General features: G+C 37.2%; 2 protein-coding genes and 1 pseudogene across 4 annotated transcripts; 1 reads left to right on the plus strand and 2 right to left on the minus strand.

The window, feature by feature from the left end:
• The first annotated feature begins 1,480 nt into the window (after positions 1-1,480).
• Positions 1,481-66,647, plus strand: OPN5 (opsin 5). The gene is made up of 7 exons (XM_043962585.1): positions 1,481-1,610; positions 6,940-7,059; positions 18,125-18,295; positions 22,913-23,247; positions 32,939-33,180; positions 41,510-41,567; positions 64,457-66,647. Exons 1-7 carry the CDS (start codon positions 1,481-1,483, stop codon positions 64,466-64,468), a joined length of 1,068 nt encoding a protein of 355 aa, XP_043818520.1. The 3' UTR covers positions 64,469-66,647.
• A 94,115-nt stretch (positions 66,648-160,762) lies between these two features.
• Positions 160,763-465,961, minus strand: PTCHD4 (patched domain containing 4). 3 transcript variants are annotated; one of them, XM_044004580.1, is made up of 4 exons: positions 465,773-465,961; positions 464,739-465,324; positions 379,279-379,756; positions 160,763-162,776 (listed from the first exon to the last, which is right to left on the minus strand). In XM_044004580.1, the coding sequence occupies exons 1-4, from the start codon at positions 465,775-465,777 to the stop codon at positions 161,143-161,145; spliced, it is 2,703 nt and encodes a 900-aa protein (XP_043860515.1). In that variant the 5' UTR covers positions 465,778-465,961; the 3' UTR covers positions 160,763-161,142. The 3 variants fall into 3 exon arrangements, with proteins under 3 accessions (XP_043860515.1, XP_043860516.1, XP_043860514.1); XM_044004581.1 differs by lacking the exon at positions 465,773-465,961 and having other exon boundaries at positions 464,913-465,391; XM_044004579.1 differs by lacking the exon at positions 465,773-465,961 and having other exon boundaries at positions 464,739-465,391.
• Positions 324,882-325,409, minus strand: LOC122755759 (annotated as a pseudogene).
• Positions 465,962-576,716: the final 110,755 nt, after the last annotated feature.

The following is a 576,716-nucleotide window of genomic DNA, read 5'->3' on the forward strand; positions in this document are numbered from 1 at the left end:
TCACTTTGGTGACTAGGTGGAATATGAATTGGAGTGGAGACATGCTGTAGGCAAGTAGATTGTTCTCCCATTCCTTCTCACTCCCACTACTTTTTCTCCTCTTCTTTTCCTCTTTTTTTTTTTTTAAAGAGACAATCTTTATTCTTGAGTTACTTTTTTTTTTTTTGTGGGGCAATGGGGGTTAAGTGACTTGCCCAGGGTCACACAGCTAGTAAGTGTCAAGTGTCTGAGGTCGGATTTGAACTCAGGTATTCCTGAATCCAGGGCCGGTGCTTTATCCACTGCGCCACCTAGCCGCCCCCCTTTTCCTCTTTTTTTATACTCCCCCCCCCCCTTCTCAACCCTTAACTTAAAATAATTAGCCATTCAGTTAAAATGGTATGGTATAGCAGATAGCTTGTTGGAGCTGGAGACCTGGGTTCAAATTCTGTCTTAGACCCTTACTAGATATATGATACTGGACAAGTCTGTCTGTCTGTCTGTCTCTCTCAAACACACGCACACAACATTTCTTTCAAGCTCCCTTTCTTTCCCTCCTCTTTTAATCACTATCTTCATCTTCATCCCTATTCTACTCCTGCCCCCTTCCTAAGACTTGCTAACAAAAGGACAAAAGATTAGTTTAGATTTTACAGTCCCTTTCTTTTCCTGACTACCCTCTGGTGGAAAAGTTCTCTAAAGTGGGCAATCTGAGACAGGTTGTAAAAAGCTGGGGTCCTGGATAATTTGCAAACTGGAAAGCTGAGAAGATTGCATTTGGGTTGTGACAAAGAGCAGGTAATGTAACTGCCTCTTCCTCCTCCTCCTCCTCGTCCTTCTTCTCTTCTTCCATCTCCTTCTCCTCTTTGACTTAGTGCTTTCGTGACAATGGGCAAGCCATGTAACTGCTTTCTTCTTCTTCTTCTTCTTCTTCTTCTTCTTCTTCTTCTTCTTCTTCTTCTTCTTCTTCTTCTTCTTCTTCTTCTTCTTCTTCTTCTTCTTCTCCTCCTCCTCCTTCTCCTCCTCCCTCTTCTTCTCCTCCTCCTTCTTCTTTCTTTCTCTTCCTCTTCTATTCTCCCTTCTCCTCTTTACTGATCTGTAAAATGAGGTGTTTGGACTAGATTTCCCCAAGGGTTTCCTTCCATCCCTATAACTATAATGCCATCAAATATATCCTGATTCCTAGATCATCATTCTTTTTACTACATCATACCTCCTGTTTTTTATAGTTATCACTGTTGCTAAGTGGATTGGAATTATGAAACAGTCACTTACTAATATGATGGTTTATTTTTAAAAAGTTACCGGATTTCATTGCCCCCTGTGAGTTTCCCATTAGTCTCTTAAACAATGAAAATGTCCAGAACTTTTTTCTTTTGATGAATGTTTCCAAGTCCTTTGGAAACATTAGGTTATTTGGTATTTCCCCTTGGTTTATACTAATTTGCTGAGAACTGTCTCGATTTGCTTTTCAGATAGATATTGCTAGTACAAGAGAAGCATGGCATTAAACCACAGTGTCCCACCTCAAGATGACTACATTCCACATTATCTTCGGGATGGAGACCCTTTTGCATCCAAACTCTCCTGGGAAGCTGACTTAGTAGCGGGTTTCTACTTAACCATAATTGGTAAGCTTTCCTAATTCTTCTGTGAAAAGGACATAGAGAAGAACATAAGTAAACCATAAGAAGTCCCAGGGAACAAATCAAAAGACTCTTTACACAGATTCCATTATGATGTATTATTGGAAGTTTTTGGAAAAAAGTATATGTATGTGGTAAGTTAGAATGAGGAGAAGAGAAATAAAATGAGCATATCAGTCTAATGTGAGAGGAGAAGAATAGAGAGCCATTATGGTAATGGTAGAAAAGAGTCACAGGTTGCTATTGTTCAGATGTTTCATCTATACCACTTAGCTGCCCTATTATGGAATCAGAGGACCTGGGTTCAGATTCCAACTTTGCTTAATAAATGTTTGGGGATTGATTGAATGCTAACACTATCACTAATAGTAACACATTGATTTTGTATAGTATTGCTAACTTTATCCTAGCATTTTCACATGGTGGCAGAGAATCATAGGACATTAATGCTTAAAAGGGAACTTAGAGATCATTTGATCTAACTTCCTTATTTTATAGGGATAAAAATGTGAGAGGCCATCTAGGTGGTGCAGTAGATAGAGTGCTAGTCCTGGAGTCAGGAAGACTCCCCTTCCTAAGTTCAAATCTGGCCTCGGACACTTACTAGCTGTGTGCCCTGGGTAAGTCACTTAATCTTATTTGCCTCCCTCATCTGTCAAATGAGTTGGAGAAGGAAATGGCAAACCATTCCCGCATCTTTGTCAAAAAAATCTTGAATAGGGTCACAAAGAGTCAGACAAAATGGAACAACAACAAAAACAATGACAACAAAAACTGAGGGGAAGTACTTTGGTGAAGGTCACATAGTTAACTTGTAGTAGAGTGTCTATTACTTTTGCTTAGAATAATGATAGGTTTGCATTTTGAGTATGCACTAACTGATAGTTGAACCAGAAACACTGTTGGAAATGAGCAGAAGGCCCCTATAATTTAAAGCCTTGCTGAAAAGTGGACATCCAGCATCTAGATCACCTATAGTTGACTGTACAGATCTCTCAGAATTACTATCATTATTTGTAAGTTTAGGGAACAATGAAAGGGTAGGTAGTGCCTATTAAGTTTATCCTTCACTGAGCTTCTCAAAGGTGCCAAGAGGTATATTCAATTTTTGGGGGTAGGGGCAGACATGGCACTTGCCCAGGTCCTTGAATCAGTAAAAAGCATTACAAAAAGAGCTTTCAGGGTCTCTTAGGCCTCAACAATGAAGCAGAAAGTGGTTCTTGAATTTGAGTTTAAAAAATGCAACTCTTCCACCAAAGTGATTTTATAGACTTAATGATATAGATTTAGAAGCAACTTTAGAGTCAACAAGTCATTAGACATTAATTAGGCATTCATTATGTGCCATATACTATGCTAAGCACTGAGTACAAATACCAAAAAAAAAAAAAAAAGAAGAAGAAGAAGCAGCAAGAAAGATAACACCTGCCTTCAAGGAGCTTATATTCTAATAGGGGAAGACAATACAAAAAAGGAAACTGAAAATGGGCAGAATGGCCCTGGTAAAATTCCTTCCTGAAGGCCGGGTGAAGCTAGTCTGGAAAGTCAAGAGCTTATTATAAGATAAGCAAGGGAGGGAAAATAAGGCAAAGTCCATATTTTCTCTCTCTCTCAAATGACCACTAGTTTTATTAATGATGGAAATAATTGATTTTCAATTATCCACATTCATGAAAAGGAGCAGGGATGGTGATAAACAATTAGTCTATATCAATTTTTGAAAAGTCTCCTTTCTTTTCCCCCCTTAGTCAAAATACTTCCCTAGTCTCATTTTCCTGAGGCTAATATGAAAAATGATTTTGCATTCCTTTGCCTCACCCCAGCTGATATTTGTGTAGTTGCCCTAGATCAAGAGGGGAAGCTTGTCTGAAGTTTTAAATATTCTGCTGCTGGTTCCCCAAATCTCTAATATCAATACTCAGAAAACAGATAATTAATGATTTTTATACAAAGAAAATGGAATAGAATAATAATTCCTTAGTTGGGCATTATGATTCCAATTTCACAATCTCATGAGAAGCAAAAAGGGTAAGATGATCAGAGGTGTAGATCTGGAAGGGATATTAGAAGCTATCAAATCTAGTCCTCATTTTTCAGATAAGGAAACTGAAGCACTGTATGGTGATGTGATTTGTTCAGACTTACATGACAAGTAAGTATCTGAATTAGAATTTGAATCTACTGTCTCTTAACTTCAAGCCTGGTGACCTATGTATTGTACTGTACTGTTTCTCAAAACAGGCTTCTACAGGAAGTCTTTCCCAACCCCTCTTCATTCTAGTGCCTCTTTTTCTTATTTCCTATTTATCCTGTATGTAGCTTGTTTTTATGTATTTATTTGCATTAGATTGGGAGTTCCTTGACTTAAGGACTGTCCTTTGTTCCCTTTTGCATCCCCAGTACTTCGCACAGTGCCTGGCTTATATTGTAGACACTTAATAAGTGTTTAGGAGACAACTAAGTCATTCACTGGTTAGAGCATTGGACCTGGAATCAGGAAGATGAGTTCAAATCTGGCCTCAGACACTTACTAGCTGTGTGACTCTGAGCAAGTCACTTAATCTTTGTTTTCATTAATCCACTGGAAAAGGAAATGGCAAACCATTCCAGGATTTTTGTCAAGAAAGCCCTATGGACAGTATGATCCATAGGGTCATGAAGAGTCAGACATGACTGAATGACTGAAAAACAACCACAACAATAAATGTTTCTTGAGTGACTGAAAATATTGAATGTGTCAGAAGTAGGATTTGAAGTCATGCCTTCATACAAAGACCAGAACACTTCAGGAAGGGGAAAAAACCTTGGGTCTAGCACCATAGGCTACTTGGCCATCCTGATTCTAGGGGGAGTAGTAAAGGGTGGTGGAAATAGAACATTTAAGGGTTATAAATTATTTTCAGCTGAAGTCAGATTAGCTTGTTGCAGAACAAAAGAAATCATCCAGTTTGGAGCTATTGGCACAGACAAAAAATGATGCAGTCTGGACTAGGATGTTGGCCAAATGAGTACAGAGAGGAGGATGGGCATGAATGATGTGGGAATAGAATTGATAAGACTTGGCAACTGAAAAGAAAAGTTGAGAACTGGCTGGCATGGTGAGTTTTGCCTACCTGAAGATAAAAGGGCTTATTCCTTTTCTAATATAAAACTTACTTTTACTTTATTTTTGTTTTTATATCACCTTAATTTCCCAATATTCCTCCCTCACATCCCATCCAGAGAACCATCTCTCTTTTTTTTTTTTTTTTGGCAGGGCAATGGGAGTTAAGTGACTTGCCCAGGGTCACACAGCTAGTAAGTGTCAAGTGTCTGAGCTTGGATTTGAACTCAGATCCTCCTGAATCCAGGGCTGGTGCTTTAGCCAGAGAACCATCTCTTAAAATAAAAGATAAAAAGAGAAAGAGAAAAAAATTGGAGTGGAGCCAAGTTAACCAATATATCAGCCGAGTCCAGTCTTATAGGCAGCTTTCCATCCAAAAAGTTCCTCAGCTTTTCAAAGAAGGGAGTGAGATAGATACGCAGAACTTAGCTTAGTCATTATAGTTTCATGTCATGCATGCCCAGTTATTTTGGGTTGCTCTTTCTACTTACATTGCTGTGGTCATTTTGTACATTACTTTCCTAGTTCTGTTTATTTTACTTGGGATCAGTTTATATGTTTCCATGTTTCTTTGTATTCCTCATTTTCATTGTTTTTTTCACAGAAGTAATATTCCATTACATTCATTTGCCATGGTTTGTTAAGCTATTACCCACTTAAAGGGCATCTACTATGTTTCCAATTCTTTACTATTACTGAAAACATTTTTTGGGGGCATCTATAGGACCTTTTTGTCCTTGACCTCCTTGGAACATAGGAAAGAACTTTGTTTTCAACAGGTCTTTTTGCACCATGCTCCTAGGGCCTTGAGTATGTCCTTGGAGAAGGAAAAAAAGAAAATTGCATTTTGTTGATCATTAAAACAACAACAACAAACTGGCTTTAAAACTTTGTCTCTCACTTTTGGTTTTCTTTCTGGTTTTCTTTAATGAGGTCTGGCTTTCATTGGAGTTGGCTGACTTTAGGGTCTATAATCATCTCTGTTTTTCTCTTCTTCTAACCTAAGATAGTTGTTAGTTTTAATGAAACATCCAGGCAACATGGACTCCAGGGATTTGAAATTTTCTAACAGCACACTGAACTTCCTGGGAGTCTCACAATGATTGAAACTTGTTTTCCCCTTCACAATTTTTATCGTGGGGAAGATATGTTAAGACAAAATATGAAATTCTGTTTTTCCCATAACAAAATCAGCACATTTTCCCTTGGGACTAGATAGATCTTGGAGTCATCAGCATAGAGATTATAATTAAACCGAAGCTAAAGAGGTCCCGAGAGAGGATGTAGAGAGAGAGGAAGACCCAGGGCAGAGACTTGTGACACAACCACAGGAAGGGGACAGGATATAGATGATGATCTAGCAAAAGGCAACTGAAGAATGGTCAAAAAAATAATAGGAAAACCATGAAAAAGCCATATCATGAAAATCCAGAAAGGATAGTAAGTATACAGGAAGAGGGGCAGCTGGATGGTGCAGTGGATAGAGCACTGGCCCTGGAGTCAGGAGTACCTGAGTTCAAATCCGGCCTCAGACACTTAACACTTACTAGCTATGTGACCCTGGGCAAGTCACTTAACTCAATTGCCTCACTTAAAAAAAAAGAGTAAGTATACAGGAAGAAAGGGCACTCTGGAATATTAAATGATGAAGAGATGTCAAGACACATGGAGTGTGGGTAAAGGGCTTCAGATGTGACAATTAAACAATCACAGGTAACTTTGGAGAGGGCAGTTTCAGATGAGGGATGAGGTCAGAAGCCAGATTGCAAATAACTGAGAAATAAGTGAGAGCAAAGGAACAGTGGGTAGTTTTTATGGGGGTAGCTGCATCAGAATTCCATGGACACATGGCTGTAGATTCAAGCAAGACATCCTGAGGCAGAGAGGAAACCCCTACCATATGTTCAGACATGGAAGCTTAGCATTTCTTTTCCACTAACAAAGAAGTAAATAGAGTTCAGGGCCTTTCAGACTTCACTTGGTTATATAAGAAGGCTTGTATAGGCAGTGCCAACTAATTGTAAAATATTCTTAGGTGGATGTCAAAAGTTGAGTGCTCATTTATCTTATTTATAAGCAACAGCTGGAATGGAAATAAAGAATGTTTCCATGGCTTCGTTGGACTTTTCAGTGACTTGTCATTTTTTTTGTCTTGTCATCCATTCACTTGTCTTGATCATTCAATGCTTCGGCTTTGCATTTTTCCTCTAGGTGTGTTGTCTACCTTGGGAAATGGCTACGTGATTTATATGTCTTCAAAACGGAAGAAGAAGCTGAGACCTGCTGAAATAATGACAGTTAATTTAGCGGTCTGTGACCTGGGGATTTCAGGTAATACAACTATAATATAATTTCTTCTTTGTACTTTTAAACTTTTCCATTTCAAGTTGACCAACGAGCTTATTCCCTCACTTTAGTTCTCTACACAAAGAATTCCTCCCTTGAAGTTAATGACAACTCTGAGTTAGAAGAGATAGGAATGAAAAAAAAAAAAGAAAAGAAAAAAAGTGGGGCAGCTAGATGGTCCAGTGGATAAAGCACCGTCCCTGGATTCAGGAGGATGTGAGTTCAAATCCAGCCTCAGAGACTTAACAATTACTAGCTGTGTGACCCTAGGCAAGTCACTTAACCCCAATTGTCTCTCTCTCTCTCTCTCTCTCTCTCTCTCTCTCTCTCTCTCTCTCTCTCTCTCTCTCTCTCACACACACACACACACACACACACACACACACACACACACAGACACACACACACGACAGAAAAGAAAAGAAAAGAAGAGATAGGAATGTAGTCCTGGGCCTGTGGGGCTGTCTCTGGTGAGGTTTGGGGCCAGGAAAAAATGACACTGACACCTTTTCCCTTTGCCCCCCAAATAATTTTTTATTGGTTAAATTTGGAAACAAATTTAAAATGAACACCCAGGACATCCTTGAAGGAGAAAAGAAATCATGAACTGGCAGCATGAGAGATGTGTGAAACAGAGTGAAAACCATCTTTGTATTATTGATTTAAAGACTTTAGAGGGTATTTAATACAACCCCCCCCTCAATTTATAGTTGAGAGCACTGCAACCCTGGTAGGTTGTTAATAGTAAATAGATATTTATTAAGCATCTACTATATGCCAGGCACTGTGCTAATTGTTGGGGATACAAATATGAATAAAAAAGTTAGAGTTCCTACCCTTGAAGAGTTCATAATCTAATAGGGAGAGATAACACACAAAAGGCTACAAAGGAGTCAGGGGAAGGTACCCAACATGGGGGGAATGATAGAGGTCAGAGAAATCCCAGAATAATGTAACCAACTAAGAAAGGAGGAGATGTGGAAGCTGAACTTCATTTTCAAATAAAGGTTTTAGAATAAAGTGACTTGCCCAAGGTCACATAGGTCACACAATACGTAGGAGAATTGGAATTCGAACCCTAGTTCTGTGAATTCAAATTAATCACATTTTCTACTGCATTACTCAAAGAATAATGGCTTCAAATGTCAAATGCCATAAATTAAGCTCCTATATTGCATGTTCAACACTGTGCTAGGCATTGTGGGGAATATAAAAAAAGCATAAATGTTTACTTATTTACTCCTCCCACTGAACTTAGAACATTTACTGTCTCTACCATTCATTTAGCACTACTCACATGCCAACTAATGTCCTGTTTCCCCACCCCCCTCCAACCCCAATCCTACTCTAAGTAGAATGGCTGATTTTACAGATTCTAGGGATCCATGGTACTGGCCACTTTGGAAAGCATTCAGAATTGAGAGACCTAAACACAAATCCCAATTTGGGCTTAACCCTGAATGCTTTTGTTTGTTTTGTTTTTTAGTGAGGCAATTGGGGTTAAGTGACTTGCCCAGGGTCACACAACTAGTAAGTGTTAAGTGTCTGAGGCCGGATTTGAACTCAGGTCCTCCTGACTCTAGGACCAGTGCTCTATCCACTGTGCCACCTAGCTGCCCCCAACCCTGAATGCTTTTGAGCAGAGGAATGACTTGGTTGGATGTCCATTAGGCAGACTACTTTGGCTGCTGTGAGAAGGGTGGGTTGATGGGAGAGACTTCAAGAAAGGAGAAGCAGCTAGGTGGCACAGTGGATAAAGCACTGGCCCTGGATTCAGAAGGACCTGAGTACAAATTTGTCCTCAGACACTTGACATTTACTAGCGGTGTGACCCTGGGCAAGTCACTTAACCTTCATTGCCCTGCCAAAAAAAAAAGGAAAGGAGGGTGGTCAGATGGTTATTGGAATAACCCCTAGGCAAAGGGGTATGAAGCCTTGAGTAAGGTGAAACAATTGGAGAAGAAAGTGAGGATTTTAACCCAGGTGCTAAGATGATGACCCTTAACCTTTTATGGAGTCATCAATCTTTTCTCAGAATAAGGATTTAAATGAATAAAATTATCTATATAGGATGACAAAGGAAACCAAAGGTTACTAAAGATCTATTCTTTTCCCCATTTGAGTTCACTGACCACTCTGAGTTCTAGGTTATGATTCCATCTTTCCCCTGCAGTTGGTGAATATTATAGGGATTTGGGACAAATTACTTACTGATTTTGTCTGTGTATTATATATGTTTGCATTGTGAATATATGAATAATGTTTATTTATATGCACATACATGTGCATATTCATACATGTGAATATATGTATGTGTGTGTGTGTGTAATGTTTAGGAATTTGGGGTTCAGCATTACTTGTCAGAACTGCTTCCTTTCTTGTACTTGTTATATCTCTATGTACATATGTTTTGGATGAGAATTTTGTATCATTATAATAGTTCTGTGACCCCAAGTCACTTCTCTGGATCTCATTTTCTTCCTGTAGAAAATGAAAGAATTGGGTTTAATGATATCTAAGGGTCAGTACATTTAGTTCTGACATTTTCTGTGATTAGCATTCTGGACTTGGAGTTAAGAGTATTCGGGTTTATGGGGCACAGCTAGGTGGCACAGTGGATAAAGCAGTGGCCCTGGATTCAGGAGGACCTCAGTTCAAATCCGGCATCAGACACTTAACACTTAACACTAGCTGTATGATCCTGGGCAAGTCACTTAACCCTCATTACCCCTGCCCCCCCCCCCCCAAAAAAAAATTGGGGTTTGAATTCTGCTTCATACACTGGCCTGTGTGTCTCTGAGCAAGTCTCCTTACCATCAAGTCATTCCATTTACGGAAATTATGGTCATTTCTGCCTACTGTTTAAATAGGAGACATGAATACTCAACGTTGTTGGAAAAATTTTAATCACCGTTTCTCTACCTAAAGTCACCCTTTAAAGATGCTTTGTGCTATCAGCTTTTCTTCCTTCTAAATACGCTTTTCTGACTCCGCCAATCTCTTGAGAATAGGATAAAAAAAAAAGTCGCTAGTGGGTCTATTCATTGCTCAGCAGTAGATTAGTTGAACTCTTACTGAGAGTTTGGCTGCCCAGAATTCTTTGTGTAGGCCTCACTCAGTGGGTGGATTTAAATCACATTAGCCCTTCTGCGAATTACATAGACACAGGAGAAGAATGAAAAGCTGTATCTGTGGCGGTAAAAATATTCCTGGGCAGAGCGAAGAGTCATTCCATTGTAGGCTTGCTATCACTCACAATCACCACAAGGTGGCGGTATTGTAGCATGGATGGCCGCTTTCAATTTCAATCTTAAAAGGCAATGTGGTTTAGTAGAACATGTATTAGATTTGGAGTTAATGTATTTGGATTTAAATCCCACATTCACCACTTACTACATATGTGACCTTGACAAGCTATTTAATCTCTCTGGCCCTCAGTTTCCTCATGTGTAAAATGAGAGAGTTGGACTAAATAATCTCTGAGATCCTCTCTAGTTCTAGGTACATGATCCTATAATTCCCCTAAATGTTACTTAACACACTTAAAAACAAAACAAAACATCCTTACTATGTGCCAGGCAGGCACAGTGATAAGCCCTAAAGATACAAAGGAAGGCAAAATCCATCCCTGTTCTCTAGCAGCTCACAGTCTAATGGAGGTAGCTCTATACAAGATATATACAGATTAAATAGGAGGTAATCTAAGAGAAGGGAGGGAGGGGCTACAGAGAATAAGATTTGAAACTTTTTCTGGCACATTCAGTGTGGAGATTACAGTCCACTACCAAACCCCGTCTTATCAGCTATCCCTCACTAGTGAATAATGATGAGTTCATGGGAATTAGATGAGGCCTAACTGAAAAATGGTCCCCTAGTTGGATCTGATTCATTGAAAATGGCTTCACCTAGGAGAACTTGGTCTTGATTTGGACAAGCAGTATGCCTCATTAGCCTGGTAATGACTCACAAAAAAACCCTTTCCCTTCCCAGTGACAGAGTTCTCAGACTTGCTTAGCCCATTTTCAAGCCCAGCACCTCTCACATTTTTTCCTCAGCAAACCTTTATAAATTGACAGCTACACTTAGTCTTTTTCCTTAGTCCTCAACCTGTTAGACTGTCAGTCCCCAAGGGCATGTATCCCCATCACCAGGCATACTGCTATGCACCTGTGAAGAGATGTGAGAGACTCATCCCTTATTGATATCCTATGAGTTCCTTTGATGAAGTCTTACTTTGATGCCCTATCATGATGTGTAGGTGGTCCTGGGTTTTTAAGCTGTGCCAAGAGAGGGCAAGGCTTGGGAAAATGTGAGCAATCTGCTTCAATGATGGGCCTGGTAATGGATTAAATGCTTTTGATCCTCAGTTTGCTGACTTTATTCACCAGGTTGTTCTCAGGGTATTGAAATTTGTGTCTTATTCTCAAAGACTACTTGCTCATAATTAAAAAAAATTATCTGTCTGTCTGTCTGTCTATCTATCATCTATCTATTATACACACACACATATATTTACATATTTCTGGGCAGCAAGGTGGCACAATGGATAGAGTACTAGTCCTGGTGTCAGGAAGACTCATCTTCCTGAGTTTAAATCTGGTCTCAGAAGCTTACTAGCTGGATAAGTCCCTTAACCCTGTTTGCCTCAGTTTCCTCATATGTAAAATGAGCTGAGAAGGAAATGGCAAAGCACTCCAATATCTTTGCCAAGAAAACCCCAAATAGGGTCACAAAGAGTTAGAAATGACTGAAAAAGACTCAACAACAATAACAAATATTTCTGTCACCTTCTTTTCCAAACATATCCTTCTCCCTACTCAGGGATCCATCCCTTATAATGAAGAATTAAAAAGAAAGAGGAAAAATATCAGCTCAACAAAACTAACCAACACATCAGTATAGTCTGACAGCATATGCAATGTTCCATACCAATGGTCCTTAATGCCTGCAATGAAGGAAAGGAGATGAGTTTTATCATCTCTTCTCCAGGACCAAGTTTGGTCATTTTAATTACAGAGTATTCAGTTTTGTGTTTTTGTTCTTTCCATTTTCATTGCTGTAGTCACTGGCATGTTTTTTTCCTGGTTCTTCTCATTTCACTGTGCATCAGTTTGTGATGCAAGCCTTCCCAAGCACCTCAGAATTCATCAAATTAATCATTTTTATAGCACAGTAATATTACATTCCAGTACCGTAATTTGTTTAGTTATTCCTCAATTGGTGGGCATCTTCTTTGATTTAAAATCTTTTTTTTAACAGACACACAGAGTGCTGCTCCTATGAATGTTGTAGTATATATAGGACTTTACTATTTTTGACCTCTTGGTATATATGTATATGATTACATGTATATGTATGCATAAATACATATGTATAATACATATGTATACATATTTATATATTTATCTAGCAGTTGGGTCTCTGAGTCAAAGGAAATGGACCTCTTAGTCATTTTTTAGCATATATTCAAAATTATTTCCAGAATGATTGGACCAATTTTGCAATTCCTCTAACTATTGTAATTTTTTCCAATCTCTTGGTATGAGGTGAAATTTTAGGGATGTTGTTGTTTCTTCTTATTATTAGTGGTTTGGAACAATCTTTCATATATTCCTTAATAGTTTTTTAGCTCTTTTCTTGAGAATAGTTTGTTCATAAACTTTGTCTATTGGTCTTAAGTTCTTGTGTTCATTCCCTCTAGATTCTTATTGGCAATATATTGTACAAAGATTTTTTTCCTCATTCAACAACTTATCCTAGTTACATGGATTTTGATTGTATATTAGCTTTCAAATTTCATATAATGAAAGTTATCTTTTTAACATTTATTATCACTTCTAGCCCTTGGCTTTTTTTTTGGGGGGGCAGGGCAATGAAGGTTAAGTGACTTGCCCAGGGTCACACAGCTAGTAATTGTCAAATGTCTGAGGCCAGATTTGAACTCAGGTCCTCCTGAATCCAGGGCCAGTGCTTTATCCACTGTGCCACCTAGCTGTCCCCTCTAGCCCTTGTTTTTTAAGCACTTTCCCTCTAGCCATAGTTGAGAACAGCCCCTAATATAATCGTATTCTATTTTTTTTTTAGTGTGAGGTTTATTATTCAAGTTGCATACCCATTTTTAATTTGTAGTGAAATATGTTGAAAGATATTTGTCTAAACTTAATTTCTGCCCAATTCCTTTCCAGTTTCCCCTTCAGTTTTTTTTTTTTTGCATGTGTGAGGTAATTGGGGTTAAGTGACTTGCCCAGGGTCACACAGCTAGTAAGTGTCTAAGTGTCAAGTGTCTGAGGCTGGCTTTGAACTCAGGTCCTCGTGAATCTAGGGCTGGTGATTTATCCACTGTGCCACCTAGCTGCCCCTCCCCATCAGTTCTTGTCAAATAAAGTATTCTTTCCCAAATAATTTATATAGTTATATGCCTGAAAATTGAGTTATTCAGTGGTTACTGTGTTCTTCTATACCTTATCTGCTGTACTGGTCTACTCTGTTTCTACAACAGTACCAATTTTTAAAAAATGATTACTTTTATGATATAATTTAAGGTCTGAAAATGTTATTTTCCCTTTATTCCTGTGTCCCTCCCCTCCCAACCCCTGTATTTCCCCTTGAGATTGTAGGAATTTATTTTGATTTGGGGACCCTGACTTTGGGCTGAGATTAAAAAGCCTTAGGCCCTCAGGGTTTCGTTTTTTTTTTTGCATGTGAGGGGCTGGTGCCCCTCCCCCTCCACTTCAGCTGAGCCAAAAAAAGCCCCAGGAGCTTTTCAGGATGCCAGGTTAGATGGCTGGGGGAAAAAAAAAGCCCCAGCTCCCTACGCTCTGAGGGGAGCTGCCCCAGAGATCCCAGGCTTGTCCTGCCAGGGCCTAGCATAGCCTGTGTGGAGGTCCCAGGCACGCAGCAGGGGGCATGGCCCCTCGAGCCCCGCTGGGCACAGCCCTAGTGCAGCTGGTGGATTAACTTGGTGTGTGCCGGGGCCCACAGGTTTGAGGGGGGAGAAGGAATATATATATATACAGAGCTAGTGAGACAGTGAAGGGAGGACGCTGTAGCCCTAAGAGAACACAAGGAGGTTGGTGAAAGAGAAACACAGGGGTTCAGTACGGTATGGAGAGGGAAGTTAGACGGTCAGGAGGGTCAACAAAATAAAAGGGGCTTGGAGTTAGAAGAAAGGAGTGGAGCATTGAAAGCAGAGTTGGAGTGAAGGAGTGAAAGTTGGAGAAAACTGGTACCCTAAGGCAAGAGGTGGCAATGGCTCTTATTATATTAAAAGCAGACAGGTTGTATAATATTCATTTCTTAACCCTTATTGTTTACATTGATTTTTATAAATAAATTCTGCTTTGATTATTTAATTAAGAGGCTTCTTAATTGTTTGCTTATCAATTTGGGAGCAGTGTGGAGAAATTTTGTAAATGGCCCATATTGAATTAATAGCAGTCAGATAGGCAGACAGTCAAAAGTCCCCAGATTAGTCCTCCAGTGAGATTAGGCCCAGCTAGTAAATTAAAATATTTTCACATTGGAATGGTGACCGAGAAGGGACATATGGCCCAATTATAATTTTTCTAAACTTATAGTCATAATTTTTCATATAGTTAACAGTTATATAATTTTTCAGATTAGATTAGTTATAATTAATAATTTTTTTACAAGATTTTACATCTCTTGTTCTTTTGAATGAATTATAATTATTTTGTCTCAATCAATCCATTTACTGATACTTAAAGTGAATATAATCTTCATCAGTAAGGGACATCCACATGGTAAAACGACAAGTCTTTGATGTATTGGAGCATTTTATGAGTTCTAATAAGCCAGAGTTTGGGAGCATATTGAGAAGAATGTAGGCTAAGGAGCATGTCAGAGCAATGAGAGCATCCTTTCAGACTGCTTCCCCACCTTGTACAAGTCCAATTGCATTTTGGTCCAATGGGAAACTCATTTATTCATTCCTTTAACTCAACAAGCAATTCATCTGTCACTGCTTAATTCAATAGTTGTTTTGTTGCCTCTGTAAATTCAATTTAGCAAACATTTATTAAGTGTCTAATATGTACTACTAGACACTGGAAGAGCTAAATTTCCATTGTGTCCTCATGGAGATTAGCATTGGTGAACACTCCTTCCTGACCTCCTCCCCCATTGCCCTCACTTTCCTTACCACCACATCTTAGAATTCCTAGCTTGTTTTTTTTTTTTTTGAGTATGCATCCGAAGTTACCTGCACTTGTTTCCATCTTCTGTTTTGTTTGTTTGTGGGGCAATGAGGGTTAAGTGACTTGCCCAGGGTCACACAGCTAGTAAATGTCTGAAGCTGGATTTGAACTCAGGTCCTCCTGAATGCAGGGCCTGCACTTTATCCACTATGCCACCTAGCTGCCCCCTCCCTAGCTTTTTCAAAGCTCAGTTTATATGGGAGACCTTTCCTGATTCCAGCTGCTAGTGTCTTTCCCCTTAAAATTACCTGCTGTTTACTTCAAATTTATAAATTTTATATTTAGTTAATTGTGTACTTGTTGTTTTCCAATGGATATAAGCTCCTTGAAGGTAGGAACTATTTCACTTTTATTTTTGCATTTCCAGAGTCCGGCAAATAGCAGACATCTAATAAATGTTTATTGATTGATTGACAACACTTCTATTAGTTTGTTTGGCTAGAATGCAGTTCTAATGAAGCCATAGGCTGTACCCCTAACCTCCAGCCAGGCCTCCTGCAAATTTGTGCTTTTGAGCACAATAGGGAGCTAATGAGGAAAAGTTTAAATGAATTGGCAGGAATTTACATCCAAGACTAAAAACAAACAAACAAACAAACTTGTGAGTCTATTTTTACCCTATGGATAGTGAATCAGTAGCAGGGACCTTGGCACACAGAGAACAGCATAATCAGTCCAGGGAGGGAGCTATCAAGTAATAATTACTCTGTCATCTCTCCAAGCCTCAGTTTCTTCATCTGCAAAGATTTGGTAGTTTCCTAGTCTGAGTAATGGAACATTTCTGGTACAACAATAACTCACATGCATACAACCCTTTCTTGTACAACTAATCTTGTGAGGTGGGTAGCATACATATTATTATATCTATTTTACAAATGAGGACGCTGAAGTCCAGTGAAGATGGGTCCCTTGCCCAAGTCACACAACTAGTAAATAACAGACTAAGGATTTGAACCCAGGTGTCCTCCAAGTCACTAGGTTATTCCATCTGACTAATCAGCTAAAGCAGCTTCTTTAGACAGATTATATAAAATCGTGTTTTCCCCTTCCCCTCTCCATGTTCCCTTCAGGGAAGGAGTAGGCTGCTAAATTTAATACATTGATTGAACAGGAAAGCCTGGATGAATCTAAGCAGAAGGATGCTTTCCAGAGAGTCAGAGAAAAATGATGGAGCTCTGATAAATAAATAACCAGAGCCCCCAAGGTCCAGGGATGGATGCAAAGAGCTTGAGTCCAGCACTTACTGAAATTGCTTTCCTTTATTTCACAGAAACATGAACATGGCACAGTAAAATGTGTGGATGCCAGCTGGTAAGGCCAGGATTTAAACCTAGCCCCCAGTGATGCCTCCTCATCTTCCTGATTCCAGGCCCAGTGCTCTCTTCCCACTGTACCACCTGGTTGCTTCCATTTAGTCCAATACCCTGATTTTGCTGATTAGGAAACTTTCTTTTGCCTTTCTTTATATTCCCAATGCTTAGCACGGTTTCTGGAATGTAGTAGGTGCTTAATAAATGCCTATCTGCTGACTGATTGACTGAAGTTCTTAGAGGCTGATATTTCCAAGGCGTCACAGAAAGTAAACATCAGAGACATAATTTCAAACCATATCCTCTGAGCACAGAAGGGGTCATTAATCAACTGAGCCAGAATAGGTGGGTCAGGTTCTCTTGTGAAAAGTGGGTTTTGATAGGTCAGAGGATAGAGAGTGGTATGCAACCCACCAGGTATCTGTGGGGCACTGCTCATCTTAGTCTGCTAGGAGGAACCTTGTCTAGTCCAGTGGCACAATTTGGATCAAAATCATTGACTGTGGCTGGGATGATTCCAAGGAGAAGGCAAAGGTAGGACCAGGTATGCAGTAGTCCTGGAGATCACCAAATGCAACTTAATATTGTGCCTGCCTGTTGACCACCGCCCTTGCTCACTACAGAACAGGAGTACATTCTTAGGATTTTACACAGATAGTCTTTGGGCATGGAACATTTGAGGGGGAAGAGAAAGATTATAATCCTGAAGACAAATATTTTTCTTCAATAATTTGCCTGGATAGTGAGTGGTCCCCATTGGATTTTGGTTGGGTAAACCCCTTTCAACAACAACAAGATGTATTGTGAATTTGCAGGGTAATTTAGTATAACTCTTTAACATTCTGAAACTATTTTTGTTTAAAGTGTTATTAAAGAATTTTTAGTACAAATTCTTTGGACCACTGATGGCAACTGCTGGTCTAAGCCACCACTGCAGCTCCATAGCCTAGCTCTCTGGACTTTCATACAAGCATAATTTTGAATAACAGACAGAACTAAGGTGGCAGAGAAAGTCCTGTAACAGAAGCCAGGAGCCCTGGCTTAAATTGCTTCCTTTGCAAGATGGGGATGAGAATATCCTAATTGTCTGAAGGCAGGGGGCTGGAATAGCTTATCTTCTAACAATCCTTCTACTTCTAAGAACTAGAGGGCCAGAGACTGGGCCTGTGATTTCATGGGTTTAGGGAGCTTCTGATGAGTGAAGCTCCCTCTACCAATGAAGATTTGGGCACCTCTCCTCAAGAGATTTAGTGACTCTTTCAGGGTCACCTATCCAGTATATATCAGTGATGAGACTTGAATCTAGGTATTTATTATTTCAAGGATGGCTCTCTCACTGTGACAAAGTCACATGGGTAGTTAATAAGAGTCATATTCCAAAATCGGGTCCATAGCTCTGTCCATTTGGCCCTCAGCTAAACAATCTAACAAAGGGTGGTATGAGGTGGTGTCAAGGGAGGCACAGAATGATTGTTTTGATAGCATCGACATTTCCCATGGTGAACTGCGTTTTTTCTTTTCTAGTTGTAGGCAAGCCTTTCACCATCATTTCTTGCTTCTCTCATCGATGGGTGTTTGGCTGGGTTGGCTGCCGCTGGTATGGATGGGCTGGTTTTTTCTTTGGCTGTGGGAGCCTCATCACCATGACTGCTGTCAGCTTGGACAGATACTTGAAAATCTGCCACTTGTCTTACGGTAAGTTGGAAGGTTCCTGCAGAAGTGTCCTTCTCCTTTCTTGGTAGGCAGGGCTGGAGATTGGCTTGGGAAGACTGTGTCAAATCCATAGTTTTCAGAATAGTATCTATGTAATTCCAGCTAGACTCCCAATGGCACAAAATATCCTAGATTTTTTTTAACATTATCTCAAAATGCTTTCTGGTACTAGGCCACAAACCTGGAGAAAGTCCTGTAACATTTTTCCTTATATAGTTTGTACCTTAGCTTCTTTCTTATTCAAAGGGAAGAAATATAATTAACTGATTGAATTCCTGGGTAATCAATCCTCAGTCCATCTGCCTCAGATTAAAATGTAACTATAATTAAAGATAGCTTTGATTCACCCTTTAGGGTCAGGCCCACTCAGTTGTCGAGACAAAGGAGATTCCAAAATGGAAAACCTTGTCTAGGAAATACCTTGACTACAAATCTTTGATCACCTCTGTATGTCCAATCAGGGTCTGTGTAGAGTCATGGATTAAATTATTTTGGTTAAAGCATCCTCCCTCCCCCATCCTGAGTGTGGAAAGGGATCAGGGTTTTCAGCAGGAAAATATGGATAAAATTGCTAAAAGTTTTCAGGGATTGATAAATGTTTTTTCAAGTAGACCCTTCACTATGTTGAAAATATTTGTCTGGCTTTTCCTTTTTGGACACTGAGGACTTGTGGAATAAGAGGAACATCCTTTGGAGATTTAAGTTTAAACAATTAGGCTTAAGTTTAATTAACTCCATAGGCTGAAGTTTAGGCACTCATGGAATGCTCAGGGTAAGTACAATGTTTACAATGCTCTTTAGCAAGATCAGTCATCTTTGATTCACCTGTCGATTAATTTTTGCCTTTGACCATCAACTAAAGCTTTGAGACCTTAGATAAGGGAGAAAAATGGGTCAAGCTAGTTTTGTCTGTCTTAATACGATAGAATCTTACTTTCTAAAATTAATTTGTGAGGGGTGGAATTTGGACCTGTGATTTCATCACAGTATTTTTAATGAGCACTAGATTACTTGTTTGATCATTCCTATAACCCTAACACATCAAGCATTTTGGAGTTGTTAATAGATATAACATGAATCAAGATGTCAAATACAACCCAGTCGATATCCATTTACTGATCAGTGACTGGTGTTTTGGGTTATTTCATCTTGAATGAAGGAATACTGATTTCAAATTTTATAGCTGGGGTAAAAATTTGGGCAATTAATTGTCCTATGAATGTAAACAGGATCTTATTTGCTCCAGAAGAGAAGAAAGGCTTTTAAGCCTTTCTATTTAGGCTTTTCTATTTTAGACTCTTCTATTTCCCAGGAAAGGTATGACCAAACAAGTTCAGAGGGAATCTAAACATTAACTTCTCTCTTCTCTAACGATTCTGCTTTAGCCTGTGGCTTTGCCTCAGTCTAAGGGATGATGCTATCGATTCTCAGAAAACAGCTGGGAACAGGGGAAGGCATTGAGCAGAGGAATGGTAATGGACACTGGCTAGCTTTTCAGAGTCGTCTTTATAGCCTGGCTTCACTGTTTTGTTTGAAGTTGTTTGGACATCCCAGAACATCTGAAGCACTCATAGCATCACAGAATCATAGAATTGTAAGATTGGAAGGAATCATAGAAGCTAATTGATTCAACTGCCTATCCAAGACAGGAATCCTTTTTATAGAATCCCCGATCGCAGGACATCCAACGATCTTGTTTGAATGCCTCCCGTGATGGGAAACTTACTACCTCACGAGGCAGTCTGGTTCCATTGTTGTTAAACGGTAATTTCTATTGTTGAACCAAAATCTGCCTCCCTGTAACTTCCACCCATTGGTCCTAGTTCCCTCTGGAGCATCACAGAACAAATCTACTCCCTCCTGTATATGACAACTTTACACGATATCCAAATGTAAGTACAAAACCCCTCACAAAGTAACTTATATATGTTTTTTATTTAATTAACTGTTTTGGATGATCTGTGCCAATGCTCCCTTCCACTCGGGTGGATAATCGAGATTGGACTGCACAAGAGTTACTTACTTAGCCACATCATTGCCACCACTCTGTTCCTAGATTGGGAATTTTAAATCTTTTGATCCAACTCACAGTGTGATTCAGCTTGATAAACAAAGATTTTAACATGGCAACAATTGTATAAATGCAATATAGACTCTAGTCACTAGACAAGGTGCCAGAGTGGAGTTAAATGTGCAAGTTCTTTCCTATTCTTTCAGAATTCAAATCATTTCAACAAACACTCATCATGTGCTTTATGCAAGGCCCCCTGGTAGTTGCTGGGGTTACACAGAGAAATAAGACCTAGGCCCAGCATTAAAAGAGCTCACAGTCAATTACAGAACATATATCATAGACATTAACTATAAAGTAAATTAGACTTAAGGTACAAAAGAGAGGGCCTATATAGGGCTGTGAGAAATTTCAGGAGAGAGGTTACTTCCACCTGGGGTTAGGGGAGGAAAGAAGGATCAGGGGAAGCTTCGTTGAATAAGTGACATGTGAGGTGAGATTGTTGAAGAATCTCAGGATCTCAGATCTACAACAGGAAAGAAGCTTAGAGGCCATTGAGCTCAATCCTCTCATTTTATAGATGAGGAAACTGAGATACAGAAAAGTTGTATTTTGCCCAGGGTCACACCACTAGTAAGTGTCTGGGACTAGATTTGAACTCAGATCTTCCTGACTCCAAATCCAGTTCTCCCTCCATATGACACCTGGCTGCCAGGAAGAGATTTGTGGGATGTGGAAGGAGTCCATTCCTGGACAATTGCTGATTAGCGACCCATTGCTGATTAGGGCAGTTTGGCTGAATCTTAGAGTATATGAAGGAGAGCATGAAAGAAGACTGTAAGGGTAGGTTGTAGCCAGAAAATGAAAATGCTTGAATGCCAATGTATGGAGCTTAGCCCTCATTTGGAAAGGTTTCAGAGCAGGGAAGGGATGTCATCAGAGTCCTGTGTTTGGCAGTCTCGTGCCAGATAGAGTGGAGAGAGAGGAGAAAATGGTAGCAGGGATGATGGGATGCTTTTAGAGTAATCCAGGCAAGAAATAATGAAGACCTCAACTAGTTTTGGCTACGGAAATAGAGAAGTAGATTTAGAAAGTCAATTTATTTCATTAAAAAAACCCCAACAATATCAAGTGTCTACCCTGCAGAGCTCTCTGCTAGGCCCTAAGGGAGATATACAGTTTAGATGAAATGTGGCATGCAGCTTCCAGTCTAGAAATGTTATAGAAGTACAATGGCTAGATCAAACTAACTGATTGGATGTGAGGAGTGAGGGACAGGGAGGACCAAGAGGATTAAGACAAGCAGAACCTCTGAGTCTGAGGGTAAATATAGGAACCTTCTCGGAAATACATCATCATGTTTAGTTTCTGATACTTTAGATACAGACAGATGTTCTAAATATTCTACTTCCTTGGATCTACAACCAAAATTCTGTGTGTGTGTGTACGTGTGTGTGTGTTGCGTATGTGTGGGTGGGTTTCACTCTTTTCAGGTTAAAGGCATAGCTTAAGCCAAGCTGTATTCTGTGGTAGTGAAATTGAACTCCTAAAAATGTTCCCTGGTACATCACTATTACTCTTTCAGGATGGAAGGACTTATCCTTCTGGAGGATTCTATTTTGGTTAATGCAACCTAGCACTGGAGAATATAGGGATATTCTCAGAGAATTTTCTCTGCAGTGCTTTCTGAGCTTCCCTTTAAGATGCTCTGGCTTTCTGATGACTGCCAGGCAAGAGAGAGAGAGGGTTATTCTAATGTAAACAGGGTGGCTGAGCTGCCAGTTGACACAGAGAGACAATTGTTTTAGTTTTGTAGCATAGAGTAATGATCAACATCTCCTCCTGCACATACATACACATTTCCTGACAAGGACATTAAGAGGTCAGATGATATAAGAAGGTGCAAAAGCTTTTTGGAAGAAAGGTATGATTTATTCTTTTTTCCTCACCTGATATGAATTTGTCTTTGAGTGCATTTGGGTGCCTGGTGGAATAGGGATTTTGAGGTGTCCTACTAAGGTTCTCCAGCTCTAAAATAACTTAGATTTACAGGTTGTCAAGCTGGAAACTCGTTTTCATTTTTTAGATAAGGAGTTTGAGGCTTAGAGAGGCTACTTACTGGAGGTCAGTTAATACTTAATGTATCAGTGGCAGAGTGGGGGATTTGAACCCACATGTCTTGACTCCTAATCCAGTGTGCTTTTCATGGCACCATAGTAAACCTCCTGAGTACATGAAATTCCATTGTTAGGGAGTCATTCTTTTGGCATTTTGTCTCTAAGAGACCCTTATTAAACTACAATGTCTCTGGAGAAGGGAATGTATTGAGTCTCATCAGCCCATAATATCTTATTTTGTGTTAATGCTGTTGAATTTGTGTATAAGATTAATATCTAGGGGGAGCTAGCTGAGAGGGGCCCCTTGGCTAACCTGTGTTTGAGGGAGAGGGTTGGGAACTCTACAGAGAATAAGGTACCTCTCTGAAATCCTTTGTAGGGAGTCTCCCATGCTCTGGATATAGGTGGCTCCCTATACATAAAGCTGACTCTCAGGATTTGTAGGTAATGCATTTTTCCCCTCCTACCCAGGGACTTGGCTGAAGAGACACCATGCCTACATCTGCCTGGTAATCATCTGGGCCTATGCTACCTTCTGGGCAACCATGCCCTTGGCAGGTCTGGGGAACTATGCCCCTGAGCCCTTTGGAACATCCTGCACTCTCGACTGGTGGCTGGCTCAGTCCTCTGTGACCGGACAAACGTTCATCCTGAACATCCTCTTCTTCTGTCTCTTGCTCCCAACTGCCGTCATTGTCTTTTCCTATGTGAAGATCATTGCTAAGGTCAAGTCCTCCACGAAGGAAGTGGCCCATTTTGACAGCCGGATCCAGAGCAGTCACGTGCTGGAAATGAAACTGACCAAGGTACTGGGAGTGATATTTTGAAGGAAATACATCTTGTTGGCTCTAAAAACTTAGTTGGGACGTAAAAGGGAAAGGGGATCAGGAAAAGGAATGGGTAGAAAAGCAGAAGTAACTAATGGTGAATAGACTCTCTCCTCTGTCCTATGTTATTTTATCACTCTGGGTCTTTAATTTACTTTCTTATATTCACTTAATTTGGACACAGAATTATTTTGTTGAAAGGGAAGGGAATAAATATTTCTTTAGTGCTTACTTTGTATCAGGCATTGTACTAAACGCTTGAAAATTTTTAAAATTTTTAATTTGTGGAATAAACAAGCATTTCTATAACATAGTATAATAAAAAAGACAATTGCGCATGAAACTGCAAAGCTATTATGTATAACTTGCTATTCCTTTTAACTATATAATAAAGTTATCATGTAAATTTCTTTTCTTTTCTTCCTCCCCCACCCTAGAGATAGCTACCATTAGGCGTGAATATGTCTGTGTGTGTATATATGTAGATATAGATATAGATATAGATATAGATATAGATATAGATATAGATATAGCATATGTAGATAATCTTTCTATACATACTTCTATTTATCAGTTCTTTCTCTGGATGCAAAACTTTTTACAAATATTATCTCATTTTATCCTTATCCCTGCAAGAGAGTTATTATTATTATCCCATTTTGTAGTTGTAGAAACTAAAGCAAACAGAAGTTAATTGACATGTCCAGGGTCACACACTTAATATGTGTCTGAGACCATATTTCAACTCAGGTCTTCCTGACTCTAGGCCCAGTTCTCCATCCACCGTCCTACCAGGACTGAACCTTCAACAAAATCTAATTTAACACATTACACTGAACCATAGGTTTAGAGCTGGAAAGGGCCTCAGAGACCACCTAGTCCAACCCCTTCATTTTACATATGAGGAAACTGAGGCAAACAGGGCCAAATGATTTGTGCTGTTACATGGTGAAGAAGTGTCTGAGAGCAGATCAGAACTCAGGTCTTCCTGATTTCAGGCCTGGTACTCTATCCACTGCATCACCCAGCTCAACTTTAAGCCCTCCCTTAAAGAGAAACTCGTCTCCTAAAGAACCCAACATGGTTTTGGACAACTCTGAATGTTAGGTTCTATACTCAGCAAAATCTGCATGCTTGCAACCAGCGCCATATAACCCTTCTTCACCATGATAGTTTTTCTAGTACTTGATGACAGATTTCATCTCTTCCCTCTTAGTTCCCAACCTTGGTCTTTCCTTGTGGCTAAGTATTCCCTGTTCTTTTAACTAGTTGCTTCTTATTCTCAGATTATGGTTTATGAGGTTAGTTAATATAAAATGATGGAGCTACATTCAATGATCCCTAAGGTCTCTTCCAGCTCTACCAGCCTGTGGTCCTGTGATCTGGCAATTCTTCCAAAGATGACTATTTCCTTCTGGGCACCATATCTTTAATTCAAGTTGCTATCTCTAGATGTTTGGCTGTGTTGATTACTAGGAGACATTAGGAATAATAGTAATAATACTTGGCACTAAGATACCTCTTATACTTTGCAATGTATTTTAAATGACCTCATTCTGATCATCAGAACAACCCTGCTACGAATATTATCCCCATTTTACAGATGAAGAAGTTGAGGCTCAGAGAGATTAAGTGATTTCTAAAGAGTCATGCAGGGGGGCAGCTAGATGGCGCAAAGGGGCAGCTAGATGGCGCAGTGGTTAAAGCACTGGCCCTGGATTCAGGAGTACCTGAGTTCAAATCCGGCCTCAGACACTTGACACTTACTAGCTGTGTGACCCTGGGCAAGTCACTTAACCCCAATTGCCCCGCAAAAAAAAAAAAAAAAGAGTCATGCAGGGGCAGCTAGATGGCACAGTGGATAGAGCACCGGCCCTGGAGTCAGGAGTACCTGAATTCAAATCCGGCCTCAGACACTTAGCACTTACTAGCTGTGTGACCCTGGGCAAGTCACTTAACCCCCATTGCCTCACAAAAAAAAAAATGGACAAAGGACATGTTTAAACATATCAGCATCTTAATATACCTAATTGGAGGTAGTATTGTATTGTGGATAGAGAGCTGTCCTCAAAGTCAGGAAGTCCTGTCTCTGAAACATATTTGCTGTGTGACCCTGGGAAAGGCACTGAACCTCTCAGTATTCAAACCAATTCTCTAAAACTATATATTGTAGAGAAGGTACTAACATGTATTGTGAGAAGGAATTTCCTTACCTTGGCCTTCCCTACAACTAAATCCATTACCTCAGTGATTCAACTACAACTATTTCTTAGTCATTACTTAACTTCATTTATTTATTTATTTATTTATTTTTTTTTTTTTTTAGTGAGGCAATTGGGGTTAAGTGACTTGCCCAGGTTCACACAGCTAGTAAGTGTTAAGTGTCTGAGGCCGGATTTGAACTCAGGTCCTCCTGACTCCAGGGCCAGTGCTCTACCCACTGCACCACCTAGCTGCCCCTTAACTTCATTTTAACCTACTAGAACTAAGATGAAGAAAAAATTATACTAGATCTCTTTTCCTTAAAGCCAGAAGCCTTCAAATTATTAATTCCAAATTGAACTAAGTTCCTTCATATTGGGTCAGTTCACTTTGGTGTTTCCATGCTTTTTTGTCACTTGGCAGCATGCTTTGGCCCAGTTTGTTTTGATTCATGTGTCTGAAACATTTACTACAACCACCTCTAAGACTTTATCTGCACCTGCATCTTGCTAATCTTTTTTTACCAAGGGGAAACTCAGCCTCCAAACTGCATATAAAGTCCTCAGGTTGGCAGTTTAACCCCATTCATCTTTTCTGGATTACTCTTTCCTTCATGGTAAAGCAGAGAGAAAGAGAAATATAATGCCCCAAGAGGACTCTCTGAGGTACAGTAAACCTGCAGAGAAGCTCTTCCCAATAAGGAAAAAAAAATCCTGGCAACTTATGATTCTACCTCATTGATTCCAAATGATATTGCCTTTAGTGCTTCCAATTTCACACTGAAGTTTTCAGCTTCTTGCAGGTGTCTATTTGGACTTGTTTTTCTGACATTGATTTTTCCTCTTTATATTTTATATGTAATTTGACAAAGAATGATTTTTACACAGTTATTGCTGTGATTCTCCAAATTGATTTGGGCCTTTAATAGCTTTCAGAAAAGGGTTATTAAGGCACAAGGTTACATAGTGGCAAGTTTGGTCTGGTAATCCCAAGACCTGGGTTGGGGTCCTGGCTTATTAGCTGTGTGCCCTTTGATAAGTCATCCCATACCTCTAAGCTTCATTTTCCTTCTCTGTGAAAGGAAGGGGGTGGACTTCACTTGATGATCCCTGAGGTCCTTTGTGGCTACAAATCCTATATTCTTCTACCATTGTTTCCTTGATGGATCATTGTAATTAGGGCTGATGAAGGCAAAGTGAAAACCATCCAAACCAGCTTTTTTATGGTTGGTTACCTTAAACAACAGCCATTTTCTGGGCATCTGTCCAGGATAGTACAGCTAAACCTCATTAATTCAGATGCCACTAATTAGAAAGTTGAGATAATTTAGACAGGAACTAGGCTGAATTTGATCTTTGGACTATACATAGAAAAACAGGGTTTGCTAAACAAATTAATAGTATACACAAGATGGACTAGGAAAATGTTTAAAACTACTTAAGAAGACAAAAGATTTTGTAGCACTTTAAAGCTCTTTAAGGACAGGGGGCAGCTAGGTGGCACAGTGGATAAAACACCAGCCCTGGATTCAGGAGGACCTGAGTTCAAATTTGGCCTCAGACACTTGACACTTACTAGCTATGTGACCATGGGCAAGTCACTTAACCCTCATTGCCCCTCAAAAAAACACAACAAAACAAAAACAAAAAACAACAAAGATCTTTAAAGACTCCCCTTTATATATACAATACATTTCTATTTATATCTATGAAGAATTTCTTAAACTAATAAGATCAGTTATGATCAGTTATGACCAGTATGGGCATGTAGATCATGCAGTGGATAAAGAGCCAGACCTGGAGTCAGGAAGACCCATCTTCCTGGGTTCTGATGTAGCCTTAGATACTTACTAGTTATGTGACCCTGGGCAAGTCACTTAACCTTGTTTGCCTTAGTTCCCTGATCTGTAAAATGAGCTAGAGAACGAAATGGCAAACCACTCCAGTATTTTTGCCAAGAAAACCCCAAATGGAGAATACAGAGTTGAGCATGACTGAAACAACTGAACAACAGACCAATATGGGTATGTGTATTTGTGTGTGTATATGTACCTGTAATATACACACACATACATATATATATGCCCATATTAGTGTGTTTTAAATATATGTATATGTGGTAATTGTTATACATACTTAGTATACATACTTAGTATATACACTTATACACACACATACACACATACACACATATGCACATGCATACACACATACATATACACATACATACACACATTTAGTGCTTTCAGTCAATTTTTAGTTGTGTCTGACTTTTTCATGACCCCATTCGTGGTTTCTCACCAAAGATATTGGAGTGGTTTGCCATTTCCTTCTCTGGCTCATTTTACAAATGAGGAACTGAGGTAAATCAATTCATGAAGGCAGTCTCTCAAAGGCCTTTTAGGAGATATTTGTTTTACTTTGTTCTTGTTACTTTCAGAACTCAGAAATATTAACACTTGTTTTCCTACAATTCACATGGGCTTCCCCCATGTTAGCAGCTAGTTGGCTCAGGTGATAGAGCACCAGCTCTGGAGTTAGGAGTACCTGAGTTTGAATCTGACCCCATATACTGACTAGCTGTGTGACCCTGGGCAAGTCACTTAACTCCAATCACCTCCAAAAAAATAGAAATATATAGATACTCTGAATCATATACACAGATACCTTGAATCATCACCTCAGTCTTGGCAAGGTTCTTGGAGTCTCTCTAATCACATAATATATGAGGAAACAGGTATAGAGAGGGAATTAACTTAGGATCATTTGTGTAGGGATGGAAGGGACCTTAAAGGCCATTTTGTTCAATGTGATGATGAAGCTGAGGTCTGGGATCATAAATGACTTGCCTAAGATTACACAAATCAATAAACATTCATTAAGTACCTACTATGTACCCAGTACCATGCTAGACACTGGAGTCACAAGACCTAAGTGAAACAGATCTTGGCCTCGTGGGGTTTATGTTGTATATGAGGGACAACATTGGAAGCCAGGCTCTTTGGTGACCAAAACTGTGTTCTTGCCATAACATTGTAGCATCTATAGAGAACCATTTTCCTTACCCCAAACATCAAGGAATGCTGGATTTTGGGTACTTTGTGACCCTTTGCTTCTTGGATTCTGTCCAGCATAATCCTCTTTTGTTGTAAGAATGAAAATTCTGTTCCACATTAGACACTGCATTCATTACTTACAGAGGGTTTTATTTTGTTTTCTTTGTTTTGTTCCTCCCTTTTGTGATTCTTCAGGGTTTGAATATGCAACCATTCTTTCCCCTCTAATGAGTCCCTTCTCCCCCACTCCCCTTTCATTTGCATCAAATGCTATTTATAGCAGGTGATTGGAACAGAGCCTTATATGAATATGGCTACTTTGGGTTGGCTCTGTTAAAAATCACCTGGCATCATGTCTTGCTTTCCCCTTTACTATCCCCTATCACCTGGTCTCTTCTCCTCAGGGCCTGAGGGCCCTGGTTGGATTGCAACGGATGGCCAAGCCTTCCTGGCAAAATGGTGGGGAGTACTGTCCTAGATATTTAAAATCTAGTTCCTGTGCCTTAAGCCAGTTCCAGCCCAATGAGGGAATATTGTGCTCAATTCTTGACCTAAACTGAAAACCACAAATGCATGGAGAGGCCTGACCTGATTTGCATCCTTTCTTCAGCTATTCAGCTATAGTTTTTACTTGTTTTCAAAATTTAGGTGTAAAGGAAATTGCAACTAGCAATTGGCTTCAGGAGAGATTCTTTTTTAAAGCAAAATCTGAGTTCTCTACTTGGACCATTTCCAGGATGAACAAACACATGGGAAGATGGAATTGGAGTCAGAGGGCTGGGATTCAAATTTTCAATCTGCTGTTTACTCTCTGACATATTGTTGGACAAGTCACTTCCTCTCTCTTAGTCTCAGTTTCTTTATTTGTAAAAAGAAGGATTAGATTAGATGGTCACTTAGTTGTCTTTGAGTTCTAAATCTTTGATCCTTTGAACATGCCCAACACATTCTTGGTACCCAACTTGCATTACCTGGATGATACCATATCTAAAATGTATATCCTTAACATCATTCCTTTGGGTTAAGGCAATAATCCTTGAGTGAATATCTAAATACATTTCTTTTTATGTAATGTTTTTTCTTGACATTCGAGAATAGATGTCTCCTAAGATCCCTTTCAGTTCTAAATCTATGACCCTTTGTTTCAGTATCTCATGACTTATTTTTTCTTTTGAAAGAGTATGGAAAAGGAAGTCTAGGGCAATTAGTTACCTTTAACTGACATGCATTGTAGAAGTGACTTGCCCATGGTTACTTAACTAGTAAGTGTCAGAGCTGGGATTCAAACCCAGGCCTTTTCTGACCCTAAGTTCAACAGCACCTATCTGTCTGTCTGTCTGTCTCTCATCTCTCTCTGTATGTACAAACATATATTTATATGCATATGCATATATTCATATTTCTATATAACAATATATGCACACACAGACATGTATACATAGACAAAAATGTATTTTATGTATGCATATATTTACAAATACACATATGTATACATGTGTTTTATGTACATTTATTCAATACCTTTTAAGAACCATCCCTCCTTCCTATTAACTGTAATTAGGTTATAGTTTATCAAATGTACTTGATATTATTTGGCTTTCACTTAAGGGGAGATTTGTGGCAGAATTGCCTCATTTGTTCTATCTGGGATCTATAGTATATAGAATTCTTCAATGTGCCTTTTCTGAAGCAGGGAGGAGGGGAGTACAAATGTTTTAAGTACTTTCTGAATTCTGTTGCAAACTCCCACAAAAACAAAAAAAATACAGAAAATGTAGGAAATATTATTTGCTAAGTGTTAATTTATTTTCTGTCAATGACTTTGGCAAGAGTATATAAGTACATGGCATAGAAAATGGCTTTTGAGATATTGTGAAATCAGCATATGAGTCACCAAAGGAAAATGGATGAGAGTAATGTTAAGCCCCCAGACATCTGCTAAAGCAATGTTTATTTATATATTTATTATTTATTTGGGAATTTTGAAAAAAAAAGGCATTCACTGCAGAGCCTACAGGCAGCCATTCCATATGAAAACAAAAAAAAACATCACAGAGCAAACAGAGTAAAACTTCAACCCAACAGGTCCCTGGAGAAAGATGGCAAGCCAATCCCAGCAGTAAATTTGCATGTGATTATTAGGCTTGTTTTAATTCTTGGTAAAACACAGGTGCATATTGTAGACTTTGGAATGTGAGGCAGTAATGACTGGGCCTATGTGGCTCACTCTAAGACCTGTGCCATGTTCATTAAGCTCACTAGCCCTTAATTTAAAGGCAATTGGGAAAAGTAGAATTTACACTGGTTTTTAGAAGGCCTAAATCTGATTCTTGACTGTACTACCTCACTACTTGTGTGACCTTGGGCAAGGGACTTTGACATCCTCATCTTTGAAATAAAGTGCTTGGTGAGGCATCTAGCTGGCATAATGGGCAGAGTGCTAGGCTTGGAGTGAGGAAGACCTCAGCTTAAATTCTACTTCAGATACTTATGACTTGTATGAATCTATTTTCTTTTTCTTTTTTTTTTTTTTTTGCAGGCAATGGGGGTTAAGTGACTTGCCCAGGGTCACACAGCTAGTACATGTCAAGTATCTGAGGCCGGATTTGAACTCAGGTACTCCTGAATCCAGGGCCGGTGCTTTAACCACTGCGCCATCTAGCTGCCCCCGACTTGCACGAATCTGGACAAAGATCCAAACCTTTCTGGGCCCCATTTTTCTCATCTATAAAACCAAGGGGCTGGCCTCGAATGTCTCTTCCAGGTCCAATTCTATGATAGGGCAATATCATCAAAGAGCTGGACCGGATCTCAGAGGCCAAGTCGTCCCTCATTTTAGCTCTAAATCCTATGATCCAATAAACAATTAACATGAATCCCTGAAGAAGATTAACACTCAAATTTCAATGAGGGCAAAGTTTTCCCTGATGGCAAATCTGGGTCACTGAAAGTTTCATCAAGGTGAACAAATCCCCTAAGTAGGTTTTAAGTGGATGTGGGCTGAGTAATCAGGACAGACTCAGGCAGACGTGTGCTCTTTGGCATGGTTGCTTTTTCCTTTAACTGAGCACAGCTTAGTTTATTTTAGACCTGGGGTGCAATCTTATCCTTGGATGACTGTGAAATGGTTAGGGCAGAAACTTATGGCAACTAGGATGAAAATGATTTCATAATGTCTTGGCCAACATCTACCAAGTGGTAGCATGGAGGAAACATTGAATTCTCAAAGGCTGTGATAGTGGGAAGCAAGTTCTAATGTATTCCAGCAAACTAGAAAGGTATGGAGGTGGGAATAGGTGTCTTTCATCTGAGGAGTGGCTTAGCTCACTGTGGAGGGCTCTTTCATCATTTCCATTAACATGTAACCTCTTTGTGGGTAGGGCCTATGTGTTTGTCTTTCTTTGAATCCTTATTGCTTAGAAGAATGACTGGTACTTAGTAAGTATTTGATAAATTCTTGTTGACTGATTGATCTAGGTGTCAGGGCAATCAATATTCTACCTTCAAAAATTCTTTAAGATTATTTACAAGCTGTAGAAAGGTTCCATGCAATCTCGGCCCCCTAGCCTCAATGACATAATCATGGATCCTTAAAGAAATATGGCATTGGGGTCCAGGATAAAGATCACTGACTTAAGTCAGTGAATTTTGGTTTAAAGCCTGTTAGAGGGCAGCTAGATGGCACAATGGATAGAGCACTGTGGAGTGAGGAAAACTTGAGTTTGAATATGGCCTCAGACACTTACTAGCTGTGTGACTCTGGGTAAATTACTTATCTTGTTTGCCTCAGTTTCTTCTTCTGTAAAATGAGCTGGAGGAGATGGCAAAGCACTCCAGAATCTTTGCCAAGAAAAGTCCAAATGGGGTCATGAAGAGGTGGACATGACTGAAGCAACTGAACAACAACTGTCTTACATACCACTTGTATTAGAGACAAGTCACTTAACCTCCTTGTGTCTCAGTTTCCTCTTCTGTAAAATGAGGGTATTCGATTACATGCCCTTTGAAGTCCCTTCCAGTTATAAATGTATGACCTTATGATGTGGTCTGTAAACTGGGTTTTGCTATTTACTATATGTGCTACCTTGTCAAATTTTTTCATGCCTTCAGGTTTTAATTTCATCTACAGAATGAGATGGGTTGGAATTTATGGCCTAGGATATTCTTTGGAATTATACGTCTTTGCTGTTATGAAATATTAATGCCACTCTATGGGTACATGCAAAATAAAGCCTAGTTATATGGAGAGAGGAGAAGAAGATATGAGATGGACTCATTAGATTGTACATGGTCATTGTTTTTTGTTTGTTTCTTTTAATCATTTTATTGTTTTCCATATTTTGGGCCCCTGTTCTCCATGCAGTGTTGCACATCTGCTAATTGATTTTCTCATTTGTTATCTTTTCTCACCAGGTGGCAATGTTGATCTGTGCAGGGTTCCTCATTGCCTGGATCCCCTATGCCGTGGTGTCAGTGTGGTCAGCTTTTGGACAGCCTGATTCCATTCCAGTTCAGTTTTCGGTGGTGCCAACCTTGCTTGCAAAGTCAGCAGCTATGTACAACCCAATTATTTACCAGGTCATTGACTGCAAATTTGCCTGTTGCCAATCTGGTGGGCAGAAAGCAGCCAAGAAGGAATCTTTGAGGGATTACAGGTAACTTCTAAAAGGCGCTGACAAGGTTTACATTATATCTTCTTAAGTCAGAGATAAATTTTTGCCCAGAAACCAATAGATAGGATCAGGCTACTTTGGGCCGGTCTCATCTTTTGGTGAAGTGACATAGCCAAGCTGCAAGCTAAAAATGATGGTATCTTATATAGGTGTAGAATTCTGAACTTTGGACCAGAAGACCTGGCTTTAAATCCTGGCCCTGCCACTTAGAAGTGAATTGAGCTTGACTTTTCTTTCTGGGCCTTGGTTTCTTCTTCTGTAAAGGGAGGAAATATCTGACTGAGCTTCAAATGAGATGATGATAGCTCTTATTTTTATTTTTTTTTTTTTAGTGAGGCAATTGGGGTTAAGTGACTTGCCCAGGGTCACACAGCTAGTAAGTGTGTGTTAAGTGTCTGAGGCCGGATTTGAACTCAGGTACTCCTGACTCCAGGGCCGGTGCTCTATCCACTGCGCCACCTAGCTGCCCCCGATAGCTCTTATTTATATAGTACTTTAAGGCATTCACAGTGCCTTATGTCCATTATTTTATTTGAGGTGCATTATAATCTGTGAGGCAGATGTAATCATTACTCACTTTTTTCTTTGTGGGGCAATGAGGGTTAAGTGACTTGCCCAGGGTCACACAGCTAGTAACTGTCAAGTGTCTGAGGCTGGATTTGAACTCAGGTCCTTCTGAATCCAGGGCCTGTACTTTATCTGCTGTGCCACCTAGCTGCCCCATTACTCATTTTTAACAGATTGGTAAAATGAGGTTTCTAGAGGTTAAAAGTTTACCTAGTTATATCGCTAATAGGTGGCCGGGGCAGGATTTGAACCTAGATCTTTCAGCCTCTAAATCCAGAATTCTATCTGTTACACACTATTCTGCCACTAAGTAAGCCTTTGTTAAATGCCTATAACAGGCTAGGTAATGTCATCAGTGTTCTAACGTTTGCAAAATGTTTTACTGATGTAATTGTATTGTTTACTACTCACCAAATAGATTTAAAGAAAGCACATCTGGGCAATGTTTATATAAGGAGGTCCATTTGGTTTTTATTGGGGGGAGAGGAGTAACATTCAGTTTTTGATCCCATATCACCAGCGTCCACATAAATCTTTTTCGCTGGACTACTCACCTGTCTTTGTTGTTGTTGATATTCTATTGTTCAGTCATGTCCATTTCCACGGGACCCCATGGACTTTGTCCACGGGATTTTCTTGGCAAAGATACTGGAATAGTTTGCCCTTTCCTTCTCCAGTGTGTTCCTATTTTACATATGAGGAACTGGGCTTATAGGTGAGGTAAATAGGGCTTATTTATCAGGATGCCTAGAGATGGTCCTGGATGTTTTAAGGCAATTGGCTCTGTTCTATTTATGTCATTTGTCAAGGGGACTCACATCTCATCCCCTGGTGAGGTCTCAGAAGACCTTAGAATTGTTAGTCTATGGAGGGAGGGCAGGAGTGTTTGTATTGTAGGACCTTTCAGGGCTGGCCTTAGGCATAGAAGCAATAGGGGACTCCTCCTCTCTATTCTCCCAAACACTCTGCTCACTTGATGGCTCTCCAGATGGCTACTGCAAAAAACATCTTGGGCATGGCAACAGCTAGGTAGCACAGTGGGTAGAGCACAGGCCCTGGATTCAGGATGGACCTGAGTTCAAATCTGGCCTCAGACATTTGACACTTACTAGCTATGTGATCCTGGGCAAATCACTTAACCCTCATTGCCTTGCAAAAAAACCCACAAACAAACAAACAAACAAACAAAAAACTTTTTGGGCAGCTATGTGGAACAGTGAGTAAATAGAGAACTTGCCCTGAAGTTGGGAAGACCTGAGTTCAAATCTCACCTCAGGCACTTACTAGCTGTGTAACCCTAGGCAAATCACTTAACCTGAATTGCCTTAAAACATCCAGAGTCATCTCCAGGCATCCTGATATCTACCTTGCCACTGGACCCAAATGGATCTTGAGGAGAGAGTGAGGTTGGTGATCTTGCACAGCCCTTCCTCATTTAAAGAATCCAATTCACTGCAAGTCATGACATCACCGTGATGTCATGGTCCTCTTCTAGAATGAAGGACAAACAACAACAACAATAAAAGCTATCTTACATTGTCTTTTTATAAGTAGCACAGAATAATGGGAATGGTCAGAAGATCTAGATTTTAATTCCATTCTCTCTCTTACTAGCTGTAGAACCTTGGGCAAGTCACTTAACTTCTCTGAAACGTAGTTGTTTTCTCAGCTAGAAAGTGGGCATAATTATATATAATCCAGATTTTACTTACTATACATGTATTGTGTGTACTTAGATGGCCCCTCACTGTTCAAGAATCCTAGCCATAGACTTTTACGAATTCCCTACTGTATTCCTGATGGAGACAATTTTTTTTCCCTTTGTGGTAAGAATTCTGAATATGGAATCAGAGCACCTGGATTTGAATCCTGTCTCTGTCCCGTCCTATTGGTATGATCTTGACCAACTCATTTATCTGCTCTGGGACTCACTTTCCTCATCTGTAAAATGAGGAGATTGGATTATATATATATATAAAGTCTATTCTAGCTCTGAATCTATAATTCTATGATCTGCAAGCCCCCTACAGAACCCCCTCCATCAGATGATTAGCCTCTTACTTCACTGAGAAGATCAGTGTCTTCCTTTCCCCTCCTCTATTCTCTTCTGCATCGTCACTCACTCTGTGTTCCTTCCTGTTAGCAGTAGTATTTCTAAGCCTCACTAAGGCTAACTCTTCTGCCTATGAATGAATTAATCAATCAACTAAATGCCTATTGTGTGCCAGGCACTGGAGGTATTAAAAAATGGACCCTGGGGCAGCTAGATGGCACAGTAGATAGAGCACCAGCCCTGGAGTCAGGAGGACCTGAGTTCAGATCTGGCCTCAGACACTTAACACTAGCTGTGTGACCCTAGGCAAGTCACTTAACCCCAATTGCCTCACCAAAAAAAAAAAAAAATGGACCCTGACCTCAGGGAGCTTACTTTTACTGGGGAGATAACATATACTTATATAAATACGTGCTATGTACAAAATTAATAATAATAGCATTTATTTATCACTTTAAGGTTTTGAAAAGTGCTTTACTTATATTACTTACTAGAGCAACCTTATCTTTCCTATGAGGTGCTATTTATTATTATCCTTCTTCTTATTCCATATATTACATTCTATATGTTATATATCTGGGCATAAACTTTTTCCACTTGTGACCCCTTTTTGACCCAGAAATTTTTATGTGACCCTGGGTATACAGGTAGATAAAATATGTATCCAAATCAAACATTTATTGCCAAATTTTTCATGATCTTCATATTCAATTACATGACCCCATATGGGGTTTGACCCATAGTTTAAGACATTTATTATTATTATTATTATTATTATTATTATTACAGATGAGGAAACTGAAGCACAGAGATATTAAATGACAAATTAAGGGTCACATATCCAGTAAGTGTCTGAGACCTGAACTCAGGTCTTCCCAAGTAACTATCTGCTTTACCACCTAACTGTCAATTACATGGTTATTTGAGTGAAGGAAGCAGTATACCTCTATATTTCTCGGATTTTGTTTTCCTTGCCTCAGCAATTATTCTCTATCCATTTGGCACCTTCCCATTTATTTACAGACTCATTTTAGTGTCTACCATTTCTTTAAAAAGGTCTTAATGTTTCTTCCCTTTCTAGCTTCTGCTTTATTCCTCTATTTCCTTTCCCTGGTAAATTTCTTGCAACAACTGTCATTACTACCTCCCTCTATCACCTTAGCACACACTTTCTCTTGAATCTCTTTTAATCTGGTTTCTGCTGAAAGTCCTCTCTGAAAGGACATCAATGATCTCCTAATTGTTAAATCCAATAACTTTCTGCCTCTTCATCCTCTCTGACTTTCCTACTGCCTTTGACACTATTGATTCTGTAGCTTTTATTGAATACTCTTTCCTCAGTTATCTGTTGACACCACATTTGTCCTGGTTAACTTGAAGTGCTGGTCCTAGAGTCAAGAAGACCTGAGTTCAAATATGACATCAGACACTCACTAGCTGTGTGACCCTGGGCAGCTCTCTTAACATCTTTGTGCCTCAGTTTTCTCATCTGTAAAATGGGAATAGTCGGGGCAGCTAGGTGGTGTAGTGGATAAAGCACCGGCCCTGGATTCGGGAGTACCTGAGTTTAAATTTGGCCTCAGACACTTAACAGTTACTAGCTGTGTGACCCTGGGCAAGTCACTTAACCCTCATTGACCTAAAAAAAAAAATGGGAATAGTCCTCTCAGGATTGTTTTGAGGACCAAAATGCGAAAATATCACAAACCTTAAAGCACCATGAAAATGCTAGCTATTGTTATTATATTATCCTGTCTCCTTCTCTGACTCTTCCTCTTTTTCCTTGAAGTAGCTGTTCTCTATGGTTCTCTTTGAGGAACTTTTTACTTTATAGGGGTCATTGTGAGGCTCAGGTCAAAAAGAAACTGGAAAATGTTATACTAGAGAAGCAATAGTATTTTGTGAAAGTAGGGATGAGAGATAGCATGCCTTGGTGGGTGGAAAGCTGGCCTGGGAAATGGGTACAGGAAAACATGAGTTCAAGTCCTGGTGAATTGGGATATGTGACTGCCACACAGTGTCCCAGGCAATTCTTTTTTTTTTTTTTTTTTGTGGGGCAATGGGGGTTAAGTGACTTGCCCAGGGTCACACAGCTAGTAAGTGTCAAGTGTCTGAGGCCGGATTTGAACTCAGGTACTCCTGAATCCAGGGCTGGTGCTTTATCCACTGCACCACTTAGCCACCCCCCAGGCAATTCTTAAATTGCAGAATAGGGACAATCTGCCTTAGTGGTTGGAGCTTCTGCCCTGGGCCTTCCTGTGCTGATGGATTCCCAGGTCTTTTTTTTTTTTTCTTAAGTGCTATATAAAAGAAGACATTATTATTTTAAAGTTAAGTAAGGGCTTAATTAAAGGGAAATTTAAGTTGCTATCATTCATTTTCTCATTATATATAAAAGTAAGTTTTTAACAGAGCATGTACATATCTAATCAAAATGGCCCTTTTAACTGTTCTGCATAGCTGGTAACCTTTCTCTGTTCTTTTTTACTGGCTGGATCACATGGCTGGAGTATGCTTTCCTCAATTGCTATTGCCTTTGTTTCCAAATTATCTTGTATCCATTTTGTATGTGTGTGTATGTGTATGTGTATACACACATATATTAATGTTAGACTGTGTGCTTTTTTATGGTAGAGACTACTGTATTTTTGTCTTAATATTCCCAGGGCCTACCATAGTGCCTGACATACAGTAGGTGATTAATGAATGTTGGTTGCTCTATATATTGAGTAGGAAAGAAGGATCTTTTAGAAAGAGGGAGGTGCATGAACCAAAGCATGAAGAGTAATTTGATATGTTTTTTCTTTTTTGCCATAGTTTCTCATGTTTTTTTTAGCTTTATTTGATTAAAATTAAAAAGCATTTTGGTAAATACTTTGAACTCCAATAAAAATTTAACAAATAAAATGGGTGTCAACTGGACAGGGTAAAGTCCCTGTTTAATTTCATCTTTGTATCTGCTGCAGCACCGATTATGTAGTAGGTGCTCAGTAAATGTTGAATGTTGCTTCATGAATTGCGAGAATAACACTGCATTTATATAATTATACTAAACTTTTGAAATGAGATTCTCATGGGAGGGCAGGAAAAAGCTGGAATCACCAACTTCTATCCAGTTCTGGGAAAAGAAGAAATGATGCATCTGGCATTTGTATCACCATGTATCCATGACAAATGTGTATGTGCCTGGATTCAAAGTGGGACAGCTAGGTGACACAGTGTGCCAGGACTGAAGTCAGGAAGACAGTATCCTGAGTTCAAATGTAGCCTCAGATACTTACTAGTTGTATGACACAAGGCAAGTCACTTCACCCTGTTTGCCTCAGTTTCCTCATCTGTAAAATGAGCTAGAGAAGGAAATGGCAAAACACTTTAGGATCTTTGTCAAGAAAAGCCCAAATGGGGTCATGGAGAGTTGGGCCTGACTGACACAATTGAACAATGGCTGGATTCAAATGTTCATATTTTTGTCCAATGATGGAGGGAATATTTATTCCATAAATATTGGAGATGTAAAATGAAGGGTCAGGTAGCTAGGCAGCACAGGACATAGAGTGCTGGGCATAAAGCCAGGAAGACTCATCTTCTTAAATTCAAATCTGGTCGCAGATTCTTACTAATTGTGTCAATTAACCCTATTTGCCTCAGTTCCTTATCTGTAAAATGATCTGGAGAAGGAAATGGCAAAACTATTCCACTATCTTTGCTGAGAAAACCCTAGATGGGATCATGAAGAGTCAGATATGACTGAAAATTACTGAAATGGATTTATAGGTTCATATTTTTGGCCAATTGTGGAGAGAAAAAAATATTCCATAAGCATCAGAGATGTAAAATGAAGGGTCAGTACAGTTAGTAATTAAGCATTTATTAAATGTTTACTATACCAGGTAAACTGTTATATGTATGAAGAGAGAGAGAGAGAGAGAGAGAGAGAGAGAGAGAGAGAGAGAAAGAAAGAGAGAGAGAAAGGAAGGAGAAGAAGAAGAAGGAGAAGAAGGAGAAGGAGAAGGAGAAGAAGGAGAAGAAGAAGAAGGAGAAGAAGAAGGAGAAGGAGAAGAAGAAGGAGAAGGAGAAGAAGAAGGAGAAGGAGAAGAAGAAGGAGAAGGAGAAGAAGGAGGAGAAGGAGAAGAAGGAGAAGAAGGAGGAGAAGGAGAAGGAGAAGGAGAAGGAGAAGGAGAAGGAGAAGAAGAAGAAGAAGAAGAAGAAGAAGAAGAAGAAGAAGAAGAAGAAGAAGAAGAAGAAGAAGAAGGAAGAAAGAAGAACTTACATTCTAATGGGAATGACAATACATGGCCCTAGAGATGGAGGGTTGGGGCAGGAAATACCTTCTTTAGAAGGTAGGATTTGAGCTGAGTACTGATGGAATCCAGGGAAACTCAGAAGTGGATATGAGGAGGCAAGCATTCCAGGCCAAGAGGATAGCTAGTGGAAAGACTGAGAGATAGAAGATGGAGTGTTATATTTCAGAATAAAAAAAATGGGATGGTATAGCTAGGCTACAGAATGGGTAAGGAAGTAAAGGGTAAGAAGACTGGAAAGGTAGGAAGGCATTAGGAAGGGATACATATTTGAGGATATCGTGAAGGAAGAATAACAAGATCTGGATTGGTTCTGTAGACTAAGTGAGAAGGATGAGAATGACACAAGATCCTGAGTTGTGGAATCAAGAAGATCGCATCAACCTTGACAGTAATCGTAAAACTTAGAAAAGGGGAGGGTTTGGGGCAAAAGAATTCTGTTGTCGGACATGTTGAGTTTGAAATGCTCACAGGGCATCCAGTTCAAGATATCCAAAATGCAGTTGGTGATATAGGATTGTAATGTCGGATGGAGATTAGGGCTGGGCATAAAGTTATGGGGCTCATATACATAGAGATGATAATTGGACCATAGGAGCTGATTAAATCACTGAAGAAGATAATATAGAGATATAAAAGGACTCATGATTAGTGGTCATAAAATGGAGGAAGACTCAACAATGTAATGACTAGACTGATAGGAGAACCAGGAGAGAGCAGAATCATGAAAACCTAGGGAGGAAAGAGCATCCAGTAGGAGAATAGTGATCCCTTTTCAGCTAAAAGTAGAGGGAAATGATGCATAGGATCACATATTATAATATCAATACAATAACCATAGCTCTGGGGCATTTTGATAAATAGTTCTTAGCCTTTCTAAAGCAGAAGAGGATTATTGACTCAGTACATGCTGGTGAATAGGAAGTATCATTGTAATTTATTCCACATTTTAAGAACCCCTAGTATAGACTGGATGACCAATTGGCAGGTATATTGCACTAGAGATTTTTATTTACATAAGGGTTGGATTAAATGGCTTCTGAGTTCCCTTCTAATTCCAGAAATTCTGGGATATCCACACCAGAGCAGTAAAAAGTGCTTGTCTCTCATGAGGCTTGTTCAAAGACTTTCTTATATTTGTAGGCTTTATTATGGTAATTTTACTGGAATGAGAGCTCCTTGATCGCAGAGATTGATTTAGTTTTTGTCTTTAAATCTTCTGGATAGACAGTGTAGTGACTAGCACAGAGTAGGTTCTTAATAATGTTTGTTGATCAATTGTTTGATTTTCTTACTTCATGGCTATCTTTTTCCAAATGTTGTGAAAGAAAATTTCATGTTAATCAAACCTGTTTCATGAGATAGCATTTCATTTTTCTCCCCATCACAGGAGGCATACCGTGTCCACCATCAGGAAATCATCATCAGTGTCTGAAACCCATCAAGAGGTATGAAGATGGATATACATCCAGCATGCAAAAGTGCTCCTAAGGACGTTCATTTACTTCTTTGATTCATTATCACCAATATTTTCAGTTGTGAACATAATTTGTTTTTGCCTTTTAAGTATTTCTTTTAATTTAATCTCGTATTCTGCATAAAGTTTCTATAGGTTCAAACTTTCCACAAATCAGAGGGTGCTGGGATATTTCAGGGGAGGATGGAGACAAGAATCATGGGATTCTGTGTTGGGTTATATAATATTAGGTAAATCATTCCCTGTTGAGGTCTTTATTTTTATATTTCCTTTCCCTCAGCCTTTAAGATCAAAGGGTGGTAGGATTTAAAACTCAAAGGGACTTTAGAGGCTATCTATCTCTGTGGTCATTGCTGATAACTCAGCTTTTATAGGGAAAAAAATCCATGCCCCCCTGAACCTTCTTTAGTCAGCCTCAGAAGCTGAGAATGACATCTCTCTTACAACATGGAGGGACCTAGGCTTCCCAGCTCTTTCTTTTTTCATTTGCTAAACCCGGGTAGATATCAATGATCCCAGCTTTTTTTTTTCTCCCGACTCTCAGGAGAATCTCAATTAAAAAGCTTAGTTTAAACTGCATTGATTTTTAGAAAACATTAATTATGTAATTCTCTGCCACAAAGGATCTAGGCTAGACACATAATTTCAATTTTTGGTGTCTTATTTATTTATATCGTGGGAATGATTATGGGATGAAATACTTAGAGCAACACTCTGCATTTTCTAGACACTTTAAACATCCACTCAGCCAATACTTTACTCATGCCAGTGGGGAGGGCCATACTCCAGAGGCAACCATTCTCTAAAGTGTTCAGTCATTCTCAAGGGAAATTAGTTCTGTCTTAACTTTGCAATTGGGGACTTCACTTTCATCCCAGGATCTGATGACAAGGACAATTCTTGCTGAAGATAATTTCACACCAGTGAATTTTTCTCATCAAATTCTACTTAGTCATTGTGGGTATCATTGTCCTCCCTGTCTTTCTTTCTGCCCATCTGTCTCTCTGTCTCTGTCCTTTTCCCTTTCCTCTTCTTGTTTTCAAATGAAAACTACAGGTAATCAGAAGCTCTGTGTTAGGCTAGATGAACAAAGTAAACATGGAATTATCAGGATTGATTAGCCCTGTTGGCACTCCAGTTGTATTCCAATGGGATACATACTTGGTGAGATGGGAAATAGGGATTAAAAAGAAAAGTATGTATTGAAATAGGTAGGAAAAAAAGAAGAAAAAAGAAAATAATGATCTTTTTTAAGTGGAGAGAGTGGGAATAATAGGAAAAAAAGGAATAGAAAAAAACAGTTCAGGAAAGGATACATGGGGAGCGAAAAGATCAAGAGTGAGGAGATAGAGGTTTGAATCCTGACTGGTTACTCGTGCCTGGGCAAATCACTTTCCCCTCTGGGATTCATTTTCCTTCTTTGCAAAATGAAAGGTTTAGATTAGATGAGCCTCATGGGTCCCTTCCTGCTATGAATCCCAAGATCTCAGTGTAGATCTGGCTAAAAGGTAATAGTTTAGCACTGAAATTGTACAGAAGCTGGTGAAGTTGGAATATGTGGACCCTCACTTTTTTGTTGTTAAAATCAGACTTTTCAACTGGAATGTGGTACTTGGCAAAAATCTTAAAAGCACTTGTTTAAGTGCTTATTTACATTTGCTAGAGCTCTGAGGGAAGCTGCAACCTAACTTTTGCCTTCTATTTAACAATGCTATTCTTCCATTCAGTGGACTCACCTGGAAACATTTACCTGTAATCCCTGCTATTGGAAAGGCAAGGTTCGTGGATCACTTGAGTTTAGGAACTGTGAGATACAGTAGGGCTAAAGCCAATCAGGTGTCTTCATTAAGTCTAGTACCAAGATGGTGAGCCCCTATGGGGAGAGGAAAGCTACCAGGCTGCCTAAGTAGGGGTTAGCCAGCCCAGGTCATCAAAATAGAGAAGGTTAAATAGAGCAGATCAGTATTGGGATAGGGCCATGAGTCTGGGAAAAGGGAGAGCATTATTTTCTGATAAACAATATTGAAAGTGAAGAATTCTGTTGAATAAAATGAACGGTGGCACAGAGAGGAATATTCATTCTTGCTAAATGAGTCTTTTGCAGTGTTCTAATATGGTAAAATAGACAAGGTATCAGGATAGGTGGTTTAGGGATCACTGATCAGGGAAAGGCACAGGTGCCAGAGAAGTTCAGTGTGTGCCAGTTTCAAGGGATCCATGTGATTGTACCAACTGGGGCAGGTTGAAGAAAGAGATAGGAAAAATGGTCAGACAGCAAGTACAGGTGTCAGGATTCTGGTCCTTCCAAGAGAAAGCAAGAGAGCTAGTAGGGACAGCTAGCAGGGTATGCCTAGTCACTGATTTGACTAGATTGTAAGCTCCTTGAGGGAAGGGACCATATCTGATTTCATCTTAGTATCCTCAATGCGCCCAGCACATAGAAGATGTTTGTATGTGTTTGTAGAATAAAACAGAATTGAATTTATTCAGGTAGGGCCAGATGGGTAGATCATAAGACCAGAAGGACATCAAAGCCTGAAAGAACCAAAGGCAGAAGGGGGGGGTGTCAAGAACCAAATCAGGTAGTCAAGAGCCAGAGGTTCTGTAGGAGTTCAAAGAACAAAACAGCCACCTGGAAACAGGCCTGGAGCAAGGGCATGATCAGTTCATCACCTCAGCATCCAGGCTTCTAGTTGGTTCTTGTTTGGAGCCAATTCCAGGTTCTTTGGGCACTGCAGGTGGGAACAAGCAATTAGAAGCACTTGACTAAGGTTGAAAGTGTGTGGACAGATGACAAGCAGCAGTTATTGGCAGGTAAACCATGATATAAGGCTTGTAACAAAAATGTTTTTTCCTTTAAAAATACAAAAAAGGCAAGTGTGTATTATTATTATTAATAATAATAATAACAATAATTTGTTGAGGAAGGTACCAGCAGTTTTTAGACCCCTATTTCTGAAAGTCGGCAGCACAAGACTGAGCCAATCACACAAAACCTTTTGCTTTGATTCTAAGTCACCTTGAACTTCTTAGGCAACAGCTCCATGCTGAGACTTGCCATGCAGAAGTATTTGAATAAAAATTCTGAAAGTGAGAAATGCATTTGGCTGTGGGAGGTGTGTGAAGTATGACAAGAGAGAGGGGAGGGAGAGAGGGAAGAGATAGAGGGGAGAAAGAGGGCAGAGGGAGAGGGAGGGGAGAGAGCAGGGAGAGAGAGCCCGAGAAGGGAAAAAAAAAGAAAAAAGGAATAATTCCATATTCAGCAGTTTATGGTCTTCCTTTCCTTGAAGATCTTTTTGGTTGTATTTAACATGACCATTAATTAAAAGTTTATCATTCAACACTAATGATTTGTCAATGAAAACAGAAACTATTAACACAAAGCAGATTGCTTCTCCAAGGGCAGATCTGACTTGATATTGTCATCTTAGCTTTGTTCAGTTGGGTTCTTTGATTCTAAGTGATAGACGTTCAAGTAAAAATTTTATCACCTTACAGAATTTTATTTCCACTTTACTTGCTGTGACTAGGGTGAGTAAAAGGCCTGAATTAGTGGAGTTGGGTGGAAAACCTCTAAAGTTATGAATCTCAAATACATCTTAGATCTATTGTGTTTGGATCTATTACCTTTGAATGAGGGGGAGCCCATCCTTGAATGCAATGTTAGCTGTAGGAATGGGCAGCTAGGTGGCACAGTACATAGAGCACTGGCACTGAAGTTGGGAGGACCTGAGTTCAAACCTTACCTCAGATACTTACTAGCTGTATGGCCCTGGAGAAGTCACTTAACCCCAATTTCTTTAAAACATCCAGGGCCATCTCCAGTCGTCCTGATCTATCCCTCTCCCTCTCCCTCTCCCTCTCTCTCTCTCTATATATATATTGCTACTGGACCCAGATGGCTCTGGAGGAGAGGGAGGCTGGTGACCTTGCACAGCCCTGCTTCATTTAAATTCAATTCATCACAAGTCATGACATCACCCTGAGGTAATGGTCCTCCTATAGAATGAATAACAAATAATGACAACAGCTGTACCATCTTTTTACCCTGAGGATGTATTCCAAAGACAGATGGTATGGAATCACTCCCTCCTGCCCATGACTGAATGGATGTGGTACTTTGAGCATTAGACTTTGAGTCAGGAAGGAAGACCTAATTTCAAAAATTGCCTCAGGTGGGACAGCTAGGTGGCGCAGTGGATAGAGCACTGGCCCTGGATTCAGGAGGACCTGAGTTCAAATCCGACCTCAGACACTTGATACTTACTAGCTGTGTGACCCTGGGCAAGTCACTTAACCCTCATTGCCCCACAAAAAAAATGCCTCAGGCATTTAATAGTTGTGTTAACTAACTAACTGTTAACTAACTACTGTTCTGCCCATTTCCTCATGTGTAAAAATGAGAATAATAATAATAATACCTCCTTTCTATGGTTGTTGTGAGGATAAAATGAGATAATAATTATAAAATGTTTTGCAAAACTTAAAAGTACTACATAAATGTTGGATATTATTGGATATTATGGATATAAATTGGATATTGGATATTGGATATTGGATATAAATGTTGGATATTATTATACACCTTTACTTCCTTACCTGATCCTTATCTATGACTAGAAAATGGAGAACAAATTCTTAGTCACTCAGGGTCTTGGGTGGAAAATCCTTCCCCTCCTAGGTCAAGTCATGTTACATGAACTCAACTAGACTAAGATTTTTTTCCAGACCCTTAAATAGAATGAATGATGAAGGCACCTACTTTGCCAGCTGTCAGGGTTGATTCAATTTTGTCTTTGGAGAAGTGATGGCTCCCATAAGGCATTCAAATGCCTTCCTGTTTCACTTACCCAGATGCCATACTTTCAGACAGTGTTTCTCTTGACTGAATTCAACTCTTCAGATCTTTAGTTTTAGCCTGAGTATGATTATCTAATTTAGTTGGAGGCAGAGACTGCCCACAATTTGAGTGCAGACTGTTTGAAAGTATGAAAGGCATCTGATACTTGTTAAATGATAAACTAGGATATCATGTGGCCAGAACTGGGAACAGCTAGGTGGTGTAGAAGGAAGAGTGCTGGGCTAGACTAAGGAAGACATTACTTTATCCCTGCCTCAGATCCTTCCAAGTTATGTTATCCTGGGCTAGTCACTTAAGCAACCACAGTTTTCTTATCTGTAAAATGGGGAGAATCAAATAAAATAATTGATGGAAAACATTTAGCAAACCTTAAAACCTAAATAAATATTAATTATTACTGTTACTGAGGGATAGTTGGTTTGCTTTGAAGGATACTTTCAAACTCATTTAAGAGTAGAAGGTAGTGTGTCCAATAGGCAAAGAGATCTCTTTAGAGATCTGGTTGAGAATTATCCAGGTACAAACCTCTTAATGGTAATTTCAGAAGTTCTTATTCTATGAGGAAGTTTGGTTTGGTCAAAGCTTATTTTAGAATCTTATCCCAGGGCAGCTAGGTGGCGCAGTGGATAGAGCACTGGCCCTGGAGTCAGGAGGACCTGAGTTCAAATCTGACCTCAGACACTTAACACTTACTAGCTGTGTGACCCTGGGCAAGTCACTTAACCCCAATTGCCTCACTAAAAAAAAAAAAAAAAGAATCTTATCCCTAGGTTAGTCAAATACCAAAAAGAGCTTTTCTCTGTAGGAAAAGAAAATATAAAGTTAAAGAACCTGGGTTGGTTCAGATCCTATTTCTTATAACCTGTATGACCTTGGACAAGTCACTTAACTTCTTTTGGCCTTATTTTCCTCATCTATAAAATGATACGGTTGGACTAGATGGCTTCTGAGGTTCCTCTCAACTTTTTGTCTATGACCCTCAAATGACAAAATCAACAGACCAAAAAACATTTCCAAAGTGATACGGGTTTGTTTTGATAGGATATATCCAAATATTCTCCAATAATGGAACAGTCAACTTTGTGAAACTTTCAAGCAAGAGATATTTATTATGAAGAATAAAACAGGTATGAATTAAATTGTGATCTCACTGAAATTATTGAGGAAGATATGAGGCTCCCTCAAAAGAGCCACCCTGTCCAGCTCAATGAAGCAAATCTTGCTTTTTGACTTCATAGAGCCTCAAAAGGCAAGCAAGATTTTGTAGCATTTGCATCAAATGATCAAATGAGATAATATCTGCAAAGCTCTTAGCACAGTGCTTGGCACATAGCAGGTACTATGTAAATACTTATTACCTTCCTCTTGTTTTTCCTTTTTCCCATTAATAATAAAAATCAATTGCGATATTGAATTTTGTTAGATACCTATTATCATACAGTGACTAAATGGTTGAGAAAATCACAATTTACTACACAGAATCCCAGAGTCAGGAATCTCCCAGAACCTCAGAGGTCATTGAATCCAACTTCATGTTACCTGAAAAATGGAGCCCTTTGACATCATCCTTTTGTCAGGCAATCAATAAGCCTCTGTTTGAAAACCTCCAGGGATGAACAATTGTAGGAGGTTGTGTGGTGTAGTAGAGGGAATATAGGACTTAAAGAGAGAAGGCCTGTGTTCAAGACCCCCTATAGCATTTCCGGTATTGGGCAGTCACTTTACATCTTTGACCCTCAAGATTCTGATTGGTGAAATTGATTCAAGGAATGGTCTACTAGAAAGAGCTATAGCTCTTAGGAATTAGATGATTCATATTCTGTTTTTGGCTACTTGTGTGACTTGAGGCAAGGTATTCAACTCCCTGGACCTCAGTTTCCTCCTCTGTAAGATAAGGGGCTGCACTTAATGGCCTCTGGGGGTTCTTCTGGCTCTGGATCATTTTATGAAGGCAACTTACTGCCCAGGGCTATTTTAAAAAAGTTTATAAATATTGCAGCTTTGGAGAAATGTAGGCTGTCATTATCATTCCATTTCAAAGCAGCCTATTCCACTTTTAGAATGTTGTTCTTTATATCTAACTAAAATCTTCCTGCCTATAATTTTCTTTTAGTCCTGACCTCTGGGATCAAACTATTTTTACTCCTTCTTCCACATGACATTCCTTCAAATGTTGGTCTTTTTTTCTCAGATAAACATTTGCAACTTCTTTGGCCATTTCACTGTGACTTGGCACAAGTTCCTCCCATCACCATCTTGGTCATCTTCCAGCTGGACAAACTTCAATTTTTCAATGTACCTCTTTAAGATATGGTGCCAAGAAATAAGCACAATAATACATACATGTTTTGGTTAAAGAGCTGTCCAGGCCAGAATGCATGAGGATAATGTGGAACAGGTGTCATGAGGGTGGTAAATTTCTAGGGTCACATGGATGGCTACTATCGTGTTTATTGAATAAGTCTATTTCATCCAAAGAGTCATTAGGGAGCTCCATCAATCAGTAGGGTCATGGAGGCATATATAAAGTATGTGAAAAAATCTATACTATTCAATGATTCATGATTGGGTTATGTCTGCTTTAGGTGAAGGGTTTTCCGGTAGTTACTTTGGGTAGTCTAGAAAATGAGGCAGGCTAATTAGTTTCTTAGTGCCATCAGTTTATGAGTTTGGGGGACTAATTTAATTTAGTTTTAGTAAAATTATATTCTTCTACATTGTTAAAAATGGAAATCTTGCATTCAGAATAAGACATTCATAGACAATATCTAGGATCCCAGAAGAACTGCAATAAATGGGATGAAACCTGGACTTCTTTCATACTCAATTCCCAGTCAGGAAGTAGTATTTATCTTGGACAAGTTATTGAAATTGTTTGGGCCTTATCTTGTTCACCTGCAAAATGAGAGACATTGTTCTGGGTCATCTCCAGGGTCCTTTCCAGCTCTGACATTCAATGATTAGATGGTCTCTAAATCCAATAGAATTTGTTGAAAATTTATAAGCACCTACTGCATGCAAAAGCCAAAGCAACATGCTTTTAAAAGATACAGGGCCAAACGTGGAGACAGGAAAACCTGGGTTCAGGTTGTACCTATGTACTAATTGTGTGACCTTTGGCAAATGGCTTAACCTCTCAGTGCCCTGGTTTAATCCTAAAACTATAAGGGAAAGGTGAGTTGCTGACCTGTCCAAGTGAAAAGAACTTTGACACTAGGGTGTCCATGCCTCAATGAAATCACAAGTCTGGACAAAAAAGTGTAGAGCATTGAATTAGGGACTGGAGACCATTCTTTCAACTTTATTAGCGATAGCTTATATTTAAATGTCTCTTTATAGTTATAAAGTGCAGTTAAGGTACATATTAGAAAGATCCTTTCATTCTATTGTTCCCCCTTTCCTGAAGGCTATGGGCCATGGTAAAGATTCACAGCAATGGAAGAGGAGGTGAGGGTTGGGGTGAGGGGGGAATTTGAACCAAATAGCCAAATGAAACCTTACCTGTCCATTCATTTTAGGCAGGACCACCTCCAGGTGCTTCATTATTTAATTTATGCATTTAACATATGATTTTTTGTTCTAGAATTTTCTTTCTATCTTGGGGGTGCATCCATTTTGTCTGCCTCCAATTAAATCTCTTAGAGGACAGCACTTTAATTTACTTTGCATAATTTCTATCACTAGACTACGCATAAGTAATATTTTTTGGCTGCTACTTAACATGGGATGGTAGGATACATGTTAAGAACATCTCAATGTCATCCCAAGATAGGGAGCCTATCCACATTTGTTTCGCATAGGTGAATATTGACTTTGATAAGATCATGTTGTTAATTTCCCAATAGAGAAAGTGTGGAACAATAGAAAAAGGTTAGATCAAAAATCAGCCTTGGGTTCTGGTCATATTTCATTACATCTAGTCATTTGACAGCTATGTAACCTGGACCTAGTCCCCATGAATTTCTTAGCCTCAAATGCCTTATATGTAAAATGAGGAGGTTGGACTGGCTGGCCATGACAGCTCTTCCTAATTCCAGCATTTTAAAACTTAATGCCTCTCGCCTGTAAGAGACCAAGTAGAGCTGATAGGCAGCTTATTTAATAAATTTTCAAGTGAAAAAAGATCCAAATCAAATTAGAGAAAATGGATGCTATCACCCCAACATGGGCACTCCCATACCTGCCTCCTAGCTGTTTCAGAACTTGACAAACACTTAAGAGAAATGTTACTGCACATGTCATTTAGAGGCACTAGAGGATTAGTGCAAAAGGTCCTGGACTTCAGGTCAGGAGGTTTTCCTGACATTTCCAAACCAGAACCTTGTATACTGCTCTGTCTCTGGGAACCTGGGCTCTGAGCTTTCACCTTTTTTTTTTTTTTTTTTTGCTAGAACCAGACTCATGTCACTTCCAAAACATGCGTCATCTTCCCTCATATAATGAAGGCTCATAAGGGAATGGATGTTTGGATCTGTATTTGTATCTACAGTGCTTACTACCTTTCCCAGAACATAGAAAATACTTAATAAATGTTTTATCATTCATTTATTCATTCATTCCCGGTTCTGCTAATAAGTTAGCAAGCATTCGTTGATAAGAATTAGCTGTGTGACCTTACACAAAGTATTCTACTTCCCTGAACCTCAGTTCCCTCATCTGTAAAATGAAAGGTTTGGACTAATTGGACTTCTATGGTACCCTCCAGCTTTGAATCCTGGATGATTTCATCTTAGTTTTCTTTTGCAAGAAGAGGGGATTAGTTTAGATGAGTTTTTAAGTTCCTTCCAAGTCTCCAGTTCTAAAATTCTATAAATATCTATGGTTCTATGAAAATTAAGATAAGCCCTGGCAACTGTGAGTTTTACTATATTTCAATAAGTTCTTAAAAACATTTGGTGAATTGACTTGAATTAAATTCATGGTTTGATGGAAAGAGAACTGAATTTTTTGTAGGAAAGACCTGGAACCAAATTAAAGGTGAGTAGGTTGGGAGAACATGACATAACCTCAAAGTGAAATATAGTACTATTGATGGTAGATCAGGAATATGATAATTATTATTTTTTTTTTTAGTGAGGCAATTGGGGTTAAGTGACTTGCCCAGGGTCACCCAGCTAGTAAGTGTTAAGTGTCTGAGGCTGGATTTGAACTCAGGTACTCCTGACTCCAGGGCCAGTGTTTTATCCACTGTGCCACCTAGCTGCCCCTGATCAGGAATATAATTATATTAGGGCAACTAAGTGGTGCACTGAATAAAGAACTGAACTTGGCATCAGGAAGAACTGAATTCAAATTGTACTTCAGCCTCTCAATAGGTGGGCAAGCCACTTCTTTTTGTTTCAGTTTGTTCATCTGCAAAATAGGAAAACCAATAGCTCCTACCTCAAAAGATTTTTGTGAAGATCAAATGAGATCATATAAGCAAAATGCTTTGTCAACCTTAAAGTGCTATAGAAATGCTAGCTTCATTATTATTATTAGCCAGTGGAGAAGCAGATATTGTGGATGGGATTAATGCTTCTGTACCCAGAGAAGGTATTTTAAAATTTATAAAAAATTAAAAAGTTAATATTTTTATAGCACTTTAAGGTATAAAAACACTTTCTTTATTACAACATAGAAAGGTAGGCAGCATAAGAATTATAAACTCTGGGGGCAGCTAGGTGGCAAAGTGGATAAAGCACTGGCCCTGGATTTAGGAGGATCTGAGTTCAAATCCAGCCTCAGACACTTGACACTTACTAGCTGTGTGACCCTGGGCAAGTCACTTAGCCCTCATTGCCCTCCCCCATACAAAAAAAAGAACTATGAACTCCATTCTACAGATGCAGAAACTGAAGCTCATGGGCAAGTTGACTTGCCCATAGTCAATTAACAAATTGTTGGAGAAAGGTCCTGTACACCGATTCTTCTGACTTCAAGTCCAAATTAGTTTTTCTATTTCACTGAGCTGGCTGGTTAAGGAAGGGGCAGAAAATTAGGCTTTCTGGTAAGACAAATTCACATTTCTCTTTAAGTGTAAATCACATTGATCTCAACTCAGTAGAAATTGCCTGATTATTGGAAATGAAGTTTCTTTGTTCCCACTCTTTGAAACCCTCTGTCTCCAGGGAATTAATTCACTTAGAGGTTTTATAAGGCTAAGCAGGACATTGACTAGAGCAATTTGAATTAAGTATTCATTAACTGGAATCTTTGACTTACAAGGATTCTCTCTGCCCCCAACATCAAGTATTAGAGAGGAAGGACTCTTTAAGATTACCCAATCCAACCTCCTCATTTTACAGGCAAAGGAGCCAAGGTCCAGATAAAGAAGTGACTCAACTTAGGCAGTGGTCAAATTGAGACTAAAATCAAGATTTCCAGAATCCTTGGCTAGGTGGTCTTTCCAGCATACCACACTGCCTCCTGTGTTGTCTATCAGTGCTTACTTTTGCCCTGCAGGAGAAACAAAGGAGAAGTAACCTTAGGAACGTTTCAAAAGTTATTCTCAGGTGAAGAGTAAAGTCAATGAGACTGGCAGAATTGAGGAGTGAAACAGAATCTTCAGAGGATGGAAAAAACCCAAGTAGCCTGTAAATTTTGAATAGATTGTAAACACATAATAGATGAATGAGATAGGCTTGCCAAGAGGCTCTTAAAATGGTCCAGTTGGGAAATGACTAATGCATGAACGCAAATCTTAGAGGCAGGCAAAGTTAGAGATCTGCGAACTTTCTAAAGGTTAAATAAGTGATAACAGCATTTTATTAATGCGCCCGAAGTAAGTCTCAACTATTAAATACATGATATGAATGTATAAGTGCCTTTAATTGGACATGATTAAAAATAATGAGATATGTTTAAAATAACGACAGTGGAGAACAAAATAGCAGTTAGGAGGTATTGGTCTAGAAAGCCCAAAGTGATAGGTGCCTCGTGATTTCCTTTAATCAATAGAGAGAATACTTTTCATGTAACGAATTGGGCACTTGAGCATATGAAATGAGTTACAGACCAATAGGACTTCTAGTCTCTCTAGATTTCCTGGCATCTAGAAACTTTGGAACTCCCACAGGACAGTATCAGCCAAATAGAAGAATGTGTTGCAATCCTTCAAGTATGTACCATGGGATCATGACTGGTAATCAACTGAATGCTTGATTTCAATCTACTCTCTATTTTCAAAGGACCCTTGGACAAGATAACCTTCTTGTGCTTCAGTATTCTCATCTGTAAAATGAAGTGGTTGAACTAGATGGCTTCTGATGTCTCTTCTAGCCCTAGATTTACTATCCTATGGTCCTACCCACCTCTGGGTCATTCCACTGCTCATTAGCACTTCCAGAGGGGTTATAAGGGAAAGGAGATGAAAATCCAACTGTCAAATAGTATCCCATTAGTACCTTTATTAGAAAGGTGTAGTGCGAGAAGAGTTAGGAAGTCATAAAGTTTATTTAATTTGTGTCCATGTCATGTTCTAGCTTTCCTCTTTCCTCAGTCATCACAAATACTTGTCATTCTATGTCCTAGTTTCCTCATCTATTGATGAACTAGTTGAGAATAGACTATATTCTTTTTGTATACTGAGAACTTCATCCCTAGATCAGTGACATAAGCAGAGTCTAATTTTGTCCATAGAAAAAATTCACAAACTGAAAGACATAGGTGTGTGGGTATTGATGTATGTATGCCACTGGAGGGAGTATGTGGATTGATGAGATGAGAGATCCATTTAAGTATTGAAATAAGTATGTATAAATCTTAGTAGGTTTTTCATTATTCTCATTTCTGTGTCCCCCCCCCCCGCCCCCATGCCCAGGATTATATGTTCTATTAGAAAGAGCACTGGATTTTGAGTTCACAGTTATTGGTTCAGGATTTTTACATATAGTTATTTTTGCTGAGTCTAACATTGAGTAGTGACTCTAACTTACTAATGCTTTCTCATGGTGTAGGAAGGAAGCACAGTTCTAAGCCATGGAAAAATACAAAGTTTTACTATATATAATACACTCATCTATCTGGATCTATGTATCTGAATCTATTTATTTATATATCTACTTACCAACCCACCCTACTTATTTATCAATATATACACACATAAATGTATACACATACACACACACATATATATGAATAATACCAAGTATCCAATTATATATGTATGTATATATATGTATACACACATATATGTGTGTGTTTTTGTTTTTCAAAATCCTTTCACATCTGTTACCTGGAGAATAAATCACAGTATCACAGACTTAGATGAGACCTCAAATGTCATCTAGTCTATTCTACTCATTATACTAGATAAGGAAGTGAGGCCCCCAAGTTGAATGACTTGCTCAAGGTCTTAGAGGTAGTAAGTATTTGAGGCAGGATTTGACCCAGGACCTCTTTCCATTGTACTACACAATGTGGAACAATGGAAAGAATACTAAATTTAGAGTCAGAAGCCCTGAATTAAATTCTTGGCTCTGCCATTTGTGAACTGTTGTATCTCCCGGCAAGTCACTTCACTTCATTTACCTTTTCTGTAAAATAGAGATAACAGTGCTTAGACCACCTATCTCATAGCACTTGGTAAGAGAATATTTTCACATACTTTAAAGTATTGTAGAAATTTCAATTGTTAATTTCTGAAGAAAGGAGAGGGTTGGACTACATGATGTCTATGGTTTCATCTAGCTCTAAATTCTTCTGCTCCCATCTGCCTAGAAAGTATTATTGTGTCCTTTTGACAGTCAAAGAAACTGAGACCCAGAGAAATGAAATGACTTACCTGTGACCATAGAGCTAACTCTTGACGATGCCAGGATTCAAGTCCATGGTACATGTGGCTTAGGAGTTGACATTAGTGTTACACTCAAACACACCATGGTTTGTGACTTAGATTCCTTTAGACTCTTGCTGAGTCTAGGACAATATGAACATAGGAGGGAAGGAGAAAGAAAGTGGGGCAACAACTTTGGGATAGGCAGCCTAATAATATTTGTTGTTGTTTCATCCTTTCAGTTGTATCTAACTCTTTGTGACCCCATTTAAGGGTTTTCTTGGCAAAGATACTAGAGCAGTTTACCATATTCTCCAGTTCATTTTATATATGAAACAGAGGCAAACTTGACCAGGGTCACACAACTAGTAGGTGTCTGAGGATGGATTTGAACTCAAGAATAGTCTTCCTGACTCCAGGTCTGGTGCTCTGTCCACTTTGCCATCTAGCTATCTTTATCTTCAGACAAAAGACCAGAAGGAGGCTGAGTCATTTCTGGGACTGACATTTGAGTACTCTCAAATGTATCTGGGAAATACTGTAGAGAGGAAGAAAGAGGAAGTCAAGAGAAAAATGGAACTAACCTGATTGTCTCTCGATTATTCAGACCAAGGAATGCCACTGTCCTCTCAATTTCCCCACTCCTTCATTCCTTTAACTCTATGGTCTGGAAACCTTTAGATGAAACCCTGCACTCACTTTTGTCATCCTGGGACCAACCCAGCTCCTGGGGGAAAGAGGGAAATATTTGGAGCTGCCTGAATTAAAAGTCAGATTAGGCATCAGTGTAAGAGGTCTGAGGGCTGCCTGTCTGCATCATTCTGCTCAATGCCTTTTTTCTTCAAGGAACATTTGAGTTACAGAAAATTAGTTAAATCTAGGCAACACATGAAGTACACTTGCCTGAGTGTAAAGCTGTATTTTCACACCTATTAAGGAATCTTGTCACAGTAGCATACAATCATAAATTTAGATGTGAAAGGGAACATAAGCTTCACCTAGGCCAAGACCCTCATTTTACAGATGAGGAAACAGGCTTAGAGAAGGATCTTAGAAGAAATGACTTGCCCAAGCTTATATACAAATAAGTAGCACAAAGCCTTCGCTGATGAAGGCAAAAAATACTTAATGTAAAACTATGGCAAGCTTGGTTGTTCACACAGAGACAAAAAGAGGCAAATTCAGAGGTCTCAGGTTCACAAACACAGGACTTTTCCAAAACTAAGTGAAAACAGTGAAGGAACAAGGGGCCAACAAAGAAGTTGATTCCTGTGGATTTGCTGCTTTCAGTATGCCTTGAATAGTTCTCAGAGACAGCAGATTCACACCCAGTGATTGATTGATTCAACAAACACCTGTTAAGTGGCTATTATTTGCAATGCAGTAGTGAGTAGGGACTAGATTTGTGATTTCATTGGCTTAGGGAATACCTTAGCGAGGAAAATCCATCTTGCCAATGTAGGTCAGCAACTTCTCTGCAATTTATAGCCTTAGAGAAGTGTTTAGATCAAAGCTTCTTAAACTGTGGGTTGTGACCCCATATGGGGCTGAGTAATTGAATGTGGAGGACATGAAAAATTTGCCAACAGTAAAAAGATTATGTATACCTATTTATTTTACCTATATACCCAGGGATATGTAAAAATTTCTCTGGTGAAAGGGGTCATGAGTGAAAAATGTTTAAGAAGCCCTGGTTTAGATCACTGAGATATCAGGAGACTTGTCCAGAGTCACACAGCCACTATTTTTCATAGGTGGTGGGACATGAACCCAGGTCTTCCTGATTTTAAGGCCAGCTCATTATTTACTACGCTGTATTGCCTCTCATGGCCATTGGAAATACAAAGACAAAAGCAAAATGGTCTCTACCTTCAAAGAGCTTATAATATACTAGAGGTGGGGTTGGGAACTACTGTGCACAGACAACTAAATTTTTAAAAATTTATGCAATAGGGGACAGCTAGGTGGCAAAGTGGATAAAGCACTGGCACTGGATTCAGGAGGACCTGAGTTAAAATCTGACCTCAGACACTTGACACTTACTAGCTGTGTGACCTTGGGCAAGTCACTTATTCCTCATAGTCCCACCCCTAAAAATTGTGAGATAAATGTAGAATGCTATGAGTAAGGAGGGCTTAGTACAGAGAGATCTGGGAAGGCCTTATGTCAGAGATAGCAATTGAGCTGAGCCTTAAATAAAGCTAGGAGATGTCAGAATCAAGAAGGGAGGCAGAGAGAACATTTATCATGTGTATAAACATAGAATGTCATGAATAAAGAATAACAAGCAGGCCCAATAACCAAAATTCAAATGTTACTATTGCTTAAGATTTAGCATGGCCAACTAAAATACGAGTCACTTTTGTTGAATGTTTTTTCTAGCTAGATCTCCAGAATAAATGAGAAGTGAATATTTGGATGGGTGGTCTCCAACAACAAACAAAACCACTCCATTAAAATAGGTCAAGGAAAACACATTTAATAGCCTTCTTCCACATATGGTAATTAGAGGGGGTATTTCAATAGGTTGTAGTCAATGTCTGGGCTAACTAATAAGGACTTGAGTTAATATAAATTGTAGTTGACTAGGAAAATGTCATAGTGACAATTAGAATTTAAGAGATGAAGAGTGTGGTGCGTTGATATCATTATTTACTTTGCTTATTATTATATTAAAGTTAGGTTTATGTTTCAAGCCACATGATCCAGTGAGCAGGCCTCATCAAAATGGGAGATGTTATTATAATCTAGGAATAGTTGTAAAAGAACTGGTTTGGAATCCAGGGGCCTGAGTTCAAAGCCTGATTCTGCTATTTGCTCCCTATATCACATTGGACAAATCACCTTACTTCTGTAAAGGTCAAGTTTTCCTCTTTGCAAAGTGAAGAGGATTCATTAATTCTAAATCTCCAAGTCCCAGGAACAGAACCTTAAGCATAGTAGGTATTTAATATTTTATTTTATTTTATTTTTGGATGACATTGGACTAGAAGAGAAATGCAGCCAGCGTGAACCTGGAAATATTTGATTGGTCGATGAGATCCAAGGAGATGAGACACTGCTCTGTGGAGGAGAAGCCAAGAGCCTATCTAGGGAGGAGAATAAACAATACACAGATGAGTAGAGGGAGAGCCATTCAAAGAGCAATGAGCCTCAGGAAAAACCAAAGGGGAAATGGTGGGATGCACACTAAATACCAACTAAATATCAGAGTGCAGTGATGCTAAGATAAGAGAATCAAATAATTTTCAGCACTGCTACCTATGTGGGCGATTTCAATTTCTGAGGGAGAAATAGCACATACTGCTGTAGTGGAGGTGTCCAAAGGGGCAATTGCTCATCTTCTGGTTTTCTTATGCTATGATTGGTGTTAAATAATAACAACAGAAGCAGCAGCAGCAACAACAACAAAAAACCCACAAAAAACCCAACAACAAACAACAGCAATGTCCCTTCTAGGTTCCCAAGGAACTCTGCTTTACACAAAACTTCAAATCTACTAATTTTCTAAGCACTCTCATGGTAATAAGACTCATCTATGTTTCACTGCTGGAGACACTGTGATTCAGAGAAGTTTGGTGACCTGTCCATAGATATAAAGAAACCTAATGACAGCCAGAGTCCTGCTCCATTACTGGAGGGAGACAAGAAAGGTTATTGTTTAATTCATCACCAGTTTAAATGATGGGTTCTTCGAGTAGATATTGTTCCCACTTCTGTGACGTAGGGAGCATCTGTATAATGATGTGCTTAATAAATGTTTGTTGAATTGGATTGAGTTGAATTGAACCTGGAACATTGCTAATGGTCAACAAAACAATCTTGGTGAGGAAAAGGGAAATATAAGGATGTGATAAATTATATAGAACCCACAAGTGACTGAGGGGAAGCTTACAAAGAAATATTTGGAAATGGTGTCAGAAATTAGAATTGCCTCAGCAATAAATGCCTCAATTAGGAGAGATACACAATATATTTAAAACAATCCATTCAAAGATATACATTTTCTTTTGAGTGGGGACTTTTCTTTAACCTAAACAAATTTCAAGTCCTCCATAACTTCTTATTAGATATAATTCTTGTCTGTGTTTTCCCATTAATATTCCAAAGAAAATCTACCCAATGTTTTGGAGGTCTTCTTTCACTTTTTAATAACTTAAGGGTACCAAACACCATTTGGGTTTGCATGTCATTTATCTCTCATTTTCATGACATGACTTGTCTACCTCCCTTTATTGTCACATATGTCCTTGACAATATCTTCTGCTTTATTTTATATGCAAATTGTTATTGGTGCCATGTAATTACTAATATCTCCCATTGTGCATATTTTAAAAAAATCTTTGAGTAGTCTGTAACTTTAGTTTTTCTGAGATCATTGTATTCAATTATTTATAGCTATACAACATTCATGGGAGAATTCTTTTATCAAAGAGATGAATTTTTGTTGCAGAAAGTAGTTTGGGATCATTTGAAAGTCTGAGCCAAGTTCTTCAGTGTAATCCAATTTCCTCCTACTCCTTGATTCTATGTCCAGTTCCTTAATAATCTGTAAGCCTTGTGCAGGAGACACATAATATTAGAAGATATGTAGTCTGTGACATAGATATGTAGAAGATATGTAGTCTTAGACCTAGCTTCTCTGACTCTGAATTCAGAACTCGTTTTCTTTATATCATGCTGTGTACAGATGACTTATGAAAGCAACTCTTTATAACCAGCCACTTCCCCTCCCTTCAGATGATGTCAGTTTCATCTTTTTACTATGTTGTTTGGCACTTGCCACATTCTGACTCATTTCCTCAAGAAAGTATTCATAATGTCCAGAGAAGAGTACCTGGGATGGCGAGGGACTTTATGTTAATGCCATTTGAGATCAGCTGCAAGAACTGGGTATGTTTAGTTTGGGGATGAGAAGACATAGGTACCTAAAACGAATAGCTAGAACTTATGGAGCACTTTTCAGTCTGCAGAACACTTTACAAATATTATCTCATTTAATCCTCTCAATAGCCCTGAGGGACAGGTACTATCATTATCCTCATTTTTCAGATGAAGAAACTAAAGCAGATAGAGATTGAATGACATGTCCAAGGTCACACAACTAGGAAGTGTCTGAGACCAGATTTGAAGTAGGTCTTCCTCATTACAAATTCAGCATTCTATCCACTGTGCCATCTAGCTGCCTCTGGACATCATAGGTATCTTCCAGGTTGTGAAAAGCTGTCACATGGAAAATAAATTTGGCTTGTTCTATTTAATCTCACAGATAAAGCTTGATGAAAGGATACAAAAAATTCCTAACAATTACATTTCTCCAAGAACAGAATGGGTCTTCAACCACAGTCTGGATGATCATTTATCAAGTACCTTGTCAAAGGCCCTTTTTTTTCCCAACAAGTGTGGGCTGGACCAGGTGTCCACCGAGGTTCTTTAAAACTCTAGAGTTCCATGATTTTGTGATTCTGTGAAATTGATCAGCTTTCAGTCTCTCATATCTTGATTATGAACCATATTTTTTCCAACATAGTTTTTACCACTTTCGCCTGTGCCCACTTTCTCACTGAAGTTCCCAAATATGAAAATGCATATGGACTTAATTTAGGGAATCTCATTAAGTTCTTCACAAAATGTTTCCTCCTTTTAAAAATCCCCAGAATGGATATTGACCAGCTAAATTTATCTTCATATAGGTCTGTTTTCCTATTATCTACAAGGGAAGATGACCAACTCTCCCATGAAATAATGTTTCTTTTTAGAGACAGGTAATCTCTAAAGAATAGGAAAGAATGATCCACAGTTGGAAAACCTAAGAAGAGAGAGGAAATTCTAGATGGGAAAAATATCCTATTATTGTGGTTCAAGAGGTGATCCAAAGACAAGTTAGAAGGCACAGATAACAATGTTATTTCAAGTTGATGGTCCTGGCATATTCTATAGCTGTCCTTTAGGGCAGCTGCTGCACTTTTAGATAAAGTTATCTGGAATAAAACTTTACAGCTATAAGATATTATACAGAACATTTAATCCAACCCTTCGTTTTAAAGATGGAAAAAAAACCCCAGGCCCAAAGGAATGAAGTGCCTTTCCTGGGATCACATGAGTAGCAAACTCAGGACTAGAACAAAGCTCTCTCTGTTCTCACCTTAGTGGTCTTTTTACCACCCTACTTACCCATTTAGTTAATTTGCTAATTTTCATTTTTTAAGAGGCAGCACAGAGCAGTGCAGAGAGAACTGGCCTTGTCAAGAAGACTTGGGTTTTAACTATTGCCTTTGATTAATAGTTCTGTGAACATGGGCAAATCTTTTACCTTTTTAGTGGCCCAAGCAGCTTTCTAGGACTTTATGGTGCAAATGACATGTCAATCAACATCAGTGAAGGGAGTTTCTTAGTCCTAAAAGTTCCCTAAACTGGCTAGACTCCTCCCCACAAAAAAGCCCACACAGATGCACATACTAGAAAATGTTCAAATATGATGAAGTAAAAGAGCACTGTGGGGGCAGCGAGGTGGTGCAATGGATAAAGTACCGGCCGTGGATTCAGGAGGACCTAAGTTCAAAATTCAGTCTCAGACACTTGACACTTACTAGCTGTGTGACCCTGAGCAAGTCATTTAACCCTCATTGCCCTGGAAAAAAAAAAGAAAAAGAGCACTTCAAGTTCGTTTTGAAGAAATTATCATGACTGACAAGGTGACTATCTGAGAAAATGTACCTTAAGTTACAAACAACTTCCTAAATGAGAATGATCATAGACAGTCATTGACACATCCTAAAGAGACCTAAGATTTAGCACTATAGGTTCTAGAGTTTGAAGGGCCCTTGGAGTTCATTTAGTCCAAATCATCATTTCATAGGTGAGTATATGAAGGCTGACAGGTGAAATGATTTTTTTGGGGGGGAGGAGGAATCATTCAGGTTCTAAATAGCAGAACCAAGATTCAAAACTAGGCCTTCCGACTCCAAATAAATCCAGGGTTCTTCATGCTACTCTGATGTTGTTAAAAGAGGTCAAACTTCTCCATCCCTTAAGAAACCTTAGAGTGATAACAGTGGGATGGACTGTCACAACCAAGGACAACTGGAGCAATCTGCTTTGAGTCTGATGCTACCTGTTTATCCAAACAAAGGTCTCGGAACACTCAACCTTTCTGGTCCTGAGTTTCCTTATCTGTAAAAGGAATAGCTTGGACTGCATGAGCTCTAAGGGACCTTTTAGCTCTCAATCTGGGATCCTATTAAAAGGGTCAGAGGTCAGTGTAAAAAAGGGTTTGAGTGAAACAGAGATGGGAGGGTTTCCTTCTGGCCAAGAAGGCTCCCTAGTTCACAGGACAAAATTCCAAACTCTAAAGAACTTGTCATCCCCTTTCTCTCTCTCTCTCTCTCTCTCTCTCTCTCTCTCTCTCTCTCTCTCTCTCTCTCTTTTTTTTTTAGTGAGGCAACTGGGGTTAAGTGACTTGCCCAGGGTCACACAGCTAGTAAGTGTTAAGTGTCTGAGGCCGGATTTGAACTCAGGTACTCCTGACTCCAGGGCCGGTGCTCTATGCACTGCGCCACCTAGCTGCCCCAATCCCCTTTCTCTTTATTCCTTACTCTAAGCCACAGAGAATAAGTTTTTTATTATTATGATGGAGCCAGTGACTGTTATACATCTACAGGATAGGTGCTGGTGATGTCAAGAATCATTATAAAAAAATCTCCTACTTAATATCTTGGTGACTTTAGCCAAATCATTTCTCTTCTCCTCAGTTTTTTTTTTTTCTCTGTCAAAAGATGGAGTTGGACTAGCTGTTCTCAACATGGTCCTTTCCAGCTCCAAACCTGAATTGCATGAGCCTGCAATTTCTTTCTTTCTTTCTTTCTTTCTTTCTTTCTTTCTTTCTTTCTTTCTTTCTTTCTTTCTTTCTTTCTTTCTTTCTTTCTTTCTTTCTTTCTTTCTTTCTTTCTGTTTTGTTTTTGCAGGGCAATGAGGGTTAAGTGACTTGCTTAGGGTCACACAGCTACTTAAGTGTCAAGTGTCTGAGGCCGGATTTGAACTCAGGTCCTCCTGAATCCAAGGCCAGTGCTTTATCCACTGTGCCACCTAGCTGCCCGAGCCTGCAATTTCTTAATGAATAACTTAAGCATTATGTTGAATGTGATACTTTATGAATGTTTAGAGAAAGAAGGCTTTTGTTTCTCTTAGACCTCACTGGCACAGGCAGAGGTGTTAGAATCATGATGTCATACTAAACCCTGAATACTCATTCAGTTGCATATTGCTGCCATGCACATTTTATATTTCATGGGGGTAGTGACTAGAGGGGTCAGCACAAGTCAACAAGTATTTATTAAGCATCTATTACATGCCAGGTACTGTGCAAGACAGTCCCTGCTCTCAAGGAGCTTGTAGTCTAATGAAGGAGACAAGAAGCAAACAGTGATGTACTAGAAGTTATAGAAAGTAAAAAGTGGGTGTAATTGATTGAGGGAAGGCACATTCATTAAGGAAGAACTTTATATTTTGATGATATGAGACCCTGGGAGAATTACCCTCCTTTATTCCAATGACCTTCACTCCTTTTCTTTTGAAAAAATTTATGGAGGGGCAGCTAGGTGGCACAGTGGATAAAGCACCAGCCCTGGAGTCAGGAGGACTAGAGTTCAAATCCAGTCTCAGACATTTGACACTTACTAGCTGTGTAACTCGGGGCAAGTCACTTAACCCTAATTGCCTAAGTAAAATAAATGGATAAATAAATAAATTATGGAATAAAACAAGAATTTCTATAACATAGTACAATAAAAAGATGATTGTGCATGAAACTGCAAATCTACTATGCATGGCTTGCTATTCCTTTTAAATATATAACAAAATTATCAAGTACATTTATTTTTTTTCTTTCTCCCCCTGCCTTCCCTGCTACCATTAGAAACAAATAGCTGTGTGTGTGAGTGGGTATGTGTGTGTGTATGTGTATGTGTGTGCGGTCTCTCTGTCTTTCTCTGTGTCTCTGTCTCTCTTTTAATGCATTCAGATGGCTTAGTTGGCCAGCAAAAGGAGTGTGGGTTCTGGAGCATTAAGAGAGAAAAGACAGAGACAGAGACACACAGAGATGTACATGATTTTTCCTAGGCAGAGATAGACCAGGTCCCTTCAAGAGCGCATCTTCTTCTAGGCCAGATCTCCTCTCTCTGAAGTATTTTAATGTTTTGAATATTTGATACAACTCTGAAGAAATGAATTCCCTTCCTATCCACAGGTTCTTATGTAGCTACTCCGTTGTTGTGGAAGTGGAGGGCGCGGCCATTTTACTGGAGAGAGCATGGTGTAATGGAAGCCAGAATTCCAAGGTTTGAGGCCTAATTGCCACTGACTAGCTCTGTGACCTTGGTTAAAATACTTAACCTTTTAAACCCTCAGTTTCCTCATTTGTCAAATATGGGTCTTAATGCTTACCCTATCTACCTCACAGGGATGTTGTGAGGGTCAAATGAGGAAAACATATTTTAAGACACTGTAACTTCAAAGTGATTTATAAATATAAGCTATTATTGGTACACAGATGAAACAGACCCATGTTTGAACTCCACAATTCTTAAAAGAACATGAGATCAGGTAAAAGGGAGTAATTTTTATGCTTTTTAAAATGTATATTCTTAGTGTTTTATTTTCATTTTTTTGTTTTGTTTCTGTTGTTGAAATTAACTTCTCTAACAAGAGGTTGGTATTGAGCTTCTAGGTCATATCTTCTTCCGGGGGAATTGTCCTAGTTCTAAGTCCAACAGATTGAAACAAATAATTGTTGGATTGGGTTTGATTGTTGTATTCAAATGTCACACTTAGAACTTCCGAATTATTTCCTTAATTTCACATTTATCTTCATTGGAGGTAAAGAATGCTGGCTCCAGACCTGGGTTCAAATCCTGTCTCTGACACTAACTGTGGAAACTTTGGATAATTATTTAACTTCCCTAGGCTTCTGTTTCCTCTTCTGTAACCTGGGGCTGGGGGTCGAGGTTAGAAGATGGCTTCTGAGATCCGTTCCAACCCCAAGTCTATTGATGACCCTATGATATTATGTATTTGCCTGTAGAGTTATTTAGGATAAATTTCAAACTTGATACTCCATGAGAAATTGAATAGTCTCTCCAATAGGTTTTATAATAGTAGTTGTCATGTGTATGCACAAATAAATGTTGGGCTTCCACTGGCTCCTAGGTTGTAATAGCACCTATGTTGTATTGTGTCTAATAGTTGTAGGCAGCACCTAAATAGATGGGAAGTCGTTGATGATGTATGTTACACCCAGAATGCATTCTTACTATATCCATAAAACCTAACAGTTGGAAAGTAGGTGATGCCCACATAAAACCCTGATGGGTATGATCCTAGTGTTGGTGGTTGCAAGATAAATAGCAAGTAGAACAAATTAAAGTATTTGATGCCCAGATACTTTATACCTTGTCATCAAAACTTCTGTAATTAGATATTTTCAGTAGCTTCTATTCTCTTGTCTGCTCTGATATTTAGAAGTTCTGTGATTTCATCAATGTGGGCACTTCTGCTACTGATATAAACCTCAATCCTTCTTTGTGAGTTGTGTAGTTGAGAAATACATCACTTGGTGGCCAACCCTCCTGTGATGAGCCTCTCTGAACTTAGACTGGTCCTCAGATAACAGACGTGAAACCTATCATAATGCTTCTATAACAGAAGGCTTCACAGCTTGATAATACCTGTTGGTTCCTATGCCCCACTGGCATAGCCTCTGAGAACCCATGGTTCCTGCCATTCATACTATGATGAGGCATCAGGGGAGAACTTAGAGAGTTCCTGTATATGGAAAGTTCAAATGATTTCTTGGTGTGTAATTCCTACTTTTGAATGTCAAAATATTGCATGTTCTGTGTATTGTTTAGCTTATCTCTCTCCTAAAACTTCACGACTCAAACACTGGTGTCAACATGTAATATGTATGTCACTTCTTACATTATTTAGAACAGATGTTTTAAAGTGAATGAACAAATGAATGAATGAGTGAATTAATAAATAAGTTAAGGAAATGAACACAAGTTTGTCTTGACCTCAATCACCCAGGACACAGCAAAAAATATTTATGGTTCGTTCCTGTGTCATCTGAGCACTTTGATGTCTTCATAATGCTGGAAATATCCTGGGAAACCAACCATTCTTTCTGTGTGCAGATATTTAAAATGCTGTGTTATCTGATAACTGGGAATGCAGTCAACTTGTAGTATGCGATTATCAGTATCACCCACAAGAATGTATAGAAGATATTTTCAGCTTCTTGCTCATAATCTATTGCCAGTAGTATGGCAGCATGTAGGGGCATATTTGCTTACTGTGTTTAGGATTAAAAAAATGGATTAGTTCTTTTCTTCTTTGTCAGTTCCTTTCTACATATTGAAAACCTTTTCCTCTTTCCTGTATGAAGTCACAGCTGTGTTATCCAAGTGTTCTTTGGAATAAAGCAAATATATAGTATTGACACTGTGAGTTCTTTGGATTTTGTTCAGGCCTGCTTCTTTCAAACTCAAAGACCCAGGCATGTGGAGTGTTACAAATGGAAGAACAAGAGTAAGGCTTCCTCTTATTAATAAACCGGCGCAAATCAGGAATTTTCCCATTAGGATGATTTAGATGGAGGTCCTAGAATCAAAGGGTTTTGATGAAATGTTCAGTGTTTGGGTGTATTTTTAAGCATGTGGCAGCTCTGGGGGCTTGCCTAGCAACCTGGAATGTAGCTGTTATTTATATCATTTATTTTTAGTGGCAAAAGAGAAACAAACAGACATAAGTGGGACTAAGGGTAGGCTATGCAGGCAGTTGCCTAGGGCACAATGCATAGAAGTGTATAACAAGGGACACTTTACAAAATGCACAACAGACCCACATTTAAAAAAATCTTGCCTATGGTACACAAATGCCTCCTGTCAGGTGGGCAAACAGATAAGCCTAACCTGAGAACCTTTTCCAAAAGAAGCTGGACATAAAAAACCCAACTATGAACAATAATTCCTTGGTTTTGTATGTCTTGGTATTTTTTTTCTTAAGAGGTGACATAATTTGGGAATGAGAAGTTTCTGTTGATGACTTTGAATTTTTAGCTTAGGGTGGGCACATTTTTGCTATAACTACTGTGCCACAGAACAAACATCTGTCAGGGTACATATAAGTAAAGAGCAACTTGATGCATTTTCTTTAGGGAAAAATATGAAATGCTCCACTCATCTAGTTTTAAATTAGGAATAGGAAACATAAACAATTCAACAAATAAAACATAATTAAAAATATATTTCAAGTCTTTTATAGCTAGTTAAGGTAAAAATACAGAGAGAGAGAGAGAGAGAGAAAGATAGAGAGACACATACACAGACAGAGAGACAGAGACAGGAACAAAGAAAAAGGGAAATGAAAGTGGTGCGGGAATGGGGGATGAGGGAGTGGGGCAGGTAGCCAAGGATAGAGAGATTGAGACACAAAGACAAGAGAGATAGAGAGACACAGAAAAGGGGACAGAGAGATGGAGAGACACAGTGAGAGTAAGATAGATGGAAAGAAACACAAAAAGAAGAGTCAGAATGAGAGAAATAAATAGAGACTCTGTGTGTGTGTATGTGTGTGTGTGTGTGTGTGTGTGTGTGTGTGTGAGAGAGAGAGAGAGAGAGAGAGAGAGAGAGAGACAGAGAGAGAGAGACAGAGAGAGAGAGAGACAGAGACAGAGAGAGAGACAGAGACTGAGAGATACTGAAACAAGAGAGAGGGACACCGAGATAGGAGACAAAAACAGAGTGAGAGAAACAGATAGATGAAGAGAAATAGAAAGGGGTAGGGAAGATGGCAAGGGGGAGAGAGAGACACACACACAGAGACAGAGAGAGACAGAGAGACAGAGAAAGAGAGAGACACAAACACACACACACAGACACACCTCCTCCAATAGCATGGTTTTGTGTTTCTTCATGATTCTGGTTGTTCTTCTCTGGAATGTAGGAGAGCTTGTCAACAATCCTTTCTAAAGTTTGATGCCCATAACCAAGCATGAAGATCTAATTGTGGTTCAGCCAGGTGGAGTACAGTAATACTATTACGTCCTTTATTCTGGCTACTCTGCTTCTAAAATAAAGTACCAACTGGCAGCTAGGTGGTACAGTGGATAAAGCATCAGCCCTGGATTCAGGAGTACTTGAGTTCAAATTGGGCCTCAGACATTTGACACTAGCTGTGTGACCCTGAACAAATCACTTAACTCTCATTGCCTTGCACAAAAAAAAGTTTATTAAAAAATTAAATAAAGTATCAAGATTATACTACTTTTTTATTGGCTACCATACCACATTATTGATTCTTCTCAAGCCTGTGATTCACTAAAGCCCTAGTCCCCCACTTCTTTTCTAACCATCTTATACTTGTTCATTTTTTGAACCCAAACATAGAACTCCTAATTGGGTTTGATATAATCATTCTTGTCTGCTGAAATCTTTCTGGATTCTGATTCTGTCACCCAATGAATGTGTTAGCTATCCTCTCTAGCTTCTGTCATCCTTAAATCTGAGAAGTGTGACAGCTATGCCCTTATCCAAGTTATTGAGAAAAACATTGAATAGTACAGAATCAAGGACCAAACCCTATGACACTCCATTAGTTATCCCCACTCTGGTTTGAAATGAATGAGTTAATCAACATTCTCTTTGGGTCTCCTTGTTCTGAATCCATCTAATCATATTCTTAGATAACCTGTATATGTCTATTCATTTTGTTCACAAGCATATGTGAAGAGACTTTGCCAAACGCTTTCCTGAAATATAGGTATACTTTATACTTTATCTGTGATATTTAGTACTATTGGTGTTACCAAAGTATCATCTTTTTAAAATTAAATTTTATTTAATTTTCATGAAGATCCACTATCTTTCCTGCCCCTCCTCTCTACTCCCCTTTAAAAAGCAAGAAAAACAATGGTATAGTATCTTCTATGAAAAAGGAAATGAAGTCAGTCTGATATGATACGTTTTTGATGAGCCCCCATGCTGGAACACAGTGCTTTCCATTTCCAAGTGCTCACAAACTTCCTTTTCAACGTGGGATACTTATATGAACTTGAGAAAAATGAAGTAAGCAGAACTATGAAAACAATATGCACACTAATGCATTGTTGGTGGAGTTGTGAACTGATTCAACCATTCTCTAGGACAATTTGGAACTACTCCCAAATTGCTATAAAACCCAAAGGGTATGCCTACCCTTTTTTTTTTTTGCGGGGCAATGGGGGTTAAGTGACTTGCCCAGGGTCACACAGCTAGTAAGTGTCAAGTGTCTGAGGCCGGATTTGAACTCAGGTACTCCTGAATCCAGGGTCGATGCTTTATCCACTGCGCCACCTAGCCACCCCCTATGCCTACCCTTTTGATCCAGCAATACCACTACTGGGTCTTTATCCCAAAGACATCAAAAAGGGGGGAAAGCACCTATTTGTACACAAATATTTAGAACAGCTCTTTTTTGTGGTGTCTAGAAGCAGACATTGAGAGGATGCCTATCAACTGGGGAATGGCTGAACAAGCTGTGGTATATGATTGTGATGGAATATTATTGTGCTATAAGAAATGACAAGCAGAATGATTTCAGAAAAGCCAGGAAAGACCTGCATGAATTGATGCAAGGTGAATTGAACAGAACCAGGAGATTGTTGTACACAGTGACAGCAATATTATATAATAAACTGTGAATGATTTAGCTATTTTCAGCAATACAATGAAGCAAGACAATCCAAAGAAGTAATGATGATGCACGCTATCTACCTTCCGAGGAAGAACTGATACTATCTGTATACTGACTGAAACGTACTATTTTCACTTTCTTTCTTTCCTTCATTTAAAAAAAAATCAAGTTCTTATACAAAATGACTAATTTGGAAGTGTTTTACGTGATTGCACATGTATAAACTATATCAGATTGCTTACCATCTTAGAGAAGGGGGAGGAAAGAGCAGATAGGAGGAATGAATATGAACTCAAATCTTTAACAGATGTAAAAAAATATTTTAACATATAATTGGGGGAAATATATATTAAAATAAACAATATACACAATGAATAAAAAAATGTAAGTGGCACAAACAACAAAAACCCACCTGAATGCTATCTGTTATGATGATAAAGCTTATCCTTGAAGAAGGGATAAGAAAATGAACTTTCTCCCATTTAGTGGAGAGCTGGGAATTGAGGGGCATGGAGTAAATCACCGAGTTGCTGTGAGGATCAATCAAATGAGAAAACACATGGGGAAACTCATTTCAAAGATGTAAAGTGCTATATAATGTTAGCTATTATGATGTCACTCCCCTGCTCAAAAACATTTATTGGAAAGGTGATGCAGTGGATCCTGGATTCAGGAAGACCTAAGTTCCAATTCACCTGGAGACACTTACTAGCTGTGTCACCAAGACAAGTTACTTAACCTCTGTTTGCTTCAGTCTTCTTGATTATAAAATGGGGATAAATAAAAGCACGTATCTCAAAGGGTTGTTGTGAGGATCAAATGAGATAAAATTTGTAAAGTAGTTACCATGGTCTCTGGCACATAGGAGGTGGTGTATATGAATGCTTATTCTTCTCCCATTCCCCTTTTTCATTCAGTGGCTTTCCATTGTCTAGGAGATAAAATTTAGACTTGTTAGCCTGGCATTTATGGTCCTCTAGAATCTGGCTCCCAGGTCCCTCTGTTCCAACAACACTGAATTAACCACATGCAGTTATCTGAACTCCAACCCTTCATTTCTATTGATTTATTAAAAAGCCTTTAATGTACTCCCTTCTCACCTCTGCCCCTCAGTATTGTCTTCCTTCAAAGTTCAGGTGCCATCTCCATTGGTGGCAGCTAAGTGGCACAATGGAAAGAACAATGGCCCTGAAGTTGGGAGGACCTGAGTTCAAATCTCACCTCAGACACTTATTACCTGTGTCAACCTGGGCAAGTAACTTAACCCCACTTGCTTTAAAAAACAAACAAACAAACAAAAAACAACATCCTGGACCATCTCCATACGTCCATATATATATATATATATATATATGCCACTGAAACAGATGGCTTTGGAGGAGAGAATGAGGTTGGTGTCTTTGCACAGACCTCCCTCACTTATATCCAATTCAGTATAAGTCATGACATCATCATGATGTCATGCTCCTCTTTGAGAATGAAGGAGAAACAACAATATGCTAATTCCACTGTGAAGTTGTACCTTAATGAATGAATGAAAAAATATCTATTGAGCAGTTACTATATACAAGGCACTATTGTAAGCAGTATGGAGTGTGCCTGACCTCAAGGAACTTACATTCCAATGGGGGGGGCATAATACATATAATGGAGTAGTGGCCTGGGAAGAGTTCTGATCTGGGAAGTCAACAATGAGGATTGGATCCATAGAGTTGAAGATTGTCATACCCTTTCCAGTATTAATGGCAATATTGATTTTATTAAGGTGTCTAGAGAAAGAGGTGAAAAGCTGGGGAAAGGGAGAAATAGGTAATACATGAATGGTGGCAGAGAAGATGGGAAGATGGGAAGATGGTGGAGGTCAGCTCCTGAATGGGATATAAAGTATAGTCTGGTATAGGCCTAGTTAGATAGAGCCAGGGGTCAAATAAGTATGCAGTCACCCACCAACCAAGACAGGAGAGAAGTTCCAAATCTGAGCAGATTAATCCTCTCACAGAATGAAGTCATGATTTCTGGAGGCCCACTAGAGTGGACCTTGTCCACGTAGGGAGAAAAGGAACAGTGATAATAATAAAACAGATGACAAGATGACTGTGGTAGATAGCTACCCCCCCCCCCAATTTTCAGTACTTTCCATTTTTCTTGTATTATATTTAATTGTGTATATGTTGCATCACTGTCTCCATTAGAATATCAGTCATTTAAACAATACCATTTATTAAACATCTGTTATGCACCAGAAATGGTGCTAAGAAAGAGAAAAAAGACAGTCCCTAATTTCAGGGAATTCACAAGAGATAGCTTCATTTTTCTCTTTGTATGCCAAATATTTAGTGCAATGCTTTTTTTTTACAGTGTGGTTACTTAAATTGTTGAATTTAATTTTATAGTGTAGTGAGGAAAATACATAGGACATAGAAATGGAAGGCACCTTAGATATCATCTAGTACAACTTCCTTGTTTTACAGATGGAGAAACTGGGGCTTAGAGGGGTTGTCACTTGCTTAGTTGTTCAGTTAGTGTCAGAGGTGAGAATTGAACTCTATTTCTTTGGCTTCAAATCCAATGCCCTCTTGTTTAAACCATCATCCAAACTGTACCCATGGCAATTGGGCTATAAGCCACCAGAAATGATCTAGGAAAGGGATCCAAGAGACATTGAAGACATTTCTTGGAAGATATTGATTTATTGTGTTGCTAAAGCCAAAGGAATGCTACTAGGTGGTACAGTGGATAGAATACTAGGCTTGAAGTCAGGAAGGCATCATCCTGAGTTCAAATCTGGCCTCAGATACTGATTGTGTGACGCTGACAAGTCACTTAACCTTGTTTGCCTCAGTTTCCTCATCTGTAAAATGAGCTGGAAAAGGAAATGACAAACAATTCTAGTATCTTTGCCAAGAAAACCCCATGGAATGGGGCAGTTATGTGGCTCAGTGGATAGAGAACCAGGTCTGGAGTTAGGAAGATTCATCTTCCTTAGTTCAAATCCAGCCTCAGACACTTCTTAGCTGCATGACCCTGGGCAAGTTACTTAACTCTGCCTCAGTTTCCTCATCTATAATATGAGCTGGAGAAGGAAATGGCAAACCATTCCAGGATTCTTTCCCAAGAAAACTCCAAATGGGGTCAGACAGGACTGAACAACATCAAAGCCAAAGAATGTAAACAAGGGTTAGGCATCATGTGGACAGTTTTGTGAAAGTACAGACAATCCTGTGTTTGCATATTTGGTTGTTGCCGTTGTCAACTGGAAAGACTGGAGAATGTAAGAATTCTTATGGGACTGGAGAGGGGAAAATGCCCTGCTTTTTTAGCAAGTGAAGAGAATGGAGTCTGCAAATTATAGACCAATGAACTTGACCATATGTATTCATAAAATGAGGAGTTGGATTCATGGCCTCTAAAGTTCCTTCCCTCTCTAAATCTATGATTCTTGGATAAGATGTTATTTAATAGGAATTTAGAAATAAAACAAAACCAAAAAAAAAAGTCAGATCGCATACTCACTATCAGTTGAAAAGGTAATGTAATCTTATGCTGCACTGGGGACAGGTATTTTGTTATTCAATCGTTTCAGTTGTGTCTGTGCCTTCCTGACCCCATTTAGGGTTTTCTTGGCAAAGAAACTGGAGTGGTTTGCCATTTTCTTCTCCAGCTCATTTTAAAAATGAGGAATCTGAAACACACAGTGGGACTCGGGTCCCACAGCTAGTATGCCTGTAAGGCTGGATTTAAATTAAAGTCTTTCTGACTCCAGGCCCAGTGCCTTATGCACTGCACCACCTAGCTGTACAGGGAAAAGCATGGTGTCTGGGATTAGGAAAGTGATTATTCTTCTGTGTTCTACCCTGATCAGAACAAACCTAGAGTATTATGCTCAATTGTAGGCAATCAATAAACATTTATTAATCTACTACTATGTGCCAGGCGCAGTACTAGGTTCTAGGGATATAAAAGGAGGCAAAAGATAGTCCCTTTCCTCAAGGAGCTTACAGTCTAATGGGGCAGACAAACAATATAACAAAGCAAGTTATATACAGGATAAATAGGAAATAACAGAAAGAAAGCACTGGAATTAAGAGAGTTGAAGAAAGTTTCCATTAGAAAGTGGGATTTTAGTTGGACTATCCAGGGAAGTCAGTGGGTGGAGCTGAGGAGGAAAAGCTGTTTCAGGTTTGTGGGTCAACCAGTGAAAAATTCCAGAGCTGAAAGTTGGAGTGTCTTATTTGTAGAACAGCCAGAAGGCTAGTGTCATTGGACTGAAGAGTATATGGAAGGGAGTAAGGTGTAAGAAGACTAGAAACATAGAGTGGAGAAGGTTAGGAAAGGCTTTGAATGATAGAGCATTTTGTATTTAATCTTGGAGTCAATAGAGAGCCACAAGAGTCTATTGAGTAAGGGTTGATATGGTTAGACCTACATTTTAGGAAAATTACCTTAGTGGTTGAATGGAAAATGGATTGGAGTGGGGAGAGAGCTATGGTAGTCCAAGTGTGAGAGGATGAGAGCCTAAACTGGAGGGGTAGCAGTGTCAGAGGAGGGAATCAACATATATGAGACATGTTACAAGGGTAAGATCTGCAGGCCTTGACATCAGATTGGTTATGAGGGGTAGAAATAGTGAGGAGTACAGGATGATTTCTAGGCTCTGAGCCTGAAGAACTAGAAGAATGATACTATACTCTATAGTAATAGGGAGGGTAGAAGGGGGAAAGGAAAAGATAATGAGTTCTCTTTTAGGCATGTTTAGTTTAAGAGGTGTACTAGATATTCGGTTCTTGATATTTGAAAGGCAGTTGGAGATGTGAGATTGGAGGTCAGCTGAGAGTTTGGGGCAGGATAGGTGGATTTGAGACTCATCAGCATAAAGGTGGTAATTAAATCCATGGGAACTTATAAGATAGATCACCAAGTGAAGTAGTATAGAGGGAGAAGAGAAGCAAGCCCATAATAGAACACTGAAGGACATCTATGGTTAGAAGGTGTGATCTAGAAGAAGATTCAGCAAAAGAGAGGAACAGTTAGATAGGTGGGGGCAGAATCAAGAAAGAGTGATGTCCTGAATGCCTAGGGAGAAGAGAGAGTATCAAGGGAGAGGGAGGGAGAGAGAGAGAAAGAGAGAGAGAGAGAGAGAGAGACAGAGAGACAGAGAGAGACAGAGAGACAGAGACAGAGAGAGAGAGAGAGACAGAGAGACACACAGAGACACAGAGACAGAGAGAGACAGAGATACAGTGTGAAAGACTGTCGAAGATAGTAAGTATTGAGAAAGGCCATTGGATTGACAACTAAAGGGTTCATTAGCAACTTTGAAGAAAGCAGTTCCACTGGAATGATAAAATTGTAAGTCAGATTTTGAGGGGCACTATATTTAGCTGAAGATAACCAGGATGGTGAAGGACCTTAAGTTTATGCTATGTAAGATAACACCACCATCTACTAGGGATCTCCTTTCTCCTACAATATGATTAGATCAGTTTTCCCATGATAGTCAACATTACTCATACTGGCTTATCCAAGGGCCAGGTTCAAACTGTATATCCTTTGATGCATTTTTCTGCTAACCTCTGGCTATATTGGTATGTTTTCATAGATGCCTAACGTCATAAAAAGACTCCAGTGGATTTGGAGCTCTTCACATTTGGTGAAAGTCCCAAGGCCACACAAATCACCACACTCTGCCCTGCTAACTAGATGGTCTCCATATGGAGAAGAAGGGGGCTGAATCAACCCAAGTTAAGTTCTGAAGTATTGTTGTTGAATATCTTTTGTATGCTATAGCCAAGTAAGCCCCTTTTTAGTAGCTGTAGAATGAATTGCAAAGGTCTTATTTCATTCCAACACTAAATCTGAGCAAATAGGTTACCATCATAATTTAGGCCCTCCCCTAATGCCATGTGAGGATTGCCTGAAAGAAACAGGGGCATTTAGCTTGACAAAGAATAGCTCTCACCATATATTTGAAGGTCTATAATGTGAAAGATGGATTAGAATCATTATACTTGGCCTCAGAGGACAGAATTGGAAGCAATAGGTGGAAATTGCAAGAATGCAATTTAGGCTGAGGTAAGGAAAAACTTGCTTACTGGTAGAGCTAACCAAATCAAAATGGATTACTTTGGGAGGTAATCTTTGAGTCTTGAATTTTGGCCTGATACAAATAAAACTTCCTAACCAGTGGAACTGTTTCAAAGTGCAATGAGTCACTTTGGAAGTTAGCACTTTCTTCCCAACTGTACCTCTCTAAGCAGAGGTTGGACGACCACTTTTCAGTGATGAGTTGGTGATTCTGGTCAAGTATAAGCTGGACTAGGGAGCCTCAATAGTAAGGTCCTTTCTATCTGTGAGATTCATTGATTCTGTCAGCTCAGAAAACAATTAAATAGATTTAACTAGGGTTTGTATAAATTCATGAATGATAGATCTCTTTAAAATGTTCCTTGGTGGCATTGTCAAAGACAGAATAATGGTCTAGATGGATGGTTGCTTTGACCTGCTATTACATTTCTGTTCTTAAATTCTTATGGATCAATAAGTAGATGATGGCTGACACCTATTCATAGTCACTCTGCCATGGTCCAGTATAACTCACAATGTAGTGACCTTAGCATTGGATTTGAAATCAGAAGTTTTATGCATATTAGAAAAGAAGGTGAACTTGAAGATGGTTTCTACCTTTTAGTGCTGAGTAGATGGCATTTGAACATTGAGGGCATATTCTGTCCCTCTCCCTCTGTCCCTCAGCTGACTTAGGAAAACTATAGAGTCCTGAGATCAAGGAAAAGATGGCAGGATGGCTGGCATAGGGAGATGGCAGCAGTGAAGGGAGGCTAATACCTTATTTTCATTTTAAAAAAATCTTATTCTTCTCCCTGCTCTTTCTGATCCAATCATTCCAACCTACTTTCTTCTCTAGTATTTTGAACTGAATACTTGTCAGTCAATAAGCCTTTATTAGCCACCAACTATGCACCAGGTTTTGTGCTAAGTGTTGGAGATATAAAAAGAGGCAAAATCTGTCCTTGCTCTCAAGGATCTCTCAATCCAAGGGGGAGACAACAGACAAACAAACTACATACAGGATGAATAGGAAACCAACAGAGTGAGGACACTAGAATTAAGAGGGATTGGGATAGGTGAGATTTTAGTTAGGAATTGAAGGAAGCCAGGGAAATCAAGAGGCAGAGATAAGGAGGGAGAGAATTAAATGTATGAGGGACAACCAATGAAATAGCCTAGAGTTGAGATGGTTGGAGTGTCTTGCTTGAAGAATAGGAAAGAGGCCAGTGTTGCTGGATGGAAGGAAACCTGGATGGGTGTAAGGTGTAAGAAACCTAGAAAGTAGGGATAGGTTATGATCATCTCCAAAAGCCAAGCAGAGGGTTTTATATTTTATCCTGGAGGTGATAGGGAGCCATTGAGATTTATTGAGTGGGGTGGGGGATACAGCATGGTCAGATATGCACTTTAGGGAAATCACTTTGGCAGCTGAATGGGGGATGGATGGTCTGGAGTGGGAAGAGACTTATGGATAGCAGACCAACTATTAGGCTATTGTAATAGTCCAGGATGTGGTGATGAAGTCCTGTATCACAGTGGTGGTTATGTCAGAAAGGAGAAACGCATATATTCAAGAGATGTTACAAAGATGAAATCTACAGGCTTTGGCAATAGGTTGGTATGGAAAGTAAGAGAGAATGAGGAGTTAATGACCCCTAATTTAGGAGCCTTGGGAGACTGAGAAGATGATGATGCCCTTGACAGTAATAGGGAAGTGTGGAAGGGGAAGAGTTTTGGGGGAAATTTATGAATGCAGTTTTTAACATGTTGAGTTTAAGACTTATACAGAATATCCAACAGGCCACTGGAAATGAAAGACTGGAGGTCAGCAGAGAGGTTAAGGATAGATAAATAAATTTGAGAATCATCAGCTTAGATATGATAATTGAATCCATGGAGCTGATGAGATCACCAAGTAAAATGGTTTAGAAGGAGAATAGAAGGTGGCCCAGGAAAGAGCCCTCTGGGTCATTCAAATTTAGCAGCCATGAGAGTCCTGCAAAGGAGACTAAGAAGTGGTCAGGTAGGACCACCAGGAGAGAGTAGTGTCCCAAAAAAGAATAATAGAAAAGAAGAAAGTATCAAGGAGAAAAAAGTGATCAACAATGTCAAAGGCTGCAGAGTGGTCAAGAAGAATGAGCATTGGGAAAAAGTCATTAGATTTTGTAATTAAGAGAACATTAATAACTTTGGAGAGAACAGTTTCTGTTGCACAACTAATTCAGAAGCCAGGCTGTAGAGAGTTAGAAGATAGTAAGAGGAAAGGCAGTTGAAATACCTATTGTAGATGATCTTAAGGAACTTAGCCAAAAGGGCAGTAGTGACATGGGATGATAGTTAGCAGGGATGGATGTATCAAGTAAGGCTTTTTTTGAAGATAAGGGAGACATAGACATGTTTGTAGGTGGTAGGTAAGCAGCCAATGGGAAAAAAAAAGATTGAAGATACATGAGAAAAGGGATGATAGAGGAAGCAATCTGTTGGAGAAGACAGGAATGAATGGCATCATTTGTATGTGTAGAAAGGGGTTAGTCTTGGCAAGGAGAAGGCCTATCTCTTTATATGAAACAGGGGCAAAGGAGGGAATAGTGACAGAAGGCATCTGGGTGATGAGATGAGGAGGAGAGAAGAGGGAGCTCTCCATGAATGACCTCATTTTTTTTCTGTAAAATATGAGACAAGGCTTTTAGCTGAGAGAGTTGAGTGAGGGGATGTTATGGGAAATTTAAGGAGTAATGAAAAGGTGTGGGGGGATCTTTTGTTAAGAGAGTAGGATAGTGAATTAAATAGGGAGGTATAGAAAGATTGTCTTGTATTAGTAAGGACCCAGTTGAGGTCGTGTAATATAAATTTGTAGTGGACCCAGTCAGCATGATTTCATGATTTTCTCCACCTTTGTTCATCAGTATATATGTAGGACTGAAAGCAGTGGATAGTAGGAGTGATCCAAGGTTGAGGCTTGGGGGGCCAAATTGATGATATGATAAAAATGAAGAGACTAAAGAGAAGAAAATAGTGTAGAGTATGAATTGGTTCACTAAGGGGTCAAGATGGGGAAAGGAAGTGAGTGTCATTAGATCAGGGGTGATGTCCTGGAAGAAAACAGGGTATGAGGGATTGGAGGACAAGGTGCAGATGAAGAATAAGGTTTGGGATTGCTAGGAGAAGTGGAATGAAAATTTTGTTCAGATAAAGGAATTTCAGAGTTCATGAATGTGGAAATGGTGTTTTTATGGGCAATGGTAAGATCAATGGTAGAACCATTTTGTGTGTGGCTGAGGCAGAGTGGAGGAGTAATTTATGTGAAAATGAGTAATTTCAGGAACTGTGAAGTTATAATGTTGGAGGGAGTATCATTATATATGGAGAATTCCTCTAGTATGAGGGCAAGTGTTGGTGAAAAAATAGAAGGATTATAGTTAGGCAGTGAACTCATTGAGGAAAGAAGGCCAGCATCCTGGAGATCTGTAGAGAATAGCTAGCAGAATTTTGATTGGGTGGTAATATAGATTAAGGAAACTTCAAAGGTGGAGAGGTTACTGAATGATGATGATGGCAAAGGGAGAATCTAGAAGTGACAATGTAGAGTAAGGCATATCCCAATTCCTCCTCCCTCCATCTCCCAGTGCTTCAGGGGCAATGGGTGAAAGTATAGCCAGTGCTGGAAAGGGTGGCCGGGGAAGCTGAGTCACCAGAAGGGAACCAGGTCTCAGTGAGAACCAGAATATGGAAGGACTGGGAAAGGAAATGATTTAAATTGAAAGCAAGTTTGTCACCTATGGAACAGGTAATCCAGGAGCATAGTAGAAGTGGTGGGTATTCTTAGGGTTGAACAGTGCATTGTCTGATGAATTGAGGAGATTAGGAATAAAGCATTGGGTAGTGGGGGATGGGGAATGAAGTTTGAATGATTAATAATAGGGGTTCAGAATCACTGAGATAATGAAAGTATGACTAAGAGGGAATTGATTAGCCATTATGGTAAAATTTTTTTAGATAGACTTTCAATGTTCACAGGGCTTTGGCCTCAGGGCGGAATGCTTTCAAGGGCATGCACAGTTCAGGTGAGGAAACAAGCACTCAGAGCTGAAATAATGGAGCTACTCTCCTTTCCCCAAGAATGAGACCAGGCTAGAAACTTGATGGAATGGTGATTCTTCTCCTATGTATTGCTTAACTTTTGTTTGTCTCAATGTCCTCACCTGTAAAATGAGCATTATAGTAGCACCTATTTATCAGGGTTGTTGTGATATCCAATGAGAAAGTATTTGTACAATGCCTGACACATAGTAGATGACAAAGGCTTATTCCTTTTGTAATGGTGGGAAAATGGGGTACGGGTTGGGGTTGGAGTTCTTGGGAATTCCTCTTTAAAGAATTACACCCTCTTGCACACATAACTTAGTTAGAATAAGGTGATAGTTTATTTAGGAGCAAGGGAAGGGAAGGGTGGGGGGAGGGAAACCATGAAAGAAATCCTTGGACTTTTCATGGGGAGATTTGGCATAAAGCACATGGCTCAGAGGTACCAAATCTCCTGGAACAGGAGACTGGAAGGTACTTTTATAGAGGACTGATGGAGGTGGACCATCTGCCCCTGAAAAGTTCCTTTAGTGAGAGAGGACCATCCCCCACTGGTGGTAGCTGGGGGAATTGGGTGAGGAGTGGAGGACCATCCCCCACTGGTAGTGACTAAAGGAATTGGGTGAGGGGTGGCTACAGATCCCTCTTCTGAACACGAAGGCCGCAGCCACACCCAAATTTATCTCCCCAGGGTAAAGGAGAACAGAATAAAGGGTAGGAATCCCAAACTAGCTCAGTCCAATTTGGTTCAGCTTATCTCTCTAGACGTTATCTGTCCTCTGGTTTAGTTTCTCAAGGAGAAGGTTCCTTGATGTGCCCCAGAGAACTTCTGTGGTGCTTTGCACCCCATGACACTTTCTTTGGGGAAGGGAGGAGTCTGGTGCTTAATGGATGTGTACTTCTCTTGTAGTAGGAAACTAGAGACCAGGAAAGAGACATGACAGGATGAAATGACTCCCTCTCCCCTAACCACACAGCTGGGAGACTGATATGATGGAATGACACTTCTGCTCTTCCCGCAGAAGGCTGGATACCAGGCAGGAAATGTGTGCAACCTAATGGAATGGTACTCTATTCCCTCACTGCCTTGAATTATTGAGTGGATCTTAGAATAATGGGGAATGTCAAGTGAATATTTTCCCAGCTTTCCTTGATTCTTTTCCTTTTCTCGTTCAAAAGAATGAGAGAATCATCCAAAGCTTACCCAAGTCCCAGCCATGGGAATGTCTACCATAAGAGTTCTAGTACCCATGACAGAATCAGGTGAGTGTGGAGGGCATACTTGTTTGGCACAAAAGATGAAGAGCTCATTTATAGTTGTGATGAGTTTGAAGTGACAGAGGGACGTTCCAAATATGAAGATGAACTTAGAAGTGATTTGCTCTTATGCAGGGATGTGAGAGGAACTTGGCAACTCTCCCAGGTAAAACAGTTCCTCTGAGGTTGACCTGCACTGAAAAATCCCTCCAGGTCACCAAGAGCTACAAGCCTGGATTTTCAGAATTGCCAAAAGTCACCATCTACATGAAGTGCTTAGATTTCTCTTTTACTTAGTAAAATACAATCACTTGGATTTTATATAATTTGCTGAACATACTGGAGGTGAAATATGGCCACTAGCTCTCCTTAAACACACACACATACACACACATGCACACACTCCTTAAAACCTAGGTCTCTCTCTCTATCTCTCTTTCTGACTGTCTCTGTCTCTGTCTCTTTCTCTTTAAATTCCCTAACCCCACCGAGAAGATTCCGTAATGGAAAAATTCCTTCATCACACTAGGCAAAATGACAGGGGATATCTCATGAAAATCTATTTACAGAATTACTTTTCCATTCCTATAACCTTAAAGTAATAGCGCCTTTCCTCTAGTAGGCTTTAGACTTCAATAATTCATTATATCACATGTGTCTCTCTTACTGTGAGACTCTTCTGATTACGAAGAGCTGACAGCTGCTGGAGAATGAAGTAATCCTCTTCTCCTTCTTCTCCCTCCTCCCCTCCCCCACAAGCCATGCTTAATATTCCTCCAAGGTCAAGTTCAATTGAAAATAGGACAGGGTGACATCTCCATAGATTTGTACTAATAACTGGGTGTTCTCATCAGAGGCATGTTGGCAGCAGAGGGAATTTAACCTACCAAATGCTTAAGAAAGCAGAATTGGCTGCCAAAAAAGGGAGCTCCAAATATCTGTGTTCATCACAGATAAATTTCTCTTTCTCTGCAGTTAAGAAGGATGAACCTCATGCCAGGATGACCCACTGGTACCTTTAAAAGCATGTAATTTCATATGGAGGGGAAAAAAGCTATTTTCCTTAGGCTTTATTTATAATCATGATTATAAATTCACAGGATTGTAGGATTCGGAGCTGAAGGAGACCTTGGAGAGCATCTAGTTTTTTCCTTTCATTCTGAAGGTGAGCAAATTTAGGCTGAGAGATTAGTGGATAGTCAGAGGTCAAATAGAGAATGGGGATTTGAACTTTGGGCCTCTGTCTCTAAATTCTACTGTCATAAAATCACTTGAACTATTTAAATGTCATTCAGTTCAGAAGCAGATATTTGACTGATTCATTTGTCTTCTAAAGATCCAGAGGCCCTCTGTTAATATTTGTTCCAGTGATGCTCCCCATCCATCCTACCTAATGATCGATTGTTTGGGTTTTGATGGTTCAGAATGAGTGTAAATAGAAACTGTTTCTGTTCTGGCCAGGAACTCTGAAGGTCTTCCCCTCCCTGATTGATTCTTTTGGGAAGTCAAATTAGGCTGTCTTTTGCTTCAATTCTTACCTAGTTTTTAATCATTGAATGGGTGTTGCCTCAGACAAATTGAGACCCCTGAAAGATCTTAGCTTAAAAAGGCCAAGGTCTCCCACTGCATCTGGGGCAAGCGCTAGTCTTCCTAACCTATGTCTTGCCACTGGACTCCAATGACTCTGGGGGAGAGAGTGAGGCTGATGACTTTGCACAGCCCTTCTTCACTTAAATCTAATACACTTGCAAGTTAAGACATCACCCTCCTGATGTCATTGGTTCTCTTTGAAGATGAAGGATGTCTTCAGGGCATCAAAGGACTTATTCTGGTCATATATGTATATTGAATTCAATGGTTCCCATTTGGTGGTTCTCGAGGATGGGCCAAGGCATTTGCTTTAATTTTTAAAATGTTATCTTAAACAGTAAATTGTGGCAGTGAGGTGGTGCAGTGGAAAGAGTGCCAGGCCTGGAGTCTGGAAGACTCATCTTATTGAGTTAAAATCCAGCTTTAGACACACCATTCTGTGACGATGGGCAAGTCACTTAACTTTTTTTTGCCTCAGTTTCTTCATCTGTAAAATTATCTAGAGAAGGAATGACACACCACTCAACTACTCCCCCATAGGGGTCATGAAGGGTTGAACATGACTAAAAAATGACTGAAGAAAAGCAGTAAATAATCATAAAATATTATGATTAAGTTAGCCTGAAGTTCACAACACATTTTTGGGTTTTTTTTTGAAGAGTTAATGTAACAAAAAAAATTTTTAGGAGTCATTGAGTTAAAGTATCAGAATACCTATCCAACTGGACACAGAATTCTTTCAGTATCTTCTGACTTCTCATGCACTGAAAGAGAGAATATTTAAAAAAGATAAATTCATGGATGTGGATATCTATAGAATATTTTTGCTGTAATGTACTTTTGAACCAACATGAGTTTTACAGAAAACATAAAACTCATTGTATCATTGAATTAATTAAAGAAGTGGAACTAAAGAAAACTAAGATGAACCAACAAAATCCAAGAGGAAGAAATAGGAAGAGAAATACAATTTGATGACAAAATATATTAATTATCTAGAAATTAACTCATCATAACATACATAGATCTCATATAAAATACAACAGCAAAACTTTTTTTTTGCACCAAAAGAAGACTATGTAATTAGATAGTCAATATTAATTTTTGACCATGACAACAAAGTAAAAATGATGTAATACTCAAACTACCATACAGATTTATTGCCATGCCAAACAAATTCCTGGAGGGATACTTAATAGAATAATACAAAATTATAGGGGGAAGCTACGTGGCACAGTGGATAGAACACCAGCCCTGGAGTCAGGAGGACCTGAGTTCAAATCCTGAATCAGACACTTGACACTTAATATCTGTATGACCCTGGGAAAGTCACTTAACCCCAATTACCTCACAAAAAAAAACCAAAAAGAATAACACAAAATTATAAAATATTTATTTAGAGGACTAAAAGATCAATAAAATTAAGGGAATGAATATTATGGGATATAATGAAAAAATAGAAAGGAAGGATTGCTTTAGATGTCCGGTTATCAGACTATCCTGCTAAATAATAATGATTAAAACTGTCTGGTACTCAGGAAAAAAATAGATGAGAAGATCTATGAATTAAACTAGACCTAGCAAGATATAGAAAGAAATGTGCACAGCAGTTTAGTGTTTGACAAGCCCAAGGATACAAATTACTAAGGAAAAGACTATTTGATAAAAACTGCTGAGAAAACTGAAAAGAATAATTTGGCAAAAAATAGGTTTATACCATCCTCTTTTGTGTTATGCTAAATAAATTTCTGCTAATTAAACAATCTAAATATAAAAAAAATCACACCATAAAAAGTTAAAAGAGAACAGAAATATCTGTCATAATTGTAGATAGGGAAATTTTGTAAACTGACAAGCAACAGAAGCAAGTAGAATAGACAAGATGGATCATCTCAATACCAGAACCAAAACTAGGAATAGGGAGAGCAGAGCTTTGACCGAAGATACAGAAATTTAGAGATTAATAACAGCATTTGTAATCCTTCAGGAGGCAGAAATGACTGTACTTGGCATTCAGTTAGCAAAAATAATTAGTTAAAATATAAAATTTTCTGATGGTACATGTCATTTTTCTAACCACCTGAAGTAAGATCCTCACTGTCACTGCATGGTTCTTTGCCTTACCTCAGTGGAAGACTCATAAGCAGCTGACTTGAATTGTTCTTTGGTCTCCATCCATGGGAGCCAATGTCTAAACAAACAACCAATCAATAATTATTTATTAAGTGTGTACTATGTGCCTGTGTACTAGGCACTAGAGAAACAAAACCAAAAACAATCCCTGTCTCAAAATTGCATTTTGGGTGAGACAGCATACACATATATAGGTATATGCAATATAAATCCAAAATATAGTAAGAGCTTCTCTGTTGTGGAGCAGAATCCTAGGTAGGATCACTTCTTGAAAGTGCCTGTATGATCACTACACTCCCTCCCAACAAAGTTTATCTTAAAAGGGTGGCTTGATTTAGTGGTATTTGCTTCAGGTGCTAGAATTGGTGGCTTCAACTCTCAATAATAGTTTTGGCTTTCTATAATACACGATTTTTTGTGTGTGCAAAATGAAATAAATTTTGCTAGAATCAGGAAAAAGGGATGATATTGGAAAACATTACTCATAATTCAAAATTTATAGGAAATTGACACAAATCTACAAGATTAAGTAATTCCCAATAGTTAGGTAATCAAAGAATGTGAAAAGTTAGCAAATGAAGAAATATAAGGTATAGACAATTATCCTAGAGACAAGAGAGAGACAGAGACAGGGACAGAGAGATAGAGACAGAGAGACAGAGAGGAGGATAAACAGGGAAAAATAAATGGAGGGAAAGATGTAGTTAGTAATAATAACTGTGAATGTAAATGGAATGATTTTACCCATAAAATGGAAGCAGCTAGCAGAATGGATTAAAAACCAGAATTCAACTTGTTGTTTACAAGAAGCACACTTCAAACAGAGAGACACACAGTAAAAATAAGGGGCTGGGGACAGCTAGGTGGCGCAGTGGATGGAGCACCGGCCCTGGATTCGGGAGTACCTGAGTACAAATCTGGCCTGAGACACTTGATACTTACTAGCTGTGTGGCCCTGGGCAGGTCACTTAACCCCCATTTACCCACAAAAACAAAACAAAACAAAACAAAAATAAGGGGCTGGAGCAGAATCAATTATGCTTCTGCTGAGGTAACCCCTACCCACCAAAAAAACAACAACAAGGGTGGCAATCATAATCTCAGACAAAGCAAAAGCAAAAACATATCTATTTAAAAGAGAAAAACAGGGAAGCTATAATTTGCTAAAATGTTACAGAGAATGAAGTAATATCAATACCAAACTTACATGCACCAAATGGCATAGCATCCAAATTTCTAAAAGAAAAATTAAATGAGTTATATGAGAAAATAGACAATAAAACTATACTAGTGGGAGACCTTAACTTTCCCCTCTCAGAACTATATACATCTAACAAAAAAAAATAAACAAGAAAGAAGTCAAGAAGATCAATACAATTATAGAAAATTTAGATACGATAGACCTCTGGAGAAAATTGAATAGGAATGAAGGGAGAATAACGTTTTCTCAGGTATGATCACAAACACTGACCATGTATTGGGCATAAAAACCTCACAACCTAAGGCACAAAAGCAGAAATATTAAATGCTTTTTTTCAGATCACAATGCAATAAAATTATATTAAAAAAAGGACCATGGAAACATAGATTGAAAATTAATTGGAAACTAACCTAATCTCAAAGTATGAGTATGTAAAAAAATCATAGTAACAAATAATTATATTAAAGAGAACAATGAGCTGTTGTTGCAAAGATGCTGGAGTAAGTTGCCATTTCCTTCCCCAGTTCATTTTGTAGATGAGAAAACTGAGGCAAAAGTCACTTGCCCATGGTCACCCAGCCAGTAAGTACTCTGAGGTCAGATTTGAACTCACATCTTCCTGACTCCAGGCCCTGTGCTCTATCCATCGTACCACCTAGTTGCCAAAAATCAAAGAAGATTAACAAAATTAAATGTAAGAAAACCAATGAACAAATAAACAAAATTTAGGAGCTGGTTTTATGAAAAAAAAAACACAAAAACAAAGACATCCCTGATAAAATAGATAAACCACTGGTTAGTTTAATTTAAAAAAAGAAAGAAGAAAACCAAATTATTCATATCAAAAATAAAAAAGATGAATTTAATACCAATGAAGATAAAATTAGCAATTTTCAGAATTATTCTGCCCAATTATATGCTAATCGATCCAACAATCTTAAAAATGGATGAATATTTACAAAAATATAAATTGCCCAGAATGACAGAAAAGGACATAGAATATTTAAATAACCCTATCTTAGAAAAAGAACTTGAGGAAGTCATCAATGAGCTCCCTAAGGAAAAATCACCTGAACCAGATGGATTCATAATTGAATTATACCAAACATATAAAAACAAATAATTCCAATAAACTATTTGGAAAAACAGGCAAAGAAGGAGTTTTACCAAGTTTTTTTTACAACACAAATATAGTGCTGATACCTAAACCAGGAAGAAAAAAAAGAGACAAAGAAAACCATAGACCAGTTTCCCTAATGAATATTGATGCAAAAATTTTAAATAAAATAGTAGTGACAAGATCATTGCAATACATCACAAAGATTATACACTATGACGCAGTGGGTTTTATACCAGGAATGCAGGGCTGGTTTAATATTAGGAACTGACCATTATAAATAACAAGAACACAAAAATCATATGATTATCTAAATAGATGCAGAAAAGCTTTTGACAAAAAAGAACACTCATTTCTTTTCTTTTTTTTTTTTGGTGGGGCAATGGGGGTTAAGTGACTTGCCCAGGATCACACAGCTAGTAAGTGTCAAGCATCTGAGGCCAGATTTGAACTCGGGTACTCCTGAATCCAGGGCCGATGCCTTATCCATTGCGCCACCTAGCTGCCCCAGTCATTTCTCTTAACACTAGAAAGCAAAGGAATAAATTTAGCTTTCCTTAACATGATAAGCAGTATCTATCTAAAACTACCAGGAAGCCTTATCTGTAACAAGGATAAGATAGAAGCCTTCTCAATAAGATCTTTATTTTTTGGGGGGTGGGGTGAGATGATTGTGGTTAAGTGACTTGCCCAGGGTAACACAGATATTAAGTGTCAAGTATCTGAGGCCAGGTTTGAACTCAGGTCCTCCTGACTCCAGGGCTGGTGCTCTATCCACTGTGCCACCTAGCTGCCCCTCAATATGGTCTTGAGTGAAAAATGCCCATTTTCACCACTATTGTTCAGTATTATACAAGAAATTCTAGCTATGGCAAAGAGAAGAAAAAGAAATTGCAGGAATTAGAATTGGCAATGAGGAAACAAAACTATTACTCTTTGAAGAATTAGATGATATACTCAGAGATTCCTAGAGAATCAACTAAAAATTAGTTTAAATAATAATTTCAGAAAAATTACAAGATATTAAAGAAACCTATATAAATCAGCATTTCTATATATTGCTAACAAAGTCCAGCAGGAAGAAATAGAAAAGTGCTACTTAAAATAATTGCAGATAACATAAAATACTTGGGAGTTTACCTGCCAAGACAAACCCAGGAATTTTATGAATGCAATTACAGAACACTTTTTATTTAAATAAATTCACATTGAAACAATTGGAAAAATATTAATTGCTCATGGGTAGGCAGAACCAATATAATAAAAGTGACAATTCTAACTAAATTAATTTACTTGGTGTCATACCAAACTACCAAAAATTATTTTATGGATGTAGAAAAAATTATAACAAAATCTATCTGGAAGAACAAAAAGGTCAAGGATATCAATGGAAAAAAATGTCAAGGAATGTGGCCTACCAGTAACATATCTCAAACTGTATTATGAAGTGATAATCACCAAAACAATCTGGTACTGGATAAAGAATAGATTAGTGGATTAGTGGAAAAATTAACTACACAATACATGGTAGTAAATGGCCATAGTAATCTGCATTTGATAAATTCAAAGATCCAAGATTTGGAATAAGAACTCATTATTTGACAAAAATTTCTGGGAAAACTAGAAAGCATTTTGGCAGAAACTAGGTTTAGACCAACATTGACACTGTATACTGAAATAATGTCAAAATGGCACATGATTTATACACAAAAGGTAATATAAGCAAATTAGAGAGGCATAAAAAAGTTTACCTGTTGGATCTATGGATAAGGGTAGAATTTATGACCAAACATAAGATAGAGAATAGTTGGATGTAAAATGTATAATTTTGATTACATCAAAATAAAGTTTTTGCACAAACAAAACCTATGTTGCCAAGATTAGAAGGAAAGCAGGAAACTGGGAGGAAATATTTGTAAGCAACTTTTTCTGATAAAGGCCTCATTTCTGAAATATATAGATAATTGAGTCAAATTTATAAAAAATGAATCATTCCCCAATTGAAAAATGGTCAAAGGATATTAATAGGCAGATTTCAGAAGAAATCAAAGTTATCTATACTCACCTGAAAAAATACTCCAAATTACTATTTATTAGAGAAATGCAAATTAAAACAATGCTGAGGCACCTCACACCATTTAGATTGGCTGATATGTCAAAAAAGGAAAATGACAGGTATTAGAGCAGGTATGGAAACATTGGGACACATATACTGTTAATAGAGTTGTGAATTAATCCAAATATTCTAGATAGCAACGTGGAACTATGCTGAAAGGTCTATAAAACTGTGTACCCCTTGACCCGGTAATACCACTACTAGGTCTGTATCCCAAAGAGATGTGTGCATATATGTATACATATACATATGTATATATGCATATATGCATGTGTATATACATTTATATAAACATTGTTTGTGTATGTATATATGTATACATGTGTGTACAGGATCTATTTGTACAAAACTATGTATGGCAGCTCTTTTTGTGGTGGCAACAAATTGGAAATTGAGAGAATGTCAATAAATTGGGAAATAACTGAAAAAGTTATGGTATAAGATTTTAATGGAATAAATACCAATGTGTTTTAAGAAATGATGAACAGTATGGGTTCAGGAAACCTGGAAAGATTTATATGAACTGATGCAAATTGAAGTGAGAGAACCAGGAGAATATTATATACCATAATAGCAATATTGTATGATATCAATTGTGAATGACAGGTATTCTCAGCAATATAACTGTCACAGGGAATTAGTTTGTGGGGGTCCTTATGTATTCTTTTAAAAAATAATTACACCCTCTCTGGCACAACCCAATTAGAATAAAATAGTCTTTTATTTAGGCTAGTGAAAGAGATCAAGAGGGAAGTCAAAGACTTGCCTGAGGGGGAGAAAATGGATCAGAGACAACAAGATTCTCTGAGGCACATTTTTCCTCAACCAGGAGGGAGGCCAAAGCTTTTATAGCCAGTAGATGGGATGACCACCACCTGACAATGGAGGGGAGGTGGTCCAGACTTCTGGAGTTATCTCTGTCACCTGGCACCGATCAGGCAGCACTCATGCCTAATAGTATTATCTCCCTTACTTGTTAGGTGTGTCCTTCTTTTAGCTAGTAGGACGGTTTAAACTTTAATAGTTCCAACCTCCATGTCAAAACCAAGACAATTCTGAAGGACTTATGATGAAAAATATTATCAACCACCAAAGAAAGAACTGATGAAGTCTGAATGCATATTGAAGCATACTTAAAAAAAAACAACTTTCTTTTTTTTTTTTTTTGTTTTGGTCTATTTTCTTTTGCAATATGGCTAACATGGAAATATGTTTTGCTTGATTGCATATGTATAATCTACATAAAATTGCTTGCCTTCTCAAGATTTGGAGGGAAGGAAGTGAGTGAAAGAATTTGGAACTAAAAAAATTTTAAAATGACAAAAAATTACACATAATTCAGAAAAAATGAGAGAAAAAATTTCTGCAAAGTGTTCAAAACAATTATTTATAATTTAAATTAAAATAACCTAGAAATGTCAACTAATGTGCTTTGTATATTTTTAAAATTTTATTTTATTTTTTCATTCTAAAGATCAAATAGTGAAATCATGCTATGTTGGTACTACCATGTTAGTTGAATAAATACCTTTAAAAAACCAAGATGTATATTGTCAGAAATAAAAATACTGGACTTTCCTTTTTTGGTGAATATATGAAGGCTTTATTACATTCTTGCAAGAATGGGAACACACCATAAAGAATAGTGGCCACAACAAACTACTCTTTTAACTCCCTAATCCTATTGCAAAGGTCCCTTCCCTCTTCACCTCATTGATTGAAAACTAAAAGGAGTACAATCTTCCCCAAATGCCTCTATATATTTCCCTTGTTCAATATTAAAATGTAGTTTTTATATCTGCCCGTCTCCTACAAACAGATCAGAGAAAATATATCTTATAATATCTCCTACAAAACCAGATCAGATAACATGATAACTCTCCTCCCACAAAACAGGTCAGAGACAGAGAGAAAAACATAATATAAATTTAATATTTTGTCCCAAGAAGAAATACACAACACATGATCATGTGTGGAGTCTCCTCTCCCAAGCGTGAAGTTCAAAGCTCTCCTTCTTTCTAAGGGTTTTCAAGGTTTCTTGCTTACTGGTTACAGGGTGATGTCAGTTTTATTAGCATGATACAAATTAACCTAAAGCAAATACTGTAACAGGCAGCTTAAAGACACAGGAAGGGTTTACCAAGGACAAGGATGTCTAGATATTTGCTAAGGAGAATGATAAGATCTATTTACTCTTTAGGGAAAGAAGATAGTGAATGGGGACTCATTAGTTGAAGTTTAGTCAAAAAGAGCATTTTGATTTGTTTACTCTTTTGGGGAGGGAAGTTAGTTAATAGGGACTTATCTGCTAGCTATCTGGGTTCAGCCTGAAGTTTTAGTCAAAGGGCATTTTCCAGGGTCTCATAAAAACTATTTGGATAGTAATGTACCTCCATCAAATCGAGGTGATCCATATAGTCATATTAACACCCCTTAACATGTTCCCCCTCCCATCACATACATTACATGTTTGAAAACAGCAGCAGTCTCTGCCTTTGGGGTGTTGGCAGTTAATATGTATAAGCTAATTTAACAAGCATAGTACAAACTAGCTTTAATCTTTGGCACACTTGGACTAGCTAGATAGACTATTAGCCTTGAAGTTCTCTTCTATATCTACTTTTAGGCACCTGCAGGACTGGCTTTTAGCCTTGAGGCACCTTTCTGTAATCCTCCTTTCTTATGTCTTGTTTTCTGAGATAACAGCATTTTTCTGGGGGGAGACTTTATTTCATTTCTCTCATATATGAATAGGTATTTCAGTTTCATAAACAACCATCATTTTTCTGTTCTTTGTATATGGACATTTTCACCCTGATGTATTTTATATTTTATTCACAGCATTTCTTTCTTTGTTTCTTTCTTTTTCTTTCTTTGTTTCTTTCTTTTTTTTTTTTTGGTAGGGCAATGAGGGTTAAATGACGCAGCTAGTACATGTCAAGTGCCTGGGGCTGGATTTGAACTCAGGTACTCCTGAATCCAGGGCCGGTGCTTTATCCACTGTGCCACCTAGCTTGCCCCACACTGATACATTTTAAATACATCTTTGATAGTATTTTTAATTTGAAAAGTATATATTGACTCCAGTCAAAATAGGAGATGAAATAGTTCTTGAAAAGGACCAAGGAAATGAAGTAAAAGAAGGAAAAACACATAGAAAGATCTGAAAACAGATCTGCATGATAATTCAATGTTAAATCATTCTAGAAAGCAATTCAAAACATGCAAAAAGGTTACTAAGGCTACTAAAAGTTACCCTTTGACTCAGTGATCACACTATATTACCTCATTTTATCTTTAAAACAACTGTGGGAGGTAGGTGCTACTGTTGTTCTTATTTTGCAGATGGGGACACTGAGGCAGACGTTAAGTGACTTGCCCAGGATCACAGAGCTACTAAATGTCTGAACTTGTATTCAAACTCTAGTCATTCTGACTCCAGGTCCAGTGCACAACCCATTGTGCTACTTAACTCATATATAATAATAGTCATAAAAGCATCATTTGTGATGACTAAAACTGGAAACAAAATAAAGTGCCCAACAGTTGAGGAATGACTAAGCAAATTATGGTATATGAAGGTAATGGAATACTACTTCACAGTATGGGATGATGATATAAAGAATTCAGAGAAATGTGGAAAGAGTTATTCTATATAAAACAATATGGAATGAACAAAGAATCAAAAGAACAATACATATAATGACTAGAAAAGTAAATAAAGTCAACATGGAGAGGTACAAGTCTGGTAAAATACAACAGTAAATGTTAACTTAATATTGCCAAAGTTAAGGACACATTCCCATTTTTCCTCTTATAAAATCTATAAATGTACTCTTTTCAAGAAAGGCTCTTGGTGGTAGGGAAGGGTGTTTGCCGCAACGTGGCTTTTATGGCTAAAGAAATTGCATACTTCTTTAAAAAAATAGAATTCAGTTGGAACAATATAGATATGCAAAAAAGAGAAGTGGCCCAAAAGCCATTTAAGAATTATGCCACTTATCAATATTTGTTTTATAGTCACTCAATCACCTAGCTTTCATAAAGTGCCTACTATGTGCCAGGCACTGTAGTTGATGGGGATGCAAGGAAAAGCAAGAAATCCTCTTAATGAAACCACATCAAAACAAAACAAAAAACCTCAGTCTGCTTTTAAGGAGCTCAGTCTAATGAGAGATAACAGGGTGAAAAATGCTACACCACGCCTCCTCTACCTTCCCCTGACTAAGCCTAACTGAATTTGTTTAAAAAGTAAACCATACTTCTATATTCCTTGTAGTGTCCAGGGTGGTGCAGAAGATATTGGCAATGCTGAACATATGACCTCCTTGTTTTAGGTACTTGTTAATAGACAAAAATTTTTTCCCATGATGCAGTACAATACAATACAAATTATAGACATTGTGCTAAGCACTGAAGATGCGAATAAGAAATAGGCAGTCCCTGACCTCAAGGAGTGTATAATCTAGTGGGGAAAGACAATATGCAAAAGGGACCTGAAAAGTTGCATTGGGAAGACTGGAAGAAGTACCCCAGAATGGTTTAGGATGATGGTGAGCAGACTTTAGATGGCCCTTTAAATGGCGGTTTGGGGAGGAGTTTTTTTTTGTTTTGTTTTTGTTTTGTTTTTTTACCAAAGCCTCCAATCAGAGGGGCAGAGGTTAGGGGGTGGGAGATGTGGGAGTATGGGAGGGGTGTATTGATGAAGTGTGAGTACCAAAGCTGATGTAATCTCCAGAATGGTGACTTTCCTGATGAGTATGTGTGTGTGTGTGTCTATGTAGGATGAGGGTTCAGTTGAATTGAAGCAGTGCAGCTGGCAGGAAATGAAAATGAGATTAAGAAAAGACATGAAGGCTTTTCAAGGAAGAGGCCCAGGAATAGATAGCTTCACTAAATCATATTTTATAAAGAGGTCACTTACTTTTAAAGGAGATTCTAGGATTATGTGTATTATCAGATAGCTTCACTAAACTCCATGACACAGAAGTTATTGATAACTTTCTTTGAGGAAGGAGAATTAAAAAAGAAATATTATCAGCAATTGGTGGTTCTTCACATTTCAGTCTCAATCCCTTTGTGGGACTCTTATTGCTACTATTACTAGTGATGTGACAGTATGATGCATGAGGTCCTATACTCAGCAATAAAAGAAGGAAGGAAAATTGTGGAATACTCAGTCACTTTATGAAAAATAATGATATGTGTCAAGAAGATGAGGTGGCTGGGGTACTTGGAGAGCCTGGATCAAGAGAGCCTTAATTGACAGAGCAATTTAAGAAAAAAAATGCTAGTGGTTTAGTAGAACAAACAAAAGAAGTGATTCCACTAGGTTTGTGGAACTGTGTGGATCCTAGCTGTGTGACTTTGGGCAAGTCAGTTCACTCCATAGGCTTGCCTTTTGTCATAGGATCATAGATATAGAGGTGGAGGGCATTTAAGAGATCACTTAGAATAAGTCCCTTATTTCACATAGGTAGAAACTGAATCCCAGGGAGCTTAAATGACTTAATCATATTAGTGGCAGAATCTGGATTTGAAGTCTGGTCCTCTGCATCTGAATCTACCTCTATTTCTTCAACTCCCTTTCCTTTAGGACAGTATGGGGGATAGGGCATAGGGCCTGGAGTCAGGAAGACCTGAGTTCAAATATGACCTCAGACACTACTAACTGTGGGAGCCTGGGCGAGTCACTTAATAGTGTTTACCTCAGTTTCCTCATCTGTAAAATGAGCTGGAAAAGGAAATGGCAAACCACTACAGTATCTTTGCAAATGAAATACTGAATAAGGTCATGAAAAGTTGGACACAACTGAAAAACGACTGAACAACAACAACCCTTCCTCCAATCTATAAAAAGTGATGTTGAACTAAATTAAGTCCTGACATTCTGTGAGTTTTAAATAAGCTGCTGGGCTACCGGTTTGACCCATTTTTTCTTTCTTTCTTTCTTTTTTTTTTGTTTGTTTGTTCATTTTGTTTTTCCTGACTATTATGTAAGTAAAGTTTATTCCCCTTATAGTCCCTCAGCAGCACTTCTCCCAACTTCCCACATCCAAGCAGTAGTGTCCTAATGGATCTCCTTGTCTCAACTTTCTCCACTCTTCAATCCATTCTCCACACAGTTGCCAGTGATATTCCTAAATCAAAGATCTGGCCAAGTTGCTTCCCTGCTCAAGGATCTCTTGTGGCTCCCTGTTGTCTCTGGGGTAAAATACAAACTCCTCAATTTATCACTTAAGCCTTTTACACAATAGTTTCAGCCTATCCTTCCAGGGTTATTGCACATATTTCCCCTTTATGAGCTATACAATCCAGTCCAACTGGCTTGACTGCTCTTTATAGGGAGAGATTGAAAGTAAACGATAGAGAGGGGATGACAGTTTGCTGATATGTCACTTAATCTCCTATCTCCAGGCTTTTGTACAAGGTGTTCCCCATTTCATTTCCACCTCTTAGAATCCCTAGGTATCTTCAAGCCTTCATTCAAATGCTACTTCCAACCCTAACTCTATCCTCATCTTCTCTTTCCTCACATGGGTTTAAGTGCTCTCTTTCTCTCCAACCCACTGGAAATTACTTTGTGTTTACTTTTCTCTCTGCATTCTGTTTTCTCTAATGGAATGAAAATTCTTTGAAATAAGAGATTCTTTTTTGCATTTGCATCTCCTATGCCTAAGACAGTACCTGATACATAGTGTGGAAATTTATTTTGATTTGGGGACCCTACCTTTAGGCTGAGATCAGAAAGCCTTAGGCCCTCAGGGTCAGCTGAGCCAGAAAGCCCCGTGGGCTCTGCAAGACGCAGGGTCAGAGAGCTGGGGGGAATAAGCCCCCAGCTCCCTCCAACCTGAGCGGAGGTATCTGAGAGATGCTGGGCTCTGGCGTAGCCTGTGCTGAGGCAGGTGAAGCTGGAGCACCCCCCCCACCCCCACCCCCACCCCCCCCACCCCCACCCCCACCCCCCCCACCCCCACCCCCACCCCCCCCCCCCCCCCACCCCCACCCCCACCCCCACCCCCACCCCCCCACCAGCTGCAGCCCTGGCTAGCAGATTAGCTTGGTCTGTGGGGGCGCAAAGCCCCGAGATTTGAGTGGAGAGAAGAAAAGGTATATATAGACCTGGGAGTTAGATTAGAAGGGATCTGTCAGGGGGGATGGGATGAACAGTAACGCAGGACTAGGAGCAAGGAGGAAAGGCCAGCAGACAAGATTAAGAGAGGCAGACAAGATTAGAGGGGTGGCAAAGGCGGCAGAGGGCAGACTGAAGGAGCAGAGAGACAGAAGGTCGGTGAGAAACATAGGGGTTCAGCAGTGGCAGTAAGGAGAGGAAAATTAGAAGCAGGGGGATTTACAAAGCGAAAGAGGCTTGGAGTTAGAATAAAGTACCTGAGTTTCCCTGAGGCAAGGCGCAGCTAAGGCCCTTATTGTATTCAAAAAGTCTGAAGCGAAGCAGGTGGGAAAGAGACACAGGGGAAAGAGATGCACCACAATGCAGTCAGGCTGTACGTTTTATTTCCCTGTATTCTTAACTTGAAATAGTGTCTCATAAATAAACTCTGCTTTGATTATTTAGTTAAGAGGCTTCTTAATCCTGTGCTTATCAATTTGGGAGTGGAGCAGTGTGGTGGAACTTTAGAAACGGCCCATACTAAATTAATAGCAGTCAGATAGCCAAACAGTCAAAAGTCCCAGAATTAGTCCTCCAGTCAGATTAGCCCCCCAAATTTGCCCTAGTCAGTCAAAATATTTCTACAATAGTTAGGTGACAAGCTGGAGCCAGCTCAAATCTGTTCTTCAGAGTTGATAGTTAAATTTTCATTATGAATATTTACTTTCTTTTTTTTTTTTTTTGCGCAGGGCAATGGGGGTTAAGTGACTTGCCCAGGTTCACACAGCTAGTAAGTGTCAAGTGCCTGAGGCTGGATTTGAACTCAGGTACTCCTGAATCCAGGGCCAGTGCTTTATCCACTGTGCCACCTAGCTGCCCCTGTGAATATTTATATCTTACACATCAACAAATCAGGGCAGGATTCACTGTTTTGTTGATTGTCTAGATTTGTTGTTTGTCTTTTGTTCTCAAAGAGAACTATTGACATCACCAGGGGATGTCTTGACTTGCTAGTGAATTGGATTTGAGCGAGACTAAGCTGAACAAAGTCATCAGCCTCATTCTCTCCTCCAGTCATTAGAGTCCAGTGGTAGGGTCCACTGGTAAGACAAAGGTCAAGATGACTGGTGATGGCCCAGGATGCCTAGTCTAGACTTAAGAAAGTAATGGAAAAATGTTAATAATGCAGAATAAACTTAAAAGTGTGCTCTGCATATAGACATGTAACATATACACATATGTGTATATACACACATATATACTGTAACTATTGGAATGACACCACCTGCTGGAGACTTACTGTAGAAAATCTCTGACATGAGGTGAAGGTCTCTGAGGGCAAGACCATGAGTCTTTTCTTTGGTGTCAGGAAGTGACATTTGCTTGTGGGAGGAAGAAGGGGGAGCCTGGTGCTCTGATTGAGGCTTTTTCCTGTGGACTCGGGCAGAGAGCGGAGCTCGCAATGCTCTCTCCCTTTAATAGATAGGAATATAGGCCTTTTCTTCTCTCTTTACCACATTCTTATTCTCCTTAATAAATGCTTAAAAGTCTAACTTTTGCTAAAGCTTATAGTTTATTGGTGACCACTTATTAGAGATTTTAGACAGACAAGCTAGAATTTTAGCCTTAACAATACACAAATAGATATTTGGAGAGCTAGTTGTGAACCATTTACTAGCACACCCCTGGATATATAGCTGCTCAATAACTTGCTCTATAAATATTAGCTGATTTGATTAGGACATGGTGCTAATAAAACAAAGATTACAGGTTCAATAATCAAGTAGACCACTTATCAATTAACTTTTGCTTTGTCTCATAGCTACTTACTATACTCCAGGTTAGGGCCACATATTTTAGAAATAAATGCTATCAAGTCACAAGAGGGAGTGGGAGAGACAATGTAAATAGTCAGCATAAATCCAGACACAGTGTTAGAGAAGTATCTAAAAACATATGCCCTAGTGATGATGGTATGCCAGTATCATTGGTTCCTTATAGGAAGGACAGCATGCATTATAGTCTATTAGCTTTCTATTTCCCTCTGTCTTCCCATGCCAAACTGTATGCTTTGTCCATACCATCATCTCCATTGCTTTGAAACCTGTTTTCCCTCAGACCATTGCCCTTGCATTACCCACACAATATTTCTTTCTCTATCTTGACATCTTGGTGAAACTCTTCAATTCTACACTATCCTCTTCTTTTGAGTCCTTGGTCCCTTTATCTTATTAATCATTGTGCCCTGCCAAACCTCAGCTTTGGATCAATCCCATCATCTACTGCTTTTTTTCCTATAAACTGTTGAAAGAAGGTGAAGAAAATCATGAAACCATACTGATTGGGTTCACTGCAAATTTATGTTACACAACCTCAACTGGGTCCTTACTAATGCAATGCAATCCTTCTATATCTCCCTTATCAACTCACTATCCCACTCTCCACAGTTGCTATTCCAAACCTTTTTTTATCCCTGATCAAACTTCCCATAATTCCCATTCCTCTATCTTTTCAGCTAAGAACCTTGTCCCATATCTTTAATGAATGAATTGATGCCATTCACGTTATGAGTTTTCTCATATGAGGCACTTAGATGGTGCACTTGATAGAGCTTAGAGTTAGGAAGACCTGAGTTCAAATATAGCCTCAGATACTTACAATCTGTGTGACCTTGGGCAAGTCACATAATCACATAATCAGTTTCCTCTACTGTAAAATAAGAGTACCTACCTTGCAAAATTGTTATAAGGATCAAACGAGACATTTATAAAGTGCATAGTACAGTGCTTGGCACATGATTGCTACTATAGAAAGCCTTATTTCCTTGCCTTCCTCTTCTTCTCTCACCCTCCCCCCGTCCTCAATTTCATATCACTCAGATGCTTTCTGCCATTATCTCCTCCTTTGATCCTATCTCACACGAAGAGGTGGTCCTGCATCTTGCATGACAAACCCCTCTACCTGCAAAAGTGATCTCATTTCATCTCATCACCTCCTTCAGATTGGCCTCTTTCATCCCTACTCTCTCATTTATCTTCAATCTATCTCCCTGTCTACTGGATACTTCTCTACTGCCCCCAAACATGCCCATGTAACTCTTCTCAGTTGGTCTTTCCATCTCCACTATCATTCTCTGTCTCTTTTGCCCTTTATGGCTAAACTCTTTTAGAAAGTTGTCTACAATAGATTTTTCCACTTCCTTTCCACTTACTCATTTTTCTTGATGTCTCTGTAGTCTTTAATACTTTCAATCACTTTTCTATTTCATATTCTCTTATCTCTAGGTATCCAGTTCACCATTTTCTCCTAATTCTCCTTCTACCTATCTGACTGCTCCTTCTCATTCTTCTTTGTTGGATCCTCGTGCAAGTCATGCCCACTAACTATGGGTATTGTATAGTTGGTCATGAATCTTCTCTTCTCCCTCTTTACTATTTCACTTGGTAATCTCATCAGCTCCCATAGATTTAATTATCATCTCTATGCTCATAATTCTCAAATTTACTTATCCAACCCTAACCTCTCTGCTGACCTTCAGTCTTGTATCTCCAACTGCCTATTGGATATCTTGTACTATATGTCTTAGACTTAAAAATTCAACTTGTTTAAAGCTGAACTCACACCATTTCTTCCAAACTCTTCCTCCTTTCAAACTTGTAAATTATTGTAGGGAGCATCCTCCTTCTCCCAGTCCCCCAGGCTGGCAACCTAGATGTCATCCTCAACTTCTCACTCCCTCTCCCCTCCACCCTATCCCATCTGTTGTCAAGGTCTATTGATTTAACTTTTGTAATATCTCTTCTCTTCTCTGATACTGCTACCAGCCTGATGTAAGCTTTCACCACCTGATGTCTGAACTATTGCACCAGATAGCTGGTTTGTCTGACTACTGCAATTCTCTCCCCAATTCAAGCCATTGTCCATTCAGCCACTCAAGTGATTTTCCTAATGTGATGGTCTGATTGTGTCAATCCTTCCCCCCACCCAGTGCCCTCTATCACTTCCAGGTTCAAATACAAAATCATCGGTCATTCCTATTCCCCTCCTCTACCTTTCCAGTCCTCCTATACCTTACTCCACAGCACACACTCTGATCCAGTGATACTGACCTACTTGCTGTTCTATGAATAAAATACTCCATTGCCCCATCCAGGTTATTTTCTCTGGTTGTCCCCCACACCTGGAATTCTCTCCCTCCTCATGTCTTTTTCCTTACTTCTTTGACTTCCTTCAAGTTCCAGCTGAAATACTACATTCTACAGGAAGCATTTCCCAATTCCTCTAATTTCTAGTGCCTTTCTTTTGTTAATGATTTCTGATTGATCCTGTATATACCTTTTTTTTTGGGGGGGTACATATTTGTTTGTTTGTTGTCTCCTTCATTAGATTATGAACTCCTCAAAGGCAGAGCCTTCCTTTTGTATATATATTTTTGGTATCCCTAGTACTTAACGCAGTGTCCAGCACTTGGTAGGTGCTTAATAAATGCTTATTGACTGACTGACTCAAAACCTTATATATCAGTGAGGATTCAAAAGAGCATCCGTTTAGATTACATGCCAGGATGCTGGGCTAAATGTCTCAGTGTAGCAGAGTACTCCTCTTTCCCTGTCTATGAATAGATGGTCAAATCTACTCAAGAACTCTTCTTGTAACAAAGACTATCTGTCTCAGAAGCACCATGTTTTGCATGCTAAGAGTGAACCTTCTATATCAGTAAGAAAAAGAAAAGCCAGATTGATGCTGGACAAGGACATAGATCAGATAGTATGGTGTAGTGGGAAAGCAAATTTTATTTAGACAGAAGACCTGGCCTTAATTCTCAGCTCTACTACTCTACTTACATTTGTAACTTTGGGTAAGACACTTTCTTGATGGGACTCAGCTTTCCTTTCTGTAAAATGAGGAAATGGGTAGAATAGATGGTTTCTTCCTACTCCAAATATTATTATCCTCTGCCTTGCATTGGATTCCTAGCACTCAACAAAATATGAGTTTAAAAATTGCTTATTGGCTGATCTTAAGGGAAAATGTATACATTTTTAAAATATGGAGATGATCAATAGCTCTATGGTCCCTGTACCCTAAAGGGGTTAGAAATTAGGGGCAGATAACTAGGCCCGAAGAAGGGAGTCCTACAATGGAAAAGGGGAAAAAAGGAAAAGATGTGGTTCAAATTGTGATGCAGTTGGGTAAAGAGAATGCTCTGCTGCGTCAAGTCAAGGATTATAGCATAAATGAATCTAGAGGGTTAGGTAAGAGTTATAATGGGATTCCTAGTAGCAGACCCTTGGCTAGGGGAGGTCAGGAATAACCCTATGAAGGGAGAAGAATCAGGCATGCATGAATGATGACATATTGCCCAAAGTTTTCTCTCAAGATGGCATTATTTTATGGCGGCTTCTCTGTGGACCTTGAGATTAGCTATCCTCCCAGCATTTGGAGGATGCCTTTAATGACTGCACCTTGGACCTGGAGCTATAGAAAGAGAAGACAAAGAAAAAGTGTCCCTGGGGGATGTGGAGGAGAAGGAAGAGGAGGAGGGGGAAGATGGGCAGGTTGGGAAGGTAGAAGTGGAAGAAAAAATGGAGGTAGAAGATAAAGTGCTTCTAAATACATAAGCCAAATGGAAGGAAAATACACAGAGAATTATTAATGGGGTTAAAGAAAGGCAAGCTAAGGGCATAAAGCTAATGGAAGGTGAAGGAATATATAAAAACTCTGGAAAGCATAATTTGGCAGCAAACACTAAATAGTACTGATGAAAGCATAGGTTTGAAGGAAAAACATCGATTCATTAAAAAAGACAAAATAGATGGAGGATCTGTGATTTTATTAGTAATAGATCACAAACCTAGGAGACATGTTCTAAGAAATTAATTGTTTAAAACATAGAGTGCTTAAATATAGAGGAATAACAACCAATAGCAGCAACAACGACAACATACTTCTCTCATGTATTCCTCAGAAAATCATGAAAGGTCCAATGCTATTATTATGCACATTTTACAGATGAACATACCATGGCTCAATAAGCTTAAGCAATTGTGCTTAGCATTACACAGCTATTAAATGTCTGAGGCAAGATTTGAGTTCAGGTTTTTCTGACTCTAGGTTCAACATCCTATCTACTGCACCATCTAGCTGTCTAAGGGACTTGCCCAGGATCACCCACCTAGGAAGTGCTTTTTTGATTTTAAGCTTAATGCTCTATCCACTATGCCAAGCCACAATAATTAAATGTAAATAGACCAAAAAATCTAGGATACTCTTGGCAGAAGTTCTCAATAGCAGAAAGAACACTGGCCTTGAATCCTGTTCTTGGGCTTTGCTATCAACTAGTTGGGAAATATTGGATGTGTCATTTAATCTCTCTGGACCTTTGATTCTTCACTCTTAAGATAAGGTAGTTAGATTAAATGAACTCTAGCATCCCTTCCAGCTCTTTCTCAAATTTGAGGCAGGATAAAAGTCAGGGATTGTTCCATTAAATGGAGAGATAAAGGTAAGAAAGACTTGGGTAAATGGCAATTGTAATCTTGGGAAGTAAGTTCTTTATTATGTAACAATTTAATTTTGGTTATTTGCTGTAATAGATAACTTCTCTCTAAACAATATTTCTTGATTTGCTGGTACATTCACATATCTGTTGTACAATGATAACTACTGTTTATGTAGCATCTGAGTTACCTTCTTTCACATGTGGTTGCCTCGGGAAAAGCTTTGGTTCAAGGCACTCAATGGATCTGAATACACTAAAAATCTATAGCTTAATAGTCCTTATTGAAGTGCTTCCTTTTGCTAGTTAGAGGACATAATTATTTTGAAGAAAAGTCTTTTAATAAAATAGCATAGAAAAAAGCAGTCCAACCCATGGCCCAGGGGTAGGGGATCCTTACCATGAGAATTTCTTTTCTTTTTCTTTTTCTTTTCTTCCCTTCCCTTTCTTTTTTCTTTTTTTTTCTTTTGCAAGACAATGAGGGTTAAGTGACTTGCCCAGGGTCACACAGATAATACATGAGAGTTTCTAGATATGAACTCACATGAAGCCTGACTCAGTGCTGGCTAGGTATTATCTCTTAAAAATATGGTAAAGGTCAGTTTCAAGTAAGACATTCAAAGGAGAGAGAGGGAGACAGAGAAAGAAAGAGAGAGAGGATGAGGGCTCATTTCAATCTTCTCTCCTTTGATAGTGACTAATTGGATAGTTCTTTCTGACTCAGTCACCAATCATCTTTGACACAGCTCTCTAGTCACGAGGATCAGTAAGGGATTGCTTCATCAGTCCAAAGAACAAGTACTTCAGCTGTGAGACAGAACACATGTTCATCCCCATAGAGGCAGAGTACACATGTTCCAGAGGAGGTAACACAATCCTGCATATCTGTAGGTTCTTTTGACTATTCCATTATAGTAGTAATAGAACATCCTCTCCATACATCTGGGTCACATTCTCCCTCAACTACACTGACTGTGGGTGGGAAGATTAGATATACCTAAGGAACTTGTGTGGAAAGGGCACATGTGTAGGAAGCATGAATGGAGGAGTAATTCATGACTTTGAAGCATCAGTTCTTTGATGCTATCTGGTTAGGTCATTGTACTATTCCCACCTGTCTTTTCCCTGCTGGTCTCCTATTTCTCCAATGGTCTCATTGATGCTGCCAGGTTTGATTCTACTGAATTTGGAATAGTTGCATTTTATTCTACTTCCAACTTCTGGCTTAAGCTAAAATCCTTCCTTAGCTAAGGTGCTATACTTTATCCATAATTCAGTTAGCTGGGGTCAGTATGGATTTATGAAGTACTTACTATGTACCAAACACTGTGCTAAACTCTGGGGATAGAAATAAAGGCAAAAATAGTCAGTGTCCAATGTTTATTCTAATGAATAATGGAGACAGCATGTAAATAACTAGGTAAATAAAATATTTATACAGTTTAAGGGGGAGGTAAACTTAGAGGAGAGGCATTAGCAGTAGAGTGGGACTTAGGGGGATGGACCAGGAAAGATCTGCAGAAGAGAGGATTTGAGCTAAATCTGGAAAGAAGACAGGGAAGCCAGGAGATGGAGGTAAGGAGGGAGAATATTCCAGATAGAGGGAACAGTCAAATCAAAGGCATGGAGATAAGAGACTAGAGGTTGTGTTTGAAGAACTTCAAATAGGCTAGAGTAAATGGAGTAGTTGAATGAAAATAAAAGGGTGAAGGAAAGAGAACAACTCTAGGTAATGACCTTTACCTTGATCCTTATTTCAAACTTTTGCCTTTATCATGTATATATGTGATAAGCCAAGAAGCCTTTTAGGATTTCAGGACCTTACAACCTTGTAAGATCCTAAAATGCTTTCTGACACATCAGAGGAAGATTACATTATATTCAAAGTAATTCCAATGTTAAGTGCATTTTATTCTTATTCTCTGGAAGTTTATTGGAATTCATTGCAAATTACAAAATAGCAGTTTCTATATATCAAGTGATGCAGAGTAAAGTTGGCAAAATAGAGCAAGATTGAGGGTGAGGAATGTGACTGAGATTTTGATGCAGTTAGGACCTCTTCAACATTCAACACACATCTATTACACACCCACTATGTCGGAACAAAGAACTTAGCTATGTGAGGGTGATACAAAGATATAGTCAATACAAACTTGGCACTCAAAGTGGTGTAATCTAATAGGGGGAAATGGCAGATACTAAATAAGATACAAAGGAGAATTATTAGGGACAAAAGAACAATTCAGGAAAAAAAATTGGAAATTTGAAGGGAGACGGAGAGAATGTAGGGAGTGGGGAGACCATTATAAACTAAGGGATGGGTCTTAAGGGGAGTTGAAATGTTACATGGAGGAGTTACCATTAAGGAGGAGAAAGAGAGGGGTTTAAATAGGTAGAGATGGAATAGTTAGTTGGTCTACTCCTGCCATGAGGGATGGATGTCAAAAGTACAGATATGGAGATTGTGGGATGAAAAAGGGGCACAGAGCATGGTTTGGATTGAACATTGAATAAGTGGAGGGAAGTAGAATGTATATAGCCTGGTAGGTATTTTGGATTTGGACTGTGGAAGGCCTCAAATTCCAAGTTATTTGGAACTACTGATTTTTGGGGGTAGAAGAGAACACGATCGTATTGGTGTATTAAGGTTATGCTGGGGCAGCTGGGTGGTATAGTGGATAGAGTACCAGGCCTGGAGTCAGGAGGATTTATGTTCCTGAGTTCAAATCTGACCTCAGACACTAGCTATGTGACCCTGGGCAAGTCACTTTATTTCATTTTCCTCATTGGTAAAATGAGCTGGAGAAGGAAATGGCAAACCACTCTAGTATCTTTGCCAAGAAAACCCCAAATGGGGTTAATAAAGAGCTGGGCACAACTAAAAAACAACTGAACAACAAAAAGTTTATTCTGGCAATATGTGAGAGATGAATTGAAGAAGAAAGGCTAGATACACAATGAAAACTTAGAAGGTGATTGCTATAGTCTTGGTCAGTGGTATCAAACATATAGAATGAAGTCACTAAACTATTCTTAGGAATCTCTGCAGGCTGTATATTGATTTGGAAAATCACACTTTAACACTATCCATTTTCTATTTTTATTTATTTTGTTAAATATTTCCCAATTACATTTTAATCTGGGCTGCACTCAGTAGGCATGTTTGATATCCACGGCCTAGGTGAAAATATGTAAGGGCCCAAACGAAGGTGGCTTCAATGGATGTTGGTTAAAAAAAAAGGGAATAGATCTTGAGGAGGTAAACTAGAGAGGGCATGAAAACTGATTAAATCTGTGAGGTTTAGGAGAGGGATTTAAAGATAATTTAGAAGTTCACATTTATACAGTGTCCCAAAATCTTAGTGCAGGTATACTTACTTGTAAAAGATAAAGTGAGGTGAGGAAACAGAGTCTTAGGGGATAACCCCATGTAAGGGGGTGTTATAATAAAGAACCCAAAACAAAACAGAGAAGGATCAGTAAGAGAATAGATTAGAGCCCTAAAAGTACATTGTCACAGAAGCCAAGAGAGGAGAGGAAGTCTCAAAGGATGTCAGCAGTTCCCTGTGTGAAATACTTCATTGAAGTCAAGGAGGATATAGACAGAAATTAGTGCATTCAATTTAGTGATAAGGCAGTAATCAGTGACTTTAGAACATGGTTATCCCCTAAGACTTTGTCTGCAATCCTCTTTTTCCCTTGTCTTTTTTAATTACAACATTCTTTGAGTGTTGTAAAATGGCAGTAGGGTATAGAGGGCTATAAAATGATTCCAAAGAAGTAAAAATGAGCTCAAACTACAAGTCGATAGAGAGTTCATGGTGACAAGGCACATGGTAGTTGTGAACAGGTAGCAACACATTAGAAATAAAGAATCAAGCATCTAGATGGCACAGTGGATAAAGCACTGGCCCTGGATTCAGTAGGACCTGAGTTCAAATCCAGTCTCAGACACTTGACTTGTACTAACTGTGTAACCCTGGCCAGGTCACTGAATCCTCATTGCCCCACCAAAAAGAAAAAAAGAGAGAGAGAGAGAAAGGAAAAGAAAGAAACAAAGAAAAAAAATTAAATAATCAAAGTAACATATGAGTGAAAAAGAAGATACAAGTGATCTAAAGAAGCTAATTAAAATGTATCAGTGAAAAAGAAAATAGACTGGTCATATGGCAAGACTAAGAAATAACAGATGGACAGAAAGTTTCCACACTTCCTTGTTATTCTCCCAATGTCAGTAAAATACAAGGAATCCTCCCTGGACTCCTAGGGATGACTTTTTGAAAGGTCATAGACAGTGGTCACATATGATGGGAAAGCCTGGATGAGTTGTAACTTGCATCATTAGGAGAAATACTAAAATAGATGAGAAATCAATGATCAAATTGAGTTTTTATTATGCACAAGGTAATTTTACTTCTGAGTTTGTGACATCCTACAATCCACAACCATTTAGCAATTCTGAGAACATAAAAATGTCTTTCCAATTTTGAGCAGCTTGGGGGGCATTCAGAGAACTGTCTGATTTTCTGAAAACTGATTCAGAACGATCTCTTCCTCCTATTCAATCCTGGGTGAAGCTCATATTAAGGTGGGAAATTGGCCAATGGAATCAAGTAAAGACATTTACTCTGTCACCATGTTTCAGAGAAGCTTAAAGAATGAAAAATAATGACCACAATGAGGAGGCTGAATGAGCTCAGAAGTTAGCTCAATCAGCAAATACTTGATTTTCTTGTCAAGTGAGAAGACAGGCCACCCAAGGATAGCAGTGGTTTAGAGTAAATGGTAATTTGAAAATTATTATAGAAGATGATGGAGACATACTGTCTCATGAAACAATGAAAAAGAATTGTGAGGAAAATGAACTTTAGGAAGTTTGGCATGAGTCCCAATTAAGCCAGTTCAAACTGAAAACATCTCTAGATAATAGAATCATAAAATAGGAACTGGTGGGCACCAGAGGGACTATTCAATCAAATTTCTCTCTTTTTATAGCTGAGGAGACTGAGGGAGATTAATTGCCCATGGTCACATGGCAAGAAGTATCAGAGCTGAGATTGAAATCTAGATCTTCTGAGTCCAGAACTACAGTTTTTTAAATTGTATGAAGTAGATAAAAGTATATTACAATGCTTAGAAATGATCTAAATTATTAATATAAAAATTGATAAACAAAAGTATTAAGTATTCACTATATGTCAGACACTGTGCTAAGTATATGAGACAGAAAGACAAAAATCTTTGCTCTTGAGTTCACATTCTACTATATATGTGTGTGTATGCATATATATGTATGTATATTGGGATGTACCATGTATACCTATATGTATGTTTATGTACATATGTGTATATGTGTCTAAGGACAGATAGAGATAGATAAAGAAAAAAAGAATTGTGACAGTATAGAGTTCAGAAAACCCAGGGAGTTGACAGTATACAGAAGGTGGGGGTGATCAACAGTATATTGCAGAAGTCAAGAAGGATGAGGACTGAGAAAAGGCCATAAGATTTATGAAAATAGTGATAACTGGTGCCTTGGAGAAAACAGGGAGTAATGAAGGCCCGATTATTAACTGAGAAGTCAACTGGAGGTAAGAAAATTGAGTTAAGTGGAGAGGTAAGTTATACATTTGTACAAGTGAAAGTGTTTTTCTCCTTTAAGAATAGGGGAAGATCTGGATATGTTTATAGGCAGTAGGGAAAGAGCAATTGAAAAGGAAAGTTTGGCAATTTGGGAGAAACAAGGGATATTTGAAAGATCAAACTCTTGGAGGAGCTTGGAGGGTACAAAATCAAAGTAACAAGAAGCAGGGCTAGTAATGGCAAGAATGGCCACCTCATCTTCAGAAACTAGAGCTAAGGGTGAGAGAATGACATATGGTGGTGAGGTGATCTGGATTATGGAATTGGGGAAGAGAGTGAGCTCTCGAGAAAGATGGCCTCAACCTTTTCTATAATGTAAGACACAGGTTCTTCTGTTGTGGGGGAGAGATCAGGTGATGTCAATGGCTTGCTAGGAGAAGATTTGATACAGCTGCTTTGGAGATGGAGTGTCAATCAATGAAGAAGAGAGAAATAGGTGTGCAGCAACAAGGGCCCAGTTAAGATTTGATAGCAAATTTGAAGAGGACTGATTCAGCTCATTTGTCTGACCTTCTCTGGCAGCATTTTGCTGCCCCTGAGTCAAGGGCGAGGATAAACACTTACAGGGAAGATCAAGACAGCCAAGGAATAAAGCAGAGGTGAGTATGAAAGAGTGCCCCTCTCATTATGGCAGATTCACAATGCCAGGCCTCATAAGCCCGAGGTAAGAGCCATGTAACGACCAGGGGGCCAAGGTTAGTAGTGAGCTGGTTTATCTTAAAAATTAGGCAAAAAAATTAAAAATAAAAAAAAAATTAGGCAAAGACCATTCTATCCTGCAGAAGCAGTTTTGTTAGCAGGTCCCCTTTCTGCTTTTTTCCCTCTGCCATTGTGAGCTAACTCTGATGAGATGACATTTAGACATTGCCTTTTAATCTAACCCCAAACCAGCTTCTTCCCCATTTTGATTTTGATTCCTTTAGCACTGTGTTAACTTTTGGACTGATTTTGGATGTCCTTAGTTAATTCAACCTAGTGTTGCAGATTCATAGGATGTTTGAGCTGCAAAGAACCTTCAATGTCATCACTTAAATAGATGTTTGGTTTTAATCGTAGTTGGTGCTAAGCATGGTATGCTGCAGAGAGAAAAGAAAAAGGAGTTGGATGGTAGTGATGGGGGTATTGGAATTTTATTTCCAGTATTATGCCATAGAATTGTTTTGGGATATACATGGGTATTGCCATTTTCATTCAATTCATTTACATAAACATCCATGAAGTACCTACTGTGTGCAGAGCATTGGGTTAGAATAGATGTGGGGGAAGATACAAAACTTAGAAAAGATACAATTTTTGCTCTTATGGAACTTATAGCCTTGCCTAGTCTAGTCTTATATTACTTAATCTTATAGTCTTCCAGTGCAGTAGAAGTTTATGACAAATATCTAAATCATTATGAGATAAAGGAATGCTTGGAAAGCTAGGACTTTGAGACAAAGGAATCATATCTTTATTCAATGGGGAGTAACTGAAGTCTTTTCAGCAAGGGAAGGCCATGATCAGATCAATGTGTAAGGAAGATAAGCCTGGCAGTTTTTAAGGAGACTTAGAAGGGGAAGAGAGTGGAAGCTAGAATAACTATTAGGAGGTTATTGCAGTCATCCCTATGGTTTATAATTAGGACTTGTACTAGAATGATGCCAATGGGAATAGAGGGGAGAGGACATATGTGAGAGACTTTGAAGCTCTGGAATATGAAGGACTTGTTAATTGTTTAGTTATGACAGGTGAGGGAAATGTATGAGATAATCCCAAGATTTTAACATGGGAGACTAAGTGAATAGTGGTGACAGTGATAGAGTAAATTCATATAGAAGAGAAGGTTTGGGGGCAGCTAGATGGCACAGTGGATAAAGCACCAGGCCTGGATTCAGGAAGACCTGAGTTCAAATATGGCCTCAGACACTTGACACTTACTAGCTGTGTGACCCTGGGCAAGTCACTTAACCCCCATTGCCTCACAATAAAAAAAAAAAAAAAGAAAAGAAAAGCTATATTTAGGGGCAGCTAGGTGGTGCAGTGGATAGAGCACCGGCTCTGGAGTCAGGAGTACCTGAGTTCAAATCCGGCCTCAGACACTTAATAATTACTAGCTGTGTGACCCTGGGCAAGTCACTTAACCCTCATTGCCTCACTTAAAAAAAAGGTTTTAGGGAAACAATTTCCTCAAATAACCTTGTAATGCTAAATAATAAACTAATTAATAAAATGAAAAGGGAGATCAGTATTTGTTTAATGTTCATTCTGTTATGTAGCTTAGAGATAACAAAATGGACTTTTATAATGAATCAATATACAGGTAAAGGAGAAATGGTAAAGACTTAAAATAGCATTGTTAATTGGTTCCTTCACAACATAGCACTGGGTGAAACACTTCTCTGATTGTCAAGGGCCTTTGGTTCCATAGAGACAATGTCAGGAAATAATCAGATGAACAGCAAATTTTTATCACCTTTGATTTGAGTTTGTTTATATTGAATTAGGGATGGAATATACATACACACCCTAGAAAAGAATAATGTATCATTTTCACAAGTAGGCATACAGTCCATTTTCTATGTATGCCTATGGTCACTTCTTATAGAAGGCATGGAGATGAGGAATTTGATTTGTAGTGGGGAGAACCTCAATAATTTTGACCACCCTATACCAGGGTTTGGTTATATCATATTAATGTCACTATTGCAAATGGCTTTGTTAGAGGTGGAATATATCTGCAGGAGGGAAGGAAACAATACTTTATTTAGCACTTACTATGCTAGGGACTTTGCAAGGTGCTTTCCAAAGATTATCTCATTTAATCCAAAAATTATCTGTATAAGTGTTTCACATGTATCATTTCAACTGATCTTCACAACAACTCTTAGAGGTAGGTACTATTATTGTCCTCATTTTACAGTTGAGGGAATTGAGGCAAATAGAGGTTAAGTTACTTGGCTAAGGTTTTACAGCTAGTCAGTGTTTGAAGGTGGATTTGAAATATGATCTTCCTCTCTCCAGGACAGTCCTCTATCCACTGTGCCACCTCACTGCCTATATATTCCTCAGACATACAATATGCTATCACTACCACAGGTATACATAGACCATGGGAAGGGTATGTTCAGACCATGTCTTATGCATGTCCATGATCACTTTTGACAGATGGCATAGTACTGAGGGATTAGATTGGGGGAGGATACTATTCTGAGTCCAATTCAAGAAAACTTTCCCAATGCCAACCAAATGAGGGCAGCTATTCAAGAGATTTGAAGGTATCTCTCATGGGAATCACAGGGAATTAATTCCCTTACCTGTTGGCCATGCCAACAAATCATTGAAGAGTTTGATCCCAACAACTAATCTGTATTAAGAGCAATTTGAGCTGCTGAAGTGGGACTGGGTAGTAAGGTTTTGGTAACCACCTAATTCTGTTGGCTTAAGGCCAACAATATGCTGAGGAAGCTAAATAAGCTAATGGAATATTAGGTTCCATTGGTATAAACATCAGGCTCATGTTATGGGAGGTTATCATGCCACTCTATTTGATCTGTGCTCATCACATTGGGAATCTTGTTTAAGAAACTGCAAATAGTTTTCCTCCTTTCTTGGTCCCTTCTCCTTTTTTCTACCCTATCCCTTTCTTCCAATCCTTCACTCTTTCACAGCAAAGAAATAGGGTGGCAGGGAAAAAATAAAATAAACTGGGAATATTGAACCAGGAAAAGAGAAGATTTGGATAAGGAAGGTGAGATGTACATAATTGCCTTGAAATGCTTGAAGGATGGTCATGTATAAAATGGATTAATTAGATTGGGGCAGCTAGGTGGCACAGTGGATAAAGCACTGGCCTTGGATTCAGGAGGACCTGAGTTCAAATCTGGATTCAGACACTTGACACTTGATAGCTGTGTGACCCTGTGCAAGTCACTTAACTCCCATTGCCCCCCACCCCACCCCCAATGGATTAGATTAATTCTGTGTTGTTCCCGAGGTCAGAACTAGTAGGGGGAATTTCCAGGAATGTAAATTTTAGTTCAACATAAGGAACGATTTTAATATACTTAGATTTATCTAGGAATGGAATCAGCTGCTTCACAAAATAGTGATCTTCCTATCTCTGGGGATCACTGGCTCATAAGAATATTAGAGTTCAAGGGCTGTCTAGAGATGATTAAGTCTAGATCCCTCATTCTACAAAGGTGAAAACAAAAGAAACTAAGGCCCAGATGTAATCAGTTGGATGTTGGAGCATGTTTTCAGCATAACTCTCCAAACTTAATGGTCTTAACATAAGGAAGAACTAACCAAACCTCTGGTAGTTAAATCTGAATTAACAAGATAAGGAAGCAGAAATACTACTCAATGAAATACTATTAGAAAGACAAGACACCTCAGACTCTTGGACAAAAACAACCAAAAGTGAAAAGCTAGATATAAGTTGAGCTTCCAAGTAGATAAGCCAACAACAAGACTTATAAAACAGGGATAATAATAATAATTTTATTAAAGGCCACAACATTATTGTGTTATATTTTTAAAGGAAAGTAAGTTAAAAAGCTCACAATGGGGAAAAAAAGAACAAGAGATAAATTCTGTGGGTTCCCAAGAGATCATGAAAGAGCAATAAGAAACTTCAGAATAGTATAAAAGAGAAATAAAAAATGTAAAAGCAGATATTGCATTAGGATAGAAATTAATTTGGAAATCCTAGGTCAAAAGCAGAAATAAATGAAACAAACAACAGAGCAGAAAATTTAGAACAAAGCCTCAAAGAATCACAAATTTAAAGTTGGAAGGAACCTTAGAGATCATCTAATCCAATCTGCCATTTTATAGATGAGAAGTGGCTTGCCCTTGTCACCTAGATGGAAAGTGGCAAGACTTTCATTTAAACCCAAGTCCTCTGATTCCAAATCTGCCACTTTTCTTTCTATGCCAGTGCATTTTCCATGTTAGAGGCTTTGAATAAGAGAATGGCAGATTTAAAATTCAATTTAAAATTCAAGAATAAAGAGGGGCAGCTAGGTGGTGTAGTGGATTCAGGAGGACCCGAGTTCAAATCTGACCTCAGACACTTGACACTTAACTAGCTGTGTGACCCTGGGCAAGTCACTTAACCCTTATTGCCCTGCAAAAAATAAATAAATAAACTAGGAAATAAAATTTAAGAATACAGAAGAGATGCGAAAGATAACAACTTTGCAAGTAAATGATGTCTATAGAAATCGAAGTGACTTAATGTGAAGGCAAGATGCTCAGATAATATTTGAGGATGCTTTTTTTTCCAGAAAAAAAGATAAAATACATGACCACTACATTAAGGGAAATAATACAAGAAAACTTTCCTCTTTTACAGGGCATCTTTCCCAGTCATTTAAAAAATTAGCATAATTTAACTTTGATAATTTTAGTGATATATTTTATTTTGTCTTGTTTATATATTTTAGTATTAATTTTAAAATTTTGAGTTGCCAATTCTCTCCTCCTAGCTTCTCTCCCACCCTGTAAAAGGCAAGCAATATGATACCCATAATACATGTGAAGTCATACAAAACATTTCCCTGTTAGTCATGTTGCAAAAACAAAAGAACAAGCAAAAAAAAATACATTAAACTTCACTCAGAGTTCATCAGTTCTCTCTCTGGAGATAAATATAATTTTTCATCATGAATCCTTTGGAATTGTTGTGGATCACTGAATTGATCAGAGTAGCTGTCTTCCCTAACTTATTATTGTTACAAAATTGCTATTACTATGTATAATGTTCTCCCTGTTCTGCTCATTACATTTTGCATTAGTTCACATAAATTTTCACAGGTTTTTCTGAATCTATTCCCTCTTTTCATTTCAGTAGTATTCTATCACAATCGTGTACCAAAACTAATGGCTAAATAAGTCATTTCTTAACTGATGAATATTCTTTCTTTCTTTCTTTCTTTCTTTCTTTCTTTCTTTCTTTCTTTCTTTCTTTCTTTCTTTCTTTCTTTCTTTCTTTCTTTCTTTCTTTCTTTCTTTCTTTCTTTCTTTCTTTCTTTCTTTCTTTCTTTCTTTCTTTCTTTCTTTCTTTCTTTCTTTCTTTCTTTCTTTCTTTCTTTCTTTCTTTCTTTCTTTCTTTCTTTCTTTCTTTCTTTCTTTCTTTCTTTCTTTCTTTCTTTCTTTCTTTCTTTCTTTCTTTCTTTCTTTCTTTCTTTCTTTCTTTCTTTCTTTCTTTCTTTCTTTCTTTCTTTCTTTCTTTCTTTCTTTCTTTCTTTCTTTCTTTCTTTCTTTCTTTCTTTCTTTCTTTCTTTCTTTCTTTCTTTCTTTCTTTCTTTCTTTCTTCCTTCTTTCCTTCTTTCCAGCAGAGAAGGAGCAGCTATTCATATTTTTGTACATACAGGTCCTTTCCCCTTTTCCTTCTCTTTGGGATACAGACCTAATAACTTGATCCAAGGGTATGCACAGTTTTATAGCCCTTTGGGTATAGTTCCAAATTGTCATATAGAATGGTTTGGCCAGATCATAACTTACACCAACAGTGCATTAGTGACCTATTTTCCCATATCTCTTCCAGTATATGTTAGGTTCATTTTCTGTCATTTTAGCTCATCTGATAGGTGTGAGTTGACACCTCAGAGTTGTTTTAATTTGAATTTCTGTAATCAAGAGTGATGTAGAACATTTAAAAAATATGACTATATGGGGCAGCTAGATGGCGCAGTGGTAAAGCACCGGCCCTGGAGTCAGGAGTACCTGAGTTCAAATCCGGCCTCAGACACTTGACACTTACTAGCTGTGTGACCCTGGACAAGTCACTTAACCCCCATTGCCCTGCAAAAAAAAAAAAAAAACAAACAAACAAATAAAAAAAAAATAAAATAAAAAAAAATATGACTATGAATAGGTTTGATTTCTTCTTCTGAAAACTGCCTGTTCCTATCTTTTTACTATTTATCACTTGGGGAAAGGCTCTTATTTTTATAAATTTATCTCAGTTCAAAAGAAGGGTCCATTATCATTTCTGACTACATGATCAACAACTAAAAGCATACTTTTCTCTATATAATAGTCAATTGACTGCCACACCATATGTGAAAAATCATAGATGGAAAATTGTAGCTCTTTTCTGGGATAGAAGCTGAGGAAATAAAGAGTTAAGACTTTTACCATAAACTAGCAGATGCACAGATTACATAATCCATAACACAATGTACTCTGGGAATCTAACTCGAGGCCCAGAAAGGGCCCCTGTCTCTTCTGGTTCTCCTATTACCTGTCTAACCCATCCTTAATTGAAACATCATATCCCACCCAGTATGTATAGAGACTATCCCAGGCCCTGTCTTTTTCTTTCTCTCTATACTGTCATCAGATTTCATGAGTGCAGTGATCACATCTATGAGAAATAACTTCCAAATCTACATATTCATCTCTCTCCTTTGAGCCTCTAGACCTGCATAACCAACTGCCTTCATGCAGACATCCATAGATATCTAAAATTCAACTTGTCTAAAGCTGAACTCATTATATTTCCCTTATCCCCAGATCCTCTTCTATTTCTAACTTCTTTCTGTCAAAGTCACTGCCATCTTTCTCCAGTCACCAAGGTTTAAAACATTGAAATTATGCTTACCTTAAACTGCATTCTTAAGAGTAAGTCATGGGGGCATCTAGGCGGTACAGTGGATAAAGCACCAGCCCTGGATTCAGGAGGACCTGAGTTCAAATCTGGCCTCAGACACTTGGCACTTGATAGCTGTGTGACCCTGGGCAAGTCACTTAATTATCATTGCCCCACAAAACAAAAAACAAAAAACCCCAACATCCCCCCCCAAAAAAAGAGTAAGTCATTCCTGAAGGGAGGAAAAAGGAAGTATCTGTGCCACAGAATCATTGATTTTAGATGGATCTTTGTGATTTATCAAGTCTAACATTAGCCAAGTAATATGCACATTTCAAAAGTGGGACCAGAGGAGGAAATTAATATTGCTACTTATTTTTAGTCAGTCAAAATTCCAAACTATTATAGTACAAAGGGCTACATTTGAATGAGTCCTTTGGGAGGAAATTCATTATCTCCTAGGTAAACAATTCTGGATAGCATTACTTTTATAAATCATTTTACCCTTATATTTAGCCTAAATTGTTTCTGTACCATTAATGACCATTTTTGGGGTCAAGCAGGAAAAGCCCTAATCTTCCTTACATGTGAAAGCCTTTAAAATCAAAGATGGCTATCATGGCCCTGCTAAGTCTACTTTTCTCCAAATTAAACATCCCCAATTCAATCAATCAATAAATAATTATTAAGGCTCTTCAGTTGTTTTTCAGTAATGTCTGATCCTTTATGAGGCTTTCTAGGCAAAGATACTGGAGTGGCTTGCCATTCCTTTCTTCAGTTCATTTTACAGATGAGAAAATTGAGGCAAAAAGGGCTTTGATTTTCCCACAGTCACACAGCTAGTAAGTGTCTGAGGTCAGATTTGAATTCAGGAAGATGAGTCTTTCTGACTTCAGATCTGGTGCTCTATTCAATGTGCAACCTAGCTGCCTAAGCCTATTATATATTATATATTGTTATTAAACCTACTATATGCCAGGTGCTGAACTAAATACTGGGATACAAATAGAAAGAATGAAACAATCCCTTCTCAAAAGATTAGATTTTCTCTCTATATATACATATAGATATATACGCATATATATGAATATATATATACACATACACATATATCCATATATATGTATATATACACACAGATGTACACAAGCATGAGTATACACACATCTATCCATCTATTTTGCATAGATATTATCATAATATCCTTTCACAGCTAACATGGCTACGAAGAGAGAGTATAAAAGAGAATCTAGAAATTAACCTTGGGGGAATGCCCACAATTAGAGGGTGAGAGATTAATGATGAGCCAGCAAGAGGCTGAGAAGGAACAGTTAAGAACAGAACCAAGAGGATGGTAATGTCATAAAAATCCAGAGAGGAGAAAGAAAAAAGGAGAGTGTCCAGTAAGGTCAAATGCAGCAGATAGGTTAACAGTGGTGAGGACTGAGAAATTTGTCATCAGATTTGGCAATTAAGAGATCACTGGGTGACCTTGGAAAGTGGTTTCAGTTGAGTGATGAAGGGTTCAGTGAGAGTGAGGGGAGAGAAGAGAAAGTGGAAGCAATGAGTATAGACAACTTTTTTCCTAAGAATTTGGCTGAGAAAGACATAGAATGAGAGCTTTCAGTATGATAGGGTCTAGTAAAGATTTTCTTTTTTTTCTTTCCTTTTTTTTGGCAGGGCAATGAAGGTTAAGTGACTTGCCCAGGGTCACACAGCTAGTAAGTGTCAAGTGTCTGAGATCAGATTTGAACTCAGGTCCTCCTGAATCCAGGGCCAGTGCTCTATCCACTGCACCACCTAGCTGCCCAAGTTTTTCAAAGGAAGAGGGAGATGAACAGGTTTAGAGGCAGTAGGGGATGAACTAATAGAGGTTGAAGATTCAACAGAGAAGGAATGATTGATGTTATAATCTTTTGGAAAGGGTGGGATGAAGGACACATGTAAAAAGATGTCTATCCAAAGAGAAGGACTACTTAATTGTAACAGATTGGTGAAAGTGCTCTCTGAGTTGCAACATTCATGGCACATGAAATATCTTATCTCACACTTTTCTAAAATATAGGTAATTGTGTCTATAGAATTTTCCTGATCTACCAGTTTTTAGTAATCCAGTCAAAAACAGGAGATTAGGTTAATCTGGCATAACTGTTTTTGGTGAAGCTCTTTGTGATTTGCACATTCTTTTTCTAAATGCTCATTAACTATTTCATTAATAATTTTCTTGGGAATTGAAGCCAAGCTCATTGGACTACAATATGCAGATTCCACTTTCTTCCTTTGTTATTTTTTTGAAAATTGGCATGACATTTGCCCTTCTCCAGTACCTCTTCCATTCCACATAATCTTTTAAATACCACAGACAATTGCTCAGCAATTACCGGTAGTCATTCTTTTAATATTGTGTGATAGAGTTCACCTCAGCCAGTTAACTTGGATTCTTCTAGGATAGTTATGTGTTCTTTTATTATTTAATTATTTTTTCAGATACTGTCCCTTTATTAGCCAATGGTCATCCTGTCCTTTCATCCTGTTCATTCATCAGTTATTATCAGTCTTATCCTTTCATTTAGCCTTTCCTTCCTCCAATATATAGCACTTATCCCTCCCTCTTTTTATCCTTAGCTTTTCTTTGTCTTCAGTATTTCATCCTCCATATTTTCCTGTTATCCACCCCACAATTTAAAATTTTTAGTCTATGGGATTCAACTGAACTCTTTAAAATCTGTGATCTGAATCAAATATTTATTATCTACCTCCTGGAATCTATACACTGGAGATACAAAGGAGAAAAAAAAAGAAATAATCCCTGCCCTTAAGGAGCTTATGTTCTTTTCAGAAAGACATGTACATCAATACATGTAATTGGGGCTACTGGCCCAAGGGCCCAGTCCTTGAACTATCAACAGATATTCCCTGGATACTTTCAGACCTTGAAGTCTCTTTTGGCTGCCAATCCAATACGTAGATATATCTGTGGTTATCCAGAGTTAGTATATTGTGATGATGAAAACCTTTCTACTTGGCTTCAGAAATAGAATGATTTAAGATTTTGGAGACACTTGGCTAGAACTGAATATGCATGCAAGAAGTTAGAGTGGATAATCTCTTAGTCTCTTTCCTTGAAGTTTTGATTGAAAAATGCCAAGTACAGGAGGGAAGCTCATTGCTTTTTATCCTACCTGGCTGCCATGTGTCAATGTGCATATGGTGCCTGTTTCTTTTGAGATTATTTTTTTCCTGTTCTTGGGTGAATGAACATCCTGAGAAGGGAGTTCCTAGATAATATGAGACTTCCTGAGGTTTGTCAGAGATCAAATCAGCATTCAGAGCTGAATATTGACTGAGGAGCCCACAGAGTGTTGTGGCCCTCATAGCATTAGTGGTGGGAGTGGAAGGCTCTGAAGATGAATGAAAAAATAGTGATAGTCATTGGAGGGAAGAAATTCAGTGGAGATATCATGTCCTGAAAGGATCTAGACCACCTGAGTAAGGGAGGGACTTGTCTACCTAGAAGTGAACTTGGTGTGGTGGACTCCATGAAGGGAGAAAATGATTCTTAGGACCAAGATTTTGGAGGTACTATTTGTCCCCATGTTTTCTGGTACTTATTTCTCACTACTTTTGTGTTTTAATTTTGAGCCCACTCTCCCAACCTCTTGTGTATAAGGGGAAAATGTACCCTGAGTTGGAAAGATTTTTATGGGTAACTACTGTCATTATATAAACTTCCTAAATACCCTTTTCTAAAAGATAATTAATCTCAAGTGATTGATATTGGGAATGCATTGTTTGAGGGCTCAGGAATTACAGTATCAGAAGCTTTCCCCTCTGAGTTATTCCTACAACCCAAAAGGGATCAGCAGTGGTTGCCTTGTGGGAACCTAACCTGTCAGCATGGTTTGAGTTGGGTGAATGGCCTCAGAGAGAGCCAACATGAATATATACAAAATACAAACAATATATATTTGGTGGGTGCAGGGTACAAGTAGCTAGGAGGATCAGGAGGGGCTCCACATTGATAATGATGCTGGAACAGAGTCTTGAAGGAAAAAAAAAAGATTCTAAGAGACAGAAGGGATTTGGGAGTGTATTTCAGGCACGGAGACTGTCAGTGCAAAGATGAACAGACAAAACATGAAGTGATGAATGTAAGGAACCATGAGAACACAGGGCTACTACTAGTTAAACATACTTTCTCCTACACCATCCAGTTAGATGGTGATTTAATGACCTATCAGGGATGTTGCTAAGGAGATAACTGTGATTTGGGAGGTTAAAGTTAACAACCTCTAAAGTTATTACACTGATTCAAATCTCATCTTTGACAGTTTGACAAATCACTTATCATCTATGTGCCTTAGTTTTCTTATTTGTAAAATGAGGGCATTGCACTAGATGACCGCTTCCAACTCTAAATCCAAAATCTTATGTTGTTCTCAATACCATGTCAATTAATTTCTTGGTGAGATTATTATAATTATCTCCTACCATATACCCCACCCTCTGATTTCTTTAAATAATCATTCCTTAACACTGTTGCCAGAATTAACTTTCCAAAGCACTTTCTTAATCATATCGGTTCTCTACTCAAAAGAATTTGGGGGGCTTTCCATTGTCTACCAAATAAAGTATACACATCTCATCATGGTACTACAGGGTTTAAATAAATTGGTTCTTGATCTACCTTTCCAGTCTTTTAGAGTGTTGGATTTGGGGAATCAGAAATCAAATCCCACCTTACTTACTAGCTGTGTGACTCTTGGTAAGTCACTTAACCTTTACCCCCTCCTCCCCCAGCTTTCTCCTTTGTAAAATTGAACTTGATGATAGGGCAGGTTTGAACATGTCTTTCCCCTTGATAATATCCTGTTTAGTTTTTAAAGACCTTCATAATCTGGTCCCCTCCTCCCTTTCAGGCTTTTTATTCTTCATTTCTCTCCACATGATATATGCCTTATGACATTGGTTTTCTTGCTGTTTCTCAAATAAGACATTCCATCTCCTAATTCCATGCATTTTCTTTGACTGTCTTCAATCTTTGGAATATTCTTCCTCCTCATCTCTACCTCTTGGCTTCCTTTAAGTTTCAGATCAAATGGCATTTCCCAGTTCTCCTCAAAGCTAGTATCTTCCCACATTTTATTATCTTTAGTTTATCATGGATATATCTCATTGTAAATAGTTGTTTGTTCATTGTCTCCCCTATTAAACTATAAGCCCTTTTAGAGTAGGAATTGTTTTTTCCCCTTCCTTTGTATTCCCAGGACTTATCATAGGTTTAGCACATAGTAGGTGCTTAATAAATGCTTGTTGACTTGGCTTGATGACCTTTAAATTTCCTTCCAGCTGCAAATCTATGATCTGATTGTATTTTATATTTTTTCTTTAATTTTTCATTCCATTTTAACTGGATTGATCTATGACTACTTATTCTTATACTGCTCTCTGATTACTCCATGTCTTTGCTGATGCCACTCCTCTACCCTGCCATGCCAGAGATAAACTCATTCCTTGTCTCCATGCATTTCCTAATGTCTTTTTCTCTCTTCAAGGACTAAATTTCATGAAAAGACTTCTTTATCCTCTAAAGCTGATGTTGAATCTCTCCACTCTGCTGATACTTCTCTCTTTTTCCATTAAATAAATAAAAGTATTTTATTATTTTCCAGTTACATATAAGGATAGTTTTCAACATTTGTTTTCATACGATTTCTAATTCCAAATTTTTCTCCCACACTTCCCTCCCTCCTCCCCAAGTCAGAAAGCAGTCTGATATAGGTTATATATGTACGATTACAGTAAACATATTTCTGCATTAGTCATCTTGTGAAAGAAGAATCAGAGCACAAGGGAAAAAACCCAAAAAAGAAGAAAAAAACAGCTCCAAATTAGAAACAGTGTGGTTCAATCTGCATTCATAATTCACAGTTCTTTTTTCTGGATGTTGAGAACATTGTTGAGTTCTTTGAAACTGTTTTGGATCGTTGCACTGCTGAGAAGAGACAAGTCTATCACCATTGTTCATCAAACTGTTACTGTGTACAATGTTCTCCTGGTTCTGCTCCTCTCAGTCAGCATCAGTTCATGTAAGTCCTTCCAGGCTTCTCTGAACTCTTCCTGCTCATCATTTCTTACAGCAAAATAGTATTCCATTACATTCATATACCACAACTTGTTCAGCCATTCCCCAATTGATGGGCATTCCCTTGATTTCCAATTCTTTGCCACCACAAAGAGAGCTGCTATAAATATTTTTGTACATGTGGGTCCTTTTTCCCTCTTCTAGATCTCTTTGGGATACAGACCCAGCAGTAGTACCACTGGGTTAAAGGATATGAACAGTCCCATAGCCCTTTGGGCATAGTTCCAAAATGCTCTCCAGAATGGTTGAATCAGTTGACAGCTCCATCAACAATGTATTAGCGTCCCGATTTTCCCACAGCTTCTCCAACATTTATTATTTTCCTTTTTTGTGATATTAGCCAATCTGACAGATGTGAGGTGTTACCTCAGAGTTGTTTTAATTTGCATTTCTCTGATAAATAATGATTTAGAGAATTTTTTTATATGGGAAATAGTTTGGTTTCTTCATCAGAAAACTGCTTGTTCACATCCTTTGACCATTTCTCAATTGGGGAATGACATTCCTATAGATTTGATTTAATTCCCTATATATTTTAGAAATGAGACCTTTATCAGAAATACTGTCTGTTAAAATTGTTTCCCAGTTTTCTGCCTCTCTTCTAATTTTGGCTGCATTGCTTCTATTTGTACAAAACCTTTTTAATTTAATGTAATCAAAGTCTTCTATCTTGCTTTTCATAATAGTCTCTATCTCTTGTGAGACTTCTCTCTTGAACATGTTACAGTGTCCTTTGTGCTGTGTGTTCATACATTTTCAAGTTGGATAGGATCTTAAAGGCTTTTGATCTTAACCTCCTAATTTAATGGAAAAAGAAACTGATGTTCATAAAAGTTAAATGACTTACTCAGGATCACAAACATCTAGTAATTGTCTGAAGTAGGATTTGAATCCAGGCTTATCTAATTCCAAATCCAGTGGTCTATCTCCTACATATGTGACTCTTCTCGTTAGATTGTAGGCTTCTTGAGAGTATGTCCTCTTTGTATCTAGTAGTTGATATATAAATATTTATTGAATTGAATCCTATAATTATTACCAGGCATTAACGGCATATGAGGAATTTTCTCAGGAGAATCCTGCCATTGGATAGAAGAGATTGACTTGAGAGACTTAACCACAATACCCAATGCTATCTCTACCATGTTCTTGAGAACACGGTATAGTAGATAAGGTAATGGGTTTGGAGTCAGGTAGACTTGGGGTCACATCTCAGATGCTTATTTGCTGGTTGATCCTAGGCAAGTCTCTTACCCTGTCTGTGAGTGTTTCTTCATCTGTAAAATAAGGAAGTTAGACCGGTGACCTCTAAGGTCTCTTTCAGCTCTCAATCTATGATTCTTTTACACTGATCTCTATCTGGTTCTACTTCACAATTTCCACCTGCTTCGGTGCCCCAATTCCCCAGAGAGTAACTAATGACTTCTCCTCTAAGGGGGTGGGTTTTGGTTAACTCTGATGGGTCTAGGTTGATTTTCCAATACTATCACTTATGAGCTCCCATCACTGTATTTCCTGATATTCTTTAACAAATTAACATTATTTAACTTTTATAGAGGCATATCTCCTGAAAAGTTTGGCAATGTACAGAAATATCCTCCCTGATCAAAAGGTACATTGTCTCACAGTGTCCCTGGGGATTTGAATTTAGAGAGGTACCTGTAAAATTTCCCTTTCTCCCTCTTCCTAACCCACTAGAGGTTACTTCCTTGCTCTGGGAGTTCTTTCCTCTTTGGGAAGTCCCTACCAAGTTCACTTCAGGATGCGGCATAGCTGATGGATAAAATTTTCTTTTGCTCAACTGGTCTGATTCCTGCCTGGGCTGTGTTAAGAAGGTAAATCCTCAAGGGAGCTGTGTGGTCTCTTTAGCATACTCAGAGGTCTGACACCACCTCTGAGACTCTAGTTGTTGATGGAACCTTGGATGGCTTTGATGGAGCTTTTGATCTTACTAGTTGCCTGGGTGCTCCCATCTCAGAGCCTCAGGTTGCCTGAGATAAGGAGAGAAAAAATATACCAGGAACAGAGGCACCATGTTTTCATGCAGACATGTCCGCTAAGTGGGGAGTTAGTGTAGCCAAAGTTGATGTGCTTTCTTCCATCCTCCAACCTGGAGACTTGCAGCAGTTCTTCCTCCTCAAAAGTCACTAGTCATCTAAGAAGCACATATTAATTCCTTACTATGTTGCAGATACTGTTATAGGCATTAGGATACAAAGAAAGGCAAAAATACCATCCTTGTCCTCAAGGAGGTCCCATCCTAATAGGAAGATGGCATCCTAATTACTCTGTATGAAATATATACAGGGTAAATGGAGGGTAACCTTAGAGGGAAGACACTCGCAATGTGTATTAGAAGACCAAAGAAAACCTCTTATAGAAGGTATGACTTAAGTTGTCTGAGCCACAGAGAGGTCAAGTCAATTGACTGGGGTTACACCACCTGTATGTATTCAGAGATTGGTCTTGAGGGAAGGCAGGGAAGCCAGCAGGCAGAGGTGAGGATGGAAAGAATTTCAGGCATGGGATAGTAGCAAGCATGGCACAGCTTCTGCTGATGGAGTGTGGTGGTCAGGGGAGACCAAATAAGTCAGTGCAGCTGGATTGTAGATTGCATAAAACAAAATAAAATGTAAGGAGCTGGAAAGATAGGAGGGAGACAGGTTATTGAGGGCTTTAAATGTTTGAGGATTTTATATTTTATCCTTCAGGTAATAGGGAGCCACTGGAATTTATTGAATGGGAGGGATGACATGGTCATGCATGGGCATTAGGAAAAGCACTTTGTCAGTTGAATGCAGGATGGATTAGAATAGAGAGAGGTTTCAGGGAGGGAGACCACCCAGCAGGTTATTGCAATGGTCTGGGCATCAGGTGAAGTGGTGGCAGCATCAGAGGAGGGAAGAGACATAGCCAGATGTTACAAAGGTAGAAAGGATAAGACTTGACAACAGACTACATATAAGGGCCGAGTACCAGTGAGGGGTTGAAGATGACATTGAAGTTGCAATCCTAGGTGATTGGGATTATAGTGTTGCTTCTACATTTAGTTGGCTGTTGTCTTTTGTGCTCAGAAAGGACTAAAATGACATTGCTATATCGGAATCATGGTACACTGTGTCTGACTATGGCTGATCAGACCAATGTGACTTTGGAAGGCTTTACCACAGGTTGGGCACAAATAGTCCATCTGAACATCTGGAGTGGAGAAGCCTCTATGGTACCCATAGAGTTTGGAAGAAAGGAGGGCTTGGGATGGGAAAGAGAGGTCATCCTCTTGAATTTTTTTGTATACACACTCAGTTCTGGCTTAGAGATGAATAAAAGACTTTTTATCATTATATCAAAAAGAAACAGTCAGTGGACAGCTTTACATTTTCTTAAGTGGGAAGAAGGGTTTCTCCATTACTACCTAGAAACAGGCTTATCATGCCTCTGCCTAGGTTTGAACCAGATGGAGCCTGTTGAGCATGTTCTAAGGACTGGTTCTCATTAGCCAATGCCCAGTGGCACTTTTGCTTGCTGCTTTCTTTTACCTACCTGTTCTTTTACTGTTCTCCCATGCCTAGAATGATCTCTCCTTATCCCTGACTCAAAGTTTCCCTGGATTCCTTCAATTCCCAGCTAAAATCTCATCTTCTCCAGGAAGCCTTTTCCAATCCTTCCTAATTCTAGTGCCTTTCCTCTTTTGATTATGTCTTAGTTATCCTATAGGTAGCTTGTTTGTACATATTTGTTTGCTTATTGTCTCTCCCATTAGCTTGTGAGCTCTCAGAGGGTAGGAGCTCCCTTTTTCTTTTCTTTGTATCCCTGGCACCTAGCACAGCACTTGGTAGGCACTTAATAAATACCTATTGGATAGCTGACTGACTTAGAGTCTAAGAAAGTTGTCTGACCCACTGAGAGGTCAAGTGAATTGATCAGGCTTACACAACCTGTATGTGTTCACAGATAGGTCTTGAATCAAGGTCAAACTGACTCTGAGATCTGCTCTCTATCAACTATGCCTCTCGCTGTTCACATAACCTCAGGCTAGAAGAACATAACCTACTGTCCAAAGAAAACCATAATAGTAACATACATATGTATGTTAATAGTAACATACATTTGTACTTAGTGATTTACAAAGCACTTTAATTTCCATGAGCTTATTTCACCATGTAACTGTACCATGAAAATGAAACCAAAAGCAGACAGAAAAGAGGGAGGCAGAATAATTTTGCTGGGTCTACTGAATTATTTCCCTTAGGCTCTGCCTGTTTTTTTTTTTTAAGTTTTCTAACTCCTAGAAAGTCTGGCTTCCTTCAGAGCAAAGGTCTGATGCCCCTTCCTTCCTGAATGACAACTTTCCTGATGTCCCCAGTTATGAACACCCTCACCTGTTTGAAATTACTTTGGATTAGATTGCATCCTTTTATGCCTATTTATTTAGGTGAGGATGATTTCCGAATTTCCTTTCCTTTCCATGACCAGAAAGTAGATGGCATGAATTTTGTGTGCCTGTCCATCAGCCAGTCAATACACATTTATTAAGCAGCTCGTAAATGCAGGCACTGTGTTAGAGGTACAAAGAACAGCCCAAACCAGTCCCTGTCCTCAAGGAGTGTCCATTTCAATGGGGAAAACAACATTCAAATAAACAGAAACATATATACCGAGTAGATGGAAGTGATCATCTACGTGAGAGTCGATCAGAGTGAGGAAGGTCCTGGAAACTGGGGGGACCAGGGAAGGCCTCCTGCAGAATGGATGATTTCAAAGTGATCAGTATTAGGATCAGCCCAGGAGTGGTTGCTGCACATTCAGTCCAGGTGAGGGAGACCCCCAATCTAGAAAATAAAGATAGAAAAGGAAGAAAAGGGAAATAAAGGAAAATGAAGGAAAAAAAGGAAAGGAAAAGAAAAGCAGGTGGCAATGAAATTGATTCTCGGGGTGGGGTGGGGGGCAGGAAATCCAAGAGGTGAAGGCAAGAGGACAGAGCATTCCAGGCATGGGGGCGAGGTTGTTCAATAGCATCGATTAGAAGGTAATATCTTGTTCCAGGAAAAGCCAATGGCCAGGGTAGCTGTCTCATGCAGTGTCTGGATGGGATTAACATGTAAGAAGAATGGAAAGGTAGCCAAGGGGCCAGGCTAGGAAGAGCTGGGTTGTCAGAGCCTGGCTGGGAGGTTAGGGGTGGGGAAGCATGTGGTAGTATCAAGTGGTATTAAAAGGCAGAAAAGAATAGTCAGTAACATTCTTGAGGGCATGTCGGTTTCATTTTAATTTTTTCCCTTTGTATCCTTAGCACTCAGCATAGTACCAGGCAGAGAGTGTAGATGCTTAATACATGTTTGTTGTATTGAATTGAGTTAAAAGACCCAGTATTTTGTCATAACTTCTCTGGGCCACTGTGATGTTCTTCCTGGCATGTGACCCACTGTAGCTTAATGTCTAATTCAAATTAATTCCAGCTTGACCTTTCACCCTTGATCCTTTGTTTATTCCCAAATTAATTTGTGATTAAAATAGTAAGTTCTGTTTTTCAGTGGTTTATAGAAAGCTTCTCTCACTTCTCTATACCTTCCCCCTGTTCCCTATAGCTTTGTCTTATTTATTTCTTGGAAATATTGCAAATCTATATCTAGCTTGTGATCTCCTTTCTTTCTACACATGGTTTCCTATGCTTCTGTATCCAACGATGCTCTATTTTCCAGTTTTTTCTTTCTCTGTATTTCTTCTCCATCCAATCTCATTTGATTCCTTTCATGCCTGAATCTTGAGTATCTCCAGGCCTATATTTCTTGATTTCCTTCCCTTGTGAATTATAGCAAAGCAGCCTGCTTTGGTCTCATCTGCAAATTTCATTTATCTGTGGTTCTGAATCGATAATAAAGATGTAAAATAAAGTTTGACTCCAGGGGCCCCACCTGACACCTCCCTTCAGCAAGATTCATTTCTATTCATTTGTTTATGCTGTCAGCTTTCCAGCCAAGGGAAGGATCCTGGCCAATGCAATTTGAAATCATTTTGCAAGTAAAATGTTGTGTAACACCATCAAAAGCCCCTTTGGAAAGTCTGAATATGCATATGCACACCCTTCCTAGAGTCATTTCTATCTATTCCTGCCAAAGACAATTTTGAAAATCTGATGATCCTTATTTCTTATTTTGTGGTCACTTGGACATTTGCTCATTTTCTGTGTATTGCTTGTTCCATTATTTCTCTAAACGTTTATTTCAAATTTACCCAGTGGATATTCTCCAGAGATTCTTTGTTCCCTTTCAGATAGACCAAAATTTGTTTTCTGTACAACCGCTTCTCTTTTGGTAAAGTTTTCCCCTCATAAAATTTCCTGATTCAACCAGTCAAATTTAGGCCAGAAATTCAGTTTTAGACTATTGGTAAGAAATATCACTTCTTAATGAGTGAGTCACTGCTCAAAGTCTGGGGCTAGTGGACTGATAATCCAATTAGATAGAGGCAAGAAAACCAGGTGTTTTAGAAATAGGTGTAGGCTGGGGAAAGTTGCAATGGATTCTAGCCTATATCTATTACCCAGTCCTAGGAACATGCCCAGTACTTGACCTCCCCTTCCTCCTTCCCTGAGCCCCAGCCCCCCCCCCCCCCCCCCCCCCCCCCCCGTCCCAGGATTGGGAAAATATCTTACAGGGCAAATACTACTAAAGCTGATCTAAATTCAAGGTAAATCTTCTTTATACATGGCTTCTACTCTCTTTGTAAGTCATAAGCCCTAAGAGGCAGTGGGTCTCTCTATTCTAACAGGGGTCCCAATTTATGTGGGAATATATACAAATTCTAGTGTTGGCAATATCGTCTCTGAGGGTCAGAACATAATGGGAATGAGAGGATCATTTGTAGTAGTTTCTATTTCTTAGAGACATCTGGTTAACTTCTAGCTCTGTGCATACCTAAATAAAGCTCAAATTAAGCAAACCAACTATCAGTATGTTCCATTTCTCAGACCATAGACATACTTTTGAATGCAGTATCTGAGACTAAGACAGCAAGACTGTGTTTAGGGAAGGTCGGTGCCTATCATTCAGTCTGATGAACAAGGAGCCTACTAAAGTGTTTAAAAGTCTCATGATGAGATAGGAATTGTGACTTATAGTAATGATTTATTGGTACAGAGAACTCCCACCGGAGGGAACTCTGTTTACTATGTCAGGTTGTTAACCTTCTCCACAACCTATTGTCTTAGAAAGTTGCCCGGAATATTGACAGCTTCAATGACTTGGTCAGAATCATAGTCAGTAGGTATCTGAGATAAGCTTTCTATCCCTTATGGCATGCTGCCTCTCGTTATTAGAGTAGAAAAAAACCTGAAAAATGTAAAAATTGAAAAGGACCTTATTCAAAATTATTTAGTCCAACTCTCTCCCCAATGAAGAAATCCCTTGCAAAATATTCCTGATCAGTGGTCGTCTAACTTCTGCTAAAATCCTCCAAGTGACAGCAAACCTATGGTTTAAGGAGGTGTCCATCCTATTTTTGAAAAGTTCTAGTTTGTTATGAAGTTTTTCTTTATATTGAGCCAAAATTTTCTATTAATTCATTTCTATTTACTTCTGCTCTTCCAAGCCACAGAGAGCAAGTCTCATTCTTCTTATGTGGGACAGCTTTTTGATTAAAAAATTGGTCAGCAGTTTCCCCTATTTTTTTTCTCAAGGATAAACACTCCCACTTATGCGAATTTGACCCTTAATGGCATGAGGGTGATAACCCAGTCACCCAAATCTGGATGTGCTCCAAGTTGCCAATGTCCTTTTTAAAATGTGTTGCCCAGATTTATATGTAAAACTCCCAGTGCGATTTGAGATAGATAGAATAGGGAGGGATTGTGATCCCCCTTCTTCTAGATTCCATCCTTTTATTAGTTTAATTTTGTTAGTCTAAGACTGTTAGCCTTTTTTGACATCCTTGTCACATGACTTAATTTCAGTGCATTAAACCTCCCCACTCTTTTCCATAGGAATGGTAGTGTACTGATTTCTCCCCCATCGCATACTTGCATGGCTGATGGTCATTTTATCCTAAGTGCAGAAACTTACATTAATCTTAAATATGGTCTACCATTTCAGCCATAATATACAACTTTTTAAGAGGGGGTATGGTGATAAACCTAAAAGCAAGACCCGTGTTAAAATCTCATCTCTTCTATTTCCTAGCTGTGAGATGCCAGTGGTTTAATCTCTCTGAACCTAAATTAGCTTCTTCTATAAAATGGGAGAATGATATCCCTAACGCTGCTTATTATCCTTTTGTGAGGACAAATGAAAAAGGGCACATAAAATACTTTTCAAATTTGAAAATGGTATAGAAATGACACTTATTTTCCGAAGATTATTAATCCAGAAGACAGTTTAGGATTTTTGCAGACAAGAGAATGCTTAAGTTCATTTCTTCTGAGGCTTCTTCTTTTATTTTTTAAATTATGAAGAATAGAATTTATTCTGAGTAAAATTTGTCATCTATTCTTCCCTTCTCTATCAATTTCCATTTTTTTCCTTGTGATATTCTATTCCTCCTTGCTTCCTTTTTCTGTTCTCTTCCCTGTCCTACTCTTGGTAGTTCCTATGAAGATTTTAGCTGATTGTAGGTTCAGGCTAATGGGTACAAATGGGTGACTACCCTTTCTTAGAGTAGCCTAGTAGGAATGGTGTGGTTTAGTAGAGAAAACATTGTACCCCCAGTTAGATGAGACCTGGTTTTGAATGCTTACCTGACCTTTGTCAGCTTTGTGACAGTGGGTAAGGTAATCTAACGTTCCTAGGCCCAGTTTCTTCATCTGTTAAATTCACCCTGCTAAAGAAAAAGACTTTTCTGGAAGTTTTATGTGGTATTGCTCTTCTGTTGATTGTATATGGAACTGTATTGAGATCAAAAGAAATGAATTTGAATTCCTACTCCTAGTACCTGTATGACCTTGGGTAAGTCAATTCCTGTTCCCAGACCTATCTTCTTTGTTATACAGTGAGGAGTTGGACAAGATAGTTTTTGAGGTTCCTTTCAGAGCTAACATTGTGTGATCCTGTTTGACTTGATTCAGGGAAGCAATGTCAATTGAACTTTGTAAATAGCTGTATTAATCTCCTCTTAGAATGGTGGTTGTTGCTATTATCTGATAGCTTTTCAGTGTGTCGTGATGCAAATGGCTAATCTGTTGGAGATGATAAATTTTCTTGTTTGGTTTGGATTGTTGTTGTTTAGTCATTTTCAGTTTTGTCTGGTTGACCCTATTTGGTAGTTTCTTGGCAAAGATACTGGAGTAGTTTGCCATTTCCTTCTACAGCTCATTTTAGAAACGAATAACTAAGAAACAGGGCTAAGTGACTTGCCCAGGGTCACACAAATAGTAAGTGTCTGAGGCTGGATTTGAACTCAGGTCGTCCTGACTCCAGGCCTGGCATTTTGTCCACTGGGACACCCAGCTGCCCCTTGGGGATGGATAAAATAAAATTAAAAGTCATGATATAATAATAAGTTCTAGATGGTTTGGAGGAAGCACCCTTTTTGTCCATCTCTCTTAGGGATGTATAATGAATTCCTTAATAAGTCTGATTCCTCAGTAAACAATATCACGGAGCACCTCATTGGAAAGTCTTTTTGGTTGGAATTTTCCTTCCACAAATAGGGTATGCATGGGGATAATTTTTTTTGCAAAGTGGGATTTCCTCAGCCAGCTTCTGGCCTAGATGTTTTCGCAGCATGAGATCCCATTTGGTTCCCCTACAGAGGGGGAAGAGAAATCATAGAAACCTATCCCAGAATTTTAATAAAGTTCCCCCAAAAGAAGAAAGGAGCCACAAGATTTATTTTATTTGACAAAACTTTAATTAGAAAACCCGTCTCCTCTGATTATAAAAATTACACAAGCTAACAAATCTTGGTAAGTTATAGAGAGAATAATCTTTATGAACATTTTATACCTATTAAAAAAGTTAAAATAATTAACAGCATTCATCAGATTAATTTTCCCCCCACATTGTTTTCTAATATAAAAAAGCATATAGTCATCAACCTTTATATAAACTCGTATATGTCTGTAATAGCTTTTCAAGATGGGAAAGGGAGAATATTCATATTTCATTGATGGTGCTAATAATTGGGGATGAATCAGAACTGCCAAAAAGCTGAAGCATGGTACTGTTTATGACCAGTTCCATGTAATGAATTTGATTCTTCATCCAGATGCTGTCCAAATGAGGTTTTGGCATAAACTTGGACTCACAATGGATATTCCATAGGCTTTTCCCACTGGAAAGAATAACCTATGGTTATTTTCATTTTAGAACTTTTCTGAATTGTCTGCCCCATCCTTTTGTAAGCAGTTTTTTACCCAAGGAGTGCTAATATTGAGCTGGTGTATTGTGTAACCTATGGTGAAGGGTGAACTTTTGTCAGCGAGTGGGAAGTCTTCCAATCAATGGGGGCTTCCCTGCTCCACAGACTCTAGGAACAGGTGTGAATGGAGAGTGCAAAGACTCATCTGAATGTTTCCGATTTGGCTTCTAAGCCGATGGCTTGTATTCTGGCCTCTAGACCTACATTAAGTGAGAAATTTCTCCTTCATTCCTGGCCCAAAAGGACATGCCACTGACATCCTATTGCCAAGATCAAGCTCCATCCCCTGTCTATATACTGGCCAATATTGTTCTCCTACTGAAAAAAAAAATGTAAAAATTATGAATGGAGTGTACAAATGGTATGAGATTCTCATTCACTGGTAACTTTTCTACATTCTCCTCACTGAACTACTTTGCTCCAATTCTCATCCATTATAATGTTACTGTAAGGTAATCTTTTACTTTTTCCATAGCACTTCAATTACAAGTGTTGATTTGTCTATGTAATAGCACTCAATAATAAGAAATTTTTAACTTAACCAACAGATCATTTGTGTTTGTTTATGAAACAGAAATGAAGAGCTTGAATAAAAATTATTTGGTAAATGACATGATAGTGGGTGTTGGGGCATTCAGTGCTATAACTACACCTATTAAATCTTCCACTTTTAAACTGAAAGTGAGCTATTAACTGGGAATTTCCTTTCTTCATCCCTAAATAAAATGTGGTCCATACTAACACAGTAGAGTGAAAGAGACACAGTTCATAGATCCAGAAAATCTGAATTTTGCTAAATTCCCTAGACAAATCTCATCCCTTTTCAGAGACTTAGTTTTCCCATATGCAAAATGGGAGTAATGATACTGCACTTACCTCTCAAAAACAAAGTTTAAATAAATGTGAACTATTATTGTTACTATTCTTGTGTTACATTTATGATGATGCCTCATATGCAAATAGTACTTTAAGGTTTACACATAGAAAAAATTCAGTGTAGATGCCATATAGACAAAAGGTGGATACACTGAAGACTATACTCTTAATTCACAAATCATAGACTTTCTTTTTTCAGGTTAAATGTTTTCAGACCGAAGATCCTGACTTGTCTAACAAATGGAAGTTCAAATGAATCCAATCAAATTGCACTCACACAAAGTTGTCATGGCCAGCTGGCAGAACTAGACCCTGGAGGATTTGGTGATGTGCATACAATCCTCATTCCCCCCACTGCCATCCCTCTTCCTCCTTTTTATTTTTAAGGAATTCTTTTATCTCAAATTGCCTTTAAGAGAAAGGGTCCCAATAAGGTGGCTCTGTGCTGGCCATCAAACTGGGTTACTCCAATCAGAAACTATTTGGGAGGGGACAGATGCTCAACCTTGAATGCAGACCTACATACCTTGAACGAATTCATTTTCTGACTTTGGTGAAACATTTATCCCACATGTGAATTCCACATACATGACACAACTATGATTAAAAAAAACCATAACAGAATCTATATCAGCTTATCTTAACTTTGAATAAATAGTTGGTGTAGGACTTTTAGCTGAGAACAAGGTAGAGGTGGAAACCTGACTTGAAAGGAAATGGATTTCACTGTCTTTGAATGAATACCCAAAGTGAAGTTTGAGGACAAACTTGACTGTGACTGATGTGGCATGCCTACCATATTTATGTACACATATATGTATGGCTATATGTATATACACATACATGTGTTTCATTTGTATGCACACACATATACATTTTTACAATATGTCCACATGTCTACACACAAGACATATGCAGATATATTAATACACAACAGTATATGTATATATGCATATATAAACAAACATATATACACATACATTTACAGGGTGGGCCAAAAGTTATGAAGGGGTTTCAGTATTTAGTAATTCCTTTATTTTTGTTTTTAATTTACAATACCATAGCATCAAATATAGTATACAGGAAATAAACTTATATTATGTAAGAAAAATCAAGTCTCATAAATGGCAAAAAATAAAAATAATTTTCAAAAGTTATTAAAACATCATAACTTTTGGCCCACTCTGTATATACATATAACCATATATTCCTGGTCCAGTCTATCCAAAGATAGACTGAAGCTGTGATTTCATTGGTATAGAAAAATCCTGGGAGATAAAACTTCCTCTACCAATGCAGGTCAGCACCATCTCTGTAATTTTATAGTCTGAAGTTAAATACCTGTTTCGAGGGTCACAAAATCAAACAAAAAAATTCCAGAGATAGATTTCATTATTTTTATATTATAAGTATTTTAATTTTACCTGAGCACACACAATCATCTTAGTGTGGATGTGACCCAAGGTTCTCAAATGCTCGGCCAAGGAATCATAAATTCAGGCAAATCCTATCAAGTTAAAAAGGATTTAGAGGCATGGCAATATTCTATATATTTATCATCTGATGACTAGCCTCACCAAGTGTGGAAGGGCTCACTACTAGATGGTTGACAACTTATGGAGACTATTTACTAAGGCAGTGATTCTCCAAGTGTGGTCTAGGGACCAAGTGAGGTCCCTAAGACTCTCCTCCCTCTCAGGGGGTTTGGAAGGTCAACACTATTTTCATAACAATACTAAGATGTTTTAATTTCTGCTATGGCAACTATTAATAGATGTAGCTCATATAAACAAAAACTCTTAAGAATTTCTCAACAATTTTTAAGAGTGAAAAAGGGGTCCTTAGATCAAAAGTTTGAGAGACCACTACACTAAGGCATAGAGGGATTGATGTCTACCTTGGTGGAGAAAATATTCATAGTAATAAAATCAAATACTTGAAGTAAAAGTTGGGAAATTTTTTTTCATTAGTCACACAAAACTAAATTTTTATATATGGAAGAAAAAATGTCACATAGCAGTTATGTTAAAATTGTGTAAAATGCAACAAACTAGGAAGAGACTAAATTTTATACTAAGAATAATATCAAATAAAGAGATGATCCCTTGAGCCTAAAAGTAGATTCAGTCCAGGTCATTCTATTCTAATGGCTCCTGGGCGTTAGGATTATTTCACTCTTTATATTTATGTTCCCAGCACCAAGCATCATGTGTGGCATATGGTAAGTGCTTGCTTATTGATCAGCAGAGCAAATGACTCTATCTCTTATCATTCTATAAAATGTGGTCATTCTTCTAGGATTCCAAGAGAACAAAAACTTCAGTAGGTCTGGCAGAAGGACCATAAGTAAAGGTTACTAATGGAATGATGGGGGAGAAATCCATAACTCACCATGAGTTTAAAAATTGAAGAGTTAAAACTAAGTTGATTAAATAGGGCTCAATGAGAAACGCCTCTTAAATCTTCTCCATTGACACATTCCCCATTTCCCCTCAACATACTCTCAGACATTAAAGGACTAGTTAACCATCTTGCAGAACTGATAATTTAATTGTAAGCACCTGTTTTAGATATGAATAAATGAATAATTAACATGTTCTTGGTAATAGCAGGTCGGGCGTCCATAAATTATCCTGTTTTGTAAAAGCAAAAAAATATTCACCTGATCATAGAATCTGAAAGTGGAAGAAACCATAGAAATCATCTAGTCAAACCACCTCCTTTTTTCACTGAGAAAATTGAGGCTCAGAGAGAGCAAATAACTTGCCTCTATTCACAGAGTGATTGATTAGATAGGTCAGGATTTTAACTCATATCTTCTGACTCTAAATTCAGTACCTTTTCCAAGTCTATCAGGTTGAATCGGGTGGTAATATTTTTTTCATATTTGTATCTGGCAAGACGTGGGTAATAGTCTATCTTAGCTGCAAATGGATTGGGATGTATTCTCTGGTTTTCTTGTTCAAGAAGCAGCAGCATATTAGCTGCCTATTCCAACTTTGGTTACTTAGATTATTCTTTTTTTTTCTTCAATTTTCTTAGTTTCCTTTCTGTTAAAAATCTATGACTGTGGTCACTCAGTCCTTGCTATAGCCAACAAAAAGTTTATTTCTTTTTATGGATTCTGGTTTCAAATATAACATGGATATCAGGCAATGGAATCTTGTCTGATAGAATGATGGATTCAGATGCTCATCTTTTCTTGTGATTTACAAGGCAAAAGTTCATTAATTAGTTTATTCTCTATTTGGGAATGATGTTGGATTAGGTCTAGATACATGGAATATTTGAGACACACAAAATAAAACACTTCAATATACTCCAGCCAAGGTTGACGAAGTATTCCTGAATGTGCCAATCTCATCTTTGTGTTTTTGTTTGTGTTCCTTCCTTTACTGGAAATACTCCATCCTTCAAGTCCTAGTTCAAATCTTCTCTCCATTTTGAAATGTACCCTGACTACTCCATTCATCACTGAGTCTCCTTTTCTCTGAACTACAACATTGACTGTCTTGTACTGACACTTAGTTTTATACTGTCTTGCTTTGGCTCTTGTTTCCTATGAGAGGTGTAGCTCTCTATCTAAACTGTGAAGCTCCTTTAGAAGCAGAATCATGCTTTATCCAAGGATAAACTTTTTTCCTAAATTCAATTCTCTTAATTCTCCAAACTTGGGATCATAAATATAATCATTATGGCAGGAAGCGACAACAGAGGTCATCTAAAGGACAGAAGCTCTTTGAATAATTGTAATAGCTAACATTTATATGGAGCAGTTAGGTGGCATGGTGGATAGATTGTCAGACCTGAAGTCAAGAAGACTCATCCTCCTGAGTTCAAATCTGGCCTCAGACACTTCCTACTTATGTGACCTTGGGCAAGTCACTTCACCTTGTTTATCTCAGTTTCCCCATTTATAAAATGAGCTAGAGAAGGAAATGGCAAACCATTCCAGTATCTTTGTCAAGAAAACCCCAAATGGGGTCATGAAGAATTGGACATGACTGAAATGACTGAACAACAGCATTTATATAGCCTTACTATGTTCTAGGCCCTTTACTATTTTTATTTCACTTAATTCTCACAAGAATGCTAGGAGATAGGTGATATTTCATAGGAAAAGAAACTAAGGCAAGCAGAGATTAAGTGACTTGCTCAGGATCATACACTTACTAATGTCTGACAATGTATTTGAATGAAGGTCTTCCTGACTCTAGCCCTGACACTGTATCTACTGTGCCACTTGCTGCCCCAATCTCTATTCTTTGAGAATCAAAATTATTTATTTTTTTATCTCATTTAGTTTTATATTTGTATCTCTAGTGTCTACTAGAGTGTCTTGTATGTCAGAGTGAATTAATAAATGATTGTTGATTGGTTGTTGATTAAGATACTCCAAATCTCAAATTTAATGGATAAGGAAACAGACAGAGAAATTAAGTGACGTTCCAACTAACATAGAGGTAAGACTTCAACAGAGCCAAGACTTGAATCTAGACCCTCTGATGCCATATACAAGGTTTTACTGATATAATACACTAAATACAGTTCTTTGAAGTTAATGTTGGGGGTATGATCTTTCTGCTCAATGAACTGAGTACCAGGTACCCAATTGAATAATTGATTAAATCAATCAACAGATATTTATTAAGCACTTAATATTGATCAGTCATTGTGTGAAATGCTGGATTACATGCACAAAAGGCAATAATAGTTCCCACCATTCTTTTCAATTTTTATAAAAGAATTGTCTACTTCCTTTTCTTATTGCCAACTTTCATTTCTGTTTTTCTCTCCAACTCATATTCCTCAAGGCTTTCTAAGGTTCATAATACACTGTAAACAAACTTAAGTATTTTTTCCTTGGCTGAGGTTCCTAGGATTTGCAATTACATTATAGATGCTATTTGTCAAGTTTCAGACCCAGACTCTGGGATATAGCAAAGAGACTAGGCTTGCTTGGTAAAGCTCCATTTTGCACATTCAGAAACTGGAGAAAAAAGTCATCCCATACAAGATTCCTTCTCAGTCATTAAATCTGTGAAAGAACTGGTCCTCTCACTTTTGGTACAACATTCTAAGATCTTACTGCCTCTTATGGAGATTGCAGAATGAGAGGCCTTATGGCAGAAAGCTAGCCAGAGAGGAAGATAGAAGATCAAGTCTCACCTTTGATATATAAAGGTCATGTCACTCTAGGCAAATTACTTAACTTCTTAATATCCCAGGCAACTCTTTAAGACGAAAGTTGCAGAACAGTTGTGACCTGTATTGGTAGAGGAAGTTCATTACAACAATGAAATCGGAGGTCTGCTCCACCTCCCCCCAAAAACAACAACAATGACAACAAGGACAACAAGAACAAACCAAACAGATCTTTCCTGAATATAATAGGAACCCATTGATGTCAAACTCCACACTGATATGAAATGTGGAAATCCTGTTGATTAACTAAAGATGAGACTTTCTCCCACTCCTACCCCTGCCCCACCCCGAGTCTTCTGATTCTAAATCCAGTTCTCTTTCCACTGTCACACACTATCCTGTGTCTGCCTTCTGAGAAAATAACTTCAACTTATTCATGCCATATATATCACCAGAAAAAAATGTAGCACAATGAATATATGACTGACCTTGGAGTCAGGAATATATATGCTCAAGGCCTACCTGATACCCACTACTTCTGGGCAGTTTAAAGAACACTGGATTGGAAGTCAGAGGACTTGGGTTGAAATGCTGACTATCATCCTTGGTACCCTTGTAACCTTGAGCAAATCTATATCTTCTCTGGGCCTCAGTCCTTAATTCATAAGGTGATATTTAAAGTCCCTTCCCACTCTAGCTCTGATCTTACAAATTAGTCTCAGGTTCCCTGGGGACACTAAAACTAAGTTAGTTGTTGACCTATATTTTTGGCATTTCTACACATGAAGGTCCCTATAACAATGAAAGCAAATCCTTGTCTGCATTACTCTACTTTGTCCCAAAGAATTAATATCATCCAAGGGCATCTTAAGTACCAGTCTTGAACAATGTTTTAGATTTAGGGGATTCAGTTAGTTCAGACAACTGACAATTGCTTCATTTTCATTAGAAGACCTTGATTTGAATTCTGGCTTTGCCAGTTACTACCTGTGTGACCCTGATAAAGTCACTTAACTTCTATAGGCCTTGGCTTCTTCATGCATACAATCTGGGTGTCAGTTTCTCCATCTATAAAATAAGCGGGTTGAAACAGCAGAGGTAGCTAGGTGATGCAGTGGATAGAGCACTGAGTCTGGAATCAGGAAGATCTGAGTTCAAATTCAGTGTAAACACTTCTAGCTGTGTGTCTCTGGGAAAATCACTTAACTTCTGTCTTCCTCAATTTCCTCAACTGTAAAAATGGGGATAATAGTAACACCTACCTTCTAGGATTGCTGTGAGGATCAAATGAGATAATATTTGTAAAGCACTTAGCACAGTGCCTGGCACATAGTAATGCTTTTAAAAATACTTATTTCCTTTCTTTCGAGTTTAAATCTAAGATTCTATGATAGCATTGGGTCTCCCAACATTAACTGCTATTACAGCAGTTTGAGTAATTGAATAGCTGCCCACACTGCAATGAGTATTCTCCATTCTTTTATCTTCTCCCTTTTGTGACAGAGATTGATTCTGCTTAGGGAGCTCCCTGTGCAGTCTACCCCTCTGGAGAAAGGAATCTTACTTCTTCTAATAGCAGCTGAAAAAGATACACTAGAGTTCAAAAACAGAGAAGAAAATGCCTAAAGGGATAGGGGAAAAATACCATTCAAAAAACAACTCGTGGCAGAAAATTGTTGTTTTCCTCCTTTCACACTCGGTTGAGATGTTTTGGTGGGACCACTAAGGCACTGATTTTGCCAATTGTCTTAATTATCTTATTTCCTCTTGGATAGTCACAAGTCTTCCATTCCTTCTTTCAGTCTGAGGGAACAAAAACAGGCAGCTTACATCTGTATGGCACAAGTGCTTTACCTGTGTGATGCAATTTTCATCCTTACAGCAACTCTGTGAGGTACATAACTATTGTTATTCCTATGCTATGGATAAGGAAAGGATCTCAGAGAAGTGAATGGGGACTCATAAAATCATGCAGCAAATAAGCAGCAGACTCAGTATTTGAACTCAAACTTTTTGACTCCAGGGCATTCTCTTTGAACTACAAGCACATGATGAACAGAACATCATTTCTAGTTTCCACCTTTGGTTGTAGCTTAGTGAATGAGCCAAGTAAGACACTCACATTAAGGGATTATGAGGAAAAACTGCTAGAATTAATGAAAATGTCATTTTTAGGATATATTTTCTTTGTGATACCAATGTAAATTTCAATGGTTTTTTAAAATACATAAGATAAAAACCAGATGACTTCCTTTCAAATTTGGCAGCTTTTTAGTGGTTAGGTATTTGTGGTTTTTTGTTTTTGTTTTTTGGCTTTTCCATGGTACCTCAGGTTTGCCTAAGCATCTTAGATCTCCTCTAAGAGCTTCAGTTTCCTCCTCTGTAAAATGAGGGAAATAATACTTCAACCGCCTACTTTACAGGATCACTATGTAAGAAGCATTTTATAATCTTTAAAATACTATATATGGCTTGACACAGAATAAGATCACAGTTCTGTGAGAATATCCTCTGTTCCTCTACCCCTGCCTTGATACACCCTAGCTGAATATTCCTACTTATTTCAATGTATCTGGGAATGGCATCATATCAAGTTCCCTTCTCATTTTTTTTCCCCTTCACTGGATTTACTCTATTTGTCAATATTTGTGTCACCCAGTGATGAAAACAATACTCTAGATGTGGTCTGAACAAGGCAGAATGCAGTAGGCCTAAGATTTTTTTCCTTTTTGTACATGGTGCTTTTATAAATCCAGATCACAAAGGTCAAAACAAGTGCCAAATTATGCAAAAAGCTAAAAACAAGAAGTGTGTATATGCTATTACAGAAAATCCAACTTTTGTTTGAATAAATTGTTGATTCTGAGAAATTATAAATGGGCAAAAATAAAGACATTACTTCTGTCAACATTTTTAAGCTGAAGTTTAGGTGACAAAATCAGTTTTCTCAGATAACAGAAAAGGCTGAGATACTACACAGGCTATCAAACAGTCTCTTGCCAAGAGAACAAAAATAGCAACCAAAGGCAACACTGATTTAACATTTTATATTAGGGACAAAATAATAAGGGAGAATGACAGAAGTAATATAACCTTTCAAAATGACAAAGAAAAAAGTTAGAGAAAGACCTATAGAGAACTTGGTATTAAATTCAGCTAATACTCATTGAAACCAACAAGAACTGATCTAAACCAACAAGAATAACAAGAGGAAATGGAAACTTGAAGGACAGCAAATAGAGAAGAAACAGAACAGATCTATCAGTGCTTTTATAAAGATGTATTTTTATTGTCAATGATAGTTGAACCATTAAGTTTGGTTTCTATTGCCTTAATACCTTCCTTGTGAAAGATGGTAATGACACACAAAAATGATGAATGAGTACAGCAACTTGACCTGACCAAGAAATCTATGAAGCCGTTATAGGAAGTAGCTGATTATTTGAAGAAAGGATAATTCTAAGAGAATAGAAAAGGTCAGAGAGTGCTTCTCCAAAAAACAAAAGAGAAAAAGCAGAAATGAAAAAAACCTGTCATTATGAAGTACTCTGTTATATGATTACCTTTTCTTTAAAAAACAAAACAAAACAAAACAAAACATTGATAATAATGATGGTCTATGTATGCATTAAGGATACATATTCTTAATGAAAGTATGAGAAAATATACTTTTTCTCATAATTGTTTAGAGTACCTTTATGGCTACAAGACTAGGAAGTATGGAGATTCTAAAACCCTGATGTGTTTATTGCTTATTAGTTTTATAAAGAGCACTTGACTCGGTTGGAAAAATAATTGTCTTGAAAATTCCCCCCAAACAAGATATCTCCTACACATATGGTAAGATTACAAAAAGGCTCTATGAGATGCATATATATCTACATCTATACATAGATATAGATACCTTTGTCCAACAATTCTGAGAAATGATATGAAGTGAGGTGTTAACACCTAATTTTATCACATGTAACAATTTTGTGATATCAACAAAGATATTTTAGAGTCTAAGCAAAATAATTCCCTTTTTAATGGATGTTTTTCTAAACATTTCAGTTGATGTATTATAACATTGTACTAATTACATCATCACCAAACACTAAAATATTAGTGAAATTCACAGCAACTTAAATCAGATTGTTCTAATAATCCAGAGTGGGGAAAATGCATATATTTTCCCATGCTAGGGAATGTACCTGCATAGGCTTCCCTTTGAGGTCCTCCATCAATATACATTTTGGAAAGGTGCTACACATGAATAATGAATTTGTGCATAATCAACCAGGAAGGGGCCATGAATCTGAGGTGAATTCATGAGAATGTAAGTTCTTTATAATTAGGAATTACTCAATTAATTTTATTTGTGTCCCCAGCACTTGGCCCACTGACTGATCCATAGTAGGTGCTTAACAAATGCTTGTTGATTGATTGCAATGACGTTAATGCACACTTCCATAAAACCTCATTTTAAAAATCAACATTTTCATCTGTTGTTTCAAGAAAATCCCTTGGACTTTATTTACTAAGTCATAGAAGGCTTGTGATCTATATTTGTAGGGTTTGCCACACTAAGAGCTTCCCACATGTATTAAATCACAAATTATTTAAATGATGCCATACTCAGATTCTTCCACTTTCTTTATGACTATGAATCAATTTCAGAAATCAAAATTATAAGTAACTCTAAAAGAAATGGAAAAATTAATTATGTCCATCACCAAAACAACCTATTTAGAAATGTGTATTAAACAACAACCACCATCACACCATCATTCAGATCATCAATTGACTGAAAGAGGAGATGTCAGTTGTACAAAAACAATGAAATGCAATGGATGAGAAACCCATGTGTTATATTGATTCCTCCTAAATAATTAAAATGATGTGAGAGAGGCTGTCAGCATTTTTGGTAGACTCTTTTTGGAGTATTTAAAAAATATGTGGAAACTAATCACATAGGATAAGAAGCATGTAGGGATTTCAAGCTACATTTTTGGATGGGAATACCTATGCCAATTAAATTAAGAATCAAAGTATGAAAAAATTATATATTAGCTTTTTCAGTGCTATGTTATATGGTAGGCTCATATTGAGCTTATAATCCACTCTATTACTTTAATCTTTTCCTCCTGAAGCATTACCTAGTCATTTCTTTCCAATCATATTCTCATGATATCTATGTCTTGAATTCAATCTGTATGAACCCAAATTCGAAACCAAATTTAAACCCAAACTTTACATTTGCCTTTCTTAAGTTTGATTTTTATTTGATTTGAACTATTGTTTTAGTCTGTTAAAATTTTGGTTCTCCATTGTATTAGTTAAGCTTCCAAGCTTAGCTAATACAAGGTTGAAAAAGTTGAAAGCCTGTCATTTAAATCATTTAAGGCATCAATAAAAATGTTGAATGAAACAAAGCCAAGGAGAGAACATTGGGACATTCTATTAGAAATATTTCTAGGTTGATATCAATCCACTAAATCATCTCACTTTTGTTCCAGTCATTGTCAGTTCTGAATCTACCTGATTGTATAGAGGAATGTGGTTTAGTGGTAAGAACACTGGATTTGGAGTCAGGAGAAACCTAGGTTCCTCTTCTGATGTTTATTTATCATGGACCAGCCACTTAATCTTTCTCAAACTTAGTTTTTTCAGTCCAGAATGAACTGTCTTTCTTATATATTTGTCAAGAGGATCAAATACAATAACATATATAATATGCACCAGAAATCTTAAAGTATTAGGTAAATTTTGACTATTATCATTTAGTCCACATTTCATGAAAACTGCCTCATTCATGTCATATCTCTGATCATCAGAAGTAAAAGAATGTTATTTTTCAATCTTGCATGACTAGAGATGCATATGGCATATGTGATTTATGCTGCTTGGTTATCTGTCTTGTATTCATTGATTTTTTTTGTTCATTTATTTTAATTTTTTTTCATTTTATTATACTTGGTAATGATATCAAAGAAGCCAGTTTCATGTTATTTTTTATTTATTTCTTTGTGTGTGTGAGGCAATTGGGGTTAAGTGACTTGCCCTGGGTCACACAGCTAGTAAGTGTTAAGTGTCTGAGGCCGAATTTGAACTCAGGTCCTCCTCATTCCATGGCCGGTACTCTATCCACTGTACCACTTAGCTGCCCCTCATATTATTTTTAAGCACTGGATTACTCCTATTACTTCAACTGAAGTCTCAGGATCCCAAGGAAATGCCTAAATAACATAGCCAACTTTATTCCACATTTGTATTTCTTTTTTTTCTATGAGAAGGGAGACAAAATGAATATACATGAATTGAAAAACACAATAAAGAAATCTGTGTCTTCTTTAGGATCTCAGGATTTATATCAGGAAGGGTGCTTAGAGACCATTTAGTCTAGCCCCATTATCATGAATGAGGAAATTAAGGCCCAGAGAGTTTAAATGATTTTTTAAGCCTACACAGGTAGTAAGTAGTAGAACTGGGATCAAAACCAAGTCCTCCAATTCCAATTCTAGTGTTCTTTCTATTATATCTTACCTGGTGTCACCTTCTTTTTTTCTTCTGGATGAAAGTGGTCTGTCTCTCCCTCTTAAAAATAACATCCTAGGGTAGCTAAGTGGTGCAGTGGATAAAGCATTGGCCCTGGATTCAGGAGGACTTGAGTTCAAATCCGGCCTGAGATACTTGACACTTACTAGCTGTGTGATCATAAGCAAGTCATTTAACCCTCATTGCCCCACAAAAACCAAACCAAAACAAAAAACATCCTAACTAGATCTTCTCTTTGCTTTTATTCCAGCCTGGGCACAACACACTTTTTGCATGTATACATATTGCTTCTCTATTATTAGACTGTAAACCTTGTGACAAAAAGGACTTTTTAATTTCATCTTTGTATACTAATGTTTTTCATAGTGCCACACATCTGTTAGGTGCTATATAAAGGTTTGAATTGAATTGGATTATGAGAAATCCCTGCCTTTTCTAGGTCAAAATTTGTGCTTGGTATTAGATGAATGGGAGTTTCCTACAGCATTTTATTATATGTAAGGTGTCCCCTAAGTCTTTTTGCAGTTTTTAGCTATTAAAGCCTATTATTAGTAAAACTATTAAGGTTTAAATCTGTACTCAGACTCTTGGTACACCTATATTTTAGATTTTAGCCAAATTTCCTATTGAATAGAAAGGTGTGTGCTCTCGCTCTCTCTCTCTCTCAGACCCTTTCCTCTCCCTCTCCCTCTCCCCCTATATGCATGTGCTTTTTCTTCTACTCTGATGGTGAAAACAATGGCATCCCTTAAAATTTAGGGCTCAGAAGATGAAATGTGACAAGAGAACAATGCTAATAGACTTATAAAAGATCACGGACATCTCCTTTTTCCTTTTCCAGAGAATTAAAAAAAAACATTTTCTCCCTATTTTTGGTCAATTTCACCCATGAGGTTAGCAATTCAATAATAAAAAATAAGTTACTGGGACAATTTGAAATACTTTAGGTGCTACAGTAGATAAAGTGGATGGACTCATCATTCTGAGTTAAAATCTGGCCTTAGATACTTACTAGCTGTGTGACCCTGGGCAAATGACATAACCCTGTTTGTCTCAGTTTTCTCATCTATAAAATGACCTGGAAATGGTAAATCACTCCAGTGTCTTTGCCAGGAAAATACCAAATGGGGTCATGAAGGGTTGACGTGATTGAACCACAACAACACGGTGCAATTATTACTATAGTAAGGGAGAATGGAATTAGAGAATAGAATGATATCTCTCCCTCTCCCTTCTCTTTGTCTCTTCTCTCTCATACATCGTTATGATGATGCAGTGTTGTATTATGTTAAAATCCATAAAAGATTAGCTGTTCTTATGCTCATAAATTCCAACATTAAACGTGGCATTTTCTGGCCCTTTCTATACTGTACTATTACATATATTCCTGCCATTCCCTCTTTCATTCCCTTTTATATAATGTCTTTCTCCATTATAGTATAAGCTCTTTGAGGGCATGGACTATTTTTCTTTCTTGTATTTGCAACCTTGGTGCTTAGCATAGTGCCTGGTACGTAGTTGGCAATAAATTCTTATCTATTAACCAGCATAACACACATGGCTAAGATCAAAATACTCCACTTTTATTAGAACTTGAAAAAGTCTATTCCAAACAAAATATGGGAGAAATAAATCTAAGGTTATAGAATGCTGGATGAGTCCTAATTTCTTTTTACCAAGAGACAAAAAGAACTGGCAATGCTTAAGGATTGAGATATGACCATGGAGGAAGTCAAAACATTGTTTTGGATCTTGACTTGTAGCTGACTAACTGTAAACCAAAGACCCCTAAAAGTCTGACTTCTGTGAACTGCAGAAAAAGCCCAGGCATCATTTATTGAATCAAAGCTGATGTCTAGATTAATTTGCTAATTTAGACATTAACTGTTGTTCTGGATTTAGTTATACTAGTCATATAGCCTCTTAAGGTTTACAAAATGCTTTGGATATATTATCTTATTTGATCCTCATAACAACCCTGTGAAGGAGGTGCTATTATTGTCCCGAGTTTTATAGATGAGGAAACTGAGGCTCAAAAGTGTTAAGTGACTTGCCATGGGTCACATAATTAGTAACTGTCTCACACATGATTTACTTAGGTCTATTTTTTTTGTATGGGGCAATGAGGGTTAAGTGACTTGCCCAGGGTCAGACAGCTAGTAAGTGTCAAGTGTCTGAGGCCAGATTTTAACTCAGGTCCTCCTGAATCCAGGGCTGGTACTGGTCTATTCTGAATCTAAGTCCAGCACTCTATCCTCTATTTCATCTACAAATACACTGGGATCTGAGGACATTCCATTGAGAAAAGTACACACTGTACCAACAGAAGTATACAAATGTACCCATTCTCATTCCATAATTCCTGTTTGTCTCCCCCATTTCTCCCCACCTTCTCATTACTGCATTAGAATGGTGCCAATAAGAGCTAATTAAACCAGGAAGCTTCCCAAGCCACATATGCATAGTGCCAAAAAATCCTCCATCATACAAGGACAGTGTGATTCCTTCTTGGCATTTTAGAGTAACAACAACTCTGTCAAATGATTATCACCTCTAATTAGCACACCTGTCAAAGCAATATTCCTTGCCCGAAGACAGCACATTTTACCCAGAGGTGTGAAATTCTACCATTTTGAAAGCCAAGGAACATACCAGGAATTGGATTCTTAAAATCTGAATTCCAGTGACTTGACTGAGTAAAGAGTAACTGATTATTTACTAAAAATAACCTGGTATCTATACATAAATATACATACATATATCATACATACATATATAGCATTAAAAATCTGGCTTATATGGTACAATATGTTGTACCATTCAGCACCTTGAAGAACATGTTTGGCTTGACTTTTTGTGGATCTACTGAGGGTCCAGAGTCTATCTGAATCTTAGGCTGTTCCAGGACTGGAAGCTTGGGTGCTGGGTAGAGTCTCCCATTCAGCGATTGTGTCTGCTACTGGGTGGAGAACCTAAGTAGCATTGTGGAGAGGGATCTTGAATGTGGCCACAGGAAATTAGCATCAGCATGCCCTGAAGTTCCAGGCAATAAAGTTCTTGAGGAGGCTTGGTAGAATATATAGCTTGAAATCTTTTATGCTGAAGCTCTTCATTTAATAGAGAAGGGAGATGAGATCATTTCAAAGGGGAGGCAGTATTCTATCTATATTCCCTTATCCTACATCATTTTAGAGAGTAGAGGAAAGAATAGTACTTTGGATTTCTCAGAATCTGGGTTTTAGTCTTGATTCTTACTATGTCTATAACAGACTTCAACTTTGGACTTATGCAGTCCCTTCAACTCTGCAGACCTCAATTTCTTCATTTGTAAAGTAACAAGGTTTGGGTGTGATAGGTTGCTAACAGTTTAACAAGTTAATAAAAGTGTCTTTTGCATGTTTTTGAGGGCACCCAAACTGAAGAAGTAAGGACTTATTATGCCTCTCTGACCTTAATGTTTCTAAGTCCCAATTTCCTCATTTTTTAAAATAAGGGAGTTGGATTAAATAACCAGTCTAGCTGAATATTGATGATCATATGATATTATGACAAGCCACAAAAAAGGATATTATCTAAATAGGCTTTTAAACACACTGAAGAAAAAGCACTTCGAATTAATTCTTAGATGTGAGATGCCATGAATTTGTGGGATTAAAAGGAGTTCAATCCCAATCTTGCTTATATCTTAAACTTTCCAGTTTATTCATTGATGTATACATTTCTCACACAGGAAGACCACCACTATGTATTGTATCTCAAAGTAACATTGCTCAATAGTGGAACTCTGAAAGATCAGACGTCAACATGTGTTCAATCTAATTCTCTTTTCATGAAAACTAAGATAAATGTTTGTTTTTTAAATGCATGCATTTTCCTTTTCAAACAAATTGCTTTAAAATTAAAGGATGGTACATATTAGGGTCTGATATACACATCTATGAGAATATGGTACAACTTTAGATAAGTGTGAAGAACTCCATAGACAAAGAGGGTACTGACCCACATTTTGAGTTGTTTTTCAATATTTCCAACAGAGATATGGAGGAATTGGTACTTCTCTTATATGACCACTATTCAAGAATGTCCAGTCCATACAAGCTTCTTCTCTGTTCCCTCATCTCCAATTAATCAATAAGTCAAACTTTTGTCAATTCTTCCTGTGAAATGATTTTCACACTCATTTCTTTCTCTTTATCCCCACAGAGACAAAAATTGGCACATATCCTCCCATAGTGAAATAGCTGCCTAATTGGTCTCTTTGCCTCCAGTCCTCCCACTCACCTCAATCCCGTGAAAACATTCTGCATTCCACCATCAGGTCAATTTTTTAAAGTACTGTTTTGCTAAAAAGTCTGAAATTCTTTGGTAGTGCCAACAGGTTAGCCTGACATTTTGAAACCTTTCACAATATGGGTAGATACAAGTTGTCTTTTCACCTTTCCCCCTTTTCCTGGACATAAAATCTATATCTCGGGCACTTTGGCCAATTAACTTTTTTCCTGAGTTCTCAAGCTCTTGCCTCTTTCTGGGATACCCTCGCCTGCCCATCTCCTTTCAATATTTTACCTTTCAAAGCCAATCTCAAATGCAACCACCTCCATGATGCCTTTTTTTGGGGGAAAGACTTATGGCTAGTAACTGTTATGTTAAATAATTTTAAAGGAATGATTGCATACAATGCTAAATGCCTTGTGAATGCTCAAAACCCATTTTGAATGATTTGCTTTCTCCAAACATCTTTGGAGATGTTTTAGTTATATGATTATATATGCAATCCTGAGAACTCCTTTTTTTCTTCATGGTGTGGTTTCTTTCTCCCATGACTTCTTTTTCTTTCTCCCCTGCCTCTTTGTTTTTCCTTGTTAGGTCTTGTTTTTCTGTTTTATTGCACTGCCAAATAATCAGAAACAATCAATATGTGGAAGCTCAGGCTTGGGCTTTCTTTTTTTAGCCAAAAATGTTCAGCTCCTGTTAGAGAGCCAAGCTTTCTCCACTTTCTTTGGGCATCACTGGTATGTAGCTGCTATAAAGGAGAAATAAAAACAATCATTTAAAAAGCCCTGTACAAAGCTACACACTACTCTCTGACTCATACTAAAAGTTTCTCTTTTCACATGGTCACAAGGTCAGAGTGTGAAGAATGTAAGGCAAACTGACTGAACTCTACTTGATGCAAGCCTAAATTCTGTTGAAAATTTCAAGCTTGATAGCAAAAATATCCCATTATCTTTGAGAAAGTTAGCTATACTCATTGGTTTGCTAGATGATCACAGAACTGAAAGCAAGATAGGATTTTAGGGATTACACAGTAACTTTCCCTCTTTAGAGTAGAGGAAACAGGGTATGGAAACCAAGAGGGAAAGTGACTCTGCAACTCATAATAAGGAATAGATCTAATAGTTAAACTCAGGCCTTCTTATTCCAAATTGAGTGGTAGTGAAAAGACCTACATCACATTGCCTGAGAAATAAGTTTCTAGACTCTTTTGTCCTGCCAAAAAAAAATCACCTGCTCACATGTCATCCTTGTATATACCATCTTGGCATGCATACACACACACACATATACCTGGTATTTATACATACATACATACATACATACATACACCATACATACATATATATCATTAAAAATCTGGCTTATATGGTACAATATGTTGTACTATTCAGCACCTTGAAGAACATGTATGTATATATATTTTAACTCCTCCCATCCATTTAATTTCAGCCCACTCCTCACCTCCATTGAATAATCTCAAATATATACCTTATTGGAAGTTTAAATCTGAAAATAAGAAATAGTGGGACCATAATGCGCTTTTGATTTATGACTAAAATCTTCTTAGGATTGAGTGTGGGGGGGGGGAAAAGGAGGAGAAATAAGAGGGAGAAAGAGAAAATGAATGAGGTAGAGAGCATTTTCATTTCTTTCTTAAGCTTGGTAGACCTACCAGCTTAGGTGAATCTCAGTAAATAACATCTAGTTTTAATTGAATTGAGAATAAAAACATGAGGGGAAAGAATTTGAAGTAGATTTTATACTTTAAAAGCCTTGTATGTTTTAAGTTCCTTTGTCACAATGGGACTGGGGAAAATTTTGTTAATGCTAGCTCAATGCAGGTAAATTTTATGGTATCTTGTGTTTTAAAAGGATCTTGAAGACTCAGTACTTTCTGAGCCACATCTAGATCAACCAGATGAGTAATTGCCTAAGTAAAAATATACAACTTGTAGAGGAAAAAGGTAAATTCTCTAGAAAATATTTTGGTGTTTGAAAATCCTCTCCTTTTCCCTCTCAATTATTTTCTTATGACTGGATTCTAGGAATATGGTAGCTTTGAGTGTCAATGGGCATTAAGTTACAGATCAAAAACTTTCAAAGAATAAAGGAGGTGTGTTTGGATATTTGTACTAAACAGGCTTTGGAAACAAACAGATGGATGCCTTGGACTCCAAATCACACAAAATAAAGAAAATAAATGGAGGAACAGTCAGAAGATTCTTATAGGAGAAAAGATCTCAGATTAGGTTAGCAAGAGTTTCCAAGAACCCATCCAGAGGGCTGCTGTGATTTTAGGCTGTTGAGCAACTGCATCATAAAAATGAACCTTATTTGGTTGTGAAACTGACATAATTTTAAAGTGCTGAAACCTCTCTACTGATCATAAAATCTTGTAGCAATGCATGTGTCTTAATAGAATCATTTTTATTGGAATCATTAAGTTAGAACTAAACACAAGTTTGTTGTTGTTATTGTAAATTTGGGTTATCTTTCCCACCTCACTCCATGAAGGTCAAGAAGGAGCTAAACATGGCTGGTCTTCCCATTTAATTCTGAATTTTCCAATGTTTCCAATGTGTCTCTCCATGTTACAGTATCAAAGAAATATATGTTTTTCTTAATGAGCCACTGGCTCTACAAATGACCATGTTTAATAGAATTTGTAGGTCAACCAAGAACAAGAAAAACCCTAAAGCAGGAGTTCTTAACCTTTTTTGTGTCATTGAACTCTCTAGTAATCTGGTGAGCCAATGGACCTTATTTTCGGAACAGTGTTTTAAAATGCATTAAATAAAATACATATGATTACAAAGTAAGCTGAAGTTTGGTGAAAATAGAGATGTATTTGTTTTCCCATCTAAGTTCATGGACCCCTTGAAATCTATATTGGACCCCAGATTAAGAACTCCTGTCCTAAAATGAGATTAGAACATATAAATAACATATAAGAACATAAGGAACATATAAGAGGCCTATCGACCTACTGATTTCTTCTCTAGTTATCCGTAGTTACATGAGGAGGGATTGTGGTATAGTAGAAAGAGCACTAGATTTGGGGTGAGGTGAATGCTGACATATGTTAAAATTATGACTCTACTGTGTTGGGCAAGTCTCATTCCCTCTCTGGGCCCTGGTGTCCTCATCTGAAAAATGTGGGCATTAGCCTGTATGATCATCAAAATCACAGTAACATTTGGAAGAGACTTTAGAGGTCTTTCAATCCTACCATTCTGATATCACATCTGAAAAGAAGTGATTTGCCCAAGACAGCATAGGTAATATTATCTCTAAAGTCCCTTCTAATTCTAAAATCCTATGACATAGGTAGTTCAGGAAGAAACACTCCATATTTATCATAATATGAAAGTGAGTTTTCTGTGAACATATGGTGGCTAGGCTTTGTGAGAGAATCCTGGTGTGGAGACAGTATTCTAATTGCTTTGACATGTTTCATGCTGATGGACATTACACCTGAAGAGCATGCCCAGGTGCCAGCGCCTGTATATTCCTTTTGCATATTGACTCAACTGAAGATATGAAACAGAATAGCACATGGAGTGTAATAGTTTAGTGAAACAATGACAAATGATATTGCTTTGAAATATTGCCATGTAAAAAAACTCAAATGCTACATGTCATTTTCTTTTTAAATGCCCCTCTGAGGTAGATGGAGATCTCTGCCCTTTTCAGGCAGTGACAGATTTCCTATGTGTTATTTAAGAGCACGCAAAGTCTATTGCTGAAAATTATATACAACTAAGAGGAAAGGGTAATGAATCTGTTGCTTAAACTCTTCTAGGACTTTGGAAGATTAATAATGATGAGTTTAGTACCTTAAAAATCTATATTTAGGGGCACCTAGGTGGCGCAGTGGATAGAGCATTGGCCTTGGAGTCAGTAGGACCCGAGTTCAAATCCGACCTCAGACACTTAACACTTACTAGCTGTATGACCCTGGGCAAGTCACTTAACCCCAATTGCCTCACCAAAAAAAAAATCTGTATTTCACCCTTCTCCATCACCATTTTGTAACAATTCAAAATATTCCAGTAACATATCCAAATTTTGATCTGACCCTGCAATTCTCCAACCCTAAAACAATTCTAGTGTACTATACTAGTGCATTCAATGAAGGAAAGTCCTGTCTATCTCTCTAACTGTACATCTCTATGAAATAACTCACTTGCTAGAAGGTGAATCGCAAATTATAAATGAAGCTCTTTTCCTGTTAAAAAGACTATCTCATACTAGGTAACTTGAAGGTTTACTTACATTATAGAGAAGATTGCTGAAGTCAAGAATCAAAGTTTATCAATGTATATAGCACCATAGAACATCAGACTTACACCACTGTCCGCTTGTCTTTTGCCCACAGAGGTCTCTCCTAGTTATTCATAGGAAATAAGCCAATTAGTTCCTCAAAAGTGTTCATCCGAAGCTGTCTGTAACCAGCCTAATAGTCCATTGGTTCAAGAAAGACTTTGTATTCAAGAACCCTGTGAGTGAAGCAGTCACCCTAGGAACTCTTTCAGTGCTGAAATAGAGGACACAGCACATAAGTTTAGGAGGAATCGGACGATTTTTGTCATCTGCTAGAGACCAATGATGCTAAGTCATTTAAGTTTCGGTCAGAGTTGGGAGAACATTAAAAATAAACCATTTCGGGGGCAGCTAGGTGGCACAGTGGATAGAGCACCGGCCCTGGAGTCAGGAAGACCTGAGTTCGGGTCCGGCCTCAGACATTTAACACTTACTAGCTGTGTGACCCTGGGCAAGTCACTTAACCCCAATTGCCTCACTAAAAAAACCCACAAAAAAACATTTCTCATTTTTGCCCTTGCAAAAATGTGATTATGACAGAAATCATACAGAATTAAATCTGTTGTCTCCAACATGTGGCACCTATCATTCAACTGTTTTAGTTAGCTTTTCTCTCAGTCCCAAACTTTGCTTGCTTTTAAGACTTGAAAATGGACATAATCAGAATTAATATCTTTGGGAAGAAGTCAGCTCAGAAATTCCCAAATGCAAAAGGAATAGATTCTCTGATTAAAGGTTCTTATTCTCAACTTTTTGTCTTCATACCTCCAATTTCTGGCACATAGTGAGTACTTAATAACTGTTGATTAATAATCAGTTGACAAAAATGGTTGTTTTCAAGGAGAATCTTAATCTAAGATATGATCACAGTTTATTTTGCCTATACCTTCAGAAACAGAAAATTCAAGATATATCTTTATAAACCAATACACCTGCCCACACAGATTCAAAAATTGTTATAGAGTGGATTTCTTTGCTTATACTATTCTTGGTTCATAAGTTGTGAGTATGTGCAATATTTTTTTCCTACCTTGTGGAGTTGAAATGGTTTATGAAAAGCAAGAAAAAAATATAACAAAACAAACCTCCATTTTGCTAGGCAAATGTAGGCACATACTTATAATTTAAGGAAATATGGAAACAATGAGATTATAGCCTGGTTTTCACATATGTTGGCTTGCGTGATCAGAATAACTCTAAAAGACACAAGTGAGGAATAAGAGAGTATCATCTAATTTCCTTTAGAACAGATTCCCAACTGCAACATTTGTACAAAGATCTTCTTAGTAGGTCACCATGGCTACAGGATATAGATAATCAGTAAGCATCCTTTCCAAAGGAGACCAGATCAGAAGCCTGACAGAGGTAGTCTTCAAATAAGCAGATTTTTTTTTTTTTAATGGCTGTTTCCTGCCTTTAAGAAACTTATCATATTGAGGCTTCCCTCTGACCGTACAATCAACAGAAATAGTGACTCCCAATATCTCCCCACAGCCCCCATAACCAAATACCTCAAAGGTCCATGGTTTCATGTAAATTTATATCATTGGAGGGAATACTTAACTAATGAAATCACAACTTCACTTGAAGTAAACAATATCCCATATCTTATACTATCACATGATTCCATAAACTATTATTTTTTTCTTTTAGTCTAGAAAACCATGGAACCTATTCTTTTTACATTTAGAAATGCCTCATGGATATACTGATTCTGATTGAAAGTTGTGTCTTTGGCTTCCTCCAGTACGAAGCTACTTTTATTTGAGCATTGCCTTTGTTGCAACTATTTTGAAGGCAAGCACCAGCCCAGACAGCATCTCCTTCTGTTCATGCTCACTCCACAGAAACCACTTGCTATGTTTCTGTTGGGGGAGATTCACCTTAGAGTGGGTGATATGGAGAGACTATATTGTTTTTCTCGTTCAGATTTAAGAAGGATGGCTTGAAATAAATATCTATTCAGTACTAATGAGTTTTAAATCAATCTCTTTAAATTTGAAGTTCCTTCTTGCTGTGACTCAGAGAGTATAACAGGTTTATTTCAATGGAACTGAAGAGATTTCCAAAGATTTTGGGACAACTGACTACTTTTGATGGAGAAAGGGGGTATCAACCACGTGAATCCCTTTATTTCAAAGGGTAACATTTTATTTCCAACTTTAGAGTGTTACTGTGTTCAACTTGAGATTACAGATGCATGGCAACGAAAACAAAACAAAAAACCCAATGAAAAACCATACCTAATGTGTTCTGGTTCATCACAGAATTTGTCAGAAGTTCCAATAGGCCAGATTCATTCCTGAGAAAAATCTTAGGGAGAACTGTAGGTCAGTAATTCCCAAACTAATCGATCATGGTACAACTTGAGGCTCAAAATCAATTGATAGGATCCATCAAAACTGGCCTCCCATCAATGCGAACTTGGGGGTATAGAGTAACACCAGGGTAAATAGGGATCCTGGAAAATTGGGAGCAAAATAAATGACATTGAGAAAAAATGATATAGGTAATATTTTTGCTACAAAGGGATGAGGCTGGACCTGTGGTTTTATTGACATGGTGAAATCCTTGATAAGGAAACTCCCTCTCCCAATGAGGGCTGATACTTTGTCTACAGTTTATAGACCTAGATGAGTGCCTGTGGGTACTGAGAGGTTTAAGTGACAGACAGTATATTTCAGAGGCTGAACTTAAACTCAGGTTTTCCAACCTCTAGGGCTGGTACTCTAGTCACTCTGCCACACTGACACTCTTTCTGATACATATTTTAAATAACTAATAATATATATATTATTAATATTTTACCACAGATGCTTTTTTTTCATAGCATGTCTGAAATCCTTTTTTCCCCATAAATTACAGTTTGGAAAATTTTGCTTTAGTAGTCTATTTTTGATAGTAGTAATCTATCATTGGATAACATAGAGCACAGTCCTCCATTTTTTTTTCCTGGAGAACATTAGGGGATTCTAAGTGTTTGGGACTAGAACTTGCTGTGATATTCATGAATGAGTGATATTGGGATTAAAAAGTTATAAATAACCCTGAAAATAGTAATTTGTAAAATCTGTGCAGTGTCAGTAACAATACATGCATAGTGTCGTGCATTCACAACTATTTTGGTCATAAAAATCATGTTGATGTACTTAGTTTACTTACAGTTTATAAAAATAACACCTAGGAGTAGTTCTGAATGGCAAAGTTTAATCTCTAGCTCTAAGCATAAGCATTAGAGGAATAGATTATTATGGGAAAGTGCAATGGGTAATTACAAAATGAACAGAGCTTCCACTGTAGCCTCCTGAATTTGGTGTGCAAGAATGGCTATACAGATTCGCTTTGACAACCCTAATAGAGTAACCTAGGAGTATCACTTGTTACAAATAATTCTATTGCCTACCACAGAGGTTACCACCTGGGGTTTGATGAAATGAACAAGGATAAATTAGGCAAGGACATGGACAACACTACTCTTGCTGATGTATAACAGTGTAAAGGATGGGCCTTTTCTTCTTTTTAGCCAGCCCACAGACAATTTTCAAGGAGCTCATAGAAGAGCAAAATGCACCATTCTTTCAAAAGCAAACAAACAAGCAAACACTAGTTTGGTGTGTCTTAGTGATCCCTAAAGGAAGATAAATTTTTTCAACTTTAAGAAACTTTTATGCAACTCCACTAAACAATTGCTTAAAATAATTTTTTCTAGTTAAATGGAAATGTCTTTTTTGGAGTCCAATGCATACTCTAAAAGTACCGAAACTCATTTAGTTATTTAGTTATTTCCCCAATGAGATGGTAATAGCCATGGGAATGAAATAATATCTCATACTAATTAATTCCCAAATGGTTTTTTTCTTCTTTAAATATTATCCCGTATTCTGTCAATTAAAAACAGATGAACAGCAAACGACAAACTCTTACTTTTGGATAATAAACTGAAAACTCTGAGAACCAAGTCCTCTTAGACTGACGAGAAAACACCACATTTGAAGAATGGGAAGAGAATTTCCCTGTTCCTTCTCCAGTAGGATGACAGAGAATCCATATTGACATCACATAAAGTTATTAGTATGAATACCATTTGTCAGACAAGGAGAAGCAAATGGAAGTACAGTCCTGAGAAGGCAAGGAGACATACATGCAAGCTACTGAAAGTGGCAAAATGTAAGTGGAAGACTCAAGATTATAGTCACATGTTTTAGGATCTTTTAAGGAACCAGAAAGTGGGGCACTTCACAGATTTCTATTTCCTAGAGGAAATGGAAGAAAATAATAATTGGTCAAATCCTCTTAGTGCTTAAGTTTCTTCCTAGGGCTGAGTAAGACACATAGGGAGTTATTCTAACTCTTAGAGCAAGTGATGCTATTTCAATAAATTATTGCTGCAGTGTGCTAAGGGGTCCACTTTGCTCTGGAAGAGCTCATGTACCTCCCAAAGTGCCATCCAGGTTGTGACTTAAGCATTGAAAGAGGATTGGGCAGAATTTTGAGGCTGTAAAATTATGATGGAGTACTCTATAAGAAAACTACTTCTTTCTCTCATTTATCCTCTGAATAGAGGAATACTTATGAAAACTCCTCTGTTGAATTTGCCAGGATGGGGAACTGGGCCCTGAATGCTCCTAAGATCACTAATCTCCTTTGCATATGGAACTTCTGTTGAAATCTGTGGTGGAAGTCACATGAATGCTAACACCAAGGCAATAAGCTTTTCCAGAATAGACTGCCCAAAGAAAAAGGTTGGCTATTTAATGACTTCTCTCAGTTAACCACCTCCTGTCTTCTACAAATAAACCAGAGGTGGGAGAAGACACTGGAAATGGAAGGCAGTCCATAATGAATGACCTTTCCCATCCTCCCATACTGACACATTTTTTTTAGGAGTTTGCAATTCAGATCTGCAATTATGATGTGGAGGTTTTGCCTATACCAAACACAGCCTCCTCAAATCAGTGTTCTTCATGAGGCCAATGGCTTAAGTACCTTTGACATAAATCCACAGACAAGGTGAATGACATAACCCTAACCCTAAATAATTTTTTTCTAAATATTGCCTTATATAATCTGTGCCTCTACAGGTATGATCTGGAAGACATTGCTCATTTATTTGAAACTGGATGGACCCAAGGAAGGAAAAAGCAAACTCCCTCATTGAGCTTAATTTTTGCTTGGAATTTTTCTAATCTAACAGATACATATTCATTATGGAGAATGTTCTCTTTCTCCTTTAAATCCTGAGAAACTTTTTTCTCATCAAAGACTGGCATTGTTGTTTACTTGATGTTTGGTGCTTCATGAGTTCATCAACTTCCTTTGAAAAGCCTTCAGCCAGGATTGAGTTCTACTGTAATAGTCTCCATGACTTTCCCCTTGTTTTTAGCTGCACATTGCCTATTAAAGCACAGATGCAAAACTGGCAAGATCCAACAGCCTTTTCTCATGCCAGAGAAGGGAAGTGCTCTATGAAATTATGCGAGATGAGGGTTTACTCAGTCCTGTCTAAAACTGAAATCATTTTGCTGCTGGGAGTATATAGCAAAAGGCATCTTCTAGTAATCTCTTAATATTGGAGGCACAAAGCTAACCCAAGGAAGCACATTGCAGACTCAGTTTTGTCTGCTAATGAGGCGAGCAGCTGTGTACCTTTAACCAAGTGGACTTCACCAATGCATGAAATCTCCCAGAAAGAAGTTAACAGCCATGGCCATCTATCTCCTGAGATCTGTGATCCCCTGAGAAAATGGCCCATCTGAGACACAATTTACAGGTAACAAAGACAATGATATTGTAGGAAGCTATAAAATGGTACTAAAGTAGGTATAGTGACCATTATCATAATGACTGTAGCCTGGTTTAATTTCACATTCATGTTGATGCAAGGTTATGTACTAAAGTTAACAGGTATTAGAATATTTTATACTGTTTCAGTTAGCAGGCTTATGATGAGTGGTGAAGGTCCATTTTACTCTACTTTACTTTATAGTTTGCCCAGTTTTCTCTCTCTTTGCCTACGTTCACTAAGCTTTACCATCTACATCAATGAGGACATTATAATTGTGGTATAAACACATTCACACACATACATACGGACATATACATATGTTATGGTCCATATGAGGAAATCTGCCCATTTGCAGATGTTATACCTATCTGCAAATGAGCAGATCACCCTGCCCAGATGGGGAAAACCTTTTAAAGACCATTAAAAACCATTAAGACTATTAGCTCTGCATTGGGATAAGAAAAATAAAATCTTTGACCAAGGGGGTACTGCCTTTTTCTGGCATCAGAAGACATTTGATATGAGGTTTTCACAGACCCGTTATCTCACAAATACTTTCTAATGCATTCATTGTTTTGTTTATTCTGCTTATCACAAGTCAGAGGTAACCCACACATATTAATAATTCTCCTTCAAAATATATTAACCTTTCAGTTGATTTTGAATGGTCCTAGCTGGTTTTCTGTATTTGAGCAGGGCCAAAGTGGACAGTTGCAGAAAAGGTCAGAATGTCTGCAAATGAGCACTTTCTTCCACATGGATCACAAAATATATTAAATACAAATACATGTATATGTATATATCATAAATATATATACATATAAACATATATATACACATACACAGAAAATGAATTGGGAAGTCCTTTGGTTTAAACTTGTTTAAATATCTACTTCCCAAGTGCATAGGTTTCCTTTGACCAATCTGTTCAGAAAACAAATATGAAAAGTGCCACAGCAAATTTGATAATTCCTTAATTTTCCCCCTTCCCCTTTTCAATGCTCTTTCCATAACACCACCACTTCTAAGTCTTTTCCCTTCAAAAAATAACATTATTTGACCTTCTGTCTTAATCTATTACTAATTCACAGATTCTCCTGTGGAGCTTCACAATTACTTCCAGAGTCTAGTCTATAGTGAAGACCAAGGTTCCAAAGAGAACTCATTTTCTGAAAAACAAACACAAAAACCAACTCTTATTCCCCATCCCACCCCCAGAAAAAGCTGGCACTTTGATGTACTGTGAATAATCCACTCTGAATCTGGCTTGCCTTGTTACATTTGGCCAGCCCAAGCAGCTGAGGTCTGAGCTTCCCTGCATCTCTGTGCGACATTTGGGAAAAAAAAAAGTAATTCAGTTTGTCTAAGCCTCTCAGACAGTTGTGACGTGGTCAGGATTCTCTTGGATTTCTATGCACTCAATCTCCTCCCTCTCCTTTCGTTTAGCGCGTTTCTTTTTCTTATGGTGCTTTTTGGAGGGGGGGAAGAAAGTTAGGAAAACAGGTAAGATAACAAAACAGTGCAGAAGCGTGCAACTCCCAGTGAGCAGCAAGCATTTGAACAGTGTGAAGGTCAAGTTCGAAGGCACAAACAGGAGGGGGACCAACCCAATAAGAAAAGAAGTAACATTTTGCAAAATGGCTGTCCCGTGCTCTTGTAGGGAGCTTTTGATACACTGAGTTCGGGTGTGCTCAGTTGCTAATACAAATGTGTAAAGCAGGGGTGCACAGTGATCAATGGAAAAATTTAAAGTGTAGATAAGGCACAAGATAGAAATGCAATCCATGTCTACGTTCCAAAGCGTCATTAAGCCCAGAACACCCAGCTCTATTGAGGTGACACTGAGAATTAGCCAGAAGTTTCCCAGAGGGTGGATCACTAAGAAGAAAGTTAAAATTAACATCAGTAGGACTCCAAAGCCAGCAATCAGGACAGGCATGGTGACAGACAAGCCATAGTGATCCATGAAAACAAAGGAAGGATTGAACACAATGAACCGGATGCTCTTGGCCAGAGACAGGGGTCTAAGTTTATCTAGTACTTCAATTACTTCCTTCTGCTTATCTCTGCTAGTCCTGGCCACCAGATACAAGCGGGAAGCAATGATATTGCTTTCATCTCCTGCCTTGGAGAAAATTATATCATTTCGGAAGTGCTGGAACTCTGGTTTTTTTAAAAAGGAGTTTTGCAGGACACTGATGAAGTCACTCTTGTTATTTGCACTGATATTGCTGACTTTCAGGAACTGGTAATACTGTTCAACCCAAGACACTGCAGTGAAGCCACTACAAAGTCTTCTTAAGTCTTCCTGGACGGTGCCGTTCCAGTACTCAAGGGGCTCATATACATAGAATCCAATCACTGGACTGTAATTGCTGAAGTATTCTTGCTGTAGGATGGCATAGGAGACGCTTGGGGAATCACTGGCAAGTAGGCTGATGATATTGGCCCCATCACTGATTTGCAAGCAGCCCATAAAGGAAAAGGAAGCATAGATGAGATAAAGGATAACAACAAATGGCTTCACATAGATATTTGTAATCCACTCATTGTAATGTTCCCGGAGAAAATGCTGAATGAAGTGGTTCTGGTAGGGGTTGGTCTCATGGTGAGAAGTCTGTTGATGCCCATCACTCATCACGGTCTGGAACCAGACGGGCTTACGATCTAGGTATTCTGCAGAAGGAATTTTGCAGCAGAAGATGCTGTGGTAACGGTTTTGCTCTAGTTGGCCTGCAAAGACCAGGCAGGAGCCAAAGAAAGAGAATATGTAGAAGTAGTTCAATAGGATGGAGACACACATGTTCTGACAGAAGACCTTCACGGCCTCAATGTTGGTGAAAGGACTGGCACCCATACCAAACGTAATGAAGTATAAGGAGCTGGTCATGGTGTAGGTGACCATCACATCAGAATAGGCATCAGCAACCCTGTCTTTGAAGGGCAGATTCTCTCTGGTTCTCCTCCATCCTGATAGAAGCTCAAATACTCCCTTTGTTCCATGACCTATAAATAACAATACAGAATAAATGAATACAAACTATTATTCTGCAATTCAAAGGTTCTCAAACGTTTCTTGCTCCTGGAAAGTTTTGTTGTTGTTGTTGTTGTTGCTGTTTTTTGTTTTCTGGTGGGGAAATGGGGATTAAGTGACTTTCTCAGGGACACACAGCTGGTAAGTGTCAAGTGTCTCAGGTCGCATTTGAACTCAGGTCCTCCTCAATCAAAGGCCAGTGTGCCACCTAGCTGCCCCCTGCTCATGGCGAGCACTGACTGTTGAAGATAGTAATGCTCTACAGGAGAGGTGGCAAGCTTAAACATGTAGATCACAAGTATTAATTCTATACAATTAGTAAGAGTTTCACACATACCCAGGTGATTGAAAGTGTAAGCTCCATACAATTCATGGGAGGTTCCTGTATATGCAATCTACATATGAGAATTATAATAATAGCTAGCATTTACATAGTGCTTTAAGATTTGCAAAGAACTTTACAAATATTATTTTATTTTATCCTCACAACAATCTTGGAAAGTGGATTATAAATTTACTATAAATCCCAAATACTTTGGAATATACCTAGGGTGCTATTCTGGAGTGTACTTTGAGAACCCTGATGTAGTTTAAATTCAACATTGAACTTACAGTTGAAGGTAGGGTTAACCTTGAGCTTCAGGGTTCATAACTCTCAGAAACCCTATATAACTGGGGTTATAGATTTTTGGCTCTCCTGACATAAGACATAAATTTGATCTACCAAGGCAAGATATGTTTTATGTCTGATTTAGCAAATTCCAAATTTTTGGACCTACAGGGGACAATGAAATACTTATTTGTACTAAGCTTTTTGGTACTTCCAGTATAGTCTCATAAAGTTACATTTCCCCCATCCATACATCTTTATCTACCTAAATAGATTTTGAATTGCTTAAAGGAAAAAATGACTATCTTATACTTCTTTATATCCCTTATAGTACCTAAAACAGCATATATATATATATATATATATATATATATGGTGCATAATAATAGCAACAACAACAATAATAATGTTTCTATAGCACTTTAATTTTTGCAAAGACTTTTCCTAAAACTACCCCATTGAGGTGAATAATTTCAAGTATTGTAAATTCTCATTTTACTCGTAAGGAAATTGAGGCTAAGAGAAATTTCTATCAAGACTTTGAGATAGATGGAAACATAGGCATTTTCTTGTTCAATTCCATAATTTGACCTAGAAGGAATCTGAGGTTCAAAGAGAAAAAAAAAAAGGATTTTCTCAGTTATATGAGTGATAAGTGGGGAAGCTGAGGTTTAAATTGAGATCTTCCATCTTAATATCCAGCGATCTTTCTACAGACAAGAGCACATAGCTCTTGCTTTAGAACTAGGATTTATACCCAAGCCTCTTGACTTCTGGCTCATCCCTCTTTCTACTATACAATGCTTCCTCCTTCAATCTATCTTTTTGAAGTTGGACACTATGAAGGATACTACTACCCGAGTTCCTTCACTTAGGAAACTGCAAGGTGATGCTAACCATTTCAAAAAAGATTGAAAATGTCTAACTTTCCATTTTTCCATCAGAAATAAGTACAAAAAATTGACTGGCTGACAAATTTCCATCTCCATGGAGTTAGTGTGATAGGCAGTAAGCAACTCAGACAGGGACCATATCTACTGCTTGCTTTATAACCATCAAATAGTCTAGAAGCACATACAAGGTGAATGTTTTCAAAATATCCACAGCTCACTACCAGCCTTTCAAACCATGGAATACCTATTTTCCCCTCCAATCTGATTAGCGTAACACATGCAAAACATGTTTACAATTGCATCCCACTTTTATAAACTAATGGAATATTTGACATAATGCATTGTCGTGGTTTGGCCTTAAGGACATTTAGAGATCTTATGGTTTAGAAGATAACCTCCCAGAGAAGTTTATGGGCAAACCAGTTTAAGACATGGTCCAATACTTTTACTTTTTTTTTTTTGATGGGGCAATGAGGGTTAGGTGACTTGCCTAGGGTCACACAGCTAGTAAGTGTCAAGTGTCTGAGGCCAGACTTGAACTCAGGTCCTCCTGAATCCAGGGCTAGTGCTTTATCCACTGTGCCACCTAGCTGCCCCAAGATCCAATAGTTTTAGAAAAGGAAGGAACATTTGGGAAGTGAACACTTGCCTTCAAGATGTTATCTGAAAATATGATTTGAATTGTTGTATGACAATAGTAGGCTCTTGGCCAGAAACCCAGCACACAAAACAGTGCTTGATAAAAATATATTTTCTTGGAATTTTGAAAATCTAATTAAGATTTTAAACAGGAAAAGAAAATGAAGTAAACTATGTATAAGTGCAGTACAATTGAAATAATTCTGGAATCTGGTGAGCTGGGTTCACATCAAACCTCTGATGCTTAATACTTGTGAGACCTTTGGCAAATGAATAGCTCCAAAGGGTCCCAGCTTCCTCATCTGTTGGGCAGTGGAGGACATGTGACTGGAGATATGAAGATGGATATGAGGTACAAGAGGCATTGTGGAAGTAGAACACAAAATCTGGCAACTGAAAGGATATCAATGAGTTGAGGATAAACATGAATGATTAAAAAGATAGTGATTTAACAGAAATGGGATTTTGAAATAAGGACAGGGTTTTGGGAAAATATAATGAGTTAATATTTGGACATGTTGAGTTTGAGATACTAGAGCAAGGTCAATATATTGTTAATAGCTGCAATAACTTCCACAATGACTGTTCCCTGTAGTTTCTATGATTCCTTTTAGTTTATACATAAATATATTGTTATACTTTTTTGAATTTTTTAACCTTTGAGTACAATCCTGCCTCACTTTAAAGGATGTAAATAAGTTAATATTATTTGCTACAGAAAGCATACGTGCTTAATTTACATCTTTATATTAATATAGCAAGGCATTTTAGGTAGACTCTCCCCTATTTAATCTGGCCTAGAATTTCATATTTAGAATCTCAAGGTAGGGAAGTGGTGGTGGTGGTGGGGTAACATAATCACTTCTACAATGCTTTAATTCTACACTCGAGAGAAAAAAACTTAGTCATTTTCTTGGCATTTGCCATAGAATTGACATGTTTTCCTGTAAATGTTAATTATCCATTTGTTTTTATTTTGAGTAATGAAGATCTCTTTTCATAATTACCTCTTGGCTAATGCCCAGCTAGTTCCAGTTGGCCAAAAAATAAGACTTTTTACCCCTCTTATATTAGGGAATCTTGAACAAATCAGAGAACAATTTGCTCCCACGATCTCATGCTCCTCAGTCAATTACTGTCCTCAAAAATTTTAAAGGCATAGGAACTGATGACATAATTATAACAGTAAAAAGAGAGAAAGTGATCCAGGATGGAAATATATGGTAGTAAAGGTAATAGATAATAGCTACCCACTAGTCATCATCCTGGAACTACAGCAATTACATCTCCCTCCTCACCCCTGCCCCCATCCCCACCCAAGGAAGGAATAACACTAATAAATGTCAGAGATGGGCTTTTCCTTTATAAGAAGGGAAAGCTAGGTGCTATCTTTGGAGGTTCAATCTAGGGAAATGCCTCACCAATATCTTAATCTGGAAAAAGACTGAGGTTTAGGATGACACTTGCATTCCAAACATTTGTAAATTATAGGCTTCAATAAATCTTCTTTGGACAAACATATGTTTTGCAAAGGTTTCTTTTCCCCAGCACTAGTCTAGACTCAGGGTTACCACATAATAACAGGAATTTGCCACAAATTAAGAGACCAAAATAGATAAGAGAAAAAGGTTTTGCTTGCTCCTCAATTTTAAATGCCATGAATTTAAAGAGATCTCATACTAGTTGTTGCAGTGAAAAGACCTAATTTAGAGGCTGACAAGAAATTTAGTTTGAAATCTCCAATACGTAGTTTGTGACAAGGGAGTGGGGCATATGAGAGTCAGACAAAGGCTGAATATGTTGATTAGAGAGACATATACCTAGAGATGATAATTGAGACCATGACACCTGATGACATTATCAAGAGAGTACAGAGAGCAAGAAAAATCTGGGCACAGAGTCTTGATGGAGAGGGGATATGATATGGAGGATGATCCAGCAAATGAGACCAAGAAGTAATCAGACATATAGAAGGAGAACGAAGAAATTCAAATGACATGAAAATCCAGAGAGAATAGAATATCTGGTAGGAGGGAGTCAAAAGTATAAACAATAGAGAAACTCAAGGAGTAGGAGACTTGAGAAAAGGCCTTTTGATTTGGAAAGCAAGAGACTTGTAACTTTAGAGAGAAATGTTTCAGTTGAATGATCAAAGTAGGAAGCCAAACTGCAATAGATTGAGAAGTGAGTGAAAGAAAAGTGGAACCAATGACTATAGATAGACTCCTTTTTTCTAGGATCATAGGATGATACATTTAAAACTGGAAGAAACCTGAGGCATATAATAGAATCTTCTCACTTTGCAAATAACGAAATTGAGGATTAGAGAGATTAAGATTAAGATATGTTCGAAGTTACACTGACAGTAAGTAGCAGAAATGTGAATTGCATCCAGAACCTTTGACTATAGATTTAGAACTGGAAGTTACTTCAGGGGCCATGTAGTCCCACATGATCATTTTAATGATATGGAATGCAGAGGGATTAGGGATTATTTAAATTGTTTAAGGTCATGCAGGTTGAAAATGGCAGAATCAGCATTTGAATTCATGTTTTCAGACCCCCAAATAATGCATACTCTCCAATGGAGTTTGGCTGAGAGAGGAAGGAAAGTTATATGATTATAACTTAAGGGGATGATAAGGTCAAATGCCAATTTTTTAGGGATGAAAGACATCTGGGTAAATTTCTGGGCAGCAGCAAAAATCATCCAGATTAGAAAAGACTTAAATTTGAGAGAGTAGAGCAGTAATTATAGGAATAATTTTCCAGAAGAGTTGGGAGGGAATTTAGGTTGAGTATAAGTTGGCCTTCACAGGGAGAAAAACTACCTCTTTATTAAAAATTGGAGAAAAGAAGAAAATGGCAGATGATGTCAAGGAGTATTGACAAAACAAAAAGGAGGAACTGGTTGTTGAAATAGCAATGTTAAGTATCTTGAAGGATAATGACTGTTCCAATCTAGAATTTGTGAGGCAGAAGGAAAGGAATGCCAGGACTAATCTCAAATACATACTACATTTCCATGGAGAAGATTTCAAATGGTATAGGGAGAGGATAAATAAAATCCAACCAACTAAAATTCTATAGGAGAAGAAAGCCCAGGAGTGAAGGAAAAGTCTCAAGAATAAAATCTAAAGAAGACACGATAATTTCAATTAGGAGGGAAAGAGGGAGTTGCCTCAAGAGAGATGTGAATTTACAAGGACCTCATTAGCAAGCCCAGATGTTAAAAAAAGACAGATGAAAGCAAGGGTAGATAATGGGTAATCAATACAAAAATATGTCAAGATGCTATAAAAAGTGTTTAGCAGTATTAAAGTGCAGAATTGAATACCGAGGAAATTTAAGGACAAGAAGTAAAGTTGTAGGGGAAAAGAGGAAGACAAAAGAAGGGATAACTCATATTTGGGGTATATGGGATGATGAAAACTCTGAAAGACAAGAAGTGAGAGCTGATCAATTATTATTTTTTGGCTTCTGTTTTTACCTACTTAGAATAATCTCACAATATTTGAACTGGAAAGGGTAGAACAAAAATGCTTAATGGAAACTGATGCCAAAGATAAATAAGGAGCTAATAAAAGAACACTTTGCTGCCTTAGATAAATTCAAGATACCTTTCCCAGATAAAGGATAACTTAGGGTACTGACCTAATTTAAAGGTTTAATTGCTGAATTTTTGTCAATAGTCTTTTGAAATTGTTAAGAATGAAAAATATACTATACCAAGAAATTGAAGAAAGTCAAACGTTCTGATTTTCAAATAAGGGTTGAGAATGGAGTCAAACTATGCATCAGTAAACATTCAATCCTGGTAGCATTCTAGGATATATTATTTGTTTTTAAATTTGTTTAAAAAAAATTTTTTTTTGCAAGGCAGTGGGGGTTAAATGACTTGCCCAGGGTCACACAGCTAGTAAGTGTTAAGTGTCTGAGACCAGATTTGAACTCTGGTACTCCTGAATCCAGGGCCGGGGCTTTATCTACTACGCCACCTAGCTGCCCCTCAGGATATATTATTAAAGGGATGCCTAGTGAACACCTAGAAAAGGAGAAAATTATGAAGAGTCAACATGGTTTTACTTAAAAACAAACAAAAATGCATAGTATGGTTTTATCTATATATGTGTAAACTTAAACCCAAATGAACAAAAACCGAAATCAGTCATGCCAGATTAAGCTCATTTCCTTTTTCTGACATGTTCTAGGTTGTTAGGGCAGGGAAATATTAAAAATGCAATTGACCTAGACTTTAAGCACAGTTTTTGACAAAAACTCCCATGCTATCATTGTGGGAAAAGGATATGGCAGTATAATTAAGTAGATTTGGATTTCAATAAACCCACAGAATAGGTATTAGTGATTTGATATTAAATTAGAGGGAGATTTTTAGCATAGTGGTCCAGGAATCTGTACTTGGGCATAAATTTCTTAACATTCTTAACATTATCATAAATGTCTTGGCAGGCATGGAAGAAATGTTTATCACATTTGTGGATGACCAAAAGCTTGGAGGGATAGCTAAAATACTCTGTGACTGTAACAAGGTAAAAGATCTTAATAGCCTAAAATGATGAGTTGTGTCGAAGAAGATAAAAGGGAAAAGGAAGAAATTTCAAGGAAAATTGCATTTAGTTTCAACATATAAACAGATTGGGGAACATGTTGGTAAATGTCACTTTATCTAAAAAAGGTCTAGGGGTTTCTGGACTGTAAGCTTAACATGAGTTAACAGTGTGATATGGCAGATAATAGATTCTTAGGCATCAGTAAGGCAGGCTTAGTGTTCAGGACAAGAGGGAAGGGCCAATGGCACCATATACTAATTCTGGTTGTGTTATATCTGAAATATTTTGGTCAATTTTGAGCAACACATTTTACAGTGGACATTGCTAAGCTGGAGACTGTCTGTATATCAGTTAAAGAGACTAGACCTTTATCTGGAGAAGAGGAGATTATAGTTGTCTGATAGTATTTGAAGGGCTGAAATGTAAAAAAAGAAAATTAAAAAATAGGTTAGACTTGTTCTGCCTGGCCCCCAGGAGAAAGAATAAGGAAAGATAGTAGAAGGAGAAGAAAAGTAGTATTTGGTCTTCATATCAGGGGGAAAACACACACATAACACACCCCCAACTTCCTTATAATCGGAGTTTTTCAAAAGGGCTCATCCTTACTAGAAGAAATGGAGCAAAGGTCAAAGGATGGTTTCTTAGGTGAGTTTTAGGGGGTATTCTTTATCAAGTATGATATCACATATATGAAATAGTCTCTCAGGTCCTTTCCAACTCTGAGATTCTGTGACTCTTTGGGACTATGGTCCAATCCTTGTCCCCTCATTCTTCTCTAAACACTTGTTCAAAGTGATGGATATAGAGGAGAAAAAAATAGTGACATGATGTTTTGGCAATATCCTCTTTACCTCTCCCTCTCCCACAAGTGAATCTAGAAATTACCATGTGCTATACATCATACACTGACTTTTAGAGTGAATGGAAATATTCATATAGTACTGCTGTTACACTTGCAAGCACAAAGATACTATAGAGGAACCTTGGAATCCTGTGAATGGAGACAAGCAATGCTTGGGCTGCTCTCCAAGAATGCCATTAAGAAGAATATTTGGCTGAAGGAAACAGAATGACTCACCCCCTCAGGTTCCTTGGTGCATAGAAAATATACTTCTTTGTGCATCTAGCTAATGGAATTATGGGTTAGTGCCTTATATGTGATAGATACTCAATAAATTGGACAAGTCACTTAAACTTTCTTGTTTCATTATTAAAAAAAAATTCTGATAAGACTGGAGGACCTTTTGGGCTTCTTTTGATTCTAGTCCTTTGATTCTGGTCTCAATTTGTTTTTTGCATTAACTAAAATATTTGGTAAAACCTTCATAAGGAAAGACTTTGGAATCTTGCTGTAACACTATCTGTCTGCAGTGTTAGGATCTTTTGATAAAAGAGACTGCCTTGATATGTCTAATAAATGAATGGATGGAAAAATTTTTGAATGAAGGGAAAAAAGACCTTTGAAATGATACCTGAAAGGGAAACAAAATGGATTTTATGCCAATTTCAGTTACATGGAGAACAGGTTCTATTGTATCTTATGGTCATTTCTGTTTGTATGCATGTGGACTCCATCACGGGAATTCATTGTTAGGGTTTAGTTACTACTAATTCATGATGAAAACTAGGCATTGGTAATTGGTTTCCCCTTCATCACATTGCCCTATGGTCATGCTATTGTCCTAGGCAGGTGACCTAATTCTTTCTTTATGCTCATGGGCATGGCTTCTTAAGACCAGTAACACATAGGGATCCAGTAGAATAAAGTAAAGCAGAGAAAAGCTAGCCTTTCCTAGGAAATCTGTGTGAAGCAGACAAGTGCTAGAATCCATCTCTAGGAAGTTGGCCCTTTTCCCCTAGAGTCAGAGTAGTTTAGAACTGGAAAGGATCTTTGAGGTCATAGGATTATATAAATTTAGAAATGGAAGGGGGAGTATAGATACTATGTAGTCTAAGACTGAAGTTTCAGAGATGGGTCAGCTGGAATCCAGAGAAGTGAAATCACATGTTTTCTACTTGTTAATCACTCCTTTCTCAGACATGACTTCAGTTGGGAGATATGGGCAACATCTTATCTACTCTACTTATATATTTACATAATACCTATACATCATATTTTTATAATTGGCTGCCACATGTATAAATGACAAAGTATTTGGTGGATACGTAGAGTCACAATATGACCCTTGGAGAAGTACAAGGATAATGCAGAGGATTGCCAATTTGTGTTGAGTATTCAATACCAGAAATCATATTCATTTAAGGGAGGTGTTTATTCAGGAGGCTGATTCTAACCTCAAAAATCTTTCTTTGGTCCTGGAAAAGGCAAAAATGTTACTCTCTTATACTCTGCATAATGTGAGAAAAAAATGGTTTTTGGGGGGCCCAGAGGCCCCCCCTCCCCACTCAAGGACCTAACTCAGGAGCCTTGCCTGATCTCTTTCAGAGCCAGTCCAGAGTCAGTAAAGTTGGAGCTAGGATTCTGAATAGAGACAATAGAGATTAAAAGCATACCTACCTCAGAGGGTCTGTCCTCTGGACTCTGGCCTCAGCACATACTGCTCATTTTAATATGGACCACCCTCAAGTCCACTAAACCATTAGATTTGAATGATGCTTGTCAATTAGCTTTGAGCAACATGTAAGGGCTGCTCTCCCACGCGCTCTCTTGGCCTGGGACACTGGAGGAGGCAGACACACTGCCCTTGTTCTCTTCATTCTCTAACTAGGTACATAGGGTTTCTGAACTTTTGGAGTCGTGCTCTCTCTCTACTAATTTTTAATATGCTTTAATAAATGCTTAATGCCAAAGACTGGTGCTATAGCCTCTAATTTGTGCGTAGCAATATATTAGAAACCCCAGCTAAGTTCCCTAAAACCTAGAACAGAGACAGGCACCCCCCATATATTTTCTTTTTTTTTTTTGTGAGGCAATTGGGGTTAAGTGACTTGCCCAGGGTCACACAGCCAATAAGTGTTAAGTGTCTGAGGCCGGATTTGAACTCAGGTCCTCCTGAATCCAGGGCTGGTGCTCTATCCACTGTGCCATCTAGCTGCCTCCCCCCCGCCCCATATATTTTCAAACAACACAATACTTTCCCTCATACTGTATGACCCCAACAGAGTAACAACTTTTGGAAGATTTTACCCTCATAGCAGTTGGATGTTACTGATAAAGATTTCCAGTTCAACATTGCGTTAGCCAAAGTAGAATGTGGTTTGTACCTATTTTTCCAGGTGTAGAACTCTGCAGCAATCAACTACCGAATAATTTTAGTGCAGTCCAAGTCCATCTGTTCATTTAAAGCATATGCTAGCATGAGGGAGGGATTCATCATGGTCATGAAGTAATGAAAAATTAAATTAATTATTGTGTGGCTGAGGTAACTGGTGCCCAGGGATCATAGTAGTGGACACATTCCAATATTTAATCAATAAAACAGGTTGTTTTTATAGAACAAGTGGAATATCTTTTTCATGCTCCTATCTCATTCCACCAGGCAAAATGCCAGAAAGTAAGGTAGAGGTGGGCATGACCTAACTGTTTATTATGGAAAAATCATGTGATCGCACAGCCTTTTAATGGGTAAAAACATAGTGAGCATATGAAACAGAACATTAGCTTTGGGTTTAGAAGAGCTGAGTACCTTCAATGATACTGTATACTTTCCCTCATACTTTTTCTATCGCCACAACAGAGTAACTACTTAGGTATGGAAAACAATTAAAATTTCTTCAGACTTCACAAAGGGGAGACCTTTTAGCACCTGTAAGTAGAGGAGGTAGCTTCCTGGAATGATTAATAAGAGATTGGTATAAAGGGGACCTAAGTTCAAACCCTGCCTTTCTTTTACTACCTTTATGATATTGAATGAGTCACTTGCCTCTCTGGGCCTCAGTTTCTTTATCCACAAAATGCTAACAATACTCACTATTAAAGTTATTACAGAAGAGGAAATGAAAGAATACTTCAAAATTCCTTTAAAAATACTCTTTGTATATGAGATGTTAGTTGTTTTATAAAAATATATGAACCACTAGCTTGCAAACATGTCCATGCCCCCTTCATTACACTACTTGTTATTCTTTTCTTAGAGTCTTCTGGAAACCCTACCAACAGACAGCTGTTCCTGTTGTTTATATTGAGTTCCATTAATCAAGTCTTCTTTTGATATGAATTTTAACTCGATCTCACTTGAAGAGAGTGTTATTTCTTCTAAATGCTATATGCTACATGCTAGGGATGACATCTTGGAAGTCACTTAACCTATGTGTATCTACATTGAAAATGTGGGACACTAGGGGCAGCTAGGTGGCGCAGTGGATAAAGCACCGGCTCTGGATTCAGGAGGACCTGAGTTGAAATCCGGCCTCCGACACTTGACACTAGCTGTGTGACCCTGGGCAAGTCACTTAACCCCCATTGTCCCGCAAAAAAAAAAAAAAATGTGGGACACTACAGCTAGAATAGCCTTAACCTATTGTCCCAAGACTGTTGTGAACTTTGACTGTATCTATACCTTCCTCTTAGTTCCTTAAATTGAATTCTGGAGTGGCAGAACCAACAAAAAGGGAGGAACAATTTCTTAGCCCAAGATAACTTAGGAGGTTGGCAGGAAAGGTCTGTCTCACAAGGGTACTGGTTGGGCCCAAAGCACAGTGCAGTCAAGGTCTGTGATGACGCAAGCAGCAGACTTTACAGGCAGCTGCAACAGTGGTGGCAGCATCAGCTTTGGGAACTCTTAGCCCACAGACCATGGGGGTGGGGGTGGGGTCAGACAACTGGTCAGGAGATTACAGGGGACCCTTTGTTGGCAGTGAGAGTAGGACCCACTTGATTGCCCATACACAGTTCTAGGTTCCAGTCCCAGGGTAAAGAAGAGTGGCCTCATGGGAACAGGACCTTTGGTCAAGGTTCCATGGTAGAGAAGAATGCATGTGGTCACTCACAGCAGTAGAGGGGCCCTGGTCTCAGGCCCAAGACAGAAAGGAGTACTAGTTTTTACAGTCAAAGAAGAACAGGGGCCTAAGTCACACCTCCAAGGGCCATAAGGAATGAGAGTACTTGTGGCTGCAGAGGGCTGGTCATAGTTCCAAGATGCAGAAGAATGCTTATGTATGCTTACAGACCAGAGCACTGACCAGGAAAGCAGTGGACCTCCCACCCCACCCCCCAGCCCATGGCTGAAAGCAGTAGCACAGAGAACCTGAAGTTTGGGACAGAGCTTCTTTGGTCTCAAAAGCAGAGCCCAACTTTAACATAAAGTTAAATGCAAAGAAATCAGATTCAAAAATGAGCAAAACCCAACAACAGTAACAACCCCCCCCCCAAATTCTGACTATAGAAAATTATTATGGAGACAGGGAAGATTGATACAAACTCAACGGAAGATGAAAAAGTCATAACAGGTACATGCAAAGCTTCAAGGAAAATTGTGATTTTAGATACATGCCTAAAAAGAATTCCTGGAACAGCTCAAAAAAATCTAAAAAAATAAAAGAGAGGAAAAATCGGGAAAATAAATGAGAGTGAAATAAGAAAATTGTGAAAAGAGAGTCAGCATCATGGAAAAAGAGGCACCACAAATGCTGAAGAAAATAAGCAAGAAAATCCACTGAAGAGAAGTTCTTAGAAAGCAGAATGCTAAAAAGGAACAAACGCTCACTGAAGAAAACAATTCCTTAAAAATTAGAATTTGGCAAATGGAAAATCCATTAGACATCAGGAAACAAAGAGAAGAAAAAATTTAAAAAAATGGAAGAAAATATGAAATCTCATTGGGGGAAAAAACTGACCTCAAAAAAAGATCAAGGAGAAATAATTTAAGAATTATCGGATAGGGGTGCGGCTAGGTGGCGCAGTGGATAAAGCACTGGCCCTGGATTCAGGAGGACCTGAGTTCAAATCCGGCCTCAGACACATGACACTTAACTAGCTGTGTGACCCTGGGCAAGTCACTTAACCCCCATTGTCCCGCAAAAAAAAAAAAAAAAAAGAATTATCGGATAGCCTGAAGTCCATGGTTATAAAAGATCCTAGAGCTCATATTTCCAGAAATTATAAAGCAAAAACTGCCTCAATATCCTCAAACCAGAGGGTATAATAGGAACTGAAAGAATCCATTGATTACTTCCTGACAAAGACCTCAAAATGAAAACTCTCAGAATTACTATAGCCAAATTCCAGAGATCCCAGGTGAAGGGGAGATATTGCAAGCATCTAGAAAGAAACAATTCAAATATTATGGAGCCACAATCAGGATAACACAGGATCTAGCAGCTTCTCCATTAAAGAATCAGAGGTCTTGGGATATGATATTCCAGAAGACAAAGAAGCTAGGATTATAAAGAAGAAGTACCTACCCAGAAAAACTGAGTATAATCCTTCAGAGGATAAAGTAGATATTTATTGAAATAGAAGATTTTGAGCATTTCTCATGAAAATATCAGAGCTAAATAGAAAATTTGACTTTCAAATACAAGAATCAAGGGAAGCATAAAAAGGTAAACAGGAAAGAAATCCTAAGGGTTTCAATAAGATTCTACTGTTTACTTTGTTATATGGGAAGATGATACTTGGAACTCCTGAGAACTTTATCATTATTAGGGGAGTTAGAAGGAGTATACATAGAGTGAGGGTATGTGAGAGAGTTGGCTGTGAGGGGATGATTAAAAAAAAAAAGGATGAGAAGGAGGGATGAATTCAGAGAAGAGGGAAAGGAGAGTTAAAATGAGGGAATTATCTTATGTGAAAGGAAATAAAGCTTTTTTAATGGTGCAGAAGATTGGGGGCACTTGAATCTTACTCTTATTGAATTAGCTCAAAGAAGAAATGACATGCCCTTTTATTTGGGTATAGAAATCTATCTTACTTTACAGGGGAGGAAAAGGAAAATGAAATAAAAGAAGGGGGGAGATGATAAAAGGGACAGAAAATTAATGAGAAAGCCAGCAGAAACAAAATTGTAAATGTGATGAATACACCCATCAAATGGAAGCAGACAGAAGAATGGATTAAAAAACAGAATCTGACAACATGTTGTTTAAAAGACACACCTGAAGTAGAGAAACACACAAATACACAGAGTAATGGTAAGGGGAAAGAGCAGAATCTATTGTGATTTGGTTGAAGTCAAAAAAAAAAAAAAAGCAGGGGTGGCAATCATGCTCAGACAAAACAAAAACAAAACCGAGATAAGCAAGGAAACTACTTTTTGCTAAAAGGAATCATAGACAATAAAGTAAGATCAATACTAAACTTACATGTACCAAATAGAATAGCATCTAAATTTTTAAAGGGAAATTTAAATGCATTAACAGGAGGAAATATACACTAAAACTACAATAATGGGGCATGTCAACTTTCTCCTTTCAAAATTAGATAAATCTAACTATAAAATAAACAATAAAGAAGTTAAGGAAATGTATAAAATTTTAGAAAACTTAGATATAATAGACCTCTGGAGAAAATTGAATATGAATAGGAATATACCTTTTTTCTTAGCTGAACATAGTACCTTCACAAAATCGGCCATGTGTTAGGGTATAAAAATCTCAAAACTGAATGAAGAAAAATAAGTATTAAATGTATCTTTTCTAGATATAATGCAATATAATTACATTCAACAGAGGACCATGTATACATCAATTAAAAATTAATTATTAGCTAAATAACCCTATCCAAAAATGAGTGGGTCAAGAAGAAATCATAAAAACAACAAATAATTTTCTAAAAGAGAATAACAATGAGACAATGTATCAAAATTTGTGGGATGCAGCCAAAGCAATACATAGGGTAAATGTTTTATCTCTGAACATTTACATCATTAAAATAGACAAAGAGCATATAAATGGATTGGACATACAACTAAAAAAAATAGAAAAGGAAGAAACTTAAAATCTCCAATTAAATGGCAAATTGGAATACCTGATAATCAAAGGAGAGATTAACAAAATTGAAAATAAGAAAGCCATTGAACTAATAACTAAGGTAGGAGCTGGTTTTATGAAAAAAAATAATTAAAATAGATAAACCATTGGTTAATTTGATTCAAAAAGAAAAAAAAACCTACAAATTTACTAGTATCAAAAATGAAATAACAATTCATTTCCAATGAAGATGGAATTAAAGTAATTATTAGGAATAATTTTACTCTATTAAATGCCGACAAATCCCAAAATCTAAATGAAATGGAAGAATATATATATATATACACACACACATATATACATATATATATATAAATTAATTATATATATATATAAGTTTTAGGTAAGCATATATTAATTTAATATTATATCAGTAAAGGATTGACCATATGTCTCCCTAATTTCTCATGGTCTCAGGCTATGTGGTAGAGAATGCAGGGAGGGAGAGCTTCCATGTGCCAGTTACTTCGAACAACTGAAAAGCCCCAGAAGACCTATAAGATCCAGCAAAGACTCATGATTTCCTAAAAAAAAAGAGAGCCCCTAAAACCCAAAAGACCTACATGGCCTTTTCCAATGTTTTTTAACCTCTTTTGATAGGTCATTACATATTGATCAAAGCTAATTGGCTAGCATCATTCAATTCCATTGGTTGACATGATTTGAAGGTGGTCTACATTAAAATGAACTCTAGAGATAACATCAGGGAAAAGAATGCAAAAGACCCTCACTCAAGTTGCTCAGGGCAAAGTCCATTATGTAGATGTGGTTTAATTCTATCAGTCCTTCACTGATCTAGACAAAAAAAAAATCTGTCTCCATTTCTTTTGTTCCCTTGGGTTTCTGCCAGATGAGATTTGATAAAGTTTCTCTAGGAGACTTCCACTTTCTGGAGTGTGGGTGGGAACTGATTCCTGGAACCCAATAAATCTATTATTAATAATTATTTTCTTATATTACAAACATACAAATTACTGAGATTAAAAGAAGATGTAAAAGAATACTTAACCAGATTTTAGAAAAATAAATTTAACAAGTCATCAATGAGCTCCCTAAAAAAAAAAATCCCTAAGACCAGATGGATTCACAAGTGAATTCTCTGGAACATTTGGAAAACAATTTATTCCAATACTGTTTAAATTATTTGGAAAAATAGGCAAGAAGGAGTCCTCCCAAATTCCTATTATGGCAGAAAAAAAGTGCTGATACCTAAACCAGGAAGAACAAAAACAGAAAGAAAACTATGGATGAATTTCCCTAACAAATATTGATGCAAACATTTTAAAATAAAATAATGGCAAGGGGATTACAGCACTGTATCACAAAGATCATACATCACAGGCAGGTGGGATTTATGCTAGGAAGGATGAGCTGATTCAATATTAGGAAAACTGCCAGCATAGTTGATGATATGAATAATAAACCCAACAGAAATTATATGATTATCTCGAAAGATACAGAAAAAGCTTTTGACAAAATAGAACACACATTTCTATTAAAACAATAACAACAGAAGCAGCAGCAGCACTAGAAAGCATAGGAATAAATGGAGTTTTCCTTGAAATAAGTAGTGTTTATCTAAAACAACCAGCCAGCATGATCTGCTATGGGGATAAGGTAGAAACCTTCCCAATAAGATCAAAAGTGAAGCAAGGATACACGTTATCAGCACTATTCAATATTGTACTAGAAATGCTACCTATAAGACAAGGAAAAGATTTGAAGAAATTAGAATAGGCAAGGAGAAAGCAAAACTATCACTCTTTGCATATGATATAATTGTATACCTAGAAAATTCTAGAGAAACAACTAAAAAATTCATTGAAATAATTAACAACTTCAGCAGGATATAAAAACAAACCTCTATCAATCATCAGCACTTCTATATTCCATTTAAAATAGCTGCAGACAATATAAAATACTTGGTAGTCTGGTTGCCAAGACAAACCCAAGAAGTATATGAACACAATTACAAAATGCTTTCCACACCAAGTCAGATCTAAACAGCTGGAGAAATGTTAATTGTTCATGTATAGACTGAACCAATAAAAAAGGGGATGATTCTACCTAAATTAATTTATTCAGTGTCATGCCCAACTACCAAAGAGTTATTTTATAGAGATAGAAAAAAATAACAAAATTCATGTGGGAGACAAAAAGGTTAAGAATATTAATGAAGAAAAATGCAAATGAATGTGGCCTGGCAGTACTAGATCTTAACTTGCATTACAAAGTGGTAATCATCAAGCAATCTGGTATTGGCTAAGAAATGGAATGGTAGATTAGTGAAGTGGATCAGAGACACAGTACACAGTAGCATATGACCATAGTGTGTGTATCTCTCTCTCTCTCTCTCTCTCTCTCTCTCTCTCTATATATATATATATATATATATAACTTAGAAAAATGCATAAGAGTATAAGTCATTCTCCAATTGATAAATGGTTAAAGGATATGAACAGGCAATTTTTTGTAGTAGCAAAGCATTGGAATTTGAGGGGATGCCCCTCAGTTGGGGAATGGCAGAATAAGTTGTGGCATAAGACAGTGAAAGAATACAACTGTGATATAAGAAATAAGCAGGATGGTTTTAGAAAAACCTGAAAAGAATTTTATGAACTGATACAAAGTAAAGTGAGCAGAATTAGGAGAGGATTGTACACAGCAACAGCAATATTATACAATGACAACTTGTAAATGACTTAGCTATTCTCAGAAATACAATGTTCCAAGGTGATTCTGAACAATTTATGATGAAAATGCTTTCCACCTCCAGAGAAAGAACTGATGGAGTCTGAATGCAGATTGATGCATACTTTTATTCTGTTTTCTTTTACAACATGGCTAACTAACATGGAAATATGCTTTATGTGACAGCATATGTATAATCTACATGAAATTGAGGGGGGAGGGGGGAGGAGGAAATGTGGAACTCAAAAATTTTTTTAAAGTTTTAAAATTGATATCATTTTTTGGGACTTCCAGGGGTGGAGGAAAGACACTAAATGCACAGAGCTCCTGACACAATTACCCCCAAAATACCAATAAAACAACCCCTAGAGCAGCAAAACTGAGCAGCTGAGATTATTTTCCAGGCAAAAACAGGTTAAAGGGGGCTGTTCTGGGCTCCAAATAGAGTCCAACCCCACAATTGTGCCAACACAGACCCCAGGCATGCAGCACCAGAGGAACTTACCCATGAGCTTCCAAATCAGCTGCAGCATCAGAGTCTTCTAGAAGTAAGTTTATGGTCAGGTGAGAGGACTGAACAGCTGGACAGGGCTAGGAGGAAGGAATAAAGGGGGGTCTGCAGGACCTAAGGAGGAATTCAGCTATCCCACCCCAGCAGGGAACCAAGAAGAAATCCTGGGTCAGGAGATCCAGGTGGGGGAGGGGCACAGGTTCATTGGAAGCTAAGAAGCACCACAGCACTTTTCTGGCTGGTTAATTAGCAAGTTGGCTTGAGGTTATCTTCAGACCAGAGAGCAGACTAGGTGAGAGAAGAACCTTTCCTCCCTCAAACCAAAACACTTGGGACCCTCTGAAGCTTTGGACAGTATAACTTGGAAGTAGGGCCCCACTTAAGAGGGAGTTAAAAATCAAGTAAAAGACAGCAAGATGAGCAAACAAAGAAAGTTGAGAACTATTGAAAGTTTCTTTAGCAACAAGGAAGATTGTGGTGCACTCTCAGAAAAGGATAACAACTTCAGAGCACCTACATCCAAAGCTTCCAAGAAAAATATGAATTGGTTTCAGGCAATGGAAGCATTCAAAAGAGACTTTGAAGAGAAAGTAGGGGAGATAAAAGGAAGATTTAGAGAGGTGGTGGGAAGAACCGAAAGAGAAATGAGAGTGATGCAGGAGAGTCATGGAAAAAGTCAACTGCTTGAAAAGCCAAAAAGGAGATGAGTTCTCTGAAGAAAATTATTGCCTAAGAACTAGGATTGAACAAATGGAAGCTAGTGACTTTATGAGAAGCCAAGACATAATAAAGTAAATCTATATGAATAAAAAAAATAGAGGGCAATATGAAATACCTTCTTGGAAAAACAGCTGACCTGGAAAATAGATCCAGGAGAGAGAATTTGAAAGTCATTTTACTGCCTGAAAACCATGACCAAAATAAGAGTTTAGGCAGCATCTTCCAAGAGACTGTCAGGGAAAATTGTCCTGATATTCTAAAAGCAGAAAGTAAAATAGAAATTGAAAGAATCAACTGATCACCTCCAGAAAGAGATCCCAAAAGGAAAACTTTTAGGAATATTATAGCCAAATTCCATAGCTCCCAGGTCAAGGAGAAAATATTGCAAGCAGTTAGAAAAAAGGAATTCAAATACTGTAGAACAACAATGAGGATAAAACAAGATCTAGCAGCACCTACCTTAAAGGACTGGAATATGATATTTCAGAGGGCAAAAGAGCTAGGACTACAGCCAAAAATTACCTACCCAGCAAAACTGAGTATAATCTTTCAGAGAATAAAAAATGGGACTTCAATGAAGAAGAGGATTTTCAGGCATTTGTGATGAAAAGACCTTAACTGAATAGAAAATTTGACTTTCAAATACAAGACCCTAGAGAAGCATAAAAGGTAAACAGGAGAAAGAAATCATGAGAGACATTAAAAGATTAAACTGCTAACATTCCTACATGGGAAGATCATACTTCTAACTTATAAGAACTTTCTCAGTATTAGGGTAGCTGAAAGGAATATACTTAGAGAACACAGGTCTGAAATGAATATGAAGGGATTATATCTGTAAAGCATTTATTTTTATTTATCCTTGTTTTTTGTGGGTCAAGCAGGATGAGGTGTCTTATGTCTGGTGCCAGATTGGGGCTCAGGACCTCCTGGGTCCAGGGCTGGTGCTTTGTCCACTGTGCCACCTAGCTAACCCATGATGACATCTTTAAAATAGGGTTGAGTGGTAGGAGGAATGCACTGGGGGCAGGGGAAGGGTAGAGGTGGACTAGGGAGAGTTAGCTCGTATTAAAGTAATAAGAGAAAAGCTTATGGAGGGGAGGAGAAGAGGGGGAAGGAGTGAGGAAGTTAAAAAAATATTAACAGTGTTAAAATTGTTTTGACATGTAATTGAGAAAAATAATAAGAAGAAAATTAATTGCTACACACTATGTACTTACACACACACATAAATTTCAGTTGGATTTGCTTGATCTTTACTGATTATGGAAGTTAAAAAGATTATAACTCAATCTGGGTGCCTTAAATTAAGGGAATTCTTGCACCAGTTCAGTCCTTAAGCTAGATCTCCTTTTGTACTTTTTATCACATGCATTGTTAGACAACTATTTGTGTTGGCTGCCTTAAGTCTCCATAACAAAAAGTGAAAAAGGATTTTTGCAATTACCTAATAGATGTCATCAGTGTTGGCAATTGTACTAAATACTTCAGAACAAAAAAAGTCAATTTCACATGTCACTTCTTGGGTCTTGAATTATGTGGATTTTCTGTCTACTCTGCTAGAATTTGGTTTGTAATTACCAGTACTCCATTTTCCATTGTGCTATGTAGGCAAAGGCAAAAAATATTACCCAAACAGTACCTGCAGTGCAGAGGTGGGCCACCAAAGGTAGGAGCCCATTTTGGGGTATAAGGAAAACTACTTAGTTCACAGAAATCAACAAACTGTAATGGGGTCCTCTCTGAAATTTTTTCCTGGGGGTCAAGACTAAAATTCAAAATTCTTATAGCCTATAGAATATAATAGTTTTCAGAAAAAATCATTTGACTTCCTTTTCTCAGGGTCAGTTTATTGCTTTTGAGGATTCCTGACTTGGTAAGATGTACCAGAACTTGCATTCAATTGGGATAGCCTTCAAAAACCTTAGGTTACTTTCATGGAATTGGTCTTGGAAGATCAGTAAGTTCAATGTATCAAAACATCAAATTGACATTAATCAGTATGGAATAGTGTGTGGAACACTAAATACCACATCAAAAATTCTGCATTAAAATTCCAGCTCTGAAAATTATTGGCTGTGTGACAATCAGCAAGGCATTTTAATGCCTGTGAACCTCAATTCCCTTATCTCTAAAATGGGGATAATGATTGTTGCATTATCTAATATACAGTATAGATTTGAAAAATGTGCTATATAAATGGAAATTTTTGTGATTTATTTTAATGATTCTTAATGAACAACAGTTAAAAGAATGCTATCATCTTTTGCAAGGTAACCTGATATAAAACACACACATAAAGTTCCTGTGACTTCCCCAACAAAAATTAGTATTTGATAATAGTTAACAATGAAATTAATCACAAATTAGCTATTCAATTTATCAATATATACTTGACTTAGATTTTATATTTGAGATACTCTTTCATGCTAATCTTATGGGAAAAAATATGGTTAGATGACAGTACAGTTGGGTGGATTCACAACTGATCAAATGGCTGTATCCAAAGAGTAATCACTAATTGCTTAATGTCAACTTGGAAAGTTTATAATAGAATGCCTCAGGGATACATCCCTTACCCTCCCCTGTTTTACATTTTTACATGTATGCATGAAAAAGTATATGTATTTATATAAATATATATTTGTGAATGTATGCATACATATATGTTTATTTCTGTGCATATTTATACATATATCTGTATCTATATACCTATATTTGTGCATAAACACATATTTTGGATAAAGGCATAGATGCCATGCTTATCATTTATCCAATTGGAAGATGACATTTGTATGATAGAATCAGAATACAAAAGGATCTTGTCAAATTAAACTTAGGCTTAAGTCAAATATTGTGAATTTGTATGGGGATACACGTGAAGTATTTTACTTAAAGAAAAGCAACTTTAAAAGTACAGGGGTGCAGCTAGGTGGCACAGTGGATAAAGCATGGGCAATGGAGTCAAGAGTACATGAGTTCAATTCTGGCCTCAGACACGTACTAGCTGTGTGACCCTGGGAAAGCCACTCATTGACCTGCCCATTTCCCCCTGAAAAAAAAAGTACAATGGGGAGACATAACTAGACAGCCATTCATGTGAAAAAATTCTGGAACTTTTTGTAAAGAGAAACCTCAATAAAACTTAAAAAAAATGTGATATAGTAGCCAAAAGAACCAAGATGACCTTAGTCTTCATTGAGATACAAAGGTCCAAAATGAGGAAGATGATAGGCCTTTTCCTGTAGGCCTCCTTGGTCATCCCACATTTGTAGTACACTATTCAGTCCTGGGTGCCACATTTTAAGAAGGATATTGATAAGTCAGGGAACATCCAGAGAAAGGCAAGTAGAATTATCAAGGAGCCCTGGTTCATGAAGATTGTTTCAAGGACCAAGGAAAAGAGTCACGTGAGGTTCTGGATATTTAACCAGAGAAGGGATAAGTTGGGTGGAACTGATGGTTATATTTGGGTAACTAAAGTGCTGTCAACATGAAGGAGAGGTTAACTTTATTCTATTTGTTCCTAGACCAAAGAACTAAAAGCAATGGCTCCTGGGAGAGGCAGGGAAACAAATATAACCTTGATGTAAGGAAACATTTCCTAAGAATTAGAGTTATACAAAATTTGAATAGGCTTCCCTTGAAAGCAGCAAGTTTCCCATCAATGGAAGCCTTCAAGCAAAGGTTAGGGATGTTGTGGATCAGATTATTATACAGGTATCAGTTGGTCCAGATTGCTACTAAAGTATCTTTTATTGCTGAGATCCTGTGGTTCTGGGAAATGTGAATTCCTTTGACTCACAAGGGAGAGAAATAAAAAAATGCATGGGGTTGTGTCTATATTTCACTTAACATTTGCTAATGGTCACCTTTACGGAACATTAGGCACACTATGGGGCCAGATTTAGACTTGATTTTGTAAAAAGGTATATATTCTAAAGAAGACTAATGCTGAGTCATATTAGGTCTGTGGTGTGTGTGTGTGTGTGTGTGTGTGTGTGTGTGTGTGTGTAGATTGGCATCTTGGCATATAGTACAATTCTGTGTAGAATCACTTCATCTTGTTCCAGTGGAGAGAGGAGGTGTGGTACAGAGGAAGCCTGTTATCCTGTATAGAGTGCTAGTCTTGGAGATAAGATCTGAGTTCAAATCCTATTTATGGCACCTACTATGACTTTGGACAAGTCATTCAATAGTTCTGGTTTTTAGTCTGCTCCTTTCTAAAATGAGAATGAAAACAACCTGTACTGCCTACTTAACAGGGTTATAGTCTCTCTTTTCCTTTGGGAATAAACTTACTGGAAAAAAATATTCATGAACAATCCTTCCACATCTTTAACATCCACACTCTCCTTGAACCTTGGCAAAATGATTTCTGCACCACCACTTTCCTGACAACTTTGTCAAAAGTCATTAATAACCTGTGATAAAGGAAAAATTCAATGACTATTCTCTTTAAACATTCCACTATTTTTTTTTTCACATTTTGGGCTACCCTGTCCTATTGAAATATTTATTCTTGACATCTGTATCATCATCACTTGGTTTTCACCCTGTTTTTTCCTGTTGCCTCAATTAAAAAAAAAACATTAGCAAATCCCTAAAGTTGACTGTGCAAAAGTTACATACTTTTGCTAGCATTGAAAGAATTATGTAATTTGGCCCCATCCTACTTTAATAGTCATACTATCTCCTCAACTTATATGCCAAGAAAACTGGGATTTTCCCATTTGATATACATGGAAAGTCCAAATCATATATTATCTACTCCATAAAACTTTTCCTATTATTTACTATTCACTCAGTTATGTGCTTAACACATAATAATGTACATTAAAATCATTTATATTTTCATCTTATTCCTCTACAACAGCTGAACTTGGTGGGATAACATGGCTGTAATATGGTTCTGGATGACTATACCAAAATAGCATGATATGTTAAAGGATTATATGCATATGCAGAAACCCAGGCACTAGAATGTGTAAGCAGAGTGAAAAGCATTTGGGTGAGGATTGATGGAAGGAGGCACAGAAGTAATATTTTTTTCAGTAGAGTATACAATAAAACACCAAGACAGAAAGAGTAAATAGATCAATTTGGGAAGCAAATTAACAAAAAAAGATGCAGAGGAATGATCTAGTATTCAATTTTCTAGATAACCTCATGAGCTCTGTCTCTTCCAAAAGCAGAGTAGTAGAAAGTTTCTTGACTTGCCTTACTGAGAATTTCATCCTTTAAAAGGGAGAGGAAACACCAAATGGAATTTCATTTTGGATGTAATTCCCAATAAAAGGGAACAACTGGTTGCTGAGGCAGAAATGATACAAACTTTAGGGTAAGTGACTATTCCTTTCTAGAATGTGTGATAGGAAAAGAGAGGAAAGTAGACAAAAATCTGACATGGATCATAGTTTAGGAAAGATCCTATTTCAGTGTTCAAAGGAAGGATAGATAGGCACCTATATAAAAAAAATTCTACAAAGAAAATCAACCCAGGAGGAATGGGAAACTCTTAAGAATGAAATCCTGATGACATAAAGAGAAATAATTCTGATGAGGAGGAAAAATGGGAATTGTTTGAAGACAGTGATGTAGCTACATAGAGAATTCACTATTCAATATGGATTTTTAAAAGATCAATTACAATACATTTATGAATCCCCTAACATGTACCAGACCCTGATAGAAGCTGGGAATTCAAATACAATAAAATAATCCATGTACTGAAGGATCTTACCTTATAATGGGGGAGACAACAAAGGCAAAAACTGAATAAACACAAATAGAGAACAATTAATCCAAGCCACTTATTCAGGGAAGGCATTAGGAGATGAGATGGAATCAGTAAAGTCTTCAAGTAGAATCTAGTGTTTGAGCTATGTCCTGAAGTTTGAGAGGGATTTCATGATGGGTAAGTTGGGATTCTGGCTCAGGTGATGGCCAGGGCCAAGGCACAGAGACAGGATATAATGTACTGTGTGGGATGAACAAAAAGGCCAGTTTCCATTACAATCTGTGTCCTAATGTATATGTGATATATGTGTGTGTGGGGTGAGGTGAGGAGGGTTGTGTGTGTATATAATGTGCAATGAATAAGGCTGGGGAAAATAGGTTTTGGCCAGCTTTAAAAGTCAAAGCAATGAATTTTATTCAAAGAGAAGAATTTTATTCAAGATGCTATAGGGGATATCACTGGAATTTGGTGACTAGGGAAGTGATATGGTAAGACATGAACTTAAGGAAAATCACTTCAGAGGCTGTGGGGACGACAAACTGGAATAAAGAGAAACTTAAGGGGGACCAATTAGAAGGTTATGTCAATAGGCAAACAAGAAAAAGAAAAAAAAGTGATGAAGGTCTGAACAAAGGTTATGGCTATGTGAGGAAAGAGAGAAGTCTGATTTGAGAAATGGTATGAAGCTAGAAACAGCAAAATTTCATTCCTGAATGGATATGTGGGATGAAGGTGAGTGAGGACTTCAGATTATAGCTTGAAAGTGAAAAACAGTGGTGGTACCATGAACAGAAATAGGCAAGACTGGAAGAGGGGTGGGGGAAAGATAATAACCTCTGTTTTGGATATGTTGAGTTTGAGATGTCTCTGGAATATCCAGTTTGAACTGTCTGATAGGCGATGTGGGACTAAAGCTCCAGGAAAATATGAGGGCTGGGTATATAGTGCCATCTAGACATTCATGATAGTTAAGTTCATGGGAGTTGATGAGGTCACTGAAAGAGAGGATATAAACAGAAGAAGAGGGTCCAGTACAGAGCCTTGGAGAACATCCAAAGTTAGAGAACATGATTAAGGATGAAGGCATAACAAAGGAGACAGAGAAAGAGTGATTAGACATCTAAAAAGAAAACCAGGAAAGAGTAAAGTCACAAAAATGCAGAGAGGAGAGAGTACTGCAGGAGGAGAAGGTGTATTCCTGAAGATGAATACACGGGAAGATAATACAGCATGCATTAGTGTTGTCGGAAAAGTGTCAGGAATACTGAGGCTATAATGAGCTGAGGAAAAGGAAAGCTAAAGGCAACAAAAAGGCATTTAAAAATGTTTGATTATGACAAAAGCTAAGGAATGGGATAGAATGATGATAATAGGTAACAGAAGGCAGAGAGGGACAATTCTTTTCCTTTGTTTCTTCCATCAGAGTAAATGACATGTGGATGGAAAATGACAAAACAAAGATGGCTGATAGAGAATTGAAACCAAAGATAAATGAGAGGATAGTAAGAAAATACATAATTCCCCTTAATGAATGCAAGTTACCTGGTCCAGATGAACAAAACCAGCATCGGGTCACTTAGTCAATTAGCATTTATTAAACACCTATTAAGCACTAAGAACTGAGTACTGAAAGAACTGAGACACTGGCAGTAAAATGTGAAAAATGGTGGCAAACATGAGAGGTTCCGTAAGAATGTAGAAGAGCAGGTATCCTAATTTTCAAAGAGAGAGAGAGAGAGAAAGAACATAGAGTATACATTCTAAAAGTCACAGAGCTTTAATTCCTGGTAAAATGCTAAAACCTATTATTTAAGAGATAGTTTATCACCACCTAGAAAGGGAAGCAGTAAATAAAATGAGCCAGCATGGTTTTATTAAGAACAGCTCATGCTACTAAATGAACTTTAATTTCCTTTTTAACAAGATTACTAAATTGTTAGATAAGGGGAAATCTGAGGTTTACCTGATTTTATCCAAGTATTTGATGGAGTATTTTGTGCTGGTCTTATGGAACATCTAGTTATGTGTTATAAGCAATGATATAGTTAGGAGGATTCAAAACTGGTTGGCTGGGAAAATTCAAAGATTAATTTTTAATGGTTTGGTGTCAACTTGGCAGCAGGTTTCCGATAGAATTTCCAAGAAATCTGTCCTTGGTTCCTGTGCTGCTTAATATTTTTATCAAAGCCTAGAATAAAGGGATAGATGGTAACTATTCAGATGACAGAAAGCTGGGAGGGATTGCCAATACTCTGGATGACAGTGTCAGGATATAGAAAGATTCTGACAGTACAGAATAATTTGGGTAGAATCTATTAAAATATATTTTAAGAGGTAGAACAATTGTCACCTTGCAATTAAACTTTATAAACCTCACAAGTACAAGTTCAGGGAGGCATAGTTAGATAGCATTTTGTAGTTTACATATATGAGATCACATTAATAACATCCTAGTCGTAGGGAAGTTAAAAGATGGTTTGGCTTTTTTATACCTTACAACTATATATTCCCATCTGTGGACTATTAGGGACTGACTATATTTCACTCCCAAATCAAGTAGAATTAATTTCCTATTCTTTAATATTATTCCAATTACCCTATTTCATTCTATCAACATGACTGAAGGAATTAATTGTATAAGTCTTTTTATAGAAGCAACATGATATTGGAGAAAAGCGCACTGGAATCAGGAGACTTTTACTTTAATACTCATTTCTGCCTACTGTCTACCTTGGCTTTCTTTAAGCCATAACCCAAATCCTATATTCTATAAGAAGGTTTTCCCAATGCCTTTTTCCCCTTCCCTCCCTCCCCCCAACCATTTTTAATTCTAGCTTCTTCCTTCTGTTAATTATTTCTTACTTATTCTGAATGTAGCTTTTTGGGGGTATATATTTGTTTATTTTTTCTCCCCTATTAGATTATGAAGTTCCTAAAGGCAGAGACTATGTTTTGCTTCTTTTTGTATCCCTAGCACTTAGCACAGTGCCTGGCACATAGGATGTACTGAATACATGTGCCTGGCACATAGGATGTACTGAATACATCGATTGATTGATTGATTTGCATGAAAAAAAATATCAGGGATTCAGTGCACCCCAAGCTCAGGATAAGTCACTAGGTTGATATGGCAGCCAAAGTAAGACTATTGGAATACTCTAAGGAAAAGATAGCTTCCAGGAATAAGGAGGTGATAATTCCTTTTATTCTGCCATGGCCAGACAACAACTGGAATATCATGTTTACATGTGGGGAAATACACTTATAAAATGGAAGTCATAAAGAGGAGGGCCTTTGAGTCTAAGATATATGACAATCATTTGTAGGAACAGGGGATGCTTAATTTGGAAGAGAGAAGACTTAAGGGAGCACATGATAGCTATTCTCAAGTATTTGTAGGATTACTGTATGGAAGAGACATAAGAGTTTTTCTATTTGGCTCTAGAGATGAGAATCAGAAGTTAGACTCTCTAACTGAAAAGAGACAAATTTAGGCTTGCTATTAGGAAAAAACACATTTTTAACAAGTAGGATTATTGGTGCAGCTAGGTAGAACAGTAGATAAAGCACCGGCCCTGAATTCAGGAGGACCTGAGTTCAAATTCAGCCTCAGACACTTGACACTTACTAGCTGTGTGACCCTGGACAAGTCACTTAATCCCCATTGTCCTGCAAATTTTAATTTAAAAAAATTATGGTTATTGAAAAGAATAATGGGCTACCTTAGGAGGTACAAAGTTCCCCACATTGGAGGTCTTTGAGCAGAGGCTGGAAGACTCCCTGTTAGGTATTTGGAAGTAGTTGTCTTAAGGCTTGAATTGGACTAGATATCTACCAAAATTCTCTTACTTTTTAAAAATTTTAGGTTATAAGTCTCTTTGAAATCAGAGGCTGTCTGCTATCTAAGCATCATATCTCCCCTGTTGCGTTGCACAACACTTTGTATACTGCAGGTCCCTTTAAAAATTGCAAGGAGGGGCAACTTGTTGGTTCAATGGATTGAGCACTAGCCATAGAGTCAAGAGGACTTGAGTTCAAATCTGCTTTCAGATGCTTACTAGATATTTGACCCTGGGTAAGTCACTTAATAATGACTGCCTCCAAAAAAAATGCAAAGGCTATTCATCTGATTGGCTGGGGAGGTTTGATTTTCACCATTCCTTACCTAGGCCACTTTGCCCTTCCATAGGCAACTCAGTGATGAAGTATGTAACAGTTATAGTTTCCTAATGAGTAAAGTTAGTAGTTTCTACATTTGCCTCTGAAAGAATGACTCATTGGTTTTAATTTTTGAATGGAACATTTTATATTCTCAGAAAGACATGACTATTTTGCACTTAAATAGGAAACATACATTAAAATAGCTTTTAGAAATCTTTTTAAAATCTATCTTCTACAGAAGTAGTCTATTACCTTCTTATCTTTCTCCAGAGAAAGTAACTGAATATTAGACTGAATTTTTAAGAGTCCATCTAAGTTGTATGGCATTACAAAGACAGCTTGCATCCTGGCTGTTATATCAACTTTCGTTATATCCTCATTTTATCATTAAAATCATCAAAAATATTTATGGTAGTATAATGTTTCATAAATAATAGTAAAATAATTGAACATGGAAATCACTTAGCTCATAAGTAGCACAGAACATTTTAATTTATTACTATCAGACTTTTAGGTACTGTCTCCCTGATGCCCAAACTCCTGGATGAAAACTGAAATGTTCAGCCAATGATTCCAACTATCCAGATGTTTAGCACCATGTACAGAAAAAAGAAACATCTGGGAACTCAGCTGAATTTCAAAGCCAATCTTCAGATGTTTGGCCCCTTACATACAGATTGTACACAGAGTCTCAGCTTATGTCTACAATGTCTAAGATCCAAAGGAACTTCTAGTTATCAATTCATTTAAGACTGAGGTATCTGTTTATATGATTATAATGACAATTTTGAACTTTGCATTTGCATGGCATCTATCCAAGAAATTCAAGGTTGTGTGAATCCCACTTCCTTTTAAGAAAGAGAGAGATGTAATGCAGATAAGCTAAGTAACCTACCGATTATTACTTAATGACTTGGTAGCACTACTCTCTAGAAAAATTCCTACTCCATAGTAGTATGCTATTTGCTTAACTTGGTTGAATTTCAGTTCTATTCAATTCAAAATTCAAGTTTTAAATATCTTACCTTCAACAGAGGTTCTTTTATTAGAACAGTGAAGGAAGGGATCTAGGCATGTTTAAGTTAAAGAGCAATATAAACTTCTCAGGTATGGAGAAGGGATCATTTAATGCTTTTCTATTCCCTAAACTTTTAAGCATATATCTGGGAATATTATAGGATCATTGATTCAGAGCCAGAAAGGACCTTAGAGATAATTTAGTCCATTACCATCTTTTTTACAGATGAGGAAATTGAGGCCTAAAGAAGTTAAGTGACTTGTCCAAAGTCACACAGACAGCAAGTGGAAGAACCAAGATTCAAACTCAGATTTAGACGTTCAACAAGTACTTTTTTTTTTTTTAAAGAACACCACATACTTCCTGCCTTTAAAAAAAGTCTTAAGGATTGTTTCTTTATCAAATGACTGAATATTTATCAGATCTTTGTAAAACTAAACTTGGATATTCAAAAGTTCAGGTTCTGTCCTTCTGATGCCTTTACTTTAATAAGGGACAATGCAGGGAGGTTAGCAACCCCACATATGTATTCCAGCAGGTTGCATATAAGACCTTTCAGTCTAGCATGCATCGTGATTACTACCATCTGTGCAGCCACAGTGGCAGCTTTGCCTCTCCACTTTCTGTTTTCCTTTCTCATCTTTCTCCAGTCTGGTAATGGGGGAGGAGGAAGATAATGCCTGTCAAGTTGCTGAAGCTACCACCCCAGATCTCACATATCCATCATGTTCCTTCTTCCTTCTCCATAATCCCAGTCAACAAAAAGCAACTATTATTAAGATCTGGGAGAAGCCTACACATGCTTGCTTCTCTTTTTTACTAATTTTATATTAGTTTTCTTTGGTAGCTAGAGTGGGCATCATAGTATGAATATCACATTAGCATTTATGTATGTATGTATGTATGTATTTATTTATTTAGGCGGGATAGGTAGATGTCTAATTCATGTCCTTGTGGAGTACAGCTTCCATAGGGTGTTGTTATTCCAGTTGAGTCTTCAACAAAGTGACCATGATAATCTGGCATAATGGAAAGTGGTACATTTTATGAAATATAAGAAAGAGGGAGAAGGAGTGAAAGAAGGAAAAGAGGGATAAGGGAAAGAGGGAAGTGAGGAAAGGAGAAGAAAAAACAGGAGAAAGTATATGGAGTCTGAGGAAAGAAGCTGATGGGACTGAGAGGAGACTGATTTTAGTGCAAATCAACCAATGGAGAGAAGATTAAGTGGAGACAAAGAATGTGTTGTAGGCAATAATGAGTAGACTTGTAGTGTAGGAGCCAAGTATGAATAAGCCTTTTTTGCCCTTCAAGTATTAAGAGCTGTGAAACATAATAACGATGTGTCAATATTTCAAGTTTTCATGTTTTTGTTAGTGGGAAACTCCTATCAGTGCAAATACCAATTCTCCTATATCTCAACAGATGATTTTTCAAAAATAATAATTGACACATATTACTTTAAGATCATCAAAAAGTACTTTACATGAATTATCTCATTTGATCCTTAGAACAACATTTGAGGTAGGATATCACAATGTTATTGTCCCCATTATCCAGATAAAGAATCTAAGGCACAGAGGGGATAAGCAGCCCATATAGTCAGGATTAAAAAATACAAATTTTCCTAAATTATAACCTCTTTTCACTATATTATATAGTTTTTAGCTCTAAGAGTTGCTTTTGTCTAAACAATTCATTGTTTGCATTGAATCTGGTGATGAACTCTTCTGAACTTAACCAAGTTGCTTCTTGCTACCCAATGCAAAGCTAACATTTAGTTCATGAAATGTTTTACAAATATTAACTCATTTAATCTTTACAACCACCTTGGGGGTTAGAGCCTACTATTACTCTATATGGCAAGAGAAATTGAATGACATTATATGACACAAACAAATAATAAAATTAGAAAAAATGAGAATTTGAAACATATCGTTAGAAAAACAACTGATATAGAGAACAGATTGAGGAGAGACAGTATAAGAATTAACTACCTGAAAGTTAAGATAAAAAACTGGATACAATATTACAAGAAATTATTAAGGGAGATTGCCCTGAAATTCTAGGAGAAGAGGGTAAAGCAGAAATAGAAAAAAATCTACTATTCACCACCTCAAAGAAATCTCAGGAGGAAAACTTACAGGAATGTCATAGCCAAGTTTTCAAACTCCAAGGCTAAGGAGAAAATATTGTAAGCAACAAGGGAAAAAAACAATTTAAATATTGCAGAAATACAGTAAGGATCGCACAAGACTTGGCAGCTTCTACTCTAGAAGACCATAGGGCTTGGAATATGATATTTCAAAGAGCAAAAGAGTTGGGGTTGCACCCAAGAATGACTTAACCAGAAAAGTTGAGTATAATCCTAAATGGGAAAAAAAGTCATTTGAGGGACTGAAAAACTTTCAGGTATTCATAAAAAAGAGTGGGCCCCTCCTTAAAGCCTTTCCAGGTTTGTAAGCCTTACCAGGACTTGAGTCTTATACTGCCACCATGCCATGATGATGCATGCTCCCCAGATGAGTTTTCATAGAGGTTCGCAATCATGATGTTGAGGATGACAACAATTATGATAGCAATGATAATGAGTAAAATATCACATATGTATGGTCATTAAGAAGATTTTCAACTTAGGAAGCTAATGAATCTGAACATTTATGAAGCACTCAGTATATTCTAGACACTGAGTGCTGAGGAAACAAGGAATTAATGATCTAATCTGGGAAATAAAATGTAAATAACCATGCACTAAAATGGAAATTATCAACAGAGGGAAGCTTCTAGAATTCAATAGGAAGAGAAATATTTCCTATAGGAGGTGAGATTTTAGCTGAATCTTGAAAGAAGCCAGGGAAGTTAAAAGTCAGAGATAAGGAGGGAGAACATCCTAGGCATGGTGTGACAGCTAGTGAAGATTCTATCAGTCAGGAGATGATGCACTCTGCTTGAGGTATAGCAGGAAGGCTAGTGTCACTGACTTTCAGACCACATTGGGTGGGGGATTGGCGAGATGTAAGAAGACTGGAAAGAAGAATATGTGTGCAGCTTATAAAGGGCTTTGAACACCAAAACAAAGACTTTGTTATTTTGATCTTGTAGGTTATAGGGAATCTTTGGAGTTTATTGAGTTCGAGGGTGACATGATCATATCTGCCCTTTTAGAAAATCCTTTCATCAACTGAGTGAAGAATAAAATAGAGCAGGGAGAGATTTGTGGTAGGAAGACTAACCAGCAGGCTATTACAGCAGTCCAAGTATGAAATGAAGAGGGCCTGCACCAGGATAGTGTCAGAGGAGAAAGGGTGCTATATCTTCAAAATGTTATGAAGATAAAATTGACAGGCCTTGACTGGGGATATACACAAACAAAACCAATGTACTTAAGATTGGAAGGCTAATAGTGAAAGCCTAAAAATGCTTACACTGTGTTTCTCTGATAAAAGCCTTATTTCCAAGATTATATAAGGAACATATTAAAATTTATAAGAATAGGAACCATTCCAAAATTGAAAAATGGTCAAAATATATGAATAGACAATTCTCAAAGAGAAGAATTCTAAGTTCTCAATAGCCATTCTAAAATGCTCCAAATTACTGATTTGAGATATATAATTAAAAATAGTAATTTGAGAAATAATTTAAAAATATATTTTAATTTATATACATCAGATTGGCAAATGTGATAATAAAGGAAAGTGACAAATTTTGGAGGAGTTGTGGAAAAATAGGCACACTGATGTATTGCTTGTGGTATGTGAAATGGTCCAATCATTCTGGACACCATTTAAGAACTATGCCCCCTAAGTTACTAAACCATACATACCTTTTCACCCAATTATACTATTCATAGGTCTATACCTCAAAAAGAACAAAGAATGAGGAAAAAGCACTATATATACAAAATATTTATGCAATGATTTTTGTGTGTGTGGAAAAGAACTAGAAACCAAGGTAGTGGCCATTTGGTTAATGGCTGAACAAATGTTAGTATATGCATTGAATGGAAAATTGTTATTTTGTAAGAAATGATGACAGGGACAGAAATCTCATCACTGTAATGATTGACCATATTTCCATAGAACTGATAATATAGCTTGTTACCCACATCCTGACAGAGAGGTGATGCATTCAAGATGTAGGATGAGATATACATTTTTGGACATGGCCATTATGGAAATTTGTCTTACTTGGCTGCATATTTGTTACAAGGACTTTTTTTTCTTCCTCTTTGGGGGAAGGGATGTAAGAGAGAGAAAATAAATCCTTAATAATTTTAACCTTTGTTAGGATCAACCAATTATCTGACTATATATAGTTGACTCAGAAAGGTTATGACTTATCTCCCATGCCTGGATTACATGCTACGTACCTCATCTCTCTACCTCCTATATTCCTTTATTCCCTTGCAAATTTCTTGTGATATCCACATGAAATGTTTCCTGAAAATCTTAGCTTCTAGTACATTTTCAGTTCCCAAATTAGCTTATATTTGTTTTGTATATATGTATTTATTTACATGTTGTTTGTCTCCCCTGTTAAAATGTAAGTTCTTTGAAGGCAAGAACTATTTCACTTTGTCTTTGTATCTCCAACAATTCACACTGTGCCTAGAACATACTAAGTATTTAATAAAAATGCTTTTTTTCCCTTTTTTCTATTTTATTTTATTTTATTTTACATATAAGGTATTTTATTTTTTCCATTACATGTAAACATAGTTCTCAACTTTTGTTTATACAAACTTTACAATTTCATATTTTTCTCCCTCCCTCCCCCCTCCCCTAGACAGCAGGTAATCTGATATAGGTTATATCTATATATCTATATACATATACATATATATATATCTATATACACATCTATATACACATAATAACTTTAATGCTATTTCTGCATTAGTCCTGTTATAAGAGAAAAAAATCAGAGCAATGATGAAAAACCTCAAAATAGAAAAAAAAAAAAACAACAGCACCAAAAACAAAAGAAACAGTATGGTTCATTCAGCATCTATACTCCACAGTTCTTTTTTTTTTTTTTCTTGGATTTGGAGAGCCTTTTCCATCATGAGACCCTTGAAACTTTCTTGTACCATTGCACTGGTGAGAAGAATATAGTCCATCACAGTAGATCAACATTCAATGTTGATGATACTGTGTACAATGTTCTTCTGGTTCTGCTCATCTCACTCATCATCAGCTCACGTAAGACCCTCCAGGTTTCTATGAACTCCTCCTGCTTATCATTTCTTACAGCACAATAGTATTCCATTGTATTCATATACCACAACTTGTCCAGCCATTCCCCAATTGATGGGCACCCCCTCAACTTCCAATTCCTTGCTACCATGTAAAGAGCAGCTATAAATATTTTTGTACATGTGGGTCCCTTTTCCTTTTCCATGATTTCTTTGGGAAAAAGACCTAAAAGTGGTATTGCTGGGTCAAAGGGTATGCACAGCTTTATCACCCTTTGGGCATAATTCCAAATTGCTCTCCAAAATGGTTGGATCAGTTCACAGCTCCACCAACAATGAATTAGTGTTCCAATTTTCCCACAGCTTCTCCAACATTTATTATCTTCCTTTTTTTGTCATTTTAGCCAATCTGACAGGTGTCAGGTGGTACCTCAGAGTTGTTTTAATTTGCATCTCTCTAATCATTAGAGATTTAGAGCATTTTTTCATGTTGGAATAGATAGCTTTGGTTTCTTCATCAGAAAACTGCGTGTTCATATCCTTTGACCATTTCTCAATTGGGGAATGACTTGGATTCTTATAAATTTGATTTAGTTCCCTATATATTTTAGAGATGAGGCCTTTATCAGAAGTACTGGCCTCAAAAATTGTTTCCCAGCTTTCTGCCTCCCTTCTAATTTTGGATGCATTGCTTCTGTTTGTACAAAATTTTTTAAATTTAATATAATCAAAATCATCCATTTTGCATTTTATAATATACTCTATCTGTTGTTTGGTCATAAACTGTTTTCCTTTCCAAAGATCTGATAGGTACACTATTCCTTTCTTTCCTAATTTACCTATGGTATCACCTCTTATGTCTAAATCGTGTATCCATTTCAACCTTATTTTAGTATAAGGTGTCAGATGTTGGTCTATGCCTAATTTCTGCCATACTATCTTTAAGTTTTCCCAGCAGTTTTTGTCAAATACTGAGTTCCTATCCCAGAAGCTGGAGTCTTTGGGTTTATCAAACAGTACATTACTAGTATCATTTACTACTGCATTTCCTGAGCCTAGCCAATTCCATTGATCTACCACTCTATTTTTTAGCCAGTACCAGATAGTTTTGATGACTGCCACTTTATAGTAAAGCTCCAGGTTTGGTACCGCTCTCCCACCTTCCTGTGAATTTTTTTTTCATTATTTCCCTGGATATTCTTGATTTTTTGTTTTTCCAGATGAATTTTGTTATTATTTTTTCTAGTTTTTAAAATAATTTTTAGGTAGTCTGATTGGTATGGCACTGAATAAGTAAATTAATTTAGGCAGTATTGTCATTTTTACTATATTAGCTCTGGCTATCCATGAGCAATTGATATCTTTCCAATTATTTAGATCTGATTTGATTTGTGTGAAGTGTTTGGTAGTTGTGTTCATAGAGTTCCTGGGTTTGTCTTGGCAAGTAGACTCCCAAGTATTTTATATTATCTACCGTTACTTTAAATGGAATTTCTCTTTCTATCTCATGCTGCTGGACTTTGTTGGTCATGTATAGACATGCTGATGATTTATGTGGATTTATTTTATATCCTGCTACTTTGCTAAAGTTGTTCATTGTTTCAAGTAATTTTTGAGTTGATTCTCTAGGATTCTTTAAGTATACCATCATGTCATCTGCAAAGAGTGATAGTTTTGTTTCCTCCTTGCCTATTCTAATTCCTTTAATTCCTTTCTCTTCTCTGATTGCTAAAGCTAACATTTCTAGGACAATATTAAATAATAGGGGTGATAATGGACATCCTTGTTTCACCCCTGATCTTATTGGGAGGGCCTCTAATTTATCTCCATTGCATATAATACTTGCTGATGGTTTTAGGTAGATACTGTTTATTATTCTAAGTAAAGCTCCACCTATTCCTAAACTCTCTAGTGTTTTTATTAGGAATGGGTGTTGTACTTTGTCAAAAGCTTTCTCTGCATCTACTGAGATAATCATATGATATTGGTTGGTTTTCTTATTGATGTGCTTGATTATGTGAATAGTTTTCCTAATGTTGAACCAGCCCTGCATTCCTGGTATAAATCCCACCTGGTCATAGTGTATTATCCTGGTGATCACTTGCTGTAATCTCCTTGCTAATATCTTATTATGATTTTAGCATCAATATTCATTAGGGAAATTGGTCTATAATTTTCTTTCTCTGTTTTTGCTTTGCCTGGTTTTGGTATCACCACCATATTTGTGTCATAAAACTAATTTGGTAGAACTCCTTCTTCACCTATTTTTCCAAATAATTTGTATAATATTGGAATTAATTGTTCCTTAAATGTTTGGTAAAATTCACCCGTAAACCCATCTGGCCCTGGGGATTTTTTTTTAGGGAGTTCATTAATGGCTTGTTCAATTTCTTTTTCTAATATGGGTTTATTTAAGGATTTTATTTCTTCTTCAGTTAACCTGGGCAGTTTGTATTTTTGTAAATATTTATCCATTTCATTTAGATCGTCAAATTTATTGGCATACAGTTGGGCAAAATAGTTCCTAATTATTGATATAATTTCCACTTCATTGGTGGTAACATCACCCTTTTCATTTTTGATACTGGTAATTTGGTTTTCTTCTTTCTTTTTTTTAATCAAATTAACCACTATTTTATCTATTTTATTGTTTTTTTTTCATAAAACTAGCTCTTAGTTTTATTGATTAATTTTATAGTTTTTTTGCTTTCAATCTTATTAATTTCTCCTTTAATTTTCAGGATCTCTAATTTAGTGTCTAATTGGGGATTTCTAATTTGTTCTTTTTCTAGCTTTTTAAGTTGTATGCCCAAGTCATTAATTTCCTCTTTCTCTTTTTTATTCATGTAAGCATTTAGAGCTATAAATTTTCCCCTAAGCACTGCTTTGGCTGCATCCCATAGATTCTGGTACGTTGTCTCATTATCGTCATTCTCTTGGATATAGTTATTGATTGTTTCTATGATTTCTTGTTTGGCCCATTCATTCTTTAGAATGAAATTATTTAGTTTCCAATTGATTTTCATTCTACTTTTCCCTGGCTCTTTGTTACATGTAATTTTTATTGCATCATGATCTGAAAAGGATGCATTTACTATTTCTGCCTTTCTACATTTGAGTATGATTTTGTGCCCTAATACATGGTCAATTTTTGAAAACGTGCCATGTACTGCTGAGAAAAATGTATATTCCTTTCTATCCCCATTCAATTTTCTCCAGACATCTATCATGTCTAACTTTTCTAGTAATCTATTCACCTCTTTCACTTCTTTCTTATTTATTTTTTGGCTACATTTATCTAATTCTGAGAGGGGGAGATTCAGATCCCCCACTAGTATTGTATTACTGTCTAATTCCTCTTGTAACTCATTTAACTTCTCCTCTAAGAACTTGGATGGTATACCACTTGACGCATACATATTTAATATTGATATTACTTCATTATCTATAGTACCTTTAAGCAAGATGTAATTTCCTTCCTTATCTCTTTTAATGAGATCTATTTTTGCCTGCACTTTGTCTGAGATAAGGATTGCTACCCCTGCCTTTTTTACTTTAGCTGAGGCATAATATATTCTGCTCCAGCCTTTTACCTTTACTCTGTGTGTATCTCGCTGCTTCAAATGTGTTTCTTGTAAATAGCATATTGTAGGGTTCTGGTTTTTAATCCACTCTGCAATTCGCTTCCGTTTTATAGCAGAGTTCATCCCATTCACATTCACAGTTATTATTACTGACTGTCTATTCCCCTCCATTCTATTTACCCCCTTTGTACTTTTCCCCCCTTCTTTCACCCTATTCCTCCTCACCAATGTTTTACTTCTTACCCCTGCCTCCCCCGATCTGCCCTCCCTTTTTATCACCCCCTTCTCTTTTCTTTACCCTTTTCTCCCTTGCTTTTGTCCTCCCTTCTATCAGTCCCCCCCTTTCCCTTCCCCTTTTGTTTCCCTAAAGAATGAGTTACGTTTCTTTATCCCAATGAATGTATATGTTATTCCCTCTTTGAATCAAATCTAATGAGAATAGGGTTGAAACAATGTTCCCCCCTCCTTTCTTTCCCTCTATTGTAATAGGTTTTTTTTTCACCTCTTCATATGATATAATTCAGCCCATTCCACCTCCCCTTTCCTCTCCTCCCCATAGACTCCCTTTTTAACCCCTTAATTCTTTTTTATATCATCACATCAAAGACAATTTATATTTATACCCTCTATGTAAAGTCCTTCTCTCTGCCCAAATACATTTACAGTTCTTAAGAGTTATGAGTATTATCTTCCTGTGTAGGGATATAAACAGTTTAACCTAATAGGGTAACTTTTTTTAATCCCCCTCTGTTTACCTTTTTAAACTTCTTTTGAGTGTTGTATGTTGAGATCAAATTTTCTATTCAGTTCTGGTCTTTTTACCAGGAAAGATTGAAAGTCCCAAATGTCATTAAATGTCCATCTTTTCCCCTGAAAGAAAATGCACATTTTTTCTGGGTAATAGATTCTTGGCTGCAATCCAAGTTCCTTTACCTTCCAGAATATCGTATTCCAAGCCTTGCGGTCCTTTAATGTTGAAGCTGCCAGGTCCTGAGCAATCCTGACTGTGGTTCCATCGTATTTAAATTGCTTCTTTCTGGCTGCTTGGAGTATTTTCTCCTTCACCTGATAATTCTGGAATTTGGCTACAATATTCCTTGGAGTTTTTCTTTTGGGGTCTCTTTCAGGAGGTGATCCGTGGATTCTTTCAATGATGATTTTATCCTCTGATTCTATGATATCAGGGCAGTTCTCCTTAATAATTTCCTGGAATATGGTGTCTAGATTCTTTTTCTGGTCATGGCTTTCAGGCAGTCCAGTGATTCTCAAATTGTCTCTCCTTGATCTGTTTTCCAGATCAGTTGTCTTTCCAATGAGGTATTTCACATTTTCTTCTATTTTTTAATTTTTTTGATTCTGCTTGACTGATTCCCGGTGTCTCATGGATTCCTTATCTTCCAACTGTCCCATTTTAATTTTTAAGGCATTGTTTTCTTCAGTGAGATTATGCACCTTTTTTTTCCATTTGGCCAAATGAATTTTTTAAGGCTTTGTTTTCTTCAGTGAAATTATGTGCTTCCTTTTCCAAGCTGCTGATTCTTTTTTCATAGTTTTCTTGTTTTGCTTTCATTTCTCTCCCCATTTTTTCTTCTACTTCTCACAATTGATTTTTAAAATCCTTTTTGAGCTCTTCCAGAAAGACTTTTTGTTCTTGAGACCAATTCACCTTCCCTAGTGAGGCTTCAGATGTAGGCAATTTGAGGCTATTGTCCTCATCTGAGTTTGTGTTGGCTTCTTCCCTATTGATACAGAAGCTCGCAATGGAGAGGGCTCTTTTTTGCTTCTTACTCATTACTGCAGCATTTATTTATTTTTAAAGTTGAGGTCTGCTCTTTGGGCACCAGGGTCCCTGTTTGGGCTTCTTGTGAAGGGGTATAGGTGCTGTGTGACCGGCTTTTTACTCTGAGGCCTTTATGGTGTGTGGAGATTCCCCGCCCTGCACTTCCTGTCTGATTGTGCTCGGCCAGCCAGGCGCCCGATCTCGGCGTCTGATCCTGCCTGACCCATTCATGGCCCTCTCAGCTGGTGCAGGTAGGTTTTTCCACTGTCCTACTTGGCCACCAGATTTTTGAACCAGGTTCCAGGGGGGTCAGTTGTTTGGCTGTGGCCCACAGCTCCTGCAGACTTGCCCCGACCCCCTCAGCGCTGGGTTGCTGCCCTGCACTGGGCCTCCCTTTTGCCCGAGTCAGACCGACCTTTTCCTGAATTCTTCTAAATTATCTCTGGTTGGAAGACTGTGTCTCTCTGTCTCTTTGCAGGTTCTGTAGTTTCAGAATCTGTCCAGAGGCTTGATTTAATGGTCTTTTTGAGGGAACAGAAGGAGAGCTCAGGCAGCTTGCTGCTTCCTCTCTGCCATCTTGGCTCCACCCTCTCTAAAAATGCTTTTTGATTGCTTAGCTGAATTATTTGGATAAATTCTATGAGCATGTCCATTTCCCTTATCAGTATAGCCCACAAATCCCAACATTTCACATCATACAATTTTTGTTTATATATACCAATAAACCTTCTACAATGAAAGTATCCTATGCTCTGTAATCTTTTCTCTGACTCTCTTACTATTGTAACAATTGGAGTGACGCCACCTGCTGGAGAGTTACTGTAGGAAAGCTCCGCCATGAAGAGAAGGCATTTGAGGGCAAGCCATGTGGTCAGTTCCTTGGCGTCAGGAAGTAACGTTTGCTCGTGGGTACTGTTGATCCAAGCTACCAGCCAATTAGCTTGGAGCTGTGTGTGTGTGTGTGTGTGTGTGTGTGTGTGTCGATGGGATGTTCCCAGTTCCACAGGAGTCTTGTGGGATCAAGAAGGGGCAAAGCTTGCTCTCTCACTCTCTTTCACAAGGATCTGGGGTGGGGGGGGGGAGTGGAGTGGAGCAGGAGACACCTGCTCCCTTTGATAGATAGTTGAATCTAGGCCTCTTTCTCTCTCTCTCTTTACCAAATTCTTATTCTCCTTAATAAATACTTAAAAGTCTAAACTCTTGCAAAAGCTTATAATTTATTGGCGACCACTCATTAGATATTTTAGGCAGTATAGCTACATAGCCCCTTACACTATCAAGGAGTATCAACCAATAACTCAAGTATTTATCAAGTGTTTATCAAGTATTTATCAAAGCTATTTGCCAGGCCCCATGCTAGGTGCCAGGGATATAAAAATAGGGAATTAAAAAAATTCCTGTTCATAAGGAGCTTAAAATTTAATGGAGGATATGACAAATACAATCTCTATATTAACAGATATAGCATACATATAAGTTAATAAACATATACCTATAAACACAATGTAATTAAATGTCCTATGATTTGGGCCAGGTAATACTCAGTTGCGGGGGATCAAGAAATGCTTCATACAAAAGATGGTACCTGAATTTAATCTTATTTTGTTTGTTTGTTTGTTTGTTTGTTTTAGTGAGGCAATTGGGGTTAAGTGACTTGCCTAGGGTCACACGGCTAGTAAGTGTTAAGTGTCTGAGGCTGGATTTGAACTCAGGTACTCCTGACTCCAGGGCCAGTGCTCTATCTATGGCGCCATCTAGCTGCCCCTTGAATTTAATCTTAAAGGAAGAGAAGAACTCTTTGAAGGGGTGGTAAAGAGGGAGGGTTGCTAAAAGCCACAGTGGATGGACCACTGGACCTAGAATCAGGAAGACTTGAATTCAAATCCTACTTAGGACTTTTAATATGTGACTCTGGGTAAATTGCTTAATTTTCCTCCTCTGCAAAATGGGAATAATAGCACTTACCCCAAAGGGTTACTTGTGAACATCAAATGAGATAACTTATATGAAGCACTTTGTAAATGTTATAGTGTCATATAAATGCTAGCTTTCATCACCACCATTCTTTATCATTATCTTTATTCTAGACACAGTGGATGACTAGTACAAAGATAAGATATAGAGTATCATGAGTGGGCAACTTGGAGAAGACAATTTGTCTGGATTGCAGTGTGGGAGAGGGAATAATGTCCAGCGGAATTGGAAAGATAGTTTGGGGCTAGGTTGTGTACAGCTTTAAAACCTAAGCTAAAGAGGTTATAGTTTATCATTAAGGCAAAAGGAAGCCACCAGAATTCACTGAATAGAGAGACCACACGGTCATATATGAGCTTAATGGGAAAAATGGCAGCAATATGTAAGAAAGGCTGGAATGGGGAGAGACTTGAGGCAGGGAAACCAATTAGGAGGCTGTTGTGATAATCTAGGTGAAAAGTGATGAGGGCCTGAAGTAAGTCAGTAGGTGTGTTAGTGAAAAAGAGGAATCAAAGAGACATTAGTAGTCCAATTGTTTTATTCTATCTATATCATCCCTCTCTGGTCATACATGCCTTCCTCAATGTCTTTTATACTACTAATCCCATGTAAGTTTATGTTGATAATACATTCTGGCCTATTCATAGTCATCATTCCCAATGTCCTTTAGGGTACTTGTAAATTTGATTCTTCTGAGTTGTGATGTTCCATAATTCTTAGGAATAAAATCAGTTCAGTTAGTTGTTTGCCCTTCATTCTCAAAGAGGACCATGACATCAGGGTAATAACATGAGTTGTTGTAAATTAGATTTAAATGAGGGAGGACTGTGCAAACTCACTAACCTCTCTCTCCTCCAGAACCATCTTGGTCCAGTGACAAGATACAGATCAGGATGACTGGAGATGGCTCTGGATGTTTAAAGCAATTGGGGCGAATTATACAAGGTCACACAGCTAATAAGTGTCTGACGTGAGATTTGAACTCAGATACTCCCAACTACAGGGCCACTGCTTTATCCATGGTACCACCTAGCTGCCCCTAGGAATAAAGTATATCCTGGAGAATATTGTTGTTAAGAATATTTTCCGTGTTAAGAAAAAGCTTGATGTAACCAAAAGCTCTGCATAATTTCCCAGATGCAATCTGACCTGATCTTATGTTTTTCCAGTATATACTAGCACATGATAGGTGCTTAATAAATGTATATTAATTAATTGAAATGTACTTGAGAATCTTTATCCACTGGGCCACCTAGCCGCCCCCTCTCCCCATGTCCTACACTCTTATCAAATTGATTAGAAGATTCAACAAATCCATAATTTTTTTTGAGGACATCATTATGGTGATTATGACTTTGCTTGCACTATTTTACGTCAGAATAGTAAACAAAACTATTTAAAAGTATGTTGTTGGTTTTTATATATTGACCTAGGCTTAAATCTTGAAGTTTTGAGTTTCTTTGCGTACATTCTGGTGCTCAGAAGAGCTATCTTGTGTAGTACACTTCTACCTTCTATCTTGGGTGGGGATTTCTTTTATTTTTATTAACTTGCCAAATATAAATTTAAAAAGAACATTTCCTTATGTAAAGATCTCTACTATATCCAGCTTGTTTTGGCTTCTACACAAAGTGAACAAAAGAATACTTGTTTGATCATTAAAATGAATCATTTTTATCAAGGATTAATTACAATTGCAAAGGGTGGCCATCAATAAGTAATATAATTTTGTTTTAGTTGCTTGCTGGATTCAAGAGATATCACAAATAGGAAAGTTAGGAATCTCCTACATTTGTTCCTTTGAGGGGAAAGCATAGGGAATATAAAGACAAGGTTTATTGTCTTCATTCATATTGAAACTGTGGAAATTTATTTTGATTTGGGGACCCTACCTTTAGGCTGAGATTAGAAAGCCTTAGGCCTTCAGGGTCTCTTCCCCTCCCCCTCTGCTTCAGCTGAGACATAAAGCCCCGTGGGCTGTACAAGATGCCAGGTCAGACAGCTGGGGGAAAAAAGCCCCTAGCTCCCTCCAACCTGAAAGATCCCGGATAGTCCATGCTGAGGCACGGGATGCTGGAGCACCCCCCCCCCCCAGCCCTGGCTGGTGGATTAGCTTGGTCTGTGGGGGCGCAGGAAGCCCTGAGATTTGAGTGGAGAAAAGAAAGGTACATATAGACCTGGGGGTTAGACTCAAGGGGGTCAGACAAGGATGGACGAGAGAGGCTGAGAAGAGGTTCAGACAAAGAGACAGGAGGATGAGACAAACAGTAACACAGGACTAGGAGCAAGGAGGAGAGGCCGGCGGACAAGTTTAAGAGAGGTGGACAAGATTAGAGGGGCAACAAAGGCGGCCGAGGATGGAGCAGACAGACAGACAGAACAGGAGGCAGCGGAGAGCACAGAAGCGGTCAGCACAGGGTACAGGTTGGAGAAAGTGAAGATTAAGAGGAGTTAGAAGAAAGTAGCTGAGCAGGGAAAGTGTGACGTGCCCTGAGACAGAGGCGGCTAAGGCCCTTATTGAAGAAGTTCCAAAGAGACACAGTGGAAAGAGAAGCGCTGCAACGCAGTCAGGTTGTACATTTTATTTCCCTGTATTCTTAATTTTCAATAGTATCTCATAAATAAACTCTGCTTTGATTATTTGGTTAAGAGGCTTCTTAATCTTTAGCTTATCAATTTGGGAGTAGAGCAGTGTGGTGGAACTTTATAAACAGCCCACATTAAGTTAACAGCAGTCAGCCAGTTAGTCAACAGTCACCAGATTAGTCATCCGCAGTTTAGTCCCCCCGAATTAGGCTAGTCATTTAAAAATATTCTTTCAAAACCCATGTTTCCCTTACCTCCAAATGGGCTTCATGAGTTTAACTGGGCACATATAGAATAGGGGGAATGGAGGCTGTACAAATGACACCATTTATCACAATGAATAGTTCTCAGCTGGGAAGAGAGATGTAAGTTGCAATGTTTAGTGATGAATAGATAACAGGATATAAACACATAAGACATATCTTTCCTAAATGTGGCATAAGATGGAAAAGAGAGGATAATTCAAGAGAAATTGTCCAAGCCTTCTGTTCTAACATGTTACTAAGGAATGAATGTCCCACAACACGAACAGATTTGTGGAATTTCTATACTGGAGTGAAATTTCTCTAGGAAGACTTCCATCCTTTGATTTTTTAAAACAGATGAATTAAGGAATGATGATAGCTATTACATAAAGTTTCATAAAATCATTTTAGAGCTCTATCTTTGAATAGTGATTTATATTTTTACAGTTGTTATCTCATTTATTTCTAATATTGGTAGTTAGAGCAGCACACCATAAGAATTGGAATACTGAATTTGTAATGAGCGAATGTAGATCTGAATCCTGCTGTAGACACAAGCTTGGGCAAGGTTCTTGGCTTCAGTTGTTATCTATTAAATGGGGATAATCAGAGTATGTACCTCACAAGGTTGTGGTAAGGATCAAATGTGATAGTGTCCATAAAATGCTTTACAAACTTCAAAGTGCTATAGAGATATCAGCTATTATTATTACACATGATTTCTCTGAAAAATATATTTAAGCTCCTAACAAGTGACTTAGAAATGAATGAATACCTTTAATGCAACATATGGCAGGCATAATTGTACTGTCTGAGAATTGATTTTACTGAACAAAAAGGAATCTTTCCATGATAGAGGAGATGCCTTGGGGTCATCATTTAGCACATCAGTGACCATTGTACAAAACTGTTGATGTAGAATGTATAAGAAATTAGAATAAATGAGTATTTAGCTCAAGACATACTCTGGAAGCTACTTTTTAGATCTTGTCCAAAACAACAAGATATTGTCCTTGATATTGACTTGTTTCGATTTACTCATTTCTTCTAAAAGCTGAAAAGCAAAGACAATTCTGGTCAGCGAAAGTGGAATAGCCCTGCCTTTCTTTAAAACATAAACTACAAAGAATGGGGTATGCAATTAGGATGGGGGCAGCTGGGAAACGAAGTGGATAGAGCACTGGTCTTGGAATCAGAAAAAACTCCTGTTCTTCAGTTTAAATTTGGCTTCAGACACTTACTATCTGTGTAATGCTAGGCAAGTCACTTCACCTTGTCTCAGTTTACTCATATGTAAAACAGTCTGGAGAAGGAAATGGCAAACCTCTCCAATATCTTTGCCAAGAAAATCTCAAATTTGGTCACAAAGAGTCAGATGACTGAATGAATGCCAAGAGTTATTTAATTATAAAATTTACCCCAAATTAAAAATTTTAAAGGATGAGATAATAAAGAGCTAGTATTTCAGAAATACTTTATTAATAGTACAATCCCTTTTTGTTTTCAATAAAATATTATTTTTACACAATGTTTTTATTAAAAGCAATGTGATTAAATATGTTTTATTTATTTTACAAATATTGATTAAATGCTTTATGATACAGCAATGAGAAGATCTGGTTCTAAGTTCAGTATATTTTCTTACTTGGCTTTAATTGCTGTCATAGCAGGAAAAAAATACTTCATGTAGATCTATAGATCCAAATGGAAGGGGTGTATCATTGCCTATGCTAACCGAAATCATGATAGTCATTTTTAATAGCATCCTCCTATTATTAAAATATTTTTCTTGAAATTTTTGCTTGTAAATATACATCTTTCCTGAGCTCAATCAACTACTGTTTCAAAAATAGATCTATTTTACATCTTTATAAGTGGGCTTAGCCCAGTGTGGTGGGGCCTTCCTGTATTTCAAGCTATAGTAGATGTTGAAGCTGGTGGATCCCTTGAGCTTGGAAGTGGGCTATATAGATTGGGTATCTACACTGTTTGGCATTAATATAGTCAGCCCCTGGGATCACGGGGAAGAAGAACAAAAGAGTTGGAGAAGAAAGGGACCATATTGCTCAAGGAAGGGAAAACAAGCCCAGGTCAGAAATGGAGCAGGCCAAAGCATCATGGCCATCCACACTGTAATCAGCCCATGAGTAGCTTCTGCACCTCAAACTCAGGTGAGATGGGGAAAAGTTAAAAAAAAGGAAGTAGTGCAAAATGCACTAAAATTCTTCATTGGATCATTTAAAAAGTAGGTCAGAAAGTTCTATTCTCAAGTTTTTAAGATTATAGACATGGGTGTTTGTTTGTTTAATAGGTGATATATTTACAGTTTTCAGCAACCCAGAAAAGAGAAAATATTCAGGATGAGTGATCATCAGAGTCAAGTGCTGCCAAGAAGTCAAAAAAGATGAGTTTAAAAAAAGGCTATTGGATTTGGCAAGTGAGATCTTTGGCAACTGTAAAAAGAGCACTTTCAGAACAGAGAGAGCACTTGAGAATAGCAAAGAGGTTGAGAAGCCAGGAGATAGGAAAACAGGAAGTTCAGAAAAGGTTTAGATTTTGGAGGAGGAATAATGTAATGAAATTGGAGAAACAAATGGTAACCCATAGATATTTGCACATCATGTACTATAAACTGTAACTCTGAGGTCAAGGTTGATTTGCATAAGACTTTCCTCATTGGTGGGGGATTACTCAATGTTCTGTTCCTTTAGGAGGGGTATTTATAGAGAGCTTGAGAGAAAATATGCATAGTTTCAGGTGAGGAGTCCCTAAAGGGAAACAGAGATTCTGGGGGGAAACAAAAATGCAGAGAAGTTGATACCTCAACATGTTCCTATTCTTAGCTTACTACACTTAAGGCTTTTAGGGAAATTCTCCTTGAGTGATACTTTGCCAGTTGGTCTCCCCTCTCCCTCTCCCTCTCCGTCTCCGTCTCCGTCTCCCTCTCCCTCTCCCTTTCTCCTTTCTCCTTCTTCCTTCCTACCTCTTTTCTTTCTCTTTTTCCTTTACCTCCCCTGCTTTCCACCTAACCCCTCCTCCTGCTCTCTCTTGGTTGAATTGAGATCTCAACATATCATTCTCACAAAAGGAAAAAAAAAAGGAAAGAAAAGAGGATGGTACAGGGCCATTGTCCTCATGCCACAGAGACTGCCCACAAAGGGATGATAATGGGTGGCAAGGCATGATGATTATGGGTGGTGATGGGGGGGGGATGAGCTTTAGTAGGGAATTTTGGTTATAAGTTTTCTATGATTATCTAGGTCAAGATTTGGTTATAACCTACCTTAAGGGCTAAAGATCATTGAAGTCACAGGAGTCTAATAGTTGTAGAGGACAAAGGAAGGACTGTTAAGCTACAATGGGTGAAAGGGATAGTATGGATTTGTTAGAGACAATCCCACAGTTGGCTATCCTGGAGAAGGTGATTTGGTACCAATCTTGCCACTTTCTCATCAGTTGCTCACATACCTCTTGGGCCATAGGGCCATGGCCTTCAATTTGGAGGTTACTGGTTTACAGTAGGAAAAACCTTTGTCATAAAGCCATGTCTAGGATGAGAGAGGGGTTTTTTAATATGTCACTTTTTCTTTTTTTTTTTCTTTAGTGAGGCAATTGGGGTTAAGCGACTTGCCCAGGGTCACACAGCTAGTAAGTGTTAGGTGTCTGAGGTCAGATTTGAACTCAGGTACTCCTGACTCCAGGGCCAGTGCTCTATCCACTGTGCCATCTAGCTGCCCCAATATGTCACTTTTTAATCTCTTCAGTATTTAGTTCCCTCCCTTTGAAATTATTTTATATCTACTTTGCACATATTTTTAAATCTCTACTCATCTATGTATTATTTCCACCTAATAAACAAACTTTTGGTGGGCAGAGAATGGTTTCTTCTTATTTATAATATTTTTAGCCTCAAAGCACAGCCAGTAAGTGCTTAATAAATACTTATGAAATGAATGAATGAATGAATTGGAGGATAGGGTCCACTATCTTCAGAAACCCTTATAACTGTTTTTCCTTCCATTCTAAATAACTTTTTTTTTTGCGAGACAATTGGGGTTAAGTGACTTGCCCAGGGTCACACAGTTAGTAAGTGTCAATTTTCTGAGGCCCAGATTTGAACTCAGGTCCTCCTGAATCCAGGGCTGGTGCTTTATCCACTGTGGCACCTAGCTGCCCCTTCTAAGTAACTTTCAATATGTGTTCCTGACTTTAGCCTTTGGATAGCACTGCTTTCTCTCGAAAAAAAATTGCAGTCAAGTATCATTTCATACAAACTCCCTAGGAATAAAATAGAATTAAATGATTTCCCAGGAGATTAGGAATATTGGGGTCTAAATGGAAAACTAATTTCGGCATTGTTAGATTTTAGCCACATTTTCAAACCTCGAAAACCCTCCCCAATGAAATTTTCAACAAATTCAAAATAGAGGTGACCACTTGGTTCTCAGGGCATTGAAAAAATTCAATGTTGCTGCTTACAAGGTCAGATTCAAGAGAACTAAGTTGTAGAAAGTCCTCATAGCTTCCTTGTCTAACTGGTTTCCCTCTCCCTGATGGAAACACCTCATTGATTTTTGTTCCTCATTTCTATTTGCCAAAGGATAATCAGCAAAGATTGAACAGGGACACAGCCAAATGAAAGTACCACTCAGATGTCCATGACTACCCAGACTTTAAGTGGACAGTAGGGAATGTGTTTGTTGGGGTAGCTAACTATCTCAGACTCAAAGAAATACAAAATGTTGGAGCTGGAAGGAATGCAAAAGACCCAATCCAGCCCCCTTGTTTTGCAGACAGACAAGCTGAGACCCAGAGAGGCCAGAATGTTTAGCCATATGTGTTCTCAGAGATCCAGGAATGCTCCAGGGCCTTCTTAGTAATTCAACAAAAGGTGCAAATTTTCAGACTAAGGCTTTCCTCTAATTAACTGATGGAAGCCCTGGGCCCAGAAATGCTAAGCAAATAGCCCATTAAAGCATCCCTCAACAGTTTTTACAGGAATCTCTCACTATTTAAGAGGTTCTAAGATGATTCCCAGGTTCCTGAGGTGTATAAATAATAGGAAGGGATCAAATAATCAATCAATAAATATTTGCTGTGCATGTAGCAAGACACTGTGGAAAATACAAAGTAGGGACACGGTCCCTGTCCATCCATCCATCAATCAGTTGACAAACATTTATTAAGTGCCTACTATGTGCCAGACACTATGCTTTCCCTGAAGGACAGATAGTCCGATTAGGAAAATAAGGAACAACAACAACAACAAAAAAAAAACCTAAAGAGAAAAATAGATGCTACTCTGTGATTAGTACCAAATAAATGGTACCAACAATAAAGTAATGAGGAGAATGTCCACAGAGGAACTTGAAGGAGAGTTAGGATTTGACTCATAATAGCAAAGCCTGACAAAATAGCAGAATTGGTTTGAAAATTCAAGTTCAACAAATTTTTTAAACTGCTTGAAGGCAGGTTAAAGGACTTTAAGTGTCAACTCATAATTTTTAGTCCTGTTCATACTTGCTCTTATGCCATCTTAGCCCCACTATTTTTATTTATTTATTTATTTATTTATCTATTTTGTGGGGCAATGAGAGTTAAGTGACTTGCCCAGAGTCACGCAGCTAGCAAGCACCAAGTGTCTGAGGCTGGATTTGAACTCAGGTCCTCCTGAATCCATAGCCGATGCTTTATCCACTGCACCACCTAGCTGCCCACATTAGCCCCACTATTAAAAAGAATACTGTCTGTGAGGAAAGGTAGTAGGCTAGATTAGATAATCCATAAATTGGCTTCCCTTTTCATTAACATCACAATTACCCTTATTTCACTGACCAACCTCTACCTGTATATAAGGTACCTGATTTAGTAGAAAGATTTGAATTAGCTGCGAGCTAGTCTGTGTTACCTTGGTTCATATTCAATCTCTTAGTTATTAAATCACCTAATTTCACTGGGATTCAACTTCTTTATATATGAAAATAATAATATTGGTTCACTCTTATACAGTGATTTATGATTTACAAAGACCCCTACCCAAAATATTACAACTTACAGTCCATGTGATTTTGGGCAAGTCAATTAACCTTTCTGGGCTTTTCTCATCACTTAAAATAAGAAGGTTAGAGTAGATGACCTCCAACATCCCTTTCTAGCTCTAAATTTATGATACCACAAGGTTTGGGGACAAAAACTTTTCTGCAGGGCATCATGAAGCTATAGTCCAAATGCATGGTGTGCTATAAAAGACATTACCAAGAATGGACATGCATGAGTGGAAAAGGAAGTATGTTAGACATGTAGTGATAATGGCAGACAGATGGATAGCACAGGTGCTCAGTTGGTATTTCTGTGATATTGAAACAATCAGAAAAAGGCATTCAATACATTTGCATGGAGCCTCTAAGGGGAGATTTATAGAAAGAAAGAAATAAGAAAAGCACAGAGTGAGAAAGTTGTGATCAATGGTGGCAGCAGTGGTGGGGGAAACCATGCCAATGAGATCATGAATCAACCAAAGTGATTGCATATCTCTGAGTTGACTCCATTTGCTCTCCTCTGCCTCAAGCCTAGAAAATCTACAGAATCATTGGAGGAACTCCTTAAATGTTCAAAGTACACATTTCTCAGAAAAAGGTTCACTTTAGTGGTTACAACACAATTTCTGATAAGTCATTACCCAACGACTTGTTTTTTAATTACCTCTAAATGCCATACTCTCCCCCAAAGTCTGATTTATACAGATTTTTTATACAAATAGTGTACACAATATCTGTGTCCTTTGAAAGAGAAAGAAGCTAATAGAACAACAATACTCATTCATTCATGTATTTAACAAATATCTACTTAGTGTCTAATGTGTGCAAAGCACTGTACTATATTGGGGAAAGAGAAACAAAAAATAAAACTGTTCCTGCCTACTTACCATCAAGGAGCTTAAATTCCATAGAATTAATAAATAATGAAAAAAATGGACAAAATACCCTTCTATGAATGAAAGATGGAAAAGCCTTTCATAGTAAATATATGCTCAGTGTTACAGGGTATCTCAATGACATTGTCTAAACCTTACCTGAAAAAGGAATGCCAACACATTTTAAATTGTAATTTAGTGCAATTATTTTAAGATTGAATTATATACATATATTTCTTATATATATGTATATATGTATATGTATATATATATGTGTGTGTATATGTGTGTGAGACCTATACATACACACAAATAATCTACATTTGGAAGTAGCTCTATATTTGTGCCAAAATGGTATGGTTTATAGTTCCATTAATGTTTAGTGAATAGATGTTAGATAAAAATCATAAATAACAGAATTTCAGAGTTGGGGGGAACCTAAAGGATATATTCTTTAACCAATAATTGATTTCAAATCTCCTTTACAACATAACTAACACGTGGCCACTGGACAGGGCACCATCTGTATTATTGTGTTCAGTCCTGGGTACCACATTTTGATAGACATTAATAAGCATGAGAGTATCAAAAAAAAGGGCAAAGAAGATGGTGAAGGACCTCAAGTTCATGCCATATGAGGACTCAGTGAAAAAATGAGAATGTTTGACCTAAAGAAGAGAGGAGGTTATGGTAGTTCTGCTCAAGAGTTTAAAGATGGGTTAGAATTGTTCTATTTGGCCCTAAGGAAGAAAATTAAGAGGAATGGGTAGAAGGTGCAAAAAGGCAGATTTCAACTTGAGAAAAAGAACAGCTTTCTAAAACTTAATATTATCTAAAAGTGGAATGACTATGCTGAGAGGTGGTGAGTATCTTTTCATTTAAGATTTTAAAGCTTAGACTAGATGGCCACTTCTTGGGTAGGTAACAGCAGGATTTTTTTTCAGATATGGGTTGAACTAGATGGTCTCTGAATTCCCTTCCCATTTTGAAATTCTGTGATCAACTCTGTGGTAACATTTTCTGCTTTTGGACAGCTCTAATTGTCAAGAAGTTTTTCCTTAAACAAAAACTTGTCTCTTTGAAACTTCCACTTTTATTATTCTGAATTCTACCCTCTGAGTTCAAGTATAAGGAGTCTAATCCATCTTTCATATGACAAGCCTTCAAATATTTGAAGCTACATAGCTATTATGCCTCCCCCTACCCTCATTCCCACCTCAAGTCATTTCTCCAGACTAAACATTGCCAGTTCTCTTTATTAATCTTTGCACACCTAGGAAGGCTAAGTGTCATAATGTATAGAATGCTGATTACTGTCTCAGACATTCACTAGCTGTGTAACTCTGGGAAAAGTCACTGAACATCTTCAGCTTCAATTTACTCATTTATAAAATGGGGCTAGTAATAGAATCTCTCTCCCAGGGTTGATTTTAGGATCAAATGAGATAACATGTAAAATGCCTTGTAACTCTTAAGCACTATATAAATGTCAGCAATTAAATATAATCTGCATGAATGTTAGGGCCTTTACCACCAACTTCCAAATTATTAACGTTAAATACAATACTCCTGATTTGATCAAACAGGGCAAAGTGGTCATGTATTTATTTCTGGATGCTATTTTGTTCTATATGTAGTCTAAAATTGCATTAGCTTTCTTGATTACCATTCACACTCTTGACTCATGAGCTTATAGTCCATTCTGTACCTATGAAAATAGAGTTTTTAAACCTTAGTGTAACACTTCATATTTATTCCAATCAAATTTTATATTAATCAATTTGTCCCAATTTTCTAGTCTGTCAAGATCTTTTTGAATTTTAACTCTCATTCTTCAAGTGCTTTAGTTATTGCTCTTGGCTTTGTGTCATTCACAAATTTGACACAAATCCTATCTATACCTTTCTCAAATTCAATTATAAACATGTTAGACTACATGATGCTGATGATGGATGCCATGCATACATTTCATGAATATAGTTACTTGCCTGTTGTTTCTCCTTCAGAATGTGAACTCCTCAATAGTATGGACTGTGCTTTCTACTTGTTTTTTTGTATTGTAGTGGTTGACACAATGCCTGGCACATAGAGAACAATAAATACTTTTTGACAGAATAAGTTCACTTAGATTTTAGTATAGCATGTGAAAAAACCTTTTAAGCTACACTTGTAGAAAAACAAAATTAAAAATAGAGGCTCTGTATTCATATATATATATATATATATATATATATATATATATATATATATATATATATTCACAGTAGGTTGAATGGGCAGACCTAAAGAATAGTCATTAATGGTTCACTGTCAACTTGGGAAGAAGTCTCCAATGAAGTATCTCAAGCATCTATTGCACTACCTCCCCAGAAAGATTGTTGTGAGGAGGAAGTGAGATAACTCTTACAGGGTATGAACATAGGTAAAACACTTTGTAACCATAAATTGCCATAAAAATGTCAACCATTATTATTAAGAAATAACTAAGGAACTGTCCTCAGGGCTGAGAATAGGCTCTTCACAGAACATAATAACACCTAAGTACTTTGTCTACATTTCCATTGCACCTCATGCATTTATCCTCTTATCCTCCCCAGTCTAACACTCAGCTAGACCAGATGACAAATGCCTTCAGCATAAAGGCATTGAACTGTTATAAGTAATGTTCTGTTAAATCTCAGTGTAGGAATCCATTTGAAATGCTGATTAAACACCAGGTTGGCAATCTTGATAGTCTCAGAAACAGATATAAGCATTTTAGAGGAACAGATACATTTATAAACACATAGAATTCTCATATTGGAAGTGATATTGACACTTAGGCAAACTTTATCATTTTAAAAATGGGGAAACTGAGACCCAGAAAGGGAAATAACTTGCTTGAGCTCACAAAGTTATTGAATGGTAGAACATGGACTATAACACTAATCTAATTTTAGTAGCAGGTTCTGGTGATAATTCTGTAATATTGTTTAACTCCAGTATTATTTTGGTTGATAAGTATACATTCTATCAATTGACAACCATTTATTAAGTACCTACTATGTGGTAGGTGCTATGCTACATTCTGGGGATACAACTACAAAGAATGAAACAATTCCTACTGTATTGAGTTAAGAAAGATTAAAGCTGGTCTGTCATTTTTACTTAAATTGGAGTTGCTACAGGACATTTCTTTCTTTTCTTTTCTTTTTTTTTTGTTTGTTCATTTTAAAACCAGGACTATGATTTTATCCCTAAAAGGCATCCCCAATAAACAATTCATTCTGACAATGCAGACAAGCATTTGCTCTACAACTGATTGTCTAGAGAGTTGTATGAGGGCAACAAAAGATTTAGACTTGTCCTGAGTCACAAAGGGAGCACATGTCAAAGGTGGAAAACTCAGGCTTTCTTGACCCAAAGATAGTTATTTATCTACTATGGCTTGCTGATTTTTAAGTGTCCCATTAAATTCACAAAATTCAGGCTCTAATTACCAACCTTTTGTGGCAGTGGGTCTAGGAAGTGCCACTGACTGTTGCTCCTCACATCTAAGGTGAGAACTTTAATGGGACATCTCTTGTTTAGTCATTTGACATAATGTTAATACAACCAGAGAATGGCATAGATCCTCTTGGCCAAACCCTTAATTTTAGAAATAAAGAAATTGAGGTCTAGAAAAGTAAATTGACTTGTTCAAGGTCACATAGCACAGTGACTTTGATGTATAACTTCTCCCCTAAATCTAGAAATCTGCTAAAATGCTGTGAATGAATAAATTTGTGACTAAAAAATAGTTTTAAAGGATTTTCTCTAATTACTATTGGTTTGAGTTTCAAGATGAACTTTGCAAACAGAAAGATTAGGTGACTACTTATTTGGAATGATTTCAGAGGTACAAGGAAGTTACTCCTTCCTTCCTAAAATACCCAGTTAGAGATATTCCTTTCACTTAAGCATTTTGTCCTTGTTACTCATGCTTTGATTTCCCCTTTTTGACTACCCCTTAATTATTCCCCTATAGAAAGAAATCTAATTGAGTGAAGGGATTATTTTGTTTGCTTGCATTTGTATTCCTAGCATTTAACATAGTACCTATCACATAGTAAGCCCTTCATAAGTGTTTTGCCTATATAAAGTACAAGTCCCCTTTTCCCACCTCACTCCCCCATCACTTATTAAACCTTATTGGATATTTAAAATTCAGAATAGATTGATCTAAAATCTTTTCTGAAGAGTAGGCTATGGTATGTAATAAGGAGTAGAGAGTATGAAGTTAAGATACTACATGACAATGATAGAGCGATATTAGTAAGAGTGGTGGGTCAGGTAAAGCAGAGAAAGAGGACAAGAGAAAAGAGGAAAACAAAATTCCCTACTTCGCAATTTTGCCTAAGAAAACATCAAGAATTTTAAGTAGCAATGAAACATGGAAAAAAAACACAACAGAATTTGACCTGTGTGGGGCAGGGACTGTTTCTTTTGTATTCCAGTATTTGATACATCTGCCTTAGACAATTAAGCACTTAATACATGCTTACTGAATAGAATTAAAAACTCTGTCTCTTTTTTCTACCCACCCTTTCTATTGCTCCATTATTCTCTATTCCCTCTCTCCCTCCCTTTTTCCTTCTGTTTCTTCCCATTTATTTCTCTCTTTCTCTCTGTTCTTTCCTTCCTCACTCCCTATTTGCCTCTCTCCCTATACACACTGTGGAACAAAGATACAAATTAGTAAAAAAAAAAAATTAAAAAGCTAGAAGAAAGAATAAAAAAGATGTGGTATACAATCAAAATAATATGAACTATATGGACAAATAATTGAAAATGAAAAATGGATAAGGTATAGGAGAAATGGCATTAACACCAATTATAGTAATTCTTTGCAGAAGTTTAACCCATATAAAATGATTGTCATAAGGAGATTAAAAAACCTTAAAAGTGCCTTAGTCATAAAAGACTTCACTTACTTGCCAAGAAGGCGAGAGATGGCAGCCAAAGACAATGCCAGTTTAGAATATAAACTTGTTTGTAAAAATGAAGTATGATGGATAATGAACAGCATTGCCTCATAAAGCAGAGAGAAACATCAAATGGTAAAAAACCGGTTTAAGGAAAGCTTAGTATTAGATCATTAACAAAGCAAAGTAATTCAAAAGTGGAAGGAGGACAACAAACATAAGAAAAAGGGAAAAGATCTTAAAATATTTTTTATACATTTTTTAAAAATCACTCAGGACAATAGAGCGAGCACACTTAGATTCATATCCCACTCTTGGATACAGCACTAAGGACAATGAGAAAAATAGCCAGATTATGCTTAATATACATAGAGATCTATCCTACAGACTATACAACTGTGAAAATGTAGAAAGATAGATTCATAAGGTGTCTGGGGGAGGGAAGATGCTAAAACAATTGGGGACCTTATTAATTAAAACAACCTCAGACCTTATTAACACCAAAAACAAATGAGAGAACTTTAACCACTTATCTATTTATCTACTTTCTCATTTTTATAAAAATATTATCAGAAACATTTACACATGAATCGAGGGTATCCCTAATTCACCTAGCCTCAGTTAGGTACAGAGTTTCTTTTTCCATATCATTAAATGTTAAGGAAAGTACTAGGTCTTTCCACTCTTGTTACTAAGTCTGTACTCATGTTTCTAAACTTCCTTCAGAAAAATGCTATTTAGCCCTACTAGAGATTGCTTAGAATTTAGAACTGGATGAGACTTTGGAGATCATACAGTTTAAACCTCATGTTACAGGGGAGAAACTGAGACCCATATAGGGCAGGTGATTGCTCTAGGTCACAAGGTATTGATTAGCAAGGTGATTGTCCCCCATGTCTAGAAAGTTGTTCCTCCTCATTTTTGCCATTTATAATCATTTGCTTTTTAAATCATTTAACTTTTGTCATTGCTATAGGAGGTCTTCCTGATTTCCTCTTCCTCTTTGTTAGGGAATACTATTTGAAATTTAATAGTGGTTAGGGACCTATCATTTCAATGGTAGAGGGAATTCCTGGATGAAGAGTGTCCTTCTACCAATGCGAGTTGAAATATTTTCTAAAATTTATAATCTTAAAGAGCTGCCTAATGCACTGAGAGATGTGCTCTCAGGATCATGCAGTCAGTTTGTAAAATGGGGATAATAATAATATCTCCCAAGGTTGGTGTGAGGATCAAATGAGATAATCATTGTAATGCACTTAGCACAGCACCTTGCACATCATAAGTCCTATATAAATATTAGGATTGATTGCATTGCTGTAGTGAGTGTCCAGTTAAGATTAAATTAAAAAAAATATAGTCAATCCAATGAGCATGGTTTCATGATTTCCCATAAGAGTAGAAGTTAGGCATGAAAACATTGAACATAATATAGAGTTGGCATTTGATAAGGCATGGTCAATTACTGGACAAAAGGACAAGGAATTTACAAGTAGGAGAAAGTATAAAATTAAACTGATTTACCGAGGTGTCAAGATTGTAAATGAGGAAAAGTGTAGACAGTGTGGGAGTGATGGAGTGAGAAAGTCTTGTTGGGTGGAGGACTTTGAGGCATTGTGAAGAAAAAGAGCAAGGTTAGGTGGCCTTAAAAGATAGGGAAAGACAAATTGATAAAATGTTATTGAATAAAGGAATTTTTTGATTCATAAACAATGAAGTAGAATATTTGTGGGTGATGGAAGATCAAGGTTATGATCATCCCTTTGTGCTGCTGAGGTGGAGTGCAGTAGGCAAATGCAATTAGGTATATTGAGAAGGCAGAAAGTTAGTGTATTTGATTAAAATAAACATGTATAATGAAGTCCCTGGTATGAGGATAGCAGTTGATGTGAGTGTAGTTTTATAATATTTTGTAAGTAGTACAGGACTTGGGGTCAGAAGCTCTACCACTTATGACCCATGTAGCATTGCTCATGCAACTTGCTCATTTGTAAAATGGGAGAGGTAGCCTAAATAATGTCCAATATCTTGTGATTTTGATCCCCAGATCACCCTTTCTTCCATAGCATCTAGCATAGTGCCTTGCACATAGTTTACACTCAAACATATTTACTGAATCAATAACATCACCATCACTCACCACCAACATCTGTACAAAGTTCTAAGTTACATGGTTTTTCTCATACAACAACCATGTGAGGAGGGTGAGATAGACAGAACCTATAAATCCCGTTTTATAGTTAATGAAAATGAGCCTGAGGGGTTAAATGACTTGCCAGAAAGTGTCTAAGACAAAACTTGAGCCAAAGTCTTCAGTTTCCAACTCCAGCATTCTTGCTACTAATGTTTTGGGGTTACATATGTGAAGAGACAGTGCTGTATATAGAAACGATCACCATAGTACATCCTGGAGTCAATAGTCATGGATTCAGATCCTGCCATCATTACTACCTCTGCAACTTTGAGTAAATAATCTTACTTCTCTGGGTGTTAACATACTCCTCTCTAAAATGAGGGGAGGTGGGGTTGGACTTAGCTGGTCTCTAAAGTTTCTTCCTGCTCTAACTCTATGACCTCAAGCCTAAAACTCTATAAAAACTATTAAGTGCTTGATAAATATTAAAATGTTAAGGATTTTTCTCTTACTGAATTCTCTGGCCTTTGGATTCATCTTGTCAAGGGAATGGAAAAGAGAAGACAGATATAATGGGCCAGGGAGACTTGGTTCCTGTACAGCAGTAGTCAACAGTTCCTCAATCTGGAGTGATGCTAACAGTGCTAAAGGAAGCCAGAAAAGAAAAAAAAATATGAAGGAGGTGAAGTCCTGTCTTTCAAAGTATTTGTAGACCTACAAGAGCTTTCCTGCTTCTGATGTTTCACCCTGCCACATCCCCAATTTTATTCATAAATTACAGCCCATCTAAACTTCATAATCAAACAGTACTTATGAAGCACCTACCTGATTCAAACCAATTCATCATCATTAAACAGTATTTATAAAGCTCCCACATGATTTAAACCAATTCAGATTTCCCCAAGGAGAAGCCAGGAGAGAGAGAACAGTTTGCAAGAGGATTCTAAGCCATGCAGCACTAAAACACAAAGAGAGTGAGAATGAATTTTTAACCCCTCAGGAGAACAGACCTAGTTTCTTCTATGAGGTTGAAATTGAGATATGTTTTGCTTTTTTTTTTTAAATCATCTACTCTTTTTCACCTTCTAAGAAAGAGGAATCTTCAGGTCAAACCTTCAAAATGTTGCTTTTTTTTTTCTTTCCCTTGAAAGTTTTCTTTAAACCTAAATTTAAAGCTACCCCTCAGGTAAAATCCATAGGGAGAAATTGATCACATGAAAACCATTATAGTATGCAAATATACCAAGAGCAAACTGAAGTGAGAGAAAGAGTAATTCTTTTGGTCTTACTTAAATTTGCAAAGACTGGGAAGTAAAGTTTGGGAAGTAAAGCTAGGGAAGAAGAAGGAGGAAGAGGAGAATGAGATGGAGGAGGAGGAGGAAAGGAAGTTGATAAGATCTTTAATGAGATCAGTCAATAAATGAACAAATATCTATTAAGTGCTACCATGTTCTTGCCACTTTGCTACCACTGTGAGGATATAAAAAAGTTATATCCTTTTTTAGACAGTTTCAATTACTTAGTTATTCCCCAAATGGCCACATCTGCTTTAACCTTAAAGTTCATTTCAATAAGTTCAATTCAATTAAATTCCTGATTTTATTTTCCTTTTCAAATATTATTGGCTAGTTTCCTAGAGGGTAATGTACAGCAGAACTAAGACTGGATATTTAGGCTTACAGGTGAGGTATGGAAGGAGAGTCCTTTCCTCAAGGGTCCAGCCTCAACATCTTATCCTCCAGAAAGGGTAGGCAGTGGAGAGAGAAGCATCATATGGGAGCATGTGGTGGCAAAGAGAGATGATTTATGGTAGCAAAACAGCTTAGGGTGGTTCAGGTGAGTGAGTTGAGACCAACCAACAACACAAAGCCAGAAAATGACAGAAAAGGGGGGGAAGTATTCCCCTTTAAACACAGACCACTCCACTATAGTTTTTTCTCTGGTAGAAGGGATATAGAAAGATACAACACTCTTCCTATCCTTGAGAAATTTAGAGTCTTGGTGGTGAGATAAGACATGGATAGAGGAAATAGCAATACATAACACATGATTAAATACCCAACAAGAATAGTTCAGACAATTGGCATCAGAGTTCTTAGAATGGAGAGAACAGTGAGGGCTTGAGAAGTCAGGAAAGATTTCCTGAAGTAGGTGAGACTGAGCCCTGATATATGAGTCAGCTAATAAAAGAGGTAGGGGATATTTCCAGTGGGGAAAATGCCATAAGTATGACATGTCTAGGGGTAGAATTGGTGAGGTAAGTCTGGGGCAAATTTGTGATAGGCTTTGAATGCCAGGAAGAGGAATTTATATTTTATCTTGTAAGTAATTGGATCTATTGGAGATTTGTTTTTTTCCATCAGGAGAAGGACATGATTAAAGTAGTACTTTAGAAAAAAGAATCCAGCAAGATTTTGCTTTACAATTTAAAGCAAATAGGTTTGTTTAAAAGTGACATTCTTTGGGCATATACCCTGAAAGTGTTATCAGAAACAACAACAAAGAGAACCATCCGTTCAAAGCTTTGCACAATAGCATTATACTTAATTGTAAAAACAAACAAACAAATATACTGAAAGCAGCCTAAAAAAAATCCAACAATGAGGAAATGGTTAAGCAAATTGTGTCATATTCATGTAATGGAGCTCTACAATACAATCAGGAGTGGTGAGTAAAAGGAATAAAAAAATATGGAAAGACCTTTATGAAATAATGCAGAAAGAGAAGAGTACAGATGATCTTCATAAAAGGAAATTAGAAGGAATGCACAGAGAATCCTGATGGGGGACATAGAAGGAAGAACTGGAGTTTTTTTTGATATTTAAAAAAATTGAAATTAAGTATAATTACCCAACAAAACAGAGTTCCAATCAATTTTTTCTTCTCCCACAGACCTCTAAACACATATTCATATGTTCCTGGTTTTTCTTTGACCTTGTTTTCCCCTCACCTCCTTTCTTCCTTTGTCTTTCCACCTCCCTCTTCATTTCTCTCTATGTCACTCTCTTCTAACTTTCCTCTTTCCTCTCTTTTCTTCTTTCTTCTGTTTCTTCTCCACCTCCTGTCCCTCATCTCTTCTCTCTCTCTATTGCTATGTCTGTCTCTTCTCTCTTCTCTCATCTCTCTATATCTATCTTCTTTCTGTGTTTCTCTCTCTGTCTCTGTCTCTCTGATATCACTGTCTCATACACTGCACAATATACTATCTTTGTTCTTTGTCTCTCTATGCGATGAATGTTTAGGATGCATATTTGGAATTATTACCTGGTGATGTAAAGGCCAGTTTTACACAGGGAAATTAAAGCACATTTGATTCTAAAAACAAAACAAAAACCAAAATAAAACACCTGCACCTTGATTTTGCATGAATTATGTCTTTAATTTAGCAGAAGGCACATGTACTTTCTAAATTTTGCAGTTCAGTCCCATCTCAACTCCCATGATTCTTTCTAAACCTTGCCTTTATCTCACAAGGAGGACTCCCAAGTGGGAAGATGAAGAAACTGAGACCTAGAGAAGTCAAATGACTTGCCTAGGGTCCCACAGATAATATTCACAGGGTCAGATCCTCTGAGAATCTAAAGATGAAAAGGATTTTAGAAATCATTTGGTCCAAACCCCCTCATTCTAGAAATTAAGAATGTGAGATCCACAGATGTGTTGGGACTTGCTCAATGTCACACAGGTAACAATAGCAGAGCTAATATTTCAAACCAGGCTCTCTGACTCCAAATCCAATACTTCTTACATTTATTTCATAGTGCAGAAAATATATCAAGTGCCCAGTGGAAAAGAAAGATTTTTTTGATTCCATCCTGATCGTGTCCCAAGAAGAGATCCTGGATAAGGTATATGTATGCCCCAGGCAATATTTGAAAATATGTGAATTACTATAACATAGGTGAATAAAAATCTATATGTCTTAGGGAGAATTTACTCCAGGATTTGTATTCCTTGGAGACTTAACAGGTGAAGAAAAAGAGGTTTGTGATGATAATACATAGTACAGGAGAATATAAGCATGATGAGGGCAGGGATTGTTTTTCATTATATATTATGATATCCCTATTGCCTAGCATAATACAGAGCACTTTTTCTAGATTTAGATGCATGATTTCATAAGTGCATTGAACCTTAGAGAAAGACAATGTTCTACAACATGTAATCTTAGACAGTTGCCTAGTTCATGGAAAGGGTAAATGGTCTGCCTGTGGTAACAAATCAGTATGTGTTAGAAGTGAGATGACCTAGGTTTTCCTGACTCAGAGGTCCACCCTGTATTAACTATATCTCAATGTCTTACACATAGCACGTGACTAATAAAACTTGTTGAATAGAATGGAGTTGAACTCAATAGCAGAAACACCCAGAAGAAAAGACTATATAGAGTTTGTAGAGAAAGCCTGTCATGGGATAGGATTCCAATAGTGAAATTATATCCTGGGCATATGAATCATCACTCTTCAACATTACAATTCATTTTAGATGCAAAATTTGCAGATGATCAGGAAATTGACTTTTGGGAGCTGGCCAACTAGAAGATAGGAAAATGAAATTGTGGTTTCATTGAAAAGTTATGGGTGTCCTGAAGGGTTGCCTAGAATGAGTTGCCCTAAGATGGGGAGGTTTGTCAGCTACCAAAGTAACAGGCAAAAAGTCATTGAACTGAAAATGCTCTCAGTACAGATTGAAAGATGGTAAAATGGTTATTTGAGACACATGGTTTATATAAAGTATATGTCCCATAAAACTTCTTGGTTGGCAGACAGGCTAATGGTCCAAAGTGGGTGTTAATTGTGAATCATCAGGATAAAATGGGGAAGACAAGGCATTCAATACCTTGGAGTTTTTCTTTTGGATATATAACATTAGCATACTAAAAACAGCAGCAACAGCAACAAAACCTCCCTGGACGTTAAAGTGGAAGGATCACAGATTTAAAGCTGAAAGTGTCCTTCCAAAACACTAGTTCATGACTTATTAACCTCCTTTTTATTGTAGACCCCTTTGGCAGTCTGGTGAAGCTGATGATCCTTTTCTTTAAATAATGTTTTTAAATTTTAAAATAAAATACAAAAAAGATTGTAAAGGAAACCAATTATATTTTAAAATAAAGTTATAGATTTTTAAAATATTACTAGAATTTCTCTCAATATCCCTTCCCTTCCTCAAGAGTCATACAATTTAAGAATTTTTTTTAAAAGAGAAAAACCTCAGCAAAGTATACTAATACCTCAAAAGCTCTGAAAATATATGCAGTGTTCCATAGTCATGTGCCTCAGACCTCTGTAAAGAAGTGGTATCTACTCATATTTCTTCTTTGGGACCATGCTTATTCTTTATAATTTTGCAATATTCAGTTTTGAACATTTTGTGTGTCTTGTGTATTGTTTATATTTTTGTTGTTATTGGGTATATTTTTTTCTTGGCTCTGTTTACTGCACTCTGTATCAGGTCATATAAATCTTTCCATATTTCTCTGTATTCACCGTATTGGTTATTTCTTTTTCTTTTTTTTTTTTTTTAGTGAGGCAATTGGGGTTAAGTGACTTGCCCAGGGTCACACAGCTAGTAAGTGTTAAGTGCCTGAGGCCGGATTTGAAGTCAGGTACTCCTGAATCCAGGGCCAGTGGTCTATCTACTGTGCCACCTAGATGCCCCGTAATATTGGTTATTTCTTATAGCACAGTTGGATTGCATTACATTCATGTACTACAATTTGCTTAACCATTTTCTAATTGGTGGAAATTTATTTTGGGAACTCGACTATACTAAACTATTGATTTTTTCCCTAAGACAATATATCCACAGAGGTGTGGACCTAAGGTTAAGAAGCCATGATCTAATCTAACTTCCCATTTTACACATGAGGTAACTGAATATCTTAGAGGTAAAAGAACTTGCCCAGGGTCACATAGCTAAGTAAATGACAAGGGTATAATCTAAAAACCTGGCTTCAAGTCTTAACCTTTGATTTACTATGAGGGTAGCTTAGTGCAAATCATTCTTTAGACCTTAGTTTCCTTATCTGTAAATCATTGATAAGAATACCTTCCTGGATTGTCTCTTTGAGAGAATCAAAGGAGTGTTTTGTAATATACAAAGCAGGGCAGTTAGGCAGGGAAGTGAATAGAGTGCCAGACCTCTAGTCAGGAAGACTTATCTTCTTGAGTTCAAATCCAACTTCAGACACTAAGGTAAACTGTGTGACCCTGAACAAGGCACTTAACCTCAGTTTCCTCATCTGTCTACTCCATTACCTCTTTTGAAGAAAACTCCAAATAGGGTCACAAAGAATCGGCCATGGGTGAAATGACTGAATAATGACATATATACAAAGCACCATGAAAATGAAAATGACCACTGAGATGATATCTAAATAGTGCTTAGCACAGTGCTTGGCATGTAGTAAGAGTTTAACAAATGTTTATTCCTTTCCTCCCCCCACTAATTATTTCCTCCAGTTGGTTGGTATTATGTAGACAAAGCTTAAAAGTAAAATAAAACATGTAAGTGGGAGGCGAACAAACACCTGTTATGAAATCATCAAACAAAGTTTACCACAACTGATAAAATCTGTCTAGTTTAATCTAATCTTATAAAGGTAGGCACCACACTAACTGTAAGTAATCCCTTGAGTGAATCCTTATTCAATGTGAAATAGAGCCAGGGGAAGAAAGAAGTAGCCCAGATAAAGTCCACAGTGCCAAATGAAGTTCAGAAAAGAAAAAAAAATCCTATAATATTACCTATGCCTGGTGGAGTATCTTTTCTTCTTCATATCTTACCCACAGCATTTTGTGTCTCTATCATATATGTGTCTTTGTGCATACCTGTACATATATGTGTACACATGTACATGTACATATGTAATATGTGTGTAATGCTTCTTCCCAAACATGCCCGTTCCCCATCTCTTCTCGACATGGTGGCTTTGGGCTAGATGAGAAGCCCAAAGAATTAAATACAACTATAGCCTAGGCTGGAACTGGGGGTTGGAGGAGGAGAAAGGGGGAAAAGATGAAAGGAAAGGGATAGAACAAGATTAAAACAACTAGTCATGCAGGTGACAGAGACTATAGGAAACACTGACAGTTCTTTAAAATACATACTTAGGTTGAGTGGGAATGGACTCCACCCATGTATGGGGAGCACCAGAAATGTTTACTGGTAATGCTTTAGCACACACTAAAATGCATATTCTTTTTGTTGTAGCTGTTGTTTTTTATGAGGTCTATGGAAGAAAGGGAATATTAAAAATCCTTAGTGGGAAAAAAGATATACACATATATTATATACTTATACATGTGCACAATCTTCAATTTAGGCCATGTGTAAATATAATGTGTGTATATATAGAGAGAGATATCAACAGGCATACATATACATATTACATATATGTATGTACACTTACTCATCTTCTATTAATCTCATAGTTCATAGTTACTCACACATGTGTCCTATCTTCCTACTAGACTATCATGGAGATAGGGCAGGGAGATTTGTTTAAACTCTACATCTTTCCCAGTGCTAAGCACAATGCTCTGTTGTTATTGTTCTTTAGTCATTCAGTGATGTTCAACCCTTCATGATCCCATGGATCATATCATGTCAATATTATCCATGGAGTTATCTTGCCAAAGATGCTAGAGTGATTTTCCATCTCCTTCTCCAATAAATGAAGGCAAAGAGAGGTTAAGTAACTTGCCCAGGGTCACACAGCTAGTAAGTCTCTGACACTGGATATGAACTCAGGGCTTCCTGATTCGATGCCTAGTGTTCTGAGCCACATAACTGCCTCCACAATGCTCTATATGTAGCTTAAAATTCATTAAATTAAGCATTTATTAAGTACCTGTTATGTGCAAGGAGGGCACTAATACAAATTGAGAAGAATCCCTGCCTTCAAGTTTACATTCTCCTGGGAGATAAAGAAGATAGGAGGCAACATAATAACATGGAAAGAACACTATCTTTTGAGTCAGAGGAGCTGCTCACAAATCCTGCCTCTGATGTGGCTACATGTGTGACCTTGGGCAAGTCACTTAATATTCTGGACCTCAATTTCCTCATCTACAAAATGAGGGTTTGGATTAGATGGATCATGAAACTCCTTCTAAATTTATGATTTTATGTACATGTAAGATGTGTGTATTCCCATATAACAAATATTTGTCCATGTGGGTTGTCCAAATGTATAGAAGTGGCTCAGCTTGGTATTCATATCTCTGAAAAGTGACCCATTCTTCTCCAAGACACTACAACTTCTACCTTGAATAAGATGGGAGAAAGGCTGTGGCTGGCATCTTTTCCTTTCCTCACCTATTTCTAAGAATGGTATCGCTGTAAATTTATATCTATCTGCCACCTTATCTCTGGCCTAAGGTTGTGATATTTTGTGAAGGTTTAGAATGAAAGCCACTTCCCTGATATCTTTTAAGGGGGATGGTGGCCCTCAGCTTACAATCAACACAGTCCCTTCCCACTGAATGCTGCTTCCATGAAAGACCATCACAAATAGTGAATAGTGAGTAAACAAACACATTTATAATAGAAAAAGGACTAATAGAAATTGAAGTAGTTATTCTGATTAAAATATACCAGAAAATACATGAATTTAAATGACCTCAGTAAGTGGGAGTGAGATAAAATCTCTGTTTAGCCAAGGGTAAGGCCTTGATCTAATCCAAGGAGAAATTCTCTTTTTTAAGTCCCTAAGGAGGAAACCAGGGATATGTTGAGTAACTATACTCCCTTACCTGTCTGCAGCTTCCTAAGTCTTTTCCTTTCCATGTGTGTCTTTAAAGACTCCTTCTCCCAAATATTTCTGGTGCCAAACTTGCCACTAACATAGGTCTGTGAGAAAATAATTATTAAGAATGAATTTCTTGGGGGGACCCAGAGAGCAGTTTCAGTCCTTTCTCTTTCCCCTCCTCCCTCTCCAATCCAGAAAGTCCAGTTCTTGAGGAACTTCAAAAAATTTTGTCTGGGACAAACTCATGGGAACAAAAGAAATGGAGATAGACTCTTTTGTCTAGCTCAGTGAACTGATGGGATCAACCACACCTAGATACTCAAATTCCCCTTTGCCCTTCAGGGTCATTTGCATACTTTTCCTTCTGTCATTGGTGGAGTTCATTTTAATTTAGAACACCCTCAAGTCATGTCAATCAATGGAACCGAATGATGCTATAACCAATTAACTTAGATCAATGCATAATGACCTGCCTCTATCTAAAGAAGGCTCTTGGCCCTGAACATGTATGCTCTTCCTCTTAGGAAGGTGTAGGTATGAAGGCCTGAAACTATGAGAAGTTAGGGAGACATTCGGTCAATACTTTACTGACATACAATATTAATTAATAATAAATGCTTACTGCCCAAATTGGGCAATAGCCATTAATATATAATTAGCAATTAATTTATAAAATACAGTACTAATAGTTTTAGAAAACAAAGGTCCACTATGTAGCCTCAGCATTTTCACCACCTTTAGAAGAGAGAAAACCTTGAGAGGCATCCAGATGTATTGGACAGAGTGGTCAGCCTCAGAGTAGGGGCAGCTTGGTGGCACAGTGGATAAAGCATAGGCTCTGGCATCAGGAGGACCTGAGTTTAAATCTCACCTCAGACACTTACTAGTTGTGTGACCCTGGGAAGTCACTTAGCGCCAAATGCCTCAAACATCTAGGGCTATTTCTAGTCTTCCCAATGTATATCTTGCCACTGGACCCAGATAGCTCTGGAGGACAGGGTGAAGTTGGTGACACCTTGTACAGCTCTCCCTCATTTAAATCTAATTCACTGCAAGTTATGATATCACCCCAATGTTATGGTCCTCTTTGAGAACAAAGGACAAACAATCTCAGAGTGAGTCTCAGAGTGAGGAAAATTTGGATTCAAGATTTGCCTCTGATAGATATAAGCTTCCTGACTATGGGCTTAGCCTTTCATTCTCCCAGGCAACTATCTCAGACTATAAATTGCAAATCAGTTGCTTAGGTGCATTAGGGAAAGAAAGTTTCCGTGAGAGAAAGAGTGCCAGAGGGAGGGAGAGGAAGGAGAAAAGAAAGGAAGAGGGAGGAAGAAGAGAAATGGAATGAGAACTGATAACAAGAAAAGCACATCAGGACAGGCTTCTCAGAGGTGATGGCACTAGAGCTGAGTCTTAAAGGAAGTTAAGACTCCTAAAGTGAGTAAGTGTTTCTTCATTTGTTCATCTGAGTCTGCCAATAATTCAACGGTTCATGCAGTCTTTATTGTTAGTTATTATCATCTGACTGGTCACATACAATTCTGCCAAGACTATATAGACCCAGTAGCTTAAGAGCCACATTGCTCTCTTTATTAGCAATTTCAGTTTGTGAATCATCACTGTTTTAATAAACCATCCTGCCTAGGGATTAGTCTCAAATGATGAGAGGTAAATGATCTGTTTGGGAGAGATTAAATGATGTGAATAATGACATAATAATACAATAAAAAGAAAAGGTAATAATCTAAAATGCTTTTACTCTACAAGGATCCATAAAGACATTATATATGGATTTATCATTGCTTTCATTTTGCAAATTATGAAATCGAAGCCCAGAGAACCTAAATAGCTTGACAAAGGTCACACAGCTAGTTATTCCTTGGCAGAGAAAGTCTCTGACTGATTGGTACTCTTTCCATTGTTATTGGCTATGACTACAAAGGTTGGATTTTTCCATGCATTGAATCAAACTGAAACCACAAGTTTGGGTGTATTTTAAACCCATACAGGTCAGCTTATTTACCCACACAAAATACTTTCACGATGCTACAATCAGCAAGAAATTAGAAAGGAACTGGAAGCACAAGATAGCAATTATGGTCCCATTCAGACTAGCATGGCTAATTGGTTCAAACTCAAATACATAGTTCCAGTTTGAGTCAGCAGCTTCACTTGAATTCAGATTAAAAGAAGGAAACAGTGAATTGGTGGGGGTTAGGAACCAAGAATTCTATACACTTATTCCATAAGTATTATTTCATATAATTTTATATACTTATTTTTTGTTTTTGTGTTTTTTGCTTTGTTTTGTGCGGCATTGGGGGTTAAGTGACTTGCCTAAGGTCACACAGCTAGTAAGTGTCAAGTGTCTGAGGCCGGATTTGCATTCAGGTACTCCTGAATCCAGGGCTGGTGCTTTATTCACTGTGCCACCTAGCTGCCCCCTTTATTCTTTATTATATCTTAGAAAACTCATTTAATTATTCCAAACATAGTCCTCTGTAAGAGGGGACTAATAACACAAGGACAGCTAGGTGGTGCAGTGGATAGAGCCCTGGGCCTGGAGTCAGGAAAATCTGAGTTCAAATATGGTCTCAGACACTTAATAGCTGTGTAACTCTGGTCAAGTCACTTAACCCTGTTTGCCTCAGTTTCCTCATATGTAAAATAAGTTGGAGAAGGAAATATTGACCTACCCCAGTATCTTTCCCAAGAAAAGCTAAGTCCAAGGGGTCATGAAGAATCAAACACAATTAAACAACTGAACATATATCTTATATCTTACTGATAGAGAGGGTAAGAGGATTTTATAGTCGAAAGAATACTAGATCTGGAGACAGAGGACCTGATTAGATTCCTGGCTCCATCACTTACTATTTGTGTGACTTGAGCAAGCTCTCCACATCTCAGTTTCCTATAAAAAAATCTTCAAAACGGAGAGAGTGGACTAGATAATACTTAAGCATCCTTCCATTTCCAAATCTATAATACTGTGACCCTATGATTTGATGAAATGCTAAATCATTATAAAGCATTCATTATTAATTATAATTTATTAATAGTTTAAGAATAAGGATACCAAAAACATGAGCTTATTTTCCTAAAATTAAGTTATTATTGATAAAATAAAATATTAATGATGAAGAATACATCCTTGATATATTACAACAGTTATAAAAGCTTGATGAGGGCATTCTATTCCTTGAGCACAAGGGTTTAATGTTATTCAAACTTTGTACCTCCTCCGATTCCACAGAGCTTTGTACAAAGCAGAGTGAAATATTAGAAAGTGAGCTAGACTTGTACACAGCAGTTAAGAAGAGTAGAAAGTAAATTGGGAGATTTAATCTCACAATCAGATGTCTCCAATTCCCATGTGATTATGGGCAAGTTATTTTCCTTTCTGAGCCTTGGTTTCCTCAACTATAAAATACAAGATAATAATACTACCTTGTTCAAGAAGCTTCAGTGGGCTCCTTCTTGCCCCTAAGATAAAATATTGATTCATCTGGCTTTTAAAGAACTTCACAAATTCCAGCCTACTTTTTCAAACTCATTGTTCTGCTCTCCTCCATGACATTAGCACTCTAGTCAAAATGGCCTTTATGCCAGTACATGCCATTCTCCAGCTTTCTCCATACCTTTGCAAAAGCTTACCTTTACCAGGAATGCACTTCCTCCTTTCTTCCACCTCTTATTTTTAGGTTCTTCTAAAGCTTAGTAGACAGTTCAAGGTTTATTTACTATGGTAAGCCTACCCTGATCTGCTACAGCTTTACCCTGAGAAATTAATTTGTATTTAACTTTACATTTGTATTGTTTCCTTCTTTGATAGGAAGCAGGGTTTTTTCATTTTTGTCTTTGAATTTCTAGTGTGCCCTATCATAGTGTGTGACAGTTGATCAACTAGCATTTATTGGTTTTTGTTGTTTAGCCATTTCAGTTGTGTCCAACTCTTTGTGGGCCTATTTGAGGTTTTCTTGGAAAAGATACTGGAGTAATTTCAAAGCAGAATTGAAGTAGTTCAAAAGAAATGTGAGATGCACAGATTTAGAGAACCCACCTCAAATGTTCACATAGACTTTTATTTTTTATTTTTTGTGGGGCAATGCAGGTTAAGTGACTTGCCCAGGGTCACAAAGCTAGTAAGTGTCAAGTGTCTGAGGTCGGATTTGAACTCAGGTCCTCCTAAATCCAGGGCCGGTGCTTTATCCACTGCACCACCTAGCTGCTGCCCCCCCCCCCCCCATGGACTATTGGATCCTGACCTGTAGTAGAGTATTCTGAACTTGTGGTGGTCCGATATGTCACAGTTATACACATCATAACATGACTATAACATAGTGATGTCATTTTGGTCCCTTTTGAGAACAAAGGACAACCATAAACCAACCTACCAACTCTAATGTTTTGCAATGTCCTTCTCCAGCTCATTTTAAATTGAGGAAACTGAGGCAGAGGTTTAAGTAATTTGCTGGTGTCTGAGGTCACATTTTAATTCATATCTTCCTAACTCCTGGTCTATCCTTCCTTCCATTATGCTGCCTTGCTGTCTTATTCATTATTGAATGAATGAATTATGGCACTGCCTGTCTTGAAATTGTCATGAAAGTGTTTTGTAAACCTTAAAGTGCTACAAAAACATGAGTTATTATTAATTTGTTCACCCAGGCTTGAAATGCATTAAACAATTATTTTATTAAAAAGCCATGGCTTGGCTTGGGGCCAGTATCCTTAAACTAAGAAAACTGTTATGAAGCCATAAGAATAACATTTGTTATTTTTATTGCCTGAGGACACTATGAAGTTTTACAACTGCAAACTGATTTATGCCTCTCTCTTTTTCTATTCTTTATTAATTCATCAATTAGAACTCTGTTAAACAGGTCAGTGGTATTATTAACTTTTTTTATACAAGAATAAACAAGCACACAGAAATTAACTGATTGGTCCAAGGTTTCCCTAAGCCCATTAGCTGTTCTAACTCTTATTTGGCCCATGGAATCCTGTTGCCTGCAGTGAAGGTAGGTCATTGGCCCATCACAGAAGAGAAGAAAACATAGAAAACCTGTCCAAGGATAAGATTTCTCCCCTCTCTGCATGTACAATGGAATTGTAAAGATGGAACAATATTGCTCCTTGCTGAAGAAGAATGAATGCCTTTAGCATTATTAGGAGAAATAAATGTCTTTGGTTTGGAAGAACCAGTCCCTAAAACAATTCATGGTTAACAGCCCATGGTTTTGGGAAATGGACAATTGAAGCTCAGAACTCTTTAGAATTTGCTAGTTTTATAATATGCATATTTGCAGCTAGCAAAAGTATTGTATCTCTTCTCCAAAAATCAATAAAGGCTCCATGACCTTGGAATGTTCACATCTCTTGAACTGTGACCCCAACACACCCTAAGAGGAAAAAATATCTTAGCAAGTGCTTTCAAGGACCCAGTTTTAATTGATTTCTATTACAGATTCTTCACTTTCAAATCCTCTATATGTTTTCTGGGCCCATGATATAACATGGAACAATAGGGATAATCATAACAACTGAGGGCATTTCCACATACATAAAAGAAAAGATGGGGGCAGCTAGGTGGCACAGTGGATAGAGCACCAGCCCTGGATTCAGGAGGACCTGAGTTCAAATCTGGCCTCAGACACTTGACATTTACTAGTTGTATGACCCTGGGCAATTCACTTAATCCTCATTTCCCCACAAAAGAAAAAAAAAAAGAAAAGAAAAGAAAAGATGCCTGGACATCAACTGGGCTTCTTTGATCTGATAAAGTTTTCCCTGTTTCCTGCTTTCTGTTTCTTCTAAGTACTATTAATTCAATACAAATGGATTGATTAAGGCTACACTGATAGATATCAGAAGTAAAATCATGTTTCTCTCTGATTTCACATGCTGACTCCAGAAGGCCTGGGAGAGGAATTGGTGAACTGTGCACAGCAATTGACCACAGCTGCTGCCCTTCTACCCCAAAAGCTCACTTGCTGTGCCTTCTTGGCTTGTGCTTTACAGGGGTAATGTCTGTTTCCAAGCCCCAGTCTCAGCCATTCAAAATTCTGTTTGGAAAACAGAAAGCCACTATTAGTGTATTTTGGGGGGTCTGTTTTGTTTGAAGGTGATGCCCCTCTTGCTATACTAAGCAGAGTGTACTTTCCATATATCCAACTCCGTGTTCATATTAAAATATGTTCATGGTTTGAGTTCCCCAACTTCAGCTCTCTCAAAGAGGCAGGGAGAAGATAGAAAAGGAAAGAACTGATTTCATGCTCCTGAATCTTAGCCTCTTTTCCCCCCCTGCTTTAGCACCATTAGCCATGGGGAATGGTGGCAGTGGTGGTGGTAGAAAGTGATAGGACACATTCCTGGCAAGTTCTGCTTTAGAAACAACTTCAATACCTGCTGTATCTGTCATGCACCATGCTTTCAAACTATTTAAGTAGAATAGCTACAACAGCAGCAGCTTCCTCCTCCTCCTCCTACTCCACCACCCACAAAGGCCTGGCAGAATCCAAATGACTTTCTCTGTGATTTCAACTGTAACCCACTTCATACATATGCTTCCTGCTCTTCACTGGCTGTTGATTCCTTTCAGGGTTTCCCTTATTTTCTTGGGAATGGAAACACATAACCTAATCCCTCCATGCCCCCAACTCCTGACTTTGCCCTTTCCAATCAATTCACACATAATGGATCACTTCCCTTTGCTGTCCTACCAGGAGAGGAGCCAGAACCAACATTGAACTTTCTGTTTCTAAAATGCCTTGAGCACCCTTGAAATGAAGGTGCTATCAAAATTTAAATAAGCAGTTTTTGCATTTAGCAGCTTTTAGGAGCTCATTAATGGCTCATTAATATGCATGAAACCTGACCAGAAGCAGTGAGCCCAATAGGGGATAATTAAGCCTTTGGCACTGGCTAGATGGCGGCTCCTAATAGAATGTGGAGAACACTTCCATTTTTTTTATCCCCTAGGTTCTTTCCAGTTAGGGATACCAGCAATGTGTCATCCTGGTTAATTGTCTAATATTTTGGTGTTTTGCTTTTAATATTTATTCATTTAAATGGCATAATGGGCTGGCTAAGCAGACACTGTTTACCTCCTGCATTCCCCCACCCCAAAAGACTGATGCCATCTGGTGCTAAACAAGTCCGCCCTCTCTCCTCAGAGCTGAGAATCCATCAAAATCACACAAGCCTCCAGCCCTCTGCTGTCCCTGGGTAAATGAGGATGGAAACAGCAGAGAGGGAAAAGAAGGCAATGTTTGCAAATGCTTTTGGATCCTGCCATTAACTCGTTCTTCCCCTTGAGAGAGGCGTTTTCCCCTTTTCTTTTTTCTTAAAAAATTGGATGAAAGTTGCACAAAGTGTTTCATTTCACAAAACCCTGTGGGAGAAGGTGGGTTCCATAACACGGGATATTTGTTTTTTTCTTCCTATCTTTTCTGATGACAAAAAGGTTGGTGACACAAACAAAAAGGAAAAACAAAAACCTGACAAAAAACATTTCCTCTTCTTGTATAGGGAACCCTTCTGATTCTTGGGTTTGGGATTCCTGATTTCAAATGTTCATGTTGTGCCTTGCCAACTCATTATGGGTTCAGCTGCTTCCTGTTCCCTGGTGCCAGCCCCCAACAAGATACTTTGGCCTGCCTTTTCTGGACTATGCCTTACTGTTCCCAAAATTCTCTCACTTCCTTTCCCTTGCCCAGCAAAATGTATTAAGAATAAAGCAAATTGGTTGAATTAGTGATTAAATCCATTTACTCTAATATATGAATGACTAATATGCCCCCTTAACCCTTGTAGTGGTATTTTCATTTTCGAAGAGGACACTTATAAACCACGATAACCTCTTATCAGTGGAATTTCAGGCAGTGCAAAAAAAAAACAACAGAAATGAAGAATTTCAAGTTGTTCAATGAAGACTATTTTTGAGCAAGAGGGACTTTTCAGCACCATACAAGATAATGCTGAACACTTACCTGGGACACCCTGGATTACAGGCCTGGGAGCTTTTAGAGGCCTTTAAACCAGCTTCAGTGTAATTGAATTCAATAAACATTTATTAAGTTTTTTTAATGTGCAAGGTACTATGGTAGGAAGAGGGGATACAAAAATAAAATATGGTACAGCCCCTGCCCTCAAGAAACTTATATTCTACTAGGAAGAAGGGTGGTAATTGCATGTACTTAAAATATCATACATGGCAGGGAGTAATGGAAAAAGGAGATCTAGAAAAAGTGCTCTAGAAAAATGCTACTAGGAAAAGATAATTTTCAACTGGGGCGATTAGGAAAGATTACGTATAACAGGTGGTGACTGAGCTATCTACTAAAGGACAAGTGGGTCACTAGAGTGAGATGAGGAAGGCATGCATTCTAGGCATGGAGATTGGTTTATACAACTGGGTAGACTAGATATGGCATGTTAAATTCAGAAAACAGCTTTTAATTCAATGTGACTGATCTGGGGTGGTCAGATGTGAAATAATGCTGGACAGGGAGGTCAGACCTAGACTGTGGAAGTTCTATAATCAGAAATAACATGGAACTATATATATATATATATATATATATATATATATATATATATTTGGTGAGGGAATTGAGATTAAGCGACTTGCCCAGGATCACATAGCTAGTAAGTGTTAAATGTCTGAGGTCGGATTTGAACTCAGATCCTCCTGACTCCAGGGCCAGTACTCAATCCACTGTGCCACCTAGCGGCCCCTATGAAACTATTTTTAAGGAAGAAAGTAGGATGGTCAGACAAATGCCTTAGATTATTATGACATCTCTAACACATAAAGATGCAATAGAGAGGGAAGATACCATATGAAGGGAGAGCAGGATGGATATGATTACATTTGCCTAGTTGAGAGGTAAGAAGGGTCTGAAGTAGGAGGGGGTTAGTATGATTAGAAATAAGGGTTGTGGATGACAGAAAGATGTCTATAATAGAAATAGGAGATGCTATGGAAATAGAACCCACAAATTTTGGAAATGAACTGGATAGTGGTAGTGAGGGAAATAAATGAGTTTCTGTACCTTAGTGACTGAAAGGGTGAAAGAAGGAAATTTAGAGGAGGGAAAGGCTTTGGGGAACATGATAAAGTTTAATTATTGATTCTGAAATTCTGAAACTATTTTCACATGTAGGTTTCCAGCAGACAGAGGTTAGTTACTAAAATTCAGGAAGGAGTTTAAGGCTGGGTATTGTAAGCTATGATGTCTTAAATCTAATGAGTGGTCACCTTAAATTAGAAAATGTTTAGCACCAATCTTTGGGCTTTAAGTATTTATTAAAGTATATTAGGGCTTAGTAAAGAGAAACACATGGATAAAGTATGAGATATGCCTGCTCTCTCTATCTGGCCTATCTCTGCCACCAAGCCCCCATCTGGCCATGAAAAGGCTTTGTTCCTCCCAGAAGCCTCCTGTGAAACAGGAAACAGGGCCGTCCACAAACACACACACAGCTCCAAACTAATTGGTTGGTAGCTCTGATTGACAGGACCCACAGGGTAGCAAATGTCACTTCCAGACACTAAAGTCACATGATTTCTTTTCAGGCCAGAGCTTACAATGTCCCTCCCAGCAGGGGGTGTCATTCCAATTCTCACAGTATTTAGATTTGGGAGAATTTTAGATAATGGCAATAACTGAATCCATAGGAATTCAGATGAGATCATCTAACTAGAAAAAGTAGAATTAAAAGAAAGCCTAGAGGAGAATTTTGGTGGTAGACCCACCCTTTAATGATCAGGAAGATGATGAAGAAGCAAAAAAAGATAATGAGGAGTGGTCAGATTGGTAGGAGAATTGGGGCCTTGCCTTTGATACTTCCAGATGGCAAGTTGCTCTCACCCCTGACTTCTGATGATCATTTTTGTGTTGCTAAATCTTTGGCCCCAATTTTTAGCTTCCTGTGGATACTATGAAGAGCATATCTCTAGATCCAATCCTGGGAAAACAATGTTTGGCCTTCCTCTCTGGGTAAGTCTAACAATACCAGAAAGTGGGTTTGTCTCTTAGGAACTGGGATAGGATTTGAAAAAGGTGGCTGTCAGAATAGTTGAACTTTCCCCATTGGCTACCAACTAAAGTCAGCTTGTGTTGGCACACTTTCCTTGCAACAGATCCAGCTCCTAACCTGAGACTATGCTTCTCCACTCTGATCATTTTTTGTCCTATTCTCTGTCCAAACAAATTTCTTTCCTACCAGACAGGACTTTGTATTATACTAACCCAAGCAATTCCCATGCATTAGGATGTTACTTCATAAAATGTTTTTTGTTTTGTTTGTTTGTTTGTTTTTTTGCAGGGCAATGAGGTTTAACTGACTGGCCCAGGGTCACACAGCTAGTAAGTGTCAAATGCCTGCAGTCAGATTTGAACTCAGATCCTCCTGAATCTAGGGCCAGTGCTTTATCCACTGTGCTATCTAGCTGCCCCCCATAAAATGCTTTCTTCACCAAAAACTTGTGAGGCAATACAAGGTGATATTATCTTCATTTTATTGGTAAGAAAATTTTGCTCAGAGAAGTTAATGATTTGCCATGGTTACACAACTAGTAAGCAATAGAACCAGAACTTGAGCCTGTGTAACTTAATGCATCCAGAGTAGGATAACCAAGAACTTCAGGGCATCTACTACCCCTAAAGGGTAAAAATAAATGATCATAAATCACCATAACTTGAATTGCCTTCATGCCACCAGTGTTCATTAGAAATGAAATCTCAACAGGAGAGAAGTAGGAAGCAAAACCACTGACTCAGCACCTCCTCAAAGCATAATGGTGTCTGTGGAAAGCAATGATTCATTAGCATCTTTTCTGCCTGTTCCATAAGGCTGCTTTCCTTCTATTTGGCACAAGTAGATATTTTTTTTTTCTTTTGATGGAACAGCCTGGAGGTATATATTGTGGGAACTCCAGTCTGCGGAATTCCCTGCTGACATTCTGGTACTCATGACAATGCACACTCAAAGGATCTTACTCATTCTTTTAATGAAACCAACTATTTCCACCTCTTACATGCTGGGGTAACCTGGAATTCTAACCTCTTATTTCTCAGAACTGCAGTAAATTGATATTCTTTTCATCTTGAGACTGACAACTTGTTCTTTCTTTCTTTCTTCAACCTTTTTTTCATTGCTATTTTCAGAGATGGTTCTGGGGATTTGGAAGTTTTCAGTGCTTCCAAGGTGGTGTGATCTAGGGAGAGATGTGGTGACTTCTCCCTTCAGACTAGAAGCAATACTCTTCTTCTGGGTCTCTGCTCCCTTGGGACTGAAAGTATACTGTTCCTTATGCCCCCTACTCTCTTGGGTCTGTAAGCACTCTACTCTGGAACTGTGACCCACAAATGGGTATGGGTAATGGAGATGCCAAACAGTGTCCAGTTCTATTCACAGTACTAGCATAGGGATCACCTGTAATTTCTTTAAGATGAATTTTCCAATCCCTTTACCAGATCTGGATTGAGAGTTCCTGAAGGTGCTGCTGCTGCTACTCTTGTTTTGTCAAGACACACCACAGCTGTTGTTGCTACTATGTGGGCTCTGGAGTAGTCCCCTCCTCCATGTCACAGACCTCTCCTTCCAATCTCTTAAATCATCTTGAACTGGAAAAATGCTTCACCTTGCCCTTTTGTTGGCTCTGTTGCTCCAGACTTTGATTTGAGGTGTTATTTTTAAACTGTCTGGAGGGGAATGTTGGGAAAGTTTTATTACTTCCTTTACTCCACCATCTTGGCTCTACCCCCAGAAGTCTCTTCTGTAAAATGGGGATAATAATAGCACCTATCTCCCAGGGTTGTTGTGAGGATGAAATAAGATATTTTTAAAGTGCTTAGCACAGTGTCTGGCACATAGTAGGAAATATATAAATGTTATCTATTATTATCATCATCATTTCTCTCTATATCTTTTTTTGGCAAAGGGAAATGTGAGACAATGTGAAGAAGAGAAGAAATGAGCTATGACAAAAGGACCATGCATTTCTCACTTTGAAGGTAGGGCTTGACAAGAGAAAACTACTGAATGATAAAGAAAAAAATGTCTTGTACTATAGATTATAGAACAAATCTGGTGGAGAAGAAACAAGGAGGAAACTTTTGCTTTGAGTGATTTTATCATGATATTTGCATTCTGTCTCATCAACCACACATATAATGGCATCACTGAAATGTTGTAGATAGTCAATGCTGTAGAAACAAAACTCATATTTTTCTTCATGACTCCTTTTTTTTAATCTTCTGTATTTCCTGTTTAGATATTCTGCTTATATCAGGGAGAGTACTTTGGGTAAAGACTCTCTTTTTCAAAACCAGACTCTAATGAATTCAATTAAGAAAGAAGTGCTTATAGTAGGGATAGATTTCTTTAAAAAATCTGGTAATTTGGTCCCCAAGTGATGATGGTTCTTTGTATATCAAGTTTTAAGTGTAACATTTGTGGAAGCCTGTAAGCTTCACAGAATCATTAAAGGACAGAAGTGCACCCGAGGGTTAGATTCAATGTCAATATACCACAATTAGTTGATCAATCAATAAACATTTATTAACTGTCAACTATGTGCCAGGAGCTGTGATAGGAACTGGGAATATAAATATAAAAGACTGTCCTTGTCCTCAAGGAGCTTACATTCTACAAGATGGGGGTAGAGTGTTAGATTTTATTCTTAGACAAATAAAGATATCTATACCTGTACATTTATCTCTGCATCTATAATGCAAAATTATTTGGGGGAGAGCAGCTAGGTGGCACAGTGGATAAGAGTGCCAGGCCTGAAGTCAGGAAGACCTGAGTTTAAGTCTGGCCTCCAACATTTAATATTTGTATGACCTTAGGCAAGTCACTATTCTCAGTTTCCTCATCTGGAAAATGAGCTGGAGAAGGAAATGGCAAACTGCGCTAGTATCTCTTCCAAGAAAACTCCAAATGGGGTCACAAACAGTCAAAAGTGACTGGAATAATAGAATAACAATGACAATAACTACTTAAGAATAAGAACAGGCCTCACGTAGGATGTGCCCCTTGACTTGAGACTTGAAGAAAGCTGGGAGGGAGATCATAGGAAGGGATCATAGAGTACATGTAGTGATGCCTCATTTTAATGATGAGAGATCTGGGCGGGGGGTGGTGTTAAAAAACTTGCCCAAAGTCATACAACTAGTAATGGGAACAGCCTTTGCAAAGGCATGGAGGTGGCAGATGAATGTGGTTTATAGGGAACAAGTAAGTGGTCAGTTTGGAAATATGGGCTAGAAGCTATTGACCATTTTACCATCATAAGCTACTGTATCAAGAGGCAGTAGGGTACAGTGGAAAGAGGATTGGTTATGGAGTCAGAAATTGTTATTGTTGTTGTTCAATGGTTGTTGTCATGTCGGACTCTCTGGCAAAAATACTGGAGTGGTTTGCCATTTCCTTCTCCAACTCATCTTACAGATGAGGAAAGTGAGGCAAACAGAGTTAAGAGATTTGCCCAAGGTCAAATAGTTAATGGGTGTCTGAGGCCAGATTTAAACTTGCCAAGATGAGTCTTGCTGACTCCAGGCTTTGTGCTCTATCCACTGTACTACCTAGCTACCCTATTTGGAGTCAGAAGACCTGCATTCAATTTCTACCTCTATTGCTGGTTGCCTATATAACCTTGGATAAGTGACTTGGCCTATCTGGGCTTCCACTTCTTTACATATAAAATTATAGGGCTATACTAGATGCCCTCTAGGCTCCATTTTTCTGTTTCTAGTTACAGATAAATTTCTTTTACAAAGCTACCTATACTCAATGTCTCTAAATCCTCAATATCTATGCTCTCACCTCAATCCCTTGTAGTCTGGCTTCTTAAGAAACAATGCTCTACTGAAATTGCTTTTTTCAAAGGTCGCTGATCACTCCTGTGTTTCTAAATCCAGTGGGTTTTGTTTTTTTTTTTGCCTAGTTTTCATTCTCCTTAACTTTTTTTGCAGCCCCTGGAATTTGTTATTCTCTTATAATTAGGCATTCTCTCCTCAAAGGCACTAGATTCTCCTCATGTTTTTACCTTTCTTACCATACCTTTTTCTATCTTATATCCTATGTCTTATTCTCTTCTCATTTGCTAATTATGGGAGTTGTCTAAGGATATGACCTGATACTTTCCTATTCACTCTGGTCTCAGGCAATTTCATTCAGTCTCATAAACTTTGGACCCATACTTCCACATGCTAATATGCATCAGGATCAATGATTTAAAGCCAAAAGGGATGTTAGATGTCCTTTAAGTAAAACTCTTGATTTTAAGATTGAAGAAAACTGAGGTCCAGACAGGTTAAGTCATTTGCCAAAAGTAAAGTGACTTGCCAATGTAAGTGGCAGAGGTAGATTCGAACCCAGTTCCTCTCACTGCAAATCTAGCACTCTTTTCTGGTTATAAATATTTTTATTTAGACTTTTGAGTTCCAAATTCTACCCCTCTTTTTCTCCCTTCCCGTTCCCCTTCTTAAGGTGGTAAGTAATAAGATATAGATTATACATGTGCATTTATGTAAAACATTACCATATTAGTCATTTTGTATAAGAAGACTCAAATAAAAGAAAAAAATGAAAAATAGCATGCTTCAGTCTGTGTTCAATCAATATCTCTTCTTTCTTTGTGGGTGGATGGTATGCTTCATTATTAGTTCTTTGGGATTGTCTTGGATCATTGTACTGCTGAGAGTTGTTATGTCACTCATAGTTCTTCAACAAACAATATTGTTGTCACTGTACAATGTTCTCCTGGTTCTGCTCACTTCACTATACATGAGTTCATATAAGTCTTTCCAGGCTTTTCTGAAATCATCCTGCTTTTCATTTCTTATAGAGCAATAATATTCCATCACAATCATATCCCACAGCCTGTTTAGTCATTCCCCAATTGATGGGCATTCATTTGATTTCCAATTCTTAGCCAACACAAAAAGACCTTCTGGAAAACTTCCAACCACATCACACTGCCTCCTAAACTAAGGATTTGCCAAATTTGGTTTGCTACTCTCTTCTACTAAACCTATCACCTTCAGTTTTCACTGTTTCTATCAATGGCAACAGCAATGGCATTCTACCCACTTTACCCATGTTCAAAATATTGGTGTTATTAAGTTGTTATATATGATTGTGATGGAATCTTATTGTACTATTAGAAATGATGAACAGGATGCTCTCAGAAAAACCTGGAAAGACTTATAAGAACTAATGAAAAGTAAAATGAGCTGAACCAGAAGAACATTGTACATAGTAACAGTATTATATGATGATCTACTGTGAATAGCTTAGCTATTCTCAGCAATACAATGATCCAAAACAATTCAGAAGGACTTATGATGAAGGGTGCTGTCCCATCTCCAGAGAAAGAACTGGTAAAGGCCTAATACATTTAGAAGATACTTTCTCTTTACTTTCTTTATTTTGGGCATTTTTTTGTCTTTGTTTTCTTTCACAGCATGACTTACATGGAAATGTGTTTTGCATGACGCATATAACCTATGTCAAATTGACATGTCAATGTGGAGAAGTAGGGTTAAGTGAAAGAAAAAAAGAATACTAAAATTGGTTCTATATGTATTTGGGGGGATTAAAAAAATCCTTGGTTAAAAAAATTTGGTGGTACTGAATTTTTCCTCCTTCTGACCTCTTACTAATTACCAATTCCTTTCCATAATAACTCAGTAACATCTCCACTAGTCCACTCCTTCCTAATTCTACTACTACCACCCCAGTAAGAGCCCTGATTACCACCCTTTTGTACTACTTCAAAAGTTTCCATTTATGTTAATTAACTTCCAGTATCTACACTCTTCAATTCATTCTTCATAATATCACTATAATTGTTTTCTGTATTCATAAATCTATCTAGACATGTCATTCCTCAATTCAAAAACCTATGGTAGCTCCCTACTGGCATGATTAAAGTTTAAATTCCTCTCCCGGGGGCAGCTAGGTGGTGCAGTGGATAAAATGCTGGCCTTGGATTCAGAAAGACCTGAGTTCAAATCCGATCTCAGACACTTGACACTTACTAGCTGTGTGACCCTGGGCAAGTCACTTAACCTTCATTCCCCACATAAAAATAAAAAACAAACAAACAAATAAATTCCTCTCCCTCAAATTTGAGATGTCACCACCATATCTTTCCAACCTCATCTTATAAGATTCTTCTCTGTGTAAAAGGGTGTAAAAGGGCCAAAAAGGGTGATTCTCTTTTGGTGGAACACTGAAAGATAGTTTAGTATGATTGAAAGGGTTCTGGAATTGGAACCAGTAAATTCCAGGTTCAAACCACATCTTTCCTATTTCCCTCCTGTGTGACTGGTCAGATCACTTCAACTTCTTTGGTATCAGTTTCTCCATATACAAATTAAGGGTGTAAGACTAGCTAATCTCTGAGGTCCCTTTATTTTATTTTATTTTTAGTTTCATTTTTTTAGTGATGCAATTGGGGTTAAGTGACTTGCCCAGGGTCACACTGCTAGTAAGTGTTAAGTGTCTGAGGCTGGATTTGAACTCCGGTACTCCTGACTCCAGGGCCGGTGTTCTATCCACTGTGCCACCTAGCTGCCCTATTTTTAAATCTATGTTCATTAAGTACCTCCCCCCCAAAAAACCCATTTTCCACTCACATATCTTTGCTGTTCCCTACATCTGAAATGTCCTTTGTATCCTTTTCAACCTGATAAATTAATCCATTCTTTAAAACCAAACTGAAATACTATCCCTTCCATGAGAACTTTCTTTATTTCAGATGTTCCATAAACTTTGTTTTTTTACCTAATTCTATTGCATTTATTTTGTATTACAATTTTTGATCAAACTGGAAAGGATCATAAATCGTGAGCAGGATGGGACCCCAGAAGCCATTTAGTCAAACCCTCTTAATTTTCAGATGAAGAAACTAAAGTACAGGGAGCCTAAATGACTCGCCTAAAATCACATAGTAAGGTGGAAGTTGGAGGTGGAATTTGAACACAGGTCTTTGGAGTTCAGAGAGAGTGCGTTTTCCACTATTCTCTCTTTCTCACCTTACTTTCTTGCCACTAGACTATAAGTTTCACAAAAGTAGGGAAAAGCCTTATGCAAACTGCAAATGTCTCCTTTCAATAGCATAGCATTCTGTAAATGGTGGTCACTTAAAATGATTGTGACAAGGATGCTTTGCATATGGATTTTATTACCAAAGATGGGAAAAGAAAAGACCAAATTGGATGTGCAAATACCTAAGAACTAAACCTGTGCTGAAATAAATTCAGAGAGGTCACCTGCATTTGGATCAGGTCTTCTTGCTAAGAAGCTATATAGTAAGTCAGCTATATAATAAGTCACTTCCTTGGACTGTGGTATTTTCTGTGAATTCCCTAGGGACCTTTGTTTGCTTCAGCAAATTCCTTTTTAAGGATCTGATGAGTATGGATTGCCTCAGGTTCACTTCTTCATTCCTTTCTGGGCTACATTCTTGACTCTTTAGGTATCTTTCTCTATCAAGAATTAGCAACCTTCTCACCCTGGAAGATCATTCTCCTCTTCTGCCTTCCAGTTCAGCCTGGAAGCTCCATTTTAAAGGAAGTTCCCCAGGGTGGTCAGGCTTGTTCTTTTGTATCTATCTGGGCTTTACTCCTGACTCTCTGGACATCTTTCTTCCCCATACCCCTATGGAGGTACCATCTATGTTGCCTCTGATTTTCATTATGTATTGTATTCTCTATTAGAATGTAAGCTCATTGAGGGCAGGGAATTTCTTCTAGCTTGTATTTCTCTTCCTAGAATTTAGCATACCACCTAATATATAGTTAGCAATTAATAAATGCTGGTTGATTTGTCTTGACTCTGTGGGAAGAGACCTTAGAAATCACCTAATCCAATTTTCTCATTATCTAGGTAAAGAAAGAAGAAGGCTAAGTGACTTGCCCAGGGTCTCTTGGTTGGAAAGAGACAGGGTAAAGATTTGAATTCAGATCCTTTGATTCAAATCCTGCATGTTTCTACTATGTAATTTTTTCTCCCACCTCTCTTACTAGCAAACCTTCTGTTATATACACATGTAATTTTAGAGATTATTTTACTGTGATTTTTGGATTCTTTGTGAAATTATCAACTTGTAAATTAATCTTTTATACCTGGGCAATACCCTTTTCCTTAGAATCTGTACCCAAATTTGATAGTCCTACGATATGAAATATAGCTTTGAGTGTCTGTTTACTTTGGATCCCTACAGAATCTAGCATATGTCACATTTCTATGCCTCCTGGGCACAGTTGCCATATGGGGGCATCTTGAATCTGTTTTCCTGATGAGAAAATATTGGAGTGCTTGCTATATATTAGTGGTTAAGGCTCTGCCACTGTAGGTCATTTCCAAAGGTACAATCATCCTAGGCTAATGTGGGGCATCCTCAAAGTATGATTTATACCAAGAAGAAATATATTGGGTAAAAAAGGAACCAAGTCCCAGGTTTATCAAAAAGGAAAATCTGTGAGGCATTACTGGGAATCAGTAACTAAGGGCTCTGAGAAGGAGGAACCATATTGGAATCATAAGAAGGCCATATTTAGAGTAAGAATGTCTGTACCCCATTTCTTCCATTTGTAATCAGTGTAACTTGAGACAATTCACATCACCTTTCTAGACCACATTTTTCTTATCTAGAAAATGACTGAGTTGGACCAAATTACCTCTAAATTGATGGAGTTGGATTAAATGATATCTAAGTTTTTTTTTTTTTCCAGTTCTACATCTATGTTCCTAGAATATGGGCAGATCTTATGCCCAGCTGCTGTCCAAGGTACCTGTGCTAATTCTCTGTACCATTTCAGGTAGTAAGACATGGTGATACTGATTAAGAAACATTGAAGTTATACGTATGCTGTACTTTTGTAGGTAAATGATGTAGTGGAAAGAGTGCAGGGACTGGAGTTAGGAAGACTTGATTTCAAATCTGTCCTCAGAAACATTTACATTAACATTTACATTAGAAAAATTTCTACCTTCATGGAAATTACAATCTAGTAACTGTAACAATAAGTTTATTTAGGGGAAATGACTGTGTGTGCTTTTTTAATTTAAGAAAACACTTCATTAATGACCATTCTTGAAGTTGTCATCTTCATGATGTTTTCAATAATGATGACTCTGCTTGTACAAGATTAGACATATGTGTATTATTAGGTTTTTGCTACCTCACTTTTTCTTGTTATCTGAGATTCTCTCTATACAACCCAAAACATCCATATGACAAATGAATCATATCATCCATTATGTGGGTTATTTTCCAGTCTTAGTGTATTTGGAGTCATATACACAAAACACTGGGGTGACTTACTGTATCTGGATGTTTGGAGTTATGTAGAGACAACTTAAGTGATCTCAGTGTTCATGGGAAGTTGTGAAAAGAAAGGAAGTTGGAATTAAAAATAAAATTAGTAAGGATGCATAATCAGGCCCAAAAGTCCACATGAAAATGATCCATTATTTATTATGTGGTTTAAAAAAATTCTTCCTTTTTCCCCATTCACCAATTTCATCAAAACCTCCCACAGCTCCTTCCTTGGATCCTGATTAGAATTCATTTCAGATTTTAGGTAATGAAGAATTGTCTGCTTAAGGTAGCGATTAACAGTCCATAGCAACAATTCCATGGCAAAAACTAATTAAATGGTGCTGACTTTTTATTTACTTGATATTTAAATAGGGAAGCCATAAGACAGTTTCCTTGGACTCTCCAAAATATGGATTTTTTATTAAATATGGATTTTTTAATGAAAGTTGATGCCAGATCTTTACAACTTTAAGGTAAGAAATGATGGATGCTTTCTACATATTTCTTTCTAATCTAGCAATGTTGATGTATGTGTATGATTTATGTTGGAATATTTACTGGTATTCAAACATATGTAGAATCCAGAGTCTGGAGTCCAAAGTTGGAAATATCATTCTGGAGATGACTTTAGTGATGACAACAAATTCTCCTTATGCCAGAAAATAGTATTTTGGCATTAAAAATCATCACTAATCCCTGGAAAGGCACTATAATTACTGGAGATTCAAACTTGAATATATGATATATTTCCAAGTAGCCCAGTACATCTTTATCCCGAGTTCAGTATTTCAAATAAAATGTATATTCCAGAAGACCAAAGCTGAAACATGCTACCCATCTCCCAACAGTAAGGTGATAAACTTGAGGTACAGAATGAGACACATAATTTCATTCATAGCTAATGTGGGGAACTTTTTTTCTTGACAATGAATATTTGATCCAGATTTCATAAGGTTTTGTCTATTTTCTTTCAGTTGGACCAAAGGAGAGAATGGCTGGAGATCAGATTGTCACAACAAAAAAGGAAGAAAAGCAAGAAAAGAAGATAATTGAAACATTTCTCAAAAAACTCACAGAAAAGAATAGAAGGTCAGCAGGAAATGTAGACAAGCAGCATACCTCTGAAAATAGCAGGTTGATCCACACATATAACAATATTTGTAGGTTACTTTTTGTAGTGGCAAAGAACTGGAAATCAAAGGGGTGCCCGATCATCAGGGAAGACTAAACAAATGAAAAACTATTGTGCCATAAGGCAAAAGCAATGATTTCAGAGAAACCTTGGAAGACTGGTAGGAACTGATACAGACAGAAGTGAACAGAACTAGTAGAACAATTTACACAATAATAACATTGTAAGAATGAACAACTTTGAAAGACTGATCAGTGCAATGACCAACCTTGATTGCAGAGTATTGGCAATGAAGAATAATACCTACTTCCTGATTTAGAGGTGATGGATTCAATGTATGGAATTTGTTTTGCTTCATTGTACATATTTGTTGAAAAAAAGTTGTTTGTTCTCCTTTTTTTAAGGGGGAAGTAGTTGGGAAGGAGAGAAAATAAATGTTTGCTAATTTTTCCACATTTATTTTCTTTTTAATTTATGGAATAAAACAAGCATTTTCATAGCAATATAATAAAAAAGATGATGATTGCACTTGAAATTGCAAATCTATTATGTACAACTTGCTATTGCTTTAAAATATATAATAAAGTTATGTAAATTTCTTTTTTTTCCTTTTCTCCTCTCTTGTTAATTTTTAAAAAATCAAATGAGAGAGTAGAAAGAAGGTCAGTAGGAAACACAAGCAGGATAATTTTGAAAACATATTAAATTAGAAGGCAGCTAGGTGGCTCAGTGGATAAAGCACCTTCTCTGGATTCAGGAGGACCTGAGATCAAATCTGGCCTCAAACACTTAATACTTACTAGCTATGTGACCCTGGGAAAGTCACTTAACCCTGATTGTCCCACAAAAAACAAAACAAAAAAAATAGAAAATATATCAAATTAGTTGTATGCTTAGAGAAAAGCAAGCTGTACACTGTGAAGATTAGCAGCTGCCTGAGTGATGTTTTGTTTTACTTTGCATATGGAAATAAATGCTCATCTTGTTTGATATTTCTTAAGTTCATAATAAACAAATAAATAAATAAACACAATAAACCAGGAAATGTAACAAAATAACTATGGTAAGGTGATTAATAAGAGTTGTAGTGTAATCGATGAGGAACTAGAAAATTGGGGAAGTTCAGTAGCAGATTGGATTGAGAACCAAGGGATCTTTCTTGGTTTGAATTTTGGCTCTGTCTGTGTAGTATTAGGCAAGTCCTTTGCCTTCTTAAATTTAAAAATGGTTAAAAATGGAGATGGGTAGGTAGGACAGAAAATAGATTATTTTTTGTTATTTGAAGAAAGTTAAATACTCAGGTTATTCCTTTGATTGGAAAGGAAAATGCTAATGTTAAGGGCTAAAATTCTAGCTAGTCTGTCTAAAATATCTAGTGAGTGGTCGCCAATAAATTATAAGCTTTAGCAAGAGTTAGACTTTTAAGCATTTATTAAGTAGAATAAGAATTTGGTAAAGAGAGAAGAAAGGCCTAGATTCCTCTATCTATTAAAGGGAGAGCACATTTCTAGCTCTGCTCTCCACTAGAGTCCAAAGGAAAGAGCGTGAGCCCAAGCGCCAGTCTCTTCCTTCCTCCTCCCACTCGCCCGCGTCACTTCCTGACGCCAAAGAAAAGACTCCTGGTCTTGCCCTCAAAGACCTTCGCTTCATGGGTGTAACTCTTCTACAGTAAGTCTCCAGCAGGTGGCCTCATTCCAATCATTACACTAAAGAGTCCAATGAAATGGAAGTATTGTAATTTAGCTCCTGCAGGGTTTCCCCATCTTTGGGCTGACTGATGAGAAATGAATAGAAGGAGGGCTTTGTCTCTTGCAGTTACACTTTTTTTTTGTCTAGCCATCTATCTCACAATGCAAAATGACCCTGCCCTTCATGCATTTTCTAACTTTTTTTTCACTGGGTTGTTACATTGGGTTGTTTTAAGTATACATTCATCTGATGGTAGAAGAATAAGCTCACTGACCTCCATGGGTCTCAACACTGCAAAAGTTATTATGACCAAAGATTTGCTCTTATTTGTGACAAACACAATGTACTGGAAAGAAATAAAGGGGGTAGAAAAAAGCTGAAGAGTTGTAAACCCAAACCACAAGTGTGGTAGGAGTTTGCTGACATTGAAAAAAAAAGTCCACTCAGGAATATTAGAGCAACAGAAGAAAAGAAATTGATCCTGGTACACACTGTGAATTAATAAGGACCAGGGAAATAGGCCTATAGATAGATCCAGAATATGTTACCTCCCATTTGCCAAACTACAACATAAAACAATGGAATAGAGAATACCCTCAGCATCCATTACTAGGTTATGCTAATCACTGTTGAAATTTGGAACGGGGGGGGGGGGGATAAGTTTTAATTTTGTTGTTGTTGTTATTGTTGTTTGATCATTCAGTCATTTCTGATTTTTCATGGGGTTACCATTTGGAGTTTTCTTGTCTAAGACACTGGAATCGTTTGCCACATGCTCCTCTAGCCCATTTTACAGGTGAAGAAACTGAGGCAAACAGGGTTAAATGTCTTGCCCAAGGTCAAACAGCTAGTGAGTGTCTTAAGCAGGATTTAGCTCCATATCCAATTATCCTATTGTTATGGGCCTAGCACCCCAGAAGTTTTCTATGGTACATCAAAGAACCTTCTACTTGAGAAACTAAACCAAAGGAAAGACACACCTAAAGAGATAAGTGGCACCAGATATCTGGACAGAGCTAGCTCTGGAACCACCACCCTTCATTCCAGTCTCCCCTCCCCCTGGGGAGATAAGATTAGCTGTGGCTGCTGCCTTTGTGGTGGGAAAAAGAGAAAGATGGCTTGAGAAATCTGAAGCCACCCCTCACCCAACTCCCCCGGCCACCACCAGGGGGGGATGGTCCTCTCTCAATAAGGGAACTTTCCACAGTCGGATGATTAGCCCCATCAGTCCTCTATCAAAGTACCTGCTTGTTTCCTGCTCGAGATTGGTATCTCTGTGCCATGCCTTTTCCCCATGAGAAGAAGTCAAAGGATCTCTCTCGTTTTCCCTTACCCAGCCTCTAAATAAACTATTATCTTATTCTATTGGATTTGTGCGCAAGAGGGTGTAATTCTTTGAAGAGGAATTCCTAAAGACCCCAAACCCGTACCTCTATCCCAAACCCCCTACCCTATTTCCCCATAACACTATGATGCCTCCTGACTCTAAGGTCTGTTTTTTGCCTAACATTCATAGTTACTATGATCATCATAAAAATAAGGTCTTGTGGTCTAGTAGAAAATTATTGGAGTTTAGAGAACTGAATTAAAAACCCCAGCTCTGGCATGAATTAGCTATGTTTTGCTAGGAAAGCTATAAGCCCTCATCTCTCAGTTTCCCCATTTGAAGAAAGAGGAAATTTGGATTAGATGATGTAAAAGATCCTATCCAGTTCCAACATTCTGTGATTCCATGGATTCATGTCTATTGAGATGATAACCAAGTAGGGCTTTGCTATCATATTTTGACAGATGTTTGCTATCATCATATATAATCAAGTTATCTGACACTTTGAAGGTCAGGAAGAATCCCTTAATGCCATCCCTCAGTCTTTCTAGGGTTTAGCCTTCCCTGGGCACAAATATATTCAAATGTTTTTAGATGATGGACTTTTTAAAGCTGCTACACATTGCAGAAAAAATAACCTGTCCAAATAATTTTGATTGGGAGGGCTTCTTATCTAAGATATGAGGGAGATTTCCATTCAGAGTTCAGGATGGAAGTATTTTCTTCATCGGGCACTGACAGTTATTTCCATAAATAGAAATGTCAGCAAGAGGGAAATAAAGAAACTGAATGGAATCCCAAATGAAAATAGAATTGAAGGCAGTGAACTAAGACTGGGAGATGAAGTGGGGAGAGGGCAGGGAGAAAAAGGAGACAGAAAACCTTGACATGCTAAAAGTTTCTGTCTCAAGTACTGATAATATAGGAATTCTGATTTTTAAAAAAAATTTCTTTGGCCTTTATGTGTTTTATAAAAATTAAACCTTGTTAACAAATCAACTACACTGGGGGCAGCTAGGTAGTAAAGTTGATAAAGCATCAGCCCTGTATTCAGGAGGATCTGAGTTCAAGTCTGGTCTCAGCCACTTGACACTTACTAGCTATGTGACCCTGGGCAAGTCACTTAGCCCTCATTGCCCTGCAAATAAAAAAAAAAAACAAAACACAAATCTACCACATTGAGAAACCACTTCCCATTAGAAAGATAATTTAGAAGAGAAAGATGCATCCCATAGTCTTAAGTTAAAATAACAATTTAACAAGATATACTATATGTCACAGAATGCACAAGGTCATAATTTAACCTATACTATAGTTCAAACTGTGATTCTATAATTGAATTATTATTAATAATTATTAATAATAGCAAACTTAATAATAATACTTGAGCCTCTAGAGCAATGCTGCTCACTTATTCATCTTTCTACCTCCAATCCCTGGAAAACTATTCCAGATTTCAGTGTATTCAATTAGAACCATAGCTCATGAGTTCTAACCAACACACCAGCTTTCACCAGCCAGCCAGAGGACACATTGGCTCAAACAAAACACATTTAATCAAACACCATAACAAAGAAAGGAAATTAGGAAACGTCTCAAGTATTAGGTGACATTTGAACTGAACTTTGAAGGAAGTCAGGAATTCTGACAGCAAAAACAAATGCTGACTGAAGAAGTCTAGGCAATTATTTTCCATCTTTTCTGTCCTTATTTCATACACATACACACACACACACACACACATCTATGTCTTTCTTGCCACGCTTTATAATTATATGATACTTTACAGTTTAAAGTGCTTTCACTTACATTGTCAGGTCTTCCCCCCAAAAAACATGTAATATTAATGACTCAATCAATAAACATTTATTAAGTACCTTCTGTGTGCCAGATACTGTGCTAAGTGCTGGGAATACAAAAAGAGTAAAAAATCAAAAACAAAAAACCAGTCCCTGCCTTCAAGGAACTTACAATCTAATGGAGAGACAACATGCAAATAACTATATAGAAAACAACCTATACATAGGGCAAATAGAAGATAATTTAAAAAGGGAAGACATTGGAATTAATTGCCTTCTTTTTCTTGGCAGGGCGATGAGGGTTAAGTGACTTGTCCAGGGTCACACAGCTAGTAAGTGTCAAGTGTCTGAGGCCGGATTTGAACTGAGGTCCTCCTGGATCCAGGGCCACTGCTTTATCCACTGAGCCACCTAGCTGCCCCAATTGCCTTCTTGTAAAAGGTAGAATTTTTAGGAAATAGAAGTATGAACTCCATTTTGTAGATGTTAATTTAGAAGTATAGAACATGAAGGCTAGAAGGATTAGGTGGGAAGAGGTCATTTATTCCTATTCCCTCATTTTACACAAGGGAAGCTAGGCACTGCAGTAGACATAGTCTGGGCCTGGAGTCAGGAAGACGAGTGCTTTTGAATTCAACTCTAGCCTCAGACACATATTAGCTTTGTTATTCTGGGTAGATCCCTTAACTTTATTTGCCTCAGTTTCCTCATCTGTAAAATGAGCTGGAGAAAGAAATGTTAAACCACTCTAGTATCTTTGCCAAGAAAATCTCAAATGGGGTCATGAAGAGTTAGAAAAAAACCTGAAAGCTACTGAAATGATAAGTATGACATTCTTCTAAGTGGTAAACCAACAAAAATGCCTCTCTCCTCAAATTCTGATGATGCTCAATGGCAAAGTAAAATTAATTTCATCTTGTATTTTTTCCCTCTTTCCTAGCTATATCTCCTCAGTAATTCTGGAATTCCTCAAAAACCCCTTTGTTTACCCAACATCTTCCAGAGCTGAAACTCCTCAAACCAAAGGGTTTCTTAAATAAATTCCACCTTGCATACATGCCCTTTCCCCAGTGCTGCCATATAATTTCTTGATTGATGCTGTGGAGACAGATTAATAAACTCAGGAGTAGAAAACATTAGACAATATTAATATCGAACCTACTGGTGATTTTTTTAAGTAAGAATCTTTGTGTATAAAGACTCTGTGTGTTTTGGGTAAAATGAGTATAATGAAATAAGTAGCCAACATAAAAAAGAAAAATTATGAGCAGAAATGAAAATGCTGAAAAGTTGAACTCAGAACATCCCCAGGAGGATAATTCGGTCAGGATGAAAGTAGAAGCATCTTCTCTTACCATCAGCCTTTAAATTAGTCCCTAAAGGTCAAAAGGTCAAATGTTTCCTATCAAAAAGAACCTTGTCTTCCTATAAAAATCATTCCTAACAACAGGATGAAATAAATGCTTAGGAATGCTTCAGTTGCCTTTCCCTGTGTAGTAACATTCTACTACATATCATCCCATTTGACTCATTGGCTCTGTGATGTAGAAAAAAAACATATTTTATCTCCATTTTATAGATTAGAAATTATGGTGCTAGGGAAGTCAACTGGTTACATTTCCTTATGCACTTTTCATATCTCTTTAACATCAGACTTTATATATTATCAACGAATCTTCTATTTAGATACAAGATGAAAGAGAAAAAGTATTTATATGAGACCTACTATGTGCAATGTACTATGCTAATATCATCCCATTTGATTCTTACAACAACCTTGTGAAGTAGGTGTTGATGCTATCTCTATGTTACAGTCTAGGAAACTGAGGCTGAGAGAAGTTAAGTGACTTGCCCACAGTCATACAGATAGTAAATGTGTGATTTGAAATCAGATCTTCTTGACACTAGGTCCAGTGCCCTATCTATTGTAGCAGCTCTATAAACAAACACACACACACACACACACACACACACACACACACACACACACACACGAGAATAAAAGAGTTGCCAAGTCTTATTGACTTTATCTACCCAACATTTCTTTCATCCTCTGCCTTCTCTTTGCTAATTCAACCACCCTGCTAATTGAGGCCCTCATCACTTCTGGTCTACTGCAATAGGTTACAAACTGTACCCTTGTTTTCTTCCATCCTCCCTTAGTTTCTAGTCTCTCTCCTCTCTACTCCATCCTCTATATATTACCAAAAATTTTTTTCCTAACCTATATTTCTGACAATGTAACTCCTCCCCTCAAGAATCTCGAGTGATGGGGCAGCTAGGTGGCACAGTGGATAAAACACCAGCCCTGGATTCAGGAAGACCCGAGTTCAAATCTAGCCTCAGACACTAGATACTTACTAGCTGTGTGACTCTGGGCAAGTCACTTAACCCTCATTGCCCGCAAAAAAAAAAAAAAAAAGGATCTTGAGTGATTCCCTAATGTATATAGAATAAAATACAAAATTCTTTTGTTAGTAATTTAAAGCTTTTCACAGTTTAGCCCTAGCCTTTCTTTCCAGACTTATTTTACATTTCTCCCTTTCATATACTTTACATTGCAGACAAACTGTTTCGACGTTCCCTTTGGCATCCCATCTCTTTCCCTTGTACATGGGATGTTGTGCCTGCTCATCTTCATATCACAAAATCTCTAGCTTCCTTTAAGATTCAAATCATGTTGTATTTAATGTGGTCTTGAGAACAGAAACTATTTTTTGTTTGGTTTTTTAAAAAAATATATCTTTTTACCATTAGTACATAGCACAATGTCTTAGAGATGGTAGTAGTTTAATCAATAATTGGATTAGATTGGGTTAGATGGGAAAACTGAGGGTTAAATGGGTCCAAGATCATATTCCTATGAAATGGAAGATTTAGGATATAAGTCTTCTGACCCCCCAAGTCATATGCTATTTGCATTCAAACTAAGTGTCTTCAAAACTAACAAAACTAAACAGTGCAAACAAAACTAATACTTGAAAGGAAACAGAATATAAAACATTTTGATCTACTCCTCTCAGCTTCTAATTTTTTTGAAGAAGAGATAAGTTCAGTACTTTGAGAATAACATGGGCAAAGTGGGTAAAAACACAAACATAACTACTCTTTTCATTTACAACACCTTTGTGCTACACAATTCCATAAATCTCACCTAAATTTACATATGGTTCAAAAGAGGCAAGTAAAGCTACCAAAAATGGTCTGAAATCATGACCTGGGAATTATAGAATCATGAAATTTATTTTGGTTTTGTTACCAGAAATGCATGAACTATTTGTGTGTATGTGTATATATGAATGTGTGTGTGTATATATATATATATATATATATACACACACACACACACACACATATATATACACCCATATATAATAGCTATATATATAGCTTATATACACATATGAGAAACTATATATGTATAGTACATGTATATGTGTATATATGTACACACACCTGTATAGATACACATGAAAAACTTTATATATAGTTTTTCTTATATGTGACTATATAAAACAAAATGTGTATGCATGTATATGAGAAACTATGTATGTTTACATGTATACATATACAAATATACATGTAAATAATATTTCTTTTCTTTTTCTATCATATTTATTTATGATTATGGGATGGCAGAGTTGGCAGGGACTTCATAGATTATCTAGTTGAACCTTACTCAAAAGGAACATGAGATGAGGATTTTAGGGACATCTCCCCAGCAAATGTTCATTTGGACTATGTGTGCCTGACCTGTGGTAGAGCCTTCTGAGCTTGTATTGGTATGAACATGCATAGTCAGGCACATTCTACCTTGACTCCAATATAGTGATATCATTTTGAGCCTCTTTGAAAACTAAGGACAATAAACCAAGCAGTCCTACCTTTTCAACTCAGAGGGAAAGTAGCTTGACTGAGGTTATAGAACTAATCAGTGTTTTTGTAGGTGTTCTCTTGTTGTTTGGGCCCAGGGTTTGTGGAAATTTCTGGAATATATATTAAGAAAATACATCAACTCAAAACACCATGTCAATCATGGTTACTGTTTTATACTTCTGGACAGCTGAAGTGACCTTTGGGCAGCAGATAAAATGCTGGGTCTGGAGTCAGAAAGACCTGAATTCAAATTCAGACTCAGATGCTTAATAGCTGTGTGAGCAACTCACTTAAGGCTCTTTTGCTTCACTTTCCTCATCCACAAAATGAGTTGGAGAAGGAAATGGCAAAAAACTCCAGTATCTTTACCGAGAACACCCCAAATGAGGTCACACAATTAAAAAACTACTCAACGACAAACTGAAGCAACCCTTTGTAATTTCATCGATCCAGCAATGCTCTGAGTCAAAAGCCAGGAACTCCAGAATACAGGTATTTTCTTTTTAGTCCTCCATTTGTTCTCTCTCTCTCACTCTTACTCTCTGTCTCTTCCTCTCTATTCTGTCTCTAATTCTGTGTGTGTTTCTGTCTCTCCACCTCTGTTTCTCCCTCCCTCTATCTTTGTCTCTGTTTCTGCCTGTGTCTCTGTCTCTCTGCCTGTCTACCTCTCTGTTTCTGTCCCTCTTCCTCTCTCTACAGCTTTTCTTCACTGTCTTAATGCCAAAGGAAAAAACACACTTTAGTGATAAAACTGTTATGAGGTGTTGCTGCCTTGTCAGAGATCTGACATCCTTTTAAGATGTACCTGTACCTATGACCTCTTATATTAAAATAACAACAACAAGCCCCAAACATATAGAAAAAAGGTCTAACAAATACTTTCACATACACACACATTTGGGCCTCACAGTAACTCGATTATGTATTATTATCCTATCATTAGTCTTGTTTTACAGACAAGGAAACTGACGACTAGAACATTGAATTCCTTTGCCCAAGGTCATAGGACTAAGTAAGTGGCAGAGATAGGAGAAGATCTCAGGTTTTCTGACTCATGTTCCAGTTCTCTTTTCTACTCTATCTGGCTGCTTTTCACTGAAGGTAACACCTGTCAAAGGTTTGCTTTGCAGAAAATAAAAAATAAAACATTTATGAGAGTTACATTTTAAAAATACCCAAAGTCATTTTCAAGCTTACATTCCAAGTGCAGCAGCTCTCAGATTCGAGTGAGTTAGCATCTTTACCTTCTTGAGACTTGCTCCTAGAAACCTTTCAGCTTTCACATTCTAAATACCTGTATTATGAAGCTGGCATGCTGATTAAATGTTTATTGTTTTCCTTGCTTTTCCTTTTAGGTAGGGAGGAGGGTGTATAATACCTCATTAAAAAGTGCTAGCATTGTGACAGCAGCCACAGAAGTAAACCACAGTGGCTTTTCCCTCCTTCTTTTTTTGGTCACAGGAGGTATAAAAATGGCTTCACATTCATAGACACACAGCTGCAATTACTTGAGCAATTCAGGCAGCAAACTCTGCTTTGGCTTGAATTATTCAAAATATTCAAGCAAGAATAAGGATGCAGTTTGGCCTAAATTTCTCAGAATTGCACAAAGTCTTTTCTCTTCACAGATAGAAAACTGCACAGCTCATGGACTGGGCTGCAGGTGAAGGAAGGTGTTGGAGGGCTGGGGAGGTGAGCTTCACATCTAAAGATTAGTTACTGGGGTAACAATTTTTGGGAAACTTACTACAACCTGAATCTGGAAAGACCACACTTCTCTCCATGGTGGGGAGGCTCATATTTTTTAGACATAACCATAATAGAAAGGAAATAAATTGGGGTTGGGTGAATAGATACGCATTAACTGGGAGAGACTAATCTCTGAGAACAGCACTAGGCCCATTTGTTTATTGTATAAAACAAATTTGTGCTAAGCACATTTGGACACAGATGAGTGGTGATGCTAAAGGGCATATCAAGAAATTCTATAAACCAAGATTCATCAGTTTCTTTATTGGATATACCTCTTTTGTCTCCATTTCCATACCCATGATACCCCTGGTTCAGGCTTTCAACACACCATTACGGGAGTAGTGATACAGAGTCTCTATGTATTAATTCATTCTATATACCATTGCCATCCTAATATTTGGAAAACACACACACACACACACACATATATATATGCATACACATATATGTACATATACATACATATATGTATACACACAGAGACAGGCAGAGAGAGACAGAGAGAGGCAGAGAGAGGCAGAGAGAGGCAGAGAGAGAGAGAGAGAGAGAGAGAGAGAGAGAGAGAGAGAGAGAGAGAGAGAGAGAGAGAGAGAGAGAATGAGAACACTCCCCTGCTCAAAATCCCCTTATCACATCAAGAACATACTCTTCTGACCGAGTTTAAGGTTCTTTGTAATCGAGGCTCATACCAAATGTCCCACCTCATTCAGTACACACAATTTCTTTTCTGGTCAGGTTAGATTCCACACTGTTCTACAGGCATTAATAAAAAGGCAGGGGGACTCTCATTCCACAAACTAAGTGTAAAAGATTTAAAATGCAAATACCTATTTAACATCGTATTTTTGTGTAATTGAATTTCAGAGGATTAATGATTATTTAGTCTCACTTAGAAACTTAAATGGAGCTGAGATTCCTCTCCTAACCAAGTAACAGCTAAAACATATGTGATTCTTGTCTTTATGGAAATCCTTCCCAGAGGAGCCATCTAATGTGCTGGAGGTCTCCTTTGGCTCTTTTATTATTATTCTCATTATTTTGGAGAGATCTAAATGCAGCACTTAGGATGTTCATCTCTATTTTTTCATTCACAATACCTGCCTACCACATCTCCTTTTCCTATCCTACATACACTCGATGATGTCTTTCATGTTGCTTCTAGCTTAATTATTGCAATAGAATTGATAAGGATACAGTTTAGTCCTTTCAATAGTATGTCGACTTTCCAGTTGCTGGACAAAGGTTACACATTAAGAGTATAAAGAGTTATTTCAGTTTTTAATTGGTCTAAGAATTGCGTGACTTCTAGCTTCCTCTGTCTCTCCTTGTTTTCTGCTACTCTACTATCATCACCGTGAAAATGGAAGAAAGGTGTAGATCATTACATATCTTTATCTATTTCTGGGTTACCATGGCAAAAGAATCCCCCACCTAGAGTCTGACATTCTAGAGTTGAACCTCTCTAAATTTAGTTAAGCTGGTCCTTAGAAAAAAGACATACACGATCTATAGACTTATAGTCAAATCCTTTCTAGATTGATTTTTATTGTTCAGTAATTTTTCAGTCGTGTCACACTCTTTGTAATCCCATTTGGGCTATTCTTGGCAAAGATCCTTGAATGGTTTGACATTTCCTTCTCCAGCTCATTTGATAGATGAGGAAAGTGAGGCAAACAGGGTTAAGTGACTTGCCCAGGGTCACACATGTAGTAAATGTCTGAGACCAGGTTGAACTCAGAAAGATGAGTCCTCTTGAAAACAGGCCCACTTTATCCACTGAGCCACCCAGATGCCCTTCCAGCTTGACTAGGGACAGCCAAAGCCTGTCCTCCATGGGTCTAGTTTTATAAAATCCAGAGTCACTTTCATTCTTGTTGTGAGAATAGGAATTTTGGTTAAATAAAAGAAGTTAATCAATATAAAAACATGAAGAATAGGTTAGTAACATCCTTACTTGTTTCGATAGGGGCAGCAGGAGGCCACTGGGCCCCAATTTGAGGAAAGAGATCACCAACACATAGAAAAGCAAACAAAAATCAAAGACCAACTCAAAAACATCACCATTTTGTTGTGCATGAGGGCAGTCCAAATGTTCAATTGCAAGTGGGGAGGTACTAACACGAACATGTGCCCTGAGGTAATTTAGCCATTGTACCTGTAATATAGGCAACTCTGCTTCTCATGATTTAAGTCATTTAAAAAAATCTTTTTGTGGCTGACTTTGCATAAAGTAGCTCATTTCTAGTGATTCATTAATCAAAGTATCACTGTATTTATGAACTGATTTATGGATCTTGCAATCTCCTGAGGATCTAAATCATCTCTCCTAGAAAGACAAACAATAATAATAATAATAATAATAATAATAATAATAATAATAATAATAATAATAAGTACATTCTATTGAATTTGTCACAAACAATTGATGTAAAAAAATGCCAAATGTAAAGTCTGGCTAAGACCCAAAAATGGAATTTAAAGGCCCATCATGGGTAATGACTATTTGAACTTAAATAACATGTCCACAAAGAAGCACTTAATCAACATGTAAGTCACACAAATGTGCTTGTAGAAATGGAAATATTTATAATGGCAATTAAAAACTAGGTCGTTGACACCTGAAATTATAGAAAGATGATCCTTAAGGAGCCCAGACTTAGTCATCAATATGGATTATATGAAGAAATGGTAGAAATGGCTTGACACATTGCAGACTGAACAAGTTTAGCACTCACTGAATACTTTGTAAGATGGTACTTGGTGACTAGAATTATGCATCACAAGGCTTCTATCTTTCATAGAGTGACAGGGGGACAAACTCTCACACTAAGTACTCAGTCCTTACAATCTCTCAGGTACCTTAACTAATAAACTCTATCAGAACTAGACCATTGTCACAGACTAAAATATACAGAATGAAAAGCTTTCAAAGAATAGGGACCCAGCAGAATAAATCAAAACCATGGGGAAATAGGATGAGCTACATATCATCTCCATTATCCTGTCTGTTACTGGAATTATCCACAGAACACTTTCAGTAAGCCTAGTGAAGACTAGGCTTGCCTCCCAATAGTTTTATGTCATTGCCAAAAAAAAAACCATCAGTTTATTCAAGCATTCAATATTTCAGAGAATATTGACAAAAAGGAAAGAACACAGGTTGATGATTTTCTTAGGATTTTTTCTATCTTAACTTCATTAAAAAAGATGAGAATAAGAAATGGTAGGCCACCCACATTTGTGTAGAACTTTAAGTTTTTCCAAGTACTTTACATAGATGATCTTATTTGTGCCTTAAAATAACCCTGTCAGGTATGTGTTATTATTATTACTATTAATCAAATCAGGAGTTTGAGGTACTGACAGGTTGTGATTTGTCTATAGAAACAATAAATCAGCAATATGAGGACAGAATTAGAACTCAGTTCTTCTTAACTCCACATTAAGGAATCTCTCCATTAAGCCTTTCTGATGACTCTGAAGTCCTTTCCTACTGCAAAACAAACAAACAAAAACCCCAAAACTTCCCATACAGAACAATAATTTTTTTTTTATTCTAGTACTTGAAGACCCATACTCAGAGGCCATATTATCAAACACTGCTAGGAGTTTCACCTGAGAGAAATGCAGTATATTTCTTAAAATGCTTTGTAATAGAAATATTTCTACTTGGGCACCTTCTTATTGGCAAGTCTTTACACATTCAGGAAGAGAAAATGCTTTGAGAGGGATAATTATGATGACAGGCTACATGGCTGGATAGCTCAGGCAAAGTATTTCAAATGACAGCTGAAAGGCTGGGAATTAAATGCATAAATAAAACTGGAAAGCTCCCATTGGTTGCTTCAATGGGAGAAAACCAGGTAATTTTGTAATCGTTACAATTTGACAGCACAACAATGAAATGCCGCTATTATCCAATGCTGAGATGATATTTGCTTTCTTGTATAGTCACTGGGTGTGAGATGAAGAAAGAGTAAGTTCTCTTTTCCATTTAGTTAGTTTACTCATAGAGCTGCTTTTTCTGAGACTTTGAGCTGATATAAAAGATCATTAGTACAATAATAGCAATAACAATATGGTGATGATAACAATATTAAAACCACTCCCTGAGGAGTCAAAGAAAATTCCACTGAAATTATGTCATTAATCCTACCAACATTCCCATTTGGTTGACAGTGGGTTGCTGCAATGATCTCTATTCTACTGATGAGACATTTAGGTTCCTCTCAGAACTACTACCCGATTATGACATTGGAGAGGAGAGGGGATGCCTGTTATTCTGTTGTTTCAGACTCTTTGTGACCCTATTTCATATTTTCTTGATAAAGATACTAGAGTGCTTTGACATTTCCTTCTCCCATTCATTTTACAGATCAGGAAAGTGAGATAAAAAGGGTTAAGTGACTTGCCCAAGGTCACATAGCTAGTAAGTGACTGAGACCAGATTTGAACCCAACAAAGATGAGTCGTCCTGGCTCTAGGCCTGGGAAGCTATCCCAGTGCACCCCCTAGTTGCCCCATGAAGAGGGCTTACTATTCTGTCAAAGGAAGGAATTCATAGGACACAAGACTTAGTGAAAGAAGATAGGCCTTCTGTCTCAAGTTCTGCCATTTATTACTTGGGCAAGTCATTATATATGAGGGCAGAGATAATGCAGTAAGAAAAATATTGAATTTTATTATAAGGCCAATTTTCAAATACTATCTATGACACTCACTAGCTGTGAGAACTTGGATAAGTCACTTTACCTCCTTTAGTCTCAGTTTCTTCATTTGTAAAAAGAGGGGGTTGTTCTAGATGTCATCCAGTGGGTTTTATTTTTCTGCTTCAAATTCATGATCGTGTCACTATTCTGGGATTTAGTGTTGCTCATCAGTAAATGGAAGACATTGAGATGGATATACCCTTGGGTAGAGACCAATTTTTATCTAAATTTTATATCTCTCTAAGTATTTATTACTGCACACAATAAGGGTCTAACAAATATTTGTTAATTTGCTTGCACTCAGTGATTCTGGATATGGCTAGAATTTATCTCCCTTATACTTCCTTTCATTCTTGTGATGATTTATTTAAATGTATTCCACCATAAAGTCTTTACTACAAAATTTCTGTATGTAACATTAGAGCCAAAGATAAAGCAATCCAGGGACAAAGGACTCATTGTAAAGAATAAAGGATAAAATCTAATTCCATGGTTGAAACTCTGCTCTTGAGTTTAATTTTAACCAAATCAGTTTAAAACACCTACTTTTCTCTGTTTCCATATTATCCTTCAGCAAACAATTTTATCTATTTCTCAGCAAAGTTTCCCCTAAGAAAGCCATTTGTATAATGTGAAACATCCCTATATACTACTTCCGTTTGTCTTACAAACTAGACCTGAGATATCGTGATAAAACAACCTCAATTTTCTGTTCTTCTTAGCATGGAGTAAGCTATGTAATAGTAGGTGACCTAGGGAAAAGGACTAGTTGACCCCTAAGGTCTCTTCTAACTCCAACTCTATAATCCATTAGTGATCAAAAAAGTGATGAGAAGTGTCTCAAATTGGATCAGTCAGTTCTTAGAATGAAGGGGAGGGAGGTGGTTATTGAGGTTTTGTTAGAAGGCCGTGGACTATTTCCCTGGTTTAAAGGAAAGGGTAGGCTTCAGAATTGGAAAAAAACACAGATATTGTGCTTTTCTCTCTCAAGAGATAATAACAGGGGACATATAACTGATATGAATTAAATGAGAGTTGAATCTGAATTCTAGGCCATTTGAATAGAACACAAGTTCTCTAGTCAGAAGAGCCAAGCTTAAACTCTACTTTGAATGTTTACTGGCTGTGTGATCTTGGACCAGTCACAATCTCCTTGGACTGCATTTTTTCACCCATAAAATGGGTAGATTTGACTAGATGGCTTCTGATGTACCTTTTAGCTTTTGTTCTATGATCCTATTACATCTTTTTGTTCCTTCTCTTCCCTTTTCCCTCTCCATGACCTTTGACTGCCAAACTCCTCTTTGACTCTATTATGTCACTCTATCCCAATGTGCATTTCTCTGTTGACTGTTGTCCTTTGTTCCTGAACAGTACCAAAATGACATCACTAAGTTGGGGTTAAGGTACAGTGTGTCAGACAGTGGCTAATCAGAACAATAGAAGGTTGGAAAGCTCAGAAAAACATTTGATGTGGAGATATCTCTAAATTTGTGCATTTCACATTTCTTTTGAGATAATGCAATTCTACCAGGCTCACAGAGCACATCCTCCTTTTTTGATGTGGGTCCACCATGCTGGGTGGTCTCATACTAGTGTCTTCCATGTCTCACCATCACTTCCAAAATTCTTCAGAGAGACCTTGAGAGTGTCCCTATATCACTTCTGACCTCAGTATGAATGCTTGCCTTGTGTGAGTTTTCTGTAATAGAGTCTTTCAGGCAAATGTATTTTGGGTATTTGAAAAATGTGGGCAGATCATTGAAGTTATGCTCTCTGCAGTGCAGTTTGAATTCTTACAGTTCAACTCAAGAAAGGAATTCATTGTCCAGTACCTTCTCCTTCCAGGTAATCTTCAGGACCTTCCTAAAACAATTCAAATGGAAGTGATTCAATTTCCTGGCATGGTGCTGGTATACTCTCCAGGTTTCACAGGCATGCAACAATGAGATCAGCTCAACAGTTTTGTCGCCCCCCAGTTTGGTAGGCATTCTAATATCTATTCTTCCTCACTCTTTCCTTTCTAGCCTCCCAAACACTGAGCTAGCTTTGGCAGTGCATGCATCAATCTCATTATCCATGTGGACATCCCTGGAAAGTATATTGCCAAGGTAAGTAAAGATATCGACAGCATTCAAAATCTCTCCAGTTGTAACTGATGGTCCTAGCCATAGTGCTGACTGGTGGAGAACCTCTGTTTTCTTGGTGTTGTCAGGCCAAAATTAACACAAGCAGCATAGAATTAATCCATACTCTGTTACATTTCAGCCTTATATACTGCAAGGAGTACACAGTCATATACAAACAAAAAGTCATGTATCAACTTTCCCTCCATTTTAGTCTTGGCTTATAGGCTTTTCAAGTTAAATACTTTACTTTCAGTGCTGTAGCTGATGCTGATGATGTTTTTGTCTTCATTGAAAGCATCTTATAGCACTGTTGAAAAAAATCATGCTCAAAAGCCTAGAGTAAGCATATAGACCTGCTTGAATCCTAGAGTAAGCACATAGACCTGCTTGAATCCATTGGTGACTTGAGAAGCACAAGAGTTCATTACCCAGAACCCATGCAAGCATGTTGTTGTGGAACTGCCATACAATATTGATGAACTTCTCAAGGTAACCACATTTTTCCATGTTCTTCCACAAGCCCTCAAGACCCACAGTATTAAAGGCCTTGGCAGATCACTAAACATTGTGTACAGACCTCTGCTCTGCTCCTGGCCTTTTTCCTGGAGTTGTTGGACAACAAACACCGTGTCAATTATTCCTCTGACTTTTCTGAAGCCATGTTGGTTCTCAGGTAGATGAGTATTTTCCAGGTCAACCTTGTAAAGAATTAATTGTTATTTGATGTTTTTATGACCCCATCTTTTGGCTATAATTAAAAAAAAATACCTTGGCACTTGCACTGGCCTCTGGAGCTCTGCAAACTGCATGGTGCTCCACCCACTGGTTATAGCCGTTGCCATGGTGCTGGCACCTCACCTCATCACCACTCACAGAAGCCTACGTGGACCTGGCAAAATTATAATGATTGAAAGCCCAGTGAGGGCAGTCATGTGACTGTCAGAGCGGCCAGCCAATTGGCTGGGGGCTGTGTGTGATCAGCTTGGGATCTGCTAGGAAGAAGGGAGGGTTTTCCGCCATTCTAGCTTGAAGCTGGAAGGTGACAGGATGCTGCTGTGTGTTCTCAGTTGATTACTAGGCATTGGTGTTGTTCAGGTTGTATAATTTCTCTTTCCCCATTTTATTTCTTTTCCCTTGATCCTACTGATCCTGTTTGTTTTTTATTTTTTAAGTTCATTCTTGTTAAATAAATCCTGCTCTGTTTTGAGGGAGGCTATCTCCTTCCTTGCCTCAATACTGCAGTGAGCCACTTAGCTAACACTCCCCAATTAAAAATTGGTCCCCACAACCTATTAAGGAGGATTCTGGCAAGTATCTTGCTGGCAATGACTAACAGAGAGACCCTCCTGTGATTGTTTTATGACAACATTTCCTTTTCCTTAATAAAACATCCTTGAACTCCTGGGGAGATAACCTCTTGCCACAGAAACCAGAATATTTCTGTCAGTTTTTGTGTGAACACTGTACCCTCTACCTTGTAAATCTCAGCTGGAAGAGAATTATCTCTAGATGCTTTGCCACACAAGAGGAACCAAGTGGGATTCAAAGCCTCTTCTTCAGTTGTACATTCAACTAGAGAGGGATTGACTTCAATCTGAGGTGTATAGTCCATGGATTCAGCATTAGTTGATGATGATCTGTTGAGAACACCATGGAAGTGTTCAGCCCATCTCTCCAGGATCAGATTCTTATCAGTGATCAGTGTGGCTCCATCAGTGCTCAGTAGTTGAGATGCACCATAGATATTTGGCTCATAAATAGCCTTGAAAGCATCTTAAATGTGCTTTCAGTACTTAACTTTTGATGGAGTTAAATTCTGCCTTCTTAGAGATGTATAAAATATCCTGTTGGTAAACCCTGTGGAGTTTTTTTTTTTTTTTTTTTTTAGTGAGGCAATTGCGGTTAAATGACTTGCCCAGCATCACACAGCTAGTAAGTGTTAAGTGTCTGAGGCCGGATTTGAACTCAGGTACTCCTGACTCCAGGGCCAATGCTTTATCCACTGCGCCACCTAGCCGCCCCAACCCTGTGGAGTTTTAAGTTTTCATTTAGCAGCCTCTGAATTTATCAATAATTTTCATACAACCAATCATGATATGCATGAGTTTTCTGACTCATATGAGTAAATGCAGGGCTATATATGAAGTCTCTGAAAGCTGCTTTCCTGTTCCACTGTTGTCTACATGTGTTGGTTCAGCTTTATCTCCAAGTTAACAACAAACTGTTCACACTCATAGCATCCCCCTAATCTGTTGACATTAAGTCTTCTGGTAGTCATTTTGCCATGGGGCCACCCATTTTGTGGAATGTGAATATTTAGCTTGAAGAAGATAAGTCTATGATTACTCCAGCACTTTGTGCCACATATCACCTTCATCAAGCTCACATCTTGTTTGTCTCTTCTCCTTACAATGGCACAGTCCATTAAAGGTCGATGTTTTCTGCAAGGATTTATCCACAAAGATTTATTGCACTTAGGTAAATGGAAGACAGTATTTGTGATAAGGTCATGAAACACACAAGTCTTTAGTAGTGAGTAACTATTAGCATTGCTGTTTTCAGTTGCATTTCTCCCAAGGACTCCCTTCCATGCCTGATAATTTTGCTTACTCTGACATTAAAGTCATCCAGAATTACATGCTTGTCATCTTTCAGCCCATTGATAGTGAAGGTCTCCAGGTCTTCATATGCTTTTTCTTTGTCCTCATTAGGTTTCCTCATGGTGCAAGCATGTGCACTAAAGATGGTGGCATGACATTTTTCTGCAACTGGCAATTGCATTGTCATGAGCTTGTTGTTCACCCCTTTTAGGAGGTATACAATCTTATTGACTAGATTAGTTTTGACAGCCAAACATATGCCAGCTTCACATCACTCCTCATTACTACAGTCACTCCAGAAAAAACATGTATCCAGCTCCAACTTTGGTAAGCCAACCTTCATTTGCCAGCCTTTTTTCATTCAGGGATGCTATTTGGATGTGATACCTGCTGAGTTCTCTCACAATAAGAACTGTTTATCTTTCAGGTCTACTGGATTTTGTGTTGTCCACGAGTGAGTGCACATTAAATGTATTGATGGTGAGTAGAATCATCTTTGCAAAAGTTTTTGTACTTTGTGTGTGTGTGTGCACACACGCATAAGTATTTTATGTATGTGTATATGTGTTAGTATTTTGAGGAAAGAAATAATATTCTAGTTTTATGCTATTTAATATTTAAATGTGTAAGTATATTTAAATGTGTATATGTATTTTGTGTCTGTATATGCATGTGTGTGTATTTTGAGGAAAGAAAAAATATTCTAGTTTTGTGCTATTTAATATTTAAATATTTTATTCAAAGAATTATCCAGGGATTAGGATGGGACAAGGACTTCAACAAGAAATGTTGGCTTAAAATTATCTGGTAAGGATGGATATTACCAATTTTTTATGGTATCATTTTCTTTTAGATGTTCCAGATTACAACAAGGAGCTCCATGGGAATGCTATGCAGGATGTCATAAAAGAAACGTCTAAACAAAAGATAAGAAGGGCCACTCATGAGGAAAGAGCAGGAGAGAATGTGGGCTGGAGGTATTTTCTATTGGCAGACTTATGACATGAAGGGAATGTGAGGAAGGTTCCCAACACATTGGGTGGATACTCTGTGGTGAAATTAGGGGAGTATTTATGTCAGGGATGGATGTGTTGTGATATGCAACAATGGAGAGCATATTCACATGAATGAGCTCTCAAAGCAAGTAGAGTATTAGATTTTGAAAGAGGTAGTATGATTGGGAGCCATAAGGAACAAATGGTAGGAACAGTTTAACCCAATGAAGCTTGACTCCTAAAGAGTAAAGTCAAGGACTTCAGAATTATAGGGATGCCTCTAGCCAAAAGGTAGTCTGGGAACTAGTGGATAGTGGGAGTCCTTAAGTGATTCTTTTCTGTTTTCCCATAAATCCTCCTTAGATCTATCCAATGTGCTGAAGACCTGCATAGTACCCAGAGGGAAGGTGATGATGATACTACACTCTGCCATGATAAAATCACATCTTATTTAGTTATGGGATCCATATTAGTATATCAGCATGGCATAGTTAATAGGGAACTAGATTCAGAGGCAGGAAGACCTGGTAGAAGGCCTGCTTCTGACACATATCTTCTGTGTGATGCTCGGTAAGTCATGTAACCTCTCAATATCCTAGGCAACTTATTGAAAATATAAATTAAAATAATGTTTTGCTGACTTGATTTGGTTGAGGGAGTTTCCTCATTTGAGAGTTCTCCATTTGAATCACCTCATCCTCTAGCCCTTATCTCTATTATTATGTGATTAACATTTAGAAGGGTCACTAAGAAGGTGGAACATGTCCAGCTAAGAGAGAACAGGAAACTGAGGGATCTCAAAAAACTTTTGGTAGGAGTATAACCTGTGATTTAAAGCCCATTTGCAAAATAGTCTTCCCACTGTTGGAGACTGTTTATTTAAAGCTCTGTGCCTGCTTGATGGGGCAATTCACAAGAGTTTGGGAGGAGATTCTAGTATTCTGGCTTCCAGAGATTTGAGAGATAGAAGGCAAACAGTTCCAGATTCTCTTCAGAGACCTGAATGATCAGGAAAAAAATGTGATGTTCATGATTTGTGTTCATGGAACATCACCACAACAATATTAGTGTTAAAGAGAGGAATTTGCAGTAGCAACTTTGGAATCATTGAAAGTATGCACCATTTTCCAAATGTACTATAACTCAATCTTCTCCACCTACTCAAATCTGGACTCAGATCATTATCTACTTTCAGTGCCTATATAAAATTTCTGATAGGCTCTCTACCCAGATTCAAGTAAAAGTCTAAATAGAATATATAGTTGTTCTTCTGCTTGGTATTTTTTCTAGTGTGTATAGACACAATTCAATTTCTTTCATATTGTATATTTTATGAAGTAGTCTTTATAATAAGCTGGTTGTATTGTTATTATTATTGGATAGGTTTCAGTTATGTCCAACTCTTCATGATTCAATTTGGAGTTTTTTTGACAAAGGTACTAATGTGGTTTGCCATTTACTTCTCCAATTCATTTTACAGATGAGGAAACTGAGGCAAATGGGGTTAAGTGACTAGGTTTGTATCCCTGAGCAAGTAAATGTCTGAGGATAGATTTGAATACAAAAAAATGGGTTTCCTGACTTTAGGCCTGGCATTCTATCCACTGTACCACCTAGCTGCTCAATTTGCAAATGCAGAACTCTATATTAAAAGGGCTGAACTTAACCCACATTATCAAAGAATTCATTCCATGATGATACACAAAGAGCAAACTTTGATAGAAACGAAGTCAAAGATAACTCGGTGATTCTTTTTTTTAACTGTTACAATTCATAACTTAATTTAAACCTAGTGGGAACTTTGGAATTGATTAGAATGTTTCTTTCTTTGGATCAGTTCCCCAAGATCATCATATTGTAGTTAGAATGCTGCCCTTGATTTTTCCTTTATGTTTAGACCCTTGGTAATAAAGTGCCTCTGAGCTGCTTTTCTTGGTTACCTGAGGTTTTGTTCCATCATACCCTATGAACATATTCTTTATTTTCTCAATTTAAAAGTAGAGGAGTGAACAAACTGGCAATATAAGATCTCAGGGTCAGATATCAAGAGCTGGAAGGAACCTCAGAGGGCGTCCAACTCCCCCCCCCCCCATCACATCTCTCTATTTTACAGATAAAGAAACAGAGGTCCAGAGAGTTTAAGTGATTTGCCCAAGTGATCATCAGAGGTGGGATTTGAACCTAATATTCTTTCCATTCTACCACACTGCCTCTCTGATGTACACATGCTGAATTGCTGTTATAGCTTAGAATACCTAATTTCACACCAAATTCTCTTACTATCCATGCTGGGTAAGAAATCAATAGCTTTAGGGGAATAAAGAATCAGTCTGTTCCACACTGTCAGTTGCATATATAAATGCTCTAAAAGGTAAGGAATAAAGGTAAGGGGTGGGAGGAGGATAGAAGATGAAGATTTGGGAGAGAAAATAAGTTCTGAGACTAGGAAGAACAGGCTGGAAAATAAAGAGACAGCTATAGAAAAAAAGATGCTAGAGGGGATTGAGATAATAAATAGATGTCCAGGTTGAAGATGAACCAAGATTTTCTTCCTGGGGCAAGGAGTTTTGGAAGTGGGTAGAAAATAGCTAATCTTTTTCATATACCATTGTATCAAAATTTAAGGCCAGCCATGGTTGTGTTAAGTTTTTTGTTGTTGTGTGTTTTGGTTTTTTTTTTTGCATGGCAATGAGGGTTAAGTGACTTGCCCAGGGTTACACAGCTAGTAAGTGTCAAGTGTCTGAGGCCGGATTTGAACTCAGGTGCTCCTGAATCTAGGGCCAGTGCACCACCTAGCTGCTCCTGTGATCAGGTTTTAAGCAAAGATGAGCAATCTATTTAACTAATCAATCCAAGGTAACCAGTTAGAGATCCATATAGTGACCTTAAGAAACCTTTTCATCTTCCTTACCATCATCCTCAATAAAATTTTTGAGTGAAAGTAGCCCCACTGTGAAACTTCAGTAGAGATAGGGCCTAGACTCATGAATTCATTGGTATATGGAACCTAGCTTCTTAAACTGTGGGTTGCATAACAAAATTTGGGGGTTGTGAAAAATTTGGCAACAGTAAAAGGCTCTGTCTACCAATTTTATATATCTATATATCCTGGTTCATGCAAAGATTTTTCCTGTGAAAAGAGGTCCCAAATGGAAAAAGTTTAAGAAGCCCTAGTAGAAGCCCCCAGATGAGAAAACTCTCTCCCAATACAGATTACCACTTTCTCTGCCATTTTAGTCTTAGTGAATTGTTTAGGGCATTTAGAGGTTAAATGTCTTAACCAAGGTTACATAGACTCCATTTGCCATAAGTGGGGCTTGAACCCAGACCTTCTCTAGTCTCCAAGGCCAGCTCTCTATTCATTATTCCTCATCGGTTCTTCTGTTGCTCAATAACATCATTTCCCCCATATTTCCTTTGTTGTAGTTAGTGATAGAGTAGTAAATCGGAATCATCACTTAGATCTGTGAAAGGTGGATAGATAAGGGGCAATCAAGTCCCTAGCTTGTGGTTTCTGGTGCCCAGCAGGAAGTTCTAGCAAACTAGTATGATTCCTATTTGTACCACTTGAAAGGAAGATCTTAAAATTTGTCTTTCCAGCCTTCAAGTTATTCCCTTTAATTGCCCAGCAATCTCACTCCCCTACAGCCAAAACAGAGAGATTAATCACATATGGCATGTTCATGCTGCAGTACACAAATCTCCCTGTGACTCTTCTTTTCCAATCAAAAAGAGGTAACCTTAGCCCACTCTTAAAGAAGAGAAAAAAATAACTCTTCTCCCAATAGCTATTTCCAGTAGTTAGCCTCCAGCTAAGCATTTTCTAAGTTTTACATACAATGGTCCCATAGCAATTCTCTAACAACCTAAAAATTTTAATCCATACTCTCTAATACAAATTGCTTTCTCAAATACATTTTTCCCAAATATCAAAGGTCTTTATATTTGAACTGAAATTAGACATGGCTTTTGAACATAAATTTAACTAGTTTCATCTCACTTAGTAAGGGAAGATATTATCAAGCTAAGTTCTTTATATGCTGAGGATTCTAATTAGCACAGTGAATTTCTTTTCATATCTCAATGAGCTGATTTACCCTAGGGAAACATAATATGCATGTTCATTGTGCTGATTTGCTATTCATCTGGTGTCAGTCTTCTTCTTTTAAACATATAATAAATAGTAGGTAATATATTTATATATTCTTAATCCTCAACTGATACATGCAATTCAGCAATTAATTGATACAAAGTGAACAGAACCAGGAGACCAATTTGTACAACAACAACATTACAAAGACAATCGAGGCAGCTAGGTGGTGCAGTGGATAGAGCACCTGCGCTGGATTCAGGGGGACCTGAGTTCAAATCTGAACTCAGACACTTGACACTTACTAGCTGTGCGACCCTGGGCAAGTCACTTAAACCCAATTGCCTCAAAAAAATAAAAAAAAAATAAAAGTAAAAAAAAAAAAGGACAAGCAACTATGAAAGATGTAAGAAGTCTGATCAATGCAGTGACTGATCATGGTTCCAGAGGACTGATGATGAAGCATCCTATATAGCTCCTGGCAGACAGGTGATAGATTCAAGAGACAGAATAAGACATACATTTTGAGGCATGTTACAATATGGAAATTTGTTTTGTTTGACTATGTATATCTGTTAAAAGAATTTGCTTGGGGCAGCTAGGTGGCACAGTGGATAGAGCACTAGCCCTTGATTCAAGAGGACCTGAGTTCAAATCTGGCCTCAGACACTTTACACTCACTATCTGTGTGACCCTAGGCAAGTCACTTAACCCCAACTGCCTCACCAGCAAACAAAAAAACGCCATACAAACAAATAAAATAATTTGCTTTTTCTACTGTTTTATATTGTGCGAGGATGAAGAGAAAATAAATGGTTGTTGAACATAAAATGAAAATTTTTAAATTACTATTTTAAAAAAGATAGGACAGGTAGTCTCCTTTATACAAGTCTGAATTCACATCCCAAATGTTTGCATAAATCTATTAGCAAAGAGAAGTTAGCTTGTAGGAATAAAAAATGGCAAGGTGGGTGGGGATGGGTGCAAGAATCTTTTGAAATCCTAGAATTGTCTTCCTATATAAACCTATGAGGCTCGGCAAGGTCAGGGGCATAAGTCTAACAACTGGGATTCTACCTGCTTTCCCAGCCTATCCCATAGTAGATACTACAAATTAGAGGAGGGGAATAGGAGGCGGCATGGGAGCTCACCAGTCAGGCACAGTCAAGATAGCAAGAACTGACTGCATTTGCCTGAAAACAAATGAGGAGATAGAAATTTAAAAAGAGGAGATATAATTAAAGAGAAACAAACACACACACACACACACACACACACACACACACACACACACACACACAAACCTGACAAAAACAAAAACTCAAAGCAAAAAGCCCTGTATGTCTCAGTCACTAATAATAACAAACACTAATGATTGCAATAATAAAGCAGAGGTCTGACCAGTGATTTCCGACTGCATTTAAGATTAAATTCAAAATGCTCTGTTTGGCATGCAAAGCCTTCATAACCTAGACCTCTCTTACCTTTCTAGTCTTCTTACACCTTCACCAAATACACTCCTGTCCAACTGAGTTTGGTTTCCTGATATTTCCTCAAACAAAACACTCCATTTCTCCAGTTCTGTCCTCCATGCATGGAACACTCTCCCTCCTCCACTTTGACTGCATATCTCTCTGGCTTTCTTTAAATCCCAGCTAAAATCCCAATTTTTACTTGAAGCCTTCCCCAGTCCCTAATCTCTCTTGAATCTAGTGATTTCCTTCTGTTAATTATTTCCAATTGTCCCATATAAAGCTTGCTTTGTATCCATTTGCATTTTGTCTCCCCCATTAGATTGTAAGCTCTCCAGAGGCAGGACTGTCTTTTGCCTGTTTCTATATTCTTATTGTTTAGTACAGTGCTTGGCACATAGTAGGTGCTCAATAAATGTTTATTCATTGATCCAGAGCATTCACGAGAATACATTGTCACTATATTCTGTTTAAGGAGAAAGGGGAACTTAATACAAATAAAAGATGTTACCATAAAATATTTTTAAAATTGATGCTTGAGATAATATTCATTTATTTGTAAATAAACTTTAAATGAAAGCTAAGTGGCACAGTGCAAGAGCATTGGTCTTGGGAGTCAGGAGGATTTGAGTTCCAATTAATTCTGCCTTAGACATTTATCAGCATTGTGACTGCACAAGTCACATAATCTCTCTCAGACTCAGTTTCCTTATCTGAAAAATAACAACTATCTGATCAAGTTGTTGTTAGTATCAAATGAGATAATATATTTAAAGTACACTGCAAACCTTAAAGCCATGCATACATGCTAACTATTATCATTAATAAAGTAATGATTCTATGGCAAATGTTTCTATCATAAATGATTCCAGATACATATTGTGGCGCAGTATAATAGAATTAAGGAGAGATTCTCCATATTTTGTGGAAATAGTTGGAGATTCAGCAAGGCAAGGTAAATGGACGGTTGGTATGCGGTCAGGAAGATGGTAGGGCCTATAGACTAGTGAAAAGTGTCCTGGATATGCAGTTAGAATATCTGGGTTTGAATCAGGAGCCTTTAATACTTACAATCCACGTGACCTTGGGTAAGTACCTTACCTTCTCAGGGTCTGAGTTTCCTCACTGAAAACAATGTGAGGATTGTACTAGTTGTCCTCTAATCAACTTTTCCAACTCTAAATATATGATCCTATGACTTGGGTTAGATTCCTTTCTCTGACACATATTAGCTGTGTGACCTGGGGCAAGTCACTTAACCTGAGTGTCCCTAGACAACTCTGAGATTTTAAATCATAGATGAGTTTCTGATGTGGATTTATGGAGATTGTATCCACCCTGAGAATTCACTAAACCAGTGAAATGTTGTTTCTAGACAAAAAGAATCAGTAAAACTTTAGAAGTAGCACAATCACTAACTAAACCATTACGTGACAATCACTTAATCTAGCAGAGTACAATAATTGATGTTCATAATGATGATGCTGAATCATTAAGAAAAAAGCTCCATTAAGTTCACTTAGAGATGAAACTAGGAATAAAGAAAGTTGACAGTCATCTAAGAGATAAAAAGCAGAAAGGCATGATGAAAAAATTTTTTTAATATTGCTCATTCATTTTTTTCAGTCCTTTCTGACTCCTTCTTGACCCCATTTCAGGTTTTCTTGACAAAGGTACTGGAGTGGTTTGTCATTTCTTTTTCCAGCTTATTTTACAGATGAGAAAACTGAGGCAAACATGATTAAGTGACTTCCCCAGGGTCACATAGCTATTGTGGGATGCCAGATGTGAGTTCAGGAAGATGAGTTTGGCACTCTTTCTACTGTGCCTCCAAGATGCCTCATTTTTAATATTACTTTTTATAATTGCACATTTTTTAATGCTGAAAAATTCTACTCCTCATGTTGAGTAAATATTCTCTTCAAAATAAGTCAAATTATATGTTACAGTGAATGTTCAGACTAATTTCAATTCACCACATATTTATTAAACATTACTGGGATACAAGGGATAGGGATTTGGATTTATACATTTAATTATTATAGAGAACTCTCAGGTGAGAAAATTCCCTGTACCAAGGAAAGTCAGTAACTTTCCTGTAACTGATGGTCTTAGAGATTGTTTTGACCACTGAGAGGTTAAGTGACTTGCCCAGAGTCACATAGACTATGTGTCAGGAGTGGGGCTTAAGCCCAGGTCTTCCTAGCTTTATAAGCTCTCTCTCTCTCTATCCACTAAGCCACCTGGCTTCTCTAGGGATAGAAAAGTAAAACTCCCAAATGATCACAGTACTGGACAGTCACACACAGGGTAGCAAAGTTTTCAACATCTGAAGCATGAATGCCTCATCAAAGGTATAGTTCATTATGTAAATATTGTTTTTTGCATTTGATGTTGGTTTTTTGCACCTGACATAATATTGTCTATTAAATACATAGCCAGAAAGAGGGGCTCCAATTCTGTCCCTACCATCATTCCCTGAAGCTAAGGTCTTTCTGCTTCTCAGTGCTATTTAGGGAGGTAGATAGTGGGCTGGAAAGACAGCTGAACTTGAGTCCAGATCCTCGGATTTGAATCCTGACTATTCTGCTTATTACCTGTGTGCCTGGACAAGTCATCTGACCTTTCTAGGTTTCAGTTTCTCCATCTGAAGATGTTGGAGATGGACTAGATGAACTCTATCACCACTTCTATGTGTACGATTGCAATTTTGTATGACCATAGTCAAGTTGGTTACCTTCCTTGAGTTTCAATTTCCTTTTCGGTAAAGTGGCAATAATAATAATATCCATAACAAGTACTGCCAAAGGCTGTTATGAAGCTCAGGTGAAAATTTTGCAAAGCATTTTGCAAACTTTAAGGCACTATACAAAGGTTAACTATAATTCTGATGATTATATTTCAATGAGTTTAGTTAAACATTTGAGAAGGCAGGAAAGTGTGACCCATTTTTGACAGTTTTCCATCAAAATAATTAAAAAAAAAACATGCTTAAGAGAAAAAGCACATCGTTATCTAGAAAAATCTTTTAGAACACCTCAACTGTTTAATATTTGTTCACACATAAAGCTAATTTACACTTGGGGAAATTGTAATTTATGTTTATATGTACTTTTTAGATCATACAAACCTGAAGAAAAAACCCTCGTAAACATTCATAATTAGAGCTAAATATTGTAGAATGCTTTAGTGCTTTCTTTTAAAAGTTTTAAAATTTATTTTTAATGTTCTTTTTAAAAAAAATCAAGTAACAAATTCTCTCCCTCCCTCAAGGAGAAGTCAATGCTTTCGTGTTTTTGAAATACTTTATATATACTAACTTACTTCATCATTGTGGCCATCATGACATGGCTCTTTCCTAGTTCTCCTATTTTTCTGAATATTCCTTTCTTTTTCCATCTCTTTCTCTGGGTCATCATTCATGTCCCATACACTACTTGTGGGTATACTCTTGGGCTTTGTTCTGGGACCTTTATTCTTCTCTTTTCACTCCTTATCTCGTGGTCTCAATAGCTCTTATGAGTTCAATTATCAACTCTGTGGATGATTGCCAAATATAGACACCCATCCATAACCTCTCCTGAACCTCTGTTCCACATTGATAACTGACTATTGAACATTTCTATCTGGACATCCAAGAGGATGTAATTGACATGTCTAAAACAGAACTGTCTTCCCCATAAAACTTCCTTATGTCTAAATTACATTTTTTAAAAGACAATATTAACTTCTAGACACCCAGGGGTGCTACTTCGGACCCATATTCAACTCTTTTCTCTCTCTCAGATTCTCTCTATAACCAATCAGTTGTCAAGTCTTGTCAATTCTACCCTTGCAACATTTGTTGCATTTCTCCCTTTCTTTTTTCTCATGTGATCACCAATTTAGTTCAAATTACTATGACTTCTATTCTGGATTGCTGTCAATATCTCCTAATTTGTCTATCTCCTTTCACTCTCTCCCCTCTCTAATCCATTTTCTAGTCAACTGGGAAAGTGATATTTCTAAAGAGAAGGCCTGTACCACTGACAAGAAGCACTGGCTTCCCATGAACTCTAGTATAAAATGCAAATCCCTTTCTTTTGCATTTAGGCTCTTCACAGACTGACTTCACCCTATCTTTCCAGAATTATTTAACATTGCTCACTTTTACCCAGTGTTCCAACCAAGATGGCCCACTTGCTATTCCTGGAACTCATGATTCCATTTCACACCCCCATGCTATCACAAGGCTGTCCCACATACTTGGAATTCACTCACTAACCTTCACTACCTTTTAGAATTCTTAGCTCACTTCCAAAGCTTAGTTCATAGGCTACTTCATATGTATGAAAAGTTGTTCCTGATCCCCCGAGTTTTGCTTCTCTCTTCTTACTCAGATCACATTGTCTTTATTTATTTGTGTAAATGCCCTAGCTTCTCCTGCCCTCAATGGAATGTAAGCTCCTTGAGGGCAGTCACTGGTCTTAATTTTATCATTGTGTTCCCAGTATGTCTTACAATACCTTGTATGGGGCAGGTACTTTATAGAGGCTTGTTGAATTGAGTTGAAGAAGGTGCTATGGATATTCTTGAGAGACAGACAGAGAGAGACAGAGACATAGAGACACACACAGTCAGGCAGACAGAGAGAAAGCAGTCTCTGTCTAGTTGTAGAGATTGTTCTCTCTCACACATATATACACATATATGCATAAATATGCAGAGGGAGACAGAGAGAGATATCTTGTTTTTGTTATCACTTTGATTCTCTTGGACTTCCTCCTTCTCCTAGAGAACCATCCCTTATAACAAATGTTATTTTTTAATAAAGAAAAAAAATCAGCAAAATTTATCACTATGGCAATACATGCAAAGTTCTACACATGTGACTCAGCACCTCTGCAAAGGTATTGTCTTCTCATATCAATACTTTGGGCCAAGTTTCTCTTTGGAATTTTTCAACATTTATTTTCTCTTGTTTTGTGGTTGTCTGTCTTTCCACTTTTGTTGTTACAGATATTGTATATGTTATTTTCCTGACTCCATTGCATCTGTCTCTTGATAATAAAATAGATCTTCTATGTATTTCTCATACCAGTTTTGAGAGAACTATTTCTGATTTTGCTCTGCACGGCTCTTAATATGCCACCATGAACATGGAAGGGTTTAAAATGTAACATCTGATGAACATACAGAGTATTAAAGGACTAGGAGCATTGGTACTAAAACAAAATAAATCTCACTTTCTGTGCCTTTATTAACCAAGTGGAGACATTTCTTTATCTGAAGAACTCTTCTCCCCATGGAAGGACAGTATGGGCACAGCAGAAATAGCACTGTATTTAGACTCAGATGACCTGGGTTCAAATCCCATTTCCTTCATATACTGCCTGCATGATTTAGGGTAAGTCTTTTAATCTTTCTGGGATATAGTTTCCTCATCTGTAAAATAAGAGGGGCTAGAATTTATGTCCTCAATGGTCCCTTGCTGCTCTAAATTAATGATATGAATTGCCAAGATTGTTGGGATTAGAGAGTAGGGAGAGGATGGATATTATGTTTATGGATAATTTTAATATCCTTTTTTTGCTTTGCTTTTCTAGTTTGTGTGTGTGTGTGTGTGTGTGTGTTTCTGTGATTGTGTCTCCTTGTGCATGTAGGGGTGTGGGGAGGTCTGCAGCTGCAATACTTTAAACTGGAGTGTATTTATTTAAATTTTGAATGCTCTGGTTGTGGGCACTGTTCCTCTATCCCAGTACAAGTTAGAGTTGTCTCCCTTTTAGCACATTGAGATGGCAGATGCTTGTTAATAAATTTTATTTAAAAAATAAGTTTTGTTGATGCCTTTTATTTTTGCATAGCAGGCAGTCATTTCCAGACACACTAGCACCCACCCAATGAGCATCTCCTTGTAACAGAGAACAAATGTTTAGCAAAACCAACCAACACAGAAAGTATGTCTGACACCATATGCAACATTTTGTACCCACACCCCCACCTATCTACTGAAAGAAGTTAGGTTCATTTAGTCATCTGTTCCATAGAGCAAAGCTTAGTCATGGTAATAAACTTGTACTTGCTATGAAGTCCAGGATGTCTCTGTACTTTTCCCTCTGGGTTGCCAGGATCTGAACACCAGGGGTTTTCAAATATGATGTCAACAAGCATGATTTAGATTAAGCTAATTTTTTTTCAAACATCTATCCTCCTGCTGCTCTCACAGAGGATAGGGTGGGTGGAGAAACAAAACAAACAACCCATCTGTATAAAGGCTAGTATATATATAGTTTAGAGATCTTCCTTAGTGCTGTGCCAAAAGCCATGGACTCTCTTTTCTATATGGGATCATCTCCCCTATATTAAAGAATGGATTTCTCATAGGAATTAGGAAAATAATGTTATTCATCAATTCCATTTTACTTAATGGGAGGATACTCTCTTTTCTTTATTTGGATAATGTATGTTAAACACTTTGCAAAATTTAAATCTGCATACTTTACAGCTATTATCAAGTAAATTATGCAAGTGAAAGAAGAATCTGTGATTTTGGTAAGTCTAAGGGACATTGGTATGGAAATTTCCTCTCCTAACTGCAGAATGATCTATTTCATTTATGTAGTACAAGGGACCCTCCTCACCCATGTACATCCAACATATTACCTCAGGTTTTATTTTGTAGGTTAGAGTCCTCTCTGAATTACAGCCAAGTTAGATAGATGTATGAAGGTATTTGGCAAAATAGCATAGCAACAAAAATAATAACAGAACATGCCTCCCATACATTTTGAGTTCATCCTTCCACACACGCCCCCTTACTATGAAAAATGAATCTGAATAGGGATCATGTTTGAAGAATGTACAGATGGGTAACTCGTGCTCATGGCATCCACAAGGAAAGATTGAAATACATACCCCCACACACTCACACCCTAAAAGTGTGATCAAGATACAAACTCGGAGGGTCAACACATATCTTTAATGCAGTAAAGCTGCTGCCATCTTCAAATGGTATCTTCCTGCATCTGATCTCTGCTGGACCTGTTCCCTACTAGGACTTGCTCTCTATCAATCCCTATGAGATATTGTGTCTCTCTTTGTTCCTCTTTGGACCTCATTATCTCATATATTCTACTCCCCCAGAAGGCATCATGTCTCTACTTCAGTTTGTTGTCTTTTATCCATCTTATCTTCAGGGTCTTTTAATTTTTGGAGCCACTTAATATCTATAACAACATGTAGTCGCCTTGAAGACCAAGGAAACAGTTGTCAGCTAGTACTTTTAGGTACACTATCCACTGTGGTGTGTGTATGTGTGTGTGTGAGAGGGGGGGTGAGGGAAGGAGGGAGGGAGAGGGGTACTGTGGTCAATAAACTTTTCTCTTAAAGAGAATAGCACTTAGAACAATGCCTAGCACACTGCAGGCCCTTAATAAATGCTTGTTGACTTGACTTGACTTTGGCCAGCTCTTTCAAGCTGAAATTTGTGTCTTAGCTAGAGTTGTGAGTAGCAGTGCAATCTTTAGGGCCACCTTTTGCTTTGTCCTCAGTCTACTACAGTGATAGCCAAACCTCTCCTGTGTAAGCTTTCTCAGTCAAAGGCTGTGAAACTGTCCCCTTCAGGTCAGCTGATAATAGCTCTCCTCAATTAGCCTTAATTGTCAACAGTTATGAATCTCTTTCCCTTAGCCAGTCTTCACATAGAAATTTAACAGACGAGTTAAGTTCAGATCGGCTCTTTGTGTTTTTCCCTCAACTTATTTTTCTTTGAGCTACTCATCTATTATCTTTTTAAAGTCTCCCAATTCAACTTTCAGGTTACTTATGATCAAAATTCCATTTTTTCTTATAATCTTGACATATTATTCTGGCTAGGGAAATATCCTTAAGCCTCTACTTTCTTATATGGAAAAGGAATTCAGTGATCCTGTGGATCAGGAAACTGTCTTTAACTTCCCTCAGAATACCCTGGTTATATGAAAATAACAGCTACTGGGGCTGGTTATAGAAGGCTTTAAAACTTGCAGATATTTGTGCTCATCCTTTGCCCTTCTAACAATAAATCATAGCCTTGTCTCTCTCTCTGGTGTCTAGATCTCTATTTACAAAGGAACGTTTATTGGATCCATCAATAATTAGCATAGTGTAGTGAGAAGAGAACTAGATTTGAAATCAGAGAATTTGTGTTCATACCTCAAAACTGTTGTTTATTACTTGGTTGAACATCACTTTCCTTATCTATAAAATTAAAGAGTTGGATTAGAGGGTGTCAAAGGTTCCTTATGGTTATGATAGAATGAAGTTCTTCATTATGGCTTATTTTTCTCAGTCCTTTCTTGGAAGATCTGAAACTATTGAACAGACAAATTATAATTTTTATAAATCAACCAAATTCAAAGAGTAGGCAAAGACCAAACATTTTGTTCCACATGTAATGTAGGATGAGTCACACTGCATCTACCCAGTTCTACATCATCTGGTAAATTTAGTGAATTAAACTCCCACTCATGATTGTAGTGAGGGTAACTTTTAGTACCCTGATAAGATAGTAGGAAGTTTGTCAGCTTTACATAACTAACTCAATATTGTTCTAAACCTCCCTTTTATGACTGAGCTGTTTTAGCAAAGTTGTTGTTCCAATAATAAGTACTTAGATGGTATGTAGCATACAAATGCATATTCTTGAACAACTGATAAAAAATGTGGATCTTCTGATAAGACAGAGCACCGATGAAAAAATATAAGCAACTTTATCTGTAATCTATATAGTAAACTACCAAATTACATGTTTTTTAGAAACAACAACAACAACAACAATGGAACACCCATAGCTAAAAGTAAAAAATATCCATTGGACAGAGAGTGAACCTGGACTTGAATCTGGTATGAAAGAAACTCATCTGAATCTCTACAACTCAGGTTAGTGGTTTGCTCTTAGATGAGGTTATTGTTTACATGCTTTGATGAATAAAGTTTGATTGCTTGTATTGAGAAGTATAATTCTAATTGGTGTTTCCTTCATGCTAGTTAGCATATGTAACTGTAAATTGGCTATTTTCATGCACCATTTGTTATACTGACATGCAAAACTTCGGCATCATTTAGATTTTTCAGTAAATTGTTTTGGTGTTGTATAACCCCAGCCTGAGAAACCAAGCTTTGTAAAGGGTGAGTTTTCTTTCCCATCCACTGTTTAGCTGAAATTAAAAATAGAGTGTTTCAATATGAATTCTGATGAATTCAATCTGAAAGATGGCTGAGCACATTTTTCTATCTAGATATTCAGGTCAATGGTTTGGAGCTGAAAGGTTTCTCAGAAATGACCTAGTCTAACCGTATTTTATAGATGAGGAAACTGAAGCCTAGGGAAGTTAGGGGACTTGTTCAAGGTCACACAGACAGCAAACATCAGAGGCATGTTTTGAATTTAGTTCCTCTCATTCTGGAGATGTGTAGCTTTTTTTACATTTCCTTCCTCAGGTTAAAATAACTAATTTAGAATTGCAGTATCACATGTAGTATCACACATTTCCCATATACCACTTGCTTTACTATCAAATTATACTTGGAGATTTGTTTTGTTTTCCCTGACATGTCTAAGTCAGAAGAACAAATTAATTTGTTGACTTTTTAAAACCAGAAGAATCTGTCACTGTGCACTTCACTGTATGATGCATTTGTCTGCATATACCTGAGTGAAGCAACACCACCTGACAAACCTGTCGTTTCTGTCACTTCTCATTTCCATCACCTGTGAGACTGACTTAATAATCCCTTCCACACCTAACAAACAGCATTGACAGTCATTTCATAGTGTGCAGAAACTTATGGAGAAAACTCCACAAAGTAAATCCAATTTCATAATCTCATTTGATGTGGCCATTTGACTTTTGACCAGTAACAATTCACTTATTTCTAGTCTGTATTTAGGTCACAGGTCCAGGGGTGACAATATCGAACAGGAATGGAAAGATCCCCTTTATAATTGCACCAGCTGCCCCAGTCTCCACTGGGCTGCCTTAGCCCACTATGCTTTCATAACCCTGTGAAACTCAAGACCATATCATGTGAGAAAGAGTTGAAAAAATTGATGATTTTTGACCTGGAGAAGAGAAATCTTATCAGGGACATGACAGAAGTCTTCAAATATTTGAAGGGCTCTCAAAAGGAAGAAGGATGAGTCTTGCTCTGCTTGGCCAAAGAAGGCACTGTAAGCAATAATGAGTGGAAGCTAAGAGGAAACTTTAGAATTGATTTCAAGAAAAGCTTCTTAACAATCAGCAGTAGCCAAAGGAAGAGTGGGATTTCTTCAGAAGGTAAGGGTTCTTTATCATAGGGCTTTAAGAAAAGAACCAATCAGTTTGCTTTTTGTGTATGCCAAGAGGGGATTTTTCTACAGTTAGAGGTTGGACTACAAGACCTCTGAGGTTCCTCCCAATTCTGAAGATGCTATGATTCTGGTTGCTATCATGGTCCTTATTTAAGTGAGTTCTTTTCTTTAAGCTCTGCACTGATGAGTACTAACTCTAGGTATACTGTCACCTTGAATGAAATCAAAAGTTCATATTAACATGCTCTTCCTTCTTGGCTTTATTATAAACCATCTTCTCCTCTCTATCCTATATGACTAGGTCCATTCAGCAGTAATCAGGCACAGATCACTCTTCAATTTAAATCCAATGATCTGTTTACCCTGCAGTACACAGCTAACTACTGTGAGTTGTACAATGATAAACTTTAATTTTTTTCTTTTTCTTTTTTAAAATTTTCTATTTAATTTATGGAACAAAGCAAGAATTTCCATAACATAGTATAATAAATAGATGATTGTACATGAAACTGTAAATCTATTATGCACTTGTGGTTCCTTTTAAATATATAATAAAGTTATCAGGTAAATTTTTTTCTTTTAAAAATAATTTCAAAATATTTCAAAGCTATTGTTTTTTTCCATTATAGTATATATGAAACATATATTATAAAGGAAAATATGTCTTATAGAAATAGGAATACATTTTGGAAATTTAAATAACTGTAAGTATAGTTTACATAAAATATATTATATTTGTATTTTCATAATCAATATATTTATATATTTGATATATATATGCTATTTTGCTCTATTAATCAAAATATTTCCTTTTTTGCTGTGAAACCTAATGTTTGATATAAATTTCTATGGCTTTGGGGAAAAGAAGGTGAAAGAAATCTCTTTATTCTTAAAGTTCTCACAGTTTGTGCTAAATCACATTTTTTGGCAACACAATGATGTTTAGTGGTAGCTCTACCAAGATGTTCATTTCAGGATTTAACTCTTTAAGAGCCTCAAGGGCAGGTATAATTTTTCATTTTTGTCTCTCTGGCATTTAGCATAGTGTTCTGCACATAGTAGGTACCCGATGATAGATGATTGTTGAAGTGAATTACCAGAAGGAAAGGTAGTTATTAGCATTCTCTTCCTCTCTCTCTTTTTTTTTTTTTTTGTTTGCAGGGCAATGAGGGTTAAGACACTTGCTCAGGGTCACACAGCCAGTAAGTGTTAAGTGTCTGAGGCTGAATTTGAACTCAGGTCCTCCTGAATCCAGGGCCGGTGCTTTATCCACTGTGCCACCTAGCTACACCCCCCTTTTTTCTTTAACATTTTCTTCCTCTTGAAATTATTTTATATTATTTTGTAGATAAGTTACATTTATTTACTGAAATTTCTATTACATTTCTTCTTTCTCTTTCCACTAGAATATAACCTCTTTAGAGGCAGGAACTGTTTCACTTTTGTCTCTGTGTCTGCAGAGCTTGGCACATTAATTCAGTTCCCTTAATTAATGCTTGTCAAATTGAACTGGTGAATTGAGAACAGTTTTTGCTTTTCCTCCCTTTTGAGGATACTGTGGACAAAATGACCGATGTGGGGTAGTGGGGAGCTGAGTATTTTGGGGAGAAAAATTGAAACCAAACATGTGGTAGTGTCTAGGACAACCCACATGCTGCACAAACACAAGACATAATTACTCTGATTATTTTTTTTTCAGACAATGGTCCCTAAGCAAGTAGCCAATAGATTCGGCTGATCCTGAGGCTTTGTTGCCTTTGTTGTCAGGAAGAGTATACAGGGAAAAAGTACAAATAGGAACACAGGCAAGGAACCTAAAAACCCTGCTATTGCATATTTAAGGTTTTGTTTTTAAATTTTTTTTTTATTCTTGCTGGATGCTTTTAACAACTATAGTCAGTTGACTTACTGAGTCTAAATTATCTATGTCATGTTACCATGGGTACAGTAATGTAATGCAATTAGGAAGAAGCATGAGTCGGTTGTTCAGCAATGTGCAGTTTTAGGGATGCCCAAAGGTTTTTCCCCATCAGTAAATGGTGTACGGAAAGAAAAAAAAAGGCTTAACAGAAAAGCAAGCTCACAGGATGGGCAATTGAAAATATTCTTTAAAAAAAATTCTCAGAATGAAGCATTGAAAAGAGTTAAGTATATTTCTGAGTTTATTCCATAATACATCTTCCTTTTCTGGAAAATTTAGTCGCTTAACCTCTATAGGCCTCAGTGTCTTCTTCCATAAAATGAGGAGGGTTAATTTAAATGACTTCTTAGTTCCCTTTCCACACAAAATCTGTGAGCTTATGATCTAAACTTGCTGTTGTCCAGTTGTTTCAGTGATGTCAGACTCTTTGTGACCCCATTTCAGGTTTTCTTGGCAAACATACTGGTGTGGTTGCCATTTCCTTCTCCAGGTCTTTTTATACATGAGAAACTGAGGCAAAATAGGGTTAAATGACTTGCCCAGGGTCATATAGCTACTAAGTGTCTGAAGTTGGATTTGAACTCAGTTCTCCCTGACTCTAGGCCTGGCATTCTATCCACTGTGCCACCTAGCTTTCCCCTTAGTGATCTAAACCATGAAGACTTGAAAATCACCACTTCTCTACCTCTTTAAAAACCAGAGGGAAGGGGAAAACCCTCTTTCCCTACCCAATTCTGTACCAACAACTATGATTATTTATATGAGAAGCACCACTTAGAGAAAGTCTATCCAGCAGAAGATTTAATGCTCAAGTCTCTTGTATTCACAGATATAATAAGAAAAGAGAAAACACTGCTGAAGTTATCCATTTCTCTTCTCAATATTTAAGCCTGTTCCATTACAGATGTCATGATTTAGATGGTTCCATTTAAATAATTTAATTCAAGAAACATGTATTAGCACCCATACAGGAGTGCCATTATTTAAAATAATCTTTAAACGGGGAAATTTGTTCTAAGTCCTTATATAACTTACCAGCTTCTAGCACAGTATTAGGCACACAATAGAACTTCAATAAAAAAGGATTTATTGGCACTGCCATGGTAGAGGATTAAAAAGCAGTGGACTAGGAAAAAATTGGATCTTAGCCACTAAGTAATCCTGTGACCTTAGACAAGTCACCTTCCCTTGTTGGGACCCAATTTTCTCATCCTAATAGTAGCATTTATACAGTACTTTAAGGTTTGTAAAGCACATTAGAAACTCATTAGTAAAGTCATCAGATACTAATAACAATTTTGGGTGGTAGGAATTATTATAATCACCATCATTTTAAAAATGAAGAAACTGAAGAAGAAGAAATTAGACAACTTGCCCGGGATGACATAGCTAAGAAGTGTCTTAGGATGGAAGGCATTTCTCTGTTCTCAAAATATTTATATTCTATTACTATGTGTGAAAGGCCCTCTATTGTGATTTTAAGCCACCTTTCACCCTTATTGGATACTGTTAACAATGATAGCCTACTTAAATTATGTGTGTTTAATATATGGTAATATAATGCCGGGGGCAGCTAGGTGGCACAATAGAAAGAACACTGGGTCTTAAGTCAGAAAGATCAAAGCTCAAACCTGACCTGAGACACTTACTAGCAGTGTGACCTTGGACAAGTCACTTAACACTGCCTAAAACTGGAGAAGAAAATGACGAACTACTCCAGTATGTTTGTCAAGAAAATCCCATGGACAGTTGGTTCATGGAGATACCAAGAGTTGGATACAACTAAACAACTGAAGAACAACAAAATGTATTGCTATTGTTATGGTGTAATACATTTTTTAGGGTAGTGATGGTGAAGGGACATATTCTTTTTGATGGCATAAGTCTTTTCAAGGAAAAATAAGTATTGGGGTTTTCATAGGCTAGAATCAGCCAATTCAGTGGTCTCTGCCCTGTCTTTTCATGTATACTATGCATCAGAAGAATAGTTATATCTGCCATATTTAGAAACAGGTGGTTGTATTTATTTTATATACATATATACATATATATACACATACACACATATGTATACATATGTATATATAATGTGTGTGTATATATATGTATATATACACATTACCTACTCCAGTATGTTTGCCAAAAAAATCTCATGGATGTAGATTGTATATATACATACACTCTATTTTTTATATTTGTATCCCCACTTGTATCTATCATCTATCCATCCATCCATTTATCTATTGGGAAAAAAGCATAAATACAATATTTGTATTAAATATTAGCATCAACTTGATAGGGCTATATATGGACATGAGTAGATAAGGCTACTTCAGGATTTCCTGAGGTAATACCGACTGGAGTAGGCGGAAGTTGTGAATAAGTAGAATCCTCTTCTACTATTTGTACTTGGCAGAGAGATGTCCAAATTTTCTCTTAGATACCAACTTCACCGTAATCATATATGTCTTTAGGACTCAAGCTTAAGTATAACTATAAAAGGATGAGATTAAGTCAAACATTCAAATAAGTATAGAATATAATCTCCTAGAGGTTAGTAACTATTATTCTTTTTATTTTTTTTATCCCTTTTTTATCCCTATCATAGTGCATTTCATATATTAGGCACTTAATAAATGATTGCTGGATTGATTTGAGTGACTATTATTTCCTTCAAAATCATGACCATGAGATTATTCCAACAATAATGCCTTTACTCAAACCCTTTGAGTTCCTCTTTGGGATTTGCCTTCTGGGTAAGTTTATTGGGGAGGGTAGGGGGAACCACATCATGCATTCTTGAAGTTTGAACTTTCATTTTATCTCAAAGGTCCCTTCTATAAATAACTCATCACATGATACTTATGGTTCTTTCCATCCAAAATGCTGACCATTGATGGTGAATTTTAACATTATGAGAAAGAAAATCCACTCTCTATAGATGAATATTTGGAATCACTTAAGTTTTTTTTTTTTAGTGAGGCAATTGGGGGTTAAGTGACTTGCCCAGGGTCACACAGCTAGTAAGTGTCAGAACCTGGATCTGAACTCAGGTCCTCCTGACTCCAGGGCTGGTGCTCTATCCACTGTGCCACCTAGCTGCCCCACTTAAGATTTTTAAAAGATGTGCCACTGATTCCAAAAATAACTCCCAAAGTACAATTCCAAAAAGGGTTTTGAGCAACAGTAGCCTCTTTGAAACAACTCTATGATCTCCCACGGTGATTACTTTGAAGAGACATCACTTATCTGGATACACAAATTTACATGCTGTTTGTTGAAAAATTTCATTTTCCTGCTGGTCCCAAATTGTATAACACAATCCAGAGGTAGTTGGGGAAGGAATAAACTTTTATAAAGGGCCTACTATGTGGCAGGTACTATACTAGGCACAGCATCATCATCATCTTCTTTGTTATCACACCTACCTCTCAGATGATATAATAATTATAAACCACTGTGGTAAAAAAAATGAAAGTTTTTTAACAGTTGGTTAGGATAACTGAAAGATGCCAGTTTTTGAAGGACCACCCTTTTGGGGAGGAGACGAACAGTCCGCCTGCTGCGCACGTCAGACTGCCTGCGGCGCACTCGACTTCCGGGATGGAGAGAACGGAAGTGGGGCTTTTGGCCGGCTCGGCAGGGCTCCTGGCGGTGCGGCACGGACTGTCTCGCTCTCTCCAAAGGTGACCTTTAGGTTTGGGTGAGTTTTTATAAGGAATATAGACTAAGCTTAGACTTAAGACGATTTGTATTGTGTTTCTACTTTCCTATTTTCTAATCAACATCACCTTGTGACTACCATAACAATAAAAGGTCTATCTAGAAAACCAAAAGCTTCTTCCATTTACTAGTCTGGGAGATAAATTAAGGGAAAGGTTAAGTAGGGGAGATTTATGATCTAATATCCAATTTTTAATCTCACACCACTTAGCACAATGCCTGGCATATAGTAAATTTTATATAAACATCAGCTTTTAACAATTATTGTTATTACTCTTACTATTTTACAAATATTATCTCAGTCAATATAACAGAAATCCCTGCAAGGAAAGTGCTATTATTAATACCATTTTACTTTTGAGGAAACTGAGTCACACAGAGGTTAAGTGACTTGCCCAGGGTCACACAGATAATAAATATTCTAGATAAGATTTGGATTCAGGTCCTCCACACTCTAGGCCCAGCACTCTATTCATTACACTACCACTTGCTTCTACTGGCAAGGAATAGTGCTTGTTCTTTTCAGTGGATCTTACAAGCACAGCTTGTCACCAAGCTTTCCTATCCCCACCTTCAAACTTTTAGGCATACAATTATACCTGAAGATACTCTCTGCTTATGTGAGAAATGTTGGTTTTCTGAGGCTTCCCCATCTCATAGCCATCTCTTGCTTGACCTTCCTTGAGCTTCTCTATATACATGTTCTATTCTGGCAAAGTAAAAACCTATTTTTTATTGGAAGATTATACTGAGGGGAGAAGTAGGGGATTAGTTTTTTTTTTCTTGCCTTATTTTTCTTCATGTGCATAACTTTCACCCAGCCTCCTTAGAATCTCAGCTTCCAGGTGAAAAATCCAACAAGAGCTTTCCAGGTAATCTGGGAAATATTTGTCCAGATGACTACATTTTTGCGGCTGTCCTGAGAGCTACTATGGCAATTTGAAAACTCTTGTAGGATTAATCATCCTGTATATACAATCACCGGAAAGAAATGATCCATTTAATTGCTTTATTATCAATCCAGTTTTACTTTGAGACCAGCAATTGATCAAGATTAATCACCAGAGCATGCCCAGTTTCTCAACCATATCCATTTGGGCATAGATCTCAATTCCATTTTATCAAAGGCTCTATATGTTTAAAAATCCATGCAAATTAAAAAAAAAGACCAGGGAGTCTATTGTTTTAAACCTTAACATCTAATATAACAACAACAACAACAACAACAACAACAAACAAATGGGGCAGCTAGGTGGCCCAGTGGATAAAGCACTGGCCCTGGAGTCAGGAGTACCTGAGTTCAAATCCAACCTCAGACATTTAACAGTTACTAGCTGTGTGACCCTGGGCAAGTCACTTAACCCCAAATGCTTCACTAAAACAAAACAAAACAAACAAAAACACCCCATCTAATATGTATGGTTTATATAAAGCACAGTAAAGAAAGTGTCAATTTAGTACTCCTTTTTTTGTTGATTTTAAGCTGGGGTAGAAAATTAATCAACAAATCAAAAAATATTTATAAAGCACTTACTGTGAGCCCAGAACTGTGCTAAATAAAAAATGAAATAATCTTTGCCTTCAAGAAGTTGATATCCATTTCTCTGAGGCTGACCTGTCTGCTATAAACTTCGATGTGTATATTTTTAAAAGTAAATGATGGGGAAGCTAGGTGGTGCAGTGGATAGAGCACCAGCCCTGGAGTCAGGAATACCTGAGTTTGAATCCGGCCTCAGACACTTAACACTCACTGGCTGTGTGACCCTAGGCAAGTCACTTAACCCCAATTGCCTCACCAAAAAAAAAAAAAAGAGAGAAAGAGAGAGAGAAAGGCAGGGATATATTAAGGGCAGCTAGGTGGCATGCAGTGGATAAAGCACTGGCCCTGGATTCAGGAGTACCTGAGTTCAAATTCAGCCTCAGATGCTTGACACTTACTAGCTGTGTGACCCTGGGCAAATCACTTAACCCTCATTGCCCCACCAAAAAAACAAAACAAAACAAAACGTAAATGGCCAGGTTTCTTTAAGAACAATTTATTGAGGGGGCAGCTAGGTGGCACAGTGGATAAAACACTGGCCCTGGATTCAGGAGGACCTGAGTTCAAATACAGCTTCAGACACTTAACACTTAAAAACTGTATGACCCTGGGCAAGTCACCTATCCCTCATTGCAATGCCAAAAAAGAAAAAAGAAAAAGGAACATTTTATTGATAGATCAAAAAAACCAACCACCTGTATTTATAGTGACCAAAGATGTTCATGAACTGAATCTTCTTTTTTTTTTTTAAACACTTCTCCACAAAGCTGAAATGAGGCTATTTAATGATATAAATAACTCTTAAGTTCTTAAGACTTAAGGAGGTCTCCACATTCTAAAGTAGGAGATCAATTATCCAAGGAAGGGCAATGAGAAAGACAGAGGTATAATACTAATTCAGCCCAAATTAAATGAATTGTTTAAGCAAATATATAGTTCTCCACATATAAGAAAGGAAATCTGGGGCATAGATGAGCATTAGACAGGCACACTAGTATTAAAGAGTAAAGATTGTAGACTCATATCTTTTAAACAAATAAAAATATAACTAAGCCAATGCCCCAATATTCATGTAATTTCCTGAAAACATCAATGACAGTAACTCAGAATGGAATGAGCTTGGCATTGTTTTGCAAGCAGCAAATCCTCACAGTTCTAAAATGTGTAAAGGAATTCAAGGGTGACATTAACTTAGAAAAATGAAGGCTTATATTCATCGCCCTTGAAGAATAAAGCACAGAACATTAGCAATAAAATTGAAAGAAATAATTTGACTTAACATGTATCTACTGTGGGCAGAGTCTGGTGCTTGGCTTTATGTGAGACGCTTAGATTAAGTAAGATACAGTCTATGGATGCATAGAATTTACAGAGCAGAAGGGAGATGAAACCCAGACGGGTCACTGCAGCACAAAATTAAATACATTGAGCACAAGAAAAGTGAAAACAATATCTGTGAAATGTATGAGAGGGAGGATAGAGAAGAATTATTGCTGATCAGTAAAGCCAGGTTTTGCTGCCACTTAGGCCAATTTTCTAACTACTCTGACACAACATCATTCTAGTTTTTTGTTTTTTGCTTTTTTTGGGGGGGGGGGGTGTGGAACCAAAACCCAAACAAAACATAAGGGAAAAGAAAAACCAGTTCTTAAACTTTAAGGACCTCACTTTTTTTCCTGGGGCATGCAGAATGTACATAGATAAATAAATGCAAAGTATATAAAAAGTAATATAAATTAATTTCAAAAGAATGTGTGCTAGTGACGGAGAGGATCAGAAAAGATCTCAGGAATGGTAGGGGCAGCTAGGTGGCACAGTGAGTGAGAGTATTGGTCTTGGAGTCAGAAAGACCAAAGTGCAAATGTGACCTTAGGAATTTTCACTTAAACTTTCAGTCTCAGTTTTTTTTATCTGTAAAATGGGTACAATAGTATCTACTTCATAGGGTTATTGTGAAGACTAAATTGCATATGTACAACAAGCTACAAACTTTAATGTCTTATATAAATGTGAAATAGCATATGACTTACAAGGTGATACCTAAACTATGCTCTGAAGGAAATATTTCTTGGGATAGGATTTTAAATGCATCTTACTTAAGAAAAAGTGAGATTGGAAGAGAAAAAAAAAGTCATCTATGGAGCCCAAGATTTTTTTACAGATTGGACTATGTTTATTTGGATAGTTATGCTGCTGGCTAGGTATTCACTTATAAGAAAGGGAAATGGCTCACTAGAGTTGATAAGATAAGTGCAAGGAAGAACAGTTGTAAAAAATAAAGAAACCACTTTCAGTGACTATGGTAACAGATGAAATTAATATGTAAAAGTTGGGAAATTGTGCAGAAATAGATAAAAGTTGAGCAAATTTCCTTAGAAGAAATTTAAAATATGATAGGAAAAATGATCAAAAGGAATGAAGAAGTTCTGCTCTCCTTTCAAGATGTCAGAGAATGGTGGGACTTGTTAAAATGTATAAAGAAAGTTTTCAAGGGAAGAAGTAAAGGAAAACTTCAAAACAAAATACATGCTTCCAGCCTTTTAATGGAGTGCAAAGGATGGAGGGGTGAGAGGAGGGATAGAAAGCGAAGAAATTAGAGCAGGAGTTTCTAAGATCAAAGAGCAAAGGAGAGAAGATTTCATAGAGGCAAAGTGATGGGAGAAGAAAGAGCTCATGTAAGAATATATGCTGCCTACATATGTCAAGGAGTATACAAGAAGAAAAGAGGGTAGTTGTGGTCATAAGAGGGAAAAACTATTAGATTAAAATGGTGCCATAAGAAAAATTGTGAGTAATGGAAGCATTCTTCAGACCCCCATTTCAAGAACAAGAAAATGGTGCCTATATACTTCTCTATAGAGGAAAATAGCATGGTTAACTAATGCTGAGGTGCCAATCATGGAATTAAGAAACAAATGAAAAAGTGCTTAATCTCAGCAGATGGAACAGATGTGGGTTTCTTTGTGAACTTTTGGAAAAAAAATCTGGCGATGCCTTATTCTTTGCTGAGTTATAGAAACATTTAAAAATATTTAAGCCTTGAAATTTTATGAGCCTCTTGAAATTAAGGGAATGTGCTTTAAGGAAATGTGAATATGAAAGAACCATGGAAAGACAGATGAAGTGATGTAAAGTGATGTAAGCAAAACCAGAAAAGCAATATATATGACTACAATAATATAAATGGAAAGAAGACAGAGAAAACCTGAAACCACACACACTATGTAATCATAATGATCAAATTTGTCCCTGAAAAAGATGGAAAAATATACTTTCCTTCTTTCTTTACAGAGCTAGAGGACTAATTAAGTTCAATGTCACATATGCTCTCATACTTGGTTAAATTTTGCTGAACTGCTTTCAGTTGACTTCATGGGTAGAGAGGTAAATGATATATTGGGAAATAAAGATGATTTAAAAAAACAAAATATAAATTATTTTTTAAAAACATACACATATAAACAGAATCTGAAACTCAGTCAAGAAGGGGCAGCAACTCCTGATCTGCAGAGATGTAGAATGCAAAACTTCAATTATTTGCAGAACTGTCATCTGGAAGAGATTAGAATTGTTCTATTTGGCCCCAGTGTGGTAGAAATAGGAACAATGGGTAAATGCTTCAAAGAAGATAATTAGATTTTTTTTCTTTAAAAAAACCAAACTAATCTTTATTTATTTATAACATTCATATTAAAAATGTTGAATTAACTTTTTTCCCTCACTTCAGCCTTTCCTCTGTCCATTGAGAAGGCAAGCAATCTGATATGTATTATACACATGAAATCATTGTGTGTGTGTGTGTGTGTGTGTGTGTGTGTGTGTGTATATATATATGTATGTATGTATGTATATACGAATCATTTTGCAAAAAAAAGAAAACAAAGTGAAAATACATTACAATTTGCATTCAGATTTCACCAGTTCTCTTTCTGAAGGTATATGGCATTTTAAAATTTCACTTTAATGTAAGGGAAAACTTTTTTTAACAATTGGTTTTGTTTGCTGTTGTTTTGTCCTTTGTTCTCAAATAGGACCAAAGACATCAGAAGGGTGACGTCTCAACTTCCAAATGAATTGAAGTGCAGTTGAGCTGTTCAAAGTCATCAGCCTCACTCTCTCCTCCCATGGCAAGAAAGAGTCTGTCAATGGCCTGGATGAAGTGGGAGGCCTTGTTTTTTTTTGTTTGTTTGTTTTGTTTTGTTTTTTGTTTTTGTTTTTTTAAGCTAAGGTCTTTCCTAGGTCTCAGTTTGCTTGAGGCAACACCCATTCCAGCAATTAGTCTTAGCCACCACAAAAAGAGCAGCTACAAATATTTTTGTACAAATAGATATTTTTCTCTTTTGGGGGATGTCTTTGGGATATAGACCTAGCAGTGGTATTGCTGGATCAAAGGGCATGCACAGTTCTATAGCCCTTGGGGCATAGTTCCAAATTGCTCTCCAGAATTGTTGGATCTTTTCACAACTCCACCAACAGTGGATTAGCATATCAGCTTTCCCACATCCTGTCCAACATCCATTTTATTTTCCATTTTTTTTAATATTTGCCAACCTGGTAGGTGTAAAGTGATACCTCAGAGTTGTTTTAATTTGCACTTCTCTAATCAATAGTGATCTAGAGCATTTTTTTCATATGATTATATATAGCTTTGATTTCTTTGTATGAAAACTGCCTGTTCATATCCTTTTACCATTTATCAATTGGAGAATGACTTGTATTTTTAAAAATTTGACTCAGTTCTCTATTGTTAAATATTTTTGATGACTAGCCTAATTTTGGGGGGCTAAAGCTGACTGGAGGACTAATCTGGGGACTATCTGACTGCATTTAATTTAATATGGGCTGTTTATAAAGTTCCACCACACTGCTCCCAAACTGATAGACTAAAGATTAAGAGGCCTCTTAACCAAATAATCAAAGCAGAGTTTATTTATGAGATACTATTTAAAATTAGGAATACAGGGAAATAAAATACAACCTGACTGCTTTCCTGCGGGTCTCTTTCCCACCTGCTGCGGCCTCTCTTTTGCCTGCTCCTAGTCCTTCTCGTCTTCTCCTGCGTCCTTGTAGCCCCGTCTATAGTCTCCAATCTTTGCTGTCTCCTCAGCCGCCTCTTGGCCTCTTCTTGTCCATCCGAACTCCTGAGTCTCGTCTATCTAGTCTGTCCTCCTCTAGTCAGCCCCTAGTCTGTCTCCCCCAGTCTCCTTCCTTTTCTCCTCTCTAACTCCCAGGTCTATATATACCTTTTCTTCTCTCCACTCAAATCTCAGGGCTTCCTTCGCCTCCACAGACCAAGCTAATCTGCCAGCCAGAGCTGCAGCTGGTCGGGGGGGGGGGGGGGGGGGGGGGGGGGGGGGAGGGAAGGTGTGCTCTCGAGCCTCATGCCTCAGCACAGGCTATCCTTCAAATAGCTCCGCTCAGGTCGGAGGGAGCTAGGGGCTTCTTCCCCCCCCCCCAGCTGTCTGACCTGGCGTCTTGTATAGCCCACGGGGCTTTTTCTCCTCAGCTGAAGCTGAGGAGGAGGGGGAGAGACCCTGAGGGCCTAAGGCTTTCTAATCTCAGCCTAAAGGTAGGGTCCCCAAATCAAAATAAATTTCCACACTATGTAATTGAGAAATGAGGCCTTTATCAGAGATATTTGTTTCAAAAATTCATTCCCAGCTTTCTGCTTCCCTTGTAATCTTGGTTACACTAGTTTTGTTTGTGCAAAACCTTTTTAATTTTATATTATCAAAATGATCTATTTCATATTTTGTTTTGCTCCTATATCTTCTTTGGTCCTAAATTCTTCTTCTGCCCATAAACCTGACAAATAAATGATTTCATGCTCTCTTAATTTGCTTTTGATATCATCTTTTATGTATAAACCATATAGCAATTTTGACCTTATTTTAGTTTATGGTGTGAGATGTTGGTCTGTATCTAGTTTCTGCCATATTGTTTTCCAATTTTCCCAGCAGTTTTTCTTAAATAATGAGTTTTTGTTCCAAAAGCTTCAACCTTTGGGTTTATCATATAGTAGATTATTATAGCTTTCTACTATAGTGTAATTTGTACCAATTCTATTCCACTGATCCACCTCTCTATTTCTTATCCAGTATCAGATTGTTTTGAGAATTACCACTTTATAATACAGTTTGAGACCTGATACTGCTAGACCACATTCTTTTGTATTTTTTTCATTGATTCCTATGCTATCCCTGAACTTTTGTTTTTCCACGTGAATTTTATTACTTTTAAGTCTATCTTTGTTTTTCTGAGATCAATGACTTCATCTTTTCTTATAGCACAGTAGTATTACATCACAGTTATATACCACAATTTCTTCAGCCATTCCCCAATTGATGGATATCCCCACAATTTCCAGTTCTTTGCCACCACAAAGAGCACTGCTAAGCACAACCTTATAAATTAATCTTGATTCCTGCCAACTGCTAGTGTCTCCCAATTATCTTGCATTGATTTTGTACATTGCTGTATATACTTATATGATAATATAATATTCAATACAATATTTTGATAATATAGCATGGTAATATGATTAGAATTTATAGGACACTTTAAATTTTGCAAAGTGTTTCATATATGTAATTTTTAAAAAAAATTAAACAAAATTAGGATAGGGACAGTTTCATTTATGTCTTTGTTTCCCTTGCAATCAGCACAGTGCTTGGCATAGAAGAGTTACTTAGACGATGCTCACTGATTGATTGATATTATGGAGTGGACTCTCACCATGTTCAAGGGGCCACTAGATAAGGAAGCTTAGGAACCATTGAACCAATGGTGCATAGATTTCAATTTTTGGACATTTTTCATAGAACATAAGCTTCTTGTGAGTAGGAATTGTTTCATTATTCATACTTGTATCCCCAGCATCTGATAGCATATAGTAAATATGTGTTAATTGATTTCTTAATTGTTTCTATAACCACAATGACAGAATATTACTCTCTTTTTCTTTCTTAACAAAACTTATAAAAAGCTTACTTGGTCTCTGAGAGTGAAAAAGAAATTAGGTACTGCAGTCAGGGGATGGACACAAAATGATTGTGGGCAGGGAAATTAGGGAAAATGACCAAGGTTCAGGCAAAATGGTGAACTTTTAGATTGTTCAGTGGTTGCTTGAGCAGTGTGAGATTTAAAAATTGGATATTAGATCATAAATCTACCCTACTTAACCTTTCCCTTAATTTATCTCCCAGACTAGTAAATGGAAGAAGCTTCTGGTTTTCTAGATAGACCATTTATTGTATGGTAGTCACAAGGTGATGTTGATTAGAAGGATAGGAAAGTAGAAACACAATACAAATCATCTTAAGTCTAAGCTTAGTCTATATTCCGTATAAAACTCACCAAAAGAGAAGGCCACCTTTGGGGAGAGAGAGACCGTCTGTGCAGCGCAGTCAGGAGACCAGCAGAGCAGGAAAAAAGCTCCCACTTCCGTTCTCTCCTTGCCTTTTAAGCTCGCACCCCGGAAGTGGAGTGCTAGCAGGCAGTCTGCCCAGGCAGACTGGCCTGCGTAGCTCATGCCGTTGGTCTCCTCCCCGAAAGGGTGGTCCTTAAAAAAAACTGGCGTCTTTCAGTTATCCTAACCGACTGTTAAAAAACTTTCATATTTTTTTACCACAGCAGACAACTAAAATATTGGAGCCAGGGACTAGAATATTTAAAAATTCTCTTAAATATTCTAAGTCTATCAGGAAAATCTTAGCTCTGAAAGCATTTTTTTTTTCATTGAGACAGACATGTATAAGATCACCATCCAATTGTGAGAATGTCTTAAAGGATTACTTTACATAATTGATCATATTGTATTATATCACATTTCTCTCTCCCCATAAACATCCTGACCTCCACTTCTCCCCACCATGGAAGGAACTGTGATTTCATCATTGTGGATGGTCTCTCTATCAATGGACATAACAATTCATCTTCCAGGTAGTGTAATGATTGGAGTGACACCACCTAAACCTCCGCCATGAGGTCACTCCAATTGTTACAGTAGTCTATTCCCTGTGACTCTTGCCCCATGCCCTCTGATAAGTTCACCATAGAACATTCGCCTATATTCTGAGGTCATCCCTGGCTTTCTGTTAATATTTTGAGGATATCAGTGAATTGCCAAAGGCAAAATAGAATTATAATGCAAAAAAAAAAAAAAACCTTAGAGCAGTATGTAGGAAGTTTTTGAATCACAATATCTCACTAAACACAAAGTAATGGAAAGTAAAATCAGACTCAAATAATCTTATCAGGGGCCCAAACTAAGGAAAGTCACTAAATGTCAAAATATATTTTGATTTGATTTGGAGAATCTTATTGAAATCATAAAATTTATGTCTTTGTCCTTTGCAATAGTTATTAAGGTATGTGTTATAATTATTTTTGTGATGACTACTTTTGGAAGTACTTTTCAGTACATATGAGATCACCAAATTCCCAATACAAATATGTTTTATGTTGCTTTTTGACACAATAAAAATAATCATCTACTCTTTTATTTGCCTCTACAAGAAGAACCTGTGCTCCATCCTCCCACATATCTGTAATTTCTTTCTTCTGATTTCATTTAAAGCAAGAATTTCAAGCATGATATCATTCAGTTCCTCTCATAGTATATCTACTTGTGGGTTAATGGACAAAAATCTTATAGTTAGAGTATAACAATCATGTTAAACTTTACAATTTAAAACATTCTGCTCTCCTTTTCATCACTCTGGTATGATTGCCACAGAATTAGGAGGAGATCTCATAGTATTTAAGCCCATTTTGAATTTTTCTTTGCTTCACATTTTGCATCACTAAAGAATTCAACATGAAATCAGTATTCTGCTGTTCTCCCTACTTAGCTTCTCTGATCCTCAGAAAGCAGCCTCACTCAACTCCTGAGACTTACTCAAGTCCTTTCCATTTTTTAGACCCTGAGAAAATTTGCACTTACTGGCATTGCCATTGAGAACTCAGGGTCATTTTCATATTATAGTAGGGCATCAGAGTAGGTTTTGTGGAAGTAACAGGACTATGGCAGAAAATTATTTTGGCATACCAAAAAGCATTCCATAGACCTTATTAGAAGGAAAAGAAAAGCAGGAAGAAAAAGGAATCATGGTTTGGGATATAATGCCTTCTTCAGGTAGTGATACATTGCATTCAATGATGAACATATGAAGTTATTAGGATTAATTGTAAGTCTAATGGTAGAAAAAAGTTAAATGGGTTATAACAATGATATAAAATGGGCTGAAATATTGTTACCCGAGAAAGTATTGTAATCATGCATTAAGACAGTCATATCTTGGGGCAGCTAGATAAAGCACTTGACACTTACTAGCTGTGTGGCCCTGGGCAAGTCACTTAGCCCTCATTGCCCCACCAAAAAAAAGGAGAAGGAGGAAGAGAAGGAGGAGTCGTCGTCATATCTTCTGGACATAGTATAGTCCTTCTGTCCTTTGCCTTTTCAGACCAAATTTTAAGAAAGACTTTAAGACATTTAAGAACATAATTAGGGTATGGAAAGGCCTTGATCATGTCATAGAAGGAAAAGTTGAAAGAAATGGAGACATTTAGCCTGCAAAAGAAAAGAGTTTGGGGAACAAGGGAACTGTCTTCAAATATTTGAAGAACTGTCATATGAAACAATAATTAACCTTATTCTATTTGGCTCCAGTGGGGCAGAACCATAAACAATGGATGAAAGTTGCAAAAAAGACAAATTTTGAATTGATGTCATAAAATACCTTTTTGTTTTGTTTTGTTTCTGAGGCAATTGGGGCTAAGTGACTTGCCCACAGTCACACAGCTAGTCAGTGTCAAAGGTCTGAGGCCAGATTTGAACTCAGGTCCTCCTGAATCCAGGGCCAGTGCTCTATCCACTGTTCTACCTAGCTGCCCCCATGAAATACTTTTTAACAGTCAGAGATATTTAAGATTGTAATGGGCTGCTCTAAGAGGTGATGAGTTCTACATCATTTGAGACCAGATGATCAGTGGCCAGACATATTTGTGGAAGGGATGTTTTCCAGATATAAGTGGGAGTAGATGGCTTATGGGGTCCCTTTCAAATCTTAAATTCTCAACCAAGATGTCAACAAATTTTATTAGAGCACAAAAGAAACTAATTGATGGAACTGCTGAACAGTTGTCAGTGATCTCTGACAGATTATAAAAAACGGGAAGTGGAGCTACAGAACTGGCAAAAACACAATGGCTGGTTGAATTTTCAAAAATGGGAAGCTGATGCAACAAAATTTTAAAATATTAAATGGATTATTCATGAGATTTTAGAAAGGGAAGCAGTGATCACTAAAAACTATCAGGGATTAAAAAAACTATCAGGAATTTATTAAGAACAGGTCATGTCAAACTAATATAATTACATTTTAACAGAATAATGACTGTTAGAACAGGGGAATGCAAAGGACATGAGGTTCTTAGATTTTAACAAATATTTTAATAAAGTTTCATGTGTTTATATACATTCAGAACTAGTTGAAAGATATAGAGAAGTCATTAGTAGATCAATGACATCTTGGAGGGAATATTTCTAATTTAGTCACCAGGTATCTGTCCTTGGCTTTCTGGAGTTCACCACTTTTATCAATGACATGGGTGGAGGTAGAGAAGCCATATTTATCAAATATGCATATGGTTTGGAGCTAAGGAAAATTAATGTTGAATACCAAACAGGATTCAGAAAAAATGTGAATATATTAAACAAACAATCTAATAAAACAAAAAGGACTGATATATTCACTAATGAAAAAGTGTCTGCATAATCTGTTGCTTAGAGGAAATGCTTAATGAAGACAAACACAAAACAAAACTGAGGAGTTAGAAAAAATTTCTAGGCATATAAATCCTAAAAAGCAGGAGTTGCAATCATGACAAAGCAAAAACCAACATTCAAAATAATTAAAATGTATTAAACAAGGAAAATACATGATGTTGAAAGGATCCGTAGGTAATGCATCAATAATAGTAATTAACATAAGACTCTCAATATTACAGGTGCTGAGTGATGGGAGCTTGAATAAAGAGAGTGGCTGTGAGAGTTAAAAGCAGATGCACTATTATGAAGGTAGAAATGACATTTTGGCAGGGGATGGGATATATGAGAAGAGTGAGGAGTAAAGGATGATACAAATATTATAGGCCTTTGTGACTGGGAGAACTGGTGTACTCAATAGCAATAGGATATTGGGAAAAGGGTAGGTAGAGTTGGGGGGGGGCAAGATTATGTGTTCTGTCTTGTGCAATATTACATTTTAACTGTTAATGGAACATCTAGTTCAAGATGGTCAAAAGGCAATTGGTGATACATGACTGTACAATGCAGAGTGTTGCCACACTGACGATACCAGTGTTTGGCATGATTTCTGTCATTTGGAGTTTAGGTCTCCAAGTCTCTGGGAAGAAGGATTATTGGGTTTGGGTTGAGCTCTATTTTTAGCTTAGATACATGTGTTGCCCCATTCCCTCTATTTCTCTGCTCTCCTTTTGCTGCACAAAATCCTGACATGGCACTGGTCATGCAAACCTCTGTAGTCTAGATCCCAAATATCCATGGCAATGGGAAAAGTCGGGGAATATGGGGCTGGATTTTGGTGCAAGACCAAGGTCTGGGCCCTTGGGTTGGCTAGTGTAGCTTCAGTGCCAGTACCCTAGTGGGCAGTGGGGAAAGAGGTGCTAAGCGAGCTGGATGTGAAGCAAGTATTATTGCAATTTTACAGATAATAAAACTGAGGTTGTTACATGCTAGGAAGGAAGGAAGGAGGTGAAAAGGAAGGGAGGAGGTGAAAGAAGGAAGGAAATTAGAGGGGGAGAGAGGAAGGAAGGGTGGAAGGAAGGTAGACAAGATAGAAATGAAGAAAGAAGGAAGAAATTTGTTATCAATTGCTCCATAGTGGGAAATGTCTGGCACTTATGATCCAATCTACCTCAAATCTTTTCAGATGACTTATTACACCAGCTACCCAGCACAGCAAGATAAGTGAAGATAGAATAATGTGAGCTGTCCCTACAAAAAATTACATTGGTAAATCTAGGTAAAAAGAGAAAATCCACCATCCTAAGTCTTACTTCAGTAAAATAGAAGCAGAATAGGATACAAATACACAGATATATATTCTTTTAAATAGAGCAGCTTGAAGTAGAAATCTATTGTTATGTTAAGCAAGTCCTAGGTCCCCTGAAGCCAAGAACTCTAAAAGTAATTTTCAACTTTTAATAGCAAAAGTGATACAAAGTTGGAAAAACTTTCCTGTAATTTCTCTTCATGTAATGGAATAACCAGGACCAGTAATTCATAGATAAATCAAATATGAATCACATGGTCAGATTGGGGGATCAGTTTAGATGCAATAATGTTCATAATATTATAGAAGTGTGCCTGGGAAAATAATTTAACTGATGTAGGTTTTAGATACAAGTCTGGATAAATTGAACCCTGGACTCTGGAATTCTGTGGTTTATTTTAGTATAAAAATATCACAAAATATTCTGTGGTTTATTTTAGTATAAAAATATCACAAAATATTCTGTGGTTTATTTTAATATAAATATATCACAAGGAGATTAAAGGTACAATGAAGAGGACTAGAATAAAAATCAAGAGATTTGGTTATTAACTCAAGTTCTATCAGTATAGCTGTGTGACCTTGGGAAAATAATTTCCCTTTCCTAGGCCTCAGTTTTGTCCCATATTAAATAAAGAGCTTGAACTAGTTGATCTCTTCAAGATTTCTCCCAGCCCTAAAGCTTAGGTTTTCCTTTATCTTATTAAAATTCTTTTGCAAATCTGATGAGTAGTCCCTATTTGCAAGGATCCTATGTCAATCACCCAAATGAATGAATGGATAGCATTTATTAAGCTATTTTAAGGTTCAAAACACTTTACTAAAGACTCCATATATAGAAATATAAAAGCAAGACAGACTCTCAAGTTCACATTCTAATGGAGGAGACAACTTACTAGGCAGTTTCAGCTGCAAGTCATTTGCAAAGCTCAGTGGGCCTAAAGGCAAAACAGCAAAGCAGATGTTAATGTGTCTTCTTTAATGCCATATCCATTGATAAAACTATGTGAGGTTCTGATGTTGAATGGTTTACAAGGCCAAAGACTCTGGTAGGGAGAAGTACCTTTGGAGTTGCAAGAGAAGCTGCAACATCTGCAGAGGTATACAAGTTGAATTTCCATAGGGGTGGTTTCCATCTATAATGCCTATATGATCCCATAGGCTGGAAGTTGAGCCACTAATATGTGTGTGGGGGGGAGCACTTATCTCCAGGGCTCTTGAGCTTTGAGCCCTGATCCTTTTCCATTAGGGTTCAAGAGGTCAAGTTTTTGGTGGTTGTTTGACTCACTTGGGCAAACTGCTTCCTGTATCTCCCTCAGGGTGCTTTTCAGCTTTAGTATGTGTTAATAACATTTGTTATCCTTTCCAGGTAGAAACAGTTCTCTTATTTTTTTTTCTCTCTCAAAGACTCAAAGACTCAAAGTCTGCATGCCTTGCAGTTGGCATTTAATTAATGTCTCTTGAATTCAAGTGAAAAACTCAATTCTTAAAGAACAGTGAGGAATGTTCCCTTTTAGGACTTAGGGAAATGAGGATGTGTATATACATGAAAGGTACATGAAAGCTTGATTAAATTCTTTTTTGGGAAAAAGCCCCAGTTCATCCAAGTATGCATGTGTTCGCTGTGCTATCTGAAGTGTAACATTCATAAATTGGAATGCAACCTAGAAATAAAGCCATTATAGCCATTATGGAGATGACTTCATATTGCATAAATAAGGAGAAAAGCAGCATTTGCTAAAATATAACATTATCAGAACCTGGATATGGGCTGCACAATACAGCAATATCCAGGCAAAAACAAGGTATGGCTGTAATTTGCCATTTTCTCACAAAATGATCAGAAAGCACCTTAAATTACAGCAGGAATGAATCAGGATAAACATCAGTGCAATGTTGATCACTAGGGGTTGTTAGATAATGGGAATGGGTTGGTGAGCAAAATTGCTCAATCATTCTACTATGAAAATAAAGTTGTCCAGTACATTTTAGGCATGGTTATATAATATTTAGAAATGGGGACTAAGTAATCTCTGGATTTCTTTCCTTTCCTATTATGCCATAGTCATTTTTCTAGACAAATCTCCCTCTTGTGGGAATATTCTACCCCCAGCAGAGTAGTTTTGGTAGTTATTTTAGGATACTGGATTTTTGAATTATTAGATTATATTCCAAGATACCACTATCTTGTAACTAAAATTAATGAATAACTACTTTAAGTTTAATCTCTTCCCCCCACCAAATATAAGAAAAGCAGATAATGTTTGGGAGTAATAGATATATGACCCAAGAAAATATGATATTCTTATAAGCCATTGAAAATATTCATCATATATACTAACACAGTGATACTTTGATTGCAGGATCCTCTAGGAATGAAGTGCTTTTACAACCAAGGTATCACCATGAACAAAGAATTATTGTGCACTAAGTGATAGGCTAGATTTGGCATTTTCTTACTTGGTTCTGTGCCTCCTTCACATTTTGGGGACATCTTCAGCCACATCATCACATTCTTTCTGCTTTCTAGCTTTCCTTTAAGTGTGTCATTCCCCCATTCAAATGTAAGCTAGTTGAGAACAGGACCTGTCTTATTTGCTTTTATTTGTAACCTGGCATATAGTAAATACTATAATAAATGAACATAAATGTCCTATCATTTATCAATCTAATAACTGCCATTTATATAGCATTCTAAGGTTTGTAAGATACTGCAAATATTATCTCATTGGATCCTCACAACAACCCTGGGAGGTATGTGCTATTATTATCCCCAGTTTTATAGAAGAGGAAACTGAAGCAGACAGAAGTAAAGTGACTTACCCAGGGTCACATAGATAGCAAAAGTCTGAAACTGGGTTTGAATATAGGTCTTCCTGAAGTCAAGGGCTCTGACCACTGCACCACCTACTTGCTTCCATCTATATATCATCTATCAAGAGATCTATCTATCTATCTATCTATCTATCTATCTATCTATCTATCTATCTATCTATCTATCTGCAAGCCACTATTCTGGGTGACGGAAATGGACAGTCTTTGCTGTCATGGAGCTTCTTATATAGTTGGAGTAACTGAACATATATTTAAAAAGGAACAAAGACAAAAGTCATAAGGTATGTGAAGTGTTGATACATGACTCAACAGCAAAATACCCAAGTTGTCTTTGGATGTATCTGTGTATGAGAAAAATATGTACCTTTACATATTTTAATTTGTCAGAGCAGAGTTGAAAACAAGCAGAATTAATTCCAGGTCATATTTAAAAGGCACCTTTGCTTCTGGTATTTTGAGACTCCTTTTTTGCACCCTCTTTCCTTTCCTGTTAGGTTCTCAGGCCCAATATTACCTTTCAATCTGCCCAATTTTCTTTTAATGAATGAATGGGCATGTTCTAATAACATTGCACTCTAGAAGGTCCTTCTTTTTTCCTTATGTGTGCAACAGGAATTCATAAATATCCATTCATGTTTGCATTTAGGCCTCTTTTCTTTTCTTTCTTTCTCTCTCTCTTTCTCTCTTTCTCTCTCTCTCCCTCTCTCTCTCTCTCTCTCTCTCTCTCTCTCTCTCTCTCTCTCTCTCTTTCTTTCTTTCTTTCTTTTTTTGATGAGGCAATTGGGGTTAAATGACTTGCCCGGGGTCTCACAGCTAGTAAGTATCAAATGTCTGAGGCCAGATTTGAACTCAGGTCCTCCTGAATCCAGGGCCAGTGCTCTATCCACTGTGCCACCTAGCTGCCCAAGGCCTCATTTCTAATAGAAGATATAATAAATGCAGGCTGGGTAGATTAGGTAACTGAGCTCAGTAAGACAGACCTTGGTTAAAATGGTACCTATAATATTTTCTAGCTCTGTCACCTTAGGGTAAGTCACTTAACATCTCTGATGCTCAGGAAACTCCTTAGGACTTCCTACTAAGTGATAGACCAGTTGAAATCTGTTTGAGGAAGGAGTTTCTACACTGGAAATTCCCCACTTCAGGAAAACATAGCTCCTTCAATATCCCCTTACTCATGTAGAGTGTGAATTCTTTGAGAGCAAGGGCTATTTTTGCTGAGTCTCTAGAACTTAACAATAGTAGCTGCAAATAGATAAGTTCTCATTAATTGATATGTAGTAAATAGTGAAATACTGTGTCCGTTGTTATAGAAGTTTCACCCATTAGTTAGCAAGGGGGAAGTGTCTATCAGAATACTTGGGATTTCTGCATGTAAATGAAAGTACAATTAGGTGGCTTTAGAACTTGTTGAATGGTTTGACCCAAAGACTAGTCATTAATAGTTGTATATCAACTTGGAAGGAAGTCTCAGGGAAATTTCACTGGAAAACTTCACTTACATTCTGACAAAGTCTGCAGATACCACAAAGATGAGAAGATAGCTAACACACTAAATGACAGAATCAATATCACCCCAAATCTGGATTGCCTAGTACACTGAACCAAATCTAATAAACACAGAGTATATGCTAAATTACCAAATGGATATTTATGTTTTCCTGAATACCTGATTTTTATATCCCAAATAGATATTTATATTTTCTAGAATACCTCATACCATTTTAGTAAATATATAAATAGGAGACATATCATGGTTCAGTTGATATAGAACTTGCCTCAGAAACTTATTGAATACAAACCCCTTCATATGTAGATAACTCTCTGAAATGCTAAATTCAAGGGAAGCTGACTTTCTGCATTGAAGGAGGGAAGCTCTGAATGAAAGCTCTTGATACACCAATGAAATACCAGCTAATCAAAAATTATAAAATAGTACATGATATTATTGGAATATCTTAGCTCCCATTTGGATGTCCTGGAAGATATCTCTTTGCACTTATATTATTTCAAGATTTGTTAGTTTGGTTCCTTACAAATACAGCCTTGGGGTGTTCCACTTAGTTGTTACTACTTTGTGGTAAAGTTTAGACACTCAAACACAAGATAGTTATTTTAAAACTATTCATGTTGGCAATAATATCAGTAAAAATGATGACTAGCATTTTATATAGCACTGTAACATTCACCAAATACTCTTCAAATATTATCTCATTTTATCCTCACAGTAGCAACCCTGGAGGGTAGGTGTTATTATTATTCACATTTTAAAGACAAGAAAACTGAGATGAAGAGAGATAGTGACTTACTGAAAGTCACACAGGTGGAAAATGCCTGAGGTAAGATTTAAACTCATGTCTCCCTGACTCCAGGTCCAGAATGATATCCACTATACCATCTCATTGCCTTTTTGGTCTTGTAATTCATGTTCCAGGTTCATCAATGAAGGAAATTGTGTTGTACATTTAAAATCTTTTAAATCCAAGAATTAGGTGGTTCAAAAATGAAAGTCAATTTTATTCCTCTTAGAGAAGAATGTTTTTGGTTATATAAGAAAATAACTTCCCAGACTTTGTACAAAGATTATTCTTTTCCCCCTATATGTGCCTCTACAGTTTGAACTGACAATCACTAAAACTTTGCCTCAGGGCTTATAAAAGAATTTAATACAAATCGGGTCTCAGAAAGAATTGTGGGATACATCAAATGCACCTGCAAATTGGGAGCTCTCATCTGAAAGGTCTGAAATTCACACAAGTTCCATTTGTGTTTTTGTAGAAGACTGGTACTTTAAGTCTCAGATGTGTAATTTATTGTGATAATCATGGCATACTTATCATAGAATTACCTCCAGTTCTGTTTTTTCCCATGTATATATTGTTGTTTTTATTCCTTTAAAAGAAGAAAGGTCACACTTTCTCTAAACTGTAGAGTGTTCCCAAATGTTCCAGTGTGATTATGAAAATGTCAGAATCTCAGAGTTGAAAAAGATCTCAAAGTCCAATGAGACTGGTCCATGCCTGAACAGGAATCCCTTACAAGATCTGACAAGTATTTATCCAGGTTTCATTTGAAACTGTCTAGTGTAGGGGTAGCCACTACCTCCCAATGTATCCAAATTTACTTTGGGAGAATTCAAATTGTTAGGAAATATTTCTATTTACTGACCCCAAATCTGTGGCTTTGCAACAACCACCTATTATCATCAATTTTGTCCTCATTAGTAAAATATTATATGTGCATGTGCCAGATATGTCTGGATAGAAATTTCATGGCCTTCACATTCATATGTATTGCTCTTGTAGCTATATGTGTTGTGATTTAGTTTTCAGACAAATCCAACTTATCGTATGTATTTTCCCAAGGTTTATCTCATTAGTGATTTTGTTTTATAATATACATGTCCTCAACAGGTAATGTCAGTAATCTTGTCATGGAAGAAAAGCTTCTGGCCATGGTGCTGAAGTGGTAAGTTCATCAAGCAGTTCTAAAATTCCCACATCTGGATTCAGAACATGAATAAACTTTCCCTGTGGTAAAACTATTGCTACATACCAAGAGTTGATTAATCAGTGGGGTCTCTCCACTATTTCTTGTGACATATTAGGAAGTTCTGGCTTAAGAGAACCAGTAAACCTGGGGCAGCTAGGTGGTGCAGTGCATAAAGCACCAACCTTGAATTCAGGAGGACCTGAGTTTAAATCCGGCCTCAGATACTTGACCATACTAGCTGTGTGACCCTGCACAAGTCACTTAACCCTCATTTCCCTGCACCAACAAAAAACAAAACAAAACAAAAAAAAGGACTTCCAGTAAACCTCTTCCCCCACCACTTTTGCTTTTCATTATACTATCTTCCTCAGGACACAAATCCATATATAATAGTGGGAATAGGAGGAAAAGTATTGCTGGAAATGTTTGAAGTCAGAATATAGAAGTAGATATTCAGGTCCTTTTCTGAGATATTGGTTAGCTCTGCTCAACTTCCTCCCCTCCCCCCAAACTTTGTTGTTCTTTATTAAAAATGATGACTCTTTTGGAGAAATGGGGAAGGATGTATTGGAAAATGTAGGTGATGTGAAAACAAAATATACCAATAAAATTCATTTTAAAATCACACTGCCTCACAAAATATAACCTGTTTCAATACTTATTATTCATATGGTTAAATCTATTAAATTATTTAATTTCTCTGAATCTCAGTTTTCTCATCTCCAACTTGGAAATAATAACATGTGTACTGCCTACTTTATATGATTACTGTGAGAAAAGTGATTGGGAACTTGTAAAGCAGTATCTAAACATAAATTACATTTGTACAATTTTAGAGATAGAAACACTAGATTTGGGGTCAGTTCACCCGGCTTCTAATTCTAGCTCTAATACTTACTTGTTGTATTATCATGGTAAAGTCAATCAGTTCCTCATCTGTCAAATGTGATAATGACATCTGTACTGAATACTTCACAGAATAATTATGCGATTCAAAGAAGATAATGTATGTAAAGTGCTCTGTGAATCACAAAGTACTATAAAAATTTTGGCCATGATTACATTAATGCTTTGATGGAGTCATGATTGATTTCATAGATAGTGCCTCCATAACTGTGGAATAAAATACATTAGTCATCTCTATGTGATTATTGTCTATATCTCTCTATGAAATTCCAATCTACTGAGGCTATAGGAAAACTGCCTCAATCTTTTAATTAATTTTGCATATATACTAATACAACTCTTATGCTGTCCACCTGTTATCTTTCATTCTCATTACATGACTAATCCATCCCATTTTTCTTCAGGATAGATGCCTTGATTATGTATTTTCCTATGATTTTCTGCATACAAGTCCATTTTAGTTAAGAGTTAGATCAAATGTCACCTTCTATACAGTAAATAAAACAACAGATTGGGAGTCAGAGAAATTGGGTTTAAATCTGGCCTTTGCCTCTTACTATCTGTGTGACCTTGAGCAAATCACTGTAATCTCTGTCAGTTCTCCATCTTTGGAATGAGAGGTTTGAAATAGATGATCTCTGACAATCCCTCCCACTCTAAATACATGGTCCTAGGGTTCTAAATGTCCATTGTCACAGATCACTGCTAGATTTGGGGGAAAATACAAAGTTTAGATAAGTTATAATCCTTGCACCTAAGGGCAGTCTGGTGTTGTAGATAGACAGTTGCCTTAGAAGCCAGGAAAACCTGGGTTCATGTGACATCTATGACACATACAGTCTGTGTTACCCTGGACAAATCACTTAACTCCTCAGTGTACTTCCCATATCTCTAAGTTACATTTTATTCCTCTCTTTCTGCTTCCCCTTCAGTCAGAGAAGGTGGACACCCACATTGGTCAAAGAGGTTTCTTTACTCAGCAGATTCCTATATGAATGAAAGCCAAGTCAGATTTCTATCCCCATAGGAATAATGTGGCAATATCGATAACTACACAAAATATTATATGATAAGGGAATATCTGGGTTAAGTGCATCATGCCCATCCCTTATTCCCTACAAGGGCAGTTTTATGCTTCTTAACAGAATCAACTTACTAGAACCCTAATAAAATGGGATCTTCTTGTCATATTGGTTAAAATTGGTCTCCTTTCTGATTAATATCTGGCTTAATAAACTGGCATTCCAGGCATGTGATACAGAAACAAAAATGGAATCATACTAGTCATAAAGAAGATTACACTCTACCAGGGGAGGCAACATGTACACATCTAGGTATATACAAAATTTAGAAAAGATAATTTTGCTAGGGGGCACTTACAACTAGGAGGGGATAGATCAGGAAATACCTTATGTCAGGGATTCTAAATTTGGGGTTCATCATCTTGATTTTTATAAAAAATTGACAGTTGTATGTCACTATGATTGGTTTCTTTTATGATCACCCCCCCACACACACAAATATATTTGTAGTGACAACAATATTTTAATCAAGGGTCCATAGACTTCACCAAATCAATAAAAGAGTCTATGGCACAAACAAACTTAAGAACCCTACCTTACATGAAACATGATCGTATTCTTTCTGCAAAATTCTTATTCCTCTGCCATAAGTAGCAAGTAGTTTATTTTCAAAATTCAACATTTGTTTTTAAATGCATTTTTATATTCTATGCAGTCTGCCTTTGCTGTGTTGGAGAGGATTTTGAGGGTTTGAAATTGCACATGGGAACATTGAGATGACTCTGTTTGCAATAAAATGCCCTCTGGGGTGTGACACTCCAATATGATGACTTCCATTACACATCAGCTGTCCTAGGAGGGTTGCTCCTATACCTCATTGAGAAATACTAAGGTTTCCTGAATTTCACCAAGTTGCAGACATATATAATTTATTTTACCTTCTCCAAGTTTCAATTTTTATTAATTTTAATTAGGTTTTAAATTTAATTGGATTCTAATTTAATTTAATTGAGAAAATATAATATAAAAGGGGCATAAAACAACTGTGATTTTTCTCAGTCCTCCCCTCCTCACACAATAGACACTCAACACATGCCTAAAAAATCTAAACACATTAAATTAGGTTGATTTGTAATTAAAATTGAATAAATTATGCTCCTACACAGAACTTTGTCATGGCCACCAGTTACAGTGCTAGGATGCTTATTATTACAGAGAATACTCAAAGCTATATTCAGTTTTTCACTTATTGGTGATTTTTAAAATTTAGTCATAGTAATTTTAAAGCATCTTTAGCAAGTGTCATGAGAAAATGATGGAATTTGAAATGTCCTGAGAACCAATCAAACCATTTCAGTTTGTTATTAAGGAATCTGAAGCTTTTATTTATTGACTAAGTCAAGAGAAGTTGGTGCCAAAGTAATTGATTCTTTTCTAGGAAGGTCCTCTATTGAAGAAAATAAATGATTTTAAAATAGATGGATAAAATAAAATGCAAACAGGATACTAACATTTTAGAAAGTTGTCCATAATTGTCACACATGTAAACAGTTGAGCTCTCAAAGGAAAAAAAAGAAGCATATTCATTATTTACTAGACGTGGTTACAGTACTTGAGAATTATAAGTGATCCTAGACATTAACCTATCTTCTTCATTCAACAGATAAAAAAATTGAAGCTGATAGAAAATTACATCACCAGTTCAAGGTCACATGGGTAATAGGAGTCAGAGATGGGACTAGAACCTAGACCTAATATCAGTACTCTTCCCAATTTGCCACAATACCTAGATATGAAATGCTAGTCCATGTTTACAGGATGACAGTATCTAAATGAAAAGTGAAAAATTCAGTTAGTCATATTTGGCATCACATGCACCAGTGGTCCATATGATTGACTGAATCTCTTATTTTCAGCCTAAAGTGAACTCTTCCTCCTCAGATTTTTCCCAGGGATTTTTTCCTTTATTTTATCTTGTATCATTCTGGTTTATGCTCATATCATGTTATCCAAGTAGACTGTAAACTCCTTGAGCCAGCACTGGGCACAATGCCTTGCACATAGTAATCACTTAATAAATGTTTCTGGAGTGGGACTAAGGAAAATCAAATAAATGCAGGGTCCAGTCATTTTTAGATGAGTGGGTGGTAGATGAGGTGATTCCCCCATGATATCTTAAACTCCATAATTGTCAATAATACTAATAGCTGAGAATTCAATCATTGTGGCCCATGTCTCTAATCCCTGCTACTTGGGGAGGCTGAGGCTAATGGCTCAGTTGAGTTTTCAGGTTCTAAGCTAGAGAAAGGTTAAAATGATCAAATATCCACACTAAATCTGTCATTAATATGCCAAGCCTCTGGGAGCAAAGTGTCACTAGGCTGCTTAAGGAGGGGTTAACTTGCTCAGAAAAAAATAGAGCAGATTACACTTTCCATACCAATCAGCATTTGTTCTGCTGCACTTCTGGTCCAGGGGGGACCCATGGGGAGACCCAGTCTCCAAGACAACAACAGCAACAGCAAGAAAGGCAGTATGGTCTAGTGGATAGAATGCCAAGATCAGGTTAAACTGGGTCCAAGTATTTACTTGTTCACATACTGGTCATGTGATCATGAATAAGACATTTAACCTTTTGATATCCCCATGTAACTCTAAAATTTTAAGTTGCAGAGCATCTGCCAATCTGTACTGATAGAAGGGGTTTTGTCAATATCTGATACATAGTAGTCATTTAACACTGATTGATTGATACAGGGAACCATTTGGGGGCAAAATTTGAACCTGTCTTCCTTTCTTCAAGTCCAGTGGTTTATCCACTATGACATGTTGCCTCTTGTGAATACTTTAAGGAGGAAATACAGAATGGTTTTAGAGATCCTTCATTTGAGAGCAATAAAAGAAAAACAATTGATAAAATTCAGATGAAAAGATTATATATATATATATATATATGTGGCTTCTGACCTTTTCAAATATTATAAATTTTTATCACTAAAAATTAGGGGATCATACCCATAGATACTGGCAGCCTATTACCAATATCCATAGAAAGAGAAGACGTAATCACAAACAGCTAATATGAATTCAAAACTCCTTTACAAATTCTTTTTCCTTGATAACTATAGCATTAAACTGTATTTATAACATGGAAAATATAAACATATATGAAGATGTGTATGCATCCATGCATCCATCCATTTATCTCTCCAAGGCTACACAGGTGTTTATCCTGAGTTATTTAATAATGTTGCTTTTACTCATGTGAATTTGAGAACTTCTTGCAAGAATTCTATACCCTCTCTGAGGTCCATAGCACAAAGATTAGGAATCACCATATGAAAAAGCGTACAGCTCATCTTTTACTAATGAAGAGTTGGATGTTCTCCAGTGGTTTCCCTACTTCCAGTTTCAATTTCTCCTGGGAAAATTGATTCTACTACTTTCCTATTAGACTTTCATCATTGATCAGTATGAAACTTTCTTTATCAAACAAAATATCAATGAAAGACAATCACATTGTTTAATTTAATCTGCTCTTCATAAACCCCTAGTGTTCCTTCTTTCTCATGATATTGTTTTCATGTGATATTTGTAAGATCTCTTGCTTCCTAATCCTTTGTTTCTCTTATTCTGAACTTGATTATGGGACCCTGAGTTCTCAGCAGCTATACAAATAGCACAAAAGTTCTGCAGGTCCTAATAAACTTGAGAAAACTCTGGTATGGGAGCAATAATGAAATGTGGAATTTATATTTGTATATTTGCATAATTGTATATTAATATGTCTTCTTTCCCTGAATAGATAAAAGCTCCTAGAAGGCAAGAGGTGTTTCATTTTTGACTCTGTTTTCCTAGGACCTGGAATATAGTAGGACTTTAATAAACGCAATTTGTTGTTTGATAAGAAACATAACCTGAAAGATTGGCATCAGATGATAAAAATCTTTAATTGCAGAAATTCAGAGACATTGTATAGAAACATAGAGGGTTGTAATCTGTGGAGGAAGACATACCATGCTAACAACATCATAGATGATCTGAAGTAATAAAGAAAAAATATAAGTCCTTGTTTTGTGCTTTTACTAAAGATCTAATTTAGCTACAAATATATATCCTTAACATTGGTGGAAAGGGAAAAGAAAATCAATGTACAGATTATATATTGTCACTTGAGTTTAAAGAACAAGGATATAGTTGAGATTTCACATGTTTTCATTTCTTTTTGAAGATTGACAGTGACCTATATATTAGATTACCCTAACAATGTCTCGTCCTTCGGAATTCATCTTCATCAAGGTAAATTAATTTTGGCATCTCTTTGCTGGATATGTAATTAGAATTTTTAAAAAATCAGATTAACTTTCTCTAATATGAATGTAGTGTAAAATGAGAGGGGAAGAGAAATAAATTTATATTTCAGATGAGTTAGCAACCATAAGTTTTGCATGTATTTGTATGTACGCATGCTAAGAAACTTCAATAATTTCTCAAAGGATTTTTCTCAGACTAATTCTTATTGACAGATAAACTGCCAAGAGATGCTTAGTTTTAGGGTTAAGATCTTAAAGAAGTCCTTTAGTCTAATCTCATTTTTCATAAATGCCCTCTTCTGTATTCCTAGCAGCTCATCAGCAAGGCTATGTTTAAATATTTCTATTTACAAGGTTAGAATCTGTAAAAACCTTAAATACAAAAAGTAATTTAGAAATGGATTTGATAACTACTTTAATGAAGTCATTATATTTTCAATCACATGTTAAAAGCTATCTTTCTGCATTTAACACTTTTATGTGTGGGGTTGTTTGATTTTTTTCCCATCAAGTCAGACCACCTCACTTTAAGTAATAAAAATGCTCAATCAATCATAGGCTTTTGGCTCAATGTGAAAAATCCTTGGAAGTTGGGATGATATTACATAAGTGACTCATTAGACTGACACTGAGGATAGAATGGGCCTTGGGTGAGAAAGATGAGTTCTAATTTGGCCTCAGATACTTACTAACTGTGTGACTTTGGACAAATCACTTAACCACTGTTTATCTCAATTTCCTTTAAGTGTTAAAAGAGAATACTATTTGCACCTTTCTTCTAGGTATATGAGCATATAATAAGAGAACATTTTTAAAGCACTTAGCACAGTGTCTGACACATGGTAGGCACTATATAAATGTTACTATTGTAGTAGCAGTAGTAGTTGTTGTTGTTGTCTGTTATTTTTGTGGTTAAGAGCTATCTTCTGGGGCAGCTAGGTGGTGCAGTGGGTGGAGCACCAGCCCTGGAGTCAGGAGTACCTGAGTTCAAGTCCGGCCTCAGACACTTGACACTTACTAGCTGTGTGACCCTGGGCAAGTCACTTAACCCCAATTACCTCACTAAAAAAAAAAAAAAAAAGAGCTATCTTGTGATAGGTCAAGACCATGCCTTAGGGGTTATCTACAAATTATCAAGCTAGTTAGAACCAGAATCATTCAAAAAATCAGAGAGACTCTGACATTCAAGTGAGCCCCTTGAGAAAGACATGCCTGGGAAGGGAATGAAAGGTCTAGGCTTTGGCTTTGGGTCTCCTGCTCCCATCACCTTTTAAAAATGTGTCCAAAGCATGATGGCATTCCTATCCTTCCACTGGTATTCTAGTGGCAGCCCAGGATCATTTGATGGTATTGCCTGCATTGGGAGTCAAGGGCAGACAATGTAGATTTGAGGCTCTCCAAGGAAGAAACCCAGGAAGAAACTATGGCAAACCATGGAAAACTTCTTGAATACCTCAGGAATGTTGTGTGGGATGGGGAGAACTGTTAGCAACCAAGAACTATGAGTTACACCTTTGCCATGTGAGGTTTCTAAGCTTGAACTCACTTCCCTTAGATTATTATTTTTTTTTGGTGAGGCAATTGGGGTTAAGTGACTTGATCAGGGTCACATAGCCTGTAAGTGCTAGTGTCTGAGGTCAGATTTGAACTCAGGTCCTCTTGACTCCAGTGCTGGTGCTCTATCCACTGTACCACCTAGCTGCCCCAGATTATTTATATGCTGGTAGGAGAATGTATCAGAGATTTGGGTCAGCAGGATATCATGGACTAAGTATTTTTCCTGTGCCATTTAGTAAATACCCCTTTCTAAAAGCTACTTAAAGCTGGCTACTAACATTATTCTCAACTAATATTGAAAACACACTGGTGAGATATTTAGATGATGATGAAATAAACTTCTGACCCCCAGGGGTAACTTTTAGAACTCTGATAGAGAGATAACCCTTCCTTGGGGACTTAATACTCTTCTTGGAGTGTGGAGTTAGAAAAAGTGTCTTCAAAACTTATAAGGGACATGCACTAATCTACTCCTTTCAACCAGCATACAATTCTCACATTAAAATTCCAACTGGTTATAGATGCCTTTCTATAGCCTTCCTTCGTTGAAATTGTGCCCAATGCACAGTCTACGCTAACTGCCAGAAGGTAGTGCTAACTAATTTCATGATCTTGCAATGTAATGAAGACCAAGTCCTGTCAAACATCCACCTCCAGGTGGTCTTCCTAACAACATTTTGGGATAATGTAAAACTATCACTGACTCTCAGTAAGCTGACTACCTCTCTTTTGTTATGCCCTTGTGATGGTGGTAATATTTTCCTTATTAGATCATCATGCAGAAGGACTAATATCCTAATACTCATGGAAGATATATATATATATATATATATATATATATATATATATATATATATCTCAATGTATCCTGCTAAAATATTGCTTTTTCTTTTTGTCTGCCAGATCAAACTGTTGACATATGCAACTTGTAGTTTTCTGAGGCTTCTTGGAGCCAGATAACAACCTCACATCATCTAGAGGAAGTCAGGAAACATTTAAGTATTCAGTCTTTTCAATAACAGGGCCTCTACTCCCAGAACAATCACCTAAATGATGGAAGTGCAGCTAGAAGAGGTGGAAAAGGAATTCACGGCTTTTCATTTAGTCTCCTCTGAGCAACTGACTCTCAGCTCCCCATGACAATCTGGACGGGATATTGATCCCCTCCTTTCTTTGATTCCCCTTTTTTTTGCTTCTGATCTTGGCCATTCTGTCTGCGTCTTCTGCTTGTCCTGGCATTTGGCTCATGCCCAAAGGCTGCTGAGACTCTCTATTAAAGTTTTATCACAGGAAAATGGCTGCAGGACAAGAAGTTTGCTGGCTCTGGGACAAGTTTCATTTTGTCTCTATCTCTCCATCTCTCCTCTGCTTCACCTTTCCAAAAGTTTCTGCCTTCCCACCAATCCCAAATCATGCCAACACTTCTGTCTCCCATGCCCAGATAAGCTCCTCAGATTGGCAGGGAAACAGAGACACTTTGATGACTTTCAAGGAAATGATCACTTTTCAGTTGATCCAATATGATGCCAAAACATGATGTGAAAAAGAAATCTCTGCAATGAGTCTTAACCTCATAACACTAGGGTAGAGTGGAAATAACACTGGCTTTGGAATCAGAACCCCTAGGTTGAATTACTTCTCTGACACTTAGTACTTGTGTGATTTTGAGCAGCGACTTAAATCTTGTTACATCTAGTTTTCTCACCTGTTAAAAGGAAGGGCATCTAAAATAGGTCCCTTTCAACTGTAGAGCTTTGATCCTTTGTATGCAATATTCTGGGGCAGCTCAGTAATGCAGTAGCATTGGGGCCCGGAGTCAGGAAGACTCATCTTTTTGAGTTCAAATCTGGCCTCAGACCAAACTAGATATGTGACACTTGACAAGTCACATAACCCTATTTGCCTCAGTTTCCTCATCTTTGAAATAACCTGGAGAAGGAAATGGCAAACCATTCCAGTATCCTTCACAAGAAAACCCCAAATGGGGTCACAGAGAGTTGGACAAAACAATGACTGAACAATAATAACAAATACATTATTTTCTCCTGGTCTAATGTTTTTTTATTTCTCCTAGTCTATACATTATTATCTCCTACTCTAATGCCATTTCCTCAAGGATGGCGGCTTCAAGAAGTCAGTGTCAAAGCAATAGGAAAGATAGTAGATTTGGAGTAAAAAAGACTCAGGTTCAAAAAGTCAACTCTGTCATTTACTATCAGTATGATCTGGGGCAAGAAAATTTACCTCTATGGGCCTCAGTTTTGTTATCTTTAAAATGAAGAGGTTGCACTAGATTACCTATAAGCACTCTTCTCCAGTGACTTTTTTTTTACATGAATTAGAATTTTATGATGTACTTAAAAGGAAAAAAGCAAGCTGTACATAAGAAATCTGCAGTTTTAGATGCAATGCTTTCCCTCTTATTGCATATGTGGAAATGCTCCTTTTATTTGGTGTTTGTTTGATTCAGAATTTTTTCGAACCCGGAATAAAACAAATGTGTTTGATTGATTGGGATTCAAACCCAAGTCTCTCCTAACTCCAAGCCCAGTGTTCTCTCCACCAACATCACACTGCCTTTAATGAAAATGACAAAGATAGCACTATAGGCAGAGAAATCAAAGGAGGAAAAAAAGGTCTTTATCACTACCTAATTCTGGCATTTCCCTTTTTACTTCCTAATACCCAAGTGAACATTAGCTCCCAAACCTCACACTCAACTGAGGTGAGAAGAAAATCCCATTCCATTCATGATGTGTCTTACAGACACTGGGGGGTACTAAGACAAAAATTGTTCTTGCCTCAAGGAGCACAGAGAGAGAAGGGGAAGTGGGAAGGGGGGGACAGACTTGTCCACATGTAATACAAAACAGTGCCAAGGGAGAGGGAGGGGAAGGGGATCAGAAAAGGCATCCTAAGGTGGTTGCAGAATTCCACTTTGAAGGAATCTAAGAGACTGTGTCTCCAGACAAGAGGGACAGCCTATTTATGCAAAAGCATGGGAATGGGAGATGAAATGTTGGATGCACGAAGGCAAACAGCATGAAATATGACTGAAAAGGCAAGTGTGAGTCAGGTTGTGAAGAGCTTCAAATGCAAGGCTGATGATTTTATATTTTCTCCTAAGGACAAACAGTTCTGAGTAAGGAATTAACATGGTCAGACTTGCTTTAGCAATGTCAGTTGGCATCTGTATGGAGGAAGGACTGAGGAAGGGAGCGAATGAAAGGAAGATCAAAGAGAAATCTAGGTGATATAGGTATCATATTTTTATAGCTATATTATATATAATTGATATATAACAGGCAAACCAATGAGGATCTGACCCAGGATAGTGCTGGTTTGAATAGAGAGGAGAGGTATGGAGACTGTTGGTTGGATAGAGGTTGTAAAGGAGAGGAAAGAGTCACAGAAGCCTCTGCAGGTTGTGAAACCAAGAGACCGACAGGATGGAAGGGCCCTCAATACTTTGGGAAAGTGTTAAGAAATTAGGAATTTAGTAAATGGCCAAGTTAGGAGGAGGGAGGGATTGGGGAAGATATAGAATGAGTTTCGAGGTGAGTTAGAGATACTTAGCAGACATTGGGTGAGGATGCCTAGCAGGCAGCTAGCTGGCAATGCAGGACTGAGGTTCAAGACAGAAATGAGTGACAGATGTATAGATACTGTTTGATGTGGAAGTTTGCAGAATTTAAATACTTAACCAGTAGTAACTTGAATTTAGTTGAAAAGAACACATAAAAATGAAGACTACCCAGGATTTAAGCATCTGTCTAATTCATTAAACACAGAACTAGAGTTTTTAATGGATTAACAGGTAAAAACATAATGATAAAGCCATCTAAGTTGAGGCGTGGTGCTTTTCTTGGAAGCTCACTTAAATGTCTTCATGTGCCAAAGGCCATCATTGAAATAATGGATATTTTCAATAGCAGTCCCTTTGTTGACACTCTCAATATCTCCATCAGATATCTTCATGACCACAACACAGAGTGCATGCTGTTTTCCCTCCACCATTACTGCAACAACAGTGTCACATGCAGCAGGGAAAAGCTTGATCAAGCCTGGACACATGTTTACTCCACCAAGTACGCATTTGATGGCACCTTTATCAATCTGCTGGTGTGGAAGAATAAAAGGATATTTATGAAGTAATGTTACTGTTGGATAAAAAGTTTCTTCTCTTTGCCTGAAAAATAGTAATTCTCCATTTACAGTAAGAATATCAATATGTCCTTGGCATCGGACAATTTTGACCAGGTCTTTCCTTGGCATAATTTGATTGAGCCACTGCTCAATCCCTGGAAAGTTATCAGTTGCTTCTTAATGCCCTTAATAATTGAGGTTTTTCAGCTGGATGCAGTTGGAGATGCTCTCCTTTTCATCAAATTTTCGGGACATGGTCCTTGCTATGTGGGGAGCAGCTGGAAGCTTTACATTCCCCGAGAAGCCAGGGTTGGGATCGTAAGTGCGGGCTCTAGCCTCCTCAGGAGAGAAGTGCCAGTGCACCTTTCTCCTGGGCTGGCCCGAAGCCCTCTACAATACGAGTGCCTCTGGTGACTTTTTAATTTTTGTCTTTATATGCTCAATGCCTATCATGGTGTCTTGCAGATAATATGTGCTTAATAAATGCTTAGGGTACCAAATCAAACTGAATGATGCTAAACATTCAAATGTACTCTCTCTCATTAAAAATAAGCAGGCTTAGGGGTAAAATGGTTCATAAGATGAAGAAGTAGGAAAAGATTTGGAACTCAGTCATTTCTAATACTCTCATTTTCCCTATGAAGAAATGGAATGCCATCAAGGAGCAAGATTATAGCTAAACTTCAAATCCTGGGCTTCTGACTCCAAATTCATTACTCTTTCCCATTAAAATAAAATGTGATAACTATCAAAGATTCAGAGCTACATGTTAAGAAGTAGCATTTCATGAACCTGCCTTTTGGTGAATAGATTTAGGGATGCCAATCCTGATATCAGTCCTCTTCAGAAATCAGAAGCCTGTAAAGGGTCTAACAGATCATTCTGTCTAAACGACTCATTCCGAAGATGAACAAACAGAGTTCCAACATGGGAAAATTATTTGTCCATATTCACAGATGGTGTAGTCAGGATTAGAACCCAGATTACAGGACTCCCAGGCCTTTTTACTGCACCAAGTGGCCGCTTTGATATGTTGTTTTTTTTTTTTAAGTGAGGCAATTGGGGTTAAGTGACTTGCCCAGGGTCACACAGCTAGTAAGTGTTAAGTGTCTGAGGCCGGATTTGAACTCAGGTACTCCTGACTCCAGGGCCAGTGCTCTATCCACTGTGCCACCTAGCCGCCCTCTTTGATATGTTAAAGAAGAGGAAATGCCAATTAGAAAGCAGAAAAGTATAGTAGGATGTGGAGGCAGGTTGGTCCAGGGACTCGTTGAGAGAATGAACAAAAGCTATTAAATAAATGTGTAAACAGAATTCTGAGAGGCCCAAGATAAATGCAAAAGGGCCAGTGTTTTCCTTTGCTTTGGAAGGGTTAGTTATAAAAAAATAGGAATAAAGCTTTCCTTAAACTAACAATTACTGCAGGTAGGTGGTAGCCAAGCAGACAGCATGAATGGCTTTAGAAATCTGAGAAATAACAGGTATTCTAAGATGGGGAAAGTATTTGAATAGGTTTGGAAGGAGTAATATCAAGTTTATAATTTAAGAGAACTAGGGTTGGTGGTGAATAGGAATCATTGAAGGGACACTAGCAAAACTATGGCAAATAAACAGTGTTAAGTATCATGAGGGATCAAAGATTCAAATTCAATTGGCTGTTTTTAATGGGAAAGCTTTACTAGTCTTGAGTGCTTAAAAAAGATCAGAGAATTCATCAGTTTGGATGCTTCCTCCATCCTTGATGAGGATAAATGTTCTGCACTTAAGGAAATCATAGATTCAGAGCTAGAAGGGTCCTAAGAGAACATCTACTACAACAACTCCTACCCTGCACTTTAAAGATAAGCAAACAGATGCCCAGAAGGCTAAGTCAATTTCCCTAGGTCATACAGGTAAAGAGGTCAGGAGTAAACCGAGGTGCTCTGGTCACAGTACTCATGGGTCTTTCTACTATATAATACTTCCTCTGCCTGAGTTTCTGTAGCATCATAACCCCCAAATAATAATAACCTCATGACCAAGTGTCTACTGATAGGCTTCTGCCCATATAACCAGACTTATACTTGGAGGTTAGTCTATTGCTGAACCAAACTGGATCTTTTCAGCTTGGTAGGACCAGTTTAGCCTTTCAGCTTAGTAGCACTAGCCAATGGTTATACTCTGATAAAACAGCCTTTATGAATCAAAGAAAAACTTCAAAAGGAGACATGAGAGGGGGATTTTAGTCAATTTAGTATTTTTTTTATAAAAATTACAAAGTTAAATCATCTAAAGAAAAGTCTCCAGAAGACCTTTCAGGATTTCCCTTCATCCTTGAAGCCTTACTCTACTCCCAGTTCCCCTAATTGTCCTCCAGGGCCAGCTAGGTGGTGCAGTGGATAGAGCACTGGAACTAAAGATGGGAGGACCCCAGTTCAAAACTCACCTCAGACACTTACTAGCTATGTGATCCTGGGAAAGTCACTTAAGCATGATTGCCTTAAAAACAACCAGGGCAGGGGGAAAGGGACCCACATGTACAAAAATATTTATAGCTGCTCTTTACGTGGTGGCAAAGAATTGGAAGTTGAGGGGGTGCCCATCAATTGGGGAATGGCTGGACAAGTTGTGGTATATGAATACAGTGGAATACTATTGTGCTATAAGAAACCTGGAGGGTCTTGTGTGGGCTGATGATGAGTGAGATGAGCAGAACTAGAAGAACATTGTACACAGTAACATCAACATTGAGTGTTGATCTACTGTGATGGACTATATTCTTCTCACCAATGCAATGGCACAGAAGAGTTCCAGGGAACTCGTGATGGAAGAGGATCTCCAAATCCAGGGGAAAAAAAAAAAGAACTGCGGAGTATAGATGCTAAATGAACCATACTATTTCTTTTGTTTTTGATGATGTTGGTTTTTTTTCTATTTTGACGTTTTTCATCATTGCTCTGATTTTTTTTCTCTTATAACATGACTAGTGCAGAAATAGGATTAATGTTATTATGTGTGTATATATATAACCTATATCAGATTACCTGCTGTCTAGGGGAGGGGGGAGGGAGGGGAGGGAGGGAGAAAAATCTGAAATTGTAAAGCTTGTATAAACAAAGGTTGAGAACTATCTTTATAAGTAACAGAAAAAAAAATAAAATACTTTATGAATTAAAAAAAAAAAACATCCAGGGCCATCTTCAGTCCTGATCTACATCTTGCCACTGGACCCAGATGGCTCTGGAGGAGAGAGTGAGGTTTGCGATTTTGCACAGATCTCCCTCACTTAAATTCAATTCATTGGAAGTCACGACATCACCCTGATGCCATGGTCCTCTTCTAAAATGAAGGACAAACAACAACAAATGTCCTCCACTCAAGTAAATTTAGTTTACTTCTCTTTTTTAATTTTTATTTATGTGTAAGATTTAGGATGTCTACATCTAGAAATTGACCTTCACAATATCAGGAAACATTAAAAAGTTGCCTGTAGGTACATGGATTCCCTCAGTATCAAGGCATCTTGCACCATAATGTTTATTTTCTTGACTACTCTATCCTCCTGCTAATTCTTGTAGATTTGTAAATCCTGTTTGCCTGGCCTTCTTGAATTTCTGCCTTTGGTGCCTAATCCTGGCTTTCATCTTCCTATTTGATTTGTCTTCTGGATTCTCTTCTGGATACTGCCCTTACTGTTCTCCTGACTACCACCAGTAGGAAATCAGGGATTCTATTTAGTGTTTTTGTTGTTGTGTGCTTTTTAAATTAATTGCTATTGCTATATATACCAGTTTGGGGTAAGCACTATTTTAATTTATACCAGTAAAGGATTGACCACATGTGTCCCTAACTTCTCATTGTCTCATGGTAGAGAAAGCAGGGAGAGAGCTTCAGCATGGCAGTTAGCTGGAGCCTGAGAAAAGCCCCCAAAGCCCCAGGCTGTCTCCCAGAGACACAGTGGGTAGTTTCAAGGAGACAGAAGAGAACTCATAAGACCTACAACACCTATGCTGTCCTAAAAAGAGAGTCAAGAGAATTTCTAAAACCTGAAAACGGACTCTAATGGCATCTTCTGAGGGTTTTTAATCCTTTTTTGATAGAGGTGGGTAAAATGATCAAAGCTAATTGGTTAGCATGATTCAATTACACTGTTTGACATGATTAGAAGGTTTTCCACATTAAAATGAACTCTACAGATGACATCAGGGAAAAGAATGGAAAAGACCCTCACTCAAGTTGCTTAAGGCAAAGTCCATTATCTAGGTGTGGTTTGATTCCATCAGTCCTTCATTGAGCCAGACAAAACAGTCTGTCACCATTTCTTTTGTTCCTTTGCATTTGTCCCAAATAAGATTTGCTGAAGTTTCTCAAGAACTGGACTTTATGGAGTGGGGAGGGGAGAAAGGGAGAAAGCACTGAAAAACTGATTCCTGGGTCCCCCAAGAAATCTATCATTAATAATTATTTTCTCAGAGTTGTTTAATTATTTTAGTCATTTTACCATGTGTTTTCATAACTCCATTTGATGTTTTCCTGGCAAAGATACTGGAATAGTTTAGCATTTCCTTCTCCAGCTCATTTTACAAATGAAGAAACTGAAGCAAAGGGGGTTAAGTGACTTGCCCAGGGTCACACAGCTAGTAAGTGTCAAGTGTCCAAGGCCGGATTTGAACTCAGGTCCTCCTGAATCCAGAGCTGGTGCTTTATCCACTGTGACACCTAGCTGCCCCAAACAGCATTTATTAAAGACTTCACTATATTCCAGGCACTATCCTAAGTTCCAAAGATATGAATTAATTTTCTTAAAGGGTCTGAGCTCAAGGAGCTCATATTCTAATGAAGGAGACATCATGTCAATAATTTTTTATTCAGTTATTTTTCAGTCATGTCTGAGTCTTCATGACCCCATTTGGGGTTTTCTTGGCAAAGATACTAAAGTGGTGTGCTATTTCCTTCTCTAGCTCATGTTATAGATAAGAAAAGTGAGGCAAACAGGGTTAAGTGACTTTCCTAGAGTCACACAGAGAGTAAGTGTGTGAAGCCAAATTTGAACTTATCACGTCTTCCTGACTCCAAGCCTGGAGTTCTATTTACTGTGCCAAATACACAATAAAACAACCTAGGCTGTCAATGTGAGCAGCAAGGTGACACAGTGGTAGAGGGCTGGTCCTGGAGTCAGGAAACCTCATCTTCATGATTTCAAATACATCCTCAGAAAAACTTACTAGCTGTGTGACCCCGGGCAAGTCACCTAACACTATTTGTCTCAATTTGTCATTTGTAAAATGAGCTGGAGAAGGAAATGACAAACCACTCCAGTGTCTTTGCCAAGAAAAGCAATAATAGGGTCACTACGAGTCAATCGTGAATGACAGGGGGAGGTGCTAATTCCTGAAGGGAAAGGCCTCTTTCAGAAGGTAGGATTTGAGTTGAGTCTTGAAGGAAACCAATAAGACTAAGAAGCAGAAATGGAGATGCCTGGAAAAATGAATTATCTGTCCCCTCTTCAAATAGACAACAACTGGTGCAAAGGTAAGGAGATGGGAGATTGAGTACTATGTTTAAAGAACACGCAAATCAGTACACCTGAATTTAGGCCTAAGGTTTTGGAAAATCATTTTGGTAGCTGAATGGAGGTGAGATTTGAGTAGAAAGGGAGATGAGACACGGAGACCAATTAGAAAGCTATAGCAAAATTGAGATGACAAGTGATGAAGACCTGAATTTGGGTGGTGGCTGTGTGAGTGGAAACGGGGCATATACAAAAGATGTTGAGGAGGTAGAATTAACAAGATTTGACAACTGATTGAATATTTAGTCACTCAGAGTGAGAAACTGAGGATGATCTAAGATTTCCAACTTGGATGAATGGGAATAGAGTAGTATCTTCATGTTAATATGGAAGTTCACTCACTCACTTTATAATTTTCTCTCAGAGTCTAGATCTCCAGGTTCCTAATGGAGACATAAAAACGTGTTTCTGGAGGACTATGAGATACCCCTACAGGAATGCTCTAGAAAAATCACAGGTGGCCTTGACCACAGCAAGTTGCTGTTACAGTAGCCCTGTGATACAATAGAATTCTTCCATATTTGGAAATACACAGAAAACTTTTTAATAGTTCAATTTTAATTCAAAAATTTATCATTCTGTAGGCATAATCTTATAAATAAAATCACTTAGAAGGCAGGGAGAATGTCCTGAGTATTATCTCTATATTGCCTTCTATAAAATGAATTCAGCCATTCTACATTCAATGACAGCCATTTCATTTATTTTTACCTTGACATCTATACTTGGATGACATTGATGAGGATTATAGTCTTTTATATATTATTTCTTCCTTCCTTTAAAAAGTATTTTATAAATGTCTTTTGATTCTGTATCACTTAAATTTCTCCCTATGTTCCTTCCCTCTCTCTGTATCAGAGACATTTCTTATGACAAATTAAAAAAAAAAGAGAAAATCAGTAAAAAAAAATCAATACATCAGAAACAAATCCAATGCTATATATAATGTTCAATGCCTATGAGTCCTCAGCTCTGCAAAAGAGCTAGAGGTAGTATCTCTTCATATCTCTTTTGAGGATGAAGCACTTACCATATACAATCTCATTTGAGTCTCTTATCTCCCTGGTGAATTAGATACTAAATTTTACAGATGAAGAAATTGAGACATAAGTGTACTGACATGATTTATCCAATATGAGAGGTGGGATTAAAGCCCAAGCCTTCCTGAGTCCAATTTTAGAACTACTGTAGTTAAAGATAAAATAGTATTGGTCTGGGGAAGATGTATGAGAAATTGGTAGAGAGCAGGACAAGCCTTTCCTCAGTAAGGTGCTATATTAAAAAAGAAAAGTTTGTGAGGCAAGTGTTTCCCTTTAGTTCCTTTAATTCAGCCACTATCTAATATTATAGTCCTCACCCCTGGTGAAGTCTAGTTCTAAATAAATATTAGGCAAATGCCTGGAACTAGACAAGGCACAGCCTGTCTTGATTAACTCTCCATGGAATATTACTTCAAACATAATATAAATGTATTTATTTAGACTGGCTACTCTAATATCATGTTCACAAATTTGTGCTTTTTTCACGTCCTTGCAAGTACTCCTGGTTATGAATATGCTAATAAATGATATGTTTGATATTTAAAAAAAACAACCTGGATGAACTTAATTAAAAACATTGGGTTTGGGGCAGCTAGGTGGTGCAGTGGTTAGAGCACCGGCCCTGGAGTCAGGAGGACCTAAGTTCAAATGTGGCCTCAGACACTTAACACTTACTAGCTGTGTGATGCTGGGCAAGTCACTTAACCCCAATTGTCTCACTAAAAACAAACAAACAAACAAACAAACAAACAAAACAAACATTGGGTTTGAGAATCTTGGGTTCCAACCACAGTTATGCCATCTATTTTTTTTTTTAAGTGAAGCAGTTGGGGTTAAGTGACTTGCCCAGGGTCACACAGCTAGTAAGTGTTAAGTGTCTGAGGCCACATTTGAACTCAGGTACTCCTGACTCCAGGGCCGGTGCTCTATCCACTGCGCCACCTAGCTGCCCCTTATTTTTTATTAATCTTAGTTAAATTGTGCATCCTCTCAGGCCTCAGTTTTCTCATTTCAGTTTTTTCATCTCTAAAACAAGAGGATCAGGCTCGTTGATATCTAAGTTACTTTTTAGCTCTGGTATTACATGATTTGATGAGCAATAAGAACATTGAAATAATTTCACATATTCTATACCTTCAATTCTTAAATATCCCAAATGATTCCTCAAGGACACTAGGTAGTCAAACATTTATTAAGCACTTATTATTTTCCAGGCACTGTGCTAAATGCTGGGGAAGGAAAAAGAGGCAAAAAAAACCAGTTCCTGCCTTTAAGGAATTCACATACTAATTAATGGGGAGAGAAAAATATAAACAATTATATACGAACAAGCTATATTCAGGATAAAAAGGAAATAATTAAAAGAAGGATGGCACTAGAATTAACAAGGGTTAGGCAAAGCTTCCTATAGGAGACATCCTTTCTATTGTAAGAAGCCACATTACTTCCAAACACTGCAATTGAGGAAACTGAACCTCTAACAGCATTGACTTTCCCGGAAGCTTCCACTATGTCAATGCTAAAGCCCCCTCCCGCTCTCCCCCCAAAAGATCACATTTTGTTCCACTTGACTTGAAAATGAATATTTTGGGGTTATTTTAATACCCCATGGGGACCTCTTTATCAGAGCAGAGCTTGTCATTGGGTTTTATTATCTTTTCATTGTTCTCTCTTCTTTCTTCTTTGTTGTGGGGGCAGTTTCTTTTTTTCTAGTTTTTCCACTGCTTAATCCACAAATGTTCTCTCTCTCTCTTCAAGTTTTGACTTTCTCTTCATCCTTTAGCTGACTTACAGAAGGGCTCTTGTCCAAAGGCTTGTGAATTAATTATGGAAAAATGTTCTGAAATAATATATTGCAAACACTCTGCACCTGTCCAAGATATATTGCAACTGTTGTCTCCCTTTTATTATCTAAGGGAAGTCTATTAAAGATTATCTATAAACCAGTTCTTCAATCTTCCTTTCCCATACAAAGTTGATGATCCCTTGGCACCCAACTGTTATTTAGTGATACTTTTTTCTTCATATTTAATATAATAATTATTGTTGTATAATTTTATCAGGGAAAAATAAAGTGTAAATAATGATAAAAACATCTTACATGACACCAAAAAAATCTCATCAACTTACTAAAACATTCAGTGTATCATACTGTTTGTCATCATGTAGACAAAATATCCAAAACAAAAAATTAACAATTATCTATTGTGCCAGATACTGTATTAGACACTGGTATACAAAGACAAAAATAAAAGCATCCCTATCCTTGAGGAATTTAATCCATTTAATAGGGATGATATCTATACATAAAAGTATATACTGTACAAAATAAATGCAAAGTTGTATCTGAGGGGGGTACCAATTGTTGTGGAAATCTAGAAAGGCATTAGTAGGAGATGGCACTTGAGTTGACCTTCGAAGGAAATTAGGGATTCTAAGATTTAAAGATGAGAAGGCATGGGGCACAGCCAGTGCAAATGCACAGAAATGTGAGATAAAATTTAGTATGTGAGGAATGGTAAGAAGGCAAGTTTGGCCTGCTAAATGTGGAGAAAAATAATACATAACAAGGTTGGAAAGATTTGCTGGTACTAGGTTTTGAAGGGCTTTAAATGTTAGACAGAATTTTGTACTTGCTCCTAGAGAATATAGGAGATCTTGATTTTTTTTTTATCAAGATGATGTTCTTAGACCCTCACTTTATAGAAATCATTTTGGTAGTTTGGGGAAGCATGGATTATAGAGGACTGGGAACTGAGGGAGGGAAATAAGTAAGGAAGTCCAGGCAAGAGATTAGGGCCTAAAACTCTTTGCTCCTAAATGACCAAGCATCTTAGTATCATATAACTATAGCCATGACTCCAACTTCTTTTCTAAGATATGGCAAAATGGCAGGAGAAGAAATGGATATATATTCCAAACATCTGGAGTTTAACCTTTCTGGTGAACATTCTCCCAGTGGTGACTGCTTAGCTTTTTTCTCCTTAAGGAAATCTGAGAGGACTGAGTAGCTGCTTCTCTAGCCCTGCCTCCTAACTATCTTCTAGAATATTGACAATTCTCTGATATATCACTCAGGAACATCTACCTTGTGGGTTAGTTTCATTATTTAATGAAACCTGTAAATTTTCTGTTCTGCTGAGAGAAACTTATACTTTAGAATATGTATGAAGCAATTTCTTAGCAATTTAAAAAAATATAATTTACTAATCTTTTAAAGGAAACAGGGAAAAGAGTCATTAATTTAATAATTCATATTTTGATTGCACTTTAAGATCTGCAAAGTTCTCTGAATGTCATTTCTATGAGTTATGCCATATAAGTATTATTATTTCTGTTTTACATGTAAGAAAACTGAGACTTATAGATGTTATGTGACTTCTCCTGGTTGCATACCTAGTAAGTATCATGGCCAAGATTCAAGCCTTGATAGCCTGATACAAAATCTAGAACTTCTACAATTTCTCACTGGTAATATCCATAAAATCATGAGATTTGGGGAGTAAATCATACTAGTTCATTTTGCATTATACATCATGAGATGAACAAACTACATAATCTACAAAATTCACCCTTTGCTTAAACACTTCTAGCAAGATGGACTCAATATCTCATGAAGGAACCCATTCGACTCTTAGACAAATCTAATTCTTTGATGGTTCTTCCTTATACTGAAACAAAATCAATTTTCCTAACATTTTTATCAATTGAACCTAGTTTTCCAATCTGGAGACAAAAATAATAACTCAAGTCTGTCTTTCACAGAAGGATAGATCTAGACTTTGAATGGGCTCTGGATTTCACCTAGTCCAATATGATCAGTGACCACTGACTTACCCAAAGTCACAAAGGTAATAAGCATAGTAAGCATCAAAGTCCAGATTTGAACCCAAGTTATCTATCTCTAGAGTCATTACTCTTTCCATAATAATATGCTTCTTTCCTCACAAGATAGTCTTCAAAATATCTGATGCAGACATGTCCTCATTGAGTCTTCTCTTTTCCAAGTTCATGTCCAGGAGGAAGGGCTGGTCAATGGTATCCAAAGTAATAGCTCAAGTTTTTTTTTTTTCTCCTTCAGGCTATATATCTCAATTTTTCCACAACTACCTCTCATAAAATATGGTTTACAGATACCTCATCATCTTGTCCACTATCCATTGCAATTTGTCTATGTCTCATAAAAATGTATGATCAAAAGAAGTTAATAAAATATTCTAGGTGCTGTCTGTTGAAAACAGATTTGGCTAAAATGCATTTGTTCTAGACCAGGGATTAGCAAGTTGCAACTGGGAGTTGAATCTGGCCTTTTGCCCATTTTTGTATGGTCCATAAGTCATGGATTTTATATTTTAAAATAAAATGAAATTTTATTTTTTGATTAACACCTTGCTGAAATTCAACTAACCTATACCTACAATATCTCCCTGGTCTACTAGTTTAGTAGCTTTTTTTTTTAAAGGAAATAAGGTTAATTTGATATGACACATCTTTATTGAATTCATATTGGCTCTTCCTTATCACCACCCATTTTGTGCATGCTTATATATCACTAATTGAACAAGCTGCTCTAGAGTTTTTCCAAGAAACAGTATGAATTTTCTTGGTATATCATTTACAGAATATATTTCCATTTTTTAAAGCAAAATTAGGACAGGATAATATTTGTCCATCTCCAGTCCTATGGCAACTATGCACCATCCCTTAAAGGTCATTTTGCATAGATGATATTTAAAAACTCATTCAGTTCCTCCCTTGTTCCATTTTTTAAAATTTGAATTCCTTAGTATGTCATTCATTTGGGTAAAGTGACTCAGATATCATTGAGAAAAACTATGTGGATTCTTTTGTTTCTTCTCATATCTGGTTTCATTTCCTTCAGCCATTTTTGTTTTATCATGTCTACTCTAACATTCAACTTTATGGAAAAAGCAGAAACAAAATTGAATTTCAGTAGCTCTGTTTTCTCTCTGTGTCATCAGTCATCACCAATCCACCAGTTCATTCCTCCCTTCCTATTCAATTGAGAGGAAGCTTAGTATACAAAGTACTAGACTTGGAGTCAGTTAAGAACTGGCTTTGGATAAACCCAAAGACTACAGCTTCTGGGATAGGAACTCAGTATTTGACAAAAACTGCTGGGAAAACTGGAAGATAGTATGGCAGAAATTAGCCATAGATCAACATCTGACACCTTATACTAAAATAAGGTCAAAATGGGTACATGATTTAGACATAAGGTGATACAATAGGTAAATTAGGAGAGGAAGGAATAGTCTACATTTCAGATCTTTGGAAAGGAGAACAGTTTATGATCAAACAAGAGATAGAGAATATTATGAAATGCAAAGTGGATGATTTTGATTACATTAAATTAAAAAGTTTTTATACAAACAGAAGCAATGCATCCAAAATTAGAAGGGATGCGGAAAGCTGGGAAACAATTTTTATGGCCAGTACTTCTGATTAAGGTCTCATTTCTAAAATATATAGGGAACTGAATCAAATTCATAAGAATCCAAGTCATTCCTCAATTGAGAAATCGTCAAAGGATATGAACAGGCAGTTTCCTGATGAAGAAATCAAAGCTATCTATTCCTATATGAAAAAATGCTCTAAATCACTATTGATTAGAGAGATGCCAATTAAAACAATTCTGAGGTACCACCTGACCCCTGTCAGATTGGCTAATATGACAAAAAAGGAAAATAATAAATGTGGGAGAAGCTGTGGAAAAATTGGAACACTAATGCATTGTTGGTGGAGCTGTGAACTGATCCAACCATTCTGGAGAGCAATTTGGATTTATGCCTAAAGGGCTATAAAACTGTGCATACCCTTTGACCCAGAAATACCACTGTTGGGTCTTTTCCCCAAGAAGATCATAGAAAAGGGAAAAAAACTAACATGTTCAAAAATATTTATAGCTGCTCTTCTTGTGGTGGCAAGGAATTGTAAATTGAGGGGTTACTCATCAGTTGGGAAATAGCTGAACAAGTTGCAGTATATGAATGTAATGGAATTCTATTGTGCTGTGAGAAATGATGAGCAGGAGAAGTTCAGAGAAACCTGGAGGGACTTGCATGAACTGATGATGAGTGAGATGAGAAGAACCAGAAGAACATTATACATAGTATCATCAACATTATGTGTTGAACAACTGTGATACACCGGATTCTTCTCACCAATACAATGGTACAAGAAAGTTTCAAGGGACTCATGATGGAAAAGGCTCTCCAAATCCAGAAAAAAGGAACTGTGGAATATGAATGGCAATTGAACCATACTATTTCTTTTGGTTTTGGTGCTGTTGTTTTTCTATTTTGAGGTTTTTCCTTGTTGCTCTGATTCTTCTCTTATAGCATGACTGATGCAGAAATATGTTTAATGTTGTTATGTATATATATATATATATATATGTGTGTGTGTGTGTGTGTATAAACCTATATCAGATTGCCTGCTGCCTAGGGGAGGGTGGGAGGGAGGGGAGGGAGGGAGAAAAATTTGAAATTTGAAATCTTATGTAAACAAATACTGAAAACTATCTTTACATGTAACTGGAAAATAATAAAATACTTTTATTTAAAAAAAAAAAGACCTGGCTTTGAATATTGTCTCAAGTGCTTAATACCTGGGCAAGTCCTCTTTGAGTCCTTGTTTCCTCTTTGTAAAATGAGAATAATAATTACTGTAACAATTACATAAATAAATAGAAAAAACAATAGCCATAAAGCAATTTTGAGGGGGGAAGGGAGCTTTACAACTGGGGAGATCAATAAAGGTCTCCTAGAAGAGATAACAATTTAGCTTATCTTTGAAGAAAACTCTAGATTCTAAAGGGCAGTGATAAAGAGGAGAGGCATTTCAGCAAGGGGAGGCATGGAATGTTGAATATGGCAGAGACCTAGTAATCCAACTTGGCTGGAATATGGGGTTCATGGTCTTGGGAAGTACTGGAGGATCAGTCTATCAAGAATGGAATTTTCAGCCCTTCACAAGCTGGCTTTGGACCAATAAAAACATTGAAGCTTTTTGAAGATGGGGGTGACATAGTCAGATATATGCTTCAGAAAAATTTATTTGTAAGTTGTATGGAGGATGAATTTGGGGAGGAATAGAATAGGGAGAGGGGAACTAATTAGGAAGGTATTTAATATTCTAGACCAGAAGTATCGAGGACCTGAACTAGCATGGTGTCCATGTGAGAGAACAGGTCAGAAAAATTTCCTCAGATAATCACTAACCAAGTGGATCACTGGACCCACTGAGAAGCAAAATAATTTCACTCCATTGGCTCAAAAAGGTATTTTAAACCATATATAAAGTCAGCATTGTTTGGCATTATAATAATCCTTTGGCCTAACCATTTTCTTCTGAACAAAGTTTATTTTCTCAATATTTTCCAATAACTTTATCATTAAATATAGACTCCTTCCTTTGGCTTCGAAAGCTGTTCACAACCTCACCTTTCCCATTTTTTTAGTCTTGTTAGATAATGTAGCGCACTATATGGTTTAATCATACTTGCCTACTATTTCCTATTTCCATGCCCTTGCACTGAATATCTCACAACTATAGAATGCTTTTCCCTTTGAATCCCTTAGGATTCCTGGCTTCCTTTAAGGCTCAGACCAAACACCACCTCCTGCCAGGGGCCTTTCCTCTCCAGTTATTACTGCCATCCTTTGTAAGACTAGTTCGCATCTATTCTGCAAATATTTTGTATGTACCTATTTGTGTATATTGTCATACCCATTAGAATGTATACTACTTGGGGGCAGGAAATGTTTTAAATATCTTTGTGTTCCCAGTGACTTGACCATAGAAAACATTCACACAGTGACTTGTACATGGAAAACAATAAATGCTCAGTGGTTGATTGATAGATTCTGCCACTCCTGTATTGCAGTAGTGAGTGTCATGTCACTGGATCTAAGTAGTATTTATAAAGTCATACTTTTGTCTTGGGGCAGGTAGGTGGCATAGTAGATTGAGCACTGTGCCTGAGGTCGGGAAGATCTGAGTTTAAAACTAGCTTCAGACAGTGTATGACCCTAGGAAAACCTCTTAACCCTGTTTTCTTCAGTTTTCTCATCTGTAAAATGAGCTGTAGAAGGAAATGTCAAACCACTCCAGTATCTTTGCCAAGAGATTTCCAAATGGAGTTATAAAGAATCAGACATGACTGATATGACAATACTTCTGTCTTTGTGTTAAAATTTCAAAGTAAATTAATCTTGCTTATTTGTATAAAGATATCACAGGTCATAAACACTGTTGTTCTTCTCATTAATTTTCACATGTGAATTACTTTTTCCTACTTAATTTTTTTTACAATGTTTGCTTTAATTATTTTATCTGGGCATTTTCATCTCTATTCCATTTCAGTTTAATACCCCCTTGAGAAGATCAACAAGTCTTTAGGCAAAATCATTCTTTTTATTGCTAGATTTTTTGAGGCATTTTATTTATTTATTCAGTTTACATGTGTTTGCTATCTGTAGTTCCCATTTCCTTTCTTTCCTAACTCAGCAATAAAAGATAGTGAAATAAAAAATAAAACTCTAATAACCAATATGCTTATTCTAGTAAAGTCCACCAAAATAGATTCTCACATTGGTCATGTCAAAATATGCTTCTTACTCTCAATTTAAGTTTATTACTTCTCTAACAAGAGATGGGTAACTTCAGCTTTGATCTCCTGGCATTAGGGTTTATCACTGCATTGATTACAGTTCTAAACATTCTAAGATTTACTTATTTTTAATGTGTTATTTTACATGTTATTCTACTCCCACCCACTTAACTCTGTATCATTTCATAAATGCCTCCCCAGTTTCCTCTGAAATTCTCTCTTTTATAATTTATTATGGGGAAATAATATTCCTTTATAGTCATATTTGTTTAGCTATTCACCATTGGAAGGGTATCACAGTCTTAACCACTACAAAAAGAGCAGGTATAAATACTTTTATACATGTATGTCCTTTTTCTGTTTCTTTGATCTCTTTGGGGTATAGACCTAGTAATGGTATTGCTGGGTCAAAGGACATATGGATGGTTCAATGATTTTTTGAACATAGTTTCAAATTTCTTTCCAGAATTACTGGGCAAATTTATATTCCCACCTGTTTTCTGACAGCCCCCCACTGGCCCCATTTGTAATTTTCTTCTTGTATCATCTGTGCTAATCTGACATGAAATTCTTTAATATGCATTTTTCTAATTATTAATAATTTGATATTTTTCAAATACTTATTGATAACTTAGATTTCTTTCTTTGAATAATGATATCCTTTCACCATTTATCTGTTGGGAAATGGCACCAATTCTTATAAATTTGAACAAGTTCCTTATGTATCATCAATATGAGACCTTTATTACTGAAATTTGTGCAAAGATTTTTTTCTGTTACCTATTTTCTTTTTAGTTTTAACTATGTAAACCCAACTACATTACTTTTGTTTTTTGTAAACACTTTATAACATTTTATATAATAGAAATCATCCATTTTATCTTCAGTGATCCTTTTTATCAAACCCTTTTTGTTCATGAACTTCTCCCCTATTCATAAATCTCAAGGGTAATTTCTTCTTTGCTTCTGTAATTTTTTAATGATATGACCTTTTATGTTTAAGTTATGTATGCATCAGGGTTTATTTTGGATACATTATGCAATGTGTTGATCTACACCTATTTCTGCCAGACAGTTTTCCAGGTTCCATAGCAAATTTTGTCAAATAGTGAATTCTTACTCCAATAAATGGAACCTTTGGGTTTATTGAACACCATGCTACCATGCTACATTCTTTTCAGACCTTGTAGGGTACAACATCCATAGCAAATAACTCATCTTCCTAGTGTTGAAAAATGGTAAAAATGGGGGCGGAGCCAAGATGGCGGAGAGGAAGCAGCAAGCTGCCTGAGCTCTCCTTCTGTTCCCTCAAAATGAACATTAAATCAAGCCTCTGGACAGATTCTGAAACTATAGAACCTGCAAAGAGACAGAGAGACACAGTCCTCCAACCAGAGATAATTTAGAAGACTTCAGGAAAAGGTCGGTCTGACTCGGGCAAAAGGGAGGCCCAGCGCAGGGCAGCAACCCAGCGCCGAGGGGGTCGGGGCAAGTCAGCAGGAGCTGCGGGCCACAGCCGAACAACTGAGGCTCCCGGAACCTGGTTCAAAAATCTGGTGGCCAAGAAGGACAGTGGAAAAACCTACCTGCACCGGCCGAGAGGGCCACGAACGGCGGGATCAGACGCCGAGATCGGGCGCCTGGCTGGCCGAGCACAATCAGACAGGAAGTGCAAGGCGGGGGATCTCCACACACCATAAAGGCCTCAGAGTAAAAGCCCGGTCACACAGCACCTATACACCTGCACAAGAAGCCCAAAACAGGGACCCTGGTGCCCCCAGAGCAGACCTCAACTTAAAGAATAAATAAATAGGCTGCAATAATGAGTAAGAAGCAAAAAAGAGCCCTCTCCATTGAGAGCTTCTGTATCAATAGGGAAGAAGCCAACACAAACTCAGATGAGGACAATAGCCTCAAATTGGCTACATCTGAAGCCTCACAAGGGAAGGTGAATTGGTCGCAAGAACAAAAAGCCTTCCTGGAAGAGCTCAAAAAGGATTTTAAAAATCAATTGCAAGAGGTAGAAGAAAAAATGGGGAGAGAAATGAAAGCAAAACAAGAAAACTATGAAAAAAGAATCAGCAGCTTGGAAAAGGAAGCTGAAGAAAACAAAGCCTTAAAAAATTCATTTGGCCAAATGGAAAAAAAGCTGCATAATCTCACTGAAGAAAACAATACCTTAAAAAATTCACTTGGCCAAATGGAAAAAAAAGGTGCATAATCTCACTGAAGAAAACAATACCTTAAAAAATTCACTTAGCCAAATGGAAAAAAAGGTGCATAATCTCACTGAAGAAAACAATGCCTTAAAAATTAAAGTGGGACAGTTGGAAGATAAGGAATCCATGAGACACCAAGAATCAGTCAAGCAGAATAAAAAAAATGAAAAAATAGAAGAAAATGTGAAATACCTCATTGGAAAGACAACTGATCTGGAAAACAGATCAAGGAGAGACAATTTGAGAATCATTGGACTGCCTGAAAGCCATGACCAGAAAAAGAATCTAGACACCATATTCCAGGAAATTATTAAGGAGAACTGCCCTGATATCATAGAATCAGAGGATAAAATCATCATTGAAAGAATCCACCGATCACCTCCTGAAAGAGACCCCAAAAGGAAAACTCCAAGGAATATTGTAGCCAAATTCCAGAATTATCAGGTGAAGGAGAAAATACTCCAAGCAGCCAGAAAGAAGCAATTTAAATATCATGGAGCCACAGTCAGGATTGCTCAGGACCTGGCAGCTTCAACATTAAAGGACCGCAAGGCTTGGAATATGATATTCCGGAAAGCAAAGGAGCTTGGATTGCAGCTGAGAATCTATTACCCAGCAAAAATGTGCATTTTCTTTCAGGGGAAAAGATGGACATTTAATGACATTGGGGACTTTCAATCTTTCCTGGTGAAAAGACCAGAACTGAATAGAAAATTTGATCTCAACATACAAGACCTCAAGAGAAGTTTAAAAAGGTAAACAGAGGGGAAAAAAAAGTTACCCTATTAGGTTAAACTGTTTATATCCCTACACAGGAAGATAATACTCATAACTCTTAAGAACTGTAAATGTATTTGGGCAGAGAGAAGGACTTTATATAGAGGGTATAAATATAAATTGTCTTTGATGTGATGATACAAAAGAATTAAGGGGATAAAAAGGGAGTCTATGGGGAGGAGAGGAAAGGGGAGGTGGAATGGGATGAATTATATCATATGAAGAGGTGGAAAAAAACCTATTACAATAGAGGGAAAGAAAGGAGGGGGGAACATGGTTTCAACCCTATTCTCATTAGATTTGACTCAAAGAGGGAATAACATATACGTTCATTGGGATAAAGAAACTTAACTCATTCTTTAGGGAAACAAAAGGGGAAGGGAAAGGGGGGGCTGATAGAAGGGAGGACAAAAGCAAGGGAGAAAAGGGTAAAGAAAAGAGAGGGGGGTGATAAAAAGGGAGGGCAGATCGGGGGAGGCAGGGGTAAGAAGTAAAACGTCGGTGAGGAGGAATAGGGTGAAAGAAGGGGGGAAAAGTACAAAGGGGGTAAATAGAATGGAGGGGAATAGACAGTCAGTAATAATAACTGTGAATGTGAATGGGATGAACTCTGCTATAAAACGGAAGCGAATTGCAGAGTGGATTAAAAACCAGAACCCTACAATATGCTGTTTACAAGAAACACATTTGAAGCAGAGAGATACACACAGAGTAAAGGTAAAAGGCTGGAGCAGAATATATTATGCCTCAGCTAAAGTAAAAAAGGCAGGGGTAGCAATCCTTATCTCAGACAAAGTGCAGGCAAAAATAGATCTCATTAAAAGAGATAAGGAAGGAAATTACATCTTACTTAAAGGTACTATAGATAATGAACTAATATCAATATTAAATATGTATGCGTCAAGTGGTATACCATCCAAGTTCTTAGAGGAGAAGTTAAATGAGTTACAAGAGGAATTAGATAGTAATACTATACTAGTGGGGGATCTGAATCTCCCCCTCTCAGAATTAGATAAATCTAGCCAAAAAATAAATAAGAAAGAAGTGAAAGAGGTGAATAGATTACTAGAAAAGTTAGACATGATAGATGTCTGGAGAAAATTGAATGGGGATAGAAAGGAATATACCTTTTTCTCAGCAGTACATGGCACATTTTCAAAAATTGACCATGTATTAGGGCACAAAAACATCATAGTCAAATGTAGAAAGGCAGAAATAGTAAATGCATCCTTCTCAGATCATGATGCAATAAAAATTACATGTAAGAAAGAGCCAGGGAAAAGTAGAACGAAAATCAATTGGAAACTAAATAATTTCATCCTAAAGAATGAATGGGCCAAACAAGAAATCATAGAAACAATCAATAACTTTATCCAAGAGAATGACAATAATGAGACAACATACCAAAATCTATGGGATGCAGCCAAAGCAGTGCTTAGGGGAAAATTTATAGCTCTAAATGCTTACATGAACAAGACAGAGAAAGAGGAGATTAATGAATTGGGCATGCAACTTAAAAAGTTAGAAGAAGAACAAATTAGAAATCCCCAATTAGACACTAAATTAGAGATCCTGAAAATTAAAGGAGAAATTAATAAGATTGAAAGCAAAAAAACTATAAAATTAATCAATAAAACTAAGAGCTGGTTTTATGAAAAAATCAATAAAATAGATAAAATATTGGTTAATTTGATTAAAAAAAAGAAAGAAGAAAACCAAATTACCAGTATCAAAAATGAAAAGGGTGATGTTACCGCCAATGAAGTGGAAATTAAAGCAATAATTAGGAAATATTTTGCCCAACTGTATGCCAATAAATTTGACAATCTAAATGAAATGGATGAATATTTACAAAGATACAAACTGCCCAGGTTAACTGAAGAGGAAATAAAATCCTTAAATAAACCCATATTAGAAAAAGAAATTGAACAAGCTATTAATGAACTCCCTAAGAAAAAATCCCCAGGGCCAGATGGGTTTACGGGTGAATTTTACCAAACATTTAAAGAACAATTAATTCCAATATTATACAAATTATTTGGAAAAATAGGGGAAGAAGGAGTTCTACCAAATTCGTTTTATGACACAAATATGGTGGTGATACCAAAACCAGGCAAAGCAAAAACAGAGAAAGAAAATTATAGACCAATCTCCCTAATGAATATTGATGCTAAAATCTTAAATAAGATATTAGCAAGGAGATTACAGCAAGTGATCACCAGGATAATACACTATGACCAGGTGGGATTTATACCAGGAATGCAGGGCTGGTTCAACATTAGGAAAACTATTCACATAATCAACCACATCAATAAGAAAACCAACCAAAATCATATGATTATCTCAGTAGATGCAGAGAAAGCTTTTGACAAAGTACAGCACACGTTCCTAATAAAAACACTAGAGAGTTTAGGAATAGGTGGAGCTTTCCTTAGAATAATAAACAATATCTACCTAAAGCCATCAGCAAGTATTATATGCAATGGAGATAAATTAGAGGCCTTCCCAATAAGATCAGGGGTGAAACAGGGATGTCCATTATCACCCCTATTATTTAATATTGTTCTAGAAATGTTAGCTTTAGCAATCAGAGAAGAGAAGGGAATTAAAGGAATTAGAATAGGCAAGGAAGAAACAAAACTATCACTCTTTGCAGATGATATGATGGTATACTTAAGGAATCCTCGAGAATCAAGTCAAAAATTACTTGAAACAATTAACAACTTTAGCAAAGTAGCAGGATATAAAATAAATCCACATAAATCATCAGCATTTCTATACATGACCAACAAAGTCCAGCAGCAAGAGATAGAAAGAGAAATTCCATTTAAAGTAATGGTAGATAATATAAAATACTTGGGAGTCTACTTGCCAAGACAAACCCAGGAACTCTATGAACACAACTACCAAACACTCTTCACACAAATCAAATCAGATCTAAATAATTGGAAAGATATCAATTGCTCATGGATAGGCAGAGCTAATATAGTAAAAATGACAATACTGCCTAAATTAATTTACTTATTCAGTGCCATACCAATCAGACTACCTAAAAATTATTTTATACAGCTAGAAAAAATAATAACAAAATTCATCTGGAAAAACAAAAAATCAAGAATATCCAGGGAAATAATGAAAAAAAATTCACAGGAAGGTGGGTTAGCGGTACCAAACCTGGAGCTTTACTATAAAGCGGTAGTCATCAAAACTATCTGGTACTGGCTAAAAAATGGAGTGGTAGATCAATGGAATAGGCTAGGCTCAGGAAATGCAGTAGTAAATGACACTAGTAATGTAGTGTTTGATAAACCCAAAGACTCCAGCTTCTGGAATAGGAACTCAGTATTTGACAAAAACTGCTGGGAAAACTGGAAGATAGTATGGCAGAAATTAGGCATAGACCAACATCTTACACCTTATACTAAAATAAGGTCAAAATGGATACATGATTTAGACATAAGAGGTGGTACCATAGGTAAATTAGGAGAGAAAGGAATAGTGTACCTATCAGATCTTTGGAAAGGAAAACAGTTTTTGACCAAACAAGAGATAGAGTATATTATAAAATGCAAAATGGATGATTTTGATTATATTAAATTAAAAAATTTTTGTACAAACAGAAGCAATGCATCCAAAATTGGAAGGGAGGCAGAAAGCTGGGAAACAATTTTTGAGGCCAGTGCTTCTGATAAAGGCCTCATCTCTAAAATATATAGGGAATTAAATCAAATTTATAAGAATCCAAGTCATTCCCCAATTGAGAAATGGTCAAAGGATATGAACAGGCAGTTTTCTGATGAAGAAACCAAAGCTATCTATTCCCATATGAAAAAATGCTCTAAATCTCTAATGATTAGAGAGATGCAAATTCAAACAACTCTGAGGTACCACCTGAAACCTATCAGATTGGCTAAAATGACAAAAAAGGAAGATAATTAATGTTGGAGAGGCTGTGGGAAAATTGGAACACTAATGCATTGTTGGTGGAGTTGTGAGCTGATCCAACCATTCTGGAGAGCAATTTGGAATTATGCCCAAAGGGCAATAAAGCTGTGCATACCCTTTGACCCAGCAATCCCACTTTTAGGTCTTTTGCCCAAAGAAATCATGGAAGGGGAAAGGGACCCACATGTACAAAAATATTTATAGCTGCTCTTTACGTGGTAGCAAGTAATTGGAAGTTGAGGGGGTGCCCATCAATTGGGGAATGGCTGGACAAGTTGTGGTATATGAATACAATGGAATACTATTGTGCTGTAAGAAATGATGAGCAGGAAGAGTTCAGAGAAACCTGGAGGGTCTTCCGTGAGCTGATGATGAGTGAGATGAGCAGAACCAGAAGAACATTGTACACAGTATCATCAACATTGAGTGTTGACCTACTGTGATGGACTATATTCTTCTCACCAATGCAATGGTACAGAAGAGTTCCAGCGAACTCATGATAGAAGAGGATCTCCAAATCCAAGAAAAAAAAAAGAAAGAAAGAACTGTGGAGTATAGATGCTGATTGAACCATATTATTTCTTTTGTTTTGGGTGCTGTTGGTTTTTTTTTTCTTTCTATTTTGAGGTTTTGCATTACTGCTCTGATTCTTTCTCTTGTAACAGGATTAATGCAGAAATAGGATTAATGTTATTATGTGTATATATATGTGTGTGTGTGTATATATATATATGTATATGTATAGATATATATAGATATAACCTATATCCGATTACCTGCTGTCTAGGGGAGGGGGGAGGGAGGGGTGGGAGGGAGAAAAATCTGAAATTGCAAAGCATGTATAAACAAAAGTTGAGAACTATCTTTACATGTAATGGAAAAAATAAAATACCTCATACATAAAAAAAAAAGAAAAATGGTAAAAATAAAACAAAAGAAGAAACTACTCTTCAGCATTCCCTACTTGGTGGGCTATTAATTTCTCAGACCTTTATTACCCTTCTAAAATCCCAACAATTGAATGGAATACGTAAACATCACCTGTACCCCTAATTAATTTGCTTTCTTCCCCAGAATGCCTGAATTGCTAGCTATTTTTTCTCAGCTTCTTTTATAAGCATCATTCTTCCCACATTAATCATGAGGAGTAGGTAGTAGTCAGTAGGTTTCATAAGTAACATGATATGCAGATTAAGTCAAACCTGCTTCTTTTCTGAAAGAAATCATGGAAAAGTGACAATTAGAGTGAGCATTCAATTACCTGTGATAGGAGGTAGAGGATAAGACCTGCTTCTAATTGGCAAAGGAAAGAGATGAGATTTTTCATCTTTTCATGTCAAGAGTTGGCTATAGGCCTATTTTTTCAGTAAGAAATATAACTAAGAAATACACTGAGAGCTGGGCTAGAAGTTGCAATTCATCTCGGGAACAAGCAGCCATCTATCTTTTGACGAAAATAATTCAAAGAATCACAGAAATGTTAGACTTTGAAGGGGCTTCAATAGCCATCCAGTCCAATCCATAAACAAACCAACAAAAATCCCATTATAGAAACCTGAAGATTTCCAAGAGGAGGAACCCATTACTTCTGAAAGTAACCCATTCCACTTTGGGGCAGTTCTAGATTGTTACGAGGTTTTGTTTTTGTTTTTGTTTTCTTGACATCAGTTTTAAATGTCTCTTTCTACTTTCTTCCCATTGTTCCTGGTTCTTCCTTCTAGGGCCAAATAGAATAAGTCTATTCCCTCTTCCACTGACAGTCCTTTGAATATTTAATAGCAGGTCATTAACATTTTCCCCATGGGTCTTCTTTTCTCCAGGCTAAACTTCTATTCCTTCAAACTGATACTCATATGACATGGACTTAAGGACCTTCAATATACTCGTTGCCCTCCTCTAGACACTTTTCAACTTATTGATGTCCTACACAAATTATAATGCCCAGAATTGAACATGATGCTGACCCAGGTAGAGTACAGGACTATGACTTTCTTATTCCTGAAAGTTATGCCTCTTTAAATGTGGTCCAAGATTGCATTTGCTTTTTTTGGTTGCAATACTACACTGATTACTCATTTTGAACTTATGGTCCACTAAAACTCCCAGATTAGCTGCTATCCTAAATTCTCAAACTCCCAGATAAATTATCTAACATTACCTCCCCTATCATGCATTTTTATTATTATTCTCTCTTCCCCTCTCCTCTCCCCCCACCCCTTCTCTCTTTTTCAGGGCAATGAGGGTTAAGTGACTTGCCCAGGGTCACATAGCTACCAAGCATCAAGCATCTGTGGCAGGATTTGAACTCAAGTCCTCCTGAATCCAAGGCCAGTTCTTTATCCACTGTGCCACCTGGTTGCCCCCTATATCTTGCATTTTTAAAGTTAATTTTTTGAACCCAAGAGTAAAACTATTAATCCTTATGGATTGTGATATTATTAGATTCCATACAGTTGTCTGATATTTCAAGATCTGATTGGATTCTGATTCTGTCAGCCATTGTGTTAGCAATTCATTCTAGTTTTTTTTACCATCTTGATGAACATGCTATTTATGCCTTTTATTCAAGTCATTGATAAAAAGCATGGAGTCAAGCAGAAATCTCTAAGGCAGTCTCCTGGAACTGTCCTGCCAAAATGTGATATTGAACCATTAACAACTACTCTGAGTCTGACCATTAAGCCACTTCCAAATCCATCCATTATAATCTAGTCTACTTCTTTCCATCATGGCCACAAAATCACTATGATTATTTTGTCCAATCATTTCTAAAATGTAGTCAAACTAAATATACTGTATTCCTCTAAATTTTAGTTTAGTATTGCTTTCAAAAAAGAAAATATGGTCAGTCTAGTTTGATTTCTGCTTTATGATACCACATTAGCCACCTCCTTTGCCAACTGATCAAATACTTAATGTTATGCTAATCTGTTAATGATCTGTTCCAGAATTTTCCTAAGAATCAAAGTCAGGCTTTGTGTCATGAAGTTTGCAGACTCTGTTCTCTTTTGCTTTTAAAAATGAGACAATATTTTTTCTTTCCAGTCCTGTGCTATAGTCATACAGAACATGCAAGAAAGGTACCAATCATCTATCGGTCCTTTTAGTATAAAAGGATGTAGTTAATCTAGGTTCTATGACTTGAATTCATCAAGAGTGATAAGGCACATCCTTACTATCTCTTCATTTATCTTCATGACAACTATTCTACTCTGGCCTAGTCATAACTTGACTAGGCTTCTATTGAACTCAGAACTATAATGCTGGGAGCTCCTGATATAGCTGGCCTGCATTTCAGTGATGTTATTGGGACCTCCCTCTCTGCTGTTTGAAACATAAGCTAACCTCTTATATTTTCTGTATCTTAAAAAAATATTTAGTGCTCCATTCTGAATCCAGCTTCACATGGTATTCTCCCAAATCTCCAAATTTGGACCACTCCTGGTACAAATCTGATACAGTGAAATAGTCATGGAGCCCCTTAGAAAAAGACCTGCCTTCTCCACTATTGTTTTCAGATGACCAAAAAGATGCTTCTTTATTGAGTAGTGAATTCAAAACCTCCACTACTCTTTTCTTCCTCTGATCCTTATTAGACTATCTCTTACCTGACAGCTTTTGTGATTCTACTACATTTCTTAGATGATAAGCAGCTGTTTACTTCTGATAGCATCCAGCTTCCTCTTTATGAAAGGACTCAAATCTAGTTTTTGTTTTTAACTCCAAGTATACAACTGCCATTTTCCTTCCTTTCGTCCTCTGAGTGACACTCATCCCCTCATTCACCTCATATCTCTGTCTTTAGGGTAAGGAGTCATTGAAGCCCCTCTCTTAACATAGCCTTCATAGCCTAATGTAGGAAGAGGTATTCCTTAAGTTCCTTAACTTTCTATTTGGGGACAGAAACCACACAAGACTATGAACAAAGATAGAAGTCATTTTGCTATGGCAAAAACATTTTGCATACTTGATTTAAGTCTGAAAAACTTTTTCCTGCTCTCCGTACTGAGATTTTCAGGATTCCAGAGAAAAAATAAGCCACAACTTTTGTTGTTGTTCAGTCATTTCAGTCATCTCTCAGTCTTCTTGACCTCATTTGGGGTTTTCTTGGCAAAGATCCTAGGGTGCTTTGCTATTTCCTTCTCTAGCTCATTTTACAGATGAAGAAAATGAGGAAAACAGGGTTAGGTGACTTATTCAGGGTCATACAACTACTAAGTAGTTGAGACCAGATTTGAATTCAGAAAGACAAATCTTCCTGAATTCAGGCCTGGCACTCCATCCACTGGGCCACCTAGCTGACCTATCTATTAAGAACAACAACAAAAAAGATCCTTGTAGGTAGTTATACCTTATCCTTGAGCATCTCTTCAGAGGCCATCTAGTCTAACCAGTTCATTTTTCAGATGTTGAAAATAAGTCCCAGAGAGATTGAATGATTTGTCTATTCACAGTAATAGCTACTGTCAGAGAGAGAATCCAAGCCCAGGTACATAATTCTCCCTTGGATCTGGCCAAAATCAGTAACCACTACTATTTGAACATCTGGGAAATTTCTTGAAAAACCAGCATTGGAGGATCTCCTGTTCTAGCACTTAAAAATCCTTCAAGGAAAACATTCAGATAACTGCAGTTTTGACAAACAATTCAAACGTTCTCTAGGGATTACATACTGAACAGAAGAATGTGGATAGGTATAATAATTACTGACATTTTTATGTTGCTTTTCCATTTGAAATTTAAAGTCCTTCACAAATTGGTCCCATCCTCCTTTTCCTAACTGCTTATACATTACTTTCTTCCATACCCTCTTTACCATTCCAGCAGTCTTTCACACAGGACACTCCATCCTTATCTGCATGACTTGGTTGCATTCTTTGTGTGGAATGCTTGCCCTCCTCATCTCTCCTTCTTAGAATTTCCATTGTTTTATTTATGCATGGGATATTTTTCTGATCCCCCTAGGTACTTTCCTCTCCAAAGTTATCCTGTATTTCCTTTATATGTCTTTTAAATATACATAGATGTATTTTGTTTAATCTATGACTATATATATGTATATATGTGTATTCGCATACATATACACACATATGTATATATACATACATATATGTATATACACAATGTATATGTATACATATATATGTATGTATGTAGGTGTATATGTGTGTGTGTTTGTGTATTCTCTCCACAGTAGAATCTAAGTCCCTTTAGGTAAAAGATCATGTCATTTTTTTCATATGCCTAACACCCAACATGTTGTCTTGTACTTTGTTGTTCAGTTGCTCTGTCATATCTGACTCTTTATGACTTCATAGACAATACTGTCAATGGGATTTTCTTGGCAAAGGTACTGGAGTTGTTTGCCATTTCCTTCTTCAGTGGATTAAAGCAAAAAGAGGTTAAGTGACTTGCCAAGGGTCACACATCTAGTAAATGTTTGAGGCCAGATTTGAACTCATTTCTGCCTGACTCCCGGCCCAGAACTCTACCCACTGGGCCATATAGTTGCCTCATAGTCTTGTACATAGTAGGTATTTAATAAATCATAACCTGCTTATCTTATTTGAGGTTCCCAGTATCTGTGTGAAGCAGATCTTATAGAAATCATTATCCTGTAAAGAAATTGAGGCTCAGAGAAATTAGGTATTTCAAAAAAATCTGTTTTCCCACAGCAAAGAAGGGTCATGACATGTATTCGAACTCAAGTTGTACAGTATTATTTAGCATACAAATTATTTAACTTTGAGTCAAGAAGACCTAAGTTTAAATCTGAATGCAGATGACTACTTTCTCTATGACCCTAGGAGACTCTCTTAATCTTCGTCAGCCTCAGTTTTCTCATCTGTAAAATGAGGATAGTGATAACATCTACTATGTAGAGTTCTCATGAAGATCAAATGTGATAGTATCTTTGAAGTTCTTTGCAAAAACTAGTGGTAACTAAATGTTAGCTGTTATTTTGATATTAACTAAAATTTTGTTGATTAATGACTCCAACATACCAGCTATTGTCATACTTTCCTTCATCCTGTATCTTTTACCAGATCAATATTCCTAAAACATCACTTTCAGAAAGTCTTCCCTCAATTTAAAACCCTTTAACAATTCTTCATTGTTTACAGCATATAATATTTTATTCTGCTTTTCAAGACTTTCCATAAGGTAGATAACGTTACACACACACACACACACACACACACACAATCTTAGCTTCTTTGTTTTTTAAATAAATCTGTGATTTCATTGGCACAGGGAAATTTCTAGTGAGGCAATTTCCTCTCTCCATTCAGATTGTCACCTCTTGCAACTTATAGTTTTAAAAAGTTGCCTGGTACACTAAGAAGTCAAATGACTTGCCCAAGGTCATATAGCCAGTATGTGTCAGAAGCAGGAATTAAACCCAGTCCTTCTGAACTCTGAAATTTTTTCCCCCATCTACTACTCCATGTTTTCTTTCATTTCCCATTTACAACCCCAAATGAGTCCTTTGTTCTTGGGAGGTTAGTCCCCTCAGTGCTGTCAAAGCCATATTCATTTTCACCTATATTATTTTTTCCCATTTGAGAAAACAAAACAAAAACAAACAGCCCCCAAAACAACAACAACAACAACAACAACAAAACAACTTTCTGCTTCTCCACCTGTCAGTTCCTCCCAGTTTTTGAAGATTAGCTCAAGTCTTATACCTCATTCAAGAAACTTTTTCTCAACAAATCCAAACCACTTTGATTTTTTTTCCTGATCATGTGGAAATGTTTCTCTTACCATTTTGTAGCATCTGGTCACTGTTTGTCTGGAATTGTTCTCTAGCTCTGCCATATGTACAAATCATGTCCCCACCAACGCAGCAAGGTACTCAGAGGCTAGGATCAGCCTTATTTCAAAATTAAATTTTGTGTATAATAAGCCCTCATTAAGTACTGGAGCATCTAATTGAAAATATGTACAATTAGGATGTGGCTGTTTTAAAGGGTAACCCATATATCAGGCAAGTTGGGGCAAAAAAGAGGGAGAAAAGGAGAGAATGAAAGGATGGAGATTATATATATACATATGTGTGTGTGTGTGTGTATGTATGTGTGTGTGTATATATATATACACACACACATATATATATATATACATATATATACATATATATATATATACACACAGACACTGACACAGACACACACACACACATATATATATATACACACACACACATAAACACATACAGAGGCAGGACAAAAATAGCAGAAAAGACAGAGGAAAGAAAAACTTTGCAAGCTTATAGTAAACTGATACAGTTTTGCTGTTGTCATAGGGGAAAAGAGATTGAGAAGTCAGTTAACCACTCTACATCTCATTTTCCTTGCCTGAAAAATAATGATATTGGACTACATGATCTCCAAAACTTGTATAATTTTGAATTCTGTGATATGATGAAATAATCAACAAAGGACAGGAATCAATTGTTCTGTAGAGCAATTTGGAACCATACCCAAAAGGCTATAAAACTGTGCCTTTGACCCAGAAATACCACTACTAGGTCTATATCCCAAAGAGATCATAAAAAAGGAAAAAGGACCTACATGTACAATTATTTTCATAGCTGCTCTTTTTTTGTTAGCAAAGAATTGGAAATTGAGGAGATGTCCATCAGTTGGGGAATGGGAAAAGAAGTTGTGGTATATGAACTACTGTGCTGTAAGAAATGATAAGCAGATGGATTTCAGAAAAACCTGAAAGGGCTTACATGAATTAATACTGAGTGAAATGAGCAGAACCAAGAGAACATTGTACACAGTATCAATAATATTTTGTGATGATCAGTTGTGATAGACTTAACTCTTTTCAGCAATGCAATGATCCAAGACAATATCAAAAGACCTATGGTGGAAAATGCTCTTCACATTCAGAAAAAGAACTATGGAGTCAGAAGGCAGACTGAAGCATACTATTTTTATTTTTGTTGTTTCTTTTTTGTTATTGTTCTTGTTTATTCTTTCTTGTGTTTTTTTCTTTTGTTCTGATTTATGTGGATATATGTTTAACATGATCGTAAGAAAAGAAAAGAAAACAAAAAACCCAAAGGGTGGGGAGTTTTTAGCATTGGGTTTGTGCACAGTTCAAAATAAGTCCTTTGAATTTCAGAGGAAATATACTTGATTCCCAGGTATCCAGATTTGTTACTGTTCATTTTTATAATTTCTGAATATCAATACTTAAAGAGAGGGAGCATGGGATAGTAAATCTGTGGAGCCAGGTGGACTTGGGTCCTAGTTCCACCTCTGGCTGTGTAATCCTGAGTAAGTCACTTGACTTTTCAGTTCCCCCAGAAACCAGTTGTAGATTCTTAGCCAATCTGCACTGATAGCCAAGCTGGAAGAAACTATTTCTAATGACAGTAAAGGAAAATGACAAATGCCAGAGGGGATGTGGAAAAACAGGCATACTAATGCACTGTTAGTAGAATTTGATCCATTCTGGAGAACAAATTGGAATTATACCCAAAAGGCCAACAAACTGTGAATATCTTTTGACTTAGAAATACCACTACAAATTCTTTCACCCAAAGAGATCAAATAAAAAGGAAAAGGACCCACAAAAATATTTATAGTGGCTCCTTTTATGGTGGCAAGAAGTTGGAAATTGAGGGGATGCTTATCAATTGGGGAATGACTGAACACATTGGGGGTATATAATTATGATGGAATACAATCTTGCTGTAAGAAATGAAGGTGATTTTTTCAGAAAAACCTGGGAAGCCATGTATTAAGTGATGCAGAGTGAAATGAGCAGAACAAAGAGCACATGAGCACATTGTACACAGTAACAATAATATTACAATGATTGATTAGCGTTGACTTAAATACTCTAATCAACACATTGTTCTGTGACAATTCCAAAGAACTCACAATGAAAAATGCCTTCCACCTCTAGAGAGAGAACTGATGAGTTCTAAGTACAAATGGAAGCATTTTTTTTCTTTATTTTCCTTGCCTTTTTTGTGACATGAGTATTATAGAAATATTTTTCATGACTTCACACATTTAATGGATATCATATTGCCTGGCTATTCAATGGGTGAGGAAAGAGGGAGAGGGAGTGTGAGAATTTGGAACTGAAAATGAATAATGGATGCTTAAAAAATTAAGAATATTAATGTGAATTTAAAAATAAATAGTTTACTTGTAGGGAATTCCATATCTGTAGCATTAAAATTATAATTTTCCCCAAATAATTGTAGAATCAAGAATAGCTTGATTTAAATCCCTTTTCTTACACATATTATTTGGCCTCAAAATGTTCAAGTAGACCTCTAAAATTCAGTTTCCTTCTCTTTAAAATGGGAATAATAATATATTTAGTAATCACATATGACTGTTGACTCAAGATAGTACACTGAAAGTGCTTTAGAAATCTTAGTGTTATATAAATATCAGCAATGACTTAAATTTGAAAATTTAAAAGCCCTAAAAACTCCATTCTACAAAGCACAAGAAAAAAAGCATGTGGCATTTCAGCTACTTTTTTTTTGCCCCATAAGGGAAAATACCCGAGGTATCAAATTTGGCCTTTATAAAGTACAGCTATGTGTGCAAAACATGTCCTTGGGGGTTAAGAGAGCCAGCTTGTGAAATATATTCAGTGTTTGAATGATTTTTAAAAGCCTCAGTAATAAACAGAATTTAGAGAATGACCAACAAACTGCTGTAAGAATTATATTGTCATTAATATCCAGGAAATTTCAAAACAATCCTTTAGTATGTGTAATCATCTTTGGTAAGCCTCCATTCTCACTGTATAGCATAGTAAAAAAAAAGAATAAAACCAGCAAAGCTATTCATGTTGTCTAGAGGATTAAAAAAACTCACAAGCTATAAATAGAAAATAATGCTGAGTTTGGCAGATAAACTTAGCCAAATTTTTGACCCAATTACAATCTAAAGGGATGACAGTACAATATAGGCTATATTTAATCCCCTTTTCTTATAATGTACAATGCTAAAATAAAAGTGATAGGCTTCCTCATGTACAGATGGCCAATATAAATGAACTTATTTTAGAATATAGTAGAAAACATAATGTTCTTATATAAAATATATTTCTAACTTTACAGTTGTCTCTAACTCACAGTTAAAACACATTCAGGCATGCTACATTTTAAAATAAACATAATTTTAAATGAAACTGTAACATATTTGAAGGTTATCAACAAAACAATTTTAAAGTAAATTACCCACTAGTGCATCTTCTTTACAAATCATAAACTATTCCACACAAGAGTTGGGAAATAGAGACACCTCAAGATTTTGGAGCCACTGACCAAGGACAATCAATTAAAATCAAAGATAAAACAGTCAATTAATCTACAAGCATTTTAAAGCACTGCTACCGAGCACAGATATTCATATATTCAGAGAGAATTTAACAGCTCCCAACCCTACCGACCCCTAGAGGAGCTCAAAATTCTGTTGAAGTATTTTAGAAATAATAATGGAAATCAATGGGCAAATATTATTTGATTTACAATAATCTGACATAAATACAACCCTTTTGGAGTATAACTATAACACAAATTGAAGTATACAAATATAAGTTCATATTCATTCTCTCTCTCACACACACACACACACACACACACACACACACACACACACACACACACACACACCACAGCCCCATTCTCCCCCTCCCCACACATGCACACCAGAGGTTAATGCCCAAAGCAAGATAATGCACAAGCCATGGATAAGCATTCTACTTATTTGAAAGACAATATGAAAGCTAATCTTTTTTAAAAGAAATTATTACTTAGAACATTGTATACAGTAACAGTCTACAGTAACAGTAATTATTTTAAGAACTATATGAAACTATAAAGGGCATATGAAGAAAGATGCTCTCTGCATCCAGAGAAGAAATTTGATAAATAGAAGTATGTATAGAATAATTTTACACACACACACACACACAAACGCCTATTTGGGTCTAATGGTAGCCATCTATGCATTGGGGAACAGAAGGGGAAAAAAGAAACTTATATGGTAATTTTGTTGCATATTTGAAAAGAATGCCAAGTTGTGCATGGTAGATTTAGTTTTGTGTGCAATTATCTTTTTTTTTTAATTGTACTATCTCCTTAAAATGCTTGTTTATTCCATGATTTAAAAATAAAATTAAAAATAAATTATCCCATGTTTTACTGGTACCATTAGATAGTCTTATCTATGTCTAGTACCTTCTGTGAACTATATGGCAGATTAAAATAGAATTTTTAAAAATATATATTTAATTTCCTCATGAACAGTAATAACTTTTATCATTACATTCAACTTATTAGCTAATATTTATATAATGCTAGTAGATAATTAAACCAGTTTATATATCATATCTTTAACCCACACAACAATTCCATGAAGTCATTATTATATGAATTAATATTCCCATTTTAAACATGAGGAAACTGAGGTTCAGAGGGTTTAAGTGAATTTACCCATGACCATGCTTCTAGTAAATATCAGAGATAGGGTTTGAATTCAGGTGTCTTTCAGTCCTATGCTTTTCCTCCTTTAAATGGCTCAGACTTCTTTTTTTTTTTTTTTGGTGAGGCAATTGGGGTTAAGTGACTTGCCCAGGGTCACACATCTAGTAAGTGTCAAATGTCTGATGCCAGATTTGAACTCAGGTCCTCCTGAATCCAAGGCCAGTGCTCTATCCACTGTGCTACCTAGCTGCCCCAAGGCTCAGACTTTTTGCTTCCTGTTCCATGCCTTTCACAATTCATAAAATTCTTTAAAGGCATCATCAAGATAGAAAAAAGTCCCAAAGCATAAAAATAGCAAGAAACCACAACTAATGAATGTTGCCTGGGGCAAGAAGGGAAATAACATAAGGATACAAGCCAGAATCATTCACTGTTTCCTTAAGGATCCAGATTTATTTCATCAAATGTAGAAATTAGCTGGTACCTATAAAAAAACTATATATGTAATATATTTTCTGTATAATTAAAACTTTTAAAATATTGATTTCATTAAGAGGAAGGGAAACAGTTCAATATCTATCTACCTCTTAAAAGAACAGCAAAGAAAATCCTATCTGCTAAGTTGCCTTAACCCTCATCTATATCTATTTTTTGTTGAAAGGAATAAAGACTAATTTAGTTGAATACAAAAATCATACTGATTCAGTTGCTATATGTGCTATATGTAATTTTTACGGCCGTGCCCGAGGCTCCACTGCTAATATAAGATATATAGTAACAAAATACAAGGAATGAGTTTTCATTCATCTACAATGAGGTTGTAACACCATCATCTAGAAGGGCTAATCTGAGGGACCACCTTCTACATGAGATTGCTCTGTAATGAGGTCTTTAGAGTACCTAAAAAATTAAGTGTCTTTGAATAAGGTCCTAATTGGTCTTGACTCATTTCTCCTTCCCTCCTATTCATCTTCCAACCACTTGCCTAAGTGACATTTCTAAAACATAGATCTGACCATGTATGTTACTCCCAAACTCAAGATGTTCCATGGTGCTTTTCTGCCACTGGGAGGGAAAAACACAAGCTCCTCTTTTTGGCACTTAAAACCCTTTAAAATGCAGTTACAGCACCTCTTTCCAGAAATCACATTTAAGAAGCCTTTTCTGATACTTTTAGTAGTTGTATTTCAGCCCCTTCCTGTCTGAAATTAGCTTTTACTTATATTATATACATTTTGTATTTACATATCTCTGTACATGTTTATTTCCTTCAAATAGAAGGAAAAACTTCTTGAGGTCAGAAATGATTTTGTTTTTGGCTTTTTTAATCTATAATAACAAGCATAGTGCCTTACATAAACTTGGGACTTAATAAATATTGATAAAATGAACAAGTGTGCTGGTTCCTTAACACTGACTTTTATCCAATGATGAAAAGTGTTGTTATGGAATTCTGCACAACAAAGGATCTGTAAAAGAGCTGCATTGACTAACATCATATCTCATGTCTTGGCTACAATAACCATCAAATAGCTGAAAGGGTTTTGACCAAGTTCATGACACTCATGAGTTCCATAGTATTATCACCAGTTTACAGATTAAGAAAAGTCATTATCATGGATTAAGGACTAGGCTGGGCGTTAAGGCTCATCTAGTACAAATCCTTCATTTTATAGTTGAGAAAAATGAGGTACAGATTAAGGAAAATAACTTGCTCAGGTTCACAAGCCAATAAATAACAGTATCAGGATTTGAACACTGGTCTTATAATTAAAAAAAAAATAATGCTACTTCAACTAAATTGCTTTGTGAAAATACCCACCATTCCTTGCCATTTATATCCCATTGTATAATGATTATTATGAAGGTATCATCACCTTAAATCTAGATAATTGTCAAGTTTTCCTAGAGAATATTACAATATTTGTTTTACTTAAATAGAAAAGTTTTTAGAAAGAGAAAATGAAGATGGTGCCAAAATAGTGAAATAGAGGAAGCTTGATTAGGGGCACCCAATTGAACTCTCCCAACATTCTTCCCCAAATAACTTTTAAATAATGCCTCAGATCAAATTTTGGAGAGGCAAAGCCAACAAAAGTTTAGGGTGAGACATTTTTCCAGCCTAAAAAAATTTAAGAGTTTGACAAAAGTCTGTGACAATGGGGTGGAGGCCTGTCTGGAGCCCGTACACTGAGTGATAGTAACAGCAATAGCAGCTGCAGCTGCAGCAGCATCAACTGTTAGAGCTCTCAGCCCAGAGATGGTATGGGGATTGGTCCATTGCTCAGAAAGAGATTACTTTTCTGGCACTAGGTACAGTTGGCTGCTGATTGGCAACTTTATTGCCCATACAAAGTTTTGGGTCACAGTTTCAGGGAGGAGAGGAGTATTAATAGCTGGTCACAAGAGACCAGGAACCCTCATTTGTGGTTCCAAATCAAAGAGGAGCAAGAGTACATTTGACTTCAGGGAAACAGAGTCCAGACCAGGAGAATACTGATCATACCTCTCCCAGGATCACACCACCTTGGAAGCATCAAAAACTGGGAGACCTCCAGGACTAGTTTTGTAAACAGCATCATGAAAAAGTCTGAAGATTAGGATGGTGCTTTCCCACCCCCAGGTGAGCATAGCCCAACTTTAACATAAAGTTTAAAGTTGAGAAATATCCTAGGAAAATGAACAAACAACAAAATAATTTGACCATGAAAAGATACTATGGTGGCATGGAAGACCAAGATAAACTCAAAAAAGAAAAGAAAAGATGACAATGTGAAAACAGATATAAAAAAAGCCTCAAAAATGCCAATTGATGGGCAGCTAGGTAGCTCAGTGGATAAAGTACTGGCCCTGGAGTCAGCAGGACCTGAGTTCAAATCCAGCCTCAGACACTTGACAACTTACTAGCTGTGTGACCCTGGGCAAGTCACTTAACCCCAATTGCCTCACCAAAAACAAAAACAAAAAAAAATGAAAAGAAAACAAAAGAAAGAATGCTAACTGGACCTAAACCCAACAAGAATTCCTAAAATAGTTAAAGAAAGAGATAAGAGTGGTAGGGGAAAAACTGGGGGAAAAATGAGAGTGATGCATGAAAATTACGAAGACTATTTACAGCTCAGTAAAAGACACACACCCACACGCATACACACACAAATATTAAAGGAAGCAATAAGCAGAATTTGCCAAATGGTAAAAGAGGCACAAACACCCACTTAAAAGAACTCCTTAAAAATAAAATTGGCCAAATAGAAAAGGAGGTACAAAAATTCACTGAAGAAAAGAACTTTGCTAAAAAACAAAAAAATATATCTCACTACAGAAAATAATTCCTCAAAAATTATAACTGGGCAAGTGGAAGTCAATAATGCCACAAAACATCAACAAACAATAAAACAATATCAAGATAACAAATAAAAAAAGTGAATATTTCATCAGAAAAACAAATGACCTGGAAAACAGGTGAAGGAGAGATAAGTTAAGAATTATTGGACCACCCAAAAATCTATGATCAAAAAAGAGCACAGACATCATATTTCAAAAAATTGTCAAGTTTCCTGTCCTGATATCTCAGCTCCAGAGGGTGAAATAGAAATCAAAAACATCCACTGATCACTTCCTAAAAAGATCCCAAAATGAAAATTCCCAGGATTATTATAACCAAATTTCAGAGCTTCCAAGTTAAAGAGAAAATACTTCAAGCAGCCAAAAAGAAACAATTCATATATAGAGCCACAGTCGGGATCACACAAGATTTAGTGACTTATATGTTAATAAAGTGAAGGGCTTGGGATATGATATTCTGGAAGGCAAATGATCCAGGATTGTGATGAAGAACAATCTACCCAGGGGCAGCTAGATGGTGCAGTGGATAAAGTCCTGGCCTTGGAGTCAGGAGTACCTGAGTTCAAATCGAGCCTCAGACACCTAACACTTACTAGCTGTGTGACCCTGGGCAAGTCACTTAACCCCAATTGCCTCACTAAAAAAAAAAAAAAAAGAAAAAAAAAGAATAATCCACCCAGCAAAACTGAGTTTAATCATTCAGGGGAAAAATAAACAGTGAAATAAAGGACTTTTAAGCATTTTTGATGAAAAGACCAGAGCTAAATAGAAAATTTAACATTAACATAAAAGACTCAAAAGAAGCAGAAATTGGTAAACATGAAAGAATACCATAAGGGACTCAGTTAAATTAAACTATTTACTTTCCTACATGGGAAGATGATATATGTAGCTCCTAAGGACATTTTTATTATTAGGATAATTAAAAGGAGTTTTTATAGATAGAATGCATGGGTGTGATTATGCTGCAAGGATCACCAGAAAAATAAATGAAGGTCTGAGAAAGAAGGATACACTAGGAGAAGGGAGAAGAGAGAGGTAGAATGAGGAAAATTTTTTTACATAAAAGAGGTAGTTCACAAGGAAAAGCTTTCATGGTGGAGACAAAAATGGGGGTGGAGTGGGCAATGCTTGAATCTCTCTCCCATCAGAATTGGTTTAAAGAGGGAAGAACATATCTATAGAAATGTAACTTACTAAGAGGAAAATAGGAAGTGAAGGAGATAAGAGAATGGAGGTGTTATAAATGGGAAGGCAGGTTAAGGGAGACAGTGGTTAGAAGTAAAAGAAACTTTTGAGGAAGGGAGGGAGAAACAGAAGGAAATAGGAGGGAAGGAAATACATGGTAATCATAACTGTTAATATGAATGGGATGAGTTTATGCATAAAACAGAAGCAGATAGCAGAATGGATTAGAAACCAGAATCCAACAATATGTTGTTTACAAGAGACACATATGAAATAGAAAGATACACATAAAGCTTAAAAAAAATGCTGGAGGAGAATGCTTTAGCTAAAGTAGAAAAAGGCAGGAGTATCAATTTCAATCTCAGCCAAAGCAAAAACAAAAATACACCTAATTAAGAGAGATAATCAGGAAAATACATTGTGCTAAAACATACCATAGAAAATGAAGCAACATAAAAAATTACAGCTAGTTTCCCTGATAATTCTCAATTATATACTGAGTACAGAACTGAGTCAAATTTATGAAAAAATAAGAGCCATTCACCAAGTGATAAATGGTCAAAGGATATAAATGGGCAGTTTTCAGTAGATGAAATCAAAGCTATCTAGAGTCATAAAAATGCTCTAAATCACTATTTATTACAGAAATGCAAAATTAAAATAACTCTGCACTACCTCACGCATATCAGAAGTAACAAATGTTTGAGAAGATGAGAGAACAAAGGGACACACTAATGTACTGCTGGTGGAATAGTGAACTGATCCAACCACTCTGGAGAACAATTTGAAACTACATACAAAGGGCTATAAAACTATGCATACTCTTTGACCCACCAATGCCACTACTAGGCCTATATCCCAAAAAGATGAAAGAAAAGGGAAAAGGACCTATATGTATAAAAATATTTATAGCAGCTCTTTTTGTGGTAGCAAATAAAATAGAAACTGAGGTGATGTGCATCAATTAGGGAATGGATGAACAAGTTGTGGCATATGATTGTGATGGAGTACTATTATGCTGTGAGAAATAAGGGAGGTAGTTTTAGTAAAACATGGTAAGACCAAATATGAACTGATGCAAAGGTAAATGAAAAGAACCAGGAGATCATTGTGCACAATAACAGCAATGTTGTAATTATGACCAACTGTGAAAGACTTGACTATTTGATCAATACAATGATCCAAGATGATTCTAAAGCTCATGATGAAAAATTTTATCTATCTCCAGAGAAAGAACCAATTTACTCTAAATGCAAATTGAAGTATAATTTTTTACTTTCCATATTTTTCTTGCTTTTAAAAATATGGCTAATATAGAAATATTTTACATTATTTCACATGTATAATTGATGTCATATTGCTTGCCTTCTCAATGGTCATAGGAGGATATAGGAAGGAGTTGGGGGAGATAATTTAGAATCGAAAACTTAAAGGGAAAAGAAGTTTAATAATAAATTGAAATGTTAAAAAAGAAAGCAAAAATAAAGCCTTTAAACATAGAAAGTTGAAGTTGGACTGTTTCTTTAGGTCACAGTTTATTTTATGGATGAAAAAACTGATGCCCTGAGAGGGGAAGATACATCATGAAGGAAAACCAGCCAGTAAGTAAAAGAGACAAGAGCAGAATCATGGTCTTCTGACATAAAATGTAAGGCATGTTCTGTCTTGAGAGTTGTAGTGATATCGTACATTGTCAGGGGCTAATACAGCTATTGTTCCTTTTCATAAATAAAGCCTGTTTCATGCTTTTTATGCATGTATTTGCATAGCCTGCACTCTCAAATCTATTTCAGCTTGAATTGAGAATGTAGGGAAAACCTAACCTTTGGGAAGGATATTGATATGGCATTTAAAAATTTGATCTAATGTAAAAAAGTTTTTTTTTTTTAAACAATCTTCATTTGGAACATTACCTCATTGATTAAATACAGGCTGAAGAGTTCTCAGGCCAAATTATTCACTTATATAATTGCCTGCTCAGGTAGATTGCAGCAATCATGATGCACATGGCTGCAGGGCTTGAGTTTGGGTCCCATTACACTTGAAAGCTTTGCTAATGATCTTTCCAGGGCCCATTCAATTTCTACATATAACAAATGACAAGTTTTGAAAATAGTGTCCAGAGATGGACAAAATAAAGAGTCCTGAGAGAGAAGAAAAAGAGGTAGATGGATGTATGTCAACCTTGAAAATGGAAAATGAATGCCTTGGAGGGTAAATGAGACACAGATACTCAATGAGAGGGAAATACTTGGAAAGCAGTAAAATGCTGAAACAGATTCCAGGGTGAGAGTGGACAGCAAATTAGAAGGGAGCTCACAGGGTTATGTGCCAGGAAGGAGCGCCAATGTTATTTTGAGCTGCAGAGGCAACAGCACTGTGGCATAAAATGAGGGCAGGTGGCCTCTCATTCTGTATTTTTAGAGTCTCCATGTAAAACAGCATATTCTCATCCAACTACTTTAAGCTTAAAATAGACATAATGAAGATAAGAGGCATCATAACCTAGATACGATGGAGAGGACAAGATGATGTCTGGCTTGTAAATCTCCACATGGTAGTCATTTCCCTGTTCTTTCTTTATGAAGAACACTGGCTCCATGGAATGCCAGCATCCACCATGGAAACACATGGAGTTATACAAGGCACAGGGAAAAGGCAAGCAATGATGAGAGAGGAGACTCAAAAGCACATTCTTAGCTCTTCCTTTATTTGTGCTATGGTGGAGGAATTCTTCTTGCTATTTTTACCCTATTAGATGCTATCAAGAGGCATCAAATGTGACCTTATGTTGCTAAGACCCAGTAAGATTAAATAGGACTTAGAATCACACAGGATTTGGGATTACTTCCCTAAAATGACAGACATCTCTATCATCACTAGGATGAAAGAGAATCTCTGGGCTAAAGTAAGAGCTCAGTTTCTTTGGAGGGGCCAGTAGTCATGTGTGGCAAAAAAAAAAAAAAAAAAAAAAAAGGTAGGCAGAGAGGCAAGCAGAAGACACAAATGGATAAACACATAGACCACTGAGTGCTAAGAGAGACAATGGGAACATGGTAGGAGTGGGCTAGAACAAAAATAAGATTTAATCAGCAGTTGTGACAGTTTGTAGGAGTGAAGTCCAATCAGAGTGTGAGTACGTGAATGTGTATGTGTGTGTGTGTGTGTGTGTGTGTGTGTGTGTGTGTGTGTGTGTGTGTTTCACTTATTTTCCCAAAGCACAGTGAAGGGCAAATTTCACCAACAGTTTAAATCTCAGTTGATTTATTTTAAGGTATTTGGAGGGTTCTTGAGGAGAATTCAGGGAAGTCATTGTCTTTCTTCCACCATCTGGGTTCCACCCCCCCAAATCTCAGTTGATTTATTTAGCCTTCTTGGAGTAGGATGGAAAAAGGGAAGAAGAGGTGACTTTTGCTGTGGGCTATAATCTAGCCTTCTATACAGTGTTGAAATGCACCCCCCACTTATGGTTCCTTCTTACTTACTACAATTAATAAATGTCATGACCATTAACAGTGATTTTGGCTAAGCCTACAAATGTGTAGCTTGTAATTGAGATAGGGCAAGGAAGAAGATAGATTATTAATTTTACCAGGATGTGAGGACTGAGCCAATTAAACAGAGTTTCTGGAATTTTGGTAATTTTTGAGATAGTCCAGAGCATATTCATTAGATTGCCTTTGAACCAAGAGAGAGAAAATTGATAAACAAACAAGCCAGTGGCAAATATTAGGGGGGGTTCGTGGATTAGTCCTTGAATAGCCTCATTTTTGTACTAGACTAAATTATATTCTGAAGAGGTTCAATCCTTTGGGAAAAAAGCAGGCTATAATTTAGGATCTTGAGAATCAAATTATTTGACTACCCACTAATAGCAAGACAATGCAAAAGCATAGGAATATCGCTCAATTCTCATTTTCCCCAAATATAAAATAGAAAGGCAGTTGAGAAAATTAAAAAAACCCATCATGGTACATTATTACCTTTGAACTCTAGAATGGATTTTTGAAAAGACTGCTCAGGGCCTTCCCCTCATCTTAGAGGTAAATATCTTATTTTAGTCCAAGCCAAGAGGAAGAGATCTGCAAACCTGAAATTGAGTGTCACAAATGGGCATTTATTATTAGAGATTAGCCAGTTAACACCAGGGTTCAGTGGTTTACTAAATCTCGAAATATAGTGGCTCAAAGGTTCATGGATGGCTGAAGCCTTAGGAACATGTGTCATGCTTCTCAGTCTTTCAAGTGGACACAAGTGACATCTGTGCAACTTATCTCTGCAAGTCTTTGATGAAGACTTATCTGTCATGGGGAATAAAGATCATAGGCTCATAGATTTAGAGCTTGAAGGTATGTTAGAGGTCATCTAGTTGAGTCTCCTTTTTTGACAGATAAAGGACGGGAGGCTCAGGGAGATGATATGAAATGCCCAAAGTCACACAGGTAGCAAGATGCAGATTTCAAAAGGAATTTAACATTGAAGATATAGGTCTTTATAAAAGAACTGGAAGGATAGCACATTCCCATTGCCTGAGGAATGCCTGAATAAATCATGGTATATAATCTTAGTGTCATTGAGTCAGAGCTGGAAAGTACCCTAGATACTATCAAAGGCAAATCCCTCATTTTAGAGTAGAGAAAACCAAGGCACAGAAAAGATAAATGACTTGCCCAGAGTCTCACAGCTAGCGATTGTATAAGGTAGGATTTCAAATCACATCTTCCTGACAAATGCAATTTTATTGGCTCAATGTAAAACAAAGCACATTAAGAATTCAAAAAATTTTAGAAAAATTTTTTAATGAACTGTTACAGAGAGAAGCAAGTGGAAGTAGGAAGACAATTTATAAAAAAACCACAATAACATAAAGGAAACCCACACTGAAAGAACTACAACTAATATGACTCCAGAGTTCAACTGATGATAAAACATGTCTATTGCCTATGGATAAAGAGATGATCAACAACAGTTATGGAATGGTCATATATTTTGTTCCACGTGGCCTGTGTGTTTGTTTCACTCATTTATACTCATTTGTTGCAAAGGAGGGTTCTACTAGGAAAGGGTATTTACTGAAAACTAACAGTGGTATAAAAATAGGGTTTTAATAAAGCATCTACCCCCCAAAAAGCAGGAGTGTGTGTGTGTGTGTGTGTGTGTATACACATGCATATGTGCACATGTAAATTTCTTGGGATTCCTTTCTGAAAACTTACTCTTTTTTATTTTCATTTTTTAAAAACAGAATCTTAATTTCTAGTGAAATTTCTTTTTCCACCCTTAGCATATACCCAGATCCAGGCAGCACTGAAGTCATCAAGAACTTGGCTTACCATGGAAATGCTCACATCCAGGTCAGGAATAGTTTGTCCTGGGACACACTGGCACTGGAACAAAGGCAAACTCAATTACAAAATAGAGTTGTTGGAGGTTGCTTTTAACAAGCTAATGTTTGAGGAAGGCTTTAGTGTCCAGATTAGAGAAGGAAAAAGAAACAACTTACATGTTAATACTACTGAATAAGTCAGAGAAATTGATGTCCTCCTTTATCTTAGGTTGTGCCTCCCTGTCTGCTCATATATCCAAGTCTGATTCATTGCTTGGTTATGGTGAAAAAACAACAAAAGCCTAGATTGCATTTTACATCCTTCTTAGGCATCCTCATATGCCCCTCTATTTGAAAAGCATGAAGTGAAGTGTAAAGTCTATATGTGATCATAAAGGTTATCCAGTGAAGACCATAACCAACTACATTTTGTTGTGCTAGGTATGTTTTTCACCTTCAAGAAAATCAGTTTTATGTAACAGTACCTGCTCACAGATCTAATATAATTCTGATATAGTTGCCACTGGAAGGAAGCTTATTAAGAGTACAAAAGAGCTAAGGACTGAGATAGACCTCAGAGAAAATGCAGAATCTGCACAAATCCCAAAAATGATGGGATACAATTAAAATTCAGTACATACTGAACTCTAGGACTCTAGGACTGCACAGGGCTTTTCCATAATCTTAAAACTGAATGCAATTTTTTAAACCTAAACCAAGATGAAGGCATTCCTTAAAATTCACTGCCTTTGTAGTAACACATAAGAAATAGAAAGGGCCATATTACCATGGTTCTATGATAGATTGTGCATTCTCCTCCATTCTGTTTTACATACATGGAATAAACTTCATTTACTTCTTTAAAATCTGTGTCCTCTAGCAAGCCTACCAAGGTTAGGCGGGAATAGTAAAACAACATCTTGATTCCTCTAAAAAACAAAAAACAAAAAAAGGTCCAGAAGCCAACCAACACTTTTATTTAATATACCACTGGTATATCTATCAAAGAAATTCAAGAGAGGAAAGAAAGAAATTATGGAGACTAGATGGTTTCTGACAAACTCAAGACAATAGAATGACTAATACCTCTTCTCCCAAAACACCAACAGCCCTCAAAATAATTACTTGATCAGTTAATAAATATTTATCTAACATCTATGGAAAAGACCTTTCTGTGTTATTGGGTGTTGTAAATAATTATAAGGCACAGCTTCTATTTCTAAGGAAGTTATATTCAAGGTGAGACAATAACTAAAGCATCCTATGGATAAATGCTAATGAATAGTACAGATAATGAGGGTGATGAGAATTCAGAAGGAAAGATTATGTGAGGCTGGGGAGTGAAGAGGAAGTTAAGATTTTGCATTTCATCTAGTATCATGTTGTGGCAAAATAATGGAATTTGGCAGATGCCCAGGAGTCCAACTTGATTGATCTAGTAGTGTTTGAATTGGGTGTGAATGAGAAACTACTAAGTACCCATTAAGGTGATTAGATCTTGAGCCAAACCTGGCCCACTCTGTTAAGCCTAGTCTAACTTGGCCAACCCTGAGAAGGAGTGTCCTCAGAGGCTGTAGACTGTGTCATCAACAGGGAACCATTCTCAGCCACATAACTTGAAGGACTTCCCCTTTAGGGAAGGGAGAAAAAGGTAGAAAAAGGGGACCCCAACAGGAAATAGCACACACTATCATTCTCTCTCTGGCTTTGGAGGAGCATTCAGTGGACTACGGGCTGAACAGCTGACTCCATAGAAATTATGGACCCCTGGTGGTGAGTTAAATCTAGCCCTTTGAATTAGCTGATCTGGAAGAGAGTTTGGGGATTTTTGTTAGAGTTAGGGAGATTATACATTTTCCTCTTTCCCTATTCCCTTGTCCTTGACTTTATTAATTTCACCTTTGCTGTGTATTTTATTCAAATTAATAAAACCTGATTTGTTTGTGGAAAAGAGGCTGTTAAGCTCCTTTCTTATTGGCCTGGGAGAAATAACTAAAAAGGCAGTTCAGAGGGGAGGGAATTTTGGGCCTAGAGGTCCCTCATTATTTTCTGAACCCCAATATTATGGTAAGCCACCCAATTAACTCCCTACATACTAAATTTGGACCATACAATGTGTTAGCTTTTGATAGGTAGAAAGGAGGGGAAAAAAGTATTACAGGAAGGAGAAGTAAAGTGAACAGAAGCACAAAGGTAGAAATGTGTGAAATAAGGGACTGCTTTTTCAGTTTTTCAGAAGCAGAGAGAGTAGTAGGTCAGACTAGAAAAGAAGATTGAGGTCAGGTTCTTGAGGTCTCTGAACTTAATAGTAAACTAGAGGCAGATAGCCATTAAGAGTTTTTGAGGAGGAAAATAACAAATCAAAGTATTATTTTAGGAAGACTCATCTGTGTTTGTTGTCCAGGATGTATTGTCATAGGAAGAGCAGAGAGACCCTAGGATGACTAGATGGCTTCTGTTTCAAAGAATGAATGAGATGATAAAGGGCTGTAATTAGGTGGTAGCAGAGGAAATGGTTGGGGGGGGCGGAAGAGAAGAAAACATGATTTGGTAAACAAGAAGCAGGGATTGAAGTCTGATCTGATTTGGAAAACTTGAAAGGGGTAAAAGATGATACAACTGTTTTAATTCTGATTTAGTGGAAAAATTGATTATACATACAGACTGACTATAGCAAGGTAAATGGAAAGATTACTAAAAAGACATTGAACCTTGAATAAATAAAAAAAATACTGATCCTAGAGAATAAATAATGAAACATATAATACACCCTCACATAGCAGAGAAACAGGGGACATTGAGGGGACAAATGTTTCTGCATTCTGTCACAAGGGAGTCTTCAATAGTGGGGTTGGGTAGGGAGTTTCTTTTTCATCCTCTTCGAATGTACTTAGAAACTCTCCTACCACCGCGAATAGCAGCTAGGTGACTCATTGGACAGAGTTCTGGGCATAGAGTCAGGAAACCTCATCTCCCTGAGTTAAAACCCAGGCTCACACACTTTACTAGGTTTGTGACCCTGGGCAACTCACCCAACCCTGTTTGTGTCAGTTTTCTCATCTGTAAAATGAGCTGGAGAAAGAAACAGCAAACCACTCCATAACTTTTGCCAAAAAGATCCCAAATGACTCTTGGTAGAACTTTTTGTTGATAACCTTGGTGCATTTATCACTTGAGCAATAGATCTTATTCTTATAAATTTGAAACAGTTTCATATGGATCTTGGAAATGAAACTTTTATGAGGGAAACTTGCTATAAAGATTTTTTTCCTAGTCAATTATTTCCCCTTTTCATTTTACTTTTGATATATTTGAATAATTTTTTCTTTAATTTTATATAATCTTTTCATTATTTCTCTGGAGATTCTTGACCTTTTTGGCCTCCATATGAAATAAAAATACCTTTTTAAAAAAAATTCAAGAGAAAAAAAAAGATATAGACCTTGCCTTAAACACAGCCTCAGTTCTAGCTCCCTGGGAAAAGAAATCATTTATAAAATTTCCTCATGATATCCGTTAGATCTATAGTAAGTCAAGTGTAACTATATGAGTCTCTTTTTAGCCTAACCCTGGAGGCTCTGAATACTTTTAGATAACTGGTAAAACCCTAGTTACAGGCATGCATATAAGAAAGGGTTTTGAGCAAGCTAAGAAACATAAGCAGTTTGGAAGGAAGGAGAAAATTTCTTTCTGAATGAAAGCTGCTGATGCCCTGGGGAAATTATCCACAGAAGATCAGAAAGATGTAGCATGAGCTAACTTGGCTCCTAGATGTAGTATTAGCTGACTATTCTCCCATGAGAAGAAGAAATTGGATCCACATAAAGCAAATGAAGAAATAAAAGGTTGATGATTAGAAAGTCATAAATTAAGTGAACAGCATTTCCATTGGATTGTGATTTGAAAAGGGAAGAGAGGGGTAGCTAGGTGGAACAGTGGATAAAGTACTGGCCCTGTATTCAGGAGGACCCAAGTTCAAATCCGGCCTCAGATACTTGAGACTTACTAGCTGTGTGACCCTGGGCAAATCACTTAACCCTCATTGCCCCCCTGCAAAAAAAAATAAGGGAAGGGAAGAGATCTTGGACTGAAAATGAATGTATTATCATTGTAAGTTATTTTTAATCACTTTCAGTTTGTACATCACCATATTTCACTGGGCACAAAAAAGCCAACATAAAACTACTTGCCACTTACTAGACATGCAGAAGCCAAAGTAGAATGAGATTAGAGAAAATCAATAAACAAAAGAGAGTTACAAAGATGGAGACTAAAGGAAAAGGGGAAAGAATGTTTTGGGAATCAGAACCAGTTATGCATATATAAGAAAAGTTAAAATGAGGATCAATTATCTTGCAACTTTGAGGCCTGGGCAGGAAGGAATAAATCCAAGTTACATCAGATATAGAAAAAGTCTATGAATAGGAGCTACAGGAGGGTGTAGTAAGAGAATTTTTTTAAGGTTGTACTTTTCCCTTCTTATATAATTGGCTTTGAAGTGACATCCAGGTCGACATGTCCAGTTCAGGAGTCACCTTTCAACATGAAGTCTTTCCCAATCCCTGCCAACAACTGCTGGTGCCTCCTCCCAGGTGATTTACCTTGTATTTATTTTATATAGGCTTACATAATTTGGTTGAGGGGGAGGTAGGATGATGATGATGACTATTGTACTGGGCTACAGCTGGACATGTACTCTGATCTACAGGAGGGGGCCCAATCCAACAGATGGAGAGTATGTTCCACTAATTGTCTCCCCTGATAGAAACACATCATGTTTTCAGATTGAATGTAAGCTTTCTGAAGTCAGAGGCTGTTTCATTGTGTGTGTGTGTGTATGTGTGTGTGTGTGTGTGTGTGTGTGTGTGTGTGTGTCCTAAGCACCTAGCATAACACCTGGCATACAATAGGCATTGATTGATTGATGTGAACTAAGCAAAAGTTAAGCAAGGACAGCTTTTGGAGTCATCAACATGGAGATGATAATTGAAGCCAATGGAATAGAAGAGACCTTCAAGGAAAACTTGCTGAGAAAGTAGCTCTGGTTTTGTATCATTATAGAAACAATTTTTTCCCTTGATTCACCAAAGGCTTATCTGTGTGATGGAAAGGAAAAAAATCTCCTGTACTGAACATCAGGAGTTCTAAAACCTAGCCCCAGTTCTGCCACTAAGAACTATGTGACCTAAGGTAAGTTACTTAAGGCAAATGTCTCAGTTCAGTCTCCTCATCTCTAAATGAGTAAATTGCACTAGATGATATTTAAGGAGGCTCCATTTAATTATCAAGTTCTGTAACTTTATGATATCATAATCAATTGTAACTTCTTCAAAGGTTACCAGCACCTAAGAGAGCACCTAGGTGTAGCCAGGGCTGTTGGAGTTCAATCTCCAATATACAGCTTTAGCTATGAAGCAGTATGGTGTAGACAAAAGAGTCTTAAGAAGACTAATTTTTAATTCTACCTGAGAAATTTACCAGTTATGGGACCCTAAGCATCTCCTTTAGTCTCTCAGCCTCAGCTTCCTCATTTGTAAGATGAAAGTGTTAGACTAAATGTCCTTTCATGTTCCTTTCAACTCTCAATCTATAATGCATCTTAAACATTATATTTTTTTGTTTTGACTTCACTTTCATTTCCAATATCCCACCTTACTCCTCTCTCCAGTGCACCATCTCTTGGAATACTGAATGATGGGGGTGGAGAGAAGAGTAAGACAGTGTATGAAAAGGGACCAGCACTAGGGGGAAGAAGAAGAAAAAGAATGAGAAAAAGGAGGGAGTTGAAGAGAGAAAAAAGAGGAAGAGGAGAAGTAAAAGAGGTAGAGGAAAAGGAGGAGAGGAGAAGGAGGCGAATTAGAAGGTAAACGAGGAAAACAAGGAGGAAGAGAAAAGAGAGGAGAAGAAAAAGGGGAGAAAAGAGGAGGGAGAAAGCAGTTCTGAAAAGCTAACCCAAAAAACAACTACATCTGATAGTCTATACAATGTTCCACCCCACTGTCCTTTGGCCATCCTTTTTTTATGTTATTTGGGGCCTAGCTTCTTAAACTATGTGTTTCGACTTCATATGGGGGTCACATAACTGAATGGGGAGGTGTCAAAAATTTGGCAACAGAAAATGGTTATGTATACCTATTTTATATACCTATAAACTTGGGGATACATAAACATTTCTCTTGCAAAAAAGGGTTGCTAGTGGAAAAAGTTTAAGAAGCCCTGATTTGGGGTATGAGTTATTCTTAAACCTATCACCCACTCATTTTAAAGTGTTGGTTTCACAGTTACCTCTTTAACATGAAACAAGATGATTTGTTCGGGAAATTACAACTTGTCACACAAAGCACAGGGATAGGGTAGAGTCTCATTGTGGCAGAAGGCCCAGATCAAGCAGGTATGTATTTCATTCCTAAGGGACATGCTGTTTTTCAAAGCTTGACACCAGAGAAGATAGGCCATTTATCTATGTGAGTTAATTTACCACTACATAGTTCTTAGAAATAATAGACACTGGAGAGATTGTATGGAATGAATATCAAGGTAGCTCTTGCGGCTGCAAAAATCCATTGATTGGCTCCCCTGAAAAAAATATACAGAAATTGTGATGGCAAATTCTGTGGTTTCAAAGGTCAGTGGTGTAGCTGCTGCTTCAGATACATGAGGGAAATATAGCCCCTGTGTCCCTTGCTACTTAAACTACCTTCTTGAGGGCAGAATTTATCTTTTTCTCTCTTGGCTCTTTTTTATAAAGATCATTTATCAGCTACTGCTCTATACTTTTGCTTAATCTGACAATTCTTAGAGTATGCTATAATGATGATCTGGTCCTGGGTAATACAGGGTGTATGAACTTGATTTTTCAAAGTGTATTTGAGGATAATTGATATAATTTATAATCCTATGTATTTAAATTTAAATTTATAATCCTATGCATTTAAAAATTCCCCCCAGTCTGGTTCTAGATTCTCTCTAAACCCAGAGACCATACTTCTTGGAAGCAAGGATGCCAGGACCCATTACATTTGGAAGCATGGATCAATGGGGAGAACACTGGACCTGGAGTTAGGAAGAGCTTGGTTTTAATCTCATCCTTACAGACTTATTAGCTGGGTGATTCTGAGAAAGTCACAAGTTATTTTTGTTTGTTTTCTCATCTATAAAAGGAGGCAGTTTGACAGGATTGTTTCTAAAATTCCTTCCAGTCCAAATCTATCATCTTACGAAAAATGATTGGGGGTATGGTGCTAATCAAGGAACTGAGATCTGTTCTTATCTTTTGATGGAGGAAAACCAAATCCCTTGATTTTCCTAAGAAGTGACTTGAACTCTCAGGGGTCCTCCAGATATACTAAGGGTGACATAGAGCAATAATGAACATACCTCACAACTGAATTATATCCCCAGGCCTGCAGAATCAAACTAGTCACTGGGAGATAAGAAAGAAGGTAGTTATATAAATCTAGGCATTTGTCTAATTCTTGAATTTCTAGTCTAGTGTAGGTCAGTGGTGTAATGTGAGAAACTGCTATCAGAATTTTATAATGTACATATTATTATATATCATCCTGAGAGACATTCTTTGCTTCTTATATGCATGGGGTGTATCACTCTACTTTTCCTTGATAAATGTTTCCATTACCTAATTTTCTTACTCATAGATTTTAAAAGAGCTCTAGTGGGTTCTTAGATAACTAATCTGTACCCCCAAGAACAGTCATGCCCTTCTGGTGAATGGTACCAGTTGCATCTCAGAATTCTCATCATACTTCATTTAATGGGACTGAATCCCTTATGCATAACAAAATGTTCTAAATACATAATCAGTGCCTGCCTAGTGCCAACATTTCTGAAAGTGTTCTTTTCTGGGGAGAGAATATTCCTCATAAGCAGGAAAAATAGACCTTCCAAAAGACTTGGAAAATCCTTGTACTTCCTTTTTCCCCCCTCATGCCCAAGGCTTTCATTGCATACTATGGATTATTAAAGGCATAACTCAGAAAGTAGTATGACAGATTTTAGCCCGAAGAAGTCAAATCTACTCGTTGTCAGCTACATTCTCTCCTGCTCATGCCACTTGGCCACCCAGAGTCCATTTTTACCATTTGTTGCCAAGTCTGTGCACATAGAGGATTAGATCACACAAGCAACTGACAAACCCTCTCCTGCAATGCCAGAGATATCAGCACTATAATCACCTCAACGATAAGACCCATCAATCTTGCTCTGGAGCTGTAATTCTTCCTTTTTCCTTCCTTCTGTCTTCCTTTTAGCCACATACTCATGAGCATCTATTCACCTCTCGTCCCCCATTCCCCACCCCCCAATCCATTTCCTCAGCCATTAATGAGTGTCTTTGAAATGGAATCTTCTACATGAGAGCTTGGTAGAAGTCCATCCCTAGGATGATTAGCATTAGGGTTGCTAAAATCCCTTCTCAAGCATTATGGAAGAAAGGAAGGATATATCTTTAAGTGGTAACAAGAAAACTTTAGGTTGGAATAGCGGGGCACTTTCAGTCTGTAAGGGCAATGCAATAGTGGGGGTACTGAAAGTGTTCCTATTTTAATATTTTAAAGGATAAGTTAAAGGGTAAGCTGATGCCATAAGACAAAAATGCTTGAAGTGCTCAACTGGTTCTTCAAGAATTTTTATCCCATCACATCAACTCTATGGATGCTTTCATAACTGGGCATGCCAATAAACATTTAAAACCCATGTAGGCTTTCTCAAAGTAATAACTTTCAGCCCATCATTTGGGAAGAAGCAGAGTAGAGAATATTGTCTCAGATTTTTTGATTCATGGATCCCATTGTGTTAGCTGCAGGGTCACTGCAAGGGGTCCTTTTTATTAAATGGCTCATCTTAATAAATGAGCAAACGTAATTTAAACTGTTGGCTGTGGACAAAATAAACAATATGACTCATACACAGAAATTACAGGATAAAAGGAACATAAATTATGAGTAATCCCAGAAATCACTAGACCAGTCTCCCCATTTTATGGGTAAGTAGTAACTAAGGTCCAGAAATATATACATATATATACATATATATACACACACACATATACATGTACACATATATGGCATGTATGTACACATACATACATGTATAAAGTATATATACATTTTATATACCATATATACATGCTATATAGGTGGCATATATAGTATATGTAACAAATACACATCTTAAATATAGCTATATTTTTTCAAATATATGTATTGTTATTGTGAATCTATTGAGGAGATTAACAGCTATTTGTTGGGAAATCTCCATTATATTATCATATATATATATGTGTGTATATATATATATATATATATATATATATATACACACGCACACACACACACACACACACACACACGCACACACACACCTATTATATCAATAATGTTTTAAGTTGTTATAGTAAATAGACCCTTACCAGTATATATTTTCATGATGGCTGGGGAAGTGCTTATAAAAAAGCACTTTACAAATAATGTCTCATTTAATCCTCACAAAAACCCTGGGAGGTAGATGCTATTATTGTCATCTAATAGTCAAAGAAGCTTAGGCAAACAGGTTAAATGACTTGTGTAGGGTCACAAGGTGCTGTGTCTGAGGTCATTTTTGAACTCAGGCCAGCCTGACTCCAGGCCCAGCACTCTATCCACTGTGCCAAGTAGTTGCCAGACATATAATGAATAGTAAAATTACTATGATGTGGAGATCCACAAAATCTTTTGACTTTGAAAAAGGAGTCTTTCCTCTCCCCTCCTGTGTTTGAATAGATAAGGGCAGAAGTATTCTGGAACCAAACTGAACAGACTTAGAAGACCCCGTTATCAAATGTTCAAAGTGACCTACACCTTGGAAAAATGGCAATGCTATAAATCAGGGTCTTCTTTATTCTGCTGACTGTCTAGATTTAAGAAAGTAATAGGGAAAAATGTTAATAATGCAGATTCTGCTTAAAAGTGCATTCTGTGTCCTTAAAAATATATTTTGGGTGATAAGATTGTTCAGCATTTACAAATACACCCCTGAGTAGGGAACTATGCATAATAGAACACTATATAGGTTCAGAGTAGCTTTGTTGAACTGTCTCATTCCTTTTTTATTCTTTGCCATAAGATTTAGAAGAATTGAAGAGAAGGATAAACTGGAACATATAGGTAAGATAAAAACAAGCTTTATAAAGGGGAAGCGGGGGTCATACTAGAACACAGACAGAGTAAGAATGGATCTGAAAGCCCAAATCTTATATTTTATAGATAAGGAAACTAAAGACAAGAGAGTAACTTGTCAAAAGTTCACAAAGAGAATAAGGTTCAGAGACAACACAAGGTTCACAAAGAGAATAAAATTCAGTGGCAACACTAGATCCCTCTGCCTCCAGTGCAATAACGTCCCTTTAAACTATGATAAGTTGGGAGCCACTTGTTAACATGTAATCCTGTCTAAAAGTGGATAATTTGATGAGTAGAAGGTGTCCCTTAGCCAAACCAAATCACATAAAGGTAGATTTAAAACATATCTGACAACACCCCTAACTCTAATGCAAAAGACAAAAATCTATCTTGAAACTCTGCCACCAAAGCCACAGAAATCTGATCATGATAAAGAGGGATAATTACCCATTGCGAAGAAAGGGATCCCCAGGAGGGTGGAATTGTATTTTCCATCAGTGATGAAGAATATCCCTGCCGCGGTCACACTGGATATGCAAACTGTCAGCACACCCAAGAGGCCTAGGAAAGGCTTGCTCCGCAGGCAGTCTTTCATTGAGCTAGAGAGGGTGGCTGTGGTCAAGATCAGCATGAGGCTCACCAGGATCTTGCTCCTGGCCAGAATGCTGGTCTTATGAAAGTCTCTCCAGAGGCTAAAGGATGCTAGAGAGAACAGCTGGAAATCCTGGTGCTCTTCTTGTAGCTTCCTCATTAGTTTGCAGAACTCACTTTCCCACTTCTCCCCGATGAGGTCTTGGGTGGCAGAGCCATAGGTCTGGAGGTAGTAGGTGATTTGAATGGCTCTGGCTGACTTGACCCGCTGGTCTTTGCTGTTGGGCACATCGACACCACCCAGTTGGTGTCCGATAAAAGTGCTCCTCCCATCCTTGGAAACATAAAAGGAAACTCAGGTTACGGTAGGGCACACCATAGAACATGTTCCAGACTGAGGTTCCTTACTCTAAGGGAAGGAGTCCATTAGATTGTGAGCTCCTTGAGGGTCAGAACTGGCATTTGCCTTTCTTTGTAACTCCAGTGCTTAGCACATAGTAGGAACTTAATAAATGTTTATGGACTGACTGACCATTAAAGAGGGAAACAAACTGCAGACTAACTGGAAACTGACTGAAATGATATGGAGTCAACTTAGGGCTAGAAAGTAAACCAAGTCTTTTAAGTCAACATAGAATATACCATGTAGGATTATTAATATCACAAGACTGTTGAAAAACAACAAACTCACTCCCCACCACCCACTTGCATATTAATAAGTTCACAACCATTCCACACTGCCATCTCCTAATACCTCCCTTCTTTGGGAGCCAAATGTAAACTCCTAGAACAGAGAACCACATTCCCTGAATCCAATTCCATCTAATATGAAGCATTTTGTGAAAGGCAGCATGGCCTAGTGGACTGAAAGTCAGACTCAGTCCAAGTCCCACCTCTGATGCATACTAGCTGAGTGACCTTGGGTAAATCATTTAACTTCTCAGTGTACTGGACAACTTTCTAAGATGGTAAGCTGTAGGGAAGGGTGCTGACTTCCATTCATGGAGGAATATTCCTTAGCCAGGCAGTTCCCTCTATCAATAAAATCACAGGTTTAGTTTCAACTAGCATCCAACAATAACCACAACAACATAACAACTAGTTAATTTAGTATTCTGCATTTTCATGTCTCAGGCAAAGCATTTTTATTTAGTCATGTACACAAAGGGAGAATCCTACCTTAGATACACAAGTATCTCTCACAGCCATGTTCTTTCTGGTAGTAGAGTATGGCTGGCCAATGTATAGCCTTACAACTAGGTTAAGGACATCAAGAATAAACTGAAGATTGTATAGCATATAAAGATGAATGGGGGATAGAAAAATGGTTTGAGAAATACAAATTTAGGAGATTGAAAAAGGCATGGTGATTTAGTCTAGTGACAGATTGCTGATTGAAATCTTTTAAGAAAAGAAAAAAAGTATTGTAGGTTTGGGGAAGTTGTTTAATTTTCCTGCATAGAGATAACATTCTGTCCCATGAGAACACCATAATTTCTGTTAATTAGTGAGACCAACTCTACTCATAGGCCTTTGTTGTGATGTCAGTCTTTCTAAAAGCACAACTGATTAAGTGAAGTTAAGGTCCCACTTGTGAAATCAAGCTCCCTCATGCCCTCAACCACAGTTCACTCTCTTTTTCTGAGTTCCTTAGGATTAATTCATTTCTGGCAAAATTCTTTCCAAATTAGACAGGAACAGTCAAAACATTCAGCTTTCTAAATGCCTGCTCTCACCTGTGCAGAGGTGAAATTCCAAGGTGAAAACAAGCAATCTACTTTTCATGAGTGGCCTTGATGCCAGTAAAGGTGACTAGGTGACACAGTTTAAGTGCTAGATCTGGAAACAAGAACACCCAGGTTCAAATCTTGCCTTAGATACATACCATCTGTGTGACCCTGAGCAAGCTTTCTCATCTATAAAAGAGAAAGGGGGAGTACTTGATAACCTCTGAGGTCCCTTCCAGCTCTAAATCTATGATTCACTGATCTGATGATTGGCACTCATTGAAAGAATCAAAATAAGAAGAGTAGGAAAGTCATTAGGTAAAAACTTATTCTTTCTCAAGGTTCACTTTTTTTTTTTTTTTAGTGAGGCAATTGGGGTTAAGTGACTTGTCCACAGTCACACAGCTAGTAAGTGTTAAGTGTCTGAGGTCATACTTGAACTCAGGTCCTCCTGACTCCAGGGCCAGTGCTCTATCCACTGCACCACCTAGCTGCCCCTCAGGGTTCACTTTTGAAACATTAGTATGGTAACAGTTAATAAAGAGAGTTGAAAAGATCTGGGTGAGCATTCCGCCCTTTCCTTCTCTGCCCTCCCCCACTCCAGTCTTAGTGGATGACTTTCGTGTGTTGCTTTGGCCAAAATCCAATAATGATAATAATAGTAGTAAGTCATTAGCAGCTAGTCTTCTGATGTCAACCTTCTCCACATTTAGGTAGTCTAAGTATTCTGTAGTACAGCCACATACTCTGTTGTTGGCCTTAGGCTTAAAGCCCTTTCAGCATAGCATAACCTGCAAAAGTTTGTGCTCTACTTATGTTGAATTTGAGAACCCAGGGTCTCAAAACAGAATAGAACTTTAGCCGTTAACAGAGAATGGTATGAGGCAGCTAGGTGGTATAAGGGATAGAGCACTGGACTTGGAATTAGGAAGCCCTGAGCTAGCTATGTAACTCCCCAGGCAAGTCATATATGGGCAAGTGATTTAACCTTCCAACCTCATATCCTCATCTGCAAAACACTGGGGATAACCAAAACCCCTACTTTACAGGGCTGTTGTGAAGACCAAATGAGATACCATATGTAAAGAACTTTGCAAACTTTAAAGTCCTTTATAAATATTAGCTATTATTATCATTATTCCTAAAATTATTAGAAGGAATTTAAATGTAACAAGTTCAAAAATACTTTTCATAAATGCTTCTAAAAGGGTGCTTAATTAGATTCTAGATATAGAAATGGAAGGGACCACAGAGAAAATCTAATAGAACCCCTTGATTTTACAGATGAGGTATCTGAAGCCAAGGGAGGTTGTGACTTGTCCAGTGTAACACAGGTAGAAAGTGTCAGAGATGGCATTTAAGGCCAGGACCTATTACTCTTTAATAAGTACTCTCTCTTATACAAAACACATTGTTTCTTCTCCAAGATTAAAAAATAAAGGTGAATTAACACCATCAATTCTACTCAATTCACTTAGTCCAACCAATCCAAGCAAAATTGTATTATTATGGTCCAGGACTTGAAGATTTTTACCTTGGTTTCTATTAAGGTATCACATTTTACTCTTTTTTTTTTCTCACTCATTCTAACCTTGGGCTTACTTTCTAGCATTTTGATCTAATAGTACTGCTGATGAGACTGAGGTCTTGTGTGAGTCTTTTAAGAAACAATATAGAACTCACATGAACTGATGCTTAGTGAGATAATCAGAACCAGGAGAACATTGTACACAGTATCAACAACATTGTGTGTTGATCAACTGTGATAGACTTAACTCTTCTCAGCAATACGTTGGTCCAAGATAATTCCAAAGGACTCATGATAGAAAATGTTCTCCAAATCAAAAGCAAAAAACAAACAAACAAAAAATTCCGTGAAATCTAGATGCAGACTGAATCATACTATTTCTACTTTTTTTTGGTTTTCCTTTTTTGAGGTTTTTCCCTTTTGCTCTGATTCTTCTTTCACAGCATGACTAATGCAGAAATAAGTTTAATGTGATTGTACATATATAACCTATATCAGATTGCTTGCTGTCTTGGGGAGGGGGAAGGGAGGGGAGGGAAGGGAGAAAAATTTGAAACTAGAAATCTGCTAAAAACAAATGTTGAAAATTCTCTCTACATGTAACTAGAAAAATTAAAATAAATAAACAAATAAAGAAAGAAACAATATAGACATGAAAAAAGAAAAAATATATACTTAGGGAAAGATCACTGAGTTTTTTTTTAATTAAAATTTTTGGAATAAAAGAAGCATTTCCATAGCAGAGTAAAAATTTAAAAAAAAAATTGTACATGAAACCACAAATCTACTTTGAACAACTTATTTGTTTCAAATATGCAATAAAATTATCAGGTATTTTTTCCTTTTTTTTTTTTCCTTTTGTCCTTCCTCCCCACCCTAGAGATTGCTACCATTAGGCATAAATAGTTGTGTGTGTATGTATGTATACAATTATAAATTCCTATATGTATGTATTCTATACATATTTCTATTTATCAGTTCTTTTTTGATGCAGATAGCATTTTTCTTTATTTGTCCTTTATAGTTAATTTGGGTATTTATAATAGAAAAAAATAGTTTATTCAAAGAACACTGACTTGAATCAAGGGACCACAGTTCAAATTTTGTCACTGTTGCTTAACATCTGTGTGACCTTGAACAAATCACTTAACCTCCTTTGTCCTTAGTTCCCTCATATATAAAATGCGGATTTTGAACTAGACCTTGCCTATGGTCATTTCCAGCTCTTCTACCATGATCCTATCTTGACAACTCTGTGAAATAATGAGGCTAAATGAATATGGGTCAATCAGAAAGAGGAAGAATGGGTACCACAAGGAAATTCAGTCTGGGGCACTGAGACTTTTTTTTTTCTAAATCAAGATTCTGTTTGATCAACTCAGCCTCAGATAATCAATTCAGACAAATCCCCAGGGATATTTATTGCTTAAGTTTTATAGGTTTCTTCTTTCCTTCTCTTTCTCCTTCCCTTCTTTCCTTCCTTCTTCAATCTTACTGTCCCTCCCTCCTTTTCTTCTGCCCTCCCTCACAGAGAACTTGTTTTTGAAACTGCTTTGCCCTTTTGGGTATTTGAAAGGGAAAGTACCATAAAAGCTTGTGCTATGTCATTCTGCATGTGTTGCTCTGGCGGCGTGTACTCATTTTACTCATCAAAATGATTTCTGAGGGATTTTTAGCAAGTGAATAATCTGAAGATTTATGGGTCCCCCAATAGTCATTTTACAGATTATAATGGATCAAAGGAAATGCTGATAATACAGTTGGCCAATATTTTTTTTAGAAAGCCTAAATATAGGTTTTTAAAATAACAATTCATTGGCTTTGCTTAGCTGCTTAAAAAAACAAAACAAAAAAACAAAAAACAAAAAAAAAACCCTTGTCTTGAAGTTATCTGAGTTCTTTTTTTTAAGCAAAAATTACAAAAGGAAAGATGTGCTTTTTATTTTTTCTTATATCTAAATGGAGTAAAGAGAATAGATTTCCCTCTCCTTTCCTTCTGCCATGAAAACAAACAAATACAGTCCAAGGTCCTTTGAGGTTTTTGAATGGAAAATGCTCCTGAAAAAGTTAGTGTGTTTTTGTTGCAGTCTATCCACTCTAATTATTGCAAGAAAGCAAGAATGAGCTTTTAACGAAACCCTTGGAGCACAATCCAAACATTATTTTGTCAGGGTCTTTTGAAGGAGAAACAATATGAAGCCACCTAAAACAGCTTTGCCTAAAGACCTTGTCATTTAAAGGGGCAATAAAATAAAAGGAATGTAGTTTCCTCAATTTAAAGTACAGAAATCTGTGTGCAAGTCAGAGTGCCCTCGCAGCAAGGTTAGGCATGATTTAAAGAATAATCCTCCTAGGCTGTGATCTCTTGATTCTCTCCCCCCCCCCACCGCCGCCGCCGCCCCCTCCCCCCCCCCACACACTTTCACACACACCTGGAGCTTCTTACATTGACATGACATTGTTTACATGGGGATTGACTCCACTTCTGATCTGCAAGAGAGCTTTGACCTCAATTTTTCAGTACAGGTGCCTTTTTGCCCCTCATTTAGTAGCCTGGTGCCCCTTCACTGCCAATAACCATATTGGTGCTGGACTTAATGTTGATACACCATAGGCCCACTGCACCTCAGAATTTCTGAGCTCAAGAGATCCACAGCTTCAACTTTACCCTTCCCAACAGCAAGGATTTTGTAATCTTTGAGTAAACTACTACACCTGGCCCTGGTCAGTGATTAAAGGAGCTGATGGAGTTCAAAGAGACCTCACTGGTCATCTGGCTCAATCCTAATCCTCTTTATTTACAGATGAAAAAAATGAGGAAAATGGGAGAAATGCAGTGACTTGCCCAATATCACATAGGGAGTAATTAACCAACCTAGGATTCAAACTAAGCACTCTTGGTTCCCATAAGAGGATTCTTTCCTCTGCAGCAAACTGACAATAAATCAATATTTATTATTATTTATTCTTAATATTATTAAGAATCAACCAATATTATTAAGATTATTAAGCACATACTCTATGTCAGATATTTTGCAAGGAACTTGGTATATAGGTACAAAGAAAGGTATTATCATCCATCTTCCCAAATTCTTCATCTTCCCCCTTCCTCCTGTTCCCTTTTACTTGAAACTTTAGGTCTAAATCCTTTTCTCTTTTTGTCAGAAACAAGTCTTTTATTCCACAATTCAAGATAAAAAGTAAATTGTAAATGCACCTGGTAATGCAAAGAAGTAAATTCATAGTAATGAGTCAATGTAATGAGTATTAGAGCCTTAACTGAGAGCAGGTTAGGGGATTAAAAAGTGAGGAAAAAACATTGGGCTCCTAAGGGACAGAAGAAGAAACCCAAGTGAAGAAGGAAAAACAGTTCAGAATAGGAAAGCTGAGGGCTCTGGAGATAGATAATTGCCTATTTCATAATTTGTCTTAGGGCTGACCCTGTCACTCTGGCTTCAAGAAAACTATCTACGTATTTCAAAGGCAAAAAGTTTAATTTTCTTTTCCTTTTTTTTTTTTGGTTAATTTTCTTTTAAGCCAGGATAGACTGCCTTCCAGTTTCCCTGTTGGTGAAGCATATTTATATAATCCTATACAAAAGCTAAGCAAATGTATTTTATAAGGCTACCAATAATTTTATTAGTATACAATAGTGTTGCTCACTAGTCCCATTGACATGCATTAATCTTTCCTTTTACCCCCATCTGCTAACACTGACTCATTTTTTCTCATGCTACTTACTATCTGAGGAAAACTAAGTTTTCAAACCTGGGATTTGTACCTAAAAGAAACTCTGATCAAACAGTGGGAAAATGTAGAGGCACACAATACAGTCTGATTTCTCTTAGATTTTCAACCTGGTTTCTTTCCTGCTATGGGCAGGAGCAGATTTTCATCATTCACCATTAGGCTATTTTCACTTCCCTGAGAAGCTAGTTCCTATGTTCCAGCTGGCTCCCATCACCTGCCCCACTTACGAGTTTATTATAAGGCTAACAATGTGTTGAAAGAATGTCTCTTGTATCTTGGTTCTAAGGGAGCTGGGGTATGTACATTGGGAGTAATATACTTCCAACACACATTCCCAGCACACTAGGGGAATTTTGGAGCTCAATACTCAAAGCAAAGTTCTCCAACCTACAATTTCTTACTGCCCCCTAGTTAGGTAGGTGACTGGTTTCTATTATTGATGTGATACTGATGTGATACTGATGAGAAGAGAGAGGGATGAGAAAATAAAGGTCAGATAGATGTCTTTGAGAAAAAATACTTCTCTCATCCATTCATTTATCAATTCCTTATAAAACAATTGAGATTAAGAACAAGTCTTAGAAATTTGTGTAGCATCACACAGCTAGTATGTATGTGGCAGAAACACAAACCAAAAGGAGTGGAGACTCCTAAAGGTGCTGTCTTTGACATACTCTCCTTAGTCTTCTACCACAAAGCACAGACTGTGGATAGTTTATGCATATAATATACTTCACAAGGAGGCAATGCCAATGACAATAAAGGAATAAGCACAAAGTCAATAAATCATCCTCAATTTAATGGATATGAGGTTCCCCCAACCCAGATTGCAACCTTGTCTCTTCCTTAGAAGATGGTCTTTGAGATCTTCTCTAACCAAAAGCAAAACCAAAACAATTCGACACCTGGAAGCCAAGCTATTCATTGGGACTTTATAAAATAAACTACAAAAATAAAAATAAAATGAGCTACACTGGTCCTCAGATAATTCAATTGAATTCTAGTCAACATTTTTCTATTAGGCAACATTTTTCTACTAGAAAGGCAATGTGACACAGTGAATAGAGAGCCTACCTTGGAGTCAGGAAGACCTGACTCACACTCACAATGGCTTTGTCACCCCGGACCAGTTAGTTAACCTCAGAATGTATTTTGGCAACAGTAAGTTGCAGAGTAGGTACCCATCTGCTTTTGGTAGAAGGCATTTCCTCACTTGCAGTTCCCTACACCAATTAAATCACAGTCCTGCATTCTCCTCCCCCACATGGGGTGAGGGGAGTGCAAACCTATATGAAGCACTATATCAAGTACTAGAAATAAGAAAGAAAAAAAAATTGCCCTCAAGTTACTTACTTTTTACTAAGTGGAAAAAACACCAAAACCAACCAAACAAAAACAAACAAAATCTGTACATAGATAAGGTTTTTCCTCCTTAGGTAGTATTTCTTTCACTAGACCAAGCTGTTTCATGAATAGAACTTGACTCACAAATCCCAGAAACACAATCTTGAACTTAAGCTGAAGAATAATGAAACAAGGACCTTCACCTGGAGATGAAACTTAGTTTAAATATTACCTTTGACTGTTACTATATAATTTTAGGCAAGTCAAATAATTTTTTGAAATCTCAATTTCTTCATTAGTAAAATGAGGGAAATAATCTGTAGTACTCATGAAAGGGGACCGTTGCAAGTACTAAGTATGACAATGTATGCAAAAACCACTATGCAAATGTCAAAGAGCTATCTGAATCAGTCATTTTTATCAGTTTTTTTCCAGAATAGCATGGTGTCCATTTTCTTAGCTACAATCCTATCCAAGGAAGATTTGCCACCAATATGCTTTAGAGAATTTTCTATCTTTAATCAAAAATGAGGGCAGGTTTAAGTGGAATTGTAGGATAGTCAACAAGTAACTATTAAGCACCTACTAAGTGCTAGGCACTCTGCTAAGCCCTGGAGATACAAAGAATGGTAATAAACAGTCCTCTAAGGAGATCACATTCTAATGTGAAAGTGGTGGGGAAAGCAAATGGATTGGGAGGGAAGGGGGGGATCAGAAAAATTGGATCTAAGGGTCAGAAGCCAGTCCTGCCTCTGTCACTAGCTAGTTACACAGCCTCTCTGAGCTTCAGTTTCCACTTTTATAATATAAGGATAGAAACTAAAGGAAGTGCTTTGTAATCATAAAGACACTAGCTGTGTGACCCTGGATAAGTCACTTTACCTCTTCTTGCCTCAGTCTCCTGTGTAAAATGGAAATAATAATAGCACCTACCTTCCAGGGTCGTTGTGAGAATCAGTGAGATAATATTTGTAAAGTGCTCTGCAAACTTTAAAGTGGTATATGTTGCTGTTGTTCCATAAGGTTCGACTCTTTATGACCCCATTTAGAGATTTCTTGGCAAAGATACTGGAATGGTTTGCCATTTCCTTCTCCAGCTCATTTTGCAGATGAGGAAACTGAGGCAAACAGGGTTAAGTGATTTGCCCAGGGTCACACAGCTAGTGTTTGCTAGATAATAATAATTATTATTATAATTATAACAAGCTATATAAATCTAAACTATAAATGTTAATGAATTATTTGGAAGATCTGTAGGAAGCATTTAAATACATTTACTTACTTATTCATATTTATTAAGCCAAATATTTTTTAAGCACTTAGATTTTGTCAGGCATTGTTGGAGATGAAATGTGTAGATGTGATCAAGTGCCTAACTACAAAGAGTCTACAGTCTGGTGAGGGGATCAGACATTTACTGTGATATCCAGTATGAGCTATTCTACAATGATTATGTAAACAAGATTTATATGTGCATCTGAGTGGAAGATATTAATCAATGTTTTCTTCCATTTGTGCATTTTAATACAAGGCAAGTTGTTTTTATCCAAGGTAGTATGCTGCAGTAGAGAGAAGACTGGGAGTCAGAAGACCCAGGCCCAAATTCTGGATTTGTCACTTGCTACTTGTGTGTCCTTAAGCAAATGACAACCTCCCTGGGCCTTAATTTCTCCATCAGTAATAGGAGGAAATTGGACCAGACGACCTCCAAAAACCTTTTAGTTGGAATTGTAGGAGTGAATGTATTTCAAACTCTCCCCTTTTGGACAAAGTCTCTCGATGCAAATCCCCTAGAAACTGGAAGGAAGGAGCTGTATAAGATTGCTCCTGCCACCTGAATCTTCAACCCAAATTCTGAGCTCCTTCAGCTTGTGTCATGAGCTGAAGTCATTCTTTCTGCAACATTTGACATTTCACCATATAGTCTCCACCTTCACAGTTGGGAGGAGGATTCAATATTCACAAGTAAAATCCAAGAGCACATTCCTATAACCAGCCTAGGGGGCTGAGCCATTAACATCAGAACAAAATTGAGGCAGTGAAAAATCCCCAGATGATGCTTTGGAAACAGAGGGGAGCAAGTGTCATATTTACTCAATATACATCTATTTGGTGTTGACATTCAAATGCTTTCTGTCACTGCGGGCTAATTCAGCAGCACAGCCCCTGCCTAAGACAATGTATTGTAATTCAGGTTCTATCGATTTTCAATGCAGCATAGACTGCAAGGTTACTGGAAACTCCTGGATGGTCAGATGCCTCTTTTGCTAAATAGAAAATCCCCTCATGAAAGGTAGGTGATGAGGTGTCTAAGGAAGCAGAGAGAGTCTAACCACCAAAACATTTTCTTCTATTTAATAACTCATTTATAATTTACTTGGGGGCATACCAACTATGAATTCCAATTAAAGGGAATCCTCAGTTGCCTGGAAATTTCTCCCATAACTTCACTTTCGGAAGAAAACAAAGTCATAAGGATTTTGCCCAAAAAGAACTTTCAATATGTGTCTTAGGCTCTGTATTTAGCATTCAATTTTCTATACATTCTCCATTAACACCCACTGAACTGCACAATGAATAGTCATATTCCAAATGATGAGTCTGAGGCACTCTGAAGTACACAGTCATCAAAAGGAAAGATTTACTTGGAGCCATGTATCTTTCATGACCCTCCTGAGCACATTTTGGAAAGACTTTCAATAATAAAGGTAAAATCTAAAAGGTATTCCTACCTAACTATGGGTCAACAAGAAAATTCAATTAGCCAGAATCTCTAGGATGAACTGGAAAAAAAAAAAAAACAAAACCCTAGATTAACATCAAAATAAGAGGGCTAAAACCTCAATTCTACCATGTAATACCCATGTGACCTTGGGCAAATCAAATTCTAGGATTCAGATTCCTTATCTATAAAATGAATGGGGTCAGCTAAGTGGCACAGTGGATAAAGCACCAGCCCTGGATTCAGGAGGACCCGAGTTCAAATCCAGCCTCAGACACTTGACACTTACTAGCTGTGTGACTTTGGGCAAGTCACTTAACCCTCATTCCCCCTCAGAAAAAAAAAAATTTTTAAATGAAGGGGAGGAATTTTTAGATAATCTCTAAAGTCCCTTGCAGGAATAGATTCTATGATCCAATTAATAGACATATGAGCAAGAATGAGCATACGCATGTATGCTATACATGTGTATGTATGTATGTATAAAAATGAACACAGACACATACGTATAACAATCCCTTTTTATGTGTACACGTTTTGGGAGATGGATAAAGGAGATCTAAGCCTGTGATGGCAGTTAGGTGATATAGCCAATGGACTTGGAAGGCTTTAGTTTTAATTCTACCTCTAGGGCAACTAGGTCATGAAGTAGATAGAGCACCTGAGTTCAAATCTGACCTCAGATACTTAATAGCTCTGAACCTGAGCAAGTCACTTAACCCCAATTGGCTCAAAAAAAAAAAAAAAAGGAAGGAAGAATGAATGTCACCTGGGGCATTTATTTGTTGTGTGACCTGGACAATTATCTTAACCTTTGTTGGTCTGTTTCCACAATTGTAAAATGGGGATAACAAAACCTACCTCATAGAGCTGTTATATAAGCATCAAATGAGATTACATAGGTGAAGAGTTTGCAATCCTAAAGGCACTACATAAATGCTAATTGTTGTTGTTGTTATTATTATTATTATTATTTTAATTTTTTTTGGTTGGGCAGTGACGATTAAGTGATTTTCCCAAGGTTGTGACCTTGTAAGTGTCAAGTGTCTGAGGTCAGATTTGAACTCAGGTCCTCCTGAATCCAGGGCTAGTGCTTTATCCACTATGCCACCTAGCTACCCCTATTATTATCATTATTATTATTAATTTCATTGTGATAGAACACTTCCTATTGTGGTAAAGATTAATATTCCCGTTTTTTAGCTAACTCATTTGGGAGGGGCCACACCTGGCCCACCCCAAGTTACATATGCTACTGAACTCAGAAAGGCAGCTTTTGAAGGACCTCCCCTTTTGGGGGAGGAAAGATTGAATGCTCCCCGAAGGGAGACAGGCTGCTTCCAGAGCGCTAGGCATCTCCCGGAACTTGACCCCTTTCCTTCTTGGCCCTTGCTCTAGCAGCGTGTGTTCGTGCTCTGACTTAGGCGACTGCTGTTCTGGCGAGCAACTGCAGATTGTCCTGGGGGTTGGTGAGTTAATTACAGAAAACCCTAAATTCCTTTGAACTAGCTTAATTGGGAACTGTCTGGGCAGTGAATAGGTTAAGCTTAAAGTTAAGAATATCTATCTGTATTTCTATTTTCCTATTCCCTTATCTTTGATTTTTATTAGTTTCACCTTTGTTGTTTAATTAATTCCCAAGTAATAAAATCTGATCCTTTTGTGAACTAAAGCTTAGGGGATCCTTTCTTATTGGCCTGGGAGAAATATCTAAAAAGGGCAGTTCAGAGGGGAGGGTTAAACCTAAAAGGTCCCTCATTTTTCCAGGACCCTAATATTAAGGTGAATCATCCAAATAATACTCTGTATATCAAATTTTGGCCCTCATACTATACAGAAACTTCCTCCCCTGATAAAAAATGAACAACTCCTCTGAAGCATGTAGTATTATTGTTTTACCATATAATTTCTAAACTTACCCATCCCAAGCAATACAAATGTTTATGTAACTCTGACCAATGCTTGAGAAATATTTCAATCCTGTTTTTTTTTGTTAAGGTAACAAATTTTACGCACCCTCCCATTAATATCTTAACCTTGGAATAGTCTTGGAGAGCTGTCTCAGACCCAGAGAGGTTATGTGAATTGTCTAGGTCACACAACTAAACCTGAACCCATCTTTTCCTAGTTTTAAGACTGGCCTTTGATCTACTTTGTCTTGTTACTTCTCCCATAAACAAACAAATAAAGAAAGAAAAATATGAATGAATACACACATATACACATATGTGTGTGTATATATATGCATATATAGGTATATGTATATTTATCTATATACACTGTATACTAATTTATATACTGTATGCTCGTTTTCAAAAGGGCATTTGAGAGAATCAAAAAACATACATGAAGCTCCTACTATGTTCCCTGACATATCACACTGCTAAATTCTGGTGATACAAAAAAAGGCAAAAGATAGTCCCTGCTTCTAAGGAATTCATAGTCTCCTAGAGGAGACAATTTAAGAACAACTATATATAAATATTTATAGTTTCATGAGCAATCATCTTTTTTATGGTACTGTTATTGAAATGCTTAAATTAAAAATAAAATAAAAATAACTATTATACAAATAAAATTTATACAAAATAAGCTGGAAACAATTAAGATATAGTGATCATGTCCTGACTTCAGAACTCAGAAAGTGTGGGTTCAAGCTCCACCACTGACATATACCGGTTATGTCACAGTCAGCAAATATCTTCAGTTATGTCCCTGGCTATTCCCTAAGACTACATGTTAGAAAGAAGGTGCAGGTCTGTACTGGCAAAGGGAATTTCCTTACCAAGATTTCCCAATACCGGTGAAAACAGAGAACCTATACAATTATTCTACTCAGTACTCATATATATGATTAGATATATTCATCTATGTGTTATAAATGTATTCCATTCAGATATATAGAAATATTGTTTTTACTTGGCAATCTAAGGCTGTATCCTAAAAAAATAATTAGCAAAAATTCTTAATGATAAAATTTATAAGACAGTGCATTCCTGGACATGATTTTTGAATAGGACAATAGAATATGCATGAGATGATATAGGGCAAGCCCTAATGGTAGACAAGGACATATAGAGAGTATGATCCTCCCACTCCTGGATATTCTATGAGTTCACTTCCAAAGAATCGCGATTGTGTCTTCTCTCCTAAATCTGATACAGTTGTTGTCATCACTCTACCAGAGCACTCCTTCTTTCTTTCTCTTTCTTTCTGTTATTTCCAAGAGACTTCTAAACAAGGCAATGGACAGTTTGACTATACAGTTATGAAGACTGAAAATGTCCCATTTAAATTCCATGTATATTATGTCTCTCTAGCACTGTTAATAAACCTCATTCCCAACCTCAGGTTTAAATTTATTTCAATTCCAGGTTTATTTTTATTGTTACTATCTCTTCTGTTTTAATATATAGCTCCCTATTTTATACTATATACTAAATTAACCTCTTCTCTTCCCACTGAAATGTTCTACAGAGATTCCCATTCAGTTTGAATAGTGTTAATAATGACTTTATTTCTTCAATATTCTCTGGTGTCCCTAAAACACACACTTTATACTTCATCACTGTGATTTACATAAAAAGTCCTATCAGCCTTTTAAAATGAGTCTTTCACTTATGGACTTCAAATGATCCAATTTATACAAAACTTATCACTAGGGCTGCCTTGAAGCACAGACACTTCTTGCAAATGGTTTGAGGATCATGACAAAGTCCTGACTAGGCCCCAAATATTTTCCACTTATGGCCAGCATCAATGTCTGAAATGGGTACCACTACAATTGTTCCTTTGGGATCAGTAATTTTCTTTAGAAAGCTCCTGTTTAATGGCATATGTTAAAGAATATTATAGAAATGCCTTTTCATTTCTTAAATTCAGAATAAAATAAATTTTAAAAAATTTAAAAGAACAATCTATTGGGGCAGCTAGGTGGTGCAGTGGATAGAGCACTGGCCCTGGAGTCAGGAGGACCTGAATTCAAATCCGGACTCAGACATTTGATACTTACTTACTAGCTGTGTGACCCTGGGCAAGTCACTTAACCCCAATTGCCTCACCCCCCCAAAAAAAAACCCCAAACAAAAATAAAAACAAAAACAAAAAGAGCAATCTATCAATAAACATTTCTCAAGCCCCTATTATGTACCAATCCCTGAACTCATTATCATAGATTAGTTCTTTAAATCATCTGCATGCTTCTTAGAGCAGACTGGGGCTCTGAGGGAATGGAATACAGGGGAAAGTTTTGTTTTTTCAAGAAAAAGGGACAATACTCTTGGGAACAAAGTAAGAACAATGTTGATCAGAAGTGAAGAGCAGTATGTGTAGGCACGAGCATATGAGGGAAAAGTTTTGAGAAAAGAAAGAGACCAAAAGAGGAATAAAAGTAGTGGAAGTAAAAGTTGGTATGCTAGAGTAAGCTTTTACAGGTTAGAGCCAATTGTTAAATTTTAAGTGTAAACACTCCCACCTAGATAATCAGCAAATACTGATTCAGAGTTTGAAAAAAACCAACAACCCCGCCCCCCCCCCAAAAAAAACAACAGAAAACAACTGCAGGGCTTGCTTTATTGTTCTATTCACTTTCAAGACTCAAGAAAGTGATGGAACAATTTTATGATGCAGATTAAACTTAAAAACGTGTCAAAAATACTTCCCTCCCCAGAGAGCCAATCAATAAACATTCACCAACCCACTATTGAATTGTAGGAGGCCCTACCGGAAGGGTAGAGAGTAGCTGAAATCTGACTTTCAGTAGCAACTAGTAACTTATCATGCAATCTTGGACAAGTCACACTTCTTGTCACTGAATGTTGAATTCCTTTGCTTTCCTTTGCAGAAAACTAAGGCTTGTAGAAGTGGAGTGACTTGATCAAAGTAAAACAGGTAGAAAGTAATTGAACCATGTTTTGAATGACGTTCTTTGACTCTATAGGTACTGTTCATTGCACTATAAAACATTGCCACTTAATCTCACTGAACCTCAGTTTCCTCCACTATAAAGTGAGAGGCATAGAGTAAATAATAACTAGCGTCCTTTCCTTTTCTGGAATGTTATCAATACATACAATGCTATCTACTTCAAAATTATGCCTAGGGATGACTCTAACTAGTCCATTGCAAGATCTCAAAAATTCTTTACAATAATGGAAGTAGAAGTGACTGCATTCTTTGAGAAGCAGCCTATTCCTTCTAGTGTAGATAAATTATCTTCTATGTGGGATGTAGAATACCATAATAAATTCAAAATGGATATGGGGCCTAAATAGTAAAGATTATATGATAGAAAGTTAGGAGAAAATAAAATTATATATTTTTACAGCTTCATAAAGGGTGAATTCTTAGCTTAACGAGGAATAGAGGCAAGGACAAATAATAAATCAGGTAATTTTGTGTACATGAAATTGAAAAACTTTTACATTAAAAAAATGTATTTTGGATAAGAAGGGAAGCAGTTGACTAGGAAAAAGAAATATTTCTATTAACCATCTCTGAAAATGATCTGATTGATATGCAAGCTATATAGAGAACTGAGAGAAGACCAAAAGCCATATCCAATAGAGAAGTGGTCAAAGAATATGAACAAACATTTCTCACAAAAACAGTTACAAAATATTACGAACCATATGAAAGATTTCTCCAAATCACTATTAAGATCAATGTGAATCAAAATAACACTGAGGTTTCACCTTACACCTAGCAAACTGGAATTCTAAGATTTTGTTGATAACATTGTGTAGTAGCATAATCATTGTGGAAAACAATTTAGAATTATGTACTTAAGTGATTAAAATGTCCATGTCCCTAAAATGTTCAGACCTAGAGATTTTACTGTTAGGTATATGCCCAAAAAATTCAATGAAAAAAAGAAGACTCCATAGACACCAAAATATATGTAGCAGTATTTTATGGGAGCAAAGAGTTAGAAAAAAAGTAGATGCCTATCATTTAGAGTATAGCTATGTTACAACACACAAGTATAATATTACTGAAAAATAAGAAAATATGTAAATAATGAATTCAGAGAGGCATACTCATATGCACCGAAGCAAAGTTAAGCAAGCAGAATTAGGAAAACAATATACACAATGAATATAGCATTGGAGATTAAAAAAACAATAACAATAATCAAAGATTTGAAGAAGTCTTGTAAAATTTGAATGAGGGGGGCAGCTAGATGGCGCAGTGGATAAAGCACCGGCCCTGGATTCAGGAGTACCTGAGTTCAAATCCGGCCTCAGACACTTAACACTTACTAGCTGTGTGACCCTGGGCAAGTCACTTAACCCCAATCCCCTCACAAAAAATAAATTGAATGAGGGGGCAGCTAGGTGGCACAGTGAATAAAGCACCAGCCCTGGATTCAGGGGGACCTGAGTTCAAATCTTGCCTCAGACACTTGACACTTATTAACTGTATGACCCAAGGCAAGTCACTTAATCCTCATTGCCCCACATAAAAACCAAAAACAAACAAATTTGAATGACCAAGCTTGGCTCTAAAAAAGAGATATGAGAAGACACCTGTCCCAAATCCTTTACAGAAAGGAATATCCAAAGGTAGGGAACACTGCATATAGTAATATACTTTTTCAATATGTTGATTCATTTTGCTAAAAAAATGTCCTTTTTATAATTCTTTATTATGAGATGTCTTTTTAAGAAAGAATAGAGGAAAAGATGGGGCAGGAAATAGATGACATAAAAACAAAATATAGCTGTAAAATGTTTTTTTTTAAATGATGGAAATGAGCATTGTTCTCACGTAAACTAAATCTTTATTGATATCTGCTGAAACAATTTTAAAAAAAACCATTGATGAGTGACAGTTAGGTGGTACAGTGGATAGAGCACTGGCCCTGGATTCAGGAGTACCTGAGTTCAAATCTGGCTTCAGACACTTGACACTTACTAGCTGTGTGACCCTGGGAAGGTCACTTAACCCCAATTACCTCTCCAAAAAAACCCAAACATTGATGAATGATTGAATGAATGAATTCTACTTAGCCATCATCAAATGGTCCCCTAAAAGAATGAGCTCATTGCCCAAAGGGGAAGTGTTTATTCATATGGATAATCATATTCTCTTTAAAGTGTCACAACAAAATAAAAATAAAGGGAAACTTCATGTCAGTGAACAATCACTTATTAAGTACTTATCTGTATGGGGAGTGTGATGTTAGTTCATAGTGTGATAAAGGATACAGAAACTGAATAAAATATGTGATTTCTTTTTATAAGTAGTTACACTCTAGTTAGAGGAAGCAGAACACACATACTTCCAGCAGTTTCTATGGGGTTAATTATCATCTCCAAATAGAGGACACACATACGTGTATATATACAGCCCCTAATCTCTCTCTTGAACTCCAGCAAACATTACCAACTGCCTATTGGACATTTCAAACTTGATGTACCATAGGTATCTCTAATTCAACATGTTTAAAACAGAGCTCATTACTCTTATCCTCTAATTCTAAATTTCCCTATTTTTGTTGGGGATACTACCATCCTTCCAGTCACCCAGGTTTTCAATCTTGTTTGTTATTCTGGATTCCTTCACCTCACAAATCTAACAGTCTCTGAATCTTGTCCGGCCCATCTGTACAATCTCTCTTATACATGGCTTCTCTCTACTCATACTTATTGTAGTAGCAGCCTGGTAGGCCTGAGTCCAGTTAGGGATGCTCTGGCCCCGAGGGGGACACTATGACCATGGTGAAATATGGTTGATCAGCTTGTTGGGGTCACTTAGTTGATTAACCAGGTGGTGGTTGGTCAAACAGATAGCAAAGCAGCCACTCAGAAAGCTGGGCTACTTGAATTTGCAACATGAGCTTAGTTTGGAGCCAGTCGTGTTTCTATGTGATTAGGACAAGGAAGTGACAATAATCTCAAGTTAGAAATGTGGAATTTTTATTATTCATATATCCAAATAGCTAATATAATCATTTTCAAACTGCTATAACTTTTCAGTCTTAGGTCTCTCCCCCTACTTCCTTCTCACCTCTATAAAATTGTGATCTTCTCCTTTGTTCAGGGAGTTGAAATTAGGCTTCTTCTCCCAGCTATATCTCTATGGCTGTCTGATTAAACCTCCCTGGGAATTGAAGTTACTCTTCTTCCCCTAGCCATACTTGTATGTGCTGTCTGATTAAGAAACATGCCATAGGGGCAGCTGGGTGGCACAGTGGATGGAGCGCCGGCCCTGGAGTCAGGAGTACCTGAGTTCAGATCGGACCTCAGACACTTGACACTTGCTGGCGGTGTGACCCTGGGCAAGTCACTTGACCCCAATTGCCTCACTAAAAAAAAAAAAAAAAGAAACATGCCATAAACCTGTACCTATATGGGAGTTGAAGTTAGACTTCTTCTCCTGGCCATACCTCTGTGTGCCAAATCATAACAACTTTTACTTAAATTTTGATTGGATTGTCTGGGTCAGTAATTCTTTGAAAGGGGAATCTTTTCAAGAACTCATCTAGCAGTAACACTCATCCTGCCACTACCCTACTGAAGGCCTTTATCAACTCTCACCTGGACTACTTGAAAAGCCATCCTACTTCATCTTCCTGACCCAAATCCCTCCACTCTCCAATCTCCCCTCCAAACAGCTACCAGATTGATTTTCTTAAAGTGAAGTTCTGACCATTTCTCTCTTTCACAATTCAATAAGTATTAGTGGTTCCCTATTAACTTTAGCATCAAATATGATTTTAATGACAAAAGGTTATCTTTAAATTTTTCTACATTTCTTAAGTTTAATAAGTTACAAAATTTCTAAGTAGAATGGTGATATATGTAAATTATAAATAAGCAAAGGTACACATATCAGGGATACAGGCATATTTTTTTAAACTGACAATGAAGCACATTTTTTTAAAAAGTTTGGCAAACACTGTCTTGGGCACCCAATTTCACTGCTTCCAAGGCAGCTTCTGCCATGGTGACTTATTTCTGTGTTTTGATAAAGACCTCTCCCACTGATACACTTGGCAATGAAAGATAAATCATATTTCAGATTATAGGCAAGTTACTGTTGGGGCCTATGTTCCTTGACTTCTGTTACATATACTTTTATTTTTTTTGTGTGGGGCAATGAGGGTTAAGTGTCTTGCCCAGGGTCACAAAGCTAGTAAATGTTAACTGTCTGAGGCTGGATTTGAACTCAGTTCCTCCTGATTCCAGGGTTGGTGCTTTATCCACTGCACCACCTAGCTGCACCCCACATATACTTTCAAGGTTGTTATTCACCATAACTACTCTGCTCCTTCTTTAAAGAGAATCAGAGAATTCGTAGAACTTATAAAGTCATTATCATTTCTCCTATGGAATTCTGATTTGGATTTGCATTTTGTGGGAAAAGGTGTTTCTTTTCTAACTCTCCTACACTAAGCAACCATTTTCCTTCCAGTTACTTTGGAGATAAAAGCCAAATAAATAGATTTGTATTTACTGAGTGCCTACTATATCCCAAGTAATATACCAATTTGCTAGGCCAAAGTTGGATGATGTACCTCTAAAATCACCAAATATTTATAGTCACAGAAGACTGGCCTGAAAGTCCTACCAATTCTCTATGGCTATCTTCCATTCAAAGGTCTTGGGAAAATTGGTGATTTGTCCCATGTGGAAGAAGACGGGTGAGAAATTTCAGCTCCTGTGTTCTCAAAATATTTCTCGGTACCTGAGTCATCTAATGATTAACATAAACAACCCTCCCAAAATAAACTCTAGAGACTTGAGATGGATGTAACACTGTTCCAGAGCCAAATAAAGCTAATTTGAGGCTTCTGTCTCAAGGAAACTCAGTGACCTGAACATATTTTGATGAAATCAATTGCAGATTCAGCTAAGAAGATACCTCAGAATTTAAAGGTGCTCATTTCCTTAAAAGAGCAAAACATATCATTCCTATATCTCTACATAAGATTATACTGGTTTTAGCATCATATAGTTGTCCTTCAGACTGGTGCCTTTTCATTTGCTTTTTCTTTCTTTCTTTTTTTTTAAAGAGTAATATATTTCTCAGGGCCAGTGAAAAATAATTACTGGACAATGTCAGTAAAATACGCAGATAAAGAATATGAAGCAGGTTTAAGCCTATTTTATCTTAACGAAATTACCTTTTCTTTTTAATTCCCCAAAGGGCAGACAAGGTTAGGAAATATTTTATGTGGCATACATTCTAATGTGATCCACACCATTGCTCATCACTGCTACCTAACTATCCAGCCTCCCAAGGAGATTAACATAATTGGAACTAGTGAGTGTTTCTTTTTCCCTTCTAGGAAAGTACTTCCCTATCTTGCAGGACAGTGGAGGATTTAAATACTAAATTCCTTCCTTTGTAGGAGATAAAGGTAAAATTGTATACTTTTCTAGATTGATAACTTTGCTTTTAGGTTGATATGACACATTTTCACCAAGTGCACTTAAAATATATTTAATGTGGGGCAGCTAGGTGGTACAATGGATAAAGCACTGGCCCTGGAGTCAGGAGGACCTGAGTTCAAATTTGGCCTCAGACACTTGACACTTATTAGCTGTGTGACCCTGGGCAAGTCACTTAACCCCAATTGCCTCACCAAAAAAAAAGAAAGAAAATATATTTAATGTGCTAAACTGAACTCTTGTGGTCAGAAAGAGTTCTTGGCTGGACTTCTAATAAATGAATACTCCTTTCTTACTGTAAGATAAGAAGTAAAGTTTGTAAAAATATTTTAGAATACCTAGAGGAAAAGTGACTTTGTACAACAGAAATACTTCATTCATATGAGTTTGGGGGATTCATTGTACAATTTAAGGAAGACAACAGAAATTATTTTTGGAGATACATACAGGCCCTCTATTCAATCAAGTAGCTTCTCTAGTGCTTCAGAGTGGCATAATGGAAACTCTGTGATCTCAAAGCTATGTCAGTAGAACCCAAGCCCTACCTTCTAAGGTACAAATTCTTCAGGCACAGGTGCAGTCATAGATGACAGGTCTGTAGGGCAAGGGCAAAGATGAGACCAGCTAAGGGTAGGGGATTTGCCACCTGATAAAAAATTGTCTGGGTCACAAAAATTCATAAAAATTCTTAAAGGGTGAAGAAATGATGATTTGCATTGGTAGAGGGGATAATAAGATCAACAAAATAATGGGGACTTTGAAATGTTTAAGCTCAGTTGGTTATGTCGGTGCAGCTAGATGGTTCAATGGATAGAGTGCCAGGCCTGGAGTCAGGAAGACTTATCTTCCTGAGTTCAAATCTGGCCTCAGACACTTATTAACTGTGTGACCCTGGGAAAGTCACTTAACCTTATTTGCTTCAATTTTCTCATCTGTAAAATGAGTTAGAGAAGGAAATAACAAACCATTCCAGTATATTTTCCAAGAAAACCCCAAGTGAGGTCACAAAGAATCGGACATGACTGAAAATGACTGAACAACAACAAAAAAGAAAACCCAATTGTTTAAATTAAATGAACAAACATTTATTAAACACTTACTATTTACAAGTTCTGAGAATGTAAATCCATGCAGGAAGACAGTCCCTGTTTTTATTAGAAACGTACTTTCTAATAGGGAAAGATAATAATGAAAAGAAGCTGGAAAAGGGAAAGGATACATATGAAGATATGCAGTAGATAGGCATTGTCCAGTAAGCTTGGGAGAGTATTGAGTCTAGTATGGAAAAGACCAAAGACATGGCTGGCCAGGGTCTTTCCCTTAAAATGGAGGTTTCTGGGGGGAGAGAAAGGGAAAGAGAGAGAGAGAGAGAGAGAGAGAGAGAGAGAGAGAGAGAGAGAGAGAGAGAGAGAGAGAGAGAGAAAATCGGTGTTTGTAAACGGTGTTTATAATATTTGAAGTCCAGGAGTGGAGTGAACTTCTAGGGTAAAAAGATTTCTAGGGTCTTATTAAGAAAGTTTGGGAAAATTCAGGAGGGCAAGCCACCTAATTTCCAGAGCTGAGCTTCAATCATCTCAATCCTGCCACTGTCTCTTTTATACCAGTGCTGAACTTGAGGGCTTTGCTTCTGTCTCTTGTGGCTTAGGGAGGTGCAACCACTGTCTAATCCACATTGTAACTATTCCTTTTTCAGATATTCACTATGTGCCAATTACCATACTAAGCAGTGAATATACAAATAGAAAAGTAAGACAGTCCCTAATCTCAAAAATCTTGCATCCTAGTGATAGAGACAAATTATATGGGAGATTTCGGCTGCAAATCCAGTGGAAAAGTGCCATGGTCCATAAGATACAATGATAGTTGCAAATAGTTATGCCTCTTCTTTAATATTATTTTACTAAATAAATAATATTCTTCTCTCATGTTGAACTATTTTACAATATCAACGGCTGGTGGAAAGAACTTTCTCTTCTAAGTCTTCAGTAGATGTGACTGTCATATCTTCAGTAGCAATTGACTGTCTTCATCTGCACAAGAGTTTTTTCCCATGATGATGGCTGAGAGCAGTGGGTCAAAAGCATTGCTATTCCAAAGGCTGTTGGCTTCAGAGTGTTGGGCTATCTCCATTGGAGTCTCAGGCCATAGTGATAATGGTGGTTTGACTTTTTGGTACACACTGCCTCCTATCTCTCAAGATGCCTTTGATGCTTCAGCTAGGATGGCTTGTCTGCTCTGCAGATGGCAGTTGGTTGATATGGCTGTCCCCATCTCCACAGGAGTTATTTGCCCAGATGATGGCTTTGAGAGTTGGGTTAGAAGCAGGACCAGTGGGCCTTTCCTTTCCCAGGGCTTTGTGCCCAAATGGTCAGCATATGCTTTCTAGGTTTCATTGAAGAAAGATATTAAGTAGAGCAAAAACAATTGACTTCTGACTATAGTCAGAAGACCTAAGTTTTAATAATCCTGGCTCTGACTCTTAATATCTACCTGTCCTAAGGCAAGTCACTTAACCTCTATGACCCTCAGTTGCTTATCAGTAAAAGGGGATAATAATGAGGTAGGAGAGCCTCTTCTCTGTAATGACTTCTCCTTTCAATGATGGCTCCAAGGGCTGAGCTAGAAGCAAGTCCATTGGGGAGATACTGCTATTCCCAAGGATTTGGGGTTCAGAGCCTTGTGCCATTTCTAGCAAGTCCTGAGGGAAGATGATGGTCAATGTGATGGTGTTAGTTTGACTTTCCTGATATATACTGCTTCCTGCTTCTCTCTTAGGGGGCCTTGATTAGAACATAAGTCCTCTTCTGATTCCAAAGATAGTATTATTTCTATTGGAGCCATGTTTTTTACTGGCTTGTATATGTCTTCTATTGATGCTGACCATAGCCTCTCCATGATAGTTATTTATGAGTTACTATGTCTGAAAAAGAAATCATTCCCTCATGGTTAATTCTCTAGAGAGTTCCACATTTAACTAGTTGGTCTTTGGATGTCAGAAGCAAATGCTACTGCACAGTTATCAGGACCTTTCCAATTTGGGGTGGGCGACTATGCAGTTTTGGATTCTGCTACTATACCTGTTGAGACTATAAGATCAACTCAACATCATGAAGGAGAATCAGAGGAGGATTTTAGTTGTGGGCCAATTTTAATATTGCTTAAATTAGCATATGCATCTTGGAGACACATCTTCAGTTGATAACTTCATTTCCTGTTTGAGACTGGTTTATTTTGGATTCTAAGTTTTCTCACAGGAGTAATGAGTTTTAGCAGTATCACTCCTCTTAATCTAACAACCAATATTTCATCTTCACATTTACTTCTAATAGCAAAAAATTACAAAATAGATACTCTAGAAATCTATTTTTTACCCTCTAGGAGGCAGGTACGTAAGAAAATATACTATGTCTTTCTCATTTTCTGAGAGCTGAAGGGAGTACTGAAGTACAGGGAGGCCATGTAACCTGTCCTTTTTTTTTTTTTCCTTAATATTGTAACAATTGGAATGATGCCACCTGCTGGAGACTTACTGTAGAAGAGTTCCGCCCATGAAGCGAAGGTCTTTGAGGACAAGACCAGGAGTCTTTTTTTTGGCATCAGGAAGTGACGCTGGCTAGTGGGAGGAGGAAGGAAGAGACTGGCGCTCGGTCTCACTCACTTTCCTGAGGACGCTGGTGGAGAAGGCAGCTAGAAATGTGCTCTCCCTTTAATAGATAGGAATCTAAGCCTTTTTCTCTCTCTTTACCAAATTCTTATTCTCCTTAATAAATGCTTAAAAGTCTAACTCTTGCTAAAGCTTATAATTTATTGGCGACCACTCATTAGATATTTTAGACAGTTTAGCTAGAATTTTAGCCCTTAACAATATGTTGGTTTGGTATTACCATAGTCTAACAATATGAATTCCTAAATGACACTAAAACTTCCAGACATAGGATAAGTGGGCCATTACACCATCAATAATCTTTTATATTCAATGAAATGAAAACCTTTATAAGCTTATATTTATATTTCTAAGAATCTTTAGGGTTCACTGAAGAAAGATAATAAGGAGAGCAAAAAGCTTGGACTCTGTTTGAATCCTGGCTCTGAGTGTTAGTTTTAAGGGAGTCGCTTAACCTCTCTGACTGTCTGTTGGCTTATCTGTAAAAGGAGATAATAATATTTCTCTTCTACCTACCTGAAAGGGCTATTGTGAGCATCAAATTAAAAAAAAAAAACAACAACATTTGTCCCAGAGGATTCCTCTTTTCTCTGCCCCAAGGAGTTTGTTTTATTCTTAGTACAGCTCTCAAAATCTAATCTCTTGGTAGGCCATTTTGGTCTGTGAAACTCCTATGACTTTATTTTTTTTAAAGAGAGTAAGGTGGTTTTGATCCAAATTGGGTACCTCCAAAACACTTTCCTGGTTCAGAATCCCTTGAAACCAGAAATCAGTTCATCCCTAAAATTTGACAAGAACATATGAATTGGCATATGCAGAAGACACCACAGTCCAGTGCTTTTGGATTTGTCAAGTGCCCCAAATAGAATAACTGAGACATTGGGCCATTATCCTTTTGACAGAATATTCAACAGAGCTAAAGATGAGGCTCCTTATTCAGCAAATTTTGGCACCCAAAGACACAGCTTAGTCATGTTCAAATGAGAGGTAAGGTAGAGAAGAAGTTTCTTCAGACATCTTTATTACATCAGTGAGAATTAGACATAGAACATGAGAATAGCGCCACACACAAACCCAATAGATGATTATGTTCTCAATTATGGTATATACCAATTGCCTTTCTGTGTTTGCTGTTCTGTTGTTTAAACATCCAACATGACTTTTCAAAAAATGTGATTTGAATCACAGAATTTAAGAGGTAAAAGACAGTACAGTCACCATATAGTGCAACCTACATTTGAAAGGAATTTTTACTGCAACATATGCAACAAGTGTCTAGCCTTTGTTTGAAAACTTCAAGAAGGGAAAAGCCACCATCTGCTCAGGTAGCCTATTCCACTTTCAAAAAACAGTAATAGTTAAGAAATATTTTTTCCTGCCATACCGCCACTTTTTTGTCTTTTACTCATTGCTCCTTGTTTTGCGCTCTGTGGTTAAAAAAACAAATCTATTCACTATTCCAAAAGACAATTCTTTTAATACTTAAACACAACTTATCCAGGATAAAGATCTCCCATTCTTTCAATTCTTACTCATTTTATACAGACACAAGATTGTTCACCAACCTACTTTTCTTCCTCTGGATGCTCTCCAGCCTCTCTTTCTGAAACTGTGGTGCCCACAACTAAACACAATATTCCAGATGAAGTCTTAGGGAAACAGAATATAATGGGGCTATCAATTACTCATTCCTAGAAGCTGTCTCTTTTTTTTTTTTTTGGCGTGGGGCAATGAGGGTTAAGTGACTTGCCCAGGGTCACACAGCTAGTGTCAATTGTCTGAGGCCGGAATTGAACTCAGGTCCTCCTGAACCCAGGGCCAGTGCTTTATCTACTGCACCACCTAGCTGCCCCCGAAGCTGTCTCTTTTAATGTAACCTAAGAGACATTTTCCCCCTGATGACCACATCATACATCTGATTCAGATTTAGCTTAGAGTTTACGAAAACCACCAGTTCTATTTATTCAAATTTCTAACAATGTCTCTTGAATTTGTTCTAAAAGCATCTGTAGTACATCAATCTTATGTTCCTGGTACTTTGCAGTCACAGAATCAGGGAAGGGACAAAGGTTATAGAGACAGATAACCTAGTCTAACCTACAATTAAAGAAAGGTTTCCCCTATATCATATTCAATAATCTTGCATTGCTTTTCCTGGGAAGGTTTTTTGGGGGGTTTTTTTGTATTTGATTTTTAGGTCATCTCCAATATAATGTAAGCTCTTTGAGACAGACATTGTTTTGTTTTTGTCTTCCTATCTTTGATACTTAGCACAGTGCAGGGCATACTAGGCAATGAATAAATGCTTGTTGAATTGAATTGCCCATAGATAACAAGGATACTCTCAAATATTCTATGTCTTAGGCATTACACGTCTTATATGTCTTAGGCATAACTGACACTTGCTCAAATTATTAGATTTAAATAGAGTTGAAAGAAATTAAAAATTTCAATCAATATCAAATGCCTTCCTTAAAATGTCTCAAAAGACAAAAATCAAAATAGGCAAAACCAAAAGGAAAAGGGAATTTTGAAGAACAGATATATCCACTACTTTTAAGCTAAAAATTCCAACCAGCAAATGTGTATCATTAAGCACTCAAATTGTGAACAACACCTCAGTCATGGAAGACCTGGGCTGATATATATCTCTGATATGTGCTGTTTATGTGACCCAGAAGAGTTCAAATTGTTGGTTCCCCTCTATGATTATAAGTTACAGAACAATTTCTGATCCACTGTGGTATAGTATTTTCTACCCAGGAGTCCTCAACACCATTGAAATCACTAATACACATACACACACAAAAGGCACTTACTATGTGCTGACACTGTTTGAGGCACTGTGGAGTTCTAATAGAAGTACAAGATACTGGGCCTATCCTCCAGCGGCTCTCAAATTTTCACCAAACTCCTCCTTCCTCTGCAACACTGCCACAGTTCCTCACAGTTCTGATGAAAGCAATAATCTAAAGTGAATGTCAGGTTGCACGAGTAGGATAGGATGGGAGAGACTGGATTTAGATACAGGTTTTGCAAAGAAAACAATCCAACATTTTTGAATTATACAAAGGCACTCAATGGCAGTGCAATTAACTTTGTAAGTGGAGCTGTACTTTGCCTGAGAGATCAAGGCTATTTGAAGCCACTGCAATCAGTTACATAAGTAGGTATTTCAAGCAGATTTTTTCAGATGCATGTTATATCAATGAGCCATTAAAAAAACACAAAAAACACTTCACCACACACAGACACACACACATAAAAACAACACTCCTTCAGTGCCAGGGACTGGCAGCTGTCAGAACTTAATCTGAGATATTTGTAACCAAAGTACTGAATGAAGTTCTGGAGAAAAAAGGAGAGTAGAAGTTGGATAGCCAAAGGAGAAACTGGGGCAGAAGTTCTTAATTTGGGAGTTAATGGGATTCATGGATAGATTTCAAAAGTTCTGAAATTTAATGAGGAAATTTTGGGAAAATCATCCTTATTTTCACTAACCTTTAGCTGAACCTAAAAACACAATTGCTTAAAACATTATTCTGAACAAAAATATATAGGTTTCACCAGCCTGCCAATGGAGTCCACAATACACACAAAAAATTTAAGAACCTCTGAATTAAGGGAGATGAGTGATGTGAATAGAGTTGCCAAATAACTAGTATTTAACTGTATTGTCTAAAATTTTATCAAAGAACCTGGACTCACTCTTTCTGAGGGCCAGAAGAGTAGATAAGACCCATTATTTCCCATTATCAATGTTATTGAACAATGTTGGTTGCTAATGTCCCTCCAAATGCCATGTAATGTATGGGACCTGGATTGGGGTGGGGGGAAGAGACATCTTCTGTATCTAAAAATGCTGGAAAGAGAGTGACTAAAATATCATCAGAAACCAGAGCATCACAGCATCTGGGTTTGAATCTCAAGTCTTCCACCCACTTGCACAATTCAGTTCACCTCTCTGGGTGTCAGGTTGCTCATCTGTAAAATGGGGGAGTTAGATTTGATGACTAAGAGGCAGAATGGTATAATGCATTGGGTATTAGACATGGAGCCAGGAAGATTGAGTTTAAGATCCTACCTGAGGGGGCAGCTAGGTGGCACAGTAGATAGAGCACTGGCCCTGGATTCAGGAGGACCTGAGTTCAAATCTGGCCTCAGACACTTGAAACTTACTAGCTGTGTGACCCTAGGCAAGTCACTTAACCCTCATTGCCCCGCCAAAAAAAAAAAAAGGTCCTACCTGAGATACTCACCACCTGTTTAACCTAGGGCAAGTCACTGAACATCTCTGTGCCTTACTTTCCTCATCTAAAAATGAAGGAACTGAACTCAGTGGCTTTAAAGTCCCTTCTGGCTCTCCATCTTTGATTCTCTCCTCTTTAAGGTTACTTCCAGGTCCAGATCTCTGATTCTATTAATTGGAGTGGGTGAGGAGCAGCAGAAACAAATATTTTCCATGGTTTAAATCTGGTCATAGTTGGTGTAATAAGATTACCAAAAGGGGCAGCTAGGTGGCACAGTGGATAGAGCACCGGCCCTGGATTCAGGAGTACCTGAGTTCAAATCCGGCCTCAGACACTTAACACTTACTAGCTGTGTGACCCTGGGCAAGTCACTTAACCCCAATTGCCTCACTAAAAAAAAAAAAAAAAAAAAAAAAAAAAGATTACCAAAAGAAATTAATTCAAAATCCTACTCCTTTCATGAGCCTCTGGAGGGGAAAAGAGACTAAGGAATAAACAGTGTCAAGGGAGAATCAGAGGTCAGAGATGGCTAGACAAGATGACTTTCTACCTAGGCAGATAAAAGGCTTAATGAATGAAAATTAGGAGGAGAGAAAGGTATGACTCCCCAAGAGTGACACAAGAATCCCAAGGTGATATATGACACATAAGGGAAATAAATATCAACATTTCTCAATCAATCTCAACAAAACATTACACTAAGCATGGAGGCATCTTTGCTTAATGAGAGCAAGTGAAATAGAAAAGGAGATATTATTGTAAAGGCTGAGATAACTGATGAGATTTGTTTAACTATTGCAGAATGAGTTCTATGGGGCTTATACTGAATAAAAAATTATGCAGTGAATAATCAAATGAAAATGATACAAGTACAAAGAATAATCAAATGTTGGACTTTTCCCCAGCGAATTAAAAGGACATTGTGACTGGTTAAGTTAAAGGTGCTTCCCTTTCAACCTTTTTAGATGAATAATTCACCTTTTAATAAAGCATATGCATTTCATTATAAAGACACATCCATTGTCTTTGGTAGAGCTATTCTCTACAAAAGGGGAGCAGAGGTTTATTTGAGATAATAGGAAACAAGACTTACATAGTTAATGAAAGATATCTGTGGAAACTATAATCTCTACTTCCAGTGACTGAATGCCATATAATGGAAATCCTCAGAAGTGACACTACTAAATTCCTGTTTCACAAATAAGTCATGTGGAAAAAGTGCTGAGTTTGGGGGTCAGAGACCCTTAGTTCAGATTCGCATCATTCAACAACTAGGCTTTCATTGCTTTGTTACTAAAAAGCAAGGGTGAGAACTAGATGAACTCAAATATCCCTTCCAGCTCTAAATTTATATTTCTATATTCTCTGAGTACCAAGTCAGATTAGAGGGGCATAATTTTGTATTATTGTTTGGATGTTAAGGAGAGCTCAGTTATTCAGAGGCAAATTTATTAAGAAAAAGGATAATAAACATTTTTATAAATATTTTTGTTTCCAAAGTGCTTTCTTCCCAACAACTCAGGAGATAATACAGGAATATTACCCCTATTTTCAAGAGAAAAACTGGAGGTTAGAGAGGTTGTGGGTTACTCAAGTTTACCTAGCTAGTAAATGGTCAAGCCATGATTTTTTTTAGAATTTTATTGTCCAAATTACATGTAAAAGAAAATTTTGACATCAATTTTCTTTTGAAAACTTCATGTTCCAACTTCTATTCCTCTCTCCCTTCCCAACCCCCACCCCAAGAACTCAAGCAATTCAATATAAATTATACATGAGTAGTCATGAAAAACAACTCTACATTAGCTAGGTTGTGAGAGAATAGAGATAAAAACAAAACTTCAGATTAAGGAATTGTCAAAAAGAATGTGTTTCAGTCTGTTTTCAGATACCATCAGTTATTTCTCTGTAGGTATATTGCAATTTTCATAAGTTCGTCAGCATTATATTGGATCATTGCCTTGCTGAAAATAATCACATGCTTCCCAGCAGATTATCTTACATTAATGCTGTTATTTTGTATACAGTACATTTCTCTCTGCTTCAATCATGTGGGTCTTTTCAGGTTTTTCTGGTAGCATCCTGTTCATCATAACTTTTATATAGTACCTTAAACTTGACAAAGAATTTTCTTCACAATAGCCCAGCAGAGCAGGTACCATATTTTTTGACATTGTAGTCAATCATCATAACTATTTCCCTCCATCCTATTCCCTTCCAATGATATTTACTCTATTTTCTATCTTATTTTGCCCCATTCCTCCTCAAAAGTGTTTTGCTACTGACTGCCTCCTCCACCACTCTACCCTCCCTTCATTCACCCTTCTCTCCTTATTTTCTTCCCCTCCTACTTTCCTGTAGAGTTAAATAGATTACTCCTCCCAATTGGGTGTGTGTGTTATTCCCTCCTTGAGTCCACTCTGATGATGTTAAGGTTTTTGAGCTAATTCTGTGTTCTAATTTTTTCTTCCTCCTTTCGTCCTCAACTGTTCCTATGGAATTAAGCAATTCAATAAGTGTCATACATGTGCTGTTATGCAGAACATCTTCCCCTTCCCTCAGGAATGTTTTGCTTTTTGTGGCTCCCTCCCCCAAACTTCCCTTCCCTCTTTCCCCTCTTCTCCCTGCCCCCCATCTCCTTCCCCTCCCACTTTTCCTCAGAGCAAAAATACATTACTATACCCGCTTGAGTATGTATGTTATTCCCTCTTTGAACCAGTTCTGATGATAGTAAGGTTCACTCACTCCCCCACTCCTTCACCCTCCTCCCCTCTCCACCATAAGCTTTTTTTTTTGTTGTTTCTTTCATGTGAGCTACCTCTCCCCTTCCCCCTACCCCAGTCTATTCCTTCTACCTCTCAACTCTATTTTAAAGATGTCATCATGGGTTAGCTAGGTGGCACAGTGGACAAAGCACCAGCCCTGAGCCCAGGAGGCCCAGAGGCCAAATCCAGCCCCAGACATAAGAAAACCCATCCTGTTTGTTCCACAAAGAACAATGATAAACACACACACAAAAAAAAATGCTTTAGAAATACCAACCCTTCATATTCAATTCAGACCTGTGTCCTCTGTGTATTCCTTACTGAAAAAGTTCTTATCAGTTGGAAGTATTATTTTCTCAGGAATGAATGTAAACAGTTTAACCTTTTAATGTCCCTCACGATTTCTTTTTCCTGTTTACCTTTTTATGATTCTCCAGGGTCTTGTATTTGAAAGTCAAATTTTCTATTCAGTTCAGATCTTTTCATCACAAATGCCTGAAAGTCTTCTTTTTCATTGAAGTCCCATTTTATACTCTGAAAGATTATACACAGTTTTGCTGGGTAAATGATTCTTGACTGTAGTCCCAGTTCCTTTGCCCTCTGGAATATCATATTCCATGCCCTCCAGTCCTTTAATGTAGATGCTGCTAGATCTTGTTTTATCCTTATTGGAGCTCCACAGAATTTGAATTCCTTTTTTCTAGCTGCTTGCAATATTTTCTCCTTGACCTGGGAGTTCTGGAATTTAGCTATAATATTCCTGGAGGTTTTCTTTTTGGGATCTCTTTCAGGAGGTGATAGGTGGATTCTTTCAATTTCTATTTTAGTTTCTGCTTCTAGAATATCAGGGCAATTTTGCCTGACAAGCTCTTGTAGGATGTTGTCTAAGCTCTTATTTTGGTCCTGGTTTTTAAGTGGTCCAGAGATTTTCAATTATCTCTCCTGGATTTATTTTCCAGCTTAGCTGTTTTTCCAAAGAGGTATTTCACATTACCTTCTATTTTTTTCATTCAATTGGATTTGCTTTACCTTGTCTTGGTTTCTCATAAAGTTACTAGCGTCCATTTGTTCAATCCTAATTCTTAGGCAATTATTTTCATCACACAGCTTTTTTATCTCCTTTTCCATTTGACTTTTCAAACTGTTGACTTTTTTTCATGACTCTCTTGCATTGCTCTCATTTCTCTTTCCATTCTTTCCTCCCTCTCTCTACATCTTCCTTCTATCTTTCCTACTTTCTCCTCAGAATCCCTTTTGAGAGCTTCCATGGCCTGAGACCAGTTCATATTTTTCTTGGAAGCTTTTGATGTAGGTGCCCTGAGGTTGTTTTCCTCTTCTGAGGGTACACCTTGATCTTTGTTGTTGCTGAAGAAACTTTCTATAGTTCTAAACTTTCTTTGCTTGCTCATCTCTTACTTGACTTTTAACTCTCTGCTGGGGGGCCCTGTTTCTAGGCTACACTACTATCTCCAGGTTCTGAAGGTGCCAGGTGTTTTGGTTTGAGGGAAAGCAGGTTTTTCTCTCACCTGGCCTGTTCTCTGATCTGAAGATAACCTCAAACCAAGTTGCTAGTTAACCAGTCAGCAGAGCACTGTGGTGCTTCTTAGCTTCAAGAAGCCTTTACCCCTCCCCCACCTTGGTCTCCCACCGCTCAAGATTTCTTTCTGGTTCCTTGCTGGGGTGGGACAGCCAAATTCTCCCTAGGTCCCACTGATACCCCTGCACTTCCCCCCAACCCCCAACCAGCCGTTCTGCCCTCTCACCCTCTCAACAAGTTCTATTCCAGAAGATGCTGGTGCTGTAGCTGATTTGGAGGCTCGAGGGTTAAGTTCCTCTGGTATGGCATCCTGGGGTCTCTGTCAGCATGAGAGTGGGGTTGGACTTTACTTGCAGCCCGGCTCGGCTTCCTTTAATCTATCTATAGCTGGAAAATAATCTCAGCCCATATTTTTGTGGGTTTTTCTGCTCCAGGGCTTCTTTTATTGCTGTTTTGGGGGTAATTGTATCAGGAGCACTGTGCATTTAATGTCTTTCCTCTGCCATCTTGGCTCTGCCCCCCAAACCATGATGGAAACCCAATTATTTTCATTCATAATGAAATATTCTTTTCATGTAACACTAATAATGATGCTAATACTAGTAATAACAGCAGCAAACATTCGTATGGTGCCTGAGGTTTTGCAAAGCCTCTTTAAAGCATTATCTCATTTTATTTTCACAACAACTCTGAGAGGTACATGCTATTATTATCCTTATCTTACAGATGGAGAAACTGAGGCAGAGGGCTTTTTTGTTTGATTTTAATTTTGTTTTGGTTTTAAATGACTTCCCTAGGGTCATACAGATAGTCAGGTCTTCCTGACTCCAGGTCTGTCACTCTGTATACTGTGCCACCCAGATGTCCCAAAGGAACTTTGGGGATCTCTAACAAACATGTAGACATGTTCCTAGATAAAGTCATCAGTAATTTTATTTTGAATGAATGAGTATTTCTCTGAAAAATTGCATAGCAAAGGAATTCAACAGAGTAACCTTTCCCTTCACACATTTCTAGGAGCATTGTGTCTGAATCTTTTCTCATTTTACCCATTATGCTCTAACTCATGGTGTACTTGTTTGTAAGCATATCTCCTTTTTAGCCAATGAGGTGATTGAGGGTAAGGTCTCTTTCATTTTTCATCTTTGTATCTCAAATGCCAAACATGTAATATTTTTAACATAGTAGACATTTTTAAATGCTTACTAAAATCAGTTAAAGTGAATATGAAACATCAATGGAATGGTTAAGGAAATAAATATCTTGATTAAGTTTATGCTTGTGATTCCATTTTGATTGTTTGAATCTAGTAATAGTTGATATAATAAGATTGTCTCAAGACTTCATTATACTAGCATGTACTTTAAAAGCACTTTATTCCTACATTAAGGTTCCCATTTCTCTAAACTATTTGGACCATTTTAAAATAAAATAGTAGCTGTTGAAATCTGATACAATTCTCTCAGGCTCTTACTAGGTTCTGAATTTTTTTAGAGACTTTCTGATAACCTTTGGCTTCCAAGTGTTCTCTTCTGTCTCTAGCTGTCTAGAATGTGACCTTTCTATCACATGTTTCTCCCTTGTCTATTTTCCTCTCTACTGAATCCCTATGTGAATGCTTCCTTTTGTCCAATTCTAATGATAAGTACACTATAGGAAAAGACATACAGAGTTGTATTTTTTTTCCAAGAAGTCAGGATTACTTTCACTACTCTTTGGGTTCAGGTGAGCAGGGTTTTTTTTAACATAACAAAAAGGAAAAGTTCACCTTGGTATAAGGGGGAAAAAAAACTTCTTAAACAATTAAAGATGAGCCAAAGTTAAATAGACTTCAGTGGAAGGAAACTAAATTCCTCAATTATAAAGATTTTCAAAATGAAGGTTAGGTACCCTCTAATCATTTTTTGTTGTACAAGGTTATAGGACTATAAACTTATAACTAGCCAACTCCACATTTTACGGATGAGGAAACTGAGGCTGATTGATGTTAAGTGAATTTCCCAGGGTCACATAGATAGTAAATGTCTAAAACAGAATTTAACTCATCTTCCTAACCTTAAGTCCAGCACTCTAGCCACTGTCACCTACTCTCTAAACCTTGAGTCTAAGGGAATTCTTTTTCACATATTTGTTGGGGGTAGAGTGCCTCTGAGGTCCCTTCTAACTCTGAACTCTTTAATTCTATGATAGAACAATTTGTAATTGCAATGTAATTTCATATGAAACAACTGGTAGTACCACATACTTAAAATCAGGATGAATTTATCAAAGTTCAGATCAGCAGATTGGTTTTTATAAACATCCTTTCTGGACTCCAGAGACCCATTGAGGCAGAAAGTATATCTATGAAAAAATGAGGGCAGGGCATAAAGAAACAAGAATTCTAAGTAAATGAAATAGATGGACAGGATCCTTATAATATTTCTGCTCCTCCTTCTTTTATAGCTGACATGGTTTGATGTGTAAAAGACCATTCCTTCTCTCCCCCACCTTGCATCATGACATCAAATTCACCTATGTGATCTGAAGTGCTTAACATTATGGTCAGAAAACAAAATTCTTTTAGCTAGAAAATGAAGTTCGTTATAAAAATATGCATATTAACAGTGTAGTCTTAGATGTTGTTCCAAGCTGCTACCTAAGTACATATTGATGAAAAATATTTGCTAGCTTTGGAAATAACACCTCAAAACTATTAGGTAATAGGCCAACCAAATGTAAGATAGTTGAAATAAGCTTGGGGGATGGTGGTGGAGAGATTTATCTGAGGTTCCCTAGTTCATAGGATCTTAGATCTAGAACTCAAATGATCTTAGAATTCATCAGTCCAGTCCTCTAATTTTATAGATGAGTTAACAAGGGTCCCTTGCCCTACAAGGGGTGGTAACATGGGTAAAATTGCTACTATCAGAAGAAGAGGACACTGACTTCCAAATATTCAGGAGGGCGGCTAGCCCTGTAATCCCTCTTACATAAATTGACTGAGCAGCATTTGTATTTTACAAAAACGGACATACCAGCACTAAAAGGTAAAAGATAAATAGGCTATGAAATGTATTAGGCCACCTCTAACCACCAAGATGAAAAATTATGATAGATGAAAATGTACAGTTTCCTGGGGTGTAGCATGTGGACACTGTTGCCTTTTAGTTTGTTGAGGTTTTAATTGGGGGGGGGGTTCTTTGTCATCATGAGTGTTGTAGTATACAAAGAAGAACAGATAAAGGGGATTGTTTACAAAACAATGAACTTGTGTTAGGCATAGTGTTACTGGGTTTGGCATTTGAAGTTGGCAGGGATAGGGGAAAGACCGAGATAGAGCTTAGAAATTGGCTGCCTTGGCGGGGGGATGGAGGGGGGCCCGGCGGCAGTTAGGTGGCACAGTGGAAAAAAGCAACAGCCTTGAACTCATGAGGACCTGAGTTCAAATCCAACCTCAGACACTTGACACTTACTAGCTGTGTGACCCTGGGTAAGTCACTTAACCCTCATTGCCCCCACAAAGAACAAAACGAAAGAAAACAAAAAAGAAATTGGCTCCCTCTGATCTCATTTCCCTGGAAAAAAATGAAGGCCACTGAAAAATCCAGATAAACAAAATGACCAAATGTGTCTTGGTGATGAGTTGAGAGCACACAAATAGAATTTTTTATTTAAAAGTTTTTAATTTTTTAAATTAAATTTAAAAAAAATTTTTAGATTAATTTTTTTAAATAAAAAAGTTAAGCCTATAAAACCACTCTTTTTTTTTCTATTTGAAATGATCAAAATTAAGAGACAATATTTTCCAGTGGGCTGTTCCCCTGTTAATAGGTTCTTTATGCCAAGATAGTTTTCTCTCACTCCTTAGGCTATACTTCCTTGATCTGTCAGCAGATTCATCACTCAAGGTATAAGTGCTACAGGCACCATCACTTCTCAGAAGAAACTCCCATGAAGTCAAGGAGCATTTTCTTTTCATGCTGTTTTCATAATCCTTACTCCAGATGGAAATTAAGAGACAAAGCACTTTGAGAAGTAAATTTTTAAAAATACACAAAAAACAAGTGCTTGGTCCAGATAGTAATGATGCCATAGAACTCTGGGGAGCATTAATATGTCTCCAGGGACAACCTATCTACCCTAAAGGTGCCCTTATTTTCTAGTAAATGCGTTGACTTTTATTGCCACAAGCACATTATGTTCTCAATTGGCCTCATTCTTTCCAAGAGAAAGGGAAGAGACATTTTCTACAAGGGTTAAATCATGGAAAAGAAATACTGATGCTTTTTTGCATAGTAACATGAATTGTAAATGGGAAATACAAAAGTTTGTGTTATGATTATTTCTCATCACTACCCTCTATGGCAAGCTAATGACTTTTGACTCCACTGTGCAGGGAAATGCACTGAGATTCTGTGTCTCTTTTATATTTACAGAGAAAATCACTGGCAGCACATAAACCCTTGCTCACAGCTCTGTCATGAGCTACCTTGGTCTCAAGGGCTGAGTCACATCCTAAAAACAAACCAATATGTCTTATTAGCAAAATATAAAAAGTAGGCCCCTGCATCAATAATATATAGGAGAAGTAAGTTTTTATGGAGAAAACAAAGATGGTTGGGGAAGGGTCTGGATAAGTCTGTCTTTTCTAGGGAGAGTGATCCTGAGTGAAGCATAATAATGAGGAACATGAGCAGCAGGTCCAGAATAAGGGCACAAGGTACTTTGGGGAGGTGCCTGGGAATTGAGCAATGAAAGAAAAGTTGCAATGAGAGGGTGCACTGAAGAAAAGCAATGTATTGATATGTGAACTTCTTTTATTTTCATAGTAGGGGAATGTACAAGGCTAAATTAGTTATTTTAATCTCATTTTAACTAAACAGATGTGTCATCACTGTTATATTCAGACCACAGCTACCACACAGACACTGTCACAAATAAAAATAAAGGTGACCTAATAATACAATGGGAGAATGCAGGATTTCTCTCATTCCACACTTCACCCTCACTCTGATTCCCAATATGGGCTTTTCACTTCATATCTTTCCAATTGGTATGCTCTCTTCTCAATGACTCTATTAAGGTTGTCCGGGTAGTATACTCTCTTCTCAATGACTGCATTAAGGGAGTTTGAGATTCTCAGGATTATAAATGTATAAGAGACTTTAGAGATCATCTGAAAAGTATTAATTCCACATTTTTTGCCTATACTCAGGGACAGAGGGGGAATAGACGGGCAAAATCCCTATTCCTGGTTCATATTTCCATTATCCTACTTTACTTGGTGAGATTATTGATTCTACATGAGAATGTAACACCCAGCCCATTGACTGGGTAATGGTTGGAGAAACACAAGACATTTAGAGGAATATAAGAAAATATGCATGAATTTATAGAAAATGAAGAAAGCAGAACTGGGAGAAAAAATGCACAAAATCACATAGATGAAAACAACTCTGAAAGGCAGCTGAATTATGATTAGTTATAATGAACAAATTTTGCTCTGTGGTACAGATGATGAAAAATGTGTCCTTCTTGGTAAACATGTGGGAGACTACTTGTACAGAATGCTGCCTACCTTTTCAGACACAGCTGCTGTGTTGGTGTAATGCATGTTTTAAGCCAAAGTCAGAGCATTTTCTATGAGGCTCTACTAATTGATGGAGAAACCACTGGTGGTATAATTTTTGTGCCTATATGATATTCTTAGTTCTAGACTATGGGGAAAATTGTAGACACACACACACACACACACTCAAAACCTTTTGAGACACTTTATATATGATTAACAGTCTTTCAGAGTTACACACATGTACATTTACATACACATGTATATTTAAATACACATACTCTACCGATACATATGTAAATATACAGATGCATGTGCATATGTATGCATGTTATATATGCATGTATATGGAGAGAGAGAACAAAGTGACTGGAACATATTAAGAGCTTAATAAATGCTTTCTCCATGTATGTGGATATACATTTTTGCAGTTACAAAGAACTGGAAACCACTTCAGTGTACAACAGTTGGTGAAGGGCTAAAATAACTCATAGTTTAACAATGTAATGGGGTACTGTAATGTGAATAAGATGATAAATATGAGGACTAAGAAGAAATCTTCAAAAATACATAACAATTTAAAGTGAAGGAAGCAGATTCTGAAGAACAGCACAATACTAAGACTATATGAATTTTAAAAATACATTCACAAATAGAGTTCAATGAACAAACAGAACAGAAGGAAATTTGGAGGTAGTAACTAAGAGGGGGTTATGGATATGTTGTCCATATAAATTATTTTTTTTAATGCATAAATAGTATTAAATGTTGGCTTATCTGATTTTGTTGTTCATTAGTGTATAAGATCATTTTTTTAAAAAGCACCTGAAAATTCATGCAGTTGAGCTGAAAGCTTTCTACATGTCCTATTTTAATTAGAATCCTAACTTCACCCTCTAAGGTGGGAAGTCACTTTTGTAGATTAGCACAAGGCTGAATCTGGGTCCAGGGAACATTCTCTGAGGAAGTCAACACCCATTGATTCAATTTAGTGGGAAGTGTTAGTGCTTAAACTATAGGAAGGACAGAAACAACAAGCATCACAGACATTTCTGCAGGAGGGAGAAATAGACTTTCTAGTGGGTCAGGTAGAATCTTTTATATCTAAGCCTAGACTGAGGCCACATTCTGAGCATCTACAGTGTAGACAAGGCTTTAAAATTTTATTTTTTTCATCTTAAGGACAGCAGGAGCTGGCAAAGTCAGGCTAATGATTTTTGGTGAGTAGTGTAAACATCATGTATTCTTATTAACTCCAAGAGCAGAGAATTAAAGCACTAGAGTTAGACAAGTTCTTAAGGACCATCTCTTCTGAACTCCTCACTTAATGAGGAAAGTGAACTCTATAGGGGTCACAAAACTTGAACTGCAAGAGACCTCAGAAGTCATCAAATACAACAAATGCTTGAAGAAACTGAAGTCCAAGAAGATTAAACATGCCCCCCAAGGTCATAGGGAGAAGCGTCAAGGTGTAAGATTTGAATCTATCTCCGTTGACTCTAGAGCCAATACCCTTTTTTACTGCACTGAATCAACAAGTATACATTGAATGCCCACTATGTATCAGGCACTGTGTTAACAATGGAGATACAAAGGAAGGCAAAAAAATAGTCCCAGCCTTCAAGGAACTGATATTTTAATGGGGGAGATGATAACGTGCAAATAAGTATGTCCTGTGAGTGTGTGTATGACCTTCCATTGTGCATATATATATATATATATACACACACACATATGTATGTGTGTGCATATATATATACACACATGTATGTGTATGTATATATAAGTATATTGTATACATACATGTATGTGTATATATACATATATGTCATATATAGGTCATCTCAAAGGGAAGACATTGGGTGTGCGTGGAGGGAAATATGAAAGAAGGAAGGAAAGAAGGCAGGAAGGAAAGAAGGTAGGCAGGAAGGAAGGCAGGCAGGAAGGCAGGAAGGCAGGAAACAAACAATCATTTATTAAGTATCTACTATTTGCTAGGCACTGTGCTAAGAACTTTATAAAAAATCTAATTTCACTCTCATAACTCAGGGAAGTAAGTGCTATTTGTATCTTAATTTTACAGATGAGGAAACTGAGGAAAACAAAAGATAAGTTACTTTGGAAAGGTCATATGGCTTACATATGTCTGGAGCTAAATTTGAACTCTAGTCTTTTTCAATCTAGGCCCCGAAATCTATCTGTTATACTGCCTAGCTGCCTCTGACTGCCACCTTCCTGTAGAAGGTGGGATTTTAACTGTGTATAGAAATAAGCCAAGGAAACTAAGAGATGGAGATGAGAAGGGACACCATTCCAAACAAGACAGTCAATGAAAATTCATCAAGAGGGAAGATGGGGAAGGATCAGGGGAGTAAGTGAACCTTACTCTCATCAGAATTGGCTTAAAGAGAGAATAACATACACACTCAAGTGGGTGTAGTAATATATCTTTCCCTGAGGGAAAGTGGGAAGGGAAGGGGATAAAGGGAGGGAGGCAAAGGAAGGGAGGGCAGATTGGGGGAGGGGGCAGTAAAAAGAAAAACACTTTCCAGGAGGGATAGGGTGAAGGAAGATAAAAATATAAAGTAAATATCATGGAGAAGGAATAGGATGGAGAGTAATACACTTCACAATAGTAACTGTGAAAGAAATGATGAGCAGGATGATATTAGAAGGACATATTAAAAATGCAAACAATCAACAGAGGAAGAACTGATGGTATCTGAATACAGATTGAAGTATGATTTTATTTATTAGCTCCTCTTTCAAAAGTTATTTTGTCTATTTTCTTTCAGGACCTGACCAATGTGAAGATGTTTTGCATAACTGCTGTGATAAAATAATGGAATTTTGGCAGATGCCCAGGTGTCCCACCTTATTGATTTAGTATTGTTTGAATTGCGTGAGAACGAGAAACCAACTAAGTACCTACTTGGAGATGATTAGATATAGGCCACACCTGGCCTGTCCTGAGTGATGTGTTAGTATACTACTGACATCACTAGGGGGACCACTCTCAGCCAAGCAACTTGAAAGACCTCCCTTCTGGGGGAGGGAGAGAAAAAGTAGAAAAGGGGAACACTTGCTCAGAGAGGATCTCTTTCTTTTTGGTGATCAGAGAAGCAGACAAGAGAGGGACTGCACAGCTGACTCCCATTGAAACTAAGGACCCCCCAGGTGGTGAATTGTTAGAAGCAAGGCCAGCTCTTCCAGTTAGCTGAACAGGAAGCAAGTTTGGGGTTTGGGGTTTGGGGTTTGAATCAGTCTTTGATAAAGCCAGGGAGCTTATTCATTTTCTCTTCCCTTATTCCTTTGCCCCTGGCTTTATTAACTTGACCTTTGTTGTAAATTTTATTTCCATTAATAAAACCTGTTTTTTTGTTTTGTTTTGTTTGTTTGTTTGTTTTTGTGGAAAAGAGGCTGTTAATCTCCTTTCTTATTTGCCTGGGAGAAATAACTAAAAAAGACAGTTTGGAAGGGAGGAAACTTTGGACCTAGAGGTCTCTCATTATTTTCTGAACACTGATATTACATTGAGCCACCCAACTAACTCTCCCCATAATAAATTAGTCCCTACCCTACACATATATGACTTATATTGAATTACTTAATTTCATAGGGAGGGTTGAGGAGGGAGGGAGGAAGAAAATTTAGAACACAATGTTTTTAAAAAATCAATGTGGAATTTTTTTTTCATTTTTTTACATGTAACGAGGAAAATTATAAATAAAACTTTTAAAAAAAGAAAATACATGGAGGTGGGAGAGTGAGTTTCACATGTGAAGAACAGCAAGTGGGCTTGGGTACTTGGAATGGTACCAGTTATCAAAGATCTATAGCCATTTTTGAGAACCTATTACCTAGCAGTCATGAAACTTCAAGTCCCTGCCTTTAGTAAAGTTGTTTTTTGTTTGTTTGCTTGTTTTTAAAGCAAAATTGCAGATTAAAAATAGGCATGTCAGTTATAGGCTCATAAGGCTCAAATCTAGAAGGGGCCTCAGAGGCTACATAGTCCTCAGCACCCTTAGATGAGGAAATTGAAGCCTGAGAGACAACTACTAAGTGACAGAGTTGATAGTTAATTCCTTGTTTTCTGACACCAAATCAGATGCTCTTGCCACAGCATCCATACATTCTGTAAAAAAGGGACATGAATACAGTGACCTCATAGTCTACATTCTTTGATAATCTTCACATAGACACCTTTGAAAACAAATCTCTAACACTGTTTAGTTGGCAGGCCACCTATTCATTATTTGGGTGGGGGGGAGCAGGCAGTGAGGGTTAAGTGACTTGCCCAGGGTCACACAGCTAGTAAGTGTCAAGTGTTTGAGGCCAGATTTGAACTCAGGTCCTCTTGAATCCAGGACTGGTGCTTTATCCACTGTGCCACCTAGCTACCCCCCACATATTCATTATCAAAGTGAAAGCCACCTACTGATTATTAAGAAAGAGCTTAAATGTCTTATTTGTGGCTTTTTGTAATATGATGGAATCTCTGTTAAAAAAGCATGATGCAGGAATGAAAATTGTTGTGATGGCAAGATCACTGGACTAGGAATCAGAAACCCTAAATTCTAATCCTGGCTCTGACACTTACTATATGTGTGACCTTGTGTGAATTACTTCACAGTCTGGAACCCAGGTCCCTCATATGCAAAATGATAAGACTGAGTTAGATGGTCTCTCAGGCCCCTTCCATCTCTCAGTCTGAGATCCAAAGAGAGTAAAATAACTGTCATTTCTCCACCAACTCTTACTCCGTCACATTTTTTTTCTGGCTGCATTTTTTTGCTGGACAACTCCCCTAGGCTGACCTTCCTGGGCCCACTGCACTGCAGTTACTTCTCTCTCCTTTATCCAGCTAAAACCTGGCAGCTTCATTCTTGGGCAGCTCCTGGTAGTTGCCTCAGTCCATACCCTAGGAAGGTACCTTATAGATACCAGATAAATATTAAATGATTCAATAGGCCAATGAGCCAAAAAAACCAAGTCCCAACAAAATCTATCAGTAAAAACAGCTAATGGGTTTTTCTAATTTTCTTAGTTTCTACCCAGGGAATGTCAGCCAAAGGGAAGTCCTGGTGCCTATTTGACTTCTACTGTGCTTATTGGTGTTATGCCAGTAGTCTTTCTTCTGTCATGTAAAGAGACATCAGTGTTTACTGTCTAATAGGGGGAACCCAAAGATATGCTCTTTGAGGGCATATCTATTCAACAAATCCAATCTCACAGATGTTTATTAAGAGCCTACTATGTGTCAGGGACTTGCTGAGTTCAAAGGATACAAAGCTAAAAAGAAAACAGTATCTGCCTTAAAAGACTTTATATACTACTAAGAGGTTAAAAACAGGAAACATGAACATCTTCCAACATTTTGTTAATCAGACATACCCAAGAATATTATGTGCTAAAGTGATTCCTTATCATTTGACTCAGTGATTCTATTCCTGGGCATATATCCTAAGAGAGTCATTAACATAAAGAAAGTTCTTTCTCTCTCTCTCTCTCTCTCTCTCACACACACACACAAACACACATATATACACACACATGTATGTATGTATATACACACAAAAATCTCAAAATATTTATAGTAGCACCATTTGTTTTAACAGTGAACTAGAAACAAAATAGATTCCCATTGATTGGGAAATGGCTAAACAAATTGCAGTATATAAATGTATTGGAATATTACTAAACAGTCAGAAAGCAGAAATATGATAAGCAATGAAATAGACAAAGCATCAGATATGTTATCAGGTAGACCTTGGTTCAAATCCTGCTTCAGATACCTATTAACTTTGTGAACCTGGGCAAATCATCTAAACTTTCCGTGCCTCAGTTTCCTCATATGTCAAACAAGGGGTTTGGACTCCAGGGTTCCTACCAGTTCTAAATCAATTATCTTATTATAGTAAATGCAGAAGTCTATCAAACAGAAATTTCAAGGTTGGGGGGCTGGTAATAATACTCATAACTGAGTTGATTCACCAAAAGCCTCATGTAGGAGGTTTGTCAAGCTGTACCTTCAAGGATACTACTGAGGCAGAGGTAAGGACAGAAAGCATTCTGAATATGTTGCATCAGGTAAGCAAAGGAATATCTTTTTATTTCCCTCAGCACTTGGCACAGTGCATTATAGATAAAATGTCTGTTGAATGTTGAATGAAAAAGACATGCAGTAAGAAAGGCATAGCATCAAAGGAATATATAACATGTTTCTAAGGAAGCTGTGACACATTGGGAACCATACATAAAAGTTCTATATGTGAAAGGGTTTCCTTTAATTTCTTAGTTTCCATGACAATCATTAACCCAAACAGACTAGGATCTCCATACCTTCATCAGCTTTCACATTAATTCATAAGATGTAGAGTTGAGAACACTAGAAATCAAATTACAAACTTACTAACTTATAGTCTTCTCATTTTACAAATGAGGAACTGAAGTTGAGAAATCAAGTGCCTCATCTAAGATGTTTCAGTGATAAATGGCAGAGCCAAGATTTGAACCTACCTTATAACTCTAATTTAATTTTTAAAAAATGAATCTACATCTATCACACTACTATTAAAAGCCAGCCATAGGCAGGTTCCCCTCAGTGTAGTGGAAAAAGTCCTAAACTCAGAGTCAGTAAGACCTGCATTTGCATCCTGCCTTAAGTATTTACTATCTGTGTGACCACAGGCAAGTCAAATAAGGACTCTCACACTCAAATTTTCTCATCTGTAAGATGAGGGTAATAGCATCTACTTTGCAAGGTTGTTTGAGTGCTGTGCAAACCATAATGCATCAGTTAAATGTAAACAATTACATATATATGTGTGTGTGTACATATATATATATATGTATATCCAGACACACACAGACACACACATCTAGAAAGATGATCAAAGGTATAATCTAAAATCTATGCCAGACTCTGTTTAAAATACCATCTAGCCACCTACCCTTGGCATTTTGCCATGTAATGTCCCATGGATATACATCTGCTTCTTGCTTTGGGAAGAGTAATCAAGTACTATGACTCCAGAAAAGAATAAAAGCTGTCACATAGCTCCACACACTATCCGCGTTATTCTCTAGGCCAAAACTCTTTCCCTTAGTCCCGAATCCCCTAAATTTGCTGTACTCCCTTATTATATTGAGAGGTCCTTGAGGGCAAGAAATGCTAGAATGTTATGTTAGAATCCTGAGCATCTAACCCAGTATCTGGTGCATAGTAGGTGCTTAATAAATTACTTTTCGTTTTTTCACTCACACTCACCCACTCCATTCATTCATTCATTCACAGATTCATTCTTAAACTATTTAATGTATTCATGCTAATGGAGACTTCATTTTATAGTTTTCAAAATCCTGAAAGTAGGAATCTAAACTTTAAGTTTCTGTTTCTCATTCTTTTTATTTTTTTCCTATCATCATTTCAAAGTTTTGCCTTAGGCAACTCACTCACCCTTCCCATACCTCCCTTTGGCCTTACTAGTCAACTAGTAAGATGACTAGAGTGATATCTTCCATTACAGGGGTTGTGATAAGGATGAGTTAACCTTGGCAAAATACTGTATAGGATTTAAAAAATTCACATTTTTGATATTCAAATACAACAGTATGCAATTTCTTCTTCACACAATAAAACACACACACAATCACTACCACCACCACTATGGTACCACACCAGAACAGTCCTCTAACAATTTAGAGATAGATAGACAGACAGAGACAGACAGACAGAGAGACAGAGGCAGAGAGAGTCAGAAAGACAGAGACAGAGAGAGAGTTAGAGAAAGAGACAGAGAGGCTCACACACAGACACACATATGGGTGCCACCGGACAGAAAGTATTTCTAAAAATGATGTGTGGCTGTTCCTATGAGAGATGGGAGGTTGTAGAGAGGAGGAAGAGGGTTTTATGAAACACACTACAACTCTTACCCATGGAACAAAACAGATATGCCAATTTAATCTACAAGTATAAGGTGGTAATTTTTACTCTTCAGACTAAAATCTAGGCTGAGCTACCCTTCCCCCACTACATGATTTTTAAAAGTTAAATGGAGGGTCTTGAGGAAAGGAAAGGGGAAGAGGGACAAATCACTGACCTCAAAAAGACCTCACCCTTCCTGTAATCTTAATGCTTACCCTCCCCTTTCCCCTTCCTCCCCTTCGCCCTTGCCCTTTATCTTTCTAAGGGGCCCACCCCTAAGGGGATTTAATGCAACACTAACTGTAGCCATTTTGTGTATTTTCATTAATATTTTAATTTGTACATTGGCATCCTGAGGCAGTTTCATGAGGGGAACAATTTTAGACTCTGAAAAGGGAAGAAAATGACATTTTGAATTTCCTGCTCTCTGAAATTTCTAAGACATCACAATAGCATGCAATTTCTAATAATATTCTCCTTCTCTAGCCCCGTCCGCTTGAAGGGATATACAGTTCCTCCCCTACAAAACAAAAACAAAAGCAAGCAAAAATAAATAAATAAAACAAAAACAAAAACCAAACACCTGCCAGTTGGGGTCTAACTCTGATTTAATCTGACACATTTGCCTCATTACTTATTTTGTCTGAGTCTCCCTGAAGGAGCATTTTTCCTGTGACAGCCATTATCAAGTGAGAGAATGAGAAACTGACAGTTGAGAGAGTTGTCCACAGAACCACTGGCTTGGGTGCTAGGTGGATGTCTTTGTGTCTCCTCCACTCTACTGCTAGCTTTCTCTCTCCCAAACCACCCTCTGTTTAACTACTTGGCATATGTTTCTGTTTATTCATGTTATGTTTTTATTGTATACATTTATATTTGTACTTGGCTATCTTATTAAAGTAAACTGTGTGGAAGTGGGATTATTTCATTGTTTGTACTTGCATCTGCGTGCCTAGCACATAGTAAATAATTAAATAATTTTTAGTTGATATAAAAGTCAATGATTCTTTGATTCAGGAGAAAAAAAAAACACCTCAAGTTCTCTTATTCCAAAGAATAATTAATATTTAAACCAATTTTTCTGTCTCAAACCCTCTCTTTTTCTTTCTCTCCTCCCTCACACTCTCTCCATAATATTCCTTCCCTCTTTCTTACTCCTTCCTTCTTATTTCCTCTTATTTTCTTCCCTTCTGTCCCTCTGCTTATTTGCCTTTCTTCCCTTCTCTCTTTCCTATTCCATCTTTCCATAATGTTCCATCCCCTTTTTCCTGCTCTCTCTCACCCCCTTTCCCTCTCTGCTGTTTCTCTCTCTGTAGCCTTCTCTATCTGTCTGTTGGTCTTTCTCTGTGTCTGCCTGTCTCTGTCTTTCTCTGTCTCTCTCCCTCTCTCTCCATCTCTCTCTCTCTGCCTTTCTTTCTCTCTTTTCTATCTCTTCTCTGTCTCAATCCCTCTCTCTGTCTTGCTCTCTGTCTCCATTACTTTCTTTTTCTCTGTCTCTGTCTTTTCCTTCTCTATCTCTTTTATGTGCTTAGGGTTCAAATCTTGGCACAAGAACATTCCTCATCACTTTTAAATTAGTGACTATTTTCTGTCAAAAAAAAAAACCCATACATTTTTCCCTTCTATTTTTGTGTGTGACATTCCATAAGTTAGAAGAGTCCTTGCCCATTTAAATGGGCAAATTATAAACTGTTGAAAATGCAGGCACAGAGAACTTAGAGGGATGGGATTTCTGAGAGTTCTTGACATGCATTCCAAATGACAAAATTATCAAAATTCTGTCAAACAGCATCTGATTGATTGAAATGGGAACTTGGCTTCAGAGGAAGAACACCAGGGGACATAAAGGCCAATTATATTAAGGATGTTTGGCTAACAACTAATCCTTCAATGCTTTTACATCACACACACTTTTAAAAATACTATGCCATAAAGTGACTAAAATTTCCACCCATTTGACTCAGAGACTCATATACTCTAAGGAAGTTATTCATAAAAAGAATGTACCCATACATATAACAAAATATTTATAGCAGCACTTTTTGTGATAGCAAAGAACTGGGAATGAAACAGATGCCCGCTGATAGGGAAATGGCTAAACAAATTGCAGCACCTTAATAAATTGTAATATTTTTGTGCTATCATAAATATATCTGATGAATAGTGTGAAAAGAATCATGGAAAGGCTTACATTAACCGATGGAATATGAAATAAGCAGATTTAAGAAAATAACACACATGACTTCAATAACGTAAGTTTCAAAAACAACAATCACCAAAAAATCCAAAGTGAATATTGCAAAATGACAGGGAGATATACGAGAAGACACTGTCTCTGCTCCTTTGTAGAAGTAAGAGATCCATTCCAATGAACAAAGCACACATTTTTAGGTTTTTTCCTATATATTGATCATTTTGCTGATTTCTTTACTTTTAAAATTTATTCTTTATTATATGAGATGCTGCTCTAGGAGTAGGGAGGGGACAGGATACCGGGGGAAATTCAGTTGATATAAAACTCAAAAAAATCAGTAAAATTTTCATTTAAAAGAAATAAGAAAAATATTATGCAAATTTCCACATTTTGGGATATTTTCAAGCCTACCAAATCTTAGAAACTCCTGCATAACACATTTCCTGACCTTTTACTGCTTCCTTTCCATCTCTGCCAGAATGGTTTATTGTATAATGTCAGCTCTGTATATCCTCCCTGTATCAATCATGAGATATGAAGGGACCTAAATAGGCCATAAAGCCAAGGCCTCTGTCTCTAGTCAGGCCCATAACTAAATCATCCAAGCAAGGCTGTGCATATTCCTAAAATTTTCTAGGGGATGGAATTCCAGGGCCACCTTCAGCAATTAATTGCACTGGCCAATAATCAGTGCCATAGACTGAGAATTAGAATAAACTGAGAGGTCATCCAGGCCAAACCCATCTTCTTGTAGGTAAAGAAATTGAAACCAAAAGCAGTTAAATTACTTACCTAAGATCACGAGAGCAGCTAGGTGGGACAGTGGATAAAGCACAAGGCCTGGAATCAGGAAGTCTCATCTTCCTGAGTTCCAATCTGGCTTCAGACAGTTATTAGCTGTGCGACCCTGGACAATTCACATATAACCCTGTTTGCCTCAGTTTCCTCATATGTAAAATGAGTTAGAGAAGGGAATGATAAATCACTCCAGTGATTTTGTAAAAAACAAAACAAAACAAAAAAGGGTCATAAAGAATCAGGCATCACTGAAACAAATGAATGACAGCAACAAAAGACCATGTGGATACCAGAAGTAAGAATTTACAAAAGTGTTCTTTCCATCGTACTACTTCTTTACTTCAAGATTAGTCTCCTACCCACTATGTTTTCTTGCCTCAAAAGTATTATTTACTCATTCTATTTTTACTTCAATTAAAATACATCGTGTCTCTAAAGGCTTAGTGAGGTTTAATGGTTTAGTAGCTTGAAATCACACTAAGATTCTTGGGACAAACTATCTCTATATCAATAATAACAATAATATCATGTTTTTCTAATGCTTTACAACTTGTATTTTTCTCACAATGGCCTTTGAAATAGGTCCAAGTATTACTATCACCATTTTATAGAGGAAGAGTCTATGGGTCAGAGAAGTTAAGTGATTTCTGCCTAGAATTGCATAGCTAGTTTGGGCATCAAAGTCTAAAAATGGCTGGTACAGCTGGATCTAGTATCATGATGACCTGAGTTTAAATCTGACCTTAGACACTTCTTAACAGTGTGACAACCCTGGGCAAATCATTTAACTTCTGTGTTTCTCAGTTTCCTGAACTATCAAATTATGATCACAATAGTACATACTTCACAGGGTTGTTATGAGGAACAAATGAAAAAAATACTTATAAAGTAATTAGCACAGTACCTTGCACGTACTAGGTGCTTTTTAAATACTTATCCCCTTTCCTCCTAGGACTTGAAACCATCTCACTGACTCAAAAGCTGGCCCTTTTTGGACCACACCATGTTTCCATAAAACTATTTCCTATATACGTCATTGTTATTGATCATTCATCTACTTTAAATGTTATTATAATGATGATAATCACATGTTTAAATAATTCTTGATAACTTACAAAGACCTTTATTATTTCTAACAGATTAGGAACTCAACTACATGAGTTGTGGTGACTTCTTCCCATAATGTCATAGCTAGTAAAAGGTAAAACCAGAATCTAAGTCTAGTTCTACTGACTCCAAATTGTTTAAGGATAATCAAGTAAGGCCCTGTTAGACACTGTCATTCAAGCACTGACTCCTAGTCTCTTCTTTCTAGCATCTTCCTCCTTTTAACCTCTGGTCCAAGGGCAGATACACTCTGGCCCCTTGGACACCACAAGGATCTGTGAGCTCTGTCAGCTTCCCCAGCTGCTAGAAGACTCTCATAAGGGGCTTCTCTTTGTCACTTTATAAAAGTAGGTTTCTGTAGTAACCATTATGTCCCTAATATGCTGGTTACTTTTGAACCTACTTAAGGTGACACTAAATGGAAAAAAATTCTGTTAAAATCAGAATTATATTAAAAAGGAGCCTTCAGCTCAGGGTCATATCTACTCTATCTAATATGACTTTATAAAAAATACCAGAACTAGAATACTAGAAGGAGGTCTTCTGAGTCTGTGTCCTATGTTCCTTCTAATAAAACAATTAATATAACACTTAGCAGTTTTCAAACAAATGCAGAATTAACAGAGGTGCCAGTGTAAGGAAATGTCATTGAATTATTGTAACCCAAAGTAAGACTGGACTCTTGGCTTCTCAAAGGAAGGCATGGCATGATGTCTATAAGGGAGTTCATCATGTTGCTGGTGAGGTGGGATGGAAAAGTTCTCTAATCTCTAAGGACAAAATGGAACTGCAGAATTAGAGCTTAAGGAATTCTCAGAAGCAATCTAGTCCAACACTTTCATTTTACATATAAGGAGACTGAGACTCAGGTAGGTTAAATAACCTCCTCAAGGTGACATGTAGGATTTTGCAGAACATGTATTCAAAACCAGTTCCTCTTGACTCCAATACTAGCAATACTTCCACTCTAACAGGGGCTTGCACCAAAAATCAGTTCTTGGTCCCACTGTCAGAAACATGAGCCACTGATCCAATCTAAGAGAGTATTTTTTTTTAAATTCTTATAAGATGGTGTATAGACTTCATCAAATGAGCCAAAACATAGGCTTTGTTTACTGATACCTGGACAGATTCCAGGTGTGTAATTCAATTCAATCCATCCATGTAACCTGTGAAATTCCCCCAGGATAAAGTAATTAAATTATCATTGAAGACAACTATTGAATAGATCATCCAACTATCTAGACACAGACTTTCCCCATTGTCTTTCTTCACTAAGATTTAGTGCTCTAAGTGGCTTTACAGAGGCCTAAAGAACCAGACTGATGGAAAGATTAGATAGTTCTGATTAGTCATTATGAATAAATGGGTCTCTTGGACAGAGAGATGGAACAGACCAGAATTGTTGTGAGACTGGAGACTAGAGAGAGAACTGCTAAGTCAGGACAGCTGAGCCAGCAAGGTCCCTGTAGTAAGCAATAGGTCTGACAGGTGAAGGGTGTGTCAAGGGATTATGCCAGCAGGTAATAGGCAAAGATCCAAGAAGACAGATGGTTGGCAGCAGGGAGGTAGGCCTAACTGTGGGCAGCAGGTGGGTGTCCTGGAAGGCAGGTGGAGCAGAGCATCAAGGTAGTCAAGAAAAATTCAGGGGACTAGGCACACAAGCAAATGATATTGGGTTTGGTAGGGGTGAAAAGGAGTCTGGCAACAGATAGCAAACAAGCCAGTTAGAATCCAGAACAGGACCATAGTCCAAGAAGGACTGGAATACATGCCAGGGTACCATCATAGGGAGACAGAGCAGCACAAGGACTTGGCTGCTGGATTGATGTACATGGTAAGGAAGTTGGTCAACTTGGACAGAACAAGAGTCTTGTTATAAGAAACAAACAGGTGGGTGGCATGATGGTGATCCATAGCAATCCATTACTTAGGTATGGGCATGTTCCAGGTCTTGGAGTATGGTAGCCTCTGGGTGGGATTTATCTTGGCAACTGAAGGAGTTGGTAGTCAGTGAGACAGGCAAGAGAAATGTAATTTTGATATGGGGAGAAACTTCCTAGCAATTGGAGATATCTAAGAGTGGAGCAGGTTGCCTCAGGAAGTAATTTCCCTGAATTACAGGGCTTGGGACATAAGATATATGGCTATTTCTTGGGTACTTGATAGAAAGAGAGTGTTTTTCAAGTTTGGGTTGTATAAGATCAGTACTAAGAGGCTTTCCAAATCAGAGAGTCTGTGATTTTGTGACCTTGGCGTTAACCTCCCCACCACTCAGTTTCGTCATCTGTAAATTGAGCCCAGGTCTAAATATATTATCCTCTAATATCCTATGATCATGGCATATTGAGATTGCCCTGAAAATGGCATGCTCAAAGGTGCCACCCCTGCTAATAATTTAGTCATGTCAATAATGAATAATAGTTGATATGGATAGAGGAGTTTACAATTTGCCAAGAACTAATCTGATTCTCACAATAACCTTATGAGGCAAGTAGTAAAATATCATTATCCCCATTTTACAGATGAGGAAACTGAAGCACAGAGAAGTTAAATTATTTGCCCAGGATCAAATTAAATTAAATTAAATTCTTTTTTTTGTAATTAAGTTAAATTCTAAATCTCATGACTTCAAATATAGGGCTCTTTCCATCACACCGCAGCAAGTTAATATTGTTTTATCAGAATACATATGTATATGTCTGTGTGTGTATATACATACACATAGACATACATACACACACATATATATGTAATAGTTCTGTACTTGAAGTTTCACTGCACTGGTAGATCCACCCGATGTCATCTATTGAGTTAAATTCTATTTATGCTAGATAAAAATTAGGTGCTTTAGTTGGAATGTTATGTCCTTCAGGTCACTGGGACAGTATTTAATAAATGACTTTTCCAGGATTCCCATTCACTGGAGAAATGCTAATGAGCTTCCCAAAGTGCTGAAACTTATTCAGCAAGTTGGTTACTTCTGGCCCATTGTAAAATTACTTTTGTTTTGTTTTGTTTTGAAACTGTGATGTTATTTGCAATTCATAAAGAAGACAAAATTCATGAGCTGGATTCTTCTCATGTCCAGTGTACTTAGTTATTAGCATCCTGATGCAGGGCCCTAGAGGCCAGGAACAGTTAATGCAGCTTTGCAAGCCTTTGACAGAGATTAGTTTATGTACTAGAATTTGACACAATGTAGGCATGCAGGCAATGGCAAAGAATCTATATAGAAAATCAAAGAGAAATATTTATCACCACACAGTCCCTCAAACCATGTCTTCTTCTTCTTCTTCTTCTTCTTCTTCTTCTTCTTCTTCTTCTTCTTCTTCTTCTTCTTCTTCCTTCTTCTTCTTCTTCTTCTTCTTCTTCTTCTTCTTCTTCCTTCTTCTTCTTCTTCTTCTTCTTCTTCTTCTTTTAACAAACTACAGGTGCTTTTCCTTCCTTCTTCAGTGATTACATTCAGATTTCTGGAGACTCGTGTTTTTTCTTTATTTTTTTAAAAAAAGAAGTCAAAATATTTCACTTTCAGACAGAACCCTGGGTATGAATGGCATGGTAATGACAACCTATAAAACACAGAATGGCTGGCTTAGCTCCCCAGAGTTTCATCACATGTTCTCAAGGCAAGCCAAGTTTCCTCTGTTCCCAGGATGGGATGGAATCAAGCTAGCAAACAGCAATGCCTCCCCAGCTTCTCCCAAAGCTGTGGGAGGATGGACTCTGTAATTTAGGAGACCTTTTCCATTTTTAGTACCAATGACTAGGTTTTGCAATATTACCTTGAGATTTACAGCATCCCAGCTCCGCAGTTTCTGATTCTTCATTCAGAGGAAGATGAATTATTTAACATATAGGAAGCACCAGCTGTGCAGTGTCCTAAACATGGAACTTTCCCTGCCCACTGGATTTACAATTGAAATAGGTTCCTAATCTAAATAAGCTTACAGCTTTGACAACCGAAAAGAATGAACAGGGCTCTTCTTCAGTGTGAGAGAGAGGTGTCTATGAGCAGCCATTAGTCATCCCTTTTGCCAGTTCTCTTGGAAGTTCTGCAATTATCCCAACTAGACTTTATGCCAAGGGAACTGAATCATTTTATTTTTTGTTTGTTTGTTTTTTGTTTTTTTGTGAGGCAATTGGGGTTAAGTGACTTGCTCAGGGTCACACAGCTAGTAAGTGTGAAGTGTCTAAGGCTGGATTTGAACTCAAGTCCTCTTGACTCCAGGGCCAGTGCTCTATCCACTATGCCACCTAGCTGCCCCAGAACTGAATCCTTTTAAAGAAGGTCCTGGGGTCTCTATTGGCACCAAAAAAGGGGACTAATGACTTTATCATGGGAGGGTTAGTTTTAAAGTTTATATTATTGATGGTGAGGGAAGTTCAATGAAGGATCATAAAATCATTGATCATAGAATTGTAGAAGGGACCTCAGAGACCATATAGCCCAATCTCATTTTAAATATGAGAAAACTGAGGCCTAGGCAGATAGAGTGACTTGCTCAAAGTCACAGAAGTAGTATTAGACGTGAAATCTAATGCCAGATCATCTGACACCAGAGCTATACAGCTTTATATGTGTGTGTGTGTCTGTATGTATATATAAATACATATGTATTTATGCATGCATTTATATAAGGCTTTTAGAAACAGGGTAGACAACAGTCTTTTGGGGATGGCTTAATTGAAGGCTAACGCAAAGGGAAATGTATTCAGGGATCTTTGAGGGTCCCGCCCAATACTAAAATGTAACACTGTAATTGTTATTTTTTATTGTATAAATGTTGTATCCACCAAGTAAGATATAGGCTCTCTGAAGGTCCCTCCCAATCTTAAAATGTAACCCTGTAATTGTTGCTTTCTTCTTTTTAATTGTGTATATACTGTATCCTCTCAGTAGACTATATGTTCCTTGAAGACAGGGGCTATTTTGCTGTTGTCTTTGTATCCCCAGTACCCAGCACATTGTCTAAAACTCTTTTTTTTTAACTTTGCCTTTGATTTCATCTCTTTAGAGAGCTTCCAGTACATTCGTACTAATTCAGGTCAGCATCTTTTTGGGGGCAATTTTGTCTTACATAGGAGAAGTTAAATGGTATGTCAAGAGTCAAACAGGCAGGCAGTATGAAGAAGAGATAAGACCTGAACTCATATCCCCTTGAGTCCAAGGCAGGCTTTCTATTCACTGCTACAAGACTGGGTTGCACAATACTTTGCACATAACAAGTGCTTGATAAATGTTGTTGAATTGAATTGTTACTCTGTACAAAGAAAAGAAAGAGCTAAGGAATGTGGTACTTAGCCCATCTGTAAGATGGGTATGCATAATGTTAACCAGCCTACCACATGTGTACGTAGTAGGATTGTGATATTGCTGTTTACTCCTTCCACCTGAAATACTCTCCTCTCTCCTTTCCACCTGTCTGAATCCAATAGGTCATTTAAGGTCAACCTTATCTCATCTCCTCCATGAAACTACACCAGCTCAAAGTGATCTCACTTTCCTCTTAAGTCTTATAGCACACAATGTCTGTGGTATTCTTTTTGGCACTTACCTCATACTACCTTGAATGATTACCTTTCCATGTGACCTTCAGTAAGTGTGGTGCAATGCATAGAAAGCTGACTTCAGAAACAGCACAAATCTGGGTTCAAATCCCATTCTTACATGTATTGGCTGTATGACAATGGACAAACCACTCTTCAGTGTCCCAAGCAACTCTCTAAGACAATAAGGTAGAATAGAGGGATACAATTTGAAACCCCAAACCCTAAATAAGAATGTTAATAAAACAAAATAAAATGAATTATCAAAAAAAAATCAAAACAAACCAATAAGGCATAGAGAAGATGTAGATCTATAATAGTAGAAGGAGTTCTTACTGGGAACTGTCAATATCAAAGTAATTATAGGGGGTATTATTGAATAAGAATTTATTAAAACTCTGAGCAACATAATGGCCAACCGCAATTTCAGAAAACTCAAGATGAAACATATGATCGACTTCCTGATAGAAAGATGATAGCCTTATAACTCAGATTGAGCCTTTTTTTTGACACGGACAATGAAAGGATATGTTTTTCATGACCACATGTTGTTTGTAATGGAGATTTTGTTTTTCTTGTTTTCTCAGTGGGGGATGGGTGAGAGGTGGGAGGAAGAGAAGGATCTCAAAATAAAATAAAATTTAATTTAAAAAATAAAACCAAGTATTTATTAAATACCTCTAGGCACTGTGCTAGGTCCTAAGGATTGTTGTTGTTGTTGTTAGTCAGTTATTTGAGTCATATCCAATTCTTTGTGACCCAATTTGGGATTTTCTTGGCAAAGATACTGAAGTGGTTTGTTATTTCCTTCTCCAGCTCATTTGAAAAATGAGGAAACTGAGGGAAACAGGGTTAAGTGACTTGCTCAAGGTCAGATAGTTAGTAAGTGTCTGAGTCCAAATTTCAATTTCCTGACTCCAGGTCATAAGCTCTGGCCACTGTGACAAAGACAAAAAAATAAAACAACCAAGACTTTAAAGATGGGCAGTTAAGTTGCACAGTGGATAGGATGCCAGGCTTCAATTCGGGGATATTCATCTTCATGAGTTCAAATCTGACCTCAAATACTTACTAGCTGTGTATGCCTGACTAAGTCACTTAACCCTGCTTGCCTCAGTTTCTAATCTATCAAATGAGCTGGAGATGGGAATGGCAAACAACTCCAACATCTTTGCCAAGAAAATCCCAAATGGAGTCATGGAGTTCACAACTGAAAAACTGAACAACAGGCCCCTAAGTAGTGAACATTCTATTAACTATGAAAAAGCTGACATTGTATTAGTTCCCTATGGGTAAGAGACTATGATCCCTTGAATCCCAGGAGAAAGAAAGCTAGATTACAATTCAGAGAACCTAAGCTTAAATCCTATCTATGCTATTAACATCTATGGGATGTTCGATAATTTGTTTACCTTCTCCAAGTCTGCATTTCCTCATCTATAAAATGAAGGGTTTAAACTAGATATCATGTAATGGGTGTTCATAATCTTTTCCTATTACCATGCCCCTTAGTTTTCAATAAAACTTCTCCTATCCTTTATTCAATACAAGAAAAATTAAATACTAGAATCTGTCATGCATATGTACAAAAGAAATAAAATTAAATTAACTCATTTCTTATTCACCCTTGATAACCTTTCCTTACCTCCCCTGTGCCCCTCTCCCCCAGGCCTACAGAGTTCCATCAAGCTCTAAAATTGATCAGCCTTGTGCATATTAAGGAATCTGTAAATATTTGTTGAATATCCTTTCATGTGTTTTATGTGCCTATAAGGCAAAATTCTCCAGTGTATATAAAATGAGATTAGATTAGATAACCTCTCAAGTCCCTTCAGCTCTAAGTTCTATGATGGTGGATGTCAAGTTTATGCTATTTCTTGGTAAGTGCAGCTGTGGAGACTAGAGCTATAAGCATCCCAAAGTCTATATTGAGAGCAGATCCAGGGTTGTGCTGATAAATATTTAACAATTAGCTCTCTGAAAATGTAGCAGGAAACACTTTTAAATTTAATTTGTAGTATTAACATTTTCCCATCACTTTCTTAAGTCTGAGTCCTTTGAGCTCTCTCCAGCACATCCCTGGTTTGGTCCTAGAAGATTTGCTGTGAATATTATTTTCATTCAATTTATGGTTATAGAAGTAGCCAATTTTTTTTCATCAACCTGGTTATAGAGTTTCCTTCTTTTCTTTTTTTTTCCTTTTTTCTGAAGGTCAGTCTTTACAAAAGCTTATATTTACATATCTTCTTATGTAAAGGTGAATGGTTTGGCGCAGAGTTTTTTAACTTGGGGTCCACAATCCCCTACCCCCACCATTTGACCTATGGAGAGTGTTCAGGAGGTTTGTCAATTTGTTCTTTTATTAATATTTTGGTAACTATATTTTAATATAAATGATTATCTTTGTAACTCTAGATATTTTATTTTATGGATTTAAAAACATTCAGGAAAAAGTCCATAGGTTTCATCAGACCACAAAATGGATCCATGACACAAGAAAGGTTAAGAACCTTGGGTTTGGGGTCATTCTAGGTAGCTATTATAATTAGGAATAATGGGATTAAATACTAAAGGACAATAGTACTGTAGCAGGAAGATTTATTATGACTTTTCAATAGCACTCTCATATAAATGGCAGAATCCCCATCAATTGAGTGAGATGCTCATAAACTGAGCTCTAATAACATTGAATAAATTTCTTGTGAAAAAAAATTGCCATAGGGAACATACCTTTATTAGTTCTTGGATGAGGATGATTTGATGATGCAGTGGATCTTTTTTTTTTTTCATTTCTAATCTTTAAGTTTTAAAAATAACCATTAGGGGTAACCTTAGGAATTTACTCTGGCATATTCAATTGGCAAGGAATTATAAGGCTAGTCAACTATCCCAACTGTTTCACTTGAAGCAAAGCTTCACTTATGTGTGATATAAATGAGTACCCTCATTTTAAAGTAGGTACGCTGACATTCTAGGACAGGTAGAACCAGGGAATGGAGCTGGATAATTCAATCATAGTTTGTTCCTGAAAAGGCCCAATTGAATGAAGCCTTTGTCTCCAAAATTCTGTGTCTCCTCTACTGATAGCACAGTTGTCTTCACACAATAAATACTTTCCTGAAGGTGGAAGATGGTGGTGGTTTTCTAAATAATTGAGGTCACAAAAGAATCTTGTTTTAATGAAGGTAATTATTGTTCTGAAATACCCAAAATGAGTGTCTAAGCTGACAAAATTCCCTGGGTAATTATTCAAAGCAGCCTGGCCCTTAATGTTCTTTCCAAATTTCAATCTATGATTATATGATAGTAAGCTGGTCTCAGAATCAGGAAGAACTAACTTCAAGCCCTGCCTCTGACACACACTGATGTTATGACCCTGACTAAGTAATTTAACCCTTTGCCTCACCCCTAGTCTACTCTCTCAAGGATCTAAGTGGCAGAAGAGTTCCTAACTATGTTGGTACAGGTGTTTATCATTGGGAGTTCTCTATACCAATTAGATAACAGATCTGGACTCTGACTCACATTGATGAAAGGTATACTGTTCTGAGTAATGATACATATTGTCTTGTCCCTGGTTTTCTTAACATAAAGCATTTCGATTCCATGATAATGTACATAGCCAAAGACTGAATAACTATCAGGCAAACACTTATTGTGCAAAGTATCAGAGGAACTGCTTTCAGATACCTTTAAAAAAAACAAAAACAAACAAAACACAAGCACCAAGCCCATGTGGGCAGCTAGGTGCTGCAGTGAATAAAGTACTGTCCCTGTATTCAGGAGGACCTGAGTTCAAATCTGGCCTTAGACACTTGAAACTTACTAGCTGTGTGACCCTGGTATGTCACTTAACCCTCATTGCCCATAAAAAACTAAACAAAACAAACAAAACAACAACAGCAAACACAAGCACATGTCTCCAAATACTAACACAATAAATAACTGCAGTGATGTAACCTACTATAGCACTGGAGCTAGGTTCTTCATTCTTTATCCTCATTAGAGATCGCAGGTATAGTACAGTGTAAAGAGCATTAGCTCTATAGTTGAGAAGACATAGATTAAAATCCCACATCTTTCACTTACTTGTGTCACCTTGGGTAAGTCACTTAATCTCTCCAAGCCTCAGTTTCTTCATCTTTACATTGAAGGGGTCAGACTCAAAGACTTCTGAAGTCACTTTAAGTATAAGTATACTAAAGTTACAGTTCTCAGACTTTTTGGATTCAGCATCTCTGTACACTTTTAAAATTATTGAGAACCACCCCCCACCAAGGACCTTTTGTTTATATGTGTTATATCTAACAGCATTTACCATATTAGAAATGAAAACATCTTAGTATTTTTACAGTTTTGTCCCCCAGGGTCTCCAGGTGACATTTTGAGAATTGCTTCAGTTAAACCCCTTTTCAGAGACTAGCATACTTCACTGATCTTAAAACATAAGAGGTACTTATGTATCTGCTTAAATATTTGTTCCCTAAAATCTCATGCATGCCTATCATATAAAATACATGCACATTATGTTAAACACTTGCTACTGCTTAGTGAAAGGAGTATTATAGAGTTTTTATCTGGGGGGGAGAGGGAATGTTTAGGGATTTTAGGGCAGGGGAATTTCCAGTATTAAAGAAACCTAGTTTATCACAATTGTGCCTTCTGGTGAGGTCACAGGAATGGTTTTTAACAATATATATATTTTTTTGATTTTGGTATTTCCTTAATCCATACCTTAATCCATTCCCTGTCCCATAATATCAGTGAGATATTATATTTGCTCCATAATATCAGTGAGATTTTTCTTTTGCTGACTTCATAGACTTTGGAGTCTGATCATAACAAAATATTTTCTTGCTCATAAGTCAGAGAGGCAGAACAAATCTGTGTTAACCTCCATTTGAATGCCTACAGCTTTCAAAAAGAAAAATACAGATGGTTAGCTTGATTATTCAGGTGTTAATTTTGTGGTTTGTGGGTTCTCTGGAACCTTTGTTTCTCCTCATTCACCTTGGTCCTTGCCCTCTCCTGGCCCTTGCATAATTTTCAGCCAAGGGAACACAAAAGAAAAGGAAGAAAAGGAGGGAAAATACAAGTTAATCAATAACCTACTGGATAAAAAGAAGCATGCATATCACTTGAAGATTGGCTTTGTGCTTCTTGTCCCATACAACGAAGAGATGGGGAGAGATGACATCCAGGTAATCCAAACCTAGAGGAACTTTGCTTAGGCTTCATGTGCTCTAACTTCTCATATTAGGTTATCATCTTCATGGTTTAAGCTTTCCATTAAAAGAACAGTGCCATGGAGACGCTTTATAAAGAACAAGTTTCCATATGTAAAAACAATATTTTAGATGCTCATTTTTGTTAGAATCACAGGGTAATGCAATATAGGATTTAAACAAAGAGAATAAACAACGAGCAAAGTTAACTGCAGTCTGAGGTTTTTCAATTAAGAGAAAAGAAAAAAAATTAAATAAATTTATGCAAAGACTACAAAACAGGCAGTATTGTGTAGTGAATAAAAAAGCCTTCCTTGGATTCAATGTAGTTAGGGCAGACAGGTGATGCAGCAGATCGAATAATGTACCTAGAGTCAGGACTTACATTCAAATCTGTCCTCAAATACTATCTGTGTGACCCTAATCCTCAGTTTCTTCATCTGTAAAATGGTGATAATAATAGGACATACTTTCCAGGGTCATTGTGAGGATAAAAGGAAATATTTGCAAAGTACTTGACAAAACTTAAAGTGTTTAAACTTGGGTTCTAGTCCAGCTTCTGACACATGTGATGCTATATAGACACGTTAATCTCTCACTTTTATCATTATAAGTTTCAAAAGAATTGCCAATCTCCCTTAGTGGTGGGTTTTTACAAACTAAGAGCTGGTATGATTAAATAACAGGTTTAAGCCATTGTCTCCCTCCACCCCCATCAAAAAAATGTAAGGATTCAGGCAAATGATAGATGACATGGAGGATGGTGTCTATTTTTTTTCTTTTTTATTTCCATCGAGGACAAAAAATAGAAATGGATCAAGCTATAACAGTTTTGATTAGCTATAAGGAATCATTCCCTATTCAGGATAATTGCTCAACATTACCCTGATTTTCTCCACAAGCTGTAGAATCTACTCTGATGATCTTGACTCTTGAAGAGTAATAAAATGTGCTGTTCTTTTGAAAAAACAGAGGGATGAATTAGATGACCTTCTAAGGTCTCTCCAAGATAGGGTCTCAATTCAATGATCTCATGCCTACTTAGAAACAAACATGATATTTATCATGTTAGTAAGATTTTGAAGTAGGTCAGAATGACTCCACCTTTCACAGATGAGGTTGCTGAACATTCGTTGCCATCATATTACAGGATAATATAACAAGGAAAAATCCCCACAAGCATTTAGGTCTTCTCAGGTTATCTGGTCTCCCTGAGAAAAGGTGTAGTATTTAATGCAAAGGTATTTGGGGGATTCTAACCACTTAAATGAAAAATAATTTTCATATAGCAATGGTCAGTGATGCATGCACACACCTCCCACTGGCCAGGGAAATATCATTTCAGTGCAGTGTAGGAAGTGATTTATAATTGCCATTTTAAAACAATAAGAAGAGGTAGGCTGTGATTTGTGAACCCACTCAGTGGCTAATAGATAAGCTTTCTACTGACCCAAGAAGAGCATGTAGATTGTTATGACTTCTTGTCATTGGAATTCACTTTAAATATGCACTCTGTTTGAAGGAACACACTTTTCTGTTAAGCTGGACATTATATTAATTACCCTCTAATATGATTGGAATACCACACTGGTCTGGGGAAGCCAAGATGATTTTATGGATGAGTTAGGGGTCTCTAGCTCACTACATTCATTAATTAATCTTGCCATTACTCATGCCTCAAGAGAGGTAGGGCAGTATTATTTTTCACAGGTGGACAAATGGAATATGGGAAATTAAATGATGTGGCTGAAGGTCATCTACAAAACCTAAACTAAAATAGAATGTCAGGACTTCACAGGACCTGATACTGTACTTATAATGCTAAAAATATGATCACTGGGATCATTATTCCTTCCTTCTTTAATTCATTCAACAAATATTTTTGGGGGGGCAGCTAGGTGGCACAATGGATATAGTACTGGCCTTGGATTCAGGAGGACCTGAGTTCAAATCCAGCCTTAGGCACTTGACCCTAGCTGTGTGACCTTGGGCAAGTCACTTAACCCTCATTGCCCCACAAAAAAAAATTGTGAAATTCATATTATGTGCGTCATAATTCTGTGGAAGGAACAAAGGAAGGAAGGAAGGGAGGAAGGGAGGGATAAAGGAAAGAAGGAAGGAAGGAAAGAAGGGAGGAAGTGAGGAAGGAGGGAAAGAAGAAAGGAAGAGAGGGAATAAAGGATGGAGAGAGGGAGAGGAGAGAAAAATGATATAAATTATCAAGAATCATAGCCTCAAAATCTTGTGATTAAGTTTAAAGGAAATGGGGCTTATGATGATAATAAATTTTAATAAAAATATAAAAGATTATTGTAAGTGGTAATGTGCTTCTTTAGGTTGTAGAACTGTATTACCTTCTGATCACACAGACTACAATGCCACAGCTGACTTTTTTTGTGTGAACTGACATATCTTGGTTTAACTTACCTGCAGAAATGAGTAAAGTAATGGTATCCTTAAAAATATCATGTGCTATTTTTACAATGACTCAAAATCCAGGGCATCTTTAAAGCATAGCAAATGCATAGACATTGATAAAGACATGCCTATATGATAGGATCAGCCCATCAATGACAGCTTGGAGGAGACCTGTCAGTGGCTCAAGGGGAGGGAATAGGAGTGGTGGTAGCAGTTTCTCAATTCTCCCCACACTCCGAGAAGCTAGGAAAAGTAACTCTGGCATCAAGCAAGGGACACTTCTTCAGGCAGGTTCTTATTTTAAAGAAAACAACTGTTATTCTTTTTAAAAAAAAATATGTTCTCCATGATAAGCCTGTTATTGTGGTACTTAGGCAGGAACATTGATTCTGTTCTGTGGATGAAGAGGGAGGAAGGTCCCTTATCCTGTTCTGAAATAGAATTGGGTTGCGGGCTGCCCGTTATCCAGGATCCATGTGCCAAATTATAGATACATTGAAAAGTAATATGAATTCTTCTGTGACAGCAAAATTAACAAAATACCTTCAAAACTTCAATGTGTGATATGGTTATTTACAATTCCCTATACTTCCCTTTTCAGTTTCCTTATAAAACCATATGAAGATCTTTATCATTGTGTAAAGTTTCCCTAGGACACTTGTTTACTTTGCAAAGGTTATATGAAACTGGGATGTCTGGTCACCTTAAACTAACAGAGGAAGGCAAAGTTTGAATTACATTAAAAGCTGTTCTTTTTCTTTCCCCCTTTACTCACAAGACAGAAAGTTATTACATATTGCTTCTCACTGAGTCGACTAAAAGTAATATAAAACATCTTCTGATATTTTAGAAATGCTTAAAACTTTGTAAATTATAATATGTTCAAATATTTCCATAACCAACATAGAGAAAACAAAAAAGACAGAAGAAATTAGTCTATAGTATTTTTCCACTGTATTCTAAATTGGCCAGGGAGTTAATGACTGGGAGTAAGATAAATGCGACATTTTAATTGACTTTGGAATAGAATGAGATTGGGCCTATAGGGATGAAAGGGCTCTCTTTCATATTTTTAATATGAGCTACTAAAATCTCCATCTGTCAGAAGGAGAAAGATGACACTACCAGATATAAATCTATATATCTATATACACATATATGTATAAACACACACTAACATGTTTGTATATATGTGTGTATATGTGTATATATAAGCATATATAAATACGTAATACACACATACATATACACACATACACAGGACACCTTTTTTGGGGAAACAGAATAATAGAATCATAGATATAGAATTAGAAGTGACTCAAAATGTTATCCATTCCAACCCCCTCACTTTACAGTTGAGGAAATTGTCTGAAATTGGGTAAGTGACCTGCCCAAAGTAGGAAGCGGCAGAGTTACCTTTCAAACTCAGGTCTACTAACTCCAATGCCCTCACTCTGCTTTTCCCCTTCCCCTGAGCTCTAAGATACTCCACATATACACTAAGGTAGAGTTAGAAGACTAACTATCTTTTATTAAGTACCTGCTTCCCTTCCCAGGGTATTTGCAATAATCTTTCCACTGAAAAGCCTGTCTGAACACAAAAATCCACAAGATACATAGGAGTATGGTGGGTTAATAAAGGCATGATTAATAAGAATGTGAAGACTCCTATGGAAAAAAAAATAAAATAAAATGAACAAAAGTCTTTCCCACCCACTGGCAGCTGCATGTAATTCCACTCTCAGAGGTTCATCCCTTTAAGATAACTCTTTAAAAAAATAATAAATATTTTTATTTAAAGTTTTTAATTCCAAATTCTATCCCTCCTTCTCTTCCTCCTGTCTCCCCTCCCTGAGGTGGTTAAGCTAACTCTTTAATAAAATGCAAATACCATAGAAACTGAAATGCTGTTTTCAGGCTGTAAACCTTAGTGCACGTGAAGGGTCTTGGAACAGGTTTTTCTGGGTGGCAGAAAAGAGTAATAGGACAAGCAAAGTGAGGATGAAATTGCTGAAGGGACCAAACAATACAGAAAGAAGAAGCTGAATGATTTTGAGTCAAAGCTGACCTAATTCACAACTGTAGTTCACCTCGACCCTAAACAAAGGTGATGCTACCAATAGCCCCTATGTTAGGGATCCCACAGTGAGATAATGCAACTTATCTAATATCAAAGAAGATGAACACCAGAGAGGTAAACCTAGAATTCAAAGATTCTGATGATGTCTTAAATGCTTGCTATTCTTTTGGTCCCCACCATTTCCTGGGAAAAATATCTGATCCCCTGACAAAAGGGGAGCTCAGTGACTATTTAGTACCTCATGCCTCCCTATGGCATTAGCCATTGCTATTAGACGGTGTGGGTTCCTGAGAAAAGCTGAGCATCCCTATTACTTACACAGGATCATTGGTTTTTCTGTAATGTACCCTCCCTCTCCCTACTTGCCATGAATCTTCCCCATCCTTACTCACATAGATAGTTGCCTCATTGTTTCACTATATCGCACACGTTGACTAACAAAGGGCTTCGCATCCTCCACTGCTTTCTCCCATTGAAATTTATCTTTCTGAATTTCCAACCCCATTAACTAATCTAACAAACCAATCCTTATGGTGTACTGAGGAAAACAGAGAAGAGTTCAGATTTGGACTCAGAATCTGCTTACTATTTGGGAAACCTTAGATAAGTCACTCCATCACTATGGGCATCACTTTCCTGAAGCAGAAAATAGGAGGAGACAAGGGGTCAGATTGAATAGACTCTAAGGATCCTCCTGGCTTTAAATCTGATGGCAGCTAGGTAGACCAATGGAAAGAACATGGGACCTGGAGTCATGAAGATCTGAGTTTAAATCTTGTCTCAAATAACTACTAGGAGTATGAACCTGGGCAAGTTACTGAACTCTTTTTAGACTCAGTTTCCTTATCTGTAAAATTTCAGTAATAATATTGTTATTCAGTCATTTCAGTTATGTCTGACTGTGATCTCCACTTGGGGTTTTCTTGGCAGAGATACTGGAGTAGTTTGCCATTTCCTTCTCCAGCTCATTTTACAGATGAGGAGACTGAGGCAAACAGGGTTAAGTGACTTGCCCAGAATCATACAGGTAATAAGGGCCTGAGACTGAATTTGAATTCAGCTCTTCTTGACTCAAGTGCCAATACTGCACTACCTAGCTGCCTCCATGTTAATAATAGCATCTATCTTATAGGGTTGCTGTGAGTGTAAACTTTGAACTTCCATATTACCCTTCTTCCTTTCCATTTCATGGATGAACATGGAGCCATGATTTCATTGGTATAAAGAATTCCTCTCAATTCCTCTACCTCTACAGTTAAGCACCTACTCTGAACCTTATAATCTTAGAGTTAAAGGTTAAGTGATGACCAGGGTTATGTAGTAGCATGTGTCAGAGGTAAGATTTGAATCCAAATCTTCCTGACTCTGAGGAAATTAACACTGTTATATCTTGAAATTTGTATTATATGTTTTATAACATTGATGCATCCTCAGTTTTATATTTGTTTCAAAATCCTTATGTTCTTAACCATCATTTTTAACTTTTAAGATTTAGTAATGTGAAGAGCATACTGTAAGTCACTTTAAACACTGTAACTGTAGCAACACCCAATTTCTTATTATGGTGTTAATACTGCTTCTCAAGACTGGCCATGAGAGGCAGCTAGGTGGCACAGTGGATAAAGAACCGGCCCTGGATTCAGGAGGATCTGAGTTCAGATCCGACCTCAGACACTTAGGAGTTATGTGACTCTGGGCAAGTCACTTAACCCTCATTGCCCCACCAAAAGAAAAAAAAAAGACTGCCCATGAGAATGAAAAACTTGGAAAAGCATTCTAGAGCAGTGCCATCAAATGGAAATGAAAATAAGGGGACATTAGGCTGTACCTAAGGGTGCTTGATGCCTTCATATTAACAGAAAACCACATATTAACATTATCTATGTTTTATCATATTGTTATTTATTTTAAAAATTATTTCCTGCTCACATTTTAATTTGATTATATTGGACTGTCATATGTGCCCTGTGGGTCAATGTTTGACACTGGCCTAAAGCAGTGCCTGGGATATGATTGTTGAATAACAAAACTGCTAACTGATTATGAATGAAATCATGGGTTCCCTAAGAAGCTAGTAAGAAAGCCCTCAGGGGAGCACCAGTATGATGGACACAAAGCCTGCTGTGAAGAAAATGCAGTAAAATCTTGATTAAGCAAACCTAGTGAAACTAGAACTCTCAGTTAACCAGATTCCCATGAATTACCCTTTCTTTCTTCTCCTTTTCGAGAAAAAAATATGGTGAATTTGATTATTAGGATGTAGTCCAATGAGCAACTTTTGGGGGGGGGGTATGCCCAGGGATCAGAAGACTGTCAGCCCTAGTTCCTTTATGTACTGTATTCTGTGTACTAAACAATAAGAATTTATTTCCAGAATGAAAACCTGAGAAGAGAATGAGATTATTATAGTTGTAGCCTTTTCCAAATAAGGAAGGGGAGGGAAGGGAACAGGCATTAAAAAGGTACCAGCTATGTGCCAGGCAGTGTGCTAAGCCCTTTACAAATATTTTCTCATCATAACTGTGTGAGGTGAGTACTATTATAATCTCAGCTTTATAGATGAGTAAACTGAGTCAGCGAATGTAAGTGACTTGCCCAGGATCACAAAGCTAGCAAAGTGTTTGAGGACATACTTGAACTCAGGTCTTCCTAACTCCTGGCTTAACGATCAACAAATTGATACCTGCTCACTCCATAATAGTGCATCACCTAGCTACCTTCACAAACATGTGCATCTATGAAAAAGGTGAAGCTTCCAAATGACCTCCACACCTCCGATCTCCTTTCCACCCAAACGAACAAGGCCGCTTATAAATTATTGAAGTAGGAGGCAATTTGTCTTAGATGAAAGAGTCCTACATACGTTGGCAGAGGATATGGGTTAAAATCCTCTCTCTGATTCTGACTCTCTGTGAGACAGTGGATAAGTAATTTAATCTTCCTGGGCCTCAGTTTCTTCACCTGTAAAATGAGTGAGTTGTGCCATGGTGTGACTTGTGGTACTTGTAAATATACTATTCTTCATTACAGTCATTTTATCATTATAAAAATTTTTTGTTTGCATTATACCATACCTTCCCTCAGTAAAATATAAAAATCCATGAAGACAGGGGCTATTATTCATCTTTATATGCCTCCCAGTACCTAGCACAATATTTTACACATAGGAAACATTTAATAAATGACTTGTAAGTGAATTAGCTGAATAAATGTCTTTGAGCTAAAGTTTTATTAAAACAAAAGGTCAATACTATAATAGTAAAAACAGTTTTCTTTTTCAATAAACATACCATTCATGAGGTGAACAACTTGAACAAAGAGATTCATTCTATAGTCCTTGTGATTAATAATGATATATATATATATTCTATTTACTGTCTATTTCTATGTATATATCTATAATATATCTACTGTCAATCATTAAGTCTTTTTAAAAACCCTACTATGTGCTAAACACTGGGCTAAGGACTAGGGATACAAAGACAAAAATGAACTCTTACTTGCCTGCAAGGAGTTTATAGTCTATTCATTAGAGATGGTATAGTACAGGGATCCTTAATCTTTGTTGTGTTCTAAACTTTTGAAAATCTGATGAAACTTTCTCAGAATAATAATTTCAAATGCATTAAATAAAATACATAGATTTCTAAAGGAAACCAACTGTGTGTGTGTGTGTGTGTGTGTGTGTGTGCGCGTGTGTGTGTGTTTGTAAGGCAATTGGGGTTAAGTGACTTGCCCAGAGTCACACAGCTAGCATCAAGTATATGAGGTTGGATTTGAATGGACGTCTTCCTGACTCCAGGGCTGGTGCTCTACTGTGCCACCTAGCTGCCCCTAAAAGGAAACCAATTTTATTGAAATATAGTTATTCAAATGATTTTTTAAAGTTTATAGACTCCAGGTTAAGAATCACTGATATGGTTTATATGTGACCTTAGAGTTAAGAAAACCAATGTTAAAGGCCTCCTTATACTTTTTTACTCAGTTACTGTGGCTATCACTTAACTTCTCAGGAAACTTTCTAAGACTCTAACCTACAGATGAATTTTTTTTAATCTGCTTTGGTGGAGGTAATTTCCAGGAGTTCTCCTCACAGATTAAATCATAGTTAAGTCTAGTTTCCTCCATCCTCCTTTACTCATATAAATTAAATCATTTTTAATAAGGTCAATAATAGGATATTAACCCTCAATGGAATCTTAGAGACTTCTAGTTGAAATTTCTCATTTTACAGATAGGAAAACTGAGGCCCAGAGGGTCAATTGCCTTACTAAGATCACACACCAAGTAATATGACCAGGATTCAAACCCTGGTTTTCAACTCTGAGTAAATTTTTCTTATTTTGACATGTCCATAACATCTCATATAGTTATATAGGATAGATCAGGGCCAGAATTCTTCAGAGATCCTTCATGACTGGACATGATTGCCTCTGATTTTTTTGTGCTTTTCTAGGGGACAAGGAGAGAACTATAATGCTTGAATGAACAGCTATGATAATAACTAATTGGTAATATCTCTACTCTGCTCCTAACACTGTGATAGAAGAAGCAGTAGCCATTAAAGGCAAGAGAAATAGAATAGAACCCACATCAGGAAGACTTATGAGTTTTAGGAGAATAAGAAATCTGGTCTCCATTAAAAAAAAGTATTGGTTTATCATGATATAGTCCAGTGAATGATGGATGGTCAAAGGACATGGATTCAAATTCCCACTCTTCCTCTCAACACTCCATCTTTGTGGGCCATAGCTTTGTCATCTATAAAATGTGTGGGCTGGTCTAGGTGACCTCAAAGATACTTTGTACCCTAAAATATATAATCTTATGGACCTATGCTCTTCCCTACTGCTAGTAAAGACTTTATATCACATCCAGACATGGATTGTGTCCAATCTACATGACTGGGGCAGGTAAGAGGTGTAGTGGATAGAGCGCTAGACCTATAGTCAGAGAGGCAAATCTGGCATCAGACGGTTATGAGGTGTGTGACTCTGAGGAAGTCACTTAACCTCTCTTTTCCTCAGTTTCTTCATCTGTAAATTGAAGATAATACCTAACTTTCAGGGCTGTTGCAAGGATCAGATAAGATATCAAGTGCTTACCACAGTGCTAGGCACATAGTAGTATAAAAATGTTGTTGTTGTTGTTACTGGATTTAGGCAAGCTTAGCAAATAGACCTTGGAATGTAAAGAAACCTTTGGAGGACAAAGGTGAAACAGGTGGCAAAGGCTGCATTCACCCTCACTATTAAGACCTAACTGACTTTGGCCTTCTTTGCTGCTATTGGGAATTCTTTTGGGCTTGTAGTCATTTTCCCAAGACCTCTAAGGAAGCATTCGATACCTTTGGACCAAGAACTTTGAGACAGCCAACTAAGGCTATTATTGCCCAGGTGAAGCTTTCCCAAGTGGGGAAGACAGATCTAAAAGGAAACATTTGCTGCCTAAACACATCCTGTGACTAAATGAGACCACGAGTTTCGAGTGCTGTTCATCAGGAACCTTTCAGAATCCCCCGAGTTGCCTTGAATGACAGAAAATGAGCTTTGATTTCAGTGAATGGTGGGGCAATAATTTTGTCTCAGGATAGCAGGGATTGGAGTGATGCTTTAAAAATACACTCCACTTTAATTTCATGTTTCACTTTCCCTAAAATACTTTTGCTCCTATGTAGGGCTGACTTACCTTGGGTGCTTACATAATATTAACATAATTGACTATAATTGACAACATAATGCTGCTGGTATTGTGGAATAAAGGCAAAGAAGCCTGAATAAAGAGATGCTGATTTTTTTCTCCTTAAAGCAATGGTTAGATTTAATTTCAAAGTTTTCAGAAAATATTGAAATACAGTAATCAGCAGGAAATTTAACCAGGTGACTATCAAATCTCCAGCAAGGGTTTGGGGGAGGGGGGTAACATGTGCTGCTGATTAGAGCTGACAGAAATCCCACCAACTGAGGGAAAGCAGGTCAGAATCCAAAGTGGGATCTAAGAAAATGTAAACCAGAGGCTAGGCCAAGTCAAGAGTCTGTTTTATCAGAATGCCCACAGATGAAAAGGCTGAGATGGGTGGGTGCAGGAGGGTTCAAAGTAAAAAAGAGTTCTCAAGTTTAGGAGTTCAATGCAGAGGAGAGTGGCAAGATACTAGGAATCTCACTAGAGAAAGAAAGTTAATTAGCCCATATAATTTTATATATGAATAAACTAAAGTCCTGAAAAGTAAAATTATTTGCCCAAAGTTAATCATATAATAAATAGAAGTAGAATTGGAGCCCACGTTGTTTGTCTCAAAATACAAAATTCTTCCTATCTACCATTCTGTCTACATCTATGTCTGGATAAATTGGTGTCTATTTAATACAATTTGCCTCCTCCAGTCTTCAAGATTTCATGGCGCTAGTTTATTGCCTTCCCTATATGTATTCTCTCTACCAAACTATTTTTATATATTGAGAAGTTGCTGGTGCCCTAGTAAATAGAGTATGAGAACTGAACTCAGGAAGATCTGAGTTCAAATCTGACTTTGGACCCTTACTAGCTGTGACCCTAGGCAAGTCATTAATCTCTGTTTATGTTAGTTTCCCCAATTATAAAATGGGGATAATAAGAGCACCTACCTTGTTAGGTTGTGTAAGAGGCTCAAATGAGATATTTGGTTTTTTTGTTTTATTTTGTTTTGCAGGGCAATGAGGGTTAAGTGACTTGCCCAGGGTCACACAGCTAGTGTCATGTGTCTGAGGCCAGATTTGAACTCAGGTCCTCCTGAATCCAGGGCCAGTGATTTATCCACTTCACCACATAGCTTCCCCATGAGATAATATTTGTAAAAGTACTTAACAGGCACAAGGTAGGCATTATGTCAATGCTTACCCCTTTCCCTTATATGACTTGACCTGTAGTAAACTGAGGCTACCATTACCTTTCCTGGCTTAGCTTGGACTTAGAAGCTTGGGATCTAGCAGCAGGACAGCAACAGACCTAAATGCCATAAAGAATGAAGAAAAACACCCAATTAAATTCTTTTGGCATTTTTCAGGTACTTGCCACTATATAAAGTGATTCATAGCACAGGTGATTGGTTGACTGAAAATCAGTCACATTTCCTCCATGTCTGTAGAAGCAAGTTGGCATCATTTATGAGATTTCTCAGCCCTTGAGAACTCTGCTTTTTAAATCTGGCCCTTGGATATTCTTCCCAAGCTAGTGTGGGGTGGAAGGGTATTATTTCTCTCCCTCTCCTCTGGGAGCAGCAGGGATGATTTACAGCAGAAGCACATGGCCATAGTAGAGACGTGCTTGCACACAGCCTGAGAAGAGAGCTCAAGTAGATTTTCCTGAACTCTGTAGCCATGCGTAGAAAAGGGGAAGAAGTACAATTATAAACTCTTTAAGGCAGTGGTATCAAACTCAGATAGAAATGAGGGCCACCAATCTGTATACCTGTGGGCCACACTTGGTTTAAAATGCAATAGTATTTTATTGTATTTTAATTTAGTTTCCTAAACATTTCCCAATTAAAATCTAATCTGGGTCATGCTACATTCAGGAGTGTTATGAGCTGCATGTGGCCCACATGTTAGACACCTCGGCTTTAAAATAGCCTTGTAATATAATCCAGCCATTTAGCAGATAAAGGAGTTTTCTTGAGGAACAGAAGCTTTAAAAGTTGCTTCCAAGTTCGAGAATTCTGGAGCTTGGGAGTTCAAGCACTGGATCTTCTAGAGAGAGAGAGAGTAGATTTCCTGCTTTATACTTTTTCTTGGAGGAGGAAAAAGTGTAGTCCACAATGTTTTTGCATAATGCCCTATTAGAAGAGTGAAACCAGTCAGTTATGCAGACAGTAGAAGCTTGATGAGAAGACCATTGCTTGTTCAGAAAGCTCCAAAGTTTACCTTTGGTCGGATGGTCTAAAGCACAGAGTGATACTAGGAGACTTGGGAAGAATGACAGGTCTCTCGGAGGGAGAGAAGGATTCACTAGAATTTGTTGTTCAGTTGTTTTTCAGTTGTGTCCAACTCTTCATGACCTCACTTGGGTATTCTTGGCAGAGATACTAGGGTGTTTGGCCATTTCCTTCTCTAGCTCATTTTACAGATGAGTAAACTGAGACAAACAAGATTGAGTGACTTGCCCAGAGTCACATAGTTAGGAAGTATCTGAGGCTGAATTTGAATTCAGGAAGATGAGTTTTCCTGATTCCAGGTCTGGTACTCCATCTACCTTGTCACCTAGCTATCCCTCACTAGAATTGCAGTTACCAAATAGCAATTCCATGTTCATTTCCCATTTGGAGGGAGGTGGGAAACTGAAGGATTGAATAGTTCATACTTCTGTATTTGTTCATGGATTCTACCTTTTGTGGATTTCCTGTAGAGTAAAATAAAGGCTGCCCTGAATCTAATGACCATATGGTATTTTGAGTATCTGTGTAAGATTTGGACACCCCTCTACATACTAGACAAAATTGGAACCTGTTTTATTTGGGCAATTTTGATGTATTACTCCAGGTGGAGGCAATAAGCCAAAGAAAAATAAATTGAACCTTCAGGGGCAAGCCTCTAGTCTATATCTGTGTGGGTTCAGAGTCTTTGGGGGCCCTGGGCCACAGGTTATTCAAGAAATGGACTATCTCCCCCTAAGTTGTTTGTGCTCTCCCATTACCATATTTCTTCCAGGCCATCTCCATATGTCTGCTTCTCAATGACACCCTCTTCACCCTAAAGACATTTGCTTTTTAATGTCTTTAATTCCATGTTTTAATCAATGGACAGCTCCAGTGTTCTCTTGTACATTCTCCCATGTTCACTTTATCATTTTTTCAGTACCTAGTATGTATCATGCAGCATGTCTGGCACTGGTAATACAAAGACAAAACTAATGAAAAATCCTTGCTTTCAAGGGGCTTCTTACAGTTTTCTTTGCCATTAGAGCTAAACAAAGGAGACGCCCGTGTTCAGGATTTGTAAGTGAAGGAAGTGAGAGGAGAGTGAAGTAGAAGGTATCATTCCAATGATAATGATACCTCCAATGCCTTTCTTTTTTTTTTTGACTCACTAAGAATCTGAATTCAATGAATAAAAATGACTATGAATTGACAGCTGCTAAAATATTTAGGTTAGTTTAAAATATATTTTGTATGATCAAACAATATGAACAGGGAGTTTTCAGAAGAAATTAAAGCTATCAGTAGTCACATGAAAAAATGCTCTAATCCACTGTTGATTAGAAAAATGCAAATTAAAACAATGGTTAGTTCCCACCTCACACCCATTAGATTGGTTAATGTGACAAAAAAAGAAAATATTAAATGCTGGAAAGGATGTTGAAAAATAGGTAGACTAATGCACTGCTAGTGGAGTTGTAAACTGATCCAACTATTCTGGAGAACAATTTGAAACTATAACCCAAAGTGCTTTATAAAATGGTGTATAAACAAAATGTAAGTTTTCCCTGATTTAACTACTGTTTAGAATCTATTCTCTGAATTGATTTATGTTTACATGTGTGATACCATTATTCATCCATATCTAAAAGAAACTTCAAGCAAAAAAAAAGAAACCTAAACCCTTTCATATAAAGTTTAGAATTAAAAGGTTTGTCTTTATTCAAAAACAAAACAAAGCAAAACAAAAAGAACTGTGTATGCCCTTTGACCCAGGAATCCCACTACTAGACCTATATGCCAAAGAGATCAAAGAAAAGGGAAATGGACCTATACGTACAAAAATATTTTAGTAGCTCTTTTTGTTGTGAAAAAGATTTGGAATTTGAGGGGATGCTAATTGGGGAATGGATGAATAAATTGTGGTATTTTGTGATGATATGATATCATGCTATAAGAAATGGCAAGCAGGATAGTTTCTGAATAACCTGGTAAGACTCACATGAACTCATACAAAATGAGCAGAACCAAGAGAACATTGTACACAGTAACAGCAATATCATAGTGATAATCAGCTGTGAAAAAGTTAGTTACTCTGATCAATAAAATGATCCAAGACAATTCCAAAGGATGCAAAATTAAAAAAAAAAATTCTATTGAACTCCAGAGACATAACATGAACTCTGAGTGCAGAATGAATTATACTTTTTCCACTTTTTTTGCTTTTTTTTTTTGCAACATGGCTAATATGGAAATATGTTTTGCATGACTTCACACATATAATTGATATTATATTGCTTATCTTCTCAATGGGTAGAAAAGGAGACAAAGGGAGAGAATTTGGAACTCCATTTAAAAAAATTAATGCTGAATAACAAAGGGAAATTTGTTCAGCAAAAATGGTATATTTTGTGAAAGGGCAACTGTACTATTGTTTTGTACTATTTACATCTAAGAAACTTTGTACAAAAAAAAAACCATCTTTCCAGAGCAGTTGAATTATAATTGTATATTTCTTTATTTACACAGGAAAAAATGGTACTATTAATTTGGATCTGGAGATGTATTATGTGTATGCACACCTGCTGACATAACAACAACAATAATGATGATAATTAATAATAAGAACTAGCATCTATGTAGTGCTTATTATGTGCCAGGCATTGTGCTAAATTAGAAATGTTATCTCATTTGAAGATTACAAAAACTTTGTAATGTAGGTGCTATTACTATCTACATTTTATAGTTTAGGAAATTGAGGCAAACAGAAGGTAAATGATGTGCCCAAGGTTACACAGCTAGCACAATGGGGGAGGGGGAGAGAAGGGCTTTAACCTAGAAGATCATTGAACACAGATATAAATGAAGGAGCATGGCTCATTTGTATGGACACATCTACAAATGCCATGTTTTTCAAGTTTCCTGCAACATAGGAAAAATCAAAGTGTACTTTTGACTAAACAACTGATTTTTATGTCCGCCTTGGGAGTGGCTGAGACTATATTTCATGCAAACCTTATTTTAGACGGTACAATTTAGAGGGGCTTGAATTACCTAGTAGTACCACAAAAGCCCTTTTTGTTTGTTATAAAGCAGAACTATGGTGAACCTTTATTGAAGAGAATTTGTTTTACAGTGTCTGGTATGGAGTTAGCCCTTTAAAATGCTTGTTGATGGACTAGTCTCCGAGAAGGCCCTTATATAATAAAAATGTAGTGGAAAAGCACTGGATCTGAAATCAAATCGCTTGGGTTCAAATCACAGGTTTTGCAACTTACTATCTGTGTGACCTTAGGCAAATCATTTCACATCTCTGGGCCTCAACTTTTTCATCTGCAAAATCAGGAGGTTTAGTGTTACCTTCCAGCTCTAGCTACAATGGTCCTAAGAGAATTTGGGTTATATTCTTCCCAGTAGAAATATAGGTTTCTTTCTATTCATGTCTTTTATTCCCAGTCTATAGCACAATACCATTCCTTCCTTCCTTCCTTCCTTCCTCCTAAACTTTCTATTTTTCTCTTTCTTCATTATTGCAGGAAATTCCAAGTGTGGAAACTTCTCCCAGTGATGCTGCTTAGCAGCTAATTGTGACAGAAGCTCAGTGAGGTTCCTCAAGCACTCAAAGTTTAAATGACTTGCCTAGAATCACACAGCTACTATGTTTTATAGGTGTGATCCAAACTCAGGTCTCCCCAAATTTAAGGCCGGTCAACCATCTATTAAATATCTGGCCCAAAGTAGTTTTCAATAAATGCTTACTGAATTCAGATTAATTGGATTGACATAAACCAGGCAGAGAATAGGCACAGAGGACACCATTTTAGTGAGGTCCCACTGCATTTAACATTGATCTGAGATGGCTTAAGAATTATTGTAATAACTCTCCCTTAGAATGAAGGGTTATTATATATAGAATGGCAACAACTGTTCTTTATCTCTACCAAGGGATAAAGATGAAATGAGCTTAAGTGTAGCTTTAGAACGAGTTTCCAATATATAAGTTTTGTTGTGTGCTGCAATGAATAAAGGAAAAATGCTGTGGAATCACTTTTCCTTGGTGATCTCTAAGAATATGAGAGACACTCATCATTCCATTTTAAATTACTCTAACTGAAGGCAGGAGAAGGCTAGACTAAATGAATTCCAGAGGTCTCTTCCATATCTAATATTCTGAGAATATGCCTGGGGATAATCTGTCTTCTGTTAACTAATGGGAAATTCCATCTTTGCAATGATTCTTGAGTGCAGTACAAACTGACTTCATCAAAACATTGATGCTGAAATGTGGTTTTGTAACTGAATTCAGCAGAAGGGCAAGCTGTGGTGAAATCAAATCTACTGTATCACTCTGTCGGTTGAAGTTGTGATCTAGAACTGTAATAAAATCAATTACTGAGGGCCATGCTTTTCCAGGACTTCCCTACCTCTCCCTTTTCCTATTGTCAGGATACAGAACTTTAGCACTGTTTGTACCCTGGATGCTACTGTAAATTGCCCTGTTTTGAGGCTCAAATTGTTGGAGAAAAAGTCATGCATGACTGTGTCTGCCTAAAATACAACTCTGACAACTCCCTTCTTTTAAAGCAGCCTGGTGTAGTGGAAATTTTACTGGACCAGAATGCACTTTAATAAAAATTGATTATGCTGTAACAATGTTCAAGGGCAGAAGAAGTAGCATAATTTAGTGAATAGAACTAAACCTGGACTCAAGTCCCACCTTTGACAGAAAATAGTTGTTTGACCCTTGGCAAGCCTTCCAACTTTTCAGGGTTCTAGGCAACTTTCTAAGACCTTAAGTTGCAGTGAACATGACAATCTCATGGTATATGTGGTTTCCTCCCCTAGTAATTACAGTTCCATTCTCTATCCCTATCCTTATGTTTAAAGAACATAAGTTTAAATTTGGGATGTAATACTTAGTGTTTATGTGACCGTGTGGGATACATTTCATCAATCTGAACCTAAGTCTCATCATTTGAAAAATGGGTACAATAATATTTATACTACCTACTTCAAAGAGATACTATAAAACACCTTAGAAATGTGAGCTATTGTTATGATTATTAACCTTTTTGAAATCAGGTGGTGGGAAGTGTTACCTGAAATCCAGTGTACCATGTTAGCAAAAATTATGACAGATCTTAAAGTTCTAAGTAAAACTTATTTGGGTTTTCAGGCTGCTATTTTGATTTTAGCAAAAAGCGTGAGGTGTATACATCATTTAAGCATTTTTTTAAACTCATGGGATCACTGCCCGAGATAGCACCTAGTCCAACACCCTCCTTTTATAATTGAGGAAACTGAGGCCCAGGAAGGTCAAGGGATACATTTTCTCAGTTAATATTATGTTGGAGTCCAAGGCTGGGAAGTTAGTGGGTCTTAATATTATATCATAAATATAAGGAAACTTGATGAGAATAAAGAAAACTATTCAGAGAATTACAAAAATAAATAGTAATTAAGGATATGGAATTGCTTCTCTGATTGATCATGGTTAAGTTTTTCAAACAATTTTCTAATCATCAAGTATTTGTAAAGCACCTGTTATATAACATCTTAGTTTAGTGGAAAAACTACCAGATTTAAAAATCAGACGACTTGGATTTAAATCCTGACTCTATCACACTTTGTGACATTCAATAAGTGACTTTATCTCCCTGGTCCTCAATTTCCTATTCTATCAAATGAGAGAGTTGAACTAAGTAATCACAGAAATCCCTTCCACTTCTTAATAGAATGAATCTATAACTACCAATACTGTGGGAAAAACAAAGGAAAGATAAGCCAATGTTCCTACCATCAAAGTGCTTAAGATACACTTGACGAGACAAATCTGACATACACACAGAACAAGAGAAAATACAATTGTGTGATGCAGACGTATAGATGGTATGTAGTTCTGGATGTAGTCTCTTTTTCCACTTGCCTTCCATTTCACAAGCAGCTGCCCTCCAATTGGTCTGTGATGGCTTCATATCTGTTTTAATTCTGCTGCTTCAAGGTCAGTTTGGAATTTTATACAACTCTGCCTCCACTAGGTTAACCCACATTGTTGGAATAATCAAATTTATCAGAAGTTTCTGCTATGGACCTTTTGGAAATCAAACTAAATTTGGTAGATGCCTTTAAGGTTTTTTTCCACTTAAGTTTTCCCAGTTTTTCACATCCCTCCATCAATGTTAACTTCAGGATATCTATAAACATCTTCCTTCTCCTCCTCATCCCTCCCCCACTCCATCAAATTACTGCCAATTCTTAGAACCCTCATTTTTCCTTCCATGTTCAACTCTTCTTTTTATGTTCTTTGTTTATGGGAATATTTATGCTTATTGAATTTTTTTCAAGTTCATAATAATAAAAAGGAAAACAAAGGAACAGAAAAATTTTAGCTCAAATATCACCTTCTACATAAAGCTTTTTCTAAACCTCCTTCCCTTCAATTCTCAGAAGCTAGTACTCTTTCTCTTCAGATTACCTTGTAATTGTTTTATCAATATTATACATGGCATATATATGCTTACTGTCTCACCTGGTAGAACTGTGAAAGATCCTTGAAGGTAGGAACTGGTTCATGTTTGCCTTTGTATTTCCAGGACCTAGTACAGTGCCCAGCACATAGCACAGACACTTAATAAATGTTCATTGACTGATGCCAGCAACATTATTTACTATATAACCTCAATACCTGATATCTATATGGTCATGAGTCTGAGCCTTTATTGAGCTAGAAGATGAAGTAGACAGAGCAATGGATCTGGTGTCAGGAAGACCCGAGTGCAAATCCAGCCTTAGACACTTATTAGCTGTGTGACCATGGGGAAGTCACTTAAGCTAGGTCTGCCTCAGTTTCCTCATCTTTAAAATAGGGATATTAATAGCACCTACGTTGCAGGTCTATAGTGAAGATCAAATGAGATAATATTAGAAAGTGCTATATAAATGCATTACTGAATCTGCTCTCTTCACCTGAAAGGTTCTCTTTCCTCCTGAAATTTTACCTATGCTTTAAAGCCCACCTCAAATGCTGTTTCCTTTAAGAAGCCTCCTTGCTGATTTGGCTTTCCTCCTCTGACTTCACCTAACCCTTGGTGTAGAACCTTCCTCCAGTCCAAATCACAGCTCAGCTGAAACACACACAATCTTAGAAAGTGGTCTGAGTGGAAGAGATTAAGTAACATGATCAGGGTCACATCTCTCCTTAGTGTCAAGAATAGATTTAAATTCCAATCTTTCTGACTTCAGTTGCAACATTCTACACATCATGTCCTGTGATTTTTCTCTGTTTGTCGTGTACTATCTCATATTCTAGCTGAGCTTGGTTTTTATCCCTTACTTGTTGTTTTGTTGTGGTTCATTGGCCAGAGTCATATCTGACTCTTCCTGAACTCATTTGGGGTTTTCTTGGCAAAGAAAGTGGAATGGTTTAACATTTCGTTCTCTGGCTCCTTTTATAGGCAAGGAAACTGAGGCAAACAGTGTTAAGTGACTTTTTCAGCCTCCCATAGCTAGTAAGTGTCTGAGGTTGGATTTGAACTCAGGTCTTCCTGATTCCAGACCCTGCATTCTATCCACTAAACCACTTAGGAATCCTTAAACTAAAATATTGACTCCTCTAGGTCAGGGACTATGTCTTCTCTACACTTGCTATTTGTCCCAATGCCTAACACACTCTTCTATATGCAGCAGAAACTCAGCAAATGTTTGTTGCAGTTATACTGCAGAAGTTGCATCTTTAAGTCCTGATAGTTTCTTATGGAACCATAATAGGCCTCAAAATCACTGGAAATAAGTAAATTCTAAGGAGAAAAGTGAAATAGACTATAAAGTGAAAATTCTTTCTAAAGAAATTAAAAACAGACACATACTTAGCTCTATGTTATCTTGAGAAGGATGCTCCAAACCAGACTTTGGAAAACTGTAAAAGAAGGTGACTGGCAGTAATGTCCCAGTTTACAAGGCCAATTTATAACACTTTGTTTTATGATTGCTAGAATTCATTTCCATCTGATTATAGTATCGTAGCATTATAAATCTAAAGCTAGAAGGGACTTGAGGAGCTATCTAGTCCAACCCTTCATTTTAGAGATGGGGAAACAGAGGCCAAGAAAAAATGAAATGACTTACCCAAGGTAGTTAGGGTATAACTGTTTGTTACACTCTTTCATGACTATCAACAGATCGCTATTCCTGTGTATATCAGTTAGTCAATAAGTATTTATTGAGAGCCCACTATAGACTTAGCCATAGCCATTATTATCAGGATCAAATGCTAAGCATGTGCCCAGTCAAGGCATGACATGTACCCCCCAAACATATTTTGGGAGGTTTTTATTTGGAGGAGGAGTTTGCCAGTATAAGAAGGAATTCACCTGGAGTGCTGTTATTGTATCTCGTGATTTGAAACTAATTATCCTTGATACCTGAGTGCTAAGTTTAGTTATTTCTATATTAGTAAGAGAATGAAAATGGCACCAGAAACCTTTAAATGTTAGTACCCTAGATAAAGTCCCAGATACTTTACCCTAGTTACAGGTCTTTTTAGAATTAAGTAGGCACACTGGGGGTATAAAAGTGTGTAAGGCAATGTCCTTATACAAAAAGCTTTGGCCAGGTAATACCTTACTTCTCATTCACTAAGTACTTCAGTTTGCTCAGTATCTCTGTAATTTGTACAGTGGGCATTGGAGGCAACTAAGTGGCACAGTGGATAGGGCACTGGACCTGGAGTCAGGAATATCCATGTTCAAATCAAACCTCAGACACTTCCCACTCCCATGATCCTAGACAAGTCACTTAGCCTTAGCTTCCTCTGGTGTAAATTAATAGCACCCAACTCCCAGGATCATTATAAGAATCAAATGAGGCAATAGGCAAAGTGTCTGGCACATGTTAGGTACTTAAGAAATTATTATTTTCCTTCCTTTCTTACCAGAGTGGCAGTGGTAAGGGAAGGGAATAAACACATATAACAACCTACTAAGTGCTTAGACACTGTGCTAAGCACTTTACAGATATTATGAGCTACATAGATAAGCACGATATTTGGGCTGGACAATATTGGCTCATTCCAAAGAAAGTAGAAATAAGTCACAATAAATAGTATTAGTGGTGTGCAAACTTGACTTGGTAAGGAAGATTTGAGTAAAACGTAGTTTCAAGGTCTATTTCACATTATATAGTCTACTTAGGAATTATCTACATATAAACTTTTCAGGAAAGGGGAATTACCTCCCAATATCATCTATTTCTTTTGTAACTGATGTTGATCCCAGGCGATTCAGGAATTTAAAAGTCACTGCTTCACATACACACAAGCATATCTCTTACTGCCCCTTTAGTGGCTGGAGAGCACACAAAGCCCTCACCTAAATTTAACACTGATAATCATTTTTCTTGTTTCACTAAATCTCATGGGGCTCCTCAGCTTTGAAAAGCTGACACCATGGTCATTCTCTAAGATCTTTTTTAACAAGGGCACAACACTTCAAGAAAGCTGGTTAAGGGCCTCTCCAAGGGATTCCAGATGTCTGAATATCATGCCCAGTGCATCCAACTGTAATTCAATTCAAGAGACTCGCCCCCCCCCTCACTTTTTTACTGCTAATTTTCATACTGGAGACCATCACTCTATTAATACAATAAGTAAATACATAAAATAACATTTTTCTTTTTAGTGGTGGCTCTTCCTTTATCCAGATTGGATTAACTGCTTGTGATTTCTGAATGAATACTCTGTTTTCCCCTCCCCACTTCTACCCAGGGATGGTGGGATCTTGCAATTATAGGAAATTAACCTTCCAATTAGAGAAAAAAATAAACTTTTTTTTCAGGACACTACATCTGTCTCATAAGTTACTTTAATAATAGGCAATTTCAGAAGATTCACTACGTTAAGTCCACAAATGGTGCAATGACTCTTGGGAAGTCACATTTGTCCCTGAAAAACTTCAGTAACCTGAAGGCTGCATGGCTCATTGCCTACAGCAGACCAGTTCTGACAATCCAAGAAAGGGCCTGAAAAATCTCATTTAAAGTTACAGAAATTGGAGGAAGTGGGTCAAAAACCACAACTCATCTTACTGCTCATTTATTACTGAATATGTTATATTGCCTGAAGAAGTGGGTTGTTTTTTTTTTCTTTTGGACACAAGACATTACAATCATCTTGTTTCAGTTTGAGGTTTTGTGGGAGGGAAAAGATAACAGGTCTTTGATGCCAAACAGCCCACCAACAGATCAGTTAGTGGGAGACCATTATTTTTGACCAGAGAAAGAAAATTCCCAACCTTTTTTTTTTGCATGCAAATATACACTCCCACGATTCCTGGAATCCCTACTACATTCATAACTCACTACTGACAGACACACAGACACAAGATACAAACTCCTTGGGACACATCCCGAAGCTAGCCTTCACTGGAGCCATGACATATATAGTTATGTTACCAACTGGACTTGTAATTAGTAATTATATATATATATATATATATATATGTATATATATATATATATATATATATATATATATATATATATAATCTTACCCTCCCCCCTCCAGGCAACAAAAGAAATTCCCCAACTATTAAGGATTCCCCCTCCCACTTCCATTCACTGATTTTTTTAACCCTTAACAAAGATATAATTGCAGGGTCTCTGAAGCAGTTTTTTAAATTTTAAAAATGTTTTGGATTTTTCTTTTTGTTTTTCTCATTTACTTTAGGTCTAACTGTAAAATTCATTGTTTCTCTCATTCATCAGTTCTCATCTTTGACTCCCCCCACATCCCCCGAAATCGCCTTCAGGATGAGACCTCTGCATTTTCTTTGCTTGTTTAGGGCAAGAAATGAAGAGCTTCCTCTTTAATTGGCAGAAGCATGCAGGAGGAGCATACCTTCAATTTAGTGTTGGGATACCTCACTTGCACCCTGGCTGTTGTCTTATTGGAGACGGCAGCCTGCCTGAGATCCTCTAGCACTGAAATTATATCATCCAGCACGCATTTCTTATCCTGATTTCTCAACACACACAGATGGGAAAAAGTATAATTATAGCCCTTGTGGTTCACCTTCATTTCCAGCACGGCTCGGTGGGTCTGCAGGATCCCCTCAGCCTGGAGCAAAATATTGTGTCCGGGTGGGGAGAGGAGGATTACCCTGCCATACCTCCCAGGGGTGTGCAAGTCCGAATACAGCTGGCTTTTGGACTGGTCCAGGGGGAAGAGGCTCCCCGCCAGGCTCCGCTCGATCTTTGCCAAGCTGTGGCTGGGGGCGACCAACCTCTCCAGGTCGCTCTCGGGCTGGAAGCGGTTGAGCACGCTGAAGCCGAAGATGATGGTCAGGACTGCAGGCACGGTGAGGAAGAAGACGGGGTGCCGGCTCACGCACAAGCCCAGCCTGTGGCAGAACGACTGGAGCCCTCTGCGAATGACCTGCCGCAGCATCCTCCACCCGATCCAGCTCGCAGACGCTCCCGGCCGTCTTAAAAAGCACATGTGACATGTGTAAGCGCCGGGCAATCCCCCCTTCACCCCAGATTCCCCCAGCCCCCCAGCTGAACCCCCCCTCCCCGCCGGCCACCGCCGCCCCCCGCCCCGGCTGACCGCCCCCCCTCCCCTCAGGCCACCGCTGCCAGCCAAGCTGACAAGCCCCCTCCCCCCTCCCTTTTCACCTCCCTAACCACGCCGCTTCTCTTTCCCCATCCCCACCTCCATGCACTCCTACTACTCTTTCAAACACTGCAGCAAGTTGCAGCAAGGCGGGCACAAATGGATAGCGGGCGTGGGGGCGGGGGGGCGGGGAAGCAGGCAGAGACGGGGCCAGGGGATGGAGAGTGGGGGACTCAGGCTGGACGCCTCGGCGCCACGGACCCCACCTCCACCCTCCTCCCTGGCACCCCTCTCGTCTTCTCCCCGGCCCCCCAGCTCACCGCATGGGCAGCTTTCTCTTTCTCTCTCGCTATCCCTTCATCTCTCTGCTGCAGTCCCCCCGACCTCCCTCGGAGGAGGTGGTTCGGTGTGGAGCTGTCCCAGGGCTATCCTATCAGTTCGGCTGGATTTATGTACTTAACTAGAACCATGTGCCTCGGTGTTGTAAGAGGCAGACATGTGCCCCAGGATGGGAGGGGAGGGGGGAGAAAAGGAGGGGGTGGAGAAGGAGGGAGAGGGAAAAAAGGGGGCAGAGAGATGCCTTTTAAAATAAATAAATGATGACAGTTATTTTTAGAGTTTTTTCCCTTCTTTTTTCTTTTCTTTCTTTTTTCTTTTTCTTTTTCTTTTTTTTTTTAAACTACCAGCCTAGGGTCACCCAAGTGAGTGAAAGAAGAAACGAGTGAAGGTGCGAAGGCTCAGTTAGGTTGGGGGCTCTAGGAGAGGTAGAGGGAATTGGAGGCTGGGAAAGCAGGTTAACCCATCGCTGCTACCAGAAGCCTGCTTTCTTCTACGATTTCCCATGGCCCGCGAATTTCGCATTTCAGCTCCCGGGGAAAAGAGCGGGGAGGATGATGCTGCATTTTTAACATATCACAAAGCATGCGAAGGATTTCCGCGCAACACCTCCTGGAGCTGCCCTTCTCAAGGAGGTGCCTGCTGCAGCCATGGGGCTGCCGGAAGACCCTGGTCTCCCTTGGGTACTCTTGGGTGCTCAGATCCTTTGCACTCTCTTTGGTCCTCAAGGGGGTTGAGAAGCCAGGAGGGTTGAGGCGGTATCAGAAGCCTGTAGCATGAGATGGGGGGTGAGGGGTGGCAGGGTAACAAACCTAAAAATGCATGTGATGTATGTGATAATATTGATGTATTACAGAATAAAAGAGTCGTGTTTTTGCAACTGAGGTTTAAAATTCAGAAGTTTTCAGAGCTCCCCTTAAGGCCACACCCCCCTTCAGGTCCCTCAGTTCTCCATGTCCCATCCTATTCCCCCCACCCAGCCCCAGGTACCACGACAAGTAAAGTCATCAGCTTGGTTCTAAGAGCATGGTCTGGAGAGATCTGAGCTGGAGCTGGGCTGGTTTCTTGGGCGAGTTGAAATGAAGCTGTTGGGACACCCATATCATTTAGTTGTAAGAGAGATCAGGGAGGTGGGGAACGAGGCTCACAATTGCAGTCACCTGATGTAGGAAAGGTGGACACTGGTCACTTCATCAACAAAGAAAAATACTTGGTCTTTTCCTACCATGGATGCTTATATGATTACCTTACTCCTTCCACTCTAAATTAACTCACTCCCTCCACTCTAAATAGGAGTGACTGTTAAGTGTTATCTTGTAGAAATCTCAGCGTCTGCAGACCCAAGGGTGCTGGTCTGGAAGTCATGCAGTGTGGAAAAATGTGTATTCCAAAGCAACTAAAATAATTAGCATCCATCACCCAGGTGAATCTTCCCAAGGAAGAATATGGAGAAATTTGAGTGTAAGGACTGTGTGACCAAAGAGCAACTTAGCATATAAATCCCTTTAAGGGCTCCATTCTACTCTCTCATCATACTTGTGTCATTTTAGCAGTTCTAAAAAACCTGTTTAATAAGTCCACAATAATGGGCAAGCTCTGAATACACTAATTAGGGTGATGGTCACAAGAAGTTCATTGTGAGATCTTTAATAACACAGCAGGAGGCCTATTACTCCACTAGTATAAATACAAATAACTCATGATTCAAAGAATGTTCAAAGAATGAAATGACTTGTCTTCCTTTTCCTTCAATAGAATTTATTTTTCCCCTAGGAGACCAATTATACTATGAAGAGTTTAATACAAGGAGTCAAGGTGGGTGTGACAGTTATGAGAGAAACATGAAATTAGAATTTGAGAAGGGATCATAAAGGTCATCCAGTGGTTTTCCCAATGGAGGAAACCTTCCAAAATATCTTTTACCTGGTCATCCCACCTCTGCTTGAACACTATCAGAGACAGGATACTCATTACTTGAATTTCATTGAATTTTACAAACATTATTCACACACTAGGCAATGAGGGGAATTACAAAGAGAAAAAAAATGCAATTAGTCCCTGCTTTCAAGGAGTTTATATTTTAGTGGGTGTGGTAGTGATGATATAGTATATATAAACAAGAACAAGATATATATAAACACACACAAAGTTATGAAAGTAAATTTCCTTCCCTCCTTTCATAAAACACTGAAAGTAAATTTCAAGGGGGAAATAGCACTAGGGGGATCATGAAAGGCTTGATGTAGAAGGTGTCAACAACTTTGCTTTGAAAGCAGCTAGGAATTCTTCTAATTCCAGGTGAGAACAGAGTGTATACATGGCAAGGAGATGGGAGAGGGAATGTCCCATGTGGATAACAGTGATTAGGTCACTTTGCTTGAAAGGAATTGAAAGAATTCAAAGAAATGAAAGAATCCTAGAAACAGGTGGGAGCCAGATCATTGAGGGCTTTAAAGGTCAAGTGGAGGTTTGTACATTATCTTAGATTCAATAGGGAGCCACTGAATATTTTTAAGTAGTAGAGAGACAGGTCAGATCTATTTTTTAAGTATATCAGTTTGACAGAAATTTGGCAGCTTTAATCTTTAAAGAGGCAACTCTAATAGGATGTTCTTCCTTATGGTGATTCAAATTGTGTCTCTCAAATTTTTACCAACTGACTAACCCTTGTTTCAGAGTAACATAGAGCAAATCTAATCCCTTTCCCACATGACACTGAGAGTCATATTTCTCTTGGGAAAAGAGTCTATTGACCCCAAGAGATGTATATTTGTTTGCACTTTCAGGAAAAGGGAAAGAAATCTAATATCTCATTACCTCCTCTTTATCACAAAGAGGGCATAGTACAAGCAATCAGTCAAAAATTACTCTATACCAGGCACTGTAGACTGAAATATGATAAATGAAACAATATCTGCTCTCAAGGAGCTTACATTCTAATGGGGAATGCAATAAGGTTCTATTTCTTTCTATCACTTATCTATCTCTTTTTATCTATCTTGCTAGCTAGCTATCTTTAAATCTATCTATCTACCTACCTATCTATCTGGAATTAATGCAAGTAAATACAGCGGGAGGGCAGTAAGAATCAGAAAAGGCTTCTGGTACAAGGTGGTATTTGAGCTTTGTCTTGAAGGAAGAGAGGGATTCTATGAGAGAGAGGTAAGAAGAGAGTACATCCTAACCCCAAGAGAGAATTAATGTGAAAGCATGGAGATGTACAATAGCCTTCAATATAGAATCCCACTTAATCTACTAGAGTCCTCCTCCAATGCTTTAATTTTTTTGTATGGAGGTAGTGCTAGAGTTTTTTTATTTATTTATTTTTTTTAGTGAGGCAATTAGGGTTAAGTGACTTGCCCAGGGTCACACAGTTAGTGTTAGGTGTCTGAGACCGGATTTGAACTTAGATCATCCTGACTCCAGGGCCAGTGCTCTATCCACTATGCCACCTAGCTGCCCCATGCTAGAGTCTTAAAAGCTATTTCAGTAGAGGTGAAGTTTCTTGTTCAGTTCACAATGGCAAAATAAAGTAAAGGAAGACATCCAGGGCATGAATCAATTTCATATGGGGAACTGGGAGTAGAATATGGATTAAGGTATAACAGAATGGGGAAGCATGTACAGAGCTGTCATCTTCATCATTGAAGGGAATCTCCACATTGATCAGATCATAGATCACTTTGAGTGTTTGAGCAAGCGCTTTTTTTGGGGGGGGCGGGGCAATTGGGGTTAAGTGACTTGCCCAGGGTCACACAGCTACTAAGTGTTAAGTGTTTGAGGCCAAATTTGAACTCAGGTATTCCTGAATCCAGGGCCAGTGCTCTATCCACTGCGCCACCTAGCTGCCCCCTTGAGCAAGCTCTTAATGGTCCAACCAAGCTAGAAAAGCTTTGAACACAGGCCCAACCCGGTTTGACTGTAGGATGTTGTTGTTTTTTGTTTGTTTGTTTTTTTATTGTTGTTTTGTTTTGGTTTTTTGGTAGCAGTAAATCCTAAAGGCCATCTATAAGCCATTGGTTGGTTAGGGGTTATGGTGAAAGTGAGGAGGAGGCACAGAATTACATACTGAAAAAGATATAGAGCTTTCAATTACTGAAGTACAGAATCTGTTATAGTGCTGGACAGTACCTCACAGATCACGTGGGAAGAGCTTGACAGAACAACTTCTTCCAACCTGTGGAGTTCATAGTGCCAGTATTTGCAAATTAAGCACCTGAAGTTGTTGTACCTTTTACTCAGTAATTTGCTCAGATTGTTAAATAGTCTTTTGGTCTTTAGCACAATAGGCCATGAACCTGATCCCTGCACAGATTCTTCTGCCCTGTTCATTAAATTCATTGTGTTCCCTAGCCCCCATCTCAAATTTCGCATATTAGGTTGGAATACTATGAAGTATTGAGTTTAACTCATAAGATGATATGATACAGAGCAAACCATGGTCTGAAGTCAGAAGACTTACATTGTCTAGAATTGGAATTCAGCCAATAGTTACCAGGCTCTTGGAAAATCTATACAGCCTCCTGAAACTCAGTTTTCTTAGGTGTAAAATGGACATAATAATATTTTCACAATATATTTTACAGGTTTGTAGTGAAGGAAGCTCTTTGTAACCTAGGTAGTTAGATGGCTGAGTGGGTAGAATATGAGGGTTGGACTGCAGAAGATGTGAATTCAAATACTGACCTCATTTATTAGGTGCATGAGCAGAGGCAAGTCACTTAGCCTCAATTCCTGCATCTATAAAATGAGGATAATTCTAGCACCTAACTCACAGGGTTGTTGTACAAAACAATTCAGATATTATATGTCAAGTGCTTTAAAAACCTTAATATTCAATATAATTACTATCTACTAAATGGAATTAATATAGAAAAATGAACTATACTTTGGATGCTTCCGGTACCCCCAGTAAAGTTGATCAGCTGACACTGAGTCAATCTAGCCCAGTTCCTCTCATGAAACTCCTATGAGATAGGATTGGGAGTACTGCCTCTGGCTATGAGACAATATTTTTTGCTATGGGCAAAGCTGATTGGCCTACATGGAATCAAACCAACTGAGCTAAGCAGTCCAGGCAAATATCTTGTTTTCATAATAGATTGCAAGCAATTAGAGGCCAGCACCACATTTTAACTTAATTATAGAGAGCACCTAACACTACCAAAAATTTGTGGCTCATGGGTTCAGCCTTATTACTTTATAGCCATTTCTTTATAACCATATTCGTGTAGATTTGAGCTTAGGATAAATATTCTTCTTATTCTACTATTATCTGCTACATTCTCCTACTATCAGTTTGAACCAAATATGAAAGAATACTAAGCTGATAATTACAAATAACTTCAATTAATTTCAAAGAGTCTTTATTAAGTTCTTATTATATGCAAGGTACATCCCAGGTACAGAGGATACAAAGAAAAAACAAAAGCAAGAAAAATTAAAGGACATTGACTTTGAGTTGAAAGGAACTTTAGTGGCTCTTGAGTTTAATCCTTTCATTTTACAGAGAAGGAAATTGAGGCTTAGATCTGAGTCACATAGTAGGTGCCTGATAAAGGATTTTGAATGTGGGTAATCCTTATTCCAAGCCTTGTCCTCACTCAGCTGCCAGATATCTATATCTATAGATCTATCTCTATTTATATATCTATACATATATACATATGCACATTCACATGCACATACACATACATATTATACATACACATAGATGTAGACATATACATAGACATATACACATAGACATACACATAAACATCCATATCCAATTAAGTAAAGCACAAGTTAATATAAGGAAAGGTGCAACTTAGCAAGATTGTTGAAGGTCTTTGACACGAGGTCAAGGAGTTTGTAACTTATCCTCCAGGCAATAGGGAGCCACTGAAGTTATTTTCTTTCTTTCTTTCCCCCCTCCCTCCCTCCCTTCCTCCTTCCTTCCCTCCCTACCTCCCTTCAAAGCATTACCAATAAAATCAAGTAAGCAAGTGTTTATTAAATAGTCACTATATGCCAGGCACTGAGCTGAATGCTAGGGAAAGAAAGATCAAATTCTTCCCTGCCCTGAAGGAATTTACAATTTAATAGGGGAGCCAACATGCAAGCAATTATGTACAAATGTGAGATATACAGGATAAGATAGAGGTAATCTAAGAAAGAAGACACTTTCATTAAAGTGGATTGGGAAAGGCTACTTGCCAATGTAAAGGAAGTCAGGGAAATAGGAGCAGGAGATGAATAGGGACAGAATTCCAGGCATAGGGAATAATCAGCAAAAAAGGTTCAATAGGGGGAGTTGGAGTGTCTTGTGAGAAGAACAACAAGGAGGCCAGGATCATTGGATCATAGAGTTCATATAGGAGAATAAGGTATAGGAGACATGGAAAGGAAGAAAGGAGCCAAGTAATGAAGAACTTTGAAAGTTAAACAGGATTTTATATTTGATCCTGTAGTTAATAGGGGATCAGTGGAGTTTATTGAGTAGGTAAGTGACATGATCAGACCTGATTTTCAGAAAGACCAATGATAGCTGAGTGAATGATGGAATGGAGTGGTGAGAGACTTGAGGTAGGGACACCAAATAGCAGACTGTTATAATACTCTAGGCACTAGGTAATGAGGCCTTTCAAGATGTTGGCAGTGTCAGAGGAAAGAAAGGGACACATATGCAAGATAATGCGAAGGTAGAAATGACAAGACTTGGCAACTTATTGGATAGAGGTAGTGAAAGTTTGAGAATGATACCTAGATTGTGAGCCTGGTTGATTTGAAGGATAATGGTCCCCTTGACAGTAATAAGGAAGTTAAAGAGAGGGGAGGATAGAGTGGAATGTGAGGAAAATAATGAGTTTAGTTTGGAATATTTTAAGTTTCAGATATCTTTAGTATATTCAGTTTGAAGTATCTTATAGTTTGAAATGTAACACTAGAGTTTGGCCAAAAATATGTACTGAACAAATAGATCTCAGAATAATTTGCATAGAGATGATAATCTAATCCACAAGAATTTATGAGATTATCAAGTAAAATAATATAGAGGGGGACAGAAGAGGATCCAGGAAAGAACCTCAGAGAATACACAAAATTAGTGGTCGTGATTTGGATGAAAATCCAACAAAGGAGACTGAAGACTCAAGTCAGATAGAAGAAGAATAACCAAGAGAGAACAGTGTCACTAAAACCTAGAGAGAGAAAACAAAAGTACTGAGGGGGAAAAGGTGATTAACAGTTTTGAAGGCTGTAGAGGCATCAAGAAAGATAAGGAGAATTACCTTCATGGGTGGTATGACAAGGTAATTGGCCAAAGAAACTCATGAAAATAATCTGCTGGGTCCATCCATCTAATGGATGGGCTAAAATCTTGTTTCTGAAGGTAGTACCCACATAAATGAAATCACATCTACTGAAAATATAAAAACAAATAAGGGGAAGAGTATTTTATGTGAAGGTTTCTATGTTATACACATATAATTAATCAAGTCCATATTTTACTATTTCTAGTACTTACAGGAAAGAAGTGAAAATTGTATTGGAGGAGATGGAAGAACTGAACTCTAGATCTGATTCTGCAACAAATGGGCTATGTGAATATGGTTGTGACTTGGTTTTCCTGAAACTGAGCTTCCTCTAATTTTCTTTATTTTCTTAATGAAAATTCATTTCTTTGTAAATAGCTCTGGATATATATTTGCATTGTCCTTTTCATTGCTTATAATTTGAGATATTAATATAATTGTATAAGAAAGGAAATTATATTTAAAATTACAATTTCAAGTTTAATGTTGCATTCATATGATTCTATAGCAGAAATTCACTGGGGGAGGTGTGTGTGCGTGTGTTTGTGTGTGTGAGGATGGGAAGCTATCAAAAATGAAATTCTTTTTTTTTTTTTTTTTAAAGATAGGCAATTGGGGTTAAGCGACTTGCCCAGGGTCACACAGCCAGTAAGTGTTAAGTGTCTGAGGCCGGATTTGAACTCAGGTACTCCTGACTCCATGGCCGGTGCTCTATCCACTGCACCACCTAGCTGCCCCTAATGAAATTCTTTTTAATTTAGATTTTTAAAAATTATTAATTTAGCATCCTTTAGAAAATTTAATAATTGGATTAACATGATTTCTAATGACACTTCCAAATTTAATATTTTCTGTGATATCCTAAGTCATGGAGCCATTGGATTCACTTATCAAATTCAATGACAAATGCAAATATTTCTTGGTTTAAGAGTGTTTGGGTAGTGGAGGATGTATTCCTTTATCTAGAACAGAGAGTGCCATGATTATATTTATGAACATTTTTTTTAAGTTACAAAATCCAAACTTTGTTCAGGACAAATGGTTTTGTCCTACACTGTAATCCTACAAATTTTTCCCCCACAAATAGAATTTCATTTCTACCAACTGTTCTTGGTTAGACCCTCTTCTGGTTCCTATAAATAACCCACATCCTTCTAGATTCTTGAGGTAGGATATTACAGTTCTAACACTATGAAAATTTCCTAAGACCCTTGCTATTCTGATCAGGAAGAGTTGTCAGGGGACTCCGCTGAGCATTCCATGACGACTCCTGGACCACAGAGAAGCAAGATAGCCCAGGAGAGATTAGTCATCATTTTGTCCACACCTAATCATGAAATGGATCATCTTTCCTGACAAGGCAGTTCTCCTGTCAGACGCTGACAAATATATAGAATTTTATGAAGCCATTTACTGAGCTGTAGCAGGGAGTAGAAGACAGCAAAAGACCTATTTTTATGGGGAAGAAATGGGACCATGGTCCCATGTCTAAGACATAAATTTATTATGGTTATCAGACTTTGACATTAAAATCATTAAAGAAGACAGCAACAAACTGCAATATTCTCTTGCTCTACCAGTAGTGAGGACAGTGGCACACACAGTCATTAGGCAGGGGGAGGGTCAAGAGAGAGGAAACATCTGGTAAGATACTGCTGGGAACATGCAGTAATCTATTGTCCTCAGAAGCTGTCACTGTGATTTCAGGTGACTTGCTGTTCTGACCCACCAAATATCACAGGGATACATTCATTTTAATTTTTTAAAAATGTCAAAAAGGGCTTAGTGTCTGGTAGGCACAATAGTAAACAAAATTAGAAAACAAAGACAATAATGAAACAATACTTACCTTCAAGAAGCCTTCACGAATGGAGTGTGTGTATGGAGGGCAGGATACAAGTATATACAAAGATCAAGCAAGACTTTGTGAGGGGGATGGTACTTGAGCTTTCCCTTGAAGGGATATAAGGGTATAGGGAATGGATGGCTTGTGCAGATGCAAATGAAGGAAATGGAATGTGAAGTTAGGGGAATAGCTAGTAGTCCAGTTTCAGTGGAGCATAGATTGTCTGAAAGGGATTAATGTGAAAAAAATATTGAAAGGCAGGTTGAACTCAGTTTTTGAGGAGCTTTGATTCCAAAGGAAAGGAGTTTAAATTTTATTTTAGAAGAAACAGTGAGATCAAACTACCTAAAATTAATTTAAAGAGCTAGAAAAATAATAACAAAATTAATCTGGAAGAACAAAAGTCAAGACTATCAGGCAACTAATGAAAAGAAAAATGCACAGGAAGGTGGGCTAGCCATACCAAATCCGAAGCTATACTATAAAGCGATAGTCATCAAAATTATTTGGTACTGGCTAAGAAAGACAGTGGTAGATCCATGGAATAGGTTAAGCACAGGAGACACTGTAATAAATGACTTTAGTAATCTACTGTTTGATAAACCCAAAGACTCCAGCTTCTGGGATAAAAACTCACTATTTGACAAAAAATGCTGGGAAAACTGGAAGATAGTATGGCAGAAACTAGGTATAGATCAACATCTTACAACATATACCAAAATAAGGTAAAAATGGGTATGTGATTTAATCATAAAGGGTGATACCATAGGTAAATTGGGAGAGGAAGGAGTAGTTTCCCTCTTGGTTCTATGGAGAAGAGAACAATGTATGCCCAAACAAGAGATAGAGAATATCATAAGATGAAAAATGGATGAATCTGATTACATTATAATTAAAAGGCTTTCTACAAACTGAAGCAATGTAGCCAAAATTAGAAGGGAAGCAGAAAGCTGGGAAACAATTTTTACAGCTAATATTTCTGATAAAGGTCTCATTTCTAAAATATATAAGGAACTAAATCAAATTTATAAGAATTCAAGCCATTCCCCAGTTGAGAAATGCTCAAAGGATATGAATAGGCAGTTTAAAGAAAGAAATGCTATCTATTGCCATATGAAAAAAATGCTCTAAATCACTACTGATTAGAGAAATGCAAATTAAAACAACTCTGAGGTACCACCTCACACTTATCAGATTGGCTAATATGACAAAAAAGAAAAATAATAAGTGTTGGAGAAGCTGGGAAAAAATTGGAACACTAATGCATTGTTGGTAGAACTGTGAACTGATCCAACCATTCTGGAGAGCAATTTGGAACTATGCCCAAAGAGCATACCCTACCCACTATTAGGTCTTTATCCCAAAAAAAGATCATAAAACAGGAAAAAGGACCCACATGCACAAAAATATTTATAGCTGCTCTTTTTGTGGTGACAAAGAATTGGAAAATGAGGGGCTGTGCATCAATTGGGGATAGGCTAAACAAGTTCTGGTATATGAATATAATGGAATACTTTTGTGCCGTAAGAAGCAATGAGCAGGCAGATTTCAGAAAAATCTGGAAAGACTTGCATGAATTGTTGCTGATTGAAATGAGCAGAACCAGGAGAACATTGTACACAGTATCAACAAGACTGTGTGATGATCAACTATGATAGACTTAACTCTTCACAGCAATACAATGATCCAAAGGACCCATGATGGAAAATGCTCTGAATAGCCAGAAAAAAGAAATGTGGAATCTGGATGCAGATTGAACCATACTGTTTCTATGTTTTGTTTTGGTTTTTGGTTTTCTTTTTTGAGGTTTCTCCCTTTTACTTTCATTCTTCTTTCCCAACATGACTAATGCAGAAATATGTTTAGTGTGATTGTACATATATAACCTATATTGGATTGTTTACTGTCTTGGGGAGGGGGGAGGGAAGGGAGGTAGGAGAAAAATTTGGAACTAATAATCTTATAAGAACAAATATTGAAAACTATCTATACATGTAACTAGAAAATAAAATACTTTTATGACCAAAACAAAGAAGAAGTAGGGAACTACTGAAAGTTTTTAAGCAGGGCAGTAACATGGCCAAATTTAGGAACATACTGGAAGGCATTTTTCAGTCTCAAATTGGAATAAATGTTGAAGACCCAGTTGCTCAACTAATATAATTGTGATCCTGAAATCTGGCAGTGATTTTTATTCAGGATGATGTATTTGCAATAGAAAACCAAGTTAAAGGATTAACATCATGGTTTCTGAGAAACTACATATTACTTAATTTCTAAAAATTTTTTTCTCATAGGGGAAGTGGATTTTTTGAGGGGGTAAAAATTTAAATAATAGGCAACAGACTAGCTCAGACTATTTATATGTATATTTGAGATTCAGAGAAGGTATACTGTAACCCATCAAACAAAGAAAAGAATTTCTTTCTCTGTGACCTTTCAAAAAATATCATCATTTGGACAGTAAAAGCCTGATGGGCAAAGTGAAAAATTCAATGAATCATCTGGATATATAATCTACATCATGCAAAACATTCAGATATTTCAAAATATGTAAATTGAATATTGAAAAATTTTGGCATCATAGGTAAAATCAATACAGTGCTGAGATAACTATATCTTGGCTTAAAAAATTTTGTTTCAAAATGTCTCATTCAAGAAGAGGCACACACATGCAGATTTATATCAATTAATATTTCTATAATTCCAAGCATTGGAATAAATAAAGTAAAGCAGCATTTAAAGTTGCTAATCATTTAAAATTACTATGGGAAATCCCAATTTGCAACTTAAGAATTTGTCTAAATTGGAGCTGCTTTTCAACTTTTTCCACTTGCAGCACCTTTTTGTCCAATAATTTTTTAGACAACCCTGGACATATAGGCATAAAAAATAGGCATACAAATCAAACATTTAATACCAAGTTTTTGGAACCCCCCACATTCACTTATGTGACCCCATATGAGGTCGAAACCCACAGTTTAAGAAGTTTTGGTCAAAACTAAGGAAGGGGTAAACTTGTATGATGAATAAAATAAGGAAGAGCTAGAAGCTAGCTGCCAGAAAAACAATTCCGATTAGATAGAACTAATTTAAAGGAAAATTTTAATCCCCGAATATATAATGTTGCTCATCTCTCTTCCTGCTTCTGTTTGTGTGGATGAGAGGGAAGCTCAATGAGACATTACTTCAACAGAATATAAAAGAAGGATTCACCAGAAGGATTCAGTAGCTGAAATACACATAGACAATAGCTACAGGGAGACTTAATGACATTTTTGGTCAAGCTGACCTGAAATCCCAGGAATATTGACCCATCTGCAAAACATCAAATTTTTAAAATAAATGAAAAGTTAGAGTGAAACATTATAATCAAATCAGGAAATTGAAATGAATGACTTATTGGGGATTTATATATATATATATATATATATATATATATAATTTTTCTACTTAGGTTTTTAAAAACCCATCATACATATATATCATATTTAAACTATTGTTTGAAATTAGAGCATCAACTTATTCTTTTTATTTAAAAGTGCCTTCATTTTTAAAAGTCTGAAAATTTAATTAAAAAATATTCTGGGAATTATGGTTGCACTTGAACCCCTTTACTCACCACTCAGCCAGCAACTTTCAAATTATAGTAAAATGGAAATTATACTGTAGTCAGAAAAACTGGGTTCAAATATCATTTCTGATGCCTACTATCTATGTGATGTTTAATAATTTATTTAATGTCCCTGGTCCTCAGCTGTTTCACTTGTAAAATGAAGGAGCTGGACTCAATTTCTTCTGAGATCCTTTCCAATCTAAAAATGTGACCCTGTGACCTTTTGACCTGAAAAGTCTATATCTGATTTACTCAGGATTGACTCTCACTATAACTAGAAGGGGGATATAATCTTTTAAGATAACAATCACATTTTAGCCTAATAGTTTAAAATCTGATGAGATTAAACAAAGACATCACAGATATAGCATACCCTGGTACTCTACTGCCTTTTTTGTGGAAACGTACATTAACTGTAGGCAAAAATATGTAAGGGCAGGAAAACTCTCTTGACTTACTGAGTTCCTCTAACCTTGAGTCTCATGCTCCCTAGTCCCATTGTTATTTATCTCTTCCTCAACTCTCATCACCTCCATCATTTACCTTCTCTTCATTACTTGTATGCTGTTGAATTACTAATTTGTCAGGAAGCCACACAGATATTTGTGCTGTAAATATTTTATCTCATTTCAATTGGGCTCTTTTTTGAGACAGGGCACAGTCCCTATCACTCTAGTGTGATAATCACACTATCCAGTATTAGTTTCATACCTTCTGTTCTCCTCATAAACCATTCCTCTTATCCTTCATCCCTCCCTCTCAATTGAGGACCTATATTTTTAATTCAGTTGAAGAAATTGAAGCCACTGGTGATATGCTCCTGCCTTTCCATGATAGTTGCCTAATTCCCATTCAACACCATCTTTCACTCTTTTCTTTTCTCCCTTTTTATAAAATGAGATGAAGTCCTTTTCTGTATCAAACCCATTTGTGGAGGGGGCAGAGCCAAGATGGCAGAGGAAAGACATTAAACCCACAGGGCTTCTGATACAATCACCCCCAAAATAGCAATAAAAGAACACTTGGGGCAGAAAAACACACAAAAATACAGGCTGACAGTTTTCTCCAGCTATAGATAGATTTCAGGGGGCCATGCTGGGACATGAATAAAGCCTAACCCCGCAATCAGGCTGACACACCAGACACCCGCCAGAGGAATTTGCCCCAGTGCCTCTGAATTGGCCGGAGCACCGGTGTCTTCTGGAACCGAGCGCATGGTCAGGCTGAATGGCTAGCCCAGGGCAGGGGTGGGGGTGGGGGTAGGTAAGTGCAGGGGTACCAGTGGTACCAGTGGTACTGGGGGGAAGGATTCAACTGTTCCACCCCAGTGGGCAACCAGGAAGAAATCCTGAGCAGTGGGAGACCCAGGTGGGGGAGGGGAGCAGGGGAACAGTCTCATCGGAAGCTGAGAACCACACCACAGAAAGCTTTGCTGGTTGGTTGCTTTAGTAAGTAGGCCTGAGGTTATCTCCATACCTGAGAACAGGCCAGGTGGGATTAAAACCTTCCCCCCCCCCAACCCAAAACACCTGGGGCCCTCTGAAGATGAGAACAGGAGTGGAGCCTAGAAGTAGCCCTACTCCCACCCTCATCCCCACCCCCCAGTGGAGAATTTAAAATCAAATGAATGTGAGGCCAGGCAGGCTGAGAAGAAGCCCAACTATTCCCTGGGCCATGCTGTAGCTTGAACAGTGTGTCCTGGAAGTAGTGCCACACTTTAAGAAGGAATAAAAAGACAAGAAATGGTAAGCCAGGATGAGTAGGCAGAAAAAGCAGAAGATCATCTAAAACTTCTTTGGGGGTAAGGTACACCACAATACAACCTCAGAAGAAGAAGATAATAACAGGGTCAAAGCTCCAACATCCAAAGCTTCCAAGAAAAATATGAACTGGTCTCAGGCCATGGAAGCTCTCAAAAGGGACTTTGAAGAGGAATTAAGAGAAATAGAAAGAAGATGTAGAGAAAAGGAGGAAAGAATGGAAAAGGAGATGAGAGTGATGCAGGAGAGTCATGGAAAAAAGTCAACAGTTTGAAAAGCCAAATGGAAAAGGAGATTAAAAAACTGTCTGATGAAAATAACTGCCTAAGAATTAGTATTGAGCAAATGGAAGCTAGTGACCTTATGAGAAACCAAGACACAGTAAAGCAAATCCAATTGAATGAGAAAATAGAGGGCAATGTGAAATATCTCCTTGGAAAAACAGCTGACCTAGAAAATAAATATAGGAGAGATAATTGGAAAATCATTGGACTACCTGAAACCTATGACCAAAACAAAACCTTAGACACCATCCTCCAAGAGATTGTGAGGGAAAATTGCCCTGATATTCTAGAAGCAGAAGCTAAAATAGAAATTGAAAGAATCCACCGATCACCTCCTGAAAGAGGTCCCAAAAGGAAAACCTCAAGGAATATCATAGCCAAATTCCAGAACTCCCAGGTGAAGGAGAAAATACTGCAAGCAGCTAGAAAAAAGGAATTCAAATACTGTGGAGCCCCAATAAGGATAAAGCAAGATCTAGCAGCTTCTACATTAAAGGACTGAAGGGCATGGAATATGATATTCCAGAGGGCAAAGGAACTGTGACTTCAGCCAAAAATCACATACCCAGCAAAACTGAGTATAATCTTTCAGAGGAAAAAATAGGATTTCAGTGAGAAAGAGGTCTTTCAAGTATTTGTGATGAAAAGACCTGAACTGAATAGAAAATTTGACTTTCAAGTACAAGACCCTGGAGAAGCATAAAAAGGTAAACGGGAAAAAGACTTCATGAGGGATATTAAAAGATCAAACCATTTACATTCCTACATGGGAAGATAATACTTTGAAATCATAAGAAGTTTCTCAGTAAGAAATTCACAGAAGACAGGGCTAAACTGAATAGGAAGGGATGATATCTGCACTAGGTAGGGCAGACAGGGTGGGGTGTCTTTTGTCTTGGGCTGGATTTGGGCTTAGGCCCCCCTGGGTCCAAGGCTGGTGCTTTGTCCACTGTGCCACCTAACTAATCCATGATGACATCATTAAAATAGGGTTGAGGTGTAGGAGGAATAAACTGGGGGAGGGAGAAGGGGGGAGATGGTCTGGGGAGAGGTAGTTCACATGAAGGAAACAAGAAAAAAGCTTATGGAGGAGAGTAGAAGAGGGGGGAGGAGTTGGGGAGTGAGTGAACCTTAATATCATCAGAATTGGCTCAAAGAAGGACTAACATACATACTCAAGTAGATATAGTAATATATTTTTGCCCTGGGGGGGGAGGGGAGGGGGGTAAGAAGTGAAGGAGGAAAGGGCAGACTGGGGGAGAGAGCAGTAAAAAGGAAAACACTTTCAAGGAAGATGAAGATGTTCCGCATTACTGCACCAGTATGACATATTGGATTTCTTGATCTCATAGGGAGGGTTGAGGAGGGAGGGAGGAAGAAAAATTTAGAACACAGAATTAGCTCAGGGACCCTGATCCCATTGGAGTGGGCTCATGGAGGGAATAGCTTTCATACCCAATTGGGAGGAGCAATCTATTTAACCCTGTAGGAAAATAGGAGGGGAAGAGGATAAGGAATGAAGGGTGAAAAAGGGGAATACAGAGTGAGGGAGAGGATAGTCAGAAGTAAGGCACCTCTGAGGAGGAATAGGTAAAAAGATGATAGAGTAAATGTCATGGGAAGGGAGTGGGATGGAGAGAAATAGTTATGATGATTGATTATAATGGCAAAACATATGGTATCTACTTTGCTGGGCTTTTATGAAGAAAATACTCTATCAAGCTTTAGGTACTATATACAAGTTATGATGAACAGGACACTATCAGAAAAACCTGGAAAGACCTACATGAACTGAAGCAGAGTGAAATGTACTGTATACAAAATAACAGCAGTAGTTGGGGATGATCTGCTGGGAAGCATGTGGCTATTTTTAGCAAGGCAACTATCCAATATAACCCTGAAAGACTTATGAAGATTGCAGCCCATCTGCAGAGAAAGAACTGATTGTATCTGAAAACAAATGGAAACACATTTTTAAAGTTTTTTTTTTCTTTTCCTCTTTGACAATAACTTAATCTGAAGTTCTGGGTTTTTTTTTACTATTTTCTCTCACAACTAGCTAATATGGGAATTTTCCCACAACTACTCAGGTATAACTTATTTTGAATTGCTTGAGTTCTTGTGGGTGGGGGGTATGAATTGATGTTAAAATTTTATTTTTACATATATTTTGGAAAATAAAATTCTATTAAAAAAACCCATTTGTGCTCAGATCTCTCCAATCCTTTTTTTTTTCCTTTGGCCAGGCAATGAGGGTTAAGTGACTTTCCCAGGGTCACACCACTAGTAAATGGCACGTGTCTGAGGCCAGATTTGAACTCGGGTCCTCCTGAATCCAGGGATGGTGTTTTATTCACTGTGCCACCTAGCTACCCCTAGATCTCCCCAGTCCTTAAAAATATACTCACTAGACCGTACCATCTCTTCAAGCTATTTTCAAACATGTCTCTTTTGTTTAATAGCAAAATTCCTATGGGGAAAACAAAAACAACCCCTATTTTTGTTGCCTCCATTCCCTCCTCTTCCTCTCCTTTATCCTATACACTCTGGTATCTGACCTTATTAGTCAACTAAACATCCTCTCTCCAAAGGTACCATTTTTTTTTCTTAATAGGAAAACCTTGCCAAATATGATGATACATCCATGTAATCATTGCTAAGTCTGATGTGAGATGATATGAGTTTTGGAGTTCTGAGCTATAGTTGAACTAAAGCTAATTGACTTTAGTCAGTTGTTTAGTCACATCCAACTCTTCATGACACCATGGAGCATAGCATGCCATGCCCTCTTATCCTTCACTATTTCTTGAAGTCTGTCTAAGTTAATATTTGTTGTTTCTGTGATACTATCTGTCCACCTCATTATCTGCCTTGCCCTTTTCCTTTGGCCTTTGATCTTTCCCAACATAAGTCTTTTCCAATGAGTTCCATCTTATAATTATGTAGTCAAAGTATCCAAGTTTCACTTTAAATATCTGACCTTCCAGTGAATAGCTTCAATTAATTTCTTCAAGTATCAAATGATTTGACCACCTTGTTATCCAAGGGACTCTTAAAAATTTCCTCCAGCATGGCAGTTCCAAAGCATTGATTCTGTGGTGTTCAACTTTCCTTATACTTCTACTCTCATAGCGATACATTGCTACTGGGGAAAAAAACAAAGAAAAACATAGCTTTGACCATACAGACCTTTGTCAGCAAGGTGATGTCTCTGCTTTTTAGCATGCTGTCCAGAGTAACCATAGCTTTCCTTCCAAGGAGCAAATGTCTTTTAATTTCTTAGCTGCTGGTCACCATCCACTGTAATCTTTGAGCCCAGAAATATAAAATCTGACAATCCTTCCATTTTATTCTCCTTCTATTTACCAGGAAATGATGGGACCAGTTACCAAGATCTTAGTGTGATGGTTTTTTTTGTGTTAAGCTTCAAATCAACTTTTTTTCTCTCTTCTTTCACCCTTATCAAGAGGCTTCTCAATTTCTCTTGACTTTCTGTCATCAGAGTGGTATTGTCTGCCAGTATACAATATACAATACACAACTTCATCTTACTCATTTTTCAAAGTTAGACAAATCAGTTGCTGCATATTTGGTTCTAATTGTTGCTTCTTGCCCACATACAGGTTCTTCAAGAGACAAGTAAGATGATCTAGCACTCCCTTCTCTTTGAGGACCTTCACATTTTATTGTGATCCACAGTCAAAGACTCTACTGTAGTCAATGAAGGAGAAATAGAAGTTCTCCTGGAACTCCCTTGATTTCTCCATAATCCAGCAAATCTTAAAAATTTGGTCTCTAGTTCCTCTGCCTCTTTGAAAACTAGCCTTCTATTCTGATAATTCTTTATTCACATGTTGCTGAAGTCTAGCTTGCAGAAGCTTAAGCAGTTATGCTCAATGGCATGTGAAATGGGTGCAATTTATCTGTAATTTGAATATTTCTTGACAAAATAGGTTTTAATCAGTAGTAAGTTTGGTACTAATATCATGAGCCCACTAGGCATAGTGATTGGGACAGCAGGTGAGCTAAAAAAGTAAAAAAAAACAACCAGTATATGTAGGAAAATGGAATAGGGTGAAAGCCTCTATATTAAGTATTGTGATTGAGGGAGTGAGTGGCCATTGAACTTCTAGCCAATGCAAACTAGGGAGACTTTGTCCCAGAAAAAAAAATCTTATTTTTTTCTGAATCTTTATCCCTTTTTAAACTTTTATTTCCCCTGGCATTTGATAATTTGACTCATATTTCCTACTGTATACTATCTCCTTTTATAGGTTTTTATGACACTGTTTTTTCTTGATTCTCTAGACTGGCTGACTTCTCTTTTTCAATATCACTTGCTAAATCATCATTTATATCATGCTCTCTAACTTAAGTTGTACCCCAAGGTTGTCCTCTGGGCCCTCTTTTCTTATTATACTCTTTCATCTAGTGACATTATTCACTACCATGGATCCAATGATTCTGTCTATCCAAATGACTCACAGATCTATAGATACATCACTAATATAGCTCCTACAATCCAGTTTTGTATTGTATTCATATTACTTATTAAATGTTTCAAGCTATAATATCCCATAAATATTTTTACACTCAACATGTCAAAACAAAACTAATTTTTCCCCTAAAACTCATCCCTCTTTCAATTCTTCCTTTTTCTATTGAAGGTACAACCATCATTCTAGTCACCTAAGTTGTAACTTGATTGCCATTTTCTACCCCTCATTCTCCTTCATGCAATATCTACCTCCATCTCTATTTCTATCTATATACAGACACACATCCCCATATATATATACATGCATATATATGCATATATACATATATGTATGACAATAAAGTTGAAATGGATATGATTATACACATTAATATATGTGTATGTGTATTCAACTGCCAAATTTGTCATTTCACTACAATATTTCACCCATCTGCCCTTTATCTTCACTCATTCCCACAATCACTATAATGATTCAGTTCCTCATCACTTCTTGCTTAGACTATTGGGAAAAAAATAACAATCACAAAGCCCTTCCTAGTTTCTTCCAAGTTTCTCTCCAGTCCAATCCATCAACCACCTAGCTTCTAAAATGAATTTTCCTAAAGAACACATCTGACTATATCTTTCTCCTACTCAAAAGACTTCATTGGCTCAGTAATTCCTTTAGGATCAAATATAAACTTCACCTATTTGGCCTTTAAAGTCTTTTACAACCTGGCCTTAATTTGCTTTGTTATATATTATCCTCCTTCCCATATTATAAATTCCATCAAGACTGTTCTTGCTGGTCCTCTTATATAACATGATTCTTTTCTCTATGACTTTGTGCTAGCTGTCCCCATGTCCCAAATGCTCTCTCTCTCTCTCTCATCACCTCAACCTCTTAAAATCCCTTGTTTCCTTTAGAATGCAGCTCAATTCTATCTTTTGCATGAAGCTATTTCTGAATAATCTTGCTACTAGTGTCCTCCCCTATGAATTTGAATCTATTTTGTATCATTGTAGATTGTATATTTCTGTTCCTTTCAGGTACTGCAGTCTAATATGAAGACATTTAGTTTTGATAGGTGCAGAAAAACTACTTTTGCTTTAAAAAGTTAAATCAACTGGCAAAAGATGTAACATATTGCCTATTTTATAAATGAGTGTCTTGATTCTTAAAAGAAGTAGGAAAAGAACACTGGTTTAATAAAAAGTGTTAAAGTATAAGTTTAATATGGGATTTCAACGGTTTGGGAAAGTGAACCATACCATAAATATAAAGACTTGTTTTTAAAAACTTGTTTTAAAAAATTGATTTTAAGGGACATAAACTGATTCTTCTTTTGTAATGGAGTGACTTAAAGGGGCACAGAAAGAACTTTAGCATTGTTCTCTTATTAATGAAAAGTATGACGCTAAGTAACAAGCCAGTATGATTTAAGCATTTACATTAACTTGGGGAAAGGATATGGAACCCGAAACCGGAGGGGTTAAATGGACAGCAGGGGAATACTTAATAGAGGTTCAAAAATCAGCTTTGTGAGATTTTTTTTAACAAACTAGCAGTAGGAGCAGTTAGCTGATAATAAGGTTTTGGCTGTTCATTCACAAGTAGCTGAAAAAAGACTATATCCATGTATTATCTATTAGTGCTGGAATTCTGATTAACTTCTTTTCCCTCATCTGATTTCAAAAGGAAAAGCAAAAAGAGGAAAGAAGACCCATTTTGCAGCTTCTTTGCTCTATAGAATATGTTGGGATTTATTTGAATGATGCTGAATCCTAGTGAGTAAAGGACTGGATGGGCACTTGGTTTGCATTGTCCAGAGAGTCAACTTGAGCTATTTTGCTTTGAAGTCTGCTTTGATTAGGCTGTGAAGCATTCTGCTTAGTGAATCTTTGGATGAACTTTTTTATAGCTTGATGAACTTTGAAGTTCCATAACTTAAAAGTGAATTAAATCTAAATTAAGTTTACTAGTTTTCTTACCCTTTTAGGATGATTTTAAGTTGAAAGAGCTTGTAAATGCTATGTCAGTTCAAGAATAAAGGGAGGATTATTTTTCTCGCTGTAAAGTGATAAGGAATATCAGACAAGTTGGAAAAGAAGTGGCTTTGTGTGGTACATATTTTCCTGAATGGATCAATAGTATCAAACCTTGCAAATGGGAATTGTGAGTTTGCCTGACTACATGGGACTTCTTTCCTTATGAGCTTCCCCAACAGACTTTGGTAAGCATGTGACCACACTTTTCACAGATAGCAAGTATATTGTTGGGAGAGCGTGACTTAGTTCATGTGTGGTTTGTGTTATATTTGTTATTTATGTATTTGTTTTGATATGCGTGAACTGATGATGTCATCATTATTTCTTTTGTTTTATTGCTAAGTAAATGGTTATAAGATCTAAAAGCATCATCATTGTGAGTAGTTACTTGTATAAATAGTAGTACAGTTTATGAAGTCTCAAGAGCTAAAGTGGTGAGTAATGGGAATGCATTCTATCTCAATCATCATATCTCTAGGACATTTAGATAATGTGAATGTAACTATATTGTGATGTTCCCACTCTGTGAACCCAAACCTGTCAATGTGAGGCCAGATTAGAGTGAGGGATCTAATCTAAAGGGTGAGTGGTTACCCACACCCTAATGTGTGAGATACTACAATGGATATAGACATAATATATACCAATATTTCTTTATATCTATCATCCATCCATCATCTCTCATCTTTCTCTCTCTCTCTCTCTCTCTCATCTATCTCTCTGCCTACATATGTATTTATGCATATATGTGTATAGATATATATGTATATATATATTTATCTCTATACATACATACACACATACATATATATGTGTATATGTATATATATCTTGTCTCTCCAGTTAGAATGTAAATTCCTTGAACATGAAGTCTGTTTCATTTTAAACTCTGTATCCCCAATGCTTGGCATATAGTGAGTGCTTAAGAAATGCTTTTAAACTGATTGGCTGATTCAATCTTTCTTTCACTGACCTCACTTTATTTTAAATATTCAATACTTTAAAAAAAATCTATCAGCTCCTTTCCCACTGCTTACAAACATGCCTAGATCTCTAGCTTAAAAAAAAATAATAAAACAAAAACACTTCATTTTGTGGTGGGATGCAGATGCTAAGAAATTTAGATCTTAAACTTTAGTAGAATTTTTTAAAAAATCCTTAAACTTTAGACACTGAAACCAAAGATTTCAGAACTAATTTTTTTTAAATCCCTGTTTCCCACCTCAGGAATGTGGTGTTGCCAGAACATGTAGACCAAAGGTCATGTAGACCCTGGTATATTTAGAGACATTTCTATTTTGATGTAATTACTGATAAGCATATCAAGGTCTGCCACAGTGATATGCAAATTCCATACATTTGAGATATGGATTTTTTGTATATCTACAAGGTGTGTGCCTGATATCTCATCACTCAACCCCACAAAACATCTTCCCAGTTATTTTGCAATCTCCTTACTTGGCATAGAGCCTTCTTTGTGTGAAATTTTCCTTCCATTTATAGAGACAGTTTCCATTATGACTCTCTCCTGGACATGTATTCTGCTCTCCTAATAAATCTCTTATTTTACAAGAATTACTGTGAGCCTGCCAATTCTTTGGATGATCCAGTCCCTTGAACTAGCTCCCATGTTAACTTAATATGACAATACTCTCACCCTCTATGTTTTCTCCCGCTATTTCTCTCCTCTCTTTAAAAAACAACTTCTAGGAAAAAATATATTTAAATAAAACTATCTATACTAATTTCCTAAAATTACACATGTCCTACTCACTTCTTAATTTCCATCTGAATTCTAAGCCCATCCCTTGAATAAAAATGCTATCTCCAAGGTTACTACTTTTCTCTTAACATATAAATCCAATAACTTTTCTTTTCAATTCTCATCATTCTTGATCTCTCTATGGCAATTGACGTTGTTGATGAACTAGGTACTATTTTAGATAATACATCTGCCTTGTCTTTTCACTGCACTACTGTCTCCTAACTCCTTTCTACTTATATAACAGTTATTCAGTTTCCTTTTCTGGACTGTCATCCATTTTACGTAACTCTCTACATATATCTAGATCAGAGTTCCATCTTGGGCTCTCTTCTCTCTCTATAACCTCTTTCCACTATCTCATCTCTTAAAGGTTCAGTCATCACCTCTATGAAGAAGACTTCTAAATCTATGTGTCTAGCCCTATTTTCCCTTGGTCTTTGATAATATATTACAAACTGACCATTAGAAATACTATAAACATCTTAAATGTAACATGCTAAAAAAGAAAGCTCACTATACATGCCCACCCAAAAAATTGCCTCTCACTAAATTCCTTCTTGTGTTGGAAAGTATCTCCAATGTTCATAGATAGCCCTGCATTGAGGAGCTATGGAAAGTTTTACTTAATAGGATTTTGTTTTTTCCAAATTACATGGAAAGATAGTTTTCAATATTCATTTCTGTTAGATTTAGAGATCCAAATTTTTATCCCTCCCTCCCTTTGCCCCCCCCCAAGACAACAAGCAATCTGATATAGGTTATACAGTACAGTAATGTTAAACATACTTCCACGGGCTACTATGGCAAGTTTCAAAGAAAACTATAACCCTAGCTACATGTATCAAGTTATTTATAGCTGCTTCTTTTGTGGTGACAAAGAATTGGAAATCAAGGGGATGCACACCAATTGAGGAATGAATAAACAAGTTGTGGTATATAAATGTAATGGAATACTATTGTGCTGTAAGAAATGATAAGCAGATAGACTTCAGAAATCTGAAAAGACTTCTGTGAATTGAGGCTGAGTGTAATGAGCAGAACCAAGAGAACAGTTTACATAGTATCAAAAACATTGTTTGATGATCAACTGTGATAGACTTAACTCTTCTCAGCAATACAATGATCTAAGACGATGCCAAAAGACTCATGATGGAAAATGCTCTCCACATTCAGAAAAAGAACTATGGAGGGGGAAGCTAGGTGGCACAGTGAATAAAGCACCGGCCCTGGATTCAGGAGGACCTGCGTTCAAATCCAGCTTCAGATACTTAACACATACTAGCTGTGTGACTCTGGGCAAGTCACTTAACCCCCATTGCCCCACCAAAAACAACAAGAAACAAACAACTATGGAGTCTGAATACAGATTGAAATGTACTATTTTCAGTTTTGTTGTTGCTTGCTGTTGTTGTTTTATTCTTTATTTAGTTTTTCCCCTTTTTTCCTGATTCTTCTCTTACAAGTTGACTAATGTGGACATATGTTTAACATGATTAACATTAACCAATATCAAATTGCTTGCTGGCATCAGGGAGGAGGGAGGAAATGGAGGGTGGGAGAAAAATTTGGAAATCAAAAAATATCTCTACATGTAATTGGAAAAAAATTGAAAAATTGAAAAATACATTAAAAAAGAAAAATTTTAAAAAGAAAATTATAACCCTGGTTCATTACCTAAAGGTCCTTACAATGTTAGAGGGAAGGAAGTACCCATATGGAAACAAGGCAAATGTTAGGATAATTATGATATTGAGATAGATACACATACACCTTGTAACCATTGTAATGATGCCACCTGCTGGAGATTTACTGTAGAAAAGCTCTTCCATGAAGTGAAGGTCTCTGAGGGCAAGACCATGAGTCTTTTCTTTGGCATCAGGAAGTCATGTTTGCTTGTGGGAGGAAGAAGGGGTAGGCTGGAACTCTGACGGGCTCTTTCCTGGGGACTCTGGCAGAGAGCAGAGCTAGGAATGCTCTTTCCCTTTAAGAGATAGATGAATGTAGGCCTTTCTTTCTCTCTTTACCAAATTCTTATTCTCCTTAATAAATGCTTAAAAGTCTAACTCTTGTTAAAACTTATAATTTATTGGTGACCACTCATTAGATATTTTAGACAGTTTAGCTAGAATTTTAACCTTAACAACCTACTATACACATACAATACGTACACACACACACACATATACACATATATATACATACACATATACATACATATATATGTCCATACACACACACACACATTCATTGCTATGGTGGAAGTGGTTAAAGACAAAGTCTTTGGATTAATTTTTGAAACCCTCTTGGAGGTATTGAATTCTGGAAGGGATATTAAAGATAACCCTCTTTTTACTTATTTTTCCCTTTGATGGTATAAGCAGGGGAAACCTCAGAACTACTTTTTCTAGGAGAATAATCTAGTTAGGCTGGTTTGCAACTACAGTTTATTCAGTATTCATCATTGCTAGCAATCTAGTCATCTTAGATCAATTCTTCCTTTCCTTTTTATCATATCACAGATAGATAAGCAAAACTATTCTTCCCACATCCCACCCATTCCCCTTAGTTTCTGTTTTCCCAGGAATAGGAAAGGACTGTTTTCTTTTGTTAGTTTCCCATCCAGCCACTTTCAACTAGGGAAGTTACTTTGACAGTTACTATATCAATATACTCCCTTCCTACTCCTTCCTTGTGGAACAGCAGCCTTCTAATCAGACCTCCTGAGATCACTCCCAGTTAATTTGCTTCATTCTAGAATTCTGCCAGGAGCTGAGTGGGCATGATTGTTGAGTGTAAGCAAATTTAATTCATCCACTGTATCTAGTAGATTCTTGTTTACTCCATATCTTATCCACCCATCTACCCACAGGAAACTTGCTATCTACCCTGGTGCTTCATGAGAAACTCCCTTCTCCAAATCTGATTTCTAGCACTTTCTTTGGAAGTAGTAATCATACCAATACTACTATTACTTCTAGAAAGAATGTGACAATAAGTTTCCCTATAATTCCTGTTCTAGTCTCAGTGATTCTCTAACCAAAACTTCCTGTTTCTTTTTACCACTTTCCAATAAGTATAATTTCTCCCTATTATAATGTAAGTTCTTTGAAGAAAGGGACTATCTGAAAAACTTGGAAAGACTTAAATGAACTGATGGAAAGTGAATTGATCAGAACCAGAACATTGTACTCAACAAAAGCAATGTTGTAAGGGGCAGTTAGGTGGTGCAGTGGATAAAGCACTGGCCCTGGATTCAGGAGGACCTGAGTTCAAATGTGGCCTCAGACACTTGACAATTGCTAGCTGTGTGACCTTGGGCAAGTCACTTAACCCTCATTGTCCTGCAAAAAAAAAAGAAAAAGAAAAAAAGACAAGAAAAGTAATATTGTAAGATAATCAACTTTGAAGGCCTTAGCTATTCTGTGCAATACAATTATCCAAAACAATTCCAAAGGATGCATCATGAAAAATGATATCCACATCCAGAGAAAGAACTTATGGAATCTGGATGTAGATTAAAACATACTATTTTCCACTTTTTTATGTTTCTTTTTCTTTTGGTCTATCTTTTTTCACAACATGGCTAATATAGAACTTTGTTTTGCCTGATTGCACATGTATAACCTATATCAAACTGCTCAACATCTCAGGGAGGGAGAAAATTTGGAAATCAAAATTTCAAAAAAAGTGAATATTAAAAGTATCTTTAGTGGCAGCTAGATGGTGCAGTGGATAAAACACTGGCCTTGGATTCAGGAGGACCTGAGTTCAAATCCAGCCTCAGACATTTGACACTTAACTAGCTGTGTGACCCTGGGCAAGTCACTTAACCCTCATTGCCCTGCAAAAAAAAAAAAGTATCTTTACATGTAATTGGGAAAAATAAAATGTTATAAAAAGAGAATGTCTAGCTTCTGTACATGCATATGTATGTATTTCATGAGCTCTCTTTTAGACATGTTACATTAAGTTTATTATAGGATCTGTGTGTATGTGTGTTTTCCTATACTACATATACATCTACATATACATGTATATATACACACTCATATGTATATGTACATAGTGAACTCTCTTTTTACGTTACATAAAAATTTCTGTGAGATGTGTGTATATGTCTCTCTGCATGTTTGTTTATAAAATGTTTAGCATAGTCCCTAGTACTGCTCCAGAAGGCAGAGTGAGGAGCAAAATATGAAAGTGTTAGAGAAACAATTAGTATTTTTTTCATTCCTTCATTCTTTTCTCAGTTTTTATGGTGGCTGAAGGCAACACCAGGATGGAAGAGAATATCCTGCACTCCTCAGAAGTACTCCTCAAGTTATATCTTACACACAACTACTGGTTAGCTACTCTGCCTTACTGTACTAATATGAGGGTGCTAATCCAATTACAAAGACTCACCAAAAGGGTCAAATGAGGAAGAGATTCAAGTCATCACAAGAGGAGGTTTTGCTAGAGAAGAAGGTCCAATATAATTATTTTGACTGTGAAATCACTTGGCATCACTAAAATACAGTAACCTTTCTCAGTAAACTGGAATAATAGAAAAGGGTGATCAGGTCAGCAGTGACATAGGATTCTTTGACTCTGGTAAGCATAGCCCACAGCAGGGAAGACACATGATGAGAACAGATTTCCAGCTGTGCTGCCTGCATGACTACTCACTCTCTGCTGTAAGCCAATGATCTCCCTCCCTTTTGAGCTCTCAACCATTGACCATAATTACATGGTAGGTATTGCTTTAGCCTACTGTGTATAAATTTAATTCCTGCTGGGCACTTTCCCTCTGGAGCACCAGGGTGTTTCCCTGTCATTTGCAGGATGATTCTGAGCAGTTGACAGGGAGTAAGAGATCAGTGAAGAAGGATTAACTCAGAATTTTGTGTGCATGTGTATCTTTTCCTTTTCCTTAGAAGAGAGCTCAGATGCCATATTTCTTATGTACCACCTCTCCATAGACCTAGGGAAACTTTTCCATCCATTAGAAGAAAAAAAAAAGATTTTTTTCATGGCCTCTCATCTGTGGGGTTCACAGCACCATATATTTAGAGCTTGAAGTGACCTTAGAGGTCATCTATGAGCAGACCATATCTGGAGTATCATGTAATGCATTTTAGGAAGGACATTATTGAACTAGAGGGCTTTAAGAGGAGGACAACTAGAAAGATAAAATAATTTCAGATCTTACTATGTTAGGATTGGTTGAAGGAATTAGTGTTGTTTAACTTGGAGAGGATTAGAAAAGGGGCAGGGGATATAATAACTTCAGCTCTTTGAAGGGCTCTATATAAAAGAAGGATTAGACTGCTCCAGAGGGCAGAATGAGGAGCAAAATATGAAAGTGTTAGAGAAACACTTATTCCTTTTTCCTTTTGATAAACAATTTTATTTAAAGTTTTGAATTTCAAATTCTATCCCTCCCTCCCTTCACTCTTCTCCCATCCCTGAGTTGGTAAGCATTCAGGTTATACATGTGCAATTATGTAAAACATCACCTTCTTAGTCAATTTGTATAAGACTTAAAAGAAAAAGAAAGTGAAAAATAGCATGTTTCAGTCTGTGTTTAATCAATATCTGTACTTTCTTGGAAGATAGATAGTATGCTTCATCATTAGTCCTTTGGGATTAGTACAAATAGTTTTTTTTCTCTTTTTGGGGATATCTTTGGGATATAAATCTGACAGAAGTACTGCTAGATCAAAGGGTATGCACAGTTTTATAGCCATTTGGGCATAGTTCCAATTTGCTTTTCAGAATGATTGGAGCAGTTCACAACTCCACCAGAAGTGGATTAGCATCCCAGTTTTCCCATATCCTCTCCAATATCAAACATTTTTCTTTTTTTTGGTATATTAGCTCTTTTTTATTATGTTATATTGTTATATTTTGTTATATTTGTTATTATATATATATAGTTATATTAGGGTTAAGGTGGTACCTCAGAGTTGTTTTAATTTGCATTTCTCTGATCAACAGTGATTTAGAATATTTTTTTTCATATTACTATAAATAGCTTTGTCTGAAAACTGAACAAGTTTATTATTGATGTAAAACAAAGCAAAACAAACATACAAAACCCCTTCTTTGTCATAATTGCATTTATTCCTGAAAATAATGAATTGACCCAGGACATAATGAATTGTCCTTCACTAAAGTTCTTTAATCAAAAGTTGGATATCCACCTATTAGATATTTTGCAGAGGTGATTCTTGATCAGATCTGCATTTATAGATGGTTTTGGATGTCCTGCCTACATCTTGTCCAACCACTCATTTTACAGAGGAGGAAATGAAAGATTGCACAGGGTAAATAATGTTCACTTGTTCAACAGCATCCAGGTAGTAAGAATTAGAGCTCAGATTTGAGCCCAAGTCTTCTGAATGCAGATTGAGTACTCATTCCAATACACTACACTATCTCTTTTCTGTTGTAAGTAGTATTTATGACACATATATTTAGCAAGGGGGAGAGAGAGAGACAGAGAAACAGAGAGAGAGAGAGAGAGAGAGAGAGAGAGAGAGAGAGAGAGAGAGAGAGAGAGAGAGAGAGAGGTTTTTCCTTTTCACACAATGTAATGACACATTTTTTTGTCAGTAGTTTGGGAATTTGGTTCTTCAATCAATCTGTGACCTCACCAAGAGGGTTTCTCCCTTAAAAGGGCTGATTAGATGCTATTGACACTCTTTTACAGGTCTTAGCACAAGTCTTTTACATATGTAGGAGTCCTTAATTTAGATATACTTAATTTTTTTAAGGAACATTGGAACACTTCAGCTGTCCATTGGTTAATCCTTGATCTTGCAACTTGATAAGCCTACCTCCTTTTCCAAGCACATTTATTTCACTGATAATATATTTTACCCCATTTTTTCTGTATAGTTGTTTGTCAGTAATATGATCCAATATACTCACATCTATCATGCATCTTTCATTCACCCTTTGGGTTATTTGGAACTTTAATTCTTTGGAGATGGTAATATAATTTCCCTAACATCTATATAGCATCACTGGAAAAATATTTGTTTTAAAAAGATGGGTCTTTGTTAAAGGGAGAAGTTTCAGATAAATAAAAACACTGTGGAATTTCTGAAAGGCAATCAAGCTCTCTTTTTATCTTACTGTTCAATTCTGGAACAAATTTAGTTTCCATTTCAAGTGTCTATTCAAGACATATGGAATAAATCTATGGTCCATCATTCCAATTATATATCATACTCACCACTAGTGATCTACAAAATAAGGATTGTGGCCTCCCAATATGAGTCCTTACCCTAAATAGTGAGTGACCATAAGTTGAAGACTGGAAAGATAAGTTGCATTGCATCTTCCTCAAAATAGGCAGATTTAGGGCTTATCTCCAATACTTCCCAATTGTGCCACTTTTTTCCATTGAGTAAATTCTCTATATCCTCCCTCCTGAGCTTTTCACTGGTGGCACTAGTACAATGGGTACAGGTACCCATTGGAAAAATTCCCCTTCCCAGCATATCAATCACGTGACCTTCTGGTTAGTATCTGTTGATTAGGAAGCCACCCCCCCACACACACACAATTAATTTTGAATAGTCTAGAATGAGGCTACAAGATGACTAGATTATATGGTCATATGCAGTGCAGTTTTTATTATATTCTTTTTTTTTTCAGGGCCATGAGGGTCAAGTGACTTGCCCACGGTCACATAGCTAGTAAGTGTCAAGGGTCTGAGGATGGATTTGAACTCAGGTCCTCCTAAATCCAGAGCCAGTGCTTTATCCACTCTGCCACCTAGCTGCCCCAGTTTTTATTATATTCTATCTCCCTCCCTCCCTCACAAACTACTCCTCTTCCAAAATTCACTCTTATTGATAAGAATACAACTATCCAGTTACCCAGGTTCATAATTTTGACTCCTTACTCTCAATCACACCATGTATCTGTGGTAAAAAGTGAAAGCTTTTAACTAAGATTTAAGAGTTGGTTAGAGATAACTGAAGGACTCCAGTTTTTGAAGGACCGCCCTTTTGGGGAGGAGACCGTGACGAACAGTCATGCGTCTGCTAAACACTCCACTTCCGGGGTGCGAGCTCAAAAAACGAGGAGGGAATGGAAGTGGTCTCTCTCTCGCTCTGCACACACACGCTGACTCAGGTTTGAGGGTGTGGTCCTTGGTGATCAGCCTGGTCCTCCGTAACAGCACGTGCTTGACGTGGTTCTTAGCCTCAGAGGTGTCCTTGGGATTTGGTGAGTTCTATACAGAATATAGACTAAGCTTAGATCTAAGACTATTTATTTGTATTTCTACTTTCCTATTTCTCTAATCAGCATCACCTTGTTTGTTGGCTAATTAATTCCCAAACAATAAAAGCTAAGTAATCCATTTCTAACTAAAGCTCAGAGGTTTCTTTCTCTTACTGGTCTGGGAGATATATAAGGGAAAGGTTAAAGGGGAGTTTAATGCTTTTATATCCAATTTTAAATCTCACATATCCAAGTAGTTGCCAAATATTTTCATTTTAACTTCAACAGCATTTTTCATATCTGCTCTCTTTTCTTCATCACCACAGTTAACCACTCTAGTTCAGGCCCTCATCACCTCTCTCTTTGACTATTACAATAGGCTCTTATTAAACTCCCTTCCTTAAATCTATGCAATTTACAATCTTTTCTCCACATAACTGCTAAAGTTATTTTCCTAAAGTGCACGTTTAACTATCTCACTCCCCTTCTCAAGAAACTCTCTTGGCTCTGTATTGATTAAAGGATCAAATATTATTTTATCTTTATTTCATCCTTTTAAATTTAAGGTTTTATATGAATTTTATAATGATCGTGACTACAAGTAGAGTAGTAAATATACATTTATTGCAGATGCATCGATTGGGTACACAATCATAATGGTTGGAGACCACTACCTTGGACAGTAGAAATGCTTTATCCATTTGATTTATTTTTCCTTTATGAATAATTAGATCAAACTCATTTGAAAGATTATTTCTCTCATTTAAGGGACTGCTATATTCCAGGGTTTGATAAAGACCATTACAATGTTACCCACAAACAGGAGAATCTGGAGGATCTTGACTTTTTCAAAAGAGACCTCTTCCTTTGGTATGATCCACTGGATATTGTTAAGGGCTAAAATTCTAGCTAGTCTGTCTAAAATATCTAATGAGTGGTCACCAATAAATTATAAGCTTCAGCAAGAGTTAGGCTTTTAAGCATTTATTAAGGAGAGTAAGAATTTGGTAAAGAGAGAGAGAGAGGCCTAGATTCCTATCTATTAAAGGGAGAGCGCATTTCTAGCTGCCTTCTCCACCAGCTTCCCCAGGAAAGAGCATGAGACCGAGCGCCAGCCTCTTCCTTCTTCCTCGCACCAGCAAACGTCACTTCCTGGCGCCAAAGAAAAGACTCATGTTCTTGCCCTCAGACCTTCCTTTCATCGCAGAACTTTTCTACAGTAAGTCTCCAGCAGGTGCTGTCATTCCAATCATTACAATATCCTCTAAGATAGTGGACAACACCCTTGTCAAACCAATGTCTTCCTGTTTTATGCCTTGTCTGATTTGTATTATCAGAAGGTCATCCAGCAATCAACTAGAATTTATTCAATGTCTACAATAATTCATTCATTGTGCTAGGTGCCAGGGACACAATGCCAAAAAATGAGACAGTATCCTACAAAGTTATCTCTGTGTTTGTATCTTTCAAGGAATAATATCAGAATAACATAGGCATGGGAGACAGCTTGAGGAAGGACATCCTTTGAGGAGGAATTTTGCTCTGTCATATTAAAAGGTGGTGGCATTGTGTTTTGTTTTTTTTTAATAGCAAATGATAAGCACGGTTGGGCATTTTATTTACTACACTTTTTTTAGAAAACGATGTGACTGTTAAGTCTGCTGTTGAATTCCATTTGTCTGTCTTTTCCTTTCTCATAACTTTGTCAAAGATGCACTTGATCTATTTGTAGATTATTATTGTAAAACTTTTATAGAGAAGGAAATGCAGAAATAAGTATCAATCATTATTGGTATTTTGTTGATTATATTTTTGGTAATAATGACTGAGTTCCCCCCAAAATATTTGGCATTCTACTTTCATTCAAGTATCTTTAGAATTAACCCTTTAAATCCTCAATGTTGTTTTATGTCCCCTGTAGACATTTTCTATGAATACTTGGTTTAGTATAGCTATTCTTAGCCTCTAGGTTTCTTTGATTGTCATTTGTACTTCCTCATATAGCACATTTGTGACTCTTACAGTAGACCCAAAATATGTTGAGTCTACCTTAATTGATGTACTTGTGATAAAATTTGGAGCAGAAAATCTTGAGGGAATATTTTATACCAACTATTCTTACCATACTTTTTAAAGAAAACCCCTAAATGAGAGTCAATTATCTTTACCTGGCCAATTGATGTCAACTGAATTATTAATGGGGTGCAAAACTGTAGGAATCTGTGGTGATGGCCGATGTTTCAACGGATGGCCTTGACATCTTCAATGTCTGACCAAGCTTTAAGTCCTCTACAGCAACTGGTTCAGCTGCCTTCATGGCTGCTGAGGGAAGTCTTCATATGCTTAGGGTAGACACACCCCTAACTCATCGATCAGTTTGTAACCTGTTCATTGCCCTCAATTTGGTTTAGCCTGTCTGCCAAGATGGCTTTATTAGGGTGTGGCTGCTGTTCATGCTACAGCTTTTTGGAGAAACAGGTGAGAGCTGGGTGCCAAAAGTGGATGAGAAACCCTGAAAAGGGCTCAGCAATCCCTCACATCAATGGTGCTAGATCTTCTTGTACACCCCAATCAGTATTGCTATGATTGCTTCTCTAGTGGCATGACTCTTCATTGGTTAATAGACAAGTATTTCGTAGTTGCAGTGTCAAAAATTAAATGTTTCTAGAATGCCAAAAAAAAAAAACAAAAAACCCTATGATTCTTAGTACCTTCTGCCTCTTTTTCTGCCACTCTTACACCATTGCTATAGAAGCTTGAGTCAGGTCAAGTAAAACTGATCACTCCATAAATTCATGGAATAGGATATAGAAGAAACAGGAAATAAGATGTTCATCAGTCAAGAAGTATTTATTAAACACCTACTATGTGCTGGGTACTGTGTTGATTGCTAGAGATACAAAGAAAGGCAAAGGTGTTTAATGGGGAGACAATATATAAACAACTCTAGCCAATTAAGCTACATACAGGGGGGGGGGAACCCTGAAGATTATCACAGATTTGTGGTATTTGAATTTAGATTTTTTTTCCTTCTCTCTTCTTTCAGTGAGAGAAAATATTGATTCTGCTTAAGGAAATGAAAATTACTGAGTAGACAGTCTTACATGAGGGGGGAAAATCAAACATTTTCCCCCTATGCAGAAGTGATTTTCATCACTCCTGCAAAAATTGGAATTTTGTCTACCTTTTTCAATGGTTATTCAGGTACTTTCTCCAAAGATTTTAGGAGAAGTATTCATTTCCTCTAACATCTCAGGTCTTATATCAGTCAATAAGCCTTTATTAAGTGACACTGTACTCAGAACTAGACTTATGCATTTGACTTTCAAAATATACCTTCCCCAAATGGAAAAAAAGATATCCTTTTCCATTTCTAATATTTGAGAGAGTCAGGGTAACATTAGCTGTAGTATCACTTAGAAATATGAGACCTGCATTCTCCTCCCACTTCCAACACTGACTAGTTATGTGACCCTTGAAAAGCCCATATATAACTCCATTTCCTCATATGCAAGATGGGGGTAGGGGGTGGGGTACTTGCATTATCTACTTCATACTGTTATAACCAGAAAAACACTTAACTTTTAAAGGGAAAAAGTTTTATAAATCTTAAAGCAATAGGATTTCATGTATTTAGTGTTGGAAAGCATCTTAGAGATCAAAGGATCATATATTTAGGCCTGAAAATAAATTTATGAGCCATTTCACTTTACAATGAGGAAACTATGGTCCAAGGAAAGCAAAATATTACAGATTTAAAATTAGAAGAGGAGACAGAGACCAACTTGTCTAACCCCTTCATTTTTAAGGGTGAAACATGAAACCAAGGTAAGTTAAATGGCTTGCCCAAGGTCACACAGGTGGTAAATGACAGAGGCAGTATTTGAATCCAAATCCTTTGACCTCAGAGGAAGTCCTCTTTTCACCATACTATACTGAAATTCATAACCTTATATGGTTATGAATTATTGATATCTAAGGAACAACAAGAATATGACTATTTTTTTCAGGGCAATGAGGGTGAAGTGACTTGCCCAGGGTTACACAGCTAGTAAATGTCAAGTGTATAAGGACAGATTTGAACTCAGGTCCTAATGAATCCAGGGCTGGTTCTTTATCCACTGTGCCACCTAGCTGCCCCCCTATGATTTTTAATAAAAATAAAATTACTTGTAGTAGAAAGAGGACTGTCTTTAGAGACAGAAAGATCTGGAATCAAGTGAAACCTCTGACAACAACTAGCCATGTTACCCAGAGCAATCAATTTCCCCTTGCTATGCCCCAGACAACTCTCTAAGGCTAAAAGTTGAAGAGGAAGTGCCAATCTTTCTTGATGTAAGGAGGTATTTAGGTGGTGTGGTGGAGAAAATGTTGAGCTTGGATTTAGAAATCATGATTTCTAATCCAATCTGAGACATTTACTAGTTCTCTGACCCTGTTCAAGTTAAGTGTTTTCTTGATGTTTCAGTTTTCTCACATTCAGTTTTCTCAGCACCCAACCCAACCCCTAGGATTGTCATGAAAACCAAATGAAACGAGGCTTTTAAAGTGCTTTGCAAACTTTTAAGGACTATATAAATGTAATTGTATTGATGACAATAATGACAATAATAGTGATGTTGATTTACTAGTAATTCTGGAAACCAGTGAAGTCACAGTTATCATCCAAGTACAACCAACCCAGCTCATATTTACTTAGAATTTTTTAACGTAAAAAGCTATTTTCCACACAACTATTCATGGGTTGTTATAAAGTAACAAAATAGAGGGGCATGGGTAACCTTTTAGCACAGGAGGGTGACAAGACATGTGAAATTCTCCAAGAAGGTTTTAAACATAATTACCTTTTATTATTTAAAATGTAATTTAATTCACAAAAATAAGTTATATATTTTTCAGTTTTCTCTTAATAATATAATGATAACAGGAGATAGAATACAATTTAATCAAATACAAATATAATAGTCCATTTTTGCTACTCTATAATTAAAAAACAATTATTCATGTCCTATTTTTAACACTATCAATGAATCAGTAAACATTTATTAAGTATCTACTAAATGCCAAAAATTGTGATCATTTCTTGAGAGGTTATCCCCATTGAGACTCCCTTATGATTTTAAAAAAAGATGGAATACAACCAATCAAATAAAATTTTGATTCTCCACACCCTAAGTTTTCCTGGAGGGAAATTGTTGTATGGGATGAAATTGACCATTTAAATTTATCTGAGTTTGGTAGCCTTTAAAATAAAAATCATTAAACTTTTTATTGACATCCTTTTGTTTTTATACCTTTATTTCTGAACATATTTCTTACTCTCCCCTCCCTAGTTACAAAATATTTCTTAAAAATATAAAGAAGAAAAAAGAGTCCAATAAAACTAATTAATACATCAACCAAATCTGGAAGTACATACACTATTCAGTACCCACAGTACTTTGTTTCTGAAATAAAGTGAAAGAGGTGAATTTTCTTATCTATTCTCTGAAGCCAAATTTACATAGCATTAAATTTCAGAGGTTTTGTTGTTCTTTCCATTTAAATATTTATATTTTAACCATTGGTGGAGGTATGCATTGATTCAACCATTCTGAAGAAGAGTTTGGAACTATGTGAAAAAGGCTACATAATTTTGCATACCTTTTGATCCAATAATATTGCTACTAGTTCTGTATCCTAAAGAAATAAAGGACAAAGGAAAATGACCCATATGCAGATTTATATAAGATCTTTTTGTGGTGGTAAAGAATTAGAAATTGAGGGAATGCCCATCAGTTGGGAATAGCTGAACAAGTTGTGGTATATGATTTTGATGGAATACTATTGCACTGAAAGAAATAATGAGGAGAATGATTTGAGGAAAACCTGGGAAGACTTATATGACCTGATGTAAAGTGAAGAGAGCAGTACCAGAATAACATGCACAGTAAAAGCAGAATTGTAACTATAATCAACTATGAACCTTCCCTTCCCTTCCCTTCCCTTCCCTTCCCTTCCTTCCCTTCCCTTCCCTTCCCTTCCCTTCCCTTCCCTTCCCTTCCCTTCCCTTCCCTTCCCTTCCCTTCCCTTCCCTTCCCTTCCCTTCCCTTCCCTTCCCTTCCCTTCCCTTCCCTTCCCTTCCCTTCCCTTCCCTTCCCTTCCCTTCCCTTCCCTCCTTCCCTTCCCTTCCCTTCCCTTCCCTTCCTTCCCTTCCCTTCCCTTCCCTTCCCTTCCTTCCCTTCCCTTCCCTTCCCTTCCCTTCCCTTCCCTTCCCTTCCCTTCCCTTCCCTTCCCTTCCCTTCCCTTCCCTTCCCTTCCCTTCCCTTCCCTTCCTTCCCTTCCCTTCCCTTCCCTTCCCTTCCCTTCCCTTCCCTTCCCTTCCCTTCCCTTCCCTTCCCTTCCCTTCCCTTCCCTTCCCTTCCCTTCCCTTCCCTTCCCTTCCCCCCTTCCCTTCCCTTCCCTTCCCTTCCCTTCCCTCCCTTCTCCTTCCTTCCCCTTCCTTCCCTTCCCTCCCTTCCTTCTTCTTCCCTTCCCCCTCCTTTCCCTTCCCTTCCCTTCCCTTCCTTCCTTTCCCTTCCCTTCCCTCCCTCCCTTCCCTCCTCCCTTCCCTTCCTTCCTTCTCCCTCCTCCTCCACTCCCTCCCCCCCCCCTTCCTCCTCCCTTGCCCTTCCCTTCCCCTCCCTTCCCTCCCCCCTCCTCTTCCCTTCCTTCTCCTCCCCTTCCATCCCTCCCCTCCCTCCCTTCCCTTCCCTTCCCCCTTTCCTCCCTTCTTCCTCCCCCTCCCTCCCCTCCCCTTCCGTTCCCCTTCCCTCCCTTCCCTTCCCTTCCCTTCCCTTCCCGTCCCATCCCCTCCCCTCTTCCCTTCCCCCTTCCCTCCCCTCCCTTCCCCTCCCTCCCCTCTCCCTTCCCCTCCCCTCCCTTCTCCCCTCCCCCTCCCCTCCCCTCCCTCCCCCTCCCCTCCCGCCCCTCCCCTATCCCCTCCCCTCCCCTTCCCTCTTGCCCTCCCCTCCCCTTCCTCCCCTCTCCCTCCCTTCTCCCCTCCCTCTTTCCCTTCCCCTCCCCCCCTCTCGCCCACCCTCTCCCCCCCCCCGCCCTCCCCTCCTCCTCCCCTCCCCCTCTCCCCTCCCCCCCCTCCCCTCCCCTCCCCTCCCCTCCCCTCCCCTCCCCTCCCCTCCCCTCCCCTCCCCTCCCCTCCCCTCCCCTCCCCTTCCTTTCCCTTCCTTTTGCAGCATGGCTAATGTAAAAATATATTTTCCAAGACATGGATACATGCATGCAGACAGAAGACAAACAGATAGATAGATAGAGATAGATAGTACTTCCAGCTTTCTCAATGGGCAGGGAGGGGCTAGAGGGAAGGAGAGAATTGGACCTGAAAATAAATATTAAAAAAAAAGAGAAAAAAAGTAATGACTATATTTGTTGTAAACATTGTTTTCCTGGTTCTTTTACTTCAGTCTGAATCAAATTTATTCAAATATTACAAATGCTCTTCTGAGTTCTTATATTCATTATTTTTTTTGGGGAGGGGGGCAAATTAGTGTTGCATTCCTTCATTTGCCACAATATGCTTAGCAATAACTCAACAGGTATTTGCTTTGTTCCCCTTCCTTTGCCCCTAGATAGCACACTATGTGGAAGTGTACTGGGCTTCAAATCAAGAAGACACAAGTTTAAATCAAGACAAATTCAATTACTAGGTACATAAGCCAGAGCAAGTCACTTAAACTTTCTACCTAGTTTACTCATTTGTAAAGTGGGGATAATAATGGCCCCAACCTTGAAGGTTATTGTAAAGATCAAATGAGGTATTATTTGTAAAGTTCTCTGCACATCTTAGCATACTATATAAATGATAGCTATTGTTATGGTTACTATTATTATTGTCATGCTGCAATGGGCATCATAATTTGTTTAAGACTTTAGTTATGTCTATGACTTCCTTAGAGTACATGCTTATCATTAGACTCCCCAATAGCTTGGCATTTTTATTCACTTTCTCCGCATAACTACAAATTATTTTCAAGAATGAGTTGTACAAATTTATGATATTTTCTTGCCTTTTAGTGTTTTCATTTATAATCATTAATATAGTCATTTTATACCATTTTCTTTCTAAGAATATTTTAAGTGTCTCGTTATAATTAAATCTCTATTTGGTGGTTGTGTGTGTCCACATCTGTGTGTGTGTGTGTGTGTGTGTGTGTGTGTGTGTGAGTAAACACAGCTTTTCAGGCTAAAACAACCTGGGCTATATACTGAGCTCTACTGCTCTTCAGAATACATCTTTCTATTTCTTATTGTGTTTTATGGTAAACACAGAATAGTCTTGTGTTATTGCAATTTCCTTTTGTGTATGTGTGTGTTTATTTATTTGAAGTTCTTTCTCCTAGTCCCTTGCAGAATCTGTTTTCTGAATTAAATTTTAAAATTTAACTACTAAGTGTCTTGGAGTTTGCAGCCCTTTTTTTTTCATGGAGGTGATCCATGAATTCTTTCCATCAGTATTTCATTTTCTATGTTCAGAAGGTATGGGAACTTTTCTTGTATTATATTTTAACATCATGATTTTTTTTTGACTTGCCATGATCTGCTGGGAGAATGATAATCCTTAATTTATTTCTATACATCCCATCTTTGAGGTCAGCATATTTTGCTTGCATATAAAGCCTATCTTATTTTAATATTTTTGGTTTTGATTCTCTTCTTCTAGATTGTTTTTTACTTCTTTGCTTTAGATTCCCAACCAATTCTTCTCTCTTTGATTTCTTTTCTGAGACTTTGGCAGATTAAAGTATTTCTTTCCTGCCAATTATTTTTTGCAAGGCATAAAATCTTCTCTCCCAATTCTCATTTCTTTTAAAAATCTCTTTGGAAAAGTATGTTGTGGTTCAATGTTATCAAATTCCTTAAGGCACCCTATCTCAAGTTGTATTATTGTCTTTTGTTTTGAAGTATTTATTCCTAGAATCCTGAACTTATCCACTAGATCTGAAGATCATAATTCCTTGTGTTGTTAATGTTTTCCTTTTTCATTTTTATGCTTATTCCCAAGGTTTTTGAGTTTTCTTCTTCCTGTGATCTTTAATAATTTTAATCTTTTTCTAAACTCCCCCTGATTATGGTTACCTGGTGTCTGGATCTCAATGCATCTCAACCTCTTCCAATGATGGGTAATTTGTCATTAACCAGATTACGTGTTTACCTCAAGTTACTTTTGGAGGGACAGATTTGGGTTCAGCTGCATGCTGGACTCTTTCCCTCAGGCTTAATGGGATGCCACATAGCCTCCTTCCCAACATGGCATTCTGTCCTGTTCCATCCATTTTTCAGTTCTCTGGCTAAGCAAATCAGAGCACTGCTGCTATTGCAAACAGAGGTGATATCTTTCCTTTGAAGTTTGTGTCCCTAAGCCTTTGAGAGGAGGTATGACAAGTTGAGTAATGATGCCCAGTGATATTTCAAGCCCAGAAAGTACCTTTCCCCGTTCCCTCTAATCCTCTTCTTTCACACATAAAAAAAAAATTGTAGCATAGAATATTGCTATAGCATTGGCCACTGAGGCCTCAAAAAACTTCCACAGCCTGGACCATGGATTTGCAAAGTTCCAAGAAAGAGGGATGGAGGGAAGGATCTAACTCATAAGAACTTTCTCAGTATTAGGGCAGCTGAAAGGAATAGACTTAGACAGAGGACACAGGCCTGAACTGAATATGAAGGGATGCTATCTGTAAAGCATTTATTTTTTGGTTTATCCATGTTTTTTGTGGGGCAGGTACTGTGGGGTGGCTTTGGTCTGGGGCTGGATTTGGGCTTGGGGCTTCTTGGGTCCAGGGCTGGTGCTTTGTCCACTGTGCCACCTAACTAACCAATGATGACATCTTTAAAATAAAGTTAAAGAGGAAGAGGAAGAAAGGGGAAGGGAGCTCAAATAAAGGAAAAAAGAAAAAGCATATGGAGGAGAGGGAAAGAACGGGAAAGAGTATGGGAGTGAGTGAACCTTACTATCATCAGAATTGGCTGAAGGAGGGAATAACATACATACTCAAGTGGGTATATTTTGCCCTGAGGGAAAGTGGGAGGGGAAGGAGATGGGCAGGGAGAGGCAAAGGAAGGAAGGGCAGATTGGGGGAGGGAGCAAAAAAAATACATAAAAAAATTATACTCTAGATATCCTAGACCATGGAGAAAAGTGAAATTGTTTTATCCTTGGTGCATAATTTCTTGTTTAAAGAGGTATGAGGATCAGAGAACATGCCTAGCCCTCTATCTTGTTGGTTACTTGACCCAGAAGTGCCATTTTCTATCATATTATGATTTGAGTTGTTTGTCTCTATATCAGTTCACATAAATTTTCCATGTTTTTTCCATTCCTCTTTGTTGTTTCTTACAATATAACAGTACTACATTGTATTTGTAAACTATAAGTTATTCAGCCTTTCCCAATCTGCACCTACTTCATTTTTTGACTTTGTGTTAGCTAGTTAGTAAATAATATTTTTAGGTGCCTATTACATGACAGGCACTGTGCTAAATTCTGAGAATACAAAGAAAGGAGGAAAATGGTCCTTGCTCTAAAGGATCTCACAGTCTCATCAGGGAGACAACAGGCAAACAACTATGCACAAATAAGGTAGAGATAGGATAAACTGGAAGTGCTCAATAGAATGAAGGGAAGAACATTAAGAGAGATTGGGAAAAGCTTCTTATAGAATTTGGTATTTAAGTTGGGACTTGGAAACCAGGGAAAGCAGGCAATGGAAATGAAATGGGAGAGGATTCAAGGTATTCGAAAGAGTCAGAGAAAATACATAAAGTAGGTTCATCCCAACCATGGGCACTGAATATTCTTTCAGATATTTAAATTTTACTTCATTTTTTCAAGTGGAATTGTGTAATAGAAAAAGAGGAAGAAGACAAAACAAATTCAGTAAGATGGATTAACACATCTTAAAACTCATGTTATACACAATATTCCACAGTCATTTACATCAAACTCTGTAAAGGAACTGGGGAGGAGAGGGATTGTTTTCTTGTGTTTTTCCTATACTGCTAAGCTTGTTCTTTATCATTGCACATTTAATTTTAAGAGTTTTGTGGTCCTTATTCTTTCAACTTATGGTCTTGTGGTCATTGTACATATTGTTTTCCTGAATCTGCTTATGTTGCATCTGTTTATGTAAGTCTTTTGATTCTTTATTTGTATTAATTATACTAATTCTTGATTACAGCACAGTAATATACCATTATATTCATCCCTTCTTTAATTGAGGGATATCTATTTTTTTCTACTTCTTAGCTGTGATAAAAAGTGTAGCTATCAAAATTTTAGTGCAAATGGAAATTTTCTCTTTGTCAGTGGTGTTCTTGGGGAATGTGTCTTGCAGTGGTATCTCTGAGTCAGAGTATAGACTTTTTAGTCTATTCACTCATTCCTTTGTTCATTCTTTCATTTTTTGCTTCTTTCCTTCCTTCCTTCCTTTGTGGCAATCTGGGATAAGTGACTTGCCCGGGGTCACAAGGTTAGTGTCTGAGGCCAAATTTCAACTCATTTCCTTCTGACTCCAGGGCCAGTGCTCTATCCATTGCACCAAAAAGCTGCCTCTTTAATCACTTTATTTGCATAATTCCAAACTGCTTTCCCAATTCCTTGTATCAATTCACTGCCTCAGAAACAATGTAATACAGTGTTCCTCCCTTTCCAGGAAACTTCTAATACTAACTACTTTTGTCTTTTATCATATTGCCAATTGGAAGGCTATGAGGTGGAGCCTCAGAGTTGTTTTGATTTGTATTTATCTTATTATTATTTTTTAGAGTAATCTTCTATAGGATTAATAGTTTGCAATTCTTCTTTTGAGAACTTTTCATATATGATCACTTTTATATTGGGAAATGCCTTTTGGTCTTGTATATTTAAATTAGCCAACTATATAGTTTGTATATTAACCCTTAGAGGCATTTCATATAAAGAACTTTTTTTTCCCTAATAGACTTTCTTTAATCTGTATATGTTTATCAATAATTTTATGTAATCAAAATTTGTAATTAAATCTTTTGCAATTGCCTCCTAATCCTTGTTTTTTTATGAATTTGCTATCTACTCATTGCTGCAAAAGGTATATCATGTTTCCATTCTAACTTCTTTTGTAGTGTGATGTTTAATATTCTGGTCACATATATGTTTTGAATTCATTGGTGTAAGTCAAATTTCTGCAAAGCAGATTTCTAGTTTTACAAGCTGTCTTCATAAAAAAAAATCCTAGTTAATTTACCTTTGGGGTCTTATCAAAAACATTATATTATTGAATTCCATGTTTGTTTTTCTCCCTCTCTAGATTTTCCTCCCTATCTCCTCACCACCCCACTAGACTACTTTTCTTTTTTTTTTAAACCAGTATCAAATGGTATTGATGCTTAATGCTTTAATGTGAACATGGTATTCATCCTTCATTCCTTTCTTTTTCATTATTTCTCTTAATATTTGAAGTCTTTATTACTTCTAGTAAATTTTGTTATTGTGGCTGTTTGGTTGGTGTATTATTAAATCTCTAAATTAGCTTTGGTTAATTTCTGTATTGTTATTTTTTTTTTATATTGGCACAGACCAGTCATGAGCACTTAATATTCCTCCAGATGCACTATTCCTTGTTTAAAAGCATTTTGTAACTATGAAAATTAAATCTGCTTAAGTAGTTCAACTCTAAAAATTTTGTGCAAAATGCAATTATTTCAATTGGAGTTTGTCTTGCTATCACTTCCTCTTGGATTTGTGATCATTATAGAAAATGCTATTAATTTTGTGCATTTATTTGGTTGGCTACAATTTTGCTAAGAGAAGCTAGGTGGTACAGTGGATTGAACACTGGGCCTGAAGTCAGGAAGACTTATCTTCACCAATTCAAATCTGGTCTCAGACACATACTAGCTCTATGACCCTGGACAAGTTTCTTAACCCTGCTTGCCTTAGTTTCCTCATCTGTAAAATGAAGTGGAAAAGGAAATAACAAACCATTCTAGTATCTTACTTAAGAAAATCCTAAGTGGGGTCAGAAAGAGTTGAACACAACTAAACAATAATAAAACTTTGCTAAAGTTATTGAGTCAATTAGTTTCTTTGCTGATTTCCCAGAATTTTCTGATTATATCATCTTGTAATGAGAAAATAGTGATAATTTGTTCTCTTCCTTCCTTTTTCTCTTTAATTTGTCTTTCCTTGATACCCTTTTTAGCGCTTTTAGAACTATGTGACATAACAATGGGGAATGTAGGAGCATTCTTGTTCTACTTCTATATTTATTGAAATTGCTTCTAGTATATTCTCATTACATATAATACTTGGGTTCTTTTTGTTTCTGATATTTTTTCATATAAAATTCCTCTATATTTATGCTTTGTGAAGTTTTTAGTATAGTATGTCAAAATCTTTTTCTGCATTCATAGAGATAACTATATTTGGTCTTAGATTACTATGTTTTTACTATGATTAATCATGTCTGTTTTCCTAATGTTGAACTATTCTTGAATCTTTGGAATATATACACATTTGTCATAATGGATTATTATTTTTATAATGAATGATTTAAAAGATAAATTTAGATAGTCATTTATCAGGACTTTATTTTTTAAACTGATGCTCATTAATAACAGCTGTCTATAACTATCTCATTTTCCTCCCCTCCCCCTGGTTATATATTAGGAGTATATTTTTCTTATAAATTGAGTAGCATGCTTTCTCCCTCATTTTTTTAGAATAATATGAGTAGTGTAAACCATAATTAATCTTTAAAAGTTTATTGGATTGTAAAGTAAATCGATCAGTAACAGGATTAATTTCCTTCTGATGGTTCTCTTCTAGCTAGTTCTATTTCACTTTCTGAAATTAGAATATTATCTCTTTTGTTTTTTGTTTTTCATTTTTTTTTTAGTTTGGACATTTATGTTTTTGAAATTAATGTCTTTTAGGTTCTTATTTTTGTTGGCATGTAACTGTGCAGAGTAGGTTCTGATAAATATTAATTTTTCATGTTTTTTTGCTATATGACCTTATATTTTATTTTGATAATTTGATTTTCTGACCTCTTATTTTTATATAGTATTGGAATGTTATTGTTCCTTAAATGTTTTACAAAATTCACTGGTCCTGGGGATTTTTTCTTAAGGAGCTTATTTATGACTTGTTCATTTTCTCTTTCAAAATATAGGGTTATTTAAATACCCTATTTCCTCTTTTTTTGATCCAGGGAGTTTATATTTTTATAAGTATTCATCCATTTCACTTAGTCAGTTTTATTGGCATATAATTGAGCAAAATAGTTCCTAATGACTACTTTAATTTCATCTTCATTGGTGGCACATTCATCCTTTTTATTTTTGATGATGGTAATTTGGTTTTCTAGTTTCTTTTTAAAAATTATGGTCTGGTTCTTTTTTATTGTATTCTAATTTTTCTAGATTTCTCCCCCCCCCCACAGGGCAGTGAGGGTTAAGTGACTTGTCCAGTGTCACACAGATAGTAAGTGTCAAGTATCTGAAGCTGGATTTGAACTCAGGCCCTCCTGAATACAGGACTGGTGCTTTATCTACTACGCCACCTAGCTGTCCCTCTAAAACACTTTTTTACTTTGAACTTTATATATAAATTGGACTCTGCTCATCTGAGATGTGGGAAGCATTGTCCCAAGCTTTTGCCTTTTTTTGTGGTGCTGTTTTCAGAGCTGTTCCTGGGGGTTTAGAAGTCTTCAGTGCTTCCAAGGTAGTGTAAATAAAGGAGAGGTGTGGTTACTTCTCTCCTGGTCTGATCTCTGGTCTCAATGCAGGGAAAGCCCCTGATTCTTGTAGAGACAAGGTTTATTTGTCCTCAGGGACCCTGTTCCCAGGTGATTGAAAACACTTCTTTCTGCCCTAGAACTGTGATGCAGAAATGAGTATGAGCAATGGACTTGCCAAACCATATATGCCCTTTTCTCAATTGTAGCATAGGCATCTTCCACCATTTCTTTCTCATCATTTGCCCAATCCCCTTATCAACTCTGGACTAAAAACTCCTCAAACTGCTCTTACCGTTATTGTCACTTCCAGGACTTACACCTGGTGTTGCTCCCAAGAGTGTTCCAATCTAGCCCCTAATTGAGTGTGACATACCTCTCTTTCCAACCTCCTATGTTGTCTTGGACTGAAAAATAGTGTCATCACATTTTATTTCATCTGCTATTCCAGAATTAAATTTGAGGAATTATTTTAAAATAGTTTAGAAGGTAATGTCAGGAGAGCTTTGCAGCCATGCTTCCACTACCTTTTTTTTTTTTTTTTTTTAGTGAGGCAATTGGGGTTAAGTGACTTGCCCAGGGTCACACAGCTAGTAAGTGTGTTATGTGTCTGAGGCTGAATTTGAACTCAGGTACTCCTGACTCCAAGGCTGGTGCTCTATCCACTGCACCATCTAGCTGCCCCTCCACTACCCTTTCTTCATTGCTCTGCTCTCCCCCATGCATACTTTAAAAAAGAATTCTCTTAATGGCCTTCTGTCAGTTTTTTTTTTATTCTGGCAAATGTCTATGTCCTTTAAACATTATGTCAGGAGGTGGTATAATTTATTTCATCATTTTTCCTTGGTATTTGTATTTATTGATTTCTTCTCTCATTTATATATCTGTTTTTTATTAATTTACATTTGTTTATTTGATTATTTATTTACCCTTGTTTTGTGATTTGAAAGTCAAGTAACATGCTAAATATTTTTATTTAGATTTGTATGTCTATATTTTTGAATATTTGTCTCTTATCACTGTTCATTAAGTTCATAGAGAGCTTTCTTCTTGAGTCTCTTTTATATAATTCCATTTCCTTCCATGTTTCCTAGTAGATGTATTACAATCTTGTTTTGTGCAAATTTATATCTCTTTATATTTGAATGTGTTTCTCATGGTCCCTTGAAGAATGTGCTTACACTGTAATTTTAAAATTTAACCACTATTTGCCTTCAATTTTAAAGCAGAAGTTTTCTTCACCCCCTGCTTCCCTCCCAGAAGTGGTCTGTCTTTTCTTTTGTTTGGTAGTTTGTTATTAGCATCCAAAAATTCTATGTAGTTTTATTATTTATGGCATAACAGCTTTCAGATTTTAACAATTTGTCATGTTCTTCTGTAAGTCTTTTGATCTTTAGGTTGTCTCTAAATATTCTGATTTTGAAATCAATGATTTCTACTTATATTGAGACCACTTATTTTTTTTAAACATTTTTGTTTACTCTCTTCAGTGTATTTGCATTCCAAATCTATTTTTTCACTATTTCATTTCTTTATTTTTAATTTTTTAAATAACAAATATTTTTATTTAAAATTTTGAGTTACAAATTCTGTCTCTCTTTCCTTTCCTCCTCTTTTCCCTCCCTGAGGTGGTAAGCAATCAGATATACACTATACATGTGCAATTATTTAAAATATTACCACATTGGTCATTTTGTATAAGAAAACTTGAATACAAGAAAAAAATGAAAGAAACAAAGTGAAAAAATAGCATTCTTCAGTCTGTGTTCAGTCAATGTCAGTTCTTTCTTTGGAGGTGGATAGTATGCTTTATCAGTAGTCCTTTGGGATTGTCTTGGATCATTGTATTGCTGAGAATAGTTGTCATTCACAATTATTCATCAAACAATATTTCTGTCACTGTGCACAACATTCTCTTGGTTCTTCTCACTTCTCCGTACATCAGTTCATGTACGTCTTCCCAGACTTTTCAGAAATTGTCCTGTTATTTCTTATAGCACAATAATATTCCATCATAATCATATACCACAGTTTACATAGTCATTCCCCAATTGATGGACATTCCTTTGAACTCCAATAATTAGTCAATACAAAAAGAGCTGCCAGAAATATTTTTGTACAAATAGGTCTTTTTATCCTTTTGGGGAAGTCTTTGGGATGTAAACCTAGCAGATACATTGTTGGATCAAAGGGTATGTGTAGTTTAAAGCCCTTTGGACATAGTTCCAAATTGTTCTCCAGAGTGGTTGGATCTGTTTACAACACCATCAACAGTGGATTTGAATCCAAGTTTTCCCATATCCCCTCCCACATCCAATATTTTCCTTTTTATTATATTTTCCACTCTGATAGGTGTGAGGTGATACCTCAGAGTTGTTTTAATTTGCATATCTCTGATCAATAGTTATTTAGAACATTTTTTCACATCACTATAGAAATCTTAGATTTCTTTGAAAACTTCCTGTTCATATCCTTTGACCATTTATCATTTGGGGAATGACTTGTATTTTTATGAATTTGACTCAGTTCTCCATATATTTGAGAAATGAAGTCTTTATCAGAGATACTTGTTTCAAAAATTCTTTCCCAGTTTTCTGTTTCCCTTATAATCTTGGTTATATTAGTTTTGTTTGTGCAAAAGCTTTTTAATTTTATGAGCTTGGATTGTTGGGTTTAACCTATACAAAATGACTATAGTAATAAACTATAGTGTAATTTGTACCTATTCTATTCCACTTATCTACCTCTCTATTTCTTAGCTAGTACCAGATTGTTTTGATAATTACCACTTTTTAATACAGTTTGATGTCTACTACTGCTAGACCACCTTCTTTGACATTCCAATTTTTGCAGGAGTGATGAAAATCACTTCTGCATAGGGGGAAAATGTTTGTATAACTATTTTTACTTTATTTTAGTATATTATGTGAGATGTTGGTCTATACCTAGTTTTTGCAATATTGTTTTCCAGTTCTCCTAGCAGTTAAATAATGAGTTTTTATTCATAAAATAAAGTCAAAATAGTTATACAATTTACATGTAATGGGTGATACCGTAAGTAAATTAACAGAGCAAGGAATAGTTTATGTCAGATTTATGGATGCGAGAAGAATTTAGGACTGAAAAAGATAGGGAGAGCAATACAAAATATAAAATAGATAATTTTCATTATATAAAATTAAAAAGCTTTTGCACAAACAAAACTGATAGTTTTTAAATTTATTTTTTATAGTTTTTGTAATATTGAAGCAGTCCTGCATTCTTGGTATAAATCCAACCTGGTCATAGTGTACAATCCTTGTGATGTATTGCTATAATCTCTTTGTTGTTATTTTATTTAACATTCTTGCATCAATATTTATTAGTGAAATTGGTCAATAATTTTCTTTCTCTGATTTGGCTCTTCCAGGTATTGGTATCAGCAACAAATTTGACTCATAAAAGGAATTTGGTAGGACTCCACTTATTTTCTCAAATAATTTTTATAGTATTCTGATTAATTGTTTTTTAAATATTTGGTGAAATTCACTCATGAATCCATCTGGTCCTGGGGATATTTTTTTAAAGGAAGTCTATTAATGACTTGTTCAATTTCTTTTTCTAAAATTGGGTTAAGTATTTTATTTCTTCTTCTGTTAATCTCGGTAATTTATATTTTTGTAGATATTCAATCATTTCATTTAGATTGCTATATTTATTGTCATATAATTGATCAAAATAGTTGCTAACAATTGTCATAATTCCCTCTTTATTGGTGGTGAGTTCACCCTTTTCATTTTTGATACTAGTAATTTGGTTTTCTTCTTTCCTTTTTTTGATCAAATTAGCCAATTGTTTATGTTTTACTGCTTTTCCCCCATAGAACAAGCATCTAGTGTTATTTATTACTTCAATAGATTTCTTACTTTCAATTTTATTAATTTTCCTTGGATTTTAAAGATTTCCAATTTGGTATTTAATTTGTTTATTTTCTAGGTTTCTTTTTAGATACATTCTCAATTCATTTATATGTATTTTCTCTATTTCATGTAAGCAGCTAGACATAAAATTTCACCAAGTACCTCTTTGGCTGCATCCCATAAACTTTGATATATTGTCTCATTATTGTCATTTTCTTTAATGATGTCATCAATAATTTCTATGATTTGTTCTTTGACCAACTTATTTTTAGTATCAGATTATTTAATTTCCAATTCATTTTTAATATTTCTTTCAATCATCCATTATTGAATGCAATTTTTATTGCATTATGATTTGAAAAAGATGCATTTATTATTTCTGCTTTTCTGCATTTGGTCTGAGGTTTTTAATGTCCTAATGCATGATCCATTTTTGTGTGGGTCCCATGTACTGCTGAGAAGAAGCTTTATTATTTTCTATTCCCATTCAGTTTTCTCCATATCTAATTTTTTCAGATTTTTATTCATGACCTTAACTTCTTTCTTGTTGTGTTTTTTTGTATGTTTGTTGTTTTTTTCATTGATTTTTTTTCAGTTCTGAGAGGGAAAGCTTAAAGTCCCCAACTAATATAGTTTGAGTATTTCCTCCTGTGACTCATTCAACTTCTCCTTCAAAAATTTAGATGCTATACCATTTGCTGCACATACATTAAGCATTGATATAACTGCATTGTCCCTGGTACCTTTCAGCAAGATATAGTTTCCTTTTTTTTTTTTTTTTAAGTGAGGCAATTGGGATTAAGTGACTTGCCCAGGTTCACACAGCTAGTAAGTATCAAATGTCTGAGGCCGGATTTGAATTCAGGTACTCCTACTTCAGGGCCAGTGCTGTATCCACTGTGCCACCTAGCTGCCCCTATAGTTTCCTTTTTATCTCTTTTAATTAGATCTATTTTTGCTTTTGCTTTGTCCAAAATCATGATTGCTACTCCTGCTTTCTTTGCTTCAGCTAAAGAATAATAGATTCTGTTCCAGCCCCCTTATGTGTACCTTGTGTGTATCTCTCTGTTTTAAATGTGTTTCTTTTAAATACCATATTGTAGGATTTTAGTTTTTAATCCATTCTGCTATCTGTTTCCATTTAATGTATGATTTCATCCCATTCACATCTATTATTATGATAACTATTCCCTTCCATGATATTTTTTGCTTGTTTATCCCCCCCCCCCCACCCCACTCAGCCTCTACCCTTTTCTTTCATGTCTTTAAAGATCAGCCACTATTTCCTATTGAGCTAATAATTTCTGCTAAGGACATAAATTCTGACATTTGTTCCTGCCTAACTTCTCTTACATTTTAATTTTTTTCCCTTTTGAACCATTCTGGCATATCTTGTTATTCCATTCTCCTTTGTGATTCCACACGACTCTGTACTTCTTTATATTTTGCTTTAATTTTCTTTGTCATATAATATTTATTTAGAAAAGTTTGTAATCTTCTATAGGTTTAAGTACGTATCCTTTTTATTTTAGTAGCTTCTCTGTGGATTTATCTCTTTTTATTTACATTTTTATTTCCTCTGATGTTGAATGCACCTCTTGAAACAGAACTGTATTTTTTTATCGAAAAAATTGAGAGTTTTACCTTTCACTAGTATCTCAAGTAGCTTTTGGAAAGACAGGCCTCAGATGGATTACAATCTCTTTTTCCTTCAGACCTACTGAAGCCATGAATATTGGCTTATTGCCTCAATTCTATTGGTTTTTGTTTTGCCTATCCTGAATTAGCATTTTCTTTTCATAGGTTTGGGCTGGGTTGGGTTGATTATTTAAATCAAAGTCTCTGTTGCCTTTCATAAACTAGAAGCAATCCCTGGCAAAAATAAACTCATTTATCTCTCTCTTCCCTTCTTTCTTCTAAGGCTGGACAGAGCTAATGTTTGATTTTTGCAATAGGATTTTGTTGAAGGATAAGGTCAGGTACAATATGTACTGGCAGAGTCCCTGCAGCAGAGGAGAAATCCCTAAGTAGGTTCCATAAGTCTGGGGATGAGTTTGTGGGTCCTACCTGAGCATGGAGGCTTATGAAGGAATGGAATTGAGTAAATTTTTTTTTTTGCAGGGCAATAAATGTTTAGTGACTTGCCCAGGGTCACACAGCTAGTAAGTGTCAAGTGTCTGAAGCCGGATTTGAACTCAGGTACTCCTGAATCCAGGGCTGGTGCTTTTACCACTACACCATCTAGCTGCCCACCCTAAATAAATTTCAAAGATTAACATTTTACACTGTCAATTTCTTAGGCTGTTGCCTTCTTGTGTTTTTGTTTTGTTTTGTTTTGGTTTTTGTCCTGTGAAATCTGTAATCGATCTATTTCTGCCACATAATCCCCCTTTGGAATATTTTTGAGAATTATTGGGGACTGAAGAAAACACCTTTTCCTCAATCTGATGGTCTTTTCTCAATTCCAATACGTATTGATTTATCTATGCATTTTACAATGTTGGTCATTGTCTTTTTCTTGGTATTCTTTCTTTGCTAGTTCTTTGTGACATTAGTTTCTTTACTTCCTACTTATTTGCTCTTTCTCATTGTCTTTTAATGGCTCAACATTAACATTAATCTTTATATCAAAATTTGCATATATACATGTATATGTATTTGTTCATTTTGTATTTTTACTGTATTTTAATATGCATTTCACCCACCATTAGAATGTAAGCTCATTGTGAGTAGGGATTGTTTCATTCTTTGTATTTGTATCTCCAGCTTCTACAGAGCCTGGCCCCTAATATCTGGTTAATAAATACCTACTGACTGAATAACCAAATGATCCAGAAAGTTCAATATGCCATTTTCAAAGTTGTTATCACTTGGTGGTATTTTTTTTCTGCCCTACTTTATCCCATCATTTAATTTTGGGTGAGGCAGAAGAGGTAATTTTGTTCATAGCCCCTTGATTTCTCCTTCTTCCTCCTGTTTAAAAAAATAAGAAAAACAAGATCCTTACAAGAAATATGCAGTCAAGGAAAACAGCTTCACACATTGGCTATGTCATTCTTTATCATTAATCCCAGATCAACCTTCTCCCCACACTCCTTTTCACCACCTCGTTAGCTGATTTGCCTCCACTGAGATGTCTCTGCCCTGGAACCTGATCTCTTAATTTGTAGGATCTCTGGGGCTACCATTTTATGAGGGGGTCCAGCCATGCTCACTTCATTCCAAGATAAACCTTCTCTTTAAACTTTTCTACCTGACTAGTAGCCTAACCCCTATGTGGATAACATCCACATACTTATGTTTTGTATTGCCCTTGAAGGTAAGAATTTTTATTTGCTTCTCTTTGTATCTATAGCAACTAGCACAGTGACTGACAAATAGTAAGCACTTAATAAGTGATTTTTAAATCTACTTATCCATCAATCTATTTATCATCTATCCCTCTATCTATCTATACCTATCATGTATCATTTATCTATTTATTTCCCTAACTATTTATCATTGAAAACATGGAAAAATAGGGATTAGTAAAGCCCTAAGAGAGGTCACCTCACCCACCTTCCATAAGAACCAGAAACACTGTTAAATGCTCAAACAGGCAATTCAGTTCTTCTTAGATCTGAGTGGTCAGAGGTAATAAAGCTTCTTTGACATTTAGCACCCACATACATAGACCCAGCATTCAGTCTCCTAGAACTCTCAATCCCTTCATCTCCCCAATGCGAATCTGTGCCAGACAGCATTCACATATACACATGAAACATTTGGTAGCTGGTTGACCGCAGCACACTCCCCAGGCCATGCATAGTTTGCTGGCATCCTTCACTTAGAGAAACAGTGGATAGCACTAGCATTAAATCTTCCATCTTTGAGTTTCAAATTATTTTGCAAACATTAATTCTCTTAAAACTGCTGCAAGGTAGATATTACAAATCATAGAACATCAGAGTTAGAAAAGACCTTAGACATCATATAGTCTAACTCCATTTTCCAGAGGAGGATTCCACAGCCCAAAGACCTGCCATAACTGGGATTTTTTTTTGTACATGTGTGTGCATGCATGCATGTGTGTATATGTTTATATTTATGTATATATGTGCATATGTATATATAAATCTATCTATATAAATATGGATCTATGTGTATACACATATACACACAGAGTAAATACATACATAGAGTAAATACTACAAACCAATCCTGGGGAATGGAAAATAACAATGACTTCACCTGAGGGATATGGAGAAAGGCTTGTTGTTCAGTCATGTTTAATTCATCATGACCCCTTGCATGGGTTTTTTTGGTAAAGATACTGAAGTGGTTAGCAAATTTCTTCTTCAGAAGGTTAAGACAAACAGAGGTTAAGTGATTTCCCCAGGATCATGCAGCTAATGAGTATCTGAGGCCACATTTGAACTCAAGAACATGAATCTTCCTGATTCTAACCCCAGAACTCTATTTACTTTGCCATCTAACTACCTCCAGAGCAAACAAAGGGTAAGTGCCTAATCCAGTGTCACACAACTAGTAAGTGTCTAAGGCTGGGTTTCAACTCAGGTCTTCCTGACTCCAGGTTCAGCTCTCTGTTCACTGAGCTATCTAGTTGCCTTGTTGAGAGGGGCAGAACATATCTAAGTGGAAGAGAACAAGATATCTCAGGACAATACTCACTGAGGGAGACTCTCATACCAGCCCACCATTTGAAATATTCCTATTAAATAATTATTATTCCTCACTAGTTACTCAGATTTGTTATTTCTATGCTGCCAAAGAAACTGGAAGGACTTTAAGCACCTTTGAAATTAGACAACCTTGTAAAATTTCTTGGTTGTCTAGTCTTGGATATGGCTTTCTCAAGAGAGTGGAAGTGTATTGTCTATGCCTTCATTCTTTTTAGAGATATGGATTGGGAGAAGTTATATGACTTAATTAATAACACAGAATAAATTCATAAGTAAGTTGGAAAGAAACTCTGAGTAGTAGTTCTCAAATATGTAACAAACTAAGGCTTTCCCTTTATATCCCAAGTTTCTTTTTGGGGGGAAGTAAATTTGCCAATTAACAGGTTACCTGGTAATAAAAACAAAACAAAACAAAACATGAGCTTGTTATAACATTTTAGTGAAAAATACTAGATCATAAAGCAAGATGGAAGCAGCTTCTACTCAATTGTGTGGTTTTTTTAAAGAAGAGTTGTAGAGTATCATAAATTTAAAAATAGAAGAGACTATCACTGAATAGAAGGCACTGATTCCAAGATCTTAATTTTTAGTTGAGGAAACCGATGGCTAGAGAAGTAGAAGGACTTGCCCAAGGTTATAAAACATATTTACTAAGTGCCAGACCTAGGATTTGTTTATTTGTTTGTTTGTGAGGCAATTGGGATTAAGTGACTTGCCCACGTTCACTCAGCTAGTAAGTGTCAAGTGTCTGAGGCCGGGTTTGAACTCAGGTCCTCCTGAATCCAGGGCCAGTGCTTTATCCACTGTGCCACCTAGCTGCCCCTAGACCTAGGATTTGAACTCCAAATCCATGGCTTTTTTTATATATTTCTATACTGTCTGTTTCTTTGAGGAAGGAGCTGAAAAAGACTCCTCCATGGATTCTGATCACTCTTCAACTTTGGGTCCAGTCCTACTCTACCTTCTGCTTTCCAGTCACTTCTCTGTTAGGTTTTTGAGAAAAGGAGAAGCATAGAAAGAATGAAGGTGCTGGTAAGGAATGTAGATGAATATGAGTATAAGAGGAGGTGAATTTGTGAGGGAATTGTGGGTAGGATAAGATGGAAAGCTTTGTATTAGGTCAGAAGAATGGAAGTAGAATAAAAGTCATTGAAATAATACATTAAATACTCTCTTCATTCAGAGCAATTTTACATGGGACACTGTGTTCTGTCTTCCCTAGAAAGATATAGACAAATAAGAGGAATTGCTGAGAAGAGCAAGAGAATGATGAGGGAACCAAGGGACTAATTTGGGAGAAATAATAAAAGGAGCTAAGTATATGAAGCATGACTGAGTGACAACACAAAGAGGGACCTGGGTAGATGCCCTGGGAGAAAAAGGAAACATTTAGAACAGTATGAAGGAATACTGCTTTCAATAAGGGAATAAAAAAAAGAATGAAAAAAAAAACTGAATAGAATTACAGATCAAGGAAAAGACTAGGAAGTTTCCAAAGGGCCTGGGAAATGAAAGATCTGAAATTTAAATCAAATAAGCACAGGTTAGATATACTATGAAAAGATGACTCTCATTTGTCCTAGCAATAAGATAACTTTTCCCCCTAAGTTTTCTGGGTTATTGTAGTTCTTCACAAGACAAATGAATTGGCATTGAAAATTTTAGGTCCCAGAAATCTTTGATAAAATGAATCACTGTGGATCATGCCTTATAGTTATGGTATATGCCTTGTGATTACAAAGCCTTATAAGGTAGAATACCATAGCTAGAGAAATTGTATGGCACCTAGAGTAAGGACACACTTTTGTCTGAATCCTTCCTCTGATATTTATTATCTTGTGATCATGGGCAATCCATAGAAGCTCTGTGAACCTCAGTTTCTCTTCTTTCTATGTATCTGAAATACAAGTTTACACAACCACATGCATAGATTAATTCCCCTTTTGCTTTTAGTCATCCAAGCACAAACTGACTCATGACAATGAACAGATTCATAAAAATATTATGTTTATGCTTCAATTCCAATGGTTAAATATTGTTTTAAACCATGGTTTATGCATGGATAAGAAGAATTTCAGTCTGAAAATGTTGACTGAGCTTAGTTCCCTGATGGGAAGTTCCAGATTAGGGAAATTCAAACATATTTGTGGGATGCAAGCATTGTTTTATTTATTAATGGCTATTAAACACTTAAAATCAAAACAGGACTTTCTAGGTAAAGAGACCAGACAATTTAGCTAGCATGTTTGATGGGCAAACAGTGGTGAATTCATGTACTTACGAATTACTTTCCCCTACCTGAACATTAGCTGGCATTCTTCCTTTATTTTTGATATATGCAAATCTCTTACTTCAATACTTTGAAAATGCATTTGATGGAGGTACTCTTTATACTGCTAGGGACCCCAATTTCTCTTCACTCTCAATACATAGCTTCAGTTATTCCTTTGGTGTATTTTTCCCTAATGGCCATTTAGATGAGCTTGGACAGCAAAGACAGTCCATTCCATAATTGAAGTCTTTTCAAATTGCTGGATGTGCCAAAGCTTGGTGTTACTCTTGGCTGCCATATCATTTTGCTTGGCAATTAGGTCAAGTGTTTGCGACTAAAATAGTGTTTAGCCTCTTTTGGTTTCCTAGTTATATAAATTGATTGGTTATATTCTGTATAAAAAATTTTAATTGGTAAGGAAGTCTTATCTTCCATCACTTTCCCATTTCTCGGCATCAATCAATTTTTTTTTAAGTAAGCCAGGTTTGAGTTGTTTTAATTTCATATATATCTTTCCTTCATTTTTATTCTTTCTGCTCAATTTTGATCTTTTTCCTACAAGTTGATAGTTTGAGTGTATACAGATAGTTGATTCAGGAATTATATGAGAAATAAGCCATTTCCTGTCACTTAAAATATAAATAATCAGTTTCGTATGTGAGGTTATTCAGTATTCACCATTTCCAGATCTTGTAATTTTTTTTTGGGGGGGGAATGTATTCATCATACACACACACACACACACACACACACACACACACATATATATATAGATAGATAGATAGATAGATAGATAGATAGATAGATAGATAGATAGATAGATATAGATACTCTCAAGGCTTCTATGTGGTCTGCAAGCCTGTTCTCATTCCTCTCTCATTCCTCATTCTTGATTCATACTTTTCAATATTCAATGTATTTTTCACCATCTTCACCTATTCCTGCCTTTGCTAGTCATATACACATTGGTGTAGATGATCTCTGATGTTCTTTCCAGATTAGATTCTATGATGTTATGATGGAGAAATGATTACAATGGTCTTATTTTATTTAGATAAAAAGTGAAATAGATATTTAAAAACTTCCAAGCACAAAATAAAGGAGGCTAGTTAGACAGTAGTTAATTGAAAAAAGACCTAAAGATTTTTAGCAAACTCAATCTGAGTCAACAGTGAGATTTTCTTTTAACCATGGTTTCATTGGCATAGGGAATTCTTGGTGAGGAAATGACAGCTGTCAGTGCCAATTAGCACCTGACAGTTCTGCATCTTATAATTTTAGAGAGTTGTTTCAGGCCCTCACACAGTCAGAGGGAGGATTTGAAACAAATTTTTCTTTTTTTTTAATTTAATGTTTTATTTTCCCCAATTACATGTAAAACATTCTTAATATTTGTATTATAAAACTCTTGAGTTTCAAATTGTCTCCTTTCCTTCCTCCCTTCACCCTCCACTGAGAAGGTAAGCAATTTGATAGAGGCTATTCATCTGCAGTCATGCAAAACATTTACATGTTAGTCATATTGTGAAAGAAATCACAGACAAAAAAACCCAAGAAAATATAAAGTAAAGAAAAAGTATGCTTTAATCTGCATTCAGACTCCATTAGTTATTTCTGTGAAGATGGGTAGCATTTTTAATCATGAGTCCTTCAGAATTGTCTTGGCTCATTGTTTTGCTGACAATAGCTAAATCATTCACAATTGATTATCATACAATATTGCTCCTTGTTCTGCTCATTTCACTTTGCATCAGCTCATGTAAGTCTTTTGAGAACCTAAATCTTCTTGATACCATTACTGTCTCTCTATTCAATATGGCATACTTCCTGCCTCCCAAGAGATATTGAAGACAAGAAAGCTAAAATGTCTTCATTAAAATAGAAGTGGGTTGGAATACTGGGTTTCTGATGTCCTTTCAATTCTGAGATGTTTGTATTTATCAATGGGAAATCCACTAATTTAATTAGAATATACTACTTTTGCTCACAAAATGCTACTTTTGTATCCCAAGAGTCATCAGCAGAGGTGTGCTAGAATTACTTTGAACTGACATGAGAAAACCAATTGGTAAATTTTCAATGTGACCATTTATACCTTGGAAATCAGTAAGCGCTACAAATCAAGAACTGATTTATTGTTTTGTTGTCTAGACTTAAGAAAGTAACAGGAAAAATGTTAATAATTTAATTAAATTAAAAAGTGTGTTATATAACATTTTCGGGGGGGGGGGAAGGGAGCTGGTTGTTAAATATTCATCAGCATATCACTGGTCACAGGCAAAGAGAACCAATTATAAGATTCAATCATGAAATATTTAATCTGTAAAACCCTAGTAATATGAGAGTAACCTCTCAAACTATTATTTATTTACTTATTTTAATTTTATTTTTTTAGCAACAAACATTTATTTTATTTTCCATTTACATGTAAGGGTAGTTTTCAACATTCATTTTCATAAGATTTAGAGTTCCAAATTTTCTCCCTCCCTCCCTCCCTTTCCTCCCCCCTCCATAAGATCTCAATCAGGTTATATATGTACAATCCACAAGTGTTCTTTTTATCAGTTCTTACTATAGGGGTGCATAGTAAGCTTCCTCATTAGTTCTTTGGGATTGTCTTGGATCATCGCACTGCTGAGAGTAGTCAAGTCATTCACAATTGCTCATTGAACAATACTGATGTCACTATGCACAATGTCCTCCCAGCTTTGCTCACTTCACTATACATTGATGTTCATTAGTCTTTCCAGGTTTTTCGGGGATCATCCTGTCTGTCATTTCCTATAGCACAAGACCATACCACTACAATCATATAACACAGCTTTTTCCATCATTCCTCAATTGATGGACATTCCCGTGAATCTCAATTCTTAGCCTCCACCAAGAGTTGCTATAAATATTTTTTGTACAATTTCCCCCCTTTTCTCTTTTTCATGATTACTATAGCTAACTGTTTCCTCTCCATCCTATTCCCTTCCCCATGATATTTATTCTATTATCCATCTTCTTTCATCTTATCACTCTTCAAAAGGGATTTGCCCTTCCTTCTTTTGCCACTCTCTCTTTATCCCCTTCCCCTCCTATTTTCCTGCAGGGTTAGAGAGATTACTCCACCCAATTGAATGTGTACATTATTCCCCCCTTGAGCCAATTCTAATGAGATTGAGGTCTTTGAGCCAATTTTGATGAGTGTTAGGCTCATTTACTGCCCAGATTAAATAGATTACTCCACCCAGTTGGGTGTGTCTGTTAATCCCTCCTTGAGGCAGCTCTGATGAGTTTAAGATCTTTGAGCCTTTTCTGATGAGTGTAAACTTCATTTACTACCATGCTCCTCTCCCATCTCTTCCCCCACTCCAATAAGCCTTTTCTTGTTACTTTCATGTAGGATCTCACTTCTGCCCTTCCCTGTCCCTCAGTGAATTCCCTTCACCCCTCAATTTAACCCTAAAGATGTTATAATCTAGCTAAGTGATACAATGGACAAGTCATCACCCCTGGACCCAGGGGGATCCCAGCCAAAACCCGGCTTCAGACACAAGACAGTCACTCACTGTATGACCCCAGGTATGACCCCCAGCTCTAATTTTTTTTTATGGTTCTCTAGGGTCTTGTATTTGAAAGTCAAATTTGCCATTCAGTTCATGTCTTTTCATCACAAATTTTTGAAAGTCTTCTTTTGCATTAAAGTCCAATTTTTTTCCACTGAAAGATAATGCTGAATTTTGCTGGGTAGGTGATTCTTGGTTGTAATCTCATTTCCTTTGCCCTTTGGAATATCATATTCCATGCCCTCTGGGCCCCTTTAATGTAGAAGCTGCTAGATCTTGTGCTATCCTGACTGGGGCTCCACAGTACTTGAATTCTTTCTTTTTGGCACCTTGCAATATTTTCTCCTTGATCTGAGAGCTCTGGAATTTGGCTATAATATTCCTAGGAGTTTTCTTTTTGGGATCTCTTTCTGGAGGTGATCGGTGGATTCTTTCAATTTCTATTTTAGCTTCTTCTTCTATAATTTCAGGGCAATTTTCCCTGAGAATATCTTGGAAGATGGTATCTAAACTCTTTCCTTGATCATGGTTTTCAGGTAGACCAATAATTTTCAAATTATCTCTCCTGGACCTATTTTCTAGGTCGGCAGTTTTTCCCAGAAGATATTTCACATTGCCCTCTATTTTTATATTCATTTGGATTTGCTTTATTGTGTCTTGGTTTCTCATAAAGTCACTGGCTTCCATTTGTTCAATACTAATTCTTAGGCAATTATTTTCATCAGAGAGCTTTTACACCTCCTTTTCCATTTGGCCAATTTGACTTTTCAAGTTGTTGACTTTTTTCTCATGTCTTTCCTGCATCACCCTCATTTCTCTTTCTATTTTTTCCTCCACCTCTATAACTTTATCTTCAAAGTCCTTTTTGAGCATGTCTATGGCCTGAGACCAATTGATATTTTTCTTGGAAGCTTTAGATATAGGGGCCCTGATGTTGACATCTTCCTCCGAGGGTGCACCTTGGTCTTCCTTGTTACTGAAGAAACTTTCTATGGTCCTCACCTTTCTCTGTCTGCTCATCTTGCCTTTCTTTTACTTGACTTTTAGCTCCTTAAAGTGGGGCACTGTTTCCAGGCTGCAGTATCCCAAGCTTAAGAAGTCACAGGTGGTATGATTTAAGGAGGATCAGGTTCTTCACTCGCCTGAACTGTTCCCTTGTCCGTAGATGACACCAGACTGTAATGATTGGAATGACACCACCTGCTGGAGACTTACTATAGCAAAACTCCTCCATGAGGAGAAGGTGTCTGAAGGCAAGACATGCGTCTCTTTGGTGTCAGGAAGTGATGTTTGCTTGTGGGAGGAAGAGGGGGCGAGGCTGGCACTCTCAGTCTCTTTTTCCTCAGCTCTGCTGGGAAGAAGGGAATTTTTCTGCCATTCTAGCTTGAAGCTGGAAGATGACAGGATGCTGCTGTGTGTTCTTAGCTGATTCCTGGGTAGTGGTGTTGTTAAGGTTTTATAATTTCCCTTTCACCATTTTATTTCCTTTCCCTTAATCCTACTGATCCTGTTTGTTCTTGTTAAATAAATCCTGCTCTGTTTTGAGGGAGGCTGTCTGTCTCCTTCCTTGCCCCAATATTGTGCCGAGCCACTTAGCTAACACTCCCCAATTAAAACTTGGTCCTCCCCATCATGTATAGAAATGCTGACGATTTATGTGGATTTATTTCCTACAACTTTGCTAAAGTTAATTGTTTCAAGTAATTTTTTAGTTTATTCTCTAGGATTCTTTAAGTATACCATCATATTATCTGCAAAGAGTGATAGTTTTGTTTCCTCCTTTCCTATTCCAATTCCTTTAATTCCTTTTTCTTCTCTTATTGCTAAAGCTAACATTCATATTACAATATTAAATAATGTAATAATGGACATCCCTATTTCATCCCTGATCTTATTGGGAAGGCCTCTAACTTATCTCCATTACATATAATGCTTGCTGATGGTTTTAGGTAGATACTGCTTATTATGTTAAGGAAAGCTCCATCTATTCCTATGCTCTCTAGTGTTTTTATTAGGAAAGGTTGCTATATTTTGTCAAAATCTTTTTCTGCATCTAGTGAGATAACCATATGATTTGGGGTATTTCTTATTGATGCAGTTTATTATATTGGTAGTTTTCTTAATGTTGAACCAGCCCTTCCTGGTGTAAATCTCACTTGGTCATAGTGTATTATTCTGGTTATCACTTGCTGTAATCTCCTTGCTAATATCTTATATAAGATTTTTTCCATCAATATTCATTAGGGAAATTGGTCTATAATTGTCTTTCTCTGTTTTGGCTCTGCCTGGTTTTGGTATCAACACCATATTTGTGCCATAAAAGAAATTAGGTAGAAGTACTTATTCACATATTTTTCCAAATAATTTGTATAGTATTTGAATTAATTGTTCTTTAAATGTTTGGTAGAATTCATTTGTAAACCCATTTGGCAATGGGGATTTTTTTTTTTTTAGGAAGTTCATTAATGGCTTGTTCAATTTCTTTTTTTAATATAGGCCTATTTCAAGATTTTTTTTCACTCTTCAGTTAAAGTGGGCAATTTGGTTTATTTTGTAAATATTTATCCACTTCGTTTACATTGTCAAAGTTATTGGCATACAGTTGGGCAAAAGAGTTCCCAATTATTGCTTTAATTTCCACTTCATTGGTGGTGAAATCACCTCTTTAATTTTAGATACTGGTAATTTGGTTTTCTTCTTTCTTTTTTTAAATCAAATTAACCAGTGTTTTATCTATTTTATTGGTTTTCTCATAAAACCATCTCTTAGTTTTATGGATTAATTTTATAGTTTTCTTGCTTTCAATTTTATTAATTTCTCCTTTGATTTTCAGGATTTCTAATTTAGTATTTAGTTGGTGATTTTTAATTTGTTATTTTTCTAGCTTTTTTTAGTTACATGTCCAATTCACTGATCACCTCTTTCTCTTTTTTATTAATGTAAGCAGTTAGAGATATAAATTTCCCTGAAGGTTTTGGTATTTTGTCTCATTATTGTCATTCTCTTGGATAAAGTTATTGTTTCTATGATTTGTTGTTTGACCACTCATTCTTTAGAATGAAATTATTTAGTTTTCAATTAATTTTCAGTCTACCTTTCCATGGCTCTTTCTTACATGTAATTTTTATTGCATTGTGATCTGAAAAGGATGCATTTAGTGTTTCTGCCTTTCTGCATTTGACTATGAGGTTTTTGTGCCCTAATACATGGTCAATTTTTGAATATGTGCCATGTACTGCTGAGAAAAATGTATATTCCTTTCTATCCCCATTCAATTTTCACCAGAAATCTAACTTTTCTAAATTCTCTTTACCTCTTTAACTTCTTTCTTATTTATTTTGTGGCTGGATTTATCTAATTCTGAGAGGGGAAGCTTCAGATCCCCCAATAGTATAGTTTTGCTATTCTTGTAACTCATTTAACTTCTCCTCCAAAAATTTGGATGCTATACCACTTGGCACATACATATTTAGTATTGATATTACTTCATTATCTATAGTACCTTTTAGCAAAGTGTGTTATTTGATGTGAGAAATAAAAAGACTGAAAATATTTTACAAGATGCTTTTGTAGGAAAAGTAAAATATTGAGTTAGAGGCATAAATAGAAGTATAAAATCTTATATTTTGGGGGCAGTAAATTACTTCAGTATATCATCCCTAATAACATTTCTAGTAGGATAGTAGTTTTATAAAGTGACTGAAACCTGATTATCAAATCTCTTACAGAGGATAAAAGAATATTTAGTACATAAAAATTACATTAATTAATAAGAGAATATCTATTTAAAAGTATTTAAATTAAATTCAAAGAAAAATACATTTGAAATACAAGAAATAAATAGAAATGTTAATAGGATAAAATAATTTCACCTTTAATTTTTAGAATTTTCAATTTAGTGTTTAATTGAGAATTTTTAGTTTGAGCAACTAACTCATTTTGAGTATCATAAATACTCAAAGCAACTACAAAACACCTATGAAGGAAGGTGTTATTTGCTGCTAGAGAAGAACTGATAAATAGAAATATGTATAGTATAGTATAAATATATACATATTTATATTTAATGCTAGTCATACCTAGGATGGGGTGGGAAGGGAGAGAAAAATATAAAAAATACACAGCAGACAATAAAAGAAAATTTAGAAGGAAGCATAGAAAGAAGAGTACTTTTGAAAATGATGTGTAGTACTTATATGGTTTTTCAAAAGAAGAAAACAGTATACAAGGTAAATGCATGGTTTTACAGTGATCTTTTTTATGTTGTACTGTGTACATGGAAATGTTATTTTTTCTTTCTTTATTTAAATTCTTTCTTTATTTAAATTCTTTCTTTATTTAAATTCATAACAAAAAGCATATAAAAGTATAATATTACATCACACTGGATGTAATCCAGTTTTTTTTCCCTTAGGGAAGGACTCAATAAATATGGGTTATTTGGGTCAGATATGTAACTGAGGCTTTACGACAGTGTTGGGTACTAGAACATGAGAGAAGAGGTAGGATGATGACAGTAGGAGCAGGAAAGGAAACATATCTTCAGAGAAAGAAGACTCAGTATATAAAAATAACCAGAAAAATAGGCTCCACTCTTGTTTCCAACCTAAAGCTGTGCAGGTAGCAAGAGAGCATTGCTTTGATGCAGCCTGATTGGAGGGAAAAGTTTAGTGAGTTTGTTCTGAAGCTGCTGGAATATGATTGGAGGAGAGCTGAATCCTGCTTTTATATGGAAAGTTATCTGGGGTTATTGCTTCTTATTGCCATCTACAGTTTGAAAGAAGGGAGATTTCTCATAAGTGTCTCCATTGCCCTTTGTAATGTACACTCTATATTTTGAGGCAGGTAAAAAAAATGAGAAGAATAAGTTTTATATATTTTGAAATATCTGTGTATATTTTTACTAAATGAGTATAATATTTTCTCAGTACCCTGTCAAGGGTGGCTGTGTGCTAAAAGACCTTAGTTGTCCTGAGACAACAAAAGCAGAGAAGCATATTTGCCTAGCATGGAGAATTACCATAAGGGGAGGATATAGCAGAGAAATGCTATTATTCAGCCAATGACATATGGTGCAGACTATTATTTATAAAATACAAGGACATCAATGCTGAAAGTCCAAAGTCATGAGTTGCCCTGGGTACCTGAGTTTTCCTACTTGTATTCCTCACTTCTAGTTCTTTCAAGATGGTTATTTTTCACAGACACTAAATTCATTTGTGGGAAGATATAATGAGTATTTATAGTTGAAGATTATTACTACTTTTAGCTCCTATTGAGAAAAATGATTTGATTATTGCTTTTGTGTTCTAATTTACTAAATGCTTCATGTTTAAGAATCAGTTGTGCTATTGTAATTACTTTTGTGTAATAAATGGGGAACACAGTGGTAGAGGCTCAGGAACTATTGTGATAAATAGTGAGTGTCCATCTACCCATTCCCACCTTCTCCCAAACCACACAGACACATAGACATACAAACACATACACACAGATTACCACTAAGACCCAGAGAATGAGTGGTAACATGTATTAAAGTGGGCATGGGCAGCTCCCTAGTGTGAAAATATTCATATCTTTTGGCATGAGAAAAATTAGGGCAAATGATTCTAGAAAGAAGGGGACTTTGGGTGCCATGTCATGTGTTAGACCCAGCTTATATAGTGAGAATATTATATGTTCCCTACATAGTTCTAAAAATGTGACAAATATCAACAAGTCAGAAATAAAATAGTACAAATTTCTGGCAAGACAAGAACTAGATTTCTTGGAATCACCTTTTTTTTTTTTTTTTTTTTTTTTTTTTTTTTAGTGTGGCAATTGGGGTTAAGTGACTTGCCCAGGGTCACACAGCTAGTAAGTGTTAAGTGTCTGAGGCCAGATTTGAACTCAGGTCCTCCTGACTCCAGGGCCCATGCCTTATCCACAGCTCCACCTAACTGTCCCACATGTGGTCATTTTTAAGGGATTCAGTGTGTATCTGAATCAATTCTCATTTAGCACTATTAAGATAAGATGACTCCCATTGACTCCAAATTAACAGATTTTCTGAAATGACAATGCTTTTTCTAACTGAGAACTTCAATGAAAATTTGCTCATTTGTACTTACATAACAATAGGTGTTTTGTTGGTTAATGATTATATCTGAATAATATAAAAAGGGCAATGAGTTGCTTTCTTTAGAGCATTAACATTTATTTCAGCATTTTACCCCATTTTCAGCTGCATTGGGATACGTAAGATTCCTCAATTTGAGTCCAGTAAGAAATTGCTTAGAAGAAAGAAGCAGTGATCATGAGAACTAATAAGGATTTGATAAGAACAGATCATAACAAAGAAAACTCATTACTTATTTTGATTATATTTCTATACTAGCAAATTAGGGGAATGTAAGAAATATAGTATAATCTTTCACAAATTAATTTTATTACATAATACAGTAGGGTCTTAAATATGATGAAGGAACCCACACTTTTTGGTCGAGCATTATGGCTTATTTCTAGGATGAGAAGGTATCAGAATGATTTTGGAACCAAATAATGAGAGTTGACATTATTTTCATAGTGAAAAATTGCTGCCCAAGTAGTTTATATATGTGTATGTATATATATATATATATATATATATATATATATATATATATATATATATATATATATATGTATATATATATATATATGTATACATATATAAACAAATATATTAAGTAAGAAAAAATATCACTACTATTAAAATATTCTCTTGTCTCTTGTATTTGCATTGAATTGAAGAGTTTTACAGGTCACATACAGATAGTACATCTGGATTTCAACAAGGTTTATGCCCTCATAGAAGTGTTGTAGATGTCTGAAAGATCAGAATAGATAACTGTAACTGGGGTAATATTGGTGGGAAATAGAGCAGGCACTCAAGGCATTGATATTAATTTACAATATGCTTTCCTGAGGGGTGCATAGCCAAGGTGGTGGGGGAAAAGCTGTGACTCTCAGAGCTCCCACAGATCCATCCACATACCTTAAAAATGCTATAAGAAAACTCCTGGAACAGTAGAACCCACAAAAAAAACAGAGTGAGATCATTTTCCTGTCAAAGACAGCTTAGAAGTTAGGCAGAAGGGGTTAGTTATACCAGGGTGATTGCAGATTGAGACCCAGGCAGGCCACATCTCCAGAGCTTCAGAATCTTCAGCTTCAGTGGCTTCCTCTGCATCTCAGCTCATGGGCCAGTGAGAGGGTCCAGAGGTTTCATGGGGGGGGAAATAGTGGTGGATCTCTGTGGGAGCAGAGGTGGAGCACATTGCCCAGAAAGTGGAGTTGAGTGGCAGAGGCCCAGTGGGGGAGGGGCACAGGCACAACAAGCTTTCAGACCAAAGAGAATCAGTTTCAATCAAACTTCTGCTTCCTGGTTAAAGAGCAAGCAGCCCTGTGGTTACTTGCAGGCCAGGCAGCTGAGAAGGGGCCTCTCCTTAAATCATACCACCTGGGACCCTGTGTATCTTGGGACAGTGCATCCTGGAAATGATGCTTCCCTTTAAGAAGGAGATAAAAGCCAATAAATAGGAGGACAGGATGACTAGGCAGAGAAAGCAGTAGACCATCAAAGTTTCTTTGGTGATAAGGTAGATCAAAATACACCCTCAGGAGAAGATAATAACAAACTCAAAGCTCCTACATACAAAGCTTCCAAGAAAAATATGAATTGGTCTCAGGCCATGAAAGTACTCAAAAAGCACTTTGAAGACAAAGTAGGAGAGGTAGAAGGAAAAGTAAGAGAGGTAGAGGAAAAAATGAAAGGAGAAATGAGAATCATGTAGGAGGGTCAAGAAAAAAAATTCAAAAGCTTGAAAAGTCAAATTGGCCAAATATAAAAGGAGGTGGAAAAGATCTCTGAAGAAAATCATTGCTTAAGAATTAGGAAAGAGCAAATAGAAACTAAATACTTTATGAGAAAGCAAGACACAATAAAGCAAATCCAAATGAATAATAAAAAATAGAGGGAAATGTGACATATCTCCTTTGGAAAACAAATGGCCTGGAAAATAGATCCAGGAGAGATAATTTGAAAATCACTGGACTACCTGAAAACCATGATCAAAATAAGAGCTTAGACATCATCTTCCAAGAAGTTGTCAGGGAAAATCACACTGATATTCTAGAAGCAGAGGGTAAAATAGAAAGTGAAAGAATCCATTGATCACCTACTGAAAGTTATCCCAAAAGTAAATTCCAGGTCAAGGAGAAAATGTTGCAAGCAGCTAGAAAAAAGGAATGCAAATACTGTGGAGCCACAGTCAGGATAACCCAAGATCTAGCAACTCCAGAGGGCATGGAATATGATATTCTGGAGGGCAAAGGAACTGTGATTACAACAAAAAATCACCTACTAGCAAAGCTGAGTATAATCTTTCAGGGGAAAATATGTGACTTCAATGAAAAAGAGGACATTCAGGCATTTGTGATGAAAAGACCTGAACTGAACAGAAAAATTTGGCTTTCAAATACAAGACCCTAGAGAAGCATAAAAAGATAAACAGGAAAAAGAAACCATGAAGGATGTTAAAAGGTTGAACTGTTTACATTCCTTCCTGGGAAGATAATACTTCTAACTCATAAGAACTTTCTCAGTATTAGGGCAGCTGAAAGGAGTATTCTTAGAAAGAGGCCACAGGTGTGAATTGAATATGAAGGGATGATATCTCTAAAGCATTTTTTTGTTTATCCTCTTGTTCATGGGGAAAATATGTCTGGGGCCAGATTTGTACTGAAGGTCTCCTGGTTCCAGGGCTGGTGCTTTGTCCCCTGTGTCACCTATCTGTCCCATGATGATATCTTTAAAATAAAGTTAAGGGGTAAGAGGAATGCACTGGAAGAAAGGGAAAGGGAGAGATGGAACGGGGGTAAAGTAGCTCATATAAAAGAAACAAGAGAAGTGGAGTTGAAGGGGAAGATTGGGAAGGAGTTGGGGAGTGATCTAGCCTTATTCTCATAAGAATTGGCTCAAAGAGGGAATAACATATACACTCAAGTGGATATAGTGATATATCTTGCCCTGCAGGAAAGTGGGAAGGGAAGGGGATAAGGGGGGAGAGGTGAAGGAATGGAAGGTAGATTGGAGAAAGGGGGAGTAAAAAGCAAAATGCTTTTGAGGAGGGATAGAGTGAAATAAGATAGAAAATAGGGTAAATATTAAGGGGAGGGAATAGGATGGAGGGCAATAGAGTTGGCAATAGTAACTGTGAAATACATGATGAACAGGATGCTATCAGAAGGACTTATATAAAATGCAATCCATCTACAGAGAAAGAACTGATGGTATCTGAATACAGATTGAAGCATATTTTTTTTTGTTCGCTCCTCTTTCTAAAGGTATTTTGTCTGTATTCCTTAATAACCAGACCAATGTGGAAATGTATTGCATGACTGTACATGTATAACTTATATGGAATTGCTTGATTTCTTGGGGTGGATAGGGAGGGAGGAAGAAAACTTGGGACACAAAATTTTAAAAATCAATGTGAAAAAATTATTTTTTACATGAAACGTGGGGAAAATTCTGAGTAAATAAATCCAGGAAAAAAACAGATGCTTTCCATCTTCAATAGTCCTCTGGCCTATTGATAACATCCAAAAAAAATTAAAAAAAATATAACATCCCATGTATTATGTCCAAGTGACTGACTTAGATGCAGCAAGCACAAGGATTTTGGCTGCCTTCACCAGTGTACCATTTTGGTCACATTCACCACCCACACACACACATCAAGCATTGCTCCCCTATTCCTTTTGATGCTCTACCTTATAGCCTCATCTAAGGAATGAGTGATGGCTGTGCCATGGAGTTGATTGTTGGGCTCTCTGGAAAATGGGCTGCACCTTCTCTTAGAATAAGCCCTCTATAGTTAGATCATTCCAAAAATAGGCCTGGTAATGCCACATCTTTGATAGGTAACACTCAAAACTAGTAATGGAGTTGGTACACAGTAGCAAGGTTGTATTCCAAAGGCCTTACAAACCCAGGATGAAATCCTTCCTTGTTTAAGTAAATTAATTTGTCCAACTTAACAGTATTCTTGGTTAGCGTTCTACCCCAGTATGATAAGGATTGTGTTAGACACAAGGGCGTGAAAGTGGGTTATCAAACTGAGGTAATTATAGATTGATGGTCTTATTTCTCTGAGCAACAGCTATAGAGATTTCAGAAACACAAAGATACAAAAATTGCAGGTTCAAGACAAGAAATAAGAAGTGATTAAGTTGTAGGCTTAAAATTACAGAAAGTAGGGTGGCTCAGGAAGCCTAAGGAATGTCACTTATGTGACAGTAAGCATCATGAGTGAAAAAAAGGCATTTGGACATGGCAGTTGGCAATTTTATTAATGTGATTCTAAGAAGAGGACTGAATCTAAAGATGTGATATTCATAATATGTAAAATAATATGGAAAAACATTCAAATTATTCCTAAAAGATTTTTCTCAATATCCTGGTTTTATTAAAGCTTACAAATCTGTGGAAAATGTAAAGAATTGTCCAATGTTTTCTTATTATATGTACTATTTTGTAAATAAAGACATTAAATAGTATTGTATATCTGTATATACAATGTATCTTTTCTAGTAGATTGTAAATTCTATAAGGACTATATCTTAATTGTCCTTGTGCATTTCAAGTGCACAGAGATAACATGGCATAATGGGAATACATATAACCTTAGAGTAAAGAATTCATCTAGGGAACTTCTTAGTGCCCTAGGCAACTTCCTAAGGCTTTAAATTACAAATGAATAAATGATTTTCATTGGTGGAGTGTGTGTGTATGCACACACACATATTTATTTATATATATTTATAATGTGTGTGTATATATAGACACACACTTATATGTATATATGTGTATGTTTATATATGTATATGCATATGTATATGTGTATTGTATGTATGCATGTTCTGCATATGTATAGATATACTCTGTGTATGTGTGTGTGTGTGGATAGATAGATAGATAGATAGATAGATAGATAGATAGATAGATATAAACACAGACACTGACATTTCTCTACACTGATGAAATAATTGATGCAGGACTGCATGTTTTGAAATATGCTGTTATCTTTTTTGCTACATGAATATAATATTTTCTATCATTTGCCTTTAATGAGAATGATACCCTGGAGATGAAAAACATAGTTCTTGTGAGGGAATGGGGTCAGCCGCAGAAGGCATAGGGCTTCATAGTTGCACTAAATGGCATGGGGCCGGTAAGCCAAATGATTATTATAAGGAGGAAATGCATTTCTTGTGTTTAATGAATGGTTGTTGTTAGTTCAAATGAAGTATGGATGAAATTACAGCAATAATTAAACACCAATAACCCCAACATGTTAATTAATGAATTGGCATCAACAAGAAAGGAGTGATATGCCACAGCGACTTACCCTCAACATTTTCATGAACAACTTGGGGAAAAATATAGAACATATTTTTGCCAAATGTGAGGATGGCACCAAGTTTGGATACAAAATGAAAAATGAAGACAAAATCAGGACATAAAAGGACATCAGTACGTAGAAGAAATGGAACAAAATCAACAAGATGAAATTATATTTGTATTGTGAGATTAAAATTGGATATTAGATCATAAATCTCCCCTACTTAACTTTTCCCTTAATTTATCTCCCAGACTAGTAAATGGAAGAAGCTTCTGGTTTCCTAGATAGAGCCTTTATTGTATGGTAGTCACAAGGTGATGTTGATTAGAAGGATGGGAAAATAGAAATACAATACAAATCGTCTTAAGTCTAGGCTTAGTCTATATTCCTTATAAAAACTCACCAAACCAAAAAGGCCACCTTTGGAGAGAGAGAGACCGTCTGTGCCGCACCGTCAGGAGTCCCGCCAAGCAGGCAAAAAGGCCTACTCCCGTTCTCTCCACCCCGGAAGTCAAAAACCCGGCAGGCAGTCTGACATGCGCAGCAGGTGGACTGTTCATCTCCTCCCCAAAAGGGTGGTCCTTGAAAAACTGGCGTCTTTCAGTTATCCTAACCGACTGTTAAAAACTTTCATATTTTACCACAGTATCATGTAAAATCCTATTTTAGGAGTAAAAATAATTAGATAAGTATTTGATAGAGAAGACATTGATTTTTAAAAGTGAACATGGGACACAATTATCCCTAAACAGCAAAAAAATACAAGCCCTGGAGCAGCAAAAACCACAAAAAGACCAGCTGAGATTATTTTCCAGATTAAATCAGGCCATACTGGGCTGTGAGGAGTCCAACCCCATGATTGCACAGACATAGACCCCAGACAAGCTGAGAAAAGGGAACTTACCACTGATCATCCAAATCAGCTGCAGCACCAACATCTTATGGAACTAAGCTTATGGTTGGGTGAAAGGGCTGAACAGCTGACTGGGAGGTAAAGTTCAGGGGTGTTTGTGGGACCTAAGGAGGAATTTGGCTATGCCAATTCAGCAGGGAACCAGGAATAAATTGTGAGCAGTGGGAGGCCCAGGTGGGGGAGGGGTACAGGCTTATCAAAGTTAAGAACCACCACAGCACTCTGCTGACTAGTTAACTAGCAAGTTGGCTTGAGGTTATCTTCAGACCAGAGAACAGGCCAGGTGAGAGAAAAACCTGCCCTCCCTCAAACTGAAATATATGGGATCCTCTGAAGTTTGGGACAGTATAGATTGGAAGTAGGGCCCCACTCTAAGAGGGAGTAAAAAGTCAAGTAAAAGATGGCAAGATGAGCAAGCAAAGAAATTTGAGAACCACAGAAAGTTTCTTTAGATACAAGAAAGATCACAGTGCACCCTCAGAAGAGCATAGCAACCTCAGGGCCCCTATATCCAAAACTTCCAAGAAAAATATGAATTGATCTCAGGCCATGGAAGCACTCAAAAGGGACTTTGAAAGAGAAAGTAGGAGAGATAGAAGGAAATTTTAGAGAGGTAGAGGAAAGAATGGAAAGAGAAATGGGAGCAATGCAAGAGAGTCATGAGAAAAAAGTGAACAGCTTGAAAAGCCAAATGGTAAAGGAGATAAAAAGGCTCTCTGAAGAAAATAATTATGTAAGAACTAGGATTGAACAAATGGCAGCTAGTGACTTTATGAGAAACCAAGACACAGTAAACCAAATCCAAATGTATAAAAAAAAAAGGACAATATGAAAAATCTTCTTGGAGAAACAGCTGACCTGGAAAATAGATCCAGGAGAGATAATTTGAAAATCACTGCACTACCTGAAAACCATTACCAAAAGAAGAGTTTAGACAGCATCTTCCAAGAGATTGTCAGGAAAAATTGCCCTGATATTCTAGAAGCAGAAGGCAAAAAAGAAATTTGAAGAATACATTAATCACCTCCTGAAAGAGATCTCAAAAAGAAAACCTCCAGGAATATTATAGCCAAAGTCCAGAGCTCCCACATCAATGAAAAAATTTTGCAAGCTGCTAGAAAATAAGGAATTCAAATACTGTGGAGCTACAATAAGGAAAAACAAGATCTAGCAGCATCTACATTAAAGGACCAGAGGGCATGAAATATGATATTCTAGAGGGCAAAGGAACTGGGACTACAGCTGAGAATCATGTACTCAGCAAAACTGAGTATTATCTTTCAGAGAAAAAAATGGGGATTCAATGAAAAAGAGGACTTTCAGGCATTTGTGATGAAACTACTTGAGCTGAACAGAAAATTTAACTTTCAAATACAAGACCCTAGAGAAGCATAAAAAGGTAAACAGGAAAAATAAATTATGAGGGATGTTAAAAGATTAAACAGTTTACATTCCTACATGGGAAGATAATACTTCAAACTCATAAGAACTTTTTCAGTAAGGAATACACAGAGGACATAGGTCTGAATTGAATATGAAGGGATGATATCTATAAAGCATTTATTTTTTGCTTATCCTTGTTCTTTGTGGGGTAAAAAGGGTGGGGTGTCTTATTTCTGGGGCTGGATTTGGGCTCGGGGCCTCCTGGGTCCAGGGCTGGTGCATTGTCCACTTTGCCACCTAACTAATGTGGGGACCAATTTTTAATTGGGGAGGGTTAGCTAAGTGGCTCGCCACAATATTGGAGCAAGGGAGGATACTGGCAGCTTCCCTCAAAACAGAACAGGATTTATTTTAACAAGAATGAACTTAAAAACAACAACAACAACAACAACAAACAGGATCAGTAGGATCAAGGGAAAGGAAAATTATACAACCTGAAAAATATCACCGCCCAGGAATCAGCTGAGAATACACAGCAGAGCTCCTGTCACCTTCCAGCTTCCAGAAACCCCACACAGCTCCCAACCAATTGTCTGGCTGCTCTGACAGTCACATTACTACCCTCAGTAGGCTTCCAATCATTATAATTTTGCCAGGCCCATGTAGGCGTCAGTGAGTGGTGATGACGTGAGGTGCCAGCGCCATGGCAACGGCTACAACCAGTGGCTGGAGCACTGTGCGGTTTGCGGAGCCCCAGGCCAGTGCACACCGAGGCATAAAAACCTCAAATAACAATTAATTCTTTACATTAACCTATGATGGCATCTTTAAAACAGGGTTTAGAGGTAGGAGGAATAGTCTGGGTGAGGGGAAAGGGGGGAGGTGGACTGGGGAGAGGTAGTTCATATGAAGGAAACAAGAAAAAAGCTTATGGAGGGGAGGGAAAGAGGGGGAAGGAGTGGGGGAATTAGTGAACCTTACTATCATAAGAATTGGCTCAAATAGGGAATAATATACATACTCAAGCAGGTATAGTAATATATTTTTGCCCTGAGGAAAAGTGGGAGGGAAGGAAGATAAGGGGCAGGGGGAGAAAAGGGGAAGGAGGAAAGGGCAGATTGGCAAAAGAGCAACAATAAGCAAAACACTTTCATGGAAGGTGAAGATGTTCTGCAGAACTGCACAAGTATGACATACTGAATTGCTTGATTTCATAGGGAGGGTTGAGGAGGGAGGGAGGAAGAAAATTTAGAACACAGAATTAGCTCAAAGAACTTAATCTCATCAGATTGGCCCAAGGAGGGAATAACATTCACACCCAATTGGGAAGAGTAATCTATTTAACCTTATAGGAAAGTAGGAGGGGAAGATAATAAGGAGGGAAGTGTGAAAAAGCGAGGGCATAGCAGGGGAGGGGACAGTCAGAAGTAAAACACTTTTGAGGAGGAATAGGATAAAAGAAGATAGAAAATAGAGTAAAAATCATCGGAAGGGAATATGATGGAGGGAAATAGTCATGATGATTGACTATAATGGCAAAATGTATAGTACCTACTTTGCTGGGTTATTGTGAAGAAAATTCTTTGTCAAGTTTAAGGTACTATTTAAGTTATGATGAATAGGATGCTATCAGAAAGGCCTGGAAAGACCTACATGAACTGAAGCAGAGTGAAATGTACTGTATACAAAATAACAGCAATAGTGTAAGATGATCTGCTGTGAAGCATGCGGTTATTTTCAGCAAGGCAATGATCCAATATAACCCTGAAGGACTTTTGAAAATTGCAATCCATCTGTAGAGAAAGAATGGATGGTATCAGAAAACAGATTGAAACACATTTTTTTCTTTGACAATTCCTTAATCTGAAGTTTTGTTTTTTAACTGTTTTCTCTCACAACCTAGTTAAAGTGGGCATGTTTTCTATGACTACTCAAGTATAACTTATATTGAATTGCTTGCATTCTTGGGGGTGGGGTGTGGGAAGGGAGGAAGGAAGAGAAGTTGGAACACAAAGTTTTAAAAATTGATGTAAAAATTTGTTTTTACCTGTATTTTGGAAATTAAAATTCTAAACAAAAAATGTTAACATGAACAAAATAACCATAATAGAAATAAAACACATGTTTTTGTATCTCAGTTTCCTCATATGTAAAATGAGGCAATTGAAATTGATGCTTTCAAAAATCTCTCCTCCCTCTAACTTATGAAATATAAAACAGAAAATACTTGATGATTTCTTCAACCATAAATAATAGTGTGAAAGAAATCTTTAAAAGGTCAACATAATCTTGGGTTCCATTAGTAGATATACAAGAGTCCAATGTAAGAGGGATAAACTTCCACTGCACTCTATATTCACAGTAATTTATTAAGTTCATATTAAAAACATAAATGACAAGCTATATGTCATTCAGCACATCAAGGAGTATGGAAACCACCAACCATCTAACCTATCAATCAATTATCAGGCATTTATTAAACACTTACTATGTGTCAGATTCTATATTTAGAGGTAATAATCAATCATGTTTTCAGAGTCACAGTTTCAGATACATGAGGTGTTTAATCTAGAAGAGAGAGCCCAGGGAAAACATTATTGGCAACTTTAAGTACTTTAAGAGCTCTTTTTTAACCAGAATAAGTTTTATTCTATGTGATTCCAGAAAGTACAGCTAGGACCAACTTTGGAAAATTTAGGAGAGCATATTCTTGCTCAATATAAGGAATAATTTCCCCAAAATTAGTGCTGTCCAGGCATTGAAGATATTTGCAAAGTTATGAATTTCCCATTTCTGGAATGTTCCAGGAGGGAGTGAATAACCATCTGCCAGTGTTGCTGCAAGAGGAACTCCTGTGCTGGGAGAAAGGGAGGAATAAAAGAACATTTATGGCTCCTCTTTATTTGTTCAAAAAATTCAGGCAGGCCCCTTAAGGAACTGATTCATGGAGGACAAGGACACTGAGGCAAAGAATGGTGGGGCATTCCTGACATTTGGCTCTTTCTTTTATACTGCACCTCCCCTTACTCGAAAAAAGTCAGTAATTTTCTGAACAAGACCCTAGCTGAGTCATAGGTTATGGCTCTTTTCTAAAACAATTGTACTGATGAGGATTAGAATGCTTGGAGGTTTCCTGTCATTTTTAGCAGACCATGCTCAATAAATAGAGATGGCCAATGCAGAGGGAAAATTGAAGCCAACTCACAAAAACTATCTAATTGGCACACATAGATTCCATTCAGAACACTCTGGTATATGGACGAGCTTCATCACCATGTTTGGTACTTATTTGTCCTGCTTTGACTTGTGAACCCTACTCAGCATTAGTCTGCCCCATTGTAACTGCTATCTGACTGTTTATCCTATCTTTGCTTGTACCATAGAACAACTCCTTTGGACATGACTATTGGTTGTATTTAGCTAATTGTTATTCATTTATATTTAATTCCCTGCATATTTATTCTGCATGTACTTATATATGTCTTTTTCTTCCCTATCATAATGTAAAGTCTTTGTAGATGGCTACAATTTCATTTATTGCCTTTGAATCTCCAGTACCCTAAGCATAGTGTCTGGCACATAGTAGATACTTTATTAGTGCTTGTCGAGTGATTGGTCGATCTGACCCTTTCACTCAGAAATAATTCCTGTCTGCTTATACTTAATCAGTGTTGAATCTCTTAGGTATCAGGCACCTCAGTGATCTGCCCAGGACTTGCCTGGGGCTAGCACTGGGTCTGGTGGCTGACATTAATAAGTTATTTTCCAGCTGCAAAGTTCCTGGCTTTAGTGGATCTTGTAATAGAGAAATGTAGCTAAATGTAATTGTAGCCTGGAGGATTCTTGCATTGGAATAGCCTCAATAAAACTCTTAGTTACCTTTAAAAAAAGGAAAGAAAAAGTTGCTTAGATAAACTATAAGTTTCATTGAATTTTTTATATATTGACATTTATTTGTTTGTTCATTTTTCTTTTTTGTGAGGCAATTGGGGTCAAGTGACTTTCCCAGGGTCACATAACTAGTAAGTGTCAAGTGTCTGAGGCCAGATTTGAACTCAGGTTCTCCTGACTCCGGGGCAGGTGCTATATCCACTGTGCCATCTATCTTCCCCTATACTGACATTTATAACATTTCTATGGGAAACATGATTTGAGTTTCAACGACTGAATTCCAAATGAAATATCAAAATTACTATTTTCATATTGTTTTACAGAAACTTAAGAAGTCATATGAACTGATGTGTGAAAAAATGAGCAGAACCAGAGAAACAGTTTATACAGTAACAACAATATGGTAAAGACAAATAACTGTGAAAAACTTAGGAACTTTGATCAAAGCAATAATGAAATATGAATTCAGAGAACACATTACTTTCTACCTTCTAAGGGAGGTGAAATCAACATCCAGAATAAGGTATGTATTTTTTTTTTTTGCGGGGCAATGAGGGTTAATTGGCTTGCCAATGGCCACACAGCTAGTAAGTTTCAAGTGTATCAGGCCAGATTCGAATTCAGGTCCTTCTGAATCCAGGGCTGGTGCTTTATCCATTGTGCCACCTAGCTTCCCCCAGGTATGTATTTTCAAACATATATTTCAGCAATATATTATACTTGACTATACATATTTCTTAATCGGTTTCTTTTCTTTTCTTTTTCCAGTGAGGGATGAGAGAAAATAAATGCTTGTTAATTGAAAACAACATAATTATTATATAGAGAAATGAGTCAAATTTATAAGAATATACATTATCTCCCAATTGCTAAATGGTCAAAGGATATCAATGTCCAATTTTCAGATGAAGAATTTAAAGCCATCTATAGTCACATGAAAAAATGCTCTAAATAACTACTGATTAGGTACCATCTCATACCCATCATATTGGCTAATGTGACAGAAAAGAAAAATGATAAAAATTGGAGAAGGTATGAAAAATTGGAACACTAATGCATTGATGGTGGAGTTGTGAACTAATCCAACCATTCTGGAGAACAATTTGTTGTTCTTGTTGTTTGTCCTTCATTCTCAAAGAAGACCATGAGAGATATCATGACTTTTAGTGAATTAGATTTAAGTGGGGAAAGGCTGTGCAAAGTCACCAGCCTCACTTTCTCCTCCAAAGCCATCTGGGTCCAGTGGCAAGATATATATCAGGATGACTGTAGGTGGCCCTGGATGTATGAGGCAATCAGGATTAAGTGACTTGACTGGGTCACACAACTAGTAAGTGTCTGAGGTGAGATTTAAACTCGAGTCCTCCCAACTTTAGGACCAGTTCTCTATCTACCATACCATCTAGATATCCCTGGAGAAGAACTTGGAACTATGGCCAAAGGCCTATAAAACTGTTCATATCCTTTGATGCAGCAAGACCACTGCTAGATCCATATCCCAAAAAAATCATAAAAAAGGGAAAAGGGCCCACGTGCACAAAAATGTTTATAGCAGCTCACTGAGTGGTGGCAAAGAATTAGAAATTGAGGAACTGTGCATCAGTTGGGGAATGGCTGAACAAATTGTGGTATATGAATGTATCGGAATACTATTGTGCTGTAAAAAATTATGAGCAGGCAGATTTCAGTAGCATTGTTTGATGGTGAACTATAAAAGAAATCTCTTCTTAGCAATACAATGATCCAAGATAATGCCAAAAAACTCACAATGGAAAATGCTCTCCACATGCAGGAAAAAAAACAAAAAACCTATGCAGTCTGAATGCAGACCAAAACATACTATTTTTTTTCCTTTCTCATGTTTTTTCCCTTTTGTTCTGATTCTTCTTTCACAGCATTATTAATGTGAAAATACATTTAATATGATTATACATGTCTAACTTTCATCAGATTGCTTGTCATGGGGAGACAGAGAGAAGGGAGGTAGAAAAATTTGGAAGTCTACATCTTACAGAAATTAATGTTGAAAGGTATCTTTATATTAATTGGAAAAATAATTTGAAGTGGGGAAATAGAGTTATCCTTTTGTGAGAAGAGAACCACCTATAGAATGATTTCATTTTAATCAACTTGGCATGTGTCCCAAATTTATATTTTCTCCTGTTGATACTTTACAAATAGATTTTGGGAGTGGAGACAGTAAATATTCGAGTGGCGAGAGGACTGATCCTTATGGTTTCATTTTTTACCTCTTTACGATAAACATCTATCATTATATATCTTTATAGAAGAAATTTTGTAGCATATAAGAAGTGCCGGGCCTGGATTCAGGAAACATGGATGGAATCTTGACCATATCACTCCATTTCTAATATAACGAAATAGAAAGGGGAAGAAAATGCTTTGCTGTTACTTCATTACTTTATAACTTCAGCATATTATATTTTTAAATCAATGCAAAAATCTTAAATTACTTAGTACTAAAATTGTAATATTCAAGGGCAAAGCTAATCTCAAAAGGGAATACCATATATAGCTCAAATTAAGAAGCATTGCCATTTGTCTAAAATAGGTGCTTTCCATTACACAGAATGTAGAGGCATATAATTTAAAGACATGAAATTTCATATAAATAAAAAAAAGTTTTCAATAGCAGAAAGTCAATTTTTATATTATTATTGTTATTGCTATTATTATTATTGTTTTTGTTGTTATTATTTCTTTACTCTCATAATTTGTAATTTTATTAGCATAAAGAACTCATACGTAGTCTAGCAATTTCCTTCTTGCAGATTGGCAACTCACATATAATAATGCTTATTCTTGGATAGTAGCCTGGACGTTGAGGGGTGAAAAGACATATTCCCCTGTCACATAGAAGGTATATATCAGAAACAGAATCTGTACAGCTTCCTTCCTCTAAGGTTGAATTTGTATTCACTCTACTATACTATTTCTCAACTATTATTTTTATCATTATTATAATAGTATAAATAAGATGAAATTATAATATTTGACTTTGGGCAAATCACTTCTCTCCCTTTGATGCTAAATTTTCTCATCTGTAAAATGGAGATAATAACTGCAATATAACCTCATGGGGTTGTGAGAGGAAAATGTTTCATAAACAACCCTAAAGGGTTATGTAAATGTGCCTGGTATTAATCATTATTATCATAAACATTACTCTGAATTGGAGGCTGATTCTGAAAGATTTCCCAACCATTTTTTTTTTTTACCAGTTATTCTATGACTTTGCCTGAAAAGCCAGATGTTCATCCTTATTGACCTCTTAAGATTCTCCAAAGGACTAACACAAGCATCACATTTCCAATTCAGATTTTCCTGGTTATACCAAGTGAATCAAGTATTCTTCACTTCCTGATGGAAGCTGTTGTGTAGCATATAAGTAGGTGCCAAGCACTCTTTAGTAACTGCTGCATTCTGCTCTGTCTGCCTGAATTTCTAGTCTTATTTTTAGTGGAAAGTCTCTGAAGTGCTAGGAAAAAAGACCCTCAGAAGAAAGTACTGTGTTTAGCCCAAAATGAAAGCCTCAAGCATCAATGCAAATGCAAAATACCTGATAAATGAAGTCAATGTGTTCTCAAATAAGTAATCTAGTGTAATTTTGGTGTTAATAAAAAACAGTACAACATGCTGAAATCATAAATGGTTATGTATGCAGTTGATAACTGTGGCAGCAATTGAGAGTTTTCATTCCCTTTTCCAGATGTTCACATCAGAAATAAAAGGTTTACTCCTCATTTCCCCCTTCTTTGATTCTCGTGAAGAATTAAATAAAATCTGACAAGATGTTTCCAAATGAAATTTGGAAAATGCAGTTATCTTGGTGAGAAAACAGTATGTGTGGATGTTGAAGGGGAAGGTAAAGACCCAACATGGAAGGGAAGGTGGTTATTTTAACTCTTTTGTGCACTCATGTATTCTTTTTACTAAACCTTGCTTTTGTTTGGTTAAGTAAAGCCTGTATCATAATCATTTTATTGTTAATCTGAATATTGTGAGAGTTTGAGATGGCTAAGGCCCTTAGATTTTTTTTCTGTAAACCTTTATTATAGATCATAATATATGTTTGTGAGGGGAATATGAGTGAGACGGTAAAAGAAGAAACATAAAAGCTCAGAGGATCATGTGTCAGGAGGTTTGTTACAGACATGCAAGTACATGTGATTCCCTCACACTACAGTCCCATAGGTACGCGTTGTTGGCTCCAGTATGGAGCAACCTGTGTATCCTGATAGAGAAGACAGATCTCCTGGGTTGCTACCCTTATATCAGGTTGCTATTGCTGAGGAGATTCATAAGGAATAAATGGAGGGAGACCATAGGTATATTCAGCATATGGTGTGGAAAGTAGTGATAAGGGTTGGGATATATTGAGGAATAAAGGGACTATTAAAGTCTAAACTGGCCAACTAGCTAGCAGGACAGACACATCTAAGAAGGGGAGATAAAATTCTATAGCAGGAAAGTCAGTTAGGCATGGCTACTACGTGAACTAGGAGACAGAGATAACTCCAGAGGTCAGAACTATCATTCCCAAAGAAAATTCTTCCTGACTCTCAGGAATCTTTCCCCTACCCCATCCCTAAAGGGAAATTTCCATAGTTAGGTGGTTACCTCACCAATTCCCCCATCATCTGTCTTCTATATAAGATTTTGCCTTTCTTCTGTTGGATGAGCAAGATGTCTCTAAGATATCTCCATCCCTCTAGGGAAATCTTTGATTTCCCTTTTGGTCACTTTCTCCAAGCACCCCAATAAATGAGTCTTTTATTCTAATTGGATTGTGTACAAGAGGTGTTATGCTTTAAAGAGACATACCTAAGGATCCCCACCACCTCTTTCCCCCTTGATGGTAGGAATGACCCCTCCCCCATCACCTACAAAGACACTATGATTAGTAGTTGACTGAGGTGGTGCAGTGGAGAGAGTGCCAGGCGTTGAGTCAGGAACACTACTCTTCCTGAGTTAAAATCCAGCCTTAGACACTCACTAGCTATGTGACTGGGTAAGTTACTTAACCCTTTTTGCCTCAGTTTCCTAATCTGTTCAAATAAGGTAGAAAAGGAAATGATAAACTACTCTAGTATCTTTGTTAAGAAAGCCCCAAATGGGATCATGAAGAGTCAAACATGATGGAAAAATGACTAAACAACAACACATATTACTCACCAGGATTAGGGGAAGTTTACTAAACTAATAGTTTGCTACCTTTGCATTCCTAAGCCTAAATGTAGCTGGCCAAGCCACTTTTTGGACATTTGAGAGCTTCCTGTTATACAAGTATATAAACAGGTCAATCAGTGGGCAAGTGTGGAGTTACATTTATCAGCTAGGGCCTAGCAATTGGCCATTCCTCACAGTCTTAGGGAAGACCCTGGGTGAGAGGAAAAAATGAGGCAAATACTGCTGTACTTAGGGGAAATCTTGGATGGGAAAATAAGCCAAAAAGAGAGATTTTTTTAGAGAGTGAATGTAATGCACACAGGGGTTTTGGGAGATGCTGATGATTTGCAAACCTGAAAGTTGCAATTATATTAATGCTTATCATCATAATCATTGTTCTAAAAATCCTACAGTCACTAAGCTACCAATGTGGTCATGATTTCAAGTTCTATGTCTTCTACTTTATTCCTACTGAGCTTAAACAATGTGTGTAGAGTGATACTGGGGTATGCTGGTAAATATTTAATAAGCAGGCTGTTCTGAAAAAGAAGTATACAAAAATACTTCTAATTTTAATCCACATATTAAGAACTACTTAGGTAGTTCTCTTATTTGTCTTGAAAGCCCCTGTTAGACATTTTTTAAATTTATCAATAACCGGGGCAGCTAGGTAGGGCAGTGGATAGAGCACTGGCCCTGGATTCAGGAGGACCTGAGTTCAAATCTGACCTCAGACACACTTACTAGCTGTGTGACCCTGGGCAAGTCACTTAACCCCAATTGCCTCACCAAAAAAAATTGTCAATAATCCTCTTAAAGAACAGTGCACCCAACTGAACATACTAGTTAGTTAGTCAATAAGTATTTATTAAATAGCTAATATGTGGTAGGCACTGCACTAGGGATACAAAAAAGGCAAAAGACAGTCCCTGCCCCCCCCACCCCGGATTTTGGTTGTAGGTGATCTGTGGTGATGTATTAGGACTATCACCTCCTTCCTTATGGGTATCATACTTCTTCTTCTTCTTCTTCTTTTTTTTTTTTTTGCAGGGCACTGGGTGTTAAGTGCCTTGCCCAGGGTCACACAGCTAGTATGTGTCAAGTGTCTGAGGCCGGATTTGAATTCAGGTACTTCTGAATCCAGGGCCAGTGCTTTATCCACTGTGTCACCTAGCTGCCCCCTGGGTACCATATTTCTATTAATGGAACCTAAGATTGAATGAGAGTTTTTAAAACTTGGCTCTCAGTACTGGCTTTTGTTGACCTGTATTAAATTAAAACAAGTCTTTTTCCTATGAACTCCTATCAAGTTGGTACTCTCAGAATTTATATTCCTGCAGTTGTATTATTTTTTAACATTAAAGAAAAACCTTGAAATTTTTCCTTGTTAAATTTTCATTTGGAATGACAAAAGTGACTGAATGGTGTTTCTGTCATCCAGTGCATTATCTAGCCCTCATGTCTTACCTATATGCCTGATAAATATACCTTCTATGATTGAAGCCATTGATGGAAATGCTGAACAGGACACAGTTAAGGACAGGAATGGTTTGTGAGGAAACAGGATGAAAAAGCCAGCTTTAAATTTAATGTCACCTCTCTTCTGAAGGTGGAGGGTGGAATAGAAATGGAAATAATTCAATGGGATAAAATGGAAAGAGGACTGAAGATCTGCGTTCAAATTCTATTCTCCTTATTACCTGTGTGATTTGGAGTAGATCGTTTTATCTCCCTGGGTTTTAGTTTCCACATGTATAACTTTCCACTTCTTCTGGAATATATGGCATCTCAGGGACCACGTAGATCTATGATTTTAAGACTAAACGACCTCATGAGGTCTCTTTCAGCTTTAGCATTTTGTGATTTGGAAGACACATCTAACGTAGTATGCAAAGTCCCGCATACTGGAATGGCTCTTCAATCAGTGATTATTTTCTGACACTCTTAACTGGATTGTATTACCCCTACTCATTTGGGATGTCTATTATCAACAACCCAATCTCACAATGATCTCCCAATTAGCTGCTGAGCAATTTAGAATTGATGACTTTAATTATTCAGCTATTGAATGCAAATGCAAATTTCTAAAAATAGATGTTCTTCAGTAAAGAAGCTTTTGTTGAGGCAGAGGTAGGCCAGGGCTATGTATTGGGGACAACATCCTGAATTTCCACTGGCTGTATAGGCTGAGTGTATTAGGCAACTCCCTTGCCAGTTTGAGGACTAACACCTCTAATGTGAGGGCTTGCTGAGTCTTTTTCAGAGCTCACACCTTTGGTGTCTACCTGCCACCCAACTTTCAACTGTAGTTTTCAAGAAGCATTCAGCAGCCACACCCCCTAAAAACCATCTCAGCAGATGGGCTAAACTAGGTTGAAAGTGACTGACAGGCCTCAAATCCACCAACCAGTTAGGGGGATGTGTACCCCAAGCATGTGAAGACTTGACCTGATAGAATAGGTGGATTAGAAGAATTTGGTTCAGCGGTCATGAAAGCAGCTGAAGCAGGATCTGTGGAGCACTTAGAACTTGGTCAGATATCAAAAAGATTGGGCTTGGAGTCAAGAATAATTGAATTATATGTTCATTATCTGTGTAACTTTGGGCAAGCCATTTACCTCTCTCAGACCCAGTTTCCTTGACTATAAAAACCAGAATAAGAATAACACATACCTCACAGAATCATTGTTAGGATTGAATAGGACCACATGTATAAATAATTTTACAAACTTTAAAGCACTACATAAATATGAGATATTGTTATTGCTATTATTCCTTCCCAGGCTGCCTGAAATAGAAACTTATGGATTTTGAGTTCTTGACCACGTTATGCCTTCTATTTCATTAATTCATTCATTTATTCCTTTGTTTTTGAGCTGAGTACTTGTGACAATGGATATTTTAGATTAACTTCAAGAATTTCTAAGAGATTAAAATTTTCTGAGTCTGAGTTGGGCACTTGTTTCCTAAAAGGAAAAACTCACATAACTGTGAACCTGTTTGAAAATGAAGAGTAAGTTCACCAGAAGATCAAGCCTTCACTTGAAGTCATGCCATTGGGAGGGAGGATAGAGAGTAGGAAGAGAGCTGAAACTTGCCAACCTTGCTATTTCCATGATTTGCTTAAATGGAGCAGTTCCTAGATAAATGGGAATGTAGTTTATTGGTTCAGTAGATTTCTAAAATAGATTTTTTTTTAACCCTTTGGGGGAGTCTAATGGAATGTTTGAGTATTTTTAAATGTTTCAACATTATTCATAGACTCTTGTGAATTTTTTGTGTATATATTATGCATTTTGTAGTGTATGAAATAAAGGCTTTCCCATAATGATACCCATATTGAATATTTAGTGCCTATGTGGTAGTTGGGGTTTTTGTTATAAACATTTGGGGAGAACTAGAAAAGAACTTTGTCTTGGAAATAATCCTGGACTCATTTCAGTTGAGGGCAATGAAGTAAAGAGAGTTAATGATCAGTCCCTAGATCAGACTCAATATGTGTAAGCCCAGAGCTTCTGAGGTTGTGGTAGGGTGATAGTGCTGGGTCTTGAGTTACAATATAATTCCAAATGAGCTAGAGAAATTTGTATAAATTACTTTGACATTACATTGAGTCCCAATGCTGAAAGTTGGATTTGGGCTAATGTCCAAAACAGAGATCAATTTTATGAGTTAGTTACCTTTCTGTTTTCCAATTTAATCAGCTATTTCTTTCCTAGTTTCATTATATCTATTAGCTTCTGTCAAGAAAATATGTCATTTTGTTTGTTATTTGAATTTCCTTGAGAGGTACTCAGTCTTACTCAGTAAGGGTGGAGGGTATTAATGGAAAAGGAATGAATTTGACATAGGACCTGAATTCAAATCCTGGCTCTGCTATTTTCCAAAGTTCAACCTTTGGAAATTCACTCTGAGACTCAGTTTCCTCCTGTGTGAAATGAGAGGATGAGACTAGTACTTTAAATTCTCTTCTGACTTTAAATTCTATGAACATAGTGACAGTTGTAATCAAAGCAAGCCATCTACCCTAATTTAACTAATTATTGTCATTCACAATGAAACTACAGCTAGAATCTTAATTAAGGAATGTCCTAATTGTTCTTCATTGTTTATGTCCCTCATCCTTTCTCTAGTCATTATAGATTATGCAATCTGTGCATTTATTATCTTCCAACTAAAAGGCCCTTCTGCTGCCTCATTGGGGCATGCAGATGACCCTGATTCTCCAAGTCTATGGGAGTGAAACATATACTTTGACAAGTCCTGCCACTGATGCATGAAATGTTTCATGTATAAGTCCCTCTCAGGATTCTTAAGGGGAGTGTCCCCTTTAGTTTTACTGTTTGTAATGTCCACCAGCTAAAGGGGAGTGCCCGCTTTAGCCTCTGTTAATGTGTCACTCAATTTCCTTTCTCTCTTCATTCTCTTTACTTTGTTAGTCATAAGTATCTGTAATGTTATTGTTTCATGTAAGGAAACGATGTTTATTCATGAAGCACAGCAGGGAGTGTGAGAATCAGGGTACCATCCCCTGCTGAGAAAGACAGTGTGAGAACCATGGAGATGACCCCCTGAAAAGAAAGCATGTGACTAGAATCTGGAAGCTGCCTGGCACCTGTAGGTCATGTCAATCAATGGACCAGCCAATTAGCTTTGAACTGTGTGTGGGGACCATTGCTCTTCCAGTCCTGTAGGAAACTTCCACTGGAACACACAGAGGATCAACATTTTAGTTCAAGGACTGGCTTGGGACTGGAGAGGCAGGCAGGGTAGACAGATCTCCTTACTTTCAGAACCGCATGTTTTCTCTTTAGAAGCGTGCAATGCTAGGTGAAGGTGGATTCTCTCTCTCTCTTGGCTAACCCCTAATCTATTTTAATAAATGCTTAAAAGCCTAAATTGTTGCCAAATTCATGAGTAAACTTAGCTAGTTTCCCCCAAAAAACTGAGGTGGGGGCAGGTGAGGACACGTATTAGATTTTAAACATCACAGTTGCCTATGGTGTAATTGTCAGTCTTGCTAAGTTCTGAAAGGTTCTTCACCAGATAATTGATTTTCTAACTAGTGATTAACTTTGAAGAATGTAGTAACTCATGGAACTGGCTACAAAGAGTTAGAAAGGCTGCACTTTATGGTCCTGGAAAAGAGACCCACATAGATGAAAAGAGGAACCCTGAATGTATCAAAGTGAGCAAATATGTGAAATATAAGCTTCTCTTCTTGTTCTTCTTGTTCTTGTTTTTGTCCTTGCCCTTGTTTTTGTTGTACTTGTTTTTCTCCTTCTCCTTCTCCTTCTTCTTCTTTCTTGTTCTTCCTTCTTCTCTCCCCCCCCCACCCCAAGTTCATATACAGCTCTCCATCCTATAGTTCACAAATACACAGGGCTTTAGTATTTACAAAATACTTTCCCCAAATGATCTTTGGAGGTAGTGGAAGCATTATCTCTATTTTGCAAATCAATCCACAAGCACTGTTCATCTTCTTTTTCCCAGGCACTGTGTTGGGTGCTGGGAACACAGAGAGGAAAAAAATGAAAACTATCTCTAGCCAAGTCTAGCCAAGGGAAATGATATTTACATATGAAATATATTCAAAATAGATTCAAGATGAGTAATTTTTGTGGGGGGGATCCTAGAAGGAGAATGAACTAGGAAGAGGAATATGAAGAAGATGGTGCATGAGTTATACTTTGAAGGAATCTAGGGATTCTGAGAGATATAGGAAAAGAGGGAGAGTATTACAAGCATGCCAGTGGAAAGTTCTGGAGGAAGGAGAGTGCCATAAGAGTAAGAGCAGGAAGTGTTTGGTTGCACTGAAGTATGCATAGAAGGTAGTTATGTGAAATGGTAGGATGGATATATTTTGTGATGGATTTAAATAAATAACAAAATAATATATATTTGATCCTAAATGTAATAGGGAAGCATTGGATTTTTTTAAGTAGGTAAGTAATGTGATGCAATAAAATGAATTTGGAAGCTGTGTGAAAGATAGAATGAAAAATGGAAAGGCTGAAACAAAGAGATCAATCAGAAGACTGTTATATTAGTGTAGAGACTGAGGCTTTCAGGAATTAGCTTGCCTGGAACCTCTAGTTCAGGTTTACAAAACACTAGCTCCTGTTTGAGGAGTGGGGAAGAAAAAAATAGTAGATGGCACTTAAAGGGCTGCACCCCTCTAATTCCCATTCCAAGGATGATTTACACTTTAACACAGAACAAAGACTTTAAGACAGAAAAATGCATTTCGATTGCTTTATTTAAAATATTATCTAGCCTTGATTAGATACTTTTTGGGCAAGGAGACCCTGCACCATCCCTGAAATTTATAACAACTGATCAGGCCATCTCTTCTACTTTGAGTATATTGCCTTCTCTGAAATACTTTCTTACCCATTTACTGCCTCAAAAATGCCAGGAATCCTTTTAAATGGATTTATAGGTTTAGGGGTAAGGATTATGGTCATGGTAGAAAGTAGAGCTAACTGACCTTATGAAGTTCAAATCACTGCTCCCCATTGCATATAATAAAGCCAAGACATACCACGAGGTCTCTTACTTCAGGGGCCTGGACTCTTCTGAAACTAAAAAGTAAGTTAGGGTATCATCTAGTAGGGTAGAAAAAAAGAAATCCTCGAATTGGACTTAAAAAAATGCATTCCATAATGAAACTAGCCACTACCATAAAAAGGGTGAGATTTTGAAGGGTAGAGCCAAGATGGCAGAGGAAAGACTCTGACTCTCCAAGCTCCCAACAAATTCATTCACATAACTACAAAAAAATGCCATAAGACAATTCCTGGAGCAACAAAACCCATAACAGAACAGAGCGAGACTATTTTTCAAGCAAAGACACTTTAAATAGGTGGCAGGGATCGTCTGCTGTATGGGTGACAGAGGACCTCAGGGATTATCACAGATCTAGCCCCAGGTAGGCCACTCCTCCAGAGCCTCAGAATCTTCAGCATCAACAGCTTCTTCTGCACCTCAGTTCACAGAATAGTGAGGGGGTCCAGCGGTTTCCTGTGCCAAAATAGTGGGGGTTCTCTGTAGGAGCAGAGGCAGAGCACATTGCCCATGAAGTGGACTTGAGCGGCAGCAGCCTAGTGGGGAGGGGGGCACAGGCACACTAAACTTTCAGACCACAGAGAATCAATTTCAATCAGATTTCTTCTTCTTCTTCTTTTTTTTTTTTAGTCAGGCAATTGGGGTTATGTGACTTGCCCAGTGTCACACAGCTAGTAAGTGTGTTAAGTGTCTGAGGCCGGATTTGAACTCAGGTACTCCTGACTCCAGGTCCAGTGCTCTATCTATGCCACCTAGCTGCCCCAATCAGATTTCTTCTTCCAGGTTAAAGAGCAAGCAGGCCCATGGTTACTTACAGTCCAGGCAGGCTTAGAATGAGCATCTCCTCAAATGGTATCACATGGGACTCCCTGTAGCTTGGGACAGTGCATCCTGGAAGCTGTGCTCCACAATAAAAAGAGTTAAAAGCCAAGAAATAGCCTGGCAAGATGAGTAAGCAGAGAAAGCAGCAGACCATTGGAAGTTTCTTTGGTGACAAGGTAGATCAAAATGTATCCTCAGAAGAAGATAATAACAAAGTCAAAGCTCCTATATCCAAAGCCTCCAAGAAAAATATGAATTGGTCTCAGGCCACGGAAGTGCTCAAAAAGGAATTTGAAGATAAGGTAAGAGAGGTAGAGAAAAAAATGTAAAAGAAAATGAAAGTAATGCAGGAGGTCATAAAAAAGTCAACAGCTTGAAAAGCCAAATGGTCAAATGGAAAAGGAGATGCAAAAGATCTCTGAAGAAAATAATTGCTTAAGAATTAGGATAGAGCCAATAGAAGCCAATGACTTTATGAGAAATCAAGACAAAATAAAGCAAATACAAATGAATAATTAAAAAAATAGAGGGCAATATGAAATATCCCCTTGGAAAAATAGCTGACCTGGAAAATAGATCCAGGAGAGATCATTTGAAAATCACTGGACTACCTGAAAATCATCATCCAAATGAAAGCTTAGACATCATCTTCCATGAAATTATCAGGGAAAATTGCCCTGATATTCTAGAAGCAGGGGGTAAAATAGAAATTGAAAGAATCCATTGATCACCTACTGAAAGAGATCCCAAAAGGAAAACTTCCAGGAATATTAGAGCCACATTCCAGAGATCCCAGGTTAAGGAGAAAATTTTGCAAGCAGTTAGAAAAAAAGCAATTCAAGTACTATGGAGCTACAGTCAGGATAACCCAAGATCTAGCAGCTTCTACATTAAAGGACCAGAGGACATGGAATATGATACTCTGGAGGGCAAAGGAACTGGGTTTATAATAAAAACATCACCTATTGGCAAAGTTGACTATAATCTTTTAGGGGGAAAATGGATCTTAAATGAAACAATGGACTTTCAGGTATTTGTGACAAAAAGACCTGAACTGAACAGAAAATGTAACTTTCAAATACAAGACTTCAGAGAAGCATAAAAAGATAAACAGGAAAAAGACATCATGAGGGATGTTAAAAGGTTAAAATGCTTACATTCCTTCATAGGAAGATAATACTTCTAATTCATAAGAACTTTCTCAGTATTAGGGCACCTGAAAGCAATATACTTAGACATATGGCACAGGTATCAATTGAATATGAAGGGATTATATCTGTAAAACACCTATTTTTTTTATTATCCTTGTTTTGTTTGTTTGTTTTTTTTGTGGGGCAGGCAGGGTAGGGTGGCTTATGTCTGGGGTCATATTTGGGCTCAGAGCCTCCTGGGTCCAGAGCTGGTCCTTTTTCTACTGTGTCACCTAGCTGACCCATGATTACATCTTTAAAATAAAGTTATGTGGTAAGAGGAATGTACTGGAAGAAAGGGAAAGGGAGAGGTGGAATGTGGTAAAGTAGCTCATATAAAAGAAACAAAAAAAAGCTTACGGAGCAGAGGGGATAATGGGGAAGGAGAGTGGGAGTGAGTGAGCCTTATTCTCATCAGAATTGGCTCAAAGAGGGAATAACATACACCCTCAAGTCAGTATAGTAATATATTTTGCCCTGAGGGAAAGATGGAGGGGAAGGGAATAAGGAGGGAGAGGTGAAGAAAGGGAAGACTGATTGGGCGAGGGGGCAGTAAAAAGCAAAACACTTTGAGGAAATACCAAGGGGAGGGAATAGGATGGAGAGCAATACAATTAGCCATAGTAATTGTGAAAGAACTGATGAGCAGAATGCTATCAGAAGGATATATGAAAAATGCAAACCAACAACAGAGAAATAGCTGATGTTATCTGAATACAGATTGAAGTATATTTTTTGTTAGTTTCTCTTTCTAAAGTTATTTTGTCTGTTTTCTTTCATAATCTAATGTGAAGATATTTTGCATGACTGCATATGTATAACTTATATTGAATTGCTTGATTTTTTAGGGAGGAGTGATGAGGGAGGGAGGAATAAAATTTGGAACACAAATTTATAAAAAATAATTGTGAAAATGTTTGGGTTTTTTTACATGTAACTTGGGGAAAATTCTAAATAAATGAATACCTTTTTAAAAAGGTGAGGTTTCCCTTCCCCATTTTACGTGTATTTTTAAAAAAAGTTATGAATTAACAAACATTAACATTTCAATTTACAAAGAACAGAAAACAAGGATTGTATATGTGAAACTGAACTTTGATTTGGTAATTTAAAAATGTATATAAAATTAATCAAAATATAAACAAAACTGTCCTGGTGGTCTATTTCCTCTCTTGCTCTCTTCTGTGTATTTTATATGTTCCCTTGATACTCATTTTATTATATTTTTGGCCATCTATGGTCCTCATAACTCTCTCTCTCTCAAAAACAACAACAGTACTTTGTAACTAATAAGTATATTTAAGAAAAAATAAATTCACACATTGTATATTTCTGAAATTATATGCCTCATTCTGCTCCTCTAATTCATCAGGTCTCTACCAAAAAATAGAAACCGTATTTCATCATCAATATTCTGGAGTATTGATTGGTCCTAGTATTGATGAGAGTTCATGATTCTTTCCAAATTTTTTCCTTTTACATTTTTATTGCCATTTTGTAGATTATATCATTAGCAGATATTCTAGTTACTGTTCTCTCCGTGTGTTGTTTTTTGGAATCCCTGTATTTTTTATTCTCTCCTGGGGCAACATGTAAGGAATAAGTCTATCACAGGAATAGAAAATTGAAAGCTTGTCCTTTAGTTTCTTACTTTTGTTCACAACTTTAGATAGATCAAAACTTTTCTTTCTACTTTTCCTACTTCCACTCGAACAAAAACTTGCGGAGCTAAACTGAACTCCTTGTATACACACATACACACACACATACAATGCACATATGTTTATGTATAAATGTATACATAGACATGAGTTTTTATTTATGTAGATATACACATAGAGGTGAATACTCTCTATATAGTACATACATATACATACTGTAACGATTGGAATAACGCCACCTGCTGGATACTTACTGTAGAGGAGTTCTGCCCATGAAGGGAAGGTCTTTGAGGGCAAGACCAGGAGTCAGGAAGTGACGCGAGCTAGTGGGAGGAGGAAGGAAGAGACTGGCGCTCAGTCTCGCTTCTTTTTCCGGAGGACGCTAGTGGAGAGGGGAGCTAGAAATGTGCTCTCCCTTTAATAGATAGGAATCTAGGCCTTTCTCTCTCTCTTTACCAAAATTCTTATTCTCCTTAATAAATGCTTAAAAGTCTAACTCTTGCTAAAGCTTATAATTTATTGGCGACCACTCATTAAATATTTTAGACAGACTAGCTAGAATTTTAGCCCTTAACAGATGGCTGACCACGAAGAGGAAAGCTAAACCTCAGTCTTCTTCTGATCTTCTGGTTGGGTAAGAAATTTCCCCTCCCTCTCCCTTTAACTGCTAAGTACTGGTGTACTGGCTGTGTTTTCCTTTAAATTTTTTTCAAATGGACCTTTTAAACTCCCTAATTACCCTATTTTTGATTTTAGTCTGTTTAACCAGACAAATGGGAGATAAGATCATGTTAATGCTTTGTTTTTGTGGATTTTCTATTTTTCTTTTTCTTTTTGTTAAAAGAGCCAGCAACTTACTCACACAAGGAAATATCTCTCCCTCTCCCAACCATGCTTTTTCAGAGAAACCTGAAGAGATTCCCGCAGCTTTTCCCAGTTCTAACAGTAATTGTTGCTCTAATTTTGCATGCCTGGAGGCAATGACCCACCCTCTAGAAGCTTTTAATCCCCTAGCACCTGGAGGCAAAGTGGGGGAAGAGGAATCCAGGCCTGAGTTCAAAATCAAGTCTGATTCAAATTGCCCTGGTCCCTCCCCTCTTCTCCAGACCCCACCCTCTACTCCTCCCATGGCCAAGCCCATTGCTTCCCCTGCCTGGGAAGTCCAGAGATCTGATGCGCATGCTCAACTTTCTCTAACTACATTTGCAGCTTCAGGCTCAGCCCTTCCCCAGCCTGGCTGTGCTTCTGAGACAACCTTAGAAAACCCTTTAGATTCCAGATATGCTCATTTTGTTCATAATTTTGCTAACCTGCTTTTGTCTTTAATTAGTAATCTTATAAAGCATTTGTATGGTGAAAAGACTGACAGACAATATAGAGGGGTTAAAGAAGAAAAACTTAAGCTGAATAAGAATGACAACCATCAACATAGTTCAAGACTCTGCTTCTTTTGCCATGGAAGGGTGTATATTGTACAGAAATGTAGAAGTAAGCAGCAAGGTATTGATATGTGTAGTGGGGATTTTAGATATCGGAATCAAAAGTGTTCTGAATTCACTCAGAGTAATAGTATCAGTTCAGAGGTTACATAGGATTTCTGTGCTATTATATATACATTTTGAAATTAATGGTATGGGTTTATTTTCATAGAGATTTTCATGCTTTTGAGATTGTGTCTTATACTTAGTTTCTAAAACAAGGAGAATATTTGTAAAAGCTTTTTATAGTCATGTGATCAAGTTTATATTTTATAATACTCTTATTGATATTAAGTTCATATTCATTTTGTTCCATGTGTATTTTCTTCTATTCATTTGTCTATCTAATTTTGAAACATTGCAAGATGGTTTTGATTTTATTATACAATGTTAATTCTAGGAGTATTGTGCTCCCATATTCTGAGTTGTTTGTTTTTGTTATTTTTTCTCAACTGATTATTTGATCAAACTCTTTAAAGCATTTCCCTGGCAAATTGTTTGCCATGGCAAGTGTAAATTGATTCTAGAAGTATTATTTTTGATAAGCATATTCCAAAAAAAAAAAAAAAGAGGGGAACATTTGTAAAAGTTTTCTTTTTTCAAAAAAAAAAGTTTTCTTTGAGATTCTGTTGTGCTTTAACTTGTATTTAAATATGTTCTGATTTTTCACAAAAGTAATTGTATACTAAGTAAAAAAAAGGGGTATTATTTGAAATTGTTGCATAATTATATATTGTGTTCTGAGTCAAGATGTATTCACATTTTTTGCAATCATTTATTATCCTCAATTTTTAAATCCATATGGGAATTTATCATTTAAGACATTAATTGCCTTTATTCTGAGTTATCAGATGCCAGTTGGCCAAGGTGCCATCCAATCACAAGAGGAATACATGCAAGAGCAGACACTGAACTGTCACATGAGGGGAGACATGCATGAAGTCAAGGTATGGCCGAGGGAACGGCTTTTGACAAATGTTGAGGTTGGATTCTCTTGGTTTAATATTTTATTTTATTTTTCCCCACAATATTGTACAGATGGCTGGAAGTATTCATCCCACCCATCTCACTCCTACACCTGGCTTCTATGCTCCCTCCTATATGCCTGATGCCATGGACCATCTCAATCCCATGCATCTGATTAAGTCTGACTCAGTTTCTTCCAATATGTTCGGTGGCATGGACATATATTCCATCCACCTATTTTAAACCTGGCATACTGCATGGGCAGTATATATTGCTCAAGTGTGGGAATGCTCATATCCCATCATTTCTCTGTTCTTTTATGGTAACCCCCATAATTATCTCAGGTGTCATGATAAATACAGTGTTGAATTTGGCCTTGACACCTGTTACCAATTATATTAGATTTTTTAATTTCTCATAATGGCATGAGGATAATTAGGCAGATGATGCAAAAAGTGATAAAACAAAGATAAAAATTATTTTTATTAATTAATATTGCAGCAATTGTCTTCTCAATTACCCTCCATAAGGGGGGACTATAGTAATATTATAATTTTAAAGAATGTTTCAATTTTTGTTTTATTATATGTTTCATGTGTAACAACTAAGATTATGAATTCCCTTAGACATGTTTTTGAGAACTTTCATTGTTTGATTTGATTATTGACAAAGCTATTTTAAAGTTGTGTTAAGCTCAATTTTGTAGGAAATTTTCTGGCTGATTACCAGTATCCACACATCAACCCCTGAAAAGACTTCCATTCCATGACTACACCTAGAGGACATCTGAGAAAAGACTTTCAGAGACTTTAAATGAACAGTTTTGATTTGTTGTTTTTGTTGTTTTTTTTTCTCTTTCTGTTATAATATACACCATCTGTAACATGTATTCTCTGCAGAGGCCCTCCCTTTGCAAGACTAATGTCAAAGCGTCGGTTCATGAGGACAAAAAAACAATCGCCCCTCTGGACAAAACTTTCCTCTCTTCCTTTTCTATATTGTTGTTCACATATTATTAGTTAGCAATAGTTATTATATTCTTTTTACTGTTCCGTCAAGGAAACATTTTGTTTCTTGAGGAACAACAGGGGGGACTGTAACGATTGGAATAACGCCACCTGCTGGATACTTACTGTAGAGAAGTTCTGCCCATGAAGGGAAGGTCTTTGAGGGCAAGACCAGGAGTCAGGAAGTGACGCGAGCTAGTGGGAGGAGGAAGGAAGAGACTGGCGCTCAGTCTCGCTTCTTTTTCCGGAGGACGCTAGTGGAGAGGGGAGCTAGAAATGTGCTCTCCCTTTAATAGATAGGAATCTAGGCCTTTCTCTCTCTCTTTACCAAAATTCTTATTCTCCTTAATAAATGCTTAAAAGTCTAACTCTTGCTAAAGCTTATAATTTATTGGCGACCACTCATTAAATATTTTAGACAGACTAGCTAGAATTTTAGCCCTTAACAATACAAAGGGGCAGCTTGGTTGTACACTAGAGTGTGGGACCTGGAGTCAGTAAGATTCATCTTCCTGATTTGAAATCTGGCTTCAGACACTTACTAGATGTATGAGCCTGGGCAAGTCATTTAACTGAATCAGTTTCTGCATCTGTAAAATGATCTGGAGAAAGAAATGTTAAACCACTCTAGTGTCTCTGCCAAGTAAACCCCAAAAGAGTTCAGAAAGAGTTGGACATGATTGAAAAAAGCAAATAAACAATAACAAAAGGGGATAATGCCTTAACCTAAAGAAAAACATTTCTAACGTTAGAATTTCAGGCACCAGCAATAGGCTGGTAGGGGAGATATTTGTAGACTCTACAACCTGAGTCACTGTTTCTCCCCCTATCTTTAAGTATGCTTCTTTTTCTTCTTCCTACATCTAAATTTATGATTCTGAAGCTGTATCATGAAGGTTCCTAGACTCTTTATGACCCCACCTTTGAATCAACACTAGTTAAATCCTAGTAGTAGCTCATTAAAGTCAATTGCTTTTGCCTCTAAGAATGACGTTTTATCGTTGTTGTTGTTGTTGTTTTTTTTAATTTAAGGGGAAAAAAAATCAAATAACCCCAAACTGGTTAATTTGAAGTGCATTTTATTTCTGGTCCCTTGCATTTCGATTTAATAAGGCTTTGCTGTCGATGAATAGCATCTTTCACCATAATGCCCGGGGACATAGGCAGAATTCTATTTTAGCACTAAACTACAGAAAAAGAAAGGAAGGCCAGAATGAGAGGAAACAAGAAAGAATTCCCTACCCATCTGAGTCATTATGTAAGAAGTAGCTTCAAAAATTAGGCAAAATGGATTAAATGATTTCTAAACTTCACACTGTGCATTTAAATCTAATGGGAAAGAAGCTTAAATGAACTTGAATATTTAAAAAATGGTAACAAAAGTCAGTGTATAAATTGCCATCATGCCTGGACCAGACTGATTGCATTTTTCAGTCTTTTCTCGTTGACCACTCCTCTCCCTTATCCTCACCGCCCCCCCCCCCAAAAAAAAAACAACACTTCAGATTTAATGTTCAGTGACCATACAATGGGTTGGCCCTCCTTGAAAGTATTTAATCTTTGTCTTTCTCTTTAATGAGATAGACTCAGGGGCGGCTAGGTGGCGCAGTGGATAAAGCACCGGCCCTGGATTCAGGAGTTCCTGAGTTCAAATCCGGCCTCAGACACTTGACACTTAACTGGCTGTGTGACCCTGGGCAAGTCACTTAACCCCATTGCCCCATAAAAAAAAAAAGAGATAGACTCAAAGAATAGTTGAATTTGGGAGATGGAAGTGTCAATAAGCAATCACTACTTCATGAGACTTGTGTGAAAAACAGGTTTGTTACAAGAGAAATGAATATGCATGTGGAATCCAAAGAGTTTACAACCCTTACAGAAGTTTGCATTATTTATGACAACAAAAGGAGGAGGGGAAAACAGGAAGGGGTGTAGCATGGGAGGGAAAGGTACAGTACCCCTTTCCAAAGAAGAAGAGCAAGGCAATGGCAAAAGCCACATTCTTTTCCCTTGGGAACCACTAGACAATGATGATAAGAGGGTCCACTTATCTGCAAAGGACCCCAATTGCACAAGCAGTTTTTCTAGCCTGGCACAGACTGGCTGGCACCTGTCTTAACTCCCAGGGACACACAGGGAGTTCACCTTGGGGTGCAAACAACAAATTATGTCTGATGTGTGTATAGGGGAGGTGCAGGGGTGGGGAGGGGTTACATTCATCTTTGTCACATTCAGGGCCTCCTGCATGCTATGGGTCCAGTGTTTCTGGAAAATATGGCAACTCAAAAACACAAGTTCAAGGGACCCCTTAACAGCCCTTACCATCAAGTATTTTCAGAGGTCATCTATTCCAACTTAAACCTGATACTTTCTGTATCATTCCCAATAACTGATTATTCAGTCTTGAATACTTCCAGAGATAAGGGACTTATTTCCTGCTGGGGAATATCCATTCCTTTCTTTTGACAAGCCAATGCAATAGAAGAAAATGGATTTTATTTGCTCTTCAATTGCCCATCCTTTATTCCTATAAAGGGAAATAAGTTCTTGGCCTAAATTTTGGAAATTCCTACCCTTAAGCACTTTTCCTTTTCTGTACTTGTTCAAATAGAAAGGTAAGGGTATATAATTTTTTTCAAAAGGGGATTCTTTTATTTGGGGAGTATTTTAAGCAGTAGAGGGCTTTAACTCCTACCATCCTAGCTTGTCTAAGAGTACAGAGTCAATAAAATCCAATTTAGCATGCATTTATTGTGTACCTACTATGAGCCAAGCCCTATTCTTCTAGAGGATAGAAAGCAAAACTAAAAATCTGTCCTGCCCTTAGGAAACAATCTTCGAATTTAGAACTGACACAAAAGGAAGTATGCACCCAAAATGCTACTTTTATGTAGTAATGTTTGTACATGTCTGATCAATTTGACAAATATTTATTGAAGTTCTACTCTGTTAGCTATGTGAAAAAGTAGAGAGAGAGTGTAAGATTTGGACATCAGAAGACACATGTCTTATGAATCCCCTCAGAAACTTACTAGTTGTGTGATTCTAGGAAAGTCATTTAAACTCTCTTAGATTCAGTTTCTTTATCTGTAAGATTAATGTAATAGTAGCATCTGCCTTCCAGAGTATTTTTGTGAGAATCAAATAAGGTGGCATATGTAAAGTACTCTGAAAAGTGCTACATAAATGCTAGCTCTTATTGTTATGCCCAGTCTGTGGGACAAGATAGAGAATATGAAGGAGTTCGAAGGAATGGTCTCTGTTCTTAAGAATGCATGCTCCTGAAAAAAAAAAGAACACGAACTGGTATTTTTTATAACTCTTTACAAAGTGCTTTACATACTTCTATTAGCTTGAATTTACTCATGTGTAATGTTGGGACAATGGTCAAACAAAGAGTCAGCAAAATACTTGTTATTCTAGAATCTGAGTATACAAGGAGAGAAACAAAATGATGCTTGATCTCAAGAAGCATACGCCCTTTTAGGGCAAACAATATATTTTTATATACATATATGTGATTTTAAAAAAGAAATAAAAGGTAGTTTAGGGAGGGAGAGCACTAGCAGCTGTGGGATTCAAGAAGGACTTCATTCAGAAAGTAATGCTTTATTTTATATATATATATATATAGTTATATATAGTTATATATATATATATATATATATATATAATTTATAATAATGAAGGAAGTAAGAGACTTTATGAGTCCATCATCCAAAATAGAAGTTCTGAAGTGGGGAGGATTTTTTTTTTGGTGGGGGAGCAAGATGATGTCTGTTTTGGATATAATTGAGTTAATAATTAGACATAATTCAAACCAGTTTGAAATTACCAATAGGGAATTGGTAAAGTCGGGTTAAGAGCTCAGGAGAGTCATTGAGTCTAGATATATGGATCTAAGAGTCAGCTATACAGAGATGATAATTAAATCCATGGTAGCTAATGAGGTCACCAAGTGAGAGTATATAGAATAGATAAGTGAAATAAGTCAAACATAAGGAAATATAAAGAAATAAATAAGGAAGAATCGTTATTTTACAACCAAGGAAACTGAGGCTCAATAGAAAGAAAAAGATTTGCCCATGATCACAGGTAATTCATGGTAGAGCCAAGATGAGAACCCAGTTTAGCTAATTCTAAATTCACTCATCTTTTCTGTATATAAATGATAATAATGAAAGCAAACCTTTATAGAATGTTTTAAAATGTGAAAAGTAGTTTGCATATATTATCTCATAATAATTGTTCTTTCCACTGTAATACTAATAGCTAACACTTAGAGAATGCATTAGAGATATAAATTAACAATTCATATTACTATAGCACTTTCAGGTTTACAAGACACTTACAGGACAACTTTGCATAAGTATTATTAGATTTCTTATAGTTAAGATAAGTTCAGTGCCAAATCTGATGACCAGAACCGAATAGAAAATTTGATCTTAACATACAAGACTCAAGAGAAGTTTAAAAAGGTAAACAGAGGGGAAAAAAAGGTTACTCAATTAGGTTAAACTGTTTATATCCCTACACAGGAAGATAATACTCATAACTCTTAAGAATTGGAAATGTATTTGGGCAGAGAGAAGGACTTTACACAGAGGGTATAAATATAAATTGTCTTTGATGTGATGATGCAAAGAAAACTAAGGGGTTAAAAAAGGAGTCTATGGGAAGGAGAGGAAAGGGGAGGTGGAATGGGGTGAATTACATCATATGAAGAGGTGAAAAAAACAACCTATTATAATAGAGTGAAAGAAAGGAGGGGTGAACATTGTTTCAACCCTACTCTCATTAGATTTGATTCAAAGAGGGATTAACATATATATTCATTGGGATACAGAAACTTTGCTCATTCCTCAGGGAAGCAAAAGGGGAAGGGAAAGGAGGGGACTGATAGAAGGGAGGACAAAAGCAAGGGAGAAAAGGGTAAAGAAAAGAGAGGGGGGTGATAAAAAGGGAGGGCAGATTGGGGGAGGCAGGGGTGAGAAGTAAAACATTGCTGTGGAGGAATAGGGTGAAAGAAGTGGGGAACAGTACAAAGGGTGTAAATAGAATGGAAGGGAATAGACAGTCAATAATAATAACTGTGAATGTGAATGGGATGAACTCTGCTATAAAACGGAAGTGAATTGCAGAGTGGATTAAAAGCCAGAATCCTACAATATGCTGTTTACAAGAAACACATTTGAAGCAGAGAGATATACACAGAGTAAAGGTAAAAGGCTGGAGCAAAATATATTATGCTTCAGCTAAAGTAAAAAAAAGCAGGGGTAGCAATCCTTATCTCAGACAAAGCCCAGGCAAAATTAGATCTCATTAAAAGAGATAAAGAAGGAAATTACATCTTGCTAAAAGGTACTATAGATAATGAAGTAATATCAATGTTAAATATGTATGCGCCAAGTGGTATAGCATCCAAATTTTTAGAGGAGAAGTTAAATGAGTTATAAGAGGAATTAGACAGTTATACTATACTAGTGGGGGATCTTAATCTCCCCCTCTCAGAATTAGATATATCTAGCCAAAAAATAAATAAGAAAGAAGTGAAAGAGGTGAATAGATTACTAGAAAAGTTAGACATGATAGATGTCTGGAGAAAATTGAATGGGGATAGAAAGGAATATACCTTTTTCTCAGCAGTACATGGCACATTTTCAAAAATTGACCATGTATTAGGGCACAAAAACATCATAGTCAAATGTAAAAAGGCAGAAATAGTAAATGCATCCTTCTCAGATCATGATGCAATAAAAATTACATGTAAGAAAGAGCCAGGGAAAAGTAGAATGAAAATCAATTGGAAACTAAATAATTTCATTCTAAAGAATGAATGGGCCAAACAAGAAATCATAGAAACAATCAATAACTTTATCCAAGAGAATGACAATAATGAGACAACATACCAAAATCTATGGGATGCAGCCAAAGCAGTGCTTAGGGGAAAATTTATAGCTCTAAATGCTTACATGAACAAGAAAGAGAAAGAGGAGATTAATGAATTGGGCATACAACTTAAAAATCTAGAAAAAGAACAAATTAGAAATCCCCAATTAGATACTAAACTACAGATCCTGAAAATTAAAGGAGAAATAAATAAGATTGAAAGCAAAAAAAAACTATAAAATTAATCAATAAAACTAAGAGCTGGTTTTATGAAAAAACAATAAAATAGATAAAATATTGGTTAATTTGCTTTAAAAAAAGAAAGAAGAAAACAAAATTACCAGTATCAAAATTGAAAAGGGTGATGTTACCACCAATGAAGTGTAAATTAAATCAATAATTAGGGATTATTTTGCCCAACTGTATGCCAATAAATTTGACAATCTAAATGAAATGGATGAATATTTACAAAAATACAAACTGCCCAGGTTAACTGAAGAAGAAATAAAATCCTTTAATAAACCCATATTAGAAAAAGAAATTGAACAAGCCATTAATGAACTCCCTAAGAAAAAATCCCCAAGGCCAGATGGATTTACAGGTGAATTTTACCAAACATTTAAAGAACAATTAATTCCAATATTATACAAATTATTTGGAAAAATAGGTGAAGAAGGAGTTCTACCAAATTCGTTTTATGACACAAATATGGTGGTGATACCAAAACCAGGCAAAGCAAAAACAGAGAAAGAAAATTATAGACCTATTTCCCCAATGAATATTGATGCTAAAATCTTAAATAAGATATTAGCAAGGAGATTACAGCAAGTGATCACCAGGATAATACAGTATGACCAGGTGGGACTTATACCAGGAATGCAGGGCTGGTTCAATATTAGGAAAACTATTAACATAATCAACCACATCAATAAGAAAACCAACCAAAATCATATGATTATCTCAATAGATGCAGAGAAAGCTTTTGACAAAACACAGCACACGTTCCTAATAAAAACACTAGAGAGTTTAGGAATAGGTGGAGCATTCCTTAAAATAATAAACAGTACCTACCTAAAACCATCAGCAAGTATTATATGCAATGGAGATAAATTAGAGGCCTTCCCAATAAGATCAGGGGTGAAACAGGGATGTCCATTATCACCTCTATTATTTAGTATTGTCCTAGAAATGTTAGCTTTAGCAATCAGAGAAGAGAAAGGAATTAAAGGAATTAGAATAGGCAAGGGGGAAACAAAACTATCCCTCTTTGCAGATGATATGATGGTATGCTTAAAGAATACTAGAGAATCAACTCAAAAATTACTTGAAACAATTAACAACTTTAGCAAAGTAGCAGGATATAAAATAAATCCACATAAATCATCAGCATTTCTATACATGACCAACAAAGTCCAGCAGCAAGAGATAGAAAGAGAAACTCCATTTAACATAACGGTAGGTAATATAAAATACTTGGGAGTCTACTTGCCAAGACAAACCTAGGAACTCTATGAACTCAACTACCAAACACCCTTCACAAAAATCAAATCAGATCTAAATAATTGGAAAGATATCAATTGCTCATGGATAGGCAGAGCTAATATAGTAAAAATGACAATACTGCCTAAATTAATTTACTTATTCAGTGCCATACCAATCAGACTACCTAAAAATTATTTTATACAGCTAGAAAAAATAATAACAAAATTCATCTGGAAAAACAAAAAATCAAGAATATCTAGGGAAATAATGAAAAAAAAAAATTCACAGGAAGGTGGGTTAGCGGTACCAAACCTGGAGCTTTACTATAAAGCGGCAGTCATCAAAACTATCTGGTACTGGTTAGGAAATAGAGTGATAGATCAATGGAATAGGGTAGGCATAGGAAACGCAGTAGTAAATGACACTAGTAATGTACTGTTTGATAAACCCAAAGACTCCAGCTTCTGGGATAGGAACTCAGTATTTGATAAAAACTGCTGGGAAAACTGGAAGATAGTATCGCAGAAATTAGGTATAGACCAACATCTTACACCTTATACTAAACTAAGGTCAAAATGGATACATGATTTAGAAATAAGAGGTGATACCATAGGTAAATTAGGAGAGAAAGGAATAGTCTACCTATCAGATCTTTGGAAAGGAAAACAGTTTTTGACCAAACAAGAGATAGAGTATATTATAAAATGCAAAATGGATGATTTTGATTACATTAAATTTAAAAAAAAATTGTACAAACAGATGCAATGTATCCAAAATTAGAAGAGAGGCAGAAAGCTGGGAAACAATTTTTATGGCCAGTACTTCTGATAAAGGCCTCATCTTTAAAATATATAGGGAATTAAATCAAATTTATATGAATCCAAGTCATTCCACAATTGAGAAATGGTCAAAGGATATGAACAGACAGTTTCCTGATGAAGAAACCAAAGCTATCTATTCCCATATGAAAAAATGCTCTAAATGTCTAATGATTAGAGAGATGCAAATTAAAACAACTCTGAGGTACCACCTGACACCTATCAGGTTGGCTAAAATGACAAAAAAGGAAAATAATAAATGTTGGAGAAGCTGTGGAAAAATTGGAACACTAATGCATTGTTGGTGGAGCTGTGAACTGATCCAACCATTCTGGAGAGCAATTTGGAATTATGCCTAAAGGGCTGTGAAGCTGTGCGTACCCTTTGACCGAGCAATAACACTTTTGTGTCTTTTTCCCAAAGAAATCATGGAAAGGGGAAAGGGACCCACATGTACAAAAATATTTATAGCTGATCTTTATGTGATGGCAAGGAATTGGAAGTTGAGGGGATGCCCATCAATTGGGGAAATGGCTGGACAAGTTGTGGTTTATGAATACAATGGAATACTATTGTGCTGTAAGAAATGATGAGCAGGAGGAATTCAGAGAAACCTGGAGGGTCTTGTGTGGGCTGATGATGAGTGAGATGAGCAGAACCAGAAGAATATTGTACACAGTCTCATCAACATTGAGTGTTGATCTACTGTGATGGACTATATTCTTCTCACCAATGCAATGGTACAGAAGAGTTCCAGGGAACTCATGATAGAAGAGGATCTCCAAATCCAAGAAAAAAAAAAAAGAACTGTGGATTATAGATGCTGAATGAACCACACTATTTCTTTTGATTTTGGTGCTGTTGTTTTTCTATTTTGAGGTTTTTCATCATTGCTCTGATTTTTCTCTTATGACTAATGCAGAAATATGATTAATGTTATTATGTATGTGTATATATATATATAAAACCTATATCAGATTGCCTTCTGTCTAGGGGAGGGGGGAGGGAGGGGAGAGAGGGAGAAAAATCTGAAATCGGAAAGCTTGTACAAACAAAAGTTGAGAACTATATTTACATGTAACGGGAAAAAAATAAAATACTTTATTAATAAAAAAAGAATTATGTTGGATCATAGTATTATTCAAAATAACTAAGTCATTCACAGTTGATCAACACAAAATATTGCTGTTACTGTGTACAATGTTCTCTTAGTTCTGATCACTTTACCCTGAATCAGTTCATATAAGCCTTTCCAGGCTTTTCTGAAAGCATTCTACTCATTTATCATAGTAAAATTGTATACTATCTCAATTATATACAAGGCTTGTTCAGCCATTTCCTAATCAAAGAGCATCTCCTTGATTTCCAATTCATTGCCACCATAAAAAGAGGTACTATAAATATTTTGGTACATATAAGGCTTTTTTTCCTTTTCCTTTTGTTAAGGGCTAAAATTCTAGCTAAACTGTCTAAAATATCTAATGAGTGGTCGCCAATAAATTATAAGCTTTAGCAAGAGTTAGACTTTTAAGCGTTTATTAAGGAGAATAAGAATTTGGTAGAGAGAGAGAAAGGCCTACATTCATCTATGTATTAAAGGGAGAGCACATTTCTAGCCCCGCTCTCCACCAGTGTCCTCAGGAAAGAGCCCAGACAGAGCGCTAGTCTCTTCCTTCTTCCTCCCACTACCCCGCGTCACTTCCTGATGCCAAAGAAAAGACTCCTGGTCTTGCCCTCAAAGACCTTCGCTTCATGGGCGGAACTCTTCTACAGTAAGTCTCCAGCAGGTGGCATTATTCCAATCGTTACTCTTTGGAATATATACTTAGTAGTACTATTACTGGATCAATGTGTATGCATAATTTTATGATTCTTTGGGCATAATTCTAAATTGTTCTACAGAATAGTTGATCAATTAATAACTCCACCAACATTTTATTAGTCAACCTATTTTTTACTCATCTCCTACAGGATTTTTCATTTCTGATAGGTGTGAGGTGGTATTCAGAGTTGTTTGAATGTGCATTTCTCTAATAAATAGTGATTTAGAGTATTTTTATAGGTTTGATTTCTTCTGAAAATGGCATAACATTTCACCATTTATCAATTATGGAATGATTTGTATTCTTAGAAATCTGACTCAGTTCTCTATGAGAAATTAAGTTTTCATCAAAGAAACTTGCTAAAAAATTTTCTCCCAGATTTCTGTTTTCTTCCTAATCTTGGCTATATTGTCTTTGTTTGTGTAAAATATTTTACAATTAGTGTAATAAAAATTATCCATTTCATAGCTTATAAAACTTTGTATTTCTTGTTTGGTTAAAAATTCTTTCCTTATCCATAGATCTGACAGGTAAAGTATCTCATGCTGCCCTAATTTGCTTATGATACCACCCTTAATGTCTAAATGATGTACCCATATTGACTTTGGTGTATGGTGTGAGATGTTGGTCTATACTTAGTTTTTGCCAAAGTGCTTTCCAGATTTCCCAGAAAGTTTTGTCAAATATTAAATTCTTGTCTCAAAAGCTTTCAACTTTGGGTTTTTAAAACACTAGATTTCTATGATAAGTTACTGCTGTTGATAGTATATTCCATTGTGCTATCACTCTATTTCTTTTTTTTTTTCTTTTATTTTTGCGGGTCAATGGGGGTTAAGTTACTTGCCCAGGGTCACATAGCTAGTAAGTGTCAAGTGTATGAGGCCGGATTTGAACTCAGGTACTCCTGATTCCAGGGCCAGTGCTTTATCCACAGCACCACCTAGCTGCCCCTATCACTCTGTTTCTTAGCTAGGACTATATTGTTTTGATGATTACTGCTTTATAGTTCAGTTTGAGGGGCAGCTAGGTGGTGCAGTGGATAAAGCACCGGCCCTGGATTCAGGAGTACCTGAGTTCAAATCCGGCCTCATACACTTGACACTTACTAGCTATGTGACCCTAGGCAAGTCACTTAACCCTCATTGCCCCAACCAAAAATAATAATAATAATAATAATAACAATAATAACAACAACAATAATAATAATTCAGTTTGAAATTTGGCACTGCTAGGCAACATTCCTTCACTTTCTTTTCCCCTCATATAATCTCTATATATTTTTGGCTATACCCAATTAATTTTGGTATGTTGTCTCATCATTCTCTTTAAGAAAATTATTGATTGTTTCAATGATTTGGCCTTTGACCCACTAATTCTTCAGGACTGTATTCTTTAGTTTCCAATTAATTTTTTTTTTTGGCATGGCAATGGGGATTAAGTGATTTGCCCAGGGTCACACAGCTAGTAAGTGTCAAGTGTCTGAGACTGGATTTGTACTCAGGTACTCCTGAATTCAGGGCTGGTGCTTTATCCACTGTGCCACCTTGCTGCCCCTCCAATTACTTTTCTTTTGTTTTTGTTTTTTTTGGAAGGGCAATGGGGGTTAAGTGACTTGCCCAGGGTCACACAGCCAGTAAGTGTCAAGTGTCTGAGGTCGGATTTGAACTCAGGAACTCCTGAATCCAGGACCAGTGCTTTATCCACTGTGCCACCTAGCCGCCCCCAATTACTTTTTAATCTATGCACCTGTATCCTTTTACTGAATGTAATTTTTATTGCATTCATGTCTGTAAAAGGCATTTAATATTTCTATTTTTCTTCATTTGTCTGTGAGGTTTTTATGCTCTAATACATGGGCAATTTGTGTGGGGATGGCATGTACAGCTGAGAAAAAGATATTCCTACTGAATTTTCTCCAGAGGTTTATCATATCTAACTTTAAAAAAATCTTTTAATCTTAACTTTTTTCTTTCTTTTTTTTTTGGTGGGGGGGAGGGAGATTGGAATAGTTCTGAGAGAGGAAAGTTACGTTCCCCCACTAGTACAGTTATACTCTCTGTTTTCTCCGATAATTAATTTAACATTTCCTTTAAGAAATCAGATATTATACAATTTCGGTGCAAAATGTAATTTACCTACTTCTCTCTCTATCTTTTCTTTTCTTTTCTTTTCTTTTCTTTTCTTTTCTTTTCTTTTCTTTTCTTTTCTTTTCTTTTCTTTTCTTTTCTTTTCTTTTCTTTTCTTTTCTTTTCTCTTCTTTCTTCTCTTCTCTTCTTTTATTTTTTTGGTGTGGCAATTGGGGTTAAGTGACTTGCCCAGGGTCACACAGCTAGTGTTAAGTGTTAAGTGTCTGAGGCTCGGTTTTGAACTCAGGTCTTCTTGAATCCAGGGCTGGTTCTCTATACACTACACCACCTAGCTGCCCCTTATCTCTTTTAATTAATATGTTTTTTTCTTTTGCTTTGTTTAAGATCATGATTGCTACTCCTGCTTTTTGTTCCACCTCAGCCAAAATACAACAAATTCTGGTCTAGCCCCTAATTTTTATTTTGTTTCAAATGAATTTCTTATACATGACACATTATTAGATTCTCATTTTTAATTCATTCTGATATCTGCTTCCATTTTATGGGTGCATTTATCTCATTCATATTCATAGTTATGCTCATTGTTTATTTCCCTTCATCCTATTTTTCCCTGTTTCTCTCTCTCCCTCTCTTCTATACATACCTCTTCACAAGTCTGTTCAGCTTCTGGCCACTGCCTCCTTTAATCCACACTCCCTTTTGTCATACCTTCCTTCTTTTATTCCCCTCTCCTCCTCCTTCCCTGTAGTGTAGTATGAGCCTTCTGAGAGAAGGGAGATTTGGGGAGATCCAGAGTTCCCCCCTTTTTCTAAAGTTCTGGTATTAAAAGTTCAGTGTTTTGAAGGATATTATTGATAATGAGATTAGATTGACTTTATTTTGTTTTGTTTTGTTTTGTTTTGTTGTTGTTTTTTTGTGAGGCAATTGGGGTTAAGTGACTTGCCCAGGGTCACACAGCCAGTAAGTGTTAAGTGTCTGAGGCCGGATTTGAACTCAGGTACTCCTGACTCCAGGGCCGGTGCTCTATCCACTGCACCATCTAGCTGCCCCAGATTGACTTTCTTAACAGTCTTGTTCAGACCCTACCCTGGTAGAGAAATCATGCTATTCTCAGGTTTTGGTTGGGGATACATTATTTGAATAGATTGACAAAGGCTGGAGGTGGTCTGGACATAGGAATAGTCTCTCTTTGACTTGTCACTCTCAGTTTCTCATTATAATATGTATTCTCTCATTAATTGTTAACTAATCAGAATAGATTACTACTTTTGGGAACATCCCTCTTCTGTAGGGCATATAAGCCATATGAGCCCCTCCACATGACTGCCTTTGTCATTTGAGAGTGACACTGATTCTTCTATTAAAATGCTAGCATTATTAATAAAATTATCTAATTACCCATAAATTATGTCTCTTAAACTTTTTAAACATCATACTTCTAAATTGATGATTTTCTATTCTCTTCCAGTTCTAATTTTTCCATACAAAAATGTAAAATTAGAATAATATGAATCTTTCTTTTGAGCAACTCCCTTCTGTTTATTTAACCCCCAACCCCTTCCTATTCTTTCTGCCATTGTTTTATTGGTATCATTTATCTTGGAAATTTTTAATTTTGCTTTCTCCCATCCACTTGTACATCAGTAATAAAGATGTTAAATAACACTCAGCTCTGGAAAAAATTATCTGGAGCATTCCTTTGGATTCCTCCCCTAAAATCAGTCTCTGATTGTGCATCATTATTCTCATGACATTCCTTTCAGTCACTTTTCATTCCATCTGACTATGCTACCATCCAAAGGAAATTTAATTAATTTTGTAAGTAAAATTGGTGATATACTGTGTCAAATGCATGGAAAAAATGAAGAT

The sequence above is a fragment of the Dromiciops gliroides genome, chromosome 4 (assembly GCF_019393635.1).
Source record: "Dromiciops gliroides isolate mDroGli1 chromosome 4, mDroGli1.pri, whole genome shotgun sequence".
In the NCBI taxonomy this organism is placed as follows: Eukaryota; Metazoa; Chordata; class Mammalia; order Microbiotheria; family Microbiotheriidae; genus Dromiciops; species Dromiciops gliroides.

Bases quoted from the DNA above. Each gene is read 5' to 3' on its own strand.
- OPN5 (XM_043962585.1), top strand. From the start codon at position 1,481: ATGGCATTAAACCACAGTGTCCCACCTCAAGATGACTACATTCCACAT. The intron at 1,611-6,939 runs GTAAGCTTTCCT...TTTTTCCTCTAG, and splicing joins TTTCTACTTAACCATAATTG to GTGTGTTGTCTACCTTGGGA. The intron at 7,060-18,124 runs GTAATACAACTA...TTTCTTTTCTAG, and splicing joins CTGTGACCTGGGGATTTCAG to TTGTAGGCAAGCCTTTCACC.
- PTCHD4 (XM_044004579.1), bottom strand. From the start codon at position 465,338: ATGTGCTTTTTAAGACGGCCGGGAGCGTCTGCGAGCTGGATCGGGTGG. The intron at 379,757-464,738 runs GTATGCTCCTCC...TATGTTTCCAAG, and splicing joins ATCCCAACACTAAATTGAAG to GATGGGAGGAGCACTTTTAT. The intron at 162,777-379,278 runs GTAATTATCCCT...TGTTATTTATAG, and splicing joins GATCCCTTTCTTCGCAATGG to GTCATGGAACAAAGGGAGTA.